Consider the following 551,667-nt stretch of genomic DNA (forward strand, 5'->3'; position numbering starts at 1 on the left):
GAATCTTGCACCGCACTCAAAAAAACGCAAATGCCAGAAGGATGAATATCCCAGCCCAAAACTTAACAGAAGTTGTCATCAACACTGGAACATTAAAACCAAGGATCCTCCTCTTATCCCAGATGCATGTAGCCCTCTGCACAGAGAGCATGGAATTTATCCAAACTCATCCTCTGTAATGCCTCACTGACAGTTCCAAGCTTGAGCAATGATTGAAATGCTCTCAGGATTACTCAGTTTTCAGATTACTTGGTTTCAGCAGCTCTGAGTTTCTAATGTTCTGAGAAACACATACTTCCTTAATGCCCCAAGACAGCTCTGACAGGCTTTAGAAAATGCCACATAACATTTTGTTACCAAGAAAGGTTTTATTCTTTTTGCCAGTAGCTTTGTTAATTGCACAAAAAAAAAAGTCTTTGCCATTTAAACATTTTCACACATCCTATTCTGAATGACAAATGTTAATTAAAAACAAGGCAGGAAAATAAAAATTCACAACCTTAATGAACTATGGGGTCTATCATTGAGGAAAAAGGAAACTGCTTTTCTTACAAGCTTTTCACAAGTGTCACATTTTCTCTTTAAAAAGGAGGGAGTCAAAAAAAAAGCAAACTTCTAAAACAAATCTTCATAAAAAGAAACTTTACAGAATTGTCAACAATATTAGGACAACATTTAACTAGCCAGTTTTATTAGAGCATCTTCTCAATCCACTGCTTCCCCCACTTCCCTCCCCCAAATCTCAGGCCTAGGAACAGACTCAAATCCATGTTCAGAGGCTACAGACATAAATACAAGAATCTGAGTGAGAATGACAGCAATCTCAACTGGCATCTGGAACAGTCTGGATTCCCCCATTTCCATCCCTTCTCTTCACAGCCACATCAGAGCTCTTTGGTCTCCTCCTGCTCCTCCTGGGCACACCTGTGACTGTACAGCTGTCCAGGCAGCACTGCAGCCACTCTACAGCCACCCACAATGGCAGAAAGCTGCAGTCAGACCCTTCCAGGATAAATTACAGTGTTCAACTAGTCCACATCTGCCACTCACTCAGAAATAACCATCTCCATTTTGGGAACTACAGTATTTCTAGAAACAAACCCTGCAGCCATGAGCTGCCTTGGGACTGGTCCTTTGAATTCATTATGAAATACCTGTCACAGGACTTGAGAACTCCTTTGGCATTCTCTCTGTATCCAGAGGCACCACAAACTAACAAAGATCCTCCATTACCTTTGCTCACACCCATTTACCATCACTCTGGCCCAAGAGGGCAGGGACAGGTGGAGGATGCCACTGAACTGGCTCAGTACAGTTCACTCTCAACTGCACATGGGACAGTACCTCCTTCTTCCTCCCAAAAGATTTTTTTCCTTTAGTCTCATTTCCTGCCTCCAAATCTACAACTTCCCTCAGATGCCCACAATGCACAATTCGTATGAGAGATTTTTTTTTTACTGTAGCATGTTTAACAAAAGACTTCAGATGCTAACTGTGGAGTTCTGGGTGGAGAAGAACAGTGTGCCAAAGCAAGTCAATGGCTAACTATCCTGGCAATTTTACGTGCCTTTAATGTGAATACCTACATACAGAATGGCAGTGGCATTGCCAAAAGAACACAGGTGTAGAACTACCATCACCCACGCACAGTGGCCAACAGGCAGTGAGGTCTGACAGCTCTGTTGCCAGATGTTCACTACAGGATATAAGTAATGCAGAATACAGCATTAGCCCACAAGGAACAGTCATCATAGGACGTGAACTCAAAGTAACATTTACAGCATAAGGCATTAGATGTTGTGATTCAAAATGTGTATGTGACACTTTCTTTCTTAACAAGGTGTCCCTGAACCATACACACATGCTGCACAAAGCAAGACTGGTAAGAAATCCTAACCCTGGGGAAATTTACTTACACAGCCATTAAGTTCCTAGAAAAAAAAATAAGGTGGCAGGAGCAGATGTCAGGAACACAACCTAACTTGAATCCGTCTTCTTTTCCTTTCAGAATCCCAGCCCAAGGGAGGAAGGAGATTGTACCACTTGAGAAGTTATTTTGGCCAAAGTTTCTCACTGGCATTTTTCTAACACTTGAATTTAAAATGCAAGAACACTCCCAAAAGGCTAATACTGAGAATTGTTTTTTTTTCCAAACCAAAAACCAAGCCACACTCCGTGCATTTTTTGTGACAGGCATCCTTTGGACTCTGGGTTGCTCTGCTATCTACACTGAGAGCATCTCTGATCTCTAGCCTTGGCATCCGCAGTTCATGTTGCCCATCTCTAGACTAAAGTTCAGCAGTGGTCTTAGCCTCCCCAGTCTCAGTTACTGGTCTTTCTAGAAGTTGGTATCTGGCTATAAGTAGAGTTTACAGATACAGGGAGAAGGCTTATAGCATGCTATCTTGTACCCAAAATAGTAACACTAAGAACATGTATGGAAAATCTGACATGTATAAAGGTCACCAGTCAGTACACAAAAGTATCCCTGTGAGGTAGGTAACCATCACCCACCTTTATAGATGGGCAAACAGGCTGAGAGATGTGACAACCACGCAAAGGCCAGAGAGCGTGGAAAGGAGCTCAGGAATCTCAATTTCTTGAATCATTCTTCTCTCCCCTTTCAGACTCACCACTCTGCTTGTGCACTGCTGCAATCCAAGACACCTTTGTAATTATTGACTACAAGGGTTAAAAAAAACAAACAAGTAGTAACATAACATAAGCTAAGGCCAGGAACAAGTAAAATCTCTAGCCCAGTTTTATAGGCACTATGTTTCTCTTGCAGTTTTCTATGCAAACGTGTTACTTTCCAATGATGTTATGGATGGGCTATGATAAGCCTTTCAGGAGCCTCATTGACATAGGCATTCTCCTATTTTCAGTACAGTTTGTGTTCCCTAAGCGGTAGTTGTCTGTACAGGGGAAGACATGGATGCAATGTGTTGTCTTTAACAGTACAGGAATTCCTCCATCAAGGTGGGGAAGTGGAAGTCTAAAAAGAAACTGAATCAAGACAGTGTTGCACTCAACTCCCCTTACCCTCTGGAACTGCCCTTCTCCTCCATGGGAGGTGCTTTGTTCTCTATGACAGTGGCTACTTAGCAGGAATGCTCCTCACCTTACTTGGGACCAAGGACTCGAGTGATATTCACAGGTAGATGGGATGTATGTCACCCTGTCCCCTTGATGCAGAGAGTCCAACACTTGCATTATTTCACAGCAAAGAAGAAAAGGGATTGTTAGAAACAGCATCTTGGACTAGCAAACAAAGAGGAAAACTAAAGCAGCCAAGCAGCAGATTTCTGGCAGAGTTGCCTCAGAGCTTCTGAACAATTGCCGCTGTTTCGTCTCATGACTGTCAGTGCATGGCATGGATTTTTCTAATTAGACTGCAACAATCCGAGCCCCCTCCTCCCCCCTCCTGCCACAGTGGAAGGCTCATCACAGCAGGTCTCAAAGTTGTGTATAAAAGGAAATGGAAAGACAGAGATGGACTGGTCCAGAGTTAAAACCCAGTATCATAATAATATTAATCAATCATTATTGTATGAACAGTAAGAAGGGTGCAGCCTAATGGATGTAGGCCCTGTACACTGCGGACATGTCGTTGTCAGATTGGTCCAATGCTTTTGCTCGTTTATAGACCTAAAGAGAAATCAGAAAAGGATCAGAGCTTGCTCTTGTGTGAAGCCTCCTCCCAGCATAAAAACTCCTTTGCTGACCACTGCAACCAGAGAACTGCATAGTATGTCAAATAATCCAAGTGCAGATCAGAAAATGCCAGGTCTTTCTGTGTTTCCTGATGTAACATTCTAAGGGTCTCTACAATCAAAACAAATCAAATGCCACCCTAGTAAAAAAATATTTCAATCACTGTTTCCCTTGTCTTAGAGATGACATAATTCTTTGATCTGTGTCTCTGGTTGACAAATGGCTCTGTTGAATAAATATTGAAGAACACATCTGAACACTGAACAACTCTTACCTCGTTGGCAGCAGCGGCCATGGGAGTTGGGTGGTTGACAGAATCGCCCAGTGCAATAGCTAATCTAAGATCCTTCTGGATATATTTCAGGTAGAAATCAGGTTTAAAGTTTCCTTGCAAGATATCTGTGGAGAGGAACCCATGCAAAATTAAGCATGACAAAAGTAAGCCAAGCCCACTCTACAGGGGGCTGCAATTCAACACCAATCTCTCCAGTGCTGATCACTACTGTTTTTCTACTCTCTATCTTCATCTGGCCACAGCAGATTGATGTCACTAGTGCCCACTGACAAAGTGAGCTCAGATTTCTAAGCAGCTTGCCCTCCATTTCACTTTTTACCCTACCCCAATGAAGTCCTGACTTAAGCCCTAAGCAGTCCTAACTCAGATTCTCAGAAGTCCTAGCTATGAAGGGGAAGGAATAGGAACTCAGCTCTTCATTTCCAGAATGCTTAAAATAACCATTATCCCAGGCTGATGAAGACGAGATTGTTATTTTCTACCTTCTGCCACTATCTGAAAAGCTGCTAGACTGTAAAAATGACTTGTAAGAAAACAATGTAAGAGAACTTTACTTTGGCACTTCTGGTCCAGGAAGATGCTGGCAAGTTGTCCCTGATTGAGGATATCCAGAAGGGTCTGCTGGGACTGGCCAGTCACTTGAGCCAAAGTCAGTCCTTCTGCTATTGTTGCCATGAAGCTGCCTTGGACCATGTTCACAATCAGCATCATCTTGGCAGCATTGCCTACTTCACCTGGGAGCAAGACACACCATTTCAATTCCTCCAGAAGAGAAGTAGCAGCCCTGCTTCCCCAGCCCACACACCAGTAACACTGCTAGACTTCTGTCATCAAGCACTTGGCAGCTCTCCCTTGCCCTGAAAGACTTCAGAAAATATTCCCATTTTCCAAACACCCAAAGGAATGGAGAAATAGTAAGAAAATATGATTTAAAACCAAAAGTATCACAGATCCTCCAAAATGAGCCAGCATTTAAAAAGGAAACCTTAGCCTGCAGGCTCTGAAACTGGCCAAGTTCTAGAGCAGCAAGCCAATTTCCCGCACTGCCCACAGAGAAATGATATGGATGACATACATCTCAGAGTCCTTGCTGAAATTCCCAGTCCTTGCACTAAGAAACTGCTATCAGGCTCTCCATGTTTCAATTACCTAGGAAAAAAGAGGTCTTCCCCATGGCTTGGAAACAGCTGCTGCAGTCCTCATATAAACCCCTGTCGCCAGCCGCCAGGATCACAAGCATTCCATCATTAGAGAGCTGCTGGTTTCCTGAGACTGGTGCTTCCAGAAAGCGACCACCTCGGGACACTATCACCTGGGAGAAGAGCATCTCTGGTTAGCTGTGCATGAACAGCAGCAGGAACATCGTTTAGGGCATTTCTGCCACTAAGGACAGAATTTTAAAGCAGAACAAATAGCTCCAACAGGAGAAGAAAGCACTATTGTACTGTATCCTGCAAAGCGCGATTAAGACCAAAAGTTGACCTCACACTCCAGGCAAGTGTGAGGTCACTTGCCACCCATCACTACTGTGTATGTTTTAAGCAGCTGAACTGCATGCTTTTGTCATGGCACTCTATACTGGCCAAGGGATCAATGCTGAAGGTGTATATGTGGCATAAGAATTCCAGAAGATTGATCATTATATTTTCCCCTTTTTCCCACAGACGAAAGGCCTTTGACAGATCTCTTCAGCCCAGATGTTTACTAATGTGGGTGATTTGCATTCTCCGAATTAATGTTACACACTAGCGCATCAACAACAAGTCTACTTAAAACTTCACCAAAACCAGTTCCCCTTCCTTGTGAAACCACACACGCTGCCTTAGGGCAGTGGGGAGCAATCAAGATGCCAAAAAAGAAATCGCAGATACCACAGCAGAAGTAATCAGAACACTTCTACAGAAATCCTGTAATATTTCTACAGAATGAAATGTGGAGACATTCATTTTCCCCAACAAGAGCACATAAACTAGGCAGATTATGCATTTCATCAGTCATTAATCCAGACAGAGTTTTACCCTCCAGTTTGCTACAGAATACCAACCTGTCTACAAATATTTCTTCGGGGATCAAAATTTGGCTATCTGGTTGCACTGGCATCAGGTAACAGCTCTGCCAAATTTATAACTTTGCTGGTATCACCAGGGAACATCTCATCCAACACTGTTTGCTGGTTAAGACTTGACATGTTGTCTTGTTTGCCTGGAACTTGAAACTCTCCCAAAGACCTCTAGAAGCAGTTTTATTACCAACAGAAACTGAAGAACTGCTGCTGAATGAACACCTGCTGCTGTTAAGAGGCTCAGTTCAGTGATTACCTGGGCCAGCTCTGTGACTGTATCTGCATCCACAGTGGACATATCCACATAACACTTCCCTGGGCGAATCCCCTGCAACACTCCACTTGGACCAAGCACCAGCTGTGGAGAACAGAAGAGTGGTAAAGCAATAGGGTGTCTGCAGAGAAACCCCACTTCTGCAAGAGTCCAGCTGAGCCTGGCACTACACTACAGCAGCAGGCCCCCAGAACCGGCCCTCAAAGACTAAATTTTTTAAATGCTTAATTTTTGTTGGGACATTTATTTTTACACAGCTGCACTGCTCAGGATGTACAATGACCCAGGCTACTGTGGTTAGCAGGAATCAGAACTGGCATTCAGTGACTGCAATCTCATAGTCCAACCAGCGGAGGTAAAATAAGAGCTAATCCTTACATCCTTTGCTGCTTTTGGATCTGATACACAGGCAAACGTGATGTCACAGGTGGAGACTACTTCAGCAGGGGTTCTTCCCAGCCGTGCACCCTCCTGGATGAACAAATCACACTGCAAAAGGCACAAGTCCAAAGGTAAGACAAATTAAATGCAGAGGAAATGGATTCTTTGCATTTTGCGTAAAAACTCCACTGCTGGACACAACTCCAAAGGAGACAGGCATGTTAACTGCACAACAACTTCATCTTCTTCTGCTGCTTTGTCTACACACACACATGTGTGTGTGTGTGTGCGGGGCTCTTTTACAGCTTTTCTGAAGAACGGGTGAAGAACTTTGAAAGAAAGACACAAAGAAACAAAACTCTAAGGTGAAACGGTAAGAATGTTGTGGGTTTGACAAGAAATTATTAGGGAAAAAAGGAAGATTTAGGGAAAAAAATTGGTTAAAAGATGTAGAAACATGTGTTACTGGATAGTAACAGGAATATACACATCTGAGATGAGTGTGTTTCAGAGGGCTGCTGCTTCAAAATTGTAGCTCCTTTTTACCCTATCCCCTCATACCAGCCATGTTTTGCTCTTGAAAAAATTAATCTTTTCATCCCCTTTTAACAAAGTAACCACAGTGCCCTTCCTGCTTTGCTATTCCACAGCATCTTACAAGTACCACATCTCCCCCAGCTACCTATTTTTCCTCCTCCACTACAGAGAGCGTAACACTGTCTAGTATATAAGTGCCATGCAATATAAGCTCCGTTTTCATTTTGAATACTCCTATAAAGCCCTTCTCCAGCCTGGTCTCATGACACAGCAGGTCTTTGACAGAACACTTGTTACCACATGACTACTACAATAGATGTAGACTAACCTGCAGCTGAGCAGTGCATCTTACCATGCCTCAATCTCCTGGGATAACTCCCTGCACCTGGCCTTTTTGGCACAATACATTGCATGGCAATTCACATCAGCAGTATTTTCATGGCTATTCACAGATGCACAATACACTGACATGGCTATTCACATCAGCAGTATTTTCAGAGGCATGTTACATCCCATTCTTCAACACATATAAGGGTGTAATATACAAGGGTGTTATTTTTCTGACAACTCTCTCCTCTCACACAAAAAGGCAGTGGGGTGAGACTGCTGACATAAGAGTGACCACACTAGAACAGACCACAGCTGCACCTAGTCACACATGCCCACCAACAAGCACATAGGAAACAGGACAAAACAAGGTGGCAAGCATATCCTTGTGTTTCTTTGGCATCCCCTCCGAGACACCACTGACAGATGATTCTATGAGATACAGGGGGTAACTGAATGTTTAGGAGAGGTTTAACCACGTGCCTACCTTCTCGGCAGTCCGGTTCCAGACAGTGACAGTGTGACCCATCTTTAGTAAGTTGGAGACAATGCCACTTCCCATCAGACCAAGGCCCAGAAATCCTATCCTGAGGGTATAGATAAACATTAATGCAAGAGAAAGCAATCAGTGTTAAGTTTCTCATGGTGCTGGAAATGATGAAGAGCAAACTGGAGCATCACCAGCACAAAAAAATACCCAAACAAACATGTTCTACTGCAACCACAGCTACAATGGGCAAATACTGAGCTTTAAAAGCAAGCTGGAATTTATTTTGCTTACCAAGCATCCCTAACAATTTCCTGAAGAAAGTCTTTAGCCTATTTCAGAAGATCACCTAAATATTAAAGACTTGGATGGTCTGGGTTCTTTTTGTTTGTTTGGTGTGGATTGTTTGTGTGTGGTTTTTTGCTTACTAAAATTGCTGCTCATGTGCTTTCTGTTTATAGTCATTGCCTTACTGAATTTAAAGGGAACATTTAGAAATGAGCAGGTGCTTTCTAATCATTAATCTTCTGACTTTAAGTCACACATACAATGTTTGCTTGTCTAACTGAATGATACATTAGTATCCTAGTTTTAATAAAGCCTAGCAAAGACTACTGTGCTAAGCATCATGCCAGACCAAAGACCTAGTCCCTGTTCTACAGCTGCCATTTCAGACACAGGAAGAAAGGAAGTATTAGGCCAGTACAGGTCACCATCAGTCCCAGAAAATAGCCTTCCCCTCCTCCTGCAAGCTGGAAAGAATTTTGCTCCCCTCCATTCAAAAAAGAGACAATATGCCACCAAGTCCTTACAATCACCTGCAACAGGAATTCCTCTTGCAGATATTGCTGCAAAAACCCTTTTACCCATTATGCAGCTTCCCAGTTTTCAAAGAGATTCTGAAGTATTCAGACACATCCAAGGTAACATCACAACAAAATCTACCTGGCAAATCCAATAGTTAATTTTGCAGAATTAGCCACACTACAGTGGCACTGTGGCTTTCACAAGCCACCTGTCCTCTCCCAGCTAGCCATGCTGCCTTTTCTCTTTCTGCCCTTAGACAGGGCAGAGCAAATCACTACAGGTTCCTTACATGGCCCAAATAAGGTCTACCCATTTCCAAGTCTCAAAACCAGCAGAGATATTCCTTCCTTCACAACCCACCTCTGAGATGCACTTTCCTGAGAGACTGCTTTACCTGAACAGCTTCATTGTTATTTTTGTTCACCTGCAGTACAAGTGAGAACTGACATCCCATGTGAACTGCCCCCAACAGCAAACAGCAAGAGTGCCCTGAACTCAATTTGAACAGAGCAGAAGTTACAGAGGAAGCTCAAGTTAGCCTTCTCTCACTCTATAAAGGAGAACGGGGGTGTTAGGAAAAACCAGAAAGCTCATGTGCTACACAGCAAAGTTCTTGTGATGGGAGAACACACCTCCCTCTTCCTCTTCTGCATGCTCAGGAGAGCGATTAAACGACCCTAGTCAACTACTGCAGCCAGGCACTACTGGAGACTTTTATCTTCCTACCTCACGCAACACTGAGGAATACTGCTGCTAACATCCTGCAGTGGGACCTACTGAAAAAGGCAACTGCAGAAACACTCTGAATTGCAGATGTATCCAGGACAGAACTTACTCTGAATTTTGTATTGCACAGCCCCCTTTGTTTTTAGCTGCCTCTCTCCCACCTTGTCCCCCAAACAATTTCACACAAGGACAGAAGGAATGTGCAGTTAAAGGGAAATGTTAGGTTTATTCATTCTCAGTGACAGGCTGGGGAGTGGCTGCATGTGTGAGCTGGGAAGGAAATGGCTGAAGTGTATTGGAAACCTTACTTTTTGTCTGTAGGTGTGATGCTGCCATTGACTGCTGTGCTGTCTGCTGCCTGGATGGAGGTGGATCCTGTCTCCTGAGGGAGTGGGGTGGGGGGAGGTGGCGGGGGAAGAGAGAAGGGAAAAATAATAATAATAAAAACAATTTAATGCACAGCTCTGGAAGAACTCCAAGGCCTCATAACAATAAACATCCATCAAATTGAAGATTTGCTTTACCTCTTCACAAACCTTCAGCTTCTTTGTGATGGCTTGATAGCAGACAGCTGGCTGTACAGAGAAGACAAAGCGCTCAGGGGAAGGACAGTGCTGACTTACTCTGCCGAGCAAACCGACTCTATTCCCCAGAAACAGGCAGCTTGCCCACCACCACCACCTTCAAACCAGGACAGCTCTGGGGCTTCCCTCAAGGGAAGAAAATAAGACCTAAAATATACTGCAAGATATTAAGATCGTTCTTTCCCACCCTGCCTCAGCAATTCAGCCTGTCTTCTAACAGAGGCACCGCAAACTCCCTTCTGTAGTTCCTATAACAGGCTCCTCTGGAGGCACCAGAACCTGGGCCATCCCTACTCCTACATTTAGCTCTCTGACGCCTGCCATGAAGCCCCACATCTACGCTCACTATGTCTCTGCAGCTGTGGAACCAAAACCTTCTGGTTAATATGAGAAGGCATGTAGAAGGCTTCCTACAAATGCTAAGGCAAAGGCTGCTCCTCCCCATGCTGCTTACTGTGAGCCTGTCTAGATAACACTGTTAGCAGCTCTTAATCCTTCTGGCTCTGCCCAGATCCTCAGCAAGATATAAATCCTTCTATGCTTAATTTGATCTTTCCTTTTCCTCCTGATGTTCACTGCTGAATATAAAATCCTGCAAGGCTTCTGACTCTCAGGAGATAAACAGGCTGTATTTTACACGGAGCTTTTCTGGTCCTGGAAGTTCTCTTGCAACATTCAGTGAATTGGCAATCCTATCCATGTGATGAAGAAACTGACAGGACAACCATCAAAAACAAACAACAGAATTTTTGAACACAAAAAAAACTTTTCCCGTCCATCCTGTTCATTCTACACAATTTATTACATCAGATCTGTCAAAAACTAGTGCTAGATAATCTTGAATTACTAAAAACTATTCACTGTACTTAATGCTAAATTACTCTAAATCTTAAGGCTTGGAAGTGCTTTAACTAATCTAACTGCCACTCCCTAAAGAACAGAATTCTGGACCTCTTTATGCATACTCCTTGTATTCAGTCCCAGCAAAGGGTACCCAGCAGCATCATCCCATCTTCCAAATCCATACCTTCTCTGTCTGGCTCAGCAGGAAGTGATGAAAGTGTGGATCACTGTCTTTCACAGGCTACAAAGAGAGAAAGTACAGCCTCAGAAATAAATCCAGAGAGTCACTGAGTTACCACAGCACAATTTCCTTGCTCTCCTAAGCTGCATGGGAGCAATAGCATAAGGTGGAAAATATAAAATGTAGCAGCTGTCACAAGGAACCTGTTTCAATTAAGTAGTTTACATTTTGTTTCAGTCTCAAAACCATAGCCATTCAAACCAAATCCCTTATTTTTGGACATCTGTAGGAAAACCAAAGTATACAAGCAACATTAACATGGGAGGAAGAAAATTCATCTTCCGCTTCTTCCTCTCCCAGGCAAATGAAAACAATTATTTTCCAGCTTCTAAGTAATTCCATAAAACAGCATTCTGGGAATTGACTGGAGATAAGCAAACCCATCCTAAGGACTGCAGGCCCAGATCCCTCATCTCCCCAGTGAGCATCATACATACTAGCCTGGAATCACATTGCTCTTGCTCTGCTTTACTGATCACTCATTTATTCAACAAAATCAAAAGGCTTTCAAAAGTTGCTTTGTGAAGAAAATCAAATGTAAGCACCCCATGTGATAGTATTCAGACAGGGAGAGAGTATCCACATCAGCCCCACTTCTGGGAAGTCAGTCCCAGAAATGCTTTTGAAACAAGAAGTATGAACATTAGTACAGCAAGTTTAGTGTGAATCTGCAAGTAGTTCTACAGAGACAGAAATCTCATTTCCCAGCATATTTCTGAACTATCTGGGATATTGTTCAGCTTTGCTATACTGCAGCGTGTTCTGACACAAGAAGGTAAGATCTCACTGTTTTACAGCCAGATAAAAGGTTCTAGATTTGCTGCCACAAACTCAAACGCTAGATGTTGTAAAGCTTCTCACCTCGCTCACACTTGGTGGCCATTTAAATCCAGCCACTGTTCCAGTCATCACCCTCTTCACTGTACTTGACTCTGGAATTGTGAGGTCCTGAGGAGACAGAAGGAGGATCAGAAAGAGCTTAAAATCTGGCTCAGGGGCTGGTCACAGCACAATGATCATTTGAGCACACATAGAGAGCTCTGAAAGCACTACAAAAGCCTTCAACTTCAATCACAGGCCTTTCCACGAGCATTCATATTTAAACACAGAGTATTAGCAACACAGGTGAAGTGAGGAAAGCATCAACTGCCAGCAAAGGATTTCAACCAGATTTATGGCTTCTGGAGAGCCCATTATTCATACCTAAGAGAAATCACTGCACTTATGCAATGAGCAAAAAACAAACATGCTTGCTCATGTATTTTCCTCTGGTGGATGCAAACCATTTAACAAATGAGTGAAGAATATAATTACAAGCAGAGGTCTGAACTCTTTTAATCCTACCCTGTCACATTAGAATAGCCTACCTGTTATCAGGTTGTACCTTTAAAGCATAAGGTTGACAGCCACATCTGCTCAAGTTTGTAGAATCCATGAGACAAACTGGTATGTCGGCTGCCCCATCTGCCCCACAGGCCCTGGTTTGTAGCATCACGATAGTACTTAACATACTGGGGCTTTTACTTGAGCAGATTAAACTTTCTTTTATTTCCCCAAAACATATAGGTGAAAATAGGTCTTCATGCTATAGTTCATAGACATACACTATAGACATCTAGGTTTTTATGCTATGTGAAGAGAATGCACAGGACTTCTACATAATACGTGCTGTCTTCCTCTGAAATGAGGATTCAGAAATGGAGTCACATTATCTCCCCTCCGAAATTACTTCCTGAAAATGCACAATATACCTTAGTGTCCACACAGAAGCACAAAGAGAAGAACACTGTTTGCAAAAATAGCCAGACTAAGACTCTTGGGAGGTAACCCAGAACGATGCAACTGTCCAAGTGTTAGCACGACAATGCAGACATCAGTCTCCAACTTTGTAGTGTCTAGGGAGTGTCCTGCATACTTCAGCCGGTAAAGTGTGGATAAAACCTGCTTTGATATCTATGAAGTTCTGCTGCTCCTTCAAATATATTCATATAAGCTTAAAAATAAGAGTATGTGAATGATCATGTGTGGCCACAGAGCCTTTCTATACAAAGCACACCTCGGCAAAAACTGGATTCTTGATTTTTATGCATTCTTATTACTTGGAAGCCAGAATTTGGACTGGAACAGAGGAAAAAAACCACAAATCCCATTATCATATTAATTCAGGACAACAACATAAATGTCTTCTACTCTAGGGCTAAGAACTTGAGGAATTTATGAGAACCAGGCAAGAAAACAAGATTTTAAAATTATTTCATAGGCTGAAAACCAGTATTAAGGCAGTATTGTTATATTTTCATGGCAATTATTTTGTCACTTTCAAGAAGCTATAAGGCTTACTTTCCTACCTTATCCTGCTAAATTTCCTGGTTTGTGGCCAGGCTGCTATCACACAGCTGGCCACCACTGTGTGGCAACTTTAAAACCAGTCTGCTTGTCATGTGCCAGTAAAATAATGTTAACTACCACAATTAGCTTACTCAAAGCACTCTGATGTGCTGAAGTAGATAACACAGTAAAACCTATGTGTGCAGTGTGTCAGCACAATCAGAATTCTTCCAGCCATTAGTTTTGATTAATTTTGGAATTAATCTAGCTCAAAGACACAGAATCACTTTGCAAGTGAAAAAAAAAAGGTCTTGTGGCTTATTTAAACAGAAATATGTAGACACAACATGCTTATAGGAAGACATTTAGAAAAGTGAAAATTATGTTGCCAATGAAGCATTTTCCTGCATCAGTCAAGACAAGTTCTGTAATTATTAGTTTTAATTCATAAATAACCATACATTTTCTCCTTTTCTCCAACTTCCCTCAAAAGAAGAAACTGATGGGATCTGTTACACAGCCTAATTTCAAAGACATGGGTGCTAAAAAAGAGCCAGTATTTCCTTTAACTCCTTAGGAGTTGGTCTTGATGATCCTTGTGTGTCCCTTCCAAATCAGGATATTCTATGACTCTATTCTATGATGCCTTCACAGCTAATATCTGAGATGATCAGCTTCATTTTACTACATCAAGAGAGCGTCTGCTGTTCAACCAGCAACCGTCAATCCATTCACAGTTCTGTAGAGCAAGGACCACCATCTTGACTTGCATCCTGACTGAAAGAAAAGACTTGAAGCACATAGTGAGCCCCTTGAAGCACAGGTGAGCAAGCACGTTGCCCTATGGTGTTTCAGTTGAGGTCTCCTAGTTGTCTTCAGATGTCGTCGTCAATGAAGGGTATGACTTGTAATAATCCACCAAAATTTGGAATAGGAAGAGCTAGACCACAACAGTGAGTTCCATAATAGAAAGGCTAGAACTCTAAATGAGGGTAGACAAAGTGCTGCCACAACGTAGAAAAATATCAGGGAAGTAGTAGGAATAAAATATTAAGGCTCCTTTATAATGGATGATGGGAACATATCCTAAAGTTGAAATGAAGACAATTCTTCTGGTGGATTTCCCAGGCTACAATTTTTTTCTTTAAGCCCTAGCCCTTAAAGATATCTCACTCATTGTGAGTACTGAGGTTGAATTTGAGCAACTACTTATCACCTGATCATATGAAGTAGATGAGATGGGAGAAGTCAGGAGCCAGGTGAAGATCTGTACCTCTTTGCTAATCCTTCCCATACAAACTGAACTTGAGGGATGACAAGACAAAAGAATGCAGTCTCCTTATACAGCTTTCAAAGCCCTCTCAAAGATACAAACAAAGCCACTCACAGCAACTAACTGATAAAAATCACAGGAATAATAAACAATATGCTTGCCAACAGTATCAGGAAGCCAAATGGTCTAGAAGTAGCAACATGGAAAAGCTTAAAAAAAGGGATACTGAACTGATTCTTCCTGCTGGACTGTTAGTCAAGGTGCCAGTCAGCCCTCAAGTCCAGCTGCCAAGTTCATGGGCACTGGCGGACATGCACAACACAAACCTTCTCATCCTTGGGTGGACGCCCCCGCTTTCGGGGGCTCTGATCCTGGGCTCTTTTCAAGGGTGACTTTGATCCTCTCTCTGACGAGACAGAAGAAACCCTCTTTTTTCCTTCCCCTGTGCCCTTCTTCACCCTTCCTTCAGACAAACTGGCTTTGCGTTTCTCTTCACCAGCAGATTGCTTGCCTCTTTCTTCACTTGAATTATGCCGATTCTTCTCTTCAGTGGAGTTATGGGAAGATGCCTGAGAGATTATAGAATAGAAGATGGTAAGGAAAGAAGAGAAGAGATGGAATGATTTTCATGCAAAACCAAGGATGTGAAGGACCCTGTGCTGATTACTATGAAGTAAAACAACAGCTCAGTAACTTGAAAATTATGTATCTGTTAGACTTTTGGAGTTGGTGAGTGAAGTTCCTGGTTAGTTCTCCTGCAAAAATACACTAGTTTAAGTAAACACGTAACAGAACAGGCCACCTCAAGACGTGCCAGGACTGTGTGCACTTCAACATACTAAAGACAAGATTAGTAGATACCAAATTCTAAAGATTGATTTATAAAATCATCACAAGTAGATCAGTTTCAGTTTCTTCATCATTTAATAATCCAATCATCACTTTTCCCCACCAAACAAGATTTAATGGGGAAGAAGAGAGGATAGGAAATAAAACCCAAAAACCAAAGGAAGGAAAACACTATCCTCCTCAACCTGCCAGAGGCAACAAACTCCTTTTGCATAACAAGGCATATAATCATCATTCATGCCAAAACCTGTTTTAATGCACACAGTGAAGAAGAACTCACTCACCTGGTCCTTGCCTTTGGTTTTTCTAAGAAACTCCTCTACAGCATCCACAGCTTGCTGGAAGCGCTTACCCTTGTTAATCTTTATCATTTCCTCTTTGTGAGGGTGATAAGGCTTCAGCTGCTCCACTTTGATCCAAGCACTTAAAACAAAAAAAAGAAGCTAGTTATATTCTCCAAACTGCAGACTTCACAATGGGATAATCCCCCTGCTTTGAGAAACACACAGCTACACTTTCTTCCCCAGCTCTACTGATGACAACAGTCCAAACTCACTCCTCATCTAGAAACTGAAGGGCTGCCATTACTGAATTCACTGAGAATTTTCTTTTGGCACTTTGTTATTTCTTAAGTTTTATGTCCTCTCATCCTAGCACTGTCCCCCTCTAAAAGCATTATTCTCTATTGGCAAAACAGATTTTGGATGTGATCACAGGATTCATTTAAAATAATGGCAGCCCAATGACTGCACTTGTTTCACCATGAGGAACACCCACAGTCCCATGCCTCCAGGTAAAGTAGCCAATACCACTAATCTACTTGAGAGGTTGCTGAAAACAAAGTTCACCTAACAATTCTCAGCTATCAATCCCTGGTTCAAATATATTGAGCACCCAGGTGTCTAAAAAAACTATAGGAAAAAAACCCCAAAATTACGTATTCTCACTATAGAGATAACGATAACCACACAGAGTGAATACAAAAGCAACAGCTCACTGCTGTACTTATTTCTGATGTATGCAGGTATTCTGTATGAAAACAGTAGTTTTGTTTTTGGAAAAAAAAAAAAAAAAAAAACCAAACAAAATCTATTTCCTTCACTGTTGCTATTTTAAAATAACCTGACTTATACAGTAGCAGAGTATTAACCTGCAGTCCTATTAAGACTGCAGTCCTTTGAAGAAAATCAAATTACTTCCCTGTTCCCACTCCTGCTAAATAAGACTGCTTGACATTTACCAAATGGTAAAGTCATCAGGTGACAATTTCACTGTCCTTTATGTAAACAAGCTCTTCCACCACTTCTTCAGTGAGGTTTAAGGGAATGCCTTTGCTTCCCTTGATGTCTGAATTCCTTGTGGCTGTCAAGAGATTAAACCACCTTTCTCCCTCCCCAGATTCAAGCCTAGGTTCATCAACCACACTGTCACAAAGCTACTTCCAGCATACTGAAAACAGAACTGTGTAAGTTTTGAAAATCCTTCCCACAGTTATTATGGCCGATGGTACTTCTTAGCACACAGCAAAAATGGGGCAATCGTACTTTCTCTTGTGCCCAGGAACCTTTATGTTACATAGGTTATACACGATTATACGTTTTAAATATTTCCAGTGCAGTCTAGTTTCTGCAAGTGATTTAAAGGCTGAATTTTCAGACACTGAAAGCACCATGTCATATAGTTAAACTGAACATGAAGATTAAAACAACAAAAAATAACAGTAATGTTTTGCTGAATCTTGATTGTTTCTCCTCTCTTCACAAAATAAACTCTATAACTATATTAAGACCTTTCTCCTCACTGGCAATTGTTTGTAAACTGTTTGTAATCAAGAATCAACTTTAAGAAAGTAGAATGAAACATTTTGGGTCTCATTTGCAGAGACAAGACCTGCTAGAACTGACTGGAAAATGCCAGCATCCTTTCCAAAGAACCCAGTGCTCCTGCATGCAAAGCTGAATCCTTTCACTTTGTTTACATAATTTTTCTAAGAACTGACTTATATTAACAAATCAAATCATTGCATTCAGACTAGAGTCTGAGTCCAGCAGCTATTCAGGGAATCTCTCACAGATGCCCAGACATTACTGTGAAACACACTTTAAAATTATCTTACACAGTAAAGCCTGCCTGTATGACAAACAGTGACAAACATCCCTGTGTACCACAGAGCACCAGCTCATGAGAAGCTTTTCATTACATATATAAAGGAAACAAAATTTTGGACCACAATATAAAAACATGTTGTTGCAGGACTGAATTTCTAAATAAAAATAAGTTATCTTCCCTCAAGGCATTCTCTTAGGTTTCTGAACATCCTATCACTCCTTACTGCACATGTTCATTAGCTTTCTTTCTCATTCCTTTTCCTTTGGTATGGAGAAAGCCCGAAGTACAAAGCTTTCTGGTTCCTGGCTTCAAAGGTGCATCTTGGCACTTGTGATCCACCAGGACAAAGAACTAGAGATCTCAGAGACAAGCTAATAAGTGAAAAACAATCTTAAATGCTGCCTCAGTTTATTAAAAAAAAAAAAAAACAAACAGGAAAAAAAAATTTGGTCTTTTCCTTTCCACTTTGTTTATGCATCACCTACCTGGACAACCTTCTGTAAAAAATGAGCGTATTTTGGCACCAATGTCCACAAACCAATTGCATGCAGTGTTTCAAGCACTTGAAAACAAAAGAACTTTTCACCAAACAAAATTATTCATGTTTATACACAAGATCTCAATGCCCTCAAGGCCAATGAAGCCCAGTATTTAGATCAGTCTCATGGATACAACATATAAAATAACTACTGTTTGTCTCCTGATTCAGCAATGAATCAATGCACGAGAAAAACATTAGCGATGACACTGAAGATGTCACATTTAAGATGAAATTGCATTCCTATTGCTGCACAGACACCAGGCATCTGTAAGGAATGGATTACATGGAAAGTGAAAAGATGTAATAAAAATACCCGTTAGCAGTGGCTTTCTCTTTTCACTTCTCCACACTGTTCCTCATCATCTCCAAAATACCACTCTTAGAAAACCACTACTCATGTTGAATTCACTTTATAAACATGAACAATAAGCAGAACTTAGAATAAGTGGAGACAAATATGAAAGTGACCTGCAGCCACACGGAAACAGTGGCATAGAGAGATGCAGAGGCACCAGATTCAAACCCATGAAACAAGCATGGCACAGGCAAGGAGATCTTCAAACCCTCACCATTCCAGCCATTCTCCTCCTGTCTACAGGTACCAACTCCTAATGATAAACTACAGAAATGAGATGGAAGAATATTCACCAATCCTCACTTTTTGCAAACGATATAGCTAGGGATGGAAAACAGTAGCACTGTATCTCCAGATTTCTATTTACCACAGTCTGGGAAAAACTTTATTCCTTTTGACTGTAGCACTTTAGATGCCCACACTAAATGCTAACACAACCAGTTCTTAAAGTCAAAAGAAAATTGCTTAGTTATTTACAAGGCCAGTGTGTATGAGCATACAACAAATCAATACGGATTTCCTTTGTTAAAAGGGAACATTCCAACCCTCATCAATTAAGTAACTCAACTAAACTCTGCAACTTAGTACATAAACTCCTAGAAAAAAAAAAACACAAAAATGACTACATCATACTAAAATAAAGGAAGGGATATTTAGAAGAAACCCAGAAGCAGGGTAATACTGAAGGAAATTAGGTTTTTCAAATTTGTGCAATAAAATACCTCCTCAGTACGAGATGGAAGAGTTTTGTCTCTAGTAATTTTCAGCTATGGCACTGTGCCTGCAGAGATGTTGAACAATATTCCAGCTGGCTCTGCTACAGCAACATAGAGCTCTGCATGGGATAATCTGCCTCACTGAGAAGTACCAGGAACACAAGCTCACCCACTCCATCAGCTCAGCCTATCCCTCCAGACCCTCAGACTACTAAGGTGTATTTCCAACAGTTGGCAAATCTAAAGCAAGTCTTTTCTGATATCAGGTCCTGAAAGAACATTTCAGAAAGACTACATCCTTAATTTACTCTCTCCTTGAAAACCAGGGGAAACAGTGGCAAAAGAAAAGGGTAGGTGCTTTCATCCCAACAGGACATGGAGGATGGAAAGGTGCTGTGTGTGAGTGCTGTGTTAAAATCACTGTGCTTGATGGAAACAGGCTGCATATTATTACATTTATCTTAGATTGCAAGCTTCCTCCATTTTTTTCCTTAATATATAAAATCAGGAAATGCCCCTTGACCCCACCACTTAGTTTCACACTGATGCTACAAAAGGATGTAAGGAAGAATGCTTCCTGTTAAGACTGTGTCCTAGGTTGACTGTATGATGCTTTTATCCCCAATATACATGACTTGCAAATCCATTTGGCTATTAGGGAATACCAAAGGGGTAAGAAAGGTGAATGGCTGCATTTGTACACACATCTCTGATGGCTGCAGGACTGTCACTAGTATTTCTATAGACTCACAGTAGAAAGATACCTTCAAAGCAATGATATTTTTAGTTTTAACAAATGTCACAATGAATTCCTAAGCAGGCCAAAAAATGTAAAACTATTTTTAACTGTATGACACACACCAAGAAAGACTTGCGGGCCAGCCAGTCTATTAGTTTTAACTACTAAAAGCAACAAATGTACATACATAGCAAAACAAAAGTTCTTACTTGATTACTGAAATACCTATAAAGACTTCCTACAACAAGACTGTAGCATGGAAATAATAAAAGGGGATTTAAAATACTATCTGAGATGCACAGTTAGAAACACAGATAAGAGGTCTAAGTTCCACTTCTAAACTAAATTAAAATTGCTGTTTAGATTCCTGTAATTGATGTTAGATGCTTTTCAGGTCTATGGGCAGGAAACATCAACTGTTCTTGATTTTAGATAAAGAATCCTTTTAATGTGACTTACTCTAAGAAGAGACACACAGCTCCTAGGCAGACTAGAAAAACGTCCTTATCAGTTTGGAGAACAAGGTAATAAAGAGACGTTACATGATTGCCTTAATTGCGAGGCAGACAATCACTTAGAATAGGACATGGATATTACATCACTACTGTGAACATCAGGTGGCTTTCACTGTGGTAAAGCATATATGTACTTCACAGTTTAAACACAAGCAAAATCTGTTTCCAAGGGCAGATAATCCTTATTGTCCAGAAAACCCTTTCTTTCAGAAGAAACAGGAGAAACTAACATCACCAACACAATTAACACATTTACACATTAACACATTTACAGAGCTCCATAGAAAATTTATCAAAAGCCAGGACTTAGAGAACAGGCTGAATGCACTCATGCTCTCACCTCTGTGTTTTGGACCAAAAGAACTCACAGCTTTCCAGTTAATCTATTCCCTTAGTCAGAGCAGCATTGCAAAGGCCCAGTACACAGTAATATTCAATTTGCAGAAAAAGGAAAATGCATTTCCCCTGTGCTATATCCTAAACTAGCCAGAATTTCACAAATCAATTTCACAAACCAAAACTTATACACTACACCAAAACCACTGCCAAACTCATCAGTATGTTTTTATTTACCCCTCTGCTCTGCTCATGCACATCCATTTTTACTTCTAAACATCTTTCTCCTTAACCTTTAGTATGACAAACCAAAGCCACATGAGCCAGGTGGGAACAATTTGCACCCAGCCTGGAACAGGCACATTTCTGGCCACAGATGGCACCTAGGAATCCTCAGAAGGAAGTAAGACTAAAATAGGGTCTGAGACTGCCCACCTCTCAACAAACTGTCTGGCAACAACTCTCAGAAGTTCATGGGAGGGACTGTACCCAGAAATCAGCATCACCTTTGCCTTATACACAGTGGACAAGAGCCAATGAGCAGATCCTCTCCTGTTCAACCTTAAAGGGTTAGGCAGTAATACAAGAGCTGCAGCAATGGATCCATGGTACAGATCCATTGTACAGTGTGAACATGGCAGAAAAAGTGAGGTACTAAAAAAAGAAGCTACGTGCACTAGACCATCGGTATGGTTAAGTGTGCTCCTCATCACCCCTTGAACAGTTCTGCACTATGCTGTTCCTCAGGCTGTTCATAAGGTGGTGACATTCTCTCAGTTACCTATTTCCAAGTCCTGTCTATACATACACCTGAAAAAAGTATGTGCAAAACCCACTAGTTTGCTTGTACAAAAGAAGTAAAGTGATTTCCTCTTCATCTTCACATCTGAAGTGAAATCATTCATATTTTACCTGATTTGGCTGATGATGCTCAAACATGAGAACTTTCTCAAGCAACACACTGGTTAGAACAGCATAGTTCTAACCAGCACATCCTTTTGACATTCCAAGTCAGGACAGAAGAGGCACACAAGCTTCTCTCTATCAACATTATTTGAAAGAAAGTTGATAGTATTTATTTCTAGTCAATTTTCAGGTAGGGTATGCCAATCAAAGCAAGCAAATTTCTAATTCTTGATTATCTAGCATGATATGATTAAATTTCACAAGCTGGAGATGTGAGGAAGGAGCTACACTACAACAACCATACTACCTCACTGTGCCAGATGACTGAATTTGCCCCAGCCAGAGCTCTAGAATCTTGTAATAAATCCCAATTATTTTGCAGCTCTGAACTCTTCATTTGCAATCATGTTATTAATCTCAGCTACAGTAGCCAAGACATTTGACCACTTGTCTTAATACAAAAAAAAAAAAAAAAAAATCTGTATTTGACTCAATAACGCGAAATACAAGAATTGAGAACAAATAGTCAGGACAGAAATAATCCACTTTAACTCAGAATTTATTAGCTCAAATAACCATATTTAATAACCCTGCCAAAAAATGTTCTCCAGCCTCAAATCAACCTTCACCTGCCTCAAGTTACTAGAGATCCAAACATTCTCATTACTATGTGGCATTCACTACTACTCCATCAAGTTTAGATCTCATTTCATAATGGAAAAATATTTTTAAGTATTAAGCAAAAATAATTTAGCAGTAAAAAATAATTTCCTTAAGAGACATTCATCAAATGGCCTCAGGTCTTGTCACCTTTCTTCCAAAAAGTAAAGGGTTTTTTAGTCTTCCACAGATATTTGCCATTTTCTTCTTTATTCCATGACTTAATAGCAGAAAATAAAGAGGAAAATTGGAAAATTATCAAAATAATTTTCAGTTTCATGAAATATCCAAGTTCTCAGGGGCTTTTTTTACCTAGTTTGTAATAATTTAAATCTAAGATTTCGTTTGCATATGAAATCATTAAATTCTGCCTTGAAAAAGGAAGTCTAAAACAGTTTTGGCTCTCTTATACTGTGAAGTCTTCCAAAAGCACAGCAAGAATGTTTTCAGTCAGCACGTAGGACAGTATATTCTTTCACAAATGGCGATTATATAGTTACTTTTATTCCTCTGGCAGAAAAAAAAAAATTACTCTGAACTGTACCTTTCTCATTATATGCTAAAATCTGACACAGTCATGTCACACCTAAAAGTGGTGAGCTATCATCACAGCAACTCAAATCCTAAAGCTAAAGTTAAGTTTTTACACTCTTGATATACCCCAGTGAGCAGCTATAGCATGCAATAATAACTGAATTTCTTTTATTGCATGGTTCAAAGGGAATCCTTTACAATGCTACATTGCACTGTAATATTAGGAAATTATTTCTTCCACAGAAGATCCACATTATGTGGTACAATATTTTCCAGATGAAAACAAGGAGGTACATACTGATCTTCTGTTCCAAAAAACTTCACAAAGAAGCACTTTTTTCCTCGAGGTTTCTTCAGATCTTTAGGCGGGTTAACAATCTAAAGGTGATTAGAAATCATAATTAAAAAGCACATAGTGACACATGTTGTGATTTTACTACTCAGTGTTCAGCTATTATAGATTTTTTAAAAATATGATTAGGAGGATAACTTGCATTAATATTTTTTTTCCACTTACGTAACTTTAAGAATTTAAATTTTGTCTTTACTCCAAGAATAAATTGCTTATCAGCTTTAAAATGTTAGTAAGGAGAAAAGCTATCATTCAGATACACAGGTGACACCTGTAGAGGAGCCTGGTGTTAACTTGATACTAACCAATAACCAAATGTTTATAGTTGTCAGCTACATTGACTAGTCTTTTACCTGACTCATGCTGTTACCCCAGCATGCTTAGCCCTCATACGACATATAAGATAAAAGAAAGGTCTTTCCAAGAAGTAGAAAGAATAGAAATGGCATATAAAATTCCTTTTTAAAAATCTTTCATCTGAAAAAAACCCAACCAAACCAGAAGTAGGATCAAACTACCCCAAATAATTCTCAAAAACAACAGCTCTAAAACAGTATCTTGAGAAGCCAGACTCCTTATTTCCATTATTTAACACAGTACTGTCAGCCAATTTACGATGGAAGAAAAGAAGTGAGTCTTGCAGAAAGTGACAGGGATTAAACAACTAAATTTGAGAAACACAATCAGTTCCAGAGCTGGCTCTCTGTTGTCTTTTCATTCCACATGAACTACAAGCTGTTACTGACAGACTGAGATAATATATCAAATAAAGGCCTAAACTAGTTCACACTTTAGATTTGTGGGGTAGATGTGTAAAAAAATAAACAAACAAGAAAACCAGTATTAATCCACAACTGAAATGCTTTCAAGCAAAGCTTTCCCTACACAGAAGGAAAACACCAAAAAAAACCCCACACCCAAAAGAAAAAAAAAAAACCAAAAAAAAAAAAAAACCAAAAAAAACCCAAAAAAAACCAAAAAAAAACAAAAAAAAAAACCACACAAAAAAAAAAACAAACCCAAAAAAACAACAACACAAACCATGAAAAACTAAGAAAGCAACAATAAATACAAACAAACCTCACCTTCCCTGGCCATGGAGGGTAACGGCCCAGTTTCCCCCTACAGAAAGAAAAAAGGAAATTATTAGGCACTAGAACTAGAGAAAAAACTAACTACCCCAATGTCTGCTTTTTCATATTATGTCACACTTTTCATAATGAGAAAGTTACAATTTGCAGTCAAAGCCTTCTGTTCCAGGCAGGACACATGGCTGACATCTGCATCTAACTCAGGTCTCTGGACAGTCTGTTTGACCTTGCTGGACTGTCAGAACTGAAAGTAAGAGCAGCAGCAACACTGCCTGCAAGATACAAGAGTAACAGCCACTGCAGCACCATAAGTGTGGAGATTTCTTCACATGGAACTGAAAGAAGCACTGGTGCAGGCAATTAGACCAAAGTTCAGGTTGAGAACTTCTATCTACCTGTCTAGAGCAGTTGGTGAGCAGAGCAGCCACCAACTCCCAGCACAGAAAGCTGAGGTTCTGATTCTCGCAGGAAGGCATTAATGGCAGGATCTCCTGAACAGGGGATCACTTCCTTCAGGTGCTCACCACCACACTAACTGAAGATATGAAGAGCCATAAAAGACAGAAAAGCTTACTTTCTACACTTGCAAATGTTTCCATTATGAAAACTAGGCAATACTATAAACAACCACAGAGGAGGAAGAGACATTAGTCTTAGCCCTCAGCTCACCAGCTTTCCTGGTGAGCTTTATCCTTATTTCACCCTTGTCACTGACTTGTGCTGCAGTACTCACAAAATCCCATTAGTAACTGTCTTGCAAGAGACGGGCAAAGAACCTGTGGGGCACGACAACAAAACTTCTCAGCAAGTGGCACTGCAGCCTGCTGAGTTGGCAATGCTGCACAGAAGGTTCAGAAGCCAGGGGCAGGCAGGAACATTGTCAGGAGCTGTGACCATGACCATGTCTCATATTCAATGCTCCCATTCCTGTACTGAGAAAAAACTTCAGCAAACCCTTTCTGCTGTTGCTGTCTGATTGTTAAAGTTCCCTGCAACAGCTCTAGGGACAGCATCTGGCTGTCACATTCAAAACTAAAGCAGGATAATCTGCATTCCACCACTGAGAGCAGAACACTCCCCAAATTCCCATCTGAAAGAAATATGCTAAAAGTAACTAATCTTTACTTACTTTGCTATATAAATTAGACAACTCCCCAGTACTGTAAAATTTTCAGATGAGAGCTGCAGATGTCCCAGCCTGAAGCACAGGCTTCTTTTTATCTGAGTTATCAGTATAAATGCATGCATTTATTCATGTGTTGGAAATTAGCTACTTCTTTGAGCTCTGGCAGGAGAGCCTAGCCCATCCAGCACAGCAAAACCGATGCACTTAATCGGTGCTTACAGGGGGCGGTGGAATGCTCCCACTTCTCCCGAACAGGAAACACAAAATCACAGCTCTGACTATCTGAGGGTAAGATCGCAGTGACAAGGGGAAACGGCTTCTGGGGGTTTCCACAGGGACACCCCAACCTGCAACGAAACGCTGGATTGTTGTGTTGCTTCATTAAAGCATTGCCAAGAAACGGTTGTGTGGCTCTCCATAAATATCTTCTATCTCTAACCCTTCTCGCATCCCTCGGAAGCTGAGCCCGTGCTCACAAGGGAACCCCGCAGTGCTCATCCTTCCGTCCCGCTTCCCTCATCCTTCCATCTAACACAGCTTCCGTCATGCGCCGCCCTCGCCAGCCTCCCCAGCACCGGCCCGGCTCACAGCCCAGCCCGCCTCCCGCCAGCCCGGTGCCCTAGCTCCGGGCTGCCTCCCGCCGCTCCTCCCACACGGCCCACGGGACGGCGGCGGCGATACCCGCAACCCGGCGGCGGCCACACTACTGCACTGCCCTGCCCTGCCAAGCCCCACCCTGCCCACAGTCGCTCTCCGAAGTCACCGCGGGCTGACAGCGCCCAGCGCGGCCCAGCCCGACTCGGCTCCCGCTGCGTCGCTCCCAGGGCCGGCTACAGCCCCGCCTGCGTCTCCGCAGCCGCAGCCTGATTCCGCTAAAGGCGCCCAGCCCGCCATGCTCCGCGGCCGCCGCCCAGTCCGCGCCACCACTCACCACACCAGATCTCCGAGCCTCAGACTCACGGCCGCCATCTTACCGACACAGACCGGCCGCGCCGCGCGGGGGCTGCCGGGAGCGCGGGCAGGGGGGAGGGGGGCGGTGGCCCCGCCCATTGGGCGGGCACATCACGTGGGCAGGCGGTCCGTCACGTGTGCGGGAGGGCAGTCAGAGGCAGCCCCCCTCCCCCGCGACGCCGTGACGGCGGCGGCTCCCATTGGCGTGCGGGGCAGGGGCGGGGCCGAGGCAGGAGCGGCGCTCAGCCCAGCCCAGCCCAGCCCAGCCCAGCCCAGCCTAGCCCAGGTCGTTCTGTCGGATGTACACGGGGCTGCTCCCCCGCCGTGGGTTTGAAGGGGCTGTTTCGTGGGAGCTCGGCGTGGAGCGCATCGTCGGAAGTGTCGGTGGAAGGAGCACCGTGTACCAAGCGCGTCGTTGGAAGTGCCGGTGGCGGCCCGTGGGGCGCTCTGGTGGTGGCTGCCGCCCCCGTCCCTGGCGGAGCCCGTGTTTGTGCCGGGGCAGCGAAAGGCACTGCAGCACCCCCGAATGAACAGCGGTTCCTTTGATAGAATTCCCCTTAAGAAGCAGAAACCGAAGGGCTCTGTTGCTGCCGTTGCTCGCTGCCCTCGGACTGCATATGTATCCCCCGCTAGCCCCGCGGAGTCACACCAGAAGTGGCGGATCTGGAACATGATTTGCGCTCGTTCTCCCGGGCAGGGGGAGAACTATATGGTCGGCTGTTATGGAGCTGCATCGTTTCCCTGATGACTTGCTGTGTGTGGTGATGTCTTTCATTTCTGTCCATCCAACACAGCCAATTCCACATTTTTTCAAGCATTCTTGTCATCTCTTCTGCTCTGTGGACTCAGAAACTGATGTGTAAAGGCCTTAAACAGAAAGGAGCTTGATCCTTGTGCTGCACAACCCCTGGGTACAAGCTCCCAACTCTGTACCCTGTAATAAGTGGCTTAACTGCTCTGATATTTCCCCCAAATTTGGATGGATTGAGATCAAGTATTTTATTTTAAACCAGTGTCTCTCAAATTAATCAGGTACCTCCTGCTTACTCCTGTGCCCCTGTCTTTTTTCAAGAGATGCACCATATTAGTCTTAAGAGCACTGTCAACCTTTTTAATGTGTGGTTTACTTTTTTAGTGTGCAGCACACATGTACACACCCCTTTCTCCTCACACATTGATCTTGGCTGCTGGGAAAACCCACTCAGTATCCTGAATGCCTTCAGTGTAGGACTTAGCAGTAGCACTGGAATTGCTGTGCTTCCTTTAATTTAAGATACGGATTTCAATGAAAAAAATAAAAGTCTTCTGTCACATTTAATTGACCAGTCTATAGCCAAAATCCAAGGCCTGATCTATGCAGTTTTTACTTAAAGACTACTCATTCAAAGTGTAGCCTCACTCTGCTGGCATTCCATGGCTGGAGCAGCTCAGAGGAATTTGTCTCATCCTGGTAGGGAGTTCCATGACGCAGCTGCTGCTCGTGGCCCAGCCTCTGACTGAAGACCTGGGCCAGATGTGTTGCTTTAATCTTCCTGAAACCTGGTTTACTCAGGTTTTGAACGTTATCTGACATAGCTGAATCTGCTCAGATTTTTCTAAACCAGACACTGTTCAGATGCTTCTCAACAAGCAAGCCCGGCTCCCCCGAGAGCCGCCTAGCACACCGTACCTGCGGGCACCGGCGGGTCTGCACCACGGCCAGGGGCCGCGGCGCGCTCTGCGGGCAGCAGCCTGAGAGCACCCACCGCGGGCGGCTGGGCCAGCGGAACGCTGCGGTTGACCCTGGCGACGGGCGGGGAGACTTCCGCGGGGCCCGGCACGGCTTCCGGGAGAGGCGGGAGCAGTGGATCCGGGTGCGGCGTTCGGTTGTGCTCCCTCCGCGCCTTCGGCCGCCGGCATGGCCCGCAAGAAACTGCACCGGCCCATCGCCGCCATGGCCAAGAAGATCCGCGAGTACCGGGAGCTGAAGGATCGGCCACGGGACTCTCAGCGCTTCGCTGTGGACTACGAGACCATGCGGCGGCCGCTAACGCAGAAACGGCTGCCCGTGCGAGCCTGGGAGGACGTGCGGAACGAGAACCGACTGTTTGCGCTGCTCTGCCGCCTGCCGCGCTTCGGCGTGGGCCGCACCGTCACCCGCAAGTCCTGGCTGTGGGCGCACCACGAGCCCTGCTACTGGGTCGTCACCAAGGTGAAGGCGGACTACATGGCCGAGGTACCTGCCCCCTCCCGCCCGTCGCCCCGCCGCGCCCTGCCCCCTCCCGCCCTCCACCCCGCCGCGACCCACCCTCAACAGCTTCCTCTTTTCTTTGCAGAACATGGACCATGGAAGAGCCTGGGGCTACCTGACCTTCAAAGGTAAAACCGGCTCGTTTTCCCACACATGGGGGCAGAGCTAGAGAGCACGGGTGCGTGAGGGTGGCAGGGAAACCGCGGGCTCCCTGACTGGGAAATTTGTTTTTCTCAGATATTCTAATGGGAAAAGAAATTCCTTGCATTTTAAAGGCTAGGAATCTACCCCCTTCAGAATGTCTTTCCAAGGAATGCTGTGGGAGAGCCAGTGCAGTATGACCTTGGGGAACAGCAGCACTAAAAGCATATTAGATGAGCTGACAGACTGTTCTGGGACTTTCAAAGCAAGACACAGTATGAGCATGAGGATATTCCAATTTAAATCGTTTCTAAAAAGGAAAAAGTGCAATGGCAAGTAAGTTGTGTTACTGGAATTTTAAATTAATGATTGGAGTTGTATGAGTGAATTTTCCTTTTTAGAGTTGCTTTATATTAAGTATACAATTTTCCCTTACTGGAATTACTGAAATAGTACTCATTCAAAGGTTTTTAAGTTGTTAAGCACTTTTAACACTTAGTTTTCCAGGAAGCTTTCATCAGTGTAGGGAGAAATTAGTCTTGTTCCTTAGCCATGGAAATGGAATTTGAGAGAGACAAAGCAAAGCTTTAAGAGAGGGAGTCATCCACATAGCTGGAACCCGTTTCTATTTCTATTTCGATTCTCAATGACGGAAGTGAGATCCTGTAGTATAGCAGGGAATAATTTGTTCAGCCTTTTGAAAACTCTGATTACTCTTCCCTTTTGTAGCATTTTTGGTGCCAAAGAGTTGACACTTGCTGTGTCTGGAGGCAGTTTATTGTGATGGTGTTACCCACTGGTGTTCATTGTCTTTTCCCAGGCAAAACTGAAGAGGAAGTGAGGGAGATCGACAAAGCCATGTACCATGACTGGCGTATGGTGCCCAAACACGAGGAGGAAGCCTTCAAGAAATTCACCCCAGTGCCTGAGGCGACTGTTCGGTTCCTGCCATACCCACCACTGCTCCGAGCCATGATCCTTGCACAGTGGCAGAAGGAGGGAAGACCAATCATGGAAGAGCCAAATATTGATCTGGAGAAGGTCCTGGCCTCTCCTCAAGAGTGGGCAAAGAAAAAAGCTACTGGGACACTGGTATAGAGACTTCTTAGTGTCCTAAGCAGCCCATGTGCTCTCACTGCCTATTAGTAGCTCAGTGCACAAAGGGTCTTAAAGAGCCCCTCTGTGCCCATTGTGCCAGGATGTTTCCAGCTTTCTCTTCAGCCCTGTACAGCCACCTCATCTGAAAGGGAAGATGCAGATATATTCAGACTCTTCTTCCATAACTTTGGTTTCAGTAAGCAGAAGGGTCTTCTTGGCTCCCTGGATAGTCTCTAAATACACTTCAGCTTCAGTCAGCCAGCTGCAGTTCTTTGGAGCATAATATTTTTTATGTAACTTGGGTCCTGCATGAATCACAGAAAAATTACTGTGAATATCACAGTATTTCACAGAGCTCTGAGAAAATGTATCTGCAAATGGAAATAAATGTTTTCTTAATTCTGCAGCACAGTTCTAAGAAAACTCATGATTTTTTTTTTTCAGTGCCTGGACATCATGACAGCCAAATGGAGAGCCATTACCTCAGGCACAGCATCTGATTCTCTGAACACTGCAGAAGGCAGTGTGAGCAAGAAGCGAGGAACATGACTTCAATACTAAGATAATCCAAAGCTATCTCTCTTACTCCCAAATATGGCTGTCAAGAGATAGGGGAAATTATTTTAGTTCTGTTGATGCAAAGGAGGTGGTATTGGCTCTTACCATTTGAAGCCAATTGTAAATTACCCCTGTTCCAGGGCAGCATGTTATGAACATTAAAAGATGCAGCTCCTGAGCACAGTTCATGGCATTTCATCTTCTCTTGCAGTGGCTGCAGATGCTGCTGCTGTGTCAAAGGCTGTTGGAGGGTCTGGTCTGGGCGTGGGTGGAAGGAGCACAAGAGCTGTTCAGCTCTATACATCAATTCCCTGCAGAAGTAACTGTTTAGTTCCTGTGTCTGCAGGTAGTCAGGAGGTGGTGTTCCATTTACTGCAGCATGCTGAAATCACAAATAGCCTGAAGGGATTTCTGAGGGTAGCACAAACTGGACTCTGCTCCACCCCAGTATGTGTGGCCTGGTGAAGCTGGGAACATGAAACCCCAGCCAGCAGGAAATGGCTGTCATCAGGCAGGAGCACACAGATTGACATTGGCTACCTGTATTTCCGTAGGGTTCCTCACCAGAGGTTCCTGAAGGGTTAAGATGCTATGGGATATGAAGGAAGCTCACAAGGTCCTGTGACAAGGAGCAGAACTGAGCCTGCCTTGTTGTGGCAGGAGCACTGCAGAGCACGTGCCAGATCTCGCTTCAGAAGGAATGGGAGAATCCAGGAGAGGGAGAATCAGGAGTAGTATTAAAGGCACAGTTTGAGGCTGTGAGCCTTTCCATGGCAGTTGCTGTGGCTGGAAGGTAGTTTGTCTGATTCTTAGTCTCCACTGCTGGGCACTGAGCTGAGCTGTTGCATTCCTGTCCGCACCATGATTGAGGTTCTGAACACAAACCAAGAACAAGGGAGATGGGAGAGAGATGTGAGTCAGATGGGATGAGTAGAATAGTCTAGTCCTCTGTTCTGCACACCTGGGATCTAAATGTAGCACCAGCAGAGGAAGTGTCTCCCTGAGGGGGCACACAGAATCTGACCTCAGTGGGCAGACATAAGTGCTGGTCACAGCAGCTCCAGAAAGGCAAGAAATGACCCATGATCAAAGTATGTAAAGGGAGCCAAGCCAGGGAGCCAAGCCAACAGCAAAAGCAGATGGAGCTGATAAGGCATAGACTCACCCAGCAGCAGCTTGGGTGAGGTGGGATCTCTGAAGATGATGTAGTCAAAATCCAGCCCCCTGGGTCCAAGGAGTCCATCCAGGAGCGGCTGGAGACTGACACAGTTACATGTTGAAGACCTCAGGTTGTGCTTCAATGAGGCTCCTGGGTCACAGGAGGAAAGGGCCCCTGTACAGGTGGGGGTCTAGGTGGCACTTACCATGACAGTTAGGACCTGCTGGTGAGCTCAGGGTCATGAAATGGGGAAATGGGTGTCTTCTCACAGAGCTCTGGGGAGCCTGTGAGCCTTTCCCTGATAGTGAAGGTCCCTTATGGGATGCTGCACAGCCTGTTTGCCATGTGTTGGATTCCACACCCAGAACATGCTGTGAGTTCTGATGAGCCTCCCAAACTTGTACATTTCCTCACAGATTGTTTGCCAACGTGGGGGGATTGTTTGAAGGGTGTTGGCAGTGACCTCCTTCCTTAGCCACTAGACATGGCTGTACTTCACCCAGGGCCCTGCTGAAACTGCTCCTGGCTGTTTTTCAAAGGGTGCAGCCCCAGGGATTTAGCACTGATTGCAGCACACGTTTCCAAACCTCATTGTTGAGGTGCCCCCATTAACTGCAGAGGCATTGCCAGTTGTACTACACCCTGGCCTGTGTCACACCACAGTGCGTGTGCTGGTCACAGAGGTGACTCACCTTAGGGCTCACTGCTTGGGGCAGATGATGCTCCTCTCCAGTCTCAAGGACATGGCTCATTGCCATGTCTAGCCCTTGAATCGATGCAGTTCTACAAAATAACTATGAAGGTGTCCAAATGCTCCTGGGACTGAGGGGCTCCCCACAGTCGAATGATGCATATTGGGACTGTGCAGTGCCACCCTGAACAGTGTTGAAAACTGACCTGATGTGTTATCCCTGGCAGTTCCTGGTGGCCTGAAAGGGCCACCCTGACTGAAGTTCCAGCAAGCCAGCAAGTGAAAGCTTCTCTGCTCCAGCTTCTATTTCTGAAGTTGTGCCACCTTATATTTCCACCTTTTATTTCTGCTGCTGGTACAAGTTACAGATTGCACTGTTGCTTGCTGGACCAGCCCCTTCTGCTCTGATCTTGTGAGCCATCCACATTTCATTTCTTGCCACTGAAATGCTCAACAGGGAACACTTGAGCTGCATTCCCACCCTTGCAAGTGTCCTGTTAAAGACTGAGCAGCAATTCCAGTGCCTTCATAGGAACACAACATGCTGCCCAAGCTGATGTTAACATGTTTATTACATACAGAACAGATACGGTTTGTTGTTGACAGCATAGGGGACAAAGCATGGGAATATATTCGTACAGCAGGCTCTTTACAGAATGCCATCTTCAGACCAAACAGCGGAGTTTACAGGCCTTAAGACACTTTTAAAAATCCTTTTGTAACATACAAGATACTTTACATACATCACAGTGGAGATATGACAGAGAAGCGTACTGAAGCCAGTTAGTTCTCACCTCAATGCCCAGCAGCAACCCAAGGCTACAGGAGCTATCAGCAGAGGCTGGGTCTCCCCCTGCAGCTGCCCCTCTGGGCCATGTGCTTCTCTTGGAGGAAACCATGGCATTGAGCTGGAAAGGAATCTGATGGAAGATTCCCATGTGTTGTTAGGGCCCAGTGGGTGACAGGAGATCAAGTGCTGTCCCTTCAACTGCTCATACCAGATACAGAACAGTCAGTGGCACAAATGTTGCAAATCTGACTTTTCTATGAAAGAACTAACAGAGTTAAGGAACTGAACCCTACCAGGGCTTCTTTTTCCCTTTAACTAGCCCAAATTCTGAAATTTGCCTGGCCCTAACTGATGAACTATTACATGACAGTGGAATCTGTCCTCTAAATGTTATATTGTTTACTTCAATGCGCTCTGTGTTGGGATCCAAAGAGGTCTTCCTAGCAGAAAGCATATGGTGAAAGTGAATGAGAAGCCTGGCATGATCAGCAGTGCCCCAGCAAAATGTCCCTGGTGAAAGGTCTCCTGGCATGCAGGTGGTGGCTCCATGTATCCCGTAACCTCGTGCCAGTCACAGAGCCCAGTATGCGGATGCCTGGAAGATGCCCTCTGGCTGGATTCCTGCCTTGGGGAGGAGTGGTGTGATGGGTACATGTTACCAGCACTGCTCACACGTAGCATAGGCACCACTGTGGCTGGCTGAGGCTTCTGTTCACCAGAGATGTCTCTTGCCTTCCAGCAGAGAAAATGTATGCCACAACCTCTCCTGAACTGTGGATACAAAAATTGTTTAGGTGCTGCTGTATCAGGAGAGATGCCACATGTTAGAGCATCCCCTGGGAATATGGCATCCCTGCAGTACACCAGGATCTGCAAGCCTGGTCCATGGCAGCAAGCACAGGACACAGCAGGGAGCTTTCCAGGAGATGGAGGCTTGCCCAGTTGTCCCCATACTGTCACAAGGACATCTCTGTGAACCCTGGAGTGCTGTACAGGTCAGGCAAAAAACAAGAGGACCACCAGGAGCTTCCAAATTCATCACTAACAAATGCAACTTGTCCTACTCCTGCACAGCCAGGAAAGAATGTTCAAGGGACAGAATTTGTCCTTGTGAGACTATGTCAGAAAGGGAGAACACACCATTGTCTCTACACCTGTAACTTTCATATTCTGCATCTTGAGCTCAAAACCACTCTCCCTGGCCCCAGTTTTTGCTGCTTCTTTTGTAACCAGGATGCACATCTGCAATCAGCATTGCTTAGACGGAAAGCGCTATCACCATTTTTCTTGGGGGCTGTCAATTTTTTCCAGGAGTCAGAAATTTCCAGCTTTTAAAACATCTTACTAGCATAGTCAGTGCTTGTGATATTACGTAAAAGATGTCAGGAATCTAGCCTCAATTCTTTTGCTGTGTGACATCAGGTGAGACATAGCCTTGACTGCACTTGTCCTAACCAACTGCCAAGTCTCTGTTTTCCAGGTCTCTGTGAAAAGAGATCTCCTTCCAGCATGTCCTAAAAAGTAGATACAGCCTTGAGATGAGGCAATCTCAATGTGTTAATGCAGAACTCACAGCAGATCAACACCATCTCCCCTCACCTGTCTTTTAAAAGCCACCAAATGCAATGCAGAGATAACCACATGAACCTTTCAGAATGAACTCAGGAATTTTTTTCTGTATGGCTTTTTTTGGAAGGGAGAGTTAAAAGCCTTGCCTTTTCTTAAAAAAGCAACATTCTGGTACCCTTTTGCTACTACTGCTGTTTGGCCTTGACAATCAAACACCTACCTTCCATCTGAGCCCACCAAACAATTCTCTTGGGACGCACACAGGCAGGCACCCAGCATGTGACTGCTGAGGCAACAGCAGCAGCAGAGGAAGGGACTTTCCCCCTGCAAAGATGGAGGATGTGATCCCCACAATAAGGGTGCTGCTGCCTTCTTCAGCCCCACAGCCGAAGTGCTGCTGAAACCACGATGCTCTTTGGAGGCTTCCTTGGACCCTTTGTTGCTCTAAGACCAGAGGATATTATTCTGTGCTTAAGGGTGAATAAGGATAAGATGAAGAGTCTACTGGTGAAATAGAAGGATTTCTGCTGGGGTGCTGCAGAAGTGATTCACCATCACTGCTTTGGCAGGGAATGCCTGGGGACGCACTTCTTTCTCATGCAGGTGGGAGTGAGGCAACCTGCCCAAGAACCTGAGCCACCCCCTCCAGCTGCCCCTCCTGACACTGGGCAAAGGTTTCCCACAGTCCTGGCTCCAAGCTCCCTCCATGGTGTACTGCCATTTCTCTCCTTTTAGATGCCAGCTCCAGAGCAGAACAAGAACCTAACCACGCCAAAAGCATACGGGCCCGAGTTGAAAGCTACGAGTTCAGAGATTCAAGGGGGTCACAGTCCAAGGCAGGAACCGTTGCAGTTGTCCAGGGTCAGTTTCCAACAGGAGTTATAATGCAGGCGTTCTGTATGTACATCGTGGCATTCAGGTGGGAGGAGGGACACTTACATTGTGGGAAAAGAGGAATTCTCACTCAGGGATGTATGATACCTGCCACACAATAATGTGGCTCCGTTCAGCCTTGGAAAGTACTGGCTTCACCTGGGTGGCATCTCCCGCATTCTCTTCTGTCTCATCATCTTCTCCATCCCCTGAAGAGAGAACGCAGAGAGTAAAAATGGCAGGAAAGAAAATGCTCTGGAATACTCTAAAGAGGCCAACACCCCTTTTATAGTCCCAGCAGTCTGATAACAGATTCTGTGAACTGAGATCTTTCTCTGTGCCTGGAGAACATTTACAGCAACCCCATTCGTTTCTGAAGCTGGACTGCATGGATGGGACAAACTAGCTCCAGCAGCAGCAAAAAACACCCTTCCTTTCAGGGAAGCCAATTTTTACACACAGAGCACCCTCAGCAGCATGGGCAATTGTAGTGGGGAAGCAATATTTGGAGCCAGTGGCACAGATGCATTTGTTCTTTCCAAAGCCATTCATACTGATGCTATTTTATGATAGTTTTAATGTATTTGTTGCTTTGTAGATTGCTAATGCATGGCTGTAGCTCCCAGTACTTTTCCTACTCTTTCCCCCTACATTTTAGAACAGTAAGCTAACCTTCTAACATATTCCTGAAATACTATTTAGTCTAGTCTCTTTAGTCAACCAAGGACATCTTGCTTTTTACCATGCATCACAGATGTAATAAATGTGGGGCAAAGCTCTTGGATCAACTCCAGTGGGGCAGAACCTGGGGAAAATTACCTAACCAACTGCTCTTCTAATTGGACGATATTTGTTAATTATGCTAATTTGTTTAACTTACAAAAGCGTAGAAATCCTGTATCATGTGTGTATCTTGTACCTGGAGGCCTCCAGTTAAGGACCTGTTTTTATATTACTTCCTATATTAATATCGTCTCAAAACTGTGTTGTTTTGTTCTTGATTTTGTAGGCATCACTACAGCCATGTGGCACTGCAGCCACAGGGCACAGGTTGACAGCCTTGTGCTGTGCAAGGAACATCCTTATTTACCCTCACAGCCAAATGCAGGAGAAACAGTATGGGGCTTTTTTGCTTTGGTTCTCCACAACAGTGATGCCTCTCTCCATGACCACAGCTATGCACCCACTTTCCAGATGCCTCCCACCAAGGGGACTTACCAATCCGGAAATCGATATACCCTTCTCCTCCACTCAGCACCAGGACGTTCTTTAGCTTCTGACCCTCAGTCTCAGTGGCTGCTGTGCTGGGGTTCTCCGAAGGGCTGTCCAACACACTCCCATTCAGGGTCGCAAGGACGTTGCCTAGGAGAGGACAGAGGTGCTGTCGGTGCCTCTGCTCAGCCCCCACACAGTTCACATGCATACAAACACATTGTGCAGACCAATTCTTTCTGCTAGTCAAATCTGGTAGTCACTCCAGTATAAATACAGATGTGTGAACCACAGGAGTGCCAGCCATGGCCTGGACCCTAGTCTGCTGCAGACCAGCTCAAGCCCCTGCTACAAAAGGGATGGAGGGACAAGCACCTGCTGAAGGAGAGCTGTGCTTACCTGGCACAGAGACAAAGAACTTGACAGCATCACGGTGGCCATGGAAGCAGAGCTGTGCCTGAGCCATGGAGCAGTAGGGAATGAAGCTGCTGGCAGATTTGTCACTGTTATCATCACCATACACGTGGATGACCCCACCAGAGCGACTGCCCTCTCCAGAGGTTGGTGAAGTCTTGTTGGCTGGAGACGGAGCAAGAACACCATCAGTGATAGCTTTGAGTCCCCTTTACAGAAGGGACTCAATCAGAGAGAAAAAATCATGAGCCGTGAAGGAAAAGTTTTAAACGTGCAGGTCTCTTTAAAGGTCTTTTATGAATGATGTGATGGAGGAGACCACAGCAGATTACACAGTCCCTCTCTTTTAGCCTGGGGCAAGCTAGACTGGTGTCACCAGCAGTGATCCTGTCCAGCCTCCAGAAATGACCCGCTGTCCTAGGATCAGCCTTGGTCTTTTGTAGCTGGCAGGGTACCCAAAGTGTCCACTGTCCCCAGAAGGCACCTGGAGGAGAATTCCTGCTCTGGATTAGTGACGTTGCTCAACTTCCAAGTCGAGTCCTTTGCTCATGCCCAGTAATGAACACACATGCTGCTGAAAGCAGTCTCTGGGCCCAGTGAAGCCTCTCAGCCCACCCAGAGCCATCACAGAAGTGGATGTCCTTCCTCATTTCTTGATTTAACCACGACACCACATTGTCAGCTACTCCAGCAATGAACATCTTTCAGATGCTCACCATCCACAGCTTCCAAGGAGGGCTCAGGGCCCAGTATCCTTCATGACCAGGCTCCCAGAATGTGACAGTTTCCACTCACCAAGCAACAGTGCTCTGAGCTCAGGGTGGGAGATGCTTTCCTTCTGCATGCACCCATGTCAGTACAACAGGAACAGTATTAAACTAGGCAGTTTTCATTTTTCTGTGAGAGAGGTTGATTGCTCCGTTAATTATCTGTAGTTCTGTGTTTTAACTTTGGGTGAATTTCAAGTTACGTGACTTGGACAAAAGAGACTTTTCCCTATCAGGCTCAAGCCAGGACAGTGGGACAAGTACAAATACTTTGATGGAAGAATGAGAGTCAATGTGTGTACAGTATCTGGCTTTTTACTGCAACTAGTATCAGATGCTTTAAAAGGAGGAGACGTGTTGATAATGCATCTGGACAGCCACATGAATGTCTTTAAGTGAGAAAAAAGCCCCTCTAATTTCTGACCCTGGGAAGGCGTGAATTTGAACTGAGATCCTGCCTTAACTGGCACAAACCTAAGCAATTCTTCATGCTTATCAAGTCCCCTTGGGTTCAACATCTTGTTTGATAACTTACAGCTGACAGGTGCCATAGCACCGCCTGCCATCGGCCTGAAACTGACGAAAGAAGCATCCTTGGAAAACAAAGGGTGACCAAGGGAGACCTTGGAAAAACAATCTACTCCCGCTTCCTGCTTCTGACTGAATGAACCTTTCCTGTCCCCATCTCAAACTGGTCTACCACAGTAAGGGAATCACTGTTGAAGAATAATTATCCTTAACACAAAAAACCAGAAAGATGAACAATGAGATGGAAAACACTGTTTATAGCTGTGGGAAATGAGGATATTTACATGACTGTCTCTGATTGCTGTTCTCTAATGCAACTTAAAACAAAAGAGTGATGAGAAAAAATGGATGAAGAGAAGTTGAATGGCAGAATGGAAGGTAGGAGAATGACTATGGGTGCAAAAGGAATCACAGCTGTGGAGGGGAGGCAACGGACTTACCCCGGAGCCCAAGGAGTTGGCCGCGGTGGAGGACTACAGCTAGGCACAGGCAGGGAGTGGGAACACAGAGGGGCACGGGAAGTGATGGGTAGGATGGGAGAGAAGAAAAAGGTGATTACTGGGAGATCATTTGGGGGCAACAAAAAGAGTATAAAACCTAGAGAAACCACCACAGAAGCTCCTATTAGTTCATACTAACACTGTTCTTGCTCACTTTGCTCTTACCATACAGGGACAGATGTGGCATCTGAGGTGGGAGAGGGACCGTGTCACAAGGATCCACTGCTACATATTTAGTGAGATTTTCTTGCTTACCACATTTTTTACAGGAACACACAAAAGATGAAGCAATTGGTTTTACAGCAGGGAAAAAGTTTAACTCAGAACAAGGACAGCAGCCTTAAGACAGAATGGGCTTCAGAAAGGAACTCAGAAACAAAACCAAAATTGCAATGCATGAACAGGACCATGTCACTGCCCTCCTGGTGTTAACCTCAGGCATATCCAACTTCATTGCCCTCAGAGGAGACCATCCCAAACCTGACTTCCAGGAGGATTACAAGAGGTTTGCTCTTTTTACACAAGAGGTATTTGTTTCTCAGCTTTCCTGTGAGCATTGGTGAGGAAACATACATTTGGCTGCTTTCTGTTGAAAGCAATTGCTATCAGTCTCAAATCCTACTTCCCCATGATGATCTGGATAAGACCTTCAGAATAAGATACTGACAGGCAGGTTCAGAACAGGACTAGTAAGAGCTTCAACTAAACCTCCAGCTCCAGAGAGTCAACTATTTATTCTTACTGCTGGGTCCCCTCACCAGGCTGGATTTGGTGTAGGATACCTATTTCTACTTGTCTGATAAAGCTGAGCCCTAATCTGAGTAAATGGAGCTTTTCTAAGCTCAGTTTTTGGAAAATTCTGCTATGGAGACATTTAGATGACTAGGCCAAAGTGGAATTTCTAAGGAGATCTTCCTGGTGACCTCTCATCCCATGACCTCTTTTTGGAGACTTACTACAATTCCCAAAGCTTTGTTTCTCCTGTTTCACATTAGCTACAGAATCAGTTCACATCACTCTGCTCTGTCAAGGTCCAGGGCTGCTCATACTCTGGGCTCTTCTCCCTGAAATGTCAGGAAAGCATCAGCCTGCCTGAACCACCTGCCATGCTGCACAAATAACACCTAAAAGCTTTTTTTTAGGGGGGATGCAAGAGTACTTTCAATAAATGTCACTTACTCTCAGTCAGGGGAATGGAGATGACAACACCGTTCCCGGTGCCCACCCAAAGGCGGTTGCCAGCAATAAGTAAGGCTGTGATCCGCACAAAGGAGAAGCCCAGCTTTCCAGTGCCTAGGAAGCATGAATGAGTTGGGCAGTCAGTGATGACTTTGGGCAAGGTCTGCTTTGCGCAAATTCTGCCTTGAGCTCAGTAAGCAACAGACCCTCACCTAGCATCTTGCTGACGTAAGGCTCAATGTCGACATCCTGCAAATGTTGATGGCTGTGGGCATGGTAGAGCCTCAGCGTGGAGTCCAGACGGATGGAAACCCACACGCCATCTCCAATCCATGCCAGCTGTCGCACCTGGCTCTCCCGACGAGGATGGGCATCAAAGGATTTCTAAAATACCAATGTGAGTTCACAGAAGTTTTGCCATTATCTATATTCCACATATACATATACTCAATTTTCAACTGAGATCACTTGTTTGAGTTCCAGAGATCTTGGAGAAGCTGTGTTAATGCCAGCTGATCCCAGCAGTTCATTACTGTACACTTCATTACTGTACACAAAAAGTCCTTTGCTTGAGCAGCTATCTGGCAGCTTTGCAGAACTGATGGTCTTTTCCGACCACTTCGGGAGCAAGGGCATTTAGACAGCAAGAGCTTTCAATGTACTTGACAGAGAAGGAAAACACACAACTCCAGGATAAATTCCAAGGATCAAACTGCTTTGGCTCACTAATGTGAACTTCAGATCCAGCACTTCTTCTCTCCTCAATCAGAATTATTTCAAGCATTCTCCGATTTGTACCAACACCACTGTACTGATTTTCACCCAAAAGGCTCTAAACATTGTTTTCCCTTTAATGGGATCCCAGGGGCTTACTAACTGTACTGTTCCTTTGTACCATTATGCCTAAAGATGGAGAAGCCTTAGATTATATGTGAAGAGTCACTGGAAAACAAACACCTATGTTTGGACAGTACACAGCCCCATAGACTCCCTAGTAAAGGCAAAGAAAATTGTCAGTTTAGACTTACTGATAGAATTTATGCTCTGCAAAGGGAGGAAGGAACAAATAACCCCTGGCAGATTAGATCATAACATGACCCAGACTGACAATCTTGGTCAAGAGCTGTTAAGAATAAATACAACACAAGTGTGTGCACACATAGACATGTATGTGCTCTCTTACCTCAATCTGCATTGTCTTCGGCTGGATAACATGGATTTTGTTCTTGTAGCCACACCAGACTCTATCATAGACCACAGCCATGCAACGGATGGAGTGGTGAGTGTGGCCAAGATCCATCAGGTGGTAATTACTGAGATCCCACTGACCATCTGAGGTGAAAAACAAGTGTGGGAAGATGCATCTCCTCCATGACATGTGAGCATACAACAGAATCCTCTACCTTTCTATATGTATCTTGGTATACAGGCTTAGCTGATACTCAAATGCTCAGTTTGCTTATGTCTGTGACCTTCCTATGACTCCTGCTTTGGGCACAGCCTTACCCTTATGAAACATGTAATGATAAAGTTTAGTTTGATGTCCAACAGCTCTCAAATCAGGCCAATTTAAACATCCTTTATTGCAATGAAGTGAACAGGCTTCTCTAACAAGTACAACAAAAGCAGTGAGAGAAGAGGGAAGACAGCTGAACAAGACTATGCAGAAACTTAAAAGGAAATGGGCCATACAGTCCTTGTGATGAGGCTTCCTCACATCACAGACCTATAACATAATTCGCCCAAAGTGTTAAATCCAGGAAAAGGAATCAGATCATCCTTCTCTCACTCTTATTTTTAACTAACCAGGCAGATATTGTGTTCTTCACAGACGAGAAGCCTCTATGTCATGAAGCTTTATCTTATTTCTGATGGGAACAATTTTGATGTGTCAATGGTCAGGCTTGAGCTCATGACAAAGGCTGAATCAAAATTTGAATTGCACAAGCCCAGAAATGTCTATATTTCTGCTTGCTGAATGAAGTGCTACTCAATGAATAACTAAGTTCCTTATATGCCAACATTAGACATAGTTAGCAAATCCCCATGTGCTGTCAGATGTGAACATAGCTAAGACTGCTCAAGCCATAGGGAAACAAAACCCATAGCAGTGAAGAGGACCAGAAATTGAATTTACTAAGTGTACCTCAAACAACTGCACAGCATATGTATTCCTAAAAGTGTCACGTTTACTCCACATGTACTACACAGAACATACACACATTTTTGTTCAAAAAAGCTCAGGAAGTGGTGTTAGAGTACACCTGAGATGGTTTGGGATAGCGATTATAATAGCCTTGTGTTTAAACTCGGTGTTTGCACCCCAGCAGCCAGCAACTTCCTCACCTCCGGAAGAGCACTTAATCCACTGCTACACTTTCAGCCAAATTTTGTTTTCTCTATTACATTGATTCTTACCTTCTCCCCGATGGAATATGGCTAGTGTTCCATCTGCCAGAGCAACCAGAACCCTCCCTTTCACATGTCTGAAATAATAGGATAGTAAATACATAAAAAATGCAGTAGAAATTGGGGACTCAAAAACTCTTCCTGCCATACATACACACCATCTTTACATAGTCTCCAGAGTTCCCAGTCAGTTTAGCATTGCAGGAACATCCTGCAAGAGGTCACACCTCTTACCTTCACTGCAGTAAGATCACATTTGTAAGTTTTCTGTTGAGGGAATTCTTCTCCTTCACAATACAAACACCATCAATTTCAACAAATTCCCCCTAATTTACCCCTCAGTGAAATTTTGCCTTTCTCCTCCCCATTTACTTCCTCCTGATATTGCTAGACATGTATTCACTGAATCAGGTCAAGACCGCAACTGAGCAGGAAAATGGGTTGGTATGAGGCTTTCCCATTACAAAAACCTTGGGAAACTTCTCTCACAAAACAATGCACTTAGGAAAGCAAAGAAAAAGTTGTGGCTGCCACATCCTTGGAACTGATCAAGGCTGGGAATTTGGATGAGCAACCTGGTCTAGTGGTAGGTATCCTTACTCATGGCAGGGAGTTGAAACAAGAGGATCTTTAAGGCCCGTTCCAACCCAAACCATTCTGTGATTCTGTAAGTCTACGACCAAGAGCTGCTAGCCCCCTCTAAAGCATCACTCAGCCCCTGAACCTTCTCCTTCAGGTCCCTTGGAACACACACTTACACCAGGCTCAGCACAGAGTCCTTCAGCTTTATTGAGTGCAGACACTTCTTCCAGCTGGACACAGCCGAGTGCACATAAAGCCTGTGAGAAAGGACAAATTGGGGAGGGTTAGCAGCAGGGCCCCACACTTTCAGCCTGCCCAGGTTTGAGTCTTCCCTTCTGGTAGGAAAGGTGGAGGTGAGGTAAGAAAGTGATGCTAAATCCCTGAGACTATGGTGAGCTGAGCAATGAAATGAGGAATGGGAACCTTCTCCAGAAACAAGCAGTGAACAAAAGGTGCGTGGACTTGAAAAATAGAGCCCAGAGCAGGGAGGTGACACAGAGATCTGCCAGCCCAAGGGGAACACACCAGCCATTCTGAGCTCCCAGCCACATGGTGGGGGCGGCACTGGTGCAGTTTCCAGCATCCCTGGTTGACTCCTGATCTGGCAGTGTTGTGCTGGGCTCCATCTTCAGCTGCCCATTCTCCCTGAAGAGGCAAAAGAACTGTGTTAGAGATTTAGCAGCAGCAGAGCACAGAATGCCCACCTAGGCCCACAGCCTGGCATTCACAAACAGGTATGGGCCCTTGAAGACACCAATTGCTTCCTTCTCTTTGGTAGTTTTCACCTGCAAATCTGCAATTTACAGTATTTCCTTTCTCCTCCCCTTACCAACAAGTATTTCAAATCTACAGAGCCTGAGTTTAGCAAGACTGTTACACAAACAGTATTTTCTCTGTTCATTTCCAGCTTCAACAGAAACAACTTAGAACATCATCGGCATTCAGGAACAATCTGTATCCAAGACTTCCACCCTATTCTTCAGGCCATCACATCAGCTTTGTTTGTCTTAAGAACTTTTTGAGTGGTGAATATGCTTTCTTGGTTACTTTTACAACACATCAGAGGTACTACTAGAATAAATCAATCATAATTTCTACACACATATCGGTAAGCTCCTTCAGTAAGAACATGAAGTGTACATGTACTTTGGGAGATCTGCCTTAACCACAGGTCTAAGTTCATAGTGAGAGGTCAAATATTTGCATTTTAACAGCTGATCCAGTCAGATGCAGGCTGAGCCACGTCTGTTTTCATTACATTTTTTTCCTTCCCTGCTATCCCATCTGTAAAATTGCTTGGGCACAAAACTGATAGAAGTCTGACACTTTAACAGAAGATCACGCTGCTTCTCTTATCACAAAGCTTATGAAAACAGAACTGATCAGTAATAGAACAGAACCATTACTCTGACCCCAGCTCACCTACCCATTCTGCCTGGGTGCCTGGGCTGGGACAGGGTCTGTGAACACGTGCTCGGTGAGGGGCCTGGGCCGGGCCTGTGTCAGCTCTGCCTCGCTGACACTGCTTTCTGGTACCTCTGTAGCCTCTGTTGCCTCCTCAGTAGACTGAGACTGGTTGATCTTCCCATTGCAGACAGGAGCCACCTCACCTGGAGGACAATGAACAATGTGAGACATGCTGAAGAATCAGCTGGTGAGTTAACTATATAGATATGAGGCTGTAAATTCTTTAATTTATCTTTCCTTGCCAAATTCAATCAAGCCCTGAGCCTGTGCCACAGACACAGCAGCTCATCAGGTATCTTCTGCCTGGAAGGGAAACAGACACTATTTTAAAGTGAAGCATAATCTGTGACTAGCACAGCACAGCGTTGGAAGGGCTTCAAGGCTGTCACTACAGTATGGAGTCAGCAAGGGCAGCACTATGATTTGCATGTGAGCTTAACTGGCTTCCCAACACTCAGGGAACAAAACAATCAGAAAAGCAGCACGTGTAGCAGGGCAAACATCTCACATGCCCAAATACTCGGCTGTATGACTCCTGCAACCAGGCTGCAGCATGTGAATCAGAGAAGAAAGGAGAGCTCTAAGAAGAAATGTACCAAAAGGGCCTTTGGTACTCCTGTATCGTAGTAACAAAATTCTGGAGGCCTCTGAAGTGCTTAACTTGGGGACAAGAGGATGTGGCTGTATGTAACACCATGAGCTTGTACAGGATTAGCTGTAATTGATATGTCACTAAGTTTTACATCCCAAAACTTACTCTGTCCCTTGTCCAGAACAGGTGTGTCCCCACGTGAGGAGCAGTTGCTTCGTGGCACATTGCAGCGGGTTGCACAGCCCACCAGCGTGATCCCTGCCAAGACACCATCTGCTCCGGCTGACTCTTCAGGATTCACATCCCCCTCCAGGAAGATCTCTCCTGGGGGATAGTCACTCTCACTGGCCGCTGAAGACAAAGAACAGGTTCTCATGTAAATCAAGCAATTGCTGCTAATTTAATGTGCTCCTGAAGTCACCCTAATGATGGGAGATTCTGATCCTTCAGAGCTCACCACCCTGGGGAAGCACCACACCATCCATCAGCAGCCTGATCCACAGCAGATCCCCTCATCCCTAGCATCAGTATCCAAGGCAGGTACAGAGCCCTTCCATGCCCAACAGGGCTCACTCCTGCTTCCAAAAAACACCCTTTGTGTACCAAAGGAATGACTTACTGAACACTGAACAGGGAGGGATCTCCACAGAAAGGCAAGATCTGGGTTATGATTTTGGGGAACAAGTACAGAACACAAAAAAGCCCAGGGGTTAGCTCCCAAGTGAGGATGTCTATTACTCCTCAGCGGGGCAGGTGACCCTGTGCAGACCCCAGCCTGGGCTGCACTCACCAGGGATGCTGGAGATGCAGAGCACGTGAGCGTTGCAGACAGTGAATTGGTCCACCACTGTGCCAGGCTGGTTGGCATCAATTATCACAACTTTACTGGTTGACAGCGTGCTAGTGAGGATCCAGACACGGCTGGATGTGGCATCCATCTCATGGAGCTCCTTTGCCTTCGGGACAGCAGATACACATGGGCATGATCAGCACTTTTCTTGGATCAACCTGAGCTTAACAGTGCTTGGCAAGATTTACACATGGTGTGATTTATTTTAAATTATATATTCTATTCTACAGTAGAACTATAGAAGAAATTTTTCTTTTTTATGTTGTTGTCTAACCAGTTATATTTTTTATTTTTATTAATTTGATTCCATTCATGTTGCTGCACTAGTATCCAGAGCATTGGCCAAAGAGCCTGTCTGACTCCTTAGGGGAAGAGAAATTTGGCCACTAATTTTTCTGTTGAGATGTCTGACAAATGTGTCACTGAATATTCAGTTATCCAGAATGCCGTGAGTCTGGGATGTACCCAACTGATCAGCCTAAGCAAGTTGGTCTCGGGAGAGTTTAAGGCAGCAGTATAAGGTGTGGAGAAAAACCCTACAAACCAGACAGCATAAAATATTGTATGATTATCTGCAAATTACAGCTTGGTTCTTTAAACAGGAAAAAAACAAAAAATCACTTAAGACTACCAAAAACCAGAACTGGATTAAATCTCAAGAGGCCCAAATGGACTCAAAGACTGTGTTCTTTTAACAAAGCTTTGCCTGAATGTATTTATTAATTTACAATTATGAGGGCTATATAATCTTCCTAGCAACCTCAATCAGGCATTTAATTGCCCTTATTATTAGGATTTTATTCAAAATTCCAAACATTTCAAAAGCAAAAGCTGGAAAACTTTATACTGGATGATTTGTCCCAAATCACACCAAAAGTTACAGAAGAGCCAGCACACCATAGCACTGTCCCACAGGTACAAGAGCATTTTATGGCATAGTACTAAGATACTGAGAGAGGGGGTGTGGTAGGGATGAAATGAGAAAAAACATTGGAGGGAAAAAAATCCACTTTATTTTCTGACCTTTTTTTTCTCAGGAGACGTATGGTTACTTTTGTTGCTCTCGCCTTCCACTTCCCTGTCACAGGTGAGGGGATCATGCCCAGGATCTAGTTTCTGCCCATTCCCAGGCTCCTGTTCCAAAGGTCTCCATCCTGAGAGATTTACTCCAGCTGCACACCACAGCTAAGAAACAGAAGCAGGAATCTGAACTAAGAATTCTGCAGGCTCTATGGTCACTTTGAATTTAGGCACCTTTGTGGAGAACTGTCAAATGTCAAACATCTAAAACATTTAGCTGGAAACACCAGATCTTGATGATTTCTACTAGAAGATATCTGGATTGATGGAGGTAAGGCAGAGGATCTCTACACAGCAACATCACTGCTTTTTAATCACTGCAAGCAAAGCAAGCCAGGATATGGCAGATGTTTAATGTGTTCAAACTGACAGAAGACAGGTTAAATGAGATATTAGAAGGAGATTCTTCCCTGTGAGGGTGTGAGGCTGGTGAGGTTGCCCAGAGAAACCTGTGGCTGCCCCATCTCTGGAAGTGTGGAAGAACAGTCTGCTGGTTTAGCTCCCAAATAAGTAGTTTTCTGAAATCAAATCCAGCTAACCTCCTATGAATTATTTCCAGGGTGCTTTTTAAGAGAATGCCTGGAAGAGGACTACAGAAATACTAGAATTATCCAAAACCTTAAATGAAGGATGCTGCACAGAACATTATCTAAAGATCACACCTAGAACCTTCTAGAAACAACAGCATAAAATTTTCTTACAATTTAACCATCGGGATGACTTCTAAAAATCATCTCTGAATGAAGCAATGACACGCTGGCTACTTCAAAACAACCAGTTCCAGCAGGTAAGTCTGCCACCTACACAGATGACCACTTATGCCCAACTGCAGTTCTACTCAAAACATTCTAGTATTAATAAACATGGCTTCACAAAAGCTACTCCAGATAATACTGGCCTGTTACCATTGAACTCTGGTCAACAGTAGAATCTAAGGAGTGATGAAATGCGTTTTTACTTTCACTTGGTCATTTTCATGAATTTTTATATCAGTTTTCATTTCCCTAAGGAGTCTTAGGAAAAGCATTAGAAGCATAAAATGTTGCTCTTGTTGATCAATTGTCTCAAAAAAGCAAAAGATGTTAGGGAGCAGCAGGGGACCTAGCAACCAGAACCAGCTGAGAATTTTGTCCTAAAATACTTTTTCCTACATTCACTACAAACCACCATTCAAAAAAAGGAAGTGGAAGATAGAATTTGGAATATATAATGTCAAAAGAATAGAGATTGTTGTAAAAACGGCAGGTTTAGTGACCCAAATCCTTTGCTTATTTCATGTCCCCTTTCGGGACTGCATGGTAAGCAGAAACAATGTACCTTCATAGTTGGGTCCTTCTCTACTAGCGGGCGACAATATACAGGCACAGGGACATTTTTCATGCGAGTGTCTTCCTGACCACCATTGGGACTCAGCTAGGGGGAGAGAAGACAAAAAAGACAGTACAAAGCTGCAAACACATGGATATGGCAAGAGAGATGGAATCAGTGTGACAGAACCAACCAGAGGTGGTTGCTGCTGAGGCTTCCTATCACATCTTGTGTGAAACAGTGTCCTTAAGGGGAGAGGAGCAGCACACCCAACAGACCATCTCACAATCATCAGTGCCCCAGTGATGGCCAACAAAGGCTACACATTGCCCTGCTGATAGAGAAAGGATGCTCCTTCAAAGAGTCAGGACACTAGCATTCCCTTCCATCATGACAGTTGGACTTGCTGATCTTAAAAGTCTCTTCCAAACTTAATGACTCTATGGCCTGAAACCTCCAAGCCATGCTGCCAGGCTCCTCCCTTTCAGGAGGTCTCTGACCAGTTAAATGTGTCACAAGCCAATAAATGAGGCTGATGTTGTTTGATTTTGTGTTACTGATGGGAAGAAGTGGGCATAAACCGCATTTGTTTTTCATACTAAATGACTGTTAAAGTTCTCAGGGTATAAATGAAATAACTAATGTTCCAGCCCAATTATAACAAAGGAAATGTTTTTAAAAAGAACTGGACTCTGGTTTAGGGTACTTTTGGTTTAGGGTACTTTTCAATTTTAGTACTTTTATGCAGAGGAATGTCCCTCCATTGACTTTGGTGGAGATATGCAGAACATTAATTTGGTCTGTGCCTACAATTATCATACAAACAAAACATGCACATGGTACCTCTAAATTAAATAGCTAATGACTAAGGTCCTCAGTTAATGCCTAAAGTGACCTTCCACTCAGCCAGTCCAGAGCACGGTCCCTACCTGCTTGTACTTGGCTGGGAGGCTCCAGCCACAGGCCTGCAACCGCCCATCATCATTCCGCACGTGCTCCCGGACCTGCCGGTACTGCTCTCGCTTCTGCTCACGGCGTGCTGAGGACGTGCAGTCACTGAGGAGAGAAGCACAGTGTCACCCAGCTGATGGTTAAAGAGAGGAGCTGAGGGTGAAGGAAATGTGGCCAGTATCAGGGAGGGCACACACAGCAAACCAAATTCAGCTGTGAAAAGAGATGTCGGGAGTCAGACAGAAAAATTCCATTGAGAAGCAGACACAGGCAGTTCTGACCTGTCACCTGAGCAATTTGGCAAGCCAAGCCATTGTCATCACCTCTTATGATGTTCCAAGACCCGTCCAGAAACAGGGAATAATCCTTCTCTAAAACCTGTCTAGGAGATCACACCAATTTTTGCTGAGCTGTTACAATTTACTAATCTAATGTCTCCATCAGGAAGGCACTTTCAGTTCTTTCCCTCCTCATTATAGTCAACTATGGATTTTTCTGTCCATTTTTAAGCTTTGTCTGCTGACAAGGAAAATGTGCAGTAACTTCTGGGTCCAACATAAAAACTCCAGCTTTGCACTGGCAAAGGTTAAACCAAAAATTGATGCATGAGCTTTTAGACATGTTTTAATATAAACAAATGCTGTTTGTCAGCTCCAGCTCTCAAAAGGTTTTTTAAGGTATCAGTCTGAGGTAAAAGCAACATCAGCAGAAAAATTTAATCCTGTGGACGCCCCCATTATGTAAAACACTGCTGAGAAGTACTCAGACACCACAGCATGACTGTGAGATGTCATCAGAGAAAAAGATGGAATACGGGCAGTGGGTATCTAAAAAGTTTAAGTTTACCCTTCTACAAGATCCAGTGTCTTTTCAACAAATCCTTTTTATTGTGGAAGTTATTCTACTTTACCACCACATTCTCCAAAATCCTTTCACAAAAACATACCCCATGTGAAACTAAACAATCTTTGCAATGGCAGAACACATTGTGAAGTCATGTAAATCACTGAAGAGTTTGGGTAAGACTGTAGTAGCAATACCCAGAGGCTCAATTTTAGCATGGTTAAGATTAAAACCAAGTACTGGAACTTTAATGTGCTGTGGAGAGCACTCTTATCTTCACTTAAACCCCTTGTCAAAAGGGTTGTGCAGACATGTCATCCCTTTGTCCTGATGCTGCCATCACATCACATTCCACCACAAAAACCCTCCTTCATTCCATCCCGGTCTGCAAATACAAGTGCAGAACTACCGTGAGGCCACCTTGAGCTCCTGTGGTCCCTGCTGAGATGATCCATCATGACCTGAAAAGCCATGGATACTGTATATTTGGGAGGACAAGGTTTGCTGAACCCATCCATAGAGTAACTGATGAGTGAAAGCTCAGGAAGATAAACCACAGAGAACAGAGACATACTAACATCACACAGACTGTTTCCAAAGTGGAAAACAGCTTATTTCAAACACTGATGGTATTTGGGAGAGCTGCAGGGGAGCCTTGCTTGGCACACAGCCCTGCAACTCACTCGTCAGGGAAGAACTCGAGGGTGCGGCTGCCGGAGGAGATCTGACACATGGTGTGGCTGCGCCGCTGGCTGAACCCCGCCGTGGTGGGAGACTTGTAGTGGATATTCACAGAGGGGTAGGTCCTCTTTGCTGGGGGAGGACTGGAGGAAGAGCTGAACAGACGGCTGAAGCTAGGGACAGAAAAAGGGTAACAAGTAAGAGAAAAGGTGCCTGTAACAAGTAAGTAAAGGTAACAAGTAAGAGAAAAGGTGGGGAGACAGGCCCCATAGATACACAAAAGGGGAAGCAAGAGGTTGGGATCAAAGGCTGTAAGCCTGTAACAAAAACTGCTCTACTTCAAACTCAGACCTACATCCTTGGTTTGATTGGCATAAGATGTTTTTAGCTTCCAGAAATAGGCACCTCCTGAAAACAGCCCTTTATTACAACTGACTGTGAGTATCTCCTCCTAAACCAGGACAGAGAGTATGAAAGTTTCCATTCCAGGATACTCATGAATTTTTTCAGCTTGTGAAACAAAATCAACGTGCATGGTCAGATCTGATTTTAACTTCACTAAGGACAAAGGAAGCCCTTGAAGGCAAAAGGGTTAAGCCAACAACACTTCTATATAACATTAATGTCAGTCTACTAAGTTGTTGTCTGAAGTAGAAATGGCAACACTCCTCATTTTCTTAATCATGCACGAGCCACCAAAGAACTTACAACTGCCAAATGGTGGATTTCTTCTTCTCCTGCACGGATGGGTGCTCACGGGAAGCTCTATGGACAAACACAGCAGAACCAAATTAATTTCTGCATCTCTGCCAAGCATCAGGTCATTTTCATCAAGGAAGCCATGTTGAAAGTCAGAATTCATTCTAATGTATTTCAAAAGACATCAGGGAAAGGGACATGCCCTGGTCTTCAATGCAAGCACACCCAACCACTTTAAGTATCAAGGCTGATGTAAAAGGCAAGTAAGTGTGTTTAATGTGATTATCAACTCTCTGTAACACTGTCTGCCACAGACAGTGTGGGAACTACAGAACCTAGCATTAGAGTCACTTCAAGCTATAGCCTTTAGAACTCATCAACCAGCAGCAATACTCCTCCCTAGAGCTTCTCCCAGATTAATAAGCACACAAGAAACAAGCAAGACAAACAACTGTCCAGTGTCTCCAATTAATGGCAGCAACATGAGATTTGCAGCGGAGGTTCAGGAACAAGAGAGGAAGAATTGGTATTAGGAGAGAAGCATCTACAGTCTGGAAAACTCCCAGTACTTCTCATCCCTGTGTCGGTAGGGGTTGCATTGACCACAAGGTAAAACATGAACAGGTTCTGTCCTAAACAGGAATGTTACCCAACACCCAGCCTCACCTGATCATCTCTGTCCACCTGACAGCCTCTTGGAGCTCCATCAGCCTCTCCTTGTACTGGTTGCGCTCCATCAGGACCCGGGCCATCTCCACACGGGTGAAGCGCCGGCGCTGGGCAATGGGAATGTTGTCCTGCAGAGGGGAGGAGCACTGCTTCAGCCAACAAAAGATGGAATGGGATTGAGGTTAGTACCAGGCAAGTCAGGGGACAGACACGTATTTGTTAGTTCTTCTCCTGCCCTGTTTGATTTCACCCCCATTTCTCCATATGAGGAGCTAATTCAGACACTGAGCTCCAAACCATAGCCATGGACCTCTGGCTGTTCAGCAAACCCAGAGAAACAAGAATGACAATCACCACAAACTTGGACATGTAGCTCTCACATACACAGACCCCAGTGTGGGACTACTGTCAGCAAGGTGCTTTGATAGTCTGCAAGGAATGGTAAGAATTGACAGTGGTCTGTTGGTCCAGAAATTTGGAAACCAAAGATTTAATTCAGTAGCAAAGCCAGTCACAAGCAGCAGGTAGCACCACATAATGCCATCTGCCCCCTCAGGAGGACTGCAAGGAGGTGTTCTATTAGTACAGATGGATAAAGGTAGGATACAGGAAAGTGAGGAAACGCCTTTTCCTCTTTGGTGACATAAACTGACCTTCCAATGAGGGCATAGGCAGCTTTGGGTTGGGAACAAAATGAGTGAAAGTCTGTTTCATCTCTTTTGAAGAGTGGAAAATGAGAACAACATGACTAAAAAAATATCTGCCCAAAATAAAGACTGCAAGGGTTTTGGGAACTCATTACTAGGAGGTGGCACAGGGTTGTGCTAGACTGTGGCAATTCCCAAGCTCAGCCTGGCTGGTAAGTGCTGCTGAGAGCTGGAACAGCACAAATTAACCAAGTCCCTCTCTAGCTTCCCTGGACTTTGAATCAAATCTGTATGACTAGTCAAAACAAGAATTGTATAAACAAAAAGGAATTTATCATTTATTTTTTAACTTATAAAAGAAACCAGACCTCTTCTGTCCATTCAGATGAAAACAAATCCAACTCTCTTCAGCAGCTCATGAGCACAACTTGAAAATGTTCCCATCTACCTAAATTCTCAACAGATCAAGTTCACTCCAAGTAAGTCAAGAGATCTAGACTAAAACCAAACCTGCTCTGATACCTTGTGTAAGAAAGAAAAGAGTAACATGACATAAATAAATGTATTGAATTCCCTGTCCTAGCAGGGACATTTACAAAGAAAATCTTGTTACTGCTTGATTTGCCTTTTTTTTTCCCCGCTACAGTTGGTCTTTGTTGAACAGCTTCTATCCCAGCCAAAACAGTTTCAAGAGCTGTCCTAGAAGAACAGCCCACGAGACTTCTCTCCCTGTACGCTGTAACAGGCAATACTGGCTTATGGAAAAGTATTAACAAGAAAAACGCAGCACTAAGACATGGTGGTAGTCACTGTTGCAAAGCTGGCTGTGTAAGCTGGATTTCACTGCATGATGTCCTCACAGCTACATCTTCACTGCCTACAGGGGGACAGGCTCTTCTGGAGAAGCCTGACAGTCATAACACCCTGAGAGAATCCCCACTGCACACTAGATTCTAAATTAGGATGGTGTTGAGTAGGGCAGTGCTCTAGCACCCAGCCACGGAAACTACATCATGCACAGTGGTACTGCCACTGGGCCGGCTGCTCCTCTGTGCCAGATTCTGGTTTGAAAGTTGTATGAAGGGATTTCATGCTCATCAGCCACAACCCATTCACCACCCTTGCCCTCACTGCTAACAAAGGCACATCAATCTGTATCTTAGGACTCATATACATGAAGCAATACAGGTAAGTAAATCAACCCCCTTTCCCCGCAGGCATTTTAGTAATGTCATATACCAATTCTGTACAGAGATAGCTGCTTACATCCTCCACCTCCTCTTTGGGCTCTCGTCGGGCAACAATTGCTTCAGATTTCACTCTAGGAAACAGGAAGAAAGGGATCAAAACAGCAAGTGACACCATGGCTGGCTTTGGGAAGAGAACCAGCTATGAGAAGTCTGGCTGCATCCATCACCATGTGTACCAAGTGTACAAATGCTGAGATGCTCCTCTGGCATTTTCCTCTCCCTCTTCCAGCACATTACTCTGAACAGCTTCACTGACCTCACCCCTTTTTTTTTCAAACATTTGTTGTGAGCACCAAAATACTGACCACTGGAAGAATCCAGCCAGTTTCTGTTTCTGAACCAGCATCTGCATTCAAATATTTGATGAGAACTGAGCCATTTTCAAAAGGGAAAATGCTGGCTTAAATGCTTCTGCTGGACTTCTTCTGGTTTCAGTAGATTCTCTGATTCTTTGTGATTCAATACAGTGAAAAAAGCCCCTAAAGTGAAGAACAGTTTGCCAAAATGGTAAAGAACACCAAACCCTGATAAAAAATATTGGAAGTATTTAACTGAGTGCTTTCAGTTTCTTTGAACTCCTATTTTATGAGGCATTACAAAAGGCATTTTAAAAAATCTCCCTGCTTGCAAAACTACTTTCATTTCAGACATTGTTCACAATAAAGAGACCAGTCTGTGTTATTCTTGGTGATTCTGAGCTCAGACTACAGAACCTTCTAGATTCCAGCTGGAGAACAAACCCTGTCCTCTGCCCTGAGCACCTGCAGTCATGCACAGCCAGCCACAATGGAACGGTTCTACTCTGAGCTCCAGGAGGCAGCTTTGTGTGTATGGATGTGAAACCATCCCAGGCTTTGCTGGGCAGTTGGGCTTTAGTCTCTCTAGTTTGAAAGGAAGATTAAAAGTGGCATGTTCCTGTATCAGACTTTAGAATCTCTTCTACCTCTTCTTACTCTTAACATGAGCAATGAAACAATTACCAATATAAGCATTTAAATATTTCTTGTGCAACTCTGTATGAGCTCTTTCAGTAAATGAATGGGCATTCACTTCTCTCAGAGTTATCCTGGCTGCTAGGAGGATCAAGTTCCTGGCAGTTTCCTTCAAAACTACTGGTCTTGAAACTCCCCTTCTTTGGGTGGTTTTGGTTGTTGTTGTTGGTTGGTTGGCTCTTAATTGCAAATTTACACCCTTAATGCTCCACTCCAGGGAGCCTGGGTTCGGAGCTGCTGCTTCAGAATCCTAATCCTGCCTTCTTGTGCTCTCTAAAGTACCTTTGAATGCCAATGCTAATCCTACAACTGAAACAGAGTAAAACAGAAAAGCTGGGTTTACCACTCTTCACACCCAGTTCCTTGGGGCAGGGGGGCAATCACTCACCTCTTTAGCTCCTCTTCCAACTCCTTGACTCTGGTTTCTATTTTGGCTTTGGCCTGCTTTGTTGCTTCCAATTCTCCCTTCAGCACCTCCTGCTCGCCAGACAGCTGGTCCACCTTGGCAATCAAATCATTCTTCACAATGTTCAAAGCATTTCTTAAAGGTGTGAAAGGGACAATAAGCAAAAATGCCCAGAACTAGCAGTTGTCCATAAAAGAGACCTTTAACTAAAGTCACAGACACTTGTAGGAGAGTTGAAACAAGTGTGTTTAACAATTCAGTCCAGCTATGACTCAAGGGAAATTAAACTTTGGGGAGATGGAGCTCCAGAAGGATAGAGAAGTCACCATAATTGTTCAGGATGAGGTTTTCTCCATTCATGTATCCTGACTAACAAACCAACCTCTCCTTCGGAAGATGGCAGAACACTGAAGAAGGCATGTGTAGAGCAACCTATCTATTTTTGACAGAATGAAAGTCTGAAATACACCTTTCAGAATTGCTGTCATCTGCAATTGAGGATAACTGCAGGTGATGGCAATAGAAATATGCATTTCCAATCAGCTCCAAAACATCTTAAATTTATAAAATCAGTAGCTTCCCATCACAGTAGGTTCTCCAGCTCTCCCCTGGGAGTACTTGGCCTTCCTCTTCCCAGCTCCTCAAGTTTAATAGCTGGTTTGCCAGCTTTTCTCAAAAATCAACTCCATTACATTGTCTGCTTCTCCTCCATCAACTACGAAATATTTAAGAACTCAACAGTGACAATTCTTTTTTTCCTAATAACAAACCTTGCAAATAAAACCTTATTATCAGCAACATCCTCACAGAGGCTCAGACCAACACATCAATTCCTACTGAAGTTAATTTAAAGCTTGCAACTGATCTCAGATGGCATCAGGCCCTACCAGCATATGCCTAGAGGCTTTATCTAAGTGTCTGCAGAAAGGAAACAGCTCAGGAGAGCAATTCTTCTTCTACAAGTGAAGGAACAAGTATTCAGGACAACCAGTTAGATAACAAAATGAGGCAGGAGTTTTGGCCAAGACCTACTCCAATGTGACACCTTGTTTATAACCAGGCAGGTAGATCAGAGCATGCAACAGTTCCTTACTTGGTCTCCAGCAGCTGAGAGTTCTCCAACAGCAGATTGCCCACTTCTTTGCCCATTCCTGAAAAGAAAGGCCAGGCAGTTTTCACGTTCTCTCCTAGAAACATGCAGCTTTTGTGGCACTGCCTAACTTATGCTTGAGGAAAAGAAATCACTTTTGTTAGGCTTCCCTAGATTCCTGTGTCCTGTGTGGAAAGTGGAGTGTCTCTACCTGAATGACCAAACAGCACCAGCAAAGACACCCATGTGTCCTGTAGAGAATCCAAACTCAGATCTAGCTTCTCACCCCAACCTTCACAGACCTCTTTGAGAGGGACAGAGGGGAGATCTCCACTAATATCAGTCGGGGAAGTCAAGGCAATAACTCCTGGTTCAGCCATGAGCTAGTACAAACATTTTTTATCATTCCTCATACAGAATGAAGGTAGAGTTTACGGGTTTTTCACAAAGGATAGCAGAACACTGTCCAAGTTGCTGTCCTGCACACTAGTGATTTCCTTCCTTTGTTAGTATAAGCCAAATTTTCTGTTTGCATGATTTGGGATCATGGTTGTGACGAGTTTTATGCAGATGAAAGGCTTCCCCATTATTGACCTTCTGCTCAAGCAATTTTAATAGGACTGCAGATTGTCCCTTGCTATATCTAGCTCTAACAGCTTTCTCACAGGTGTTTAAAATGTGAAGTCTCAGTTCCACCACTTCAGACCCACATTCAACATTACAGCAGACACTCTGCACTTGCACTTGGGCATCCATGTACATCTACAGTTTGCAGACTGGGGCTAAGAGTGAAGGTTGAAATCAGTATTTCATAAAACCAATGAAATTTAGGGACCAAAAGCACATCTGGATTGTTTCCCGCTGCCAGGGACTTGCTGAATCCCAGGGTCTCTGTCTTATAGTGAGGAACAGAGGCCACCTGAGAGCTGAAGGCAGAGAGGCCTCTCCCTGTTGGAGGACAGTGCTGAGGGGTGCAGCTTGTATCTCACCACAGGTCCCAATCAGTATTTGTTCTGCCCTCTGAACTCTCTCTTCCTTCATAGCAAAGACATCAACAGTCTTCATGATACATCATTTGCTGAATAATTTGTATTTGCAGAAAATAAAAACAACACAAACTTGAATTAAATGGAAGTTAGAGGAACGTGGCAGCGCATGAGAAGTGAGAAAACAGCAAAACACTCAGACACACAGATCCTCTTCCCACAGTTAAATGGGATGAATTTATGATGACAAAAGCAAATTCCCAGCAAGAATGAATAAGAAGCAGCATTTTCAAGGAACTTTTAAAAAATCTGTGGCAGATAATCACTTTGATGTTTCAGGCCAATGTGTTCCCAAGAATATTCCAACAGCACAAAAGTGGGAAACACTAATTTCAGTGCAAACTACAGTGTATTTTGGGTTGGTAAGGTGGAGGATCTATAGCCCTTTTTTTTTTTTGTGACATGCTGCATATTGGTCAGAAGACCCAGAAGTCTTCTGTTTATTGAATTTTTTTCTTACTTATTTTTAGTGATTCTACAAATAATCAATTAAATCTTTAGCCTGTAAGGCAGTACATTGGCACAAGAACATTAAAGGAGCTGAAGAACATCAAGGGACGAGCTCATCCTCATCTTTTTTTGGATTAAATCTTTTTCCTTCATATTCTTGAGTCATATATCCCTCTCTGCAGCTGTTTTTGGGAGAGAAAAATTCTGGGGAAAAGGGTGAACTATCATGCCAGAACTAAAGGCCACACAGCATTCCGTCAGTATCCTTCACCACAGCTTCTACTTGTGTGTGATGCAGTGACAGCCCAATGCCTTAGCTATCTAGAGGTCAGAAAGGCTCCTCTGTCAAAAAAGAACAAGAGGAAGCCTCCCAGAGCCATGGAATGGCACCATGAGATCATCTTGCACAGGTTGTAATGGAACAGCTCTGCTCATGGGAAGAAAACTTTCAGTTTTCAATCCTTTGGGGTGTGGAACAAAGGGAGGTGAGGTCTGGGCAAAGCCCTGTCCAGCAGAGCACCTACACCATATTCCTCCCACAGCCAGGCAAAGTGTGAAGCATCAAAGTGGATAATCAACTACAATGAAACAGACCAGAATCCCCAAACCACCTCTACAGAGCAGCTGGATCCTGCTTCTTGGAGAGGTGCTGCCATCACCACAAAAAAACCAAACCAAGGTAATGCAAGACATATGGATGGATGATGAGTGGATAAAAGGAAAGCAGAAAAAAATGGAAAAGAGAAGAGAAGAAGAGAAGAGAAGAGAAGAGAAGAGAAGAGAAGAGAAGAGAAGAGAAGAGAAGAGAAGAGAAGAGAAGAGAAGAGAAGAGAAGAGAAGAGAAGAGAAGAGTAAAAAGGCCTTTGCCTTACCAAAGAAATCATCCCGTACTATGAGAGCCATCCCATACGAGAAAGGGAACAGAAAGAGATGGGGACAAAGGGGAAGAAAGGAAGAGAAAAACAGCAGCCATTAAGTACCAGTCTGTAAACAGCAAACAAAGCAGCTCGTCAGCACATGTATAGTGTGTGGTGCCAGTACACATGATGCTTGGTAGAAAGTTATCTCATTCTGCTGCAGCCTGACCTAACAGGTACTTTAGAGTGTCACAGAACAGTTTGGGTTGAAAGAGACCTTTAAAATTCATCCATTTCCAGTCCCCTGCCATGGGCAGGGACACCTCCCACTAGACCACGCTTCTCTAAGCCCCACCCAACCTGGCCTTGAACATGCCCAGGGATGAAGCAGTCCCAGTTTCTCTGGGCAACCTGTGCCAGGGCCTTACCACTCTAATTGCAAAAAAAAAAAAAAAATTTCTTACATCTAATCTAAATCTCCCCTCTTTTGTTTAAACCATCACCCCTTGTCCTATCACAACAGATGTCAGGATAAGCTTGAGATGACCTCATCGGCTTCCTTCATCCTCATCATTTTCCCTGTATGATACATCCTTGAGTTTCCCATCACCACAAGAAAGGCAGGTCAATAGACATTATGAAGAGGGTGAAGAAAGGACAGTATCAGGGGGAAAAACACAAAAGTGGGGCTGAGTATCAAAGCTTTCATCTGGCCTAAAAAGGCCCAAATCCACCTCCGCACTGCAACAAACTCCAACCCAACTTCAGTGGGAGATTTCCTGAGGAATGTTCACACAAAATGTGGCTTACAGTAAAACCAGTTTCAGTGAAAAGAAGAGATGACGCTGTCCTTTCTTGGACGTCCTTATCATCACTGAGCAGTGCTGGGCACAGGGACATGGCAGAGCTTGGTGGCGCATGACCTGCTATTACAGCTGCCAGGTCATCACCTTAAATAAAAGGCAAATTTTACCCAGTTTTCACTGTAATCAAAAGAGGTTCCCTTGACTTGAACTGAAATTACATCAGGGCCCAAGTGTATTCTACAAGCAGCTGCAAACCTGATGGCAGAGCATGGCCCTAGGGCAGCGAGCAACCTCCCCCAGCATCAGACAGAGCCATCACTCAGCTCCTGAGACAGAAAGGCAAAGTTTCCACCAAAGACAGAGGCTTTGCCATTCTAACCCATCACAAAAGTATCTTTAATGCCACCACCACAATACCCGAAGAGGTTTGGTTTGCACCAGGTAACCCCCCACAGCCGCTGGCACATGGAGGGACTCCCCACAGCACAGGCCATGGAGAGGACAGTGGGACCCTCACTCAGTCTGTCCCCACCCAACCTCTGCTACAAGTACCCTTCCTGGCAGATAAAAAGCCCTTTGAGCCCCAAGACCTTGAGTGACAGGCTAGTGCAACACTGTGGAGCAAACCTGCCCACAGCCAAAGAAGAGAAAGCAGGTTGAAAGGTAGCAGGAATGTGAGCAGAGAAGGGACCTCCTGCTGCAGGGACCCATCAGTGTGAGGCAACCAAGCAAGGCAAGGTGGGAGAAGTCTGCAAAGCCAACTGTGTTTGGACAAGAGCAGGGGAGTATCACACGTGTATACCACATCATCCAACCTCAACCAGAAAAAAAGAAACAAGGAGAACTGAGCAGGAGATACACACCTGAGAACTCCCCTATGCGCCATGTCCAGCGAAGCACGGAGAGACAAGGGAAAAAGGAAGTGAAAAAGGATCCATCAGTGACTAAAACCAACAAAATCAAAATTTTGTTCAAAAAAAATTAACAATGATTCAGCCATTTCAATGTCAAAAGGCATGAAATAGTAAGGACAGGACCTGCCATAGCTGTTGATGGCATGACTCTACATATAGGACAGAAAAAAAACCCAAGGAAAGGTAACCCATGGTAAAATTGCAACCACACACCTCATCTATCCCCAGATTTCCAGATTTGGATCTGAGGCAATCGGATCTTCCTGGTCTGGGTAAACCTGTTTATGCAATGTCTTTATTTAGTCATCTACCATAAAATGCAGAACAGCTCATTCCCACTACCTCTCACTTCCCCTCACCTTGCAATTTTAACAGCTGTATCCTCTGACCATAACTGTGCTCTTCAGTGACACTTCAGCTTGCAAAAGACAACTGGTTGCATTTAAAACCTTTTTTTTTTGTACAGTGTAGCACTGGGACTTAGTTTGATAATCTCATTTCAACTTCTGTACACAACACTCTATATAAACTTACCACTATTAACACTGCATTTCTGTCTTTATCACAGACCCCCTGGTCTTTAATTTCCAAAGCAAATATAGTTGGTTATCCTTAACCTGAATCACAGAACAGTTTGGGTCAGAATGATCATCCAGTTCCACCCCCTGCCATGGGCAGGGACACTTTTCACTATCCCAGGGTGCTCCAAGTCCCCTCTAACCTGACCTTGGACACCTCTAGGGATGAGGCAGCCACAGCTTCTCCGGGCAATCAGCTCACCACCGTCACCACCCTCAGTAAAAGGACCTGTCCACTGAGCACACCCGAGCTGCTGTGATCATTTGTGTCTGGAAGCACCTGGGATAGGGAAGAGCAGGAAGGGGGATCTGGTAGAAGGGGGAGCTGAGAAAACAGGAGATGGGAGAACAGGAACCTACCCAGGATCACTTGTGATTAACAAGTGCATATGCAGAAAAACTGTCAGCTAGTACTCCCAAGTTTGTAGGAGAAATAAGGGAATTTGGTCCTCAATGCTCATTAGTAAATAATTGTTCTCACTCCACATTTTTCTCCAGAATACTTCCTATATAATCCCATGGATGTAAAGCAGTATTAGAGGCGGGAGGAAACCCACACGTCTTGTGGGTTTTATTTAAAATAATAAAACATGAAGAGTGCCAATTATGTACCAGGAATAAATGGGATTTTCCATTCCAGAATCAGACTTGCCTGCCAGCCAGTGCTCAAGGATAATTTCTACAAGTCCTGTTCTTAAGGTACTCTTTAATGAAATTTCTCTTTCTTTAAGGAACTGAGACCAAAAAAAAGAGAATATTCTTCACAGATTGACTGCCAAGTTTTGAGAGACTGGAGGAAGTACTAAGTCTTCACTTAAGTGAGCTTAGAGTCATTCATGAATTTGATTTACAGAAAGAAGCAAGCTCCAAATATGACCTAGAGAGAACTCTTTCAGTTTGTGGATCTTGTTCCTTACATCTTGTTCATAAAGCACTATTTCCTCTGTGTCTCTTCAGACGTAAAGGTACAGCACAAAGAGAAAACATTCTAACTAACAAAAAAGGCAAAATTTTGGATTATGTTGACAGATTTTTGTCAGCCCTAAGATCTAGCCCATTGCGTCCATCTTTACCAGACTTTCTTTTGTGCTTTCTATTGTGCAAAGACAAAAAAGTACCAGTCTCATTTGTTGTTGAGAGACATGACCCCTGAGATCTCTCTGTGCTCATTCCCTTTGTACAACCAGCAATGTTTGTGTTCATTTTAAAAACACTCTTACGTCCCAAAGTCAGTGGCTAGAACTCAGCAAAAGGATTAATTAGATCAATGTTGATCACAAAAAAAGGCACAGAACTACCAGGTTTCATCACAGTCCATCTCCCAGATTTGAAAAGGAACCCATCTTCCTATTTTGCTGGCTCACCATGGGATCACCTGAAAGGGCTCTGTAGCTCTGCTCAGGCCTGAAAATGGTCCCAGCACAGAAATGCCTTCCTTGTAAGCCATGCTGCTGTCTTCAGAAACTACACTGTGATCTTCAGGGCCCACACTTAGATGGGCACTGTTCAACAAAGTCTTTGTACATTTCATTGTAAGTGGTAACTCCCTATCAACAGACATCTCACCACACTGAAGTCTTTGGGCAGCCTTATAGCAGGAAGAGGTATCTTTGACCTCATCCGAGACTGTAGTGAACAACCATGCAAGATTTGGGCAACAAAAAGCTTTAGCCCTTTGAAAACAACAGTCTGCATTTCTTGCTGATCACTGGGTCAGGCTACAGAGTAATCCCAAGGGGAAGTGGATTTCCAGAAGGCAGGCTTCCATAGTGGGAAGCACATTGTCTGAAGCTGTTCATACACCAAGTAAGTAATTTTCAAGAATAGTAACTCTTCCAAGCCAATAATATCTGATACCCCAGCCATTTTGGGGGGAGAAGGAAAGCAGCAGTTGGCACAGTGATTAGCAGACAGAGCTGCAGAATCAACCAAATACTCCTTGATGAGGAAGGAGTGGGCACGAGGACCAAGATAAAACAGATAGTCAACGGCAAGATTATCCATGGTTTTAGTGTTTTGATTCTGCTAGGAAGAGAGCTCCTGATAATGTATGAAGCTGGCTAACTAAAATTCATTCCACAGATTTAACCATCACATGTAGTTCCTACTGGCAAGATTCCCTTTAAGCAGGAGTCCCAGCCCTTCTGCAAATGGCTACTGGCATCCAGGGGATTCTCAAACCTGGAAATCTTGCTTTTCTTTTAAAATTCTTAATTTTGTAAATATCTGCACAGACTGGCTCCCACTGCAGGCACAGAAAGCCTGTGTGTTCATCCTGAGTCTTCTGCAGATTTTTTTTATTCTGGCAATCTTGAGTTGAAGGTGAAACAAAAAATTATTTTATGCTTTAGGCATGAGGGCTCTCATACATGCTGCATGATTAAAAAAAAAAAACAACCCAAACCTACTCATATCAAAAAGCTATTGCCAGCATTCTCATGATGGTCTTTTTCATGTTCTTAATTCCAGTCACACTATTGGCTATAATAGTACAATTTCACAGACACTTGTCTTTCATCAAACAAGACGTAATTCATTAACTCTTTTCCAGTTTTTAGTCCACATCTTCAAGGTTAAGTTTTTGTTTAATAGGGCAAAATCTATCCCCCCCACAGAAACATTGCTTTTTAAGGGTCCTGATACAAGATATATCAAAGGTGATACAAGTACCTTTGTAATCTGGGCAAAGGTGAGCTGCTAAAGGTCCATATGACACATTTTAGCTTATCCTATTCTGGACACATACACAGAACTAAACTTACAAGATTATCCATCAGCAGATCTATATCAGTAATCACTAGAAAGGAAATGTTCGCTTTCAGATCAGATCTTGCCACTAAGTACATGTAACACCTCGTTTCTGGAGTCCTCATGTGTCCTAAGGCTCCTTAAAGCAAGCAGGAACATGAAAAATGAGCTACACTGTTATAAACTCTATCAGCTGCCCATGTCACCCAAGTATTCAAAGACCACTTGTACTGCCCTGATGCAAGAAAACAGCAGGAATTAAGAACATGTCTAAATTCTGTCAAAAAACAATTTTTAGATATTCAGGAATCGAATAGAAAAAGTATGGAGAGGGCTCAGAGTGCTCCCTGAGGCAAAGCTGCTTCTCTGACTGCTGCAGGGCCCCAGCCAGGAGCATAGAACATAGCCTGGCTACAGGTATTACAAACACCTTCAAAATCAGATTAAAAAGCGAATTATTACATCTCTTAGGCTGACTGCAAAACAGTAAATACTGCATTATAGACTATAATATTTCCACATCATTTAAACATCAAAAACTTAATCAAATTAATTGCTTTCTTACAAATTTCAAACTATTTTTTTCTCTCAGTATAAAATTATTGGGAGAGGAATTTTCAGCCAGAAGCTGAAGAAGAAAATTTTGTCTCCAAATTATTTTTGTGGGAGAATACTGTAGAAAAATAACTTATGCACTAAAGACAACCCAAATAAAAGTTATCCAACAGCTGAGATTATTTTCTAAATAATCATTACTGTACTGCAGGTACATGCTTCTATCACATATATCTCAATTTCCATGCATTCTTAAAAAAGCTAAACATCCAAGTTCTGAAAGAAAAAGAGAATTTAAATGTTTCTAGAAGCTTAATATAGAGTCATAATACCAGAGAAAACAGAATGGTTCTAAAAGGTTTTACCTAGCAGATCTGCTCCTTCATCAACATCTCCAATGACCTCAGACCCTGCTGTGGAAAGTTCATGGTACAGGGAGTCTGTGTTGATGCCAAATGCTTTGTTCACAATCCCCTGTGTTGGGCTGTTGTTGGAAGCAAAAAAACCAGAAGGAATCTTGTTACTTGGCAACATTTAAACTCAAACATTTATCTTTGAAATAGTCTTGAAAGTCTGCATCTCAGACTATTGCAATCAAAACCCATCTGTTCATCATTGGCTGAATCAGGGAACACACTTAGTAAAGAAAACAGCATGTGTTATTCCCCATATCACAGAATTATGGAATGATTCGGGTTGGAAGGGTCCTTAAAGACCACCTTGTTTCAACCCCCTGCCATGGGTAGGGACACCTTCAACTATCCCAAGTTGCTCTAAGCCCCATCCAACCTGGCCTTCCAGCCAAGGCTGCTCTGGGCAACTGGTGCCAGGGCCTCCCCAGCCTCATGGATAAGATTTTTTTCCCAATATCTCATTTAACCTTGCCCTCTCACAGTGGGAAACCAGTCCCCCTTGTCCTGTCCCTCCAGGCCTTTGTCCAAAGTCCAGCTTTCCTGGAGCCCCCTTAGGCCCTGGAAAGGACTCTGAGGTCTCTCTGGAGCCTTCTCTTCTCCAAGTGAAACCCCCCAGCTCTCCCAGCCTGGCTCCAGAGCAGAGGGGCTCCAGTCCTTGGAGCATGTCCATGGCCTCCTCTGCTCCAACAGCTTCATGTCCTTCTTATGCTGAGGACACATCTATCATCCACAACCTCAAAGCTCACCCAGATGATTTACCCTGAAGTCACACAAGTTAAGGACTATTCAGTATTTCAAGGAAAAAATTCAACTTGCAGAAGAGCTCAGCTTTGACCTGTCAGATTCTGCAAGGATTCCCATGCTCTGATCAGTCTAGATAGAAACCTCAGACAGCAGTAAGACCAAATAAGAAATTTGATGCTGAAAACAGCAAAGGCCTTTTTACTTGGCAAACCAGTAAGTGCAATCAGTCTGAAGGGTCCATTTCCCTTTGGGTAAGACTACGTATTGAAAAGCATTTCTTCACATGTCCCCAAATGTTTTTAATTAAAGGTAAATCAAAGTCAATAGTTTTTAGTCATATCAGATGATGGCACATTTCCACCTCTCAGTGTCTTTGATACCATCAAGAATCTTCTTGTATTTCTTGAGAGCCTCATAGCTCAAAGCAGCAAAGAGCTGTTACAGGATGTGCAGGTGAGGCAACCTCTGGGATTGTGGCCGTCTACTCTAAAAAATGGTCTTAATGTGGGTTAAAACACTTTGCAATGCCCTGCCTTGTATGAGTAACATCAACCAGCATGAACAGCAGCTGTGCAGTTTCTCCAGCAATCTATCAGAAAGGTCAGCACCAAATGAGATATCTCAAGTTCTATGGCTTCATTATCACATAAATAATCCTAGTGATTATAAATGGAGTGTAGTAGCTGCCTCAGATGTTGCAGCGACAGCACATTGCAAAGAAGAGGAAAAAAAAGTGGGTTTTTCAATTACAGAAAAATTCCAGCTACCCAGACATATGAGAGCACTGAGGAAGTACAAATGGTGCCATGATGGCACTGCAATTAATCAGTTCACACAATCCAATGGTCAGCACAAATGACAAGAGAAACCAGCACTCAGTCTGACCTGGAGACCTAATTCAGACTGAACTTTCCTGTTCAACATTCAGCTTTCAGAGCTATATGTATCATGAAAGCACTCTGCTTTCAGAGCAGCACACACACTGTCAGCAGTCCAAGTCAGGCTGTCTGTCCTGTAGCTCTCAGTCTCACCACCTGGAGTAGAGATTCCTGCCTGAAGAGCTACGGTGCATCAATCCTTTCTGTTTTCTTCTTTCTCCTGGATTTGACCAATTTTTTATCTGATCTCATCAGTCACTTTTGTCTTCCCCACACAGAGCGGTTTCAATTCCCTATATTCCTCCTGAGCCTAAAAACACTCCAGGTATCCTACATGTCCCAAGGGGAGCTTAACTGTGTGTGTCTTCCCAGCTGAGAAATGCAGGTGATATTGCTGCTCATACCCTTCTCAGTGGGGGTGCTCAACAGGGTGGGCAAATCCAGTCCAGATTGGGACCATTAGATAATCTTGCCTTCTCTCTGCCAGGGTACTATATTTTCTGCATATCTGTAAGACTCCGGGGAGTTTTTTTGCTGATATAGCGCCAAATTACCCACTGGAGAAGGGTAAAAGGTAAACTTTAGTAAAAACAAATGAAGGTACCTATGTCTCACAGCAATGTGGTGCCAAAATTAATAGCCTTTAGGAAGCCACCTATTTAGAACAAAATGGGTGATGGGTAGGGAGGAGAGCAGCAGAATAGTTTAGTAAAAGTCTGATGATTCTTCTGAAAACTGTGTTGAGGATTTGTAACCACTCCTCAGTGCCCTGATGGGTCACAATTGCTCTGACCAGCCTCACCTGGCAACCGCACCCACCCATTGGTCCCAGGGCTCCCTTTGACCTCAGGCCTATGCCTTCAGTTCTTTGCTAAGATACACCCGTCTTCAGTCCTGTCTCCTGCTGCTCATGGCTAGCACTGGGACTGAGTTCACACCCTTGCCTTGTCTGAGGCTGCTGACAGGGCTCACTTCCAGTGATCTAAGCCTCCCTGCTCAGAGCCTGTGGGACTGGGATTGCTGAGGTTACCTCTATTTGTCCTCCCTTGTGGGGTAGCCCTGTCTCTACTCCTCAAATACTTGAAAAAATTAGAACTGAAAGAAACTTGAGGTTTTAAAATGGAATTCAGAACTGAGCTCTTATTGGACAAATGCACCTTTTCCCTCTTCCTGACAGCTTAAGCCCATGTTCTCTTTGCTTGTCTTAAAGCTTCTGCTGCTCCATCATCTCTCCAAAATCCCTGACCAGTAAGGCAAATGAGCCCAGTCCTGGGTCAGCTGTACACATCCTCCTGCAGATCACCAGCAGGCATCAGCCTTTTGGAGAACACAAAGCAGGTCAGGACCTCTGATATCAGGCAGAATATATGGACTGTCTCAAATAGCTGCATTGTGAGCTCACTATGAGCCAAAGCACCCATCTGTCACTCCTCATGAAGCCAAGTGACAGAGCACACAGGGAAAAGTCACAATCAGTACCTGCTACCCGTGCGTTCCAGGCGGGGGTCCTGACACATATCCAGCTCTGGGGTAGAATCAATGATGTCCTGGACATCGGACCACTCATCACTGCTGCCCATCCCTAGGTAAGACAGTACATATGACATACAGGATCAGGACTTTCAGAGATTGGTATTTCTTGAAGGGACTTTTACAGCTTTGAATATTGAGATTTGAAAATTTCAAGGTACCATGTTCAAAGTCTTAAAATCAGAACAGAAAGTGGTTGAAGGTGGTCTCTCAATTCCAGAGCAGGAACACCATAAGCATTCCCCTTCCCACCCCCATTCCAAAGCATCACTTAAAGTCATTGCCCTGAATACTCACTAAAATTGCATAAGCAGAAATATTTTATCCATTGAAATAAATTCCAAAACTCCTTTGTTATCTGCCAATAAAAAACTCCTCCATCCCCAAATAGCATTAGCTGAGATTGAAGGCAACACAGTGATTTTCTGTACAGCTTCATAGAAATTACTATTGTTAGGAACTGGCACTATTTAGTTTTAACAGAAATAGGTTTTCAATACAAATTCTCAAGTCTACACTGGTTTAGATATGCATTACAGTGAAACTTGACTTCAAAACCGATAAACGAAATCTGGTTTGTGTGTAATCTACAACCTGAAGCCAATATTTAAAGAATAAGGAATTTCTTCCTCTTGTCAAGTCCTGTTTATTGGATACCAAACCCTTCAAAAGCTCAGACCTGCACTTACTCTGAACAAGCAACATGAACACAGTGTCTGTTCACACAAAGAATTCTGAAAGATTAAGAACCTAATGTGTGAATTACATTAATTCCTCAATTAACTTAGATGTGACATTTTTGACCTTTCCAGATGATCTCAGTAGCCAAATATACAAAGTCCATGATGACTGAAGTGTTCATTTCTTTCAGGCTGCCATTGTGCCAGCTGGCAGCAAACCCAGGCTGGAAAACAAAGTGTGATGTGGATCTGTTGCCAAAGCAGGCATCCACACCAAGCAGGTCTAACACAAACACAGCCTTCCTCAGCTTTATTTTACCAAGCTGGGAAGCTTTTCCTGCAAATACTCCTGAGTACCATTTTTGGTAGTTCAGCTCTAAGGCACAAGCATCACTGACAGACATTTTAATTACAGATGCATAAAACACATTATTAAAATTCAAGTATGTGCATTACATGTAAGCATGGAGAACTGATTTTGCATTAGGGGTGAGAAATAGCTGAAAGGTTGAATATGTAGAGCACATAAGGAAGCCATACCTAGCTGCTTTGAGCAAATTCCACAATATCACACTTCCACCAAGAAAGTGAAAAAAAAGCAGCTTCCACTTCACACTTGCACACACATAAAGAAGAGATGACTCTGACCCAAGGAAACTGTTGATAGTACATGAGCTTGTAAAGCAGCAACTGTAAAAATCAGGTTATTTATAGGGCATTCAAACTACTGACATCCATGCTTAGCTTTCCTGATACAAGTATTTAATGGTCTTGCCTTGGCCAGGATCACAGCCAGACCACAATCTAACAGCAGGCTGTTTAGAACCCATATGCTTCCATGGACAACTATCCTAGTCTCTGACAGATGGACATCTGTGACCCTGAGGGCCTCCTCAGGAAAATACAGACTGCGACTCAGTCATGGCAGTTCTCCTTCAGTGCTACAGCAAAAGATGTTATATGTTGGTTTATGGTCTTACTTCGTTAGGAACCAGCTTGTGAATGTCAGCAGAGGAATTTCTGCTTCAGTAATAACTTAGTTATAACTTCTGCTTCCCAACAAATAACTTGGGTAAAAAGATCATCAGCTGGTTCAGATGCCAACCTCAGAGACCTATGTTTACCCCTGTGCTCCTGCAGATCATCCTAATGACCTTCGATAAATCTTACGGTCCTTTTGTAATTTAAGTTCATGACATGTAGAACAGATCACTTCTCATTTCTCATGGCCACTTTAAGTCTCACAATCCAGGGTGAGACTGCTCAGACACTACATGGGCACAGCTGAAGGGCTTTTATCATGTTATTACATCATTTATTTTTTAACAGCCTGGTGGTAAAGCTTAGAGAATGGCTTTCCTGACAAGAAATCATTCCAATTACTAAAGGACTTTGGAAAATGGAGATAAAGCAGCTGTAACTTCCACAGATTTGGCTGTGTTCTTATATGAGAAAAAGGCTAAAAGAAATCAGCTCATTTAGCTGAGAAAAACAGCTGGATACAATTATTTTAAGCAAATCAGAGTGTGGGATAAGAGCACAGAGGGAAAATAATTATTTAATCTCACTGACAAATCTGGCATTTGAACAACTGGATATAAAATACTTACGAATAAATACAGAGAGAAAACTAAGTATAAGCTTTTCATTTTCATATTGATGAGATCCAGGAACAGCTTTCCAAAAGCTCAGCCTAAGACGTGACTTGAGTGCTCATGAAAGAGGTTCCAAGACATGAATGCATGTCACTGCAGGGAACTGAACTCAGTAACCTGTTCCCATTCTGTTAATTTGTGAAATTACTCATATAACTAGTGTTTTCAAAAATTTACTATGCAGAAAACTGCTAACATCCAGTTAACCCTGTCTCATTCATGTACCTTTCCAAGTCAGGCTTCCTCAAATTCTGTACTTACAGTGCAGTCTCCCAGCCTCTCCCTGTAACAGAGAGACACAAGCACTGGGAAGTCAATTATGTTAGTGACCAAATACCTGAGCTCAGCTGCCATACCTATGCTGACATTCCTCATCTCCTGTGTGACCTGGACTTCCATGTTCCGGCTGTTACGCTTTTCTCGTGCCCTCTTATTGCTCTTGGTGGTGCCATTGGTGTACTCGCTGATGGGCTGGATGCTCTCGTTCAGAGGGGTGACAGCAGCAGAGGGCACGGATGACGTGGGAGTGTTGGACTTGGTTCCCGTGGTGCTTGGCGTGGCAGCTGCTGAGGACTGCCCAGATTCAGACATTTCGTCTTGGGGGCACTGTGGCGATTCCAGGGCAGCAGAACAGAAAGGGAAAAACACAATTATACATTTCAGAAAGTCCCATTTGCTGGTGTATGGCTGCCTTAAAGCATTATGAGCATGGTTCTTGCTCACTGTACTAGTTACATGTCCCATTGTTTGCTGGTGACACCGGGCACTACCACCACAGTGAAGCAGAGAGTTCTCATGCTGAATTCAACATGCAAATCCCACCTGTAGAAAGGGCTGATAACCTACCCCTTCACTACTGAATAGCGGTCTTCACAAATCACATTGGTATGTGATCTCAAGAAAGGTGGCCTTATCACAGGTGAAAAGCACCTGTAGCTCACACTGACTACAGTGAAAGCTGAAGGGCTTTGGTACTTGCAGCAAACTAGGCCAGTGTTTCCCAAGCCTGTAAGGCAACATGGATATCGCTTGAGAAGGATCTGAAGTGGCCTCTTAGAAGTCTTGGCTGATGTCATTACTGTAAGCCACCAACACATCTGGATGAGAAAACAGCAGACTGGTTTTGCCACTGAATTGCAGAAGCAGAGTGGACACTGATCTGGGATGCTCTGGCTTGTCTGACACAAGAGATCTATGTGCCCAAACCACCTTATGCAGAGCTAGGCAGGCATGGGTCCAGCTTGGGAACACAGCATAAGCAGGTGTGGTCTCCCACTTCCAAATGGCAGGATGACAATACCCAAGAATTCAGAAAGGTGAGACATGAACACAGGAGATGGATTCTCAGTATGGAATGTGCAAAATGGCTCTTGGTTCTAATAGACATTACAGCCCCACTTCTTGTACCATCACCTCTTGAGGAAAAGGCAGCTTCAAGGTTTTGTCAGAGTTTTACACTGTGAGTTGTGTTTGTCAATAAAAGCAACACTGCTTCAGTAAGACAAGGAATGCCCTGACCAGTGCCATGGCCCCTCTCAGACTTAAATGAGATTTCCCCAGTCTTAAGGGCAGCCCGCTCTAATTACTGCCTGCAGGGAGGTGACGTAATTAATGCTGAGAGTTATATGTGACAGTAAGTTGCAACTGGGTACAGTGGCATTCATCTGCACATCCAGACCCAGCTTTCTTCTTCACCACTGGCCTCTCACCTCCTGTGCAAGTACTAGAGAGATCCTGGTTCTGGCTCAGAGGCTGCTCTGAGCCCGCAAACCTTGGAGCTGTGACAGGGTTTCACTTTGCTCATCTGGAAGTCTCGTTCTCTTGTTCTAATAACAGCTTCACAACTTGACAAAAAAATCCAATATGGGATGAGTGAGAAGACTGAAAAAAATGGTGACTTAACCCTTTGCAGCCTTATTTTTGTTAAATCTGGAATTTTATTAAGATCTTCCTTTAATTAGACTGGCCTCTGTATGCTTATCTTAGAATGCTTTGCTGCACACTAGGGAAGTCAAAGGGTTTACACTGCATCTGCGCACTTACATTGGAAACTCAGTTTTTTTACAATGGCACTACCATTAAATGCAAACCACATTTTGTGTATTTTCCGCATTGTCAGTCCAAACAGTACCCACATTCCCACATGAATATCCAACCCATCTCCCTTCAAATACACTGGGTTTTAGCACCAAGACTGAGATGAGAACTTTGCACTAAGGCTGCTACATGTGAAAACCACACTTCCCACCTCTACTTTATATTCCTGGTTTAGGAGCTACTTTCCCAGTATGTAAAGAAAAAAGAGTCAAATAGAATTTTTGATAATAAATAGCCTCCAGTAAGCTTTAGACTACCTCAACGGCAGTTTGTCTTCTGTGCTTTCAGATGTAAAAAGGGAAAAAGATTATCAAGTGCGAAGTGCCACCATAACACCTCTTTCCTCAAACAAAACTGCTGGTAGATGAAAGAATTCTGGGATGTTCTTGGACCCACTCTAAGTCTATGAGAATAAGCAAAGTTCAGGAACATCTTAGCTGTGTAGACACCCAGGTGGGTCCATTCCATTTGTCACTCCTTGTTCTTATGAGCCAGATGTCATTCAAAAGCCCTGGATCATCAGTGTCTATAGGGTAATATTTGTATCAGCAATATCCTGTATCTTCTTGTTTATTGACATAACCTGCCCCTTACCCTGAACACATGAATAAGTAATTACCCCAGTCTTTCACTACTCTTCGGTTACAGATGTGAGTTTTGTACTTTATCAACCTTCCAGCCTGCACTGGAGGAATTCCTCCCAAATGTATATACTACCAATGTGCTCCTCTTCACAGCCCAGCAGCTGGTATCTTCCTTCTATTGTCTGAGTCCTCTGTTATTGCTAAATATTGCACTAAGAGTACAGCTCTTCTCTCCAGCACAGGAGGCATTCTCCAAAACCCATAGCTCACCCAAAGAATAATCTCCACAGCCACCACTTACCTATGGCCATAGGTAAACCTCCTAAACATCAACTGTGTAGTAGTGACCTCCAAAATGAATTGTAAAGGCCCAACATTCATAGCAGTCATATGTCACCATGAGAAGCCACAATTGTATGGTTACAACACTGAAAGCATAGTACATAAAAACAAAAATGTTAAGGACTTTCATTTCCAAAACACTGTATAAAATAAATGTAAAACTGAATGCAAAAATAAAATAATGCAAAAATAAAATAAAAACAGCAACTGAAATAGAAAATAGTAATAAAAAGTAAACAAAGACACTTAAAATGTAAGTACAGCATGGCCCTATGAAGAAGGAAAACTAGTGAGAATAGTCAGGTACATACTGGGAAGGTGAGTCATGTGTGAGTTATGTCAGCAAAATATCAGAGCTTTGAAGAAGAGGCAAGGGAAGCATGAGCCATGCCCTCTGAAAAGTCAGTCATGCAGAGGATTTAAGAAATAGCATTTCAGTCACAGAGTGTGCAAGAAGCTTGTGGGAGGAAAATCTCCATTCCAAACTAGCAAGTCAGTCCATCACATCTTTTAATTATTCATTAATTTATTCCATACTCAGGAAATTCTCCATAACAGACTACTCATCCAAGTCTTCTTAGGTCCACTGTACCATCTAGCCTCCTTTATCCCAGCATTCCACTCTGAGTCACCCTAACAAGCACCAACATGAATCCCAGTATGATACATTTTGGCGCAGCACACTGCTAGTTCTGCACAAAGCTTTCTTGGAACCAGATTTTTCTGGCCTGATACCACCATCACCACCACATAACTAAGAGATCTAGTTAGTAATCACTGGATGGTTTGGGTTGGAAAGGGTCTTAAGCACCACCTAGTACCAACCCCTGTGTAGGGTGTCTTCCGTGCTCAAAGCAGAACAACCTCTATTACCTGAACTTGGACACCAAAGCTTCCCACTTATCTGGGTTGCTGCTGCATTCTCCTGCAATGTGGATGCTGGGTTACTTCTTTTTCAAGTTCTCAGTGGGACCACTGAAAGAATTAGACCATAGCAAGGCTGTGGAAGATGGATCTAACCACAGTGTCCACCCAAATCTTCTCTAAAAACTAACCCCCACTACCCAGCCTGGTCACTGGAAGGTCTGTTCACTCTAAGGTGTGCAGCACTGCCTGGAGAAGCCTGAGGAATAATTGATTCCAGAGGTGGGCTCCACGCATTTTGGTTGTGCTGGCACAGCACTAGTATGAAGAAACACATTTCCACCATCCATTATTATGTTATTAAACTGTGGTACTGCTATTCTCTAATTCCAGACAGAGCTTTCCAGAAATGACTGTAGGATCTGAATGGCATTCTGCAAGTTGCTACATTTCCCAAAATTCTGTGCCTTTAACATTACAATAAGGACTGGATTCCAACCCTCCATCCTAGGCAAAGATACTTTGGATTTCCAAATTCCACAGTGGCAGAGAGCTGACAAAGTGCTGACATTTCTGCTGTGCTAGGCCTGGCTGCTTTACAGACATAGTGTTAAAAAAATTAACTTGCTACTTTGTTTTTCGAGTAAATTGATAATTTGTCTATGCATCAAGAAGGCCACTGCTGTAGAGTCCCTCATATGAAAGCCTGTTCATGGAATCTGGAGACATGTAGAATGGGTACAACAAGCTGGTGATTTCTTTTCTATCTGTCCTAGGTTGACTGTATGATGCTTTTATGCCCAATCGTCTGTTCTGTTTATGCTGAATAATAAGTTTTACACCTTTAAGACTTGTTCCAGGAGTGAAGGGGGAAGAAGAAGCGCAAAGTTTGTTTTCAGAAACTGCACTCACATTCCTTCTCCTGGACTGTGTTGTCTGCAGACGGACAGACAGTGAGACAGAGCTCTCCTTTGCTTTTTAGTTTTAGCTAGCTGAGGCAAAGAAGTTCTCCTGGACTGTGGTTTTTCCTTTTCTTTGGACCTGCTCAAACCTGCTCTGGACTGAACACCAAGAAGAGCACCGGCAGCTCGCACCTGTGGCCCAGCAGGCCGGGCCTGGGCCACAGCATTTCCAGCGGTGGAGGGACTGATAAGAGACTGAGTGAGCCGAGCTGCAGCCCAGGCAGGGGGGGATTTTTCTGAGTTTGTCTCTCTTTTAAAGCGGCAAGAAGTTTCATTGTTTAATATTGTTTAGGTTTTCTTGTTTAATAAACAGTTTTTTCCACTTTTCTCCAAGTAAGTATTTTTCCCCGAACCGGTTGCGGGGAGGGACCAATTGAATCTGCCTTCTAGAGGAACCCCTTTGGGGATTCTCTCCCAAATTTGCCCTGAACCAGGATGTATCTCCTCTTTGCCTTTACCGGATCAATGTAGTTTACAGGATCAGTGATTCAAAACTTCTCAAAAGGAGGCCAGTCCTTACTTGTGACACATAAAACAGCTGATGTTCTACGAATTCCAAGCAAAGTGAAGGTAAATTCAATCAGACACTTTTGAAGTAGAGCAGAGGCTCTGTGAGATACCGGTGGGCACACTGAGTTGAGCTCAGCAGAGAAACCAGTGGCTCTCAGACCTGTCACCAGGCATTTGTGAAAAATCATTTAAAGAGAAGGATTTGGTGGGATCCTGAGCGCAAAGACTTTGCAAAGTTCACATGTACAGCTCACGGGAAATGCAGGTCACCATGCATAGCCTAATCTGTCAGACCAATCTCTGAATAGCAGAGAGGAGACCCCTGAATGGCAGAGCAGAGCACAAGATGCATCGGGCAGCCCCATGAGCTGCTCCAGTGCAGCTGCAATGCTGTGAGGAAGACTTCATGCAGAAGGCAGAGCAGTAACTGTGACACATGTACTGAAGGTAGACAGTGCAAGTCTAGAGAAGTGACTAGGCATAGGAGGAATGTAAGACCTTTAAGCTCAGTGCAAGACATGGGCATTCAGACAGGATAAGAAGGAGGCCTTTTTAGTGAATATAAGAAGGCCAGGAGATCAGTCAAAAATGACAAACGCTTAAGGGCAAGTGCAACCCAATGCCTGGCCCCACCTGAGCTGCAGAACCATTGTTCTTATCAAAGCGGAGAGAAGGGACAGGTTCTACCATGTCCTCCCCCAAATAAGCTATTAAGAAATGAAGGATTTCCCTTCACTCAATTCCTAACTGCTTCCACACACATCCCTCTCAACTTGGGGCCAGCCAAGTAAAGGAGATTATTTCTGAGACAAAGCAGCACGAGGAGCTATGTCAAATCCTTTCTGCACCATATGCCAGATCTGCAGAAGAATATCCTCCACCTCCAGCACAGCTACTATGGGAGCAAACACACAGGGTGAGGCTGCAAAGGGTTACGGACACAGATTGTCTCTAGCTTAATGAAAATGTGAGATGTTACCAACAGTGAAAGAGTGGGAAACCCTTGCTCTGTGATGGTCTAGAAAACCTTGTAGCTGGAGTTGGACTGCAGCTGGCCGAGGTCACTCAGGTGCCAGTGGTCCAGTGTTGGGACGATCTTGGGCCCTATCTGCCCACGTACCATGCCATCAGCGAGAGGGAAGACATTCAGGGAGTTGGGTCGTTCCTTCCTGCTAAAGAGACAAACAGGGAGAGAGAGGAAAGCGTGTTAGCTGTGTACAAGGTTCTGATAGAAAACAAACAGCACACTAGTGTATATGAAATACTAGTTACTAGAAATTGGACTGCAACTGTTACCCTCATATGGTAGCTGTCTGAACTCTGAACTCCCACACTTTCTTGGTGTTGGCTGCTCAGTCCCATGGTGTCACTGCTAGAGTAATACCTTCTCCTGAGGAAACTCTAAGATAGAGGGGGTCAGTGGCCATAACAGGTACAACGGACTGCTCAATCAGTATGAGAAATTTGGAGGAACATGAAAGTGCAGGGAACCACCAGCCAATTTAAGTCAGTGCTTCTGAGAAACAAAGGTACTGGAGGAAAATAAGCCACAGCAAACAACCCTCACAGCAAAAAAATAAAAGCTCTGTAGCTACTAGAGATGTCACCACAGGGTGAGGAGTAAGGCTTTTAAGTGTCATCTACATGAAATTTATGACATTCTACCCCAAATCTGGTGAGCTTCAACAACAGGAACCAGAGGGGTTGGATTACTTCCAATTTTAAGCAAGGAATTTGTATTTGTATTCCTTGATCTCCCTTGATACCCATATCACAATGCACTCACAATTCAGAAACTAAACAAAGACATAAATGAATACATCATGCATATTGCTAGGTGTCTCTAAGTGTGTTCTGTTCATCCTCTCTAGCAACTGCAGGTGACTCGCTAGCTGCAGGTTTGATTCTGAACATAAAAGCTGGCACAGATTTTGAGACCAAGCTTCAGTGGGAGAAAATCTAGAGCAAGCAGTGGAGGTGGAAAGGCTGTGGCAGCAGCTTGCTAAACCCAGCAAATGGTTCAGAGTATCTCTAATTTATTCCAGTTCCTGCAGAGCTGAACTAAATTGATTCTCTGTGTCATGTGCAGCCATACTTGGACTCAATCCTACTTCACCTACTCCTGCACAAAGTTTCTGCTTAATCTTGGGATCTGATGAAACCTGCCTTCTGTAGCACACTGTTAGTAACAGCAGACCTCCATGTTCCTTTCTGTAATAATCAGCAGCATTGGATGTCATGCCCAGGCTGGGAAACAAGCGCAGCCACTTCACCTGTGACCACGGCAGACAACTGCTACAGGGCCCCTGGAACAGAGCAAACACACTAACACAGGGGGTGGTACACCAAGCCAGATCTTTTAGGAAGGACACACATGGAGTGTCCAGCAGAGGAGACAATGTTTGCTGAGAAAAACCACAATGCCCAACCTTCTCACTCCAAGCACTGCCCAGCCACCACAGCAGGCTGCATTGCTGTATCAGTGCCTACCTCAAATAGGCAAAAAGGCCTCCTGTGGCCTGTCCTGGATAGGCAAGATGGAACAGAAAGGTATTTCCAGCATGGCCTGCTTGGGACACACTTTTCCTAGGAATCTGCATTAAAAATCCTCTCCTGAAGATACTAGACTCGTACATGGGAGTTTCATACACAAACCCTCTTAGAAAAGGGGCATGTAACTGGATTTTAGAGGAACACAGATCACTGATAAAACATCATTAACCTTCTCACAGGTAACAAGCAATAGGACAAGAGGAAATGTCCTCAAGTTGCACCAGGGTAGGTTCAGGTTGGATATTGCAGAAAATTTCTTCACTCAGAGTGGTTATGCATGGAAACATGATGCCCAGAGCAGTAGTGGAGTCACAATCCATGGAAGCATTCAAAAGGTGTGTGGATGTGGCACTTTGTGATATAATTTAGTGGGCATGAGGGTATCCAGTTGAAGGTCAGACTTGATGACCTTGTAGGTCTTTTCCAACTGTAATGATTCTATCATTCTCCACAGATTCAAACCCAGACTTCTGTGTGACAGGAATTGTCAGTTTCCTTGTAGCTTTTCCTTTCCACTACCAAAGGCATCTTGCTGTTTTGTGACTTAAATAATCACTGAAGGTTTAGTGAAAACTTTCTACTGCTGTTTGTCTAAATCCCAGTTTATGACTGTAATCTGCCACTTACACCTGCTCCTACTAGGTCATGATGCCAAAGGACAATTACCTCTGCCTGTCTGCTGTAGGCACCTCTGTTAAAAAAAAATCTCTCTTTTTATGGAGAAAATAAAATTGGGCCATTTTTTGAGATGGTTTAACCATTAGTTTTGTATCTTTCCTTTACGTCAGGACCAAATTATAGTTTTAAGAGAGTCTTGCTTTCACAGGTGTATGGAGCAGGAGAAAGTTTCCTATAACTGCAGAACAGTCCTTGTCAAACCAGTGGTGCAGCCAGAATATCCTAGTGACTATGCTGGAATGACTTGACATAACTCACTGACAGCACTGAGACATAAAAGCTGCCCCCAAAGTATGCTGAGAGACATTAAATTATACTTTTTCTTTTTGTTGATATGCAAACACATACATACTTAACACACAAGGAAATACAGAAGCCACCAAATGGAGAGGAAATGTGTGAATTTCACAGTCCCTGTTAAAGAGGTATGAGGTCTCTGTAGCATCAGAAGCTGTCGAATCTTCAGGAAAGAATTTTAGCACAGACTGTTAGGAAATTTCCTTGCTGAATTTCTTTGGAAACACCTTCAAGCCTTCAAAACCTCCCAGGAAAGGGGAAGGTAGAGCTAACTCTACTTTTGCAGTCCTGGAGTTGGCTACCAAATTTAAATGCAAATAAATTTGAAGTATCCTCATTTAGACTCATCCTGGTCTAAATTTTGAGTGCTGCAGTTGCTCTCATATACCCAAATCTTTCCAGGATCAGCCAGCGTGAGTCTTAACACTTGATAGTTCCACCTTGAGTTACAAGGTGAACAGCACACTTCTCTCTGTTCTAAAAGCAACATCCTAAAGTTCACAAAACCAACAAAACTACAGTTTGTTTACCAGCATTTAAAGAGGAGAACTAGTCTCTTTGAAGGCTCTGGGCACAGCACTCCCTGCCCAACCATCAGCCAAAAGTGCCTTTGGAAACCCACTGACACTTGTTCTGCTTCCACTCAGAAATCAGACATGGCTTGCTCTCTAGAGTAAAGTAAGAGAGAAGAAATTTCTTAGAACCTGAGGGAATTGCATGAAGCTGTGTCAGGGGAGTTTCAGGCTGAATTTCAAGAAAAGGTTCTTCCTCCAGATGGTGGTGGGCACTGAACAGGCTCCCCAGGGAACTGTCATGGCCTCAAGGCTGCGAGAGCTCCAAGAGCTCTGAGGCACAGAATGGGATTGTTGGGTGTCTGTGGAGGGACAGGAGCTGGATTTGATAATCCTTATGGGCCCCTTCCAGTTCAGGATATTCTATGATTCTACGGGTCTATGATTCTATGACTTTTTAAAACATTAGGGGATGTGACGTGTAAACATCCCATCCCAGACATCTGATCCTGTTTTGGGACCAAACTTGTGTGTCTTCTGCATTTGCATGCACAAGCTTCTCCTTGCTGTGTTATCCCAGCTCCATGGCTCCCTCTGCACCCCTGAATCAGCAAGTCCAGCACAGGTGCCAGTAGACACAGAGAGTAAATGTGCCAGCACAATACAGTCCCAGCATCACACTGTCACCACTCCACAGCAACTTCCAGCACTTGGATTAATGAAGTTCAGATGCAGCAATAGGATTTACCTTTTCCTCCAGGACTGGCGATGACTGCAGTGACAAACATAACAGCCAAACAGCAGCAATCCCACAAAAAGCGAGACAAGAAGAACAACCATTAGAGAGCAAATGTCATGCAAACATGCAACCTACCACAGACACAAGGTACACATGCAACTGCAAACCCCATGCCATGTGGAAGTGTAGATGTGACAGCCTGATCAGAGAGCAAGAAAACTAGGTAAGTTTTCCCAGAATCAGTCTGAGAGACTTTAGGGAGTTGAAGATAAACAATGACAGCTTATTATCATAAACAACCTGCAGGTGCTATTTTCCTACTCTGTTTTCTTGTTTTTCTCGAAGATTGTTTATAAGAAAGACATCTTGTTAATTAGCCAATCAGGTGATATGTATTGATTAATTGACCTAACCAGGTCTATCTCTATTGGAACAACGTATAAAAAGAGGATCCAAAGTAAAGGCACATGCTTTATGCAAACCAGCTTTCTGGATAGTCTGTGCTACACACACGCACACACAAAGCTGGAAATTAAGGAAAAACTCCCATTTCCCACTGGTAGCTCCCACAGACTTGGATCACAGTCCCATCATGGGCTTTTCACAGACATACAGTGTTTCTCTCCAAGGACACTAGTAATATGCCAAACTTAAAGGGTAAAAGACTAACTTCTCTGACATGAAAAGGTAATTCTTGATGGAAATTTTGCCCTTCACCAACCGAGACTGGCAGTCTTGTAGATACAACCAGCAACACTTTTCACTGGGCAACTCTTTCATGGAATGTTAACATAAAGCCATAATTAATATCAGCTTATTTAAGAGTCAGGGAAGGAAAAGCTTTTAAGCTTTTAAGAAAGGAAGAAATTAAAAATTATTAAAAATTACACACTCCAGCTCAGGAGTTGGACTTCAATGAGCCTGTGGCTCCCTTTCAACTCAGGATAGTCTATGATTCTATGACTCAAAGTTGGCAGGTGCACACAGGACTCACCCTTTAAAAGAGAGACGTTCTAAGTTTGCTTTTGCCTACAGTACTTTTAGATTTTACTGTTTAAGCACTTCCACACATATATTCTTAGGTCCAGAAGTGTAAGTTGGGAAAGAAACAAGCCTAACGCACTTATCCCACTCCATCTCTAACATTAGGATCAGATCATGTTCTGGGAGCTCACTCTGGATTTCCAGACTGTGAGGGATAGAAAAGAAGGAAGAAAAATAGTCTGATAAGGGAGATTTTATGAACAGATGAGCACTTACTAACTACTGGTTCTTTTTAGACCATGTCCTCTCAAGCTTTCTACATCTCATCTGCATAGGAAAGATGACATTTAGCCTTTTTTTGTTTTTCTCAATTGATTCCTGTATTTTAGACAATTTATTTCTAGTCAGAACCCACACACTGCAGGAAGGGAGGAAAATCCCTTTCTTGGACATAAGTAGGATTTTTGGTGACTGACAGAAAGCTTCCTCTGAAAGAACAACAGGGGAAAAAATCCTGCAATGGCTAATGGATTTAACTGCTACGGTTTTGCTGCCTATCCCACATACAAAGACATGTAAACACACAAACACTTTATTTGACATCTTCATCTATTCTATAGATAAACTTTTACACACTACCTAAGAATATGAATGTTTTTTCCAGAGGCCCCATCAATAGCAGCATGATAAAGCCTCCCCTCTCTAAAACAACATATAAAGCTCCTCACCATCAAGTACCCACAACTCACCCAGAACCCATTAAAACAGAGCTTCAGCTACAATCCTTGTCCCCAGGGAAAGGTCCTGGGGACACACACATTCAGTGTTTAAGTTCCCAGGTGACATCTGTTATACTGAAAGGTCATAGCCCTACCTTCTCCCAGGTACACTGCCCTCAGTTTGGTTATTTCCCCCAACTTGCTGCATCTTAGATCGCTCAATGTGCTCCACGTAGGTCTGGATCATCTGTGAGGATAGAAAAATCCATGAGGCAAACAGATGAGAAGGAAAGGCCCATTTTCTGCTTTTATTTAATTTTCTATGGCATCCATTTCCAATACCCTGGGTTTTTTTGCAGACTTCCTTATCTTTACTGTTGCCTTCTAAGCTGATGATCTAAGTGAATGGTCTAATCTGATAGAAAATTTGTTAGCAAATAGTGTCAGAAATTACTTCAGCTGAATCTCATAACCAAAGAGCCTTGAAGAAAACAACATAAGCCTGGAGGCTCATTGGCAATGGGAGATGAGAGAGGACTGTGCACAGCATCACAGAACAGCTGAGATTGGAAGGATTAATGGTCCTACGGTCTATTAGTCCACCCCCTGCTGAAATAGGGCCACACAGAGCAGGCTGCCACAGGACCGTGTCCAGGTAGCTTATGAATATCTCCAAGGAAGGAGACTACAAAATGCCTCTGAACAACCTGTGTCAGGGCTAATTGCCTTTGCAGTAAAGTAGTTTTTACTACTTTGTTCAGAGTGAGCTTTCTGTGTCCTCGTTTGTGCCAGCTGTCTCCACTGGGTAACAGTGAACACAGCCTATCTCCATCCTCTTTACACCCTCCAGTCAGGTATTTCTGATGTTCCCAAAGTTCAGAAGCTCTAGTCATCACTCGGATTGTAAAGCTGAGTTCTTTGACATGATATAGTCATGTAGATATAGACAAAGAGTTTATTTATTTAGAAAGACGATATCCTACCTCTGTGTGACGCTGATGCAGAGCGTTATACTCCTTCTTCATTTCCGATTCACGTTCTTCCAGTCGAGAAACTGCCAAGAGAAGATCCCAACTATCACTAACATACAACTGGTTCTCAAAATAAACTATTTGAGAAACAAAGCCTATTTTTTTGAGAAATTAATTTACACCTACTGAATAAAACAAACAGAATTGTGGGATTTGGTTTTTGTTACACTCTTAGTTCATGGGTACCTACATGCTCCCAATATCAGCGATTTTGCACCACAAATACAATAAAACCACAGAAGTTTTTCAGCGGTAGCCTGGTGCCCTGTAAGCATCTTCGTTTGGCAACAATTTATTGTCCTCTGGGACTGGCTCTTCTGGCTACTTGAGGAGCAGGAGTACTGGATGAAACACCAAAAAATTCTGAGGGGAACTTCAATGACTGCACATATTAAGGAAGTATTTGTAAAAACAAATACACAAACTAAGTAACTAAGTAGCTAATTAATGTGATGATTTTTAAAAGAATGGAAGATTCTACAAGGAGAAACTGGAAACCAGGTTCCAAAGGCCCAAATCTTACACCTTGCATCTGGAGAGACTGACCACGGAAGAGAAGAAATGTAGCCTCTACTGAATTAGTGTGGGTACATCCCACCCTTTGGAAAGCTCAGAATTTTACATCAAAGTAAGGGACAACCAGATATTTTGGGCTTTACACAAATTACATTAAAACAAAAGAAAGTATGAAGATTATTTTTAAAGTAGCACTGTATGTGTGTAGAAGGCATGTGTATAATTGTGTCTGGTGCACAGCTTTGCTTACTCTGGTCTGCATAGTTTTTGGTCTTCAGCTCCAGCTGTCGAGTCTGAAATTCAAGGTGCTCCACTTGGATTTGTAGTTCTTTCTTCTCCTGTTCCAGTGCATCTTCAAACTCTATGAACTTCTGCTTAGGGAAGAAGTAGAGAAGGAGGCACAGATGAGGATTACATGCAAAGTGGGTTTGCCCTACCATGACCCTTCCTCTCCTCACAAAAATAGAAATTTGAGAGAATATAAACTGAGAGAATATAAATTACAAAATCAGAAATAAGAATTTTTAAGTAGCACAACAGTATTTTATCAAGCTGAAGAATCTTATTTTATATTAGAAACATATTGTTATCTTTAATGCATAATAAATATATAAACTATGGTCCAACATGAATTCTGAAAACCAGTACAACTTTATCATCTTCAGCAATGCTGGTCTTCTTTATACCAGGCTGAATTTTGATTCCTGTTAATTTGATGTCACAGAAGAAAAATTTTATTTACAATCATGTATTTAAAAATACTTATGTCAGAAACCTTCAGACTAACTCTTCTAATGATGCAGATATAGAGAGCTCCACCCAAAATTCCTGGGGCGGGGGGGGGACACAAGTCTTGCAGAAATGTCAAGTCTTTTGGAAAACTAAGCTCCAACTCTGCTGCTGCTCATTTCCATTATAACCAACACAGAGGCAGCTGCACAAAGCAGTGTGATTCCTGCACAGGACACTGGACCAAAAGAAAGGTTTTAGAGATACACTCATTTCATGATGAAAACACAACAGGAAAATACCTGATTTCAGGGTGTTCTTTCTGTAAACTGTCACTTCTCGCCTGTGAGCTTTAGTCACTCCCTGATGTGGACACCAGCACACAAAAGCAGAGTAAAACATGTGGAACATTCTGTTCAGCTCCACTGTGGGATATCACAAAACTCATGGTAGGAACTGGAGCCACAGGGACTCCATATAATGAAATATCATATAGTGTCACATAATACCATTAAATGATATGATATATCATATAATAAAGCATCATATCATATAATAAAGTATAATATATCATATCATATCATCATATCATATCATAAAGTATCATAAAGTATCATGAAATATTTAAGCAGGATCCCTGGGAAGTGAATGCAGCTCCACATCTCTGCAGGATCAGCCTGGTTCTTGTGTGATACATGGTTATCAGAGGTTTTCTGCAGAATACACTAATGCAATAATGACCCATAGCCCACACATCTAGATTTAGAAACAGCTGCTTCTAGAACCATCCCAGACACAAACTGGTGGCAAAGTCTCTAAGACTCAGAGAATACGTGCTTCTCTCCAGCAAACCAAGCCTGAACGTTACCACTAGGCTCACAAAGACACAGTACTGCAAAGCTATGCCACCAGCTGCAGTACACATCCTGGCCTGGCTTATAAACCCAAAAATTAAAATCTCATTACATTACTCCTGAATAGTTCCACCCAATGAAGCCAAATGTACAGCATTATTTGCACCAACCAGTCCAGTAACTAGAACACTAACCCAACAGCTGAGCTGTTTGAGCACAGCTAGAGTTGGCAGCAGCCCTGGATCTGGAGCTGCTGAGGATGACAGTGAGAAGGAAATTAAGCTAAGCAGGCTTTAATCCACCCTTTAAAAAGTTTATGGGTCAAGAGGAGCCCACAGGAAGTAACAGGGATATGTGAAGAGCTCACAAGGTTCTGCTCCTGACCCTGCCTCTCTCTCCATCTGTTTGCCAAATCCTCCTTAGGTCCGGGCCCATTAGATTCACCAGCACATGCACACTGGCTGGAGAAACCTCCTCTGTCTAAAATCATGGATAATGGGGAGGAAAATCCGTCCCTTTCTGCCCTCTTCATGAGGGAAGTGTTCTCTCCACAAACGTCACTGCTCAGGGGCATGAGAATGTAAATTTAACAAATTAAAGCTTTGTTTTACTCCAAAAGAGACAGACACTGGTAAGAATCTTTTTTTTGGCAAAGATTCTCAGGGAAAGTAACACATTTAAATGCTCAGTAAGATTATTTTGTTAAATTCTGCATATGAACCAATCTACACTCCTGTACTCTCAGGGTAAACCCCATGCAAATTACCTCCTGCTTTTACTGGAATTATTAGCAGGGACACTGGAACCATCATTGTAAATTAGATTCTCTCTGCAGATGACTGAAAGTCACATTATTTATGATTCTTGCAAACTTTTAAAACTGCTCAGTAAATTCCTGGGAGCAGTGACTCAGTTTGCATTCCTACATATCTGTATTTACAGAAACAATCAAACACACTTTAGCCACTTCTTGCTTCCCTGCACACAGTGTTCTGCAGTGCCTTTAACCTCTAACTGGGCTTTTAACTTTATTCCTCTTCCTGTCCAAATTTACCATAATAAGGGTTTGGGGTTTTTTTCCACTTAATGGCTGTTTTGCACAGAATCTTCTAGAAACAGCTGCAATGCCAACAGCTTTCTTCGGTTATAAAGAAGTCATCTCAGAGGCTAAACATTTACTTATTAATTATATTTTAAGATTGTTCAAGGGTTTCGATTTTTAAGTATGTGTTTCTTCCTGAGACGTCAATTAAACATTGAAATCCCTTAGTCATTCACCCAGCAGCCTGTTTTATAGATTCTGAGAACTTTATAAAACAATGTGCTTTGTAAATTTCTGGATTAATTTTTGAATGCTTTTTCAGAACAACAATCTAATTTCACAATGAGTAAAAAAAGAAAAGAAGTCCTAACAGACACTGACAATGAGCAACAGAGCTGAGAAGCAGCAGTTTCACTTGCTCCATCTGGAGGCAGATGGAAATTATTCCAAGAGAGTATTTTCCTGGTATAATCTCTATCTCATAGGATTTTACTGGAAGCACTCTGTGCTAAAGCTTTTCTGATGAACCCTTTTCATTACAGCCAAGAGCTAAATCCCCATCACATTGCAGTGGCTCAGCTTTCACCACTTTCCTGCTCCGATTTCTCCACCCAGGAACATGAAACACCCCCTCCTCCCTGCTCTTAACTTTGAAACACCCCCTCCTCCCCCCCTCTTAACTTTAATTCTTCTACAAATATGGCTAAGTCTTTTTCCTCATACCTGTCTATTTTGCAACCGAAAAGTAATCAAATAACATAAAACTAGAATCAATTAAGCACCTGGAAAAGAGACATGGAGACAACAATATTAAAAATTAATATTGCTCTAAGTTTTTGTAGGGCAGAACAGCATTTTGGATAAAAGCACTGTAGGATGGCCCATCCTGGTGCTGAGGAGATCAAACAATGGCATTTGTATGCAGGGGCCCAATGGCTTGACCCAGTTCCTGTATGTGCAGCACCTTATACCTGCTCGGACATCAGAATTCATTTCACCTAAGCTTCTCCATGCTCATCACAAGCTCTGACAGCAGGAAAAGTCCCAAATCCAGAGTGAAGTGAGCAGCCAACACAGCAGAACAAGGAGAGGATTCAATTCCTTGCAGCAATGTATCTGAACAACTTAGGCCTCAGTGTGCACCAGCCCTACTGTCTGCAACTGTTCTTATCAGAATTTTCTCAGGGCACTGTGGAATTCATCAAGGTTGCTAAGACATAAACTGTGCTAAAATAAGAACGAAGAAGTTGAGAAACGGCATACCAGGATGGCAAGAACTAGGTAACAGAGGACTGTAGAACACCTGCACAGTAACCAATCACAGACACTGAGAAATCAAGGCAGAGAATGAGGGAACAAGACAAAGGCACCAATCAAGACATGCGACCTTAGTAGTTTGTAGAATCTATAAGTGTGTGTAATGTAAACAATAAACGGCTTCTGCTTGATCACATTGGTCAGTTGTTCAGGAGTCCTGGTTTATCCGCAATAATTCCTGCCAGGCTTTGCCCAAGGAAGATGCTCCTAATGTCCAGATGTCACTACTGCTCATCCTTCATGGCACCAGTGAGTTCTTACCAGGGTATCCAGGCAGGCTTTATTTTTTCCCAGTAAGCCACAACAGACATTCCATACAGCATCCAGGGAAACACCTCACTAGCCACTAGAAACAGCAGAGATTTAACTAACTTTAGTCAGAGATGTGAGCACACCCACAAGTACAACTAAGCTGCACCAGAAGTTTGGAGAAAACAGGTACTTGATGTTCACATGAGTTATTCTTGTGAACGAGAGTCTCCAGAGACAGACAGCAGAGGCAGTACTTCATCTCCAGCACAATGCCAGACCACAGGCCTCAAGTTGTGGCTCACTGCCCAAGGCATGTGGCTGCAGGTGGCCCAGATGAGCAGCTAGACTGGCTCCAGGATCTCTCCTGCCCAAACTCAATCTACCAAGTATATCCCCAGCACACAAGAAATCCCCAGTCACAAAGTGCTCTCTACACCAAACTCTGCCTTCCCATGGTGCTGGAAATTTGCAACAGGGCAGGAGAAACAGAGAACACAAACTGCATAAAGGGTTTTATTTTTTTTTAAACTTTTTTTGATTAACCAGGCTCCCAGAGGCAGTCATACTGCAAGTACCTGTTACTGAGTAAACAAATATCCACTGGCATTTTGCTTTTTCCATTTCTTTCAGAGGGACTATACAATCCTGGCCCTGTTGAAGGTGTGGAAATTTCTCAGTAACTTGAAGAGGATCCAGTATATCACCCTAACTCTTTAAACCTTCTAAAAATAACCAGGCAGAGGAAACACTAACTTGTAAGTCTCCTTCCCATCAGAACATTTTCTGTCTATAATATTTACAAAAAGCATCAAATCCAGTTATAACAGAAAAAGAATCATTATTTACTCTCCTGCTTTTCGTGTTTTTTATCTCAGTCTATGCCCAGCCAATCCTCCCTAAATGCTGCAGAGATGTTTTGATGCCCAAAGATGAAATTCCAAAGTTCTGTGGATGCTAACAGCAAACCTTCCTAAGGGCAGGGAATATTCAGAGGAATCAACTCTGCAATTCTGACCTCGAACAGTACAATCCCAATGACTTCTGAAAGCAGACACTACAAATACTTCTCTTTCATTATAAATGTTTAATAGGAGCATAGAATCACACAGCTGGTTTGGGTTGGAAGGGACCTTAAAGACCATTTTGTCCCAGCACCCTGCCATGGGCAGGGACACCTTCCACTAGACCAGGTTGCTTCAAGCCCCATCCAAACCTATCCTTAAACACTTTCACGGATGAGGCAGCCACAGCTTCTCTGGGCAACCTGTGCCAGCGCATCTCCACCCTCACAGGGAACAATTTCTTCCCAATAGCCAATCTAACCCTGCTCTCTGTCAGTTTGAATCCAAGTAGGGGACCAAAAAACTCCAAAGAAACAACCAAACAGCATAGTTCCATAGACTAATTTTTAAACACATCTTAAAATAACCCAATCCACTCTTTACAAAGCACTCTGGCACAATCCCAATGCCCAAGCTACTGAGTTTTAACACTGCATTGCTAATTTGTTGACTGTATTCTTCCACTTTAGTGCTGCCAAGAGGCAAGAGAAAAATCTGGTGGTGGTGAAGCATACCAGGTTGAGCCTGCTACTGCAGCTGCCCTTGATTTCAAAGGTTTCTCATTCCCAGGGCCAAGTGCTATCACTGGTTTTCCCTGATGGCTTCACTGCACAGAGCTCAGCTCACACCCTCACCTCAAGAATTCACAGCTTCCAACTCCAGCTTTATGGAGATACAATAAAGACCTTCAGAAAAGAGAAATAAAAAGGACATGAGAATTCCACTGATGGTAAAGAAAAATTACTTTTTTTTTGGTCTCCCATCATGACAAAGAAGTGGGTGCACTGGAAGCAGAAACAGCCCCCAGCCCCAGGAGCTCTCAAGATCAAGGCTAACCAAAGCATTAATATTTTATTACTTTTTCTCTTTTTTTCCCAGAGTTTCTATGCCTAATTTCAAAGAATATCAACAATTCTGAATATCAACAATTAAACAGTTAATCACCTCAGTCATCTAAGAGAACTGGAATATGAAACTGATATATAGATAGATATATAGATATAAATGTTACATGGATTTTTTTTCTGCTAGGCTCTATCCCCAGATTTCAAGTAGAAGCACTGATCTGTAATAATCCAGGATTATGGCAAACAACAATGGCTCACACACTACTCTTTAGAGGGAAAATAACTAGCAAAAAATCATCCCAAGGCCAAAGAATGACAATGCCTCTGAAGAGCAGTGGTATATTGTGGATTGCTTGGCTTCCTGCTTTCCTGTCTCTTGCAAAGGAGGAAAATTACTAAAAATAGTAACATATTGTCAGAAATGATCACATCACATCAGTGAGAAACCAAACAGAGACAGAGACACACAGAGATGCAGGAATCTCATTATGTGGCCTTAATTTGTGGTGGCTGGCAGTGTGTGTAGTGGGGGCCCAGCAAAGGGAGTGCTGTGGTTCAGTCCAGACCCGAGTCAGGGAGCAGGGCTGTGGGTGAAAGCTGTGTTGGGAGAAAACCCCTCACTCAAGGCAGCTGTGGTTTCCTTTTAGCGTGGGAAGCAGGGTGTGGGAGGGTATTCTTCCTCTGACTTCACTCAGGTGAGACCCCACCAGTAGTGCTGCCTCCAGTTCAGGGGTCCACACCACAAGGATGTAGAGCTGCTGGAGTTGAGTCTAGAGGAGGCCACAGACATGCTCAGATGGTTTCCCACTGCCAGAGGGCAGGGTTAAATGGGATATTAAGAAGAAATTCTTCCCTGTGAGGAGGGTGGGGAGGCCCTGGCACAGGTTGCCCAGAGAAGCTGCGGTTGACCCATCCCTGGAAGTGTCCAAGGCCAGGATGGGTGGGACTCAAAGCAACCTGGGACAGCAGAACGTGTCCTTGCACTTGGCAGGGAGTAGGACAAGATGCACTTTAAGGTCTCTTCCAATCCAAACCATTCTGTGATTCTATGTTCAGTTTTTTTATCCCTATAGGCATTTATTTAGCAAAGATGAAGTAGAAGATTAAGAAATTGAGTTGTCTACTTTACACCAACATTACCTTCACTTTATTGCATGAAAACATTCCCAGAAGAAAGGCAGTACACACATATTTAGTGTTTCTCTTGGGAAAACAAAGAGTTTAAAAATATTTAAAGCGGCTCTCCCTTGCTGGTCTCAAGAGCTGAAATGGACCCTCAGAAAACAGAAAAATTGTCATTAGTCGTCCCCCCTGTGATAAAAACATACCTGCATCTCCATCATGCTGTACCTAACATGAATTTTAGAAACATTTTGGCTCCTTGAGAGCAGTGTCATTTACAGGTAAAAAAGAGGTCCCTGCATTTCACCTGATTATCTTGCTCCTCAGTGTCTCGACGTGACAGACCCATTGGTCTGGGGGTACTCCAAGCAATGCCACCCTTTCTCCTGGAAAGCATTTGCCTTCAGCAGACCCTGTTCCAAGTGATCGCAGTCATGGTACCTGTAGAGTGAACACCTGATGCCAATGCCATGAGCAAACACACCATTGGTAAACAGACTGTATTTTCTCCATCTCCGAAGGATCTCAGTTACAGCAAACAGAAGACACCTTCTCCACTGTAAGTGTTACAGGACACAGCCCAAAAGGCCAAACTCTCACCCTCTCACACTGCACTGACAGAGAGGCCACAAGCTGAACAGAGCTGCAGTTCCGGCATGAAGAACCAACAATTTAAATCTGCAACTAGAGAACACTTGTTAAAACTCACAACTGATTGACCAACTCAAATTTCATATTTGTTCAAAATCTTACCCTGTACTTGTCACAAAACTCAGAAAATTCCAGCTATGTTCTCTGATGTCACTTGCTCTGCTCTGTGTGTTCTCCAGCAGAGAACACTGTTCTGTCCCCTGTACTGCTTACTGTGTTTTCCTCATTTTAAGTGTATTTGTGCCATCACAGCTGTGGCAAGTGTGAAAACTTTTATGTTTTCATTGCAGAGCTTGGCCTGAATTTCAAACCATATTCCCAATATAGCATACATTACATATCAGCCCTGGGGGAATTTTATATTAGCAGTGCATTATTACAATAACCTTTTTATATTAAGTAATTAAGATGTATATAACCCTGAATCAAATGAAGACACACATACAAGCATTTCATATGGAAAAATAATTACCAGCCTTCCTCAGGTAAGGTCTCTGCCAGCAAATAAATTTGACTGTAAACATGGCCAATTATTAGCAAAATGGCCAAAATATCATAAAAGAGAACAGAGTATTATGTCATTTTAACTGTATTTCTAACCTAGTTTTTACAATTTATTAACCCAGAAGGACACACAGTAAGTACATAGCTTCAATAATAGGCTACAGAGCTACAAATATATGTGTAAAGAACATTGAGAATATATGAAAGCAAAAAAGGCAAAAATCAATTTGGCATCAGTGGAAAGATGCTCTGAGCTATGCCCTGTGTTGGAATCTTTGCTATCCTCAAAGACAAATGCACTCCTGAAAGAACATTCCAATCTCCATGGAAGCATAGTGAAATAACATTTCCTTTATATCTACAGAGCTTGGAGATAAAAGATTTCTGTTCCTGTTGCTAACTTCAAGAAGTCAAAATGACATCTTTTATCTACTAGATATTTAATAACCATAGATGGGACTTTGAGTGTCTTCCATGAAATAAATATCTTTTTTGTTGATGTTTGCAAAGATTACCATCTCCCATATTCCTGCTCTAAGGGACCGGAGCCTTTTTCCAATGGAGAATTACTTTTCTTTTATGATGCTCTCCATGAAGTAGGCCTGGTCTTCCAGCACAGCCAGAAGATACAGAGGGACCCTCCCACATCTTGGACCCTGGCTCCAGGCTCTGCCTCAGACAGTGTTCACCCATCCAGGTGGTCTCATCTCCGGGTGGGACTAATGACAAGGTTAATTGGGACAGAAGATGCAAGAGAAGAAAGGGGTGAACACAGAAGAGATGGGCTTCTGGCAGAGCAGCTGGCCTTGAGAACAGCCTTGACCTTATTTCCACCAAGATGGCCAACAAGAAAGAAGGTATGATTGTGAAGTCCTGAAGATGACACTAGACCAGGAGGTATCACCAGCACTAAAGAGAACCAACTATCAGAGAGAAAAACTGAATTATGCTGGAGACCAGAGCAATGCAGGGCTGAACAGCACTTGAGTGCATGAGAACCACCAGCTGTGCTGTGAGGAGAAGGGTGGAGAGGAAGGAGCTGATGATGGAACCATCAGCTAATTGGCCTCACGGTGACATGCCCTCACAGTGGGCCAGGTGCAACTGCAGCCAAGGGGGGCAGAGAGGAGATGGATATGCTGCCATCTCAGCAACTCCATGTCATATAGGCCACACCAGACTTACTAATGAAGGTGAAAGCCCTCACATAAACCTTATTACTAACACTTTGAAAAAGGCCATGGGACACTCACAGAGAGCATTCATACACTATAAGGCACAGGTACATTTTCCCTGGAAAATCACATGTTATTCCTTCTGCCTCTCAGAGAGGATCAGCCCAAGCACCAGATATGGCTACACGTCACTCAATGAAAATATGAGGGAATTTATAAAACAAGACTAGGCTGGCCAGGTGACACATGGCACAGGCCTGCAAACCTGCCTTCTTTAGCAATGGGACCAGAGTTTGGCTCCAGGACCCTGCAGAGACCAGACAGGACAGGACCAGTTTCCCTTTAAAAAATAAAGGAAGAAGTACTTGATAGAGCAAAAAGTCACTAATAGTAAAAGACAATGATAGCACAATAACAAACCAGGAAAATCAGGCCATGAATTAAAACCCAAAAAAGAATTCCACTGCAATTTTGAGGAAGGGAGGAATAGAGGCAGGAGTTTTAACCAAGCTTGATATATTAATGAAACTGATTATGTGACTCAAGCTCCTGCAATACTCAGTGACTGGACATGCTGACTCAGGAAGTCCCTTCCAGTGCTGCTGCCATGAGTTTTTAAGGAAGACTGGGTATTTCTGAGAATGTTGGTGGCAAAACAGCTACAGAACTGGGGCAAAAACTACTATGCAGTAAGAAGTCCCTAGGGCTCAAGTCTGAAGTAATTCAACTTAAACTAAGACAGTGTCCAGTGATGTGGCTATACCTAGTACAGCTACACACATTTTTAATGCTAATATCAACTTAATGTGTGTGTATAAACACATAGTTTATACTATTCAGTATTAACAGGCTGAGTGGCTCTCAGACATCCACCACCTTGTAACATGCAAGACCTTCTGCTTCACACACTGCTTCTTCATACAGCGGACTGCTCTGTGAAAGCAGGGCACTTGGACAGAGGCATTCCCAGTAAAATTCCCTGGTATGTACTAGTTTAAGATGAGTTTCCTTATTTCAAGAGCATAGATGTGAATCTTCTTGCTAATCATAGAGCTCATCATACACCAAGTGCAGCAAGCGTAAAGCATTCAACAATCACTGTCCAGACTTTGGCCTGCCTGATTTTAATTTCTTCCGAAATATTTTATTTTTTTTTTTTCATGTATGACATTGCATTATTGAAGTCACAGTTGCCTCCTGCATAGCTTAGCATATGCCTCCACTCAGGGAGATAAAAGACACTGATGCACTGGTTTTAAATGCTGAGCAGAGAGGGAGCATGGATAACAATAGACAACGAAACAAATATTAATGGAATTAACAATATAGAAAGGAAAAAAATTAAAATTACACAAGCTGGTAGTGTTAACTTATCTTCCTTTGTGAGGGCAAAAATATATTTGTAGGTATTTTTGTTATCTGGAATTATGGTGCAAATTATGTGGTGATTTTTATTAACTCAAGACCACCACAAAAACCACTCAGCTGAAGGGATGGCAAGGCACACAACCAGCGAGGCAAAGGTGGGGCTACTGAAGTGTGGGCAGTGGTTCAAATAAGTGGAACTTACAAAGATGCTGCAGTTGCATTTAGCACTGATACAAAAGGGGCTGTGATGAAAACCTGTGTTAAACCATAAAACTATCCCCAGACATGTTACATCCTTAGTTTACAATTTTAAAAGTTTGTAACAAAAGACAGAAGATGAAAGACCATGTTCAAGTGAGAAGCAGAGCAGCCATGGGCACTTCAACTCAAGGGGAGCAGGCTGGTGGGAGGGCAGGACCCCAGAATGGGGGAATGACCTACCACTGCAGCCACAAGCACCTAGGAAGGAAGGAAGGAAGCTGACAGACATCACCTGACACATAACCCCAACTCCATTCCAGGAGCAGCGGGGCAGCCCATGGAGATGGTGGAGTCACTGTTCCTGGAGGTGTTCAAGAAATTACTGGACATGGCATTCAGTGCTCTCGTTTGGATGACAATGTGGCAATGGGTCAAAGCTTAGACGTGATGATCTTGAATGGTTTTGTGATGTCCTTGCTGAGACACTGATCTCCCCTCCAAAGCAGAATTCTCCAGTTTTGCTAATAAATAGAGATTACTGATTTAGCTCAACCAAAACATGTATTTGGGCTCTCTTCCAAAGCTACCATTGACCGGTGAAAGAAAATGGTAAAATACACTGAAATGACACCTCTCTTCATTGTGGGAAAGGGAAGGTACTTCTCCATACTCAAGTTCTTCAAATGTATGGTACGACACACTTCTCCCATATATGCTGTTTGTAAATGTATTGCCAGTGAGGTCTTTCAGTCCTTTTACAAGCAGAGAATCCCAAACCCAAAGACGGCAAAAAGCTAATGTGCTTTTGGGCCATATGCCTTGAAAATACCCAATCATTAACAGATCAGTAAATTTTCCTGTTTTCAATTAATATTTACAATTATTATGTACAATTATGTTTTGGCACATAGTTTCAATGGGAATACCTTTCCACAAAACCTTGCAGGTGAATGGGCAGGCAACCCACTGTTGATGCTTCCTGTCTTGAGGGGGACAAGCAGGTCTGCTCTGGAACTGAGTAGCAACTCGCATTTATACCACCAAGTGGGATGGCCAAGACCCAGGCAGAACAGGAAAGATAAATAAGAGCCTGAAACTGTTTTTATCAAACTCAGTTGAGCATCATGTCCTGCTTTGAGCAAGTCCCTTTCAAGCAGGCAACTGGGACAGAAGACAGACACCAGCAGGTGTTCATGAACAGAGGAGGCCATGTCACAATCCAACTCAGGAGCAACAGGTTTGGTGCTTCCCACTGAATCCTGAAGTAAAACCACCTGTCCTGCCAGGCAAGATACAGCTTCTCTCACCTGGGACACCTCTTGCTTCCTCCTCAATGGCATGAAAGGATCCAGCCTGCTAACAGCTTGTCAGAGGCACCAAGACAACCAATGATGATGGGGATGTGGACCATCTGCATCCTCCCCAGGGGACAAGAAAAAGAATGAAGGTGGCCAAGGTGCCTTTGCTAGATGGAAGATTGTATCATCTTCAGATAAATGAAGACTGTCTGGGGATTTTTCTTGAAACTTCAGTTATTTCAATCCTTCTCCAGTCTTGATGGGATAAGGGGGGGATGGCTTTAAACTGAAGGAGGTTAGATATTACAAAGAAATTATTCCCTGTGAGGGGGAGGAGGCCCTGGCACAGGTTGTCCAGAGAAGCTGTGGCTGCCCCATCCCTGGAAGTGTCCAAGGCCTGGGTTTGGATGGGGCTTGGATCAACCTGGTCTAGTGGGAGGTGTCCCTGCCCATAGCAGGGGCTGGAACAAGATGAGCTTGAAGGTCCGTTCCAATACAAACCCATCTGTGATTCTATGATTTAAATCCGTCTGCAATGGTAGTAAAGTCAAATCCTCCCAGTCTTCCTTGCTTTTCTCTTACAACTACTTCCTGAAACTCCAGTAGTAACTTCTGCCTACATATACCTGGGGAAATCTCAAAATTATCAGTGACAAATCAACCTGCAGAGCCTTGAACAGAAAGGGACCAGGCAGTAGCTGCTCCATTGCACCAGAGGAAAAACAGCTTCTCATCAAAGCTCACTCGTGGATCACAATTTGACTTATGCAGTTAACCCTGTTGAGGAGAAACCTGGCCATCGCCTCTAATCATCATTATCAACTGATATTCAGATTACCCTGGACTTCTTTTTAAATAAATTGCAACTCACAGTGCTTGCTCACTGTTTTACTTTCAAGGCAATTTTTAATAACATGCTGATATTTATGAATATTAATAATTGCCATGAGCATGAGTGAGGATTTGTATGAAGGATCTGTGTTTGGATAACCTTTATTCTGTAAGAATAAAGGTTACCAAATGGCAAGGACTGATTGGCATTATATGCGGAAAGCCTGATTCCTCATAGAGAAGTGATTTAGAAATATGCATCATATGGCCAGTCTCTACTGCAAAACAGAATCACCAACTAACTGTTACATTCTTTTAAATTAACAGAACTCATAAACAGAAGAGTCTCTAAATGCATTTCATCCCATCAGTGTAGAATTCATACAATTTGTTAGAAAAAATTGTAATAACTAATCATGTGTTTATAGCAAGTGGCTTTCCAACAGCCAACGTCCTGTAACATCACCTCTAACAAGCTAGAAACATGTATTTTTTCACCAAAAAAATTTATTCTGTGCACAAACTTTTGATGGGGAGAAGATCAAAAAATGCAAGGGAAGGACAAGCTGCTTCTGCATCTCTCAGAGCATAACCCTAAAGCATTTGTAATTCAGCTCTCAGTGAGCATTGGGTAACTTTCATCAGACCAGCTGGGGAGAAACCAGCAGCGGGACACACCTCCACAGCTCAAAGTCAGCACTGGCTGATAAGCCAAGGTCCCCAGAACAGCCAAGCACATTCTACATCCTTCAGGATGCCTCCCTGCTGCCAGCCCAAGTTCCACCCATGCTGTCACCCCACTCCACAGCCAACCAAGCCTGCATTGCCCTTCTCCTGTAGAGCCATGCACAAAGGATGAGACAAAGAGAAAAGGGCAGACTGCCGCAACACTGCCATGATACCAGGAAAGGGAAGAGAGTGGTCCCTGCCCTGGCGTCCTTTGGGCCGGCGTGAGGGAGGCAGCACCTGATCCAGGATGGCAGGCAACATTCCTGCTGCCGTCAGAAGTAGCCCTCCACCTCATTTTGAGCAGAGAAAAGGCATCACTGAGTTATCCCCCAACAAATGGCTCCCAGTCCACCTTCAGGGGAAGGAAGGAATTATCTCCTTACAGTTATTTGTATTAACATCAATCCTAGTCCTGCATTAGAAGACACATGATGGGATGGTAAATTTTTAGCTTACAATCCCATTCAGTCTTATTGCCACAGGTTTTGTAAGGCAAGGAATGCTCAGCATCCCAACATTGCCAACCTTTCACATGGGGCACATGCTGATGGTAGGCCAATGCAGTGAGCCATTGTCAATTTTAGGAGCTCTCTAAACAAAGACACAGAGTCTAAGTTAGAAATGAGACGTTTATTCTGTGCAAGTTGCAAGGTGTAGGTTTCCACAAATCAAGCACACTCTGGGGTAAAAAGTTACATCTTTTATACAATAAAATTTACATAATAAGCCTCTCTAATACACATCCATGCCTACCTAATGCATCTTTATTTGTATGACAATCCTAAATAATACTTGAAACACAAAGTTATTTTTCTTTATTAAGCAACTTCTATTGCAGAAGTTGTCAGACAACATGTTTACAAAAGGTGAGAAAATATCGGGAGAGGTAATTCAGCATGAAGACATCATGAGGAGGCTGTAAGGATGGCCAGTGAGTTTCTTTTACCAGTTCAGAGAGAACATTTGAATCTTCATCTAAAATAACTAACCTATTTAGATATAAATTTCAAACTCAGATAGCTCCAGAAACAATTTTTTATTGTTGGTTATTTTAATTTTACTATCTTCAGTTGCTGAGTTTTAATCATAATCTACAATATTGTGTAATTGGATTGTCAATTGATCATTTGACCATGATCAATTCTGAATCACGGTCAAATGAAATCACTGAAAAAAAGGCACGAGAGAAAATTGAGACACAATGATTAACATCTCCAAAACGTGAGCTTTGCCTCATCCAGAAGACACAATGGGATCACCACAAATGCCCTCACTTGTGTTGTTTTCTATTTCTGAACAACGAAATGGATGTATTTCAGAAAAAATATCATAAATATATAAGCAAACATCTGTCTGCTTAGCAGAAAATTACTGTTACAAGTATCACAGTAGTTTTGATGAAAATAAAGAATCTGGTTTCTCCAGGACCAACAGCTTTTGTAAATCAAGACAATTTCAGAAGAGAAATCAAGGTAAATTGGAATAACCCTCTAATAAATACAGACCCTCATACTTTTTCTGTGGGTGAAATTTGACAGTACCTGCAGGCTCCAGGAACAGACCAAGGGGGCCTAAAGGATACGGAGACATATCTGGTACCAAGTGAACTTCCATTTCATGCTTGTCAGAGCCTATAGTACAAAGGATCCAGGTAAAAGTATCTGGTCTCCCATATTCCACAAAGCTTTCTTCCTTGGATGGTATGAGGTCACCGTCAGGCTGCAGAAATTCCCATTAATCAGCTATTTGTAAGATCTGTTTACAGAGTGGAGAAACAAAACACCTTCCCAGGCTGCAAGTCATTCCACAGAGAAAGCAGATACAAGAGAAAGGACTTACAGTGAACACCAGGGGCTGGAGGCCACAACTATCACTTTTGTCATCCTTCCTCCCCATCTCATTAAAGAGAAGGAGGGTATGAGGTAGGACAATATTTAAGGCATACCTTAACAAAGTGGGGAATTTTTACAAGCTCTTGTGCTGTTTGAGATGCAGACCGAAGCCAGGAAGCTCGCCGTATTGCCACCCCATTGGAAAGCTCTTTGGGTACATGTGGCAGCCACAGCACCCCTCACAAAGGACCAGCTCTTCCAAAATACTGTCACTGATCTTCAAACAAGACATCAGAGCCTTCTTATTACATAAAAATTACTTACTGGTAATTGAATGTGCTTATAAGGTAGATAACAATGCAAACAGCAAGCTATAATGAAGAGTGATGGCCACAGAGACATGACAGCAGGAGACAGGAACACTGCTTCTTGCGGGAAATTATGACAACACCCAGGTGTCTGTCAAGTAAAAGTCCTACACTTGGCAATGCCAGCAAAGGGCTTTCACAGTTGACATCCTACCCCTGGGGAACACAGACACATGCTGGGGCCACCCAGCTTGGCAGAAAACTGGGGTTGCTGGTGGACACCAGGTTAAACATGAGCCAGTAGTGTGACCTTGAGGCAAATAGTGTCCTGGGCTATGGCCAGCAGGTTGAGAGTGTTGTGCCCAGGGATGGACTCTTCCAGCACAAGGGAGACAAGAACAGACTGAAGAGAGCCCTGTGAAGGGCCCCAAGGATAAAAGGATTGGAGTACCTGGAAAGAGCAGGCTCACGGGGGTCTCATCAATGTATATAAATACCTGAAGGGGAAGTGCAGAGATGAAGGAGCCAGTCTCTCTCCAGTGGTGCCCAGTGACAGAACAAGAAGAAATGGGCACAAACTACGAGCACTGGCACAGGTTGTCCAAGGAGGTCTTGTATCTTGTAGTCTCCCACCATCTTGGAGATACTCAAACATTGCTTGGACACACTCATCGGCAGCCTGCTCTGGATGACCCTGCTTGAGCAACAGGTTAGAGCAAATGAGCTCCAAAAGCTCCTTCCAACCTCAGCCAGTCTGTGATTCTGTCAAAAGACCCATGGAGAAGCCCACAAGACAACAATGCCAAAGACGGCCCATTGGGATTGTCACAGGAGGCAGGACACACTGCTTCAAGGACTTATTGTGCTGCTGAACCCCACACTGCACCCCAGGCAGCTCAAGGCAGCACTGCCCATCTCCTGGCCAAGTCAACATCAACACAAGTCCATGAGACCTGCAGCCCAGCAGGCTCTGCCATACATTTACATGCTGACTCTTTCTCCAAGAGCCCAGCAGAGGCCCATGACACTGACATGGCAGCAGCACCTGCCCTCCAACACCTGCAGTCTGGAAACACACCGACCACCCCAGCAGTCAGTGTATGGGAACAGCCACTGGTACTGAGACAGAGGTTTTCCCAGACACATTCCAATGGAAGTTGCTCCTAGGTGCTGGGCTGCCACAGCACAGAACACACGCTACAAAAAGCCTCCAGGAGGGGTCAGACCTCCTGATCAGCACCAAGTCCTTACCTCTATACCATACCTACAGGCATCTTCAATGATCACCATTTTAAAAATTCTAATGAGCATGAACTTATGTTGCAAATCAAGTAACACATTTCCTTTGCTACTAAGGCACTTTGTGTTCTGTGGAGAGCCACCACCATTCCCTCAGGATGTAAATTTCCCTAGAAGCAGTTTTCATGCAACAAAAGGTCTGAAGGCACCTCCCACATGGCAGAGGCCCATCTGGCTTTCCTAACTCCAAGAAGCCATGCTAATATACCCCAAACATCCCTGTAAAGCTTTTATGTGCATTCACACATGCACATTCATCTTGGCATCAGTGCCCAGTGTGATGAACAATCACTGCAGAAATCAGCATTTAGAGCACACAGCAATCCTTGTATTCAAGAGAAGAAGAACACAGAACATTAGGAAAGCAGCTTGCATAAATCAAAATGTCTCATTAAGGGTGGACCCAAATAAGGCCTATTTTCCCTGGGGATTTCTGCAGGTGTCCCTAGACCTTTCCTCATCCCAGCTCTACACCTACATGCTCCCTGAGCAGACCCCAGAAAGGAACAGTGTGTGCATGTTGGACCCACCTGCCCCAGACCCATGTGCCAACTGTCCTGCTGCCACCAATCACTTGCACGCTGCCAACTCTGTCTATCCCTTCAACATGCAGGACCTTCACTTGACCTTTCTCTTTCACTATTCACCAAAAAGACACCCCAAAAAATTTAAGTAACCCTTTTATTTAACAAATACGTCTAAAAGCAGCCACCAGTTTCCTAAGTTATTTGGGGCAGCTCCTAAGAGAACAATCAAACAGCTTCATTTCCTTAAGAGATCAAGCGAAACCAAATACTTAGCCAGTAAAAATAAGTAATGTCCTATGCACCAGTGCAAACACCAAGGCCACAAAGGTGGTAAAGGAACTGGAGCATCTTGCACAGGAGGAGGAGAAGAAAGGGCTGGGGCTGCTCAGGAAGGCCCTGGAAGATCTGACCAGTGTGCTTAAGTACCTGCTGGGAGGAAGCAAGGATGAGGGGGCCAGACTTTGCTCTGAACAGGAGGCAATGGGCACAAGGGAAATCAAACAGAATTCCATCTGAACACAAGGACATACATTTTTCCTTCGAGGGGTCAGACACTGGGACAGGTGGCCCAGAGAGGCTGCACAGTCTTCATCCATGGAGATGTTTAAACTCTAAGCAGGTCCTGGACAACCTGCTCCAGCTGCCCCTGACTGAGCAAGGGTGTGGGACTCAGTCTCAGGAGATCAAAGACACACTAGAGGAGTCTGTGATTCCACAGAACACCACACTGCACAAGCAATAATGAGCCTACATTCACACATATGTATTCTAAGTTCGTATGAAACAGATGAAAGAAAACAAAATCACCAAAAATCTGGTGCAATCCCATATCTTCAGTAGCTGGGAGGTCATGTAAAATTGCAATATTCTGTACTAAGCTCCGTAATGACAGCAACTGACAGCACTACCTCATGCCAAGGAACTTCTACTCTAAATCCACTTGCCCGGATGTTTCTGCTGCCCTATTTTAGGACATGAAAAACATTGGAATCTCTACAACTTAAGCATTTAGAAAGTAAAGCATTAATTTGCTTTTGGCAAAGATTGATTTAAAAGACAATATACAGAATTGTCTTTAAGACAGTAATTTTGAAAATGAAACATTCCTTTATGGCCTTAATGAAAAGGAGGTTGTTTCTCTGCCTGTGGCAGGGGTGTGGGAACTAGATGATCTTTAGGATCCCTTTCAACTCAAACTATTCCATGTTTCTATGATTCTACGATTAACCCTAATTTAACAAACCATACCTGTACGGTCAGTTTGTGTACAACTGCTGCATAAAGATGAACAGCTAGGTGCGATGGCTCTGCACAGTGGTAATCAGCCAATACAATGCACATTTTAATGCCACAACAATGGCCACCTGCGGTTCCAGTTACTTTGAATTTAATAAATTAAGTAACTATAACTCAGGGTCCTTTGACAGGATACTGCAAGAGAACAGATCCATTTTTCATCTCCAGCCTCTCAGTGTCAATTCAATTGTAGTAATTGGCACTCATACACAGAGAGGAATCAAGACTGAGGTCAAATCCTGTTTCCAGGGGAGGATCTTCCCAGTTAGAAGTGAAGATCCCACCCAAGACCTGAGGCACAGCCCAGGAAACTGATGCTGCTGGAGAGGTGGGATGGACAGTCCCTGGTCACTATGGCACTGTTTCAGGGCAGCAATGCACATTCTGGGAAGAAAACAGTTTTCTGGGTTTTGATTGTGTACAATTACCTGGTAGCCAGCAGAATTCCTTAGACTTTCACCCCCATAACATGCAACTTACTGCAGAGTAAGCAGTGGGAAACAGGTGCAGATAAATAATGTACTTTGTTATACACTGAGGGAAACAGCAGCTGTGTATTCCATGTAAGACCTTGTAATAAGGAGCTTGTAGAGGCAGAATTCTCATAAAACACATTATCTATTCCTTTTTGATACCAGGTCTCCTTGCAGACGCTTCTCCCACTTACACTGAGATGTGTGTAACGATGACAGAGTACCTTCTTCATCCTCATCATCACTGGCACTTTTTAAATCTCACTTTCTAAAAATACCATTGGCAAATGGTATTCTGCCATGGTTCTGAAGTTTCCTTGCAGGGAATGTAATTGCCATCAGTACATTTGCTTCCAGAAAACACACCCTGGATCTAGTAAGCCCAGAACAGAAATCCACCCCAGTCGAAAGATGAAAGATGATTCCAACTGGACTGTTCCACCCCCCATTGTCAGTCCCATTTTTTTTCCCATAAATGGTGCACTTTAAAAATTATTTCTCAGAAGCAGCAAAATGCTGTCTCTACACACCATAAATAAGCATCATGTACTCAGAATAATTTTTCGACCCCTACAAGCATTCAAAAGAATTTTAGGATCATTTACTAATCTATTAATACATAATTAAAACTTGGGACTGAAACTTTTAACTGACTGGCTCTTGCTTTCATTATTAGTAATGGGCCACAAGTGTCCTCTCCACTGAGTTACCAAGCTTCTTGCCTATGATTATTAAGCAACACGAACATGTCTATGAAAATCTCGCATCTGCTTTACACCATTCTCCAGTTCAACAACTATTTCATTATTACCACTTCTTTTATTTTATTAATTACCCCATATCAAATCAGAACTTGACTCCTAGGAAAGCAACTGGATCTTATATCTTCTGCTCTTCCTTAGTCTTAAAGACAGAAAAACCCCACTTTTGAAGAAGTTTAAAGGAGATGATGTGGTGGGGATGATGTGGTGAGGATGGACTGTTTTCAGCAAAAAAGCTCTATCCCAGCTCACAGACTGTCACTCCAAGAGGCTGAACAGCAATCCCTATGGCTCCCAGCCTTCAAGGCTGAAAGGATGCTCTATTTCAGCAGGGACAGGTGCAGATGCAGCAAGATGACAGAGTGCAGATCACCTCCTCTCTGTATTGTCTATATCCGAGTCCCTGTAACCGGAGGATTCTTCTTCCTCTCCATCAGAGGGATTGGATTTCTCATGAGCCACTTCCAAACAACCCCACCAGCTGAGCAACCCTGCCCCCGCTCTCCCGAGAGCGCATCCACGCTCCAGGAAACGGCAGGTACTGACTTGGGAACGATTTTATTAAAACTTAAGGCATAGTTTTGACACAAATAAGTTTCAAAAATAAGATGCTATACTCTAAAGGTAATTCCTTGCTCCAACGAAACAGCTTACTGCTGGCATTGAGAATGCTGGATGACTGCACAAATTACCCATTTTTAAAACTATATTTTACACCACAAATTACGCTGACCCCTCCGGATGCTGCTGGCATTGCAAACTGAATTCCTAATTCCTCAGGAATTCCACAGGATTGCAGCTATTGTGGTTCGGGTTTTTTCCCTCCCGCTATCACGGGGCAGCTCAGCCGCAGTGGCCCCGGCCCCGCGGTGCGTCGCAGGAGCCGAGCCGGGCCGGACCGGGCCGGGCCTACCGTGGCCGGAGGAGTCCCGGGGGCAGGAGTACCGCGCCCCCGCGGGAGGGGATGCGCCTCGCTTCGCCCGGGCCCGCCCCCGTACTCCGCTTCTAGGAGGTACCGGCGGTCGCTGCCCACCGCCCCCCCCCGCCTCCCTTCGAACCAGGCCCACCGCAGGGGCGCGGGCACCAGGTCGAAGGTCTGTGAGAGGCGGCCGAGGCCACAGCCCTGAGCCGCCCCCGCCACCCCCTCGGCCCTCCCACTCCCCTGCATTGGGGCCCCCGCCCGGCCGTGGCCAAAATAGTCGCGGGGCGGCGGCACTCACCTCCTCGGCCTGCTTGCGCAGCGCCTTCTCCCGCTCGTACTGCGTGAGCAGCTGCTCGTTGTCCTCCCGCAGCAGCTCCAGCTCCACCTCGTGCTCCTGGTTGTCGGTGAGCACCGAGTCCAGGTTCTCCAGCACCGTCACCACCAGCGGCATCAGCTCCTTCACCACCTCCTCGTCGTAGCAGTGGATCAGTCGCTCGAACTCGCGGTAGATGCTGTTGGCGAGGCCCGAGACCCGCTCCGACATCACCGATCCCGAGCAGTAATCATCGCCCGGGTACCCCCCCACGCCGCCATCGTCTAGCTGGATCTCCAGCATCCTGCCGGCCAACAACCCTCGGCCCCGCTCCGCTCGCCTCCGCTTCTGGCCCCGCTGACGCCGCCGCCGCCGCCACCGGGCGCTGCCCCGCCCCGCCACGCACGCCGCGTCAGGGTCCGCGGGCACCGGTCGGGGCGGAGCGCGGCGGCACCGCCCAGAGCTGCTAGATCGGGGGGCTGCCCGTGCCGAGAGCAGGCCCGGCGTCACAGTGCTTCTTGCACTGGAGACACGAGCGGCAGCGGTGACGGCGAGCCGTCCGGGTAGCTCCCCGCGCCGGGAGAGAGCCCGCCCGCGGCCGGTCCCGAGCCCCGCGGCAGACAAAGCGCTGCGCACCGGAGCTCCACGCAAGGCCCCACGCTGCGGCGTCACGCGCAGGGACACCGAGCAGGAGCCAGCGCATGCCTGGGTCGCGCCGCATCTCGGACGCGCTGGCTCTGGGAGGCGCGTTAGAGACCCGTCACAGCCGCGGCAGTTGTATTTCCAAGATCAGGCAGCCGTAGTTACTACAGAGAAAGCAGACAAGGACCTGTTCAGTCAGGGATGAAGAGAAAGCCAGAGGGCCAAATATGGCCATCTCAAGTCTTCAAAGAAAATTCAGCATAACCACCGAATTTAATCAGTAGATTTCCCAAATCAACAGCAGCACACACCAAATTACGGGCAGCAGCTCCAGCAAATTATGGGCAGTAGCCTCCAGCACCCTCAGCAGGTGTCACAGAACTCAGAGTCTGCCACATCCTGGGCTCAGCTGGGCTGTAGAGTTGGAAGAAGGCAGCAGGAATCATTCTTCTCTGTACTGAGAACAGCCTGGCAGGAGAGAGAAATAAGGGGTTGATTTGGGAAAAGGCTCCCCACACCTTCATTTGGCTTAGAGCTCTGAAGAAGAGTGTAATTCCAAGGTCGTGACTAGCAATGACCCTAAAAGCTTCATATTGCACAAAGGGAAAGAACTTTAAACCTATCCAGAAAGCCTAATTGCAATGGGAATATCACATCTCACTGGTAATTAAGAATTTTAAGTTTTATTACTGTTTTGTTCTATGTTACATCATTATGGTTGACTACAGACTGATAGAATCAGAGCATAGCAGCTTTTAGACAGCTGCTTTTATAGCAAAAACCTATTTGTCTCTAAAAAAAAGGACAATTGAAGGGGAAGGAATGGAATGGAACAGAATGGAAGGGAATAGAATGATATTAAATGAAATAGGTGTAGCTCACTTGGAAGGGTCTTACAACAATTGAGGCTGAGGTGTAATTAGTTATGGGATGGATCACCAGTAGATTATGAGGCAGCTGAATGTAACAACCAGATTTTCAAATGTTTCCACACAGAGCAGACCCAGCCAAGCACATCAAAGGCACTGTGAGCATAGATACAAGAAACAAATGTGAAACAAATGTGAAGAAACTCCTGCTCAAAAATTTAAAACCCAGTAAGTCGCCCATGTTGGGCCTTGATTCACTCTGTCTTGTATGGGAAACATTATAGACCAAGAGTTGTTTATAGTTGTGTCATTCACAACAAACACGGAGTGTGCTTTATTAAATGCGAGATTGCATTAAAATATTATTAATAAAAATGTACAGGTGAACAGAGAGAGAAGCATGGCAGGCAAAGCGAGAGGTAAGACTTATTCACTAATTCCATATTACACTGAATTTATAATCTTCTGTAATCTAGAGAGCATGTAAAAACATTTATAAAGTTTTCTTGCATTTTTCCCACATACATAAGAAACTGAAACAATGGACATGACACAAACTAAAGACTGTTGAACCACAGAGACAGATGAGCTCATGGCATTGCTCACTCTTCTGACTGTAATCCCAACAGGTCTAGCAGGCATCCCTGAGGGGAGGGGATATCAACTGAAGTGCATCCTCCTTTCTACAACAGAATCCTGGTTCAGGTCCAGTGACATTGTTAAAGCTCCTGCTGAAAGACAGTGATTGCCTTAACTTAAATTGTACGTTAAAATACACATTCCTATATTTATAAATAACTTCAAGTCTAGAGATCAGTCAAGAAATGTCAGGAATGCTAGGTGCTGCCATGCGTGAGAAAGAATTAAAATACCACTTCCAGATTAAAGTTGGCAAGCAAAATATTTGCTTATTCTACCCTTTTGGGGTTTTATTGCATCTAGCATGGGAGTTTATCTAGGATTCAAGTTGTTATTTGCTTAGCACTAAAAGCAAACTAAAAACTGTGCTATACATATGCAATTGTGTTATGGCTGCAAGGGTGCTTTGCTGAAGAGCTTATCTTTCCAAATAGGCAAAGTAAAGGCACAAGGGGTGAGAAATGGATAGAAACACTGAGACTATGAAAGGAAAATCAGGATTCTTTTGCAATAACCATATGATCTCAAATTAACTATTGGGGTTTTTTCCCTTAGACAGGTGGAACTTTGCTTTGTGAAAGAATAAGTATTTTTAGGTGTCTTGGTTTGAAAGAAATGGTGTCTGCCAAAGAAGGTGGGAACCTCCCTTGGAATAGAAAATATGACTCCCTTCCCTCCAAATTATTATAACTCTGAAATTATGGGGCTTTTGGGAAAAGATATGATAAAAGGAATAACGGTTCTTTACTAGTAGATGTATAGATATAGATATAGATATAGATATAGATATAGATATAGATGTATAACAAAGCAAACAAACCAACAATGGCAGCAACAACAAACAAAAAGCCAGAAACACAACCGCAGCTGCAGGCACCTTCCCCTTTGGTGCAGTTCTGGTCACAGCCAGCAGGGATGCCGGTGGCTCCTGGCCTGGCAGGGCGGGTGCAATGATTCCCCCGCGGCTGCAGGGAGCACTGTGGCACGAGGTCAGACGCTTCTCCACACGGTGATGGCAGCTCAGCTGGCGGGCCAGAGAGAAAAGGGGCTTTGTTTACAAACACAGGGGCAGTCAGTCCTGGTGCCCCTCCAGATGGAGAAATGGGCTGTAGCAGGAATCTCGGAGCACTGGCTGGAACAGCAGAGGTTTGTCACCCAGGGTGACAAAAAAAATGTAGCAGAAAACTGTAGCCTTAGCAGGAGGTGCAAGAGTTGTGTGGAGGCGGAGAATTGGGTAAGGGTGTAGCAAGAAAGCCCAAGGCAGCGGCAGAAAGCAGTGGGCTGGGCAGCAGCAGCTGGGCTTCTCCGTAGCAGCTGCCGCACATACCCAGGAGACACACCCTCGGGGAAGAGTGAAGGGTTCGGGGTCCTGGGTTTTCTCTGGCGGCGCCCTAGTAGATGGGGATGGTCCTTTCCAGTCAGATCAGGCATTACTAGGGTCCCAGTTCAATGGCTGCTCTTAGGAACAGAGGTTCACCCACAGTAAGGAAGCAGTAACAGACTGAACTCCACAGCGGCAGCAAATTCCCCCGCGGTAGCAGCAGCTTGACTGTTCCCTTCTGATCCCAAGAGCGAGAAGAGCCAAGTCCAGCCCCCTGACCCCCCAGCCAAAAGTCTCCAGCTATCTTTGCACTTCCCAAGAGAAAAGCCCGTGGCTAAGTCTGCAGGCAGCTGCACTCCTTCCCCCCCTCTGGGCACTTCTTTTGTCTCAAGAAAGTGCTGGTCGTTATTAGCTCTTAGGCAACAGACGGGGAGAAAATTCCCTTGGGGGGGGAGGGGGAATACTGACATTGGGCTTCTACTTTGATGGCACATAACTAAAGAAAATATTATATTGTTTTTAGTACTAGAATTCACCTTCAATTAGTATTGAGCTGAAATTCAAGGTGTCGTTTCTATAGCAAAAGATGGACCACGGTACCATAGGACAGTTGTGGTAGAGTGCTGTCGTGTCCACATGAAGCCCCCTGCCTTCACCTGCCCATCTGTGACACAGACAGCTGCAGGGGACACTCCCCTGTATCTCCGGGAGAGTCGAGGAGCAGCTTGGACTGAGCACTTCGCTGTCAGTCCAGTATGGAGGAGACACAGCGTCTGTGATTAGTTAGAAAAGACTCTTTGTTCATCAAGACAAAAAGGGGAAGCCTTGTGTAGATAACAGAAAACCAAAGGGGAAGCCTTCTGTAAATAACAGGAATCCAAAGGGGAAACCTTGTGTAGATAACAGGACTTGAGCTTAGACGCATATAACATATAACCTTATATGGAAAAGATCATTACAGGGTCGTGGACTTTCACCGAGGAAGAAGAGAGGAGCCTTCCTCAAACGACCACCAGAGAGTAAAAGAAGACCCCCTAGCAACAGAGGGCGCAAGCGCAGAGTACACCCAGAGATACCGCGGACACGGAAGGAAGAGAGTATAAAAAGACTGTGGGAAGGGGGAAACGGTGTGAGCCGTTGGCGGAGCGGTGACTCCCCGGCTGCACCCAGTGCTGTTTGCTTGCCATTTCTTGCTGTAATCAATAAATTTCTGATTGACTCTCGAAAGGCTGAACAAATTATTCGCCTCAATTTATAACAGCGTCCAAGGAGAGAACAAAGGAGCCGACTCAAGGCTGGGGAAGCAAACTTGATTTTAATCCAGGCTCCAAGAAGCTCCGAACACCAAGTGGTCCAACAGCTGAGAGCAATCTCTGCACCCTGGCAACAGTTTAAATATGGGGGTTGCCAACAGGGGGAAGGGAACGCCCATCACCCAATGAGGGGATTCAGGGGAGTGGAAGGTGAAGGAATAGACAGATACAAATACCAATAGGGGAAGTTTAATGGAGGGGCCCCTGGCCCTTGCCCAATCACTCGACGCCCAAGGTAGAAGATTCTGGAGGAATAGGATGGGGAGCCGAGTGATGGACAAGGCACCAAGGAGGGAACAGGGGCATGACTAAGCAGTTTCAGGGAGATTGACATTGAGGGTAGAAGCGGGAAAACTTGGGGCAGAACCATCAGGAGGAAATGGGGGGTAAAGGGACAAACCATTACAGAACAATTATAAAAATGTAAAAACACAGTACAACAGTAGATGAAGAATTTATGTAAACCAGGCTTTATGTGAAAAACAGAGTTCACATTCTAGAATTTTTTAAAAGTTTAATAAAGGATAAAAGAAGAATTCAGCGCTGGGGTGCTTTTGCCAAACAGCCAAAGAGCACACGGGTAGCTTAAAATAATGTTCTCTATATATACAGTTACATTGCTGGGGTTACATGCATATTCATTATGTTATAGATGAGTGAATGGTTGACTCTCACAATTAAGGGGTGAACATTATATGTATGTTAAAAGAAGTTTTATAAATACATAGTTATGTTACTGCAATGTGCTGCCCCCCAGTATGTGGGGACCATCATGGGATGGTCTTGGTAATCCGGGCATTTGGGGAGGTTGGCTTGTTACTATGGCAGCGCCTGACCTCCAATCAGAATGTAAGAAAGTGACCTCTACCACTGGACAAGGAAGGAGTTGACTGACAAAGCTCTAGGAGAGGCTAGAGGCATAAAAGGCGAAGCATCCATCTTAAACATGAATCAGCCATATTGTAGGCAGACATGGGAGGCTTCCAGCATTGTTTTTCCTTATTTAGTCCTTTTGTTGTATATTATTAAACATTCCTTTGAGTTTTTGATGTTTCAGGAACTCTCGTTCGGTTTTAACCTCTGACTTGTCTGCAGGACATTCTGTAGATTAGGTCCATATATTTTATTTCTTCCTGTAGTTCTATCTTGTTGTTTCACTCTCCCTGATAGCATAGAGTCAGTAAATCTTTCCTGGATGCTTATGCTGTGTTTTTTGTCACTGTTATCTTATCACTTGGAGAGGCCAGTCCACAGACATAGGAAACAGAATAATTGCTTTACACCATTCTCTGAGTTAGTTACATAGAAGTATTTTAGTCTCTATTTTAACATTTTGCTAAAGCCTACGATATATTTATCACATTACTATTCATATGAACTATACAGTGAATACATGTTACAAATGAATGCTCCAATTTATTAATTAAAGAAAATTTATTAATTGGTCCAAATAAAAATTTAAAGAATAACAACGAAAAGCCACTATCCAAAAAAAGGTCAGGGCCGAGCCCGGGTATCTGTGCTGGGTGAGACACAGGCTTGACCGCTACAGCAGAGGGTCCCCTATGCTTCACACCAACTGTCCTGTCCGAGCGATTTTTATACGGTTTTTCTTGCCCGAGGCAGAGTCCCTTTTCTTCCTTTTTGGACTGCACATATTCATGCGGAGTTCTTTCTCTGTGGCAAGTTGAACAAAACACGTTCAGAGAGTGATGAGCACCCATGATCGCGTCCCTGGAATTCGGTATTGAGATGTATCTCCCCGATGGCTCCGGCTATCTCAGTCTCAGATATTTATCACGTATTCATCGTCTGGATCCTTGGATCACCTTGATGGACGATCCATCTCCGGGCTGGCCATGTTCATTTGATTGTAAATGAAGTTCTCCCTCCCTTGTCCAGGTGGTTTCAACATTGTGTTGCAATCCTCGTCACTGGCTTGTGTGTTTTAAAAACTTCTTATAAGAGTATATCTTAACAGTACATAGCTATAAAATATGCGACAATTTTATTTGCACAAATTATCATATACACATATAATAATACATAAACTGACAGATTATACTATACAAAGTAGTTAAAAGTGTAAGTTGTACCATATCAAAATACTTGTGATGCAAAAAGCTAATCTATGAATGTGAAAACCAATATTATATTATCATCTATAACATTCACAAATGATTATTCTTGTATAACATTTATATGTATAACATATATCTATAACATTTACAAGTGATTATTCTTGTTTAAAAATACATGGATAGCAGGAACTACTTGTGCTTTCTTTCAATAAGACAGTAGTATCTGGAGGGATGACTGACAAGCTTTAGCTCCTGGGATAGGAGTGTATAAAACTTTTTTTAAAAGGTTTATCTCTGAACTGGCTAGTGGCATTCCTATTTAAAAGTTTAAAAGGAATGTGTGATTTGGCTTCAAATTGTCAGGAAAATTAATGCACAAATGTGAAAAACACCATTCACTTGCTAAAATTTTAGAGGTTTAATAGTAATGAAAATAGTAATAAAAATTAGGACAGTAGGAGGCAACAAAAAGCAAAGAATTACAGATGTCCAGTTGCCTGGCATTCTGCCAAAAGGCACACCTTGATAACAAAGGATTACCCTTAAGAGCAATAGCCTATTGTATATTCATATATCTCATACATGATTCAGGCATTCCTTTCACACAAGGGTGTTTCTGCTTAATTTCAGCTCCCCCCATCTTGTAAATCAATCTTTTTGGTTCCTCAAAGTCTGGGCTTTCCCGATAAGGAGGCAATAATTCTTTTCTTGGAATCTTGTTGTCTGTTGCTGTTATTTCTATCCAGAGAGGATAATGCAAAGAATTTCTTGATTATCTTTTATATTCCTTGGGCTAGTTACCAAAAGTCACATAGTTTCTATTTTAATATTATGGTATAGCCTAAAAACTATATTTACCACACTACTTAAAAGAGATTAACACAGCATAACTTTCCAACATAACACATATAGTATTCATTCTAGTATTTGCAAAGAGCCAATCATATAATATGCATTTTTCACAACAAACACCACAGGTTTATGTCCAAAAAGGAGACAGAGGAGGCCTGTAACTTTATTTGAATAAAGGGAGAGGTCATGGAACATTTCCCCTGGGGTTTCTCAAATGTTTGGAGGACACAGCCTCCTTTTTATCCTAATTGTCTGGCTGCATGGCCCTCTTTCCCTGTTGGCTGAGGTACTTGACAGGTACAGACTTTCTGAAACGTCCAATACCTGAAACACCTAATATGAAGACCCTCTTCTAATGTATAATCCCCCTCTTTGTCTTTTCCTTTTTGTCACTCAGTGGAATTCCTTATGGAATTTATGGTTCTTCTCATTGTTTCTTTCATCTTTCAGTATCCAATTTTATTTATCAGCAGACCTACAGTTTGTTTGTAAAGACAAATCTCTTGTTCCATTTATCAATCAGTGAAATCCTTTCCATTGTTTATCTCTCAGTATCTATCTTTATTTACCAGCAGACCCACAGTTTGTTTGTAAGACAAGTCCCTCATTCCTCTCAAAATAACTTAATGAAGTTCATCTCCCATTGCAAAAGCTTCTTCCATATCTGTTAAGGTCAGGAAAACCCATTGTGGTAGTTTTACAAAACCTCATTTGTCAAGTAATTTCTGTACTATGACTGGTGACTGGTGGTGGCTGGTGCTTTGGCCAAGGAATGTCTGTTATAGAGATTGTCAGCCTTCATTTTTAAACAGACGACCTGCAATGTATCTTGGAAACCCTTACCAGTATGTCCACCTCTAAAGTTTTAATTTTTAGTTTACAGCCATGGAGTGAAAGGAGTTGATCAACAGTTAACTCATGTAACCATGAGTAAACTAATAAGAGTCAGCAAATATTAATCACAAGTCTAAGAAGCAGGATGCTCCTTAGCTTTGTTAATATAAGAGAAACAGAATGTACCATGTCAAGATAAAAGGAATGAAACCTATTGACCGGCACAGAAAACGTGTAACCAGCCAGCAAAGGACTGTGCATGCTTCAGAAATAAAGGTGAAAAGTGCAAAGTGAGGAAGATTGCCAGTCTTTGTCAGAACAACCCCTGAGGAAGACTGGGAGCCTTCTTCAATGTGACCACCAGAGTACGCTGTGCTTGTGTGTTGCATATGCCAATGATATTAATGACTTCTGAGAATTGATTTGTATAACCACTCCTATCGCAAGGAATGTAATGAATACGCATGACATTTAACCATATATTGTGCTGTGTAAAATTGCTGGGTTAGCATGTTGGAGCGATCCCCCACATACCCGCTGCCAAGTAAAGCAAATACCCACCTCATTGAGTCAGTCTCTGAGGTGACTCTTAGCTCAGCGTTGGAGTGAATCAGGAGCTATCTCAAATCAGACATCATCCTTGTTAGGTACTCAGAGATCACAGACTCTTACTATTTCTGTTTCATCTGTTCTCATCTGACTGCATGTTAATACTGCAGACTCTGTAGTTTTCTACCTTTATTATAGAGTTTTATTAATTAAATGGGCTGAAAAAAATAGATAAAACTATGGGTTGGATACATTCACAACCAGGAAATTTTTGTATAGACTAGCTGTGTCCATCTGAGCACTCCATCATTGTTTGGCAAACAATATTCTCATTAGTCAAAATGTAATTAATGGCTTCAGTGTAGCATGTTGCTTTCTCTAACCAACAGAGAAACAGGTGCATATGCTGGTTTGTTCCCTCTAATCCTTTATATATTGCTTCAGTGTGGCACTGGTATAAATGTGCACAATAAACAAAATAAAAACATGTTCAACAAGGCAAGACTGTGAAAATACCAAGCAGGATCTCAGGCTGCTGCTCCCTGTTCAACACTAATGGTACATCAAGGAGGTGTTTGGAAGTTTCTGGCGGCACTGTACCCAGTGCCTCAGTGTGCAGAGGATGGGGAAGGGAAAGGGAACAGAAAATAGAAGGGGAAGAGAAGAGAAAGGGAAGGGAACAAAAAGGGAAAGGGAGCAGAAGGGGAAGAGAAGTCAGGCCTTGTAGGGAAGGCTCCGGAGAGGTTTTGTTTAGTGCTCATAAAACATTAGTGAAAGCAATTTTCATTCTGGGTGAAACCCCTGAGATTCACAAACATGGATTTCTGCATCCCCAAAAGCAACTCCAACTCTTTCTTCATACTCTATTTTATTTAAGTTCTTTAAAGAACATAAGAAAGCAGAGGTGAATTCACTATAAGCAGTGTGATTCTGTATTTGAAATGCTTCAGATAGTTATATTTTTTATATTTTGATCAAAACACAGATTTATAAGTTTTGCTGTAATTTTTTTAAAATCATCTGATTTGATGAAGGTTGAAGTGACCTGCTCATTGCTGTGCTGAGGTGGTTTGGCAAAAGCAAAGTTATTTTATCCTCTGCCTCTCTTCAGTATGCTTCAGTAGCATTTTCTGGACAATGTTAAAAATGGCATCTTTGCCTAAAGCAAATGTCTTTTTGCCACAGTCCCCCAAATTAGCACATATCCAGTTACTGTCCACCTTTTGATCTGGAACAATAAACTGCTGGACTTGTGTACTACCTACCTTGTCCCCAATACTCACAGGTGAAGGTCCCCTGTTGTGTATCAGGAAATGATGGTTGAGTGGTGTAGCATTCCCTTCTAATGGCATTGTGCTAATTGCCAAACCTTAAGTGCTGTGGGATCTACTCTGAGCAGTCCTGTCTTCCAGCTCTGTATTCCACTAATTCTCATTACTGTGTTATTGATATCAAAGGGTACTTTTCAGGGAAGATGATAATCACATTCACATTGGATATGACATATGTGGTGTTACATTTTAGTTAAATGGTATGCTGTGTCTCACCCCTTGAAATTGTATGGTTTATTCCAAGCCTGTAATCCTCCCCTGAAGTATCATGTGTCTGTAATCCCATTGGCCCAAGTCTTATTCTGCGCCCACTTTGAATCTCCCTGTTAAGTGTGCCAGGGAGACCAGGCTCTCTCTTGGCCCTTTTCTCCCTAGCTTCTTCCTCTCTTCCCCCTTCCTCCCCCTCAGAAACCATACTGCTTCCCAGGGGTGGGACCCCCAATAAACCCTCATCTAATTAGCACCCTCAGAAGCGGTGTGGAGTCTCCTTGCCTGACTGCTGCTACCAGCAAGCATACAGCTTAGGGGAACCCCCCGGGGACCACAAATGCACCGCAACAAACATGTGCATGCAAAAGTGTAAGTTCAGGGTTGGTTTCTTTCTATTAACTTGTATGCAAGCTTTATTAGTTTTTTCATGCATATTAAACCAATGAATAGACCTTGAACTGAAGGTAAACAAGATTTCCTGAATGAGGCCAAGATGTTCTAGCGTGGTGATCTTACACATTTTACTCCCTGCTCTATACAGTATAGAGTGGACAGAAAAAGCAAGCTATGTTGTACATAAACCGTAGCCTCTGCTAGGACAGGTATCTCACGTTAAACTAAGAAAGAGCTAAAAAGTGTAGTAAAATATGCAGAGGCTCATGATAATCCCAGAAATGCTGGCTGCTGTAAAATGTTTTATCGTAGCCCTTCTGCACCCAGTAGCCTTCCATCCAATGAGAGACAGACAGAAAAATGAACAGAGTAGGATGGGAGATAGCCAATGTCATTTTTGTGCATATATTCAGTACCAGCATGCTGCTTTCTTTCTCCTATCCTGGACTCCAACCCCAGCCTGACTTTTCCTGCTGTACTCTCAGCTCACAAGCTGCAGGTGCAAACAGGCCTGGCTGGGGACAATTTCTTCAGGCAGGAAGGTGCAGCTGCACATACCTTAGTGCCTCAAAAATTTACAGCAACATCCCCATTTATTTCCATTGCTTTGTATAAAGCAATGCATCTCGGATTAGAGACAAGTTTAGGAGAAAACGCTCTGGAATTAATGTTTCCTCTGAAGAAAAGGATTTCAGCAATCTCTTCCCACCGATAAGAAATTAATGTTAATGGATGAAAGTGGAAAAAACCAGCCATTTATTGACAAACCAAGTGTCCACACGGCACAGGAAAAAAAGTGAATAAACGCTAGATATTGAATTGTTAGAACCATACTACACACCCACACCAGGGGAAAAAAAATAAGCCAAAAAAAAGAAAGCTACCAAAAAAACAATGACTGACTACATGGCGGGGAGGAAGGGGGAAAATGGCAACGGCTTTTGTCTCAGGGAAGAAAAAAACCCAACAAGTTCATGCAGTAGCTCAGGAAAAAAACATGTGGGAACCTGGTGCATCTCTGGTCTCCTCTTTACAGCACACGAAGCTGGTGGATTTAGGGTCCTTTCGTTTGCTGGGTCCGCTTTTCTGAGGTCTGGGACCACACTTTTTGAATCTGACTTGTGGAACACCACAGCAGCCTTTTCCCAATGGATTCCCAGAGAAGCAGCTTTCTTTTCCACTGGATTCCCAGAGGAAGACCAGGCCCATCTACACCACCACCGCACCTTCAGAGGAAAACTCCACCCTTCTACAGCATCACTGCTTCAACAGAATCACATCTGTCACTGCAGGAGAGCTGCAGCCACATGGCATGGGACTGCTATGAACACCCTGACCAACAGAATGTCAGGTCATATTCTGACTGTGTCAGTGTTGTTTTGTATTACTGCATTTTTATTTTTATTTTTCCTAAAAAAGAACTGTTATTCCTACTCCCATATCTTTGCCTGAGAGCCCCTTAATTTCAAAATTATAATGATTTGGAGGGAGGGGATTGACATTTTTCATTTCAAGAGAGGCTCCTGCCTTCCTTAACAGACACCTGTCTTTTCAAACCAAGACATGTTGTTAAAGAAGGAGTCAGGGAGGATTCTTTTTGATAGATTTCTCAGATGAAAATAACGTGCAAACGGGACAATATTATATCTCAGAACCATTTATTGGTAAAGGAGTGTTCCTATCAAAGGGGACAGAAACGTGAGCAGAGAGGGGAAAAGAGAGATGGAGAGAGAAACAGAAGACAGGGAGAGTGCTACCATAAGAACTCCAGCGCTCTGTCAGCGTGAGCATGGCAAATGGTGTTGCATGTTGCAAGCCACAGTGAGCTGTGTGCCTCTAGTGGTGCCTCGGCCCGGCTTTCGAAGTGGCAATATGCCTCTGGTGTCGGCTGCAAGCCACAGCAAGCCTTGCGCAGCTCTTGTGAATGGCTGCGTGCAAGCGGCGGGTACAGGCCGGTTGCCATGGGTTGATACTGCAGCGGGTGTGGTTGCAGCTGGGTACAAGAGGCAGCAGCCGCTGCTGTGCACAGGAAACATGGCGGGGTCGGCTGGCTGTGGCGGCACCCGCTCTGTTGGGGAGACAGCAGAGCACGAGGTTGTCGTGGCGATGAGCTGGTTCACGGAAATGGTGAAGCAGGGCAAAGCAGGTGCGGACAGGGAAGCAGGACCACCAGGATGAAAAACCATGGGGGGGGAGGGGGCCAAACCCGACCCTACAGATGAGGCCCCGCTTCCTCCAAGTAACTCAAAGAATAATGGCTCTCGTTGTGTCGCAGTTAACTGCTTTTATCCGCTAAAAGCTCCTCCCATACCCGATTTCCTGGGCGTTCTTCCCAGGCATCCGGGCATTTGTCCCACCGGCAAGTGTGGGGGAGGGGGATGTCGCTCACAGCCCGATCGTGGAAGCGTCCTCTGCCCTGACTGGCTGCCAGGCAAAGCCTTCCTAGGGACAGGGCTGCCAGCACATGTACAGCCCTTATAGGAATCTTCCATTTAATGTGTAACATATGTTGAGTCATAAATAAAAATCAGGTTAGTTCCTCTCACTTGGTATCACAGAGGTAAATGTCTTAGGAGAGGCACAGAGATCATGTTGTCTAGGTTATAGTCTGCAATGGAGCTCAGGACAGAGTCAGAGACTATAGAGTTCAGAGTTCTCTTGAGAGTTCCCTGCCACTTACCTGCCTCTCTAACCTCCCACCATTGATAATATCATCATTATTTTGATGATTGCGAAGTCATTTTATAAAGAGACCAGTCTTCACGAAATTGAAAGCAGAGAGTAAACTGATGAGGCTTATTGGTGTGTTTTGGATTGTTCTTCAGCTTTTTGACACAGAATGCCTCTGTCCTGACTTAAGCACGTCTTTTGACGTTTGTGCATTTTTTCTGTTTCTTCCTAGTTGGTGTTTTTGCTTTCATTTCTCACTGTGCTGGGATCACTCATCTTTGCTTTAGGCTTGCACTTCAAGGGCTTGCCATACCTCCTCCCAATTATGTTAATGGCTCTTTGGTTCCAGGAATGGGTCACATAGTAGTAAGGAATTCACATTTACATATTTTCTTTTTTTCAGATTTACATCTCACAAAAGGGTCATGATGCATTTTTGCCTTCTAGACCCTTGTCCTACTAGCTGGCTTCACCTTCTCTTCCTCAGCGACTTGTGCTGTTGGCAGACCACTGCTCCTTGATTTAATGTGTGCTGAAATGTTTAAGTCTTCCCCTCTAACAAGTTTGTCCTTCTCTCAAGGGAGGGTACTGATATGTGATTTCTCTGCCTTTGAAATTATTTTTGCTTGCCTTATAGGATGGTTAAGTTCACCTCCCATGCCCCTGCATGATTTAGTACATTTTTAAGTGGACTATGAGGCTAGCACATCCCTTCTCTGGCACATGCCTCCTCTTGGCATGCATAGAGCAGCTTCTAGTCTGAGCTCTCCAGCTTGAGAGAGCTGTTGTTTCTGTGCCATGCTTTTGGTCAAGCCTGTCTGTTCAAGAGAGGATTCTTCTCTTCTGTAAGTTGTGCAGAATCGTTACCACAACTTTCTGGTTCAAGGGGGAGGAGCTGGCACTGGCATTTGGATTGACTCTTGTCTTTCTCCCATCTTGGGAGTGTCCTCAATTTCTTCTTCACCCAGCAGTTTGAGACAAAGTTTGGAATGCAGTGGACACTCTAGGGAGGTGAATTTCTTTGGTGTTTTCTAGACCCAGGCCAGCTTGTTTTGTCCAATGATTAAAAGAACCTGAAAGAGGTACTGAGGTAAGCAGGAAGTGGCATATGATCTTTCAGTTTTTCCTGTTGCTTTCTGTGTGCAATGAGTGGTGTTTTCTGCACTGATGCCAGAAAACCCGCTCTCTCTCTCTAGTGTCAGCCTGACAGTTTTGTTTTCTTGGCATATTTTAGCATCTGCAGTCACAGATAGTCAGTACTTAATATAGGAGCACTCCCATGGAATAGAAACTTCAGAGCAAAAGAGACAGGAATGAAATGTGTTATTCTGTACTTTGACCAGCAGAACCTGCTGATTCTGAAGCAGTGTCTGTACTGGTCCCAGCAGAAAATGCCTTGCACATGGCTGATTGAAACCACGTTTAAATTACTGTGAGAAGAAGAACCTGAATTGCACATTTTTTTAGTGTGAATCTGTTCTAGGGCTTTAGAAGATTTGAGCTTCTCTCCTCTTTTTGGTGCAGTGAGACGAGATCTGTCTCAAGTGGAAGGAAAGGGTTATATAGCACATGAGTAGTTTGCTGGAATGGTGATGTTAGGGAGACTTGCTTCAGTGATTATAGAAAAGCGTTATTTACAAAACAAGGCAGTATGAGCCATCACCCACTGCAAAGAGATTAATCTCTTGCAGAAGCTGAAACTGATTAGTGTCCTCTGATTCCAGCTCTCAGAGAGAAAGCTGTGGTGAGCATGGGGTGTCACCCTGTCTGACATATAGTTTTGTGCTCAGGCAGCATTTGCAAGTACAGCACAGTGACTTCTGTAGCCCAAGAAGGGGTCAATGCATCAGACAAAGTGCACATTAATCTCGGAAGCTGTTTTGGCTCTTTGGAAAACAAAATGTGTACAGATCTCCTTCTAAGAAGGATGTCTGCAGCAGATGACCACTGTAAAACTTGCTTTGGTGTAGGCAGCATAACCAGATTCACTACTCTGGAGCTGCCTGTGCTCACAGGCCAGACTGCTGGGGTAACTGCAACAGGTCATACCAATGAAGAGGTACAGCCTGGCTTTCTGTGCAGCTGTGATATGCCTCTCCTGCTCTGGGGACCAGGAAAGTTTCCCAATGCTTTCATCTTGGGCTTCCCTTTGCTTTTATCTTGGGTTTATTGCACAGCTCTGCTGCAGATCAGGAGCATTCTAGCCACAGGTCAGCTGAGCTCTGCCTGAGAGACTCAGGTGGCTTTAGCCTCACTCGCCTGCAGCCATGGGAGCTCAGTGGGCAGAGCTCAGGGATTGTGACAGGGTGGTGCAAGGTGAAGGGTCCTCTTCTGTTTTAAGAGAACCCAGGCTTAGGAGTCATGGAGAATTCAGCATTTTACATGCAGTGGGTTTTCTCATTCAGTGCTCTCCACTCCCAGGAATTTCTAACACCTCTTGTTTTTCCCAGGGAGCCTACTTTGTGTGCTGGGGTTTGTTTCAGCCCTCACAGTCAGTGTACTTGATAAAGTGGGTAGCTGGGCTTGGATGGCGTTATCCAGCAAGAGTCCAAAAAAGTGGTACATGGTTTTTTTCCATCTCTATCCTGGAAATCCCAGGTGCATGAGCACTGCCACTGGAGCATAGGGAAGGCTGCAGCAACAGGAGGCAGTCCTGGCCAGGAGAGGGCATTCACACCCCTCGGGTCAACCCTGCAGAGCAGTACTAGGGAGATCGCATCTGTAAGCCACCAGCCAAGAGTTCCCTGCCTAGAGCCTTCCAGGGAGCTCAGGTGGTACTCAGAATGACAGCAGCTTTCTGAGCCAATTACTTTCTGACTGTAGGTGGCTCAGAGGAGCATTCTGTGCACAAAACTAGCTGGTAGTCTCCCTCTGAACTGCTTTCTGGCTCACAGGATCCAGGATAGGAAATAGCTAATCTGGACAGTACTGGTCTCTTGCCAGCCCTTATCTTCAATTCCTCCTTGCATTCTGTCTAGGAACAAGCATTACAAGCAACTTCAATCTGCAATTTTTATGCACCTTGATCTATTAGACGGCTTCCTTCTCATGACAGTACTCTCAACTGGTTTCTGTAGTTGTGTTGTGACTCCTGTTTATACTGTACCTTTCTGCTATATTTCACTTAAGGATGTGCAGTGGACTCTTAACAGAGCCTGCTCAAAACAGTCTTGCAGCCAGAACCTTTATAAAAATAAGAAAGCTTTTTTTTTTTTTTTTTTTTTTTTTTTTTTTTTTTTTTTTTTTTTTTTTTTTTCTGGATAGTGTTACAGAAGGCATGTTTTAAAGTCAGTACATCTCAAATTTCACTTAGAGGTATATGAGCTGCCTTTTATTTCCCTTTTAACTGCCATCACTTCTTAAATCTCTTGTGCCCTTCAGTGGCTTGCAGAAGGTGACACTGGTGTGAAGCTGGGCTATTTTCCTGGAGAGCAAGGGAACATCTTGTCTTTGCAGCAGATTCAGGACATAAAGCACCTTCCCCTTCCCTACTGGCTCCTGGTCCTCACCATCATGTTCTTCTACAACTGCATAGTCCCCTTTATGGCAGACCAGGGACTGTTCTGTGGCTGTGGCCCACTGACTGACATGAGCCGACAGAGCCTTGCAGGCCTCAATTTTGGAGGGACTAGGAAATACAGGGGTAATAGGCTTGTTCCTTCCACTCGTGAAATGTGGAGAAACATGCGTTTGACACCTAAAGGTTTGAGGGTTCTTTGACCCTTCTTTCCCTTCAAAGATTAGAGAAGCTTCTGAAAGACTGCAAAAATACCTTAAAGGAAAATGATTCATCCAATATTTAAAGCTTCAAACACTGCCAAAGGAGGATCAGAAGGATTTGGAAGAAGGGGAAGAAATATTCCATCTAAAAAACAGTCCACAGACATTTCACCTTTACGACAAAGGTGACCAGCAAAGTGGGTGTCTCCTGAGCTGGGTGGGGTGTCAATGTCACATTGGGGCAGCTCTGCCCCCCAGCTGCTGCACTCTGCTGTGTCCAGAATATAACTGGGCTTGCTCAGCCTGAGTTTGTACAAGAGGAAGCCTTTGTATCTGGTGAAAGCTTCAGACTTCCTTTCTAATGCCTGCCTTTGCTTAAAAGAAAGCACCAACCTGGCTATCTAAATTGAGACTCCTGCTTCTGATCTGGGGCTCTGCCACAGACTTGTTTTGCTGCTTTGTTGTCCTTTGTGGATGATGTAGCAGCTTCTGTCACATTATGAGGATGAACTTTTATATTAGGTAAGGCCTGCAGTAAAATAAATAAAATTATTTTGGTAGTATTTCATTAGTGATTTGGAAGAAGCCACTGTGAAATCAGGAGGGAAGAAATGTCATCAGCATGACAACTGATGGGAAGCAACCATATAATAGCCAAACCGCCAAAACAAATTTAAGTAGATACAAGATCTTTAAATAAACCTCTGTGAAAGCTGTTAAACTGAATGACTGTAAATTCTATAAAGAATTTGAGGAAGTTTAAAGAAATTTCTGCATGTCCCTAACAAAACTGAAAGGCTGGTTTTGATAGGGTTTGTTTTGTTGTTTTTTTTTTTTTTTGTGGTGGTGGTGTTTTTGGGGTTTTTTTGTGTGTTGTTTTTTTTTTTTTTCTCTGTAACCAGGGTCTCCTTAAAAGATTTTTCCTGTGCAATTCCTAGTATTTCTCAAATGCAGATGTTCAATATAAAATTTTCTTGCTGCTAGATTATTTTTAAACCATGGTCCTGCCCCACAGCATTCACCCCCTTGAACTGATAAGGCATTTAGCTCTTAAAAGAGGATGTCAAAACTTCACCCATGCAGTTTGGACACACAACAGTACACTGCTGCTGTGAGCTGTGCTGATATAGGAAACACATGCTCCACTTTAACCTGCAGTTTCACTCTGCACTTGCTGAAGTGTCTTGAAAGTGTCTGAAAATACCAGCTCTGCTGTGGTGTGCATTAATTAAAAAGAAAGTAAACCACCAAAGGCTTGGAACTACAAACCAGACAGAATCAAGTTTGTTTACAAGTCCTCTCATTCAAACCCTTCCTGCCCATATGCTTGTGCTCAAACTTACTTACTATCAAAATAACCAGATCAAGAATATTAATTATTTTATTGGCTTCATTTTATTTTGAGCAAGTTTATCCAGAATAAATATTCTGGTTAAAATCAGCAGGCAGCCGCTTACATTTTTGGGGCAGTATATGACAGCTCCCTCATTCTCTCTGCAGCAGCTGGCATATTAATTGTGAGTACCCAAAACATGAAGTACTCGCTGATAACTTGTTCCTGATTTTTTGAAATGTCCGCTACAGCCCCTCAAACAGAATTTCAACTGTTGTGGCTGAACAAGGAGTCCTTTATATCCTTGCAAACTGCAAGACACACCTTAACCTGACTTAAATTACAAGAAGTAACATTCCCCTGTTTTTACCTCTGTCCTGTAATTGCGCTATGGTAGCATCAGCCCATGGTATATGGCTGAGCATTTTGGGAAGTCTGAGACGGAAACAAAAAGGACTGGGATAAGCTTTGCAAGTAGATGGGAAAGGAAACAACCTGCATGCAATCAGGCCCTGTTTTGTAAAACAGCTTCCATTCCTTTCTCCATAATTATTATGGTATAATGATGTTTTTCCCTTCCCCTTTGTTAAAACCTGGGGTTTCGCTTGAGTACCGGACACCTAGTAACACTTCAGTCTCAGTTCAGAAATATGCAAGAGGTAGAACAGCTGGTCTGCTACACTGCCAACAGCCAGGAAATGCTGTGTCACTGCCTCTCCTGCCAGCCCACTTTGTGCAGCCCTGTGTGTCACTTGGACCCATGGGAAGCAGGGTCCCCTGGAAGAGGTTTTCTGTTCATTCCCTTCACCAGGACTATGTTGGACTGAGAGGTGTCCTTGCTGCTTTCCATGCCATGCTGACTCTGCCAGTCTTCACTCTCCAGCATTCATGTCTGTGCCCCTGCTGGTCTCTAGCATCTGGCTGGGGATCACTTACTCCTTTGCTACTGCAAGTTCTCAACTGTAGCTGGGTGCATTGTGGCTACACTCCTGCATCTGGATGGTGTATTACTGCTGCCCTGGTTTCCTGCTGAGCAGGTTTCACAGCCACAGTTTGAAGTCACTAGCTCTGCAAGCCTGACATCTTTGCTTAGTAAACAAATAACCCTAAACAATCAACATGGAGCAGAAGGCAGAGCACAGAGCAAACAGAGTTTAAACATCTCCATGGATGAAGACTGTGCAGCCTCTCTGGGCCACCTGTCCCAGTGTCTGACCCCTCGGAGGAAAAATGTATGTCCTTGTGTTCAGATGGAATTCTGTGTGGTTTCCCTTGTGCCCATTGCCTCCTGTCCAGAGCAAAGTCTGGCCCCCTCATCCTTGCTTCCTCCCAGCAGGTACTTAAGCACACTGGTCAGATCTCCCAGAACCTTCTTGAGCAGCCCCAGCTCTTTCAGCCCCTCCTCCTGTGCAAGATGCTTCAGTTCCTTTACCACCTTTGTGGCCCATCACTGCATTCCCTAAATCACATCTGTCTTGTACTAGGGAGGCCAAAACTGCACACAGTGCTCCATGTAAGGCCTCATCAGTATTTTAACACAGCTGGCAAATCAGACTCCTGCTAGACTGTGGCTTCAAAATATCCTTAGGCCTCCACTTGCTGCAGTACTCTTCAGTGCTGAAATCCTGCACTTGCACTTTTTCTGAGGAAAAATCCCATGATGAATTTCCAGCTGTAATTATGAAAAACCACATGCAGCAGGACTGTAAACTAATGTTGGAGACTTGAAAACAGAAGAAAATATGCATTCAGAACTGATTTGTGTGTTAATACCCTGGCTTAAAAGCAGTGACTTCAGCCTGGTCTGCTGAAGCCATCAGCTTTCTTAGTTTATGCCATGTGATGCAGCAGTTAAACGCAAAGGGAGTTGGTGCTCTAACAAGGGATGGGATAACCACTCAGTCCTGTACTTACTCCTTCATGGAAGAAGCTCACTCAAAAGCCAGCCACTCCTGTTTGACATCCCACAATCTACCTCCAAATTACTAGAAAAGAAACTTCACTCTTCTGTTTTGAAGAAGAGTTGTGACATACTTTCCTTAAAGTGTGCCAATGGTTAACAAGATTCTCATTGGTGTAGCACCAAAGCCTCACTGCCTGTTCTGTTGGATGTCACTGGGAAGCATTCCTGTCCCTCTCCTGTGTTCACTGCCTATATGGTTTGATAGAAGCCATTGAGCAAAGATCCTTGCACTTGCTTATAAAAGCCTTGTCACAGAATCTGAAAACGTGGAGACATCCTGGTGACCTTTGGGTCTCTAGCACAAAGACCATCTTTAAAGTGGGAGGACTCCTCTGGTGGAGCCTCTCACAGGCAGAGTTCTTCTGGACAGGCTGTCCTGTCTTTCAGCTCAGATGGATAAAGCTCAAAGGTGACACAACAGTAGGAAGAGAGGTGATAACCCTTCCTTGAACAGTACCTGCTCACCTCCACTGGGCACACTAATTGCTTACTCTTACCCAGCTTTTTTCAGTAATGACCCCCTGATGACCAGGAAGCCACCTTCACTTTGCCTGTCTTCCCCATTTTTGCTGGACACCTGCAGCTGGGATACCAGAGCTCAGCTCTGAGCTTTCAAAAAGGCAACTGCATGGCTCTCATACTTTGATTGAGCTTGTCATGGAAATGAAAGGGTGGCATTCACAGAGGTCAACATGCTGCAAGAAATGGAAGGAAACAATCAGGATTTTTTTTGTTTAACTTTTGTAGTGTCACACTGATCATGATTATGGGTAACTGAAACCCCCACCCCTTACACTGTCCCCAGCCTTAGACAGCCTGGGCCTTAACATTTAAACTGCACATATTCTCTGGCAGAACATTCTTCTTGCCAAAGACACAGTAGATTGAGACTCGTAAAATACAGACTGAAGCCTGAAAGTGGACATTAGTTCAGGCAGTTCACACTTGGACTTGTGTTGCCCTTCATGCCCAAGTGCATGCTCCCAGCAGCCAGGACGTTAAACACTGACACAGTAGAGCACACATTTACTAAGTCTGTGGGACAAGACAGTGGAGAAAAAGCCATCATTTTTATGATCTTCATGAAGAACCTGGCATAATGACAAGTTCCCGTTACTTCAACAGGTCCCTGTGCTTCTGATACACCTGGACACAGAGCAGTCTGGTTTTGTCTTAAGTGGCACATAGCACATACCCAAGCAGCAGCAGAGGAGGGGTCACGGAGAAGCCAAAGGCAGCACAGCTGCTATTTCAAATATCCATATATGTAGGAGGGAGGAGGAAAGCAGTGGGTAAGACACCACAATCAGAAGGCAGCTGGACCTAGAGAGGCTGATAAGTAAAACAAATTCCTGCATTCTTGCTGGCTATGGAGAGTATTTTGATCTGCTTGAGGAAGAAGAGGTTGTCCTACTAGCAATACAAGGAACTTGAAAGAAAGGGAAAGCAAATTCAACATGAGACTGTCTTAATTCCCAGAAGCAAGATAAAACTACAAAAATAATCAGGGCCACTAATTTAGCCCAATAATTTAAATCTGCCTCTTCCTGCTCACCAACTACGTTCAAAGGGAGGAGTGGCGACTGGGCACAGCATAGGCAACCAGCTTAGCCTGGCGGGAGGCTTCTAGGCATCAGTTTTTGGCCAGCAATGAGTTGTTACCCAGTCCACTTCTTGCACAGCTGATAACCAGTAATGACAGAAACAGCTTACATGTGACCAAATCTCCCCCCAGCCAGGGTGCTGTGACCCGTCTTTGCTCCTTAAGAAACAATGGAAAATTCCAGTCCCAATGACATTTAATCCATCACCTTTTCCAAAGGGAAGTGATAATGGTTTCAGCAAAGCTTCAAGCTGAAATTCAACAGAAGACACATCAGGGGCTTGGACAAATCGCTGGGTGGCCAGCTCCACCACACCATCACCCAGGTAGCCAAGACACTTGGACATCCATATACCAGTGTGATCATATTGTACATAAGCAACTCTGACAGCCTTCCAGGGAACATACTACAGCAGTTACTCATTTAGTGCTTAAATAATTGTCTCCGCGCATCACTACTTTATGTATCTTCTCTCACTAGACAAGCCCCAAGAATGTACTTTGGCTAGTCCAAGTCTGATTAGCCTGTATAAATAATGCTGCTTAGAACACCAACAGAGAGGACATTAATCTTCCTCGCTGAGAGTGCAATGCAGGGTGTGATGCAACAAATGGACAGTATCAGACTGTGCCTGCTTAAAAGGTTTTGCATAGTAGCCAGCAGTCTTCACAGAGAAAAACATGCATGATCTGGGTTAACTGGCACACATGAGATTCAGGAGGGATGACACACTGCAGTTCACTAGAGCCATGAGGTCTTGTACAGGACAGACACAGTGACATATTTAGGGACTAAGCAACACATATGCCTAGAACCACAGATGACTCATGAAAGCATACAAGTCCTCCTTTAACCACTTCCTAGACTAAGCTCGCTATGGACACCATAATTTTCCTTCCCAGATTGAAGCAGCAACTCTGATAATATTCTATCCCAAATGTTTAGCTACCAACCAGCAGTTTTGGGGAAAGCAATGAGGTAACACACAATTGCAAACTGGAGCTATACTGCAGTCTACTGATGGCTGCAGCTCAAAGGAAAAACAATACTTCATTGCTAATGTGCTATCTTTCAAGGACATTGTCACATTCCCACACTATGCAGATCCCACCCAAACTCTACATGTTTCAGAGGAGAGTTCTGAACTGTAAATGGCCAAACACAGAAGTCACTGTAGGAGTGAGGGCTGGCCGAGAGGCTCTGTGAGCATCACAGTCTGGAAGTTCAGGGATGAATGCCAGACACACAACATCCTGGCTGAGAGGTCACTGTGTCCTGCTCACCCAGAATTGCAATGTCTGTAGTAGCTGGAGTTCCTTCCTCTGTCAGCCAAGGCAGTCATGAAGGGTGGTACATGAAGGGTGTTTTATGCACTCACTAGAAACACACAAGTGAGGGTATGACTTCTCCACATAAAGAATATCCCTCGCTCAAGGGGAATTACTATGTTTTTCTACAAATAGCCTTAACTATTTAAAATATTTGAATATTTAATTCTATTTACAATATTGCTGAAGAACATAGCAGAATCCCAGTGTGGTACAGAACATCATGGAATGTTGCCCACAAAAAGGCATTAAGCTGAGCTCTTGCTACTGTCCTACCCCTCCCAGGGATAAGAGGTGTCTGTCTCATGTGCAGCCTTGGGCAGGATGTCACAGCTCCTGAGCACAGTCCCATGTATGGAAGGCCAGAAAATATATGTGCAATTTTTCCCATTTCAGACCATAAAATTCACCAGCATATCTATGGTGAAATAGAGTACTGACCAATTTATAAAAGCAGGCATCTATAGCACACAATGAAGTGACAAAATACTTGTTTATTGGTAAACTGCATGTTCTGTCATTTGATTTCCAATCCCCTTCTGTCCCAGAGAAATGCTCAGATCAATCTTACTTGAAGAGCTGAAAACATTGTTTAGATTCCAAAGAAAGAAATGCAAGTAATTTAACAGAGTTTAACTAATTTAAGGCCTAGTTAGAAGTTGCTCTTTAAAGGACAGGCACTGAAGCCAATGCACATCATGTACTAAATAAAAGATGCCAAATGCTTGGTATTGCAGATAGCATCAGCTACACCAGAGCCTGCAATGTAGGAAGCAGCCTCTGGTTGACTTTTCTATATGACAGCTTCCTGTCAAGTACTGGAACAAGGAACTGAAATGGCTAATGTGTCTGAGACTCAGCCAGGGGCTGGAGAGCACAGACCCAGGAAGAGGTGCTAAGAAGTACATATTTGGAACTAATATAAGTTCATTCCAGGTTTGCAGTTTGAACTACTGCCTTGTTTTCCTGGGGGGAAAATTAACAGGCAGCTCCAAACCAATCTGAAAGGTACAAAGGCATTTGAATCCCTACTTTCCATGGCTGTTTCTATCCTAGCACTGCCCCATATGTTTCACTATTTGAAAAGGCAACTAAGTCAAAGCAGTCACCCACTGCTGCTGACACAAGGGAACTGTGCGGCCTAGGAAGCATTACAATCACAGAAAGGTTTAGCACCTGGCCCAGCATCCCGTCTCAATGGCAGTTGTTCCCAGGGAATGTGGGCTAGAACAGCAGTGGATATACACAATAAGGCCACTTGTTCTTTGGTGTACCTGAAGAGCTGAAAACATTCTTTAGACTCCAAAGAAAGAAATGCAAGAAATGTTTTGATGTCAGATTTAAAAGGGCAGTATTCAATATATTTAACAGTAAGCACCTAGAGTTAACATTCATATTGCAAAGCTCTGGATAGGATCATAAAATCCATTCAGAGAACAAATCCTCCCCCAAAAACATCTGTGCAAAACAGGCACATCTTCCAAACATGATTTATGACAGATTTTAGTAATACAAACCTTCTGTTTGTGCTGGCTTTGATTTTCCAACTAAGGTAATCTACAGCAAAATCAACTACAGCTGTAGGTTGGGGAGAACTAACATCGCTTTCCCAACAAAAATCTGAGACAGTCAAAGGCAAAGGTAAGGCTGACGAAAGACAGGAGAATTCACTAACAGACTCAGCACAGGCAAAACCAATAAGAAATTCACTGTGGTGGAGACAGGAGAACTGTCCTGGTTTCCACAGGGAGCCAAGTGAAAACCTGTGCAGAAACTAAGCCCTTTTTACAAAGGCTGGGTCAGAGTGACCTGGCTGACACCTCACTGTATGCTCCATGGTAAACTTCCAAGTTGCCTCTGTTCAAAGAGTACCATAAAGCTATTGTTTGCACCCACATCTTTACCAGAAAACATACAAGCACACAACTAGAAGCACCTACATGAAACAGCAAGTTGGACTGCCACATGTGAAGAGCTAGTCACAGTGATCAGCAAATTACTAAAGGCATCCAAAAGACCTGAATACCTAGAAAGGGGAAGACCACAATCTTTACAAACATATGATTGTTTATGAGTATAAAACTTTCAGCATATTTTGTCCTTGTATCAGCAATCATGTGCTGCAAGCAAGAAAGGAGAAAAAGAAGCAATGACTGAAGACACTCTTAACCATGGCAGCACTACTTGTTCCTGTGAAACATATTTATATTCACACGACTGCAAGTCAGCTCACGCTGGAAGCTGCATCCCATTGCCTAGGGGAAAGCCCAGCCTACCTGCTTTACTTCAAAATCTTCAAGTGCAACCTTCAGGCCCCTTCCCATTCACAATGTTTGACATGTTGACTGTATGGAAGCCTGATTCCACAAGAGCATCCTGAGCCACAAGCTAGCTAAGAACCTAACAGTCTGAGGAACTCACCACTAAGTAGCACTGATTTTTCACAAAGTTACACTAATGTCTGGCTCTGCCACCCACCCAGGCAGGCCAGTACTCACATCTTCCACAAGGCACCCATTCCCTCCCCAGCCCTTCCTCCCCAAATCACCAGGTTATCCTTCCTATATACTCTAACATAACCCTCATCCATCTGCCTAAGAATCTATTCACAAGCAATAGTGCATAAACTGACCTCACCAGCACAGACAAGACTTTCTCCATTAGTGACAGTGACACGATGACCCTAATAGAACGCAATGCTGGATTTCCCCCCTGGCGGATTGAGGACTTTGTTGTGCGAACGTGGCCTTGGCCCTAGTCGCGGTTCGTGATTGTCTATCTTGGGTTCTGGCTCCTTGCATTGCTCCTCTTTGCCCAGAGCTTTTTTCTCGCCTCCATCTTCCAGCTGTGGTTTGATATTTTCTGTAGCTACATTAAAGAAAACATATTAGATCGTCAGATCACTCACTATTCTGTAGTGCACAAAGTGCCTCATCTTCTGTCGGCTGCATTTTTTCCCACACCTCCCATCCATAGCACACCAAGGTTTCTCATTACCTGTTCATTTTTCCTGAAGGAAACATGTAGTAAGAAAAGAATTTCACTTTTCTCAACAATTCCTCTCTTCCTTCAGCAATCTTTCTAATCTTTCATATCCTTTCTAAGGATATAAAGACTGAGCAATACACCTTCAGAATTATTTTGGCAGTTGCAGGTAATTAAGAGATACAACGTACCAATCAATCTTTTCATACTGAGCTTGAAAGCAGGGTACTCATTCATTCTTTAACAGTTAGTTGAGCAATAATAAATTTTGTCAGTCAGCTGTTTATTATTTACAACTACAGAAGGCCAAAATTAGCCATTTGAAGGAGATTGCAAGAGAGGAAGTGGTAACCTGGTAAGATGTTTTGCCATATACAGATTCCATACATATTGGTATATACACACACATACACACACACACGGTATCAAGCAAAGTCTAAACACACAGACACAGAGTATCATGACTCACACCTGTGTTCTCCTCAATAAGAGGAAGAGAACCATTTCCCCGAGACAAGCGATTAGACTTCTGACTAAACTTTTCAGTCATATTGTCCTAAAAACATGAGACTAAGGCTAGTGTTTAAGCAGAAGCACAAGAAACTTCCTCATAGCTTATCTTCCCAAAGAGAACAAAGACAAGAATTTCTCTTGCTGACCTTCTAGCTTCTTTGGTATTTCCTCTTCTTTTAAGACAATGTGATCCTGCAAAGAAATCAAAAACTATCTTAGTGTATTACTGTTCTCAAACAGCAAGTCTGTTGCAAAGTCCTTCTGGAAATTTTGCTTCATTTCTAAGTTTATAGATCACTGATCAAATAAAAGCAAGTTGTGTGCAGCCCTTCATCCCCTCCACTTCTACAGAACCCCAAAAACAAGGGCACAAATCTTCTATGTTATGGCAAGGTGCACATATCAGACAACTCATTGAAACATGGATGAAAAGGCTACATTAGATCATCAAAATGGTAAGCACAGCAGTGGTGGGTTAACTGCCAGACTCAATTTTAGAGGCCTTCTCCAATCTTAAGGATTCACTGATTTTAAGAACAGGAATTACCATTCCTGTCAAGTACCTGCTATCATGCAGGAGAAGTTGGTATACACTACTATAATACATGTACAAGCAGCCCTTGAAGACCCTATTTGTACATAGTAACTCCTCTCTTCAGCAAGTATCCCAACAGTCAGGTAATAATCAAAACATTTTAAGATCATTTCCCCAACAATCTGAAGTGACTGTTGGAAATACACAGCCACACTTCAGAGAAGTGTGCTTTCCCACCCATGAAACTCAACTCGCAGGTCTTCTTTACAGCTTAGTATATCCCACAATTCCAATGCTCTAATTAATGACATAAGAATTTCCACAGTGGTGTCCTCCATTTAGTCAAGAATTCATGGGAATTACAGTTACATTCCTAAAAAGTAACTAAAAAAGAAAGAGTGACCATCCCAATAAAGGGGTACAGAGAAGCAAAGCAACACCCTCTCCTACACCAACAGCACTACTCCTGTCAAAACCTAGCTCCCAATCTTATTTTTCCTCCTCATCTTTTCATATGGCCCCAGATACTATTCAGAACATGCATAAAAAGAAAGCACTCTACCAACACCTTAAATTTAAGGGGAAAAAACAAAGGCAAGAAAGTTAAATTGGATTGATACTTTCTTCCTAAGTTTCCAGGAAAAACTGTTTTCGGCACAATGACAATTTCTGTCCTGGTTCCAGCCAGTACAGGTTAATTTTTGTAGTAGCCAGGGAGGACAGGGCCAGGACCTGAAGCTTATTCTATACCAAATCATGTGCAGGGTGTGGAGTGAGCGGTGGTGGCTGAGCAGTTGGGGTAGTGCTGTGTTCCATGTGGTGAGCCCTCGCGTGTGAACTGTTCATCCTTCTTGTACACTCCATTATTAATTTTGTTGCTGTTATTGTTCTTTTCTTATCTCATTGCTATTTCCAATAAATTGTTCATATCTCAATCCATTATTTTTACCTCAAATTTCCCTCCCCTAGCCGCAGGGGGAAGGGGGAGGGAAGCATGAGTGGTGCATGTTTTGGAGTGTTTTCAGTGGGAACACTAAACTGGGGAATACTATTCCTAAACCACAGCAGTTTCATAGAATGTTACATTTCCATGCTATTTGACATGCCAAAAATATTATCACCATAATAGCTATTCACTTATTAGTATTTATTTAGAGTAAGGCAGCAGGTGGTAAATCTGCATATAGGGCACTTAAATACAGTAACTGGTAATGTATCCTGCTTTTTCCAAACTCAGATGTGGTCGTAACTACAAGGAACTATTAGACATCCCAGAGATCAAAACTCAACTGTATAACCTATGTGTAACAACTGTAACACTATACTAAGAGACACTTTTGTCTATCTTGTACAAATCAAGTACCTGCTGGGCCTGACACCACTGATCCAAAGTTCACTTTTTCACTGTTGATCACTGTAAGCCTAACCTGCTGAAGTGCTTTCAAGGTGACTGTAGATACATGTATTTAAGAGAGCTGAAGTGCACAGCCAGGGCTCACAAAGGTTTATGACTGTAGCTCACCAACTTCCCAAGTCTGCATCAAGATCACATCTGCCAAACTGCAGAATCAGGAGAAATACCTCCTCCCTATCCAGTTTAAATGCCTCTTGGCTCTGTCAAGAGCTCCAGGTGTACCTCACTTACAAGAAAGATCAAACACTTTTTTCTTTTATTTTTTTTTTTTTTTTGAACGCACATCCACAGTCTAATTAATACTTTTACAACAAACTGCAAAGATCTACTACGTCTAAAATAACAAGCTATCAAAGAGACTTTGGGAATAACTGTCTAACTCCAAGTCACTCCATATATATTCAGTTCTGTTCTTAGGGAGAGCACAGGCACATGACAGAGCACAACAGGACCCTGGAACTGCTTCTTGATCTGACAGCAACGTTAGTACAAATACCTTGGGTTTGTTCGGGTGTGCTCGCACAATGCTAGGAGAGACAGGAGACCCAAAGATATCACTTGTCTTCCCACCGGGTGGATTCAAGCGTGGACGAGGCTGAGCAGAACTAGAGTCCTCAAAGATGCCACTTTCTTTTCCTCCTGCAAGGCAGTTGTTAAGACTTTTGTTCTAGATTAGTTTTATCACAATATATTAAAAAAAAATTAAAAATATATAATTCAAGGACTTCTACAATCCTGCTGCCTAGGGATTTAGTTGTATTTGCCTAGCTGAAATTCTTTGCTACAAATCACCTGCAGGTCTCAAATTGAGCTAACTGCTGACAACTCTGCAATAGGAGTGGTTTCCTTTCATCATTTCTTAGAACCTCAATTTGGAAAGAATTAAGACTTGAATAATGTGCTAAAAAGTCTGTGAACATGCAGATCAATGAAATATTCATATATTCAGAAGTTTGAAGAGATTTGCTGTTCAAACCTACTCAGTATACAAGAATGCAACATGAAAAGACAGATCCCAGTGTTCCAGTTTAGGAACACAAAACCATTCTGTGCTGCAATTCACAGCCCAGTCACACAGAAAGAGGGGTAGGCTTTTACCTGGAGGGTTTGTTCTTTTTGGAATGTTCTGAGGTTGCTCTGATGCTCCAAAGATATTGGATACCATCCGGTGTGGCCTGCTTGAAGAAGACACTTCTTCTGTACTCCCAAAGAGATTACTAGAATTTCCCCCTGGGGGCTTCAATACCCTATATCACAGAATAAGAAACAAGATACAAAAGTTCATTTAAAATTTATAGCATTCAACATATTTGATGTCCCCTTCCCACTCTCTCCTTGTATGTAACTATCCTGATTTTAATTTAATTTAGGTAATTCTGCTGTATCTACTTTTCAAGAGCTGTTTTAATATTCTTAAGTTCAGCACAAATATTGCCAATCTCTGGTCAGTCAACTTGATCATTAAGGTATCTATGATTACATGGAATGATCCTAACACTGCCACCTACATATATGGCTACGCTATCTGTGGTGTTCTAGAAACAAAAGAGATTAAGAGAAGCCATATGATGGTTGGGATTTTAAAAATAACCACTACAGAATCAGACTTTCTGCTAAACTACACATACGAACTTTGAATCTGTGATACAATTCAAACCCACTGACTTTTAAATAAAGGCAGACATTTCATTTGCTAGTGTCAACCATCAGTTATCATAATAGCTGCTGTAGTTTAGAATGGAGAGACAAAACACCAAAAAGCCAATTCTTTAGTGGTCAAGCTGCACATCCATTAAACCTAAAGCTTTGCACCAGAGGATATCAAATGGATTTGCAGAAAAATTGGAGCTTACAGCAGAAATCACCCGACTTCTTGAAAACTTACCGTAAGTCATGCTTGTCCTTCAGTAGTTAATTCCATAGTTAATGCCTAGGACTTGCTCAACAGACTACAGGTTCTGCCCCAAAAAGGAACCAAACTACTATTTGGGAGTAGAATCAGTGGAAATTAATTGGAAAATTAACAGAAATGCACAGGAAAGAGATTAATACCTAAATATGGCTAGAAATAAGTTCAGCAAAAAAAAAAAAGGGCCTGGGAGTGCTCGTTGACAGCGGCTGAACATGAGCTGAGTGTGCCCAGGTGGGCAAGAAGGCCAATGACATCCTGGCCTGTACCAGGACTAGGACAGTAACCTCTGCTGGGCACTGATGAGGCACCTCAAATCGTGGGGGCAGTTTTGGGTCTCTCATGACAATAAAGATCTTACGTGGCTGGAGCATATCCATAAAAGAGAATAGAGCTGGGGAAGGGTCTGGAGCACAAGCTGAGGAGCAGCTGAGGGAGCTAGGGGGGCTCAGCCTGGAGAAAAAGAGGCTCAGGGGGAACCTTCTGGCTCTCCACAATTCCCTGACAGGAGGCTGCAGCTAGGGGGGGTTTGGGCTCTGCTCTCAGGGAGCAAGGAACAGGACAAGAGGAAACAGCCTCAAGTTGTGCCAGGAGAGGGCATACTGGACATCAGGAGGAATTTCTTCACAGGAAGGGTTGTTGAACATTGGAATGGGCTGCCCGGGGCAGTAGTAGAGTCACCATCCCTGGAGGTGTTCACAAAATGATTGAATGTGGCACTTAATGCTCTGGTCTAGTTGACAAGCAATCAAACGTTGAACTCCATGATCTCAGAGGGCTTTTCCAACCTCAATGATTATGGGATTCCGTATCAAAAATAATTTTTACAGTTACATATACCAATTACCCAAAGTCTTAGCAGCTGAACAAAGGTAGCAGCTCAATAATACTACTTCTAATCTTAACCCTTGATCTGGAACCTAAAGTAACCTCTGCTTTTAAACCTAGAGAAAAGTTATAAATTGCAAGATCTTGATCCCACCCTACCTGAACACAATTCAAATGTCAGTGAATTATTACAATCCCTCCTCTCCCTAGCCCTGTGACAGTAGCATGTCATTACAGGTGAGCTACACCGAGTATAAAATGAGGTACGTCTTGGTGCCAAAGATCTACTCCAGTTTAAGATTTAATTTCACAAAAGTAGAGATATTTGGCTGCTCTGTCAGAAAGTGAGCTTTGTGTGCATTTCAGATCTTAAGATGCAGAACACAGTTTTAGGTCTTTTGGAAAGGAGAAAAAAGTTCCTATTTTAGTCTGGGAATAGTTTATGTTATATGTAACAGGTATAATTCACGCTATTTTTTGCATGATATATATATATAATATTAAATAGTTGTTAGAATGTTCCCTTTGGCATTAGAAGCCCCCCTTCTCAGGCAAAACCAGGTGTGTGTTGAAACCCGATTTACAAGCAAAAGGATGTGGCTCGCCAGGAGATGGGCGTTATCTGAGGCGATATGAAGACACCCAGGCACTGATCATCGCGTGAACGACCCGAGATGGACATCAGGAACATCCCCCGTGCCGATACATGTGAATACCGTGTTCCCGTAAATTTCATCAAGAGTTTCAACGACACCGGACTTCGAATTGTTCTACCTTGTCGCCGAGAAGGAAATCTCATCAACTTATGGGACTTTGAATGAAACAAAGGACTGAATGCCGAAATCCTGGGTTCAGGCAAAATTTTCCCTATAAAAATCGCTTGTACCAGGATAGTGGTGTGGGAGCATAGAGTGAAAACTCTGCTGAGGCTGATCTCTGTGTCTTGCACCCAGTGCCGATCCCGGGCTCGGCACTGTCCTTTTCCTTGTGGCTGGCTAAGTTAGATCTCTATTGCTAAAATAAATTCTTTTAATTTTTTTTAATTTGGCTGGATCATTTTTCATTTATAACAGTTTATATACACAGTACCAGCCTCAGAGGGACTGTCTTTGCTGGCCAATTTCAATATTTTAATTCTTAGTATGATTGCGGATTTAATAAACGCCTTTAGCTTAAGGAGTAACTAGAATTTTAGCAGACAGGACAACTCCTCGTCCAAAGCACAGCTTAGATCACACAAATCTTATTTATTTACAATTTAGTGACCAAAAGACTACAGATCCAACTAGCCTCTGTGCTCTCCACTTATTTTAGAAGACTTAAAACCACAATTAAAGCAAACATTGTATAGGTAAATTATGTATTTCAAACATTCACAATGATCCAGAAACCATGAGGCAGTTTAAGTATTTAAAGCGGGGAGACAAAGAAAAGGGAACTCTACAAAAAGCAGTTTGGGAAGGGGTCTCTGTTAAAGTTGACTCCTCTCACAAATTATTTTTTACTTTACCTGTTCTTTTCAGCTATTTTTAAACTGCATTTAGTCTTTCTTGCATTCCAACTACACTAAGTATACCAGCAAAGAGACTGAAAGGAAGTAAAAAGCTGTTTTTACAGCTGGAGTCTCTTACAGCCCAGATTCATTCAATTTACCACACTGTTTGCTTAACACATGCCTACCAGCACAGGAGGGAATAATAAAATAAATACATTCAGATTTTTTTTTAAGAAAAATAGCCAGTCAAAAGAATCAAATTACTTTTCATTCCTGCAATGGGTTTTAAGAGCTATTGCAAAAAGAAAGTCTAGAGAAAATCCATTTTAAGATTAAAAGTCTTGATAGTTCAGTAAAGAAACTTCATCAAAATAAATCCAACACTGATTAATCTTATACTGTCCTCTTATTTTCAGCTTAGTAGCCACACTATGAAAACCCTACTGTTGAATAAATTAACCAGAGGCATCACTGGTGGTACTTACAAGGTAGAAATCAGCACAAGTACCTTTCCTGTCAGCATCACACAAAATAATGTATTGACTCTACATACACAAAGTGGATTTACCATCTCAATTTCAAGAACTTCGAAATGCTGGGAACCTTCCAAGAATTACATAAACTTTCAAATGGCAGTGACACCAGGTTAATAAAATTTGAACCAATACAAAGTCAGATAACTAAGTCATTGATAAGAATTACCAAAAATAACCTTGAAGTACAGCAACAAAGTCTGTCAGCTGATGCAAACAAGAGGAGAGATTTTTGCACTTGCTCCCTCCAACCAAATATGTGGGAGACGACAAAGCTATTTTCTTTCTGTGTAGCCTCTAGAGCACTGCTGGCCTCCTTGTACTACCAGGTACTCAGTTCTAGAGCAGTGAGACATGCAGGTCCTCCACACCAAGAAAATCAGATTTCACCTGTAAATCCTACCAAAGGAAAACAGCACGCTAAACCCAGCAAGCCAAGATGAGCTGCACCAACAGTGTACACAGAGATTTAACACATACTTTAGTTTATACTTTATTGTCATTTTAGTTTACATCAGTATTATGCCAGTTTATACAGAGACAGTTTTGTTTCTTGTATGTTGGGTTTTTATTCCTTTGGGAAGGTGTTGCTTTATTCTTTCAAACTGTGAAAAAACAACCCTTTGTCTTCTACAAAATCTAAATCTGCCTTTCTCTCCCTCCCCTTCAGCAGACCAGAAGTTTGTGAACTCCTCTAAAACAGCTAAATCAAGAGCCCTATTCTGCAAGTTTAAAAGCCCCCACTAATTGCTTTTTTCTCTTCTGGCATATTGGAAGAATTTTAATTAGTTTTTCTGGTCTTTTTTTTTATCCCCTACATTCTAAAACAGTTGAATTTGAATTCCCTTTCCTCATTAAGCCTTTCAGTCAACCTATGGAAGTCTTATTCATTACTTCAAGACACCCTCTACATAATTTTTTCTTAATCCTGCCTGAAAGTTAAACACTGAAGTTTTACCAGTTTTCAGACTGTTCTAATATAGTAGATAAGTGCTGCATTATACATAAGAGACTAGCAGAAAGCAGGTGTTGAGGTTTGGAACTGCAGGCTCTAAAACAAGACCAGAGGTGCTGGGGTGCTCCTGCAGTGGGATCAATAGACACTCATGGCTCATTCAACAGCTCACTCACAAACAGCAAGCTGCGTTATGCAGCCATGCTCTTGATCTGAAAGCTCCAAGACACTCTGCAGTGGCCCCGATGAGAGTAGAGGAACATGAGTACTACATTTCCAAGATGGTTAAATTTACCATTGTCAGCTCTTTGCAATAGTTGTGAAACTGCTCATACACAGGACAAATCGAGGGTATGTTAATACAATGCATCTTTATAGCGCACAATAGCAGAATGATACAGCTCTGTCCTGCTTTGCTTTTAGAAGCTCTTAGACATGTAGTACCAGGTTTTATTTTGAAAAAGCAAAACTTGATTAAAAATACTAAATGTCATTATTAAAGCTTAATAAAATAAAACTAGGCAGTTAATTCGATTCAGCAAACTAGTTGCTTGCTCTATCACTGTGGTCATTTACAGGATCACTAGAAACACATTTCACTAGACAATTAAGTGAAAGCTTTCACTTAAAATCTTTTTAGCATGATTTACTTCTAAGTGTAATACCCCTGTACTACAAAGTTCTCAAAATGCAAACACTTGTTTATAATTTTCTAGGCAAGATTTCCACACTAGGAGGACTTTTTTTCCCCACTTCCACAGCTGGTGGTGGTTGCTGCAGGGATTTGGAATTAGGCTCAGATTTAATTAGAGCAACTTCTACGCATCAAGAACTGCAAAAGGATTTGCATTCTCACTAAACAAAGTTTTGTTCAGGGAATGAACAGAATAAGCTATGTATTTAGACCAGGTACTTTTGCCCCTGATGGCACAGGCCATGAGTCGATGTAGTACACACCTCAGAGACCACGCTGCAAACCCGCTAAAGGAAGTTCCTGCGGTGCTGCCAGAGTCTCTGGTACAGAGCTGTGAGTGGCTCCATCCTGCTCTCAGGCACCACAAACACACCCCGACACGGCAACAGGGAGGAAGCTGTAAGGCCACCTTTGCTCGCTGTTAACTAACACGTTGCAATGGTCTGCCCGGAAACCCAGTTTATGCGTTAAACGTAGTTTCAAAATTACTATGTAAACAGACACTTCTCAGAGACTACACCAACGACAGACCATCCTCAAAAGTCTTCTTCTAAAACCATGTCACAGCTTGGAGCGACTAGAATACGGGAAAACTTACAGCGTTAAGACAATTTTGAAACCCTCCTTCCCGCACGCGACAGCCTCGCAGATGGATTAATCACTGCACTCACGCCCTGCCAGTATTCAGGGTAACTACCTTCCTCCAAACAAAGCAATATACTTCAACCTCGTAGGGCGAAAACAAGCCGACATCTGCTTCCGCAGGCGTTTGTGCACAGAGAGTAGCTGTGCCCCCTCGCTCCCCGTGAGCAGAAACACGGTGGGACGAGGTGCTCCCTAGCGCTGGGCCCTTCTCCCCGGGCCGGAGTCCTTGCAGGAGCTCTGGGGTCAGGCCGGGCGCGGCAATCGTGGGCGCCCCGCCCGGCCCTGGGGCTCTCCTCATGCGCCCCAAGCGTGGCCTCAGCCCTAGGCAGCACCGACGGGAGCGCAGTGCGGCCACTCCCCGCCCAGCCCCCGGGGCGCGGGACAAGTAAACTGAGGGACGGCGAAGGCACCAGCCGCGCGCTGGCTTCTATCCGGCAGTACGGGAAGTATGGGGCTCCGTTTCCGCCCGCTGCAGCGAAGAGGCCCCTCGGGGGGACCCAATTTCCTCGGCCAGAACCTACATCCCCGACCCACCCCCCTCTTTCCCTCACGGCCCTCAGCTGGAGCCCACACCTCCCGCGCCCAAACAAAGCTCCGCCAAGGACTCCGCGCCGCCGCACGACTCTTCCCCCTGCCCCGCCAAGCGTCCCCCGCCGCCCCACCTGGAGCTAGGCTTGGCCGGCTCGGCCTCAGCGCCCTGGAACATGGTGCCACTCTGCAGCTCCGCTCCACAGCCCCGCTCCAACCGCGCCGCGGGGAGCGCCGGCCGCCCCGCCTTGCTCGGCCATTGGCCGACTTAGCTGCCCATCATGATGAGCAGCCTATCGAACGCAGTTTACTCTCTCGAGATCCCCGCCTGTTCGGTCAGCCTCGCAGAGGGAGGGAATCTTAAAACGACCCGCGTCGGCGCTCAACCTGGATGCCTTCCATTGGTTACACTGCCGGTCCGTCAGAGGGAACTGCACAGCCATTGGCTGGAGAAAAGGCGGGGCGAGCAACGGGAGGGTATTTAAAGAGACGGGGTGGGGCAGGCGTGTGGGCTGGGGGGGGGGGGGGGGGTCCGGTCTGGATCTTGATCTTGGTCTGGATCTTGATCTTGATCTTGATCTTGATCTTACAGTCGAGCCTTTATGTGTGAGGTTTCACCTCGAGATGGCGATGCAACGCAGAAAACAGAAGGAAGATCATCGTATGGAATAACCTCAGGGAGGACTTCGTATCCTGCTGCCCTCCACAGCATTTCCCGAGTTCGAGGATACCCAAGCAGCAAGCCCCGAGCCCCGCCCGCACCCGGCAGCCCTCGGCAGTCCCTCAGGCGCGGAGGGAGCGGTGCAGCGCGGGCGGTTGAAGCGGCTCCAGGGAGCGCGGGCGACCCGGGCGAGCGAACACGACATGGAGCGGGAAGGGCGCTGCAGCGCAGGCAGTTTGCTCAGTTTTCTGGTCATTACAGTTGCTGAGAGAACTCAAATATACGGTGCTCACTCAGCAGGGAACTGAGTCCCTTAAACTCACCAAAAAAGATGCAGTGTCTCAGACTGAAGTCTCAAAAAAAACATGCAAAACCTCCCCTTAGCCACCCAGGCTTCTGGCTGTAGCTAATGCCTGAGCCTGTCGGTGGATTGTATCAGTGATGGGCAGCTGCAAAAGATAAGACCAGGTGGATGACCTGTCCAGCCTGGTAGCAGAGCTACAAGACAAACTAGAAAGGCTGAGAAATATTAGAAAATCAGAGAGGGACGTAGACTGGTGGAACCATGCTCTGGCCTCCCTAAGACAGGAGCATCCAACAGAAAGAAGATCCTCCAGCAAAGAACAGGTACCAGTTGTGAAGTGAGAAGCAAGTGGAGGGTAATCGATACTCGGGGATGCAAGCAAAATTCTTCTTTGCCCACCTTGCTTTTCCCTCACAGTTACACTCATAGGCAAACTCAAGAAAAGTGGGATGGATTGAGAGCTGCCTGAGTGGCAGATCCCAGAGGCTCATGATCAGTAGTACAGAGTAAAGCTGGAGACCTGTCACTAGTGGCTGTCCCCCAGGGTTCTCTGTTGGGCTCAGTCTTGTATGACTTGTTAATCAATGATTGGATGAAAGAGCAGATGTGTCCTCAGCAAGTTCACTGCTGATACAAAGGAGTGACTGATACTTCAGAGGGTTGTGCAGCCCTTCAGAGAGACCTCAACAGCTTGGGGAGATGGGTAGAGAAGAACCCTCTGAAATTCAACAAGGGGAAATGCAGCTCCTGCACCTGTGGAGGAACAGCCTTGGTCACCAGTGCAGGCTGGGAGCCAACCCGCTGGACAGCAGTGCTGCAGAGTAGAACCTGAGTGTCCTGGTGCACAGCTATCTGTCCCTGACCAGCTGTGTGCCTTGGGGCCAAGAAGGGCAATGTTGTCCAGGCCTTAGAAAGAGTATTGCCAGCAGGTCGAGGGAGATGATCCTGCCCCTCAATTCAGCCCTGGTGAAGCCAAATTTGGAGCATTGCATACACATCTGGGCCCCACAGTACAAGAGAGACATAGAGCTCCTGGAGCAGTTCTATCTGAGTGTTACTAAGTTGGTCAAGGGTCTGGAGAATCTCACTTATAAGGAAAGGCTGAGGGAGCTGGACCTATTGAACCTTGAGAAGAGATGGCTGAGAGGGGACCTCATTAATGTGTATGAATATCTAAAGATGAGTATCGAGAGGATGGACCAGGCTCTTCTCTCTGGTGTCAGCTAGTAAAACAAGAGGCAAAGGCAGCAACTGATACCCAGGAACTTCCATGCAAACATGAGGAAGAACTTCTTCACTGTGCAGTGACTGAGCACTGAACAGGCTGCCCAGAGAAGATGTGGAGTCTCCCTAATTGGAAATATTCCAGAACCATCTGGACACAGCTCTATGCCATGTGTTCTGGGATGACCCTGCTTGAGCAGGGAAATGGGATCAGATGACCCACTCTGGTCCCTTCCAACATGATCAATTCTGTGATTGTTGTGTGTCCGGCCTTTATAGCTCATCTGGCCTTGTCAGTGTGCACAGGGGTTTGCCAGCACAGTGTTGAGCAGAGTTTGGCTGCTATGATCCATTGTGGCCCCTGGCATGTGTCCATGTTTTGCTCACAACTCTGTGGCTGAAGCATGGGATGACTGCCATATGAAAGCCACCAGCTGCCTGGACAACCTGCATTGGGAGGAGATGGTATAGCTGCACCTGCAGAGAGCCAGCATTTGCATGGCCTTGCTAACCATTTTTCATTGACTGTAACATTACAAGCTAACATTTTCAGCTGAAGGTTTTATTTCACAGCTCTACAGCTGTGATATGTCAAGAATTAAACTCAGAGGCATAAATGTAGCAGCACACTGCTGCATTTGTTTTGAAGGACTGAAAAAACCAAATCAAAGCTAAAAAAAAAGCATGAAAAATATGTACTATCACTGCAGTATCTTGTTTTGCTAGTAATTTTTCAGACTCATTCCTTTTGTTTTTAGTCTTGGTCATTAAGGGCAAAATTAGCTAAATTTTGAGAGAAGATTCAGTAGCAGCTTTGACAGAAGGTGGAAAAGATTTAAAGGTCTTTTATGCTGACAAAGGCTTACAGCCAGTAGAGGGGAGAAGCTGCACAGAAAAGAGCTCAAACTTGGTCATAGCCCAATTTTCTCAGTAAACAGGTGGGAGAGATAACTATGCACTTTTTGGATGGGAAGGAAATATCAAAATACTAATAAAACTTATATTGAGCTTTTTAGAACATTCTTAATTTCTGATTGATTATACACTTGTACTTTCTCAGTGCAACATTAAAGCTGCCTTTTTGTATGTCGTAGAGATCAAAATTCTAAAAGTGTTACTCACCTATATCACAGGAACTTCAGGCCTCGAGTCCAACTTGCCCAAAGCAGGGTGTGCTGGGTCAGCCCACCTTTCTATGGGCTTCAATTAGTTTTATCTTGGAAAGCTCTGAAGACAGACTATGCAACTCTATCAGGGCTTCCTGTTCTTGAGTCCTGGGTGAAAAGGTGTTTCTGGCAGTGGCTGTATAAAACATGATGGCCTGAATACAATCTCCACAGCTGAGTTTCTGTCTATCTGAAACTGTGAAAGGGAAAAAAAAAACAAACCCGAACAATAAAAAAACAAAAAAACAAACAAAAAACCACAAACAAACAAAACGAACAAACAAAAAAACCCAAACTAAAACAAAACAAAAAACCAACCAACCAAAAAAAAAAAAACCCAACCAAAAAAACAAAACCAAACCCAAAATATACACTGCCATTCTACCATTTTTATTGTACCTTCTTGGTGGTGGTGGTTGGGATTTTTTTGGTGGTTTTCTTGTTTGTTATTCTCTCTTCCTCCCCCTTGTTACTGGTGCCCATGGCCCCAGAGATGCCATTCATGATAATCAGCCCTCTGGTTTGCCATATTTCTGGAACTCGCCATGAGCAGACACTGCTGAGAATGGAAGCTATAAAACAAAAACAATCCTACCAAAATTTTCTCTGATCATGGTGAGAATCAGCAAAATTTTGGGATGGGAGATGCCAATGGGAGTTTGGCAACTGATTTCACTGCAATCAAATCACCCTGAAAAGCTTGACCTTATGGACGAATCTTAACTCCCGCTCCCACAATGCCATGATCATGTAAATAAAGCTTAAATGAAAAAAATCTGAGAGGACATGAACAGCAAGGAACACACTGGACACAAGTTAGACCAAGTATTAGTATGTATTTATGCACAAGAATAAAAACAGCTTTACAAGTTGAATTGGAAATTTAAACAGAAGAAGTTTAACAGTTTTTGTATATTATATTAAATAACCAAAACACTTTTTTCCAAAATTGGTAAAGAATAAATAATATAATTTACAGTATGGTACAAAAAATAATCAGTAAGGACAGGCATTTTGCTTTATACATACACTATATAGGTATATTTATAATCTATAAAACAAATTCACATCTCAAACAAGCCAGAAACCTTAGATGATATGGCTTAACTATTATTAAAAGAAACAGCATTACATTTTGCTGCCAGAACCATAAGCTCTAAAGCAGTTATCATGTTTCAATAATTAATGATAACTTATTGCCGTAGTGCTTGCCAAGGTTTCACTTAGGTAACATTTACAACTTGCTGTGAAATTAACAGATTGAAAGGTTTGAAAAAGTTTTAAAAAAGTGCAGTACTTTCCTTATAAATGCATCTGAAGTCTGAGTGTAGAAAACAAAATGCAACTGAATTTCCCCTCTGGGATCTGCTGTCAGTAAATGAGATGCCTTTATAGGTTAGATTTGAATCAAGTCATTTAATTCAATTTAGAAATATAGAGGGTGTCAAAAAAAGGCTTAACAATGCTGTATGAAAAACAATTACTATTCCTATACTTAGTAGATTTAGGGATGCAGGATAAAATGGATTGTGTGAGTGATCAGGATGCAACACCTTGTACAGATCTCTGTCAGTGTGTGCACACACACCTGGGTGGATCCAACCTTGGCCTATGGTACTGCTCTGCACCCAGCCCATGGTGATGAGATACTGAATCTTCTGCCATTTACACTGTCAGCTACTCAGAACTGCCTTATGGTCACTGAGAGGGAAAAACATAGAGCAGTTAATCCTAGACCTGGAGACTGTTAGCATCCCTTAGTCCTCTCCAACACCTCATATTGCCCCAGGAAGGTACTAACCTTATGAAGTCACTTCTACCTCAGAAATGATACTGTGTGCATTTCAGTGTCACTTGCTTGGATGTCTGCTTAGCCTGACATTCTCCCTCATATAGATTTTGTTACTGTTGTTGGGGAAGCTGAAATAATTAAAATTGAAGAAGTTTTGACTATTACCACCCCCCCGCCATCTGCGCACACACACGTACACGTGCATATGTGTGTGTGTGTGTGTGTATACACCACCTCCTTAGCAGTCTCAGGCACAAACTGATGATGACTACTGTTGTAAAGCACATTCACCTAAAATCTAGAGCTGGTCCAATCAGAGATGTGTTTAAATGGCCATTCACATAGTAAGGGTAACAAATACTGCATCAATTCAGAATTACCACAATGATCTTAATTAATCTTAAGTTCTTCCCTTTTCCTCAAAGGGCTTTATTCTTAAAAAGCAGTTTCCAATACATTATATTTCTGAAATCAAATTCTGCTTCATAATGCCAACTTTTAAGGGGCTGACGCCAAGCACATTTCTAACCCCAACATTCTGAGTGCTGAGCGATTTCTGTAATTTATACTCTGTTATTACTGGTGGTTCAAGCCCACTTGCAAAGGTTCAGGGTATTAGAAGTTTTCTGATGTCATGGCATCATCAAAAATAGCCACTTGTGCTGCCTTCATTCTGCAGTTGGATCCTTCCCCCTGGGTAGGCCGAGGCAAGGCAGCTGACAGCTCCCCATATCAGAGGCAAAAAGCCTTCATGGATCAGGATGAAGTGCTCTGCTCTCCACTCCTACGGCAGGTACAGCAACACTGGCCTTTATTCTAGGCAACTTCAGAGCCAAACCCAGTGACACATCCACTGCGTTACCAGCATCAGTAGGGAAGTTGAAAAGTTTGGCAAGTTACAAATACACTGGAGACCCTCACCTTACGCTTACAATATTTAGAAGTTTAAGAATGAGAGTTCAGATTTCTTTTTAGACAGTACTTGATTAGACTGTAACACATTTCCTCCTGCACATTCTGTAATCCACAGCCATAGTAGGTGCCTTCTACTTTTGTCCTGCAAACCTGAAGGACTTCTGGAGACACAGCATATAGAATAATCAGCATTAGTAATGGAGGAACCCAAAAGCAAGAGGGAACAACCTGGGAAAGTCCAAACCAAAATACAGCTAAATATAAGTAAAACTGAAAAGTTTTAGTGGGCATGACTCTTGAGATTAACAGGTGTCTTCTCCATACCAAGGGGGAATGCTCAGAACAAAACAGGCCCCAGCATTCATTTCTGTGATAGCCTTCAACTTTTCCTACTCCAGATTTATGTGATTTCCTGACAATTCTGTCAGAATTCTCAAACTAGGCTCTGTGTGCATCAGAAAACTTGTTCAATTTTCTCCTAATACAGAAAACACAAGGCCAACTCCCTAGAGGCTAAAAATCATCAGCCTAAAGCAGAGTGTAGGAACTGGGCAAACAGCAAACAGTGTCAGTGCATTGTGAGCAAGGTACAATAGACTCCCAGTCAAAGAAATGCCTCCTACAAGTAGCTAAAGGCAGGCAAAACTACATCCACCAAGTATAGTGCAAGTTGGGAAATGAACCCATGATAACAGCCTATGGGATGGAGAAGGTTTCTTTATTCATTATTAATACAAAGTTGAGATGTATATAGGAACAGCCCCTTGGAAAAGTTTAGAGCTACTCATACCAGCCAAGGAACATCCTCTAACCGGAGAAAAGGACAAGTGCTTACAAAAGGGGCACAACAGGACAGGAAAGGAAAGAAGAAAGGAAAGGGAAGAAAAGTCGCCTGAGTTATAAAGCTAGAATTGATGGACAACCAGCTCTCCAGAAATTAACTATGGATTAACTATTAATTTGCTATCCTGTTGAAGCCACTGGAATCAGTATCTGGGTTTTTCCTAGAGGAAAACACAACATTAAATGCACAGAAATTTCAGAGAGGGAGTGCCAGACCCACTCATGCCTGGGAGTGACTGTAATGAAGAATGATGGTGAGGTACTACAGAGCATCTGGAGCTCACAGAAGAAAGAGGAAGTAGGGAAGGACTAAGGGATTAAGCTAGGACTTGAGACTTCTCTTCATAACATAAAACCAATCTCAACTGCTTTAGTGTTAACCTAGTATTTGTTCCTACACATTACAATATTCTTTCCTATTTCCTCTCCCAGGTAAATCCTGAGGTTTTGTGACGATGACAATATTTATGTTTCCAGCAAAGCCAAGACTAATTATGACACAGTTTTCCTAGTGTACGCTCTTTTGCCATGTTTCTAGACCTAAAAAGCAACTGTTCTTCAGGGAGAGCAATAAAGCACTCTCCCACTCACAGAGTGAACTGTGCAATGTGCTGAAGAACCTCAAAGGTTAAGAATATGAGTGCAGTCAGGGTGATGATGATTGTGATGTGATGGGGTTTAAAAGTAGGGGATCCAAGCAGCATGGGAGGAGGGCGGATCAGAGCTCCCCTACCAAACAAGCAAGCAGGTGTGAGCGCCGCTGGAATGGTCAAAGAGACAAAGGAACAGAGTAGTCTGTAAGAACACAGCATGAAGGAGTGGCAGTGTCCTGGACAGAGTGCAAGAACTTCAGTTTGACTGAATGGTAAGAAGACTGCCAACTAGGACATGTCAAGATACACAATAGTTCCCCTACCCACACCTACACTTCATCTTCCACAACTTTCATGGGGATCCAAAAGCATGGCATTTTGATCACTACACAAACAATAATTCATAAACAGGAGCTTGTGGCAATCCCATCCCTACTTGAGCTGCTTGCTTAGGCTATTCCAAAGTACAAGTCCAGGACTGTCCCACAAACCTGCAATCTTACACCACCGATGCAGGGACACACTATCTCCTGTAATGTTATTCCATGTTCTGGTGTTGCCAGCATATTGCACATTCCAGGACTTGCAAGTACTTCTTGAGACCTTTGAAACCAGTGCTTCTCTGTTACAAAGAAGCACACAGAACAGGGATAACTCAGATTCTGCTGCTGCCCTCGATAAGTTCCAGCTCTGCAAGCTCCAACTTAGCTGAACAGTCTGTATCAGCCTGCTGGTCATTCCCTTACTGTGACAGATCCCCAGTCGGGGGACCACCACTTCCTCCATCAAATAGGATCTCCCTGCGAGTGGGCTCAGGTATCGACAGTTCCTGGGCAAGGTCATTAAACCGAGATATGTAATCTATGCTGTTCTCATTCATCATGCAAGCCAGCTGGGAATCCACCACCTGGAAGAGACAAGGAGAGAAGAGATGAGCTACATGTCAGTGGCAATTTCATGGAATAACTGAGGTTGGAAGGGACATCTTGAGAGCATTTTTTCCAACCATCTCACTTGAGCAGGGTCAGCTTAGAACAGGCCACCCTGGACCTTGGTAGGTGCTGAATTATCCCCATGCACAGACATTCCAAAACTCTCTGGGTACCCTGTTTCCATGCCTGATTACCTCAAAATAGATCTCTCGTCTTCTGGTGGAATTTATTGTGTTTCAAATTTTGCTTGCAGCCTCTAATCCTGAGAAAAGTCTTGCTCCCTCAGCTTCCTTCCCAGCCTCTCCTCATATGAAAGAGACTCTTTATCTCATTTGACCTGAGTTAGAGAACAGCTCTTCTCATCCACAATTAAATGGAAGCTTCTAAAAACCCTAACTACCTGTAGTCTCAATGGGTCTTACCTGCTCCAATTTAGCATTAAGGTGCACAGGTCTAAAGATACTACCTCTACCACAAGAGCTGCTCTCCTGTGCATAATGGAGGCTTACCCCATTTTCTTCTAAAGGGAGTTGGTAATACTGAGGGCTGCAATGTCAGTTCAAAATCATGCAAATAGACTATAATATATTTCTTTAATTAGAACACACCTTGACAACTTATTACCACCAAGCAAATAGAATCTTCATATTTATGCCAGAAGTGGATCTGTGTTTCAGGTCTGAAGCTGCCAACGTCACACTAAATCAGCATGAGCTTGCTGCAGCTCCCAGCTACATGGTCTATACAGAACCTCCTTATCCAAATCATAAGGGAAAGTCCCCAAGAAATTACAAGTTATGTGGTGTTGTACTGAGTTAATAACTGAACTGTGGGATAACTAAGACTGGAAGGGATCTGAACAGGTCTCTAATTCAACCACCTGGTCAAAGCAGGTTCTCCTATAAGGACAGACCAGCTCACTCGGAGCTTTATTGATGTGAGCCCTGGAAAGCTCTGAAGACAGTCACTGCATAACATCTCTGGGAAATCTGTTTCCTTGCCTGCCTATCGTCAAAGTGAAGTTTTTCTATAGATAAAGCAGAACCTTTCTTAGTTCAGCTTTTGCTTGTTTCTCCCACCTCCCATCACCATTCTGTAAAGGGCTTGCTACATCTTCCCAATGACCCTGCTGTAGGCATCGGCAGGCAGCAGGGTCCTTCCCACTGTGAAGCCTTTTCTAGACTGAACAAGCCTAGACATCACCCTTTCTTCACCTCCTGATCCTCCTGGTAAACCTCAGATGAACTTGCTCTGGTTAGTCTCTCTCTCCTATATATTGGGGGTTCAAAACTGGTGACAATATTCTAGGCATGGTCTCACAGCAGGTAGATGCTACTACTCTACAGAGTTGAGCACGTTAATAACAATTTTGTTTAATTTCCTGGCCATGTGCCTGTTGAAAACAGCTCATGATATCATCGGTAACTTTTGGTTCCACACCTTTGGATTCGCCCTGGATCATGCTCAGCTCGTGTCTATAGGCATATCCAGGTACAGCAGAGCTGCTTCCCAGACAGCCAGTCCCCAGCTGATACTGCTGTGGGGTTATTCCTTAATCCCTTCCTAGGGCAGGACTTTGCAGTTTCCTTACTAAGCTACATAATGTTCCTGCAGCTCATTCTTCCCATCTGTCCCTCTGAAAGGGAGCACTGTCCTTAGGTGTGTCACAGCCTTAAAAAGTGCTGGATTTCATTCTACTCCTTCGAAAGAGTTCAAAACAAAGGGATACCTCTGCCAACAGAGACAAGTAATTCAGCAGCACAGAACCTTCTGCCATCCTCTCAGGTAACTTAGCATTAGCCATGTCCTACTTCTTCCTTCTGGACCTATTTGTTTTTTCCTACCAGGCTTCCAACTGTATTGTAGCTGCATCACTATTCATCTTGCTCTTATCTTTAGCACTTTCAGTTCTTGCTCTACAAAGCAGGACACATGCAACAGAATGATAGAATCTTTCTTTGTCAGAACAAAGGTGTATCCAACAGGTGAATATGACCTCCCCCAGCAAAAAGAACCTGGGTTGAAGGCGCTCACAGCAGCTTCTCACACCAGCTCTGGTGTCGGGTAATTACCCTCAGATAATTTTACATCTTTCTGTTATGACCATAATTCTCGTCTACTGAGCTGAAGTGCAGGTGTCAAAGCACCTCTGCATTTGAAGTATCTCAGGAAGGTCTGAGGGACAGTACCCAGTAACTGTAACTTCCAGCACTGCAAGAGGAAGCAGACTCTGAGTGTAATTTGCTGACATACCTCTGCGACATCTGCCAGGGACCGCGACACAAAGGAGTCCCGTGAGTTTCCATCCAGCAGGCTGGGTCCCAGTAAGGAGGTGCCACTGGTGTTCCCAGCTGGAGTTGGTAACATTTTTCGTCCCTTCTCTGGGGAGATGAAACTTGCTACAAAGAAAAGGCACATCAGTAAGTCACTGCACTGAGTGTTCTTAACTGGGAGGATAAAAAAGAAGGGCAAGGAAATTCAAAATGGAGGACAGATATCCATTTCTTCCATCTTTTAAAAATTATGTGTTGCCAGCATCAATACCATCACCACACTGCTAAGAGTAAGGAGACTTATTACACTGGCCCCATGAATTATTAATTAAAAAAAAAAACCTCAACAACTAAACCTCAACTAAGCCCAGTGAGTGACCTCATGTCTTTGAGATAGTATTTATGAAGCACACAACAAAGTCTGTTTTTCCACCAGCACAGCCAAAGACATTTGTTCATTTTGGCACAAACAGTCCAAATGTCTCACCCTAACTGATGAATCAGGCTCCAAACAGACTACAAGGAACTGCCAAGGAATTACTTGTCCCAAGCTATGGGTCCCAATCTAGCAACAGGATCTTTTCAGGAACAGACTTGTAAAGAGAGAGAAAATGTACTCAAGGCAACACCGTGGAAATGAAAGCAAGAAGTATTTGGGTTTACTGGGTTTACAGTTTTTCAAAGGATTCATTTCTGATAAACAATGCTGGGTTTTTTTGTTAACAGGAAAACACTTTTTGGTTGCACTTCTCTGCATCTGGACACTTACAGAACAAGCTGCTGAGGGAGGAGTCTGTGGAGTCATTGGGGTACCACTGGGGATCATGGGTGGGAGACGCAATCCAGTTCTGCTGAGGACTACTGGATGGGGACGGAAGACTTTTGGAGCTGTCACTGCCATTCAGCTTTGCAGGAGAGAGAGAAACACCTTCATCTGTAAGCCAATGTCGAGGATTACAAATTCAGTCGATATGGTAAAGTTATAGGACACTGCAACAATTCTTGTTTAGAAAGAAAAAAAACCCCAAACAACAACAATAACCCATCTGCCCTATATTTGCTAGAAAATAAAGATCAGGCACAGAATTTTATTTGCAACAGATATTTGGAAACAAACAAACAAACAAAAAACAAACCCACAAAAACCTCATAACCCAAGAACTGCATCCTGGAAAAGTTTCTGCTGCTATGTAAGATGTCAGGGATTTTTTTAAAGTTGATAGGCAGACTTGTAGCTAGTCTTAGACTTACTGTATTGGCCAGAGCTAATGGCTATTTCAATGATGGAATCACTGATCTGAGTGGCAGGTTCGCCTTGGGAAAGCACATCTTCAGGTGGTCCAGGCAGAGAAATATCCAAGAGAGCAGAAACATTCGGAGGAGAGAGCCGAGTACTGGAAGTTTCTGATGAGGGAAGTGGAGGGGTGGACAGACCATTCTGGAGAGAAGTCTTGGCCAGTTCTGGTAGAGAAAGGACTGATGTACCCTGTCACAAGAAACAAAATTAAGTTTTCATAAATTTATTAAAAACTCAGAAAACTAAAAAGCAACATTTTGGCTTTTGAGTATCATATTAAAACCAGACTTCTAACATAAAAAATCCAATAGATAATATGCCTAAATTAGAGGAATATACTATTTATATAATAAATCTGTATTATTTTAATGAAAAGTACCTGTAAGCATAAACAAATATGCTTCAGCCCATATCCTGCCAAATAATCTGAAAAAATATGAGTCTGTAACATTCCAAAGAATATTTAAAACAGCCTACATAACAGAAAAAGCATAGTCTTAAAATTAACCTAATTTTGAAATATCTAAAAGATAGCTCCCAATAGATATTTATTAATTTGCCTTTGTATAGGTAAAAACCCCTTTAACTTCTGGAAGAGAATACACATATTTTAAACTGATAACTCACATTTATTCACTTTTTACAGCAGGATTTCCCAAAATTCAACTGATCTTTAAGGAGTCTCATTATCAGTACCTCATTGTAAAACTGTAACTTTTTTTTTTGATGTAGTGTATACACAGCTGTCCTAAGAGGAAGAACCAGAACCCAAGGCCCCATTACCACAATAAATGCCTCATAGGTTCATGTCCTAACATCTGTCCCATAAAAAAATCTTCATCTCCTTTATGCTCTCCAATCAAACTATTTTTTTTTTCACATGCAGGCATCACAGGGAGCATGGAAAGTGCTTCCACTGAAGAAAAGAAGAGCCTGTATTCTGAGGCCTAAAAATCCAGCACCAGGTCCTGGATCCCACCGGAGAAAGAGTCTGGGGACAGGATGACAACACTCATCCTGCTGAGCCTCATCAAGAGCCATCACAGTTTCTCTTTAAGTATCTGTCTATGTCTTACTGGATCCTGCACAATAAACAGTGAATCTCTGGACAGGATGCTGACATTACAATCACACTTTTAGTCCTAATAATCCTCCTTTAGCTACATGGAGGCAGCAGGACTGCAAACTGCTGGAATGTCTCCTTGTGATGGTCTAAAATACACACATAGATATAGCAGAGCGATTATAAACTCCTCCACTCTATTAAGAGATATGTAAAGCTTTTTTGTCCCTCACAGGTCAGGAACTGTCAGCTTCACTTTGATTTTAAGGAATGGCACACACACATATTTAAGCAGCTTTCCAAAATTTCTTTAAACCTCTTCAGATGCTAGGGATTTCATTTCCACCAGGCAGTACCAGTGGTGCGCAATTACCTGGGAGTACGGCGTTTTAACTAGCAATACCAGTGGTATTTTCACAGAACATTACCCATTCCAGAGCACTGTTCCTTCCGCACACTGTACCTGGAAGCCATCCTGCTCGGGCCGGGTTGGCAGGCTGATGTATGGCACCCGGCACCCTGGGCCTGAGCCCTGCAAGCACAACAGAAGCCATGTGAGTGACCAGCTGGGGAGGGAAGAGATAAAGGCCTATCACCATTTATCTGTGCTCTTCATACATCTCATGTCTTTCCAAATTGTCCAGACATTTGGAACTGAGAACATGACATGGACTAACACATGTCTGGGTCTCAATGAAAGAAAAAGCAAGGAGAAATTAGTTTCCATTCCAAATACAATCCCAAAAAGTCTATTTTTTGCCCCAGATTCCCTACTGAATTTCTGAAATGCCATCCCTTCTTTTCAAGCCAGATTTCTGGATGGCCAAGTTCAATGCTCTACCAGCTGCAAACTATTTCACAGGATGGAAATTCATTCAATGAGATGATGCTTTGATCCCTCAACCCCAAATACACAGTACACAACACAGACTGGGTCTGCCATGACAGCAGTGTCTAACAGCAAGCCCCAGGAGAAAGCTCACTGAGGAGTCATAATAATACAGCTTTTTTATACGATGAAGAACAAGACAGTTAAGCACTTGAAAAAAAGCTTATTCAAGAGCCTCTGACCTCCACAGTGCTGATGGAGCCTCCGTTCTGATGTGCTGCTGCTGGCTCCTGCCCTGTCACTACTGGGGGCACTGCATCCGGTGACAATGGAGACACACCTGGCAAGCCATCTGCATCCAGGACAGGCATGGGACTACCAGGGATAATGCCAGCACTTTTAGCTGCCAAGTCAATAGCACCTTGGGTGAAACAAAACACCAAAAAATATATTACAAGCTTCTTCTTCACTTTGTTATGATTCTCTAAAAGATGATTTTTTCAAACTTACCCAGAGTCAAAACTCAGCCTATGTAAAAAAGCAGCAATGGTAATGATCTGATCATCTGGGTCAGCTGCTTCTCTGCACCAAGGGTAATGCTGCTTTTAGCTAAAATGTTTAACTTTTCTGCCCTGTTCCAACCTCTTACTAGGTATATCAAAATAGCTGAGAAACATCCCAGTTCTCTTCCCATTCTTTTCTTTTCTTTTTTGTCCTCCAAATTGGTAAGTATTTCATTATGCAATTTCCAGAAATTTCCTATGGGTTACTAGAGGAGGTCTAGAAACAATACAGCCTTATTTTGTTATCTTGCCTCTGGCAGCCATGCAGACTCTGTGTAAAAATTGTAAGTTGTTGTAAGGGTCAACCTCACCCAGACCTTTTAAAATCCACTTCAAACATCTGAATGTCTTCTTATCTCAAAAGAATCTTCTAGGTAAAACATAGATGCAGTCACTGTTTTCACCTCATTAATTGTTCTAATTATGGAACCCACTCTCTACTGCGAGACAGTACCTGCCTGGAGGACACCAGCATGGCTTTTATTGCAGAATTCAGAATGACTTACTAGACAGATGGTTGGTGGCCTGTGTTGGAAGAACTTTGGGCACAATTGGACGAGAAACAGCAGCTTTAGTCAGTGAGGACTGGATTGGCCGAAATGAACCTCTCCCTGGGGGGAAGCATTAATACCTTTCACGCAAATGAAATCTAACACCTTTAAAGCAGAACACAACACAATTGAATGGAAGCAAATAAATTCCAAACAGCAGCAAGCTGCATGAATGCAAGTAGTGGACATGATGGAATAGAGCTAAAGTAGTGATGTGAGCTAACCAGTGTTTTGCCACAGACACGCAACAGCAAGTGCTGCTGTGCTATTGGAGCTGCTCTCATACTATCAGTGAAGACAACCCTTCAGGTCTCATGCTGGTTTTCATGGGGGATCACCTGTACTACCACTGTACTCAAGAGTGTACCAGCAGAAAAGGACATACGGGCAGTGCATTGCTTATGCTGTATAAAATTTAGACAGTATCCCAGGTACTAGGCAAAGTCCAATATAAAATCTAGACAAATTATTATACCCTACGGAACAAAAATTCCTATCTAAGTATTTTATTCCAAATTTCGTCTCCCTGTTGAGAACTCCTTGCTCTTCTGTGATTTCAGAAATCTTGGGAAATTGAAGAAAAAAAATTTATCAAAAGCACAACTTGCTTCACAATGATCCAGGAGAGCAATTCCATCATCCTGCAGGCTGGTGACACTGTCATTTTGAAAGAGTATTTTCTTCTTTTTAGAAATTACTTCTTCATACAGTTTTAAGGGACACTTTTCAGTTTGTAGAAGTGCTAGACTCACCTGTAATGGATGAGTTGGACAAGATAGAAAAGGAACAGACATGCTGGGATGGATTTCCAGATGGTCTGGGGAGCAGTGTTCTCTATGTGAGAGAAACAATAAACCAGGGTAGATTTAAACACAGACAGAGGTTAACACTCATTGTATAAGTTGCAGGAGTTCGTGAGACCTTCCAGAATAGCAGAGTATTTCTGTGGCATTACTATCATGCACGAGACACAACAATGTGATCAGTGTGCCCTTGAGAAAAAAGCTACAGAAAGGAATGATGTGTTTTCTCTGTGAATTATTAAAATAAAGTATCTCCACATGGAAAATTCTCAGAGAAATGCTGATTAGAACTATAATCCTCTCTGATTATACTTGCAGTGATTTTCACATCTCTCTCAGAATTACAGCAGTGATCTTAAGCATGGTACCTAGTCTGTGTACAAACTGATCTGCCCTTAAAATTCAGCAAGGGTATATGAGTGAGACAGCTGTGTGTACTTGGGAGCTCTTAAAACACATGGAATTGCCCAGATCTGATGATCTCAGGATCAAAAATAGTCCAGGGGTAATTTCTGCATCCCCTACTCTTATACAAAACAGAAGAGAAAAAATGGTATAGTGACACTTGTGAACTTTTGTTTTCCCCAGTAGGTTACTATTTGTCCCAGTCACATGTGCCTTTTCCCAGGGTTATCAGAGCAGTGTAAAGGAGGGTAAGACCTGTCTGTCACCAAAGCACCACAACAACTGGGACATTCCTTCCATATATCTTTTTCCAAGCCCCATTTTTTCCCAGGAATCATTGTTCTTTCAAAGTGTTTTATGGCTTATTTCACTACAGAGGCTTATATCCACCACAGTTTAACATCCACTACTGAGCAGGAAGCAGGAAAAGGATATAATGGAAGATTTGTGTGTTAAAAGATCTGTGTTGTTAAGAGGGCTGCCAGCTCCAACACTGCCAGCACAGGACAGCACAGGGACAACACTGCCTATGCCTCAGTGCCAGAAGGCCAAGGTAGCAGAACCTGCTTCCAGGTTTCAGAAGCGTCTTCCAGAGGCTTTTTGATTTCTCCAAACTACCTTAGGCACAGGACTTCTGCTGTTGTTGATATTCTTCATACAGGGAACGTAACATGGCTAGTTACACTAGAGACTGAAGTGTTCCTTCATAATTTCAGCTTTGTATTTCCAGTGGATGGATGAGGGAAATTCAGTTTTGTGGTTTTTTTTTTTGGTTTTTTTTTTTTTTTTTTTTTTTGTTTTGTTTTTTTTTTTTTTTTTGTTTTTTTTTTTTTTTTTTTTTTGTTTTTTGTTTTTTTTTTTTAATGTGCAAATTACTACAGCCTTACTGATACTCAGGGAACAAAACAGGCATCTGCACATTGCTCTGACCTGTACTACCAGTGGCTTCCGTAAGTGCCTGTTCCGTAACTTCCTGGGCTTTGGAAGGAAGAAGTCCGACTGCATCTGGACAACAGGAAATGAAACACAATTATTTTAAGCCTCCAGACACAGAATAAATTACATCCCCCAAATTCTTATTTTCAATAAAGATTAATTAGAGTTAACTAAAATACTATGTTTTGTTTCAGATAGCACAATATCCTTCCTGCTAGAGTCAGAATATTTTCCACCTAGAATGTATTTTTTCTTCTTTTTTTATGGAGATAAAGCTTTATCCTAAAAAAGCCATTTCATTACCAACTACTTCAGCTTCCTACAAAATTCTTAGTGAGACTGTATACATAAAAATTAGAATTTGACTTATATACAGCAATGAGGCTGTGATAAAATTAGCTACACATCAGAAGGGGAGTAAGTTTTTGCCAAATCTGGCACATATATTTGCTGGAGAAACTTAATTAGACAGCAAATAAGTGTCATCAGATGTGTGATGGTATTCAGATTTGAATTACCTGAATTACCTGAACAGGTAATGTCAATTCAAAGCACACTTACATAGTCAAAATCTCACGCATCTCATTTAATACAATGTTAAACTTAAGCATGATAAGAAGCACTGCTTCACAAGACAGCCCATACTTTCTGAGGAATTCAGAATCCCTGTGATACCTCCTGGAAGCTGACTCATGCACACCACACCGCATTTTCTGTTCAGTCATCTCACTTACACTGATGGTGTCCAGATGCTGCCGGAAGGTCAGCTCTGCTTCCTTGCTGGGCAGGAACAGTTTCCCATGCCGGCTGTTGGGGGGCAGGGTTGTAGGGACTGCAAACAGTCCACTGTCAGCCTCTGTGCTCCCAGAACTTGAAGGACTAGCCACCAAGAGAGGTCTAGGGAGGCTTCTCAAACCTAGAAGATTTTAACAGCAATTTAAATGAAATAAAGTGAAAACAAAAGAAATAAAGGGAAAATAAAGTGAAAACAAAAGTGAAATAACTCTTTAGTAGCTGAAGGATCATAGAGAGCTGGGACTTAAGGATTCAGGCTTTGTCACCAGCTGTTTCCAAAAGCAGGAATCTCTCCATATTTCCCTTGTCCCACCTGCAAACTGACAGTATGTACATGCTATGAATACCACTAATATTCACTTGCTTTGAAATTCTTGGAAGTATGGGATTAAATGTAATTTTACACTACTTAAGAAACTAGAATTGAAGCCCTATTTTCAGCCCCACACAGACAGTGATAATCAGTTTATCTGTTCATCTTGTAGGCATACCTGAGGGCCATTCCCAGTAAACAAACTATATCTACAATTTCTTATGTAGGGGAAGATAATACAAGCACAGAGGCATTTTACAGTGTTTATGATTTATTTACACTCCCCACCCCTTCTTTCCCTATAGTAATTTGAAGTGCAATTCCAATAAAATCAATCTGGTGATGGAATGGAGATTAATTTACCAGAAGACCTTCCCAACGATGGACTGTCTTCAAATACATTTGGCATAGTGAAATAATGGTAACTTGTCTGAGTAAAACTTCCCAATTTATGTTTAAGTTAAAAAAAAATGTGTTAGGATTTTCCTCTGCACACAGCCAGCTTGGATGAAAGCCAGCATTGTTAGCCTGTCATTCTGAGGTAGCCAAGATCCACACAGGTGCTTTACAGCACCAGTTAACCCAATTAACCTGCTCCTGGGTTCACTGCTTCTCAGAGCAGGGGTGTAAAAAGGACTGCCTAAGAATAACAACTGGTCCCAGTAACCCCAACACTGTCACAAACTTCCCTGAAGTCATAAACATTTGGCGGCAAATGCAACTGGGCTGAAGCACAGAACTGAAATTCTTGGCCTGTATGGCTGGGGCTCACAGGTTACAGCAGCTATACCCCCTATTAAAGAAAAGGCAATTCATAATCATTCTCTATCTTACAATCATAAAATCACACAACTGGTTTGGTTTGGAAGGGACCTTGAAGCTCATCTCGTTCCACCCCTTGCCATGGGCAGGGACACTTTCACTATCTCAGGTTGCTCCAAGCCCCATCTAACCCAGCCTTGAACACTGCCTGGTACCCAGGGATGGACACAACTTCTCTAGGCAATTGTGCCAGGGCCTCACCACCCTCACAGGTATATTTCTTCCTAATATGAATTCCACAGGTAATATTTCTTCCTAATATTTAATTTAAACCTATAGTGGCAGGATGGCACAGAAAATTTTCAGTAAATATTTATCAACAGATTTTACACTGGGCATCTACTTGCCTGTTTTGTAAGCTGATATTCTCTTGAGATCTCACACCCTGTGCCTGTCAGCATGTACTGGTTCAGGCTGGGAAGGGGTTAATTTTCTTCAGTGGCAGTTTTGGATTTGCATTGCAAACAGTGCTCACAACTCAGGGATGCTTTAGTTACTCCTGAACAGGACTTACACTGGTCAAGGCCTTTGCTGCTCCTCACCCCACACTGCCAGTGAGGGGGCTGGGGATGTATGAGGAACTGGGAGGGGACACAGCCAGGACAGATGATCCCAGCTGACCACAGTGATATCCCACACCATGGGGGGTCATGCTTAGCATAAAGAGCTGGGGGAAGAAGAAGAAGGAAGGGGGTGGACATTCAGATGGAGGGCGTTTGCCTTTCCAAGTTACTGTTACATATGATGCAGTCATGCTGTCTTGGGGATGGTTGAACATCTGCCTGCCCAGGGGAAGCAGGGAACAAATTCCTTGCTCTACTTTCCATGAATGGTGTTTGCTTTCCCTAATAAACTGTTTTTATTTCAAACCATGAGTTCTCTCAGTTTTACTCTTTCAGTTCTCCCCCACTCCACCAGAGGGCAGTAACTGAGTAGCTGCATGGGGCTGAGTTGCTGGCTGGGATTAAACCGTGACACAGCTCCCAAAAAAACCCAAGCATCTTCTCTAAGAGTGACTAAGGAGAGTTCTTCTGGATTGTGAACTGCATTACTGATGTGCATTGTTATTCAAGATTCAAAGCAGCACTGGACATAGGACAATTCTAAAGCAAATTAGCACACACCAATGTTCTCAGACAGTGAAGTTCCTAAGAGTAAGAGCACTTCTCCTTCCAGTGCTCCATCTCTGGAAAGTTCTCATCATGGTGTGAGGTTGATTTCATCAAGTGGATTTCATTTAATAAGTTGATTTCATCAAGTGGATTTTTAGGAATACTCACCTGAGGAGCTGGAAGCAGCACCCGGAGAAAAGGTCTTGTTACGAAGGGCAGACTGATTCCGTGCACAGCCTGGACTCCTGGTGTTGCTGGCAATCACCTTTCCCGGGGGAGTCAGGGATTGCTCCTCCTGAGCAGGCTTTATAGGTGATGTGGCAATGGAGCTCATCTCAGGCATCTGAAAATGCACATTAAATGAACATTTTGTGCTGCTACAACAAATGTATTGGGAAACTCACTGTACTTAGAAGACTTAAAATTAAGATCTGACATACTACAATACCTTAAAGTACTCTAAGCAATACCTCCTAGTGGGTGTGAGGGGCAGCTGAAATTGCCTTCCTGCCCATTTAGCATTGTTGGATGTCAACAATTCAATGTATTAATTTATGTTACAATTGGGTTAACACTCAACAAGCTTCACGCAATGTGCTGGATCACCGCAGGATAGAAAGAAAGAGAAAAAAAATTGTGTTGGTTTTAATTCAGTGCAAAGCTATTTTTCATAAACTCCATACAGAGGGCTGCTCTGGTGAGAAATACATCTGGACAAAAACATTTTAATTCTCCCTTAATTCTAATCAAGTAGAGTTTTGAATTTTTCCCCTTCCCTTCTCTTTCACAGTGTAACACAGTACTAACAAGAGACACATGCGCTTCAATAATTTTACAGCCCTATCCAGTTGTTTCATTAAGTTGTTTAAACTGTTTTCTAGAAAACCCTCCCTTTTTAAGGAATCTATGTGCAATCACAGTCTTAAAATTACACCCACTTCTCAACTACAATGCCACTTCACTGTTTGTTTTATGCTGATTTTCGTTTAAAGGATGAACCACAGCACAGCTGGCTGCTTTGGCTATTACAGATTATCTGGAGAAAACAGCAGGCATGCACACAATCAATCCTTCCTCTTAAAATATCCTGTGGCAAAAATATCATAGTTCCTGTCATTATTTGATGAAATGCAACTTTCAAGACATCTACAGTGCTTTCAGTGAGGCAGTAAATATCTTCCTGGCCTTTGCACTATCAGTGCCACAATGTTCATGCTTCAAGGAGAGTATGTTTTTCTGAAAAACAGTGAGAATAAAGTGGTATTTGACAAATGAAAGGTTGTGTTCCTTTTTTTTTTTGCTGGAATGTACAATATGGTACATATGCTTAAAGAACTCCTTTATTGTTCAGTAGTACTACGCTACTGTAGGACAGCCAAGAGTGTGAAAGTGACAGAAGAACACATCCAAATCCTAACTGCTGGTTTCTCCTCCTCTTCAATTCCTCTCCCTGCAAGTCTCAGGGATGTCCTTCTTTATAGTTTGTGATTGCTTCATCATATCATGCCTAGCTGTCACCTGTGTCACCAGAAGTAAAACTAGATGCTAAAGAGGAGCTGGTATTCCAGATGTGTGAGATGGCAGACCAAAAGCCTTTGCAGTTTAAACAAAGTCAATATCTGGAGCTGCATCTGAACAAAGATGGGTTTAAATTTATAAAATCCTTCATTCCATGTCTGTAGAATCAGAATCAAAAGGAACTTTGGAGGAGGTTAAATCACCAACAAACAAGGATTAAGGAACTCTGTGTTTGGGAACAGTGATACATTTGCATCCTGGGTGGAACTGAATCTTTAGTACATCATATCTACCACGGGCATTTGAGCAGATTTGCTGAACTCTGTGTCTTTTTAAAAGATTTTTTACTGAGTTTCAGTTGGCTGCACTAGGTGGAATTGGCTACCCAGGTATCACTGGGGCAAATCTTAAATACAAGTTTACAAAGCACAAGAAGGAAAGCAAGTTCATTCCCTAAGGTCTGCCTAAGGACTGGGACTGTTGAACAGCTATCCTGGAGTCTGGAAACTTTTACCCAAATCAACTGTGGCAGGTGCAGTTCTGTTGACTCTGCTATTCTGAAGAAACACATTCTTTTCACTCTCACACTGTGTAATTTGAACTACATAAACATTGAAAATCAATGCAGTTTTCATGTGCAATATTAATCTCATCCAGGCTCCATTTCCCACAAAAGGCTGGATTAGATGATCTTCCAAGGCGCCTTCCAACCCAGGCTGTTCTAAGGTTCCGTGACTCTGAGAGAGAACAGAAGGCACCTCACCTCATAACTGATCTTTTGAGTAGTCACGTTAAATGTTCACTGGAACACCAATTAGACTCACAGCAAACCAGAAGCTAAAATGCAGTGTAAAAAACATACTGAAGCAAAGTCCACTCTGTGGCCAACTGTCTTGTGTTGTAGTTTTTGTATAATTTAAACACAGGAATCTCCAAAGCTCTTGACGTGGCTAGTTACCGATTTATTGTGAATGCACAACTGGGCAATTATTCCCCAAATGAAACTAGAGTTTAGTATCTGGAGCATGAACAAGAGCTACTTACTGGTTTGGGATTGACTTCAGTAGAGATGAGTCTCAGAAGGCAATTCAAGAGCCTCTGCTTGTGAAAGGTAGGACATGCAGGGACAGCACTGGACTCAGATGTCTGCTCTCTAGCATGCTGGGTTTCTGGCTCCAAGACAGCCAACCAGTCATATTCCAGCTGCAGCTTGTTCGGTTTGCCCATCATGAGGTAGACTTCAGCCAGTGTAAGGCTCTCAGAGGTTCGCAGACTCCATCCTTCTTCTCTAACTTGTTGGGAGAGTCGACTTGGGTCATCCTTGAGAGACTTTGTACTGGATTGTCCCTGAGGTGGAGGTGGAAACAAGGAGCCCAGCTTCTCTTGAGAATCTTCCATTACTGCATCCATGATATCCTTGGTACAAGCATCAAGCTGCTGGCCCTGGCTGTGGCTGGCCTGAGTTTCACATCTGCCGCTGCCAGGGGAAGCCACACCACCTCTCAGTAACTGGGAACAAGAGTCAGAGGTCTCTGCACTCCTCCTGCCTGGAAAAACCATTGGAGAAGCATTACCAGCTGCTGAAGCAGAGTCTTTCCCATGCAGTTTGTCTGTGCAAGAACATTTCTCTGGGACAATTAGGTCCTGGCAGGACTTCATGTACCGTGGGAATGGATCGAGCAGAGAGAGCTCCTCCACATCAGGGATCTTGCTGCAAGCACACTCTGTGCTGCACAAGGGTAGCACACCTGCCTGGTCATTAGCCAGGGCCTCCCTGCTCTCCATGCAGGGGGCCACTGAGCTCAGTTTTTCCTGGTGCCCTCCTGGATCCTGAAGTCCAGAAGGTGATTTCTGGAGGGAATTAGTGATGCCAAGATTTGAGGCTGTTCCTTCCACCAGGACAGGCTCTGGGGCACCATCTTCAGTGCTTGCAGAAACTTCAGCTGTAGGCTGCAAGGTTCTGCTGGGCTCTGTAGTGCTCTCTCCCCTTCCCACACCTTTACTTTCCATCCCCCGCAGGTATTTCAGCTGTCCCCTTGCTGTCCCCTGACCACTCTGTATGCCAAGGATTTGGGCAGGGGGGAGTAAGTGAGAGTCTTTTGTGTTCTGTTTGCATTTGCCCGTTTCCTGCCAATGCACAGTACAGAAGGCCTTGGAGTGGACCACTCTGGCTACTCCAGGCAGTGGAGTGAGGGTACAGTTCTCCCCTGGAAAGAGATGGAGCATCACTTTCTCCTCTGAGAAGCTGCCTCTTGTTTCTGCGTCTCTGGAGTCTTGAAGTTGCTGTTCTTCAAGTGTTTTACGCTAAAAAAAGACGTGTCAAAGAATGTAACCGTCATCTTCCCCTTCCAAAAAAGTACCTGGGAGCCTATTTTACAAGTTTAAAAAAAAAAAAGTAAAAGAAAACCTAGCTGATTGAGGACATGTTCTCTATTCAGCACAGATTATAGTGAAGACAACTATAATCAGAAATTAGGTCCTTTGTGGTGATAAAGACTGCAGTGAAGACCTGCTACAAGCCCAAATATCCATTCCAAACAAAATTACCTCTCTGTTTCACACACCACTGTAATTGTAAAAAAAAAAAAAAAAAATCCCAATCAACAAACCCCAACAAAACCAAGCAAAACCTCTAACACTCCAAAGCAGCCTCTCATGAGTGCAGCAAACTCCACCTTACACACTCTGACATCCTTCAGAGTTTCAAGTGCTATGCTGCTGCTTCTTCCAGGCTCACAAATTCAACAGAAAAGCCTGAATGAAAGGTCAAAGAAGAGGATAAAACCTACATATGAGAACGTTCAGAACAGAACGTTCTGAACAGAACAGAACAGAACAGCTGCTAACTCACAAATCCTTCTATTGCATGGATCAAAGTTCAGAGGCACAGACACCTTGAATGCTGTATGGCTCAGACAGTGCAGAGATACATTGCAGGTAGCAGCAGCTACCTCAACAAGAAGCTTAAGCCTATACTGGTGAAAATGCACCATGTGCAAAGATCTGTCCTTAATCTCTCTACTGAAACTGGAAACAGAATTGTTAGTTATTATCCAGGCTGTACTGGGGTCACCCACTGATAATGAACCAGACTAAGATCACTGTTTGAGTAAATTAAATAAAGGCAGGAACATAATTTTTTCTTAACTAGCTTTTATGGGATGATAACAGAGAAGAACTGAGATAAAAGCAGAACACTAGGGGATCTCCCACAAAAGTCTCCATTAGTGATGCTGAGACTTTATCTATACCTTTACTAAGCAGGGACTGGTACATTTATGAAGTAGATTTACTTTTCGGATGCAAAACTGAACTTGGAATAGGAAGGGAATTTCTCCCAGGACACACAGCACATGGAACAGACTGAGTAGGAAAAGGATACAACCCGCACTTCATGTAGAGCCCACTTCTGCTTCAGGAATTCAAGGAGGCTGGAGACCTTCCGATGTAACTCCACGATCATCCTGTATGCATGAGAAGCAAAGCAAGGGAACAGAGAACAATTGTCAGCAGGAGCTCCAAGTCCTAACCTTGATGCTAGAAGGGGAATTAAGGAATAAACTGGCATTCTATAATGCCAGCACAAAGAACACTCCCAAGCGCTAAGAAAAAAAGCTACAACAAAACCAAAAACATACGTTATCCCACAACTTTAAAATCTAGGTTAACTCACAACTGTGACAACTCACACATTCTAAAAGCCTGTCAGATAAACCTGACTTCCATGATTCAAGAAACTGTTTTTTTCCAGATGGAAGAAGATAGGAAAAGATGGCAGGACTTAGCTGAACTGCAAAAGTGCATTTCAAGTGCAGGCAAGGCATGAAGCTACTATATCAAGTATAAAAAGAAAGAGAAAAAGGGGCAAAAAAGATAAACAATTACTTTTTGAAAGCATTTTACTAAATAAACCTAACACAGAGAAGAGAATGGATATTTTTATCATGATCTTTGGTCACTACACTGAAGTGCTGCATTTGAAACAACACTCAACATCACAGAGGCCTCATGTTTGCTGTCCCAAGTTCTGGACTAGATAGAAGTACCAGGATGAACAGCCACTGATGATACTGAACAGCTGCACCAACAATGTTTTGCAAGGGAGAAACTACAAATACTTTCCATGCTGCTTTAATCACTGGGTGCAGGTGAAATGTTCAGAGCCTTGGTGCAGGCACCTCTGACCACTGTGTATATTCCCTTCTCTCTGTCTACGGTACATACAATACAAATTTTAGTAGAACCAAGGCTACTATCTCCATTTTACTTGCCCTCTGCTCTGACATTAACATGGCACAAACTATACTCATCTCCAAAGCTAGTAGCTCCTTCATTACTGAAATTAAAAGATATAAAGAACAATGGTAATCTAATTTTCCCACGTGATAACTCATGTTTACAAACCATGCACTGGTTGGACAAAGGCTTCAGACTAGGTACACTTAGGCCAACTGCATTATCAAAGATGAACTGCCCAACTGGCAAAGAGAACCCTGAAGAAAGAGGAAGGGGCTAGGATGCTGCTCATCTATTTCCCTATCCTGAGCACCACAATCAGTTCTCCATTACCTAAGCCGTGGGTTCTGGGCAAGACTCTGTACTCGAGCCCATGCGTGGTTATTCCGTGGCTGCAACTCCACAGGGACCTTGAGGGGAAGTCGTACTGGCTTTTGGTCCTCTTCATCACTTACACCTGAATGGAGACGAAGCACAAAGAGTCAAAGCAAGGACAGCTCAGTCACAACACTGTGTGCTCAGTTACACAACACAAAAGATCAGACCTACATCATCAGCACCTATAGACAACTCAGGCAGCTCAGCTTCATTAGTGGAGCCTGCTTCCTTAGTTTACCTTTTGTTTCAATATGCTCTTATCCTTGGACACTGTAGTGGTACTGGGGATTTCAGTTGAGCAAGCAGTGTCAAAAATCAGATGTCTGGAAACTTTGAGCAAGTACAGTATTTCCAACCTTTGAACAGCCTGATTCTACTTACTTGGGAATGAGGAAGAAAACAAAAAACCCAAAATGAAATCATAGATAGCTGAATAGGACAAAGTAAAAAATTTGAAAATGTTCAATGCTAAACACTATACTGCTGCTGATTCACTAGGACCTTCACATACAGTGAAAGCAGTAGTGAACTGGTCTGGTGTGAGTATTTTCTTTTCAAGTTAGCTGGTAAGAAAACTGGGTGAGTCCTGAAGTTACTGGGGTTATATGAGCAAACAGGCCAAGACAGAATACTATGCCCAGGACAAACACGCAACAGCCCAAATTCCCCTGCCAGTGATGGACACACTAGAACAAGCCTTCTCACTTTCTATGCTTCCAGCCATCTTCTAGAACACCCTCACATTCCAGCATCTTTTACTCACCATCTGGATCACAGAGCTTCTTCAAAGCCCTGCACATGGGAGCTTTGATACGCAGGTTTCTGCCTTTGTAACGAACAGTTGTAGCCCTGGATATATGGAAAGAGAAGTACTTAGAGGAACCAGTAACAACAGTATGTGAATACAGACCTATCCATCTTAGGCCCTGTCCTCTTCACCATCTTCATATATGACTTGGACACAGGACTGGAAGAGATATTAAGCAAGTCTGCAGACGGTACAAAATTGGGAGAAGCTGTGGACTCCCTTGAAGGCAGTGAGGCCCTGCAGAGAGAGCTCAGCAAATTAGAGGACTGGGCAATCACCAACCATGTGAAGTTCAACAAAGGAAAGAGCCAGATTGTGCACCTGGGATGGGGCAACCTTGGATGTATGGACAGACCGGGGAATGAGATGCTGGAAAGCAGTGCTGCAGAAAGGACCTGGGAGTTCTGGTCAAGGGCCAGTTGGAGCTGAGTCACCAGTGCCCTCCAGCCAAGAGAGAAATCCTTGTTCTGGGGGCACCAGGTTCAGCATTGCCAGCCAGGCCAGGGAGGGGATTTGCTGCACTGCTTTGCACTGGAGTGGCCTCACCTTGAGTATTGTGTGCAGTTTTGGTCACTACCATAGAATAAAGATATTAAACTATTGGATAATGTCCAAAGGAGGGCAATGAAAATGGTGAAGGGGAAAGCCATATGAGGACTGGTTGAGGGCACTTGGTCTGTTCAGCCTGGAGAAAAGGAGACTAAGGGGTGACCTCCTTGCAGTTACTACTTCCTCATGAGGAGGAGAGAAGGGGCAGACACCAATTTCTTCTCTGTGCTGGTTACCAGTGACAGGACCCAAGGAAATGGCCTGAAGTTGTGTCAGGGCAGGTGTAGGTTGGATATCAGAAAAAGCTTCTTCCCCCAGAGTGCTTGGGCACTGAACAGGCTCCCCAAGGCAGTGGTCACAGCACCAACCCTGACAGAGATCAAGAAGCATTAAGACAATGCTCTCAGGCACAGTGTGACTCTTGGGGATGGTGCTATGCAGGGCTGGAAGTTGACCTTGATGATCCCTGTCCCTTCCAACTCAGCTTATTCTGTGATTCTGTGATCAGGGACGCAGAGCAAAACACCACCATGGCTACAGTAATGAATACAGAAATGTAAGGCTCTGTAGTGCAAGTTCACAGAGCATTCAGTCTTTCCTATCACCTTACTTTTCATTGTGGAAGAGCTACTCTTGTGACTCTCTTCTTCCAGACTTCCATGAAACACTTGGTTGTCCACTCAGGGAGGGACTTCTGTTTTATAAGTGGACCAGGATCATCTTACTTTGGTTCAAGAGTACCCTCACAGACAACTGCTTCATAAAAGACAAGTGGTTTTGATTTAGTCTTCCCTTTATACTCATGACTCTTAATTATAGGACGAAAGAGTCTGAAGACTTTGCAGTCATTCATTTGGAAATATGATCACCATATCTGGTGCAGACATGAGGTCTAAGAGCTTGTGCAAAAACCTGAACAAAGTAACTTTTTACAGTATGATTTCACTGGTTCAGTTTTGATATCACTAGCAGTTTCAAAGATCCTTAAAGGTCAGAGGTCATTTTTGTCTTCACACTGTGAAATGACCTGATTTCTTCACTCCATCAGTCCTGTTTTCTTTGGAGGGATTTAAAAGGCAGACATTGAGCCCAATCAAATTACCAATGGCAGTATTACTACCTAATACTCGAAGCATTAAGGATCAGCTGGCATAGAAGCAGCAGGATTGAATGCAAGTCCTTGCAGTAAAACAAAATAAATTATAAAGAATATTCCTATGCTGTAAGTAAAACACCATCATGCAGGAAGAGCAGTTGTCTACAGTGCTAAGAGGAAAATTTGCAAAAGGGCAGCAGAAGTGAGGGCAGACCTGAGAAGATGGAGCTGATGGGGTGAGCAACTCAAAAGTTTCAGTTACTGAACTGTGAACTTCTATAGATTTGGAATATCCCTGGGCTGGAAGGGCAGATTTCTTTTCAATTTAATTATTGGAAACAAGAATTGTTTGAAGACAGTTGGTCCCACCAAGTCCAACAGTGTAAAGTCTCTGTCAGTGTCTTCCAGTGTAAATAGTCTTAGAGAGCGACACAGAAACCCTTGCAGATATCTAATCAATAAGTTAAGGACGAAAGTTAAAACCTCCTCCTGGGCACCTCAGCCTTAGCATGAGACTCCATATCCTCTTGTATTTATCCTTATATTAAAGTGTAGATATGATTTTATCAGAAAATCAGCATTTTGTACAATGATCTTCTTCCCTATTTGTAATCTGTTTTAATACAGCAAATTCTTTTCACTACTTGTGCAAGCTGAGAGTCTCCTCCTTGATTTTAGCTAATGCAATTCTTTATTATCAAGTGTGCCCTTGAAGCATATGAGTGAAGAGTTAGAAATAGCATTATTATTATTATCATCATAATTATTATCTTGACAGTTATAACAGTACAAGTAAGAAGGGGTCTGGGGAGAGAAACAGTTTTTATATTAACTGATATGACTATATAAACCAATCAAGTTTTGTGGAAATTGTTTAATCACATGAATGGAAAGTTATTGAAACAAGAGCCTGGCTACTCAGAAGACTCAGAAGGTTTGATCTGACTAAAACAGCTGAGCTAATTGATCTAAGAAAAAGAAGAAAGAAGTGCTGCTGTTCATTTTTCATATTTCCTATTTCTGTTCAAGAACCCAGCTAGTTGGTCATAAAGCATTTATTGTTGAGTCAGGCTTCCTAGTGGTTGTTTGGGCTCCATTTGTCTGCCACCTGTGCAGGTGGACCTTGGGCTGCAGGTTTCCACCATCTGTTACCATGGAGCAGCTTATAAATGAACATGGATCAGCATCACAAACTCACAACTCTCTATCTGTGCTTCAAAGGGCAGAGAGATGAGAAAAAAACAACCAACCCAACCAAAACTTAAGATAAAAGACAGAAATGAAGTGTGAAAAATCTAAATATACTATGGAAAATATATTATTTGAAAAAAAAACAAAACAAAACAAAACAAACCAACGAAACACTAGGAGGAAAACCACATTGGAGAAAACCAAACAACTGCAAACCTGCTGATACCTATATGGAGAAGCAGGAACTACTGCCTTCCCTGAGCATGAGGGGAAATGGCACAGTTCAGAAGTCAGGAACCAAAGTACACCATTCAGTAAATGAGGAAACACAGAGCACACATAAATGTGAAAAACCATTAAAGACTTCCCATGCAAGCTTTCACCCTGCCACTACAGAACTCTTCCACAACAACAGTGATCAGTGTTATTTTCATGGTTCCCTCGCACATGCTTTAGAATATCCCAGCTTGCTACATTCATGTGTTCTGCTTCTCCTAATTCCCTTTTCCATTAAGTACGCTTAGCTTCAAGCAATCTAAAGAGTCTAAAGAATAACTTGTTATCAAACTAATATAAAAGCAGATATATTTAGACTATAATTTTCTAATTGAAATCTGTAGCTGGGAGGCTGGAAGAAAACTATTTCTACAAATTTAGGGGAAAGCGCAGTAGAACAGTCTGTCTGCAACAGAACTACTTTTAGCTTCAAAATCCTTATTTTCTTCTGTTACCTAGATTCTGGATGTCTCCAAATGCAGAAAAGGGTAAGTCTTAAAAAAAGTTACTCTACTGACTATGCATTCAGAATTACCAGTCTGACTTGACACCAAGAGCATAACCTGCCTACTTAAAATGGTTTGGTTTATATAATATTTTTTTCAGTATGAGCTGTTATCTTATGATCAAGATTTTTAGAGAGTTACAGATTTCCCCTCAGCATGCCAAAGAGCTTTCCCAAGGAACTGGAAGACAGTGAAGAATCACTCCTATCCCACATAAAGTACGTTCAGAATCTGAACCAGACAGAACAACTAATGCCTGTTAATGGCTTCTGTCTTTCTTACCTTGTGTTATAAAGAGCCTCTCAGGTTGCGGGGTAAAACCACATACTCTACAAGACACTGAAGAGTGCTCTGCTTAACTGGTGCACTATTACTTCTTTAATTAGGTGTTTCTTGTGCTTTGTTTTTGTTTTTTTTTTAAATTACCCAAAATTCCTACATATTTACAAAGACATCGAGAAAATATTTGTATTCATTCATATGTAGTTTTTTATTAAATGCAAAGAGTGTTGCAAAACCTAAGTTAAATAAAAATGCTTCCCTCCTAAAAATGAAACAAAACAACAAACCTTCAGTTTAAGTTTATTTAAATTAGTTACTGAGCAGTTCTGCTATACCACTATAAACCTTTCTGTCTTGTTATACATCCTAATCAATGACCTAATAAATGTGTAGTAAAATTAAAATGCTGTAATAAAAATCTTAGCACAAAGGACTGGACAGAGTGGTCCTGTCTTTCAGCAGCTGAAGTAGGCCAGTGCTTCCCTGAGTACACTAACTACTCAGAACAGTTACAGAAGCTGATAGAATAATTCTTAGCTCCCCTTTGCATTTATGAAGATGTAAACGGTGATCTATTTTCTGCAAGATTCCCCATTTATTCAACAACTCCTGTACCACTGGCTGTTGACCAGCCTCATTTGCCCGTTACTGACATTCTGAAGACAAGTACACAGATACTTTGCCAGTACTTACCAGAGCCAGTTGATTGGAGTTGTCAGGCACTCCTGACCTGGATTATAAGCTCTAGGAAGCTAGGAAGCTTTTAAGTATGGTTTTCTTATGAGTCCCTGACAGGGTCATTTGTTTTTCCACGCTCCATGAAATTAGTACAGAAACCAGAGATGCAAAACAAGCACTGAATTAGAGCATGTAACTCCAGGGTCAGGAGTCATGCTGCAAATAAATTGCCAGGTAGCTCCTCACAACCTTTCTTGGCTTTTCTTACCAATTAAATGAAGAGAATCCTTACCTACTTAAGGAACAGATCATCAGAATAATGCATGTTCACATTCCCCATTTTTAATCACTTTGGTTTCACTTTCTTTCACAGCTTTCCTCAGTGACAAGCCTTACAAAGTGCATTGCATTCAGAAGAGGAGTGTCACACTTGAAAGAAACATGTTAGGAACTGGAGAAAGAACTGATTATAGATAGGGAAGAGGCTCATAGAATTGTACCATCCCTGAGCAAGATGGGAAGTTGAACCAACTGAGGTTTATGCAACATGTTTGCTTCTGGGAGCTATGAGGCTGCCCTGCACGTGCAAGTGGTGCAGACATCCAGGTGGTAATGAAGACACAGTTTGCTCTTCTTCAACTGATGAGGTTCACCACCAAATGGGGTAAGGGATGCAGGAGGAAAAGGGAAGCAAAAATGGGTCTCCCAGATGTAGATAAAAAGCTTATGCAAAAGCAACTAATTCTGAACTGGTTAATGTTATGTACACTCTTGATTTTGGCATAGAAGATTAGCATTAATACCTTCAAATGCAAGATTCCTGTTCCCAAAATGGCTTGTTACAAGACTGGCTTTCATGAAGTAAACACCTAGACTTCACAGAAATCACTAGCCCTCATTAACAATTAATCAAAAGAACTAAGGCCTGAATCATGCAAATTGATAAACTGATACTACAGCTCACTAAATGTCATTAGGCTCATTTGTTATGCTTTCGTTTGTTTGGATAACCCAGTATAAGAAAGGCGCTCTAGTATAGCACAGAGTGACTAAACCAACCGCTGAGACTCTGAACCATAGAGATATTCAGGAAACTACAGATGAAGGCTCATCCCAGGTCCACTTTAACTGGTAACTCCAATTTAAAAAAGTAATTTGCTTTAAGAATAATGCCATTAAACATACTGCTCATAATTTTCCTAATTGTACAAAACCCAAACTACATGGGAATTTCTCTTCTAATTTAAAAACTTGCAGTTAACAGAAGAATGACAAGTGATTCAAGCGTCACATTGAAGACTGTCAACACAAGCACACTGTATAAACAGCATCTCCCAGGAGAGGAAAGGTTGTTCAACTCCTAAGAAACTGATCTGGAAACTCCATTTGAGAACACAAGAAAGGTACAACATCAAGTATCCATATTTTGCAAGGTAAAGGCAAAGACTGCAGCTGCTGAGGGGGCAAGCTCCTGCTCCTGTCTACAGTCAAGTTTACTTCATCAATAACTTGTCTGCTACGGTGAACACCCTAAAAGCAAGAATGTAAAAGGTAAAAGCAGACCTGTAAGAGACAGAAAATAATGATTTTTCAAATTACTTTTAAAGATGGGGTTAAGGAAACATCAATGCCTCCTAAGTAATCACATGCCTTGTCCTTTGAAAGAGATTTCACTTTAAAACACATAAATTCTAAAAGCTGAACTACTTTGGAAAAATTTATGCACAAATACATCAGGTATACCCTCATTTATAATAATACGCAACTTCTAACCCCTTCTGCATTCTAGGAGTACATTGAATCATAGACTGCATCCCCAAATCCCACAATACTCTTTAGAAGTGAAAGAGAACATTGACTCTTAATGTCAAGGAGATGCAAACGTCACTGGAGGGCTGAGGCCTCCAATGTGCTGAAAGGTCATTTCAGGTCTGAAAGTCAAGACTCGTGAGCCCTGCCTTCCTGCAAGAAGGACATTAAGGGGCTGGAATGTGTGCAGAGATGGGAATGGAGCTGGGGAAGGATCTGGAGCACAAGTCTGATAAGGAACAGCTGAGGGAGCTGGGAAAGGGGCTCAGCCTGGAGAAAACAAGGCTCAGGGGGGACCTTCTGGCTCTCCACAACTCCCTGACAGGAGGGTGAAGCCAGGTGGGGGTTGGGCTCGGCTCCTAGGGAACAAGGGACAGGACAAGAGGAAACAGCTTCAAGTTGTGCCAGGGGAAGTTTAGATGTATACTGGGAAAATTTCTGCACTGAAAGTGTGGTCAGGCAGTAGAACAGGCTGCCTAAGGCAGTGGTGGAGTGACCATCCTTGAAGAGATTTAAAAGACCTATGGATATGGCACTTGGGGACAGGAGTTAGTGGTGGCAGGGCTGAGGTAATGGTTGGACTTGATGATCTTGGATTCCAACCTAAATAATTCTATGATTTCCCTGAGTAAATCCACAAGTAAGTGGATTCACTCAGGGAAAGTGAGTGTAGCTTCTGTAAAAAATTCTCATTTATTTATTTTATTAAACTTAACCCATCATTTCTTATTATTAACAATTAATGGCTTCACGGAAAAGGGGAGAAATAGCCTAATACAAAACAAGCTAAGAATGGAAAACATCAAACTTCAGCTCTTGAAAATTAAAAAATGTCCCAAACTTTGGATGATCAATACAACATCCAGCTGAACAACACAGTTTTATGAGTTTCAGGAGTAAGTTCTTACTTACCCAGCTTGAATGAGCTCATTGAGTTTAGCTGCATTCTTGTCATCCATACCTTTTCAGTAAACAAGATAACACAGTGAATTAGGATTTACACTGTTAAACCCATGGCCTTCTCTGTGTCCTGCCGGGTTTTCAAAGCTATGACATTTTATTCTCACATAGGATTAACATGCATAAATGCACTGTAACATAGCTCTTCTCGAAAGTTGGTATTTTCATAACATGCAAGCTTTACGTGATCATTGCCACAAAAATTACTTTTTACACATGGATTAAATAACCCTAGTTTAGGTACTACAGCCATCTTTGAACGTTGGGCTTTAATCTGACCCTGGGTTATTAAAAAGCAAAGCTTCCTCTTGCTCAATCTCTGTTACTAAGGCAGCAAGGCAGAATGAAACAGCACCCTAGGGTTAACACAACAAAAGAATAAATAAAAATAATAAAATGCACATGCAACCCTCACTGTTTTGTATGCATTATAGAGCATGTTTTTAAACAGACATTTTGGTAACTTGATTTATATGACAGTTAGGCCCAGATCTATTCCCTGAACAATCAACCTCCCTCTGGCAATGCTAAAAGTATTTCTGGAGTGTTTTTGTGTCTCAATAGCTCTCAGTAAGTCTTCATCATTTCTGTGACTGTGAATACCACAAGAGGAAAAAAGGGGAGGGGGGGGGAGGGAAAGAAGAAACTGCTTTCCATGGCTACAGAGTAGACCTGTCATAAGTGGGTGTACAGTCTTGCATCTTGAGTACATTTGGTCTTGGAGACAAGAATTTTTTAAGTGACAGTGAGTAAAGTATGTAACCAAGTCCCAAAGTTCTAAAAAGACAGAAGCACAGGCTGCAGGCATTGCCATGGGGACTATGTGAAATCTTACTCCCAGTCATGGCAAGAAGGGGCTGCTGCTAAAAGAGATGTGGGTACACGAAAGAAACACTAACACTGATCTCTGCTGACAGTGCAATGTGCCTTGCTTCTGCACCTGCTTTGTCATCAAACAGCTCAAAATTGCTTCTCCAAGTTGAGCACTGCTTCTCCAATTAACACACTGGAGATCTTTAAACAAACAGAATAAAGTCAGTATGAACATTCACAACAGTGAATAATGAATTCTCGTTCATTACCTGTTATGACAGCAATCCCAGGTAAGGGAATAACATAGCAAAAAACCTTTCCCAAATTCCCACAATCCTTTTAGGAATTGTACATGTTCACTCATGAAGACTTTCGTGTCCATTTCACCTTACAACTAGTATGACTTCACAAAGAAGTGAAGGTATTTTGATGGCTTTCCATGTCTCACGAATTAAACAAAGCAAGTAGAAGATGCACTATGATGTAACACTGACTGTGCAAAAAGCCTGGGGACAAATGAAAAAATACATGGATAAAAAGGTGTATGCACACGGACTGGCACATACAAGGCACATTTCTCTGCCCATTCTTCAAGGCAGTCAGGTCACAGCTCTCTCTGGTCTGGAAGCCATGAAAACCATAGGAACCATGTCCTGGGGCTCATCCCCTCAGTGTGGACAGTAGGGTAAGGTAAGGATCCTCTATTCTACTCAGGTGAGATTCTACCTGCAGTTCTGGGGGTCCCAGCATATGAAGTACTTAAAGAAGGCTTAAAAAAAAGACAAGGAAAGACTTTTCAGCAGGGCCTGGAGGGACAGTACAAAGGTTGATGGTTTAAAACCACAGGAGGGGAGATTTAAAACATATAATGAAAACATTTTTTATTATGAGTGTGGGGAGGCTCTGGCACAGGTTGCCCAAAGAAGCTGTGGGTGTCCCATCCCTAGAAATGTTCAAGGCCAGGTAGGATAGGGGTTGGTCTAGTGGAAAGTACCCCTGCCCATGGCAGGGGGTTGGGATAAAATGGTCTTTAAGGTCCCTTCCAATCCAAACCACTCTGTAGTTCAGTGAACCTAAGCTCAGGTATGTTGCTAATGCAATTAATCAACTGCCAGCAAACAGCGGAGCGTTGTTACGGCACATACTCCTCCATCTCCATTCATCGATATGGACAAAACTGGACTCTGGGACTGACAAGGTCAGAACCCATCTTGCTTAGCCAGTAAAGTTGTTTCCAATTATGGTTTGTGCCTTTTCATCTTCAGGTTACAGTGAGCAAATATTTAGAGAAAAACTTTGAAAAAGATACCATCCCAGATTTTGACTGCATGGGCACAAATAATTCTGGGTGTAAGTAGTATAATTTACACCCTTAATTGCTTAGGTTTCAATAATAACAGAATAGACAATCTCAGTTTTGTGTATGTTTTCCTATCACCTGTGAGCAATACAGGTACAGCATTTTGCAGAAGATAAAACTAAAGAAATCTATCAAAGTGGACTGATCCAACAGACTAAGAAGGTATGTAAAAATAAAAATAACAATAGTCAAGAATTCAAAAGTGGAACTGAACTAGACACTGCGAGCCTCAAGGGTAGTAACTTCTGATTCTACCATGTAAAAATAACCTGAAGTCATTTATACTCACATCCCCCGATCTTTTTCCTTAGTTCCCCATAGCAGATTAAGCCATACAGCTCCAGGGAAGATTTTTTCAGCCCTTGAGAAAACACTAGAAAGCAGAAAAGGTGTCAGTGAGAAGCAGGTTGCAGATACGCACAGCTATATTGCAGATGCTCATTTCAACACTAGAAAGGAGAGGATTTATATTTTCAATGATGAGACAAATCACAAAGGCAAAATTAAGTTCTGGTTCAAAAAACACTATAATGGGATTGGTTCGCCAACTTCCTTTTTATGGCATTTTTTAGATTACAGGAAAACAAAGCAGTCTCCATGGAATTTCAGCAAATACGCAACTGCTCAATATGCAAAATAAAGCTAAATCATAATAAAGCTAGATCTAGTATCAACTGTTTACAAATTCTAAGGGAAATGTCCAGATGCTCCCAAGCAAATGCATACAGAACACTTTTACATGAAAATTCAGGGGTAGGTTTGGATTTTCCAGATGACAGATTTTTTTGTGCGCACAAACACACCATAAGAGATTTGATGCAGATTCTCAATTTTTACACAAAAAAATTGCTGACATTTTATTCAACTTCACAAGGGGCTTTTTTTGTCCTTTCTCTTCAACACACAAGATGCAGACATTACTGCTAATAGATCTAAAGATCTATGATAGCAAGGACAGTCTTGTCATTTACAAATCAAGTGAAAATATTTATTCTTATCTATTCATCAAAACTTTAGTTCTCTTTGATCTCAAAATCCAAGCACACGTATTTCTACCAATACTAAACCTAATCAAACTACTGCACTGATTGTTAAAATTCCTTCAGACAATGAGATTCTAGACCCCAAACATACAGATACATAACTTATTTTTTTTTAAAAGTTCTTCCATACTGTGTTCACTGTAACACTGGCTTTTAAATAAAATACTAATGGCTTCATCTTAAACTGCTGCCTTGTCTTGAAAAAAGGAACTCACAAATATACCTTGTGCCAGGTTGTTTAGATACTAAGGTCCTCCTTTAGGTAACCTAAGCTCAGGAACACAAAAGTTCATAAAGAACTATATACTCGTAGTATAGTATGTACTATCGTACATAACATGATACTAAGTGTATCGTACATGAGCTTTGCATTCCTTCAGCTTCTTTCTAGCCATATCCATTTCTCCTTAATGGGTTACTTTTAATAACTCATTATTTTTAATTTTTAGTGAGGTTTGGCAAGACCAAGAGCTGGGTCCTGCACTTTGGTCAAAACTCCCTGCAGCACTACGGGCTGGGGGCAGAGTGGTTGGATAATAGCCAAGCAGAAAGAGACATGGGGGTGCTGACTGACAGCTGACTGAACACGAGCCAGCAGTGTGTCCAAGTGGCCAAGAAGACCAAAGGCACCTGGCTTGGATCAGGAATGCTGTGGCCAGCAGGACAAGGGCAGTGATTCTTCCCTTGTACTCAGCACTGCTTGAGCTACACCTTGAGTGTTGTGTCCAGTTCTGGGCCCCCCAATTTAGGAAGGATGTTGAGATGCTGAAATGTGTTCAGAGAAGGACAACAAAGCTGGTGAAGGGTCTGGAACACAAGTCCTGTAAGGAGTGGCTGAGGGAGTTGGGTTGTTCTGCCTGGAGAAAATGAGGCTCAGGGGAGACCTTGTCACTTTCTACAACTCCCTGAAAGGAGGGTGTAGCCAGGTAGAGGTCAATCTCTTCTCTTATGCAACCAGTCACAGAATAAGAGGACACAGCCTTAAGCTGTGTCAGCGGAGGTCTAGGATGGAAATTAGGAAGTAGCTCACAGAAAGGATGATTGAACATTGGAATGGGCTGCCCAGGGAGGTGATGGAGTCACTGTCTCTGGAGATGTTTAAGACTGGATGTGGCACTTGGTGCCATGGTCTACTTGACAAGGTGGTCATAGGTTGGACTTTCTGATCTCAAAGGTCTTTTCCATCCTAGTTGATTCTGTGATAAAGAGATTGTATTTTACACTAGCTTTGCATTCCTTTAACTTCTTTCCACATCAATTTCTCCCTGACGAGTTATTTTTAACTTGAGAGGCTCTGACCACAAACTGTAGATGAATTTACTATCCAAAATTTTGCTGATATTTAGGAGTTGTTGAAAGACCAAAAAATTCAACCACCACAAATTGCCATGATTTATGCATCTTAGAATACACCATTAGAATGACCAGACAACTCTGGAGACTATTACTTAATCACAAGCTAATGGGAGAACTGACATTTTTGACACCTTAAAGTCAGAAGAACTGAATCTTACTAAAATCTGATCATGCTAAAATACATTTCTTTAGCCTGTTATTCAGATTAGGCCATGCACAGACTAACTTGAATTCTCTCTGACCATTCCTAAGTAATAAGAATTTGATAAAAATCCATTCTCAATTATAATGTTACTGTTATTAAACACCACCAGCAGTTTATCTGACTTCCTAATTTTGTTTTCATTAAACCAGTTGCAGAAGGAGGAAAAAGAATGGGAAGGGGAATATGGCACTGGGAATCTTAAGTTATCGAACCAATGGTACAATTTCAAACTTCTTTAAAGTGGGAGCAAATATGTCACCATTTACACTTGTATCGGACTGTTATTTGTTTCTACATTCCCCCAAGAATTGCAAAGTGGTGCTGGGTCAGTTTGCTTGATGGAGCCATGCCTGATTAATGTTTAGGCAGTTCTTGAAGGTGTGGGTATGTTCCCGAGAATACAAAAACATTTCCTTGAACCTGGTTTTTCCCCCCAGTATTAACAGCAGGATCTGCATTTACTATGGTGCGGTGAATTCACAGAATAGTAGTGATATAAACACCAGGTTTTGAAAAGCATTTTTCACAAAACACAAACCTTGATAGGGCCATGCTAACAAAAATAAGAAGTGAGACACTGTGAACTCCCTGTTCCTCCTTAGTATTTATTTCCTCACCTCTAAAAGGCTGGACGCCAACCCTTGCACCAAGCCCATTTTGGTGCATACTAACCATTGTCAAAGTCAATGTACTTGGAAATCTTGTGCCAGGTGCGGTAGTAGAAGTGCCGGACCTGCTCCTTGTTCTTCACCATGCTTGCTGGTTTGCCTTTCTTCTTGTATTTCAGGGCAATGTTGTTCTGGATAGCTTCAAAATCCTTCCCATGCTAAAGAAAGAATAAATCAAATAAAAATACTCAAACCCAAACTTGGATCTTGTTTTAAGTCAAATCAAACAATGTGAGGAACTTTGGGGTTCTTTGTGGGAAATTAGATTTCAATGGTCATAATCAACATTTTTGGGGACCAGAAATCAACTGTGAAAGAATGACACTGGCTTCCTTTGTTTTTTATAAAATGCAGTATGGATACCAAATTAATTACATTCCAATTTCTTTAACTGTTTCAAAATAAAACCAGTAAGTTGCTAGCAAATTAAAAAAATCACTCAATTTTACTTACAAATGTGTTAAGTAGCTGGACTGAAATCATTGATTTTCTCCCTGAGCATTCTTTACATTTCCTCTGCATTCCCCCCACAATATCTGACTAGAGTAAATGAAAAACATACCATATATACCAGCTGCAGTTTTATTTACAGTACATTTCATGTTACTGTTACTAGAAGTAAAAAAAATGAGTTTCAGAAGATTTGATTTTATACACATTAACTCCTGCTATCAGGAGTTATCACAAAATTTTCGTATTTAGAAAAGGTTGGAACTGATTTAAATACAAAGTATGAAAACCTCGTCTGAAAGGCAGTGGCACAAAATGAATGGTAGGAGGGACTGAACAAACTGAGTCTCAGATCCACCTTAAAACAATTTTTAAAAATTTTTCCTCACTATTCAAAAGAAGTCAGTGAAGTGGCTTAAAAATTACTTGATTCCCAGGAATATTACTGAAATTCAGGGAGTTAAAAAAAGAAAAGACTGTTTAAGTGTTCCTTTTGTCCACAAAACATATGTATGTGATACCATACCTATTATGAAAAAATAATAATTCAAAAAGATGCACATGTGCAAAGAAAACTCCCCATCACTGCTTTTGTTTTTACCTTTGGCATGTAGTTTCAAAACAGAAATGCTGTTGAAATAATCACAGGAACAGGACAAGCAGGAATCCATCATATACATCATAAGAGACAGAAGATAAGATGATGTAACTTTTCTTGTCTTTCAGCCCTAGGACTGAACTGGCCAAACATTAAACACAATTCTCTTTAGAACAGAGCAGCTTTTCTTGTTGGTATTATTACAGAGCAAGTGTGTTGCTTTTAATAGTTCAGATGGGGACATTATTTAATTATTTTCATTTGAAACAGAACCATAATTAAAGAACAACTGAATTTACTATAAACATTTATTAATAAAATTTAGAAATCTTTCCTGTGTATTTAAAGAAAAAAAAAAACAAACAAGAAACTTGACACTTTTGACACGTGGCTTGGACTGACAGCTGTTTTACAGCCCCGTGTATGGCCCTACAAATGCTCATCTGTAAGTGGCCTTCTGCTCCTGCCAATCTCACCCTAATTAACCTTCTTTAGGAATATCCAGACTCTAACCAAAGCCACTATGTCTGTTATTTTCTTCTACATGTACCTCATACAGTCCCTCAAAGAAAGTATTCTTGTCCTCCGTGCTCCATGACTCCCACTGCCGTCGGACCTTCTTCCCTTCTTCCTTCTCTCCTGATGAGGAACCCAGATTCCTTGCCGCTGACTTGGAATTCCCAGCAGGATTGCTGGGAGGAATTCCTGATGTGCCACCAGGTGCAGTCCCTCCATTATCTGCTGCTGTAAAAATCCAGGACCAGAGTGAATATTAAACCAACAGGAGGATTCATGGATAGAGGTAAGGGAGTAACTCAGAATTTTCTCCTTTTTCATTTGAAATACAATGGGCAAATAATGAGGTTCATTTTATAGGAATAAAATCTCAAAGCGCAAAAAACAAGGGGAAGATATCAATGGCTTCATTTTTTATTTCCAGAAGTAACACAGATAAGCAGGAATGTATCACAGCAGCCTCTACCAGATAACCCTTGCTGATGCTTATATGTAGGTGAGCTCTGCAGTCACCGCCCTGCAGCCAGGGGGAGCTCCTGAGCAGTGCTGAACAGGGAGCTGACCAATGGAGCAAAGTGATGTCCATGAGGAAAATAGGCAGGACAGTGACAACCTTGTCTTTGGTCTTGATCCTACTGCCTCCGCAGTAACTGTGGAAAGGGAAGGATTGAGAGATGTGGACTTTAGTTCATCACACAATGATAGATCAGCATTTCCATAATCTGATCCACAGTGTATGATCCTCAGAGCACCACCTCTGAGATGGCCCATCTAGGAAAACTCCAGCTATCCAAAGGACAGCAAGTCTCAACCCATTCTCCTTTCCCAAATCCTGCTGTGGCTTTCAGAAAATGGCACAGAGGTGTTATCTTGATTGTCCCTTTGTCAGTTATCAGCAAAGAACATGGAAAAAGAGGTATGAAGATTGGAAATACTAAAATGAGAATAATGCTGGATAAAACTGAGAGAATTTGCTGTTTACTCAAGTAGGGATCTGGAAAGAAAATGGGATGGAAAATCTACAAACAAAACATCATGCCTGGTTTGACACTGTGTATCAGAATGCTAATCCAGAAACTAAGGTAAACTCCCCAAAATGCACTCATTTTTTTCTGTAAAAATAGAAACATTCCCAGTAACTTATATTTCCAAAATAAATTATCTTCAATTTTATTTAAAAAAATTATTTAGGATTTGACTGTCCTTATCGATGCAGACATATACTTAATAAAACAGAAGTCTTTTACCACTAAACATTCATTGCTCATTATAAAGAATGCTCATTACACTTTCCTTTTCTCCAGTTACTGGCCTTTACATTTTGTGTTTTACCTCATGATATATTGGCTTGACTTAGTTTATTTGCTTATACACCCAGCCTGTACAATACAGCGGTCCCAAACGGTTTCCCTAACTTTTATACATATCAACATAATTCTCTCTTTCATATTTAGGCTTAAAAGTTCAGTTATCTTTCCAAACTCAACTACATGAAGCAGGTCTTTTTACCTGACAAAAGTAAAAAAACCCCATATATGTTATGTTTTATATATATACATATACATACATATATATCTCATTCAAGAACCCAGAGATCCCACTTTGACAATTCTAATAGTATTTTTTTTAAAGTATCAGAAGAATCAGATGTTACAGGCCCAGCATGCTTTAGAGATTTAAAGACTTGTATGTAAATCTTAACAAGTCAGTTGCAATTTGAAAGGAATTCCTTTGGGTGACAAAATAATATTTCTCCAAATCCTAGAGAAGGTGGTTTGCTCAAGTAACAGAAAATATTTGAAATCAAACCTGGAAGAGAACAAGATGTGTGAAAGTACATTTTTTCATGCATACAATAAATATTTACTTGATATAAAATATGATAATGTGACTATTTTGGAGTTAATGTTTCTTTTTTTAATTCTAGGGATGACTATTTGACTCTCTTGAAAAAATTACTGTCTACCACAGGGAGGCATGCAAGGCAAGACATGAAAAACCATTAGACATCTAGAAGAAAATGCACTTTTAAACAACTTCTCAAATAAACAGCTTCTTTACTTCCTAAAGTCTTCAGCCACTGATAAAAAAAATTGAAACTTAAGCCATTTAATTCTGGCACTGTGGAGGTAAATCCTTTAAAAAAATGAAAGCACAAGAAAAAAACTGAGCACTTTAACAGATGGCTGAGAAGAAACCCAACACAGACACAGAACTGACACTTCCTCATTCTGCAAATGTGAGATTGGAATATCACAATTTTCACAGTAATGAAATACAGATCTTTGGTCAAGAAGGGGGAAGTCAAACACGTCAGTCCCCAAACTCAATCTCCAATCTCCTATTGCTACCAGCTCCCAACACAGAAGACGTCCTTTATCAGAAGACAGGTACAGGATTTCAGTCCAGAGTCACTATTCTGATCACAGATCTCTAACTTCCGAGAAATCCTTCAGAGGAACAACGAATGCAGGATTTGGGGGTTTCATTTGTGTGCTGGGTGGTTGGTTTTTGTTTGGGGTTTCTGGGGGCGTTTTCTTTTTTTTTTAATACTTAATCAAGTAAATAAAATCCTAAGTAAGAACAGATCTTACCAAGAATTTTCTAAAGACTGTTCAGTACACTTGGTACACATAAAGTTTTCATTATTAAAAAGCATAAGAAGCTAAAGCGTCAGTGAAGATTTTATGGTCTTATTGGAATTTAAAGTTCAGTTAATTTTCATTTACATTTTAATTGCAGGTAAAAGATGGACTGAAGAGAGTTCTATTGAAAATGCTGAGGACTCCATGAATTCAACTTCTACACAGGACACATAGCTCATAATTGATCTTTTGTTCCTTTATGCACACTTACTATTCCACAAGACAAAATGTAGTCCTGGGAATTTTATCAGAATCTTTTTTGTTTTAAACTCTTTTATAAATTAGCATCCAGACAATTGTTCAGAGTATTGTATAGGAAGATCTAAAAATCTGAATATCCTGTCACCTCTACAGAGCTCTTACGTGCCATTCCGTTTTTTCAGGAACAAAGGTGCTCTATCATTCCTTTGCATAAACTTTCTTACTACTGTGCATGGTAATATTTATTGTTGGGTTATCCCAATCCAACTTAGAGTATACTGAACCTTGGTACAGCAATGGAATGTACTGTATTCTAAAACAAAGAACTATACACCAGTTCAGGATAAAAGGCAAAAACAAGACCAGTCATACATCAATAAATTACCCCCATAAATTCATTACTTCAATGTGACTGTATGCAATTCTCGTTACATACAGAACAGCTAATGAGCTTTCATCCCCTCACTAAAGACTGACGATTCTCTTATTAATTCCCAATAATGGATGATTTAAAACTTCATCAATGCATTAAAACAATAAGCTCTCCTGAGGCCAGCTATACCATTATTGCTGCAGAATGCTGGGGAGAAGGAGGGGGCTCACTCTAACAACCTGCTGGGTTGTTTGTTCAATGTAAAGTCATTTATAGAAAAGACAAGACAAAGACAAGCTGGACATTCTCCCACTGTCTACTCATCTTGCATCTCCCAGCCAGTGACCTAGACATCCACACCATTAGAGCTGTAACAACTCCTTTCCTTCACTCTAGGTGCACCAGAACACCAGCACCTGTGTACAAGGTACAAGGCATTCATTTGGATTTGTAAGTTCCCAGCATTTTTCCCTCAGCCTTTAATACACAGTTTGCAAAGGCTTCAGATTTTTATACTCAGTATTTGAACTGCAACGCCCAATAAAATCATGGGTCAAAACACCAGTGTTCCAGAGAAATTTATCCATTCCTTTTGTCCAGAGTTCTCTACCCATCTATATGTCCCATTATTAAAACGTCATTTATCTGTGACTGGCATAATATCATAACAAACTACATTCCAATGGAAAAAGCTGTCTCCGTAGTTCAAAGCAAAACAAACACTTGCAAAAATTTATACAAAAACATTTAAAAACTGCAGTTTCAGAATCCAATATGAAAATGACAAACAATGGAATACACATGTTTAAAATAACAGACATTGATAGTATCAGGATCTCATCGTGACTACTGCCACAACTTCTTCCTTCTAGGTAGCATGTCAGAATTTGCCTTTCAGTCTTCCACTGACAGCTCTTACAGGCCAGCTGATTCGTATCTTCTGTGACAGATTACACACACAGAAAAGCTGGAATCCCCAGAGTAAATTCTCACTACACCCTTGTATCCCAACACACAGGCTGAGTTACAGGCTTAGGTCACAATGTCTTAACTTCTTCAGGAGTCACCAGTCACTGTAGGTGGAGCACTCATTTGGGAATACCTTTATAAACAAGATGGGGCATTCACACTCTTGCCTGGTGCAGTTCAAATGCTGAATGCAAGGACTAACTCACTCTCCAAAGCGTGGGATGCAAATGCCAATTTGTAACAGACAAGTTCCCCACAAGTCAACACTTCATTTTGCTAACTTTGTAACTGGAAAGGAAGTTTCCACCCTGCCTCCACAAGACACAGCATGGACACCTGAGAAAGACGAGTCTAGAACAGCTTACCTCTTACAGCAGGGTTATGCCATATAGTGCTCTTGTTGTGAATTAACATCCAAAGTTTGCAACGCATACTCACAGAATATTCTGAGTTGGAAGGGACTCACAAGGATCATGGAGTCCAACTCCTACATGAATGGCCCATACAGGAACTGAAGCTGTGACCGTGACATTCTTAGTACCATGCTCTGACCAACTCAGCTAATCTCAGGCTCAACTGGTAACTGTCCTACACAGACTAATGGTAGCCTATCTTCTCCTAACTGTTACTAGTTAGAAAATTAGAGATAGCTGAATGTGTTAAAAGCATAGAGAGTGTCAATTGTCAACCAGAGCCTTCTAACAAACCTATACTGAAGGCTTGCTTCTCTCTATGGACAGGATCTGTTTAGTAGATAATGTATCAAAGGCAGCACTATCTGAGTTAACCCAGAAGAGCTATAAAAAACCTCCATGGTTTATTATACATTTGGTCACTACCCCATCTCCCGCAAATCACTATCCTCTTGCTTTTCCCGAAGAAAATACCCATAAAGCTCAGTATGAAGTTCCACTTAACCCTGCAGCCTTGCAGGCAGGTACCTGTCAGAGCTCAGTACCTACTGCACAGAAGAAGAAAATCCTCTTCTTACAGTACAGGATGAGATACTGTGGAGTCCCGGTCTCGAGCCACTTCGAAAGGGAGTGAAGGAGAACTGGTGTAAATGGGATGGCAAAGAATTAATCATTTCAGGGTAGGATGGAAGGAGAGGTACTAAGTGCAAGTGAGATGGACAAAATTAAGGAGAATGTCAGAACAACGGACTGTGCCACTAGTTTTTAAACAGTGGTTCATGTCCCAGAGAAATGCTAGAGGAGTAACATCTCAAATAATGGTTACAATATATTCCTGCAACCCATTAACTCAGTACGATACAATAGAACACATTGTAAGTACATACATCAGGTTTTTTGGTATCTATATCCTCTCTACAGAAGATAGTAGCTGATTTAACCCACATGCTACCAAACATGAACTTTTGGCATGCTGAAACAAACTAGACTGCTTTTTACCAAGTTCTATACCATGCCAAAAGATTGAGCACTTTAATTCAACTAAGCTTTCCGCTGAATAAGTCCTTTTTCAAAAAAGAACTGATTATTACCTCAAAACAAACCCAAATACTTGTTTGAGCCATTCTACACATTTTAGGAATAAATCCAGAACAACATCATGAAAGACATCTTTAAGCTTCAGCTCATCACCATAGGCTAGTCCTCCTGACTTCATTCTGCATTCAGAAAATGGATAAAAACACGAAAATGGCAATACTTTAGTTCTACAAGCTACATCTACAGCACATTGTGGCAACGTATTCCAATATTCCTTTTACCAACGTGGTCACAACATACACACGCATACATATTCCATCCACTCTGGCTTCACGGACCAAAGCCTCAAAATACACCTTTAACACCTGTGCTCAGCAACCATGTGGCATATTGGTGTTTGAGAAGCAAACTCTCAGAAATCCCTCTTTTTCAGCAACCTTAACTTGGTCTGCATCTCCTCCCTCAACAGACCTCCCTGCACTCGAACTCCCCCAATAAACTGTCTTGACACCACTAGTCCTTCAAGTTTCTGCTATGGTTTCATGCAAGTTACTTGAAGACTTCCTTTCAAGCCTTCATGCTTTAGAAGTCATCCATCAGTTGAGGTGTAGACTACAACCTTGAAAATACAATTAAAAGGTGATGAACAGAGTATGATAATAATTCTAAAAAAATACAGAGATTTAGATATTTGTGCAGGAAATTGGATAAACCATCCCACAATTCCAAATGGATTGGCTACTGAAGTGAAATAGTTTCCAAACTGTATTTTACTGTACTGCTTCCTATGTAATTTTTGCCCCAAACTCAAAAGTGCATCTCAGTACACAAAAGGCAAGAGGCAGAATTCGAAGGTGCAATTAAAGAGTACATCAGGGCAATATTAGCAGCATGTTTACACACTCCACGAGGCAGAACTTGGGAATTATTATGAGCAAACTTCCCAGAACCACAGTAAGATAAAGTTGAAAAGTCAGCAGCTGCTGAGTGGGAACACTTTTTTTACAGTTTACAGCCAAGTTTATCAATGATTTGTCTGCTACAATTAAGGACCCTAAAAGCATGAATGCCAAAAGTAAAAAGGAATTTGCAACACAAAGAAAAAAAAAAGCTATTTTCAAAACTTCTCTGAAGACAAACCAACACCTGCTGAGCAACTACAATTTGAAAGAAAGTGCATTGATCACACTCCTTCAAAATTGGCAAGTGAGAGTCTTCCTTTCAGAATACAGACGTTCTACAAGTAGAATCACTTGAATAAAATGTTAAGGGTTACACAGCATTACTGAATGCCTATGACAAAAACAAGTTTCTGGTTTCACTGGACCAAGCACAGGCATGGTCTGGTCACTCCAGCTAGCCCCTGTCAGAGTTACTTGTGCAGCCATCACCTTGACTTTGACATAAACAATGCAAAAGCTTCCAATTTCAGAGCTGATGCACTCCAGCTTTTCATCATTTTTATACTTACAGAGGGAGGAGAAAGTTAGTGGGACAGCTAATGAAAGGATTTAAGTCCAATCTTTATTAGTCATCTCCACCCTTCCATTCATTCCCTATCAGAAGCTGGCTCTGTGAGACACTTCACTAGAAACACAGAGCACTATGAATTCTGATCACAAGGCATTCCACTAGGGAGAATTTAGACAAGCCTGGAAAACATCTCATTAGGCATCTCTGAACATAAAGAGCTCAAATTAGAAAGGATCCTGTTCCATGGCTCTGTTCTCCAAAATCTAAGAATTATATTCTCAACCATATCAGAGAATTCAATCAATAGGACACATTCACACCAAATCTGGCCAGGCAGAGCTGTGGCTGGTCTTAAAATTGAAAAAGTGAAAGCACAGTCATAATTCTACCACTGTCACTCCTGATGAATTTAAGAAGTTCTCCCAAACCTGACAACATGGTACAGTGATTGCAATCCATGACTGTTTACTAAGTTAATATTTTGTGTTCTGTATGTCATTTTCTTATGTTTGTTTTGGAATCTGAATTGCAAAAGTGAATGTAATTTCTTTTCCTCTTGTGTGGATATTCTTAGTGAAAAATCGTTCTGCTGCTCTAGAATTGGAAATAAATGTTCATGTACAAACATGAATATACACTTACACAAACATGTATTTGTTCACACACTTCTAAATCAATTGAATAATTTCAAATGGACATTTTCAACTTGTGAATCATAGACAAGATATATTTCAAAGAAACACCTCCTCACATCTAATACTATTTACAATCCTGGAATTAATTATACATAGCTAAACACTCCTGGATATTCCATTTGTTTGTTTATTTGGCTTCATGCAACTGGAAGAAAAACTATATAGGCCTTTCTGTTCTGTCCTCTACCACACACAGAGTTTTCATTTAACATTCAAGATATTAAAGAGGACTTACTAAGGTATTTAGAAATATTTTAGTCAATTATACCAATTGTCAAGTAACTGAGTTCAAAAACATTTTTCTGATATAACAATAAGTAATATATCCTGATTTGCACTGCTTTCTCACTGCAACACAATACTATTGTAACTGCAATGCTTACTTAATGACCAGCGTGTGCACACCCCTGAGATGGACAAGAGTGAGGTAACCTCCAAGACACATTTATGCTACATGGAATTATACTTCAATTTAGCAGACAAGAGTAAATTTCATTATTTTAAATGTTGATGCAATCTTTGAGTGCTCTTTTTCTCAAAAATTAACAGAAAATAACACTTGAGTACTTTAGCACCTGATATCCAAAATTAGGCTCAAGTACAGCTCAACTGCAGTTGAGATGTCATCAGTCACTGTTGAGCACACACAATAGCACCAAAATATTTAAATATTCCTGCTGCCTTCCAGCTACTCAAGTTAGAAACAGCGCCAAAAAAAAATCTAATTCTTGTCTCCAATGCTAAGTGGAAAAGCAGGTGTGCGTATCTCTATACCTACAGACCTTCATATGTATACAAATCAATCTTAATAAAAACTCAAATCACATAGATGCTCAAACTGTTGTGATAGAGAGAAACAGGACTCCCAACACCTTAGAAACAAATATGTCAATATGTGTATTTCATTGCTGTTTCCAAAATAATTATTTGGATAATAGAAATAACTGGGGGAAATCACCAATGTCTTGTGGGTGGGATTTTTTTCCTATGCTAACTAGCAACCAGTGAATATTTTGTTACTATCCAACAACAGAATTCAGAGTGCAGCCACCTGATTACACAGCTAGCTAGAGTCTGATTTCCTAATCAAAATACAGGAATTTCCCAAAACTCAAGAGAGATGAAATAAAGACATTAAAGATTTGCTTCAATAATGTAGAATTTTCCCTCCTCCACATAAATGTCCAGACCCCCCATTTCTGGAAGTGCAGAGAGGACAGTGGGCAGCACAGAAGCTGAAGCCTTGGGACACAAAGAAGATTTCAGCCATGAGAAACAAGCCCCAAAACACCTTCCCAAAACCAAACAAAAGATGGCATCCACAGAAAGAGAATGACAACCCACAGCCCCACAGGTGCCTCCCCTCTTTGCCATCACCCTTCCCTGCATGTTTTTAGGGTGTCAAAACACATTACCTTTGCCCTTCCCGGCAGTGCTGCTGCCAACCGAGGAGGATGCCTGGGAATCCTTCTTCAGTCTCTTGCTCTGCGGTCTGACACTGGACCTGAGAAAATGATGCTGGTCCTGGCTCTGGGAGGGCTGAAGAGAGGCAGGGGCCGGTGACAAGTTGGGGTTCGGTGGGGGGCTGCTGGTAGTGTTGCTGTTAATGATCTTCTCTTCTTTCTTTGTGCTGCTGCTGCCTGGAGCTGCCTCTCCTCCTCCTCCTGCCCCTTCTTCTTCCAGGGACTCCTCATCTCCTCCTGCTCTCTTGCCCAGCTTTTTCACCCCTTCCTCCCCGCTGCTCTCTCCCAGTTTCACTGTCATCCTGCGGGGGAGGAGAGGGAGAAAAGAGGGGGCAACACAGTCAGGCCAGGGAGCCCCCCGGGGAGGCAGAGAAACCCCTGGGCTGAGAGGGGAGAAGTTTAGCTGCAGAAATTCCTCTCAACATGGCCGCCGTTGTTTGTTACTAAATCCCCTTTCGTTTGCTGTCCCGACCCAACAACCTGTGCCGAGGGTGGGAGGGGGAAAGCCCCGCCACAACCCCTCCCAAACCGGCCCAAAGGGCAGCCAGGGGCCCCCGGTAGCCCCTCGTCTCCGTCCCGAAGTGCTCCGGGCCGCCCTTGGCCGAGAAATCGCCCGGCCAAACTCGGGCGTGTGGCAGCGCTCGCCAGCGCCTGAGGAGCGGCAGCCGCTGGGCCGGCGGAGGAGAACGGAGAAGTGCTGCTCCCCCATCCCATCCCATCCCATCCCATCCCATCCCACCCCTCCGCGGCTCCCGGGCCTGGGGCTCTCCTCTCTCCTCACCACGGAGCCGCGGCCCGGCCCGCCGCGGGGGGGGGATCCATGCTCCTGGATGCGGCGGCGGCTTCTCCTCCTCTGTGTGTGTGTCTGGGGCTGGGACTGGCCGAGGCTCCCGCTCCCCTCCGCCCCCACCCCGCACCTCCCCGCGCTCCTTTCCGCCGGGCAGCCCCGACCCCGCCGCCCCCGCCGACGGCAGCACCGTGGGCCGGGTCTGTTCTGTCACCGGGAACGGGCAGGGAGCGGCTCCCCAGGCCAGCACTCCTGCCTGCCACCTCTGCTGGGAGAGAATTAATGCCACCCCATTTTTTCCCATTTTTTCTTTTTACTTTGGAGAGCAATAAACTTCAGATGCATCTACAGCGGTTGTGCACCCTTGCCTCATTGCTCCTCACCATGCAGAGATCCTGGCCAACCAGGGCAGCCCTGAACCCTTGTGCCAAGGGAGTATCCCTGGGCTTTCAAAGGCATCTGTCAACTTTCGGATCTTACATTGGGACCAGTTGCTGGGATGACCACTTTCTGTGCTGACTTCACAAATCCTTTCAATTCTTAAGGCTTTTTCCAAATACTTGGAACAAAATGTCAGATATGGACACAAGCTTAAGGCATTAAATCACATTATCTGTTAAAACCCAACATCTGCTTTAGTTTTTCCTGAAGAGTGTAAGAATATTACTGACAGCATGTCTTAAAGAAGTCAACTTCCAAGAAAGAACCAGTTAGAGCACCCAGCAAGGAGCAGCACTTGGGATGCAGCTGTCTTGACACCATGGCAGGAGCCACCATCCAACTTCCATTTAGGGAAAAGATAACCAAGAGGAGGAAATTCTGAGTATCACAAACACTGGAATCACTACAGATTCGGCTGACACCAGGATAACGATTAACAAAGATGCATCAACATGATATGGCATACAAATTCATGAAGTTACTGCTTATGAGTTGTATTCCTACTATTAAAATTATATTTTTCCCTCTAATTTTCAGCTAAAACACTGAACCCATCCAGAATTGTGTTGGGCAACGTTTTGCTCCTTGAAAATGCTCAATAAACTGATGTGAACTGTGGATATAAACTCACACTGAAATTGGGTTATTTACTCACTTGACAGGTGCCTAGTTACAGACTGGTTCTTCACTCACCAAAAGCTACAGTTTCTAGTTATTTTGAGGACAGAAATATTCCAATTCTGACAGTGTGTGCTCAAAATCTTTGTGTAAGCAAGACTTAAGTAATTTCAAGTTTGGTTTTATTACTACAAATCAAACGATGTACCCAGCCACTGGCCTCCCCCAACAATTAGCGGGGGGGAAACAAAGACACACTCCTTGGGGACAGCTCCTTACAGGACCCGAGTAGCACACCGCAGGATCTGCCCCACTTCTCAACTGCTGGCTCCTTCCAGCATTCTGCCTAACCCGTGCAGTTTCCCCGTTATAGCCGCTTTCTCCTTTCGTTTTCACCTTCTTTCTCCTTTCCCTTTTTCTCCTTAACTGGAAATTTCTTCAGCCTAGCTGCTTTAGTCGTCTACACCCTCGTGGCCGTCCCTCCGCTGCCTCCCCGTAAGACCGCAGAGAGACGCGTTCCCCAAGCGCGGCCGGCCCGGACGGGCAAACGGGGCCGGACCGGTCTCTCCAAGGCCAGGCGCGTCCCGCCCCGCAGGCTCCATCCCCCGCCCCTGCCTCACCTGCCGCATCAATGCCGTCACGCAGCCTCCGCGCTCCGGCTCCGCCGCCGGCGGCTGCCTCGGCTGTTCCGGCACCCGCAGCCTCGGGGCTGCGCCCAGACCCGCCAGCTCCGGAGGCGGCCGGCGCGAAGCCCAGCGGCCCTCCCAGTTTTGCTGGCGGCGGCAGCCCCGCTCCCGGCTGTGGGGCCGACCTCTTCCCCGGGCTGCTCCGAAACCCAGCCGCGGTCCCAGCGCCGCCAGGCTCGGCCGGGCTTGGGCCGGGCTGGGGCCGTGGCGATTCCGGTTCCTCCTCACCCTGCCCGGGCCAGGGGCGGGGCCGCGGCGCGCGGGCCCAGCTGAGAGCGCCGGCTCTCCCCGCCCCCCAAGCAACGCGCCCCATTGGCCGGCGGCGAGCGGGAGCGAGGCGGGGGCGGGGTCACGGCCCCAGCGCGAGCCAAACAAAGCGCGGCGCGGGGCGCGTGACGAAAGCTCCGCGCGGAGGAAGAGGCGGCAGCGCGTGTCCGCCAGGGGTGGGGGGGCGAATCTCGAGCTCTGGCTGTTGATTGGCTGAAAGAAAAGCCAATGGAGAGCCCTCTAGCCGAGCCCTTTGGACGGGGTCCAGGATTCCATTGGTCAGGGAGCGGGTGATTTGCATGCGGCGCAGTACTTGTGGCTGCCGGGCGGCGGCGCTGCAGCTCTGCGCTGGTCTGTGGGGCCGCTCCTGTCGCCGGGGCTCGCTGCCTGGCGACACTGTGCTGGGCCGGCAGTACCGGTGGCTCCCGCTCCCTTCGCCGGCATCCCCAGGAAAGCCGTGGGGCCGCTCTCCCTGGGGCAATTGGGGCGTTCCCTGGGGCGTTTGGGAACAAGCGATCCCCCTGAGGGGGCCCTTCGCTGGACCTGAGTTTGCTGCTTGGCATTCTTTTCGTAGTGAGGGCTCCTTGATGTGGACTGCTACTTCTGTATGGTGACTTCACGTTAACTGCTAAGCAGGATAATTGTAAAAAAATCTTATAACTGATACTGCATGAGATATTTTTCCCTTAATAATGTGTTTGTGGAAAGAACATTAGATCATCCTCTTTTTTGAATCTTTATAATTTTCATAGCAGCAAAGGGTGCCTCAGTCCTCTTCCAAGGAAAATCTTTGTAAGCTTAGCAATAAAGTTATAAGTAGTTAAACGTCATGGTGGTGTCTAAATTCTGGAAAATTAGGCTCCCGAAGAGCATGTTACAAGTAATTATCTATGATGGTAGAAATATAACATGTCTTGAGCAGTGTGTGTGGAAATATGTAAATATGCTGTAAAGTGTATTTGTGAGTAACCAAGTGGACTGCTCTAAGTGGAATTTGTTAAAAAAAGGTTTGTCTCCAGTGCTGAGCTTTACATTTAAATCTACATCTTAATTGTTTGGGGTTTTTTAAAGAAAATATTTTTCAATTTTGTTATAATCTCACACAAGATTATATGGCTTATTTTTCCTCCTTGATTTGGCCACAACCGAATTCAACAATACTGTTAGGAAATGATGCATTCTGCATCTCCACTGCCATGTATTTCCATAGTGCTTTGCCGAGAGATGTGCAGTTATGTTCAGCTCTCCAGCTGAAGGTTTCGATTCTCTGTATATAAATAATTTTCCCTGCTTGAATAGCCCCATGGCCTCCGGTGGACTGTTAAGGTGTGAAATTGCTCATGTGTCTAAATGTTTGCGAGAGAAAAGCTGACTGAAAAGGAGTGGGACAAGATCTGAGAGGCAGGGGGTAGGGTGAGACGTCAAAAGACACTTGAGCTTCCATTTGTTTGGTTTTGATCATGGCCCTTCCTCGCTGGTCTGTTTTTACAGACCTGCACGGCTACAAAATGCAGATGATCTTCCAGTGTTTGTTGTCATGGTTTCCTAGGCCAGGCAAGAACATTAACTTGGATTTGTCCCACATCCTGTGTATTTTAAGGTACGAATAACAAATTGCATTTTTACTACAAAATAAAGCAAGCAATGCAGAACTGTTCAGCAGAAGGACAAAGTTAATACTTTAGATTAATTTTTAATTTTTAAATTAATTGTTAATTAATTAATTAATTAATTGTTAATTTTTAAAATTTTGCATCTAATGCGCATGATCATTGCAAGTTATAACATGGAAATACTTTTCCAAAGATCCTAGGTGTAAAAGCCACCAATACAGTGAATGTTCTGTATTTTCCTTTTAGATTATTTAGAAGCTAGCAGATTTCATTCATAATTTGTTTCTTCTAAGAAGGCTCTGAAGTTGTTTATTCTGGCACACAATAATGGATAATCTTTGTGTTGCTAAAGCAGATCTTTCCCGTGCATGTAAGAGGATTTAAATGGAAGGACAGACTGCTATTGTTAATCCCTTATTGCTTACAGAATAAGGAAGAACCTAGTCATGCAACTTTGTTTTCTTCTTGGTGTGTGAGGTCAAGCCCTTAGGGGAAGGGAGGAAATGGGCTGTGAGCAACTGCACTACTGCACCCAGTCCTGGGACTTTAGGGATTTGGAGCTGTTAGGCATCTTTTATGACACCAGGGAGTTGGAACTAGATGATTTTTAAAGCCCCTTTCAACCCAAACTATACTGTGGTTATGTAATTTTATGGGTAGAAGGGAAGATGTTAAGATCCTAGGAGTCCACATTCATTTGCCTATTTGTCATAGAAGCAGGGCTTCTGTGTTGAATATTGAAGGGCAGGAAAACTTCATTTCCAGCTAGGCCTGCACAAGTATGAATATGTAGTTTAGTTATTGGGAAAAATATTGTGTAACATTGAACCAGCTAATTCTGAGAGCTGTGAAGTGGTCACTTGAGCAGAGACAGTCAGTGGGTTGTTTAGACTATTTTTATTCCAGCCCAGAAAGGGATGATAGACTAGATGATTTTTTTTGAGGCTCCAGCTGGCTGTGTGTTTCTGACTTGAGTGTACTGTGTAGTTGCAGTAGTTTCCACGACAGCCTGCTTGTCTGAGAAAACAAGGCATCTGCACACAGTCTGCTCAAATCCTCAACTTCTAGTCTTATGAACTCAGGGCTACAGTGAGAACAATTGGCTGGGCAGAGGCAAAGAGATGAATTGCTGACTCTGGGAATGGCACCTGAGTGGGCTAACCGGGCTATTGCATGTTCAAGGAATCCACTATGAAGAGATGCCATAAATGACTGTTAGAGCTGATGCCTTGTAGAGGGAGAAGATAAAAAAGCTCCAGGAAACAGGTTTTTGTCAGTTCTGCTGCTCTGGTCTATGGGAGTTGCTGACTTGTAACAAGAAGGTCTAAAGCAAGTGTTTTGCCTCTCTACCTGAAGGCTGTCCATAATTCTAGCAGATATACAGTGTGTTTCAATGTACTGTGTGCCTCTCACTGGGTTCTTTTTCCTACTTGTGACCAAAACAGAACTTTTTTGTTTGGTTGGTTTTTTGTTTTGGTGTTTTGTTTTTCTTTCACAAGAGTTCCTGTGTATTTGGGAAAGTAAACTGATAAACACCACATAAATTACACATTACACATGGCCAGTCAACCTCGAAATATGCAGGTTGTCATAGCTGTACCAGGTGTGGCTGCTTTTCATCAGCTTGCATAGAAGTGTTGTGACTTTAAAAGAATTACAAATGACTGTGGATAGGACAGTGCTGTGAGGATTTGGTCTTGAATTTTTTCAACCCTTTTGAAGGTGTTAGGCAAACCTGGCTCTTAGGGCTGGCTGCAAACCCAATGGGGGCAAGAGCTGGGAATGGAGCTGGGCTGTACCTGACATTGTGGTGTGCTGAGGAGGTGCAGGGTGGTAGGAGGGCTTTACGGGTTTTCTTCATTTAGATGCTACTAGAAAAACGGTCGTTAAGTTAAAAACGTTTCCCCCCAAAACTCTGAAAGGGTTCGGGGAAGGATCTCGATTCTCGGGACGCCGGCACAGTCCATCACCTGCGGTAGAAAAAGTTCCTCACAGGTGAAGCCACTAAGCCCTGAAGATGGCTCTTGAGACCGCCGGGGACAGCGCAGCAGGACGCTCGAGACCGCCGCCGGACCCCCTGCGCTCGGCACTTTCCGCCACTATTCGTGTGCCGCCGGGCGACTTCGGCCGTTCCCGCCATTCCTCGGCTCCGCTCGGCAGTTTCCGCTGTCGGCTCGCCCCGTTGTCGGGGTAACGCAAAGCATCGCGGAACGAGTGCGGCCTGCGGCGCGGGCGGTGAGCGTGGGGGCGGGAGAGAGGGCGGCGGGCGCTGCCCACGGTGGGGGGGGGGGAGAGCGGGCGACGGGCTCTGCCCGCAGCAGCCCGCGGCGTGTCGGCCGGCTCTCCATGGTTGTACCCGGGCTCGGCCCGCGACAGCGGGGTTGATTGCGGTCAGCCGGAGGTAAGGGGCACTTGAGCTGCTGCGGCGGGGGCGGCCGAATCCGCCCGCGGGCGAGAACATGATGGCGTGGCCCGCGTGTTTGTCTCTCGGAGCTGTGGAGTTTGTGGAGCCCCCCTTGTTCTGTGCCGGCGAGTGGCGGTCACGGCCTGGACGAGGGACCCGCGTAGGGTTCGGTCCGCTCCAGGAGCTGCCCACGGCAGCAGCAGCCTGGGCTCTGCCTGGCACAGGCTTCCCACCCCTTCCGCCTCTGTGCGGGTGCAGGATTCAACCGGGTTTTTGCTTCATCTGTTTTACTAGTTAGAGAAGATTGTACATAGTCATTAACCATCTTTCTGTAGCACAGAGCAGTTTTGTATTTTTTTTTTTTTTTTTTTTTTTCTCCTGGGGCTGGCTCTTTTAAACAATTTCCAGTTTAAAAACTAGCATTTATCATAGGTAGGGATTAAAGGAAAGACTTTGCCTTTGCTTTAGTAACTTGAGCCGTGCCGGTGAGTCTTGTTAAGGCAACTGGGACAGAGAGCCCTTTCACCATGCATGTGGTGGCTGGGGGGCTCCACAGGTACAGCAAACCAAGTTGCTATCAACGTCGATTAAATGTGCTGATAACACTGTGACAGAACATAAAAGCAGCTTTTTAAGTATTATCCCCAAAGATAGGATAGCATATATTTTTTTTCCTGGACGTTAATGATTATTTTGTGAAATATGTGCACATGTTCTGGCTAGCTGCTGTAATTTGCAGTCGTTAATGTTGTCTGTAGTGTTTATCTCTGTGAACCTCATGAAGTTCAACAAGGCCATATGCAAAGTTATGCACTGGGTTCGGGCAATCTCCATTACCAGTGTAGTCTGAAAGATGAACAGATTGAGAGCAGCCCTGACAAGAAGAACTTGGGGTCCTGGTGGGTAAAAGACTGGAAATGACCTGGCAATGCACACTGGCCACCCAGGTACCCCCGTGTCCTGGGCTCATTGCTACAACGTGGACAGCAGGGAAGGGGGAATCCTGCTCCTCTGCCCTGCTCAGGTGAGACCTTCAGGTATATCTCCAGCTCTGGAGCTCCAGCATAGGAAGGACATGGAGCTGGTGGACAGAGTCCAGAGGAGGCCATGGAGATGCTCCAAGGTTTGGAGCCCCTCTGCTCTGGAGACAGGCTGGAGAGCTGTGGGTATTTAGCCTGGAGAAGAGGAGGCTCTGTGACCCTAACCCTAACCTTCTAGTATTTAGGAATCCATTCAGTGCCGGTAGCTCAGGGTGCAGTTGCAGTGCAAGCTGCAGGTTGAGCTTTGGGTGGCCAGAGCAAGAGGCTGCGAACTGACAACTCTGCGTAACACAGGGCATGGGGACCTGTGGCCCAGCCTGGTAAGGGACACTCAGATCTGCCCTGCCCTTAGACTGAAAGGGTGTAAAAGCCTGGGGGTTCCTTTGTTTGACATTCCTCCTTAGGGATACCAGCTCAAGCTGTAATTTTGTTATTGCACCAAAATTAAATTATTTTAATGATCCAGATGTCTGAGACTGCTATGGGAAACCTATGGTTGAGCTGGTAAGGAAAACTGTATGGGTGTGGAAGTGTAGCTGCACCGGGGCCTTGGTCCCAGCTCACGTGGTGCAAGAGTGATTGTCAGGGTGGCTTCTGGATGGTTGGACAGAGAAGTTGTCTTAAAAAGAACTTTATGGGATCTTGTAAGAAATATGGAGATAGACTTCTTACTGGGGCTTGTACTGACAGGATGAAGGGCTAATGGTTTAAACTGGCACGTGTTAGCTTTAGTTTAGGCATAATGAAAAGTTTTATTGTGAGGGTGTTGAGGTGCTGACGCAGGTTGCCCAGAGAAGCTGTGGCTGCCCCTGGATCCCTGGAAGTGTCCAAGGCCAGGTTGGACAGGGTTTGGAGCAACCTGGGATAGTGGGAGGAGTCTCTGCCCATGGCAGGGGGTGGAACTGGATGAGCTTAAGGTCCCTTCTAACCCAAATCATGCTGCGATTCCATACGATCTAACCATTTTTAAGAATTGCCTGTGGTCTGTTTCAAAAGTGTCTGTCAGATGTATCTAATTTGATCTTTGAGATCAAGTATGGGGACTTGGTCATGTTCTATTCCAAAACATAAAATGGTTAACTCTTTCAGAAATTTTATTTTTTTGAAATCTTGGAAAAATAGAACATGCAGTGCCAGAATAGTTTGTAGAGGCAGTGTTTCTTGGTTTTCTTGTCTTTCTTTGAAGACTTTTTTTAAAGAGGCAGCTGTCAAAGCTACAGTGTAAATACATGAGCTAGCATGAATCATGTGAGTAATGAATTCCCAAGATCACAGCAAGATCTGTAGCAATTGAATATTGGTTCAATTATTTTTACACCACTGAGTAATCCACTTATGTAAGCCATTTATTTATTTGTGTGTAGCAGTCTGCTGCACAATTCTGTGTAGTTATAGTGATGGTGAAGAGTATTTTATATTTGGGGTTGTCCATAATTTACGTGACAGTATCACTGAATCTTGTTTCAGTGACAGTCTGCTATTTTAAATATACACAGTTTTGGTTGAAAATTTTTTCTTGCTGTCTATTAATTCCAAAAGTTAAATTAGTGAGTTGAACAAGAGATGCAATTTGGAAACGTGATAAACTTATTTCTGTAATTGAAGGGGACCGAAATATCTGAATAATAATAAGTAATATCTAATAATAGGTAATATCTATGACTACAGATGCAAAGAACAACTGAAATAGAAAATGGTGGCTATAGAGAAGATATTACAGCTGTATGGCTTGTGTGATAAAACTGTTATTTCATGTGAAATGTAGCTTTGTTTTCATTTAGGCATCTTACATTTTTATTTTAATCTGAAGTGAAATTCTTTATTTCTTCAAATTTTGAGCCCATCTAAAGCTTGTAGTCAAATATGGACAAAATCCTTCCTCTCTTAGAGGAAAATGAAACAGCTAAAATAAGAAGTAAAGTAGTAGTATGGGCACAGAATTCTGGAACAGTACTGAAGATGCAAGAAAATGTTTAAAATACATGAAATCAAGATGAAAAACACTCCAAATTTCATTTGAATGGTTTGTTGGGGTTTTTTCTGAGTCGAACCCATGCAATGCTACTTTGGGAGTGCTGAGGATTTTGAAGGATTGTGCAGATAAAAGTGAGTGGATCTTTTTGGAAGATGAAATGGTTTGTCCTTAGTCTGACTGCTCTTGTCTGGTCTCATATCCAGTAGTTGATGCTGTTCCTTGTATGTGTCTCAGAGGCAAGATACAGAACTCCCAACTTACCTTTCTAAATTAAGTGCCCAGCAAATTAGTTATTTTAGGCGCTGACAGAAGATATAAAGAAAAGAGACCTTAATAGTCTGTTGATGCCCATTACATGCTGGTGGCTTAGGCAAGTCTCACTGCTGTGCATGTGTGTGCCTGTGGGTTCTGAACTCATGGTTTACCTGTGCAGAAGAAAACATCTCTTCCCCTTAAATGTCACAGAAGTCTTTTAAATGTTTCATGCTTGGGGGCTTATTTGTGTGTATGTTTGTTTGTCTTGTTTTCTTGGGGGTTTTGTTTTGTTTTTCACTGGGTCTTGTCAGGGTTCTGTACCTGAGGAGGAGTAATCCCATGCACCAGTCCAGGTTGGGGGCTGCCCTGCTAGACAGCTTCCCTGTGAAGAAGGACCTGGGGGGCATCAGCTGTCCTTGACCGGCTGTGTGCCCTGGGGCCAAGATGGTCGATGCTGGGGTGTGTGAGGAAAGGCATTGTCATCAGTGGGTTGGGGAGGGGATCCTGCCCCTCTGTTCAGCCCTGGTGAGGCACATCTGGAGCACTGTGTCCAGTTCTGGAAGCTGGGCCTATTGAGCCTTGAGAAGAGACAGCCGAGAGGGGACCTCATCCCTGTCTGTCAGTGTCTGCAGGAAAAGCTCAGGAGAATGGACCAGGCTGTGTTCCATGGGGCTCAGCAATGGCACTAGAGGCAATGGGCAGAAACTGGAACACAGGAAATTTCATCTAAATATGAGGAAGAACTTCTTTACTGTGTGAGTGATTGAGCACTGAATAGGCTGCCTCAGAGAGGATGTGAAGTCTCCTTCATTAGGGATATCCAGAATTGTCTGGACACAATCCTATGCTATGTGCTCTGGGAAGACCCTGCTTGAGCAGGGAGGTTGGACCAGTTGACCCACTGAACTCTATGACTCTGATTATTTGCTAGGAATTTGAGGTATTTTGCTCCAGCTGTTTTTCTTTTGAAACTGACCTGACTGGATCCCATGACACAAATCCAAAGACCATTTCTGTGTATAAATTATTACAGGTTATTTCTGACTCACAACACTGAAGAGTTTTGTTCTCATGTTCTTTTCTGTGCAACATCAGCACTTTTTTCATTCAAATGTTGGTAGCAGTTCCAATGTAAATAGCAGATAGTGTGATTTCAACAGTACAAGCCCCACAGTGGTGACAACTGTTGAAACTTACTTTGAAAGCCCAGACATGAGACTTAACAACATAAAAGAGTTCAATCTGTACATTAACATCTTTGGATATGAAGTACTGGAAGTAGCTTTCTGTAAATACTGAGTTACTTCAGAGTCCTTTGAAGCAGGCCAGCACAAGCCACTGGTAAGAGACTGGTACCGGCCTATGCATACTGTGAATCTACAGAGTATGAGGTTCAGTGTTTCTCCATTTTTTTTAAATGCCACTCTGACATTCTCATGTCTGTGTAGTATGTGCAACAAGATAATGCTGTAGTTTCATTTTCTCCCCTATGTTTTAACCCATATATATGTCATTATATATGGTACATAAATTCAATATAATATAGCATTTATGTAGTGTATATGTATTATCTGCATAAGCAAACCTGATAGAGATGTTTGTATTCCTTGTACAGGTGTACAGTCTGAGACAGCTCCTATTTTTATGGCTGTGTACGTGGATCATCGAACAGCTGCTCCTGATTCTGTTGCCTCCCCTTCCCATATAGCATGGCACCCACTTCATCCACTCCTGGCAGTTGCTTCCATCAGCACAGCAGCTGGGGGCTGTGTGGATATCTACCTGGATCAGGTGAAAAATCAGCAACTTTGCTTTTGCTCTCGATACAGAGTCACAGAATCACAGGATGTTTTGGCTTGGAAGGGACCTTTAGGATCATCTAGTCCCAACCACTTGCCATGCGCAGGGACATCTTCCATAGACCAGGTTGCTCCAAGCCCCATCCAACCTGGCCTTGAAAACTTCCAGAGATGTGAGATGTGTGAGAAGTCACACAGCTTCTCTCAGCAACCTTTATCATTGTCCTAATTTAAAACTACACATCTATTTTTGCAGGCTTACTTATCCTCCTGAAATCTCTCTGGGTTTTAATTATTGTCTATGTCCTGTGCTATACAGAGCATGACAGATTCTTCAGCCACTCATTATATGTATTTTTAAAAAGATCTTCATAAATTAAATTGGTATTTCCTTTGAAATTTGATGTTTACAGTCTTTAAGTCTTGTTTGTAATGGTTACTGATTTGCTTTTTGCTTGTGAGAATTTCAGGCTTGTATGTACATGAACACGTGCTACTGCTGCTGCTTCTTTTTAACTCTTAAGTGAATAGAACATACTAAGAAATGGAAATTGAACAAATCATTCCACCACCTCAAGACTGAACTGATTTTCTGCCTGTAGACAGATATTTCTTCTGCATCCTCTAACTTTTATGTGAGAGCCTTGTGTAAGACTTTAGTTTGCATAATTTTTAGGGAAGTAGCACTAAAAGGTGCTAAGCTGCAGACTTACTGAAACAGCTAAGTCTCTTAATACAATAGCCTATAAAATGTGTACTTTTCAAAGTGTATCCTGAAAAATTGTTATCCAAGTTTAACAAATGGAAAAATAAATACTTAGAGAGGTTAAATGATTAACATGAAATATTCTTGCGAACCGTGCCTAAAGGAGGATCTGCCTTTAAGAGTTGTTGAAGCATTAGATTATTCTATGTCCTTAGTGATGTGCTTTGTTCTTTTTGAATAGCTAGAATTTCTTTTTACTTTGAAATGTGCTTGAAGCCTTCTTATATCCTTTATATGGGAGAGTAAGTTTGATATTGACTGGGCTGTGAATTGGAAGATTTGGCTGCTAAGTTTCCACTGGACTGAGCTCACACTGATTTCTGTTTTCAGGGAGAACATGTGCCTGATTCCCATGTTGAGAGAAGCTTTCAGGTCACATTACTTGCCTGGCACCCTTCTAGACCCATTCTGGCATCAGGATGGGAGACAGGAGGAGTTCTGATACTGAACAAACAAGACAAGGAGCAGCACACTGTACCCTCAAATCACAGTGCCAAAATCACAGTCCTGAGCTGGAGTACAAGTGGTACCTGCCTTGTGTCTGGGGATGGGGTGAGTAGCTGAAATGCCTTGTGGGTTTGATGTGGAACACAGTCTTGGAAGCTCTAAAATAGGAAAGGATCATGGAATGGAGATCCATGGGGAAGGGAGAGTTGTGTGGGAGAGAAATTTCCTTTCCGTAGGTACAAATTAAAACTGTTAGGGAATAAAATCAAATCTTAGTGTTTTAATTTTTGCTACAATATTATTCTACAATTAAAGAATTGCTGTTCTATAATTTTTCTTTAAATAGAAATGTGTTGGATCTCAGTGAGTGTTGAGCTTAAATGATATTTCATGGATGGAGTAATTGAGGTATAGACAATTTGAATTTTTTTGCTCCTGTCCATGCACAAATTTTATGGCAGACTCAAGAATAAAGCCTAGCTGTTGAGAAACAAATTCCAGCTACAACATATTCATCCATACTGAGTGCAGAGCAGTGCTCACAGGAAACCCATGCTAATCTCTTTTTCTGGTTTTATTAATGCATTAAAATTATGTCAAATTGATTGTATTGGGAAATGTGACACTCTATTTCTTGATGAGCTGGTTACCCTTTTACACAGTGAAGTGAGAAAGTAGCTATTGAATATTCAGGATTAAGTATTCATAGAAGATTCTGATTTTGCCAGTTCCCGAGTCAACCAATGAAGAAAAAAAAGATTTTTTTTTCCTGTATTTTCCCTGATACAAACTTGAGCTTGCCCAAGAATTTCAGTTCTGCTCTTACCTATATGTCAGAATTCTTATTCGGAGGAAAAAAATATTTTAATTCATTGTTTATAAAGTTCTGCTGCATTTGACAGAAATGCAGAAATTCAAAATTGAGTAAAAAGAGAATTTATCATCTTTATTAGAAAAGAGGAAGTTCTGCCCAGGCAAAAGATGGACTCATCTCAGTGTAGCTGAGGCATTAATCATAATGAGACAACACATTGATATAGACAGAGCTTACATTTATGAACAAAATACTTTTCAAATTGATTTCAAACCAGTGTCACTATGCTATGGTCTGAGGTGCATCACAGATATACTTAATTTCCTACATATTTTCCAATCGTTTATAAGTTTATTTTTAATATTTTTCCCATGAGGGTTTATATTTAAGCAACTTCCATTCGTGAGTGCTGCCAGGATCACGTTCTGCTCATATTAGAGGAAATTCTTTAGAAAGAAGATAAATATTTGGATCCTGATTTGGTTTCTGTTTCACCCAGAGGGTGGTTGGACACTGGAAAGGCTCCCCAGGGAATGCTCAGAGCTGCAAGGGTTCCAGAGCTCCAGGAGCCTTTGGACAAGCACTCAGGCACAGGGTGGGATTGTTGGGTTGTCTGTGTGGGGCCAGGAGTTGGGCTTGATGATCTGTGTGAGTCACTTCCAACTGAGCATATTCTATGATTCTATCTTCAGTAGGATTTCTGTCATCATACATCTTGAAATGCAAGAAAATTATTTGAAAATAACTTCATAAAGCTGGAATAGGATACTGTGAAAATCAGAAGCTCGTAATTTGTTTTAAGTAAAAATAACACGGATGATTTCCACGTTTTGATCACACAGAGGATCTAGGTGCTTTCTATAATGAAAGCAAATTTGTAAGGCAAATTGCTTTCATACCAAGTAACTAAATCTTTGAGTTTTTAAAAAGTATTGGGAAGTTACAGGATAGAATTAGAGAATATCTCCATTTTGAAAGGACATTTAGATAGATGATAAGGTCAGTGTCCTGTGTCCTTTAAAAATATCATTTGAAAACAGATGAGTTCTGCATCCTTTCCAGTGAGACTTAGGAGAGGTTGTGAGCCTTTTCTTTTTTCCAATCTCATGTGTTCCAAACTGAGAACAAGAGAACTGAGATTGCAAGTAGGTTATCTGGATACAGGCTGGAATATCTAGAAGGAGATGGAATGAAGGTCAGCAGCTTTAGAAAGCTGCAGGCTTTTCCTCCAGCTTATAAATAATGCAGGTGGTTTTAGTTGGGATCCTTGGAAATTGGTGGCATATAAAGCTGATGAAAGAGTGAGAGGAGGAACCAACAAGTCCATAGGATCCTGTGATTTTCAGAGGTAACTAGCAAACTTTTTATGAACTGCAAGTGTCCTCTTGGGACAGGAGTACAGCAATATCACAGTTACACAGCTGAGTGGCATTCTTTAAGCTGCAAGACACATTGCACTTAATAAATTGTTTTGGATGGTACAACTATTGCCATCTTACTGTTGAAAAGAAGTTAGAATTTTGAATCTTAGGGAAAAAAAAAAAGGAAATGTTACTTTGGAAGGCCTTGGCTGCATCTTGTGTGGCTTCTAGTTAGAATTGTGAAGAATAAGTGACCGCTGCTACCAGTCTTTCACTTCTAGGAAAAGGATGATACTTCACTGAAAACAATAAATAAAAATAGAGCAAATTCTAATGCCACTTTATTTTTATCTATCTTAATGAAATAAAATGAGATTGAACTTGATATTGAAAATTGTTACTGGGTTTTTTTCATGTAGTGCTTACATGGAAGGTTCCTTAATGCAATTTGGTTTCATAAGCACTAGCATAACAACAACAATAAATAATTGTCTTAGCATTCCAGCTGTGAGGATGTAGTGTAAGTCAGTTTGTTGGAATTTGTCTCCATTCTTTCCAGTCACCAGGGGTTTGTTGTTCCTGAGCTGGCACTGCAGGGTGTGAGTTATGTCAGTGCCTGTGCCAGGCTCGAGGGCTGGCCTGTATTGAGCACTGTTGAGTTAATTAGCTGAACAGACTTCCTTTCCTTAGCATCTATGATTTCTCTAGTTACTAGATTATTTTTCTAAAAGTAAGTTCTTGATTTTTGTAAAAGTAAGTTCTTGAATGTCTGCTCTGAAAGAGGAGGAAAGCTCCAGAAATTAAAGAATTCTGCCCATAGTCTTTCTGCATCCTGTGACTCTACATGTCTAATCATATACCCATGCTCATCTACATCAGTATTACATGCACTTACTGAGGGATGCATATGCTCTGCTATCCTTTATTTCAATTGCTAAAAAATAAGCTATCTGACTACTTGCAAGAAAAAATGTGGAAAGGGCGTTATTAAAACAAATATTTACATATGCTACTTGTAGAAGAAAACCAAGACTATTCCATTTAATTGCTCTGGGAGTGTGATGTAACTAAAAAGGATAGGACTAACAAGCTTTTTTTAGATAATTTGATTTTAAGGGAGCAAATAATATAATATTAAAGATAGCTTTGGTTCTCTGTGGCTTAGTTTTAAGTGGGAGTAATTGTATGTGTCAACTAAACACAAGGAGGGGTGTTGCTCTGTCAATAAAACATTTATTTGTATGTGCAGTGATTAGCTTGAGTCTGAATTCTCATCTGTGTGCAAAGGGTAATGAATTAACTTGTCTTTTTCTAGCACGGTGTCTTGTTTCTGTGGAAAATGGACCATCGGGGCAGAGTACAGGGTCCTGCCCTGGTTAAACAGGAGTATGGGAAGTGCTTGTGGCACTGTGTCTTTTGGCCACCCCCTCCTAGCGAGTGAGTATTGGCCCCATCAGAGCTCTGCTTTGTCTTGTTCCACAGAAAGAAAGTCCTACCCACAAATGAACTATTTTAAAATATATTTAAAAATGTTCTTGTCCTAACTGCCCTATATTTCCAAGCTCTTCTCCCACTCTGGTAGCTGGCTCTGTGTCCTGTGTGCAGTAACTGGTCTTCATTCTCTTCTCCACATCTTCTGTCCATTGCTGTTGACTCTTCTGTCTTAGTTCTTCTAATTAACAAATATTGCTGATTGTGGAAAGCCATAAACACACTCGAAACACAATTATCATTATATTATTGTAAAAAATAATTAAATTGAAAGTCAGTTCTTAAACATTATTATTTCTTTCCTGTCCAAGCAAGAAATAGGAAGCAGCTGTAGTGAAAAAAAAGAGTTTTCCTTGTCTGGGCTTTTCTGTTTCACATCTCTGAAAAAATAGTGATATGTTTAAAAAAAAAAAAGGTGAAACAATGCAAATGAAAAGTAACATTGAAATTTTGCTTTGTATCTTTTTGAGTTTACCCTTTTTTCAATCAGTGTATGAAACATCTTTGTTCTCTTTATACAATATGCTTTATTAACTGCTCATCCATTCTTTGAGACTGAAATTACAGTTATGAAAAGAATTGGGAATGAAGTATCTCTCTTTTCAGGGACTTTGTACAGCTGGCAAAAGCAGCTGTGAGTGGTGATGAGAAAGCCTTGGATATGTTTAACTGGAAGAAAGCTGGAATACGATTGCCTCTGAAAACGACACTCCGGGAAGGAGTCTCCTTCTTTATCACTTTGACAGATGGTAAGAGAAAAACCATTTTCCATTTAGCTGGGAAGTTGTTTCCTTAGAGCTTCAAAATAGCTCAGTGCATGATAGTCTTGTTTTCATATATCTGACACTTGGGGTATATTCATATATTCAATAGGGTAGAGTATTCTATAGGAGTTGTAGAATGTTTGGTAAGAAATGAATAAAACTACTGAAATCTTATCTTCAGGGTGGTCTTGTTCACAAGGTCACCAGAGGTACTGGGTTAGTTAGATTCCTGAAGAAGTGAGTATGAAGAAAACAATCTCTAACACACAAGTCTAGATAAAATTAGCTTTTGTTCAAAGCTTCAAAATAATGCATGTGTTGTGGGTTCTTTTTTCTATAAATAGGCAAATTCTGCTAAAACATATGTCTTAAATTTTCAATTTTCACTTTTTTCTCATGCTTTGAAATGATGCTTCAGTCTTACGGAACAAAAAAAAATCTGAGAATCTGTTTTGTTAGTTTGCTGCCTAATATAGTTTCTTCTCTGCATTTTCCTCTTCCTTGCCTTTTACTCTTCCCTGTCTTTTCCTATCCCTTTTAGTCTTCTGAGTACTAGTTTGCTCTAAGCTAACTTTCTTCCCACCCCATTTTTTTTGTGATGCTATCTCTCTGTAATTTGCTCTCTGAACTGGAGCCAGAATGTGTGTGAGAAGTTGCATAATGGGTGTTTCTGATAGGTGATTCAAGTATTAACTGTTGATTCAAGTGTTAACTGTTCTGAGAACGTTTCAGTTATGCTGGTTCTGCAGCTCCATTACAATTTGATTCAGTGTTGTACCAAAATTGACACCCCTTGTTTCCACTAGAACAGCTTGCAGGAGTGGCATGGGCCAGCTGGGTGGTTGGTTTGCAGTGTACTTTCTTTCAATGGGAGAATACAAGCCTCTTTACTAGAAAGGTACCATTTAAATGGATAATGGGCCCAGGGTGGTTGTATCTTCATTAAGATACAAGGGGAGAAGCTTTGAGAAGCTGTGCGCATTCCATCCTCACCTTCAAAGCCGCTGTTTTGATGGTGCAGAGCCCCATCTAGGGACAGGCTGCCTGTTCTGCGGGTGCTGTCCTTGGCTTGGGCCTCTGTCTTGGTTTGAGACAAGTTAGGAGGAAATGTCCTGAAAGGGGCGTCTCCTCTGAAAAAAAGGCAGGTTTGCGGCACACCCTCCTTCCATCAGACGAAAGGAATTTCTTAGAGAAAAGGGAAAAACCTGTTTATTTAACACACAGAGTGCACACAGGCACGGGAGGAAGAATGAATAATGTTAGATACTAAAACCTTCTCACTGCGGTGAAAGCTGGTGTATTTTAGTCCTTCTTGGCTTCTCCCGAGGTCCGGAGCCGGGTGTCCCTGCAGCCTCCCCCCACTGGGCTGCGGCGTGGGGCTCCCGGTGATGGTCTGGTTTTTTGGATTGGAGCAAAGCTGAACAGTTCAAGAAGAAGAAGCCACAGTCCCGGGAAAGACCTCTTGCCTCACCTAATGAAAAGAAGCTAGCTACAAGCAAAAGGATCTAACTCTCCTCTCTCCTGAGAAAGACCGGGGAGAGAATCTGTGTTTGAACACAAACTGCCGAAAGAATTCCCCTGGCTTCTCCCCCTCTCTAGGACCTAGCTTAAAGTTACAGAACCTGTCTGGGCATAAAGCAGATGGTAGGGGTACAATATAATAAAGTCACCCCAAGACAGCCTCCTTGTCATACTTCTCAAATTTCAATCAAATGATGCTGTCTGACTGTTCCTAGTGAGCAGCCTCATTGTTTGAGTTGGTTTGAGCATATGTATTTTAGACTCAGTTCATAATTAGTAGTGATCTGCCATAACTCCGAAATGTCCTGAGCAGGACTTGGGGGTGCTGGTGAGTGAGAGCTGGACATGCCCCAGCTGTCTGCGCTGGCACCCAGAAATTCCCTGTGTGCTGAGCTGATCCCACAGTATGGGCAGCAGGGGAGGGAGGGAATTTTGCACCTCAGCCCCACTCAGGTGAGACCCCACCTGCAGAGTTGCCTCCAGCTCTGGGGCTCTCAACACAGGAATGACATGGAGCTGTTGGAATGAGTCCAGAGGAGGCTATGGAGATGCTTCATGGACTGGAGCCCCTCTGCTTTGGAGCCAGGCTGGGAGAGCTGGGAGTGTTCACCTGGAGAAGAGAAGGCTCCAGGGAGACCGTAGAGCCCCTTCCAGTGCCTAAGGGGGCTCCAGGAGAGCTGGAGAGGGACTTTGGACAAGGGCCTGGAGGGACAGGACAAGGAAATGGCTTCCCACTGCCAGAGGACATGGTTAGATGGGATATTGGGGAGGAATTGTTCCCTGGGAGGGTGGGGAGGCCCTGGCACAGGGTGCCCAGAGCAGCTGTGGCTGCCCCTGGATCTCTGGAAGTGTTCAAGGCCAGGTTGGACAGGCCTTGGAGCAACCTGGGGTAGTGGGTGGTGTCCCTGCCTGTGGAAAGAGGGTTAAAAAGACATTTGTTTTAAAAGTCCTTTCAAAACCAAATTGTCCTGTGATTTAAGAAGATGAGGATATCTATGCAGGGTTTTATTGCAGGGAGAAAATAAAACAGTGGGACAGGACTTGGAATTCTTTTTTATATAGCTGGAATGTGGGGGATGGTAATATATTTGCAAGAGTTTTGGAAATTTAAACATTCTTTTTAATCAGATCATATCTCTTACATTTTGGTGTGGGTTCTTAATGTTTATTCTTATACACTTGTGTTTTCTGCTTAAGCTTTTGGGGGAAGATGCTATTTAATTTAATAGGTTTTTTGATTTGTGGTGTAAAATGTCGCCCTTATATAATACTGTGATTTGCTAAGAAATTATGTGGATGTGGTTTGAGATCTGTCAGATTTTGATGACATTGGTTTGGGTGATTTTTGTAGTACCACTTGCAAACATCTCTACTGCTTGTTGGGGGTTTCGCTGCCCAAACCCGTGCAATGGGCCAAGGCCAATTGTATGAGATTCAATAAGGCAAAATGCCATGTGCTGCACTTGTGTGACAACAACCCTATGGAGTGCTCCAGGCTTGGGGAAGAGTGGCTGGAAAGTGCCCAGCAGGAAAGGCCCTGGGGGTACCGGTGTCAGCAGCTGAACCTGAGTCGAGGTGCAGGAAGGTCAATGGCACCTGGCTTGGATCAGCTATAGTGTGGCCACAGGCCCAGCACAGAGAGCATCCCCTGTGCTGGATGATGTTGAGGCACCTTGATTCTGGGCCTCTCACAAGAAGAAAGACCTTAAGGGGCTAGAGTGTGTCCAGAGAAAGGAACAGAGCTGGGATAGGGTCTGGAGCACAAGCCTGAAGGGGAGCAGCTGAGGGAGCTGGCAGGGCTCTGCCTGGAGAAAAGGAGGCTCTGGGGGGACCTTCTGGCTCTGCACAACTCCTGGCAGGAGGCTGCAGGCAGGTGGGGGTTTGGGCTCTGCTCCCAGGGAGCAAGGAACTGGAGAAGGGGAAACAGCCTCAAGTTGTGCCAAGGGAGGGCAGACTGGAGGAAGGAATTTCTTCACAGGAAGGATTGTTAAGCATTGGAATGGGCTGCCCAGGGCAGTGGAGGCATCATCCCAGGAAGTGTTCAAAAATAACTAGATGTGACACTTCATTAGATGGTTATTAGGTATGGTGCTACTTGATCAAAGGTTGGACTTGATGATTTTGGAGGTCTTTTCCAACCTTAATGATTATGTGATGATAGAGTAGTACAACTTAATGACAATATAATGGCTTTTAAAATGTTGATAGATGCATTAGTTACCGATGTCAGTGTTTTTAGATAAACACTGTCCCATTTGCCAGTCAAATTATGGATTAAAGCTGAATTTGGTGTATGGTGCAATGTTTCCTAAACAATGAAGAACTTCATGTTCACAGTTTTCTCTCATCTAAACTCTGCTGTAAATTGAACCAATTCTTAGCTGCCATTCTTCTTTCACAGATTTTTTTTCTAAGACTGAAGATTTCAGAAGCTATCATTCATACAGAAAGTTTACTTGCAGTTTAAAATTATTTAAAGTATTTCCCTTTGGATTTTCTAAATGAGGAAAAATATGCTTTGGTTTATTGCTCTGGTCAGCTATTGTACTCTCTATCTGGAGATGAACTAGAAAATGAAAGAATTTTTGTTAATTTTACATTTTCAGCACTTGAGGAATGTTTTATTAAGGTAGAAATCATCAATTTTGGCTTTTGTAGCTAAAAGCTGTAAACTATAATCTGCACCTTGTTTATTTGTTCTACAGGTTCTGTGCACTATGTGAATGAGAAAGGGAGGTCAAGGCAGGTATTGTCTATGGATAGTCTGGTCCAAAAGCTCCTGTTGCTAGAGGAAAGAGATGTTTTACTTGTAATAACAGAGACTCTGCAGTTGTCCTTACATGCAGTTTATCCTGAGGGAGAAGCAGAAGAGCTCATGAAGGTAAGAGTCATACTACAGGGTAAAGTTGCAATATTTATTCTTTATAAGTTTTTTGGTTTTTGATTATCTCTATTTTCTTTTCAAATGAATCAACTCTCATATTTGTTTCTCAGATGATATGTTGATGAGGAAGCAAAAATAGCTTATCTAAAAGTGGAATAGAATGATGTGTTACTGAACTTGGAAAGATGGTTTTCATCTTGTCTTCCTGTTTTTTCATAGTTCTTTTATCTTGACTCTATCTTAATTCTTTTACACTTACTTTCAGTTTCTTAGTGAATTTGAGAAAAATTGGAAATTCCAGTTGTCCTAGTTGCAGAGGTGGGCAGTGCTTAGCACCATGTAGGTGCAGTTAAATTATTCTATACCACCTATATAATCACTGTTTTCAGGGAGAAAACACACACAACCCAAAAGTGGGCACCATTCCGCCTAGCTCTCTCTCATGGAAAGGTTGTCGGCATCAGCCCTGCAGACTCTATCTTCTGCCCCTGCCAGCCACTCTCTTCCGTTTTCTCTGAGACGCAGCTGTGGGATATGGTGCTGAAAGGAAAGCAGCAGAACACAGAACTGACGTGTGCTGAATGGCAGCACCACTGGGGAGACTGTGGGCAGGGGATGGGGAATGCCCCCAGTACAGCCAAAGGGAGCCCAGCTGAGCCCTGTCCAGCCAAGCCCATTCCTAAGTGAGGCCAAAAGGAGTGCAGCAGAATTTCAGGGAAGTTGCAGCAACCCCCCAGTATGGCAGAGTGGTAGAAGCAATGGTGCAGGCACTTGTGTGGAACTGAGCCCAGCAAGGCTGCAGTGTGACCCATCTTGGATGACCCAGCTTTCGGGAGGGTCTGTTTGCCGTTGTTGTTCGTTGTCTTGGCCTGGGAGGGGGGCAGGAAGCTTCTTGCCATACTGCTTTTGTTTGCGACAGCATGCGGGAGCCTGGGGAAGTCATGTGGACGCAATCTATGGGGAGCATCCACCATTTTGGTTTTGGTCTCAGCAGCCACGTAAAACTAATTTTTTTGACTGAAACACCTTCTGGTTTTGGATATTTTTTAAAACTCATATTGCTGTTGTTACTTTGTGTTTCTTATTCCATTGCTTTTTGCTTTCAGTAAATTATCTCAGTCCATAGTCTCTGCACATATCCCTCCCTTACTGGAAGGGGCAGGAGAAGGGCCATGGCTTATTTAATTTTTTGCTGGTGTTAAGCCACCACATTTAATTGGTGCCCAAGATAAGGCTCAAGAGGATTGAGATAACTTTGATCGAAGTATTTGTGTTTTAGGTAGAGAGCTCCCTGGTTCTAGTGTTCCTTGCTCTGTTCATGTGGGTGTGATACCTAACCCTACATATACTCCGTATATGCACTATGTATCCACCACAGCAACCTGTTTCACAGTGATCTGGGAAGTATGCCATCATTGATATGTCTACTAGGTTTCCTCTGTCCAGTGTACACCATGTTAAGATTTAGGACAGAGATTTCTATGGAAGCTGTCCAGAAACATGTCCTGGGATGGATAGTCATTAGCGGTGTGGCATGTGGGAGAAAATGGGCCAGCTTTTGAAAGAGTACTCTACTCCTGGTTCAGAAGTTCACCCCTGAACAACTACAGGGTCCTGATAAAGTGTTTGAAAGAGAATTGCTGTGGCAGTTCCAGAGAGGTGTGAATTTATGGAATGTGCTGGACCCTGGGTACTATTTATTGGACACTGCTTGTTTCTATACAGCACCCTCAGAGGGAGGAGGAGGAAAGCAAAGCAACAGGCACCATGTCCATTCAAACTGCAGCTTATCCACAAGAACAACCTGTGGTAAGAGCAGTTGCCTGTATTCAGAAGAAGAAATCCAAGACCAAATCAGTTCTTGTAGTGACTGATGAAAAAGAAGCAGGGCCCTCACAACAGGAGGAAAGGGCAGGGCCAGAGATAGTCACCCAAACCCTATTCCTGAGTGAGCTGTGAGACATGCAAAAAGATTTCAGCCTCCAGTCAGGTGAGTCCCCGGTGACCTGGGTGCTCTGATGCTGGGCTATTGTGGTACACGATATGAAATTAGATGGTAGTGACACTTTGCAACTGGGATCCATGTCCTGGGATGCAAGTATTGACCAGGGGATTGGGAAAAGACCAGAAACTCTCAGCCTCTGGATGCAGCTCCTATCAAATGTGAGGGAAAGGTTTCCTTGGAAAGATGACCTTTTAGTGCACTGAGACAAGTGGAACACTATGGAGCAAAGTATCTGGTACCTGAGAGAATTAGCTGTGTGGGAGATTATATTTTCAAATAATGAGCAATTCCCTACTAATCCAGACAACATCCAGTGTTCACAAAACACATGGCGGAAATTCTTACAGAGTGTGCTGGTGTCATATGCCAATTCATTGGGAGTGATGTCATGGAAGGAAGGAGAACAAAATGTGGACTATTTGGTTACCAAACCCTAGATGTATGAAGAAACTATCTCCACCCCATTATGGGCCCATGTCTCCTCAGTGGAAAGACTGAGGATCTTCAGAAATTAAAAGAGGAAATTAAAGAGAAAATGTCTCACACCCTGCCCTGTGCTATTACAAAATGCTGCTTGTGGGTAGCTCTCAAACCTTCACTTTTCTAAGATGTTTCTTTTCTTTTTATCCAAGAGAGAAAAAGACTGGACACTGTGTATTACAGTGGTGTTGACTTCTTATTGATCATTACTTATGTTTGACTAGAAGTAAGATCTGGAATTTCACATCTTAAAGGAATCTTTATTAAATTCTAAGAGACGTTCTAATGCAAGAGTAAAATACTGCTCCTTATCTACTTAATTAACCCACTACAAAGTTTCTTTTATTAAATTTATACATTGCAGTCTTGATGCATTTTATGGTGATCATTGTTGGAATCATCTGAATTCACTGTCTGAATATGTCTGTCTGAATTGACAGATAGGTAGAGTTATTTTCATATTTTTACTTTTTAGCCAAAATGTGCAGTGCAGATGCTTAGTGTCCTTCAGCATGCTCCTCTGTTCTTCTGCAAATGTATTTATTTGCTTATTGTTAACAGGTGAAGTTGAGTGGGAAGACTGGTCATTCTGCAGACATGATTCTGGTAGACCACAGCCTGATTGTTACAGCACTAGGTGAGACAGTCATCAGGTAAGAATGAAAGTTGTTCTGTCTGCCCCTGACAAGGGCCAGCTAAAAGGTACAGTCTGCAATGAACTGAGTATTTTGCTGAAATGTTGGTTGGGGTTTTTTACCAATAATGAAAAACTCCCAACATTTTCTAATTTTGTTAGTAAAATAAGTAGAGAAATGAAATTTTTTTTTCTCAAGGACAGAAACTGATTTGGTATGGCTTGCTTTCTCTCTAGGTATTTTATATTGTCAAGGAAGTGCTACCTACTCTGTTCCTTCCTTGAGTGCTGTTACTGGTTTCTTCTGAAAATAAACCCAGCTGGGGGTTTTGCATGAAAATACAGCCCCTTTGCCATTCTTGCCAATGTTATTTTCTGATCCTTAGGATACTCATGGCATCAGCAACCAGAAAAAAAGTGCTTACTTTTCAGGACGTTTATTTTACTGTAATATAAGACAAATATTTCAATTACTTCTTTCTCTAATCATTCAAAGTATGTTGCTTTGCCATACTGTTATGTTAATGTGTTCTGTAGTTTTACCTTTTTTGCAATCTTGTCTTCCTTGTCTTTACCAAGACCTGCTCTACCTATTCCTCTAACCTTTTGGGAGGGTGGGAATTAATATTTCCATTAATATCAGTATTTCCCTTTATTGAGCCTCTGTCTGCTACTTTCATTCATTTTGTGAGAATGCAATAAAGACAAAGTATCAAGAAGGAATAGCTTAATGGCAGAATTTAGTTCTAGAAAATAAATCTGGAATCCTTAGGACTACTGACTAACCCAGGAATATTCTTGAAATTGAGGAGGAAGCATAATTAGGGAGGAAGAAAACTACAACTAGCCCTCACTTCTTTCATATTTTTTAAAGCTGAACTTGCTTCTGACTTTTCTTCATAGGAGAATATCCCTAAACATGCTGCAGATTAAAACCTCAAAGGAAAAGGAAGGAGATTAAGAAATTCACACTCCAGAGACAGTTTCCGACAATTTAATTTTAAAAATTAAATGATCTAGTTATTGTGGAAATAGTAAATTAATGCCTTGTACAGCATTCTGTTGACTGTGTTTGGCAAGACACCTGGAAAGAAAAGATTGTTAACACTTTTGTTTTGTGTGCCTTAGGTTCTGGGATTTGGATCAAGATGAGAACTATGTGCTCTCTCTAGATATGCAATTTGGCTTTGAGGGGGGAGAATGTATTAACTGTGTATCTTACTGCAGTGCTAAAGGTGAGAAATAACATGGCAGCTGTGATCTCTGGTCCTAAACCTTGTCAAACCTCAGCCTTCCATGCCCTGTAATAATCTCAGTATGTTTGTCATGTGACTGAGGATCTCAGTGGTAGTATGTGATGTTGAAGATTTTAGTGTGGATCGGAAGTATGCCTTGAAAGGTGCAGGGAAATCATTTGGTACTCAACTACACTTGGACTCACTGTGGAGCTGTCTCGTGGTGCATGAGCTGGATTCCCTTTGGCACGAGTACCCCTGGAGTACACCTAATGCACTTCAACATGTTTTGGGCATTCAGTCTACAAGCCCGCACTACAGCTAATGCAAAATAGAGCTTAGTGACATGCATCATGTGTATGCCAGGTCCTTACAACAGATCCTTTCTACAGACCGGCTCCTGGGCACCACCTTGTTTGCTAGTGTAGGCACAGCTGATAATTGCTGTGATAGTTTTCAGTGGTTGGTTGCCCAAAGTGACAACAAAACTAGCTATTTAAAAATAAACACAAGCCATTGGAGAAATGGCTGAGGTCATTTGGTTTGTTCATCCTAGAGAAGGGGAGACTGTGGGGCGCATGCATGAGGCAGATCCGACCTCTGGTTTTTATGAGCAGTGACAGGACCCAAGGGATCAGCCATAGCTCATAGCTGTGTCCAGCCAGGGGAGGGTTAGACTATATATCAAAAGTTCTTCCCTACAGAGGTTGGTTGGGCTCCCCAGGGAAGTGGAGATGACCTCAAGGCTGCCAGAGGTAAAAAAGTGTTTGGACAACACTTTCAGACATATGTTGGGATTGCTGGGACTGTCCTGTGCAGGGCCAGGAGCTGGACTGGATGACCCTTGGGGACTCTTCCAGCTCAGGATATTCAATAGTTCTATATTCTAAGAAGAGGTTAAAATGAAGTAATTGTCTGATGCATTTAAAAAATCACTTCATCTGGTAGCTTAGAAGATGCACCTTACCATGTGGAACTTCTCCCATTGTTTCTCCAGAAAAGTTCTCCAGTATAGGACTAAGATGTTGGTTTGCAGTGAGGAGAGAAATGCTGCTGCTGGAAAGTGGCTTCTCAGTACCCAAGAACCAGAGTTTGCTGCCTGTTACATTGTGTAATGTGGGTTTGTTTTTCTGAAGTCCAAGATGAAATGCCTGAAATGTTTGTGAATGGCAGGTATCTTGGCAGCTGGAACTAGCAAGGGGAGAGTAGCAATGTGGAAGAAAGCAGCAGGATCTCATCAGAGCACATGGACTTTGGAGGGCAAGGAGAAGTGGAAGTTCCAGGCATCTACAGAACTTGAAGGAAATGTCACTCAGATAAAGGTAAGAAAGGAAGGAGCCTCCTTGAATGTTAGTGGACTGCACAAACCTTAGATGAATAGACCATCTTTGTGAAACTGATGAACATGATCTCTATCATATGGGTATGTGTTCCAGCAGAGGCTGGTCCTCCTTCAGATGTAGGAGGAAAACCCCTGAGAATCAAATAACTTTTAAAATGGAAACGGGCAGAAATACTCCCTGTTTGTAGCAAGTCTTTCCATCATATGTCTCACTGGCAAAACCTTTGGATTCAGCTCCCTGAAATGATTTTCTGGAAAAAAAAAGGATTATCAGGAATGTCAATTTTACTTAAATATATTAAAAAGGCAAGAAAATATGACTAAATGAATGATTTTATTAATTTTTTTTCTATTTGTCACTTTCTCAATGTAAAGTTTCATCTCACTGGTAGTTGTAAAAATAAAAATATATATTTACAACCAAATATTCTTTGAGATGTGCCATCTAGAAAGGAATGCTATATATTTTAACATATTGTCTGTTAAACATTGGGATGCAGCGTTTTTATTTATTTGGAACATTTTAATTTGTCACAATGAAGTTAAACACTGTCATTCTATGCCTAATAGCATTTTGATATGCACAGAAGAGAAATGCTGAGTGTAGCAATCATAAATTTAAATTTAAAAAGTTTTATATTAATGAACAGCTTTTTTTTTGCCACCAGCATTCTGCTAAAAGTCAAAGCTTGTGCTTTAGGTTCTCCAGCATCTTTGGTTGTTGGGTTTTATACCATATTATTAGGGTTTTTTTTCAATTTTTGAGTGTTTCTGTTATATTTTACATCATTCTGTTGCTGTGCTTCATATGTGAGAACAATCCCCATTATTTTTTATAAGGAAAGAAAGTCAAATGTATCTGGTGACTTTCAAGAGAAAGTAATTTTATATTTGTTATTAATCTGTTTTCTCATAAGAGTGGAGTATTTTAAAAGCAATGGCATTTGCTTGCTTTGTGTTGGTATAAAGTGAGGGCCTGTAGCACCGTCCTACTTAAAAAGTTAAAACAGAAGTGCTGTGAAAATGGAGAATCCAAGTATTTTATTAACAAGCTTCAGTAACAAACATAGGAAATAATGTGTGCAACACGAGAATGACCCTAACGAGGTCAGGTGCACAGTGCAAATAGTGCAAATGTGGTGGAGTCCGGCACATCAGGGGCCATCTGAATACTCCAGTTTAATGGCAAACATGCATCTCAGGGACAACCAAGAAACAATGGGCTCTGTAGCAAGCAAACTTAGGAATTACAAGAATAGGGTCCAAGGCCCGATGCAGACCCACATCTCTGCTGTAGGGACATTGGTTGAGAGTCTCAAGGATGATAAAAAACTCAGGGAGATATGTTTACCTGTGGCACCAGTGCCGACCAGAGCCCTTGAAGTCAGTGCCAGATGCCCTCCAGACAGAGAGAGCGGGTATGCCTCACAAGCAGACTTATGATATTTCCTACTCAACCATGGAGAAGACATGAGCTGGTGGGACAGGAAACCTACCTGCGTCCTGGCACCCTGAATACAAGAACTAAAGGAGAAAGGGAAAGGGAAGTCAGTGAGATTAGTTCAGTGCCAGTTTCCCATGGGCAAGTATCTGAGCCACTGAAAGGTACCTTCCATATGTGTTCACAAGAACTAGTATTAGAGGGGTCCTGCCTCTAGCCGGGTAGGGGCACCAGGGGACAACCATGTCTACTGGACTGTGTGGATCCGATGGCCTGGCATGTCAAACCCACAAGAGTACAAGGCTTTAGTTGACACTGGTGCTCAATGTATGTTAATGCCACTGGGATGTGTGGGGTCAGAAACAGTCTCCATTTCTGAGGTTACAGGGGGTTCTCAAGAGCTGAGGGTGTTGGAAGCTGAAGTGAGCGTGACTGGGAAGGACTGGCAGAAGCACCCCATTGTAACTGCCCAGATGCCCCATGTATTCTAGGCATTGACTACCTTAAGAACAGATACTTCAAAGACCCAAGAGGACATTGATGGGCTTTTGGAATTGCTGCTGTGGAGACAGAAAGAACTAAGCAACTAAACACCTTGCCTGGACTCAGAAAATCCTTCTGTGGTTAGGACTTTTGAAGGTAGAAGAACAGCAAGTACCGATTGCCACCTCAACAGTGCATCACCAGCACTACCAAACAAATCAAGATGCTATGATCCCCATTCAGAAGATGATCCATGAGCTGGAGAGCCAAGGAGTGTTCAGCAAGGCCTGCTTGCCCTTTGGCTCCATTTGGCCTGTGTGCAGCTCTGATGGGGAATGGAGATTGACAGTGGACTATCGTGGCTTGAATGAAGTTACACCATCACTGAGTGTTGCTGTGCTGGATATGCTGGAGCTCCAGTACGAGCTGGAGTCCAAGGCAGCGAAGTGGTATGGCACTATTGATATTGCTAATGCATTTTTCTTCATTCCTCTGGCAGCAGAGGGCAGGCCTCAGTTTGCTTTCACTTGGAGGGGTGCGCAATACTCCTGGTACCGACTGCCCCAGGGGTAGAAGCACAGCCTCACCATCTGCCATGGACTGATCCAGGCTGCACTGGAGAAGGATGAGACTCCTGAACATCTGCAATACATTGATGACATCATCATGTGGGAGAACACGGCAGCAGAATTCTTTGAGAAAGGAGAAAAGATCATCCAGATTCTCCTGAGAGCTGGTTTTGTCATCCAAAAGACTATGGTCAGGGGACCTGCTTGAGAGATCCAGTTCCTAGGAGTGAAGTGGCATGATGGATGTTGCCAGATACCCACCAAGGTCATCAACAAGATCGCAGCGATGTCTCCGCTGACCAGCAAGAAGGAAACGCAAGCTTTCCTAGGTGGCACAGGTTTCTGCAGAATTCACATCCCAGGGTGCAGTCAGTTTGTGAGACCTCTTTACCTGGTAACCTGCAAGAAGAACAATTTCCACTGGGGCCCTGAACAGCAACAAGCCTTTGCCCAGATCAAGCAGGGAACTGCTCATGCAGTAGCCCTTGGCCCAGTCAGGACAGAACCAGAGGTGAAGAATGTGCTTTACTCTGCAGCCGGGGACAATGGCTTGTTCTGGAGCCTTTGGCAGAAGGTGTCTGGTGAGACCCTGGGCCAGCCACTGGGTTTCTGGAGCCAGAGTTACAGAGGGTCCAAAGCCAGCTACATCCCAAGAGAGGAGATCCTGTGAAGGAGTTCAGGCTGCCTCAGAGGTGATTGGTACAGAGGCACAACTTCTCCTGGTACCCTGACTGAGGTGGATGTTAAAAGGAAAGGTTCCCTCTACCCATCATGCCACTAATGCTACATGGAGTAAGTGTATTGCCTTGATTACACAGCGTGCCTGTATTGGAAACCCAGATCACCCCAGGATCTTGGAAATAATTATAAATTGGCCTGAAGGTGAGGACTTTATTCTGACAGATGAAGAGCAGGATCAGGTGATGTGAGCTTTGGAAACTCCACCGTACGATCAGCTGCCAACTAAGAAACATACTACTCTCTTTTCACTAATGATTCCTGTCACATTGTAAGAATGAACTGAAAATGGAAAGCAGCCAAATGGAGCCCCATGTGACAAGTTATAGAAGGAACCAAAGGAGAAGGTAGGTCAAGCCAGTTTGTGCAACTCAAAGCCATCCAGTTGGCCCTGAACAAGAGAAGTGGCCAAAGATTTACTTCTATACTGACTTGGGTGGTGGCAAATGATCCATGGGGGTGGCTGGAAAGGTGGGAAAAGGCCAACTGGCAGCGGAAAGCCAATCTAGACTGCTGAAGAATGGCAAGACATTGCCACTTGAGTCGAGAAGCTACCTGTGAAAGTCTGTCATGTGGATGCCCATGTCCCCAAGTGTTGGGCTAATGAGGAGAACCGAAAATGAACAGGTGAATCAGGCTGCAAAAATTGATGTGTCACAGATAGATTTGGACTCGTTCCTAGCTCGATGAGCGCATGATGCCTCAGGCTGTCAGAACCGAGGTGCCACCTGTAAGGAGACATGAAGCTGAGAGATGGATCTAACTGTGGACAGTATCTCCCAGGTAATCTATGATAGTGGAACATGCACTGCAATCAAACAGGCCAAGCAGGTGAAGCCCCTATGGTATGGTAGGTGGTGGTCCAGTATAAGTATGGGGAGGCAGAATGATTACATCACACTGCCTCAAACCTTCCAAGGCAAGAGCTACATGGTCACAATGGTAGAAGCCACCACTGGATGGTTGGAGACCTCCCCTGTGCCTCACACTACTGCCTAGAACACCATCTTGGGCCTTGAGAAGCAGTCCTGTGGAAGGATGGTATCACTGAGAGAATTGAGTCCAACAATGGGACTCATTTCAAGAACAGCCTTATTAAACACCTGGGCTAGAGAACATGGTATTTAGTGGGCATACCACATTCCTTACCATGCACCAGCTGCTGGGGAAGTTGAGCAGTGCAATGGACTACTAAAAACAAGATTGAAGACAATGAGATGTAGGACCTTCAAGCAGTGGGATCTGCATTGAGCAAAGGCTACAGGGTTAGTTAACACATAGGTTCCACTAAGTGAGCTGGCCCTGCCCAGTCTGAACCCCTGTTTACCACAGATGGCAATAAGATTCCAGTGGTACATATGAGAGGTATGTTAGGAAAGACTATTTGGATAAATTCTGCCTGGAGCAAAGACAAAGCCATTTGTCAGGTTGTCTTTGCTGAGGGACATGATTGCACTTAGTAGATGATGCAGAAAGATGAAGAAACATAACATATACCTCAATGGGACCTTGTTTTGGGGTGAACTGTCTATGACATTGTGCCTGTATCCATATCTGCATGTATATATGTATATAATTAGGATAATGCATGTATGTCTATAGCTAAAAAGTGTAAATTCAATGTAACATGTTGGTATGGGAAAAAAATTTTGAGGTGGATAATGTTGGGGGTTAGGTTTTCTCAAAGGAATTGCTTCCCATTTGTTGTCTTCCTGAGGCCACCATTAACCCTGGGGACGCTCAGGGCTCACATTGGAGCGTCCCCTGGAGCCATGGGGGAGCCACTGCAGGCCCTCTGCCTCATCCATTGGCACCCCCCCACTGGTTGTGGTCATAACTACAACCAAGGGGAAATTGCTTGACTGGTATGAAAACTTAAAGGTTTTTGTTGGTTTTGCTTGTTTTGTTTTATAGATATATATTTTCTAGTAAAGAACTGTTGTTCCTTTTCCCATATTTTTTCCTGGAAGCCCTGTATTTTTGAAGTTATAATAATTTGGAGGGAGGGGCCATCTTTCCATTTGAGGAAGGTTCCTGCCTTCCTTGACAGACACTTGTCTTTTAAACCAGGATACAGGTTTAAAGCATAATAGTTTGAATCTGTCGTATTTCCCAGTCATTCCCTATAGTTTGTATTTAGGTAGTAGGACTTTGCGTATGTATAAAAATATTTATTCTGTCTTTTCCCATGTTACTTCTCTTGGGGCACTGCTGTGACAGTTCAAGACTAGAGATGAAATTGTGTGGTTTTTCTTTTCCCATTATGTACAGTGGGGGTCCCGAAAAAACCTGCTGGCAGTGAACAACATCAGCTCTGTGGTGATCCTCAGTGAGCAGGCCATGTTGGCACATTTTCATCAGCAGGTGGCTGTGGTACAGGTGTCTCCCAACCTCTTCAATGTGATGATCTTCAGCACAGGAACCACTCATAGCCTTCGTCTTGATATGAATGCTAGTGGAGTCTTTGCTACTCAGGTTAATAGTCTTTTTGTTGTTGTTGTTGTTGTTGTTGTTTATTTGCCTAATCAGTTGCCTGGTTAGGGTTAGGTTTATTGAGACCAAACTTCCTAAGTCTTTAAGATAAGTCTTTTATTAATATTCAATGTAGTTTGTTATGAAGATATTGTTGTAACAGTAGCAATGATGCTGCGGTGGAGTTGTTTTTTTCTAAGATAGAACAGGGACTCAGAAATGCTCTAGGGTGCTCACCAGAACCCGGAGAACCTCTGGACTGCTAAAAGCCTTCAAACCCAGTGTCCAGAGGAACTAGTAATTGGTGGCTACTGTAGGGGAGTTCTTGCCATGTTATTGCATGAATTCCTACATGCTTCCAAAAGGAACCAGAAGTATATATTTATTTGGTGTTTTGTTTGTTTTAGGATGCTATAGTATTCTGGAATGGGAAACAAGTGGCTGTCTTTGAGTTCTCAGGAGATACCTTTAGAAGTGCAGGTAGGACTTAAAACATAGGTCAGAGTCTTAATGCTTCTTTTCTTCCAAAGTTATATGTTCATTCATGGTAGCTGATGCACTGTAAGCATAGAATCAAAGAACGGTTTGGGTTGGAAGGGACTTTAAAGCGCATCTTGTTCCAACCCCCCTGCCATGGGCAGGGTCGCCTTCTTCTAGACTGGAAAAAGCCCTCAGGGCTAGAGAAAGATTTTATCTGATGTAGCTAAATTACATTTTAGAGGGCCTTGCACAAAACATTGTTTGAGTCTAGAACTACTTTTTTTATATTTTTTAATTGACTTGATCAAGAAGAGCAATTTTTTTCCTACTTTTGTAGCTATGGCTCCTGTTGCCTTTACATATAAGACATGGTAATGACTATTGAACACTTTTCCACTTTGCTTGAGAGAAAGTGTAATCAAGGTTACGTAGCACTCACATATGAACTTTACGAAAAGGAGGCTTTTTGTCCCAGCTCTCAAGAGAAGTTGTCCATAAATTGCTATGTATAGTGCCAAATAGAGTAAATTAGCTTTTTAAATTATTATTTCTCCCTAAATATTTCTACCTTGAGAAATAAGTGATGTAGATTTCCATCAATTCCATCCTAAATCTTGGGATTTGTCTTTTAAGAATCATTGTTTTCTGCTTGTCTATATTTACTGATATATTTTATAACTTTTCCATGCTGAATCATTGCTTTATTACCACCAAGGTCCTAAGTCTACACCACTTCTGTAGTTATTGCAGAGCCACTGTTCTGACAGAAATTCTGTTATCCCTCTTCAGTAGCAGTTCACTGAAGGGAAAAGCGAATTCTATTACCAGAACCTCACACTGCACTTATTTTTTTCTTTCTTTCTTTCACTCCCTATATCAACTCTTTGCCCTTCCTCTCTCACTTGTTTCCATGGACAGAGTGTACCAACACCTGTTTATAATGGGATCCCCAGCTTTTAAATGTAGTGGCAGCATGGAAGAAGGCTAAAAACACCAAGGAGTTGGGATTCAATAGTGACTGACAGATCGAAAAAGAGGTTTGGTGCAAGATAGTGGAAATTGTGTGCTATAAGTTACTTTTCTTTTTCTTTTTACTGAACGTATTTATTCTAATGATGGTTTTGTTGTGGTTGTTCCAGGCTCTTTCTTTTGTGACTCTCCAGTTCTTTCTGTTCATGGAGAAAATCTGTACACAGTGGAGCCGTATAGGATCCAGGTCCGCACCTGGCAGGTAAGGACTGAGAAAACCATGAAGGGATAAAAAGGCCTTGTTTTCAGAGATTGGTGTTAGAGCTTAAAAGTAATGTGCGTGATCTTTCCAAATCTATTAACTCTTCCTTGTCATAATACAATACTCAAAATATATTTTGAGTATTTCAGCAGAAAGATCTTTGACATTTTGTGTTCTTTAAAAAGTCTGCCACTCTGAACACTACTGCAGTGTAAGTAATAAGTATTTACAGACTTTAAGATGATCTAAATTGCATGCATGTTGAAATACATATACTACTTTCAGGAAGACAATCATACTGAATATTCTTAAAAGATAATGACAAATATTACTTGCACATTTTGTGTGAACCTTTGCAGCCTCTGCTAGTCTGTGAGAACCAAAAAGAGAAATCTAATTATCAGAGTTACATGATACATAATTTTATTTAGGAAGCAAATATTAGATTTTAGAATGGGTGTGATTCATCACATAAATATAATGTATTTGTTTTTACAGCTATATATTTAAGGACCTTCAGGTACTTGATATTTCTGTTTGTCTTTCACTTGGTAAAGGTTGTGTTCCTAAAGAGGAAATTATTGTAGAAGGCTGCCTTTAAATTTAGACTTTTTCTGAGGTTACATACATACCTGAAACCCAGATTGCATTTGTGTGTGTGTCTCCAATTTGCTTGGAGTGAGTCATCTAACACAGAAGTTCAGCAATTTGTGACTCAACTTGGTGACATATAAGTCAAAATAAGTCCCTTCTAGTAAGGCTGTGGCCACACAAACCTGGTGTTATACATTTCTTCCCAGGGTACAGTTAAACAGCTGCTTGTGTTCTCTGAAGCAGAGGGGAATCCTTGCCTTCTGGATGTCTGTGGGAATTTCCTGGCTGTGGGAACTGATCTGGCTCACTTGAAAATCTTTGATCTCTCACGCAGGTATTAATAAGGCTTTTAAAATAATATGTTTATAGTTAAGCGTGTATTTTGTGGGGAATCTTCAGCTGTTTTTGATTTGATGAAAAGCAACAGTCCCTTTGAATCTTGAGACAATACATGCAGCTATGTGAACTGATGGCATATTTCCAAAACAAGGGAGGAACCATGGAATTCTTAGGCAAGTCAGGGATTGATGATGATGATTATTTTAAAAAGAGGATACCATGAGGGATATTTGAGTGCATTTAAAAGTATGTGGAGAATTTATGGAAGATCAAGCTAAGAGTGTCCCATTTCTTTTGGTGTCTTGAACAAGACTTGAATCTCAAAAGAGCTGAAATAAAACCAGGTCTTGTATCTCCTCATAAATCAGCAAACTTGTTTCAATGAATCTATGGAGAAAGTGAACCTAGAACTGTGGAGACTCTATTCTTTCTCCTGTTTAGGTTAAGGAGTTTACCTGACTTTGTTCAAAAGTTGCTATACTCTCATATTTATGAACGTGAAAAAGATACGGACATGACGTTCATTTTGAAAATGTAGCTGCTGATGATAAACGTAATTTTGAAAAGCTGAAAAGCCTGAAGAATGAAGCAGAGTCTGTTCTTTGGATGCTGTCACCAGAGGAGTGCTAAAGTCTAGTTAGTTGCCCTCTGGAAACTGCTTGGGTTGGGATCATACACATTCCACCTGGAACAGTTTGAAGGTTAGATTAGATTCGAGCAGGTTGTTACTAGCATAAATATTGGATTATGATGTTTGATAGTGAGAAAAAATAGATCCACTCCTGCATGCTATGATAAATTTTTGCATTTGGTACTGAAAATACCCCTTCTCAAATTATGACACTTTAATTTCAGGGCATCATAATTGGCTGAGAAGAAATGTTATTTTTAGAGACTCAAACATGTTTTTTTCATGAGATTGTATTATAGCTCTAAATTGCTGTCACTTCAAATTTTTTGCTGCATTCCTTCATTTCGTGAGATTTGTCCTCTTTGTTGCTGAGTGATTTCTGGGTTTGTATCTATACAAGCAATAAAATCCTTTTGAGATAATAAAATATAAAAATATGCCCCGCTAGTGACGTTTCTTTACTCCTGCTGCACTGTGTGCTTTCCATACACAGAACTTTTCTGTAATGGGCTCTATTCAACATTCATGGTACTGTTCAGCTTACTTCTGTAGGAAAAGCAGGCCTCTGAATTGAGAATTTCATTCAGATGTTCTTGCTGTATAGCCACGTTTTGGGAATCCTGTAGAAGTACTGACGTTTATTCTTGCTGATTCATTGAGGAAAGAGTGTCTGTTAACTTAGTCCTGAAAGAAAGGCAGTGGCAGCAATCCTCTGGAGAGGAAGTGGGAGTCTGGGGCAGTTATGTCATATAGTCAAAATAGTTTGCTTTTAAAAGTCTTACCCATAATTTGCTAAATTGCCAGTTGCTTGCCACCATATAATTGAAGTTTATTCCTTCCCACAGAGAGGCAAAAGTGCACTGCGACAGCAAGAGTTTATCCAAGCTGCTCCCTGGCCATGGAGCCATTTTGTCTGTGAAGTGCAATGCTAATGGCAGCAAAGTCAGCATCTTTGTCAGCAGGGTGAGGCACAGCTCTTTACTTACTGTCTGGGACTTGTCCATTGGTTCATAGACTGGTGTGGGTCAAGATTACTGAGGAGGCAAGAATCACTTCTCAGAAATAAACCTACCTGGTCCAGGCAGTGTATTGAGTCATATAATGAAGTGTCATGTCCCAGCATTAATTAAGGTCTCTCAAGGCTTTGTACTGTGTTGGGAACAATTCAGAAAAGGAATATTTTAGTTACAAAAGCTGCTTTGTAGCATTTCAAAGAAATCCAAGGCTGGCTTGTTGGAACAGAAAAAGAACCAGGAAAATTCTGGTGTTTCTTAGTAAGAATGACCTCAAGTGATTACCAGCAAAGAAAGCTGAGAGCATGAAGCATATGGAATAAACTTACCTATTCTTCTTTTTGACTGCATACTCCAGCACCCTTTGTTTTCCTTTCTTGTAGGCGGATGGGAGCATTGATTCCAAAATCTGTTTCTATGATGTTGAAATGGACCAAGTTACGCTCTTTGATTTCAAGGCTGAACAGGGTGATGGTAGAGAGAACCTTTCTGCTGGACAAGGCATTGGGAAGTAAGGAGCTTTTACTTCAAGAAGTATTAATGGTGGATTTAAAGTGGAAATCTGCCCTGTGGAGACAAGCACACCTTGATTCTGACATTCCTCTATCTTGAGAAGGAGCTTGTATGAATTTAATTATTTATTTCTAAAGAACTAATTAGCACTGAATTGTATGGCCATCAAGCTACATCCCTATCTATTCCAATAATGCAAGCTAGAGAGTGTCGTGGTTTGACATTGGCCAAACACTAGGCGCCCACAAGAGTCATTCGCTTACCCTTGTCTTTAAAGTTGGGCAGAGCAGAGGGAAGAAAAAAAAAAAGGGAATTAACAAAGGGTTACTGAGTTGAGATAAGGATTGGGAGAAAAACACTCTAAGGGCAAAACAGGTTTAAATTTAAAGGTATAAAGTAAATTTATTATTTACAGAGTCATAGGAGGATCATGAGAAGTAAAATAAGCCCTTAAAACACCTCTTTTCCTGCTAGCCCTTCCCTCCTTCCCACCAACAGTGCAGAGAGATAGGGCATGGAAGTTTTGGTCAGTTTGTCACTCAAGATCTTGTGTTCACTCAGGGAGAGGAGTCTTTCCTCTGCTGTGCCATGGAGTCCCTTCCACAGGCAAACAGTGTTCCCAAAACTGTTGTGGCATGGGTCACTCATGCATGGGGTGCAGTCCTTGAAGGATAGGCTGCTCTAGTTTGGAAGCAAGGGCTCTCTCTCTCTATTCAGGTCTTCTACTAGACTGCAGCTTTCTCTAGCATCTACCTGCTCTGGCAGGAGCACTTTTCTCATGGGCTGTGAGTGGATTTCTGCATCCCCCCATGGACTTCATGCATTACCAGGTGACAGTTTGTTTTAGCATGGTCCTCACCGTGGCTTGCAGAGGAATCTGAGCTCTGATACTTGGAGCACCTCCTCCCTCTCTTCCGCTGACCTTGGTGTCACCATGTTGTTCTCCCTCATGTGTCCTCACTTCCTCCTCCTCTTCTTTGACTAGAAAAAAAATTGCTGCTTATAGATACCATTGTCAACAAGTTCCACTAATTCAAAGATTCTTGCAGGATCCTGCAACACGAAGGAGTTGATCCTGTCTAGGTTGCGCATCAGGGAATTGCTCATCATGCTTTCACTGCCAGCCAGGCAGCCCGGCCACCCTTGCAGGGGCAGTGATGGCTGCTGTGGTGCTGGTGCTACTGAACGCCTCTCTTCCCGTGGGGCACTGGGAGGGGGAAGCTGCCGCTGCCCCTGCCTTTCTGCCTGTGGCACGGCTGGCTAGGGGTGGCCAGGCAGGCAAGGCTCGCCATGGGCTGTGCCAGCATGGCGGCAGCCCTGGCGCCTCCCCACCCCTGGGGGAAAACTGCGTGTGTGCTGTTCTGATGTTATTCTTAAATACATTATCACAGAGGCATTACCAACCTCTCTAATTGGGCCAGCAGCATGTCCATCTTCAGAGCCAACAGAGATTGGCTCTGTCAGACATGGTGGAAGCTTCTAGCAGCTTCTCATAGAAGCTACCCCTGAGGTGTGTGCCCTGCAGCCAAACACCAGGCTATGCCAAATCAACACACCCCAAAAGCAAGCTCAAAACAAGCAGGAGGTAGTTCTTCAGCCAAAATGCAGCTGAGCCAAGGAATTCCTTGCAAAGGCAGTAGAGAAGATGAAGAAAGGGCTTGTGGAGATACTGGACAAATTCACAGAAGAGAAATTCAGGGAGAGCTACTAGCACTTTGGAAGCCATATCATGCTAGAGATCTCTGAGAAGAGGATGATTTGGTGTTGGGGGTTTTATACAGAGGTATTCTATGACTGGAATCAGGATCCAGATCTTTAAATTAAAAAAAAATCTTGGAAATCTACCCTTCCTTGAAGAGTTTACATAATAGGGAACTGAGAAGATGGCATTCTGAAGGTTCTTGTAGGAATAAAGGTATTTTTAAAGTATAATCAAAATTGAGTTTGTGTGGGTAAAAACTCATGAGGTGTCTATTTAAAGCTGACGCCTTTCTGTTCATGCAAACTGTGCTGTAGGAAGTGCATTAGAAATCCTAGCAGCACAATGCAGTGAAGTGGGAATGCTTGTGAAAGTGTGGTGTAATATTAGAGTACAAATTCCCGTTTGATTTTACAATAATTTTTCTGACTGTATTTTATGCAAGAAAAAACAGCATTGGAACAGGTAGATTGCTTTTTTAGCTGCTATCTGCTATGGGTATTACAAGAAAAAAAAAAAAAAAAGAATTACTCTCCTTACCATTGAAAGCCAGAAGAAACTACCCAGCTCATCAAAAACTAAGGCCAATGCAAATCTGGGGTTTTACGTCCTGGTTAGTTATGGAGTAGGGTTGTCAAGAGTAAGTGAGGACGTTGTTTCCAAGTGCAGTATCTTGTGTAACCCAACAGAGGCCAACCCAAGCCAGGAATGCTGTTTCACTGTTTGAGTGTTAGATAGTGTCTGTGTGAATAATCCATTTATCTGTGCTTCCATTTGAAGGATCTTCAAATTAGAGTGAGTCAACTCAGCAGAAAGTGATAATAATCTACACCTCTTCTGCTTCTCTTTCTACCTCCTAAGGCAAAATCAAAATACTCCTAGTTTTTTTTACACAAATTCTTTTTTTGATTTGCAGTTTTCTGATTTTAAATTTTATGGCAGGGAGAGGACTTAGGGTGTTTCTGCACCTGTTTGAATGTCTCTTTCAATTTGCCCTTTAGCCCTACTCCAATCCTCCCCACAAATTCCACCCTTCAGTGGTGACAGCAAGTGAGAAAATACTTTAATGATGTCTTTGGTTTCTCTTTTAAATAATTTGACATTTTTTCAGAAGAATGAATACTAAGCCATTGCTAAAATAGTGTGATTCTGTATGTCTGGAGTCGACATAGCTGGCGCTGAAGTAGTATTGAAATGCCCAAAGGAGGCAGTAAGATGTTATTATTTAAACTGCTGACAGAGACTGGCTTTCCCAAGGCTGCAGGGGAAGTCCTTACACTGTTCCACAGTGCCTCAGAATTCTTGACATGGTTGGTCTCTTCTCCCAGGTAACTTCCTATCTTCCTAACTCTTCTTCCTGTCATCAATAGGATGAGAGGAAATGGCCTCAAGTTGTGCCAGTAAAGGTTTAGATTGGGTATTAGGGGAAATTTCTTCAGGTGTAATTGTCAGGCATTGGAACAGGCTGGCCACGGCAATGGTAGGAACACTTCTGTCTTGGCAAGTGTTCAAAAAAATGTGTGAATGTGGCACTCTGGGACGTGGTTTGGTGGTGAACATGGTGGTGGTGATGGGTGCACAGTTGGACTTGGTGATTTTAGAGGGCTCTTCCAATCTTAATGATTCCATGTTTTGAAGACAGAGCTGAGGTAGTCCCTGTGTTACAGCAGCAGGCACTGAGGTAGATAGTTTGAAGGATATTCAAGGGTTTCTGTAGGACCTGCAATCTCAGGCAGATTTTGAGTACCTATTTTTATAGGTGGTACCAACTTTTTTTCTACCAAAATGCTTTATGTCCTGTCACCACTGTCAGTGTAACAGACCAAACTAGAAGTGTCATTGCCATGTGTAAAATGTTAGGAGTCAGGAAAATGTATCTGGTTAATGTTCTAATACAGAGTATAAGTAACTGAGAATGATTCCTTGGCTAGAGCTTTATTTACACTCATGCACTGAATGGGCTGGAATTACTTTGTCTCCCTTTCTACATTTTTTCTTGTCTCTTGGTAGGTTTGTAGTGGAGTATCCAGAGTTGCACAATCACATTCCTGCTTGCCATTTCTGGGACCAGAGTGAACCAAGACTTTTTGTATGTGAAGTAATTCCTGAAACAGGCCTCCAACCTCCAGACCAAAAGAAAAACCAGACTGAGGGCACAGTATGGTCCTTTTTATTTGTTTTATCTTGTTTTACATGACGTTTTCCCTGTCCAAGTAATAAATCCTTTGTGCTTCATTAAGGATGTAGGGGTGGGTAGTACACATTACTACATGCAAAATGAGTCATGAACCCTGTGTTTGCTGTCTGTGCTTCAGGCAGTCCCTCTATAGCAACTCTCTGGCTTGGGCCAAGCTTGCATACAGTGAAGAAGAAAAAGAGGGGATTTCTTTAGCTGTGATAGAATTTTGGGAATGACCATAATGCAAGCTTCTATCTGGAATACAGTTTTTCAGGTGACGTTATTGGGTGGATGGATAATCTAGAAGTTTGTAACTTAAAAAATTGCTGATTTTTTTATCTTGAGTCCACTTTTAGCAGCAAGAATTAACTTGATAGAATAACAGGGACAGTACTGTTAAGGTGAACACAGAAATATGCTCTTCTACCCCGTCCCTCCCATCTTCTGCTTTTCTGGAGAGATATTGTGCATTTTTATGGGACTTTCCTAGTTATCTGTTACGGTCTTTTTTACATTAGAAAAAAAAATCATTTTTATTGGTCAGAAATGTGATCTAATCAAAGATTTTTTCATCATACAAACAATTCTTCCCTTCTTCCCCTGCTATTGTGCTTGTAGTGCTCCTTACCACTTTGTCTGTATAGAACTGCCTATCCTGCATAAACATTGCATTAATTTCAAGCATCCATTTTAATCTCAAGTCTTTTTATTTTTTAATCTCAAGTTTTTTGATTTGTGTCTTATTTTAACTAATCTCATAAAATTAGATATAGAAAGCTCTTTGTGTCTTTTGTTGGTTAAAATGACCTAAGAAGAACCATGAGAAGATCAAAGTAAAAAGGAGAAATGGGATAGGGATGTCTCAAAAGACCTGGCTAGGTCTTCTAGGAAAGAGAACAATTCAACCTAATATTACTCAAGTAAAAAAGTTTAAAATGCTTGGCTTCTAAGTAAAGTTGAAAAAATATATAAAAGGAATGCAACTTTTTGCCCCTTATTCAACAGAACATTTTACTGTCTGCTTATGCCTTAGTAAATGAGAAGTCTGATTAACTTCTGCTGGAAATAAATATTATTTTAACTTGAGTCAGGTCAATATTTAAACCGTTAGAGGAACTATTTTTGCATGGATGATATATTTCCTGGGAACTCAAAGCAGTCAGTGAGCTGATGAACTTACAATGGGAATAATATAATGTTTTTTAAAAAACATCGTTTTTTAGGCCCCTTCCAACCCAAACCATTCTGTTATTCTCTTACTCTGTTTCTTTGCCCTGAGCCAGATCTCTCAGAGAGATGCCTGAAGCAGCCATCTGTGCCAGGGGCTTCTCTCTTTATGGTGTGTGAAGCTGGATGTGGAGGCAGAGGTGGAGGTCCCTGTGCAGGAGGACCAGTCTGGAATGCAGAGTGAGGTGCTGGCTGCTTGCTGCAGGGAGGAAGCGTGCGACTCTGCCTTCCCAGCAGCTGTGTGTCTGAATGTATAGGTCATACTGTTTTCAAGAGAAGCTTCTGCCAAATGAATATGGAAAATAAAAACAAAAAGAAAGAAGGATATTGCAGCATAAAAATAAAACAGTGCTTCACTTCCTTTTCCAGATGGATGTTTGGATTATATCATTCTTCAGCACTGAAGAGCATGGCCTTTTGCTGCAGGACAGCTTTCCATTGCCTTCATCCTACCAGGTTCTTCTCGGCATAGAGGTGCCACATTATTACTTTGCAAAAAAGGTGAGGTAATCTCTAAGAATTCCTTCCCTTTCCAGAAATTCAGACTTTCCACTGTACAGAAATCAAATTTAACCAAATTGAGTCTAGGGTTAGTAGAGCAACTCCAATGGCAAGGGGTGCATCGCATATAGAAATGGCATAAAGATAATTCTGATGCAGATGAACTTGACAGAACTGTGGAATTTGTAATGAGATGGCTTTTTATGGGTATTGTAAACTGAATGTGATGTACAAGTGTAGGAGAAACAGGAATTACCAGGTAATGCAATTGAAAAAGGGATGTGGAAAAAACTCTGCTTTATCTAGTCACTGTGGCTATTGCAGGTACAAGAAGGATGTGTGTGCAATTTATGTAGGCTGTAAGACAGGACTTTTCATACTGGCTTTGGCAGAAGCATCCCGCTTCCTTGCAGGAATTCCTAAGTGAGCAAGAATAGTCATTGTGCACCATCAACAAGTGCCTGTGTGCTGCAAATGCCAAGAATGCAGGCTCTAACTTTTAAAACTTGATTTCAATCCAAAATTGATTGCATCTCAGGTAAATAATACCCTACATAATTCCATGCGTACTGGGCGAGCTGCAGCCTTTCACCTACAAATTGATTTCTGGTGAAGTTCTGACTTGAGTTTCCTGGTGCTTCTTAGAAGATGATTTGCTCTGTTCCTGTCTTGTAGGGGGAGTGTAGCATCCCATGTACTATACTAATGTATTTAGTTTTGTAAAATCTACAGGAAATTAATATTAAGGAGACTTCTAATCTTCATGTGGTTTGGGAGCACCATTACAACAGGGAGTATGTATCTACTTATGCTCAGATTCAGAGCAGCACTTTGCAATTAATTTCCTTCAAAGCACTGCCTGTTGTCAGTCTTCCTGTGCAGACTGAGCTTTTAGTGTTGTACTGTGTTTTAGTTTTCTTTTTCCCTTGAATTGAAAGGTCAAAGGTGATAGGCTGCATTTCCCAATCTCTTTCAAACGTTTCTCCAGCATGTCTCATGCTATTTTACTTTGATATTATGTTTCTCTTTTTTTTTTTTTTTTTTTTTATTTTTGACTTTGACTTTGTGTGGATTGTTGCTACCATTAGTTGTGTTTTCGGAGGGGATGTGTCTATAAACCTGTAAGTATCTGCATTGCTTTGGTGCTCTTCCTTCATCCTCTGCTCCTCTCTGTTGTTCCCATTTTCTTAGTAGGTGGCTGTCTCTTTATGACAAAGTCACTTTTTACATCACTTGTATTAATTTGGGAAACCTAATTTAGTAAAAGAGCAGAGTCTGCTTTAAATACAGCAAATCAAGTTGATATAACAAGCCTTGTTGACCAAGTTTCATTCCAGGGTTTCTCTTTATTCACCATGGTGTCTTTACTGTCCTAGTTCCAGAAATCCCTCAAGTTCTAGTCAAACAGATTTGCACTTTTGATTTCTCTCTTTTACTTTACCCAAGACTTCCATTGTATTATAATATAATACAATTTTTATTGGCTTCTATATACCTTAAAATTTAGTTATCTTATGTAACTATGTGATTAGAGTAGAGTGTACATGGACTTTGGCATCCTTCATGTCTCAGATGATCTTCCTCTGTACCTGGCTTGGTAAAGTGGCCTTGTTATGCACCAGGCAGATCATTTGACATTGAGGATTGAGATGTTATTGGTTTTCTGCATAATGATTGAATTGCTTTGAGTTGCCTTTCAGTGGGGTGGGTAAAGTACCCCTGAAGTTTTAGAACTGCCAGTTGTAAGGGGAAGGATTTGAACCTGAGCTTCAGTATTCATAAGATTTACATGAAGGCAAAGATAAAAGAATTTGATCTGTATAGTTAACTTTCAGGACAGCAGTCTAATATTTGAGAAGAGACTAAACTTGGAGAGATGCATATCTGAAATCTTCAGAAATCTGGGAACTTAACAGTTGCTATTATAATAGTTGTATAATTAATATATATATTTATATAAAATAATAATAACTGTAATAAAAGGAGGTTACTTTTCTGTACCAGTCTCCAGTGATCACTAACATGCTGTGATTGTTCAGTGCAATATGCTAATCTCTTCTACGACATTCCATATGTTGTGGCGTTTTCTAGAAAGCTCTGAAACTTCACAGCTATTGACGCTATTGATTATGGTCCTGCAGATATAAAATCTTGGACTGTGGTGGGAATAATGTAATTAATTCCATGTACAAAGGAGTAAGTGTCAACCTGTTTGATACCTATATGACAACCTTCTCCTTTTAGCTGGGAGAAGCTGAGAAGGGAGCATCAGAGTCTGGCTCAGGAACAGTCTCTCAGATGGCTGCAAGAAGACCCATGAAAGATTTCATTGGATTGGGAGACTGTGATAAGACCACCCAGGATGCCATGCTGAACTTCAGTTACTATCTAACTGCTGGAGACATGGATGAGGCCTTCAAATCCATCAAGCTGATAAAAAGGTATCAGAACTATTAGCATCTATTTCTTCATGGGTGCAGTTTATTTTTGTTAAAAGTTTGTATGAAGAGTAAATCCTCCTAAATTCTCCTTACATTTCTTTCTCTGATCTCATTCTCCTTTTCATTTTTAACGAGATGAAACATCTTTATCTCACAGACATTTTAATGCATTCTCTGCTCATTCTTTGTCTATAATACATTGTGGATTCTTTTTTGCTAAAAGAGAAAGAATTACTGATAACCTGCAACCTTATGCTGTGTCTGAATGGCAAAAATGTCATCACTAGAAGAAAATGAACATTCACAATTTTATTTATACATCTAAAATAATCACACGGATACTGAGTGTTACAGATTTACCAACCACATAGCTGAATTCTAAATTCACATGTACATTATTATAATATGGATATTGCAATATTAGAGGAAATAATATAATGTCTCTTAAATACTCCAATATTTTATTTTAAAAACTGCTGCATTTAATCATAACATATTATTTCTGGAATTCTTTTTTTTTTCCCAGAAAATGAATGCAGGCAGATGAATACTAATCTTAGTTGGTTTTTACAAACCTACTGCTAGAAGAAACTCTTTGTCAGCTTTATGGTATTTCTCCTGACAGTCTAGAGCAGTGCAGTTGTTCTAGAGGATCAGTCTCTGTGGAATGTTGCTCATTTGGAACATGGTGCAAAGCAGCAGTTGGGGTTGAGTTTCTTATCACATCCAAACTGAGTGCAGAACAGAACTCAAGAGCCAGCTTGATGATCACATTTTAACAAAGTGTGGAAATAGTGATAAAGAAGCAAAGCAGTGTACTCAGCTGGGAGTAACACAGCAGTCCTAAGGAATTGGTAACATCCACAGCTCATGGTTCCTCAAACCTATCACTAATTGTGCTTAGAGCAGCATTCTGAGAGCACTTACACACCTGTCATTGCTTCAGGATCCTGTATCCCACATATTTCTGCATAATAGTTTTTGATGTGTTGTTTTTCTTTCTGAAAATTATATGCATATGGCTTTTTTGAGGCCATGTGCTTTTCAAGGTAAGGGTTATAAACATTATACAGAATTCTACAGGCATTAACTTTTCACTTCATTATCATATTAAGTTATCAGGCAGGTTGTTTTTAAATCTCAAAGTCCTGAAGTCCTGTATATTTGTCTTATTCTCCAGTCTGGGTGCTTGAGTGGCAGCTCTATTCTCTATTATTCCCTGTGTTATGTGGCTCTGAGCACTGCTGGGCAGAGCTAGTGTCCTGCCATAGCATTCTAATGCCACAGAAAATGTTATAACTAGCTGGAGAGAAAAGAAAACAATTTGGGCTGGAATATTTCTTTCTTATAATAGTTCCCAACAATGTAATTTAATCATATATCTGATTGTTAGGGAGTTCTGGTAGCCTCCTGTGGACATTTTCCCTCAATGTAATATTTGAAACATTTTTTTCAGCAGCATATGTGGTCTGTTCTAGCTGCGTACCCTTCTCATTTTTAGTGTCTGTTTATGCGTAGGACACCAGCAAACCTGTGCCTCAGGATACAAAAGAAATGTCTGAAAAAAAGAAAAGAATGTCTGAAAAAATGCACCTTAATTCTTCTGCAATCCCTTTATTTACATAAGAATAGTTAGAGTTGCCTTTGCTTTTTACTCTCTGGTCTGTTCTGGGGCTGGGAGCAGGTATTGCAGCTGATGAGAATCCGTTCCTCGTAGAGAGGTGAATAGAAGGACTAGAAGTCATGAAATTTAGACAGCTTTTAAACCCATCACTTAATCTATAGTGAGTTTTCTGCTTTCTCAGATTGCCTGTTAACTCCCAAGCTATTGTCATTGGTCTCCTATAGCTTTTAGTTTTATTTTTAAGAAGCAGGAGAACTTGATGCCGACAGAGAAAATGTATTTGGTTCTCTCTTTCCTGTATTCTCATTGCACACACATGATATCTTCTCCAGCTGACCCTGCTGCCACACAGCCAACCCAACAATTCTTTGCTGTACAGCAGAAGGAGAGTGCAATATAATATTTTATATATTTATATATATATATATATATAAAATTATGTGTTTTATACATATGTATATAGATGGAGCCCATCTGAATAATAATCGAGGGTCTCAGCTCACACAAGTGAACGTTGTGAAGTCTTTCAACCCTTAAATTATAGCATATATTTATAGAAAATAACTCCAATGCAGATCTCCTTGGAGATCTTTCGCCTTTCAGCTGTACTCTTTCAGCATGGTGACTCAACATAGTCATTTTCCAAGCCCTGGCGAAAGCGAGCGGTCAGGGTACGGCTGATGACAATGACCCGGGGCGCCATGCAGTCCTCACGCCTGTGGAGGATGTTCCAGATTAGAATAGCAGCTGCCAGTGTGGCCAAAAGGCAGGCTCCAATGTTCAGGTAGCAGGACCATGAGAGGTTGGTGTATGGTCCGATACGGTAGAATGTCACCAGCCCGATAACCAGAACAAAACCTGCAAACAGAATGGCAGAGTTATGTTTAATGAGTTGTTCTCTTGAATTTCTGTAGTGGCAAAATGCCACAGAATCTCAACATTTACAGACTCGCTCATAAGTCTGTAGAGCCTTTCCACCCCTATTATGATGTGCTGGATGTGTTTTTGAAGGCATATTTGAGCCTCATGATACATTCAAAGAGTGCCTTAAACAGAGGCTCAATATTAAGTGTTAATCTGTTCACTCTAATTTAAATTTCTTACACCCACTGACCTGTATTTCACCTTGGGTTTTTTCCCCCATGCATTTGAATCACTTACACAGATGTCCTTTTTCTTACTCCCATTGCCAAAAGAGAAAACAGCTGTATTAATGATGATAATAATTTTAAAATATTTTTTTCCATAGTATATACTCTTATTCTGTAATTTTAAAATGTTTATTAAGGCAGGCAACTATGTAAACTGCAAAGATGATGAATTGTGACATTCACATTCTCTAGACAGAGACATAATTCTGTCTCTCAAGAGAAGCACAGAGAGAGAAGAAGAGAAAATAATCTTTATCTCTACTCCTTTGTTTTCTCCATGTGGAATTTAGTATAGAGATTGTTTACCTGAAGTGATTACTTTATTAGATTCTAGTGAAGGTTGTTTAAGTTCAATAACCAATTAGATCCAGCTGTGTCTCAGACTCTCAGCTGGCAGTCACGAGTTTGTTAGTTGATAAGTAAGTAAGAAGTATGTATGTAGAATAAAATAGTCTCTCTTTAAATAGTATATTAATGTAATATAGTATAGTTTTAATAAGCAGATCCTTCAACCTTCTAATCTAGAACAAACATCATCATTTCTTCCCAGTCGGGGTTGCCTTTTTTACTATAATGAATAGCTAAATATATTACAGAAATAATAAAAAGCAATGTACAGAAACTTTAAAAAAGGAAAGCTAAAATAAATGGAACTTTGTGGTCCTACTTTTTCCTGCTGGAAAAAGGTGTTATGAGGCAGAAGTAATGTCATGCCTCCAGAAGCTACTGAAGGCAAAGTTTCTATTGTCCTCATAACTTTAAGCACAGTACTAAGTTCCCTAAAAGATAGGTAATATTAGAGTAATAACAATGCACTTGTCTAGCATTTCCATTCAGATGTCACAAAGTGATTTGCAAAAAAACCTAAAAAAAGGAAAAGTTTCTCAGTCTCTTTGGTGGTTACATTGCTGATGAATAATAGTAATGTTATTTCAGAAGTGAGGTGGGGTAACTGTTCTAGCCATGCAGGAGACCTATGTTAGATCAAGGGGCAATCTGCATCCCTTTACACCTCCTTTTTTATGTTACACCTGCCCATTCCTTGAAGAATGCATTGATAACCACATGATTACTTTTCTGCCCTCTGTTTATTGTACTATCAGAGAACCTTACAATCCCAGGATGGTTTGGGTTGGAAGGATCCTTAAAGCTCATTGCACTCCACGCCCCGCCATGGGCAGGGACACCTCCCACTATCCCAAGTTTTCCCAAGGCCTGTCCAACCTGGCCTTGGACATGGCCAGGGATGGGACAGCCACAGCTTCTCTGGGCACTCTGTTCCAGGGCCTCCGCACCCTCACAGGGAACAATTCCATCCCAATATCCCATCTAACCATGTCCTCTGGCAGTGGGAAGCCATTCTCCCATGTCCTGTCCTTCCATCCCTTGTCCCACGTCCCTCTCCAGCTCTCCTGGAGCCCCCTTAGGCCCTGGAGGGGGCTCTGAGGTCTCCCTGAGGCCTTCTCTTCTTCTTGAGGCTGAACATTCCCAGCTCTCCCAGCCTGACTCTGGAGCAGTGGGGCTCCAGTCTAGTCTCTCTTCTGTACCTATTGTCAAACAAAGCTACTTTTCAGCTTTTTAAAAGAAATTCATGGATGTAATTGGATTGAAACAAACAAAAAGGGACAAATATGTCTCACTAACCAAAAAAATGTTTTCTCTTTGTTATCCTACACACTTCCTTAACTGCCACCATAACAAAGGAATCTCATTGCCAAAATGACCCCTTCCTGAAGGAAGACTGGAATAAATAAATATCCATGAACTGCCAGAACATATCTGGGCTCCATCTTCCTAAGTTCATGGGCAAGGAGAAGTCAAGAGCAAGTCCCAGTTGCTGCATGCTGTTTTCTCAGTTAGCCACAGTGTCTGCGCCTGCAAACACTCTCCCTGTGGATACATGGCAAGGACCCTGGCCCTGGTCCTTGATTTTCCATGAAAGAGCACATCCTGTGTGTGCATTGTATCACATTTTTTTCTTCAAAGAGTGCTAGTAATGCAATGAAGATAGAAAAGACACAAGTTGCATACAGGTAAAAAACACAGAGGTGGGAAATGACATACATGTAGGAGGAAAAATATCAATCATTACTTAAAGGTGTGACACTTGTATTATTCTGAGGGTCAGTAAAATGAAGGCTGAATCCACCTCCTCATGATACAAACACTGAATGAATATTCCTTCAGGAGCTGTCTGGCATCCTTGGCTCTCCTGTGTCTACCTAGAAGGTGCTTTGTAACAGTTGCTTGCTGCACCTTCTCATCCTGAGATGGTACTGTCCCACAGCTGGCTTATGGGAAGAGTAGCTCCTTAATGCTCTTTCCCCACTCTGATGTTAAAAAAGCCAAATGTACCCTGGATGCGTTTTAGGTTGTTGACACAGTTGTAAGGACACATTAACTCCTTGGTTTTGTCAGTAAATCTGGTAGTTATTTTATGGTTCAGCTTAGTTATAAATAAATAAATTTTATTTGGAGGGAATGTGGCCATATGGAGCACATTGTTGTAGAAATCACTGAACCATACAATAATGATTTGCCATTGCAAATAAAATACTTTCCCTTCATTTCCAGTGTCAGTCTCCAAGTTCAGTTTGTCCTGAGGCACATGGTAGAGAAGAGAGTGGGGGATTAGGTTCTGTTTTGTAAGTGACATCAGATTTTTTTTAAACTTTCTTCTGAGACAGCTCGGTTCCCCATCTGTGGAACCAGGATGATACAACTTCCTGTGTTTATTTTGTATTTCAGAGCATTGGGAGCAGAGCATGCTACTTGTGATATGCTTATAAAGAATTTGGATGTCTACATCTTCATTTAGATCTTATAAGGATGATACACACTGATACTGCTTTGCAATCCACTGTTCAGTGGATGATAAATACCCATTTTCATATGAAGGTAGGAAATCAGAAGGAAAGGAAATGCTTGCACTTCCTGCAGCTGAGTTGACCAGCTTCATCACCTTGTGGTTTAAAACTGGCAGGAAGGAGGGTATTGATATAAATCAAGAGACTCTTCTTGCTTAGTCTGGCACATGAGAAGGCTTTGTGTAATCAGTTTTCCTTTCAGAATTTTTTTTTTCCTTTCAGAACACTTTCACAGGGAATCCATAAAGTGTTAATTTTTTTTTTTTTTAAAGTGTGAAGAAAATCATAAAACCTTAAGCAGAGGAATTTTGAGCAGGAGCTGTTTGGACCAGTGACCACTCACAGGTGCCTCTAAGGGACAGTTATAAATATGAACAAGTGTCTACTTCCCACTATCTTGCAGTATTTTTTTGAGGCTCTCTTGGCAGAGGGACACGGGTTCAGGAATACCAGTTACGCAGAGTAACCCTGATGCTATGTTGTGCCTTGCAGCTTAATTCCCACTGTAGGAATATTTTCAATATTTAAAAGTTTTTCCAAATACCCAGCTTTTAATGAAATTATTTTGCTCTTTCTTGCTTTTGTATTACTTATGGCAAATTACTGTCCTAAATGGCTTAACATCTCCATGTTCTATCTGATGGAGCAATTATCTGCCAGGGAAAAGCACTAAGGCTTCCTTCCAGGTCCCCAGATAAAGCTATTTTTGCTAGAAGGAATATTTTCCTTCACAAGCCCTTTGCCTGAACCCTGCTCACATGAGCAGCCAGTCATGCAAGAGTCTTTATCTCCTTTCCCAGTTCTGTGCTAATGACTGAGCGCGGTAGAGGGACTGGGTTTGAGAGCTCGTCGAAGTGACAGATTGCAGGAGCCAGTTGCCAGAGCTCTTGAGTGAAAATGTGCATTCTGTTTCAGATCCTTTACTGTAATTTAGACTGGAACTGACATTAAGAACAGACAAACGCATGACAGAAGCAACAGAGGTGGAAGCACGTTACTGTAGAGTTTATATAATTAGTTGTATGTGCAAGAGTCACAGAACTCCAGAATAGAAATGTCACTGAGAAAGTTATTTTCCAGCATTCTTATTTCATATTAGCATGGCTTGATATGGGAATTATAAATGCAGGAACTCCAGAGCAAAGGCTGAAGAAATTGTAATAATCCAAAAAGACTGAGTTTGCATAGGATGGTGCGTTTCAAATTTTGATGAATGTTGCTTTTGTGAAGATGATGATGTACGGAAACCCCAAAGCTTGCTTGGATGGATTTTGTCTGTAACAGCTTAATCAAACTTGGACTTCTTGAAGCAAAGTGTTCCAATGTGCTACATATGTTTTCCTTGCCCTTAGAAGAGTCTTGTTGTACACTAGCCAGGAACTGGGGTGGAACATTTAGTCTGTTCTCTAAATGACTGGGCAAAACCACGCAGTTCACATATTTGTGCCGTATAATAGTTAGAAGTATCCCTATAATAATTAACCTTGTTGCAAGAATAGTCTCCAGAGCTGACTGTGGTGACTTTTCCCTTTTTAGACAGATATTTGTAACAATGTCTGAATTCAGTTTCAATATTCTAATAAAACACCTAGAGGAAAACAGTTGGCTTCTCAGACTATGTCCCATAAACAGCTCTACTAAAAATAACTAGAAAATTACTCTCTTTGCCATCAGGATTCCTGAGCTCACAGCGTGCAATACAAGTTGACAAGGGCTGTAGAATTTTAAATTTATTTATGAAAATATTGACCATTTTCATCTGATTTTGTTTCTTTTCTGTTTTGTAGTGATGACAGGACTTTGAGATGCATGGCTCAATTTCCCTGAATTAATTTAAGTACATCCATCAATTTCAGATAATTTTACTGTATATTGTCTCAAGACTGCACAGAGGCCACAACTTCACTAAAAATCCTGATAAGATTACTTGAAGTGCTCATTTTTCCCATAGAAATGCTGTTTATCTCTAGTTGTTTCCCATCTGCAGCAAAACAAGCTGGAAGGGGGGTGGCTTTTCCGCTGGGGAAGGAAACAGATAACGAAGTCACTCAGAAGACTTCTGGTTGGAACAGTATTGACTGTGGTAGTGGGGGTAGGTTAGGAGAATGTTACTTTTTGAACTTACATTTCAGGTCTGTATGCTGGATTTCCTGTTTGAGGCTGGCTGCAAGCCAACTACAGAATTCTAGCATTTTAAAAGAACTCTAATAGTCACTTTTTTATTTCTGTGATTGTTTGTTTGTTTGTTTGTTTTTTTATGACACCCCTAGATTCTTACTCTTCCTTTTTATTAGTGTACTGATAGTGCATTTGAAGAAATAGACATTGTTTTTTCTAGTTTACCAGAAAATCTGTATTGGGATTTATAATCCTCCTCTTCACAGCTTGTCCTGGAGGATGGCTTTTGATGTCAAGGAAAGGGAGAAGAAGAAAAATAGAGCAGCCAGAGTGTTGAGAATGCACCACCCATGCTTGTGCAGAACTGCAAACAGGGAAGGGAAATATTTCACTCCTTTTCTGTGTACCCCACCAAGTTGCACAGAGACTGATTTAGCTGTGATAAGTCACGTGCCTGAATGGGCTATTTGTAGGAGCTCAGCTGTATTTATCAACATGAGATAGAGTCACAAAGTGATTCCTATAGGACTTACACAAATTATTTATTTATAAATACCTTTTCTTGTATCAACTTGGCACAAAAGGAGATGTTATAGTTGAAGGCAAATATGGGACCTCTGGAATAGTCACATGCTCTTCATTGTTACACTAGGCTGGATGATGCTTTGGTTTCTAATGCCACAAGGAATTAGAGTGTGACCTTTAGAGTCAAGTGACCTTTGAGGTTTCAGTTGTGCAATAATTTGTTTGAGGTTGTGTTTTTTTTGGTTTTTTGTTTTGTTTAGTTCTAATTTAAAATTTCCTTCCAAGGATTTTGGTAGCATGTAACATCTTAGAATTAAACATGTGAGTAGCACAGCATATCAGGTGCGATGAGACCCTTTTATTGCTCACTTTTCTGAATTACAAGGGTTTTCCACTTGTGTTCTTTGAGTTCATCAGTCCTTGTCTTTAACCTGAAGGGAGATTTAGTCAGTGTAAGGCAGTGAATCCTACTTTATGTTGGAAATCTTTAACCAGTTTAGGTCCATTAACAGGAAGTTGCTTGTTTGTTACCTTTTGGAGGTTTCCTTAGAAATTATGCCAGTCTTTGAATGGAATGGCGAAAAGTATTGCCAGTGAACTAGGCATAATTCCTCTTGGGCAGTTGTTTAAACAAGGAGGAATGTGCAGACTGTCACACTTGATGTCGACTGTTAGCCTTGCTTGGCCTCTTGGGTTCTGAGGCAGCTCGAGCCAATTAAAGCTCTGCTTTAATGTAGTAGGCCTAATATCAGGCACAGCAATGGGATTCTCTCTGGAATCAGAACCATGGAATGTTTTGGGTTGAAAGGAATCTGTTAAAACCATCTCTTTCCAACCCTCTTGCCAGAAGGCAGGGACTTCCACTATCCCAGGTAGCTCCAATCCCCACTCAGCCTGGCCTTGGACACTTCCAGGGATACAGGGGCAGCCACAGCTTCTCTGGGCAACTCTCCACTCTTACAGGGAAGAATTTCTTCCTAGCATTTAATCTAAATCTTCCCCTTTCCAGCTTAAATCCATTCCCCTGTGTTTGCTGTCTGTCCATGTAAAAAGTCACTTGTGTCTTTTGTTAAGCACCCTTTATGTACTGAAAAGCCACAATAAGTTTTCCCCAGAACCTTCTATTCTCCAGGCTGAACACCCCAAGCTCTCCCAGCATGTCTCTGTAGCAGAGGTGCTCCAACCCTTGGAGCATCTGTATTGCCTCCTCTGGGCCCACTAATAGGTCCTTGTCTGTCTCATGCTGAGGATCTCAGACCTGGCTGCAGTGCTGCATGTGGGGTCAGCCTGAGCAAAAATACCCTGTGCAGAGAGAAGCAGTCATTGACGGGTGATCTTTTTGGACGTTTCAGCGTCATCTTCCGCTTTTATTGTTCAAGTGTTCTGTTCTTCTCTGGATACATCTGAGGATAAGAGCTGTGTAATTGGATCCAGCAAGGCAACTGGGTTTGAAACCCAGTTTCAAAGTTTTAGGAGACACCTCCATGTATATATATGTGCATGCTCATAAGCAATAAAGTGAATATTTGAGTTGAGATACTTTCAGTCTCATATACTTTTCTTTGCATTACATGTTCCTTATGCTTGCATATCCAAATTGTATTTATCTGTTAATAGATTTTTTACTGTATTTCTGATCAGAATATGTGCCCTTGACATTGAGATGCTAAAAGAACCTGCCTGCTGCTCTTATCAGAGTTTAGCCTTAAAGAACACAGGCAGATCTTCTTCCTGCTGCAGCTATGCCAGATGAGGAGTTCACCACACTTCTTGTGAGCTACCATCCTTCCCAGTTTGCTGGTTCAGCTGCTCCCAGGAACCATTTCTGACAAAATAAATGAGATAGCTATGCAGATTTTAGGATCTTTGCAAATGTGGTTCTTTTTGCAAATGTGTGAAAGCAAAATCACTTTACTGTGATATTTGTGGTCTACGTAAAGAATGGGGAAGTTTGGCAGTGAGGGTGAAATAAAATTGACAAATAATGAAAACATTTAGCACAAATCAAATCTCTATTATGTTTCTAAATGAAAACATTTAGCACAAATCAAATTCTCTATTTTTGCTATGATTTTTAGATTACTTAGAGCATCTCATTTACTTGCTTCCTTTTCAGGAAGTTTTAGGTTTACAGTTCCATAGACTTCCATCTTAGAACAGATCTGGCTTAGGGTATTATGAAGCAAAAAGGTGGAAGGAAGTAATACGGAACTCAGGATCACACTGCTATCAGGAATATCTTCAGCCATGTTTTCCAGTGGCTGCTGTGCTGTTCTTTTCTACATAGACATTTTCTGGATATCAACTGATCTAAAGTGGTTGGAGAAGATGATTCAAAAGTTGTCTGATTTAGTTTTAAGAGCACAGAAATTAAAGTATGCATGAGCTCAGCTTTTCCATGATGCATTAGGGGTCTGGAGTGAAACACTTTCATCAGAAAAACATGTTGGGCAAAGCTGGAATGCAATGCTTGAAATTTAGGAAAGATGAGACTAATTTATTTGGCTGTAAATGACAGGCTCAGTGGGAACATGAAACCTTTTAATCTTCAGGATGTTATGTATTAAAGTTATTTAATGCTGAAACCAGACTGGCAAAATATTAATCATGATTCAGGTTTATTGCAGTCTTGGACATTCAGAAAGCAGGATGAGATCTAATGTAAAGGATGTTCTATCCCAGATTTTTCCTATTAACTTTCTAATACTTCTCTCTTAAGTTTGTGATAATCATCACTGGACAAGATCAAGACTTGGCTGGAGCCCCTTAAGGTCTGATCCTGTCTGGGAGGTTAATGTTTGTAATATTTCAATATCCTCTGAAGAGCTCTTTCTTCCCTGTGCTGTTAGTATAGATTTCCCTTTCCAACAGCTCTTCTGTTGGCTGTTATCCATCCTATATTCAGCACATGGAGTTTGTAACAGGTCCTTGGAAAAAACCAGAAACCCCAAAACCCTCTAGAGGGAAATTTCTGAGCGTTGACACAAAATTCCATGTACAATACTGGTTCCATTTTCACTAGGAGCCTTTTCCAAAGCAAACAGATCGCTTTCCTGTTAATGGGGAGGTGTGAGGCTGTGGCGCTTTGGAGCTGTGTGAATCCCGTTACTGTCCCAAACAGCATTGCTGTTTCCTCTCTTCTTTGCTTCCCGGGGCTTGATTCTGTGTCAGAGGTCCATCCTTTTTGAATGGCTGTCAAATGCTTGTGCAGGTGGCAGAAGTGAGGAAGTGGTGGAGTCTGGAGCCACTGCAAGTTCCAGTGGATCTAAGATCATTGATTTGAGCTTGTGATAGACTTTGGAGATAATATTTAGCACTCTTAGATTTCTAAGCCAACAAGGACTTTTGTTCAGGCCATGGGAAACTGTAATGAAATTCATGGTTTCAGCTGAGTAAAAACAAGAAAATTGTGGGTTGAACCTTTCCCCATAACACAAGTTTTCAGTCCACCAGTGACCACTGTGGTTCTCTTCAGCACTTGTTGGCATTTTCCAAGATGAAAGGTAGAGATCATGGAGAAGTTGGAATTAGAGGAAATATGATTCAAGAAAATTTCTGAAATTACTGAAAGGATGAGGAATTGCAGAACAATTCTTCAGATCCTTTGGGTTTTGAAAAGGAAAAAACAGAAGGTTGGTCCTAGTGTTCTTTCATTTGAAAGTGTGAAAAACAGAAATTACCCAACCAGTGCTTCAGAAATGTTTAATAAGATCTAAGTTTGTTTATTCTTAAACATTACCTGCCCTTCCCACACAAATGATCTGTCTGACCTAAATACCTTGGCTTTAGCTCTTCAAATAAAGCAGGAAAGAGCCTCGCAGGGGTTTCTCTTGGATTGTTTGCATGGGACAAATGCTTTTAAATACAAGTGTCATATTTACTGTTCTGATGTTTTTGCTCCATATTGCTCCTTTTCTTTGAGAATGACTGAGAAGTTACTGTCTCAGAGTGGAGACTCAAGAGAGTGAAAATCACCTGTGGCTCATATGATGTGTGGTGGCCACTGTCTTCCCCTTCAATATAGAACTCTCAGTCTCCAGATGCAGCAGCAGCCCTTCATCAGAGCAGTGGAATTGCTGGGCTTTCTTACTGCACAGGGGTTTTGTCTGATTTCAAAGACACTTAATCTATAATGTCTAAAATGCTGTCGCCTGAGCCCAGTCCAGGGAGTTCAGCGAGTGCAAAGTCCTGTTTAGTGAGTGCAAATTCCCAAGGAATCAGCAGTTGGTGTACCATTTTTCTGGAAAACTAAGGAGGTCTCCAAGTAGTCTTATTTTATATTGGGTTAATGCAGATATAATGATTTCTTCCGACTTTTTTCAAAAGTATGCATTCTAGAAGACTTCAGGTGATTGTTCTGGATATCAGGAAGGAACTTGTTTAAACATAAAGTTACAATAAGATAATGAGATGTAAAACGAATATTATGACTTCAAGGCAGAAAACCATCTGATGATGGTAATGGAAAGTGTGGCATAACTGCAAAGGGGGATGGGGAATGGGGCAGAGATAATCACTGTGTTATTTCTGCAGATTCACACAGGACAATGTCTGTCCTTATATCGTCATAGGCTGCCAGCTCCATCCCTTCACACCTTTTCAACATGGGCTCCTTGATCCGAAAGCTTCTTCAGCCATTCTCATTAGTGTTTTGTTAATCATTCTGACTGTGGCTTTTCTCCCATGTCCCCTCCCAGTACTGGGGATTTCAAGGTTCAGCTTGCATAACAGGTAATAGCAGGCATTTCCTCCTCCTGTGTCGGGATATCCTGGCGCCCTTCAGTCTCTCTCTGACTGTGTTTAAAACAGACTCCAGCACAGGAAAAAAAAAAAAAAAAAAAAAAAAAGAAAAAAAAAAAAAAAGAAAAAAAAAAAGCCCAGTCTAAAATTAGCAGCCATGGTAAAAGAAACGCCCATGGCTGTCCCCTGTGCTGTTTGTCAATGAAACAACACATCCAAACAGGGCCAGAATGCATTTCCGCTCTGGAAAAACAGGTCGAGTTTGGAGAGGATGGGAGAGTACAGCAGGCACCACGCTGATAGTCAGGGAGAACTATTCAGAAGGTATCCACAGTTACACAAACACTAAGGGGCTGTAGGGAGGGCTTTTATGGCAAGGCTGTATATCTGTCTTTTGGAAGCACTGTCTGGTGCTTCAAGCACTTGCTGCACCTGGAAGATGGATCAGGTGCTCTGAGGGTTACAGAACCTCTGCAGTCTCCTCCTCTCATCTGGATTTCAGGTTCCTCACCCTTAGTAGACCTAAAAAATCCTAACAATTTTATTGCTGTGAGACTGTACTTAAATGACCTAGGCCAGATTCTGATCTTGCATTTTTGAAAACCTGAGGTCTCAGTAGTTTTATGCCATTCTTAATATTCAGAGTTGTTAAAGTCGAAATTAAAACTTTAAATAAAATGGTGTTGCTTTATTATAACCTGTTCTTTACATTAATAATATATATGTGCATATATATAAAAAATGTTTTTAATATTTTTAATCTGATTTTGTAATCAGCTTGATTGTTACTCCATTAATGACAGTTTCCTGCATAGATATCGTATAGGATTGGATTCTTACTGTAATGAATGCTGAAGTTACTTACTTTATGTAATAATGAAAGGTATTATTGCAGAATATTTACACTTTGTTGCCACTGCTGTCAAAATGGAATTGTGATAAACCCATTTCCTCTTTTCCTCGTGCAGTTCTGTATACAGTCCATGAGAATTGCTGTGGGAATTTTATTTATAGCAGTCAGTGGTATGAATTGACTTTGGCTTTCTTTGCTGGATTACAGATGTATCTGTTTGTCAAAATCCAGCTGGTGGTCACTGAGTAAAATTCAATTAGCTAAAATAAAATAATCATGTTTCAACAAGGCTTCCACTCTGCTTTCTTGAGTTCCTTGAGTATATTTTGCCCTGCTAAATTGTGGGATTACGGTGTATCCAATTTGTTTCTCTTATGTTTGCCTTCCTGGTTTCGTAGGAAATAATAAAGGCTTGGGGTTTTTTTGGTTGGCAGAAGCCTCATTATGATATATCCCAGATAAAAGCTTCTATTTATGTACTGCAGAATCTCACGTGGAGAGCTTGTCGGAGACAATGAACTTGCTTTTAGATATAAGCCTTTTTGCTATTCTTTGTCACTTGAAAGATTTATAAAATAAGAAACACTTTTCCACGTGGGTTTAATAGAGACTGAGCACTTTTCCATCAGTAGAAAGAAGTGGACTTACTGGCAAGTTGGAACACAGCAGCTATGGCCTCCTCCCACCACTGGGTATCCTGGGAGATGATGGGGAGCTCCATCAGCCCCAGGACGAAGAGGAGCTGGCCGGCAGTCAGAGCCACCGTGGCAATGAGGTTGCAGGCACGCATCATGTCAAACTGCACTAGGAAAACAGAAGCAGCATAAAGTTACAATAATATATAATTGTGGAAAAGAAAATCCTGACTGACCAGGAATATAAAGTTTGTCAGTCCACAGAAAACAATTCTTAGACAGCAGTCCCTTCTCCCAGCAATCCCTTGTTGTAACTGCCTTCCTTGCGGTCTGATTAAGAAAGGATTTTCTTCAGGATATGTATTGATTCTTTCCTTTAGTTGCACAGAATCCCATAAGTATTGCTTCAGTGCAATGGAACTGATGCAGCTAATTTGCTACAAGCAGCTAATTTCCCAGAATGGCCCACTGGTGATGCTGGAATTCTCTTCACTGAAGATTCTACCTAATCCATAGTCAGAGTTGTTTGGGGCAGGATTGATGTTTGTTTTTTGTGTGACACAGAGTGAAATGGAACCATAAGTAGTTTTTCAAGGCCCTAAAATAATAATCATTGCTAAGACAAACCAATAACACCCTGAATTTCTTTTTCCCTTAGTCCATCTGTATTGTCCTAAAACACATCCTGTGGATTTTAATGCTCAGGTCTTCCTGGTTTACAGAAGCTTTGTATAGAGGATTCTTATTTTTTACTTTTTTTATCATTTATTAGTCTTTGGGATACACTGCAAAGATCCTTATATTTCCATCTGTCTAATGAGAGAGATGGTTGTAATGAAGATGTCAAGGCTTGGCAGTTCTGAATGAGATGTTAGGGCATAATCTGCATCTACATGTAAAAAGCTACCTTTTTAAAAATAGAGTGTGTGTGTGTGTATAAATATATATATATATATATTTAATATTTATTTGTGTGTATATATTTATATATCTATATAAAGTTCCTGTATATCTAACAGTGAAGTTGTGGGAGTACGTTGTGGAGGTCTACTATTGACCACCCGGCCAGGACAACAATACTGATTAATTTCAGTACAAGGAATTAAGGGATATCTCTAGATCAGCTCCCCTGGGCCTTAAGGGTGATTTTAAGTTTTCAGACATCAATTGGAAATATCATACAACAGACACAAACAGATTCAGGAAATTTCTGAAGCATGTTGAAGGTAACCTCGGGTGCAGGGACTGGAGGGCCAACTTGAAAAGGTGCCTTCTGAGATGTGCATTTTGTAAAGAGAGACTTGTGGACAAAGTGGTGACCTCTTAATAGGGCAGAAGCCAGCACTTCTAAAGCATAGGGAATCATGCAAGCAGGAAAGAAGGAGGGCCTGGCTGAGCAGGGATCTTCTTGAGCTGAAAAGGAAAGTGTACAGGCCAGAGTCTGTACTGAACACCATGACAGGGAGGATGACAAAATAAAAGCGACGTTGAATGATGGCAGTATGCCCAGGGCACAGTGACCAGGATGATGAAAGGCCTCGAGGGTAAGACATGCAAGGAGTAGCTGAGATCATTTGGCCAATTCAGCCCGGAGAAGAGAAGGCCGAGGGGTGGAGGGGTGACCCTCTTGTATTCTGCACAGTGGGGAGGTGCTGATCTCTGCTGTCTGGTGCCAGGACCTGAGGGAATGGCTGGAGCTGTGTCAGGGGAGGGTTATGTTGGTTATTAGGAAAAGATTCTTCCTCCAGAGGGTGGCTGGGCACTGGAATAAGCTCCCCAGGGCAGTGGTCATGGCCTCAGGGCTGCCAGAGTTGTGGTTTGTGTAGGATGCTCTTAGTGATATGTTTTAGTTTAAGGTAGTCCTGCAAGCAACAGGGAGCTGAACACAATGATCCTTGTAGATCCCTTCCAACCTGAGATAATCTATGATTCTCTATTAAAGAACAAATGCAACAATGATTACAGACACAGACATCTGCAGTCTTGGCTAGAAACCTGATTAAAATATGTCTCCCAGCTGGCTACTGAATGGCTTATATCAACTGCAAAGTTGGGTACTTTTAGTCAGACTTTTTTCCTGCTTTTCCTGTTAACCTGATGGATGTCCTGTTTTTATCCTTTTCCTTCTTCTCTAGCAAAAGGTGGGAGTTACAAATGTCATTGTTCCACATCGCTTGCTAATGTGTCATTGCTATTGTGAAATAGAAGTAGCACCATGTGTAAGTTGGCATATACTAGAGAAAGACTCTGGAGCAGATTTTTTAGGAGTGTTTTAACTGGCTTTAAGTTTGGTGGATGCATTGACCACCAGAAACTGGTTCCTGATCTTCCAGGAAGACTGCTAGGAAATGCAGAAAACAAAACTTGATATAAACAAGAGTAAATTCAATTGTGTTAATCATGAAGTCTGACCTACTTTTGTGTTTACCCTTTATTTTCCCCTCATAGGCTGTATTCAACTTCCCATGTTCTAAGTAGCAACTCATGATTTAATTAAAATTTAATAAAATATAATATTGTATCAGAGGAGTTAGTTAAGAACTATAGTCCATTAAACTTTTTCCATTGAATAAAATGTTAAGATAATACCAAGTATTTTTGGCTTCTCCTATTGAGTTAATTTCTGATCAGTTACTCAAAAAATTTGTTCAAAGATTTTGTGTTTAAAACTTCTGAAGTTGCCCTTTTAGCATTGGTAGCATTTTCATTTCTTGCCATTCTTTTTGCAGTAGAGCTTGTTAATTGTATTCAGCCTGAAAATGTGAGGTAATTGTGCTTCCTTACTCACCATTGTGACTTTGCATGCTGTCAGCTCAGCACCTTGTAATTTTATTTTGTACATACCAATCCTAAGCTGAGCCTCTGCACCAGCATCTCTGGCCTCTTTTTAGTGATGACAACCAATGGAGAGTGTAGATTGAGAAGGGGAATTGAGTGTGCAATGTTAAAGTATTTCTTCAGAGCTCAGCCCAACGCCATTGAAGAGGGAAATCTTGTTGAGGAAGGCCAGGCCACAAAGCTGTTCTCCTGCTTGAATGACTGCTTAATCCACGAATAAATATTTCTAATCTCTTGTAAAACTGACTGCAATATAGTTTTTGTAAAAGCTGTGAAATTTAGTACTTAACTTTGTGCTCTTTTATTCTATTTTAAATTACATGAACAGAAAAAATGCCTCAATAGCCAGCTTTAGTCTATTCTGATGAGTTTTCTATAGATTTAATAATTAGTATAAATTTAGGATCAGCTGTTCAACAATTTCAGCTTCATTTATAGTAGCCATGATTCCAGTAAGTAAGTAAGAGTCAGCAAGATAGAAGCCTTGCTCTTTCTGACTCTTGCCTTTCATCCATTTAGGTTCAAGCATACTATTCTGATTTTCCTCATTTTGGTACTTGGTTTGCATTTCTGAAGTCCCTATAATGTGGATTTTAAAAATTACTCCAAAAGGCCAAAAAAAAAAGATGCATTCTTTTTCTCAGGATAACAGCTCAGCAAAACATCAAGTTCTAAGAGGAAAATGGCATGCTCAGTTAGAATCTCTATTTATGTTAGAGAAAACCTAATTACTTATCTAGTCACTTTTTGTGGCCACTGCAGACTTCATCAACTTTTGCATTTTGTTTGTTAATGACAGTTTGTAAACCAGATGGTCACAGTGGGTTTAGTGTCTGCACAGTTACTGGTGGTATTTGTGTTAACCCCTCACTTCTAGAATCTATTGCCTAAGACTGTCATGACATAGCTATTTTGGATATTCTACTTTTTTTGTTTTGTCAAACTCATTATTGTTAATGTCACTTGTCTCTTGAAATTTAACTGTGGTGGAGTTCCCTGTGGCCAGAGGTGGATGTTTCCTGTAGTTAGAGGTCAATAATTCCAGCAGAATAGACCTAGACACTGCAGAAGGTGTTAATTCATTTGTGTGCATCTCACAGGTGAAAGAGGGGGGACAAGCCCTCCATCTGTACCTTTTCACCTCCCTTAAGATGCAACTTGGATGTTGAGAGCTGGAAAGGGTTGGAGCTGAATGGCTCCAAAAACTCTGCTCTAAGTATCTGTTGTTCATCAGCATACAGTGCTAGTCTCTGCCTTTTTCCTTCTGGAAGCCCTCTGTGGGCCCCATTTTCTGAGAAGCAGTTAATTCCTGGACAGGATATCCAGCTGAGACTCTTGTACAGCCAGGGATACTGGCTTAATGAATTCTGCCTTGTTTAAAACAGGAATCAATCAAGAGTTAAACCTCAAACTCTAAGGATGAGACCAAGTCAGATTCTTTGTTGTTTTGCTCACTTCCTTAAGTATCCATATCCATCTGGATTAGATATGTTAATTTGATTTTCTTATTTACAAGCAGCAATTTTGTTGTTTTGATCCATCATAGCCCCAGAGCTGTTGGTGTTATGTTCCAGGATAGACCCAGGACGGTTTGCAGAAGTAGGTTAGTGATCCTGGAGAGTAATTGCAGTGTTTTGGGATGATGAGGAAGGGTGATCTCACTAGAGGATCACATTATGTTAATTGCTTAAAATGCGAACATTTCTTTCCCTTTTCTGCTTGCATAGAAGGAAAAAAAAAAAACAGTTAAGTGGGAATTCAAGCATTTTAATGGTTAAGCAAAATGGCTCAAGATATTTTCATAGTAATCTCAAACTCCCCCTGGGAAAGACCCTCTTGATAAACAAAAATTTTAGTGCAAACTTTAATCCAGCTTCTATGAGGAAGTTATTAAGTGTCCAGCCCTGGGAAGAATCTAGTGGCCATACATTTATTCAGTGCACGGGGACAGTGCTGATTCCCAGCATCTCTGTATGACTTCAAAATCTCCTGATGGCATCTGAGCTGTAGGAGCTGACTGGGAGTGTGCTGTTATCTCTGTCCACTGTGGGACACTAAATCTGTTGCATCTCAAAAATGGTACTTAAATTCTTAATTTGCTCTTAAACTCTTAATAAATGCAGAATGGATTATGCTCAGCTGAAGGATGGTGCCACCTTAACTTGCTATGAAGCTGATTGCATCTATAATTACATCCATTCTTTAAATCTCCTGAGGGATATTGCTTCTTGATTTTGTAATGAAATGAAATAGAAAAAAGAAAATATTCTGTTGATGCTGTTTCCTATGGTTCTTGGATTTATTTATTAATCACTTGGTGAATTATTGAGGATGCATACTGACATGTACCTGTTTGTCCTTTTAAGTGCTTCGTGTTTCATACATGACATTATTCTGGAAAGGAGAATAAATGGTTGTGTTTCTGAAAAGAGATTTCTAATTGACTATAGATGAAACTGGTAATGCTCCTTACATTTAAGTTGCTTCACCTACTTTTGTTAGAACTCATTTTCAATTTCTTGTAACTGTGCTAGACTTCATCTTCTTGGGCATGTCTGCAGGCTGAGATCATAATCTTCTGATATAAATTGAACTAGATAAGTAATTAGGTTTTCTCTAATATAAGTAGAGATTCTAACTGAGCATGCCATTTTCCTCTTAGAACTTGATGTTTTGCTGAGCTGTTATCCTGAGAAAAAGAATGCATCTTTTTTTTTGGCCTTTTGGAGTAATTTTTAAAATCCACATTATAGGGACTTCAGAAATGCAAACCAAGTACCAAAATGAGGAAAATCAGAATAGTATGCTTGAACCTAAATGGATGAAAGGCAAGAGTCAGAAAGAGCAAGGCTTCTATCTTGCTGACTCTTACTTATGGTCCTGCTGTTCATAAACCTGAGTTCCAACCTGGAGAGCTAGATTCAGTATTAATAAATAATTTTAGAATAAACCCTTAAAATTAAAAAAAAAAATCACTTCAGTCAAACTTTTGGCAATGAATCATGTGCTTCTTTTGCTTTAGATGTCAGCAAGGGTGAGATGTGCTGAGCGGTCTCTGCAGCTGCCATCAAAATCAGCTGAAGCTGTGCCTTGGATACCAAGAGCACTATGAAAGTGCAAAGTACAACTGTGTTTCATTTTACAGCATGGGCATAGGAGGTCAGCACTTACTCTTAAAACCATTCTGAGATAATAGGGACAATAAATAGAACCACTGTAATTTATCAGCATCATGCTATGCCTCCCAAACCTGTGCTGTATTTATAAAGTCTTTGATATTTAATTTCTTCTGTCAATTTAAACTTGTGGTATTTGTATTGCTAGTCTCTTTGAGTATGAATTAAGAAATACATGGAAAAACTTTACAAGTATTTGTGAAAGAAACTAAGCCAAATGTTGGCAGTATCTCAGTGCACCTTTGCATGACTGTGTCACTGAGACCATGGGAAGGTTTAAAAAGATTCTTATGTGATGCAAATGTATTTTGATGGTCTGAATAGTCATTATTTTTTTTAAGTGAAACAGATATGAATGTTTTTTTTTTTGCCTTGTACCCATTCCACATGATTATGTTGTTTGCAGGTCTTACTGACTTTGTCCTGAAAAAGGAAGTCTTACCTGCTTGTCTTAAAAAAATTTTGCAAGTAGCCATAGAGCTTTCAGCAACAAGAGTCCTCAGTATGTTCTGTTGCTGGATTAATATCTTAAAAATTATGAATGCATGGATATCTCAAAAATTATTTTGCTTTTTTTCACCTCCTGGGAGGCTTTCTGAAGTATGCAATTTATGCTTTTTTTTTTTTTTTTCTTAAAAATAGTAATTTAAGGAAGAGGAAGGGAGTAGGGAAAACCCAATCTGGTTTTGCACAATTACAGTAATGTTCTGATGTGACAAACTGGTGGAATCTTCCAACCCTTTAGGTATTTTAGAACTTAACCATTCAGCTCATCTAAGTGTGAAACTTCAGATTTTAATATATATTTTGAAAGGCAGACAGATCTTGTTGATCTGTCTGAGAGTGTGGTTGGTGGGTGTTTTTTTATAACAGCTTCACTTGTTACTACATGGTTCCATTAACTATTTTCGACATAAGCAAGTGCTTATGGTTAAGTGATGGGCCCTTGCAAGCCCAGCATTGACAGCCTTCAATACAGCGACCAGTTTTAATAGACATAGCTATTTCTGATGAGATATGAGTTGTCTAGATAACATGATTTGCTTCTTTATAAACCTCAGCAGGGTATTCTGATAAATGCATTAATCTGAAATTTTCAAAAGCTCCAGAGCCATTTTCACTCATAATCCTTTAATTGATTTCAAACTCTTGATGGCAAGAATAACCGAAGTCCGATTGCTGTGAAAATATTTCTGTGCAACACTTGTGTATGTACTGCATTGAAACATGTATCAGCTTCATTTTCCTGTCCTGAATCCCAAGCAGTTTTGCACTTTTCCAAAATGAGTACATGAAATTGCACCCTGACATGAAAATGATCATTCACTCTAAATTGAAAAGCCATGTCTCTCAGAATTCATCTGTACTGGCCTCCATCATTAAATTAGTAGTGTCACTTATTTAAATGTTGCTCATATTTCAGATATTAGGATGGGAAATCACAAACCCTGAGCTGCCAGCTGCCCGTGTTGCCTCATCTCTGTGGAACAGCCTGAGCAGTCTATCATGCTATGTATATAATGTGTATAATAAGGTTTGGGGCTTTTTTAAATATGATGATAGTTCCTGTGTTCTCCAGATGCACTTGGCCTCTTTTCTGGGTTTCTATGTATGGAAATATATATATGTAGACAAGTAACACGTTTACAGCACACTCAGCTGCTTGACTCAGCCTGGCTTCCAGCCAGCCAAATTTCAGAGAAATTAGAAATTTTGGAGACATTGGAACTTCATGTAAATGCAGTGGACATGGGCATTAAGGCGAACGGCTGGCTCTGTATCAAACCTCAGCTCCTCATTCCCACCCTGAGCAGCATCCTGCCTCAGCCAGCAAATGTCCCTGTGTCCGTGCGTGTGCAACAATCATCCATCCAGGCTGGACAGGTGTTTACGTGACATCACTGTGGCAGTCATGTAGCTGCTCCCGATGCTGTGCCTCTCCCTGGCATGAATTATACTCCTTGGTAGAACTGCAATTCCCACAGGCAATCCAGCTCTGAGCAGCAGAAGTTGAAACCCACATCCTGCTGTTGCAATTTTCCTTATGTCTCCTGCAGCCCTGAAGAACCCAGTGAGGTTTTGTACTCCTGCCTATTCCTGAATTTCCACATGGTTTCTAATGTTCTTTAGACAAAGAGGGACAAACTGGGACCTCGGTTGATGAATAAATCATCTCCCTGTGTCCATCCAGAGATAGCCTCAGAACACAGCAGGACTTAAGGTTGTATTTGTACCCTACAGTGTGGTTAAAAATATCAAAGTTGATTCCAAGTAATCTAGTGTGTTCGTGCAGTATTGCTGGCATGGTACAAGGTCAGGACCTAGGTGGCTTTGGGAAGGGTTGGCTCTGAGAGGCATCACTGGTGGATATTCTTGCCACTCAAGGTAGCTCACGTGTCCCTGTGTGGGGCCACATCGCTGGGTGTGCTGCCCTTGCTCACACGTGACATGGACACAAAGCTCATTGTTGACTGCTCATGTCATGCTGTCTTACCCCAGCTCTTACAGAGGCTGTGAGGCTACTACCTCTGGGCTTTTCTGAAGCATAAAGAGATGCAGGCAAGAGCATAATCTTCCAAAATTTTTCAACAGCTCTGAAACTGCAGCTCCATAATCTTTGTCAAATGTCTTTACCTACACTCAGGTGACAGGAGAGTTAGGCTACCTGGCCAGGTTTCCTTAAAGTGTTTGAAGAGGGGCTATACAACCTGAGTTCTCAGTAAAGAGTTCAAGTTTGTATCATTCAGTGGTTTGTCCAAGCTATAAAAGTTTATATGTATGTCCTCACAGCTGGGCTGATTCTCAACACAAGTGAAGGTTTCAGATCTGAGAGTTTATTACCACTAAAAAAGGAGCAATCTCACCCCTCCTAACACCTTTATCACTTAGTTTTAGCAGCAGCACTTGTTGGACTCTGATACCACTGCTTAATCCAATGGAAAAATATCCACCAAAAACCTTATCCCACCCCATGTCCAAAACTTCCACCCTAACCTGGGGATTCTTTTGCTGTTAGTCATCTGAACCATCACAGAAGCTTTTCAGCATCACAAGGGGTTGAAAGAGAGGTGCAGGGCTGCACAGCAAGAGGGAGAAAGAGAAAGGTAGATAAAGACAAGTCAAAGGGCCTGGGATCTCCACTTCCAGGAACAGTGAGGTTTGAAGGACAGACTTGAAGTGCTTTCCCATGGAATCAGTTGCCCGTGCTTCTGATGCTGTGCCTTGCAGAAGTAGTTCACATTGCAACGCTTCATTGCCTTGTGTTTTTAATATAATTTACTCCTGCCCCAGCTTTCTTTTTGGCTTTTTTTGACATTTCTAGGAAGAAATCCTTCCCTATGAGGTTAGTGAAGCCCTGACACAGGTTACCCAGAGAAGCTGTGGCTGTCCCATCTCTGGAAGTGTCCAAGGCCAGGCTGGATGGAGCTTGGAGCAAACTGGGATAGTGGAAGGTGTCCCTGCCCATGGCAGGGGTTGGTATGCAATGGGCTTGAAGATTCTTTCCAACCCAAACCATTCCATGATTCTGTGATTTCAATGGCAGAAAAGAGCAGGCAGATAAAGTCAGTGAATAGCAGGTTCTAAGAATGTACTTCTCTCTGCCAGGGAGGAAGCCAGCTTATAGTAGTGCCTATAGCTGGCTGTTAGATACATACTGCATGTACAGGAGTTTTTAGTATATGGACAAGCAAATTCCCAGAGAGTTTACAGTTTTTCTGTTGAACTATGAGATAAATAGCTTGCTTCTCAAATATGTATGTCTGTATGTGTACATGAGCGAGATTGTGGCCTCTTTCGCATTGCTATTACCAGACCGACTTTTCTGGATTTTTCTACAAATGGCATCCAAAATGCTTCGTGGTAACTTCTTATAGTTATGTTTAGATGTATGTATATGCATACTCACACACCCCTGCATATCTGTGATTTATCTACAACTGACAGATGAGGATTGCTATAGGTATTATTAAAATAATGTGTGATTTCTTATTAGAGAAATTCTTTAGGATGACAAATCCATGGATGCAAGATCAGGTTCATATTAACCATGTGTATATCCATGGAAACAAAATTGTCTCAAAAATAAATGCCACAGTCGTATTTTCTACTGAGTTTGTCATGACAGCTGCAGAGGAGGGATTTTCCTTCAAATGCTTTATCAAGATACAGAATTGGCCTTTGTTTACTATTTACTTCCAGATTAAATAGGGAATGGATGCTTTATTCCTATACAGATCAAGTCCCTGGGCTTGAAAAGCCTCCTTTAAATTAGAATTTTAACAGTGGTTGTCAGATAATTCTTCTGAGACTTGACCACGCTATAATTATTACTTGGAAATTTTCAATTTTTCTGTCACATTATCCTTCTATTTGACATCAGAAACTGCTGCCCAGATGGTTCTGCCATGAAACTAATACCTGTCATCTGCCTGGCCTGCACACAGCAAGAAATACAAGCTTGTGTGTTAAAAATGCTGCAGGAGCCAAATTTACTGTGCAGGAATTCATTCCAGTATTGGGTACATAGCATGTACTTTTACCGTTAGTGAATGGTACACATGTTCTTCAGGTTAAAATATGGCTTATCAGTATTAATTGGGGAAGTGATTCCAGAGATGAAGCTACAGAAACACATCAAGGAACTTCTCCCACAGTCTAATCCTTTTTATAGACATCTAATCCTTTTTATAGACATCTAATCCATTTTTATTGTTATAAAAAGTTCTTTCAGTTAAAAAAAAAAATATTGAAAGGGTAAGGACTTTAGAACATTTGAGAAATTTTCTTATTTTGATTTATGCAGGCTCAGTATTAGCAAATGTTAAAAAAATGTTTCTGTATAATTTTATTGGAAAATATAATGTGGAATGAGTCCACATTAAAGCATTTTAAAAAGACATTCCTCTAATATTTCTTTGGTTTCTCTCCAGAGGGATCTAAGAAACTCCAAGGACCAATTTCTCTTTTTCCACATTTCAAACCATGAAAAAAATCTGGTTTGAAATCATGTGTGTTACAGATGCTGTAACATACCATCCCTCAGAGATGCCAGAGCTGTTTTTGAGCATCCTTGAAATCTTGGGAGAATCCTGTAGTCTGTCAAGGCATGGACTTTATAGCCATTTGTTCTGTTAAATTCCATGCCTTGAAGGGTGCAGCAGAAACACTGACTCCCCTTTGAATGGCTGCTCACAGCCCAGCTGCTGAGAGTGGAGGGAGTTTATGGGAGAAACCTCTTGGCACCAGGGTAGCTGTTATCCCAGCCACGGTGTTTGCAGGTATTTCGGACAGTCTTTAAGGTCCCTTCCTACCCAAGCCTTTCTATGATCCTGTTCCAGCACAGTCCTGCTCTGTAAGAGCAGGGTTGCACCGTTAATGCTATGAATGTGATACATAAGGTTTATTATTTATTAATCAGTTTTGTAATTCTCATGTTATCCAGTAATTTTCCCTATCTCAGTGTAAGCTATTTGCATTCTTCAGATCCCACAATCTGTGAAAGTGCAAAATGAGTAATACACATGGTGCAAAATACACCATGCGTAATGATTTTTGTAGTCACCAAGTTGTATATTAATTGTATTTTTTCACCAAGAAGCATAGTTACACATTTTAAGACATTTCTTAATTTTACATGTTTTTACCACAACTATTTCTGATGTTTCTGCTCCTGACATTTCCAACAAAAGCAAACAGAAGGGAGAAATAAGTCAACATGTTGTTCATTGTAATACCTTTTTGGGTTTGGGTGGGTTTTTTTTGTTTGGTTTTTTTTTTTTTTTTTTTTTTTTTTTTTTTGTGGTTTTTTTTTGTTTTGTTTTTGTTTTTGTGGGTTTTTTTTTTTGTTTTTGTTTTTGTTTTTTTTTTTTGTTTTTTTTAGTTTTAGGGTATTCAGAGCAACTGTGGTTGCTGCTGTATTGAGAAGGAAGGGATATCTTATGACAGGAGCCCAGGAGGGAGAAGTGAGCCCAAGAAGTCTCTGAAACTTTGGGCTTACACTTCTTAGATAATTTTTTCAAAGCAGATCAATTCCTGAGCTGTATAAACCAGGCAGCACCATGCTAGTTTTGAGGGGGGGACAAGGAGTTTCATTCACTGGTGGACATCATGCTTCTTATTTTCTGAAATTAATTTATTTGGTAATGAATGTGAAGGGATGTTTAGACTAAGACAGATAACATGATTTTAGGGTTAGGCCATTGAACTCCTGGGGACCAGATGCACCCTATCAATTGTGTCTGCAGAGAAGATAAGAGGCTCCACTTACGTTTGACAGTGCTGCGTGACTCTTGGAACCCAGTCGACTCTGAACCCCAGCCCAGGGCTTCACACTCCTGCTCCTCCCCTTGCCCGTGCCTGGCAGTGGTGCTTGCACCTCCTCTGCTCCGCTCTGCCAGCCAGCACATCCTCCAGAGCCCCACACTGCGCTTGCGCCCGTCCTCCAGCGTTTGGTACACCCAGTTGGGGGTAAAGGCAGCCGCGTTGTTAAGAACGAGTGAGACCAGAGCTACCAACACAGCTGTGGCTACCAGTTTCTGGACAGTCATATCTGACTGTCAGCTTGCTGCCAGTCTCTAATTGCAGACAACACGAGGTCCCAGTCAGCTGCAGCACATTGAAATTCGGCTGGGAACAGGCGGCTGCGCCGGGTGTTACGGGGCTCTAGAGGACATCACCGTTCATTCTTGAAGTCAATTCCTGAGGGATTGCTGACTGAGGAGATGAGAATTTTGTGAGGTAGATAGGAGAATTCCATAAAATAAGAACACGAAGCTTTGTTACGTCCTTCCCAGCGTCCTTATCCGCCTTCTTGCACTTTGATAAGTAATGCCAGTCTCGTGGTGAACTGGATGACAGGGAGGTCCATTCCGTGTTGGATGGGATGAATCCAGACAGAATCCAGTCTTGGGGCAGGAGAGCCTGAGCTGAGGTGGGGCAGAGGTGGAATGGGATGCTCCCTGTAGCCTGGTGAGTGCTGCGTCCTCCAAGCCAACCAGTGCTGCTCCAGAAGCCTAGGTTTGGTCGCAAACTTCAGAATATCCTGCAAACGGTGACAGATGTCATCCTCTCAAAGCCAAGCCGATCCAGAGGGGAATGCGGTCATCCCAAAGGTGATCTGCAAGTCTGGAGTATCTTGAGGAGGTTGCTCTGCCCTGTCCCTCTCCGAAGAGCCGAGCTGTGAGTGCCGGGACGACAACAGCCACTGCGGTGAGGAAAAGGCCCCCCCACCTCTCCACCAAGAGGAAATGGCTGTTTTTGTGGCTCGTTTTGGTGAGCCTCAGGGCGTAGTCGACTGCAAAAAAAAAAAAAAAAGAGCCACTGCCACGGCAGTCAAACATTAACAGGATGCGTTTCCTGAAAGGAAGAGACTATGGAGACTTCTAAAGTTGTCCCTCCTCCCCTCGGAGAGCCCCCTCCCTGCCTCAAGCCTCCTCCCCTCGCCGCTGCCCCCAGCCGGGACCCGCAGCGTCTCGGAGAGCCCGGGGAGCGCAGCAGAGCTCCTCGGGAAAAGGAGAGAAGGAAATCCCAGCTTCAGCCTTCGGGGCATCAGCTCTGTGGAAGCGAATCGAGGAGAGGGATTTTGAAATACCTTTTATTAGAAGCAAAACAATATTGGGGTTCGCTGCTGGACGGCGCGACGAAAGTGCTGCGGGGGTGCCCTGATGTCCGCGTCCTCTCTGCACCATAGGAGAGACCGTGGCAGATAAATAGGAAGTATAAAATCTCGAGATTCTCAACTCTATAACAACCCAGTTTGGGGATGTCTGCAAAAGCAGGGGGCAAGTGTTGGGGTGTGAGTGAGGTTGAGAGTCGCCTGTGTGGCGAGCCCGAGTCCCGGCGCGCTGGGCGCGGTGCCGGCTCCGCAGAGCCTCGAGGGACGCTGCGCACCTCGCTCGGTGCCCAGGGCGTGAAAACTCTGCTGCCGTGTGCTGGATGGGATGTCCCTGCTACAGCCCGGTACGGAATGGACTGCCACAGGGCAAGTGGCTTCTCTTCACAGGGCAGGTGCTTCTCTGCTGAACCCGTTGAAGAGAGTTGTTGGGTATTCCAAACTGTCCTTGAACCTGGGTGTTTCCAGAGCGCTCTCGCCCAGACTGGCACTCCAAACGGCTTTTGCTGTTCCTATCAGCTGCCTCGGCAGCACCGGGAGGAGGACGGGGATTCTGGTGGGCACTACCCTACAGCCGGGTGGTACTGCCTGGGGTTATGCCCCTCCTGAGCTGAGCCTGGCATAGTTCTTCAGGCTTCACAAATACCGCACGAGTGTAGCATTGCCTTGTGCACACTGAACTGAAGGCACGACATCCGGTCAGCACTGAGGACACCAGGCACAGACCTGCCTCGCCAGGCACTGCCACACCTGAGGGGCTGGCACAGGAGTTCACATCCCGGTATTCAATAGATTAGATTGCAAACAGATTTAATTTTATAGCAGCTCCGTCTTACCAGACAAGAGGCTTTGCCCCTAACCAACTGATCTGCCCTGACCCAATACACTGAAAGAAACTGGTCTGAAATTTTTTACAAGGCAACATTTTCTTTTCAAGACTTGTTGGTGAGAGAAGGGGGGGAGATTCCAGTAAAGCAGATATGCTTCTATAATTAGTTTTCAGCTACTGAAGTTGAATGTCCTAACCTGGCTATGAACTCAACCCTTCTCCATGTGCTCTGATAATTTTTAATATTTAAACAAATTAAGTTTTAAGTACTTTGAACATCTTTATCCCTTGAGAGCACTGTAGCATCTTTGGTTTCTGTTTTTCTCTGTGATTGGTCATGTTTCTGTACATTACTGGTTTTAGAACTTCCAGTATAAGCACACCAGTGTCTGCCATTCTTCAAATAAATTTCCTACCAGCAATGACTGTCTTTGCATATTTTAAACCCCTTGGATTACTTGTTATTATGATTCTGTGTTTATTATAAGCCAGGCATTCAGCAGCAAGGCAGATGATGTTTACATGCAGATAACACCAGGAGAGATTTACCTTTAGGGAAATGTCTGACACCTGCTTCTGCCTCCCCCCCATTTGATTTTTGTGATTTGATGAAGTCTGAGTATGTATTTTCAGGAGGGTCCAAGCTTCCTTCTCATGTAATGTTAAAAACAATAGCAATTCTATTTTACAAAGGCTGAACAAATCAGTCTAGTCATAGAATCATAAAGGTTGGAAAAGATCAACCACTGCCCTAGCCACAGACCCATGTCCCCAAGTGCTACATCCACACAGCTTTTAAATCCTTCCAGGGAGGGTGACTCCACCACTGCCTCGGGCAGCTGTGCCAGTGCCTGACCACCCTTTCCATGAACAAATTTTCCCTAATATTCAATTTAAACAGTATGAGAATCCTGATCCTTAATAAAAAACTGCCTTAGTGAATGCTTCTTTGCTGACAAGCAGGCAGCAGGATGTGCATTTTGCAGCACTCATGGCATTCTGTGGGGCACAGGGGTTTGTGTCATACAACCCACATGGAGCAATCTCTTGGTGTTGGTTTTATGAGGGTAAGTTTGGAACAAAGCCATGTATTCAATGGGATATTATAGATACATTCTGTGAAGCTGCTTTATCAAATGTTATGTTTCTGCTAGGGAAGAGTTTTTAGGAGTAGCCTCATCAGCTTTCAGTGTTTGGATCATACATGAAAAATGCCTGACTTTTCTTAGAGTAGCTCATATAATATCATTAACACTATCAAGAGTCTCATTGAACTGTTAACAACTTTTCATCTATTACTTAGTTCCTTGTTGTCTTTTAGCCCCACGGAAAGATATAACCAGGATCATATGCATTTTATTTTAAAAGCATCAAACCTAATTTAGCTATATCAGCTAAAACCTAATTTTCTCAAGTCTTTAGTGTTTTCCAATCTAGTGGAAGATGTCCCTGCCCATGGCAGGGGTTTGGAATAAGATGGTTTTTGATGTCCCTTCCTACCCAAACTATTCTGTGGTTCTGTGATTATCTATAATATAACACTATAGAATGCAATATTAATTTGTTATATATAATGTGTATGTTATAGGGTCCAGTTCAACAAAGTGGGGCCCAAATTGAAAAGAGATTTTTTTTTATCCTGGTCAATGTTCATTTTCCAAATATAGCCCATTAAATAGAAGGAGAAAAGGTTTTTCAGTGAGATGCTTCAGACATATAAATGTCCAGCACTTCTAAATAATATTGCATTTTTTCTTTAAACTTTAGTGCTAAATAGGCAATGAAAAATACATGGGAACAGAAGGGTTTGTGAGGACTGTGGATGCTGTAAACACAGTTCCACAGAAAAACAAATGTGAATTAAGCAAGGAAACTTTCATCAAATATGTGGTAAGATTTGTGTCCACTCTTAAGAGGCATCAACATTTGCTTCCCAAATCCCTGGCACTGTGAATGTGGCCTGGAGCCTGGGAGCACAGGCTGCAGCAGTATATCCCTGTGCCTGGTGGGGGGCTTGGGGCTCCCAGGCTGCTTGGGATGCCTTTCCATGGCTCTGCTCCCACTGCTGCTGTGCCTGGGCTTCATTAAGTTTCCAGCTTTGGCTGATGAAGTACAGATGTGAGAGGCTTTCCAGGGGGGATGAAAGGAGGAGGAGGGGAAGAACAGGAAATTCTTGGGAGTCACAATCGGGGGCAGGGAAAAATATTACTTGGCATTTTTATATGGACAGCAGGACCAGGCCTGGAAAGTAGAGTTGCTGCCTTTTAGGATGCATGGAGAGATTCAGCTTGCTTACTACACTGGCGGCAGGCAGCTGTTGGGAGATAAACTGTGGTTTTCCCTGGGATTTAAGTGAACCTGTTCTGCACCTCCTGTTTTTTGTTCCTTCACCAGACCCACATCCATCTGCCCACATTTCTGAGGGGCAGCAAAACTTGCCCTGGTGCTGGAGGTGTGTGCCTGCCAGGGAGGTTGCACATCTTGTGGTTGAGGTTGGTCTTCATGAAACGCAGAGAGAAATGGAACTGGATTGTGGGTGCTGCCAGGATCCCCTCCCCTTCCCTATCCTTTCCTCTCCATGTACCTTATCAGACCCTCTTGTGAAGGATGTGTCTGCTGGAAAGAACCAGTGTCTGCTACAGTCCCATGGAGACCATAGCTGTTGCTCTGCCCTGTGCAGCTGCTAACAAAACCGAGTGGGGTATGGGAACTGCTCTGGGCAGAGCAAGGCTGAGTTCCTTAGGTAAAACACTCCTTCAGGTGTTTCTGCAGGGTGGAAGCAGGAGAAAGGATGGTCAGAGGGAGTCATTGGTCTCACCTGCCATGGGTTCTTGTGCTGGTGAGCTGCTCTTATCATGTCTCTCAGAATCCTAGAATCATGGAATGGTTTGGGTTGGAAAGGACCTTAAGGACCAACTCTGCCATGAGCAGGGACACCTTTCTTTGCTGTCCCTCTTATCTCTTGCTGTGGTCTCTGTGCTGGGTGAGTCCATGCAAGCTGTGCTCTGCTGTGAACACTCCCAAATTCAGTGTCTTTGGTGCAGTTTGAGCCTGGTGTGCTCACCCCCTGCCCAGCCAGGGTGGGAGAAGACAATGCTTGCCAGAATAAAACCAACTGCAGAGCACATCAACTGTAGATATTTCTCCCTCTGCGTTTGTTGCTGCCCACAGCATACCTGTGGCTCAAGACTCTCAGGTTCATTTTGCAAATGTTTTGGAATGTAGAAGAAAGAGGTGGGATGGCAGAATTCCAGCTCCTCAGGGTAGAGGTACCTGGGTGCCTGTGTGGCCAACAGGCAGGTGTGTGGGGGCAGAGCTCCCAAAGAGGACCTCCCTAGGGGCAGCAGCTCCTGCTGAATTTTGACATTGGCAGGAGTTGTTGCCATCCAGGAAAGCATAGAACAGCTGAGAGATGATGAGCAAATCCTGCTATAACTTTCTGCACACCGTTATCTTTTAACTTTGTACTTTAAAATACACTGTGTAGTCTGTTTCCTCTCAAAAGTTTCCACTCCTTGTAGTCTAAATAAGAATCTCATCCGCTCGCCTGTTGGAGCCCATGAACTCTCATCTTCCTGCATGGAGGGAGTTGAGAGCTGTCAGAGCTCTGAAAAAGGAAGACTTTGATTTCCTTTCAGAAACTCACTGTTAGTGAGCTTGACAAAACCCAGCACAGACGTGCATTCCTTTACCCCAAGCCAACCGGCTGTTGGCAGCATCTTCTGGCACACTGTAGAGCTTGGAAAATGTACTTCTCCTCAAGTGCTGTGAAGCACAGCTGTGTCCAGGCACAGCCTTCAGCAGTTTTTCCTAAGGACAGAACTCAACTGGCTGTGTTGGTCAAAGCCAGGTGAACATAACTAACATCATGTTGATCATGTAAATGTTCTTTAAAGGTGTTTTTACGACTTTTCCCAATTCCAGATACAGATAGTGTCCGGAATAAAAGAGAAAACTGTTCCAACTTTTCCAAAATTAGGAAGGTTACATCTGCTGACACAAGGTAGCATTTTTGTATTAAGTGGTGATGGTTTCTGTCAGGCCCTTCCAGGTCTGAAATTACCACACTTTATTTCAGTCTTCCTTTTGGCTCCTCAGCTGGGGAGCTTGGACACAGCTCGGGAGAAGAGCATGAGGAGGCTGTGTTTGAATACTACTCAGTTGTAAGAAAGGCAGAACTCAGATATGCATTTTTGCTTTTCTAAACCAGAAACACTTCTGATCTTTCTGAAATTTGTCCCTGATTTATCACTTCTGTTCTTTTTTTTATTTTCTCTATACCATTTGTGTCAGTGAAGTCTGTACTACTTCTGTTGATTAATACCTGCAACCTTTATATGAGTTGCACTGCAAGTAAAAGATGCTCTAATTCTTAAGAAATTATGCAAAGAATTTTTCCTGTGCCTTTTCTTAGTGTATGTGTTGAAGAGCACGTCATGGTTCACCTGTTCTGCTGCTTCCCAGTTAGTCACTTTCTCCTGTGTGTGCAGGGCTTTCCCACAGCCACTGGCAACAGAAAAACATTTTAATCCGAGGAAAACTGGAAGGGAATTTGGTGGCAGGTCATAAAGTGTCATTATATTCTATTATTTCCTTCTTTTTTCCCTGCTTTTATAATTTAGATCTTTACTTTGTGCTGTGTTGGTGCCTGAGAACTGCACAGACTGTACCTCTGCTGAGGGTGACATTGAAAAAAATCTTATTTTGAATGCTCATGTTTTTTATTGGTCAAACATACTTGCATGAAATTTTGAAGAGTGTCAAATGTGAATAAAATCTCTGGAAATATTTGCTTGTCCCACTCTGTGACGGTCAATTCTGTTGTGCTCCTTCTGCTGAGCAATTCCGCCAGCCATTCCAGCCAGGAGCATGGTCCTCAGCCCATCCTGCTTTGCCTGGTCAGGGGACTTTGCAGTGTTAACTCCAAGCTCATAGCCCTGAGTTCTTGTTCTGAGCATCACAAGGCTTTTCTTTTTGCCCGTTTTATGCAAGTTTTAAATTAGAATGTGGTTGTTTTATAATTTTTCTACACATCATTCCCTATTACTGAGTACAACAATTGGGCTCCCAATAGTTGTTCATATTTAAACTACTCCAGACTGCAACAAGAGATTTCCTGTGAGGTTAAGACTTTTTTCATAATTTTAATTTTGATTTATGAACATCATTGTGGGAGTTGTGACTGTCTATAGGTTGCAGCTACAGCAGGATGGGCACATGATAAATGTCTATATACATGCAAACATAGAATCATGGACTGGTTTGGGTTGGAAGGGAGAATGTCTAGTTCTACCCACCATTGTGGACCATTAAAGACCATATAGTTCTACCCACCTCTGCTTTGGGCGGGGATGAACCTATTCCCAGGTTGCTCCAAGTCCCGTCCAACCTGGCATTGAACACTTCCAGGGATGGGGCCACAGCTGCTCTGGGCAACCTGTGCCAGGGCCTCACCAACCTCATAGGGAAAAATTTCTTCCAATCTGAATCTCCCCTTTTGCAATTTAAAGCCATTCCCCCTTGTCCTGTCCCTCCAGGCCCTCATCCCAACTCCCTCTCCAGCTTTCCTGGAGCTCCTTTAGGCACTGGAAGGTGCTCTTAAGAGCCTTCCCTTCTCCAGGCTGAACATCCCCAGCTCTCTCAGCCTGTCTCCAGAGTAGAGGTGTAACTGTTGTTGTTTAGACATTGGTGTAAATCAAAGTCCACAATATTTCCTTAAGGTTAGGGTAATTTAGCTCAAGAACTGACCTTTGTGTGTGAGCCTGCTTCTGTTCCTCTTCAATCTTCACACAGCTGCTGGAGTCTCTGTTACAGTCACCCCATTCCCAAGTTACTGATGGTTTTCCCTTTCACACTCTCCCTCCTCACACCTCACTTGCCTTCCAGGTTACACAATAACAGCTCTCCTTTTCTTTCCCATTTCCTGCAGTGAGGCTGTCTGGGAGAACATGGCTCGCATGTGTGTGAAGACTCAGAGGCTCGATGTTGCCAAAATTTGCCTGGGGCACATGGGTCATGCAAGAGGAGCCAAAGCACTGCGGGAGGCTGAGCAAGAGCCAGAGCAGAAGGCCAGGGTGGCTGTGCTGGCCATCCAGCTGGGCATGCTGGTAAATCCCACAGCCAAGCTGTGAAGGGTTTATATCAGACTCTGAAAATTTACTCAGTGAAAGAAACTGCTGACTACAGGAAACATCTTTGAAAGATTGTTTTATGTGTGAAACATTTAACAAAAATCTGCTTTCTTGGGGCATAAGCCTCTTCCAAGCTTAATAATTCTAGCTTTCACTGGATTTTAAAAAGGCTGTATTTTATTATAGTTAAAATGTTTCAACAAACATGTTTTAAGCTCTGATATGGAGCTCTAATATTTAAGTTCTGATATGGAACACAAGTTCCATTTTGAAATTATTTGTTTCTAGAGTAAAAGGCTAGAGCTGTGTGCTGTAACAGAGTGAGGGCTGACCTGAGGTTGTTGAAGGAATTTTGGGAAAATAGACTTTTCCTGTGAGGCTGGAGAGCTCTGTTCAGTCACATTCATTGCCTGTGCTGTCCCAGGGATGCCTAGTCACACAGATTTCTATCCTGACTTCTCCCACTGTGTGAGCAGGAACTTGGCTGGATCCAGCTCAGCCAGAGGACAAGATCTGGCTGTTCCCCCATCTGGAGCCTAACCTGGCAGCAAATACACCCCAAAGTGGACCTTGTGTCTCATGTCTGTCTTCATTCCCTTTGATTGCCAGTAGAAGTGAGATCTAAGCTGGATTTGAGACCAGCATTGTCATATGGATTGAAAATTGACTGGTGCTAGTTAGACGGGAATTAGTGTTCCACTGATTTAATACCTTTGGCAATGATCCATAAGAAAGTCAGAAATTTTTAGTTTGGGAACCATAAGAGATCCAGGCATACAATCCATCAGAGGGAAAAACTGGGGAAAAATTTATGAAATAACCCACAGTCTATAGGAAATACTTAATTAGATAAAAAATAGCAAGGCGCTATGACAGCAAAAATCAGTTTGGTGCCACGTTTGAGGAGGTGCCAAATCCTGGGGCCTGGATTTGGTAACTCCTGTGTATGTATTCAGGGCAGCTACAGCTGGAATGATGACCTCCAGCCTTTAAGTATCTCATTACAGAAAAAAATGTTGTTGAACTGGAAAAGGTTCAGAGAAAATCAATGCAAATTTCTCAGCTCTTGGAAAGATTTCACAGAAAAGGAAATCTGTGAAAATGGCCAAATAATTAGAATTTGGCTTGAAAAGGTATTTAGCAATCTATAGTTATTTGATGAGTATGAGAGAGAAAAAGAGACAGAGAGTGACTATTCTGAGTTAAAGGTAAGGAAAAAAGGAAAATTCAAACTAAATGTTTGTAAAGGCTTCCTGGCAGAGAAAACTATGAGGCTGAAAAGTGTCAGTGCTTCTTCTCTTGGATATTTAGATCTGTTTGGAGAGGTGGAAGAGAACTACAGCAAAACAAATGCAGTTCTACTGCTTTTTCCATCTTCTACAGAATCTTAGGGCAGGCATCTACCTTTTCCACTTTCTGTGCTTTTTAAAATTTGAAACAATAAGAGACAGAAAGCATTTTTCTGTCTTGGACAGATAATCTCAATTTACTAAATATAGTGTTCAGCTGGACAGCAGTTGGGTGGAGCAGGAAAATGCTCCTTCCACAGGAGTTAGAACCTTTCAGAGAATAAAAATAATAGTTCCAAATTTGTTTGCCCTTGCGTCAGCACCGGCAAAACCCTCCTGTTCTAATTCTGCAATAAATTATTAACATTTATTCCCAGGAATGGAGCTCAGTTGTCCATGAACAGCATTGCTACCTCTGAGATCTACTGTGAGGCCACAGGGGTTCCCTGGCTTGCAACACCTTAATTCTCAAAGCCTGAGTGCCAGGATCTTCTCTTAAGCCTCACGCCTGGGTGGGCAGCATGATTGGTAGCTGTACCCCCACCTAAGCATGTCTCAATTTCTGGCGATTCACACTCCTGATGACAGCATTTGATCATTGATGACTTGCTTGTGTCACTCCCCTCCCTCCCAGGCAATCCTGTACAATAAATGTCAGGATCTGAGTGCTTTCCTTATTTTTATATAACCATCCTGTTTCCCAATAACATGCTATCCCAGGACACATATATTTAGCTGGTTAAACCCTCTGACTGAATGATTGTTGCTTTAATTGCATTGCAATGCCCTGCACTAATAAACTGCTGCAAGGAGTGCCTGGTGTGACTGACACGCAGCGTGGTCGGGGCTGATGGGGATTTTGGGTGTTCCTCTCCCAGGAGGACGCAGAGCAGCTGTACAAGGATTGCAAACGGTATGACCTCTTGAACAAGTTCTACCAGGCCTCCAACCAGTGGCAGAAAGCCATTGAAACAGCCGAGGCTCACGACCGGGTCCACCTGCGCACCACCCACTACAACTATGCGAAGCACCTGGAGGCAACAGGGCAGCAGAGCCTGGCACTCACCCAGTAAGCACCAGCTGGGTGTAGCTGGGGGACTGGGAGCCTCTTTCTCCTGTGAAGATAGGTGAAGGAGTATGTTTGATGATGACCAGTAAAAAATAATTAAAGTCTTTTCCTGTTCCTGGCGCCTTCTATCTCAGAGTGAAAACATTCCCAGTGAAACCTCCTAGCAACCCTCCCGTGCAAATAATGTGTAGTGTCTTAAAAAGTCAAGAGTCTGTCTGGGCCAGTAGTTAAAACCCACTCATATCCAGTCCTGTGTTTGTCTCTGGAAGACCACTGCCATCTTTTCCTTCCTTTTTCATGAAAAAAAAAATTATTTGCTTTTCCCGAGAGTCCCAGACACAACTGCTGAAGCAGAATTTAGTTTGATTTGGTTGCTTCTGGTGGCTGATCCTCTCCTGTGACTGCCAAGTCCCATGAGAAGTTAGGGGAGGGTATTTTTGATGTCTTGTATTTCTTGTTTGAGATCTTTTTTTTATGAGTTTTCCAATATGAAAGTTCCCATTATCATTATCATCATCATCACCATCCAATAAGGTCAATTCTGTTCAGAATCAAAGCAGAACTCTGCTGTGCTCAGGCAGACCCACTGATGGCCATGGTGGGCAGTGGGGTTAGGAGACATGGGTTCTGGGGAAGGGCAGTGACCTCTCAGCATTGGTAAAGGCTGATGTTGCAGTGGGTGGTACAATGTGGAGCCTGGGCCATTTGTGACCTGCCCAGCCAGATGTGCTTGATGCTTGGGGAACTTTCTGGAATACTTCTTTGGGCCATCACTGGCACTTTAAAGTATTTTGTGTGCTATGAAGATCATACCTCCTTAATTCCAAGTGCTTGGCAGTACCATTGAACTTTTAACTTTTGACGATGCTGGTGGACTGCAACTGGTCTTACAGTGAACTTACTTATACAGCTGAAGCAGTTGTTGACAGTGTTGTCTGTTCATGGCTGGCAAACAATATTAAATAGATGTTTTACACATAGAGACCTAATAAGGAGGCTGTCATTTCACATCTAATATGTTCTTCTTCTCTACAGCTATGAAAAGTCAGACACACACAGATTTGAGGTACCTCGAATGCTCTCTGAAGACTTACAAGCCCTGGAGAACTACATCAACAAGAGGAAAGACAAGTCAGTGTCATGCTTGTTCCTTCTACACGGGGCTGTCAGGTCTGACATACAATTTTTGATGAATGCGAGGATGACAGAGTGTGAATCTTCTCAGTCTCATTCAACCCCTGCCTTATCCACTATGACTCTCCAACAGCTTTTCAGGTTTATGCTGGACTTACATAAGAACTGCCACATTGGTTATTCAGGCTGACTTCCTATATAGTGTAGATCTTGGGAGTGTCACACTTGGGGTGGGGTAAACCATGAACACACTAAGTGTGTTCAGTCTTTAGTTCAAGCTCTCTAGGAGTGAAAACCAGCATCTGTAAGTTCTCATTGCTGTAGTTAATATTGTTGCTTTTCCAGGAGCCTGTGGAAGTGGTGGGCACAGTACTTGGAGAGCCAGTCAGACATGGAATCTGCATTAAAATACTATGCACTGGCTCAGGATTATTTTTCCCTAGTCCGTGTTCACTGCTTTCAAGGCAACATTGAGAAGGTAAGGCAGCCTGCTTCCACCTGCTAGCAGAGTTCTCATTCCTGGGAGGAGCATGGACATGAAGTAAAGCTGTACAATTTTCTCTGCAGGCTGCTGAAATAGCAAATGAAACTGGGAATGGGGCAGCCTCCTATCACCTGGCACGCCAGTATGAGAGTCAGGAGGACATCAAGCAGGCCGTGCACTTTTACAGCCGGGCCCAGGCATTCAACAACGCCATCCGCTTGTGCAAGGTATGCGGAGAGGCACAGTGTGCCCACACCAGCAGTGTTCTGCCCTTTGGCAGAATAAGGTGTTTGTGCCTGTTCTGTCCCATAAGACACTGCCTGCTCTTGGAACAGCCCATGATGAAGCTGGTCCTGGTTTTTGCGGACCTCTTCTACCAAAGGTGGATCAATAAAGCCTTCGTGGTTTGGAAATGTATTTTCTTAAACAGGTCATCAGAAACTCCCTGAAAGAAATAATCATAATCAAAGCTGAAAATCACTTGGGTTGTAGAGGTTTTACGCAAAAGGGGGTGAGAGTTTAATACTATGGGACAGCATAAAGACACAGGCTTGCCAGAAGCTGGAATTACAAAATTTTTTGTGTGCACACCCAGAGCCAAACCTTTTGCTTTTGAACAGGCGAATAATTTAAATGATCAGCTGATGAACCTGGCTCTCCTGAGCTCACCAGAAGACATGATAGAGGCAGCCTGCTATTATGAGGAAAAGGGGGATCAAATGGACAGAGCTGTTATGTTATACCACAAGGTAAATGTTTTCTAGTAAAAACTCCCAAACTTTACACTGAAGCAGTTCCTACAGCATAGGAATGTTAAATCAGCTGTGGTGCTTACTATGTCCTGCTTATTAGTAACTTTTTCATGGTGAGTAATGCTTTATTAAGCCAGGGTGCCCTGTGAACTGGCTCTTTAGTGCTCATTCTAGTCTTTGAAGCCTCATTCCTAATTTTGCAGGCAGGACACTTCTCCAAAGCCCTGGAGCTGGCCTTCACCACGCAGCAGTTCGGGGCCTTACAGCTCATTGCTGAGGACCTGGATGAGAAATCCGACCCAGCCCTGCTCGCACGCTGCTCCGGGTTCTTCATTGAACATGCTCAGTATGAGAAGGCAATGGAGCTGCTGCTCACAGCCAAGAAGGTGAGCTGAGCCCTCTGGTCCCCTCTGCACAGGTAGAGGAGCACAACAGGTGTGTACCTGCACACAGCCATTCATCTGTGCAGATAAACAAATACAAGAGACACTTGTAAATTTCAAGATTCCTCCTAAGCCAGCGATTCAGAGGCACTGGCAGCTCAGCCTTGCCAAAATGCTGGGTACCAGACCAGTCTGTGCTCACTCCTCTTTAACAAGCTCCTATGGCTGGCTTTCTTCTACACTTTGCAAGGGTACCATAGCCCTTTTCTGGACTACAAACTTTTGTATAGCCTACTCAGAATTTGTTCTTAAATGGGAAGTACCAAAATATTTAACAAAATCTTTCAATCTATTTGTATTTTCTGAAAATGTTACTATTGATCATGCCTAACAAACCTGACTTGTATGTCTCTGAAAATCTCATGTTCAGAGTCAAAATTGCTGAATCTTTCGTGGCACACTTATGTGAGAGCAATGTTGTCATGGAAGAACAAACATGCTCTTCTTAGCAAACAAATGGGACAGTGTGTGCCTGAAGAAGGGCTGATGTTGAGACACGTAACTACAGCCCAGTGTTCCAGACAGAGCATCCTCAGCTACCTCTGTTTCTAGCTGATTTCTGTAGGTTACACCGCAAGCAAACATGAGGCATCATGCTAGTGCTTGCAACATCTCATTGCTCTCTTGCTCCCATCAGTACCACGAAGCTCTGCGGCTCTGCCTGGAACAGAACCTGACCATCACTGAGGAGCTGGCCGAGAAGATGACAGTCTCCAAGGAGTCCCAGGATCTCTCTGAGGAGTCCCGGAGAGAGCTGCTGGAGCAAATTGCCGACTGCTGCATGAGACAAGGCAACTACCACATTGCCACCAAGAAATACACACAAGCAGGAAACAAGTTAAAGGTCAGCCTGGATAGCCTCAAAATGAGGGTGTTTTGAAAAATAAACCTTGAAGCAGACTTTCTACGGTAGCTACCCAGATGAAACTTCTGAGCCATCTTGATTGCGCTTTTGCATTCACAATATTTTTCCTTCTCCCTCTGTGCTACTCTTTCCCTTGCCAGGCTATGAGGGCATTGCTGAAATCTGGAGATACTGAGAAAATTATCTTCTTTGCGGGAGTTTCCAGACAGAGAGAAATTTATATCATGGCAGCCAACTACCTGCAGTCACTGGACTGGCGTAAGGATGCAAAGATTATTGCAAATATCATCAGCTTCTACACCAAAGGAGGGGCCCTTGACCTCCTGGCAGGTTTCTATGATGCATGTGCTCAGGTACTGCCCTTTCTGTGACTGCTGAAGGTGTTTGGTTTATTGGCTCTGGAGCAAGACCATCTCCTTTCTCCTCTTGCAGGTAGAAATCGATGAGTATCAGAACTATGAAAAAGCCCACAGAGCACTGACAGAAGCATACAAGTGCCTTTCCAAAGCAAAGGCCAGAAGCCCTGTGGAACAGGAAAGCAAACTTGGTCACCTGCAGAGCAGGATTAGTCTGATGAAACGGTTCATCCATGCTCAGAGGTGAGCTGAAGCATGGATAGCACAGAAACTGACAGAAATATCATACCAGAATAGAAGTTGTAACAGCACCTAAAGTTTAATAAATAATTTGCAGCTTGCTGAAAAAAAAAAAGCTGCTGATACATTTTTCCAGCAGGGAAACCATAATGTAATTTTTAAAAGTGCATTTAAAATGTTGCATTAAAGATAGAAAGGTAACCTGAAAGAGAAGGATATGGACCAAGGGAGGTGTAGCCAGAAAGGTGATTATCATAAAATCACAGAATCACTGACTGGTTTGGGTGGGAATGGACTTTAAAGACCATCTTGTTCCCAAAGCCTGCCATAGGCAGGGACACCTTCCACTACCTCATGTTCTTCTAAGCCACTTCCAACCTGGCCTTGAACACTTCCAGGGATCCAGGGGCAGCCACAGCACCTTCCCAGGGAACAATTCCTTCCCAACATTCCATCTAACCCTGCCCTCTGGCAGGAGAAAGCCATTCCCCCTTGTCCTGTCCCTCCATCCCTTGTCCCAAGTCCCTCTCCACCTCTCCTGGAGCTCCTTTAGGCCCTGGAAGAGGCTCTAAGGTCTCACTGGAGCCTTCTCTCCAGATGAACACCCCCAGCTCTCCCAGCCTGGGTCCAGAGGGGCTCCAGCCCTTGGAACACCTTCATGGCCTCCTCTGGACTTACTCGAGCAGCTCCATGTCCTGCCTGTGCTGGGACCCCAAGGCTGGAGGGAACTCTGCAGGTGGGGGTCTCATCTGAGCAGGACAGGGCAGAATCCCCACCTCCCTTGCTGCCCACACTGGCCAATCAGCCCTAGGACAAGGGGGTTTCTGGGTTTTGTCTGGGATTCTGTCATGAAACTTAATGCAGTAAAAGCTCTTCTCTGTCTTTGGCTGGATAAGCTGAATGCTCTCCCTGGGCTGTGACACTTCCCTTTTCCCCTTTCCTAGAGTTTACCCTGAAGACACTGAAGAAGCAGTCAGGCAGTGTGAACTGCTCCTGGCTGAACAGGACTTTGATAATGCCATCCGGCATGGCGACGTCCTAGGATTTTTGGTTCAGCATTATGCACAAGTGGAGGAATTCCATACAGTAAGTGAAGTCTAAATTCTTCTAACCTACAGAAGCCACATTGTCCACCTGTGCAGCTTGGTGGAGCATGGCTCTCACACAGGAATATGTGCAGCAGGGTGAGGCACAGCTCAGGAACGTTATTTTTCATTCTATGGGAGAAGAGAAAAGGAAAGCTCACAGGAGCGTAAATGGTGGTAGATTCTTAACCATTCCCAATAATTCAATGAGAACAGAGGGTACATCTGGGTGTGTGCCTCAGCAATGCCACCACACTGTATTTGCTACCTGGCCAGAGAAAACTGTAAAATGGCAGTTACTTGAGGAAATAGTGAATCGCTCCTTCAGGGCAGATGTGCCACACACCCCCTGAACAGGTCCAGTGCCTGTTGCTCAGATGAAACATGAGGGTGCCAGGTGCGAGTTCCTCCAGCTGTACTGATGAACTTCACTTCTCATGTGTAAAGAAATGGTTTACTGGGGCCCCATGTGGCAGTGCTCCCTCTGACAGTGATCTCTGCATTCCTTTAGGCTTATCGCTACCTGGAAGAGATGCAGAAAAGAATTCCAGCCTTGAACCTGAGCTACTATGTGTCCCCACAGACCATGGAGGCCGTGCACCGAGGAGCTGGTGTTCCCATGAGCCGAGCCCTGGCCCCAGCACACTCTGGCCATGGCAGCATGGACAACAGGGAGGAGGAAGAAGTGGCTGATGAAGTGGAAGACCCCTGACAATGAGCATTTACCAAATGCAAAGCTGATTTTATTATCAGCTCATTTATTCCATCCTCATTAGGGGGCTCAGATCAGTCACGTGCTGTTGCCACACAGCTTTTTGGTTATTACCAAGAAATTTATTTTTCCTGCTTGACTGTACAAGCAACAGTATTAATGTGTTAGGGTTAATATGTTCTCTCAAGCACAGCATACAGCAGTTCACATGTACATCCTGTTAGAAAGCTGATTTTAGTATTTTAATAAATTTGAGGAAGAAAAAAACAGTAAGAACTGCATATTGTAACTTCACTTTTTTCTCAGTACAGAAGAGATGAATAACTGAGGTGGAAACTGTGAGCTGCCTTTCAAGTACAACAGTGATCTGCTGAGGTGCAGATCTGTGATTCCTTAGAAATGACACCTTCTGAAAACAATCCCCATCCCATTTGGGTAGGAGCTTGGTTAAAAGTCAAACTACCCACTCCTGCAGGCTGAAGGCAGAGTTTCCCCCAACAAAAGCTTCTGTGTTTAAATACATCAGAGAGTCATGTGGGGTAGAGCAACTCCTTACAGACATCTGGGGTAAACCTCAGAGTCACAGAATGTCTGGGTTGGAAGGGATCCTGGATGCCCCCTGCTCAAGCTGGATCACTCAGAGCGAGTGAAGTTTCTTTCTTACTTTCAAGCTCCTTCTCTTGCAGTTACATCAAGCCACTCTGTACTAGTCAAATTTTTGGAGGTCTGTTTCTTCCCTGGCACAAGCAGGACTGAGAGAAGTGGAGCTCAACATAAGAACCAAGGTTCTGCTCACCTCTCTGCCTGTCACCATACCCTGCCAAGGAGCAGTTATCAGGTCACTCATGTTTCTTACCAACTAGCCCTTACACTTAGAATGATTTTTCTTTTTCATGTTTTGTGACTTGCTTCAAAACTTGGGGTGAACATGAAGTTTCTAAACTTCCCTGCTTTCAGGGAAGAAGGTTTGGGGAGATTTTAAGGTCAAAATCTGAACCTTATTTATTCTTTAGTAGAAACTTACTTCTGTACTAAGATTATAAAAAAAGAATTCCCTGTCTTATTCCTTCCTAACCACAGCCCAGCTCTAGCTCAGGCTGTTGAAGTCTGGCACACTTTCAGCACTTCAGTGTAGCTATCCAGTGCTTGCATCCCATCAGCTGTGCCATTCCTTCCACCCCCTCCAGCAGCAGACCAACAGTTGGTCCCCCAAACTCCAGCTGCTCAAGGATGGGCGAGCCTTCATAAGGGGCAGGTCATAGTGGCAAGTGGCCCTCCCCAGCCCTCCTGTTTTTCTGACAAGGAGGCTCTGTGAGATCTTCCCTGTATTTTTAGCTGAGTGCTCAGACCTGCCAAGGCTATAAATAGCTGGGGTGGGGGCGTGGGAGGATGGCAGCGCTCGCCTACCTTCCTGCATCTGTACACGCTGTACCGGATACCCAGAGCTCGCTCAATTGGCCTCCACTACAAAGTCCAGATGTCAAGTCAGGCTTGCTGGCTTACAGCTCAGCACCCTTCCCCCTTCTTCCTCTCCTCCAGCCAGGTGACTGCTAAAGAGGCCCCAGCAGTGCCCAAATACGTCCAGCTGGCAAGAGCACAAGGTAAAGGTCATTTCTGTTACCCTTCAGCTAGGAAGGAACAGCTTCAAGTTTATTTTTCAGGTTCTCCATTAGCAGCAAGTTTTGCAGGGCCAGCCTCCTGCAGTCCCCATCAGGGTCTTTCTCCATCACATCTGCAAAAGAAGCAGCCACTGTTAATTGGAGAATGAAAAAAGTGCCTGCAACACTTCTCACTGTTTTACTGACAATCACAGAACTAAACAACAGCATTTGCACCTACAGCTGGGCTGGACATCAGGACTTGCAGGTACTGCCTTAGGCCAGAAGGCAGATATGTACAAACTTGATCATGTAAAGCAGCATCAGCCAAGACCTGACTGCCACATGGGGTAGTGCTCCAGTCTTGTAGGAGAAACAGTCAGTTGGTCTGAAACACTGTAGAAACTGTCTGCCCTTGGATCCCATGGGATAATCTTCATGCCAGAATTTGTATTTGTCACCTTGAGCTACACAAAAGCTTTGTACAGCTGAGCTACAAACGTGAATGAAGTCTGCAGCTAGAAATCCACTTTCTCCAAAGTCTCCACTCTGCCATTCTTGCAATCTAAAATGGCCAGTGCTCCTTCCTGAATTTGGGTCATGATGCCAATGGGGAAAGAAGGAGACAGCCCCCAAGGTTCAGCATATTCTCCACTCTTGAGAGACCAATCTTCTGATGAATGGGTTCCACACTTCCCACAGCACATAAGGGCAGCATGAGGCTGTTCCCAGCAGCTGTTATTCCAGGGGCCCTTAATGGGCCTGCAAAGTAACAACCAGGATGCATGCAGGATGTCTGAGCAGGGGAGTCTGGAAGAGCAGGGAGCCTGTGTGAGGATATCCTGTACGCACGAGTAGTGTGTTGGGAGCCCGGCACTGTCAGCCCAAACACATGACTCATGTCACTGGAGCACAGCTATTTATAATCCAGGGAGAGCTACACCCTGGTGCTTCCAAACTCCCTCTGCAGAAGACAAAAAGGAAGGTTACAAGGCAGATTGGAACAAGCTCAAAAGCTCAGAGTGCTGTTAGTGCTGTTTCTGTTCCATGAGCATGGAGCTGGCACTGCTGGCACTGCATGAGAGGCACAAGGCACCAGAGTGTCCTGTTGATCCTGACATAAACCTCACTTATTCATGACATAGCTGCAGAGCACTTGCAAGGGGTGGGGAATTCCCTCAAAGGCAGCTGCTGAGGAATCAAAGGGACCATTTCCTAGAAGTATTTAGGTATTCTCTCCCTCCACCGGGAAGGATCAGACTGCTCAAAAGCAAGTCCAGCATGGCAACTAAGGGTAATGATGGACAAGTCCAAAGTGGATTCTCGCCTCTCTCCAAAGCTGGTATGCCCCAAAGCACCCAGTAAGCAGACAGTGCCAGGGCTGCAGCCAACAGGTTGAAGGGCCAACAGTCAGTCATAGGACACACTACAGCAGTTTGCAGAGGTCCAGATGGAGCAACAAACTGAAAGAGGTCTGTGGATTTCTACTAAGCACTTCATGTATAACATTTCCTATCCCACTGTACATCACCACCTACATGAAAAGCATGAGAAGATGCTTCTATCTTGGTCATCATCCTCCTCCCCAAAATAACTCACTGAAAACAGATTACGCAAAGCCTCATGCTGGAAATACATTCCTGAAAGGCTTCGCTTGGTAACAGCAGTGTTAAATGAAGAGACAAGCAGATTCCTGAGAGCACATAGTGTCATGGGAAAAGTTAAGTCTTCAGCCCCACATGGCAGCTCTCATCCTTTCAAAGGGCACAGAGCACCCCAACCTGCCAGGATCAGAGGCCAGCTGGGTCAGAGGCCAGCTGGGTCAGTTTTTCTTCCTGCTTTCTCTCTGTGGGAAGCGACTCACCGAAAGTGAGAATGGTGAAGGAAACCAGATCAGGGAATCACAAGAATCACCCTCACAACACAGTGAAGGCTTCAACATTAGTTGTTCTTTTCCCTCCAGCTCACTGCAGTAACTGAGCACTGATCTGTGCAGCTCCAGCCTGCCAGAACACAGCTTGTGTTGATGTAAGGTGTGCTGGGTACAGCATTTAAAGTAATTTGCTGACTTTTGTAGCTTTTTCCTTCCATCGACAATAGGAAACTAGAGACTAGGCCATGCCCCTCTTCCTCCTGTTTTTTGCTCTAACAACACCCACCTCATGAGCTCACGGTCTAAACAGGCTGTACAAGCTTTGCGTGTTCCTGCTGGCCAAAGTCACTGCCTGGGTGTAACAGGCAACATGACAACACTTTCTGCAGCTTGATGAGGTGGGTGGTTGGGTGCTCAGGTGGAGAGAGGGGGCACAGACTATCTTTGGGAATTTTTCTGGGTGGCCTGTTGAAGACAGTCACAGCTTGTAATGCCATACCCAGTTCTTGGCTTATGCCGCAGGTACCCCAGTGCTGCATCCCTACAGCACACATGGTGCTCTACTTGCTGATCATGCAGATCTCTGAGGCACAATGCCAGGACATCACTGCTGCCATCACAATTAAAGAGATGCTGCACAAAGACCACGCCACTAACCAGAAAAGCACTGCTGTACCCCACCAGGTCTTACCTCCCAGCCAGGACTGAGTCTCCAACAGCTCTTCTGTCATGTCTGCCAGAATCCGTTCCGTAGGGACACTGAGGAGCAGGGAGGAGATACAGGACAAAAGGCCCTGGCGCACGTACCTGTGGACAAGGACTGAACTGGTAATGCAGGTTTATGCTCTGCATTGATTTCCTCACCTCAAGGGCTCTCCAGTTTCAAATGGCATGACAACTTTTGCCATATTCCTGCTGCTTAGGGGTGTAATCTTGCAGTGTGTCCCACATACAGAGCTCCTGTCATGCTGTGCACAGGAGTCTAGCACAATTCAGAATCCTGTACACATCTGAGAGCAAAACAGAAATTGGATGTTTGTAGACTTTTGGCAACATGTCTTAATTCCTTTCCAAGACTGAATGCTGGAATTGTATCTAAAGTTTTCTGAGCTCCCTGAGTAAACACAGATGAAACTTTCACATGGACAGGTAGTCAGGAAATTTGTCAACCTTTCTATAGGTAATGGCTATACTGCCACAATAGAAGACACCAGCAAAGTTCATATGTTGGGCTGACATTAAACACAGTCATAAGAACACACAGCTGGAGGAGAGCACAAAGTAAATGCATTAAGTCACTCTGAGCCAGATGCTCATCTTGGACAAAGACAAACCATGACTGGAGGCTGGCTCACAGCTGATCTTTAAAAATGAGAGCATGCAACTACAGTAACTCACGAGTCCGTGTGGAAACGCAGTGCCCAAACAAATTCCAGTAGTGCCTTTCCCATTGCTGTCACTGCCTGCAAAAGAGGATCGTGATAGCACCACTGAACACCATCCATACTGCCCTGTAGAGCTGGGCCTCAAGACATACTGCTCATCAAATCACAGCATGTCCTGAGCTGGAAGGAACACAAGGGTCAAAAATCCAACTCCTGCCCTGCACAAGCCACCCCAACAATCCCATCATGAGCCTGGAAGTGTTGTCCAAATGCATGAACAAAGCTTTTGTTAAGATCAGATACAACTGAATTTATTTTACAGATGTGGAAACTTTGGCAGTGAAGTGAAATAATGTGCCCAATCCCCCCAGGAAGTTGACAAGAAGCAAAAGATAGTACAGGATAGTGCAGAGGTGGCTTGAATCCCATGCCTCTTTTCTGACCAGTTCTTTCCAGCCCATTCACAAGTTCTCAGCCCACTCAAAATCCAACTTGCTGCCAGTCTCAGTGCAGCAGGCCCTGAAGCACATGGCTAATCCAGAAGGCATCTCAAATTCCCAGGCTGAAAGTCACCCCTGCCCTCTGCTCTTCCTTACCACAGTGTTGACAGCCAAGTACATCAGGACTGCTAAAGTGTGGACCAGTCTTCCAAGGACTAAGTGATCTTCTCCCAGAAGATCAAATGTTGTTAAAGGCCTGCAAGTACAAGACACAGAGTTGTGTAGCAGTGAGAAGGCTGATCAGTGCCTCTTTGGAACAGTCAGGAGGGTTATGCAGGGGGAATTGTCCCCAAAAGCCTGAATCCCTACAACAACAGTTATTATACAGGCACTACCAGGTTAACAGAGATCAGAGCTGTTTGCTCTCATCTCTTCTCCCAGACCAGTATCTCGCAGAGCAATATCCTCTACTCGTACAGCAGGTATCACACGTTCTACCAACAGGCTTTACCTTCAAAGACCTATATGCAAAAGCTGCCCCTACTGCCATACCATTACAACTGGTATTACAATAATCTTGAAACTGATGAAACTGATTACTCAGCCTTCCTTAGGTTTGCAAAGACTTAAGGGACTGACAATAAACTGTGTCCTGTGTCCTATACTGTGGCCTCAAAGACCAGTGCAGGTGATAGGCCAAACCAGAGACAGAGATATCTATGGTTCAAGATTGGAGTCTGAACTCTGTGGTTTGGGTGAACCTCCCACAGTAGAGGCTCAGCCAAGACAACTGGTATGGTGCTGCCAGAATTACTTGTCTCTGTACCTGCTGATAGATCTTCACTTCTGCAGGGTCCTACATACTCCTGCCCCACAAGACTTCAAAGGATAAGTCCAAGAGACCACGACCCTCTCCTCCCCCAGCATTATGAAGGACCCAAGTGTCAGTGTGGTGTCACTGGGCTCCTGCACAGCTCCTGGGCTGTAGCCTGCTGCTTTGAGGCAAGCAGGACAAGCAGAAAGGTTCCCTCTGGCAGTTGCCATGTCCACATCCCACATCCTAAGGTGTTCACACTTACCTGTCAAAGTGCTGAATCAATGGGAAAAAGAAATACCCAGCAACAGAATTGAACTCGTTTGGGCGGGAAGCCAGTTCCACACGAGACTGACCCTGTCCAAGAGAAAAATTAAATCTAGGCACAAGATACAGCATCCAACTCTTCCACTTCACTGGACACTGTCAAGACTACAGATTCCTTGCAGCCAGCCCATTGTCAACTACTGCTTGTACATCTACGGGTACCAGTTTCCTTACTGGATTGCTCACTTCCCACTTCAGATCATCTAGAGATCTAAACATTTCAATACAATATGCCTCGGTACTGCTCAGTTAGATATAAGGAACAAGAACACGCAAGGGATAAAGGAGTTTTGGAAGGCAAACTCTCCAGGCTGAACCACAGGGGAATTCTGGAAACTAGGAAACTGACATCAGTTTATCTCCCTGGAAAATAGGAAGGCTGAGACAGTGTAGTCCAGAGGCAGCTAGTCTGATGGAGGCCCGGGGATTGTGAGGTGAAGTCACAGCTCCCTGCAGTGGCCACACAAACTCAGAACAACAATTAACCCTCAAAGCCAGGTAAGGAATTTCAGGTTTATCTTCCTCTCCTTGCTGGAGAGGGGAAATCCAAACTTTTTTGGATTGGGTCCACTTTCACAGGTATTTTACTCTTTCCAGGCAGAGCTTACAATAACTCCAAGTGTCCCTATTTCTGGTGGATTTTACATTAGTTTGCCTCTGGCCTCACCGTATCAAATCTCCGAGTCTTGCTTTTGATCCTCTCATCAACGATTCTTCTCCAGCCCTTAGAGCTGTCACTTCCCGGAAGGAGCTGGATACAAGGCTTTTGGACACCAGAATGCTTGGTATTCCCATGAAATTTGGGACAGGACAGTTCCTGAGCTGCCAAAACCAATACCTAGATAAAACAGAGAGAGGTTCCATTAAAAGTGGGTAATTCCTAGGGAACAACAAAAACGTTACCTGCATCCAAACTGACAGGAACAACAACAGTTTTAGAGTGAAGAACAGCAGGAAATTGATCTCCAACAGCCACCTGGCTCTGAGGTACTGACCAAGCACTTGGTCACTTAGTCCTGACACAGAGTGGTGGCTCTCCTTTGAGACACAAGTGTGGAAGGAGTCACAGACAGATCACTGTCCTTCAGAAAAGGAAGATGAAATAGTCTGATGATGTGAAAGTAAACACTGGCTTCTCCCAGGCAAATGTTCAACACATGCTCTGCATTCTGTGGGGAGGGATCTCTGTGTGATGGAGTGTAGCAGGGTTAGGAACAAGAGGGGAATGCCAGACACAAATCGTAATATAAGAGATTTCCATGCCTCTGCCTTCTCCCATGAGAAATAAAAGGTAATCCCATTACACCTCAGCACTGGTGCAACAGACAGAAAGAAAGCGGGAAGTGAGAGCACTCACATCAAGGATGTCCATGCGCTGACGGAGACTGTAGTTCAGAGAATAGAACTGGGAGGTCAAGTACTTTGCAACCTGTACAGAAAAATCAGGGTACAATGAACACAGACCCATGCTACAAACAGCCTCCCTATTAACTCTAAAAGCATTTAATTTCACAGGTTCTGCTTCCTGTTAGGTAACAGCAAGACTCCAAGAGAAGGGAAGAAACACGCAGTGTAAATGAGAAATTCAGACACTTCCACTGCTAGATTCTCCCAAAAAATCTAAATGACAGATGAGACTGCATCATTCTTCTCTCCCTCCTATGCAGAGGTACCCAAACAACTGCCACAGCAGCTAGGAGACCTCACTGTGGCCTTTCAGTACTTAAAGAACATTATAGGAAAGATGGATGGTGGCTTTTTACTAGGGCCTGGCTAACATGAAGGATAAAGATGTTAAACTGGCAGAGAATAGATCGCTGGATATTAGGAAGGAATTCTTCCCTGTGATGGTGCTGAGGCCCTGGCACAGGTTGCCCAGAGAAGCTGTGGCTGCCCCTGTATCCCTGGAAGTGTCCAAGGCCAGGCTGGACGGGACTTGGAGCAACCTGGGACAGAGGAAGGTGTCCCTGCCCATGGCAGGGAGTTGGAATGAAGATCCTTTCCCACCCAAATCAAACTGTGATTCCCTGATTACAGTCACCAGTCAGGCCTTTCTCTGTATAAGCCCTTTGTGCCTCAGCTTCCCTTTATGTGAAACCCTTCAGAACAACAGACCTTATCTGATCTGCCTTGACAGGTACACTCAAACCAAGAGCCTCCAAACAGTTCCTCTGTTTGACAGGGTGTTCTTTTTCTCACTGGCTCAGACATTCCTTGCAGATTCTTCAGGAGCACAAATGTTGTTAGACCTGAACTACCTGTTCTACCATACAGACAGCTCCCTCTATCAAATGAGAAAGAGACTTCAGCTGCTTCAATTTTTGCCTGGGCTTCAACTGGAAAAAAGAAGATAGTGGGAGGAACTCACAGGTATTGGGTCCGTGGTTAAAACAGCTACTTGAGCTCTTTGACGGAGCTCCCCAAAGCCTTCAATGCAGGTCTTCTCCTCCAGATGCAATAATATTTTTGCCAGCTCCACACTAACCTGCTCAAAGTACGAAAAAAAGGATCAAAACCCTGATGGTGTTTGAGTTTTTTCCTCATAGGAATTATGGACCACTTCTAATGGTCAAAGACAAGGAGGTATTCTGTTTAGGCAACATGTCCATTCTTTAGGAGGGAGAGAAAACACATTTAGCCAAATGCCATCAGACTTATTTCCCAAAACCCTGAACAGATCCTCCACCTGTCAATTCTCTGTCCACATTTGACTTGGACTGTTTCAGAGAAGTAGTAGCATCATGACATTGAATGAATTGCCACTGTAAGGGATGGGTTAAAGGGTACAGTAGCACAACCATTCTCTTTCTCAGCTGGTGTCCCTGTCACTTTCAAGTGTTCACTAGCAGGTAGTGGCAAGCACTCTTCGCACAGTGACCTTGTCCCAGGTTCCTCTCCCCTGAGCTTTTTATCTTGACCAGTACAATCCAATTACTCCCTCCACAAGACATTATGCTTGTACAAGCAAATAGGGAAAGTGCATTTGATTTTGCCTCCATTTTCATTGGGGAATAACAATTAAATTGAATTTCAAATCAAAATCCAAAATGGCTGCTCTGTAATCTCCTTTTTTAGTGTTTTTCCTGCCCAGCACAAAGAATGGAGCTTCCTCACACTAGCAAGCACTACTTGTAGGATGTTTCATTTTGAGCACTGGAGACGGCAGGGTGCTGCCAGCACTTTTGCTGCTTCTCTGTTCCCCTGTGCTTTATCACCTCACCTTCAAGGCAACTACTTCCTTCTACTTCCAAGTTGAAAGCTTGTCAATGTGTACCTTTAACCCAGTTACACATTAGCCAGGCCCTCTGCTCCACTGGCATGTTTAGTCTCCTCATGACAGCAAAGGGATAGGTCCTCTGGCAATACAGCCTTCTTGTAACCTAGATCATATTACTTCACCTCTCTTGTTGCTGCTGGATTCCTCCGAACCAAGCTCTCAAGTGCCTTGACTGTAGCTTCCCATATGTCCACATCTTCAGATCTTGATCCAGTCAGAACTGAAATCAAAGGACAAACAAAAGTTATTAACAGAATGCCTGTTAATAACAGGCAAACTTCCTTCTGCCAATCATTTGTCTTGGGACAGACACTCAGCATGACCAGAATTAGGAACTAAACTGAAATTACTCAAAAATTCTATAGTTTCTTCAAATTAGATCAGAAAAAATAAACCTATGCAAGAGTTCACTCTCCCAAGCTCAGTAAGAAACAGATAAAGACTTAGCCCAAAATCTCCTACCTTCAATACAGTCTCGGATATACACAGGAGCCTTAATTTTTAGCTCTTTATCCTCAGACATGTCATAAGGAATGAGGTCATCATCACTGTAAAAGAATTAAAGGCAGGGGTCAATTTATGGGGTGCAGATATTTTTGCTTTACCCAGATAGCCACACAAAGAGAAAGAACCGGCGCATAGACTGTCACAACCACATCACTCCTGTATCACTCAGCAGCACTGCTGAAGCCTGGCCTGAGAGGAATCCTTGGGAGTTCTAGGGAAAGAGCAGTTCTGTGATCAGATCTGGAACTGGATATCCTGGTCAGGTACAGGATACAGATGACCAAGAGATTAGAAACTGACTCTTGAGATTTCATTATAGATGTATATATATATATATATACATACACATCATATATACATACATACACACACACACACACACACACATATATATATATATATATATATATATTTCTTCATATAGTGACAGAATAAGGCAGGTCCACTATTAAAATGGGTAAATACATCCTCAATTTCCAGGAAATATAAAAGTCAAATGGAACAAATACAGTGGTTGCACACAACACAGGCCTTGCCTAATTTATTGACTAGTGCAATTTCCTTCGCAAAGCCCTCCTCTGCTGCAAACCACTCAGCTGAACAAGATCAGAAATCACAACAACTGCCAAGAAATACAGGTACTGACAGATCCTTTTCCCCCACATCTGCCATTTATTTTCAATTTCCTCCCTGTTTCTTGCCCCATACCTGTCAAGCTCAGCATCCAACTCATCTGGCATCACAGGGGCTGCTGTATAGGATTTCTCATTACTCTCTGGTACCAATGGCAGTGCAGCACCTGCTTTCTCACTCCTGCTGTGAGGAACAAGAAATTTTAAAATGGATACAGTTCTTAGAAGGAAGAAACTACCCACTCTACCAACCCTTGCTGCCTAAATAGAAGAGAGGATAATTATTCCTGCTGCAGTTTCACACCCAGCTTGGCTGACACAAAGAACAAAGTCCTGGGAAGGAGAATGGAGTAAGGGGAGAAAAGAAGCAGAATCTTCTAACAGAAGAGCAATAGATAAAAAAAAATTAATTGGCTAGTTTGCTGTGTTCCCCTGCACAATACCTGGGACTGCTAAGGAAATACTCCAATAACCAGACCACATTGACTTGCACCAGATTTGAAACTGTGAATGAAACTGAACTGAGAGTAGGTTTAGATTGGCTATTGGGAAGAAATTCTTCTCTATGATGGTGGTGAGGCCCTGGCACAGGTTGCCCAGAGAAGCTGTGGCTGCCCCTGTATCCCTGGAACTGTTCAAGGCCAGGCTGGACAGGGCTGGCAGCAACCTGGTCTTGATAGAAGGTGTCCCTGCCCATGGCAGGGTGTGGAATGGAATTGACTTTAAGGTCTCTTCCAACCCAAACCATTCCATGACTCTTCAAAATGGGAAAAAAACATTTTTAACAATTGCTAGGTCTTGCACAGGGTGAATACAATAATTGAGAATATTTTTTCTGTCTCTACCTATTTCTGTGGACTTTGGCATTGTCCTTTCATCTCTCTGATTCTCAAAACCAGTTTCTAACAGCTGTCTATGCTGATCATGCCCCTAAAATGGGAGCAATAAATCTTTTGTACTTCCCTCGAGTGCTGGACAGCTTCATCTGCTGATAACATAAAGTGCTTCACTCCTCTGCTAATCAAAAAGTGCTTCAAATAGCCTCAGTAGATGCTCTGGAAGTTAAGAGCACTGAAGAGCCAGTCTTTAGAGTGAGAGATGGAGTAGATTTTTGTCATGGGTGAATGGGCTAGGGGCATACAATGCAAATACCATTTTTCCAATAAGAAAACAGAAATGTCCATTTGATTGTACCAAAGGGCACACAAGACTACTATACCACAGTTTCACCACATGCAGCTATCAACAGGCAATTTTAATACACACTACCAATTGAATTATGAATGTAACTAAATCACATTGTAAGAAGGTGGTGCATTATGATGTTTAAGAATACATAAAACATCTTGAATACTGTATATAGTTCTTGTGTGTAATGGGAAAAAGGCATGGAGAAGGGCAAAAAGACATAATGAATAGTAGCAACAACTTACTCATCATCAAGAAGGCTGGGGACAACATAGAATGATGGAGTCTGCACCAGAAGAGACTTCAATTCTCTTGTTTCATCGTCCTCTTCATACTAGACATTCAGAATAACTGTTGCTGCACTCTATTACTTACTGCAAATATGCCCAGCATTCAACATTTCAGCCTTGTAGTGCACATGGACTAAATCATGAGCAGATGAACTCTCACCAATCCTGTTTCAATCCCTGTGCTGACAGCAGCAGGCAGCTGTAATCTTTGTCCTTATATTTAAGAGTAGTACCTGATGATACTTTTTCTGAATGTTATTTCCATATTTCAAACATTTAATAAATGGCAATGTGACAGGAGGAATGTGGCAGGCTTCTAAAGAATTAATGTGATTTATTCAGGTAAGTCACATAAATTCTACTGGAAAGAGCAGAGCAAATATCTCCATGTCAGTCTTGAAAATCCCAGCTCAGAACACATCTTCCCACCATGTCAGGGACTGAATGCTCACCACTGCTTTAGGTTTGAAGCTCCTTCTCAACTCCCACAAATCAGATTCTGATTCTCTCATGCAATAAGATAAACTTTAATTACCAAGTTTATCCTAACCTCTACCAGTAGATTGCACTCCTGAGGTAACTCTCAGCCACCTGACCATTACATACGATTCTTTTTTTGTAAATAGATTCTCTCTTTTTGAAGGTGTGACTGCCTCTCCTTTTTTCTAGATAAAAAGTGCTATAATGCCCTGGATCATCTGGTTTAAAGCTTTTACTTCCTCTAAGCCTAGCACACCAGTCATAAGTTTCAGTGAAATCTTCACCTCAAACTTCAGGACGGGCCCCTCAGTGTTTATGTTCAAGCTGATGCTCTCTGCCACCACCATGCCCAGACGCCGCAGTTGTGGCAGACTGCTCTCCAAGTGGCATTTCACACCCTCCATCATGCTTGTCAGAAGCTCTGAAACAAACAACCAGCAAAGAGCGCATGTTTGAAATGTTGAAACATGGCAGAAACACCCATCTTTTTATGTGCTTCCCTGAGGGCAGCTTTGCCCACTCACCACACAATAATGGATAGAAAGGGTCCCCAAACTTTGGCTTCCCTCCCTGCAGTGTCAGTGATGCCCTTCAGCACCAGCACAGCAAACCCACACCCTTCCACAGGGGTACAAAGTCAACAAAACATTACAATATATTCTAAATTTGCAATATTTTGGTTTTCACTCAAACAAAAAAGGATGGTAAGTCAAGCCAATCTTTAGTTTGGTTTTAGAGCGTTTCAGAGTCACTTAAATAAATATTATGTTTTGAGGACATCACAAGTTCTGACCACTACAATCACATAGAGACAGATGTTTGCCTAACTTTGGATAAGCTCAAACAGGCAGATAAAACAAGTATTTCTCAGCCCTCAGGGAATACTGGTTGCCAGCTTCACCAGGCAGGCTTACTGCTGTTTGACTGACCTCCTTCATCTCAGAAAGCTTATCTTTCCAACAGATGTCAGACAAAAAATGACTATAAAACTACAGAACTTGTAATATGTATCAAGCTGCTTATTCACTTAAAGAACAATTCATTCTAGAACGAAACAAATGAGCATATCTTGAAGTGAACCTTCACATCCCCTGTAAGTCACACGTACATAAGTAATTCTAGGCATTTTACAGATTTTTTTTTTATTTCAACAGAAACAGAGATGTTAGGCCAGGACCCCAGCATGCTATGCACTGTGTGAGCACAGAACTGGAGGTCCAAGCCAGTGACTAACCTTCTCACTTCACACTGAGGAATGCCCATGGGCTGTCAGACACCAAGCTAACAGCTTTTTACTCCCAGTTACCTTCCCTGCCTCTCTGGAGCTGCACCTGTGCTCCAAGGGTAAGCCTATAAATTACAGATCACACCATTCCTCTCACTAGTCCCAGAATCAGTCCTTGTTTTCCTGTGACAAAACTTCAGGGTTTTTAAACTACAACTCAGGTAAGAACCTTAAGGCAAAGATAGATCTTCTTCAATTCCAGAACCTAAAGTTATGCACTTGGAATTCTATCATATCAATGCTGAAGAGGACTCCAGCAGGTTATCATCTCATTTGCCAAGGTGAATATGGGACAATTCTCTTACCCACAGATCAAAACAAGGTATTTTTCTACACATAGTAAGACACTCTGCTAAACAAATCTAAGCCCCGCTTCTCACATAGCCTCACCTTGTCTGCAGCTCGCAATTTCAGCCTCCTTCAGGTAGGAGAGGCAGATGAGGATGGCCTTGCTAATGTACAGCTGCTGCTCAGCTGGGGAGTGTTTCACAGCACTGCTGCTGCTCCAGGTCTCCAACAGCTCCTGCAGCACCTACACCAGAGAACTCAGGTTGGCCTGAAATGGATCTTTTCTATACAGAGGTAATTTCTGAAGCGTATTTTTACTCTCCCTACAAAGAGGGGAAAAAAAATACAAATTTTGTATTTCAGGGCCCAAAATGTACTGTGTTTGACCACCCAAGAACTGCACTTTCATTTAAGATATTGTTAAATATAATGGGTTTTTTAATTTAAAAGTGATGTTTATTTCTCCTTAATAAATACTATATGCAAAGCAATATGTATTTTTATCAAAAACCAGTAAGATATTATAAGGTTTTATCTGTGTTTAGTCCAATTTTAGATAACTATAAGTTCTTCCAGATAATTTTAGAACATGTAAACAGTGGGGAAAAAAATTGACAAAATGGTAGGGATTTCCAGATATACATATTTCATAAAAGTTTCACCACACTGCTGACTTGGAGAGGCAGAATATCTGCCATCCCCACTGAGGAAAATGTGTATGAGAGAGATTCTGAAACATCAACCATTTGGTAAACAGACAACTGTCTACCAATTTGATCCCTTGTTGCCATGTGCCCAGCCACATAAACTGGGTTACTGAGGAAGCTGAGAAGGACAGAGGACATGGGACATCTGTCAGAACCCAAGCCTCACTAGTTTTGCTACTTGGAAGACAATTTACCAATTAAATATGAAAAATTAATGGCAACAGTACAGAAAGCTTTGATTCATTTACCACAGCTCACTTGTGATACAGCTGGGCTTCCCTCGCTCTCATGAACAGCAACCAGAAAGTCTAAGAGAAGAACCAAAATTCTGTACCCCCAGACACACACAGAGCAGAATGTTCCCCATCAGACACCTCATCAGCAATTCAGTAAACCTTACTCTGAGTAACAAGGTGCGCCGGACGCTGTCCAGGGACAGGTAGCCAAGGAGGTTCTGCAGCACTGCCGTCTGCAAGGAAAACCATAACTCCTGCTTCAACTGCTCATAAAGCTGTCATCCAGCAATGACAAAGGTCTGGTTTTATTTGCTACATTAAACTTCATTCTAAGGGACTGGTTGACAACAGTCAGAGACAGAAAAGTAAATGAATTTTAAAAAACAAGCAAGCGCACATATGCAGTTGCTGATGAAATACATGGAAAACCATGACAGGAATACAGTACTGTGTTTTACCAACAGAACCAGCACAGTCCCGGGCAAACATAGAACTCATGAAGTCTAAAGAACATCTCTCACAACAGCATCACAAACCACAGTACAGTTCCTAACATCCCATGACAAACTGAGGTGCACAGGAAAAAACCCAACGATATTTGTCTGATATCTTTAATCTAATTCTTATCCCTGAGGGTCGATCCTGGATGTTTCAATCTCTTCTTTCAGATTCTAAAATAATTTAATGCCTTCAGCTCCCCAGAATTCTGAAACTTTGTGCAAATAATCACTTGGTTCCAGAGGAGTACAGTAATTTTGCTAATCACCATTAACCCAGAAGAGCACATGAATCCCATGATTTCAAAGCTACTGTTCACCACTCCCACTCTGTTACAGCTGCACAAATGTGGGGAGACTGAGGATTCATTTTGGAATGAAGAGTCTCAGACAGAGTAAGAGCTTAGCTAAAAATTGGCACCAAGGAAAACCTACTACACTGCTGTTCCCCACAGAGTCCTCACCGTGTGGCCATATTGCAAGAGCAGCATCTTCTGTGCCACCACAAACTGAGCCTTCTTGTTCTTCACAACCAGGTTACCCAGCAATCTGGACAAGACATCTGCCCTAACAAGACAACAATAAAACAGCAGGAATCCATGTTATTGCTATCATGCTGCTCCTAATCATAAGAAAATCTGAGAGCAGCTATTTGCAACTAAGTCTCTAGAATACTTCTAAACTCAGATAGTGAGCCAGTAATGGCAAAGAATGCTTTCATTTGTTTTTCTTGTTTTTCCACTGCATGTCATGATGTAGATACTTAAGAAATGGTGTAGGTTCTCCCTAAGAGGCAACAATCAACTACTTTATCCCTTGAGTCTTTTAGAAAATGGCAGTATAAAAAACCACCTACACAAACACAGCACATTTCAGAGACCAATTCTGTAAGTATTTGTGACAATTCCTGCCTTTGCTGTGAATCAGGGAAAAAGCAGAGTTCTTACCCAGGTGCTCTCTGCACAAAACCAAGGACCACTGCTTCCATCCAGCGGTCTGGCACACATTCCACCAACTGCCAGCATATCCTCTGCCAGATGCAGTCTGACTTGGTGAGGTCTGTCAGGCGGGGCACCAAAACTCCCAGAATTTCCTCTGAAGCACAAGAGAAAACAGTAAATATCCTAGATGGGCAGGACTGGTACAATGGCATTTGAGACTAACCTGAGAATTTCAAGATCTTCACAACGTGAAAAAAAAAATACAATGTACAGTTTGAAGTTCTAAATTTTTCCTGAAGTAGAAATACTACTAGAATCATGGAATCATTTAGGCTGGAAAAGCTCTCTTAAGACCATTGAGTCCAAACATAACCCAGCACTGCCAAGGCCAACACTAAACCATGTCCCCAAATGCCACATTCACATGGCTTTTAAATCCCTCCATGAATTTAGTGACTCCACCACTACACTGGGCAGCCTGTTCCAATGCCTGACCATGCTTTCCGCAAAGAAGTTTTCTTTAATATCTCATCTAAATCTTGCTGGCACAGTCTGCGGCCATTTCTTCTTGTCCTGTCTCTTGTTCTCTAGTAGAGCCTGACCCCCACCTGTCAGCACCCTCCTGTCAGGGAGCTGTGGCGTGAGAAGGTCCCCTCTAAGACTTCTTTTTTCCATGCTGAGCCTCCCCAGCTGCTCCTCCTCAGACTTATGCTTCAGATCCTTCCCCAGCTCTGTTGCTCCTCTTTGTTCATGTTCAAACAAGAAATGGAGAACTGACTGGTAAGAACCACCCTAAGCAGCCTAAGGAACTGCCCAGAATTCCTCATCCCAGTAAAGAGCCAGAAAATCTTCCTTCTTCTTCTTCCCAAGTTAGCTACTGCATTCAGTAGCTTCGAAGTTCTAAGCAATGCCAGACCAACAGCTGCTCCCACAAGATATATCCAGCAGACATAGCTGAGCAGCCTCAGAGAGCAGCCTGCGCAGCTCAACTCGGAACAGCTCCAAAATAAATCATTGGTCTCCCATTCCTTCAGTTGATCATCACAGTCATCCTCCCATGCTAATGCACTAAAACACTTTCCCCCTCCCCAAAAGAGCCTAGTAAAACACTCACTTTGCCATCCATGAACGCACACCTTCCCCAGGACATGAGAAACAAAAGAGATGGAGCAGTCCAAACCACCTGGGATAAAACAGACGTGAACTTAAGTAAGCATGGCACCAGCATCCTCCAAACCACCTTCAGGAGGAGGCGCAGAGACTTCCACAAGTGCTGAATTCTGAAAACACATTTACTTTTTCTCTTCAAGCACCATCTCTTCCTCCCTCCATTACCTGCCTTCAGGCATAAACCAGCGTTCAGTATTAGTTACAGTGACAGGCAGAAGGCTACAGCAACTCAGTCACACTTTAACGTAATGCCATGGGTAGCAAAGCCACTGGTTGATTCAGCACCACTCATATCTCCCAAACAATTCCTTCAGCACACACCAAGTGACCACAACCAGGCTTTAGCAACAGATGATGCTGTCTAATTGCTTGGAAGATTGAGGCTTTCGGTGGACTCCAAAAGCCCTCGGTTATCATCTGTATTTCAAGCAGCCGCCATGGGGTCCATGCTCAAAACACTTCTTCAGAAAACACGACCTTACAAGTACAGTCATCCTTGCAGCCTTACCCCGCAGAGAGTCAGAGATCTTCTCTAGCACCTGGAGAACTGCATCACCCAGGAGAGGGAAGTAGTTCTGTGGGAAGAACACTGGTGGGTTTTTCCCCTGGAGTTTACTGCTCACATGCTCGGGCAAACAGACGATCTTGTTGAGAAGTGCACCCTGCAGTTCCAGGCAGCCTGCCTGTGCCTGCGGCTGACAGACCTCCCACAGTAATGCTGACACCCGGCCCTGCTGCAGGAACTGCTCCAGGACCCCAACTGCCTCCCTCGGGTCAAGGCCAGAGCTGGAAGAAAATAACTGTAAGTTCCTGCCTCTTTTAAATGGTAAAAATAAGATTTACATGCTACTGCTTTTCTATTGTGGTATCACTACTGAAATGCCTCTGCCCTGTTACACTGGATTAAAAAAAAAGCGCTATTTTAGTATCTTTTTATCTGTAGCTTCCTCGGCTCCAAACATTCAGGACCTTGAACAATCACGACTGATACAGCTCTGTGTCTGCGGGACGCACAGCATCGTGTGAGGACTGAAGGCACGCAGGGCGGGGTAAGGCTTGCCCGCGCTCACACAGATCTCCGTCCCGCTGCGCACTTGAGCCCAGCTGAAAGACACCCCCCGATATCCCTGCTGCGCGCCGAGACCAGCCCTGGGGATCCCCGCCCGCCTGCCCCGGGGAGCTGGACTGACCCCGCAGAGCCAAGGGCCTCCAGCAAGACGCAGAGGACAAGGCCGGGCGGCCCCTCCAGGAAACAGCGCTGCCACAGGCCCTCGGGCCGCGCCGCGCCAGGTGCCGAGGCCAGCCTGCGCAGGAAGGCGCCGAACAGCGCCCGCTCCCGCTCCCCGAGGGCGGCTGGGCCGCCCGCTGCCGCCAGAGCGGCGCGTACCGCGCCCAGCGCCGCCGCCAACCCCTCCCCAGCCCGGCCCAGAGTCGCCACGGCCTCCCGCAGGACGGACTCCAGCCCCGCATCGAGAGCGAGTCCCGGCCCCGGTGGCGCCGCTGCCACCGCCATCGCGCCGAGGGGAGCGCGCTGCAGCCCCGCTTCCGCCTGCCCTGCGCGGCAGCCAGTGAGCGGCGGCAGCCAGTGAGCGGCGGCAGCCAGTGAGCGGCGGCAGCCAGTGAGCGGCGGCAGCCAGTGAGCGGCGGCAGCCAGTGAGCGGCGGCAGCCAGTGAGCGGCGGCAGCCAGTGAGCGGCGGCAGCCAGTGAGCGGCGGCAGCCAGTGAGCGGCGGCAGCCAGTGAGCGGCGGCAGCCAGTGAGCGGCGGCAGCCAGTGAGCGGCGGCAGCCAGTGAGCGGCGGCAGCCAGTGAGCGGCGGCAGCCCACGGAAAGGGGACGAGCACCGCGCCTGGAGCGGGGCCCGCGGCCCCACCCCGCGCACCGCAAGGCAGCGAGGCGGCATAGCCCTTCTCAACCCTATTGCTTTATTCAGTAACTGCTTGTCCTACACAAGTACAAACACAACATGGCCCAAAAGAATACAAAGTTATACAAAACAAGCAAAACAAACAAACAAAAAAATCTATATAGTATTGACTGTACAACAGGTGGTAAATTCTTTGCCTTTCCCTGTGTGAACCCGTTATTCTAGCCAGCATCATGGCTTCAAGCCTCCCTCTCTGCTTTGCAGTTTCCAAGGGGTTGGTACTCAGTCACTCGTTTGGTATTTGTAAAAGCACTCACACTGTTTCACTGTGGGCTGAGTAGGAAGTTTTCACCAACACCCTCAACGAAAAAGTGAAAGATATCACTTATGGGGGCAGCTACAGAACACTTAGGCTTTCCAGCTTCTTCTCTATAGTGTCATGTTCACTGGGCTAGACCATTGTTTCTGTGGTGATTGCCTGGTGTAAGCCAGAACTGGAATAAAGCAACAATTCTGTATTGAATTAAGTCTCAGGCAGGTCTGGCCTCCAGCTGCCCTGATAAAATCCTGTGCTGGCACCTGGAGATCAAGGTATGTGGCTCACTGTCTTACTCACTGGGGTTCTGAACTAGCTCAAGATTTACATGCTGGTCTGTACAGCGTGCTAAACGTTTACAATCACCAAGCAGCAGCTGCTAACTGGAGAAAAGAGAGGCTGAAACATCTTTCCCTCCCTCTATCTGGAAAAGATGTTTTTGCAGCCTTTAAAATCAAAGCCATTTTAAAATAATTTCAATTCAATGCCAGGAATCCAGAAGCCTCACAGTAAAGGTTACTGGCCAGGAACTGGTGTTCTCCCCTCTTACACTGCCTTCACTGCCAGGATTATCTCTCACTCCTCCTCACCCAGATTCATTATAAAAAAAAGGTACAATATTCCATCTGATGGGATTTAAGTTAAAAAGTAAAAAGCTGTCCAGTCCTTTTGCTTTATCTTGAGGAGTTTGAGCTGGAGCGGCTGCGATGGCGCCTTCGCCCGGGAGACCTGGATCGGGAGCGTCGGCGAACAGGAGACCTGCGCCGAGGAGAGCGGGACCTGGCAGGGAAGGAGGAGAAAGTTTCCATTAGGAGACAAGCAACAGGTTCAAGTAATTGGTCAGCTCAGCTACCAAGTTTTAAAAACACTTCCCTGCCTCATGCCAAAATCCCTCACACACCATGGGAAAGAGCTTGAGCAAAACAGTCCTGCTGTGTCCATAGAGGACACATTCTGGCTATCCTCTCTCTGCTTAAGGAACCAGAAAAAATGATTAATACCTGAACAACAGACAAGAAACTTATCTTCTTCCTCAAGGAAAATGAGCTCAGATCCTAGGTAAGATCCTCCTTCACCTGAAGTCATCTTTGACTCCTGAAGGAGTGATATTCAGGGGAAGGATTTAACCAAATCCTTTCAAATCACAAGGAAGCTCCTTAGAGGAAGCTTACTCCAGAAGCAGTTTAGCTTCAAGCTTCTCAGTACTACAACCAACAGTCAGTCATATCAGTATACCTACTGCTATGACACAGAGGTTCCAGGCACAGAATACTAGCAGAGCTAACAGGACAGTAAAAGTTGGAGTAGGAAAGATAACAAACGAGGAGAGAATGGCAAACCTGCATCTGTGAGATCTCAGCAAAAGGTGTGTTTAAAGGAGCGCCAAAAAGCCTCCTAGATCTTATGCCACAGTAATTACTGCTCATTTTTAAACCTGTGGCTGAAAGCTATTTAGCAATCAAGTTATTACTGACAAGTAAGACATTTTGAAGATATGTTAACACTGAAGACTCAGAACTTACCTGAGCACAATCAGGCAGCTCCAAGTTGCACAACTATCAGATCACACCTTGGGGCCAGTGTACTCCACTCACCTGACACAGGACTGCTTTTTGGTCATGTGCCCATTCAGAAATAAGGGAGGGAGGTACAAGGACTTCCAAAAAACAAGAAGCTGGCATAACCTGCCACAAGTATTCTGTCAGCCAAAGTCTGTTCCCACTTCACCTTGAAGCCTTTATGCAGAAGGCACTCCAGGGAACAGGCTGGGAAGGATGAGACCTTTCCCAGAGACTGTGCTCAGGGTGCAGACCAGAGCAGGCACCCTAGAGCTAATGAGTTAGGAACTGCAGCCCAGGTTCAACCAATGTCCAAAATGTGTTACTGTCACTTGGCAAGGGAAAGTGAAGTCCAAGAGGACTGTCCCCATGCCAAGTCTTTCAGCGATGATGAGTTGCTACTGAGAAAGAAAAGCATTGTCCCAGCTCTCACCTCCTCCTCATGCGAGGGGGGGACCTGCGCCACATCGGCGGTGGTGGCAGCATCCTCCTGGGGGGGCTGAAGCGTCTCGGGGGTGGTCGAGGCCGTGGTGCCAGCACAGCTGTGGCCGTGATCTCCTGACCGTCAATCTGGCCTTTTTAGGGCATCACAGAAACAGGGAGAAGTAAGTATTGTTCAACACTAATGTATACACATCATACTACTGCAACTCACTGCTTTGTCACAAGGAACTGAAGTGGGATCAGCCCACAGAGCTCCACACCCTGCTCAGGGGCTATTCTGACAAAGTCCACACACTAACTAGACTTCTTTATCTAATCCCATCAAACTGCAGTTCAGATGTAAACCTGGAAAAGTTTTTGTAAAAGTTTAAAATTATATTTTCACTGTTTTGAAAAAATGATTAGTTTTAATAGTTCTGTGATTCCTTGGATCTGTCCTGAACCTCACAAAAGCCATTTGGGCTGAAAACTGACAATACTTTACATCCGTTCACCAAAGACATCCCTATCACTTCTAACTCATTTTCTGATCAAATCCATCTACTCTGAAGCTTTTGTAAAGCCCACAGGCTCCTTGCAGGTCAGTACCTACCTCCATCCATGTGTTTCAGGGCTTTCTCAGCATCATCTGGGTTTTCAAACTCCACATAAGCATAACCTTTGGAGAGGTGTGGGTTTAGCCTGTCAACTGGCATGTCAATCATTTTAATCTTTCCGTAAGTGGAAAAGATTTCCATGATGTGATCCTGCAGAGAGAGAGAGAGAGAGCGAGCCTTATGACCACAGAGCACACTTGCCAGCCAGGGCTGGCTGGCACAGAGCAGTAAATCCACAGCACATCATTTTTCCAGCAGCCTAAACCTTTTACCCCTGAAGGCCTTTAAACTACATTCTAGCAAAGACAACTCAAGCCAACCCAGCTCTCTGTAGATCCTTTATCAAAGACTGCCCAGGTAATTTCAGCTCCAAGGTAATTTCAGCTGTTGTCCCAAATTCTATCGTTTTCTTCCTAAAGCAGGATATAAGGTCTGGAATACTGACAAAACAGGCAGACTTCTTATGCACTATAGTTTCTCAGAAGGCTTCACGGTATTTGACTCAGCAAAATCATATGAAGATTTTCCTCACTGATCAACCTGGACACAAAGAAACAATACCCAACAGCAACACCTTGGCAACTCTATAGTAACCAAGGTTTGGAGAGCTTTGAAAGAGCAACTCACACATTCTCACGGAAGAACACGAATGCTTGACTGCAAGGGAACATGCCATTATTACCTTTGTCACATTTCTAGTGAGCCTTCCAACATGCACTTTTGTGGGTCTGGGTGATGGGCTCCGCCTCTTCCGCTCCTTTTCATCTCTCTTGGGTGGTTTGGACCTGATTTGAAGAACAGAAAACATTTACTGTTTTCATGGAACATGCAGGACAAAACCAAAGCCAGTCATTATCACATGATTAAAAATACCATTTTTATTGAAGGGCATCTTTGTCCTGAAGAAGTTACAGTGTTGGGGTGGTGGTGAGGGTATTCCATTCAGAAACACCTCAGGACTTGCATTTGTCTTGTCTGCTTTTGCTTTAGAACCTATTGAAATTTGAGAACTTTTTTTTTGCAACTTTACAACTTCACTGCAACTAGGGCGACAAACACAAAATTTGGCAAGCACTTCTATGAAGTTGTGGTCAGAGTTAAAGCATTTCCCAGTTGTAAACACAGAAACATTCTTTGTCTCAACAACTGAAGATGCAAAATAAGGCCATAAAGATCACATAAATACCACAACCAGGCAAATTAACAGATTCAATAATTTGTGTTTCTTGTGTATCTTCCATTCACTACAGAGGTCCAAAAATGCAAACAAATCTATTTAAAATTAGCTGCATATCACAATGCCTTTGCAGTTAAAAAAAAAAAAATCTGGAATGAAACTTTAATCTGTAAAAAAAAATCAGTATGTAGAAAATTTATCTTTATGCTTCTTCCTAATCTTAAAGTCCATGAATTGAGTGATACTAAAAACCTACACAGCCTTACGCAGATTTTTATCAGCCTTTATTGCCTTATGCAAAGGAAAAACTGTACAGACATTAAGATAGTCTGATTCCCATGTTACCCTTACAGTGGCTTCCTCTGCCCTCCTTCCTATTTTATTTTTCATAAATAAGAATACAAATATAAATATATACACATATATGATGGTTTTAGCCCTGACTTTTCTGTTAGTCGTGGCTGTAGTTTACAGGAATTGAACAGTTTTACTCTGATCTAGACCCATACTACTAAGGAAACACTGATCAAAACTGCCTCTAAAAAATGTAGCATTTAAAATCTTTAGACTCTTAAAAATTAGGTTTTTAATCTCTGTTCCTACAGGGCATATGTTTGGATTCTAAGGAAACAGAGCACACCCATTCTAACAAAATTCACATCTCTAAGTTATGGAGAAAGCAAATGGTCTTCAGAGAACAATCTGTTCTGATCACAGTCTTGTATTCCACATGGAATTAACATGACACCTGGCAATTTCTAGAAGACAAATAAAACTCACTTGGAGCGGGACCGTCTCCTATTGTCATGTCTCCGTCGAGAAGGACTGGGAGAGCCAGAAGAGCTGCTCGAACTGGAACTGCGCGAGGTGCTGGAGCTCCCAGAGCGGCTCGAGGCAGAAGAGGAACTTGAGCCACTACTAGAACCAGTGCTGGAACTGGACCCCGAGCTGGAAGTTGAGCTGGAACGGGACCTGTTTCAAGGGGGAGAAGAATAAAAATTAGTGGAATACCCAGAAAAACAACATCTGAGAAACTTCTGACAACTACAGAGAGTAACTGTGACTGAAGTTCCACAGCTCACCAGAGAACCAAAGAAATTCATACCTAAAATATAAACCCTCTTAAGTTAGACAAAATTGCACAGTGACTAACACAACACAAGCTTTCAACAGGCCAAAGACTACCACAAATAAAGCTACTGATTACTGAAAATGCTGTCATTTGATATTCCCATAAAAGTACCCACCTGGTACTGCTGCTCCCGCTGGAGGCACTGCGTCTTTTGCGTGTTTTCTCCCGACCACGATCCTTTTCACTCAATTCCTTAGTGGCTGCTTTATCCTTGGACCGGTCCTTCGATTTCTCTTCTGACCTGTCCTTGCGCTTGGTTGGGGAGGGAGCCCTTTAACAACAAATTACAGAAGGTATCACTTAATTAAAAAAAAAAACATAGCCAACACCAGCCCCACACCCAAATAAAGAACAGGACAGCAACACAAAACACTGAACTTTGAATGTAACTCAGGATCACTGAAACTGTGCAGTTAAAGCATTAGGCAATTCCAGACACTTTAGAAAAAGTTCTAGCAAAGTCTTCTTTTTCAATCCTGGTAACTCCTTTTCCCCTTCAGAGATCTCCATAGCAGCAGAACAGGCCCCATGTCTCACATCTCACTTCTAACTCCTGGATTCAGAGAACCAGTTCTCTCTTTGCTCTAGATCCAAAAGGAGACAGAGTTAACACCTCTCTATTTAGCACTGAAATGCTGGGCATTAGTTGACTTCCAGATGTTTACCATATGAGGGTTGCATTCGTCACAAAATCTGCAACATCTATAAACATGTAGCATTTTGATTATTCCATGGGGATTGTTTAAAACCTTCATTACAGACCTGCCTGTAACATTTTAATAACATTTAAAGGAATGTGACACTCTCAACTACCAAGGAATTAAACATTCAAGGAATGAGTAGAAGTGTGTTGGAGCTGCCAGCCTTATCTGTAGCAGCACCAAATATGCACTGTAATGCGGGATGTTGGAAACATCTCCATCCCCACATACATCACAGGCAAACTCAGTGAACAAGAAAAAAACTTCTCCAGCTCACAGCATCAAACAATCTTTTTGCTTCTGTGCTTCTGGTAAGCAATTACTTTATTCTCTGAATTGCAATTAAATGCATGGTTGGGAAGAGATTACTTCTGAACAGTCAAACTTGCTTTCCTGATTTTCAGCTTCACAGTTTTCCCTAATACATCAACTGCAAGAAACAACACAAATGAATATTCACAAACCCAGCTCCCTGCAGAAACCAAGAAACACCCATGGCCTTTCTGCATGGAGGACAGGAAACCCACACACAGATGTGCCACTGGCAGAAGCTGCTGGGAAAGGAAATGACTCCTCTAGCACCAGCGGCAGGAAGAAAGCAGTTATGGACTGTCCCACAGGCATTGCAAAGGGAGCCAAGACAAGCAAACCTGTGTATGTCACTCAGCTTTAGGACATTTCTATCCAGCTCTGTGCCTCTCCAGTGCAAGGTCTGAGGGGCATGCAGATCATAAAGCCACTGCATGAGCCCAGCTGGGTGGTACAGAACAGACAGGTTTTCTGGTCTTGTGAAACCAGGAACCTAAGATTTTCCTTTCATAAAAATCACAGAATCACTGACTGGTTTGGGAAGGCGTGAACCTTAAAACTCATCACTTTCCAACCCCCCAGCTATGGCCTTCGCTACACCAGGTTGCTCCAACCTGGCCTTGAACACTTCCAGGGATGGGGCTTCTCTGGGCATCCTCGGCCAGGACCTCACCACCCTCACAGGGAAGAATTTTTTTCTAATCTCTAACATAAACCTGCCATCTGTCAGTGGGAAGCCATTCCCTCTTCTCCTGTCACTCCAGGCCCTTGTAAAATGTCTCTCTCCATCTTTCTTATAGGTTCATTTCAGGTATTGGAAGGCTGCAATTAGGTCACCCAGAGCCCATTTTTCTTCTTCTAAATATCCCATAGACAGGTTTGGCTTATCTCTGCCTACACATCAGCTCCTCCTGCACTTGTGAACTATCAAAGTCATAAGGTTATCAGCATACAAAACTATCTGTTAGTGCTCAAGAGTCAGATCTGGTTTTACCCCTTCTGGGAGAAGGGAAGAGGAAACACAGATAAAGACCAGCATGTTTGCTGTTACCGAGCCTGCTGCTGAGGCAGGAAATAGAATCACAGAATCAATTACACTAGAACAGACCTGAGACCATCAAATCCAACCTCTGACCCAACACCACCATGTCAACTAGACCAGAGCACTCAGTACTGCATCCAGTCTTTCCATAAACAGCTCCAGGGATGGTGACTCCACAACATCCCTGGGCATCCCCTTCCAGTGGCCCAATCGCCCTTTCTGTGAACACATTCTTCCTAATGTCTGATCTAAACCTCCCAGTGCATCTTAAGACTGTGTCCTCTTGTTCTGTTGCCCATTGCCTGGGAGAAGAGCCTGACCCCCACCTGGCTACAATCTCCTTTCAGGTTTCCCTGCTTAATGCTCCTTGGGACAGGCATTTAGCAGGCAGATCAGCCACATGGCTTTGGAACATTCACCAAATGATGCTACATTTAAGCAGTCTCCAAACTAACCAATGGTTTTAATCCTTTCTCAGGAATGCCACTGGCCAAACTCACTTTAGTTGGAAACCTCACCCTACCTTGTCAGCATTTTCACTTGCAGAAGTTCAGACATTCACTGGAAAATGTGGAAAGAATAAATCACAGTACTCTGACACAAAGCTAAACAACATTGCATTTCTAAGCAACATGCTTCATCCTTACAATAAAAAACCTCTCACTCTCTAAAAAATAGCTGGTTTAGGGGCATCCACACCAAAACAGAAAGTCTAAAGAGCAATCTACACAAACCAAACGTCCATCTCACACACACTTCTGCTTTAGAGACAGAATCTGCACACTCAGAGCAGCAGTTTTGTGCAAAGGAAGCAAACTCGCTCGCCCTCAGGCTTCCCGTAAGGCTATAGACGAGTTCTCTACTGACAGTTTGCTCCAGATCTTCAGCTGCAAACCGGCAGAATTCCAGGTGTGAGGAGGGTTCGGCGCCCGGCACTTCTCTGCCCACTACGGCCGCTCGGCCCAGCTCTGCGGCGGCGAAGCGCGGGGCAGCCAAATCCGCACGCCGTGGGTCCGGTATGGCGCCCGTGGGGCAGGGGGCAGCGAGACCAGCACAGCAACCCGTCCCTCGTGCCCGCACAACGCTCCTCCCCCAGGCCGGGCCGCGGCGGCGTCGACACCCGGGCCCGGCTCCCCGGCCGGCCCCGCCCCGGCCCGGCCCTCCCTCCCCTGCCCGCCCCGCCTCTGGCCGCGGCTCCGAGACCCCATCCCCGACCCTCGCGCCGCCATCGCCTCTCGGCGGCCCCAGCGCACACCCCCCGGTGCCCCGCGCGGCGGAGGGCCCGGTCGGGCCGCGGCCCAGCCGGATGGATGCGGATGGCGCAGCCCCCGCCCCGCACTCACATCTTCAGCGCCGCCGCCGCTCCGCGCCCGTCGCGCGAGATTGACGCGAGCGGGCGGGCGAGCAGGAGCAGCGCCGGCGCGCGGTGATGGTGTCATAGCGGGGGCGGGGCGGGCGGAAGGGCCTAAAGCGGACAGGAGCGGGCTTGGGGAGGGTGCTGCCACCCCTGCCGGTGAAATAAAGGTTCTTGCAAACCCTGTCCTGCATAGCAGCAGTAACGACAGTAACGGCTTGGGCTTCAGCTCTGGGTTTTAGGAGTTTGACAACCCAGCAGGCTGCAGCCCCCACACGTGAATTCTGGCCCACCCTGTCTCAGGTTCACACAGCACGCAGACTGATTTGAGGTGGTGGCGGGTGTAGGGACGGCACTACTGTGAGGGGATTTGCCCTCTCAACTGCAAGAAAATTGGGAAGAGGAGAATGAAAGAGTTAAGATGAAGCACCATACAGTGGCGTTTCATGTCATGTGGGACGGGTAGCCTCTCTCTCTCCCTGCCAAATGCGTTTGCTTAAAAGTGTGAACTTAAAAAGGAAATTTGCCACTGCAGACACAGAACCTCTGACCTTCTCACCACACTGGCTGCCTGACTTTTGACTTCAGAGGAACAAATCCAGAAGCGTATTTTGACCCCATCCCTAATGCAGGGCCTTAAAAGTGACAGATCTTTCTGAGAAGCAGGTGTAGATCAGCTTATGTGTATGGCCACAGGCATGTTTGTTAAATTCCTAATGATGGAAGCTTCACCTCTTGAATGCAGTGGAAGGATATGTCCTGTCTACCTCCATCACAGGACATGAGCAAGACCAGGGCAGGTGTCTGTAAATTCGTGTGTGGCAAGAAGAAAAACAGACTTATTTTCTGTTCTGCTGCAAAACCAAGGGGTATTACATAAAACCTGACATGGAACAGGTTCAGAAAACAAGAAAACAAACAAAACCCCAAAGAAAGCAGAAAGGAAGTTGTTCTTCTGTCCACAACATCTTGTTTAAGGGCAGATTTCTCTCACAGGCAATTTTTGGAGTCTACTAAAAGTTCGCATGGGTTCAATGAGAAACTGCATTATGTCAAATGAGCACTATTAATAGACTGTCATGATGAGCTTAGAATCATGGAATCATTTAGGCTGGAAAAGTCCTCTAAGATCATTGCGTCTAATTCCAATGCCATACCCACAGTGCTGCCAAGGCCACCACTAAACCATGTCCCCAGATGCCACATCTACATATTTTTTTGAACACTTCCAGAGATGGTGATTCTACCACTGTCCTGGGCAGCCTCTTCTAGTGCCTGACCACCCATTCTGCGAGGAGTATATCCCTAATATCTGTGAAAAACGAGGTTCACTTTCCTGGTAAAATTTTTTAAAATTAATAAAAAGACAGTAGGAGACAGAAATAAAGCAATGGGTTAAAAACAGCCAGGTGCTTAGCATTCAGGCAAGAGCACGCTGTTATCTTCGGAGATACCCCTTAAATACCTTTTCATTGCATCAGCCTGTTGCATATTCATATACTCTTATGCATAGTCATATTTTCCCATAAACTAGTTTCCCATAGACTATTCCAGGAACTATTTTGCATGGCCCCTCCTTGGGCCCGCCTTTTTAGAGCATTTGTGTGTCTTGGCTATGGTTTTGGTCCGTTCTCTTTATCACTTCTAGTTTGGGCCTTGGTCCATACTTTCTTCAGACAGCAGATGCTGATATTTGGCATATCAATAGCAGGGTCCTCATGACATCTTCACTGGATGTTATCCCGACCGAATAGACAGTTCACTCAGAACTATATCAGCTACCACTGCTACTATGTCTAAGTTTTTGTTAATAGCAGACATAAAAGCAAAGTTATTTTAACATTATACATATAGCATTCATCTTAATATTTGCGAGAAGCCGACAATATAATATGTATTTACAACATATCCAAATGAAACCACCCTTGGTGCAACTTGAGTCCATTTCTTCTTATCCTGTCCCGTGTTCGCTGGGAGCAGAGCCCAACGCCCACCTGTCTGCATTCACAGTGTTTAACATTTTTTTCTCTCTCAGTTATGGCAAAGCCATAAAGGCTAACTGATCCTGAAGTCCTGCACGCCCTTATTCTCATAACAGCTCTCATCTCCCCAGGCGTGGACAGGCAAGGTCACTGACCCAGCAGAAAAATAGTAATAACGTAAAAAAGGTTTGCTGCCAGCTGTTAGCTGAAGCCGGTTCCTGCAGAGCTGTGAGCCGCAGGGCCAGCCCCAGGACGGTGGTGGGGGCTGTGATCTGCTTCCAGCGGCTGCCAGCAGCTGGCAGGACTGAGCCTTTAAGGCAAGCCTGAACGAGGAGAGACATTTTAACATCTCATTTGGGGACACTAGCAGAGATGAGAACAACTCAAAGCACGTGTCTGCTTCAGTTTCAGAGCGAATGGCCCCGCTGCGGCCTCTGCCCGCTGCCAGCAGCCCGGCTGGCACAGCACAGCCACCATCCCCCGCAGGAATCGAGCTGGTGCTTCCAGGGCTCAAGGGAACCTGTAGGGACGGCAGCGCTGCCTCCTGTGAGGCTTCCCCTCCATCCTCTGGCGCAGGTGTGACCAGCCGCGCCTGGGCCGTGCTCCGGGACGGGACAGACGGGTCTGTGCCCTAAGGTGACGAGCTTCCTGGCGGCCCTGGAGCGCGGCCGCCCCGAAAGGGTTACAAGGAGGGCTCCACCCTTCCTGTACGTCCGTGTCCTCCTGGGTGACCTTCCCGGCAGCCCTTGCTGGCTCTGCCCCAACCAAACAAAGACGACAGGAAGTTTTCAAACAGCAGCTTCCCTGAAAGTTGGCTGCATTATAGCTGGGCTGTGCTGGCACCTGGCTGGTCCCGGCCACCGGAGAACGCGGCAGCGAGTTGGTGCCGTCGCCTGAGAGGACCCCGGCAGCCGTCGGGAGTCCCTGTACGTGGGTGCTCCACCCATTTGCTTCTGTGCATTGAGCTGGTTTGGGTGCTGGGAGTGGCGTGGGGAAGGATGAGAGGAAGTCCCGGCAGTGGTGCGAGCACAGGGAGGGTGCAGCAGGACAGGGCTCCGGGGCCCGCGGCTGTGCCGAGGCTGGTGCGGTGCTGAGGTTCGGTGTCGGAGCTGGGAGTGGCATGCCCGATCTGAAGTGCTGTCCTCCAGCCTCTTCTTGAACTCAGAAGCCTGCCCAGCAATTTTCCAGCGAAGTGCAGATTCCTTTAGATACTGCCCATGTGTTGGTGGACGAGCAAGAGATGAAATAACAGAGCTGTGTGAGTGCTGCTTTTGGCTCTTACTAAAGTGCTTTTCTTTCCCTTCCCTCCTGCACTCCCAGGCTTCTGCTGAGGACAGGCTATTTACAGCCACCTCCGCAGGTGAACTGCTCTGCTCCGCTGCCAGTGGGGTTGGGGCTAATTGTCTCTAAACGCTGCCTGAGGCTGAGGGCGCTTGTCCCGTGTGTTGCACCGACTTGAAACTGGCGTTTCATTTGTCCTTTCTATTAATTGGCTTTGGGTTGTGGTGGCGACTAGAGAGCTCTCCTTGAGGCCCTGGAAATCCAGGTGATCAGTGGGTCATTCTGCTCACAGCAACACTGGCATTCCTTTATCATGGTGAGGTGTGCGCACCCTGTACCAGGCATTGCTTAGCATTTGTGGGGATTGCACTGCAGCACTGGCTCAGCCCACAGCCTCTGGATGCCGGTGTTTTTCCTCTGCTGGGAGATCTTTGATCTGCCTCCCTGTTCAGTCTGTCACTCCCGCACTTCTATGAGACTGGGGGTAGTTGTGTGTGTGTCTCCAGAGGGCACAGTCTGTGTAGCTTCCTTAGAGGAATTGCAAGGTGGAGCATTTGTCTTCTGAGGGTTTGGAAACTTTTCATCCAAATGTGTAGAAACAGCTTTAGTTGTCATTGCAGGGAGTTGACAGAGTTTCCAATGGCTGCATTGTTGAGTAGCTACATAGATTTGGAACAGCAGAAATAGGAGATTTTGGTATTTTTCTCTAATCTGCAGAAGGGTGTGAATTTAGCAATTTAAATACTTATAGGTCTATTAAGCCATCTGCAATAGTTTCTGAACTCTCTTGAGGTCTAAGGCTATTCTTGCAGTGCACACTGGTAGCTAGGCCATGAACAGGTTTAGGACTTCATGACTGTCTGCCCCTGGATGTGTCAGTGCATACATTTGTATATTTCAGGGCTTTTAGCTTAAAAACTGTGCCTTGATGCTCATTTTCCTGCAACACTCTTCCATCCCGATGCTATAGGAATATACCTGCTCAATGCTAAACTTAGTCAAACATCCTGGTTTCACCACAAGGAATATATTACACTTTGCAGTGATTTATTTGTTTCCTCTTCAGGCATGTGAAAGACTAGAAATTCAAGGTGTGCTTGTGGCATACCCAGTGCAGCTCTCTCTGCTGGAAGGGCTGTGTCTGTGGAGAGCAGTGACTCAAAGTACATAATGCTTTACAGAGAGGCACAGGTAGAGGCAGGACAGTGAGATACTTGGCATTTATTATTCTGGTCTGAATACTAAAGTTCACCTTGATGAATTTGTTCAGTGTGAGGGCAAAGATAGATTTTGGAGCCAGAATGTGAAATCTAGCCTGCTCTTCTCCCAAAGGCCTCCAGGTGCTCTGTGAAAAAATCTTGTTCTTTTAAGCTGTGGTTCCACAGTTCTTAATATCATGTTTGGATGCTCCAAATCATTTCTTAAAGCATAGCTGACCTTTACCAGACACAGCATCACAACCATGCTGAGTTTGTCAGACCAGGTAAAAATGTTGAGGGTCACCTCTGGGCTCTGGGCTGTGGGAGAGTTGATCCAGTGCAAAGCCTTTTGTTCAAGGCTATCAAAGTGTGATTTTATACAGTGTCTCTGCTCTGCGGTGTGTGGCCTGGGACCCTTTCACCAATAAGGGAGGACTTTTCCAGTATGGCTGATACTGATCCTTTTCTCCTTTCAAAGGTGAGGTAACATTACTAACAACACTAACACAGTGTTGTTATGCTGTGCTCCTAAACATCCCAACACACTCCTCTTTTATCTTCCCACCATATCTCTGTACCCTATTCCCCAATAGCTCCAGGCTGTAGTAGCATTGTCTGAGGCAAGAGCAAACTGTGTGTACCATTGTACTCACAATTTTTTTTTTGCAACCTCCAAAACTGTTAAAGAAACCTTGTGGAGATCCAACTTTCTTCAATGTTCACATTTGCAAATCTTAAGGTAGAACCATAAATTTTTGTGTTTTCCATGTAGGGATCTGATTTTTAAAGCATGGCCAGGCAGGGGTAGCTCCTCAACTGCTCTGAAAGCACAGCCTAAATGAACGAAGCAGTTGTCAGAGCAGGTGATAGAGCAAACCAAGCTGTGGGCTCTAAGCAGCTCACTTCAAATCCTGGGCCAGACCCAACCCTTTCTCTCTGCCATTCTGATGTCAGAAGTACAACTTGATTAAAATCTTCTTCTGAGGTTATTCCTTCAGAGGGGAGCCAGCGTGACTCAGGTAGCAGCAGCACTGTCTAAATTCATCTGATCCGTCACCTTTTGATAAAACCTGTAACAGAGCTGCTCCTTCACCAATTTTACAAAGAAAGGGTAAGGTACACTACACTCAGTGCTGTTAGATAATGTTATTGTTCATTAAGGCTTGGCAAATCCCACAGAACTGTGGCACTGAGTAAAATTGCAGCCTAGGAGAAATTTTTCCCTGGCACAGATCTTTATTTGCAACAGTTCATCAAAAAAATGTTGCCAATGCTTTGGCAACATTTCAGCATTGGACATCTAATACTGTTCATCTTTTTCCGGGCCAAGTTCCACTGAACCACCTTGGCCAGCTCATTGCCATTCTTGGGGCTGTCCTGTCCAGGGCCAGGAATTGGACTCAATGATCCTTGTGGATTGCTTCCAACTCAGGGTATCCTGAGATTCTGTGAGCCCTTTCTGATTACCTATCTCCATAGAGACTTCCCAGTCTGTGTCTATTGCAGTGAAACTATTCTCTGCATGAATAGCGAAGAACTATCCATGTCCCTTCTGAGCTGTGCCAGGCAGGCTCTGGAACAGGACCTGGAGGGCAGGAAGCCCAGTGGAGGATTGTCCTGCCCATGGACACGACTGTGTTCAGAGCACAGTTCTCTATGCTCTGAGGGATTCTGTTCTCTGCAGGAATTTGGGCATCCCTAGCAGACTCACTCCTTCCACAATTCTTTGCTCTACTTGATACACTTCTTGCTGTCTGAATCCGTATCTGAATCCCATGTAAACCAGCACTGTCTTCCCTGTGCTTCTGGGAGATGTTTTTTAATAATTTTGTCCCCTCCAAGCTGATGCAGAGTGAAAAAGGACTTTTCTTGCCAGGTTTTGCAGCAGCTATTCAGAACACTACAGGAAAGCAACAAAACTAAACAAGATGGATGAGTATCCCTCCCCAGCTGCTTGCAGCTGCTCTAGCTTCCCAGGCTATGCTGGAGGTTTGATAAGGAGGTCTGGAAATCAGACACAAAGGAAAGTGTGGGCAAGAGAATCTTGTCAAGCTGTTCCTAATCACAAGGCCAAGGTCTGACAGATTTGGCTTGTGCCTCCTTACAAGGTCCATGAGGCTCAATCCCCTTTTGGCAACACTGAATACATTGTTAATGAGGCAAACTGTTTCCCATGCCTTGGTAAACTGGCCTTGCACTGTACAAAGAGCATTGAAAGGAAGGAGACATAGCCACATCCAACTTTGTTCTTCATGATCTGACATGGACCTCTAGGGCAGGAGTATTTTGCACTCTGTGCAGCACAGCAAGCCCTTAACCTCAACATGCTTTGAGATGTTAACAAAATAAAGTGTCTGTTTTCAATTGTTGAGACCAGACAATAAGCTGTATCTTCTTGCTCTGCATCTTCATGCTCCCTTTGGGTCACAGCTTTTGCTTCTCTCCTTTTTCCCCTTCAATCACATCTGTTCTCAGCATCAGCAGTTTGTCTCTCTGGTGAAACCTGTTCCCCCTCTGTACCTGCTGCCCCATGACTTTGCTGCTCCTGAAATAGTGGATGGGAGCTTGTTGCTCTGATTAAGACCATCTGTACATAAATGCCTCCATGTCTCCAAGGCTATTCCATCTCTGGGCCAGGCTGGCCACAGGTGTGCTGTGTTCCAGCTGAAACAGCCATTGAGAAAGCACAGCGACCTGTGCCATGTCTGTTGAAGGATTAACTCTTCCTTGCTTCACCCCAGCATGAATTCTAAAAGCAGCTTTGCTTGTACCTCCCAAGGATAAAAACTGCCTGTGTCCAAGAGCAGCTGTGAGACAAAAGGGAGAAGTTAATCTTCCTAGACATGAGCCAGCTCCACGGTCACACAACTAATGTTTCACTCTTGGGGAATTTGGCAGAGTTACGGAATAGAGCATTATCAGCAGTAATACTGGGGTAAAGGATGTTTCTCAGCTATAACTACACAAAGACTTCTGGCATTGCAAGCATTCAGCAGCAGCTGAAGAAAGGGTGGCTAATCTGAAATTTGGACACACACCTAAATTGGCAGGCTGGAGTAAAATTCCTATTGCAGGTGTGGTGGTGTAACAAGGCAGATGTGTATGTCCAGCTGACTGTGTAAGGTCTCAGAAGCCAACCCACTGAAGGGAAAAACTTGTAGCCTGTGGTGCTGCATGACAGCTCTCTCTGATTGGAACTAAATAAACTGAGTGATCCAGTCACCACATCCTCCCCCTGGATCCTCATCCCACTGCAAACACAAGGGGTGTTGGGGGGAAGACACTTCCATACCACGAGAAGCCATTGCAGCTTGCAGGGGAATAATCTGTGGCTGCAGAACTGGGTTTGCCAAAGGACTTGCAGCTGTGGCTGGAACACAGCTGTGTGACACAGTGTGACAGCCGGAGAGGTGGAGGCAAGCAGGATTTCAGAACAGGGGACTTTTATTGCCACACATACAAAGACAGCACCTGGTCTTTGTATGGAAATGCCAGCCAAGCCAACTTTGTGGTGTTGCTCTATTTTAGAAATAGCAAAGGTTGAGTCAGTTGAGATGAGATTGTTTCAGGATATTCTGGAGGAGATGAACCCTCTCTGTGTTCCTGATATCCAAGAAAGGGAAAGCATTAGAGGCAGAGGGTGAGCTCACACAATTGCTGTGAATTTTCTTACACAGATGTGCTCCCTTTTCCTATCCTCCTGCAAAACCACCACTGAATTAACTTTTTCCGAGTGGTGTAAGAAACCATTAGAGGAACCATGTTGCTCTCAGCCTGGTCCTGGAAAGCGAAGGGAACCTCATCAGTCACAGTTCTAGGAAAATCCTTGAATCTTTCCCTCTCATTGAATTGATTTTTGTTTTTCCTTGTGCAAAAAATATTGGAGAATAACAAACACCTTGAAGGCCAGGTGAGTGTAAAGATCTCACTCTTTTGTGAATGTGTAAGTTGATAAGGTGTATGCACAGCACAGGCTGCAGCTCCCTGGGGAAAATACCCTCTGGAGAGGGAGAACGAGGAGAAGGTGATGGACTCAGTGTGGAAATGGGGAGCACATTTAGTACAGGAAAACTGTGAGTTTGCAGCAAGACCTGCATAAATAAAGTTATAAGTAGAGATGGGGCCAGGCCAGGCTGTTGCAAGGGCTGACTGTGGGACTTCTGAGTTGGCCTTCCAGTAGTTGAAGGGAGCTTACAAGGAACATGAAGAGATACTTTTTACAAGAGCATCTAGAGAAAGGACAAAGGGGAATGGCAGAGAGTAGGTTTAGATTAGATATTAGGAAGTAAGTCTTCCCTGTGAGGCTGGTGAGGCCCTGGCACAGGTTGTCCAGAGAAGCTGTGACTGCCCCTGGAAGTGTTCAAAGCCAGGTTGGATGGGGCTTGGATGAACCTGGGATAGTGAAGGTGTCCCTGCCCATGGCAGGGTAGTGGAACAAGATAAGCTTTAAGGTCCCTTCCCACCCAAAGCATTCTGGATTCCTCAAATCAGGAGAGATAATGTGCTGGAGTGAGTCCAGAGAATGGCAGTGAAGCTCGGGAAGGGTCTAGAGGGTAAATCTTATGAGGAATGCCTGAGGGAGCTGGGGTTGTTTAGCCTGGAGGAAAGGAGGCTCAGGGGTAACCTTATCACTCTCTACAACTACCTGAAAGGCTTATTCTCCCAGTGAACTAGTGACAGGACAAGGGCATAGTTTCAGGCTGAGCTAGGGGAGGAGTCTGGTTGGACGTCAGGAAAAATTTCTTCACAGGAAGGGTTGTCAGGCATTGGAATGGGCTGCCCAGAGACATGATGGAGTCACCATCCCTGGACGTGTTTAAGAAAAGACTGGATGTGGCACTTAGTGCCATGGTCTAATTGACAAGGTGTTAATCAGTCAAAGGTTGCACTCAGAGGTCTTTTCCAACCTAGCTAATTTCTGTGATCTTGGAGAAAGTTGCTGGAATACTGTATTTTATGGAATAGACCCATATTGCTTTCACTGCTAACCCTTTCCCCCTACCTGACAGGGGTGGTATAGCTGTTGAGCACTTTGTCCGCCCTCAAGGTGTAAGTGAGCAGGGTTGAAGCTGGTTTTTGACCTGCACTTAATGTCTGCACTTGCCTCCTGCATCTCCTGCTCACCTACTGGATTCTGACCCCCAGCCTGCTTCACAGTGCCTTCTCTGAAATGGCTTTTCAGGTCTTGGTTTACCTTTGATCAACAAACAGATATTTTTTAAAAGCCCTGCTGCAAGAGGCAAGTGCTGTTCTTGAAGGATAAGGAGCTTGAGTGAAGCCTTGAACATTGATGGTATCTCCCTGGAGCTGCTGTCCATAGCCATGCCCTACTGCCCTGAAACCATCCTGGCCAAACTCCTCATCCTGCTACTCCTCCAACAAATGGAGGGTTCTGAGGGAGCACTGTGAATTGGGAATGCTGAGCTTATGTGGGGTTAGTGGGGCAGGGATGGTCTGTGCCTCCCGTGAACTTTTCCCAAGCCCAGGAAAGCAGGGCAGGGTGGTAGGATCTCAGTCGAGGGCTGGGGAAGGGCTGAAGGGGATGAGCATGTGATGAAGGAGGGATTTGGGACATGGGGATGATATACAGAGAGCAACACCTTCAGTGGAGAGGAAGCTGGAGGAGATGCAGTGTGGAGTTGGTGCTCCTCCAAGGTGGTCTCCTCATCTTCCCTGTGCAGGCTGCTGGGTGAAGGCTGCAGCTGTGGCTGTTGGCTTTCCTGGCATTTATGTAAATGATACGTTTCTGTCACCAGCTGCTCAGATACTCCAGTGTTCTCTGGCTGTGTCTGGAGACACTGGAGACAGAGTATATTGCCAGGGCTTAAGCTCCTCATACCTGCAGCTTTAAGGTGGTGGTCTCCTTGTGTGTCTTCCTTTGATGTGGGGAAGGTTGATTTCTGACCTTTTGCTCTTGCTCTGCAATTGTACTGTCTGCATCCAAGGATGTCTGTTTTCCAATATCCACTGCCGCAGCTCTTATCTACAAGGTCCCTAATGCACACAAGCATGGAGTGGCCTCTAGACATAAACAGAGCTGGATCAAAGTAGAGCCTACATCTCTGGAGCTAATGTGTCTTTCTTTTGCCATGAAACAAGTAAGATGCGGAGGGGCAAAACTCCTCTATCAAAATATGTCACTCTATTTCTCCTTGAGGCTGATGTCCAATAGTCTCTGTGCCTTCTTGGCCAACATAACACATTATTGTCTTTTTTAAGATCTATCTGTACCTTGGGAAGTGTGGTTTGGAAAAGGTTCTTATATCACATCTGCTTGGTAGCAGCCACTTGAGGTAGTCTTTAATTGGAAGTGTTCTGCTGCCTTCTGGGAATTCTTGGAAGATGCTGATTTTAGTGAACTGAAACCTAAAAGTATGTCCTTTAGGGAGCAGCTGCAGTGCTGAGGGTCCAAGAAATGCCTGCAGATTAAGGAATTTGGTAGAAAGTGGAAAATACTCTCCACCATAGTTGCGTAGACACATACATGTGCATGTACAGACATATATAGGTATATCCCCCTGTGGTATAGGCATGTACCTGGTGTGAGAGGGGAAGCACAGGAAGTGCATTATATTTATAGTTGTGCCTTCTTTATGAGTGTATCAGTGGTTGCATTTGCTTCTCCCAAAGGTACAGGACGGTGTTGTCTCCAGACCCAAGGACAGGCTCTGCAGCACCAGCAGTTCGCACATGGAGTTTCTACAGTTCTGCTTGCTGTGACCTTCTGGGCCACCAGGGAAACACAATGGGGTCCTGCCAGCCTTGTGCGATGAACCATCCCTTGCCAGGACTCTCCTCAGGCTTCCTGAGACATTGAGTTGCTGCTTGAGATCCTGACTGCTTCTGATTCCTCACTGCGCTGCTGGCAGGGTGGGATTGATATCCAGTTTAGGACACTGGGCAGAGCCAAGCCCATCACCATCCTCTGTGCCCTTGGCAGACTGGGGGACCAAGCTGGACCCTTCACTCTAGAGGGGCTCCACGTGAGCAAGGGACAGGCTTGGGGCTGTCCATATTCACTCTGGTGGGAAGAGCCACCTCCTTCACCCTTTCCACCTGGAAACCGTGTCACTGCTGGGGATGGCACCACATGGATGCAGAGCAAGGGCCAGCAGCCTGGCAGCAAGGCACTAGCTGAGCCTGAGCACCATCACGGGGCATAGAGCTGCCTGGGGGGGTGCCAGCATCCCCATCACAGACGCACTCCAGGGATGTAGGTGCCAGGCACAGGAGGAGTCCTGGCAGCAATGGGCCGGCTGGATGACCATGCCAAGAGGAGGATTGTGGAGCTGCGCAGGGCTGGGCTGAGCTTCCGCAAGATCAAGAAGGTGCTGGAGCTGGATGACATCCGGGTGACACCGCAGGCTGTGTACCTCTTCCTCAAGAGGAAGAGTGTGGAGCCGGGGTCAACGGCAGCTGGCTGGGATGGGGACCAGCCCTGGCCCCCGCTGCAGGGGCATGAGGCTGAGCCCCCCAGGCTGCTGGGTACCCAGCACCCTGCACTGCTCACTGGGGATCCTGTGGGCAGCCGGGCACCCTGCTGTGCTGGCAGCCAGGACACCAAGGAAGGCATCCAGATTGTCAGTGTGGCCTCACTCTGCAAGGACGGTGGGCAGCTTGGGGACACTTTGGCTATGGGGCTGGCCCCTGGGAATGGTAAGGCCTGGCCCCACTGGGGTTTACCATGGCCACTTCCTGGCACTGCTGGGCTCATGAAAAGGCCCCATTCCCCACTGGAAACCCCCCAAGGGCCTCCTTTTGAGGTGTTTCTCTCTCTGTTGTTGCAGGTGATGATAGCTCCACAGGCACAGCCCTGGCTCCAGGGACTGCTCTGGGGGGCTTTGCCCCCCTGCCTCAACCACTGCCCAGCCGAGGGCAGCTGGTCACACCCTCCAGCCAGAACTCAGCCCTGATGGTGAAAAAGAAGACAGTGGACAGGACTATCCTCCTGCAGAAAAAGGTAGGATGGCAGGATGGGAGAGTCCACGTGCTCCAGCCAGGAGCTGCTTCCATCTGGCTAGCCCTGCACAGAACCCTGCTGCATCTACACCATGTCGTGAGGCAGGCTTCTGGGGGTGAAAGGCTCCCAGAGTGCCCCCAACCTCTGCTAGCTGCACTCCCCAGCAATGCTAACCCTGGCACTTGGAGAATATATCTGGGAAGCCCCTCTGGGTGGGGGTGAGGCCATGCGCCCACCCACCTCCATCCAGCACTCACTGCTGGCCATGGAGATGCCAGTCACGCCAGGTTTGGCCTCCAACCGGCAGCTCACAAACCTCTTTTTAAGGCTTGGTGTCAGTACCATCTCAGGAGGTTCTTCCAGCCACCGAAGGCTATAAAGCAAAATCCAGGGTATGTTGTTTCTGTCCCTGCAGAGACCAAACACAAGCCTGGCATCAGCATGGGCAGCCCCACTGCCATTCAGCGGCACTCACCCAGGACGGATCAGCATGTGCTAACAACATGGTGCACCAGGGGCTCCCATGGAGCAGCAGCTTAGGGGCTGGGTGGGGCTGAAGCGCAGCTCATGGTGAGGTCTAGAGGTCTGCAGCAAGGTGATGCCTTTCTCTGAGAGCTCTTCTCTGAGCCTTGTAGCTAAGTGCAGAATAAATCTCTTGTTAAATGCCATTGAATGGGCAGCTGATAATATTTCACATTCTCTCCTGCCTCTCACTATTCCAGGTCAAAGATGCCAGCACTCAGACTGCCTTGCCAAACTCCGTGGGTCCAGAAAATCACAGCCTTGCTTGGGGTAGACCAGTGCCCCCCACTGCTCCCAGCTGCCCTGCCATCGCCGAGAAGCTGGATGCTGTACAGATGGAGGTGCAGAAGCTGAGCCAGGCCCTGCATGCGGTGCTGGAGCGGCAGTGCTGCCTGGAACGCCAGCAGGAGCACCAGCAGCGGCTGCAGCAGGAGGTGCTGATGACACTGCAGCAGCTCAGCTCCACCGTGAGCCACGGCGCTGTGCCAGCCACCCAGCCCTGTGGCCCCTTCAGCAGCAGGGCTGAGCCCTTGCCCACCATGGCAAACTTCAGCCAGTTCAAGATGGAGCTGATCTGAGCTCCTGCAAGGCCTGTGTGCGCCAGCAGTGCCGTGCTAATGAAACCGGGAGGAAGAACCATCTCTCAGAGGCTGCTCAAGGGATTACAAGCAGCACCCAGCAGATAAGGTCCCTGGTGCCTCATGGTCCCAGCCCTGCGGACTGGAAGGGGCTGCCTGGCACAAGAGGCTGGACAGTGGAAGGCTGAGGCCTTGCTCCTCCTGTTGCTGATCCTGGCTGGCACTGGAGCTGGCTGGGGCCCATGGACCTCAGCAGAAGGTGCAAGGAGAAGATGCAGCTAACGTGGACCCAACAGGGAGGTGGGACTCCAAGGATACAGGAGGCTTCCTTCTCATGAGGGTCAATGCCATGACGATCAATCTTGCCCTCCCCTCCACAGAACCTTGTTCAGTAAAAATCTGTCTGCACCACAGTTCAGAACCAGTGTGTGATGAGTATCTACGTATTCCCTACCCCACACCTGGCCAGTGAGCAGGCTGGATCTGTCTCGGTCACTATCACCATGCATGGAACTGCACAGGGTGCAGAAACTCATGAGGTGAGACCAGCGTTCCACACATGATGTTGTTGGAGCTTGGTATCAGCTGCTGCACCATTAGGGATAGATCAGACTTGTAGGAAACAATCTTTTACTGAGCAGATTCCACCCTCCTCACCCCACAAACCCAGCAGATGTGGAGTCTGGTAGTGCTGCTGCCCACTGTCTGGCAAGATACGGGCAGGACCATATCAGTAAGAGTTGCACCTGGGCAGGAGCTGATTAACTGGGTGTTCAGCTCTCCTCTAACCAATTTTCCTGGGCAGGAAAATTGGTTGTGATCCCAGTTGCAAGGACTCTCCCTAGAGCAGGCTGCTGGAGGTGCAGAGCTGCTCTAGCAGAGCAGATCATGATGCTGAGAACCCTCTTGCCTGGACCAGAAGGGCACAGGGGAGGCTGATGGGCCCTCACTGAGCAGTGGAGTCCAGAAGGACCAGAGACTGGCCTTGTCTGCCAGGAGGAAAGATCTGATGGGGGTGGCCTTGGCTCAGCACCCAGTAGTGAGTCCTGAGAGGAGGCAGAGCACGTGTCCTTCCTCCACATCAGCCAAGCAGGCTTCTGTCTGTGCAGGCACCGTGCTTGGCACAACCTGTGCCTTTGAGAATTCCCCAGCCTGTTTCTGAGGTCTCTTTGAGTCCAAGGTCAAAATTAAGAAGGGTAAAAACCAATTGAGGTGTTTGTACACAGACACATATGGAGCTGTACACGCATGCACAGATGTAGATGCATGTGTCAGGTCTGTGCAGCAGCCCCAGTGCTTGAGGAGCTGGACACCTGCTCTGCTCCCCCAAGACACATTGTGCCCAGGAGAACTAGAAGTCTGCTGCCATCTGCCTGCAGTCATTCATTTCGATGTTGGTATAATTTTGGGGATATCTGAAAAGCAACAGATGAAGAAAAACCACATGCTCTGCTCTTTTGCACAAGGCAGCTAATCTGCACCTCAGGTTTGAAAAGAAGAGCCTGGATGACCAGCACTCAGCAGTCACAGTTTCCTAATGTCTCTGTTAACATTTCAGAGAAAAAGAGGAGCAGAACAGCTGATATTCCTTGGCACATGTTCTTAAAACCATGCTGGTTTCTGAAAGAGCTTCTCTAAATCTGACTTGGGCTATTTCTTAAATTATTTAAAATATATATATATCTCTACCAATATATATACTGGGTTTTCTATTCCCCGAACGTATTCTAAGAACTTTCCTAATTTCTAACTCTTGCACATCAGCCCTTTATCCAGTGCTAAAAAAAACCCAGCCAAAATTATTAAAAATAAATCACCCGGGCTGGTTAAATAACCATCCACTGTAACATTTATTTCAGACAGACATACAGCCTGAGTGTTCAGCTGCTATTTGCCTCCTGACCACATTAGGGAACACTAAGTTACTATTTAATGTGGTGTCATGTTATAATGTGGAAGGTGTTTCCCACCAAGGTAATCCTAAGGTGTTTGTCAATTCCATCCTTCTCCAAGGAAGAGCTCTTCCCTGTGGCCACAGCATCACCTGTTGTGTGCCACATGACTTCAGCTTTCTGCTCTCCCACCACAATATGTTGTCAGTGCCACTGATGGCCTTTACTCTGCACCTGCTGATATTCCCAGCATCATCCAGGATTTACTGGTGTTATCTCAACCTCCCACAAAACCTGCAGTCTGCTCTGTCAGAAGCAAAGGGGCTTTGTGAAAAGGAAAGGACTTCGCTGCAAGAATGAGGAGCAGCATATTGAACGGTCTGAAGGCAGTGTAGGTGTTCAGCTGAGTGAAGGAGCAGGTCTCTGTGCAGCTGTTAGAGAGGAGGCCCTGGGGAAGGAGAGGGTGGGGGATGCACAGCAGATACAACGGTGGTTTCTCACCTTTTGATGAAATAAAAAGCCAGGCCAACAAACAATAACAGCAGCAGGAGAGATCCCATAACAAACAGGGAAATTTCCCAGCCCTGGAAGGAAGCTGAGGGAACAAAGCCAGAGAAGAGGCATTACAGCCATGAGCTTTTCCAGCATGGGGGGCCCTAGGAGGTCACACAGAGTCACAGAATGGGTTGGATTGGGCCAGGTTGGGTTGGGTTGGGTTGGGTTGAGTTGAAAGGAACCTTTAAAGGCCATCTAGTCCAATCCCCTGCCACGGACAGGAACATCTTCCACTATCCTAGGTTGCTCCAAGCCCCACCCAACCTGGCCTGGAACACTTTCAGGGATGGGGCAGCCACAGCTTCTCTGGGCAACAACAGGTTGGGCTGTCTCAGCCTCCCACTCTTTTTCCTATGCTACAGCCGTTGTGACATCCCAGCTCTGGACAGTTCCAGCCTGGGTGCCAGTAGCTGCTCCCAGCAATTGGGCCTTGGGGCTTCCTGGCTGTGTGACCAACAGGTCCAAAAAACAAGAGCCTCCCTGCTTAAGCCCAGTGGCTTGCCCACGTGTGCCCTCTCCTGTGGAGATGTCACCTGACCCTGGTCCCAGCCCCGCTCACTGTGCTGGAAGCAGAGTCCCTCCTACTTACCACCACTGTATGACATGAATGGCACATTTTGGGGGGTGACACACTCGGGACTGGTTTTCAGAACTCTCCCATCCATGAAGAAGAGATGGTGCTGGCCAGGAATGCCTGGAGACCAGGTTTTGATGGACTACTCCTGCTCTGACTGCTGAGCCCACACCTGCTGAGCCCAGACCTTCACCAGTGAGCCCACACATGTCATGTTAAGCTCTGCCAAGAAACAACAGCACATTTTGGGTGGTCAGAAATCCTCTGGTGTCAGGGATCATACTGCTCCCCTTGGCTGTGTGCGCTCCTGCTTCCATGCTCTTCACTTTTCTCTCCCCACTGCTTTGAAATCATGCTGCCATGCTGCATCACAGGTAACTTGAGCACATGCTCAACCTTTCTTTTGGTGACAAAAGGGACTTGAGGTCATCATCCCACCCAATAGAATACTTTTTACTACACTTTGTACCTCTACCCACTGGTCAGAATTGACTGAAATTGTTCAACTGGTCAAAAAGGCATTTGGGTTAGGGAGACAGAGCATGGCAGCAAAGTCTTCTCTTCCTTACAAAACCAGCCAAAACCCAGAAAACATTTTTCCTATCCTCCAAAAGCTGTAGTCCCTAAGGCTTCCAGAAGAGACTGTTTGGTCTAGGTACTTTGAATAAATGTAAGAGTTGGGAACCAGAGTCCTCTGGACTGCAAAGGACTGTTTACTTTGTGGGTTTAGGTTTGTCTGGCAGACACCACAAGGATCAGCAGAGACTGCCATTCCTCATGGGGCCCTCCAGCTTGGCCTCACGAGGAACCCAGGTCAGGTTGTCTCCTGCTCCCCTCATTGACATCCCAGTGCCCACCACTGTTCCTCAATGTCCCCTCACTCCAGTGCCAGCCTGCAGGGTGGGCTGGAGCAGGGACTGTCCCGATAAGGCAGCTGTGGATGAGCAATTACAAGGGAAGAGGGCACTTGAACTGGGCACAAAGAGCTGGGTACCAACCTTGCAGGTAGAGGTCAGAGACACTGCAGGAGCGCTCCTCCTCCAAGGAGTTCACCAACACCCTCTCCAAACTTTTCAGCATCCTCCTGTGGTGCAGGGTTCACATGGAACAGTCTAGGGGAAGAGAATATATGGTTTTTCTGGGTGCAGTTCAGGACTGCTGGTAAGCTCCTGGCTATGTGTCCCTTCCAAAACACTTGGCTTCATCCCACCCTCCTCTGCCTTCCACTCTCCTCTGCCCCCTCCTGCCGGGTGAGTCTTTACTTCTGGCCTTCTACCCCTGTACACCAGCTTGGCTCCTTTGGCAGCTTCCCAGGGAAGTGGAAAAGGGGCATGTCCCACATCTCACCACAAAGGCCAGTAGAGAGCAGTCTCTCATGCGGGAAGAGGAGGGAGAGACCCACTCTTGCCCCTCTCAGGAGGATGGAAGAGGAATTTCCATTTTGCCAGATCTTGGCACGCTGATCCAAGTGTGGTCTTTGCAGAGGCTGGAGACCCCCCTGTACATTTACATCCCCTTGAACATTCCTGACTCTGGCTCAGCACTGAGACACAGGAATTGGTTTCCACAGATGGGCTGAGATTGGAGGGTGTGCTGGCAGTTTCCCTGACTGTGCCCCCCACCACCATGAGACACCTGGAGCAGGGGGTTCCTGCCATTGCTGCAAATCTAACCCTGCAGAAAGAAATCCTGATCAGTGTCGCACTACGACACGAAATAACTCACGCATGCACACTAAGATCAAAAGAGTAAAAGGAAGTAACTTTTATTTCTGACTTTGCAATATATAGAATTCTAAAAGTGATAGTGGATTGGAAGATGAGATTGCTACTTCTCTAACTACACTGGTCAAACAGTCTATCAATTCTCTCTTCCTACAAAGAAGAATGTAAAACAATTACTATTTACATGACAGTGCATGAGAAACTTTAGTAGACATACTAAAGGTAGACATCAGAAGGTATAGAAAACTTTTAAAGGAACTTTAAAACTTTTAAAAGAAAAAAGAATAGGGTGACAGATCAGGGCTCAGCCCAGCCTGAGTAGAGACAACTCAAATGAAATACGTGGCCACCTTCATATCACAGAATCATCATAGAATGGTTTGGGTTGAAAGGGACTTTAAAGCTCATCTTGTCGCACCCACTGCCATGGGCAGGGATACATTCCACTATCCCAGGTTCCTCCAAGCCCCTCCAACCTGGTCTTGGACACTTCCAGAGATGGGACAGCCACAGCTTCTCTAGGCAGCCTGTTCCAAGTCCATACAAGCCCACGCTGGAGCTGTAGGTGCAGGTGCTCTCTTGGGCTGGCAGCCCCATATCCACACATTGGTGTGTGTACCAGTTCTCTCCCAGTGCATCCCCTTTCACAGCAGCAGGCTGCCCAAAAGCCCCTCTCCCATGCCATGGAAAGCTGAGGTCAGCCCCTGTCCCAGCCCTCCCACCCCAGCCTGGTGGGATGCCCTGCTCCACTCACTGGGTGTGGGGAAGCAGAGGTGGAGATCTGTGGCGAAGGCATGCTGGGGACAGCTGTTCCACAGTCCAGGAGAAGGCTCTGAGAGGGCAAACTGCAGTCCTGTGCTGGCATTGCCACAGCAGCTCAGGGACACAGGCCTGTCCCCAGAAGAGTCAAAACTCACCAACATGTTACACACCTTTCTTCCCACCTCTAAATCCCAGTCTGGGCCCCAGTTCCTGGTGCTGGATGATGGAGAGTTGGCAGGAGCTTGAGCTGGAGCTGAAGCCAGCTTTCACAGAGCCATCATGGAGATGGGTCCAGCCTACCCCTCCAGAATATGTGAGCTTGGCCAGAGCAAACTTAATTGGTCTGACTGGCTTCTGCGGGAGTAAGATTGCTGCCTCATTACAGCCAGACTCCCACACCTAAGAGTTTGTCCTCCAGGATAGAGTTTTCCAAGCTATACAATACCTGCCCTGGCATTTCATTAACCTATTGTTCCCTCTTCACACCAGGAACTTTACTAGAGAAGTAACCTCACCTGTCAACCTTGCAGGGCACAATGTAAGATGGCCCAAGGAAACCCAAGTGTCCTCCAGCTGTGCCAGGCTCACACATGTAAACTAAGGCATCCACCAAGTTCTCTGGCACTGCCTTCCCATCAGCAGGAATCCCATTGGTGCTGTACACAGCTATTGTGCTGGGGCCTTCACTCGTAACAGAAATGTTCTTGGAGGTCAGGTTTGTCCCATCTGGAAATGCCAGGGAAATAGATGAGATTAATATCTAGATAGTGTTAGGCTGAACTTTGAGCCTGATAGGATAAGCTGGCAACAAGGAGGACTCCAAAAAGAGAAATGAGAAACACAGTAATGGTTGTGACTGAGGCCAAGTAAAGCTGCAAGGAAGCTGCTTGCTGTAAACGTGTTTCCAAAAAGATCAAGGTTCCTCTGAGATGCAGTTGTCTTCATGCAGCCCAGACAGAAATTAAGGTGAACATGAGTAAGAATGTGAATGTGTTAAGGTGAACAAGATAAAGGAATGTGCTGACAAAGCACCAGCTGAGGATAAGGAGGAGGTCCTGGCAGGCTGCTTTTGGCTCTGCAGAGGCAAGCAGAGAACTGTCTCAGTTTCCCTGAGTCACCAAAGACCCACTTTCTCCTGGGACAGGCCCAGGGCTCACCAACTTATCTCTACCAGAACTGTCCTCATGGACAGGGCAGCTCATCCCATCAACACAGCACTGGGCGGTCTGCCTGTGCCAAGAGGCACCCTGAGACCAAGCCTGTGTCCAGTTCTGGGATCACCAGCACAGGAAGGACATAGACCTGCTAGAGCAAGTCCCGCAGAGGCCATGAAGATGACTTTGTGACTTAGAATGGAATGGTTTGAGTTGGAAGGGACCTTAAAGACCATATTGTTCCAATCCTCCTGCCATGGGCAGGATCCGTAGATCATATGGATCAGAAGGTCAAGTAGACAACAAATGCCCTGTAGAGATGTCAGTCCTGCTGCCACCTCTGTGGCTGCCAATGCCCAAGGTCAGAGCAGCTGGTGGTCTGTGTGCTGAGGGAGCTGGGGATGAAATGCTCTGCAGAATGTGGAGGAAGAGCACTATGCTCTGCCCAATCCTAGACATCTCTGTCATCAGCACCAAGACCAAATTAGATGGATCCAAGCCAGGAGGACACAATGTGAGAGGGAACACTGGGCTGAAGATCAAGGTGGGCATTATCCATGGGACGTCCCTAGACTGCTCTGCTCCTGCCCAGCTCACCTCTGAAGTAGGCATAAGAGACTCCAACACTGCTGGATGCATTGAGGGCCTGGACCAGAGTCAGCAGAATCTCCTCCTGCTTCAGGAGCCACTCCTGGCAATCTAGGAAACAAAGAGCCCAGTGTTACCCAGCCAGTGCCACCTTGGTCATGGGATACAGCTCATCTGGGATGGGTGCAGGTCCACTCCTGCTTATCATCCAGAGGACCCCAAAAGCTTCTCTTCACCCAGTCAGATGGAGGTGGGAGGGAAGACTGGGGAAGCTCAGCTTGGCATGAGCTGCCATGTAATTTTTGCAGGCAACTGTCAGGTGTCCTGGTTTTGTTTCCTTTCGGGTTAGTTCACACAACCCATCAGGACTCTGGGTGGTCACCCTGGCTTTGTGCACATGCTCTGGCCCTCAGGAGGTCCTACAGAAGCAACCAATGCCCACCTGCAACATGGAGGCAGAAGGAGAGAGTCTGGCTGAAATGTTTGTTGGGGCAGTCATTGAACATTCCAGGGATAGGCCTGCTGAAGATTGAGGATGTGGAGTCCTGGGTCACAGAGCAGCAGTTGCACTGGCTCATGGACACATCTCCTGGCTGATGTCTGCAAGAGACAAACAGGTATATGACACAAAACATGACCTGCCAGTCACTACCAGTCACACACACCTCCACCAAGAGTGAAACTGTGATTGCAGCCTTCTCCTTTTACAAGTTTTGGAGATATATCCCATCCTCACCAGTACCTCCTTGTCTCACAACAAAACCCTCAACAATTCAATAAAAACCTTCAATAAGAACCAGGCATCCCTCCCTTAAACTTCCCCCATTGGTTTGTGTGTCTGTCTGTCCCTCTGCCTTCCACTCCCCCAAATCCCCCCACTGGTGAATGGGCAATCCCTTCCCCCTGGTTACTGCCCTGGTATTTGAGCTGTTGCGAAAGCCTCGGGGGCACTGTCGGCTGTAGGGCACAATGGCGCTCAGAGCTCCTCGGAACTCGGATTAAACCTGAGACTTTTTCCCTGGCCTTGAGTCAACTCCCTCATTACCTCCTTGGACGTTGCCTCTCCTCCTAACAAGGCAAACAGCGAAGCGCGCTGTCTTAGCCACTCCCTGAATCTCATAGAGAAACAGGGGAGCGTCCCCTGCAGCTGACTGTGCCTCGGCCGGGCAGGCGAAGCCAGGGAGCTTCAGGGTGGGCACAGCGGCACCTCAGCACAGTGGAGTGGGGCCCCTGGAGCTCTGTGAACTCAAACTTGCCAGAAGAAGCAGAGGGAAGGACCTCACTGATCAGGACAGCAGATGAGTTCAGATCAGGAGTAGTGGTTGTCCCTGCCTGGTGTGGGCAAAGCCACTTGGAAGATCCACTGAGAATCTTTCCCATGGCACCTCTCTATTGACTCATCTACAGCCCTCAAGGTGGGGTCCTCCAGGACAGCCTCTCTGCCAGGGGTCAGCACCCTGACAAGAGTGTCTGCTCTGTCTTCTGAGTCTTATAGACCAGGGCATCTACCAATCCATAGTGAGACAAAGTGAAAATTTAACAGGGTAGAAATCCATTTGGATTTGGGTGAAATGTGCTGCTTTAAGCTTGCTAACACAGTAAAATATGCTGTTTAGTCTGGTAACTGCAGCACTAGCAAAACTGCCCCAGCTAAGGAGAAAGAATGCAAATTTCCAAGGTAAAGAGAGAAGAGATAGGAAAGACTCCTCGGACCTTGAAACAGACAGCGCAGAGTGACCCAGGAGTTCTCTCTGTACTTTCTGACAAAAACTGAGTACAAGTGTAACTAGCTGTAACATGAAATCAGCAGAATGAATATGCATGAACCTATTGTGAAATTCTATGCATATGTAAATTAGTAAGAGTAATAAAAAAGGATTGGGAGTTCTCAGGGGCATGCATGTCCTTTGAAGGGGAAAGATCCCTCACATGCATCCAGTGCTGTAATAAACATACCGTCCCTACAAATCTTTGTTGGAATTGTAGGGTTTTGATTTTTTGTCCACACTTCAATAGCTCATGATGCTCATGCCCTCTTTGTAGTGCCCTTTTCCATAGTAGAGAGCAATGGCATCAGGGCTGCTCTGGATGTTGTTCTTAGGGATAACCAGGTCAGGGTTCAGGGAAGAGGAGCCAATGAGAAAGAACCCTTGGCTGTCGGTGACTTTGCCCTGGAGGTTTAGCACCTTGTGCACTTGGTTCCCATTGCCATTGTACAAGACCAGGTAGTAGCCATCCAGGTGGGCTGTTTGCCCACTGGTGTGATAGAGCTCCATAAATTCAGCAGTGTCCATTCCTGGGCTGTCAGCATTGACTTCGTTGATCAGGAGGGTGTGCTCAGTTTCCCAGCCCCTGGTGGTTTTTATGAGATTTTAAGCAGCACCTTTGGAAAAGCAGAGGTACAGAAGTACCATGAATCCAATGTGCCAGGTACCTCCCATGATGAAGGCTGGGATTTTTGTTACAGTTCAAGTCTAGAGAGAGAGCCTGTTCTTCTCACAGCTACTAACAGGGCACAGCAGGAAGCTACCACTGGCTGTACGGGACAAGTACATGAAGCCTCTGACCTGGGTGCTCACTGGCAGAGGCAAGTACTCTTCTTCATGGACTTTAGGTTTGCCAAACAAAACATCAATCCCATACAAACCTGAAGCGTATGGCTTAAACAAGAGAATTCCCAGCTCAGGTCCATTAAATGCTGGGGGGAGGGTATGGGAAGAAAGAAGAATTGTGTTAGGAAACATAGAAACACACCAGTGACATTTAACAGCCTTAAAGACCCATAATTTTCCCTCCATGTTTCTTCAGAGATTTATCATGATGCAATGGGGCAAACCTAGAGGTTTGCAGTGTTCAATGCCCTGAGACTTGTGTGAAATTTTAGACGTTAGTTTAATAGTTACTTCCCTGAGTCAAATTTATTCCATGGAAATTAACACAAAATGGCACAAAGATGATAGTAACCATCAACATCGAGATGAAGGTGGGGAAGGAGAATACAGAATGTGGATTCCTGTCACACACATGGCAGAGCAGGTCCACTGACTCCCCCACCAAACAACCCAGCTGCAGCTCCTACAGATGTCAAGGCTTCAGAATATGCAGTGGGGATGAACCTGGAATTTAAGTTGTTTGGGAAAATAGTGAGATTTTTCCTCCCATTTCCAGAGCTCTTCCCCCAAACATCTGTATCATCGCCTGCTGAGTATTGGTGACCTCCCTGCAGCCCTTGGCCAGTAGAGATCAAACCTGGGGAGGGTTCCAGCCCATGCAATAGTACCAGCACAGTAAGAACTTGCTGCCTTCCTGCAATGCAGGGCCACTTCCATGTGAGTGGGACAGATCAAGAATGCATCCAATCCTTCTGCTGCTTAAAATCAGGGCTGCTGACCACAGCAGTCCCAAGGCGTGGACACCTGTGATCTTTTCTAGGAGAGTGCCAGCCGCAGAGGGACACAGTATCACCTCCTTCAGCTATGGCCGCAAACGCCCAGGTTGTGAATGAGCCTGTGGCTCGTTGTCATGGCCAGCTGAGCTGATGCCAGGGCTCGTGTTTCCTCACCAACATGAGGACTCAGCAGTAACTCCAGAGAATGAAGCTGACAGGAATTCCACAAAAGAGCAGGCCCTGATGTAGAGGTGTCCCTGAGGAACCGTGCTTTGGAATGCTCTGCCCCACAGCCCTTTGCGTGGCTGCTCTCAGACCACAGAGGATGGGGAAGTCCCTCCACCACACACCTTCTGCCTCCCCTAAGGACCCAGCCCAGTGCTGTTCTCCCTTCCAGGCGCAGTTCATGCCCAAAATCACCATCAACATCCCCCTCTGTCAGGCTCTTGCTTCTGCCCAGTCTTCAAAGGAAAAGGAACTGGACCAGATTCTCTTCCCAAATCCATACTTACAAGGTGCCAAATTTCCACCACTCCTCGCTATTTCAGTTAAAAGTAGGAAGAAAAGAGGAGCAACACACAGACTATGCTCCTCTCCAGGGGCAGGCGCGGGACGGAAGAAAACCCACCAGGAATGGGAGAACCAGCAGGATAAAAAATACATAAATCCCCCACAGCTGGGCAGGCTGGAAGGGCAGGGGCACGACTCCCGAGAGGAGGGGGCAGCGGCCAAATGGGATGAGAAGGAATGGGGACAGGGATGGGACGGGACAAGCCTTCGGGGGTCGCTCACGCCGCCACCCGCGCACTCACCGCCGCCGGTGCCGACGCTGGGGCCGGTCCGGGGAGGGCGGGGCGGGGGGAGGAGGCGGTGAACGGGGAGCCGTTCACGGGTTCCGTTCCCAAAGTGAGCTCACTCGTCTCCGTGTCCCAGGAGATCCCGCTCTGGCTTTTCCCAGCTCTTTTCCCGAGGTGGGGGGATGAATGGACGGACGGGTGGATGCGCTCCCGGAAAGCGAACTGCATCCCAGCTGCGTCCCCGGCTGTGTGGGCAGCAGGGCAAGAGCACCCTCGGCTCCAGTCTGGTGTTTCCACCTGCAGAGCTGCTTCTAGCTCTGGAGTCCCAACATCAGAAGGACGTGGAGCTGCTGGAGCGAGTCAGGAGGAGGCCACAGAGGTGCTCCGAGGGCTGGAGCCCCTCTGCTCTGGAGCCAGGTTGGGACAGCTGGGGGTGTTCAGACTGGAGAAGAGAAGGCTCTGAGGAGATCTTAAGAGCTCCTTCCAGTGCTTAAAAGAGCTCCAGGACAGCTGGAGAGAGACTGTGGACAAGAGCTTGGAGGGACAGGACAAAAGGGAATGGCTTTAAATTGAAAATGGGGAGATTCAGATGGCGTATTAGGAAGAAATTCTTCCCTGTGAGGGTGGTGAGGCCCTGGCACAGGTTGCCCAGAGCAGCTGTGGCTGCCCCTGGATCCCTGGAAATGTCCAAGACCAGGCTGGACAGAATTTGGACCGACCTGGGATAGTGGAAGATGTCCCTGCCTCTGGCAGGCTTTTGGAATAAGATGGACTTCAAGCTCTCTTCCTACCCAAAGCAATCTGTGATTCTGTGATTTTATGGATGGATGAACAAAAGGATGTTCATTGGTTTCATGTCCATTCCCTCACTCCACTGGACTCCCTACTCAGAACTCGTACACCTTCCCGGATGACATTTTGTCCATCCTTGTAGCAGCCTCAGAGGCTGAGCCAGGAGCTGAAGGGCTGCATGGTTGTGCCCAGCCTGCCCCAGCAACAGTGACAGAGCTTTCCCATGGGACTGTCCCTGCAGCCTCCAGGAGCCACTGTGCTGTTCCTGCTGTGCAGGATCCAGTGCCCAGCCTGTCCAAGTGCAGAGGGAAGAGCAAACACCATTGCACAGCTCCCAACAGGTCTGGCCAGCTCTGGCCAGGGGGAGCTTGAAGCCCCTCTGAGTTGCACTGGGATCGTGTTCCCTGGGAGATGGGGAAGGGGCAGGCCTGGTCTTCCTCTCCCCATCAACCCTCAGGTTCTGCTCGCCCAAATGTGTTCATAGGGCTGCTCAGCCCCCTCCCTGGATCCCCATATGGGAGATGTGTGTGACTATTGCCTCACTCTGCCAGACACAGGGACCGGAGGGAGGAGGAGATCCTGTGGATCCTACTTGGGTTGGACTTGGTGCCGAACACTCATTTGATGCAGCAGCTGCTCCTGCTGCTCTCCTAGATCCAACTCCTACTCACAACTCAGCAGCCTGATGCCTTCCTCTTCTATTTGCTTCAGAGTAAGTGAGAAACTCTTCCAGAGGGGCCATGTTTGTCCCTGGTCTTGCCAGCTAGGCTGAGTGGCCCTCTGCCCCTACAGCCTCAGTGTCTTCATGGGATCTACAGTTTTTCCCCTACAGTGCTCCTTGGAGTGTAAAACACTGCAACTGGTGTCTATCCTAGAGAGGGAGGAGCAGGATGAGCTTTCCCAGTGACCTAGGTACAGTCTCAGGAAGTTTGGAGTCTGCTGGGTGGTGCTGAGGCAGTTCCCACCCCCAACTTGAGCAAAACAAACTCCCTGAGCACGTGGAGCTGAGTGCTGGCCTTGAGTGCTCTGTGGGTCTTCTCCATGACAGGGTAGTGAAGTCAACAATCCCTCTGAGAGGGTTTATTTAGTTGAACTATCACATTTTTGAGCCATTGTACTTATGTAATCATGAGGCTTTGGAATTACAAAGGGTAGAGGAAGGGAAACACCCTTACCCAGAACGGCCCTGACTCATCCCTTGCTGGATCCACATGGTGCAGTCAGAACTCAGTGACTCAGTGACTCAGTGACTCCATCATGTGGTGGGTCCCAGACCTACTCTGGTCCCTGTGTGCTCCACTTGCTTCACCCACTGTTGCTCAGTGCCAATAGAGCACACACTGGCACCACATCCTGGTGGGGAGCTCCTGGATCCCCAGAAAGCTGCTTCCTCTCATCTGACTTCTCCACCACACCATGGCTCAGCAGCCTGTGGAGAGGCACAGTCAGGTGTGTTTTGGGGAGAGATCAAACATCCTGCCAGGAGGTTGTTATGTGTAATAGGCATAATTTGCGCCTATAAAGTGATATATGGATAGGAGTTTTTATATGTTTAAATATAGACACAAAGCAAGTGAGCCAGGGCAAAGGGGGGAGCTGTCTCATGTATGTCGAAACCATTGTAGAGAAGGCTTCATTTACAGGTTAATACAAGTGGCTCGCTCGGAGATGGGCCGTTTCTTGAGGTAATCTAGGAACGCACAAGCGATGATCGTTCGGACAACTACCCGAGATTGGAATCGCTGGAATCTCCGGGGGGATGTATCTCCGTGTCGCTGGAATCTCCGGGGGGATGTATCTCAGTGTCGGCTTCCCGTAACTCCATCACCGATGTACATCGCTTCCTGGACCTGGGATCGTTCAACCCGGCGCAGAGAAAAAAGACTTTATGGATATGTGGGACTTCAAATAGAAAGAAAAGGCTGATCACCAAAATCCTGGCCTCAAGCAAAATAAACTGTAAAAACCGCTCACGCAGGACCAGGACAGGTGGTGTGACTCATAGGAGAGACCCTCTGCTAGAGTGGTTGAACCTTTGTCTCACCCAGCGCTGATCCTGGGCTCAGCACTGTCCTTTTCTTTGTGGCTGGCTCAGACAGAATTTTATCTTTATAATAAAAATTATTTTTTTCTTTTTTTTAATTCAGCTGGGTCAATTTTTACCTATAACAAGGTGAAGGGAGCCTCTGTGGAGCCACCACCAAGTGGGGATGCTGCTCATACAATGAGCAGGGACTGGTGGGGAGAGCTGGGCCCCCAGAGAGAAGAGCAGAGGTGACGGCAGCACCTCCTGTCCATGGCCACTCTGCTCAGGTACGTGGGCTGATGCCAAAGTTCCCCTTGTGTCCAGTCTGGCTGGGAGGTGGAGCTGCAATGCAGGACAGCTCTGGGCCATGCAGGCACCAGGAGGAAAGCTGCAGGTCTCACTGCTCTGTGGGCTCCGTGTCTGCTGGGTGGGCTGGTCACAGTCATGGCTGTGCTCCCCAACATTCAGGGCAAGCAGGACTCAGAAAGTCGAGCATGTACAGCCCTGCCAAACCTTTAAACTCTTCACTAGGACAACACATCTCACGGCTGGAACGTATATCTTACCTGTGTTCTGAACGAGCTCTGCCGGTCAGGGTGTTAAAACCAGGAAATCCAGGAAAATACTGTAGAAGGGAATATTTTTCTCATGTCAGAAATACCCCCTCAGCAGAGGAAGCTGTTATAAATTGAGGCGAATAATTTGTTCAGCCTTTCGAGAGTCAATCAGAAATTTATTGATTACAGCAAGCAATGGCAAGCAAACAGCGCTGGGTGCAGCCGGGGAGTCCCCGCTCCGCCAACGGCTCACACCGTTTCCCCCTTCCCACAGTCTTTTTATACTCTCTTCCTTCCGTGTCCGCGGTATCTCTGGGTGTACTCTGCGCTTGCGCCCTCTGTTGCTAGGGGGTCTTCTTCTACTCTGTGGTGGTCGTTTGAGGAAGGCTTCTCTCTTCTTCCTCGGTGAAAGTCCACGGCCCTGTAATGATCTTTTCCATATAAGGTTATATGTTATATGCGCCTAAGTTCTAATTACACAACCAGCTTAAGTAATCAACATACGAGCTAGTTTCTGTCTTGCGGTTTTTTCTGTTATCTACACAAGGCTTCTCCTTTGGTTTTGTTATCTACACAGGCTTCTCCTTTCTGTCTTGATGAACAAAGAGTTCTTTCTAACTTATCACAATCCCCCCTTTTCTTTTTTCTTTATTTTGTTCATCAAACCTTTTTAGTTCTTGTAAGCTAAGGGCTAAGGTTTCATTAGTCTCAGGATCTTCTGGTATGGGTTCATATTTGGCCCTTATCAACATGAGGTGAGCGGCCTCCAATCTCCCCTTTACTATGTCTATGATCCTATTAAAAATACACGGGCCAAAGGTTAGTCCCAAAATCAGCAAAATTAGGAGCCCTGCAATTGTGGACAATAGGGTAGTCAGCCATGGAGAACTGTTGAACCAGGTTTCATACCAACTTTGTTGGGCTTCTCTTTCCCTTTTTCATTTCTCTAATCCTTCCCTTAGTTTTGTCATTGTATCCCTGTGTGATCTGCGTAGATACAACACTCCTCTCTGAGCGCTGCACATAGCCCTCCTTGCTGTAGGAACAGGAGGTCCAATCCTCTCCTATTTTGCAAAACCACTTCAGATAGGGATCTTACTGATTTCTCTAAGGCTGATATCGATTGCTGTATTCGCTCTAAGTCCTCGTCCACTGCTATCCTTAGAGAGTGAAATTCTTTCGTTTGTTTTACTAAGGAGGCCACTCCACTTTAATGCTCTCCCCATGAGCATTAAAGCAGCCACTGTAAGTGCAGTAAAAGGGTCTCGTTTTTGTAGATGGTGTGCTGGGGTAGTTTGTAGGTTATATACATAGTCTTGAGGGTGATATATAATTTTTGGGATTATGACTACTTGTATGCAGTAATCTGAGGTCTCATTGAAAATTTCCAGGGAGATGCAGGGTGTGAGTCCTCCTTTTGCACAGATCCACTTTGTGTTTTTAGCAGGGAGTAACCACTTGTCTGGCTTATCCTCTCGTTTTGCTGTAGTCATTGTTTCGCACAGGAACTCCATGTGCTGGGGCACTCGGCCAATGCATCTCCCCTTCCCTGAGGCTAATGTGATTCCTTGCTCCCGCGAATCTTTCCAATTACATGAAGGGGGGTTACTGCCATTTGCATGTCTTGCCTTTTCTGATATTCCAACAGCTTCATAAAATGGGGGTTTAACATCAAAGCAAAGCCAACAATGCTCTGTAAGCCGGGTGTTAGTTACATTCAAGACCCGGTATGCTCCCTCTACCAGCTTCCAAAGGGTGTTAAATCGAGAATCCTCGCTAGTGGGTATTATTGTCTGGTTATCAACAGTTGAATTTTCCATTCCTGAGTTACTTTGATTACTGATTATTTCAACATAACCTGGCTCTCCATCTTTGGCTATTATCGGGTTAGGGCCTACTGGTCGGGTATCTGGTGGGATAGGCTCCTTCTTTATGGTAGACATGTTACCTCTGTCCTTACTGGGTTCCACGTACTGAAAACCCCATGTTCGTCCCACTGTCCATCCTGGATCTGATGGTTTAGTTACATTCAGATAGACAAATTGACAATTCCCCTGATTGACTATGCCGCCTGACCAGTGCTTCTGCAGAGCTTTACAGCCGTGGGGTCCTTAAGAAACGGTAAGCCATTGATCTCCTTCCACTGACCAATCCGATGCTATTGTTTCACAGCCCCAATACCCACAGAAGTATTCCCCGGGGTAATTGCAATATCCCTTTCCTGGATTTGATGCTGGACACATAAAGAAACATGGTTCGATGGGGGCCAATGTACATAATGACGATGTAAAACTAGGAGATCTGGACAATATCCGAGTTTGAATTTCCTTCCTATCTACTCGGGTTAATATCCATTTAAAGGGTTGATGTGAAAATTGAGAATATCCTCCTGGCAATAACATAATCAGAATTACAATAACGATAACTTGCCAAGGAGGATGGAGTCCTGGTTTTGCACTTAACTCATAATTCCCTACCATTCCCCTTTTAGCTTGTTGCCCTTTTTGTCTACCCAGGGTGGTTGAGTCGGTACCTTTGGGGAGATTATCAATACCCAGTCAGTAATATTTGGAATATTTCTGCATTATTCCACTTGGGATTGGGAAGAGCCTGGTTCTTTCCCCTCTGCCTCGCCTGCCGACTCTGGTGCTTCGAGCCGCGGGGATTACCATCTTCTCGGCAGCAGCGGTACTCTCCAGTGCATACATTCCCTTTTCCCCTTCTAGCCTTATACTGCTCCCAGTTCTTATCCTTGACCAGGGATGAGTCACACGAGATTTCTTTCAGTTCTTTCCGACAACACTGGTTTACAATATGGGCAACAAAGGGGGCAGGTTCATTCAGGTGGAAACAAAAATTCTCAGGGTTAACCCCTTTTCTGTAAACCTCCCACCACTCTTCTGATTTGAACCTTACCCACTTATTCTCCAATTCTCCTAACTCTAATATGATTCTTGTTAATCCTCGCTCTAGCTTGTAGCAGCTGGAGCAAATCCCAGTAGGTGGCTTTTCTTTGCAGAAATGGACCCACCACCATTCTTGGCAAGTTTTACAAACAAAGCACACAAAAGGATAACAATCACAACGTATTTCTTTACACACTACTCTATAATCATCAGCCAAGGGGTAAGTGTATCCTTTCTGTTCCCCTTCTTGGTCTATTTGGATTACCCACACTGAGTCCATTAGTTTTTCTTCAAGGTGACCTTCAGGTTTCCGGGTTGGCTCGTTACTCTCCAATGGTCAGCTGTAGTGATCGGTCCTTTAACTCGGCTCGCATGGGTCCATCCCTTCTCGGTGGTCCGAATTGCTGTCTCTGTGGTGAGTAAAACAATGAAGGGGCCTTCCCAACGAGGTGTTAAAGAATTTTCTTTCCATGATTTAATGAGTACTCTATCTCCAGGCTTAATCTTATGTATTGTTAAGTCTAACGGAGGTCTTTGAGTCAACAGCCCCTTTGCCCTCAATTCTCTCCTTCTGTTCATAATTTGCACTATGTAGGTATTGATCTGAGAATCTTTCAAACAAGGGTGATCTACAGGGGCCTCCATGTCATAGGGCATTCCGAATAGCATCTCAAAAGGGGATATCCCCACATCAGTTCGGGGTTGAGTGCGGATATTTTTCCCCATTCATCTGCTCCACTCTCCCAGAACTTTGCGGGTGCCATGGAGTATGATACTTCCACTGGGTCCCCAGGGCGGTGAGAACATCTTTTGCTATTTTTGAAGTAAAGTGAGGGCCCCTATCAGAATCTAGGATCTCTGTCATCCCGTATCTAGGTATGATTTGTTCTAAAAGTATCTTAACCACCGCATGAGATGTTGTTCTGGCGGTGGGGAATGCTTCTACATAGTGTGTCAAGTGATCTATTAATACCAACAAGTACTTGTATCTCCCTATTTTGGGTAGTTCAGTAAAGTCCACTTGTGTATGAGAGAAAGGTCTTTGTGTTAACTCTCTCCCACCCATTGATCTCTCTCTTTGTTGTTGCTTGTTTACCTTTTGACAGGTCAGGCAGTGTTGGGTTACCTGTTTAGCCAGATTATAGATCCCTATACACATGTATTTGATGGCAAACTGATCGACTAAGGCCTGGGTGCCCCAATGGGTTTTATCATGTATAGCCTGCAGGATTCTCATGGCTACTCCTTTCGGGAGTACTTCATCAATGTAAGCAATATTTGATTGAACTTTTTCAGTTCTGAGTGTTCCAATATAAGCCACAGATAAAAGGAAAGCTTTTTTTTGTTTTTGTTTTTGGTTTTGGTTTTTTTTGTTTGTTTGTTTGTTTTTTGTTCTTAGGGGCTAATTACCACGGTTTTAGGGAATCCCTTTCCTTTTCTTTGTTTTATTGTCTCCTTTTGTCCATTGGATCGTAACCTGCATCTGTCGGTCACACCAGGGGAGCACAGTGAGGCTGCCTAACAGGGCAGGACATGTACATATACTTTCATTCGTCCACATTCACTTAACTTTATTTTTCACTTACTCTCACACACAACAAAACAATCACAACAACAAGGTACCTTTTATTTTTCAACACACTTATTATACTTTTAGGTGTCCCTGGCCAGTCCCAGTGTTCTTGGATACCCCTCAATCCAGCTGTGTTGTTCCCATCCCCAGATCCTCTCAGATTTATCCTCAAACCGGCAAAAGTTTTACTCAATCCTCGGTGCTCTCAAATATTAATATCTCAACCCAGCAAATTTAATTCTGGGTGCTCTCGAATATCAATATCTCAACCCAGCAAACTTAATTCTGGGTGCTCTTGGAATGTTAATCCCTCAACCCAGCAGGTTTGACTTAACCCTGGATGCTCTTGGAACATTAATCCCTCAACCCAGCAGGTTTGAATCAACCCTGGATGCTCTTGGAATATTAATCCCTCAACCCAGCAGGTTTAATCCTGGATGTTCTTGGGCATTCTTATTCCTCAATCCAGCAGAATTTTTAGGGGCCCCTCCCATACATTTTACCTTTTATTTTTCCCCAATAGATTATGCCAAGAAAACACTCTTTTTACCTTTTATTATTTTTTTTTTTCCAAATTAATTACCTTTTATTTCCCCCCTCCACCAAGGGGTCCCACTCTTTCCCTGAGACCCAGTCCCGGTTTCCCCGGGGGAGGGGTTCTCTCACTCTTTTTATCACTCGCTTCGTCTCTTTACTGGCCGTTTTTCTTGCGAAAAAGACGGAAACGCAGCATGGGAGACTGCCGCTCTCACTTAGCAGGTCTGGGGTAACCAGCCCAACTCTCATTCACACACATTCATCCCCCCTTTATCTGCCCCATCCCACATAAATTTAAGAACTCCTAAGGGTTCAATCCAAACTACTGGGGAGGAAAGAAAAGGAGAAAAAAATTGCCTTAGTTCTTCCTTTTAATGCTAAGGCTGTGCCACTCCTTTATCCTTTCCGAATCTTCTTTAAACACGACTCAGGTTTCAGGGACTAGGTGGCTTTTCTTATAGATTAAATTCACTATTTTAGACTTTGCTTGTTCAACCCCTGGGTTATAGTATCTCGGTACTTCAGGGGTACATACACGACACGTGGATCTCCGTCTATATGAAATACAATACCACCTCCTCTGATACTTCAAGCATCGGAGGAGAACCCAAGCTGTGTGCCAGTCTGGTTTCTAGCAAAAGGTTGTCAATCTACACACGAAGCAGGGGATTACCCCTTCCAGACCCCACCTCAAGGGGTTCCTAAGCGCCCGTTCAACTGGCGGTTGTTCCCAGTCAAAGGCTAGATAGCAACTTGTTGAACTTTGGTATATCCCTCCCAAGAATCTCTCTTTCCATCCTCCCGCTCTATGACTACCCAGTCCTCTGATGGATGAAGAGACTGACTTGGTTCAAGCTGAAACCACCTGTGGAGAGCCTGTCTGGGAGGCCGGGCTCCCTCGGCCTGGGCTTGGAGTTCTGCAGCCACTGTGGGCAGATCGCCTCTCACTTGTGACAAGAACCAAACAGCAAACCCCATAATGCAAAGGATCTCTCAGTGACAGCTTTCAACACTAAAGGGCAGTGGTATCGCACAACAAAACTCTTATCCTAGCCGGGTTCACTGGCTACTTTTGCAAGCCCTTTACCAACTAGCGATGCTTGTAAGCGGTGCTTGTAACTCCTAGCTTGTACCACGCTCCCACTAGCTGCGCTATCAGCTAGCGGCGTTCAAAGCAGCTCCTCAAACCGCGGCTTGTGCCCGCGCGCCCGCTGCGCTATCAGCTGGGCCGCGCCTAAAGCACCTTTGCAAGCCCCGACTTAAGCCCCGCGCCGCGCTCCCCTCGCTCGCCAGGGACAGCCTGTACCACGCATGCGCACCACCCGCTCTATCAGGTAGTGTGGGCTGAGAGCTGCCCTGCGCATGTGCTCTCTAGCACCGCCGCGCCGCGTCTCTGTATCTTAGTAACGCCGCACTGCGCTTCACCGTTCCACTCACACATACACACACACACACACACACACACACACACACAAGCATGCACGTCCGGACGTAACAGACACACCACACTGAAACTGGGACACACCACACCGCAATTGGGACACAACACACAACACACTGAAATCGCGATTTCTCCCTCCCCGAGCCGCGCTATCAGCTGGGGAGGTCCTCCCGCCGCCAATCTCTCCCCTGGTGGCGTTCTGCTTGCAAGCCCCTGGGCAAATCTGCGCGCAAAAACGTCTTTTTGCAATTTATCAGTGCCAACCTTAAGAAAAGAAATTAATACATACCGCTTCCATCTGCTTGTCGACATTCCCGCTTCATATGACCCCTCCTCCCAGAGTAAAAGCAGGTAATTCCTCTTTCAATCTTTTCTTCTTCTCCCTAGTACTAAGTGCAAACAGCTTAGTGCGAGTTTCCCCCACTATCCAGAGGGAGGCGTACTCGCTTTCCTCTAAGTTCAAGGGCTCTTTAGAATTCACATAAATATTTAAAGCCTGACATAATCCAATCCTCAAATAAGCCAAACACTAGCCAGTACAAATGGTCCCCTCTTATTTGTTTTCCTCCCCAAACCTCCATGCAGTAGTGCACCATTTTCACCTTGTCCTTTCCTTTCCTGGAGGGGAAGGCATCCCAATTTTTAATCATTAGTCCTAATGGGCTATCTGGAGGAATTTGGGGGAGCTTTACAGGGTTCCCCCACCCATGGGACCAGAGGGCTTGCTTTTCCTCTGTCCCATCTTCTGGAGTGCCTTCTTACACACACCTCCACGCGTCCCTCAATTCGTGGCCCAGCCCGTCGCCGGGTGTGGGAAACGCACTACTATGAGGTCCACACTCACGTCGTCTCACAGAGACGTCTCACTCATCACACTCTGAGATCCCAACCCCGACCGAGCGGGCCCCGCTCCCTCGGAACGGAGCAACCTCAGTAGCCCCGAAGGATCACTGAAAGGTACTTACACAGTCCTGTGTCTTCGCCCGGGACTTTGTGCACAAAGATTAAGGGGTTGCCGGCTATTCTTTGCTTGACACCGGATTTGGGTTCGTCGGTAAGGGTCCCAGGGGGAGGTCTCCTGAGCGGGGCTCACTGCCAAGGCAGCGAGGGCGCCTCCCCGTGAGGAGCTTCCAACGGATAGCCCTTATCCGAGTCACGGCACCAGATTGTTATAAATTGAGGCAAATAATTTGTTCAGCCTTTCGAGAGTCAATCAGAAATTTATTGATTACAGCAAGCAATGGCAAGCAAACAGCGCTGGGTGCAGCCGGGGAGTCCCCGCTCCGCCAACGGCTCACACCGTTTTCCCCCTTCCCACAGTCTTTTTATACTCTCTTCCTTCTGTGTCTGCTGTATCTCTGGGTGTACTCTGCGCTTGCGCCCTCTGTTGCTAGGGGGTCTTCTACTCTGTGGTGGTTGTTTGAGGAAGGCTTCTCTCTTCTTCCTCGGTGAAAGTCCACAGCCCTGTAATAGTCTTTTCCATATAAGGTTATATGTTATATGCGCCTAAGTTCTAATTACACAACCAGCTTAAGTAATCAACATACTAGCTAGTTTCTGTCTTGCAACTACACAAGGCTTCTCCTTTGGTTTTCTGTTATCTACACAAGGCTTCTCCTTTCTGTCTTGATGAACAAAGAGTCCTTTCTAACTTATCACAGAAGCTGCTTTGTTCAGGTGCTGGGGTGGAGAGTCTTATTGTGGGGAGATCAGAGATGGCTGATTCTGAGTGCACAAGGGAGAAGCAGGAGTACCTGTTGGTGCTGCTGAGGCTGGGGGACACTGGAGGGATCTGTGCTGGACCAGCCACAGCAAAGCCCCTGGGGCTATTTGTCCAAGTCTGTGTGCAGCATGGTGCACTGTGCCCTCCCCACACTTAGCCCTGGCCCAGACTGGGCATGTGGAGTGTCGCTGCTGGGCTCAGGAGGTGGCAGGGATGAGCTCAGACCCAATACAAGGCACGACAATGCCTGAGGTGATGGCAACCACCATGAGCCTACCTGGGGTGGGTGTTTGGCCGTGAGGACTCCCCACTGCTCAGCAGCACCAAGGGGTGTGGAGGGTGTGGCCATGTCGCATCTGGATGCTCAGCTGTGACTGTGGGTGCCTCATCCTGCTGGGGGGGTGGCCACGGCAGAGCTGCGCGTGGCATATGGCGCAGGACAGGGCGTGGGGAGCTCAGCTCATTGAGGGGTGCAGGCACAGAGTATTTATTAGGTTTGATCCAAACATTTTGTACAAGTGAAACAGAGATTTTTGGAGTTAAGTTAACAAAATGAATTAAGCATTTATAATTTAGCTTGTAGAGTTATGTATTGAATTTTAACCTTTTAGTTAAGAAACCTCTGCCTGGTACAAAGGGCATAGGAAAATGCAAATTTCTGAAGCTTCTTGCATAAAGAACAATACCAGAAGAGGCAAAGAACCCAGATAAAGAAGCTCCTCTGTCTCCAAGCCTATCAAGACTGACAGACGTACTCAGATAAGCACCAAAGGACCAAAAGCACATGTGCAGAGAGGAAAAGTTCAAAAGTTCAATCATGAGGAAGACCACAATCTTCAGCCTCAGGACCACCAAGAGACCCCCGTACGACCACCACAGCAAACCACGCGTGCCCAGAAGGGCGTGGACTTACTTAGCATGAGAGGCGAGGACAGGCGGGGCCAGGGGTTGAATATGCATGGTAAAGTTGTGCAATGTATTGCATATGGAACATCTTTGGGAATAAAGGTGTGGGTCAGACTGAGGCTCAAGGCACAAGTTTTGGAGAGTTATCTCACTTGTGCCGGGCGCTGACATACATACCCGCTTCATAACTACCCCAGGTTGTGGAGTCTATTTATTTATTCCGCATATCACTTCACAAGGAATGAGCTGACTCTGCTGCACACACAGATGCAGAGGACACACATTCCTCTGAGTTCCCACCGTGCAGTTACAGGACGATTTCATCCCACAGCTACTCTACACTGCACGACATCTCTTGGTTAGCGAGCGCTTCACTCCATGAAGCGAGTCCGACACGTGCTGCCCTCCCTTGCCCAGAGACGCTCCCGCTGCCTACAGCAAAGCACCTGGGGGCTGCTGACCCGTCCTCTGCAGGTTGGAAAAGCCCGGGCTCTTACAGCTGGAGTGGGGAGGAAGCACCAGTGAGGGAGCCGAGGTGTGAGGTCCCAGGTGGGATTTTACAGCACCTACCAGGAGATGCTCCAACCCCCGGGATCAGCTATCAGGGCCCCGGGAGCCCACAGGGGCAGAGGTGGATGAGCTGCAGCCTTCCCTTGTTCCTTTCCTCTTCTGTGAGGGACTGCTGGGTGCTGCGAGCAGCACGGCATCCTGCCCGGAGCAACAGCACCCATCATGGGCTGACTCTGCCAGTGGCGCTGGGCTGAGAGAAGGCAACGAATAAACATGTGGGACTGATTATGTCCCATAGAACACAGGTAATGCTCCCAAGCTGCTTAGCCCGGTTCTGGGGGATACTGTCCCTCCCACAGGATCTGCTGCCTCAGGTGAAGTGTGGCCCATACCTTTCCTTCCTATTGAATCCCCCACTCCTGCTCCAAGAGCTCTTGAGGGTGAGCTGTTATTGTCTGCCTGAAGGCTATTTTCAGTATCTTTATGCTGCTCACCTGCATCTATTCTAGATGAAATCCTGAGGAAATCCTTATTATTTATCCACTTCAACCTTCTTCCTTCCCCAGCCATGAATTGAGAGCTCTGCTGGGAGTTGTTTTTCTTCCCTCAGCAAACAACACTTATTGGTACTGTGCTTCCCACAGGCTCTTCCTGGCACCTGTACCATGGAAAGGACAGTGGATGCTCCTTTGTGCAGCTTTCTGCCAGTCCAGCCGCAGGGACTTTTAACTGGCTGAGTGTCTCAGCCCAGCTGTGGGGAGTTCTGACCTCCCACTCACCTGTGCTAAGGGTAGGACTCCCATAGAACTCATACCTCAGCCCAGAAAACCAAGGACATTCACGGGCTAAAGCGGGGACTAAAGCCTCCACATTCATCTTGGAGGAGCATCCCTATACCAGCTTTCAGGAAGGCTCTGCTCCCACCCCTGCCAGGTCATGGCACAGAGGTAGAAAGGCTAATGACATCAAATAGATGAATCCCTCATGATGTGAAAGACCTTGAGTGGCTGGAGCATGTCCAGAGAAGATAAAGGGGAAGGCTCTGGAGTTACAAGTCTGATGGGAACAGGAATACAGGACCAGTTGAGTGAGCTGGGGGGGCTTAGTCTGAAGAAAAGGAGGCACAGTGGGGACCTTCTCAACTCATTCAGCATCTGCCGCAGCCTCCCAGTGATACAGCCAACTACTATGACTTCCAGTTGCTGCCGTGGAGGAGGGGTCTTTGGAGAACTACTGAACAGGTATAAAAGCTCTGAGGAAGGTTGTGCAGCACTGCTCAGCCCCAGCACAGTCTGGCTTTGCTCTCTGTTCACAGACATGAATGGAGCCAAAGGTAACAGGTTTGGGATGGACCCTGAGAGTGGGAACAATGCCCATCCCTGATTCCACCAGTGTTCACAAAAACTTGTTGTAAAATGCAGGCGAACCCAATGGGAAGAATGCTGATGTCTGACTCAGTTCAGAAGGCTGAATGATTTCTTTATTATAACTATGCTATAATACATTAATATACTATATAAAGGAGGATACTAAAAACTACACGCTACTTTCTCTAACTACCATTTCTCACTAACTAACAATTCGTGACCCTGTTCTCGAGAGTCCAGACACAGGTGGATGCGATTGGTCACCAGGTCCAAACAATCCTCACCAGAATCCAATCAAGCAATCACCCCAGGTAAACAATTCTCCAAACACATTCCACATGGGAAAAATAGAAATTGTTTTCTCTTTCTTTCTCTCTGTGCACCTCTATGAAAAATCCTGAGAGAGAAATGTGCTTGCCACACAAACTCTGTGTCCTCTTAGCCAGAAAGGCACAGCTAAATCAGTCCCAGGCTGTGGGATAGCTTTGGATGGCCTAGGACAGGCAACCACTGCACCAAATGAGCCAAAGAGACCAGCCAGGCCAGAGCTTTGGTGTTTCCTGAGATTCTGTCTCCTCTTTTTTGGCATCACCTCTTCTCTTAGTGCCATGGAGTGTTGCCAGGGCCATGGGCTGGGTGGAAAGCAATGGCTTCTGAGAGGAGCAGGGGAGGGCTTGCTGTGGAGACATCTATCTTCAGTCAGTGAGTGCCTGGTTGGATGGAGACTGCAGTTGTCCTAAAAGAAATGAGACATCCATCCCCAAGAAACAGCAAATGTACCTGGCCTAGCCTTGGCACAAGCAAAGATTTTTGCCTTGGCTGCAACAGAACTGCAACACCAAGTGGTCCCCTCACCCAGGTAGATGGGAACCTTTAAAGATACCTCAATCCCATTCTCACCCTACCCCAACAAACCCCTTGGTTCTCTCCAGGCCTCCTCCAGGAGGGATGCAGGGCACTAATGCTGCAAGCTGTTGCCACACACTGTGGAAGGTGGAGCTGTCAGGAAACAGAAAGGAAAAGGGAATGAGAACAAAGGAAAAGGGAATGAGACCTGTCTGAAGACTGCAAGAATGGGATGTAGGCAGTGACTCTGGGAGGAGGAGCAGAAGCAAGCCCTGACAGGGTTTCCTGGTAGGAAGGAAAGTACCTACTCAGCACCAATGTCACTTGAAGGCAGAGGACAACAATGATGACACAGACCACTTCTGGAATGCTGGTCCTGAGTGGCTCCAGAAAGCCCTGGGCCAAACAAATCCTCTGCCAGCTCTGCAGCTCTCACAGAGACTGTGCTTGACAGCAGCAAGAGAGTGTAAAGGAGTGAACAGATCATACCCATGGAACCACCCAAACCCAGGGCTGAGGTGGGAACTCTGTGGGGTGGGTAATGCAGGCAGGTGGGTTCAGCCTATCCTCTGGCAGCTCCAGGCAGGAACAAGCTGGGCAGGAAGAGGCACACATTGTGACTCCAACCCATCAGGAGATATGGTGCAAGGCAAAATACAGCTGGAGGTTCAGGACAAAATTCACAGAATCACTGGGTTGGAAGAGACCTCAAAGATCATCGAGTCCAACCCATGCCCCAACACCTCAACTAAATCATGGCACCAAGTGCCACATCCAGGTTTTTTAAAAACACATGCAGAGATGGTGACTCCACCACCTCCCCAGGCAGAACATTCCAGAACTTTATCACCCTTTCTGTAAAAAACTTTTTCCTAATATCCAACCTATATTTCTGTCACACTACGATATGAAATAACTCATGCAATCACTCAAGATGCAAAAGAAGGAAAAGAGGAAGTTTTATTTCTGACCTTGCAATACATAGAATTCCAAAGGTGACAGTGGATTGGAGGATGCAATTGCCATCTCTCCAACCACACTGGTCAAACCAACAGTCCATCAAATCTCTCCTCCCACAAAGAAGAATGCAAACCAATCATTATTTACATGAACAGTGTGTGAGAACTCCAGTAGAAATATGTAAACATCAGAAGGCATGGAAAACTTTTAAAGGAACTTTAAAACTTTTAAAAGAACAGGACGACCTATTTCCTTTGACACAGCTTGAGACTGTGTCCTCTCATTCTGTCAGTTGCTGCCTGGAGAAAGAGACCAACCCCACCTGACTACAACCACCTTTCAGGAAGTTGTAGAGAGTGATAAGGTCACCTCTGAGTCTTCTTTTCTCCAGGCTAGACAGCCCCAGCTCCCTCAGTGGTTCCTCAGAGGGCTTGTGTTCCAAGCCCCTCACCAGCCTTGTTGCCTCCCCTGGATGCACTCAAGGGTCCCAACGTCCTTCCCAAACTGAGAGGCCAGAACTGGACACAGCGCTCAAGGCGTGGCCTCACCAGTGCTGAGGACAGGGGGAGAATGACATCCCTGCTCCTGCTGGCCACACTATTCCTGGCACAGGCCATTGATACAGGATGATACATTCCTGATACAGGCTGCTGTTGGCCTTCTTGGCCACCAGGGCAAGCATGACTGCTGGCTCATGTTCAGCCGGCTGTTGACCAGTGCCCCCAGGATGTCAGGCCTCATGCTCTGCAGTTCCATGGGATGGACAGAACTGTCAGCAGACCATTTCACCCCTTCAGCCAGTGCAGTGATATAAAACAGGCAGTGTGTGCTGGGGGGACACTTACCAGCCTCAGCTCTAAGCAGTGTCAGTCTCAGGCTGAGCAGCTGCTTCAGGCCTGCAAGAAAAGAACCAAAGCCAAACTAGTCAGTGAGTGGGGGATAACAGCTGCAAACAGAAGAAAGGAAAAACTACAGTGGTGTCACCCTTGGAGAGAAGTACACTGTCACCAGTGGTCTCACCTCGGTGCTCATGGGCTGAGGATACAGCAGTTCAGCCCACTCAAGGCCTGGGGAGCACAGAACAGCTTTAGGACCATCTAGTCACAAACTAGTCACTCGCTAGTCACTCACTTACAGCTCCAGACCAAATGCTCATCTTGTCACTGATGCAAAGTCCAAATCCTTCAGTCCCCCAAGTTGAACCTTGCAGCAGTGAGCTGTGACAGCACAGTGAGCTCTGTTCATGCTGTGAACGAGCAGCAGCCACAGCAGAGCAGTTGTCAATGGCCTTTCCAGCATGCAGGGCTCAGTGCCCACTCCTGAGGGACATCCCAGCTATCAAAGGCTGAGCCTGTCCAGTGAGTGCTTGAGCAAATTCCAAAGGGGGTTGACACATGCACAGAACCCCTGGCACCAGGAAGCGTGAGGAGTTCTTGCTTTCTGCTGCATGTGGCCCTGACAGAAAAGGACACCTTCCTCTCTGCTCAGCAGCTCCTGGGAGATAGACTCTCTGAATATACTTCCCTACTCTACTCTGGGCTCACGGCAGACAGGAAGGTGCCTGAGCATCTGCCTGGCCCTGGACAGCAGCTGAGAAATGGAGTGGCAGGGCTGGGACCTGGCTCCCTGTTGAGACTCAAGACATGGCTTTGCCAGCAGCAGCACTCTGGGGAAGCAGGTCTCATTGATCCACCTTCTTCCTGATGTGGTGGACAGGGGCTGACATGATTCACCAGGGTCCCGTGTCCAAAAGTCTGGAGCATCCCTCCTCCTGCTCCCCATTTTCCTCTGAACTTCAGCTGCCAAGGAGAGGGTTCCAATTATACATCAGCAGATGTTTTGGATGCCTGAGGGAGGTTATTTCAGCTGCCAACATAACCTGATGCTTGGAGACTGGGTCAAGTCTAAATCGCCATGACAGAGCATTGGTGTGACCTCCCTGGCAGAGCCAAAGCAAGGTTAAACCATGTCAGTAGAGGGAGGTAACAGTATATAATAATACACACATATATAGTATCCTAATGCACTATATGCACATAATGTATATGCATGTATTTGTTATATCTAGGGGATACCTAACCATAAGTGTGCTTCTTCAGCTGTGCTTACTTCCTTGAAATCATCACAAGTGTTAAACCTGTGCTGGAGAAGGTGGGAGAGGATGCTCTAGCTAAACACACACACAGATCATATGTGCACATACATTCCTCTCTGCACTGTGCATCATGCTGGGCACGCAGCACTACTACCAGGTGTGAAACCATCTCCCCCAGCTGTGGATTACAGGACCATTCTCAGACTGTATGAGCATTCACCACTGAAACAAAAAAGAAATAAAATCCCAAGGAGATGCTTTTTAATGGCAGAAGAACATAAAAAACATTCTTTCTTTTTCTATAAGCCCTATATCCCCCTTCCCCTTCTTTTTTCTCCTCCTTGCTTGGCATTAGGAACCCACACTGGGTTTCCATAAGTGCTATTTCTTCCTTTCCTGTCACTTAGATCACAGTAAACTTTGGAGCTGGGTGAACTCTCTGTGACAGGTTGTTCAGCTGTGGTCCATCAACCTGGCTCACTCTGGGTCCCTAAGCCTGCTGTGCTGTTGTGGCTCATCAACAGAAAAAAAACCCTTTCCCTCTCCCCTCAGGTGTAGCCTCTAGCATGCCGTCTTGAAGACAGCTCAGATAACAGAGAACAGGCTGCAGTGCCTCCAGGCCAAGGGATACTGGACAGACTCCAGGCTCCACCGAGGGCTCTGCTGCCACCCAGGGACCACATACTGGGAACGGGCTCTCCATTTCCATGAAGATTCCCAGACAAGCCACTGTCCCATCCCTCAGACACACAGACACCAAGTGAATGACAGAAGCCGCTCTGCCAATCACTCATGAGACACTCCCTTCACACAGGGAGAAAATAACACCACCACTTCCTCAGCTCTTCTCCTCCCATATGGTCACAACTCCTGCCCTACACTAACAGGGAAAATATCCCAGAACCCCTTGTGTTCCTTCACATCCCTATTTCCACAGCTTCACCCATCCGTACCCAAATCCCACCCCACAGCACACCTCCCACGGGGAGCCACCAACACCAAGAGGAGCAGTTGCTTTCTGACCCCAACCCATTAAGGACGTGGCTGAGCTTAGCAGGGAAATACAGGAAAGGGAGGCAACAAGAGCAACAGACACGACAAGAATCCCATAGATCTAAATGATCTTTACTGGTAACGCTTGCAGCATCTCCTGGAAGCAGACTGGCACTGGTGTCTTCTCTCACCCTGTTCTGTGCCCACTGTCTGCTGAACTGCTTGGTCTGGAAGCAGAGCAGAGAGAGCTGTACCCCTGTAAGCTCTGTGCAAGTGTCAGCAAGCCCATTGTGAACTGCTGTAAACACTGATTATGTTAAATATGTGTATGCTTAGCATCACAAGGAGGTACATAAATAAGCTGTGGTATATAAGTAAGTTGTGGTTTCCAAGCTTAAATCTACAGGATGAAAAAGTTAATAAAGTAGCCTTACCTGGCTGTGATATAATAGAGAAAACTAAAATTAGGAAGGTTTCCTTCTCTTCAGCACACACAATACTACATGGCTGTAGAGCTGGTCAAATCAATTTTGGCAACAGATTTGTGGTAAAACAAAGCTCAGATTTAATTATTTGAGTTTTTTGTCAAAAATGCCTGTTATGCTTGTGGACAGAAGCAATAAAAATTTCCAAAACCTTCCATTAGGAGTAATTGCCAGCAATGTTTTGTGGAGGGCAGTTTTGGACCTCAGTTTCTGGGCCCTCTGCTTTCACACATACAAAGGGCAGTTTGTAAGGGGAGAATGTTAAATTAGATTTTGAAGTCAATGGCCTATTTGCAAATCAGGCTGAGCAGGAGAAGTTTAGGGAAGGGTTCCAGTACCCATAGAGTGGGCTGGGCTGGAGGAGAGTGACAAAATGAAAGAGAAGGCAAGACTATCTGCTGCCTCAGGAGTCTCTGGTGATTGTGGGTCAGGATGAGGACTGCCACCTCCTCTCTTTCTGCATGTGGCCCCACATGCAGCCAGAGACCACCCTTGGGCACACTACAGGTGCTATGTGCCAAGTGTGCCAGCCACCGTGCCATGTGCCTCCAGGGGTATCTGCCATGCCACTGGGACCATCCTGCTGACCCCATTTCAGGGCTCTGCAGACAGTGTTCAGGAGATCCATCCCTCGGCACTGAGCCTCATTAAACCAATGCCCAAAGACAGCTCTTTGGTTTGCTGTAGGTTTGCTTCCTTCAAAAACAAATAGGCCACAGGGAAATGCCCACTTGCCTGATGGATAATGCAAGCACTTAGAGCTGGACTCTGGATGCTAAGAAGGACCCTGAATACTTGGTATGCAGATATTCATGCATGAGATGGCAAAGCCAGGAGCAGTGCCGATCACTCTTGGCTGAAGTAGCAGAAGCAAACGCCTGCATGGGAGAAGGAGATTACAGCAGCCACAATCTTGTTTGGCTCGACTCACCAATCTCTTCCACAATATTCTCAGTGTTTCCAGAAGGAGTGGTTTTTCCTGCTCAAAAACAAGAAAGGAATAACCCATCAAGTGCCCCTTGACCTGCCCCATGGGTCTGAGAGAGGAAGAAGAAAGACATTGAGGTGCTCAGACATGTTCAGAGACGGGAATAGAGCTGGGGGCGGCTCTGGAGCACAAGTCTGATGAGGAGCAGCTGAGGGAGCTGGCAGGGCTCTGCCTGGAGAAAAGAAGGCTCAGAGGAGACCTTCTGGCTCTGCACAACTCCCTGACAGGAAGCTACAGGCAGAGGGAGTTCAGGCTCTGCTCCTAGGGAACAAGGGGAAACAGCCTCAAATTGTGCCTGGGACATTTAGGTTGGATGTTGGGAAAACTTCTTCACAGAAAGGGTTGTAAAGCACTAGCACAGGCTGCCCAGGGCAGTGGTGGAGTCACTATCTCCAGGGGGTTTAGAAGACCTGTGGATGTGATACTTGGGGACATAGGTTAGAGCAAGCAGTGAGTTAATGGTTGACTTGATGATCTTAAAGGTCTTTTCCAACCTTAATGATTTCATGTTCCGTGAATCTGTGGTTCTATGAAGCAGTGGGGCTTTCCTGGTCATAGCTCTGATTAACACCAACACCATGGGGACTGAACTGTCACCTTCCTGCTTTCAACACCATCATGGTTGTTTTCAGACACCCCACCCAGCAGCGTGGTGTCCAACCCACCCAGCCCAAGGCCTTCAGTTATGGTGCCGTGAAACCACAGGAAGAGCTAAGTCCTCAGGGTGTTTTTTTCCTTAAAACAGATAACTTCCCTTAAAAGATAACTGTACAAACTGGCACTGCTTGCTCCAAAGTTTGGAAAAAAGAGCAAAAAAAAGCACAGTCCATTCTTCTGATAAACACCACTCATGTGACTGACATGCACACAGAGAAGAACATTGCTGCCCCCAAACCTGTAAACAAAGTTTTTGTGAGTGATATGTTTCAAATAAGCAAATATTAGAGATTTCTGTAAAAGAAAGGCGTAAACTCTAACAACACACACCTGCTGGCACTCAAGCTCATCTAAACACACACTGTCCTCCTGCAGCTGCATCAGAGCTGCCTGCAGACATGTCCAAGTCTTCAGGAGCTGGATCTCACCCTCCTGCACTGAAAGAACAGATCCAGAAACCCACTCACTTGGACCTGTATTGCCTGATGAGGCTTTCCTAATTCCAGCTGAATGAGAAATACAAATACTTCAAAATAAGGATGTCATTTTCTAATCAACTCAGCAGCCACAGTATATCTGGAAAAAGATTGAATTTGGAAAGGAAATGGGTAAAATGATCCTACAACTTTCCTCAGGGGTTGAGTTTATCCATGGCAAGACTGACTACATTGATCTCACAGGTGCTGGAGTATTTGATGCTTTGTTACTTGGAATAACAAAGGAAATCATAACACAGAGTTCATGAAGTGGCAGCAAATTTTAAACATTAAGAAAAAAATTAAATTTAGAGAGAGAAAAATTAAGAATCTTTCAAAAATCATAATAAAGAACCCTTTTTGCAATCATAAGGGGGAAATAAAAAAACTCTGACTTGATTTAATTCAGATAAAAACTATCACCTGTAGTCCAATGCTATGTCAAATCCCTGCTGGCACTACCTTTTGTGCCCTCTGCTGTTGGCAGCTTCTTGCTGAGCCCTTTCTTCCATCAGTTTGGGTGCTCGCTGTTCTTTCCCTGCCCACCACAGGATCTAGCTCAGAAAATCTCATGTCTTTGGTAGGAAAAAATCTGAATGCAGGGCACAAATCCCATTTTAATTCATCACAAGCTCCCAGCTGGAGCCATGCCCAAAGCTCCCTTCTTTCCACATTGTCTCACATGTTCTGTATTCATTCTGCCTGTATCTAACCTGGTAAATGAGGATGAGTGAGGAAGGAGAGCTGAGCTGGAGCAAGGTCCAAGCAGTGGGTGTCAGTTTGCAGGGCTGACGTTTGCTTTGCTCCTTCTCAGTGACTGCAGGTAGCACTAACAGCACAGCATCCTGCAGTCTGTCTGTCCACAGAGCTACACACCTGAGCTACACACCAGGAACTGGACACGAGTGACTTTGGAGCTCTCATGCTAAGGTTGCACGGGAGCATCCATGTTAAGGTGGTTTTTGATTGGTTTGTTTGTTTTGATTCTATGGAATGGGCTGAGTTCAGACTGCAGGTTAGAGGAGGGGATTCTCCCCCTCTACTCTGCCCTTGTGAGATCCCACCTGCAGAGCTGCCTTCAGGTCTGGGGTCCTCAGCACAAGAAGTATGTGCCCCAGTTCAAATAGGTCCAGAGGAGATAATGGAGATGCTTAAAGGGCTGGAGCCCCTCTGCTCTGGAGCCAGGCTGGAAGAACTGGAGCTGAGAAGGCTCCAGGAAGACCTTAGAGTCCCTTCCAGTGCCTAAAAGGGGAATATAAAAGAGAGGCATGGCAACTTTTTACATGGGCAAACAGTGATAGGACAAAGGGAATGTTTTTAAACTAAGAGGGGAAAGATTTAGGTTGGGTATTAGGAGGAAATTGCTCCCTTTGAGGGTGATGAGGTCCCTGCACAGGTTGCCCAGAGAAGCTGTAGTTGCCTCATCTCTGGAAGTGTTCAGATTGGATGGGGCTTGGAGCAACCACATCCCATGTGGCAGGACCCTACTGCGTCATGGAACAAGATGAGCTTTAAGGTCCTTTCCAGCCCAAACTCTTCTGTGTTCTGTGATTCTACCCTGGCACTGGTACTGCAAACAGCTAATAGCATTTTGGGTCACAGACAGGCTTTCCTGTGAGCAAGTATCCTTTAGGGACCACTCCTTGTATGCCTGAGAAATTACCCTTTTTGAACTCAGAGGAGCTCCTGGAGTTCACCAGGTTTCCTTGTACATGAGCTGGTGCAAGGATTTGTGTGTCTTACTGGAATGGCCAGTCTGAGCAGCTGAACAGATCTGACCCTTGAGCTCCAAGAACTCCTGTTCAGCATTCAGACCTCCCTGAAGGCAACACTTGCTGGGGGCCTGCTATGTGGGCTCTTTGTTGAGCACTGCCTTCCCTCCAGAGGGATATTTTAACTTCATCACACATCCAAGGGCTTTAAATCAACCAAACAGACCACCTGAACCATCCCAGGGAAAGGCTGGCTCATCTGGGCTTCACCCTCACCCTCCAGCATCCAAACACTGATGTTCCTCCAGCAGGTTAGGTCCAGCTGGTGAGAGGGAGCAAACAAATGAATGGAAAAATACAGAACAAATGGGAAAATCATATCCAGTTAGCTCCCAGACTGCACTTCAGGAACTTTCCTTCTGGCAAAGGTGTGCTGTGACTTTAACTTGACCTTTCTGCTTAAAGGACTGCCAAGGGCTCCTGCTTTCAGCTGGGGTATCTGAACTGGTCATACTGGCACAGTCCTGCATTCCTGCAGGGGCCTGACTGTAACTCAACACTGCCCATGTCAGCCTGTCCATACCCTGCAGCAGCCTGCCTTTGGAAGCAGGATCCAAGTCATGGCTCCTGCTCAGAGCCAGCTGCCCCATGAATGGCCCCTTGGAGGGGGTGGGCAGCAGCAGCAGGAGGGCATTGCTTGGACAGAGACAGGTTTTAAACAACAGACAGGTTTTCCAAGATTTTTCCAAACAAGAGCTGTGGGTTTCCTGGCAGCACCATTCAGTGGAGATGCCCATAAATTGAGGCCAGAAGCTGAACAGGGCAGACAGGAAGAGAGCCAGGGAGATGCTCCGAGGGCTGGAGCCCAGCTCTGGAGACAGGCTGGAAGAGCTGGGGGTGTTCACCTGGAGAAAAGAAGGCTCCTGAGAGATTTCAGAGCCTCTTCCAGTGCCTAAAGGAGCTCCAAGAGAGCTGGAGAGAGACTTTGGACAAGGGCCTGGAGTGACAGGACAAGGGGGAATGGCTTTAAGCTGAAAAAGGGGGACTAGAGATTGGGTATGAGGAAGAAATTCTTGGTTGTGAGGGTGGGGAGGCCCTGGCACAGAGTGCCCAGAGCAGCTGTGGCTGCCCCTGGATCCCTGGAAGAGTTCAAGGCCAGGCTGGATAGGGCTTGGAGCAACCAAGTGTAAGTGGTGATTTGCTCCCTCCTTCCTCAGACTTACTCCAAGGGATCAACACACTGCACCTGAATGCTCCACCAGCAGCTAAGCCAAGAGAAAACTGTCAGGGGGAGCACCAGGGAGGGGATCGCCCTGCTCTGCTTTGCACTCGGGTGGCCTCACTTCAAATCCTGTGTGCAATATAAAAAAGACATTAAGCCACTGGAGAGCATCCAAAGGAGGTCACAAGGATGGGGAAGGGTCTGGAGGGGCCATGTGAGGAGCAGCTGAGGGTACTTGGTGTGTTGAGTGTGGAGGAGAACTGAGGGGAGACCTCATCAAGCTCTTCAAAGTCCTCCCAAGGGGCAGCACAGGGGCAGCTCAGGGTTTGCATATCTAACTTCTAGGCGCCTACGTTTGCACACAGGAATTTTCCTCCCATGTATGTCTTGCATTAGACAAATTAAAGGTTTAAGCTCATCTCTTTAAAGCCCTTGCAGGCTGTTCACTGTTGAAGACTGTCACCCCTGAGCCACACATCTGCACTCACAACTCTTCCAGTGGCAATGCCATGGCTTGTTGGAGTCGTGCAGGCTAGGGGCCAGCTAATGGAAGGGAGTTGGTGTATGGTTAATTAACTGAGGTAATTTTAGGCATTTTACTTTTGCTCCTACCTTCAGTGCTCCAAACCACATCTCTCTTCCAGAGCATCAAATTTAATATCTGCAGCTAGGTAGTGTGAATATGCCTGAGGCCACTTCTGCTCACCATAAGAGGTTGGCAGGGATACAGTTCCAGATACTTGGAGGAGAGTATAGAGAACACAGTGATCAAAAATCCCTCACAGTTAAACAGATTCCTGTTTGCCAAGGGCTGGAATGCTGTCACTGTGGAGCAGAGCTTGGAGGACAAACTGCTGACATGAGAACTAGCAGGGCACACTGGTGGGCATGACCAGCTATGAGGATGAAACCAGGCTGATTTTGCTTATAGTAAGAGGTCACTTGCTTGTTTATGGTCATTTTCGCCTGCTGCTCTTAACTCCTTTTGGGGGGTCTCTAAAGCACACTACAAACAAAACCCTATTTAACAACAAGAGTCAAAGACAGGAGCACTGAAATGATCCCTGTAATGAACAGTTTCCAGGTGTTCCCCAGAGACGTGGGCAGGGCCTTCTTAGTTCCCATGGCAACACAAAAAAACTACTAACTCTAGCTAAGTACCGATATTGAAATGCTAATTAACTAATTGCTCTGTTTGTTTTCCCTCAACTACCTGGAGATAACTGGCCTCCCACCCCTCCACGCTGCCATTCTGGGACTAACATGCAAAAAAAAAAAAACCCTTAGGATCATGGGAGTATTTTTAGGAGATGAAAAGGACTATAAATCAAAAATTGAACACAGTAAAGGAGTCTAGACAAATGCCCTAGCTGAGGAAGAGGGAAACACATCCCCTGATTGACTTTTACCTGTCGCCATCACCGCAAAAAGAATAGACTAGGTTAGGCTTTGAGAAGCAGGGAGATAGACAGAGAGAGAGTCCTGGTGCTGCCACCATGGAAGGAGCGGGGACAGCTGTTGCTCTAGACTTCAGCAACAGACTCTGCACGCCACGCCTCCTCATCCTTGGGCCACCGGTGTGCCACAAGGAAAGAAGAAGGGACAGCTGCCGCTGCTCTGGACTTCAGTGACAGACTCTGCACGCCTCCTTCCTTTAGGCTGCCTGGGAAAGCTACGACCGCGGGGGCGAGCTCTGAGTTGAGCCCCCTGCCCAGCTGATCTTTTTAATAAAGAGCTGAACATTAATAAAGGCATTAGCCCTGTTCATTTCAATCCCCAGATTTGAGATGGCAAATATGACACAGATGCTATGACCTTCCTAACCCCAGCTGGGAAAGAATAAACAGGTTGTGCTGTGACTGGTGGCACTGTAAGCAGGTGCCAAAACTTTAGGTGAGAGCTCAACACTAACTCAGCTGCAGGGGATGTGCATCAACACTGCCTGATTCAAAGAGCCAGGAAAGAAAACAAGAGCTGGCAAGACTCTTCCAATGAACTCTTGTTTATTATTTCCCCTAAAATAACATCAACTTTTTCCACTCTTTCCCCAAGAACCAACCATCTTCTTGAGTAGATATATTCTCTCTCTCTTCCTTCACTTTGACTCACCCAGGTCTCTGAGCACATGCCACATGATTAAAAATGCCTCATCACGAAGCCCCACAGTGATACCAAATGGGAAACGTATGCAATACAGTCAGCTTATGAATAACTTGGAGGTATTTACACAATGTCCTTGAACAAATAAAATCCAGGGGCAGAGCTCTTGAAGCCTTTTGAGAGCAAAGGTCCACAGAGGGCTGTAAATATCCATCCTTTGCCATTTCAATATTTCTACTAATTTGTGACTTTATACCCTTCCTTTTATCTCCCTTAACCTGAATCCTGCTTTCACTCTGTAATGGGAAATCAATTCAACAAGCCTAAAAATGGAAATGTGTATAGCATGACAATATTGACTCACTTATTCTCTGAATATTTTTTTATCAAGTCCTGAAAGCAAGTCCACAAAAATCTCCCACATGCTGCCTAACCATGCACAAACAATCAAGTGCTCCTCTCCAGTTATCAGTCCTTCTCTCTTGAATGCATGGGGTGGATCCACGAACACATCACTGAGTGCTGGCTCACATTACAGACTGCTGGGACAAGCTGGGTCCTTACAGAGCTTCTGAATCACACAAAGACTGTGACACAATTAACTGTTCAGCCAACTGGAAGTTAAATCTTGCAAGTAAAAGAAATCCTAATCTTCTAGACTACAAATATAGCTGTTACTTAAGTGTCACCAACTGCTGAGGTAGGAAAGAGATTCAAGGAGAAGGAAATTCTGTACCTGTAAATAAATGCATGTTACTGATGATGGGTTCCAAACCTATTGAACCTCTGATCATTTTACTGCAAGGCTCTATGTTTTCTCACCAGCAAGAAAAAGAGGGTAGAAATGTCTCCTCATGTTGAAAGAGACAATTAGAAGCTCATTCTGCTTGGAATATATCTGATTAAAAGTCAGGGTTGAGGCACAAACACAAAACTTCATTTTCCAGATACACATCCTGTTATCTGCCTAAATTTCTTTGAGGTTAATGTATGCTAGAGAGCTAAAGAGAGTGGGAAACATCTAGATGCAATACAGAGATGGAGGACCTGAAGAGGAGACTTCAAAAGAAACAGTGTTTTGTTTTTCCTGCACAAATGCTCAATTTTTCATATGTTAGAGAGTATCCAGATAGAGATACTAAAAATCTGACTGGATATAGCCCTGGGCAAAAATGCTCTAGCTGACTGTGCATTTGTAAAGAACAGTTTCCACGTGTTCCCCAGAGACATGGGCAGGGCCTTCTTAGTTCCCATGGCAACACTAAAAAAACTACTAACTCTAGCTAAGTACCGATATTGAAATGTTAATTAGCTAATTGCTCTGTTTGTTTTCCCTCAACTACCTGGAGATAACTGGCCTCCCACCCCCCGCCCCCCCCCCCCCCCCCACGCTGCCATTCTGGGATTAACATGCAAATAAAAAAACCCTTAGGATCATGGGAGTATTTTTAGGAGATAAAGAGGACCATAAATCAAAAACTAAACACAATAGAGGGGTCTAGACAAATGCCCTAGCTGAGGAAGAGGGAAACACATCCCCTGATCGACTTTTGTCCATCGCCATCACCTCAAAAAGAATAGACTAGGTTAGGCTCTGAGAAGCAGGGAGACAGAAAAACAGAAAGAGCCCTAATGCTGCTGTTATGAGCAGTTTCCAAGTGTTCCCCAGAGACGTGGGCAGGGCCTTCCTAATTCCCATGGCAACACTAACAGAAACTACTAACTCTAGCTAAGTACCCATATTGAAATGCTAATTAACTAATTGCTCTGTTTGTTTTCTCTAAACTACCTGGAGATAACTGACCTCCCACCCCTCCACACTGCCATTCTGGGACTAACATGCAAATAAAAACCCCTTAGGATCATGGGAGTATTTTTAGGAGATAAAGAGGAATATAAATCAAAAACTGAACACAATGGAGGAGTCTAGACAAATGCCCTAGCTGAGGAAGAGGGAAACACATCCCCTGATTGACTTTTAACCGTCGCCATCACCTAAGAAAGAACAGACTATATTAGGCTCTGAGAAGCAGGGAGATAGGGACAGAGAGCCCTGGTGCTGCCACCATGGAAGGAGTGGGGACAGCTGTTATTCTGGACTTCAGCAACAGACTCTGCATGCCACCCCTCCTCATCCTCGGGCCACCGGTGTGCCGGTGAAAGAAGAAAGAAGAAAGGACAGCTGCTGCTCAGGACTCCAGTGACAGACTCTGCACGCCTCCTTCCTTTCGGTCGCCTGGGAAAGCTACGACCGCGGGGGCGAGCTCTGAGTTGAGCCCCCTGCCCAGCTGATCTTTTTCATAAAGAGCTGAACATTAATAAAGGCATTAGCCCTGTTCATTTCAATTGGGGGCTTGTCCGGGATAGCCACGCCTGAAGAGGACCCCTGGACAGCTGGACAGCTCGACCACCTGCTTCGAGGGACCCTCGGGAGTCGCTGGCTACCTTCGGACCCTAGGATCTGCGTGAGACGAGCGACGCAGAGGAGCGTCGGATGGGTAAGAAAAACTGGGAGACGAGTGAGTGAGTGAGACGGGGGCCGGCAGCTCAGACCCCCGAAGTGAGAGGGACCCGCTAGTACCGCGTTTCCGGACTCCTGCAAAGGGGCCGGCCGGGAACGGGGGGAAGCAAGTGGAATACAGGAGCGACTGAGGTGTCTCCTTAGAAGTAAAGCAGGCCCTCCTCCGAGTGTGTGGAGGTGCCCTAGGGGCAAAGTAAGTCCCTGGCAATCAGAGCAAGGGGAATGTCCCCAGCAGGGCAGGTGGGATGTGGAGGTCCTAGAGAACATGTCGCCGGAAGGCAGGATGGGATAGGACGGCAGGTGGGATGTCCCTGGCAGGTAGGGCGGGGTGTCCCAGCAGGCAGGAGTGGCATATCCCTGGCAGACAGAGAGCATGTCCCCACCAGGCAAAAGGCATGTCCCCGCCAGGCAGGACAGGATAACAGGGCAGGTAGGGCGGGATGTCCTAGCAGGCAGGAACAGCAAGTCCCGCCAGGCAGAGGGCATGTCCCCAGCAGGCAGGACAGGATAACAGGGCAGGTAGGATGTCCATGGCAGGCACGGATGGAGGTCCCCGTCAGAGCAGGTAGGGGAATGTCCCTGGAAGGCAGGGCAGGATGTCCCTGTCAGAGCAGGCATGAACCCAAGTAAGCAGAAAGGCAGGAAGGCAAGCAAGCTAAGCCTAGTAGGGTCAGACAAGGGGGCTTGGCCGGAGTTCGAGTGTAAGGCACGGCAGGACATTCGACCTTACCTCAGCAGGGAGACCAAGCTTCCCAAGCCTAGTAAGAACGTTAGGCAAAAGGCCAAATAAGAGTTTGGGCAGGATTTAGCAGGGGTGCAAGCCTAGAAAGTCCATCAAGAAGTTCAAAACTTAGGCCAAAGAGAAAAAGAACAGAAGACAATAGATGAGATTGTGACTAGTGATTGTCCTGGCCAAGAGACAATGTAAAGTGCCAAGAGGGTAGGACCAGGAGTGGGAATTTAGTTAAAAGAGATTAAGTTTAGTCAAGTGATTCAAAATACGAAGTTGGGAGAGGTCAGATGAGCTTTAGCTGCCTGTCAGTACATTCCATTTTAGATAGAAGCACCATTTAAGGTATATATGTTTTTTTTTTGAGGCCTGAAAATGGGAAGAGGTTATAGTAAAGGAGCAAATCCTTCCAAAGCAAAGAGAATCCCCCCTAACAGCCCCTTAGGGCAACTGTTAGACTAATAGGATTCTCGGGAGACCATGAAGCGTCTAGACAAGAGCAAGATGATACATTACAGTATAGAAGTATGGCCGAAGTTAGAATTACAGGGAGAGTGGCCGTGGTATGGAACCCAAGATCAGTGGATGTGTAATCAGTTAAATCAACACCTAAAAAAAACCTGAGAGGACCTTGATATAGAATAACTATCTTATGCAGCTTACTGGCTGGAGAATTCTATAAATAATGAGACTGAGAATATGCAAGTTAGAAAGAAATAGAGAGGAAGACAAAGGGAATAGAGAGGGGGAGACTAGAAAAATAAAGGAATGGGACTCCCTCGATTGCCTGTCCCCTTCTGCTCCTGTTACTTCCCCAACAGTTTCCCCAGTTGGTCCTTCAGCCCCTCCTATCGAGTCCCCAATTCCTTTCCCCCGTTTTCCTACCTCTGTTTCATCGTCCCTTCCCTTAGTTTCCTCAACCATCTCCCCAACTCCCTCTTCCTCTTCTCCAGCTGGAGTTTCCTTGCCTCCTCCCACTTGGGAGCTGAGGCCACCCTTGCCCAGTGTTGGTTCACCACCTGGCATGCCCCCTGGCCTCCAGGGTCTGTCTCCACTACTATTTCCCTGCCTGGTGTCTTAGAAAAAGGGCCGTATTGTAGCACCCAGTCCAAAGCACCAAGGGTGGAGGGGCTCTTTCCCCTTAGAGGGGTTCCTATGGGTAGAGCAGCTGGGGGAGTTAGGTTTGTGGATGCACCTTTGGCACCTTCCGAAGTCCGGGGATTTGGGAAAGAGCTAAGAAATTTAGTGGAAGACCCCGTTGGAATATCTAGCCCGTTGGACCAATTTCTAGGGCTGAGTATTTGTACCTGGGGAGACCTGAGCTATTCTAAGCATTCTGTTCTTTCTGAGAAAGGTCCAGATGATCTGAGCGGCAGGGGTGAAGGTATGGGAAAGAGAGGGTGGATTGGGGCCCCCAGGGAACCAGGGGATGCCCTTGGTGGACCCCAACTGGAGTCCCAGCCAACAAGAAGGTAGGCAAAACATGAGAGACTATAGGTCCCTCATGATAAGAGGGATCAAAGAGTATCCATAGGGGAAGCAACACGAAATTGGCCTTTGATGGTACTCAGGAGAAGGATGAGACCCCGGCAATTTGGCTTAACCAACTAAAATGAAATTTCCAGTTATATTCAAATATAGACCCAGATAGCCCAGAGGGTCAAGTCCTCTTAAAGGTCTAGTTTGTCACCAAATCCTGGCCCGATATTAGACAAAAACTAGAAAAGATAGAGGACTGGCAAGAAAAGAACATGAATGAGTTGCTCAAAGAAGCCCTAAGAATGTATTTAAGTGGGAAAGATAAAAAAAGCCAATAGCCTACCTCTCAAAACTACTAGACCCAGTAGCCAGAGGATGGCCAACTTGCCTGCAAGTAATCGCAGCAGCAGCAGCTATCCTGATAAAAGAAGCCCAAAAGTTGATCCTGCAAGGGAAAATTAAAGTACAAACATTTACTAGTGATCGTGGATCACCTCACTCACTGGGTGGAGGCTTTCCCAACCAAAAAGAAAACTGCGCAGGAAGTTGCAAGAATAATCTTAGAAAACATCATACCACGATATGGGCTAGTCAATAACATTGACTTAGCCCAAGGTCCACATTTTGTCGCTCAAACTTTACATCAAGTAACAAAAGTCCTGGGGATAAGCTGGAGATTGCACACCCCATGGCATCCTCAAAGCTCTAGAAGAGTGGAAAGGATGAATAGAACTCTTAAAAATGTGTTAACTAAATTAATTGAAGAAACAAAGATGAATTGGCTCAGGTGTTTACCTCTCGCTCTCTTGCGCAGCAGAACCAGACCTCGGTCTGACATAGAGGTCTCTCCCTGTGAAATAATGTTTGGACTCCCTTTTTTTTAATCACCCCTTTCAGTACAGCAGATTATCTGGAAGGGGAGGTAGCAACTCAGAAATATTTAGAGGTCATAGGAAAATCCCTAGAAGGCCTCCGAAAGAAGGGGTATCTCTCCCAAACTTCCCCTCTGGAGGCCAATGCCCACATCAGTCCTGAGGACTGGGTGTTGATAAAGTCCTGGTACACTACCACTCCATTAACCCCCAAACTCGAAGGACCTTTCCAGGTACTACTCACCACACACATTGCGGTGCGGACCCAAGAAAAAGGCTGGACCCACATCACCAGAGTCAAAGAACCAGTGCCACCCTCAGACGCCAGACCAGACCCAACAGTGTCACCCGCCTCCTCTTGTGCATGGACAGTAATTAAGAAACCAGAGGACTTAAAATTAACTTTAAAGACTTGCTAGAGACTGATATACAGTAAGGTGTTAATAACTGTTTCTGAGTTAAAGTACCATAGTAAAGGTTTAAGTACTTGGTAATTGTTTAATAAGACTAAGTGTCCTTTAGCCAAAGGAGTTAACTAAAAAAAAAAAAAAAAAAAAAATTTAATTAGAATATTATTAAGTCTTACTTGGTTTCTAAAGGACAGGAGAATTACCATCAGACATGAGTAAAAGCATACAAAAGCCAAAAGAAGTTAGCCCTCAAAAGCCAAAGACTGTAAGTTGATGCGGGCTTAAGCCCGATCAAAGAAATAGAGGAGGGATTTGTTATGAACAGTTTCCAAGTGTTCCCCAGAGACCAGGGCAGGGCCTTCCTAGTTCCCATGGCAACACTAACAGAAACTACTAACTCTAGCTAAGTATCCATATTGAAATGCTAATTAACTAATTGCTCTGTTTGTTTTCCCTCAACTACCTGGAGATAACTGGCCTCCCACCCCTCCACGCTGCCATTCTGGGACTAACATGCAAATAAAAACCCCTTAGGATCATGGGAGTATTTTTAGGAGATAAAGAGGAATATAAATCAAAAACTGAACACAATGGAGGAGTCTAGACAAATGCCCTAGCTGAGGAAGAGGGAAACACATCCCCTGATTGACTTTTAACTGTCACCATCACCTAAGAAAGAACAGACTATATTAGGCTCTGAGAAGCAGGGAGATAGGGACAGAGAGCCCTGGTGCTGCCACCATGGAAGGAGTGGGGACAGCTGTTGTTCTGGACTCTGCACGCCACCCCTCCTCATCCTCGGGCCACCGGTGTGCCACAAGGAAAGAAGAAAGGACAGCTGCTGCTCGGGACTCCAGTGACAGACTCTGCACGCCTCCTTCCTTTAGGCTGCCTGGGAAAGCTACGACCGCGGGGGCGAGCTCTGAGTTGAGCCCCCTGCCCAGCTGATCTTTTTAATAAAGAGCTGAACATTAATAAAGGCATTAGCCCTGTTCATTTCAGCTGCCACCACGGAAGGAGTGGGGACAGCTGTTGTTCTGGATTTCAGCAACAGACTCTGCACGCCATGCCTCCTCAACATGACTAATTTCTACTATGAAATATCACTGCTGTTTTTTTTTATCTGTAGCAGATCTAATAAAATAGCATCTTCTTCAGTAATTAAATTGGCTGCTAAATAAATTTTAATTACTAAGTAAACTTGAATTACTCTTCCTGCTTTTGTGCTTCCAAAAACAGCCACACATTTTGTGTATCTGTCCCTCTGCCTTCAACTGGTTGTACTAATTCTCTCAGCTCAGGCAGCTCTGGAGGATTTAGAAAGTTACAATGTACTAGCTCACCGCAAAGACTGTTCACATCTGTCTCTTGATTCTTGGGCAGGGCACCATTACTGACAGCAAGGTCTCTGCACTGAAGGCTTCATGCTGGCACTCCCACCTGGATTCAGGAGGTGCTCCATGACACAGTGGGGAACTGGCACTGAGGGATCCATGTCTCAGGAATGAAGAATAGAAACAGGTGCTGGATGGGGAGAAAGTAGGAGAAACAGCTGCTGGCATAAAGTGACACAGCCTCGTGAAGCTGCCATGAAAACTGTCATCTCAAGGGCAAAATCTGATGTATTGCAATGAGGCTAATAATAAAAATATAGAGACCTGCATTGTTTCAGCCCCTAAAAAGGGGCCTTGGTCAAGGCAAAGAGAATTTTGCAGGTTCCCAGTAGTGCCTTTCATGTTTACAGAGTACACGGCATGATCATTGTGCACATAAGAAAAATTACATATTTTCCATGGCTCAGTACCATGCAGTGGCCTCTAGATAAATGTCTGCAAAGTTCCTGTACTGTACTGGGCCAGACCCTTAGCTGGGAAATCTGGCAAAATGCTGCTGTATGAGGGGCAAGTGGGAGATTTGTAACAGCTGAAGAGCTGCACAATAATTTCTTGAAGTAAGAAATTATGCCTGTTTCTATGGGAAGGAGAAATTTACATAATAGCTACACACACATGCATAGATACTAATGCCAACATGTACATCTTTCACGTGTAACATATACACCACACAAGTCACAGAGCTCTCTGGAAGACTGCGTAATATTGATATAAGCAGTGCAAAAATAGGAATGCATTACCTTCAAAATAAGAAGACTTCCTCCCACCTCTTCCCCCTCCCAAGTTCATTTCACCAGGATTCACTATATCAGCCAGGATTAACCACCTTAGCCAAGAGCTCTACCTTGGGTTGAGTCTGAAAGTCATTTTAAGTTTCCTACTTGAACTTTTGTGCAGCCTGACAGATGGTAAGAGTGTCCTACCTCCTTTCCTGAGTGTTCCTTAGTTTCTGACACAACATCAGCACTTCTGTGATGGAGGGACTTCTGATCATGGTGGCCATCACTTTTTATGGCTTCTGTGTCAAAGAAGACATGGTTTAGCTTCTCCAGATACTTATCCAACTCTTCTTGAGTATACTCCAGTTGTTTGCCAACATTACTGGGGGAAGAAGAGGGTGGCAGGGACAGTTTGCTTTTCCTCTCCTTCCTGACTTCTTCCAAATCTGGGTTTTGTTTCATTGGAACAAGCATGATGATTATCAAGATCAGTCAGAGATACACAACCCAGACTTCTTCCATTATGGAGGTGAGCTATCAGGAGCTGGTCATGCCTGTTGACGTACTCACAGGGAAGAAGCCAAATGGACCAAACACTGCCAGTGGTCAGAACTCCCCAGCTGCCAGCATGCACAGGAAGACTGCTGCCAGGAATCAGAGCACTGGGGATGTCACAGCTGGACTTTCTAAGCAGCATGTCTTACAAATCTTCCACAGTTCTAAAGATGAAAGCAGCAGAAACAGTGAGGAGCAGAAAAAATTTAGGCAGCAGAAAGATACAAGATCCTCTGTCACAGCTCTGTATAGTGTTAAAATAGCAGCATCTCTCCTCTTTTTTTTTTTTTTTTTTTTTTTTTTTTTTGTTATGGAGCTGCAGGTTAATTAACTTTCCTTCTGTTAGAATGTTCCTGCTGATGTCTTTCCTGAAGTGGTAAGTTCTTCCTCTTTCTAATTCAAAGAAAAGTTAGGATTTCCCTTCCCAAATGAAGATAAATATGTTATCCTTTAGGAGTGATTGGATGTAGGACCAATGTTGGCTTCTTTCTGGTCTTGGGAGAGGAAGTCCCTGCTGGGATTCTGAAAATAATTCCAGCTGAACTCTGTAGGGATCCCCTGGAGATTCTTTGTGGGCTGTTCCTCGGTGACTCTGCCCCCTGGTTACTCAGAGGTGGGCAGCCCAAGGACCAATAAACACATTTCTACTGACCAAGCTCAGGAGAAGGGGTTGGACAAATGTCTGATTAGTGCCCAGTGTCCAGGGTAACAGGTAAATGCCAAATGGGACGAGGGCCAGCCTGTGAGGGGGCAGGTGGGCCATCCCCTGAAGGCAGGGTCTCCATCTGAGGCAGAGTCTGTCTGGAATGGGATTGCATTTCCTAACCTTTTCTCGGGGGATCTGTTTACAGAGGAGGGTGCTAAGCCTAAAAGGAGCAGAGATCATACCCAGATTTCTGCTGTGTCTGTGTGCATTTTTGGCCTCACCGTGCCACAGAAATAACCGTAAAATTCTTCACTTTGTTCCCAAAAGTGAGACAATTCCCCTGCTTTGCTACAGTGAATGGTCTGAGACAAATTGCAGAGTCCCTGTAACCCCCTATTCTCTTTAGAAGCTGATCCTCAGCTTTTAGTTCTCCAAGACTCATGCTGTGAAGCAAGTTTTGCTCTAGAACCACTGTGGTACTTCCCATCCTTTTGCCATGTCTTTAATTCATTCCTGAGCTCACAGCTGTGCTGGATACTTCTGTAAGCAGTTTCCTGCCTACAAGCCTGGGCCTGGCACTGCTGCTCTACATTTAGGTGGCCAGTCAGCAAAGAGATACAGTATTCCCAGTCCAGTCACCCTGGTGGCACCAAACTCAAATGCCAGGCACAAAGCTGAGGAGAGGATGCAGAAACAGGCAGGTCAGAATTGAGCTCAACTTTTTATCAAAACTGAGATACATTTCCTTAAAGCAAGAACAGTGGGTCAGAGATGTCCAGGTAGATCAGAATATCTCCCTTCTCCTTCACTGCTGTACATCATTAATGCCTTGGGGCATAGACCAAACCTCCAGCCACAGGTATTACAGTTACTAGTAGAGCAAAGCCCTGATCCAAACCTGACATTGCTGTAATAAGAGACATCACTGAAACCCTAAATAGCACTGAAATCCTAAAGAAAGAAATGCTAAAAGGGGAAAACACAGCGTTTAAGAAACATCATTAAGACTGTACTGTGGCCCCTCTAAAAGGGGAAAGGATGGATGGAGCAGCCATGGCATTTCCTAACTTCTAATATCATTGCTTGCTTCCTTTCAAACAAATATAATACAGCAAAGCTTAAAAGTGAAGTACAGACTGCTGTAGTTTCAGACAGCTTCTTCAAGATACAATCACTAATGAAATAACTTGGGCACATGTGTCAGAAACTCAGGAGGCATCACCTTGACAATAAAAACAAGGAGTAGACAGAAAAAGGCAAAATGCTTTGTCCAAGATTCCATGGCTGAATCGTGGAACCGAGCTGACATGATACTCGGGAACACAACGTATCACACTGATGAACATCTGCCTTCCCACAAACACATAAGTAAGTCCTCTAGTAATGAAGTACAGAAAAAGGAACTGGTTTTACAGGTCAGCATTATTCAGACCTCTGGAAAACCACAGGAGTTGTTCTCATATTAGAATGGAGTTTTCTCTGACCCCTTTGAAGAGAACTGCTGGATCGGGTTACACCACACACCCACCTCACTGGTATCTTTAGTCTAATTGTGAATGCCTAATAAACAGCATGAAGATGAGGTAATTATGTAAGAATGCTTTCCAGAATACTTCTGCAACCTTCTGTAGCAAGGATTTTATAGTATTTTAGCAGCTCTAGCTTTACCTGAGCTATGACAAGGAAAAAAAATAACTATTTCCCAGACATGTCCTGCAAAATCAGCCAGGGAAGCAAACAGCTGTACCTTCAAGGTAATGTAGACAATGCTCTTGAATCTCAGTAAACAGCATGAAAACATGAAAAGTATGACAAGGACACAGCTTTTGTATGTTTAATGCAAAATCCTGGAAATAAAAAAAAATACTGTCTAAGATTGTTCTATACATTCAAAGTAACAGCTGTGCTCCTTGGCAAATAAAGTGTGCTGACCTCGATTTCCAGTTTTCATCTATTGACTTACAAAAGACAAAATTAATTTTTCCATGTTTCTCCTCATCATATATGTTACCCAGGTTCCGTTTCTTATGCCCAGACAGGAATTCTTTAAAATATTCTTTTAAAATATTTAAAATTTAAAAGAAATAAAAAAGTATTGCAGATGCAACTGCCTGCCATCAGAGCTTAGTAATAAATTTTTTTCATTTTTAAATTTTACTTTTTAATTTTAGATTTTAATTTTTTAATTAATTAATTTTTTTAGAGCCAGAATCAGGTTTTTAGTCTTTCACAGCCTATGTTTTTCACCATGTCTCAGCTGCTCTCAGCACTCCCTGGAATCTGGCTACACTCCCATTTCCCACTTTTCACACAGGCTGACTGGACTATAAAAGTCAGGAATGCACTGCTCCCTAGGGACACCTGATACCATGTAGCCTTTCACAGCACTTCTTTCAGCATTGTTTACACTTGGTGGGAAGATCTTCTGCATGAACTTAAGAGATGGGTTCAGTGACTCAAGCAGTATTGACTGGAGACACACATTCAAAAAGCCAAAATTTAATACAAATCAAATGGAAGAGAGTCTTTGGGCTGTGACAGTTTATTTTACCACCACCCAAGGCTGGCATGCAGCTAATTTTCCCTCTGAGGCACTAGTGGTTGCAACTGAGCTACTTATGAAGTAAACTTTATTTCAGAGCTGATTGTACATCCTTCCTAGCTGTCCAGAACCTGGCTTCAGCAACAAAAAATTTCCCTGCTTTCCTGGAAACAGTTGTCCTTACATCTCTAGGCTGGATTAAATCATGATGTGCAGTTTTATTCTAGGTCCGTACCTGTCAGTGAAAGAGATGAATGAGCAAAAATGGGTCTTGCTCACTTTTCCTCAAAGACCCTGAGCTCGTACTCCTCCATGTCAGACTTGACACACTGCTGGTATGTGCTGGATGCCAGAAGCTGCATTCACACAGACTTGGGGAGTGGAAACACCCAGCTATCCACTGCTCTGGATCTTGATTCCAAACCATTCCCTGCTGTATGCATTGCCACCTCAGCTGCTAGAAAGGCTCTGCTCTATTTAAAAGCAACGGGAGAAAGGGAAAATCTCATGGTATAGAAGACAGATTCTACAGTTAATGTCAATTCTACAGGAAAGAAAGCAGATCCTTCCACACTGCTGACCCTTACAAAGCTGCCTCTCTCCAATGTGAGCACAAAGGTGCACTTATGTAGGCTGAGTTTTGGGGTCATATGCATAGTAGGCAGATCTAGTTTAAACTTCTAGATAAGGCACCCTGGAAGAAGATCCAGAGATTCATGCATGACATTTCCTTCTGCACAGCACCTTTCCACCGTTCTTCAGTTTACAGGAGATCTGGCACAGTTTTAGTCAAAGTGACTTTTCTAGAAGAAATTAAAGTGAAATTCTTGGGGAGTTGTGAAATTGAATAAGCCTGTGCTAAGTGTCCTGTGTGACTCTGAAGGGGATTCTGCTGAACCTTGGCTTTTCCTGCAAGCTCCCAAGCACTTCCGGATGAACCGGCCATTCTTCTTGTGGATGCTTCCCTTCAACTCCACAATCCTGGCAGATTTTGCAGCTTAAAGAGAGGAGAAATAATAAGAAACATTCAGTCACCTCATATAGTGAGGCCTCAGTCTGCAAAACATAGGGTAGGATTGACTCCTTTTCTTCTCCTTCTCACCGTGCAAAGTTCTCCTACCTGTTTCCATAAGTTTCAGCTCTCTGCACAGCTCCTCCTGCATCTTCTTCCTGTAGTCTCCAAACATGGCTCTCATGAGCTGACGCTTCTTCACCAGTGGAGCCTTGTCACTGCGTAATGTCCTGATTGCCCTGAGAGCCTCCTCAGCTGCAGCAATGGAGAAACAACACAAAGGTTAAGGCTCCCTGCTGGCTCTGCCCCCTGCATTCCTGCCAATGCTGCCCCCAGGAGAGAGCTCTTCTTTACTTCAATGCTTACCCTGCTTTGGAGTGGGTTTCTGTGTCTTCAAGCCAAGTTCCAGCTGGTTCACACACCAGTCCACCTCCTTCCACAGCTGCTCTTCTGACTGTTATCAGCATAAGGCACAGTGAGCAAGAGGAAGTAAATTACCCAAAAATTACAGCAGCAGTGGCTACACAGGATGAAAGGGAATTCCATAAAGTCACAACTATTCCAAATATTATGTTCTGGTGATTGCTTAATAGACTTCATTACATTTTCCCTCTAGTGTTTTTCATCAGATAAACTAAAAGAACTGTGCAGATGTTTAGTTGCAACTCACTGTCTCTATTAGATGGATTTAATGTGTGGCTGCCATTCAGAATATGCTGTTTTCTGGAAAGCTGTTCAGCTTTCAAAGAAACTTACAGATGGGAGAAATAAACATTAACAACAAAAAAACCCTATCCTCAAACCTGCACAAAATCAAAAAAAGCAAACAATGGACAAAATCAGAAGTTGAGTATTTCAACTCAGTATTTCTCAGCTCCTTTGTGCTTGCTCAACCAGAAATGCATGAAGGACAAGGAAGATGAAGCCCATGGAGATGAAGGAAGCCATGCGCCACTGAGCAAAGCCAGCTGGCTAAGTCAGCAGTGGGACAGGGAAACAGGGCTGCACCCTGGGACTGAAGCAACTCTTAATTGTTATGTACATGTAAATACAAATGCCCTCACACTGTCTCCTTTTACCTACAACAGTGTCCTTCCAAAGGACTGGAAGGGCTTTACCTGACCTTCAACTCTTCCTATGTCTCTGGTGCTCAGCAGTGTTTATTGGCAGGACTGCAGGTGAAGCAGACCTTTGGATGAAATGTTCCAGAGGCAGGTGAGCACTCAGTGCAATTTCCTTGTAAAATATTAAGAAAAGGAAGGTTTTGTGCAATCTTGTGTTACAATATGGATCACTTGGCACTGTTAGTAAAACCTACACCAGTGCTGGAAAGTAAAATAAAATGAAGACTGAGGACCTTAGCAGAACAGAAAACCTCAGGGTGTGCCTTAATGTTGTGTTTACACATAACTTGCAATTTCAGTTGATTTCTGGGCTATGCCCTACAGAGGAACCTTCTCAGAAGCACACTTGAGCTCTACCACAGGTCCTTGGCTACACCAGGTGGCAGTTCTGTGCCTTGGCTTTGCTCCTGTTACTACAAAAGCAATTCACCCTGCAACATGCACATCAGAGCTACAGGGCCTGGCTCAGCACCCACAGGCACCAGCTTGGCACCAACTGAAGACAGTTACCTCCATTTCCTATTTTTATTTTCTTAAAAAAACATAGCATCCAGCTCCCCAGGATTAGCTGTGACAAGCCTAAACATGACATCTTTCAGCACAAATCTGAAGGACCAGTAACTTCCTTTGCTCTGGTCAGGTTCCTCAGCTGTGTAGCAGAGAAAGCAAACAGCTGCTGGAACATGTAAGTAGCAAATGCGGTCTTTCAGCTTCCATCTCAGGCCAGTATGCTAATTGTTCATCTGTGCAAAGAGATAAAGTGTCTCTTTAGCTCAAGGGTTTATAAATAACAGGATCCCATCAGTATTTAACTACCTGAGAGGTCATCTCATCCTGATGGGAAGTATCTGTATTTTGACAGCTGTTAGCTTCTGCCTTTGCCTTCCTGCTGGTCTCAGTTTCTTCTGTTTTGTTTTTACTGACAGGTGCTTTTTGTTTCTTCTTTTTCTTCTGGGCAGCTCCACCTCCTGTTGATTTCTCTGTCATTGCCTTGTCTGCAGGGTCTGTCTCTGTTTGGGGGATCTTTGATGTGACTTGGCTTCTATCCTCTTTGGGTGCACTCCTTGTCACTTGAGTCACCTCAGGCTTCTGCAAGGCAGAAGCTGCTGATTCAGCAGGGAGTGAAGAATCTGCTGTGTGCTCTGTATTTTGGCTTGCTGGAATTAACTGAAGATGAGGACAGTCTTCATCTGGGATGGCAAAGTTGAAAGCAAACTTGGGTTCTTGTCCAGAGGCAGCAAACCTCAAGGCACCATTCCAGTTCTCCTGCTTGGTGGCTCTGACATTGTTTTGTACTTGCTCAGCACCACTGTCACCGGGGTCAGCTTCTGGGTTGGTCCTGGAAAGTGTAAAATCAAATCGGAAGCTGCAGCCAGATGATGTGAACAACTCTGGCTTTGCCTCAGGGGTTGGGTCAGACTGTTTCACACCATCTGAAGCCTGCCCCTTGCTTGGCTGTACTTCCACAACATCAGGGGTCATGCCTAGAAAAGACAAAGAATATTGTTTCAATACTGGTGTTCTCAATGCACCAGTTTCCTATCATGGGGGTGCCACTGCAGTTTCCACCCTAAGGCACTGCCCAGAGAGGTGACTCAATTAATGCTGCAACCTAAGAAATCTACAGAAAAGAACCAAATCTCACCATCCCCCGAGGGACAGCTCAAGCTCACCTTTCTCCTTGCTCTTCTGACCCTCATCCATCTTGAGATGACAATCCCCAAACTCATTGCTCATCACTTGTTGCTTCTCTGCAAGAGGAGTCTCAGGGGAGTGCAGGACCTTGAAAATGTGTTGGGTCTCTTCTGCTGTACTCAGAAAACACCAAGAGAGACAAGAGACAGTTTACAGTGGGCCTTAAAATCCACACTGTGGGATGCTGATGACTGACTCTTCCCTTAATGTCCTCTGTGTTCATACCACCTCTGACTAATCCATAACTAACATTCAATTGAAAGGGAACTCCAAGTGCTTCCAGAAGCTCAAATACTGTGAGATGTTCCTATAGAGGGGGAAAAAAATCTTAACTGCTTATTACTTACAGTTGGACTCTTACAATGCAATAAGTGCACTGCTAATGGCACAGAAGCTACAGAGGGCTTAGCAATCTTTCCCTCAAGGTGAAGACAAGTCCCAGAACCTAATTCAGTGTCTCTTCTCTGGAAAACTGGAAAAAATCTAAGTAGAGGGCATACCCTGAAAAGCAGGACTCTTGCTCTTGCTTACAAACCAGCCTGACCACAACAAGAATTGAAAGCTTTTGTGTTAGAACAAATTCTCTACAAAACAGAGTTGTTCTATGACGGTGGTCCCCAAGACTTCAATTTGGAAACCCTAAATATAGTCTTGTAGTGTTTGTCCCACTTATTTTAAGCCACAGAACAACTTGAGAGTAGTACTGTGGAATGGGAACATCCCACCTCTCCCAGCTGCAGCACCTGACCATCTTTTCGGGAAAGAAGCTTTTCCTAACATCCAGCCTAATAATCACCCCCTAACATAGCTCCAGCCATTCCCTCAGGTCCTGTCCCTGGTCACAGAGCAGAGATTGGAGCTGCCCCTCGGGAGGAGCTACAGCCCTGGTGAGATCTATGCTCCATCTCCTCCAGCTGAACAAACCCAAGTGCCCTCAGCTGCTCCTCCTATGGCTTCCCCTTGAGACCCTTCCCCATCCTCATATCCCTCCCCCTGGACACTCTCTAACAGTTATAGACCCTTCTGATATTGTGGTGCCCCAAAGTGCCCCCAGCACTCGAGGTGAGGCTGCCCCAGGCAGGGCAGAGCGCGACAATCCCCTCCCTGTCTCAGCCAGTGATGCTGGGCCTGATGCGCCCCCGACTGTGGTGGGACAGAAGTGAGATGTACCTTCACAGCATCTGGCTGTCAGGGTCCTGACCACATGAACTCTTATTTCAAGGGGTTTGGCTAGCTGCAATCCAGGCCAGTTACACAACAAGAGGTAGAGAAAGCTCCAGGGAGCTGCTTCCCTCCCTCACCTGGGAGTTACTCTAAGCTGAGTACCTCATGCATACAGTGCTACAGCCAAACAACTCATTGATCCAGACCCTGAAATCCTGGCTAGATGTTGGATCTGCCTCCTCACCAGACTTCTTCAGCAACTAGGACTCCAGGCAGAGCCTGAGTACCATCAGCACCATTGCTCAGCTCTCCTGGTTCACATACTGTGCAAAAGGGTCCTTTTCTGGCCGGGGCACTGCTTCTGCTGCCTCATTCCTGTGCTCAGCTCCTGCTTCCCATCCAGGAGCTGCCTTCCCTGCTGCTGGGCACTGGGGACCAGCACAGGACACATTTGTAACAAAATGGAGTGATCACAGAATAGCTTGGGCAGAAACTTTAAAGCTCATTCACCCCTACCATGGGCAGGGACACCTTCCACTGCCCCAGGTTGCTCCAAGCCCTGTCCAGCCTGGCCTTGGACACTTCCAGCAATCCAGGGGCAGCCATGTTCTCTGGGAACCCTGTGCCAGGGCCTCACCCCCCTCACAGGGAACAATTCCTTCCTAGTATATGATCTAAGCGTTATCTCTGGCAGTGGGAAGCCATTCCCTGTGTCCTGTTCCTCCATCCCTTGTCCCAAGTCCCTCTCCAGCATTCCTGGAGCCCCTTTAGGCACTGGAAGGGACTCTGAGGTCTCCCCAGAGCCTTCTCTTCTCCAGGATGAACAATCACAACCCTCTCAGCCTTAATTCTTCCTGGAGCCTGATGCTCAAGCACAAGGTGTAGGCACCTATCAGTCACTGCTCCATGCTCAGGTGGACCAGCAAACACTCACCTGAGCATCTTACATAGGGTTCACAGTCCTCTCCCAAGGTTAGGCACTGACCAGCAGCAGGACACAGCTCTACAAATGGGACTAACGAGGTCAAACTATGACCTTATAGAATTTTATCTTCCATGTAATTTTTCCCTGGAAAAAGCTTCACAAAAATAAACCTACTGTTGTTTAAGGGCCAGACATGCTGGCACAGTATTTCCTTAAGATGAAAAACAAAGGCAGAGCTGTAGCAGAACCAAACAAGTCACAAGAAAAAAGAACACGAAAAGAATATAGAGAACAGAGAGAACAAACACTAAATGAATAAAAAATAAAACTGTTTCCAGAAATACAGTCCTTAAAGCCCAGTGTTGTCCTGTGCTTAGAACAAATCCCAGATAACACAAGAACATAAAGGAGAGAAGAAACAGAAAACATCCACATCTGCTAAATCACACCCAAGGCCAGAATATGGGGGGGGGGGGGGGGGGTGGGCTGGGAAAGAGGAACGTACCTAGTTTGGGGTGTGGAATGAGATGGAGATCTGCCTCCAGTTGTGAAATGCACCACTCCAGCTCCTCCTGGAACACACCTTGGGGATCCTTAGATATTGTGTGGGGAAGGCAGAATGATTAGAAGCACAAATCTCTCACCTCCAAAACTGATTCCAAAACTGATTCCAAAACTGAGTTTTCTGAGGCCTCCTCCCCTCTCACAGGAGATCAGACCTGGCTTTACACTGGCGGTGTGCTGTGTAACAGTTCATTTATACCATAAATCAACACAGCACAGGGACACACGTCCTGTGTAGAGAGCACCAAATGAGTCCTCTGCATTACAAAAATTACAGCTCTTACTAGCAGGAAACACCACCACTCCCAGCAAGCCAGGACTTCCCACAGATTTTTTTTTTTTCCATCTTTTTCTCCACCCCAAATGGAACATTTCTCATTTTTCCTGAAGCTTAGGCAATGGCATAATGTCTCCACAGCAGGAAATTTCCTTTTAGCACAGCTCTGGTAACACACAGAATTTATCTTTAGCCTAAACACAAGCCCTTGAGGCCCCATGTGCTCTACTTCTACGCTGGTTGCCTCTTGATAAGCAGGTGGAAGTTAAGGTTTGCAGCCCGCCTGTGGACAAGGCACACTAAATCACTGGGAACGAAAAGAATGTTCAGGATAAGGAAGTGAGCAGGGATTGGGAAAGACACCAGAGATGGGAAAGCCTTTAAGGAGAACCTGCGGGAGCTGGGCCCGGGCCCAGTACGGTGAGAGGGGCTCGGCGCGGGCCGGGCGGCCGAGCCTTACCTGCTCCATGCCGAGCTCCGCACACCGCCGCCGGAGGAAGCTGTCCCAGCGCACCGCCCACCTCCGGTCCCGGGCCTCGTGTGGGCTCCGTGAGCAGCCCCGCCCGCGCCGGCACCACCAACTGGAGTTCGGGGCCCGCCTCTCGGATTCCCCCGGCCCCTCCCCCGCCGCGGGCTCAGGGTGGGCGGGCCGGGCCGGGCCGGTGTGCGCCGGCCTCAGCGCCCGGGCCGGTCCCCGCGCTGCCGTTCCGCCCGAGAGCGGCCGGGCCCGACGGGCCGCAGTCCCCTGCGTATTTGTGACCCCTGCGCCTCCCTTCTGCTCCCCTGAGCCCCACACGGTGCCGGACACACGTGTGCCCACGGAGCGGGCCGCGGGTATCCGGCGCTGCCGCCTTCCCTGGGCCAAATCCCCGCAGGAGCACCCACACCAGCCCTGGCCCCTCACATGCCAGCACGACAGAGGCCATGCCAGCAAGCACCAGGGCAGGCAAAAAAGGTTAATACACACCTACTGGTACTGCCTAATCCCATTTCTAGTTTAGATTTCCTTTTGATTATTTAATTTTGTAAATAAAAAATTAGACACCTTGTTTCATAGGCATTTTTCCCTCTCGGATTGTGTCCAACAACAGCCAGAAGATCCCCGTGAGGTCAGTACTGCAGCAGCACAGCGTGTCACTGCACAGGGTTTGGTGTCTCTCAAATGCTTCAAACCATGGAGGTTATAATTTCTCTTGACTTTGGGAGTTGATGTTAGAAATTCTCCAAGGCTGACAGAAGGGCTCTAAAGTGCTGGGAAAGCACTTCCAAATGTTGCTGCTAAAGATTATAAAATGGTACTGGAAAAATCGGTACACTCCTGCCAATCCCAACCAGACTTCTGTCTGCCTTACAATCTCCATCCACCCTTGCTGAGACTTAGTCATTGTCTGAGCCCTCTCCTCGTGAGAAAAACCACCTCAGTGGTTTGAGCCTTACCCAAGGTTGTCTTGCGACTTTATCTCAAGGCTTATTCTGAGTGGTTGAGTAGGGTCCAAATCAGCATCAGTCCTCACATACAAGTGTCCCAGCGTCAGGAAAAAATTTGACAGTCAAGTATTGGAGAAGATAATGAGCACAAAATAATGAGCTATTGTATCTATCTTGAAATGCCAGAATCCCACTGCAGTTTTCCTCTCCCTCAGTGCCTGAGCTGGACTGAGGGCTTGTGAGCCTGTCACCACCAATCTGGATGCTTCCCCTAAAGCAAAAGCTTCCCATCCATAGCCCGAGGAATGCACCTCATCAGGTGATGCAAAGGCTCTTCCTGGTATGGCTGGCGCAGAGCCTGCAGAACCCATCCAGACAGAGCAAGGAGTGAAAGGAACATTGTTTTATGTCGTAGGATGCTGTTCATATCTCCAGCTCTGTGGACTCAATGCCCATGCAGGGAAAAGGCACAAAGGACCAGCAATGCCTTGGTATTCCTGGGTTTGATCTCTGCCCTGAGGATTCAGCCCCACAAGGGCACCGAGTAAGCAAGCTGTGGCAGCCTTGCTCTGAGAACACACGACAGAAAGGCTGTCAGGAGATCTGAATGTGATCCTCAGCTTCTGCTTACACAACAGAAACCTCGTCATGGGAAGAGCTGCGAGCTGAGCTGGTGGAAGCTGATGTCTAACAAGTCATGGCTGCCTGGAAGCAAAGCAAACAGCAGGCAGAGGAATTGGAATGGCTTGAGCCTGCCTCAGGTGCAGAGCAGGTTAGTGTGTGCTGTACAAACTGTGCAAAGGCTGGGACAACTCCTCACTGCTGTCAGATGGTGACAGGAGCACCTGTCTGGGGGCAGGACAGCTGTGCAGTCCTGTAGGTCACTCCAGGACTGGCATTCCTTGCCAGCATAGAGCTGCCTTCTTTCCCCATACCACCAACTGAGCACCAACAAATTCTTGGCAGGCATGGCTGAACTGGAAGCTGGAAAACGCAGCTCTTTGGTATGAGGCTCCTTAGAGGGAGTTGCAGGAAGGAATTGGGAAAAAAAACCAAAAGAGAGAAGTTGAATGGTTGCCAGAGCTGCTAACCACAGTGCCAGTGAGCGAGCCTTGGAGGGCACTGGGACAGCCCAGTGTCACATGCCCAACACATCCTGTCGCCAGACTTCCTCGCCGGCAATGTACGTGGCTTGCACACACAGGCTGTCATTCAGCATTAGGAAATCTGTGTTGGACAAGAGAGAAAGAAAGCAGCTGTCAGAATGGAGCTGATGGAGTTGGCTGGGGAAAGCTCAGATCATTGGGGAAGGGCTTCTCCCCACCCCGGATGGCACTGCAGTGCAATCCTGGCAATGGCAGCTCTGCTTTCTGCTCAGCTGAGATGTGGGGGGCACTCCAAAAGGTTTCCCAAACACCACCAGCATCCAAGGGAAAAACCACTGCAGCAAAAGCCCAGAGCATATCCCAGGTGGAGCAAGTCTCCCTGTAGCTCCTACCAAAACAGAGAATCAGCATGTGCTTGCAGCAGCCCCTGCTTTGCTCCAGCATTTGTGAGCCCTGACACCATTGTCTCCATACCAGTACATGCTGTGCCCACAACAGTACCTGCATCGGAGTCATAATTCAGTGTCCCCTTTTTATGTTCAATCCCCAGGAGCTGAGCGGGATGCAGAGATGCTGCCTCCAACGCAGTCTCTACTGAGCACCCTTGGACAGAGAATTGGGGAGATGTTAGGGCAGCCAGAGCCCCATTGCCAGAGCAGCCCAAATCCCCCTGGACAAGGCAACTGTCAACCAGGCAGTTGATGGAACCAAGCTGGAACACCCTCAGCACAGCCAGCTGGAGTTGGGAAGGGAAATATCCCTACAGGAGAGAGAAGGGAAAACTGAATACCTAGGATATGGAGAAGAGAGAACCATTCACTTTTGCGAGGAAGAAGCTGGAGAGTTCACCTCTCATTAGTTCTATGGGTTAAATTGAAACTTCCCCTCAAAAAGGGGCTCATCTGAGGGCACTGATTCCAGCCCTTGCCATGTCTCAGGTGAGAGGGAACATTCCTGGTGGAATGGAGACATCTGGCAAAAGCAAGACCTCCTCCCCTGTCAACACAGGGAGCAGCAACTTGTGGGGCTTACCTGTGGCTTCTTGGAAGTGTCGCACACAAGTGTCCATGGTCGCCACGCTGCCACTCAGGGTCTTTGTGCCTGGGAGAGAAACAGGATGGCACTGAGCAGCACCCATAGCTCACAGCAAGAAGCAGGGCACTACGGAAGCATAATGGGACCAGAAGTGCAGAAGTCCTGTGTGGCAGGAGGAGCAAGCTGAAGGGCCTGCAGCCATTTTCTGCTGGAGCGCAGGAAGAGGTACCTGGGTGTTATCTGCAGCTCCACTATCAGATCAGCTGGACTGGGTGAAACCATCTCACAACACAGGCATCTGCTGCCAGAGGAAAGGAATGGAGAAAGGAATGCTCCTTCTCTGAAATACCTTCCCAGTCTTCATCTGCTTGGGAATTTGAAACTTAAGGAATTTAGGTAGCAAGAAGTGATAGTGTTATAATGAAGAAAAGGGACAATAAATATCTCTAAGATTTCTCTGTCCTTACTGATGCCCTGAACCTCTAGCACTGGGCAATGAAGCTTTCAAAGGTGTCGCAGACAGCTATAACTGGACAGATTCCTCCACGAGGGAGGCACATTTCTCCTCTTTACCAGGAGTTTCATTATCCCCAAGGCCAAGTCACTGCAGATCCACCAGGCAGCAAAACCCAAGAGGGTGGCACAAACGCTGCCACACACCAACAGGGACAGCAAGGTGTGCTCAGCTCCTCAGGAATGGTGCTGGTGGCAGCACTGTCCCCAGCTCTTCAGCAAGAGGGACAGCACTTACCTGCGATGTAGGTGTTCAGCCCATCGATCTCCACCACCTGCTGACCCAGAGTGTGCCGACCTGGTGCTAGCCCCATGCCAGCAATTGCATCTGTCACCAGCACCAGCCCTGCAGAACACAAGGAAAGGGGCCTTGTCAACACTGCTGCTGATTTTGCTGCAGCTCCAAGCACTGTGCCTTGTTGACCCTCCCAGAGAGGAACCACATGTCTCCAGCCACATCGCACTAAAGCAAGAGGACTGAGGAATCAGTACATGTGGCTGTGACCTTCCAGACAGCAAGGGCAGCGTAAATGTCTTCTGAGAGATGGTACAGTGCTCGGAGTGGCTGATAACACTGTGGGGACTGCCATGGCTCACCTTTGGGGTGGGCTCGGTGGGCGATGCGCAGGGCAGCAGGGTTGGTGTGGATGCCATCAGAAATCATGCCATAGAAGACCCTCCGCCCAGCAGGAATCTTGTCACTTGTCAGCAGCCCCACAATGCCAGGGTCACGGTGGTGGAACTGCGCAAGGGGAGAGAGAGGACAAGCTGTGGAGGACCAGGACATGCTGGCTGAGACTTCACTTTAGGGGATGCAGCAGTCATCTGTATCACACAGTGCCTGGCAGCTTTACCAGGCAAACCTGGGACTTTAATCACAGAATCACAGGATGGTTTGAATTGGAAGGGACCATAAAGTTTATCTTGTTCCAACCCCTGCCATGGGCAGCATCACTTTCCACTATTCCAGGGTACTCCAAGCCCCATCCAACCTGACCTTAAATGCTTCCAGGGACGAGACAGCCACAGCTCCACTGGGCAACCTGTGCCAGGGTCTCAGTACCCTCACAGCCAAGAATTTCTTCATAATATTCCATCTAACCCTGGCCTCTGGCAGTGGGAAAACATTCTTCCTTGTCCTGCCACTTCAGGGCTTTGTCCAAAATCCCTCTCCAGTTCTCCTGGAGCCCCTTTAGGCACTGGAAGGGGCTCTGAGGTCTCTCTGAGGCCTTCTCTTCTCCAGGTGAGTATCTCCAGCTCTCCCAGCCTGTCCCAAAGCAGAGGGGCTCCAGCCCTTGGAGCATCTCTGTGGCCTCCTCAGCAGCTCCACATCCTTCTGATGGAAGGCCCCAGGGCTGGAAGCAGCTCTGCAGGTGGGGCCTCACCTGAGTGGGGCAGAATCCCCCCCTTCCCTGCTGTCCACACAGGAGGGGGTCTGGGTACACACAGGAAGGGCATGTCCAGCTCTCACCCACCAACACTTCCTAGTCCTTCTCAGTGATGAACTTCAAGAGTCTGCTACAGCCTTGAGTCTCTTTCAGATCCAGCAGTAGGAATGTGAAGCCAGAGGTTCAGTGCCAAAACCTCATTGCAAAGCATGGTACAAAACCAGCTGTGGAGAACACAGACCCATGGGGAGCAGGAGAGAAAGCCCAAAAGCAGCCCTGGAGCAGGGCAGGTGCTTCTGGGGACTCACCGGCAGCATGGCATTGAAGAGGTGAGTGATGAAGGTTGCTCCGTGCTGCACAGCCTCCTCAGCCTGGGACAGATTAGCCACTGAGTGACCTGGGAACAGAGACCAATGCCTGATTCCTCTGCCCATCTCTCCACTGATTTCCCTACAGGAGCAAAGACACTCCATCACTGGACTATGCTCTAATGCCCACCCTGGCCTGAGGTCTCAGGTGCAGCCTCGACACAGATGTGTCTGGCCATGACCCAGGGGGGGACTCTGGGGGTGGGTGCTTCACCTGAACTCCTTCAGTGTTCACATCACAGCTGTCACAATGCTGCCTTGCTCACAGCATGTTGTCTTCAGGCTGAGTTTGAGATCCAATGATACACCTTTCTGCTGGCCTCAGATACTTAAATATTTTGTAGAGAATTATCAGAAGACGCCCTCACAACAGTGGGAACTTTGCCAGGAAAACATATGGGAAGGAAACTATCCAGAAAGAAACTTTTGTTTCCCCAACAGGACAGCAGCTCTGTGGGCTAACCTTGCCTTTCTGGAGTTCTTTATGTGGCTTTGGGATAACAGATAGTCTGCTGTATGAATGCCCTTCTCACTTGAGGTTTAATTTCACCCTGAATAACTTCCCCCCTTTAAAAAAAAAAAAACACTTCTTCAATGATCTGAGACAAAGAAGAGTTTGTGAAGTAAAGGAAAAGAAAACACAGCCAGTTTTAAGTCAGAGGCCAGCCAGATGTTGGTGGGAGAGGTTCCTACCGTACTTCCGGTTGAAAAACAGAGTTATCAAACCAAGAGTAACCTTTGGAAAATGATTTCACATAAGGCCAAAAGCAGTGGAACTTCAGAGTTTGAACCTTTCCACATCATCAAACCTCCAACTAAGACTGCTATTCTTCCCTGTGTTAGAACAGCACCTTCTTTTTACTGCAGGGGCTCCTAAGTTGATACAAACTTTGGCCCTTGCCATGACAGACTGACAGCATCAAGCAAGGTCCCCATTTGTGACAGGTTTGTTATCTCCATCCAGAATCCCACCCCATCCAGTTGCACTGAGACACTGTTAGAGATGCCACAGCCTTAAGGGAGGGGCGGCCAGAACTCCCCTAAGCCCTGGGTGCCCCAGCCCTTACCCAGGGAGACACAGATGCCCCGCTTGGTGAGCTCCCGGATCACCTCACTGCTCCTCCTCATTTCAGGGGCCAGGGTCACTATCTGGACACAGTCCAGGGAGCCATAGGTGGCAAGCAGGTCCTGGAAAGCACCTGCTTCAAAGGTGCGAAGGCAGTGCTCTGGGTGGGCACCCTTTTTCTCCTTGCTGATGAACGGCCCCTCCAGGTGGGCTCCTGTCCAAACAGGAACAAAGAACCATGACCCTTCCTCCCCCTGCCAAGGACCAAGAAACCTGATATGTCTACTCTGCTCCAGTAACACTCTTGCCATTTTTCTGCAGCAAAACACATGTCTCAGGCAACTGTGAGCTCAGCACAGTGAAGATGCAGTGCTGGCCACTGGCCAAGCCAAGTCACCCCACTGCCATTGCTCCAGGGGCCCCAGAGGGGCTGGAGCAGTGTGTGTATGATGACAGAAAACACAGTAAAAGCCAGGCACAGACTAAGGGACAAGGTGGGTCTGTGCCCACCTGTGCATCCCTCCCCTATTTGTGCTCTGTAAGTTCTTTCACATCAACAGTGAACAAGGTAATTGCCCACCTAGACTAACACCACAAAGGGATGAATCCACTTACCCAGGATTCCTGCTCCATGGGCTCCACCATTTCTTACACTGATCTGAGGGAGAACCTAGAGAAAGGGGTTTGTCAGACATGGCAACCCAGACACAGCCCCCCAGCCTGCCAAATCAGACCCAAATTTCAGGTCCACAGGGAGATTTGTAGCTGGACCACTTGGGACCATCATAGCCCACAAAGGAAAAGCCGTCTCCAAGCCTTGGTGTGCAGAGCTCGCTTGGGAGACATGGCTGTCTCAGCATTCTAAGGGCTGAGGGCAAGAAACCCAGGGTAGAGACCATCTCCTCATGCCCATGGCTTTTCTGCCCTGGCAGCTATCCCAGTCTTGGCCCACCCACCTCCTGATACCAACCTCAGTCCCTGATCACCCTGCGGATGGGAGAGGAGAAGGCCCTTACCTGGTGGTACACAGATGGAGGAGAGCTCACCAGGGTGGGACAGAAAGAGGTCACTCCATGGGAGAGGATTTTCTGACTGACCAGGTCAATACCTGATTTGAAGTCATCCGTAGCCAGAGAGAAGTCCACCCCAAAGCCTCCTGCACCACAAACAAAACAGGGGTGAAACTGCTGCTTCCCCAGTGGGTGTGCTCCACCCATAAACACAGAAGAAAGACTGTGTGACTGGAGGGAGATATTCCATTCGTAGGGTGTTGACACAGAGGGCTCCACCAGCACTTCTATCCTACATTTCAAGGTTCCACAAGTACAAATCTCACCATCACTGCCCTCATGACGTGCTCTTCCCCACAGCACCCCAGTGTTTTGCAAGCACAACCTTTTTATTTTGATGCAGGGCAAAATGTGATGATTCCCAGCTAAAAGGGAACTGACTTCCAACTTTAGCTACCATAGAACAAGCCCCTCTTTCCTTCTGAAGAGAGCTGTTGCAGTTAATTGTTATTGTTCCTGTGGGAAGTCTTGCCCTCTCCTCCCACATCCTGGAAAGGGTAGGGAGGCATCCTGCCAGTGCAGGGGCAGGATAAAATATCGATAAAATTGAGTTCAGAGGAAACCCTCACCTGGCCAAAGGGGATCACTTACACAATAGCAGCAACCACAGGCAAAATTGCTCTTTGTCACTGGTTGGGTGACTCACACCTCCCTTGAGCAGCTGAAACCTGGCCATGGGCAGGACACCTGCAGTGGGGCTGGGAGTCAGGGACGGACAAACCCAGGATGCCCCCAGTCTGCGAGTGCATGTAGCTTCACTGTACCATTGATCTGGACATCGATGAAACCTGGGGCGATGATGCTGTCCTTGCAGTCCAGCTGGACATCAGCAGAGCCCTTTTCGTCAAAGAAGAGTTTCTCTGGGTTGAGGATCTTCCCTTCTCGTACCCACAGGTCCTCCCTGGAGGGACAGTCACACATACCAAGCTCTGGTGCCATCTGCAGTATGTGTAGCAGGTGGCTGTGCCCCAGTGACAGTGATCCTGAGCAAAGTGGATCCCATTGGCACCTCCAGCCACGGACTCTGTGATGTCTGCCAGAGCACAGCTGCTCTTTCAGCTGTGACACAGCGAGCAGCCCTCTCTGCCTGGCTTTGGCTCTGCAAAACTCACAGGAATGGGATTTTCATGGGCTACCCCTCAAAAGTGGTGGTGATGATGGCCAAAGCGCCAGGGGGCTGGCAGAAGAGACAAAACAACAGGGACCTACCTCACACCCGCCCCATCTCCCTCCAAAACCTGGCAGAGAGGACATGGCATGGTAGAGCGCGCGGGGTGAGGGCCAATAGCCGGTGCACAGGGGGAACTGGCGACCTTCCCTCGGCACTGCAGGTGTCAGGTCAGGTCGGCAGCCTGTCCGGGAGCCCCCACACCCCTGGTACCGCCGCAGCCTTGGTACCCACGGACACCACGATCCCCCCAGACAGCCCTGGTACCGCCGGACATCACGGTACCCCCAGCCACTGTGGTACCCCCCGCCTCACCTCTGGAGCTGGTGGTCCCTCAGGATGCGGCAGTTGGTGAACTGGACGATGGGCGCGTCCGAGACGGATTTGTTGGACGGCATCGCGGGGCAGTGGGAGCCGGCGGGAAGCGCGAACCCCCTGGTGAGCGGCGCAGGGGGAAGGGACCGGGCGTGGCGAAGCAAGGCCAGGCCGCGGCTCCGGTACGAGCGGCTGCCGCGGGACTGTTCAGGCGGTGAGGGGCGGAGGCACCGGAGCACCGCCCCCGGGGCAGGCGGAGGGTGAGCTCCCTCCCCTGCCTGGCGGTCTGAGCCGACGCTGTGAGGAACAAGCCCCACGAGGCCGTGCGGGCGGGCGCCGCCGCGGTGCCCGACGAGAGCCGGGCCCGGGGCGCTGTCCCTGCCCCGGGGGCACCGGGGCCGTGGCCTGGCCATGGCCTCGCCCCGCAGCACCGCCCGCTCCTGGTCACGTGAGCGCGCTCAGCACGTGCGGGGATCCCCCACCCGCCGTGCGGCACGTGACCGGCCCCGGAGAGCAGCCATCACGGGAAGGGCGCTGCCATCTTCAGAAGGTCGGCGGCGGAAACCCTCCTCGTAAGACCCCATCCTGAACCCTCATCTCTAGACCCCATCTTGAGACCCCATTGTGAAACCATGCTGAGACCCTACCCATCGTGAGATTCCATCCTGAGATCCCCATCCTAGACTCCATTGTGAGCCCTCATGCTGAGAGCCCATCCAGAAACCCCATCCTGAGATCCCCATCCTGACACCTCCATCCCAGCAGCCCCATCGTGACACCCTGGGCCCACTAGCCCCTCTGAACCCAAGGGAAGCTGACAAGGCATGGTTCCACCCAGCTGATGTGGGCTCTGGCACTGCTTATGAATCTCTCCTAGGAAAGAAAAGTGATGGGGAATGTAATATCCCTGTCTGGCCTGGAATTGTATTTTTTTTAGGTTTTGAGCCATACTTATCATTCCATGATGTCAGTGCTTGTCCATGCTACAAGCTGTTCCTATTGTCAGCAAGATGCTGGGAAAGGGGCCTGAAAGGGAGAGATGGGAATGATGCTGGTGGAGGCTGGGAAAACAATGTGCAGCACAGCACTGTTTTGGGAATTTGAGGCTAAGAATGGTTTCAGGCCATAGAGGGGCTCCAAAAGCTGAACCCTTCTGCTCTGGAGCCAAGCTGAGAGAGCTGGGGGGGTTCACCTGGAGAAGGCTCCATGGAGCCCCTTCCAAGGCCTAAAGGGGGTGCAGGAGAGCTGGGGAGGAACTGTAGACAGGGGCCTGGAGGGACAGGACAAGGGGAATGGCTTCCCACTGCCAGAAGGCAGGGTTAGATGGGATATTGGGAAGTACCTGTGAGAGTGCTGAGGCCCTGGCACAGATTGCCCAGAGCAGCTGTGGCTGCCCCTGGATCCTTGGAAGTGTCCATGGTCAGGTAGGATGGTCAGGGCTTGGAGCAGCCTGGGATAGTGGAAAGTGTCCCTGCCCATGGCAGGGGGTGGAGCTGGATGAGCTGTAAGGTTTTCCTCATGAAATTATGCACATCTCAGACACCCAGCACTGTATGGCTGGGAATGATTTTTAGCTTCATTACAGGTGGAGCTGAGGAGAATCCAAAATTAGAAGTTGAGAAGATGAATTCTAAAAACAGCTCTCAGCCCTGCTTATCAGTCTGTGAAGAAGAAAGGACCCATCCAAGCTGCTAAATCGAATTTGGATGTCAGAAGGCATGTATAGCATCCAAACTGCCTGTAGCCAAAACAGGTCCCTTCCCCAGGAACACACAAGCTGACAGGGCTGTGACAGTATCTTGAGCTGGCAGTGGAAGAGATGCCGAGGTAAAGGCAAGTACTGACTGCAGAGATAGGACCACCCACCATAAACATCCTGCCTCAGGCCCACCCAGAGCACTGGCAGAGCTTCACCTGAGAATCCTTCAGCCACACAGATCCTAGGCTGCCAGTCCCAAGCCTGGATCAGAGTGCTGAGACCTGTCTGCACTGCTGGGAGAACCGAATAGCCTGTGCCAAGCGATGGGCATCTGCTTCTGGAGGCTGCAGGTGTATCATCCAGCCCAGTTTATGGCACGTACTGCTACAGTCTTAATCCTTTGGATGTTCTCCTTTTATTTCTCAGCATTTTATTAGCCCTGTCTTGCATTATCAATACTGCACACTCTTCTAATAATAATTCCATATTCTTTCTCTCCACTGGCCCAGTAACAGGCAGAAGGAATTACAGGCTGTAGTTTTGCTTGCATTTTCTTTAGTAAACGTGCATTTTTTTCCTTCAGGTTGAGTTATGTTAAATCTGGCTCAATTCCCAAATTAGATTCACTGCCTGGCAGCAAGAGCAGTTGTACCTGCGCACTTGGGAGGACCTGGGGAGCATACGGAGCACCTGCAGGAGTGGGGCTGGGGTCAGCACTGCTGCTGCATGAGGGGTTTGAAATATGGCCTTGTCTTCTGTTTTTCACAGGCATTCACAAAGATGTGTAAGAAATTGTCCCAAGCCATGGGGGCTGCTTAGAACAAACTGCCAGTCTTGGGAATATACATGATTTCCCAAGATTTGTCCTTAGCCTACCTCATGCAGACAGCCATTAGGAGAGGGTGGCTGAATTCACTCTCTGCCACTCAAGTCACCCTTTTCCCCTCTGCCAAAGACAAAGGAAGAAAGCACAGATGTAACAGCACACACAGGACAGTTCAAAGTGCCAGAAAAGGCTCTGGAACTTACACAGTCCCTGGTATCCCCTTGATGGATCCTGAAGAGCCAAACCTGATCCTGTGGTGAGGGCAGCTTGTCCCTCAGCAAAAAGAAAATGGCAAAGACAAGCCGCCAGCTCTCCAGGAGCTGCATCCTGCCCAGCTTGTGCTCTCTCAGGTCCAAGAGAGCTGTCAGGGGTCTGTAGGTACCTTGTGCATACAGTGTGGGCACCAAAAGCCTAGGTCCCTAAATATGTAATGTTGGGGCAGGATTTTTCCCTGTGTGCTTTTGTGTTGTGACACAAGAACCAGCTTGCCTGAAAATCACTAATACAAGTTGCAAAGTTGTGGCTCTCAGAAGTTCACTGAAGAAAAAATAACAGCATTTATAAGCTTTAACAGGAACAAAAATGGAGAAGCATTTTGGGACACAATCCTTTGACCCTGAAACAGAAAATTCCCACTCCAGGGCAAGCAGCATTGTGAAGATATGCTCTGGATTTAATTTAATCGTGTCAAGAGAAAAAGATGGTTAATAGCTGTAAATCTAAGGGTAGAGGTTGCAAGTCCTGTGCAGAGACAAATAACTCTCACCTGAGCACAGTGATGGTTTGGACAGTACAGCCAGCTGGAAACAGCAGAATGCCCTACAATCAGTATCCCCATGGCCAGCCTGGGAAGGAAACAAGGTTTACTGAGAGCTACAGTCATTAGCTCTGCTGTTACTCTGTAATTGAAAACACCGACTTGGTTTCTGGGATCAGTTTCTCATAACAAGGTTTTTACTTCCCCAAAGCTTATTTACTTTTCCAGGTTACAATGCTCCTCTGTAAGCCAGATCTCCCCAGGAAAGCCAGTCTCTGAGCAATCACAGATAAAATGCTGGTACTGAAAAATGCTTCTCCAACAGCAGTGAAAAAAAAATTGCAGCCTTTGGAAAAAAGCAAACAAAACACAGTGTGAAAGAGTTAACAAAGAACAAGGTCAAGAGACTCTGTGGAAGCATTGTCTGTGCTGGCAGCTCTGACATCTGGTCCTGAACCTCCCCGAGCCTGCACTGACTGCAGATGGCCCTGTCCCTGTGGTGCTGCTGCTGCAGAGGCCCCACTCCTCTCCGCAGGGCTGACTCACTGCAGCGCTCCCAGCCACGCACAGAACACAAAAGCACCATGGCTATGCCAGCACAGCCACCCCCTTCCCCTCTTCCAAACAGACCACCAAGTCAATCCCTGCCAGCTGGGACTGCCCTCTGAGCTGCCATGCTCCTGGCAGTAAAAGAATTTCAAAAATCCCAAAGATCCCTCATATTCTTAATGCCCCGAATCACTTGAGAAACATGCTGATGCAATAGTACCAGCAAAGGACTTGAAATGGGAGTTTTCAGCTGGGAGTCATCACAGAGGAGTCAGAGCATCATTGTCAGAGCTGAGGCAGCACTACTGACTGTTAATTTGACTCTGGGTATATTTGCAGGTACTTGGCACAAAGTGATCCTCCCCCAATCCATGCTCACACCCCAGCTCTGTTCTTCTTGCATGGGTGTTATATATTAATGACAAAGGCTACATGTTCTAAGGCATGAAGCAAAATGCGATTGAAGGGATTTTCCCTGCACTGGTTCTGGAAGTACCTATTAACTGTCTCTGCATGATGTCACCAACCTACAAGGGACCTTAGGGGTGACTGGAACAGGGGGCCTTTCAATTGCTTACTGCCCTTGGAGATGAGAGCACTTAGCTGCTCTCTTAAATGCAAGACTGGCAGTAGGGTCCCATTACAGAAGGTAGAACCGAATGTTAAACATATCTGCAGCCCCAGATAGGACCCTCTCCTATCCTTTCACACAATTTGACTTGCCAAATTCAATTCCTCTCACCAGAGCTGCAAGCTGGATGCAGCATCCTCTCCAGAGCCTGGGTTTGGGATTCACCCCCCAGCTGCAAGCTGTCACACTGCACCTGCACAGGAAGGGCCCCCTCCGCAGTCAGTGTGAGACACAATTAACCTACAGATTCCATAAACATTTATGAGACCTGGGGAAAGCCTAATTCAGAGGTTTAGTCTACTACTTTTGCTGATGAAAAGAATGACCAAAACCATTCAGATCAGAAATTTCTCCTTCGGCTGGCCATTGCTTCAGCAGCCATGCAGGATTTTCCTTCAGTCAGCTTATGCCTTGGTACAGCCCCACGACCATCTCACACTACCACAAGGCAAAGCACTGCCCAAGCAAAACCAGCCCAGGCCAGGCCAAGCCCGCTGAGAGGTGACTGCATAGAGATCAGTGTTCTAGCAAACAGCAAAAAAATAAGCCCATTCCTTTGTTAATAGTTATTGCTAACCCTGACAGGACAACTGGCTCATAGCTACAGTCTCCTGACCACCCACAAGGTTCACACAGTGGCACCAGGCCTGGGCTAGGCAATGCCCCTGCCAGGTCGGAAGCTCCAAGTAGCTTCAGTGAATTCCTTATGTTCTGGCCACTGCTCTTCATGGTACTTGCACCACTCATTGGACAGATACATTGGTGAAACACATATATGCATTTTCATTCCCAACCAGGTGAAACATCCCTCCAAATACATCAGCTTGGTTTGATGCCAAAGGCACTGCTAGCACCAGGTGTCTTGAGTAGTAACATTTTGGCTTTACCACTGAAAAGGTGCAACACATTTCCCATAAAAGCTTGTCAGTACTCAAAATCCTCAGGCCAGAGGAGGCTGCTCCAGCACCCAGTAGCTGCAGCAGAATCTCCCAGCTCAAATGGTCCTGTGATTTAAAAGATAAAAATACAAGTTCTTGACTGAAGCCATTTTGTTGATGAGACTATTGTTGAGGTACTTCAGAGGCAATTACTATTTACAGTACAGCTTCCAAGCAGCTCAGCTTCTGCAGGGCCAGCACAAGGACAGGCTGCTTGTTTCCTGACAAGGCAGCTCCTCTCCTGGTCACAGGCTGCAGCCGGCACCCTCTCTCCCTGACCCTTGGTGCAGGCTGCAGCTCCCTGACCCTTGGGAGCATCACACTGAGCCAGATGTGATCAGGGTGAGCACAGCCCTGCATCCCTACTCACCACGAATATGGCCCATGGCAGCAGCTGGGAACCACAGTGCTACAGCCCAGGAGAACAGGAAAGTTGTGGCAGAGCTGGCAGCATCACTCTGGCATGCTGCCAGTCACTTCAGGAACCTGCCTGCCTGGAGAGACCTCACCCGCTTCCCAAAGGAGCAGCAACAGCTGGAAATCAGAGCCAGGGACTCATTACATCAATGTAGTGAGGAAGTTTTATTTCGAAACATGGTAGAAGTTTGTAACCCAACACTGGGTGCACGACTGATGCCGGAGCATATGCAGTTACTATTGAAACACGGGAGTGTTTCGGACAATTGCTGTAATAAAACACAAAATTCTCATACTCCAATACCAGGACACTACAGCAACCTTTAGAATCAAAATTACATCCAAGGAATTCTCTGCACTTACAATTTACCCCACAGTGTAATCTACCTATATATAAGATTAATATATATAGCATGGGAAATTGAAAATCCTTGCTCCATACATGTATGAACATGTCAAGTCTTTTATAAATAAACATCCAGTGAAGAGAAAAAATTACATTTCTAGTTCATATTTATACATAAAATACTAACAGCAATGGGTGGAAAATTGCACATGGGCCACCCCAAGCCATGCAGCAGGCCTGGAGCAACCCATCCAAGTTAATATTGAAGTACACACAGGACAGACGAGTCACTAACATATATTGCGCATTTACAAGAGATCAACTACCAAATTGGGACAACTGTACACATTGGAGAAACCATTTTCATTCTGGAGCTTTTTTTTTTTGTTAAATGTAGATTCGTTACATCTCTTTACAACATACCGCAACATTTACTTCGTGGAGAGGATAAGGGCAACAATGAGGCCATAGAGACCCAAGACTTCAGCGAAGATCAAAATGAGGATCATCCCCACAAATAACCTGGGCTGCTGTGCTGTGCCCCGGACGCCTGCATCACCCACAATGCCAATGGCAAAGCCAGCAGCCAGGCCGCTGAGACCCACGCTCAAGCCAGCACCCAGCTGAAGGAAGCTCCTGTGGGACAGAGATAGAAGAATTTTCAGTGGCAAGGAACAGGACACCCAGCCTTAAGCCCCCAACTCTTTCACCAAGCCCAATGTGTCTCAAAGCAGATGCTTACTGACACTCCCAACTCTGATACTTAAAGATAGGCAGCAGTGAAGGATCTTCCCCTGATGTTCATGTGTGGCTCACCAACTGAGTTACTGGGTTCATCTGGCCACCAGCAGGCTCAGTGTGCTGTCAGAACAGCACTTAATAACACTTGCAGCAATGCCTGTCCCATGGTGCTGTGCAGCCTGTTAGTAGCTGCTCATCTCCAACTGTGAGCAATCTTGTATACAGCCACAGCACATTCAGGTGTCTTGCACTGCAGGAGCTGGGCAGGAATGGTCTGGTTTTCCAAGGAGGAGAGCAGTCCTGTGGAGCAGTCCCTATCTGTGTCTGCTCACCTGGTAATTGCAAAGGGCCATTTATATCTGCTGTTTTAGACCACGTCTTGGTTAGGCCAAGCACACTGCTCATAGGTACAGCCTGTACAGCAACACAGATACCTGTCACACTTCAGCAGCATTGTTTAATTGCAAAAGGGCTCAATCACACCAGTTCCAGCTGTTCTCAGAAGCCAAGAGGAGACTAAGTTTCAGACTGTAGCTGCTAGAGGCCCAATGTATAGCTCAAGGATTGACTTACCAGCACAGGAAGCAAAAGCAGTATTAATTATTTACTTCCATCTCCCAGGCAACAGCAGATCTACTTAGACAGTTTTGGAAACACCTGTGCATCCAGGTCTAGAGTCTGGCATCATGACACAAGCTTTGCCTCCTATCCTAGTGCTGCCATGGCTTCTTTCAAGCCACAGCCCCACCACAAGAGCAGTAGGATGCCCGACTGATCTGTAACCACCCGTACAGCCAACTCCACTGGGGCTGAGGCATCCGGCAGGACAGCTGGAATCCAGCCCATGCTCCTAAGCCTAGCCATGCAGCATTTAGCACTGCCAGCCCTTCCAGGGGCCTTGAGCCAAAACCACCCACACACAGAGCATCAAACAAGTGACAGGACAGTCTGAAACAGAACCACCAGCTGCAACAACTTACTTGAATAGCGTGATTTCAGGTGAGAGGGCATTGGCAATGAGCACTGCCACTACAAGGCCGTAGATTGCTATAATACCCGCCATGACCACAGGGATGATGGACTTCATGATCAGCTCAGGCCTCATGACAGACATGGCTGCAATGCCTGTGCCACTCTTTGCTGTTCCATATGCAGCTCCCAAGGCTGGAAGAGAAAAAAAAAAATGCATTAAACACATCCCCAGATACCATTTCTTTCACTAGGCTGCAATTAGAACAGCTAAGTCAGCACAAGGAAGGATTGTGCAAAACTAACATGGTCACATGTCAGCCAGGAATACTCCCCTAAGGGATGAGGAAGTGACCTACCCAGAGTCCTATTCCAAAGATGAATAAGAGGTGCTGTTCAAACACTACTGATAGCAGAACATCTTTCCAGGCCAGCTTCACAGCAGGGCACACCCCTAGCAGCCATCCATGCCCCTGCTTAGGGGCCAAAACCCAGTCCCAAGGGGAACTCAAGTGTTTGTGCCCTCCCAGAATCCACACTGCAAGGCTCAACAAAGCACATCTGTCTATCCCAGCAGAACACAGCTGAGAGCTGGGCCACCTGAACTGAACTCCCACAAAACCCATCTGCCTATGCTTTGGCCCTGGAGTTAAATGTGTCACTGCAGCTTCAGACACACTGAGATAGAAACCAACTCAAATATTACTGCTCCATGTCATTAATTGGAGAAAGGTTCTGGCACATGGAGAGTGTGACCTCACCTGTGAAGGATTCCGGTCCTAACACTTGTCAATGCTACTACTGGAACAACAAAGAAGAGTTTGGCTTGTAGGTTATAGAGGACCACAACCACCTTACACCTAAGGTTTCCTCATCATCTCTGTCAACACCTGAGCATGCAGAGACCTGCACAGGATGATGGGTTTATCACCTGTACCTGAGACCTGCTGGAAGAATCTAAAGCACTATTCCTAAGTAACTTCTGACTTGGAAACTTTGTATTAGTCTCACAGAAGCTTCCTCAAGTACCTCATTCTTTGATTCTACAGTACTTGAAAAGACACTTTTCCTTTCAGCCTTCCTGGGGAGTACTGTGGGAACTCCACAGCTTCCTACTGTATTCACCATCATCCAGAGATGACATGCATGTCAGCTGCCAGCCAGGAATAAGTCCCTGAAGCAGCAGAGACAAGCATATGGAAGGGCAGGCAGTCTCATTTTCTGACACCATCAAGATTGTCCTCAGAGGTCTGTCCTATTTGGCAAGAAAATGTTCTTGCATCTGTTCTAAAACACTGCTGGAATGTACTTAAACCATGGGCATTTAAAGTCTTTTACTGTTCTGAGACTTAATAGTTAAGTTTGCTCCACCCACAGAAAACTTAAGGTTTCTCCAAGGGAGACCTGCTTATTCCGCAAAGATCTGTCACTGTCTTACACCAGTATTAAAGCGTGAGATTGTGCACCTTGTCCTGAAGAGCTGCTGGGAGGTATTTGGATACATGCTTTCCTGCTTCTCACTCAGCACTCCCATAAAGCCCATATTTAGAGTAGTCATCTTCCTGGTTTGGCACTAGACCTCCACACCATTCATACAAGCAGCACCACTGCACTAACAGAAGGTTCATTCTCAGGAGGAAGTTCAGTTTTAGTTACAAAAACCTGAAGGGAAAGTCTCATTAACTACCAATTTGTTCTGTGCTAGCAAAGCTCTTGAACCTTGACTGGCACCGAGTGATGTAACGGGCTATTTGGGCTATTCAGAACTAGAACCCAACTTAGGAAGCCTGAGCCAGGAGCAGGTTCTATCTGCAAATATAAGATGAACCTCAAAATTAGCACATGGACTTAATCAGTCATTTCAGTGATGGCTCTGTTTAGGGCCTAGTCCTTAAGAAGTCTAGAAAGAAAGCACTGACTTGAACTAGGAAACCTTTTTGTTGGATGAAGCACCTTATAAGGACTGGAACTAAGCCTGAATCCTGGTTCCACTGTCTACCCTGGGTATAGAATTTAGCAGAAACCACTTCTCCTGTCTGCAATCTTTTACAAACATCTCAAAAATGCAGAGGCTTATGAGGGAAGTTCACTATTTAAAGTTATATCACTCATCACTTCCTCCAAGCATGAAGCTACTTGAGGGTGTTGCAATTAAGGCAGTGATGCATTAGAGAAGGTGATTTTGTAATCCCACTTACAAGAAAGTCAGCTTGCTCAAGCTTTTATGGAGGGGCAATGCAGCACGAGTTTGTCAGTCCCTGTTAAAATCCCAGAAGAGGTCAGATCTTATGTCTTGAACTTGTTTTAGACACAGTTTGAAAGAAAGCCTATGTTCACCAGTCTTCACATGACAGTCTAAGATGTCACTGAAATTCTACTGAACTCCCACTGGTGGCCACACAGAGCTTCAGAGCTCGGCACATCTGCTCCCAAGGAAGCCTTTACCACCACCCCAACACCTTACAAGGGAGTTTTACTAGCCTGGCAAGTTTACTAGCAGCTTCACAAGCCTGGCAAGTTGTCCTTGCATCTTTGACATTATCTCAGTATTACAGGCAATGTGGTAAAGACAATACCTGCTTCCCACCATGGCACAGCCACTCAGTTTTGGGCTATGGACACCCTGGACAATGTTCCTGCACACCTTCACCTCTATCTTGCAGCAGCTCTAAACAACGGAAAATCTCAGTAAACAGGGTTTGAGGAGATCTCCGTGGCAGACACTGGAAATGGGGCAAGAGCTGTACCTCTGCTACACACCTGGGTAGCAGACTCTGGGTTTCTGTGTCAGCTCATCCAGCTCCCTCACCTCTAACATACAGGCCAAGCAAGCTCCAAACACTACCTTTAAAGAGGTAGACCTGTCAAAACATTTACCTGGCAGGTGGAGAAGCACTCCACCTATCTAGTTCACCAGAGTCAGAATCCATGCTGGTCTCTAACCAGGAATTGTGCCATTTGGAAGTTCAATGGTGTTACAATACAGAGAAGTTGCAATGCATATCATTCAAGATCACCTACTCCCAGTAAGCCTGTTTCAAAGGTTAACCCCCTTGTGAAATACTTTATTTACTACTTGAACTCACAGCCCAGAGTTGATTTATGTACTGCTCCTGGTGGCAAAATGCCTTCCCCTCAGGGCTGAGAATATGCTGCCTGGCACCTTACCATATCTGTCCCTTTAAAAGTGACAGCAGAGGGAGTGAGGCTGTGCAGCTCCAGGATCAAGTATAAACTAGACAGTCACTTGCCAGATAGGCTGTAGTGTCAAAGACTGAAGACTGGTCTTAGTCTTGCCACTGCCACAGCTTTCCATGCAGCATCCTGCTCTTCAGATCAAGGGCACTCCCAGCATCAGAACCAACCTTTTCCAGCTCCAGCAGGTGACTGTGCTTAGTCAGGTCACACACACACCAAGAAGCGTAACCTTGCAGTTAAATCAGATTCAAGTCACTCCCTTGATACAGAAAGAGGCTGTGAGGAGCCTTCCAAGTCAGGAGATCCAGTAGCACAGATCCAGTTTCACCAGTGGATACATTCAGACAGGCTCAGCCCAGGAACAGGCTCAGAACCAGCCACATACACTCCAGCAGCATTTGGTCCATTCAAAGCCAGGGATTCCTCCCATGTCCCACCATGGTGAAGCAGATTTCCACATTGCATGCGAGAGATTTCTAGAGCACTAACACACAGAACTCACCTGCATGAGAAGTGAGCTAGTAATAAAAGTCAGATTTCAAATTAGGATACCACTGGTTACCATCACAGCAAGCATGAAGGACCATTTGGGATGAGCACTTACATCTGGAGTCTTTTAAAATGAATAATTATCAAATGGGCTGCCCTCTGCAGTAGGCAGGCTTCCCTGGGAGCAGACAGGCACCAACTCACCAACATCTATTCATCCCTGAGCAGGCTGCTCTTAAAAGGCTGGAGAAATGTTAGAGGTGACATCCAGGTCAAGTACAGTCCCTGCTTTGCCATACCAGAAACCTGGACACTTCCAAAGAAACAGGCTGCTTCCCACAGGTTGGCCCTGCCCCCTCCCACCTCACCACATTCAACAGCTCTACCTCAGGTTACAGTAATGGATACTTTTGGAAAAATCCTGCTGCTCTGCCCAGGTGCATCTGCACAGAACAGACAAGCTTCGTTAGGGGAACTGTACTGGAGCCTATGCAAATTGCCATCACACTGGCTGAAGCCTGTTTCCACAATGAAAACCCGAGGAGTAAACCACGAGGCTGCCCTACAGGAAGCTGTAAGCGCTGAACCCTTTAGTGAGTCACCTGTTTCAGGATTAGGAATAACTTTTTGTTCTTCCATAATGTAATGAAAGGGTGTGGGTATTTCCACCAGGCCTGGCACTGTCAGCCTACAACATTATCAAAAATTCTCCAAGACTGGCAGGCCCTTTAGTCTTGGGTCAGTATATCTGAGAACTTAAAACTTTAAAAAAACACCAGCTCCTTGAGACACTGCTGTAATAGCAGCAGTTCAAGGAAAATAAAGCATCTGCCAGTCAATTGTCCAAGAGCTGCTTCAACTGGCATTCTGGATTGTCTGACCCAGCACACAGAGCTGTTTGATTTTGTAAGTATGGTAAAGCATTTATACCATGGAGCACAGGCTTGTCCTTCTGCAAGCAGCAAAGTCCATCCAGCCACTTGTTATGTATCTTTATCATCATAGAGGCTCCCTCCCAACACCTTAAAGATGACCCATTTCACAAAACCAGGTGACCAGTGTATTCCAGGTACTGTCTGGCAGAGCAGTGTTTTACACCACTTAGTAAGACCCCTTCCCAACCAGCACGTCTCAGGGGAGCTTAGAGGACTCAGCAGCACCCACAGCTCTGCTGTCCCATTGCTGTGGCATGGGACAGCTCATGTTCCCCGCCTGCACCCAGAAGACACTCCTGTGGCCACAGCAGCCTGACCCAAGGCCTCGTGCTCACAGGATTCACAGTCTGAAGGAAGTGAGTGCAGCCAGTTATGCCTCACTGGAGAAGCACACACTGCTGCAAAGCATTGCTTCAAGGAGTACCCAACAGCCTGGTCAGGCGAGGATATCGTTCACTTGGCAACATCTGTGTGCAACCAGTCAGGCTCTGGAGATGGAAGATGCCAGTTCTAAGAAGGAAAAAAGCCGACCAGGAGGTCCTGAGGCAGCTCTCATTCATGTCCACTGCTGCGCCCAGTGTTCCCACCACAGGGGAAGCATCTGCAGGCTGTGTAGTGACTCCAAGGATCCATCAGGAAGCCACAGTACAAACTGCACATCCTGCAGCATAACTGCTTAAGCCATGTTCTGCAGAGCCAATGCTTTATACTGACGATCCATCTCATTTTCAGATGTTCTCAAGACTGGCATTTACTGAGAGGAAATGATGCCCTTGCTGAGATGCCTTCCCTCATTCTCAAGCTGTAGAAACATCGCCTACCTCACTTCTGTTACAGCACTTAGGTCTTAGCCATCCACTGCTTTACCTGCTGTAAAGGACAAAAGCTTAAGCTAATCTCTACTGCAGACAGTCTGGTAGCTCACACACCTGCCCACATCACAAGCACCCTCATTTGGAGCAGAAAATTACCTTGAGCTGCACTCCACCATTTCATTCTTACCTGCAAGCAGTTCTCCTGTTCCACCTACCCACCTCTCAGACAGTATTTTGGGAAGCACAGGTGCCATTTGCCTTTGAGGATGCAAGCTGTTTATAGTCATAATGCCTCCCAGAATCAGACTGCGCAGGGCTGTCAGCTACATCAAACTACATGTTCTGAGCCAGCTATTTCACCATGGAGGTCTCTTAAAAGCCAACCAACTGCTATGATATCTAAAGGCTTAGTTTAAAACAAAAGTACTATATCACTGCAGCAAAAATTAGAAGACACAGGACTAATTTAACACTAGTGGCTAAAGTTCTCTTCATGACGAGTCTTCCAACTGCTTGGCAGTGCAGCAGGTACTGAAGGCACCGAATGCCCAGCTGGAGTTCAGGCCTAAGGACAATTCCTCTCACCATGGAGGGCACAGTGGGCACACTTGTGACAGCTTTGCACGGAGCACCAGCACACACAGAACCAGAAAGCTCCACCCAACACCACATTTGTCCATTCTGATGTGCTCAAATCACATGAAAAAGCTACAATAATTTAATCACTCAACCGCACCTGACCCATCACATTTCACACATGGGAAATAAGGAACTGCAGCAATGAGAACAAGTTGTAATCTGCAAATAACCAGACAGGCTCAAAGATGGCCAAGGTCACAGCAGCCTGCTCTTGTCTCTTGCTGACCAGAACAAGTTCTGCTATCTATTTACCATCAGCAAGTAATGCTCACGTAGCATACAGGACTGCTCCAAGTCACTTGTTTTCACATCAAACTAGTCTGGACAGTGCAGAACCTGAACATGTTTACTAGAAACATGTCTTGGAACTACAAGCTCCACAAGAATGTGATCTTTAGCTATAGCATGAGTCAGACATGATTCACTGCACTAAGTAACACTGATCCATGACAATTTTAGAGTTTTACATTGCTTGTCCAGATTTAGCTCCTTACTTCAAAATCAGGGTTTTTTTAACAACTACCATCAGAACATGTTGTGATGCAACACATCTGTTACAAAAGCTACACAGCATTGCAAGTTTTAGTTTATCCTATGTTGACACTTCTGCCATATTGCCTTAAAAATACAAACTGTTTCACTGAACAGCCACATCTAAGAAACAATTTCCCATCAGCAGTGTCTATAACCTGTTGTCCAGCACCTGAACACATCACTGGCCCTGGCAAGAGTACCTGCATGGCTCAGACCTGCTGGCATTGCAACATTGCTGAGGTCAGGATAGACCTCTCAGCTCACTGAATCCAGGACTACTTGACACAGATTCTGCATCAAGGACCTCTCACAAACTGGCTGCAACATGACAGATACCAAACCTTCATCCATACAGCTTATGCAGGGACTTTGCATTCCCCTACTCAAACCTTCCCCTTGCAATCCCAGAGCACCATGCTGTCATGCTACAGCTTCTAGGAAAGGCTTCTCTGCTGGTTCAGACATGCCAGCACCACTCCAAATCCGAGCTCCTCCACACGCTCCAAATACCTGTTAAAGCGCTGACTCAAGCCCGCATCCCTCACTGATGTTTCAGCTGAAGCACATTCACACGTCACAAATGTGGTGTCTGAAGCCATACAGCCATGCTCTTTTACTTCCAAAATCCATTTTGCAAGAGGAAACCAGCAACTCCTTCCTTGGAAGGAAAGCTCGCTATTTAGGACCATTTTGCAAAATGCAGTCAACTGTTGACTATTTTTTCAACAAGTAACTAGGTCTTAGTTTCTTCCTCCATTATCTTCAGTAGCCAAGAGGCAGGTAGGTCAGCAGTCCCAACTCTGGCTCCTATGGCATTTCAACCATTGAGTTTTCAGGAAAATTTTTACCTGTCAAACATGAGTACAATATCTGAAATCCAAGGTGGCAGGCCACTGATTGCCCTCAGCATGGACATCTGCATCCCACCACCAGGTACAAACTAAGCAAGACTAAACATACCTAACCAAGCTTTTACCAAAAATTAAAGTCACAAACATGACTGGTGTGGAACCAGTCCATGGTGCCCACACCAGCATGGCCAGACAGCTTCCTCTCAAACACTAGTTTTAATTCACTGTCCACTTGGCTCTTTGCATGATTTCATCTCTCACACTCATCAATCAAGAGCAGCTTCCCAAAATCCATCCTGCAGACCCAGCCACCAGCCCAGAGGCCATAGTAACACAATGAGATCCCAAGCACCTCAACAGCACTTACACAGCTTGAGCTACAACCAATTCCGTACCAGAAGGGAGCCAAAGACCAGTAAGTATGTTCACGTCTGTGGAGACATGGGCTAAGCCTTCAGAAGGGAAAGCCAGATAGGCTCCTTATTGTTTTATTCCCAATTACTGTGACATTTGCATTTGGGGAAAAAAACAGCTGAAGCCTTCCCCATGTTAGATCCCAAAGGGAACAGCAGGTCTGCACCCATCAGAGACCAGCAAATGCTGTGCAGGAACAGCAGTCAACTTCTGTAGGAGGTATAACAAGGCTCTGAGAGACAATGCATTAAAACATGGCCTTTCTGGTGTAAACCAGCATTTATGGTCCCTACATCTGCGTTTCTTCAGTGGGGAGAGCAGTGCCGCAGGATGACCCAATTTATAGCGCACTGAGGTCGCTACCTGGAGACGCAGAGGGAGGGCCGTGGAGCAGGGCTTCCCCCGTGCCCCAGCACCCCCGTTCCACGGGGTAGTTCAGGAGCCCGTCCGTTGCCTGCAATGGCATTAACGTCTAAGGCGGACTGACCGCCAAACGACGGCACATTTATGTTTAATCCCATTAAAAACTGGTCTTGCGTTACCCGGGGAATGGTTTAGACACCAACCACGTCCGATTCACAGTGGGAGAAGTGCCGCCGGCGCCGCGGAGGCCAGGGCAGGCAGAGCCGCAGGGACTCCGCGGGGAGCCGGCGCCGGGGGCACGACACCCCACCAGCACCGCGTCCGCGCCCCGGGGGGCCACGGGGAGACTCCGGCCCGCGGGTGCCCGAAGGAAGGGCGGGGGGGGGGGGTGGGGGGGGGGAAGGCTCGGGCGGTGCCGCTGCAGTCACGTGGCCCCGGGGGCTCCGCCAGCGGTGACGTCACCGGCACGGACCCTCCGCTGCCCCCGAGAGCCCGGATGGAGCGGGGGAGGGCGTGGGGGAGGGGGACCTCGGGCCCGAAGAATTCCAGCCCCCGCCGCCGATGGCGCCCCGCCGGGGCAGGGGAGCGACGGGGAAAAAGCAGCCGCTTCCCACACACCGTGCTCCCCCTCCTCCCCACCCTCTCCCGTTGCCGGTCGGTGCTCACCGCTGAAGACCATGGCGGCCGAAGCGCCCATCACGGCGAAGAAGGAGGCGTACTCGGGGCTGGCGCCGGAGGACATGGCTGCGCGAGCCGGGCCGAGGCGCCGCTAGAGTGGAAGCGCGAGAGGGCGGGGGAAAGGCGGAAAGCTCCGCCGCGGCGCCGGTCCTCGGCGGGCAATGCTCGGCCACAAAATGGCGGAGGCGCGGCGGGAGCGGAGGGAGCCGGGGCGCAGGGCGGGCGGCGGCGGGGCCCGGGGCGCGGAAGCTCCGTCCCGGCAGGAGTGGCGGCGGCGCGCGCGCTGCGCCCTAAATACGGCCTCCGCAGGACAAAATGGCGGCGGCCCGCCCGTCACGTGATCGCACCCACCACCCCCGCCCGACCCGCCCTCGGCGCACACCACGCGCGCGGCAGGGGGGACGCCCGCTCGTACGCTCCTCACTCCTTCTCCCCGCGCCCCGAGCCCGTTCCCGCGGCGCGGCCGCCGGCGAGGTCAGCGGCATCCGAGGTCCTCCGCGCGCTCCCAGGTCGCAGCAGCAGCGGCGGCGGCGCTTGGCTGCGCTGGCAGCCCGGCTCTGATGCCCTTCCCTCGTTCCCCCCTCCGCGCCGCCTGGTTGAGCCCGTCCTGTCCGGCGGCCGCGGTCCGCTGAGCGTGATTCAGCTCTCATTAGCATAAGGGGCGTGTCCCGTAACGGCCCCGCCCGCGTGGCGGCGGCCTTGCCTGGGGCCGGTGATGTTCGTGTCGTGTCCGCGTGGCTCGAGCCCCTGTCCTGTCCGTGTGTCCTGTCCCCCTGTCCCGTCCCTGTGTTGTGTCCCTGCAGTACCACCCGGGCAGTGTCCCCATTACCTGACCGCAGGACGCGGCTTCTGCCGCGTATCCCCGTGTCCGTGTACCGTGTTCCAGTGCTGCATCCCCCATGATGCATCCCATTGCCGTGTGGCGTGTTCCCCGTGCCATATCCTGTGTCCCACGTGCCGTGACCCTGGTGCCATGTTCTCTGCAGCACATCCTGTGTGCCATGTGCCACCGGCCCTGTGCCTTCCCTGCACGCTGTGCCCCCTTCCCTGTCAGGCCCTGTCGCCTAAGCTGTGGTGACCTGTTGTGAGCTTCCCACGAGGCATCAGCTGTGCCTATGGGGCCTTGGTGGCTTGGGGTCCCCTCTAGGGCCTTCCAGCCCCTGCACTCCACATCCACCGAGGGTCCAGTACCAGTAACATCTGCTGAGTTCTACTCCCATCCCATCCATCGGTCCTGCTCCCTTGGATGTGACAACCAGCCCCGGGCCGGAGGCAAGTGGGTGTGCTGGGTCTGAACCATGGTATCATCCCTCCAGAGGCTCTGCCACCTGCTCTCTCCTGCAGGCACTCCCCTGAGCCAACCCCATCCCAAAACATCCCAGAGGGATGCTTCTACAGCCCATTCTGGAAAGGTGATTCATGCCATTCTGTTACCCAGGATTTTGGGGGTCATTAACAGTTCCTGCTGCCACAAATCTGGCTGAGCTTTCCATGTCCCAAAACACCTTAATTACTCAAGGGCCACCTGCCTTTTCCCCCGTGTTGCCACTTTTCTGGCCACCTCAGCCTTGTTAGAGCCCACAGGGAAGCTGAGGACAGGATTTACTTCGGCAAATTCCTTGCTGATTCTTGAGCACAAAGGGCCCTGGCACTTCAGTGGGCAGAGGTGGCTGGTATGTGCTGGGGACTGACAGCAGGGCATGCTGGTTCTGAAAGGGAGACTGTCTTGTGGCAGACTGTCACCAGGTCTTCACGGGGACATCCAGCACATGGCCCATGGCAGAGGCTGTCTGGAGGCACAGAGAGGAGCAGTGGGCTGGGGATCAGAGCACAGAGGTGGACCCTGTCCTGAGCCCTGGCAGAGGTGGGTGCAGGGGCTGTACGTCCCATGTGTGGAGCACACTGCCACTGTCACCACCACCACTGCCACCACCACTGCCACCAGCATCCCCACCGCCGCCATCATAACTGCCACCAACACCACAATGATCATCACTGCCACCAGCAGCACCACTGCCCCCATTGCTGCTTTTCCACCCTGGGACATGTTCCTTTTCAGTGTGGTCATCATTGTCATCGCCCTGTGGTGGTGACTATCACTCCTAGCAGTGTTTCCAGCAGCTCAGAACCTTTCACTATCACAGGGCAATCCCTGCCTCCAGGGTCCAGAGCAATTGGTCACTGAGTGAATTTCTCACCCCTCAGGCCACTGGCAGCATCAGCAGTTTGTTCACCAGAATTGGGCTGGTGAGGGGAGATGGGGCCTGGCCCGTGGTGCCTCATCCCACCCTGGTGCTCAGGTCTGTGCCCTCCTGGTGCTCACCTGGGCTGGGTCTGGCCGTGCTGCCACCAGCCCTCACCTGGAGTGGGCATCTCTCCCAACACTGTGCCCGGCCTGGATGCAGTGAGGGGACCTCGCAAGGTGCGGAGCCCAGGCAGAGAGTGACATGAGCATCCTGGCTGGCAGCAATGAGCCCGGATATCTGCTCCATGGAATTTATCCGTGGGTGATGGGTGCTGTTGTGTTGTTGGGAAAGAGCTTCAAAGCCCCAAGGACACCAACAGACTGGAGCAACAGCAGCAGCAATATTTGGAGCAGGGATCCAGGACCCAGGGTGGATTTTAAGGGCCCCTAAAGGATGCTCTTCCCCCTGTGTCTGCATCCGCTCTCTCCCTGTGCCTGTCCCGGGTCCCAGCGGGCAGCCCTGGCCGCATACACCGCGGTGCTGCCGTCTCCTCCTCTGTGCCAGCTCCGCGCCAGCCGCAGCCCGGCCCTGCTGCCCCTCCTGGCTGGCGGCTGCCCGCAGACCATCCGGCCCCATCCCCGCTCGTCGCTCCATCTGCCGGCCAGTGGCCATCACGGAGAACAAAGAGCCCCCTGTAGCTGTGAGCTCACGAGTTGCGGCGGTGGTGACGCCTTGGGGATGCCGTGTCTCCGGAGAGGCTGAGCCGCGAGGGCCGAGCGTCCCTCCTTCCACCTTTGGAACTGCGGGATGCCGGGAGTCTCCTTTCCCCTGCAATGTGGTCCAGCACCTTGAGCCAAGCCCTCTTCTCCTTCCTTCTCCTCCTCCCACGCTCTTCATTTGGGACTCACTCAATGTCTCTGGGTCTCAGTTCTCCAGCACTAAAGGTCCAATAAATTGTTTGGGTTTCACCTGAAATTGCTGATTCACAGCAAGGATATTTTTTTTAAGCTCTTGGCAACAAAATTTCCTTTCAAAACATTGCATTTTACATTTTCCCTGCGGCATGTATTTATTCAGCCTCCTCCTACCCAGGTGGAGGTCACGGTGGAGTCAGTGTGGTTCCCCCTGCACATCCCGGTGCCAACACTCTTAAGGGTTTGCACAGAGGGAAGGTCTGGGTGCTGGAAACCTCAACCTCCTTTCACCCACTGGGACTGGCCAGCCCTCCTCACTCTCTCCTGACCAGGCCAATGGAGGGACCGTGTGCCAAGCATCCTCCTGAGATGCCTGTGAAGCCACACTGGTGGCCCAGATGTGTCTGTGATCGGTGGAGTGAGTGGACACAAGGATGCGCAAAGCCCACACGGGCCAGAGGAGGGGAAGGACTAATTGGTCCTAGTGACAACAGCACAAGTGACTTCGCTGGGCTCCCTGCCATGCCTGGTGCGCTGCAGCAGGTACCTAAGAGTAACTGAAGTCCTTCCCACAACAGTGCTGTTTGAAAGCACCATGCATTCCCACCACCGGCAGCACTGCTGCTGCAGCTGCGCCAGCAGGCCCAGGAGCGGTGGCATCCTTGGCTGGGGGCTCTCAGTCAAACCTGGCTCTGTCCTGGCCCCATGGCTGCTGTATGCAGCCAGCCCTCCCCAGGATGTCACTGCCCCCCTGCCAGCCCTCAGCGGGGACACCGAGGCTCTCATGCCAGTTCTGCTTCTGCCTTGTGGAGATGCAGGGGTATTTCTTCCTCAGGGAAAAGGCAACAGAAGGAGGAACAAAATTCAATGCAAACTGGGAGGTGAACACAACATCAGAGGCAAAGGGCCAGAGCCTGGATGCAGAACAACCCGAATCAATTCGTGTTCCCACAGCAACCAGCACTCACCCCCTCGCCCCGGCACCAGGTGCTCGCCAGGCTGGCACCAATGTGCCCATGATCGCCAGGGGGATGTGAGGGTGACATCTCCAGTGCTGCCTTTTCCTTTTGAGATGGATTCACCACACGGCATGGCATGGCACCACACCAAACCAAACCCAGCCTAAGAGGAATTTTGGGTTGCCTGTTCCCATGCCAAGGAAGGAGCAGAGGGATGAAGTGGGCTTTCCAGCAGGTGCAGGCGAGAGGTGCCACCACCTTTTGAGAGATATTTTCTGAGTGGCCTCATGGCAGATGACTCTCCTGCTGCCCTGGGCCTTGTCTGTGCATGGACCAAATACCCTGGAGAGCAATTTCAGAGGGCTCCAGCTTCTGTCAGCTGCTTCCAGTGAGCAGGTGCTGGACTCTGTCTGCTCCATGCTACATGTGGGACTCCAGGGCTGCTGACCTGCCCTGACCCAACTGGTTTTTGGCAAGTTAGAGAGTTGTTTGCCAGGGGATCTATTTCTAAAAGCCATGGCAACACTGGTGTTTTTGCCCATGACATAAAGCACGGTGGAAGGCATCTGTGAAGCCAGCTGGGAGCACCCTGCCCCTGCAGGACAGGTCTGGGTACAGAGATGCCAGCATGGAATTTCATTGTTGCAGGACAGGCAGGGAATGCTCTGACCCCCTGGGTACCAAGAGGGAATTTGTGTTAAGGTATTAAAAATGCAGCTCAGCTCAGGACAAGCCCAGGTGGGATTTCAGTCTGGAGGTCTGATAGACTCAGTGGAGCTGAACTGGTGCTGGGATTGGGAATGAGAAATGCAGGTCTGGCAGCGGATGCATTGCTCTCAGCCTCAGCAGCAAGTGCTGGCCAGCCATGGAGCAAACCCTGTGGAGCATTTTCTCATTCAATGTCTCCTGCAGTGTATAACCAAAATCACAGGGCAGGAGTCACGGCCTTGGGGGCCATCCCCCGGCTCCTCCTCCCTCCCTGTGTCAGGACTTTGGGCCATTTGCAAAAGGGGTTTCTCTTGCTCCATTTGGGTCTTAATTAACTGATGCCCACCCTGAGCTATTAACTCTTACCTGGGATTTCCCTGCTGCTGGACTTCCCGATGAGGCAATCAGGACCCTCTGATCCTATCCTATCCTATCCTATCCTATCCTATCCTATCCTATCCTATCCTATCCTATCCTATCCTATCCATCCCCATTTATCCTGATCTAATCTCTTTCCCTTCTCATCTCTCTGTCCAGGACTTTCCTATCCTATGTAAACTCTCTGATCTTCCTCTTTTCCATACCATGCTTCTGTGTGAATGCAGCTGGGAAAATATCCATGTTCCTACAGTTTTTTCAGTTCCTGGGAATGGTGTGGAGAGAAGCTGGTTTTTTTCTGCCATTCTTTTCCTGAAATGCCCTATCCAGGACTGCACACTGTGTGAGGCTGGTCTTTATCCTTCCTTCCACAGGGCATCCATGCTGGCTCCCAGCACTCAGCTGGCACTGGGCATCAGCCAGGGCTTCTCATGAGGAGGTTCTGTCCGTGGTTTGAAAATAGCATTTATTTGCTCTGGGTTACCATAGTTACTGGTGGAAGTCATGTGGCTCCTGCTGTTGGGTTGGGAGATTCTCTCCATTGTGGCATCACTGTCTGGTTCCACCTTCACCCATGGAAAAGGCAGGAATTTCTTGGGCACTGGGTGGGCTCTGCATGGGATGCTCCCTTCCCCCTGGCACCTTTCAGCAACCCACTGGCTGCATGTGCAGTGCTGTTGTGGATTTTTAGTCCCCACTCCCAGGGTTTGTATTTCTAGGAGGAGCCAATGTGGTTTTCCCAGCACAGAGCCTGTCCCTACACTGCATCTCAGAGCTCTTGGAAGCAGACACTGAGAGCCAGCACACCAACCTTCCCACCATACCCTACCCCTGGTTTTTGGGAAGCTGGTTTGCAAATGGGGGCCTGGAACAACTGACATATCCTGGACAGGCAATTTTGGAGGCATGATGCTTCGTGAGATGGGCATGCAGTGTGGGAGGGACGCTTGGTGGCTGGGAGCCACATGTGGGCTGTGCTCCAGGGCTCCCTGCAGAGACACTCAGAGAAGTACAAACCCAGTGCTCGGGTTAGCCTGGCACTGGAGCCTTCCAGCCATGGGTTTTTCCTGCCAGAGGCTGGTGAGTGCAGGCAGTATTTGTTATCTTCCCACAGCCATGGCAGACATCACCCCACAGAGAGAGCCTGGAGCCAGCCTGGGATGCCACTGGGACTTTCCTGCCTGTGGATATTCTCCTGCTGCCCTGGTGTCACTGAAACTGTGGGAAAAACAAAAACCCTCCAACAACATTTCAATGTTAGAGAGTCAAGGTATTATTTTATTATCTGACCAGGATGTACCACAGAAATCATCTAATCCACACATAGCCTGGGTGTGCAGAGAGAATCATTCCATGACACATGCTTTTACAAGATTTTCCCCAAACCTTATACAGTCAAAACCCATAGAGATGCACTGTTTCAAAGTTCATTGGTCTACAGTTGAGTAACCCCCAGCATTCGGTTTCCCATTGGATCTGAATCTCCCCAGCTCCGATGTTAATTAGATCTTCATTCTTCAATTTTTTATGAGTCCCTTCTGGAGGAGATGTCTCCAACTCTGCCAGAGGCAGAGTCTGGGGCAGATGTTGGTAGATGGCCGCTGAGGTTCTGTTGGTGTTCTGTTGGTGGCCTTTTATCTTTCTGGGTATCTATGGGCTGCTCCCAGTCTATTGGTACGTTAAGTGTGTTAGGAAAATTAATCCACAAACATCAGAGGTTTATGTCCAAAAAGGAGACAGAGGAGTCCTTTTGCTTTATTTGAATAAAGGGAGAGGCCATGGGGCATTCCCCTGGGGTCTCTCCAATTTTTGGAGGATGCAGCCTCCTCTTTTATCCCAATTTCCTGGCCGCATTTCCCTTCTCTCTTCCCCATTGCCTGAGGTACTTGAGAGGTACAGACTTCCCAGAACACCTGATACCAGAGATTTCCCTCTAATGTATAACCGTCCCTTTTAATTTTTAATTCTTATGGAATTTAGGGTTTTTCTTCATTGTTTCTTTCATCTTTCAACGTCTAATTTTATTTAGCAGCAAACCTAAAGCTTATTTGTAAAAGCAAATATCTTTTTCCATTTGTCCATCAGTGGAATCCTTCCCATTGTTTCTTTTATCTCTCAATGCTAGTTTTATCTACCAGCAGACCCACAGCTTGTTTGTAAAGACAAATCTGCCATTCCTCTCAAGTCCATCAGGCCTCACCTAGAGAAACAATGTCCTGGAAAGAAAGCTTCAGTTCCCTTTCCCGGGGCAAAGGTGAACAAACCTGGCTAAAGTTATATAAAATATTTTTTAAACTGGTATGTTTTCCAACACTGGGAGCTGCCCTGGGGACACAGGGAGAGAAGGGACAGGATGTGGCAGGACAAGTCCAGACCCAGGGTGCCACAATATTTTTGAGGATGGAGCTGCTGGCAGGTGCTTAGAATAGGCAGCCACAGGGCACCAAGGAAGGGAAAGGATGATTTTGGGTCATTACACTCAGTTTTGGGGGGAAAATTCGGGTTGGTGAGGGCAGAAACTTTCTGCTGCCCGGGTGGGAGCTTCTTCAGAACCATGTGCTGCACTGCTCCCAATGTGTCCTTTGTCACTGAGCTGGGACAGTGCCATGGCTCTGCCCCCACAACCTGCTTCTTCTCCGTGCTGCCAGCTCTCTCTTGGCCCGTGGCCCTGGCAGGTAGGGAGGGAGATAAACATTGGCTGGCTGGCAGAACAGCACCTTCCTGCAGAGCTGCTGAGCACGAGGTGCTGAAGAACCGCTGCTGTGAGATGCACCAGGGCAGGAGTCTCTTCTCCCCTCCCTGCCTCCCTCCCTGCCTCCCTCCCTGCCTGGCTCAGCACATATCAGAGTCCTCATTACCAAACAGCAAATTAAATCCAATCCCTCTGGCACTTCCCAGGTATTCCTACACAGCTGCTGTGCTTGTGCTCCTCCTGCTTTGGCTCCTGCACTCTGACAGAGCATCACCTCTGGCATGCTGCCATGCCGTGCCTGCCAGCCTCTCCTCCTATGGACCCCTCAAGTGCTAGAGATGAGACTGAGAGGGTGCTGGTGCCAGTGGCTGCTGTCTGGGAGCCCCTGAAGCTCCTGTCCTCTGCAGTTCACGGATGCAGTGTTACCCCCACCTCCCACTCTCCTCCTGCACACATTCTCTTTTGGGCATGACTAATACACTTAGAGAAGGATATTTTTGACTGGGTAAAGAAATTTGCCAAAACAGGGTCAGATTCTGCAGATGTATTTCTGGGTGTGGGTGCTGGCAGTGCCCCAGTCTCATTCTGCCTGGTCAGGGGGACCACGGGAGCTGTGCTTTGACCCCTGGCAGCCCCCGTTAGTTCACAGTGGGCCAGGACATTCCACGGCCTTACCTCCTCCCTGCCCCACTATCGAACAAACGATGTGGCAGCCGGTGCCTTCCCTGGCCATGTCCCTGCTGCCCGGGACCACTCAACCTAAAATGTTGTGGATGAGCCAACTTAACCAACACTCTGTTATCACTTTGTTTGAGGAAAGACAAACTGAAAGGCAGAAGGAATCTGTTTCCTTTGTTACGGTTATTCCTCTCTCAGGGTGTTGTTTCCTTGCTCGGTTTGCCGGGGAAAATCGAGCCCTGGCTGGCCCTGGAGCTGCTGCCGAGCAAAAAGGCACGAGACCTTTTTATTTTAAGAGTAATTTTTATGTTTCCTGGGTTTGGCATCTCCCTTGCGGGTAGTTCCTCTCCTCCAACCCCCTCTGTGAAACATCCTGCCAGTGGCGAGAGGACAGTTGCTGAATCATGGGGACGAGGTGACATCTGCTTGTATGAGCCCCACCCGGGGCAGGTAGCCTGCTGTACCCACTGGCAGCTGCGGGGACCAGCGCCTGTTTTCCAGAAGCACGGGCACCTCCTCTGGAATGAGCAAGTTGGGAAGGCTCAAGACTACCAGAAAGCAGAAAAAGCTGCAGCAGCAAGAGGGAGTTTCTGTTCCTCTTGGGTTGGAAGAAATGCTCGCCCAAACCCAAAATTCATATCCTGAGAGCGGGTACGCTGGTCTGAGCTCTCGGGGTCTGCCCTGTCTCTGGCTTCACGTACTGCCTTCTCTTCTAAGCCTCTGGAGACCAAAGTGCTGGTGCCTGCAGCCAGGGACATACCCAGCTCCAGGAGACAGAGACAGTATTTTAGAGCTGCCTTGGCAGGATGGAGAAGAAAAAAACCACAGATTTTACCACCAGCCCAGCCCCAGGGCTGGGATTTGTCACACTGCAAAGGGGACTGAGCCCTGAATGTCTCTGGCTGCTGCAGCCAGGAAAAGTGGAGGCTGGATGCATTGTGGGACCGCAGCCTGGGGCTGTTTCACCTCTCTCCTGTGTGCCAGAGGTTGATTGGGATTTCCCCTACCCACGCTCATCAACGACCATGGGTGTGGCATCCAACACCTCCTTTGAAGGAAGCTCCATCATGTCTAGTCAAAGATGGCCTTATTCAGACCTGTCCTAGAAAAGAGAACACACCACAGGGAAATTCAGAGATCCCCAAAGGCTCCAGTTCAGGTTCTCAGTAGAGTGGGGGCAGCTGGTTACCTGTAGGTTCCTGCTGGCCACTTACACTTGTGTCATAGGTGCATCCCAGGCCTCAGCCTGTGACCACCACTGCTGGCAGGAGATGTGCTGCCCTTGGGGCTGAAATACCCAAGAAATATGATATTTGGTAGGAGAAATTACTGGGTGCCATGGACCTGCTCACCTCAATGCCACCAAAGCAAAAGATCTGGATAATGACCCCAGGGCTTCCAAAGCCCAGTCCTCTGTTTTCTAGTGCTTTTTAGGCTGCCCATCTATCATGAAATTGTTTAGGTTGGAAAAGACAGCCAAGATCCTTGAATTCAGACATTACCCTAGCTCGACCAAGGCCACCACTAAACCATGTCCCCAAATATTCTAAGCCTACTTGCTCCTGAATGCTTTCAGGAACAGTGATTCCATGACTACCTGGGCAGCCTGTGCCAGTGCCAAACCACCCTTTCCATGGAGAAATTTTCCCTAATACCCAATCTGAACCTCCCCTAGCACAACTTAAGGCCGTTCCCTCTCCTGTCCCTGTTCCCTGGGAGCAGAGCCTGACCTCCCCCGGCTGTCCCCTCCTCTCAGGGAGTTGTGCAGAGCCACGAGGTCCCCCCTGAGCCTCCTTTTCTCCAGGCTGAGCCCCTTCCCAGCTCCCTCAGCCCCTCCTGGTGCTCCAGCCCCTTCCCAGCTTTGTTCCCTTCCCTGGACATGCCCCAGCCCCTCCGTGTCTGTCTTGTCGTGAGGATCTCAGAACTGACCCCAGGACTGGAGGTGCCTCAGCAGTGCCCAGCACAGGGGACAGTCACTGCCCTGGGCCTGTGGCCACACCACAGGTGGTACAGGCCAGGTGTCACTGGCCACTGTTGACCACAGGCAGCTGTCACAGGCTCTGCAGGCACTGCTTACTGCAGAGACAGCTTCAGTTTGGGCTCCTTGCTGGGACAGATTAGTGGCTGCACTAATCACTGAGTTTTGGAGATGACATAGCCAAGATGGCAAAGTTCAGTGGCTGCAGATGAAAAGGGCAAGAGCGTTTGCAGATGACAAAAGATCATACAGGAATGTTGGCTCAGAAAAGGGGAAGAGAGAGAGGACATTCAGTGGAAAGATGTGGGGGATATATGAAAACAATTGGTTCCTCTTTCTACCATATCCCCTAAGTACAGCACAGAAATTAAAGGGCAGCATATGTTGAACAGATTAAAAGAAGTTGATTTTATATATTTTATTTTTTAGTTGAGAAAGTTCAGGCATTGTTCAGAAAGCCAGAGGTAAGGACAGACATGGCACGAAGCCCAGGGAACAATAAAAGTGACAATCAAGCACTGTGTTTTCCAGCACTGCTTCAGGGGTTTAAAAAAACAAGAGGTTTTACAGTGGGCATAAAAACCAGCTTTGTGACTCCTTTTGGGAAAGGGAGAAACACCAGCCCTGATGGAAACTGGAGACAACTGGGATGAGTGCAGCCCCATGATGTCCTCACAGCCTGGTCCTGCACTGGATTCTCTCCTTCCAAACACTCTCCTCTCCCTGGAGTGAGTAAGCAGCTGGACACCCTTGGTGTATGCTGGGAAAGGGAGGACACCTCCCTTCAACTCAGGGGGACTGTGTTTAGATTGCAGCCCCATATCTAAGATCAGGACAGGGAGCCTCCACCCAGCCAAACATTTCAACCAAATCTCGGTTTGATCCCTCTTCCATCTTCCCTCCAGGATACACAAGGCTCTGTCCTCACCCATCCCTCACACACAGCTGGCTCCAGGCTGACTGAGCCCAGAGGCGAGGGATGGCCTGCACAGTCCCAGGCCTTTTCAAGGAACAGCCGTTTCTTCCACACAGAGATTTTTTCCCATCAGCTGACACAGTCAGGATCACAAGGGGAAGCTGAGCTCAGGAATAGTTCGTTATTTCAGAATACATATGTATTCACATTCAGCCTGTACATGTGTATTAGTAATATCTGCTGAGGCACTGGCTCACCCCAGCTACTACTTGTTCCTTGGGCACTTCTCATCCTTGTGGTCCAGCCCTCCCTCCCCATTTCCATGCTTGAAGGAAAACTTCCAAGTGCTGCAGCAGCCCTTGGATGGGAATCTCTGCGTCTCACTGGGAGCTGCAGGCTCAGAGCTGCAGGCTGGGGCTGCTGGGTGGGAGGTGGCAGCTCGATGTGCTGGATCTCACCAGGCAGCCCTGGGGATGGCACAGCCTGCAGGAAGGGCAGTAGGGAACATTTGGGATTGGGATATAGGGATTCTTGGCCCCCAAGGGCTTTCATGACAGATCCATCGTGGTTGTTTTGGCGATGGTGAGGGACCAGCAGTAGGGAGGATGGGCTCAGGACAAGGTCCTTTGGAGAGCACCAGGGTTGTTTGGGGCCAGGGCAGGGCTGCTCCACAGGGGACAGTAGCTGGCTTCAGGCATCAAGTGGGACCTGTTGGATAATCCCCATTGCTGCAGCCTTGGGAAAAGGGAGACTCTGATCCCATGCATAAGGAGGAACAGAGCTGGTCCCACAGCCTTGGTGTGACCGGGGGAACTGGCATTGCTGTGGCAGTGCCTAGGGCCACAAGAGCTCACTGTTGGACATGGCTGCTCCCGCCCAGAGCAGTGTGTTCCTGCACAAAACTGCTGAGAAATTCAAAACTTCCCCGTTTTCCCCTCTTCCATGTGCTTCCAGTGCAGCTCTCCTGCCTGGAGGGGTATATTCATCATATGCCTTTCATGATTCCTGGCAAGTGGCTTTTCACACAGATTCACATCCCTGGATTTCACATCACTGCCCTTCTGAAAACCTCCCAGGTGGAGGCACACAGAACCTGGGAAGGATGAGGACCTTGAGCAGCCATCTCCCAGGCTTTTGTAACCTCTACAAGTTCGCCTCTTCATTAGGGTGCAGATTAAATATTAAACTCCTAAAAACATCCCCTGCCTGAGAAAACCAGCATAAAGGCAGTGCTGGAGCTTACTGGAATGTACCCTTGTTGCGTGTACAAGGAAACACAGATCCAGCGTCGGCAAGCAGTCTCCGGCTGCCTGAGGGATGGACCAAGGCAAAGGTCCTGAGCAAAGCAGGCCAAAAGCTTCTGCCTGGTGTGTGTTTGTGTGGGTTTATGGGACAAGAGCCTGCCCTTCCTCCTTTGGGCAGCTCTGGACCCTCTTCTCTGCAAACAGCTCTCAGGACAGCCCAGGAGCTGTGACTGGATCTGACCCAGCTGGAGGTTGCTCTGACCCAGGGAATAGGCTGGAGCAAACATCTGCTCCCACCAACCAGAGGAGTAGCACATTTCCCTCCTAAATACGGGCTAGAAACGCTCCCCAAGAGACTGATCTGAGCTGGAGGCGTCTCCAACACTGTCAGAGGGTTGAGCACAAGGCAGGCAGCTGGTCTGGAGAGGTGCTCCCACACTTCCTCTGAAAGACCTAACTTACCCCTGCCTCTACCCCAAGCCTCTGTCTGAAGAATAAGATTTCCTCAGTGAGCCAGTTATTCCTCCTGTGGTTTCCACTTCTGCAATTTCAAAAATCTGTTCATGAGTCTGTTATTGCTCATTAGGGAAGAAAGCCATCCTGAGGAGACCCATACCCTGAGGAATTCTGGGAGCTATGGCTCTGCAGTCCTTAAGTTGAACTCAGCTGAACTGCTGAGTTCAGTTTCCTAGCTGGAGTCAACCTTGGGGCACAACCCTTGGTGGGCTGCAAGGAAAGCCATGACTCTGGGAAATACTTCACCCCACAAGAGCACAGTATCCTGCGGGAGCTGTGGCTGGTGTTCTGGAGTGCAAGAAAAGCCTAATGAACTTGAGATAAAGGTTATGGCTGTTCGTTAGGCAGATCCTTACAGAAGCATCCACAAGTATTTCTGTGAGCTGTGGATCTCCTGAAATCCATTTTCCTCTGGCTTTGTCTAAAGGGTAGGTAACTGGGGGCGGGATTCTGCTCCCCAGCAGGGCTCCAGCCCCACCACAGCCCTTCCCTGTGGGAAGCAGTGCTGGAGTTCACTGTCTGGTTCTGTGAAACAGGCAGCCAAACCTGGGGAAATTCAGATCTCTGAGACATTGCTGTCTCTTTCCCCAATAACTTGGTTTGAATGGGGCCATGAGGAAGTCTTGCAGCATTTTTGCTGCGGAGGCAGCAAGGAAGCTGAGTTCCACTGTTGCATGTGCCCAAGGGTTATCCCATTGTCCAGCGGAGGGGCGTGGGTGGCTGCGGTGTGCTGCAGTACAGAGACACAGCTGCTTGTGGCAATGCCCTGGGGGTGCCAAGGACTGATGCAGATGTACCCCTTGTGCCAGCTGGCTGCCAGAACCCAGACTGTAGGGCATCACAGCTCAGCAGGAGCTGTACAGTCACTGGCTTTGTGCTGCTGGAGCTGGCAGGGCTATCCTCAGGCAGGTGTGATTTGCCATGCAGGAAGTCCATGGATAAGATACTGGCCTAGATGTACACCTAGACCCAGCTCACCAGTGAGAGTTGGTAGAGTTTCAGCCCTAAATCTCCCTTGAACAAAACTGGACAAGTTGTTGCTCTGCAGGTCTCACAGTGAGCAGCCAGCCTTGTTTGAGTTGTGGTATTTCTTGGGCTCCAATTCAGAGCACCATCAAGCTGAGTGTGCCAAGCATGGCGTACTCAGACCCCTGCAGGAGGTAAGGATGCAAAAGGAAAAAAAAATGTTTTAGTAGAGGGATTGGCTCCCTGCGGCACAGCCAAGATCTTCAGAGAGTGAGGAAGCAAAAGTGGGTCTTTGCATAAACCCGGAGAAGTTAAAGGAGGAGGATTTCAGCATGAAGAGGATGTTTAAGGAAGAGGAACAGACTGTGCCCCAGCCACTGCCAGTGGGAGAGTTCTGGCTGCAGCCAGCTGGGCTGCTGAGCTGGTGCAGCCAATGATGGTGCTGCTCTGGAATGCTTATGGATCAAAAATGTGTACTCCCAGTCATTTATGGGACACAGGATCCAGCATCACGCAGGCTGGGAGGATGAGCTACTGATCACTGGCTTGCTGGGCTTGCAGTTTTCCCCGTGGGATTCCAGACCTGCCTCCTTCATCTCATGGCTGAGGGATTAAGCAGGACGAGTCCAGTCAGAAATCCTTCAGTCAATGACATGTGGAGGGCACAGCCATAATTCTGGAGGACATTGAACCATGGAAAGGAAGGTGACTCAACATGAGGCCATGGACTGAAGCTGTGTCAGCAATGGGAGGCACATCCCCGGGTTCAGGACAGTGCCAACAGTCCTGGTGCCTTATCTACCCTTGCCCAGCAGCAGCCATCTGCAGGTTTGCAAAGCAGCAACAAACACGCTCCACTTTTCCCCAGCTGAAGTCTGTACCCAGCTCCACCCAAAAGCTGTTTGTAGGGTCTGAAATCAGTCAGCAGCAGCCTATATCACCAGGCTACAGACAAGGAGTGGAGCCACGACCTTCCCAGAGGTTCAGGCACAGGTTCTGCAGCCCAAAGCAGTGCTTGGGAAGGACAACAGCAGGGCAGAGCTGGAAACACCCAGTGAGGGGCTTGAAAATGCAGAAAACCCTATAATTTGCTGCTACAGGCAATGTTGTGCCACAGCTTGTTATAAAACATCTCTCAAGGAAGCAAGTGTCTCTGAGACATTTACACAAAAGCCTGTACAGAAATTCCAGAAAAAAAAAAAGCACAACTGGCAAACATCAGGCTCTTCTCACACTGCAGCAGCACAGCAAGACACAGCACAGCCTTCCTTTTCCAGTTCAGGCTCCTGTAGCTGCTACCAACCCTGAGACATCATCCAGGACCTTCCCACCACCGTGCTTTCTAGGCAGGACACCAAGCTTATGCTGCCTGATGCAATCAAGCAAATTCCCTCTCAGGTCTCAGTCACTGGGTTTACAGCAGCTGCAAGGTCCCAAAACAGCTGCCTGCACTGCTCAGCTCCTTACTATCCCTCACATCTTCCTGCTACTAAGCACCTTCATTATTAAGTTTACAGACTTCAAGGGAGTTGTAAAATTCTGATTTATGGTATTTAAGACTCAGGTCACCTTTGGAAACCATGGGAAGAAAGCCCTCTTAGATTGCAAGGATAGATTTACTGGCGATGGAGGCACAGGATCAGGCTGAGAGGAACCTCTAGTGGCCACAGGCTTCCTGTGCAGCAAACCTCCTGGTAGTGCAGAGCTGGCTGGAGAATTAATCATCTGGGAACTGTTTCTGCCAGCTCAGCAATCCCTTTTCCACACTGCATTGCCTTAACACACAGCTCTGCTCTTGGAAATGTACAGTAGCATAAGGTGGCCAGATTTGTGTATGAGGTGGATATAGAGGAGTGGGACTATTTTGAGGGGAAATACCCAAATCCCTTTGGCCTGACAGCAGTTTGTTTAAACCCCCAAATTTTGTGGAATTCTACTTTTTTAATTTACGTCCTTGGTCACTGCAGGGTCTGATTGCAACTTACAGGTGCTGGTGGCCAAAAGACACCCCTAACCTCCACTTTCAACTGGGGCTGGGCTGGGGCAAACCATGCTCCCTGGCCCTGCAAAGGGAAGAAGGCTTATGTCAGAATTCGCTCTCTAGAGACTTCAGAATCAGTTTGACACCTGATCTCAAGGGAAGACTTGTGAGATCTGAAATGATCAGGAACCATGTAACCACCTCACTGCAGTGAGAGCTCTGTCAGAGAACACATGCTCCAGGGTTTCTCTCAGTTTCAGGGTGCCTTTTGCTATGAGCCCTACAGGAAGGAAAAGACAAGAATAAAGGACAAAGCCAGCAGCCTCCACAGTCAAATACTTTTAATACCCAAGATTCTGCACAGCGACAAAACCATCATTGATGTAGGGCAGTGATTCCAAGATAGGGTAGAAAACCAACGCAGCAGCACATCACCACTCATCTGAAGAAAACATCACCCCAAATAGTACTCACATTCATTCTGACTATGAATAGTCTGAAATCCATGACAGAGAGCTGCAAAACAGCCAGGTGCCCACGCCTTGACTGTACCCAACAGCCTGACTCGGTGCCACTGGCAAGAGCCGAGCTCTCGCAGTGCCACAGTTGTGGGTCAGCTCCTGACTGTGGCATCAGTGTCCCCATGGGGAGAGGAGATCATGCTCCACCAAAAATGAGGATGAATTTCTAAAGACAAAGGTACACAATTTCAATACACACACATGAAGAGCAGTTCATGGATCTGCACATGTCACACCTTGTGGCTCACCACAGATCTCTATTGGCATGGTTTAACTCTTCAAAGAACAGTACTGGCCCTCATTCAATTTTGACTTCAGATATGTCATCAGAGAGGAAATGAGAATTTTCCCCTTCCCTTTGTTGCTTTGCCCCCATTAACAGGAGGTTGATTAATGTGCTTCATCAGAAAAAGGAGTGTGCCAAAGTGCAGGAGCTGCAGGAAGGACAGCTCAGGTGCAGTGAAGTCTGTCCAGCCTGGCTGCAGCTGGATACAGTTCCCATGGCCTGCAAACAGTTTGGTTGCCATTTACAGTGAAGTCAGGTTTCTGATGTCAGGAGTTTCTAATGTTTTCTGCCTTCAAGGAATATCACAAAGCAAAAAGCAGCTTTTCAGGAAAGCACAGATGCTCTCACAGAACTGTGGTGACCAATGCCCAGACCACAGCTCCCAGCCCAAGCCCATCCCGTAACTCCAGCACTCTTAGTGCTGCCAGCAGGATCACAAACAGGGATTACAGCCTACTTCAAACAGGTGTTCAGAGCTGCAAGTAACAACCGACTAAAGCACTTGATGGCGGGAGTACTTGAGATAACTCCACTTTCTGATAAGGTGTCCATTGTAGTCATTGTCTTCAAAACCAGCCTGTGGCCTCAAGAGTTTTGCATGAAACAAAGGGTTTGAACTTACACATACAGTTGGTCAGTAACAACCATTAACTGCATAGAAAATGCCTCTCTGCTACTGGAAAGATAACCAAGTCAAAACGCCGTTCTTCTAAGGTGTCTCACAACCACAACAGGAATGATGAATGAGGACTTGCACATGACAAGGAATATCCATTTTTACTGAACACAAGGATTGTGTTGCTGCAGCACTGTAGAACTGCTCTCCCTGGATTACTGCAGCTTCTTGCTCATCCAGGCTATTCCAGGTCGAACCACACAGACCGTGGCTGTGTGAACCACACAGGGTGGCTGTGGCAGGGCAGTACTTCATCAAGCCAAACCAGTCCCATGCCTGACATCCAGTACTGCTCCTCCTTGGATTCTCACATTGATATCCTCTGATGAGTTTCTGAGGAACCAAAAGTTATTTCAGATTCTAAACACCCAAATTACTGTGCACCACGAACAAAGTAGGAAAAGGAACATGTTTCTGAGGAATGTTTCTTAGATATGGCTTAAGACAAAGTATTGACTTAGTTGCACCCAGCAGGGATGGGAGTGAGAAAATCCCATCACACTGCCAGATGCAGCCAAGTTTTTGCAGATAAAATGTATTCATTTGGAGTAGAACATTACACTCCCACAAATCCTACCATCACACAGCTCCAGGGAATTTCTGACAACAAGCTGGAAATTAATACTATTGTGTTTTTGAGTTGTTTTTTGTTCCCAAGGGCACCTCCTCAGACAAGCTCAAAAGAGGAGATGCAGACCAAATAGAAATCCCATCTACACTAAGCAGAACCTATACTTTTTGAGTGATTTCTTTTGTCTGAAGAAGCTTGTGGGATACCTGCAAGGGCAAAGAGACATAGGTGGCTTGGAAAAATAGAAGGCAGCATCAGTTAGTGTTTGCAAAAAGCCAGATATGACTGAGTTCTTCCACATCAAAATATATCAGTGTAACTGAATTACCTCTTGCAGTTCACTGAAGCTTATGGTAAACTTGTGAAAAGACAACTGGGAAGAACTCACTGTGTGGGAAGGAGAAAGGGAGGCCCAATGCTGACTCTCAGACAGGGTGAAAGAATCCAATTGCAAATACAAATGGTGCAAAAGACTTAAACTGTTCTGCACAAAGGCTAATTTTTCAAAGAGTTATTTTGACAAAAATTCAAAATGGCATCTTAAAAAGCAAATCTTATATTTGCCAAGTTTATTCACATACTCTGCAAGAGGCAACTCTTTCCCAAGCCATGAGGTACTGTCATGGCTGGCAAGTTGGACAAGCCAACATGACCAAAAACTCACTTCAGACCTCAGAATATGAATGTGACTCTGTCCAGCCCAGCTTTTAACATTGTTCATTTAGTTTTTTTCTTTTAATGAACTTCAAGCTTAAGTAGGAATACCATTAAGTAGCAATCCCATTCTACAGCAATTGTTCAGATTGAACTGTTTAGAAAGTCAGCAATTTCTCTTTCCCTTCATTTTCCTCGTTGTGATAAATCTTACTAGTGAGTTACTCACCGAAGCTCTGAGCATCCTGTTGTATGCTCCAGACTACTCACTGATGTTTATGCATTTGTGCTTCATGTGGGAGAATTTCCACAACAGACAGTGCCCTTTTTGGATAAAGACTCTGGGGAATTCCCTCCAGACATTACATGCCACAGGGCATGCCTGCAGGGAATGTAGGAATGCTCAAGAACGAGCAAAGCCTCTTTTCATAACCCAAACCCTACCAGAATATACAGGAAGAAAACTGTTAGCTTCTCAGGAGGGATCTCATCACTGGGAAGACATTTGGAATAAGTGCTGCCTCTAGTTCTCCTGGGAAACCCATTCACTCCAAGATTTGCCTCCTGCCTTCCTTTCTTTACTTGAGGGGAGAGAATTAAGCTCCCGTCATAATCAGGTCTAATTCCCCAAACACACAGGGATATCAGCACAATTATTTTCAGATTTAAAGCTTCATTTCATCTCCCAAGAAAGATGAGGAAAGGAACATTTCTGAGCACTGCAGATACTCTCTGGCTTTCAGCTGTCTGACACAGGGAGTCACTCTGAAGTCATCATACTGATATGAAATAGGAATATAAACAAAATCAAGACTTGAAGATATCACTGTCCAGCCTGGATGCCTTTCTCAGAGGCAGACTGCTCTAACATATGCAATTGGAACATGTCAAAGGTTTTGGTATAAGAAGGTCAGCAATCATGGTTCTGGTGTGAATGAAGAGCTTCATAACTTAATGGTACTGATTCGTCTGTACAATGTCTGCTCATAGGAGGGCAGTGATTTTATGAACTACTGTTCTAAGTCAGATCTGAGGTCACCAGTGTTCCCTGTGAGGAGACATCTGATATTCCTGGCTCAGGCCAGGTACTGGTGCCAGTGGCTCAGAGCTCTGCAGCAGAGCTCAGCCAGGGCTGTGCCTCTGAGGAACTGTGGACTCAAATCTATCCCATGATTCGGACCTGTATCCATCTAGAATGGCTCTGAACTCATCACATTTTCATTTTTACCAACAGTCCCTGAATACAGATCTCTAGAGGTAAAGGGAAAAACAGTTAACCAGATACATTACTTCACCTTGACCTGTCTTAAATAAAATAAGAGTAAACAACTAGGCCTGCATCCAAGTGCACCACTTAGGAATGATGCACAGCACTAAGCCCAGCAGAAAGGATGTTCTAACTTAGCTCCTGTATTGGAATTTACCTTGGACAACTGAAAAACTAGCTGATTAATGATAGTCACATCAACCATTCATGGTGTCCCTGAAGCCCCACACCTCCAGGATGGATATCTGGAAGCTTTCAGAACACAGTGGCTGGTTATTGAAAGTGTTGCAGTGGCTGGTTCTCCCATGGTTCAGATCTGCATCGAGGTACAGAGCCTGGCCATCACCACCTCCTGGGAAGAGAAAAAGATAGGGTGAGGATATCTCTGCATTCCTTGGCATGGGAAACAGCTGTACAAAGACTTTAGTGCTTTTCCCATGGGGAACAACTGGAAGCTCTCAGCAATGTCCGCTTGCTGTCTTCAGATGTAACAGTATAGGATCAGATGTATAGGTTTTGAACGATAATATCAGAACTGGATGATTTCTTGCAATAATAATAAAGAAAAGTAATGCAACTCAGCAAGAACAAAAACTACCCGCATTTAAGATTTGTATTTCAGTGCTGGAGGATATTGGAAGCTACAACTGCAAATTTTTCTCCAGTAAAGGAAAACCAAATAATTCTGTTAGCAGTCAAAAACCGAAGCTGGGAGAGAAACAAGATCAGTAAGTAACAGCACTGGCTTGGTCTTCAAAATAATTATAAACCATGTAAGAGTTGAAAGCATTTTGGTTATCTGTGGATCTACGTCAAGGTTCACAGAGCTTTCAGTCAGAAAATGCAGAGAAGTGAAATAAAGTTAGACACAAATGTGTTAGGAGAACAAAAAGTAAGATTCCCTATTGCTTATTGGGCAACCATCAAAAAACAGTTACTAAAGCCATCTGAAGATTCAAAAGGGTGGGAATTCTGGTCAACAGCTGAAGCTGTGTACAACACTCTCTTCTATGTATCTACTACCCAAGCCTGTATCTCTCTTATTACCACCCATAGTGTAGCATACGGTAAATATAAGTGACTGCCTTACCTAAAGCTGGTAGAAAGAGGTGGTGGGACACATCACACTCTACACCTCCCTGAAAGGAGGGTGGAACATGATGAGGGTTGGGCTCTGCTCCCAAGGATCAAGTGATAGGACAAGAGGAAAATGCCTCAACCACTAGTGAAGATTTAGGTTGGATTATTGGGAAAATTTCTGCACTGAAAGGATAGTTAGGTATTGGAACAGGCTACCCAGGGCAGTGGTAGAGTCACCATCCCTGGAAGTGTTAAGAAACCATGTTTGGTTTCTTAATGTGTGGCACCTGGGGACATGGGTTAGTGGTGGCCTTGGCAGTGCTGGGGTAATGGCTGGACTCGATGGTCTTAGAGGGCTTTTCCAACCTAAACAATTCCATGATTTTATTATTAGAGCACATGCTGCCAAGTGGGAAATCAGCCAACACTTGACATTACAGAGCAAATTATAGGCCAGTTGCTCTCCTAACAAGTGTCAAGTAGAGACTTTTGGGAAAATGACAACTACGATTTTAGATCTGTTCCTCGTAAATCCCATTTAAGTGACAACCTTACTAAGCAGATTTTTGCCAAAGTCAGCAGCACCACAGATCTAATAAAGTTCCTGGAAAATTAACATATTTTATAGCTTACTCTGTGTTTCAAAAGCCTTGAAGCAAAGTAAGCTCTTTTTTGAGAACTACTTCTCAGCATGAATTAGGCAGTATGAAGGAATGGCTATACTTAAAGCCATGAGTTACTCTCTTCTCTAAAATGCTTGTATGCAGGTTTTCTCACGGAAAATTTTGGTTGAGAAATGATGTCAGGTTTTGGGCAATTTTATCTCTACCTGTGGTGATAATGAAATAGATAAAGGGGTCAGGTATTTACCATGTACCAAGGTGGACAGGAAGAGATGGGGTAGGATCTGTGCTCAAATTCTCACACAGACTCACCTACAATGATGCACTCGCTGCTGCCAGCCATGAACATGGATGCTGTTTTGGAAGGCAAGTTGAAGTGCCTAGCTGCTAAGAAGGGAGAAAGGCGATCTGAAGGGTCTGAGGGGATGCTGCTGGAGGAAAGGGTGCTGGAAGCTGGTTGGGCATGGTTTTCTGTCTCTGATCCAGCTGAGGCTAGTTCTGGGTGTTTTATGATCACCCACTCGTAGCGTTCCACTTCTGGCTGCAGCTGCAGAGAGGCAGAGAAAGGTAGAGCTGACGTTAGTGTACGCACATTACACAGAGTTCTGCTCAGAAAAGAACATTCCAGCACCTCAGTCTCCATCTGCACAGTCAGCAGTAAAGCTTAGCTCAACCTTTCTTTTAGGCCAGATGTTATCCTTTATTCCTTTGCTTTTTAGGTGGTTATAATGATGCAATAACCTCCGAGTTACCTTATTACATCTCTCATCTCTAGATCACCTTTCTCTACAACTGCATAAAAGGAAGGTGGAGCCAGTTGGGGTAAGACTCTGCTCCCAGTTAACAAGTGATAGACAAGAGGAAATGGCCTCAAGTTGTGCCTGGGAAGGTTTAGATTGGATATTGTGAAAATTTATGCACTGAAACGGTTGTCAGGCACTGGCACAGGCTGCCCAGGGAAGGGGTAGAGTGACTATCTGTGTCAGTTTTGCACAACCTGGTTCTTGATAGTGGGGAGGCCACAGAGGTGGCTTCTGTGAGAAGCTGCTGGAAGTTTCCACCATGCCCGGCAGAGCCAATCCCTGATGGCTCTGAAGATGGACATGCTGCTGGCCAAGGCTGGGCCAGTTAGAAATGGTGGTAAAGCCTCTGTGATAACGAAGGAGGGGGAGGAGGTGCTCCAGGAGCCAGAGCCAAGATTCCTCTGCAGGCTGTAGTGATGACCATAGTGAAACAGCTGTGCCCCTGTAGCCCATGGGGATCCACGGAGCATGCAGAGATCCACCCGCAGCCTGTGCGGGAGGTGCCCATGCCAGAGCAGGTGGGTACTGGAGAAGGCTGTGAGCCCTTTGGAGACCCAGTGGAGAGAGGGGGCCCTTGCTTCCTTGGAGCAGCCTGTCCTTGGAGGACTGCACCCCGTGGAAGAGTGACCCACACTGCAGCAGTTTGGGGAGGACTGTTTGCCTGTGGGAGGGGCTCATGTTGCAGCAGGTCGCAGGGAGCTGCTGCTTGTGAGATTGGAACCACACTGGAGAAGTTCACGGAGAACTGTATCCTGTGGGAGGGACCCCATGGCATTGCAGGGGAAGGACCCCTCTCCCTGAGTAGTGGAAGAAAATCTCAGGTGATGAACTGACCAAGCCCTCCAGGCCATGTCTCCCTGCACTGTCGGTGGGAAGGAGGGAGGGGCTGGGGGGAAAAAGGTGTTTTTAAGGGCTCATTTTACTTCTAATTTTTCTGCTCTGATTTTGTTAGTAATAAACCCACTCTTTATCTCTAAGTTGAGCCTGTTTTGCCTTTGGAGTGTTTATTCTCAGTCCCTAACTCATGAACCCTTTGTTAAATTTTCTCTGCTCTGCCCAGCTGTAGCAGGAGAAGGTGAGTGAGCAGCTTATGTGGGTGCCTGGCATTTGGCCGGTGTCAAACCATCCTTAGAAGTGTTCAAAAAATCTGTGGATGTGGCACCTGGGGACATAGTTTACTAGTGAACATGATAGCAGTTCTGTGTTGGTTCTTCATGATCCTAAAGGTCTTTTTCAACCTTGATGATTCTATGATCTTTTAAGAAAATGTTCTGTGCAAGGGGAGAAAAAGAGTCACCACAAAACTTAAAAGTAAAATTTTTCCTCCACATTAAGAGTTCAATAGACTTTATAAATTAGAAAGGTATGCAATCCAGCCTCTTTAAGTGGAAGGGGTGTGATAGCTAACCAGTACAGTCGTTCTTCTTGGTACTGGGCAGCAACAACAAAATTTTACTCACCCTAAACACAAAGCATTCCCCAGTTCCAAAGAAACTCAGCTTGTTCCCTCCTCGCCGGCGCTCACTCCAGTCAGTAGACAGGTAAGCCCCACAGACCTGGCACAGACAGCACAGTCAGGCTTCCGGTTGAAGAAGAAAGTGTGTTAAACCCACTGATACTGACATTTCAGAGACCAAACCTGCAGGCTTTATTTCAGTTTGAGTTTCAGAGTTTCTACACCAGTGGATTAAAGCAGCACAAGTACTTATATCTAAAGACAGATTTAAGCTGCTTTAATCTACCAGTGGTTGGTTACCTCTAAATCCCAAGAGTGTCCAAAAATATTTCATACATCTGATGCCTTAAAAGAGAAATTTTCTAACACAACCTCAAGTACCAAAATATAGATCACTCTAGGCCTGTATAGCCTGATTCCTACTCCTTCACTTTGGCAACCAAAGCAGCAGTGCTGTCCCAAGTTAGAGTATGAGCAGCTCTGCCTGAACACTTTTTGGTCAAACAGTGGCCTTGGTGGCTTTCTTACATTTCAAAGTATATGTTAAAGCCAGCTTAGCTAAGAAAATGCTGAACTAGCTCAGATATTTAGAGCATCCACTCAAACCACATGGGGGCCACTAGTCTCCAATAAAGAGAAGCACCCTTTGAGGGCTGAGCTGGTCTCTGGAGTCTTGTGTTTGCACTAGAACTTTTTGCTACCAGCAATACACATCGCTGCCATGTGCACACAGAGGAAACAATGAAGCTCCAAAGTGGGATGAAAGCATCTGTGCTTTTTCCCCCCAGAAATCAGAAAACCAGTTATGATCACACAGAATAGTTCTAAGGTACGTTTGCAGTTAGGCCTCCACAAGCATTACAAGCAGATCTCCTAGGACAAAATTACTGAAGATCGGATTTGTTTTATTTAGGTAAATCTGTATTTAGATTTAAATGTAAATTCAGATTTAGAATTAAATCTAAATGACCCAGAAGTCCATTTGATGTGATATGCCTGATGGGTATGAGAGGCAGAAAATCAGAAGGCAAATTGTCCTAATTCTAAAAGTTAACCATAGACATACGAATAAAGGATGAAAAACCCTTTGCAAAATCCCTCCAAATCCATAAGCATTAAAAAAACCCCATATTTTTCTCCTAGGGTGGTGGTTTTTTTTTTTTTTTTTTTTTTTTTGGGTTTTTTTTTTTTTTTTTTTTTTTTGGCTAATACATGTTTTTTTTGAGGGGTAAGAAACAAACCATCCTATAAAAACCAGAATCCCCTTACAAAGCCAGACTTTCAACAGGTTCTAAAGCAAGAAGCAAAATAATTGTTTCCCCCTCTACCCTTCAGACACTAGGGGCAGTCCATAAGCCACTGGCATCTTAACATAGGCCTGAATGGCCATAAACCACATGCAGAACTATGAAATGGCCTGGAGGGTAAGCATTAGGTAGACGTAAATAAAGAGTAGAAATGGGCTTGTTCATGGACAGTCATCCTGCAGAGATATAGTGACTACAGATGAAGAAAAGGCCGAAGCGCTTAATGCCTTCTTTGCCTCAGCCTTTAGTGGGGAGACGGCTTGTCCTCAGGACAGCTGTCCTCCTGAGTTAGTAGATGGTGTCAGGGAGCAGAATGGGTCCCTTGTGATCCAGGAAGAGGCCATCAGAGAACTGCTGAGCTGCTTGGATGTTCATAAATCTATGGGCCCAGAAGGGATCCACCCCAGGGTGATGAGGGAGCTGGCACATGAGCTTGTGAAGTCGCTCTCCATCATTTACCAGCAGTCCTAGCTCACTGGTGAGGTTCCAGATGACTGGAAGCTGCCCAATGTGATGCCCAGTTACAACAAGGGTGGGAAGGAGGATCCTGGTAATAATAGGCCAGTTGGTCTGCCCTCAGTGCCCAGTAAGGTCATGGAACAGTTCATACTGAGTGTCATCACACAGCACTTACAGGATGGCCAGGGTATCAGACCCAGCCAGCAGGGCTTTAGGAGGGTTAGGTTGTGTTTGGCCAACCTGGTCTCCTTTTATGACCAGGTGACCCTCCTGGTGGATGCAGGACAGGCTGTGGATGTGTCTACTTGGACTCCAGCAAGGCCTTGGACACTGTCTCCCACAGCACACTCCTGGAGAAGCTGCAGCCCACAGCTGGGACAGGAGCACTCTGTGCTGGGTTCAGAACTGGCTGGATGGCCGGCCCAGAGAGTGGTGGTGAGCAGTGCTGCATCCAGCTGCCAGCCAGGGGTGTCCCCTAGGGCTCTGTGCTGGGGCCAGCTCTGTTCAGTGTCTTTATTGATGACATGGATGAGGGGATTGAGATTTTAATTGGTAAATCTGCAGACGACACTAAGCTGGGAGCATGTGTCCATCTGTTGGAAGGCAGGAGGGCTCTGCAGGGACACCTGGAATGGTTGGATGGATGGGCAGAGTCCAATAGGATGAAGTTTAATCAGTCCAAGTGCCAAGTCCTGCATTTTGGCCACAACAACCCCCTGCAATGTTAATAGTCTGGGGATGGTGTGGCTGGACAGTGCTCAGGTGGAAAGGGACCTGGGGGCACTGGTCAACAGTCAGCTGAACATGAGCCAGCAGTGTGCCCTGGTGGCCAAGAAGGCCAACAGCAGCCTGTATCAGGAATGTATCATCCTGTATCAATGGCCTGTGCCAGGAATAGCGTGGCCAGCAGGAGCAGGGATGTCATTCTCCCCCTGTCCTCAGCACTGGTGAGGCCACGCCTTGAGCGCTGTGTCCAGTTCTGGCCTCTAAGTTTGGGAAGGACGTTGGGACCCTTGAGTGCATCCAGGGGAGGCAACAAGGCTGGTGAGGGGCTTGGAACACAAGCCCTCTGAGGAACCACTGAGGGAGCTGGGGCTGTCTAGCCTGGAGAAAAGAAGACTCAGAGGTGACCTTATCACTCTCTACAACTTCCTGAAAGGTGGTTGTATCAGGTGGGGTTGGTCTCTTTCTCCAGGCAGCAATTGACAGAATGAGAGGACACAGTCTCAAGTTGTGTCAAAGGAAATATAGGTTGGATATTAGGAAAAAAAAAATTATGGAAAGAGTGATAAAGTTCTGGAATGTTCTGCCTGGGGAGGTGGTGGAGTCACCGTCCCTGGATGTGTTTAAAAAAAGACTGGATGTGGCACTCACTGCCATGGTTTAGTTGAGTTGTTGGGGCATGGGTTGGACTCTATGATCTTAAAGGTCTCTTCCAACTTCCTGATTCTGTGTGATTCTGTGTATGATTCTGTATAGGCACGAATAAAGCCCACAGGCTGCAGAAACAGCTTAATGTTATATACAGAATATTTAAAAGTCATGTACAGTGGCACAGTCAACAACACCATTACAGGAAGTTCCTGTGTGCCCTCTCGAAAAGGTTCTGGGAAGACTTCTTGCTTTATGTATTAATTTTTTAAACAAGCATATAGCTGTTTTCACATTATGCTGTCCAATATTGTCACACATAGGAGCAGAAAAAAGGGACGTGTGCACTCCTCCTCAGGTTCTCAGAACTTTCTTGGCTTATTTTTTTCCCAATCAAGAATGAGATGAACTAAGGCTTTTGTTTTCACATCATGTAGTCCAACATTATTCATACCATTTAAATTTTGCTACTTCCTCTCCTCATATCCTTGAGAAAATAAAAATGTCTTCTCTGAATCATAACTTTAGCACAATTCCCACTCTGTCCCTCTGACTCTGCATGTCAGAGTCTGTCCAATAGCAAAATGAGCTACTCTAGTCCATCACCCCACACTACTTGCAAGAGAAAAAGCAGTTAACCAAGACCTGGTTTGCAAAGTCTGCCCAAGAATGCATAGTCCTATAACCAACAAATAGAATAATTTAAAGCATGGATTCTTAAAAAAACAAAGCCAAACTTTGCTTATTCATTTTATTATAAACAGCTGTGTGTTGCAACACAGCATTACATACTACCCAAACTCCAATTTAATCACTTGTCTTTTGCCTCACTCACTTCTTTCGCTGTTGTCTTGATGAGGAGCAGAGTTGGTTCGTGTCCCTCGCTGTGGGAATAGAACCTGAAGTGCAGAGCACAACAAAGTGAGTACTTGACTGCCACCAACTGCAGCTCCTTTCCTCCTCAACGTCAGGCACTGCCTCCTTCTCCAACTGGTGCCATGGCAAAAAATCACCCAAAGACTAAGAATATTCCTGCAAATACTTTATACAGTCCATGTAAATAATACAGCTGTGTGTAAGCAAATACTATCAGTTCTCTACTCAGTCTCCTGTACAGTTTATGTCTCCAAAGAATAACTAGAAGTTTACCTAGATCAACTGCAGCCTTTTACTGCATTTTGAATTGAAATAACCTAAAGGATTGTAAAACAGCCTAGGACTGATGATCATGTTTGAAGGGCTTTAGGTCCTCAAGGAAATTAATTGAGATGCATTCTCTTTGCTTGCTTTTGCTCTTCCTCATAGGCACATAAGGCTGGGAGAGCAGGTCACTCCCTGCCTCAGTACCTCAGTAGCTACTGATGGCAAAGTCATTATTAGGGGCTATAGGGTTACAGTGTTCCATACCAGGTGCAAGGATAACTCATATCTAGTTTATCTCACTTAAAATAAAAAACAATCAGATTCATAGATAATTTCCAGTTTCCAGTTCTCTTCTTCCTTGGATCAGTATGACTGTGGTTACCTATCAAAAGTGCCTGCAGAGCAGCCACTAAGTTAAACCATTCAAACCCTTAAGGAACCAGACTCAGACCTGCAGAATCTGTGAACTGATCCAAGTTTGACTTTTCTAATTGATCTTGAACAGTTTAAAATATTCTGGCATAGAAAATATCCCAGTCAAATGCTGTAGGTAATACGAATTTGTCGCTTTTATATTCCATCGTTAATGATGTTCTTCAGATCAAGTCCTGAATAAGCACGGCCTTTCAAATCCATCAAATACTTCACCAGTTGCTCCTTTCTGCCCTACACTAGAGAAGAGAGAGGAAGGTGTTCCTTACCTGCTCAGACTACAGCCATGTTCCAAGGTGGTGAAAAGCAGGAGGGGCTGGCACAGTGCAAACCGTTCTGGGATCCATGACCAGATATCCCGCATCTCCTTCACACTGACAATTTCTGATTTGAAGTTCTCAGCGTGAACTGCCAAGTGCACATTCTGCCTGAGAAATACAACACAAAACACTGAGAAGCAATAATTTAACAAGTTTCAGATTACTGAACTGAAACACGAGAAGACAGCTGAACACTAACAGACTCCAGCATACAAATTATTGGTCAGAGCTCCAGTCCACGGGATTAGATGGCCGTGACCTGGTGAAGGCAATAAACTACTGCAATTTAACATAATCCTCAGAGGCAGAGATTGGGTTTGAGATTGTATTTTCTATTTCTCTGTATGGCAGCTGTGGCCTGCACCTTTACACACAGAGGACACAACACTGAGCCACAAAAAATAACCATGGCCTTTTATTTGCTGTTTGTAACAGTCTCACTGGCACTTGTGTTTAAGCACAGAGAACGGAATACCTATATAAATAGGATCTGAGAGGAAGGGGTAGTATTTTTTCTATCTCTGAAATCCTGCCCGTAGGGTGCAATTAGAGAATTCCTAAACCCCTCAGAAACTTTAGAGGAATCAGTATTACCAGGGCAAGCAATTTTAATCCAAGGCAAATATTTGAAGCTTTTCAGAAGTTCCACCTCTTGGAAACATGCAATTACCAGTGACTTCCACTACATTATGAAACAAAAATGTTCCCGGGATCATGGTTACAGATGGAGCCTGAGAATACTAAGGAATGCTAGACACTGACACTGGGAAGGAAATCCCTGTACCCCTCAGAAGGGTGTGATACAGTTAGAAGGATTGATTCATGGCTTTTAAACACTTGAAGGTAACAATCATCACCATCTTAGCCAGCCTTCATTTCTCAGATTAAATAAGCACGCAAACCCAGAGCCTGGGGATTAAACGTTATTTGCTTCCATGGTCTATGTTAAATGCTTAAAATGCAATGGAGACAGCCATGGACACAGAATTTACACAAGTCACTGTATTACTGGGCAGCCAGGTGTTAAATAAAGCTTTATTACTTTGCTTTGCATGCAACGGTTCAGGTGCAAGTATTTGCCCATTTCTGATGGGTTTTTTTGAGAATTACACATTCCTTTCTCTCAGTTTCATGATCATGAAGGAGCCCTCAATACTGTACATCTGCATGGATCTGGATACCTTAGCTCACTCCCTAAAACACACAAAATATATAAACTTTTTATTTTTCATGCTCGTAGTACCAAAAAATCAGCAGCATTTGCAATGCAGAGGAGTGCTTGCTTGGAGACACTGGGAACTGCTTTCTGGAATTCACTGTAGGCACCTTGGTATCAGCATTTTGAATGAAATGACTCTTCAGGTCACTTTAAAAAATTACTAAAATTACTGCTTATTTTAGCCAAGTGAACGAAATCAGTCTTTGCATTGCTACCCTGCATTATTTAATGCAAGGAACTTCTGTGGGCAGCTATTAAGCAATCTGTAACTATTTATGGGCTTTAAAACTTACAGTATCACTGACTAGGGACATTATTTGTATTTTTAAACACAGCAATCTGAGGCAAAAGAGAGATCCACTTAAACAAAGTAGGGGCCAAGCCTTGAACCCTCATGTTCAGAATCTTACTTCAGGTCTGCAGCTAAAACTGATGTCACTGTGGAACACAGCTGAGAGACAATGACTTGGTTTCAGCTCAGCAGAAATTAAGATTTTTCCTGCCCCCACATTTAAGGAATTAAAAAATATTCAGGGCAGTCAACTGTTTATTAGAATGAATTTCCAGCGGAAAAGCAATGATGATAAATAGGCTAAGACTTAATGACAAATATCAAAACAGATTTAAATTTACACCTTGAGCCTCAGAATTATTTGTATATCTGGTCTGTACATTTTTCACATTTCTGTGAACTGTTTGGGCAACTAAACTTCAGTTCTTTTTTCTAAAAGGCTCTCACTCAGAGTATCTTTGGTTTTGCCTTTTTCCCTCCTCCTAGCTACTATAAACTGCTGATTTAAACAGTTTCCTACCCAAACCCCTCTCAAAGCCTGTTCAGCAGCATTCTGAACACATCTCTTTCAGTACCCTGTGCCTTCCCAGAACTCTTTCATGTAGGTAGAGTATCACCTTTTCAAACAGATCTTTCTGATTTACTAGAAAGTATTTACCACTGTATTGGCCATTCAAAACTGCACCAGGCATACAGTTCCTGCCCTTTGAATATCATGGTAAATATTTTTTTTAATGACACCATCTAGTTAAACCAGAGAACATGGCCAAAGAACATGAAACAAAATGACATGTTATTTCCCAGTAACAAATCACAGCTGCGGATGGTTGAGACTGAAACCTGACCCTGTGTTGAGAAGTGTCCACATACAGCTTGCACCTATCAAACTCCATGCTGCTGAGCAAAAATATAACTTTTTTGGGGGGGTTCCAGATGGCAACTAGTTACAAGTATCTAACCTGTATTAATTGCAACTAGTTACAAGAATCTAACCTGAATTAATTATCTTATTTTTAACAGTATTTATCTTATGACACTGGAAATAATCTCCTTCAGTTTGGCAGTTGCTTTTCAAAGTAGTAAACGAGTGAAAATGAACAGAACACAAGTGGGCTAAAAAAAAACCAAATGTTTTGGTTTTTATTCATTGAGGAGAATTCAGTTTAGCCTTCACCACTCCACTCTTTTCGGGGTCATCTGTGAAAACACTGTAGCTTGAGAGAACAGTAAATTTGGACAGCATTAAAGTCTACCACTAGAACTGAACAAATTCAGGAGGTTTTAGCCTGCATTAGTGTTTTCCTCTGTTACTGGGATTCACATGACAATCTTCTCTTGATTGCTGATGTTAGAAAGACTTGTTCAACTGCTATTATTCCAAGGAATTAGATTTGAAAACCAGCACAATCTGTTTAATAAAGCAGCATTTGCTAATTTCATAGGAATGTTGCTTTTCCAGCTATATCATTAATACTATGTGCTTCAGAGACCTCAAAGCTCCCAAAGGTAAAGCCAAGGTTGAGGATGTGCAGCAGCACCTGTCAAAGTGGATGTGCCCTGTATTATTCAAAAAAACAACAAATACCCAACTCCAAAGATTACTCACCAAATTACATCTTCCTTCTCTACTCTGGCATGGGTCAAATCTTAGAGGAGATGCATTATCTTTAAGATCCATTATAATTTCAGTGAGGGCATTATTGTGTGGTAAAAGGAGATTTCTTTTTCAGTCATAAATAGCAATATAAGTAATTTGTGATATATAAACCTGAAACCTAATCCTGTGTCCAGATCAGCATCAACAGACACCCTGCTCTCCCTAAGTCCCTCAAACCCAAACTGCTTCCTAGCATAAATCAAGGCTTTTGCTGCATTCAGAACAACCTAACTGCAAAAATAATACACAGATTGCTTGACTGGAATTAACAGCTTTTTGATTTATTAGAGATAAAATCCTCAACACAGAAGTTATGGTATGAAACATGCTTTGCTAAGTCTGTTAAGGTGTTCTTTCAGACATGAAAACATGAGAAAGTTAACTCCAGCTTTGATTTTATAAATTAGTACAAATATTAGTGTGCATCACTCACTAAAGTTAACTCAAGGCACCTGCAGCAAGGCCAGAGGATTCTCAAAGGCATGATTTTAAACCCAAACATCTCTGGTATTTAATACTCACAGGGCAGCCTTTCTCTTTCCAAGTTCTCTGCTTATCAGATATCACAATCCACTCACTGTGTTTTGTCATTTAAGATTTACTTTTCAGGCCAAGACTTGATAAATGAGTTCATTAACCATTAATGCTCTATGGCTGAGTAACTCTGACCTCCTTGACACAGAAAGAGTCTTGTCTTCTCGACTCTAAAAAAAACCCTACCTACTTAAAAGTAAATATAAACTACTATGAATAGAGACAGGTCACTTTTAGGAGTGTGCCAAGTTGAGGTCAGTCCAAATTTTTTCCAATTAACTGCAGAAAGCTTCCAAAGAAGCTAAAAAGTTGACTCTGTTTCACATCTAATGCAACAGCATATGCCAGGTTTGGAGTTGGGATGATACCTAACAGCTCTTCTGAGCTGTTGAGATGTTTAAAAAAATTACATTTTTTCTTCCAGAGTAGAAAGGACCATTATTATAAAGGCCTTTTATAGCCATAACCATAATCCCAGCATGTACTTTCTCCATGTACAGTACTCTTACAGTACTCTTTCCCACTCTGGAAAACACAGGTGTATTGCTGTCTGAAGTGCTGTGCTCTTGGGCCCACTACCCCTTCTCTGACAGCTTTGCAGGTGTTGCGAACTAACTTACTAACTTTGCAGGAGGGTATTCCAGAGATGTGGCACAGCAATCAGGTGCTCTGATTGCTGGCCTGCTTCTCCTGCCCCAATGTTAGCAATATGACCACCTTCGAAAAAACAACAAACCAAAGACAGCAGGAATGAGCAAAGTGCAGAGACTCCAGTGTTTTAACCTACCTTTTGGGAGATGCAAGACTGCAAACAGGAGTGGTGCAGTGGAGATGGAATGGACAGAAGGAGAACATACAAAGAAAAAGACAAAAAAGATAGAAAAGATCAATGACTTCCTACATCCATGACAAAGCGAGTGAAAGGAGCCTGGAGAGAAACAAAGCAAGGTTTGATTTGAGTCACCAAGCACTAAAAAATAATCAGACAGGTTAAAACATTTATATTTCTATTTTCCCCCAGTTTTGTTATGTGATGGGGAAATAAATCATCTTCTCCTTGCACAGGCCAAACACAGCTGGAGAAGAGAACTCATTGGCACCCCATGGAACCCTGGAGAACAGCTCACTTCTCCTGCACTTCCATCTGCCCACACTGGGACCCAAACTGAGCCAAGCCAAACTCCCAGCAGCACTGTGCCTGGGGACATTGAGAAATTTCAGTGGGTTTACAAAGGTAGCCAAGAGAGGATGAAAAATTTTCAGTAGCAACTCTGCCTGACATAGCAGTGACTACTGGCTTTATTTGGGCATATTTCTGTATTTTGCCTTAAAAGCATCACTGTTGTGAGAATTTCTCTACAACATTTAACACAGCAGGAGCTTTTGAAGTGTCTGTGGTTGGCTGATGTATGTTTTCTTTTTCTCTGGTTTATTTAAATTATTTATTAATTTTTTTTTAATTTAAAGCTCTAATTCTAATTTAAACAATATACTCAACGATATTACAACTCTCCTGAACTTCCCAACAGGAATGCACAGTGGAGGACTCAATATTTTGTTACAAGTTTCAAATACAAAGGTCTGAACTGCCTCTAGTGTGACAATCCGGTAGCTAAAGGCCTTGAAATATTTGAGACTGACAGGAAAATGCTGAAGCTGATTGTAAACCAAGCTGTGAGTCTAAGAAATTAACCCTTGGAAGAGACTGGGGGGAGCTTTACATGTATGTAGACACATGAAGGAGGTTCAGCTAACATTTATGTGATCTTTTAGGCTGAAATGTACTGAGTATGTACTGCCATGCCATGGAATGGTAACTGTTTGCAACTACTGTAACTAACTCAGCAATGCAGCTGGTGGAAGATCCTACTGTGTCAGTGGAGATTTACAGAAAATGAAACCGTGTGTCTAGAATACCAAATTCTAGATACCACACTCACTGACCCAGGGGACTTTTAGAAGTCACCTCTCTTTAGAGGGCAGTTCATAAAACTGTCCAACACTTAAACTTGAGAGTTCAAAATGGTTGGGAGAAGTTTTCTGCTGTCAGAAGCCTCTGGAAAAACAGAACAGGCACTACTTACCTGCACATACATTTGCACTTGGCAAGATGCTAATTTTGTTCAGATTAATATATTGGTGCCGTTTCTATATCCGTTGAGAGGCCTTTCAGCTAAGCTTTTTATTAGTATGACTTTTACTGTCATATCAGAGCAGGATTTCATTTACTGGTTTCAAAGTTAGTTCTTCCTCCCCTTATTTCTGAGACGAGCTTGTAATTATGCAACAGTTTCTTGGATCTGTACAGTCACTCTTCCATGGTTCTTTCAAAATTATTTCTTCTACTAGTACATGAACCTGTCACAAAACAGGTCAACTCCTACCTGTGAGTACTACACTCTTGACTTCCAGGAGTCTTGCAGTCAAATTTATTTAAAAAGTAATCTGAAAATAAGACCTATTTCTTCCTTGCTCGGTTAAAACAGCTCCTCAGTCAGGCACAATGTTCCCAGCTGTGACAGTGCCTTACACTAAAGAAACTGCTGAATTCCCAGTACTGAGCAGCATCAAATTGACATTTTCTACATATTAAATAATGATATATTAAATAATATCATATTTAAGAATAAATTCTCACATTTCTTTGGGTATGTTTCTTCCAAGTAATTTATCAGTGCTGGTTTTATCATTGGAGCTGCTGAGAGCTTCTTCTGTGCCTGATAAAACCAATCAGTGAGTCGTGTTGAATATTGACACTTTGTTAAACTACTAGAAAGTTGAACACACCTCTGTGAACACCCATGTTAAGAATGAAAAATCACAGGAATTCTCTTTTTCTCTTCTGGCCTGAGAGCAGGGAACAAGGCTGGCCTGGCTGGGTGGGCTCTGCTGTGGGGCCAAGCCCCATCGGCTGCTGGGCAGCTGCAGGGACGAGGCCAGGCCAGGGCTCGGGCTGCTGACATCTTGCTGTGACTAAGCCCTGTCCCGCCACTAGCCCGGGCTGAGCTGGAGTCTGCTGGGCCCCGGGAGCAACCCTGGGCCGGGTCAGCTCAGCCAAGATTCTGCTGCCGTTGGGGTTTGTCCGCAGCCACCGGCCAGGTGGAGGAGAAGCCATCGGCCCCGGCCGTGCTGCTGCTCCATTCTGGCCTGGCTGCTGCGACCCGGGCTGCTTGCCCCAACCCAGCCCAGCCGCAGCTCCGGCCACAAACTGCTGAGCCCTGCGAGGCCAACTGACCATCTGCAGGCCTGGGCGAGATATTAACTCTTTCAGTGCACAGATAAGACTTGCAGACCTTCAGTCCTCCCTTGGATGAGAGAAAAGGACAGAGTTAGAACATGTAGAAGAACAACATGAAGACACCAAGGTCAGTGAAAAAAGAGTCAAGTACCAGATGGGAGGGATGAGGAGATGCCTTGATCTTAGGGCTGAAATCCTCTTGTAAAGCTATGGAGAAGGATGTAATTGATACATCAGACTCTTTTTCCCTGTGACTCATTGAAAAAGTATGGGGAGATGAAGTGTTCTGCGGCTTTGCGTTCTTCTCCCCGGTCCCGGGTGGTTCGGGGAGCCTGGCTAGGCTCTGCATATCGTCTGGGAGTCCGGGGCTGCCGCGTGTCTGGGCGGTCTGGTGCTGAGAGCACCGACGTGGGCTGCCACGCTCTGTAACTGGCAGTGGGAGGAGATGAAGGGGCGAAGGAATGGCACATCTTGCCTTGTGGTTGGCTGGAGAAGGTTTAGTCGCATGGTTGCTGCGGAGGAGAGCAGCGTCCGCTGCTAGCACCCACGTGGACAAATGGCAACGAGACAAAGGACGCATGGGGTTTTATAGGGGGCGGGCAGACAAGGGCGGAAGCTCCCTTGCCCAATAGGGACAGGCAGCGGGGGGGTGACGTGGACCACGGCAACCAGCGGGAACACAACAGGGGTGGATACAGGGTTCCGGGACGAATAGGAACACGGGGATGGGGTAACTGACACAGAAGTTTCAGGAGTGAACGGGGGGCGGCCACAAGACTGACATGAGGAAGCTCCAATGGTAAGTGACCTGGAGTGAACAATCGTGGGGGGAACATGGGGGTACATAGAACCAGCTAACTAACATTATTAAAACCCCTATCTAAGCCAACCCAGGATGCAGCAGTGTTCAAATTGTAGATATGAGCAAAGGCCTCCAAGCTACAGTAAGCAGATGTTAAAGTAGCTGTGATCCTATGAGAAGTTTGAACAGAGAGAGAGAGAGAGAGAGAGAGAGAAGAGTGATGAAGACCCTCTGCTCCAGGGAAAGAAGAAGACTTCTCTTTCTAGAGATGAAGATGATCTCAGAGATAGATAAGGAAAACCTTTGCTCTTGAACAGCTCATCCTAAAAATAGTACCCCGTAAGTTGACATGGCCCATAAACACAGCTGTGGGAAAAGCTGTGAAAAATGGGAAGGACTTTATCATCACAGATTTTCTGGGCGGCTGCTGTTCATGGAAATTAAAAGCCACGAGAGAACTGTTTTCTTGTGAAGAAGTCTCCATAAATTGACAAGAGGGACTCCTCTCCCTAAGTTAACTGAAGAAAGACTATCCTAGAAGTGATAAACTACTGAATTGTTTCTGTACGTTGTGAGTAGGAAAGAAAAGGTTGTTGCAGGAGGAGAAGTGTTCTAAAGTTTTTATTCTGATTCTTATTATTTTCTTTTAGTTACTGTTAATAAAGCTTTCTTTACACCCTTTTGAAGCTTTGAGCCTTCTTTGCCTCCCTCCTAATCCCATCTCACACCAGGAAATAATTAAGTATATTATAGTGGCTGCATTAGCACTTAAGACAGCGCTAGACCCACTACATTAATTGGTGCATTAGTCGGGTAATCTCAAATTGGTGAACCAAAACCACTACACCAACTTTGCTAAAATGCCTTTTCGTTTGAAAACTGCTTATGAAACATACTTTTGAGATATAATACTTGTAATTAATACATACACACATAAATTAATAATTTATCAAAGTACAAGAAACTTCTGTTCCTCTTGTATCATAGAATTTCAGTTACACTTTCCATTACAATCCCAGCAATGCTTGATTTTAGAGCTTCTGAGTTTTTCTGCAGAGAAAATGCATCAGTAGACACCAGCATGCACCAGTGGACCTTCCCCACCAGTCACCCAGGGCTGCCTGACTGCTCCCCACACCGGGAAAATTCCAGAGATTGCTCAGGTTACCTGTGCTGAGCCCTACCTTTTCTGTTTGACTGTGATGCCCTTCTGCTGCAAAGCCTTCTCATTGGCCATCTGCAGGAGCTGGATCTCCTTCCGAGAGAAAAGGCGGATAGCAAAGGCTTTTTCCAGGAGCCTCTCTGGGGACACCGACTTGGCGATGTCCCTCACAAAGGCTCGAATGTCCTGCTGGATGCTGTCAGACTCCATGGGCTGCCCAGCTCTGACTTTGTGAAAGAATTTCAGAAGAGCCAGTGCGACACGATAGAGAACTTTGTACCCCTCCACCAGAAAGACATCAAAGATCCGTGCAATGTATGCCATAGGGAGCTCTCCGAAGAGCCACCGCTGCCAGTCCGAGTACACCTCCAGCACATCCTCGGACACTGCCACCATTAGCTTGTGGGCCGCCTGGCAGTACTTGTTCACCAGGTCCCCAAAGGTCATGCAGGAGGACTCAAAGGCCAGGAAGGTCTGGTCAATGAGCCGCTTGGACGGGTCATTGCAAGCTAGGATGCGACAGACCTGCTCAAAGCACTCAGCCTCGTCCTTGCTGTAGTGCAGGAGCAGCGCGATCACCGAGGGCAGTGCCGGGCAGAACGAGATGTCCGGGAACTGATTGGCGATGCACAGAATGATCTTCCTGACGGCCCCGATGCCCTCCGCGTTCAGGCAGTACGTGGGGATCAGGCTGTTGTCCACAAACTCTGGCAGCGGAAGGGAGCTGCTGTTTCGTTTTCCAATGATCTTCACCACGATGTCCCGGTACACGTTTGCATCCGGGGTCACTGTACGGCATGGGATATTGCTGATGAGTTTGTGGTACACTTTGGCTCTCAGAGAGTGGTTTTTGGCCCAATAGCCCTGCCGGGCCAGCTGCTTGAGCTCATGTAAGTCTGTGCAGGTGAGCTCTTTTGTATCCTGGCTCTGGGCACTAACATCCATTTTGTCCCAGTCCACAAAGCGGCTGTATTCATCCATGGCTCCAGGAGAAGCAAATCACATAAATCATGAGAACAGAGACTTTAGTTAGTCATTGATGGACTCTTGGATTTTTCTGCAAAAGGGAAGTAAAAAAACAGATGTTTGAGTAACAGATAATTTCTTATTTTCTTAATGAACACACATACATACATACTTGTTCCTGCAATGGCAAAACTGTTTTCTAAAGCAAAGAAAGTTAAAGATGCCTTTTTATTTTTAAGCCAAACTTTTCTTCAGTAACTCCTATTGCAGTAATTGATCAAATGCCAGCCAAGAGGCTGATCCTGAGGACATCTCTCCAGGAAATTAATTTCCCTAACTGAAAGTCAAGCTGAGGCATGGACCTTTACATTAACATCCCACTCAAGAGAAGAGAAGACTCCCATTGCAAAAAAAATATATTGCAAAGTATGTTCAATTTGCAATCTCTCTTTCCAATTCTCTGGGGAAATATAAGTGAAACTTATACTAACTAGAAGGATGCAATCTCATAAGTAGTGTATGCTGTTCTCAGACTGTGGCCACTGAAAAGATACGCTGTCCTCCTACTAACCACAGCCATGTCCTCCAAGTAATTTCTTTGTGCTGGTAATAACACTTGTGTGACCACATAGTCACTGAGATTAGTTTGTTAATCTGGTACAATTTTTCTTTTCCATTGGATAAGAATTTTTCATGGAAAGAGTGGTCAGACATTGGAACAGGCTGCCCAGGGAGCTGGTGGAATCACTGTCCCTGAACAGTGTTCAAGAAATATCCCTGGAAGCATTCAAGAAATGACAGGATGTAACACTTAGTGCTCTGGTCTAGTTGACAAAGTGGTGATTGGTCAAAGGCTGGACTCAATCTCGTAGGTCTTCTCCAATTTCAATGACTATGTGCAGCTGTACAGTCAGATCATTGCTAGTGCCAGAAAAGAGACTTGCGCAGGACAAGAACCCTGCTTCCTGACTGCAGCACAGGGTCAAGTCAGTTTCAAATACCTTCATTAAAGCACTTACATTTTCTAAGTGTTGCTCTGGATGCCGGCCATGCCCTGTCACAGAGGCACACAACAGCTCTCCCACTATAGATGCCACAGACACCTTTGTGACAGCACTAGGAGCTGGAACATCAGGTTCTGGCCTCTAGTGCTTTGTGCCAAGTTTACCTGATCTACCTGCTGGCTCCAGGTTCAGAGCACACCTGTGTCTCAGCAGAGAGTGTGGCTGTGACCACTAAAGCCCATATCTAAACTGGCTTTAATCAGTCAGTGCAAAACCAGAAGGGGATGCACAATATCTCCACTATTGCAGCAGCCCTGCCAAGTGCTGGAACCTCTGCCCATGTGCCCTCACTGTCCAACTGAAGCTGCAAACATGGCTGTGGATGCTGCACACTCTGCAAAGACAGACAATCTTTATAAAATCCAACAGGCCCATAAAACTGTTCTGTCCAATTAAGATGTTATATAGCAAGGTTAAATCAATGAAAATATTCACTGAAAGACTTCCAAAGAACCCTTAGTCATTCCAGTATTGACAGACTGAAAAACACATTGAACTTGACATTTATTGGCATGGTCTTCCATTTAGGAGGTCTTTGAGCCTATTAGGGGAACTTCTAGGGTAAGGCCCTGGAAGAATCTGCCACAGGCTTTGAGAAAGCTTAGGGTGAGATGACAAGGTTTCTCCCATAGTGCTCTGCAGCACTATGTTAATCTACCTCAGCTCCCTATAGGTCACTGTCCTTTACCCTGCCCTTTCCTTATAGGTCATCGCCCTTTGCCCTGCCCTTGTACCGCTCCTGTGCCCACAGACCATTGGATTGGCCCCATACTCCATACTTAACCCAGGACAATGCACTGCTTTGTTGTCTTCTGTCCCTGGACTCCTTCAGCATGACTACAATAAACCTTGCTGGAACTCTATACAGAGACCCTTTCCATCTTTCTTTGCTGACCTATCTGTGGTGTGAGTGTGGACTGAGTGACTGTCTGTGCCTGCCCGAGCGGCTTTCTCACAAGATGCTTTCAGGGAGGTAGGAGCAAATACCATCCATTTTCCACACTGCTACATTCCATAAATCTGGTGCTTTAAAATTATTTGAAACTCTTAAGGAAGATATACCATCAAGATGAGATCTCATCCTCCTAGCTGCACCTTTGGAAAAGAAATCAAGCATTTTGCCTGAAGCAGCCATAGCAGCCAATCCAGACAGTTTTAGATTCTGAGTAAATGCTAACCTGAGTATTTTGGAATCACATGCTGAAAGTCCCACATTTAACTCCTCTTTTAAAAATTTGGCAGCAGCAGCATGCAGGAGCCTTTCACAGAACGCTTTTGGATGGCTCTTCTCTACCATATTTAATTCAGGGCTTTTTTATAAAAAGAAGACTGGTTTTTGATCATCATTCTTACAGCGTAAGAGCGATACAGAAATGCTCACCATTTCTTTTTGTGGCATTCTTCCACATCTGAAACCAATTCTCAGACTGTAATTAAAGGAGGCAACACATTGTCCTGACTCCAGTTCTGAAAGTGAGACATCTTACACAGTTCAGCTGTGGGGTCTTTGTGTGAGCTCAGTGTGTGTTTCCTGGAGATCCGGTAACAGCAGGACACCAGTCCATCGCAGAGCCAATGTCAGCTCCAGGGAAGTGAACATTTCTCTGTAATTTTCCACCTGGGAATCACAGAAACACTCATTTTTAATTCAAATCCTACAATAACGTCCTTTTGTAGAAGAGAAATTTAATCCTACTTTGCACTGGCAAAAGCATGGGGAGATGAACCATTCAGTTCCTGGACACTCAGCACAGAAACTATCACTGCCTTGTGCTTGCTAGAGTCTCCAGCATGCTTCTACCTTCTGCCATCATCCCTTGGGAGCTGCTTAGATTTATATTAGGGAGGGTTAAGTAAAATATCTATCATATAAGACAACTTCTAAGACACCCAGATTCATTTTGGCTTTTTTTTTCCTGTAAACTTTCTTCTCCTGTCTTATTTCTTAAGATACACAGGCATACTTAGAGGCTGCATCAAACAGACATTTTTCACTCTAGCAATTATTTCCCATTCCAGGAACTAATGAATTTGATTAATATGTGCTCTTGAAGCTCACTGAAATCCGTGGCAGTCAGACTGCCAGAAGTTTTAATTTGAGCTCACAGTTTTATACATTTTTTGGCTGGGATAAATCTATGGGGTCTGCAAGTAGGTCCGGCTGCTTATACTTTTCACAGGTCTAGATGTTGCAATAAAAAGTGACAGCAAAGCAATTGGGCATCATCAAGGCTGCCAGAGCATAACCAGCTCTTAACTGTGCTTGCAAAACCAACAGAACTTGTGTGCTTCAGTGTAATGGTGCATAGTTCCTGATACCTTGCCAGTAGCTACTGTAAGCCAGCAAGCCTCAAACAGGGAGGATTTACTTGCCACAGAAGAGCCCAAGAAATCTCAGGAAAATTCCAGCCAGCCTTCAACTCCTCAGTTCTTTCTGAATCGTCCTCCCCCTCTCCTGTGAGAGAAGTTCTCTCTCTTTTCTGGTAATCATGTAAAGAGTAATGTTTAACTCTGGGCTGCTGGGAAGAGGAGATAGAAGATGACGCCCTCAGCAGTCAAGAGCCAGTGAGTCAGGGCTGTCTCCTGCCCATTCCTCCCTCCACAAGGAAGCAAGTAGGCAATACAGACTTGTATTTGGAGGGAGGCTGGAGTTTCAGTTAGGGAGTAAAACTAGAGGATGGCTGTTTGAGAGTGCAGTTGTGTCACAAAGTCCCAAATTCACCTAAACTTCCTCGCTTACCCCTCCTTATAAAGGAGGGTAAGACAGGCAGAAGAGAAAAAACATTTCAGAATAAAATGTATATATATAGATATGGCTATAGGCATGCAGAGAGACTCATTTACAGACCCTTATTGCAGCAAACTGCTTTCCCTCCTGCTTTAGAGAAGTCAGCATCATGTTATGGTAAAAATCCTCTAACTGGAGATGGGGACAACAGGATGGATGAGCGCCTGAACAGCACAGGACTGAAATGTGGCCTAGTATGTGTAAGCATAGAATGATAAGGGCATTGTATAAACTAAAAAAAAAAAAATTGCATTATTCATAACAACCACAGAATCACAGACCATTCTGGGTTGGAAGGGACTTTAAAGCGCATCTCATTCCACCCCTTGCCATGGGTACGGACACCTTCCACTATCCCAGGCTGCTCCAAGCCCTGTCCAACCCTTGGACACTTCCAGGGATCCAGGGGCAGCTACAGCTTCTCTGAGCAGCCACAAAACTTTAAAGTTCTGTACTAAGAGTAAGCAGACATTATCCTTTCTAATCAGACTGTCTTTTAAAACACGCAGGAATTAACACAGAAGAACAGAACCAGGAGAAAGAGCTTTCTTCTTAGTATCTGCCCCACAAGTGAAGATTGTTAGATTTTTTAGTTTTTAATGGAGCTCTTCAGGTAAGTGCAATATAAAAAAAAGCAAGCACACAAGTGAGAAGTAGAACTAGAAAAATGCATACTGAGGATCTGCCAACAATGGCTGCAGCACAGGCAAAAACAAGATTAAGTTTAAACTCTGAAGCAGGCAAGCAATCATTACAATTCAAACCCAAGCAAAGACCATAGCAACTTGAATGATTTTAAGTCAGTGACTGAATTTTCAGGAAATATTTAGCTTGCTATTCTAGCCACATTTTCCATTTCATTCCCTTAGCTCTTCCCATTGTCTTTTGGACTGCATTCAGAAGACTGCTGAAAACTGTCTGAATCTGTATAAAACACATAGCAGTGAAGCCAAGTGTGACAGGCAAATTCTTACTGTCTACAAAGAAAAATTCTATGAAAGTGTCTAAAAATACATTAGAAAAAAAGATTTGAATTATTACTTACTTTCAGTATGGGGAATATAAGGTTACAATTTTACTAAAGATAACATGGCTGAGGGCAATTTCAATAATTTTATTATTTAGAATAATTATTTTATTATTAGAGGGGTTTGTTTGTTTTTTCTTTACAAAATGCAGGAACTAGCAAACTGAAATATCTGAACTACAACTAACTCAGAGGGTAAGAATTCCTTTCAAATTGAGAGTATGTGAAATACTCTACAGTAGTGAAATATTCACAGTCTAAACTTCTCAAAAAACAATTCCAACTTTGGCTAAAGCCGGAGATTACGTTATTTAATACTGCTTTTAATAAACATAAGAGAGTGCCCTAAAAACCAAGCAATAATTAATCAGGAGATCCTGGTTCCCCATTCCATTTAGGTATTCTTGCAACTTTGTGTTCTGAAAGTCTGCCTACAGTTTAAAAGATTAAGACACTTCATTTAAATCTAGTGTAGTTGCTCTATAATGGGAACTACCAAAGTCTGAAAATTACATTTTTCATCTCGTGCATGAGCAGTTATACTACCTTGGATTCAGCTCTTTGCTATGTACAGATACAGTTAGATACTGACAATTAACATTTTGGCTGGCATTTTTTTAAAGGCTCTAATAGAAAGCAAATATTCCCTTTTGCTGCCCTTCAAATCAAGAGTAATGTAATCCTCCAGACCTGCAGCGTATCATTTGGTGTTTGTATTTCTGACCAGTGTTGTAGGCATGGAAAAGACTCAAAATTATTCTTTTTCATAATCTTGTGAAACTAGGTTAGTGACTCTATGCAGAAGGCACATGAAGAGATGAGAACTGCTTCCTCAAGACTGCTTGCTACTAGTCCTTTTCCCAGTAAGAGGAAATTAACCCCAAAAGTCTGAGATGAATTCCATCCTTGAGGGATACTCAATCACCTCTGAGATGTTTGCTTCATAAAGGGAAGTCTGACAGAAGCACAAAGCAACACTGCAAGGTAGCAGTAACTGTAGAACAAAAGACAACTGACAGGCAGCTTCCCTCTCCTCCCCCAGTATTTCAGTGCATCCTGCAGCTTTCCCAGTCCTGGACTTACAGCAGCACACCTTGACATCTCTGCTACATGGATCTGGGAACAAGACTGGACACCACTGTCCCCCTGCACCCAAACACCTCCTGATCAGAAGCACAGTCGTACAGCCTCAGTGACTTTGCCACCCCTCCCTGGGGCAGATGTGCTTCAGAGTTTGAATGAAACACTCCATTTAGCATTAGAAAGCAACCAGCTCATCTCGTGCAGAGTGTTTGGGAGCACGTGGCTGCATTGTGCAGTGATGATCCCTTCCAGCAGAGTACACAGAGCTCGATGGAGTGGTTAAATGCAGTTCGATCTCTACATGTGCCCTGGGCACTCTGTACTCACAAGCTGGGCGCCACGATAAAAGTCATGACAATGTTCTATTACAAGTTTAGCAATAGTGTGACAGCAGATTATTAAATGCTTCCTGCTGGATTTTTGATATGCTTTTAGGACAAAGTCTAAAAACCTCTCAATTTCCCAAGTAACTGATAAAGACCTGATATCAGAGCACTCTACAGCGCAAATACTTTTAGGCATTTAGATGATTTCTCTTGGGATATCACCACTGCGTGTGAAGCACAGTAACAGTTTGTCCTAGAATCCCATGTTTTCTTTCTTAGGAACATACTACCACCTTCTTAAACAGTCTAAATTATCTGTAATTGATTTGTTGTGCACTTTATTACAGTCTAAAGTTCAGACGCACGTTCAGACACAGCAGTTCTTCATTGCTGGGCAGGTAAGTGATAGTAGCTTATATTTAGGAGAATGTGTATGCCATAGAATTATGGAACAGTTTGGGTCAGAAGAGACCTTAAAGATCATCTCATTCCACCCCCTGCCATGGACAAGGACACCTTTCACTATCCCAGGTTGCTCCAAGCACCGTCCAACCTGGCCTTGGACACTTCCAGCGATGGGGCAGCCACAGCCTGTCCCGGCACCCTGCAGAAGTAAACTCTGAGTAAAGAATCCTTTGCCTCGCCATCCTCTGAGTAAAGAATTTCTTCCTAATATCTACTTTAAATACATCTCATAGCTGCAAGCACTTCAATACAAAGCCTCCCCTCCTTCCCATCTCTGGGGTGGGATGACACAAGCAGTTCTGATGTCCAGTCCCTGTGGGTGCTGGGAGCAGTAAGATACCAAAAAGGCACACACAGAACCAAATAAGATACAAGTCTGGGGAAAAACACAACACATTTTTGTTGAAAAAATGTAAGAGGAAAGAAATGGTTAATGGCTCCACAAAGGTTCAAAAACGCTAAAGAGCTGAGCATAAGAGGATACTGGAGGCAAACGTTAACAAAGCCATAGGTGAGTAGCTTTCACTCCTGCCTACATCATAAAAACACTCAAGGAACAAACAGTAAAATTAAAGAGAGGGTAATTCCTACCTTTTTTTCCCCTTCAGACCAAAAGAAAACTGCACTTAACCTGCAAAACTATCTTACACGATGCATTAAAAATTAACCATTATAAAAAAGGTATCTGTCAAAATAGTGCAAAAAATCAATACAATTTTCTGACTACATTGTCAGAGTTTTCCTTCTGGTTCTTCCAAACCATAAGGCTGAAAACATCCTTCATGTTGTGCTAATTATCTGTCTTCCCTTGGTTGCAAAATGGGAAATAACTACAAACATGTCTCCCCTCAACAGCAACCTCTGACTCTGAAGATACAATCTTTGGTCTTATTATTTTAACTTTCCCATAACATCTCACTTTATATCTTTCTCTGTTTGGAAGTATAGTCAACTATGTAGAAGCAAAGACAGCGTTGACTGTCAGTGAAAAACCTGACATGGTATCAAATCCATACACAATAATGCAATCCCTTTTCCCTCTCTGTTGCACTGCATGCTGTCAGTTTGACATCTATCACCTTGAGACTCTCTTCCACTACATTTACTGGCAGAAAAACATATTTAAATATCTGTTGATGATATGTTCTCCTCTTAGGCACACTGCATTGGTTTTTGTCAAACACTGATTTATTCATTTCCCTCTTATCTAAACCAGAAGGCACAGGAACATGTAAACATGTACTTTAGATATACATGCAGCCATGTGTTATTTCTTTTACATTTAGAGTTTTTTCAGGTCCAGAACAGCAGCTCACAACATGAATGGAAACACAGGTAGATTTTTACAAGCAGAAGACACAATCTGAGATACCAGGAAAGGGCATCCCTAGGAGAGATGTTTGCCAAGAAGCCTTTCCCAGTGCATGGCAATATATTGTATATATATAATATAACAAATATAAATACCATTTTAAAAACTAATGCTCAGAATAACTTTCCCCACAATATTCATATTTATCAAAAATACACCCACACAGATGACTGCTGGACAGTCTCTCTTGAGAAAGGTTCAAAATATGAATGGTGCCATTTAAAGTCTGTTAAGGAAACCAGCCAATGTCCCAATTCCTCATATCATCTTTAAAACAAAACAAAAAGACAATTTAGTCAAAATAATTCAAGTATCAGCGTGGATACTTACACCAGTTTAATTCTTCTATAAAATTAACTGATAATACATGTTTATAGTGGCTTAAGACCTCCTTAGTGCAACACATGAACATACAAAGCCTTAACGGGCAGTGATGGAGAGCTCAAGGGGTATCTAAATTGGGAAACGTGTGGATGCAGCAGTAACCCTGATGTAATGGAGCACACAAATCCTTAATTTATGCTGAGCCTTTGGAAATCACTACACACACTTCTTGTATGTGTAGTAAGCAAACGGAGATGTACACTTTATTCCAGCCAGCAGTTATCCCTACAACTTTTTTTATTCCAGGGGAGATCTGTGCTCCCATAATTTCAGCCAGCAGCTAAAAACAGGGTAGGGAAACCTCATTATCTCAGACTATTTCATGACTGCCTACACTAAGTATAAGTACACTACGTATAAGGGCACAGCAGTTTTCTCTTGGAAAGCAAAAGCCAATTTACAGTAAGATGAGCATATAAAAATTAAAGCTGTCATTTTATTCAGAGTTTTATTTTTTTCCGGCTCTGCAAAATCCTACAGTTTTTTTTCCTTTCTTCCAACGTTGCTTAGAAGAAAAGCTTCAATAATCTGGTATGCCCTGTAATGGATTACCCTTTTCTGAAATGAAGTGTAGATTACCCTACACAGGGAAGGAGATATTCAGACACCAACTACACTTTACAAGCAAAGGAGAACCTAAGCTCAGCCAACAGCTACATTTTGGAGAACTGAACAACACATTGCATTATTTTGGTACTTATTTCTGTCATCTTTCTAAACTTACGTTATATATGTAATTCGTGCAGTTAGGGTTGTATGTAATAGGCTGTAGTTATAGATGTTATACACTGTAGCCACAAAATGTTTTAGAGTTACTGGAAAAACCAAGACAAAAGGAAATTCGCAGATTGAGTTGCCGGGCACCTAATTAGCATTTAAAAATCCCTAGCCAGCAGAAAACCACGACCGCAAAAAGATGGCTATTAGATCACACCCAAGCGAATCACAGGCAAGTGGCGTCGAGACCGGGACCCAGACTCAACACCAAGAGGGAAGACAGGGAGGGGAACACCTGGACTCATCACTAGCTGATGATCTGCTGCTCAGACATTAGCGGCCAAAATGCCTTCTCTGTGACAGAAGACTGCATGAATATGCAGCTTGCCACAATGACTTATAGCCAAAGGCGGAATAAAAAGTATAAAAACCCTCTGCAGAAATACAATGGGGTGCAAAAACTCGAAGGAGGCACTGACTCTGTCGGTTTGCACCCAGAGCTGCTCTGTAGACTGTGGGCTGACCCAACCAAGCTGCGGCTGGGGGAAATTCGAACACTAAATTGTTATGGGATCGCAAAATAAATTTGTGCTATTAATTAATTTAAATTGGCTTGTCTCTATTTACAACACTTACGCTCTATTAAAAGAGCAGCAACAAACACTCCTCTGCAGCAGCAAAGGTACAGAAACAGCACCTCATAATGAAAAACTGACGAGTGTGAAATCCCACACTAGTCCTGCATTTGTGTTTGGAAATCACACCAGATTGGCTGCCAAGTTTATAACCTTACTATTAGTGTATACTGCTAATATTCTAGTCTTTCTGGGGAGAGAACTTTGGGCAACTGGCCCTGTCATAGAGTTCAGAATCAGGGCACAGGTTTTACAGGAAGCTTTGCTGTTGAGGGTTCTCTGTACCCATGTGCTTGCTCTGAGCAAATCTGAAGGGATCTAACACACCTGACACATCTCCTCTCTCCAGTGGCACTGCATTAGCCAATGGATTCCAAGTCTCTCATCTGGAGGATACAGGCATATTGAACTGTCAACCAGGAGCAGGAATCCTGTCTCCACAACCAGATTAGAAAACAAACATCTTCTTTATAGAATAAAGATATTACAAAACAAAACTATTAAACAAAAAGAATCCCAAAACTCCTCCAATACTCAGACTGAAGTGCTTTTATTAACCCTTACCTTAGAACTTGTGACTGTACAGATCTTATAACTTACTCCCTTCAGTTGTGCCTCTTTGTGAGATGAAAAATAATCTGTAAAAATTAGACTGTTTTTTAAACAGTGCACTGGGCAACACTGATATGCATCAAGTGCACCACTGACCTCCACACCTTAAAAAAAAAGGTATCTGCATGCACAGCTTCCAATCTTCATTCCTGAAACTATAGAAAACAAGGTGACAAATACCCTCACCAAAGAGAACAGATAAATAACCACATTATTAAAGTGCTTGCAGCATCAACAACTCATTTCAGTCTCTAAAATCACAAGCAGGATTACTACTTGTGGCAGCTGTGTCACAAATACTTTTAGCTCCCCCTATTCTCTACAGGATGTACAAAGTCTGCATTAAATAGGCAATCTCTGGAAAGTGTTTCTCTTCCAGGGACTAACAGGTACTTGCTGCATAGGTACATGACTTTGGAATTCCCACTCTGCAGTGTTTGGATCACCAGTTCTGAAACAAACCCAACTATACTCTGATGATATGCAGTGGACTATGGGGTTAGAATAGCTGATTTGCTGAGAGTTGGTATCTGGCCTTTGTCCTACTAGGTAGAAAAATTCAAACTAATCTGAACATTATTTTTCTTTTCAAAATGTTGATGGTCAGCATAGCAGATTTGGCAATAACACAGTACAAGTTTTCTGAAACATAGTCACTACACTTGTACTTGTGTGAGATTTATTTCTCCTTTAAGTGGTTTTCCCCACAAAAAATAACAAAATAATGAAGTGGTGAATTTTGGCAGCTACACCTAAGTTACACTTATTTGACAGGTTTTTTAATCAGGAGAGGGAGAAAAAGTTTTACACTGACAGAGAATAAGCTTAGATTAGATATTGGGAAGAATATCTGTGAGGGTGAGGAGGCCTGGCAGCCACAGAGAAGCTGTGGCTACCCCTGGATCCCTGGAAGCGTCCAAGGCCAGGCTGGACGGGGCTTGGAGCAACTTGGGACAGTGGAAGGTGTCCCTGGACATGGCAGGGGCTGTAATGAGATGAGCATTAAGGGCCGTCCCAAGCCAAACCACTCTGTGGTTCTGTGCTGATGTAGCTGCCCACACCCCAAGCATCATTCAGCACACTCCTTAACAGACATTGGCAGTCTCCTAGATTTCTCCTGAGTCTCTTTCCCAAGACATTGGGAATCAACAGCTCATAGTCTTTTGCAACATTTCTGAAAATTCAGACAATTGTTCTCTAACTGCATAAGTTTAAGCAGGAGGAGAACAAATGAATTATGTTAAAGCCTAAGAGTGTGAACACCACAGATACGAGCACTTCCATATATTAAAGTCAGAGATTTTAAAACATTTGAGTCCAGAACAGGACCTCACCAGCACATATTCCAATAAACACATGTGGACTCCAAGCCAGTCAATCATTAATTATAGTGCAATAAGATCTATTTTTGTATCAGGTGACTGGCCAAGTACCAAAGCAGGAAATAGCCCAAGAACACTATTTCTGCAACAAAACCTACTGCACCCAGCAACACACTCCATTCAATTGTGTCAGACTATTGCAAATAAACCTGAAAATAAAGGCATCCTCAAATGAATTTGAGAGAAACTGTAGTACTTTAGTCCTGATTCAAGGCTGTACAGACAGACTAAAAGGAGCTACTTTTCTTTCAGACCATTAACACAATTTATCAATTTTGAGTGGTAACACACACTTATCTGTGCCTGAGCATGCAGCCACACAGCCCAACAGCAGCAGTTCCAGCTGCCTCTCCAACCTAACAGGAAGGGCAGGGGGAATTCTACAGAGCCAGAAGAACAGCAAGGACCTAAGTAATGGTATGTTATCAATAATGTGCTTGTCACTGGCTGTATGTGGCTTCAGCACTAAAGCAAAGGCACCTACGACCTAAATAAATGCCAAACAATGCATACAATACAACACAACAATAATGCCTAAACAATGCATTAGCAGATTGCAATAACCTTGGCATTGGAGACGGGTGTCTCCCGTGCAGTGCGGACTGGTTTGCTTTGCTTGCCTTAAATATGCAACAGTTATTTTAGTACAGGGATAACTTCTTTTCCCATTTTTCTTTACAGTCCAAATAACAGGGGGATCAGAGGATGGAGGCCCTTAAAGACTTCAGATTAACAGAACAAATAAGCAAATACAACCAAGGGGAGAAAACAAAGATCACAACAAAAGGAGTGAGCTGGAAAGAGCAGAGGTACTTAAATATGTGATGGATCCACAAACAGCCTGCTAGAAACATTTACTTGGCAGCACTTAATCATTAACAGCAAAAAAAACACAAAAAAACCCCAAACAAACAAGCAAACTCCCCAGAAACAAAGAACAAAACAAAAACCACAAAATCCCCACCACCATCAAGCCCCCCCCCAAAAAAAACCACCAAAAAAAAACCCCAAAAACACCATCAAATAACAACACCCAGAACAAACAAACAGCAAGCAAACAAACCAACCCCCCAAAAGAGGAAGAAAGCTGTTTTTATTTGAGTTAAAATTTCCGGCCGCGGGACCACACCTGCAAACTTTCAAATATTAATGACAGAAAAGACTTTCAGTAGAAGGATTCCCAACAGCTAATTATGTTTAGTGCAATACTATTCACAGCTGTTTTGAAAATTAAAAAGGATATAAGTATCATGCATTGCTTGGAAGGAACAAAAAGTTACCATAAAATGTTGCTGGAATCCTTGAACTCGAGTTATCATTGTTGTTCCTGAGTAACTATCTTGGAGAAGTCTTTTGCAACAGTCTAACAACTAGTGATTGCAGAAAGAAGGAAATTCTAACAACAGGGAACTCCCTATTCTGGTAATACAATGCCCTAGATATGATCCATGTTATTTCTGTGCTCTGGGTACTCCCGGATGCTCTGAAAATTCTACTAGGATTTCCTCTAAGCCAGAAAAGCTTTCAGATGCTCCAGTTTCTTGTAGGAATTGGACATAAAAACATAAGGATTGAGATAATACAGTTCAAGGGAGAAGGTCCCACTTTCCTCTCATCACAAGTACACAGCACCTGAGAGGTGTCATTCCCCCTGCTGCCCTGGGGCCGGAATCAGCTGAGCATACTGCATCCACCCGGCTATTGCTCGCTTGTTCACAGGCCCAGAGAGGCCGGGGAGCATTCTGGCAGGTTCCAGCCAGCACTCTAAATTTGGTGTTTGGTGGCTAACAGTGTGCCAGCCCCAATATTCCAGCAGCAACTTTCACTGAAGCATGGGCCGGAAAGACTAACGTGAAAACAAACTCACAATAAAATTCTACTTTCATTATAGAAATTTAAAAAACATTGAAGTCAGAGGCTGCAGAACACAAGTGCTGGGCTTAGAGAGCTCTCCCTGGGAAGATCCGCTGCCCCGCTGCGGGGGTGGGCTGGCAGAAGAAGTGTACACTGTGCGTGCTGGGGCGAGCGTCACCAGCGGTCAGAAGATCCTCTGAGGCACTGACCGGCACCCGAAGCTCGCACAAGCCATTTAAACACCTTCCAGCCTCTGCACACACCGAGCCAGCCCCCAGGCGCGCAATCCAGAGCCCCCGCGGCCGGCTGGCCGCAGGGACCAGCGCCCGCTCTCCGGTCACCGACAGCCCCGGAGGTTCCGCCCTGGGCTCTGGAGCCCATGGACAGACACAGCGGCTGGGGCCGCGCCCAAGCCTCCCCCGCAGCTGCCGCCTGGACTCGCACGAGCACAGCCAGCGACCCGCGGCCCGGACATGGGGGCCCGACGAAGGCCGGTCTCGAAGCCAGCCCCCTCCGGATCCCTCTCGGCCCCCCGCCGGAGGATGCTACCGCGATGCCACCGCCCGACACCGAATGCCATCCCCCTCGGCTGGCTCCCGGAGACGCGCTCGTCCTCACCGCTCTCCGCCGCTCCGGGCCGCGTCCGGCGGGACCGGGGGCGCGAGCGGCCCCGCGCCTGCGCAGAGGGCGCGGCAGCGGTGGGACGGGCGCGCGCACGCGGTCCTGCTGGGCCGGGCGGGCGCGCGCGGAGCGCCCCTGGCCCTGCGGCCGAGCGGAGCTGTGGGGAGGGGTGGTGAGGGCTGTGAGGGCTGTGAGGGCTGATGGAAAGGTGGTGAGGAGGGTGATGGGAGTTTTGGAGGAACAGGAGGCTGTGAGGGGTTACTGTGAGGGATGTGTAGGCCAAAATTTAGGGAGTGTGAGACGTGATAGGGACTATTAGGAGTGGTGGGTGTCAGTGAGGGGCAGTGTTGTGATAAGAGTATAGAAATTTGGTGGAAAAGAAACGCCTTGTGAACCAGCTGATTGTTAGAGATCAGAGAGGGTGAGGGCAGCTGGGCTTAATGTCTTATTATAAGCAGCTTGGCACTATAAGTGGTTGTGTTCAGTAGGAACTTCCACAAGCACAGGTTCTCAAACAGGGCATGTTCAACACTGTGTCTGGTAATGTTCAATAAGAACTTTCACCGTCACAGATTCGTGAGTAGTGTGGTTTATTGAAGCGGCAGAAATGCAAGGGGGAATGGAAAGGGGGAATAACTGTAAGTTAGATATTTTAATTAGATTTTCAGAAGAAATTCTTTACTCAGAGGATGGTGATGTCCTGGCACAGATTTCCCAGAGAAGCTGTGGCTGCCCCTGGGTCCCTGGAAGTGTCCAAGGCCAGTCTGGACAGGGCTTGGAGCAGCCTGGGACAGTGGAACGTGTCCCTGAACATGGCAGGGGTGGAACTGGACAAGCGCTAAAATCCCTTCCAACCCAAACTATTGTAAGAGTCTATGACATATAGATTTGGAATTGCCCTAGATGGATGCAGTAGCTGTGACAGAGTTCTAACAGTAGCAATAGTATAGTGTTAGCCCAGGTAATAATAATCATAATAATTTTATGTAGAAGCTTACAATGAATGCTTGGGAGGAGGGAGAGGAGACTAGTATCCCATCAACTGTTTCTGAGGTCCTTTTGGGTCTTCCTCCTAACTAGGTAAAATTTTTAGCCTCCTTATATACAGCCCAATCTTATCCCCCTGCTCCTTCTTCACATATAGCATGATTTAAGCAAAGAGCAACATAATACAGTAATATATGTGGGACTAAGGTACTTAATGAAGGCAATTAGCATATGTAGGGTTTGTTGAGGTTTTTGTTTTGTTTTGTTTGATTTTTTGTTATGGTGTCCTTCGAAGTTCTGGTCATACAACTTTGTTCTCATTTGCTTCATTCTTCAGAGCGAGAGCAGGATCATTGCATCTCCACAGGACTTCCTCCTTCAGGGTCTTTCCTGATGTCAGCTATACAGCTCTCCATCCACAGAGATAGCACAGGGGGTACACAGCATACACTGTAGATATTAAGCCTCAGCCCTTGCTTGGCTCCTTGGTCATTATCCCACAGACAGCAGTGTTGCGTGAGGAGAACTTGGGCTGTGCTTCTGCCCTGGAGCCTGGGAAAAGCTCAGCGCAGATGTTAGAAACAATTGTTGCTTTAGGAAAGCTTTAAAATCTGACTACTTTTGTGCTCAGTAACAGTATGTCTGGTTTTTAATTTTTGCAAAGCCTACAATGGCCAGGACAGAAATTAGTTCATTTTAAAGATGAAGGATTTCCATAGTATTTATTTGACTTGGCTTGGCAGCAGTGCTCTGTTTACAACTGGATAAATAACTGCCACATTAAAGATTATTAACTAGCAATGCTTCAGTGGCCAATAAAGCACTAATCTTTTGTATGGTGTTGTATATGTACACAGCTTGGTACGGCTGGATCTTGCCAAAGAGATAACAAATCCCTTTCCTGGAAGGTTTACAATCTAAAGGAAACCACAAAGGACCACAAGGAAAGTACTAAATATGATAATGAAACACAAAATACACAGAGGACTTGGAGCCATTTGCAGCTGCATTTTAAACAGGTTCTTAAGAGGGTGTTTTGTATTTACCTCAAAGCTCCTGGGCAGAGAGGCAAGATAAAATCCTAGATTTGGGTTGGGAGGGACCTCAAAGCCCATCCAGTCCCATGCTGTGCCATGGGCAGGGACATCTTCTATTAGACCAGATTGCTCCAAGCCCTGTCCAACCTGGTCTTGAACACTTCTAGGGATGAAGCAGCCACTGCTTTCTGGGCACCCTGTGCCAGGGCCTCATCACCCTCACTGTATAAACCTTTTTCTAATACCTGCTCTAAATCTTCCCTCTTCCAGTTTAAAACCATCCCCCCTTTTCCTGTCACTACACACCCTATTGAAAAGCCTGTCCTCACCTTTCTTAGAGGCCCCTGTTAAGTCCTGCAGACAGACACAGTGGCCACTGTGCTGTGACAGATGGCCAGTGGGGTCTTGTCAGTGCTGTGCCCCTTCCTCTGCTGGTGGCCAGGCAGGGCCATCCCCCTGCTCCAAAACAGACCTAAGCTCCAAACTGGGGGAAGCAGTAAGCAGTCCTTGTAATGTGCTTCCTTTAAGGCTTCCTTGTGACTGGCTAATGCTACTATGGACAGCAATGGACTTGTATCATGGAGCACAAGACCCGTTTCCAGAAGCTGTGATGAGAAATCATTTGTTTATCCAAATACAAATTGTAAATATAATACATTACTTTATATTCATTTGTGTTTGATTCTGCAGGACACATCTGTGTTTGATCCTAGAGGACACTTCCACACATGTAAAGCTTTATGTTCCTTATGATAAATGAAGCTGAGCTAGCAAGGAAAGCAGGTTTAAAAGAGGATGAAAGTAAATGGAGAGGTGTGAGGACAGAGATAAGTGTGGGCAGTGTTTGCTAAGATTTTGTAGGAAGATGGAAAGCTTTCATCTATCTTCAGCATTTATAGATCCTTTCACTGTAATATGAGAGACATGTATTTTGCATACTTGGACTCATGGTGCCCCTCTGAGGTAAAGCGGTACTGTTATTCTCGTATCTCTCCCAGGAAACTGCAGCAGAGACAATGTGTTCACATGGGGAAAAAGAAGCTGGGGATTGACAGGCTTTGGAAAAGCAAGAGCAGCACAGGGAGAGACTTACAGAGTTTCTCTCCTGAAATGTGAACCATTATTTGAGCTGGGCATACTGTTCAGACAGATGGTTGTTCTCAGGGTTCCGAAAGTAGGAATAATTTAAGGCTCTCTCCAAACTGCTGACCTGATGCTCAATGGTGCATTGTTGAGAGATAATTTAGGAGTATAATGGTGACTAAAGCCTCTGCATTGCCTGGTAGTTTTACCTAATTCTCGTACTTCGGGTGCAGTAGGGGGATAAAGTTCAAGGAGACAGAGATAAGATCAGTGTGGGGAAATCTTTCAAGAGAGAGGCCTGCGTGAATGCATGATAAAAGGAGACAGCAGTCTGTGGATTTGTGGTGAAAATGGTAGATGATACGGGTAGAGGGGATGCTCTGTGCTATAAAACGTTGGAGCCTGCATGGCTATATGAGTAATCTCCACAAACCTGTGTTCAGGCTGTTGGACTGTCTGTGACTGTGAGAGAGAGGGTGAAGGCCTTGCTTGAGTAGCTGGCTGATGGCTGGTGGAAAACATGTTTGAATGCATCTACTCCTCTTCCTGGAGGAAGGTGTTCATTGCTGGCAGCTTTACAGAAGCCAAGGAATGCCAAGGCTCTCTTAAGTCCTAAACTCTGCAGTGGTTCAAATAAAGAGAAAGACCCAGTGAGCCCCTGGGCATGGAGGGTAGTGAGTTTACAGAGGCTTTTGAGGGATGAAAGAAGGCTCTTTGTTTATATATAACTAGTTCCCAGAGTTTTGAAGTGCTTTCATGTAGCCATGAAATAAAGTAGTTCCACAAGTGCAGTGTTGGGTGAAGCCTGTGACCTTTGGGTTTGTGCCTTGATGGTGGCTTCTCTTGCTGTTCTCTGAAGAACAAGTGAGCTCATATTGAACCATTCCTTTATGTGGGAATGCTCTTCCCCCTGAACATACATTTTCCAGAACCTACAGGAACAGAAATTTCTCTAGCATGTACAGTTGTATATCTTACATTTTCTTATGAAACTAGGGGCTGGAGTTATGGACTAGGCACTGGATGTAATGGAGGCTTTTTGACAGGGGCAGTGGAGGGACTGGAAAGCTGGATGGGGAAACATGAAAGCAAGAAAAGAAAAGGAAGTGAGGAATGGCTAAGTGGATGGAATGATCCATCACATGAGATCTATCCTCATGTGGTCCAACAGCCTTGGAGAGGAGATTTGCACTGCTAAGGTGGGCAGAGTAGCAGCTGGAGGATCATCAGAGAATGCCAGGAAGCACAGAAGGGTCTTAGGCCAAAACCTAAGCTGAGCTAGTAGAACAGTGGCTTTGCTGGTCCCGCAGCAATGGGATTTGCCCTGGGCTGCTTGCATGGGAAGCTGATAAACCTCGGCAAAGTCTGACCTCCTGTGGGTAAAACTGGGAATTACTAGGGGATAATTAAGCAAAACTTTTTCCTATCACGTGCCAGCATCTTAATGAGCGGTTTGCTCACTGGTGTGGATCACTTCTCTTCCACTTCCAGCAGCCAGACGTGGTTCTGCCCCTCTAGATAAGCTGCTGATATTACTCCTGGCAATGAAGGTGAGGCTGATGGTCCCAAAACTGGGAGAGTGCTGGTGGATTTTTTAATGACACAAAAGGAATGTGGTCATGAAGGCAGCCAAGCATTTCTCTGTGACTGCAAGAAGTACTCCATGGACACCGTGTTTTCCATTTGATTGGATGGGTTGCAGCCAGCTTTTCCTATTTCTTTGTCCCTTCCCCAACTATGGCACCTCCTGCCTTTTAGGGGTGAGCAGTCACGTTGTACCATGAATGTGAAAGGTCGTCTTCTGGTACTGGGTGATCCTCTTGGTGTGGAGAGGGAGTTTGTGAGAAAGGAATTAGCAGTTTCCCTTTAGGATGACTCTAATCCCCCTCCTCCATGAGGAAACTGGTGTAGTACATTCCCAGCATATTGCATCAGGTGTTCCAGAGTGGGATGTCGCTTGTTAGGATCCAGATTCAGCTGCAGGTGCTGCTGTGGTGTTCCATACCTGGTAGGGTCCAGCCCACAGAGATTCCTCTGGCTATTGGGCATCTTTGGAGCACTCTTACCAGCTCTTGACTTTGGAGGAGGAGAGTTCATTGCAGAAGGATCTTGCACATGACAGTTTGCCTCCCCCTGTATGGTGCCTGCCTGATGACCTGCGGGATCTTAGGGAATGACTCATAATCCTAGGGTTTTTCCTGGGAAGGTGATTCTGAAGGAGTTTGGTTTATTCCAAGTGCAGGTGTATCTTATAAGCTCCAGGGACTGTTAGTCAGTCACGTGCTACAGACATGGATAGATAACTAAATGTTGCTTAATTTATGCTCTGCACTGTCTTTGATGTTGGCTTGATCCCTTTCATTCTCCTGCACTCCGCTGCACCAGCTCAAACACAGCACTGCCTTTTTGCAGGAGGCTCATTGGCTTTCATCAGGCAAAGCAGGAACTTTTTTTTTTTCAATTGGCATCCCTAATGGTATTATGTCTCTGTCTAGGCTGCTGGCTCTGGGTCTTCAGGGTCTCTGGTGCATTTACCTCATAGTGTGATTGAGCGGCAGCAGTGAGGGACCTGCAGAGTTCACAGCAAAGGTGGCTAGACAAGTAAGTTCAAAACCAGGCTGTGATCCCATGGATCTGCTTTTTAGAGACCTGAGAATAGGCTGAGCCTCCCTGGGTGAAGGATAAGAGAATATGGTGCCCAGACAGCCTCTGCCTGGAGAGGGATCCTGTCTGTCCCAGCCAAACAGCCAGGGCAGGCTTAGCTCTCAAGAGGGCTTTACACCAAAATCTGTGGCACTGGGTGCTCTCAGGCCTGCCTGTGTTCTCCTCTAAGGCAAAGCAGAACCTGCAATTAGTGTTTCCAGAAGGTGTGAAATAGAGCTGGAGGAAAAGCAGCCTTGGTGGTGCTCTGGCCCAGGCCTGGTCCTTGCAGCCTTCATACCTGTGCTGGAGCATGAATTGCTACTCTGTGCTGGTGCCCCTCACCCCTCTGCAAACTCTGTTTTCATTAGTGTGTGCTCTTTGGTTAAGGACCCTTCTCACTTCCAGCTGAACAAACACTTTCCATCGCATGTAAAATCCAGCTTGGTGCTAATAGACGTCTCCCCCCACTTTCCTCCCTCCCCTTTACCACCTTTTCTGCAGTTGGCTTGACAAAAAAGTGTTGCTATTACCTGACTTATTATCAGCACGGGACTGTAATTTATGACATATACTTGGTAAAGTGCCACACTGAAAACATTTATGGCCCTCTTTGAGTTCTGTGGGGTGGTGGGGAGAGCAATGGCTGTGGAGGAGAAGCCAGTTGTTCACCCTTGCAAAATACAACACAGTCCAAAGGCTTCCTCTGACTTCTGACAGAAGCACTGTGGGCAGTAGGCTTAGCACCCTGCTCTGCTGATGTCAGTGGGTTGAGACACCAGTGCCCAGAACAGATGCGAGGTTTTTCTGTCCTTGGGAAACACACAGTTTCTCCCTTGGGAAATTTATTGAATTCCCTATCTTTATTGCTTTTAGTCCTGTACAATCTTATCCCTCAGGCAGGATCTCAGAACCTGCCTTCCTCGTGTTCCTCATACAAGTGTCACCTCCTCTTTCCTCCCCTGGCTTCAAGTCCCTGTTCTTTCATGGGAGGGTCTGCAGCAGCTGCCCCATGTGTGGCAGGTCAAACACAGGAGCTGTGAAAGGCAGGCATTACAGCAGGGCAGCTGCCCTCCAGTAACCAGGTTCATACTCTGTCTGAAGGAAACAACCTGATAATTTAATTCTCCATGTCTGGATTTGAGCTGAAATTGTGCTGTGGAGAGAGGGGGGCAAATGAATTGTCATTGCTGTTGGTGGGCTAGATTTGAATAGCAATATAAGGGGAAAGGAAAAGTCCTGGCAAAAGTGACTTTTTCAGTGACTGAAGAGAGATTTATGAGAAATGAGACTTTATATCCCAGTCTTGAGATGAGTGGTATGGAAATTTGGCATGGGAAAGAGTTTTTTTCACTGGGCTGTTTGCTGATAACTGAAAAGTTAATGTTGACTGTTGAGCTCCTCTCAGGAAAACACCATTGTTCATCTTTCAGAGGTATTTGGAGCTTGGCTGTCTGCCCTGTCCACTTGTTGTGTTTCAAAGGATGGGAGCAGAGATCATCCAAACCATTTCCCAGTTTCAGGAGCACACTTTCCCTGAAGCTGCTCAGTTAGAAGGAGCATTTGCTTGGCCTGCAGTGAGGCAGGCTCTGTACACTGTGGGGAAGGATCACATGGCAGTTTGTCCTCTTTCTTTGGTTCAGGCTTTGCCAGCTGCTGGGTGAGAAGCAGGTCTCTGTAGCCCTCTGCTTCAACAGTGCCATGTGTGCATCCATGTGCTGGAGTTAAAGGAGATGTTGTGGCTGGGCTTGAGTCTTGGATGCTCTCTGCTACTTGCTGTCTGAAGATTTGCAAGATAAAGCCTTGGGAGGTGGGTGACATAAGGAGATGTGTGAAGCCCACAATACCAACCTAATGCTGCTTTCAGAGTCATCATCTCTAGCTGCTATTATTTCTGGATATCTTGTCCAAAGGGTCTCAAGGCTGAGGGTTTGGTCTGGGAGAATGCCTTGAGCTGGAGTAGCTTCATTCCTGCTGTGGTTGGACAGAATGTGTGTTTTGGATGGCATTTATTTCCCCAAACAGCAGCTATATAGAAGTTTGCCATCTGGTGTAATTTTGTCTTCTGAGCTCCATCTGTCCTGTGCAGTGGGGAGAGACTGAAGCCTCCCGTGAGTGAATCAGCTCATTTTGTCTTAAGCACGATTGGGTGGAGCAGGTTGCTCTGGAGCTGATTCTGCTTTTTCTCACTGGAGCTTAGATATTTAGGTGCCAAACTGGGTGCTAAAATCAGAGATGAACCCCCCCCCCCTTTCACTTTTTGTGTGAGGGAGGGCTGGTGGGAAGCTCAGATTGTCCGTGGGGTCCGAGTCACCTTTAAGCCTTGTTCTGTTGACTGAGTTCCAGACCCAGGAACCCCATACCCAGGTCAAATCTCTACCTGGATTCCAGAAAGAGCCCCCCTTTCTCAGCTGGTGAGAAGATGGGCGGTGCTGGACCATGCTGAAAACAAGGAATAACCACAATCTTTAAAGGTTTCTCAGTGTCCTGCAGGGTGAAAGCAGTTTAACTGATAATAAACCTCTTCTGGGTGCAAGATTATTCAGTGGGAAAAGGTGGGGGGAAATGGCAAAAAATGGCAACCTGTCTTAAGAGAGTTCTCGGTATGTGCACCTGATAAAAATCATAACCTGGGATTGGCTTTCTTCTCTGTTTTCTTGGCTTTTGGCATGCGTAGCCAAGCTCTGGCAGGCGGGGCAAATTTCCTTATCCCTAGGGTAATTAAAAAAGACCATTTCCCCATTTAAAGAGTGAGAGGGAGGTGAGGATGGAAAGGGGAGCTGAGCCAGGCAGTGAGCAAGCCCTGCCCACACTGCTGCATGAGTTAGCAGAGCTATGGCTCTCCCACCCCCACCAATTTTCATGGCGTTAGGCACGTGGGATTGAGGGGGGCTGGATGGGTATGAAAGCAAACACACATCTGGAAGTTCCTCCAGTTAATTGGGCAATTATTCATACCATTCTTGCTGGAAGCAGCCTGCTACTGCTGAGCCAAAACCAACAACAACAGACTGTGGGCGTACTTCATCCCTGCTTGGAGTGGGGAGACTTGTGTGGCAAGGTGGGGCTGCAGAGGGCAAGTTAAGCAGTGAGGGTGTGGACCCACTGTTCCTGGGCTGCTCTGCTTGGCTGTAGAGGTGTGTGGGGAAGCCCTGGAGACCCTGATGTGGTGAGATGCTTGGGAAGCACTTGCTTCACAGTGCATGTGGGCCTCAGGTGGGGAGGGGGAAGCTGCTGCTCTGGAGCAGCATGAGAACCCAACTCAACCTGTGTTGGGTTTTATTAGGAGCTTGGCAGGCTGTGGTGCTGGTGAAAGTAGTCCAGGCCCAGCTGTGCTCTGTAGCAGTTTACTCCTCGTAAATAATGGATTCACTGCCATTTCTGCCCAGCTGCCACCTGAGTGAGGCTCTAACAGCTCATGTTCACCTTTTCTATCCCTCCTTTACCTTCCTCACATCCTTGGTTCCTTCTTAGTCTGGCAGCAATGTCTCTGGATGTCCCTATTCCCTGCGTATTTTTTGGTACAGATGCTGTGCAAGTGAAGTTCTGAGGGAATGCAGAGCTAGATGGCCTTTGTTCATTCCCCAGGATCTGCATGTGAGATGGAAGCTGGGAGTGACCACCTCAGTCTGAGTGGCTTTCCCTATGACAGAGTTGACAGGCCTCAGCAGATCCTCAGGGAGATGATGTTCAGGAGTAGCCTGGATACCATCAGCCTTGAAGAGTTGTCTCTCCTCCTTCTCATCTCTATATCTGGTGGGATAGAGGGTTGCTCCCGAGGCTGAATTCTCTGGGATTGCATATCAGTGTGACAGACCACATCTTGAAAGCGTTTCCCTGGAACTGTGGCTGACTGCTCTTTGAGTGCTTTGCCATTCCCTCCTTGCTGCTGAAGCCCACAGGAAGCCTTCCCCTTCCAGCAGAATCTCTTGATTGATAAAAACAATCCCCTTCTCTCAAACCATGCCTGCTGCACAAGCTGGGGGTGCTGTGTTTGGCCCATCTGCTTCCCACTTTGCCTGAGAGCACATCTCTGGCACTGGGAGTCATTGTGGCAGCCTCAGAAGCGCACGCTGTGCTGGGCTCCACCAGCATAATTGGAGCCAGCTTCAGCCAAGCCCAGCTGGGATGTGAAAGGAGAAGAATTCCCGTGGTTCCCTCTTTCCTTGTCTTTTTGCTTCTGCCATGAGATGGGTCTTCTCTAAAGAAGAAATTTATTGCCATTAACTCAAGATCTTCCTTAGGATAACATAAATCAGACAGGCAGTTTGGCTTCAGGATGAATGTGCAAACGTAAGCAAGGCTGCAGTGGGTCACACCATGGAGCCGTCGAGTACAGGGTTTTCTCCACAGTATCACTGGAGTAAGTGCTGTAGGAAAAGGCTGGAAACAATGCATGCATGGCATGTGCTATCTTGCGTCTTATCTGAGGGTCCATGGATGTGGTGAAAGGTTTATCTAGCGGGTGATCAGCAAATATTTTGTATCTTTGTTTGTCCATTTTTGAAGTGTCTTAGATGGTGCTAACTCAGAAAGGCTTGGGGATGTAAAGTTCTCTGCATGAGCTTTAGTAGTGGTCTCAAAAGTACTGTGAGGACATCTCAGCATCAAAAAATACTGTAGAGGGGGGAGCATGATTCCCAGTTTTACAGGAGGGAGTGAAGAATTTAAATGACTTATCCAAAATTTCAGTGGGAATCCTTAACAGAGTGTGGTGTTGAAACCAGATTCTCAGACTCCTGTGACTGTTCAGCTTTCCTCTTTGATAATCACCCACACAGAGATCTAAGTTAGGATTGGAACTTACCCTTGAGCTAATGCAGAAATAAACCTAACTGAAGGGAAAGCCTTCCTTACTGTCCAGCAGATGACTATACTGTAGAAGGAGGACATTGCCAGGTGGAGAGGCCAACCAACAAAACCTGCTTTGTCAAGGATTGGGAAATGGAAACATTGCTGAGGGTCCAGCTGAGGAAATACGATTCTGAAGGTGCTCAGAAAATCAAGATTTGTGGTGGAAAACCGTTTCAAGGAATGGGAGAGAGTTAGGGACAGGATCTGCTGTTCAGCCAGAAGGAAGAGGGTAGAGCCGCCAGTCATGTGGAAGGGATGGGAAAGGTAGGAGGGTATGTGGAGCTGGGCACTGAAATGGAACAGCTGAGATACAAGCACCAAGGGACAGCTCTTGCTCTCACTGAAGGGAATGGACCAACTCCCATTGACGTCAATGAGGGCTGAACTGGGACCCTTGCGAGAAATATATTGAACACAGACAAATCCAGCAAAGTCAAAACAGATGATGCAGACTGCTTAATACAGTCACAGGGAGCTGATTGCGAAACCTTCTAACAAGGCAATTCTGTCAAGCAGCCATCCAAGCCCAGTAGGCTTCGACCTAGGAGAGGAACATGGGACGCTGTGGTCCTGGAGAAGGCATACCCAAGATGGAAGGCTGAAATGGCATGGGATGTGTCCTCACTGTGCTTCAGCATAACCCCACTTGCCACCTTGTTTGTGTGACCTTCCTAGCTATTTTACTGTATTCCAGGTGCTTTTTCTTGAATTTCCTCTGTCCCACCAATGGAGCTTTTCTGAAGCTGGAGGTGTGGACAGACTGGACAAGTTGTCAAAGAATACACTACTGTACCTCAGCTGGCAGTGGGGGGCAGCTGAGTGTGCACACGCCTAATCCATGGCACATGCAAGTCAGTTCAACTTAGCCAATGTGACAGAACCGCACTAAGCTGGCTGAAGTGACCTTATTTGCACGGACTAAGCAAATGCACATGGACCGTAAGGCTGACATGCAGTAACCGGTTACCGCATGATAGCCGGTTCCTGTGTTTGCGCTCAACCTCTGACTCATCACCCCAAATTCTTCCCTTGCTGTGCTTCTCAGTCCCTTGTTCCATGTTCCCAGTGCCTGGTTTCCTCTGCGTCAGGGATGTCTGTGATCCTACAGCAATTCCGTGTCTGTCCAGAGAGTAGTTTTGGCAACTGTCCTGCTCTGCTCCAGGGAGTCTCAATGATCTGCTCCAGATTCAGGCTCTCCTAGTCCTCTTTTGAGGGTACTCAGCCAGCCAGCTCCCTGTGGGACCCCAGGTCATGGGTCCCCTCACTCCATAAACCCTTTCCAGCCCAGCAGGCCTCCTCGGGCACCAGAACCTGCCTCTCCTCCATCTTTATTTTTGTTCCCCACTTGGAGAAAACAGAGTCCAGACATGGCTCTACCCTTAGAGAGCAAGATGTGGAGCACTCTAGTGAGGTCAGTGGCGGGATCTTGGCAGTATCTTCTCTCTGGCACAGTGAGAATTTGGAAAAGGTGATGGAGTTGAAAGGAGAGGGCAGGATGAAGTTACTAGTGTGGAATGAAGCTGAAAATAGAAGGAGCTGAGTTTCTGGGTGCTCCTGAGGATGTCTCATCCTTGACCAAGCACTGGTTCAGGCTGAAGAGCAGAGACTTCAGTGAAGCCACACTTACTCTACACCATGTTGAAACAGAATTCAGTCCAGAAAGATCCATTTCCCCTAAACCTGGAGTTGTACCACAGTTGTAGCTGTGTTATGACAAAAGGGACAGATCTAAATCAACTGATTTGTAAGTAGAAAATTCAAAGGAATGGGAGCAGGAGTGGAGACAGGAGAGCGGCAGGAGTGGAAACAGGCAGGGGGCATTGTTGCTCTTAAAATGGGCCTATAGTCTATGCACAGTTTAGATGTTTTGGGAAGAGTGGAATTTCACTTTTGATTCCCCATGGATAGACTGGACTGAAACTTTACCTTCCTTTCCACCCTGGATCCACTGAAATAGCAGCATCTTGTATAAGGACCAATTTCCTTGATGTAAGAGTAATGTTTGGTGGGGAATCCAAGAGTGTACACAGGGACAGGTTACCTGCAGTGGGTATTGAGGCATTGCCTGAACTTTCAGGAATGAAATGAGCAAAGCCAAAGTGCTGGGGCCAGCAGACATGAAAGACACCAAGAGGGGCCTCTTTCAACTGTGCCAAATGCAAAATAAAGGCTATGGAAATGTATGGGCTTGCTCTATACTGGGGCAGAGGACATAGAAACAAAGGGCATGAAAAGGGCAGATATTCAACACTTTTTTGATACTGTTACCCATAATGTTTAATGTCCTTTTTAATGGCTTAGAGTGCACTCTCAGCAAGAGTAGGGACAGCCAGTTGATACCCCCGAGGGCACAGCTGGTAGTCAAAGGGCACTTCACAAGCTGTCCTCTATTCTGTGCTGTGATATGCATTTCAGCGCTGAAGGTCTGGCATTTTCTGCTGCCTGCACTGCTTGTTTGCTTCTTGCTTCCATTTCAGGCAGCTCTCTTTCTTTGAAGATGGTGGAAACAAACATTCCTTCTCTAAGTAAGCAGCTGAAGGGACTGTGTTAGACTAGCCACACCTCAGTGAATTAAATTTGCACCATGAGCCATAGTTTTATGTTTGTGGGTTTCCCACAGTAGCACCAGGATGTAATCACAGCATTGTCACTGGTAAGCTACTGCATCAGCCTAATGCACTTCTGCCAAGGGCTTGCCTCTGTGCAGTGACATGGGAAAGGACCTGGATATGGGAGGAGGTGTGGGCTTGAAGGAGCCCTGCTCCACATTAGTTCTCCAGCCACAGCCTGGCACAGAGCTTCTTCCCTCTCCATGCAAACTGGCACATGGGGACTGTGTTCTCAGAGAGGAGCAACCTGAGTGGTTCATCCTATGTGGTGAGTTAAAGGTGTTTCTGGAAGCACACAGGAAAGCAGCAGCATCACCATCTCCTTAGCTGGTCCCAGCTGTACAGCATTATAGGCAATACTGTGTCTTCTGGAGTGTATCTGGGACAGCCTCCTCCATCAGTGTTCCTATTTTTCCTTATTCATGGGCATATCATAAAGTGAGGTTTTGTTATTTATAAGACTGATTTTTCTCTCTCCCTTGTCTTTTTTTTAGCAAACAGTGCTCCTCTCCATGTTCCACGACTCTTCACCTCCTCTGAATATCTGTATGGGTATGTTTATTGATATGACAGCATGCAGCAGTCAGCGCTGCCAAAGTCAATGTGTCCCTTGTCTGCTGAGGATAGGCTGGGGCTGTCAGCTTTCTGTCTCCTGAGAGAAACCAAGTCTGTTTGTTGATTTTGCCTTTAGCTGGTGTTAGATAAACAGTGAAATTGTATTATTTTTGTGCTTCTTCCTATGACCAGCTTGAGCACTGTAGTGGGCACATCAGTCACTGACATCAATTCTCTCCACTGGATTTTGTTCTGAGTGTTTGGTGAAGCCTGGACAAAAACACTGTTATCTTTGAAACTCATCTGGAAGGGTGGGAAAATCATGACCGTTATGCTGTTCTGGGGCTTAGCCGTGGTTGATGCTGCTTGACATTTTGGGGTGCTGGTCTCACAAGGTGGGGGGGCTGCTTCTGCCCATCAGGTACATGTGTTCTTGGTCACTCTGTTTATCAATGTTAAATTTCCTGTTTTATAGTGGTGACATCCTCAGTGCAAAACCAGAGGCAGCAAGCCTATTCAAGGAAACCTCACCTCCCAGGACTCTCTTTTCTCTGGTGGATCCTCTAGTGTTCTGAAAAGTGTGAGTCCTGCCTAAAGATTCTGCATGAGTAGGTGGTTGGGGAAACTCTGGGTACTCTTTTCTCGTGTCTGATAGAAGTTGAGCTCTCACAGCAGCTTTCTGTATGGGCTCCTCCTATGCAACTGGTAAAGAGAGGAATCCCATGTTACAGGTCGAGTCAGACCATTGGCTTCTTGATAGCTCAGTCTGATTGGGTGAAATTTGCTGATGGGTTCCGAGCTGTTGGGGATGGATGAACAAACACAAACAGCATGATTCCTTAGGTTTTATTTCCATTGGAAACCAGGCTGAAGGAGCCAGCTCCACTATTCCCTATGGGATTGCTTATGACCAAAAACATTGCAGAGGTCATACTTCTTGGTATCTGCATGGGATCTTTTGTTGGGGCAAACTCATTCTGTGCCTTTGGAACCAGCTGACAAATCTTGATATGCAAAATGGCAGATCCTGGTGCACCAGGATTTCAAGGAACAGGCAACCAGAGGAGAAAACTGGGTGAAGAAATGCCTGATCTTGGGCTTCTGCCAACAGAGAGCAAGACCTGCTGACACAGCGGGAACACAGAAGTAAGACCAGTCATGTTCTCAGGTGCTGGGGCCTTTCAAAGTGAGCATGCTGGCCCTAGTAGAGTGGGCTTGCTCCAGAGAGGTCCTTCCCACTGGACTTTAACAAGCAGGAGGATGAAGATGCTGGGAGAGGTGACCCAAGTAGTTTTTGGTCTGATTTTACTCACGACTTGGGACTTTTGTTTGTGGTACACAAGTAAAAGTTGGGGGTCTGTCTCCCTCTGCAGCACTGCAGAATCATAGAATCTTAGAAACTCCTGAGTTGGAAGTGTCCTACGAAGATCATTGAGTCCAATTCCTGGCCCTGCACAGGACAACCTCAAGAATCTCACCATGTGCCTGGGAACACTGTCCAAATATTTCTTGAACTCTGAGAAGCCTGGGGTCATGACCACTGCCTGGGGAACCTGTTCCAGTGCCCAATAATCCTGTGGGTGAAGAACTTTTTCTTAGTATTTGATCTAAGACTCCTCTGACAAAGCTTCATGCTTTGGCTCTTCACCATGTGTCAACAAATTATGCCTGATCAGCAGGATTAGAGCATGTCACTGTTTCTTTCTAGGCTTTATGTCCAGCTTTCCTTCCCACAAAACTCAGCCAAGGGAGAGGGCAGGTCAAAGAGTCTGCAGCTGGTGTGAGTGATGGTTTAGCACAGACAACATATTTTGAACCACAAAAATGGGGAGTAGAGTTGCTGTTCTGATGTGATTCAAGGCTCTTTAAGAAGAACAGAAGAGATAAGGAGAACCAGGCAAACTATCCTTGGAAAGATAAACAGAACAATACAAAGTTACTGTTGAGTTAGGAAGAACAATTGCTGAGAGCAACAAAGGTGTTTCTAGACAAAGAACTGCAAACATTTTAAAAGGGAGCCAGAATAAAGAGACCATGAACAACTGGGCAGGATGTGACCTCCTCTGAACCTGAAGGAGGAGCCTGGCAGAGCTCCCAGGCACATCATTTCCACATGTCTGATGCTCTGCAAACATCTGCCCAGCACCTTGAGGTCCTGCTAAAGGCAGTGGTGTAGCACTGTAAGTCCAGGACAGTGCCTGACAGCTCAGCTCCTGCTGCCTGGGCTGACTGACTTTGGCATTGAGTGGGATGGATGACTGTTATTCTGCTGTGGAGCTATGATGTAATTTGACTCCTACAAAATACTGGTGCTGAAATATATTTCTGGGTCCTGCAGTTTGGGTACAGTTGCTGTTTCTTTGGACTGTCTCATACTTCTCAATCTTCATTACAGAAGTGCTCATGTCACATTGCAGCTGACCCCCTAACGTAATACCCTCGGAGGCAGCAAAGATGAAGAGCTGAAAGACCTTATGTTTACATTACAAAAAATACTCTTTCTGGGTTCTTGTTTTCTATCATGGCCAATCACACTGCCACTCTCCCTTTCCCAGTTCTTCTCATGGCACCTAGTGAGATTCTTGAGGTTGTCCTGTGCAGGGCCAAGAGTTGGACTTGATGACCCTTGTGGCTCCCTTTTCAATTCATGAGATTCTATGGTTCTGATTTTTTCCACCCCTCTGTAACCATCCATTGCCCTTCTGCCCCATCCTTCATCTCCCCACTGCTGTCTCCCTGGTGCTGTGATGCCATGAGAGCAGATATGCTGCCATTGGTAGAAGGAGATGGTTACTGCCATGCCAGTGCATGTCTGTGAGCTGTCTGGCTCCTTGTGCAGTTCCTGAGTCTGTGAGTTCCTGTGAGTCTCTGCACGTTAGCTCTGTGCATTGCAGTCATGCAGCTGTTTGTGAAGCCAGTTAATGGCTGCAGTATTCCATGCATTTCCCACTGATTGCAGCACCCATGCAGTCATGGTTGGCAGCTGGCAGCAATGTGCCAAGCAGAAAAAACACATGAGCATGTCAGCTCTGTCTTGTGGTGGTTGTCCCTGGATGCTTCAGAATAGTCTGGCCCTGGAGCCATGTGTTTTCCATGTGGCTCCCCCTCCTCCCTGAGTGCATTGTACATGGTGACCTCTGGAGGTCCCTGCCACCCTCAAACATTCTGTGCAGTAAGAATTCCCCCCTGCAAGGGAGGATGTTCCAGTATGGGGGTGGCATGGCACCTGGGGTCTGTAGGTGTGGGGTGATGCTCCCCTGCTGGGGCAGGTAGTCTTGTATTCACACTCAAAGAGAAGTGCAGTGGGTCTTTAACCAGGAAATGAGCTCAGGGAGCTGGGTACTCAAATGATGAATTGCTGGAGTGTGTAGATGTGTGTCCTGTAGCCCTGTGTGGTACCTGGCCTGGAGACCAGGAGCACTTTAGAAACAAGACAGCAAAGTTGTGCCTAGGGTCCATGGAGCGCAATCTCAAGCAACCAAATGTTTGCTTTCCTAATGCTGCTCCTAGGAGCCTTGGCTACTTGAGATGATAGTGTGTGTCTGTTATTTCAGTTGGGCAGGCTGAAACACCCAGACATTATAAGGTTTTTTCTGCAGAACCAACCTGAAAATCTTTCTTGGAGGTTCTATGTACACCAGTCTGCCATGGCAAAAACTATCCGTGTACGAAACCATTTTCCAGGACAGTGGGAAACAGGTGCTGAGGTAAGTTGCAGGTCCCCCCTCTGAAAGCACTGTCCTGGCTGTGGATTCTATACTGTGCTGGACCACAGAGTTTCATGGTATTCATCAGGATCCTTGCACACCTTGCCTCCACCCAAGGCCACTGTTTTAACCTGACCTCACCTTCAGCATGCCTTCTGCTTCCCTTTCCTGAGGATGTGCATGAGCTGGCTCTTATATCCCCTGCAGATGCTCTGAAATAGGTAGGGGAAGACTGTAATAGTGGCATAGAGGTTCATTGGACTGCCCCTTCCCACCCTCCAGATAATGCCACAGAGACTGCCTGGGATGTTTTGGTGCATGGACAAACTTCTGCAGCAAGTGGCAGTGAGGTGAGTGATGCTGGAGGCCTCCTTTGTGATTTCAGGGCAGAGCAGTGTGTGCCTGTCCAACAGAGGCACCCTTGGGGCTGAGCCTGCTCCAGGCTAGCTCTCTGAGTATGCACACCTGAAGGTGCATCCCAACAAGGGTAAGGACAAGATCCTTATGCTTTGCAAACCTTTTCTGCTTGTGGCTGAGGACACCCAGGAATGAAATAGAAGGACAAAACAATTGTGCCATGTGGCATCTGGCGTTCATGCTACATCATGACCTGACCCTGCCTGGAGTCTCTACCTGCAGACAGAGGTTTCCCTTGGTCGCAGCAGATCTGCTCTGTCTCAGATACAGCTGAGTGTGAGCAGGCTCCACCCAGGCCATGGTTCCATCAACACCTCTGGAGGATGTGTTGATGGAACACAACATCCATGTGTACATCTGCCTGGAGCCGGGCCTGCCCAGGAGAGCTGGCACGGGACAAACACATAGCCGGGGTTGTCTACAGCCCCTGCTCGCTGTCAATCTTGACACAGTGCCCTCACTTTTCTTCCCCTGCTATGGCTCTGTGTTGTGAAACATTGACTGCCTTACACCAATGAGACAGCCAGGCAGCAAGAGACAGCAAGGTTTTTTGTCTGGTCACACAGGGCTCAGGTTCCCCTGTGCTTACATACAGCATTATGAGCAGGGCAGAGGTACAGTGTCAAAAGATAAAGATCTAGGGATAGGGCAAATACTAGGAAGAAACGGGATTGTCCCAGAGCAGAGAGAAGCAAAAAAAGTTACAGAGATGACAGTGAGGAGCTGCTTCAGAGGAGCCTTCTGCTGAGCTCTGAGGCCTGATTCTCCATAGGCCAAGTCCTCAGTGCACAGATGCAGGCACTGAACTGCATAGGGACATTGTGAGGGGGCTGTCACAGACCTGCACTTGCAGCGGGGGACCTGCACCTCCTGAAAAATGCTCCTCTTGAGCTCTCTGAGACCCTCATGGCACACCTGGCCAGGGCTGGTCAGGACAGCCACAGAGGAACAGGACACAGGACACCCTGGCATAGGAGCAGGGCTTCAGGAGGGAGCAGCATCTCAGCCACAGTGCCAGCAGTGGAGCCTGCCAGGTAATTACAGATGATTGTAGAACTGATCTGAGATGAAACGCTTTGGATCAAGACCACAACCAAAAATATTGCGAGTTGGATCCAACTGATCCAAACAAATCTGTTTGTTTCCTGCTTTCCTAGCAGACAGTCTTAAAGGTCACAGAGCTGAGAAGTGTAGCTGGGCACAAGTGGATTTTCCTTTAGGAAAATTACAATGACAGAAAATTCCTGACTAGCTTTGCCCTAAAGGTGAAGAAGGGGGTCATTCACCTCTCCCAATTTTAGACATCTTTGTGAGGAGCTGAGACATGGAGCCCTGGAACGCAGAGAGTTTAGCATCTCTAGCCAGCACAGAGGTCCCCACTCCCCAGGGGACAAGGCCAGCAGGAGTGATGGCTCGTCTCTTGCATATTCCTGCATGCTGAGTGGAGGCTGGGCCTCCTCAAAGCATCCCTCCAAACTGCTGACTTTTGGGAAGTGGGAGCCTTTCCAAGCCTTGGGGACTGTTGTTGACATGGAATGAAGGTATGCAGACAGGTTGAGGCAGAACAGTGACATGAACAATCAGACTTATCCCTTTTGACAACTGCTTTTTTGATAACTGCCTGTATTGTTAGCCAGCATCAGCCAGTGACTCAGAGATGGAAATGTGCAGGGACAGGCTTTGTAACTGTCCCAGCTGCTGGGTCCTCATTCTTTCCCAAAAGCAGGGATACCCTGATCCATACCCCTGTGGACCCAGCTCTGGAGCAGCTGGTGGTGGCACAGCAGTCTGAGGGCTGCTTTCCTTTGCGGGTGTCTTGCTGCAGGCAGTCACATTGGAGGAGATGCTCGGAGCTGGAGAGCTGCTGGCTCCCACCTGAGTGCAAGTCACTGTGATTCAACCCGAGGGCTCCCAGCTCTGTGCGGTGAACTCACCTCACCATCCGACTGATCCCTGAGGTGATCTCACCCACCAGGTTTCTCCGCAGGTGGGATTGCCCCAGGAGGCTGCGCAGCTTTAGGAGAGCACAGTGAGGTGCTGGCTGCTTCCCCACGGCCAGCTGCAGCCTCCCGTGCTGTTGTGGCTTCCTGCAGCTCTGCGCCCGGTTCTGCTGGGAGCCTGGCTCTCCCAGGCAGGTGTGCTGAGGGAGCGGGCTCAGCACATCCACTTGGCAGCCAGGGATGATGCTGCTGCTGGAGAAGCAGTGCAGAGGCCAGACGTGTGCGAGCAGCTGTGTGCACATAGAGCTGTGTGCAGGAGCACACTGGGGTACTTGGCCTGTGTCCTTCATCTCTGCTGCTGTCCTGTGTCTAATTGATGCAGGCTAGCTTCTAAACGAAGAATTTGCCCTTCAAATTTGGTAATGTCACTTTAATTCACAGAGCACTTTTAAGATGCTCAGATGCATTTGGCAACTGTGGTCTGTTTTTATTAGTAAAATTATAGCATATCACATTAAAAATCTGTTTTCATTGCCCTTGTTGGAAAGGATGCCAAATGCAAATCCATTTAGGTAAGTGAAGTGGATTTAAAGACTTCCTTTTGCTGTGCCTATTAAACAGGTGACAAGCTAGAGCCTTGGAGTTTCTTTCCTTTTCTGGTGTGGGAGCTGGGTGCTGGATCAGGAGCAGCAATGGAGAGTATTCTGACCCTGCATACTGCCCAGTCAAGCAGGTGGGCAGAGCTGCCTGCCCTGTGCACACTCAGTCCCGTCTTGCCTGGAGCCAGCTGGGAATGGAAGGGAACAGACTGTTCAGTTTGTGAGTAGGTTGGTTGGAGATGGCTCTTCTGGAGCCCCAGGAGGAGCCCCTGTGCCTTCACTGGGCTCTGCTGTGACACGGCTGCAGCAGGAGCTGCCTGCAGACTTGCTGGCAGACAGCTTGGCAGCCAAGACCTGCAGAATGCCCTCACTAACACTGGGGCTGATATGCCCAGGGCCACAGCAGAGTCTGGGGCAGAGGAGAGGTGATCCCAGACCTCTGCAGCCCTGGGGACAGAGCTGGACAGAGCTGAGACCACTGAGTGTTACCTTTGGCGGGTCTCTCCCATCCTGTTTCCCGCCTTAGACCCCAGTAGCTGCATTATCTGTGGAAGATACCTGTGTTCTGGTGCATGTATTCTTCCTCTCTCTGTCTCTGTGGCTGTTCATTGTGCACTGTGGGGAGTCTGGCACCTGGCTGTGCACCTGAGGCACCTCCATGCCCTGCAGAGGGGAACAGTGCCCTCATGGGAAGTCTGTACGTGGTGGAGGTGCTGGCCAGGGTGATCCAAGCTTGCTCTCCATGTTCACACTCCTGTTGATCTCCACACCTGAGTTGCCTCTTCCTGTCATAATTTTCTCAAGAAAATGCAGAATTTGTCTTCATGGGCTGACCCTTGTTCTTCCAACAACTGCAATGCTGCCCATTGTACCTCCCAACATGCCCTGGCCTGAGACACCTGTCCACATTCCTGACCAGTTCCTGCATTTCTTACCTTCACTTCATCCCTTCATAACATCCCAGAGGCCACTCTTCTGGAAGTTCTTCCAGAAACCTGGTGATCCCTACCACAAACCCCTGATGGATGCAATTGCCCAGCCCAGTGCCTTGGGAACAATAACCTGCAGGCCTGTAGGTGCAGCTCATCAGGTGCTGGGCATCTGTGCTAGTGCAAGCCCACAAGATGCAGAGCGTGTGCAGCATTAACAGCATTGAGTCACCATGATAGTCCAGAACATTTATAGTTTTGTTTCTAGCATCAAGACTCTTTTTTTTCCCAAAGGATCTGATATCCTGGGGATACTGCTGTGTGTCTGGTCTGGGTCTTTTCAATTTGCACTAGGAAGGAGGGTGCAGGACCCCCATCTGACCTGGCCTGATGGAGCATGAGGTTGTCCAAGGGCAAGATGGGCTCCAAGGATGTAGGAATGGCAGAACGGGACACAAGGGAGAGAGGGAGAAAACCCCTTTAGTGGCACGTGGTGTTGTCCATTCTGTGCCTGCAGTGGCAGGCTGGGTACTGCTGGGGGGTCAGGCTGCTTTACCTTGGGCCTCTTAGCAGAGATGTCCTGGTCCTCGTGGTCCTGAGGGAGCTGAGAGCTGCCCCTTTCCAACATGTTGTGCCCTTGCTGCCTGTCCTGCAGCCACCCAGGTACATCCACCCGGTACCTGGGGAGCAGCAGCTGCCCTGGCTGGCAGTTCCCACATGGAAGCACAGGAGAAGGGAAGTGATTCAAAGCCACCCAATGAGTCAGTGGGTTAGCTGGGAATAAAGCAGAAGTCTTTTGCTCAAACCACTCACTCAGCTTCTCTGGGAAGGTTGAGCGCATTCTAGGGGGACTTTGCTGCTTCAGCAGTTTCCAAAGAATCAGGGCTCTAGACGTAACACAGCAGATGCTCTGCTCCAGGCTGCACTTGCAAGACCAGTTGCTTAGAAAATTATAATGAGCCAAAGAGGCAAGGCAGCTGCTCCCTGGGGCAAAGCACAAGGATTTGCGCAGGGGAGAGGGTGGTGAGACTCAGACCCTGACACTCCAGCCCTTATGCAGTCACAGGCAGGTTGAGGTACCCAGATGTTCCAGTGCAGGGTCTAACTGAGCAGTCAGAGATGTTTAATGATTTACTGCCCACTGTATGCCACCATCACTGTATATGCTTGGCCACGTGGCCTCCGGCAGGGCTGGCTGTGACACGAGGGGATGGCACAGCGCTCTCCAACCCAGCAGACCTCCCTGCATCCTGTGGCTGGAGTTGGGCACTTCTGCTCACACCTCAGAGTGTTTCCCCTCCCTAGCACCCAGAGGTGGGATCAGGCATCTGCCAGGGCTGTCTCCTCCCCAGCAGCACATGGCAGCTCCACTGTCCTCTTCCTCCTGCTCCACTGCCTCCCTGGGATTCAGCTTTTGGAGCAGCTTATCTCTGTTTCCAATGTGCAGTCCAAGCCAAGCTGTGCATATTCCTTGTTTGTGAGTTGTTTCAGCCCTGCTCTGTGCCAGCTATGGTGGGAGGCAGTGGCTGGCAGCCGAGCCCACAGCCACCATAGGGGCTGGACCTTGCTGAAGCTCTGAGATGTGTGGTGGCACAGCTGGCCCAGCCGAAGGTGGCTGTGGTGGCTGGAGGCATCAGCCCTGGAGAAAGGGCTGTTTGTTTACCCGGGGCTATGGGTGTGCTTGCCCAAGTCTGTGGTCCCCGCAGTGTCTGGTGAGCAACTGAGAGAGGATGGAGTGTGTGAGGCGTGGGAGCTGTGGTTTCTGCAGGCAGAGGAGCTGGTGCACAGCTTTGGCAGTGTCTTGCAAAGAAGTGGCCCCTGGGTTTGGAAAGGAAGATGGGGGGAGTCCTAGCTCTCTTTGGTGCAGCTGGATGGCTTGTTTGGGTTTCCAGTGGCTGCTCTGGAGGTTGAGCTCATGTTTGCTCTCTGTCCTGCTTCAAACTGGTAGAGAAGTGGCAGGGAACCCAGTGGCTCCTCTTGCTCTGGAGCTAGGAGATTCCCCACAGCTGCCAGTCTTCTGGCTTGTCCCCAGCCCACTAAGCCCAGTGGCTGGAGCTGTGTGGATGTCTTGCCTGCTCTACATTCCAGAGCCCATACAGGATGGAGCAGCTGGCTGGCAATGTCACTCTGGCCCTAACCCTAACCCATCACCTCTCTGTGGCTGTCTGAAATAAGCTGTCACATGCTCATTTTTCCCTTTCCCCAGAAAAAGCAAAGCACAACCCATTGTCTGAGACTGCAGGAGTTGCTGGGGTGGAGACTCTGGGGAGATGCTGGCACTGAGCTGTTTGTCTCCCAGCAGACTAGTCTGTACCTCCTCCTGGCCTGCTCGGGTTGTTGCCTGGACCATGCTGAGGAGGGTGGATGGAGGAGATGCTGCAGAGCAAGGAGCTGTGGAGCTCTTAGAAGGGAAAAGATATCTGTCCTGATGCTGTCACTGTGCTATAGGGACAGAGATGGACTCCTTCACCCTGCAGTAACCAGACCATGGTGCCAGCAGGGTCTGACTGGTTGCCTGTGGAGGAGCACCCCAACTGGCCCCCCAGCTCCCTCCACCAGACGTGGATGTGCTCGGTGCTTAGATGGGTAGACGTAGTGCCTGCTGCTGCTCCCGTACCTAGGGAAAGCTGCTGGAATGGCTGCAGAGCCAGCACCCTTGGGGAGGCGAGGGGCTGGATGTCTGTGGCCTCTTTTGCATCTCTTTAACAAGGCATCTCCCATGTGGGATCCCGTTTTCTCTGGGCTGTACCACTTCCTTCTCTTCTGGCTGTTGGAAGCACAGGGGGTTGCTTACAGCCTTGCCAGGCTGGCAGTGAACTGGGAGGGCTCCAGCTGGCATGCCATGGCTAGCCCCAGGCTCAGCTGCCCTCTGACACAGGAACCCCAGTGGGAAAATTACTCCCACACAGGCAAGTCACAAGCAGTCACAAATCAGGGCCAGGCTCTGTTCCCTCACCCTTTCTGCCCAGTGCTGGGATATTTTTACAGTCACTGCTTGAATTCTATCTTCTTTGAGAGCAGGGGCAGGGAAAGGGGGAGGCTGGAGACATCCCTGTCCTTTGATGCATGGTCCATGGTGAGGCAAGATGTCCCTAGCCTGCCAGTGCAGCCCTCAGCCCCATGACCAAGTTCTGTCCATGCTCAAGAACTGCAGTGAAGAACCAGAGAAGAGCAACCACGGAGCACAGCTGGGTTGGGACATGCCTGGACACCTCTTGGTGTTGAGTCTGGAAACCTCCTGCCAGTGGTGCTGCTGTGGTGGGATGGGATGCATCAGCCTCCCAGGATGAATTATCACCCTGCAGCTGCTGATGACAGCAAGACCAGCATGGTTATGCCTCCCTGACAATCTCTTCATATCAGTTTCATGCCTCAGATCTACCCAAGATCTGCCTTTTTTCTATGGGGAGAATAGCACGCGAGGGGCTCCTTCTCCACCCCCAGACCCTGGCCTGCCGCCACTGCCTTTGGATGCCGTGGCAAAGTCATGCCACACTTTAATTGCATCAATTAATTCCTGAATACCAGCCTTACTATGGCATGGGGCAGGGCAGGGGGCCCGGGAGCGAGGAGTACAAATGGGCTGTTGTATTGTCCTCCCGTCTCATTGCCTGCCAGGTCCTGCTGGCCTGGCCCCATGCTCTGAAATACTTCAGCATCCTCATGGTCTGCCCCAGGCACTTGGCTCTAGCTTCCCTCCAAACTGGATGCCCAGGATCCTTTCTGAAGACTCCTTGTGCCAGAAGAGAAAGAGCTGGGAGCTGTGGAAGTCAGGCAGGGTCAGGGGCCCAGGGGAGCGGGCAGTGTTATGCCCATCCTTGGGGTCACCCCAGGAATGCCATGGTCCATGGATGGGGGACATTTCCCAGGGTGTGAGGTTGTCTTTTGGATGTGCCCCTATGAGGATGCTCAGGACAGCCAGAGGTTACATTGACTCCATGGCACCATGAGGTATTGCTTAGCCCCAGTTGAAATCAGCTGCAATTCCAGTGGCTGGAGAGCTGTCAGCTCCCATAGGGCCATCCTGCTGCACAGTGGCTCAGGTGTCTGGGAAGTTCACGTGTGAGCTGGCTCCCATGGCTATGCTCCGTGCTCCCAGATCCTGTCCCATGCTGACTCTTGATTTTCCCAGGGGAGTGAAGCCTCTTTAATGCCCCCAGGCTGTGCGAGGCCTCCAGGGATATGGGGGATAGCCAAGAAATCCATGCTCATGCCTGGGAGATAAGTCCTCAGCCTGCTGTGAGCAGCCTGGGGAACTCTGGGCATTTTGTCTCTCTAGGTCTTGTTTCTTGCAGTTGGAATGGTGGCATCATCCCAGCCCAGGGCCCCCTGACGAGGAGGGGTGTGCTAGTGGGTGCTGAGCAAGGACCAGGGACTTGATGAAGAGAGGGAGAAAGGCACCTAAATGGTTGGTTGAGCTCCTGCAGGGTTTGCACTGGAGCTGCTTTGCCTTGGGGCTTGGGATGTGCCCTGCACAGCCACCTAGGTGCCATCAGCCCTCTCCACGAGGAACCCCAGAGCCTGTATCCAGAAACACTCTAGAAAATACTGGCTGGCTTAGATACATTGCTATGCTCCTTTCTTGTTCAACACTTGCTGTCAGAATTCCTCTGATGGCTGCCCATCCCTGGAAGTCCCCTGCCTGCTCTAGGATAAGCTGGGCAGGGAGAACCCTCAGCCTCGTGTCACATGGCATTCAGGAGCTCATTTTATTTCACTCTTTTTCCCTCTCCCTGGAGCTGAGGCCACACCTTGCCCAGGTGCCTCTTTTTCTCTGATATTTTACCACCAGGGGTTGGATGGTTTTTAGCAGCAAGCTGAGACCGTGCTGAGACCGTGCTGATGGGCAGAGCTGCCCACTGGATGCTGCTTCCTGGCCCCAGGCAGGGCAGGATGGGTAGATCTGTCCCCTTGGTGCTGTTTTGGCTGCTTTGCTAAGGCATTGGCTGCTGCTGGTCCCGCTTCCAGCAGGAACATTTGGAGGAGGCAGTTCCAGTCAGCCCGTTGTCATACAATCTGCAGGAGCATTTTTGGGAGGGTTTTTACTCATCTGCTGGCATTTACCAGCCATAGGTCCTCCCACCCCACCAGGGGCTCAGCCCTGTGTTACCCCTCCACCAGCCCTGTGGTGCTGCTGTGCTCATGTGCCCACCCTGCACAAAAGAGCAAGATGGCAAATGATTAACGGTTGTGGGCAGGTCAAGTGATCTTTGCATGGATTGAATGCAGCTGGAACAGAGAAGAGGAAGAGAAAGAAAAGAAAAGAAAAGAAAAGAAAAGAAAAGAAAAGAAAAGAAAAGAAAAGAAAAGAAAAGAAAAGAAAAGAAAAGAAAAGAAAAGAAAAGAAAAGAAAAGAAAAGAAAAGAAAAGAAAAGAAAAGAAAAGAAAAGAAAAGAAAAGAAAAGAAAAGGAAAGGGGAAGGGGAAAAGAAGAAAAAAAGAAAAATATAAGAAAAGAAAATCTCCCATAATAATAATTAAAACAAGAAGGGGAAAAAATAGGAAGAAGAAACAGGAGGGAAAGAAAAGAAGGGAAAAAAAAAAAAAAAGCAAAAAAGCAGCAATCAAAGTAGTACCATGAGGAAACAACCCTGGCCTGTGTGGTGCTTTTCCAATGTGGAGCAGTTCCCAATGGCAAGATGTGCCTGTAGGGCTAACTGGAGGAGAAAGCCAGGCTACACTCTTGCTTTTATATCCAGGCTTCTGCATGGATGAAGATTTTGGGATCAGGAATGGTCAGAGGGTGGAGCATCTCTCAAGTGGGGAAAAGCTGAGAGATTTGGTGTTGTTCAGCAGAGAGGAGAGAAGGCTCTGGAGACACCTTATAGTCCCTTCCGGTGCCTAAAGGTGACTTGCAAAAGAGGTGGAACAAACATTTTATCAGGGTTTGTAGTGATGGGACAACATGGGATGGCTTTAAATTAAAAGTGATTAGATTATCTGGATTAGATGTTAGGAAGTATTTTTTTTACAGTAACAGTGGTGAAACCCTGAACAGGTTTCCCAGAGAAGCTGTGGCTGCCCCTGGATCCCTGGAAGTGTCCAAGGGCAGGTTGGACAGTGTTTGGAGTTGGGATAGTGGAAAGTGTCCTGGCTCATTGAAGATTTTTGGACTGGTTGACATTTCAAGGTCCCTTCCCACTCAAACTTAGTTTGTTATTCCATGATTATATTTTCCTGCAGGGAGGTGCTGGGGTGCTGCTGCCTGGGGGAGGGCAGTAGTGCCATCCTGTCTGTGCCTAGGGTACAGAGAGGCTTCAGCCTCTCTGGTGGATTCCCAGGCCGGCTTCCCACACAGCGCTGCCAGCGAGCAGAGTGGGGCTGGGCACCGCATGGCCCCAACAGGCGCTGCAGAGCCAGCCTTGCTGGCACCGTATCCAGGTCACCCAGCAGCCTGAGTGTGGGACCTGCTCTCCTCCACCTACCTTGGGCTCCCCCATACACCAAGGTGGTGCTCTGGAGATGGGGAGAAGGGTCATCAAGCTGCCCTCCTGGGGTGATGGAAGCTGCCTCCAGGGGGGCAGTGTGTGAGCTCACACCGAGTGTACAGAGGGCAGAGTGTGAGCTCACACAGTGTGCAGAGGGCAGTGTGTGAGTTCACACAGTGTGCAGAGGGCAGTGTGTGAGCTCACATGGAGTGTGAGAAGGCAGTGTGTGAGCTCACACAGTGTGCAGGGGGCAGTGTGTGAGCTCACACAGAGTATACAGAGGGCAGTGTGTGAGCTCACAGTGTGCAGGGGGCAGTGTGTGAGCTCACATGGAGTGTGAGAAGGCAGTGTGTGAGCTCACACAGTGTGCAGGGGGCAGTGTGTGAGCTCACACAGAGTATACAGAGGGCAGGCAGTGTGTGAGCTCACAGTGTGCAGGGGGCAGTGTGTGAGCTCACATGGAGTGTGAGAAGGCAGTGTGTGAGCTCACACAGTGTGCAGAGGGGCAGTGTGTGAGCTCACACAGTGTGCAGGGGGCAGTGTGTGAGCTCACATGGGGTGTGAGAATGCAGTGTGTGAGCTCACACAGAGTGCACAGGGGGACAGGGTGTGGGCCTGCACAAATGTTTCTGGATATGGATCACCTGGGCTGGTGTGTAAATGGGGTGTGTGGGATCCTGATCACAGATGACAGGAAGGTCTGAGTGTAAGCTTGCACAAGTGTGTGCAGGTGTGCTACTCCTGGGGAGACAGGACCAAATGGAGCCCCAGGGCCTGAAATAAAAAGAGAGGATAATTTTTGCCGTGAAAGCATTCCCTTCACAGCAGAGGGTTAGAAAACAAAAGGCTCTTCCAAAACAAATGGGGTTCGTTGGCCTCAGCACTGGAGAGAGCTGCCAAGAGGCTGCTGGGTGGGAAAGGCCATGTAAACATTGGTTTAATCCCTCTGTCCTCCCACTGCCTGCAGGGATGCTCTACCAACATCCCTGACTCTTGCACCCCAAGATGCTGCAAGACCCCCAGGAGCAGTCTGGGCACTGCGCCTCTCTCAGGTTGTCCCTGGCTCCCCCTCCTCAGCTCCCCCAGGCCTGTCTGCCTAGTGGTTGAGCTTCCTGGGAGGTTTTCATCCTTTGTCCAGACTTGCACTCCCTTTGCTGCTGGAGCTGGGCATTTGTGTGTCCAAGAGCAAACAGGAGGCTACACCTGGGGCTTCTCAAAGATGCACAGAGAGGCAGTGAGAGGCAGCAGCAGGAGCTGCAGTAAGGGAAATTCCCCATGAAGACATGGACAAATCATGAGGCCATTGTGAGTGTTCTCAAATACTGCAGTAGGGGCCTGGAGAGGACTGGGAATCTGACTTTGGAGACACTCAGATGGAGCGGGGTGGGAATCTGTCCTTGGAGATACTTGATGGGAGCAGCCCAGGAGCAGCCTGCTCAGAGCTGGCCCAAGAGGGAGCAGATAGTTTCATGAAGCTCCACCATCCACCCTGCTCTGGCAAGGTCCCTCCTGGAGTGGGGGCTTGCAAGTGCCCCACACTCACAACCCAAGCAGGGTAGCGATGGTGGACATGGGGACTCTTGCCACCCCTTCTACTCTGTGCAAGAGCAATGACTCCAGGTTGTAAGAGCCTTAATGAGGGATGCAGGACTCCAGGCAGCTTTTCAAAATGCAGTTTATTGTATCCAAGATGTTACAACAGTCCAGGGTCGTGGGTGACAGCCTGCACCTGCAGCTGTCAGCTCCAGCTGCAGACAAGCCTGTAGACGTTTTAATTTTGGTTACAATGCATTATATACTTTGCTGAGCATCTTAATACAGAAGAATCAATCTATACCTTTACTTTGACCTATAGCCTATCATAACTACTACAATTACCATATTGATGTTACTATTCTCCAATCACAAAAAGTATGTTAGAGTTTAAGCTAGAAGTTGTTTTTCAGTTTTCTCGCAGTGGAAAATTTGGAGACCTTTTTTCTACTTGCAACACTGGCAACCTTGTTTGCCTGTGCTATCTTTCTGCTTGGTAAAAACATCTTCGTGTTTGAGGTGGGTTTATCCTTTGCTCTAAGTCATAAAAACTCCTTCTAATTAACATACCCTTTGCCTAATACTTCTAATTAACATACCCTTTGCCTATAACTATCTTATAACTAAGATAGTTATCCAGTAAGACTGGCTCAGCAATTCTTTTCTTCTATATCAAAACTTGCTTCCATCTCTATTTCATTCTCAGATTCTACATTCAAAAATCTTTCTGCCAAGCATACATATCTGTGAGACTTTCTTGTCAAACTTTCATCCTTCCCAACACCAGGTGATGCATCCTCATGTCCCGGTGCTGCAAGGGAGTGAGTCTGCACGATAGCCTGCATCTGTGCTTGGCTCTCATGACCCAGAGACCACTCTGCCTCATCCTCCTCATCTTTATCCTCCTCCTCCTCCAGCATGTTGTTCCATGAAGGCCCTTTAGCATAGCTGACCGCTATGCACTGTGATGTCTGATTCAATCTGAACCAGTGTCTTGCTCACTAGAACCACTGAAAAGACCTGGGACAAGGTTCAGCAGCATCTGGCAAATGTAGAATCTACTCAAAAAATGTTTATGAAGAGGAAAAAAATAGCAAAACCTTGAGGAAAGAGAGAAGACAGGCAGCAACTCTGTGAGACCCTTGCCTCAGGAGCGGGAAGCAGGAAACATAAGGAGCCATTTATTTTAAGTAAACTATAAATATCAGACTACAACAAATTCATGTAAGAAAAGAAAAGTTGGTCCGAATCCAAAGATTTACAAAAGGTCTTGAGCAAACATATGTGATTGAGTCTGGCAATGTGGTGTGTGCATGTGTGCTGGTGTGTGTGCTAATCAAGGGCTGCTGCACTAGATACAGCATCATCCCCCAAATTAAAAACAGCGCAAATTCAAAATCAAGACAAAAGTGTGTTGGATCTCGTGGCTGATGATAAGATCAGTGGGTGGGAAGTGAGAGTGGAGCAAATCCCTCTGAAAATGCCTGCTCCAGTTGGGAGCAGCTCTGTGCAGCCATGGCATGCTACCATCCCCATCACTGCCAGTGGAGAGCACGTGGGGATGTGGAACTGGGGAACGTGCTGGATGGGCTGCTATGGGGTTGCAGGTGCCACTGGTGCCTATGTCCTTCACTGGTGCTTCCTGCCAGGACTGGTGTGGGCTGTCAGGTAAGCTCTGGGTTTGTACTACCACTGACAACCTCTTTTCCAAAACCCTGTGAGCTCTGACAAGCTGGGATGCAGACACATCCTCATGGGAACACCAGGGTATTCCCAGCTCCATCAGCTGCCTCCCTGGAATGTTTTGGAAAAGAAAGTGCCAAGAACAGTGTCTGGTGGAGGCAGCTGCACCAGAGTCTGCTGCAGCATGGGCAGGGCAGCCCTGCTAGGGAGGGATTTGGGCAGAGCTTGTTCATCACTATAGAATCACAGGGTGGTTTGTGTTGGAAAGGACCTTAAATTCCATCTCTTTCCACCCCCTGCCATGTCCAGGGACACCTTCCACTAGCCCAGGTTGCTCCAAGCTCTGTCCAGTCTGGCCTTGGACACTTCCAGGGTTTCAGGGGCAGTCACAGCTTCTCTGGGCACCCTGTGCCAGGGCCTCCCCACCCTCCCAGTGAACAATTCTTTCCCAATATCCCATCTAACCCTGCCCTCTGGCAGTGGGAAGCCATTCCCTGTGTCCTGTCCCTCCATCTCTTGTCCCCAGTCCCTCTCCAGCTCTCTTGTATGCCTTTCGGTACTAATAAGCCCTGTTTAGGTACAGGAGTGCCTCACTTAGGACTGATGTTTGCAGAGTCACAAGATTATTGGCTTTAGCCACCAGTAAGTTTCCATCCTGGCCAGTATCCGAGTTGGAAGCTACAGGACATTTCTTCCGGTAACAATGGTACCGTTCCACTTGGGCTACGATTCATTTTTTCCAAAGATCTCGTAACAATGGTACCAATTCACTTGGGCTGTGATTCAGGTAAATGATTTACCAAGGCTAACAAGAATTACTGCTTTTCCTTTGCTCCCCATCTTGGGATCCTCTTACAGGCGGGATCATTCCCTCCAGTACCATGCAAGAGCTCCTGGTACAGTCAGGGGATGCTTCACTGCCCAACTACCATCAAGGTTTATCAGGAACTTCTGGTGCTGTAGAACTGGCCCGAGGAGGGGTGGGGGCAGGAAGCACCACCACAAGACCCATCTCAGGGATATGCCACAAAACCAGCCTTTGTTGCCCCAAACTAGCAGGCTTGTTGAGCAGTTCTTGGGTTGCAGAACTTCTGCTTTTTCCAGCAGTCTTGGAGCTTGCTTGCACTCTATGAGTGCTAGTAACTCTGTGCTCATACTTGGGCATCTTTTGGCTGATCTGCCCCAGCTTTGTTTGGACCTGAGCCCTGCTTTAACCTCAGGCAGAGAATAAATCTGATGGGCATGAGGTGCTGGCCCCTGCTGTGCTGCCAGGCTGATGACAATGAACATATTGCTCGGCAAGTGGCGCCTGCTTTTTGTGACTGCTCTTATCACAGCCAGATGACATGTTTTGCCCTTTTCTTTCTGCCTGTGTGAAGTATCGCCCCAGTCCCCAAGGGCCAGCCTGGCTTTCACCCATGAACTACCGCTGTGGTACTGCTGCCTGGGGCACCTCTGTCCCTTCTGCCTGCTGTAGCTGATGCTACAGGCAGTGGGGGATGCAGTCAGTGTGCCCAGGGCCAGGCTGGGCTGCGAGTGGCTCTGCAGCAGCCAATGCACCCACACCCCTCAGGATGGCCGTGCTGGCACCCTGGCTGCACCCACTCCTTGCTCCTGGCTGGCTGCCCTGGCCAGGGCTCATGGGGCCATGTGCTGCTGCTGTGGGGCTGCTCCTGCTGCATGGGACTGGCTGTGCCAGGGTGGGTGCCCCACGGTGGGCAGCTGGTCACTGGATCTCCGTGGGACCCACACCATGCCACCACTTCTTACCCCACACTGTCCACAGGAAGCTGCAAAGAGAGGTTTGACCCCCTGTGCTGCTTGTTTGATCCTTCAGGAGCCTTGCAGGACTGTGGCATGCTCGGAACAGATGTGTCTGCAGGATTACAAACAACCCAAGTAACAGATTACTGTGTCACCACTCGTTTGCTCTGTCTGCCACCAGCATTGTCTGACATCTCTGTGGTCACTGTGGTGTCCTCCAGTTGCCATCACTTGTCACCATCAGTCACACACACTACCCTCAGACTTGGCCATTAGGCGGATTAGCCATAATTAGTACTGCCCATCATCACTAATCACTATCTTCATTGTCAGTTTCAGCACCACCCAATGCCTACACTATTCCCATTTATTAGGAGTGTGGTGGATTCTCTGGCCCGTGGCATCTCTGATCTAAGATGAGATATCTTCTTTGAAGGGCACTGCTTGGTTTCGACATGTCCTGGAGACTCGGATCACTGAGCAGGTTCTTCCAGTGCTCCCAAGGCATTCAGCAGGTTTGTCCCTTCTTGGCTTTGGAAGCACTTGCTACCAGTCCCTGCTGAGTGATTGGCTGCTGCGGGCTCTGCGATGAAATGAGACCCAGGCTGTGCTGAATGCTGGGGTACCTGGGTGAGCTGAGGGGATGCTCACACAGCCGTGCTATTCTGGTGTGTTTCAGGGGGGGATCTTGGGGACTGAAGGTAAGAGGACATGGTTGCAGACCAGTCCCTCTCTGTAGTCCCATCCCTCTCTACTCTCACAACACTTTTGGGGCAGGAGCAGACACCTGGCAGGGTGGAGGCTGTGAGCAGGCTCTTGAGCAGAGTGGACACCGAGGGTTGGTGTCCTGTTCTGAAATGTGCTGAGTGGGAGCCCAAAACAGGGTGGCTGTAATGCAGAAGGATGTTCTCCTTCCCTCCAGGCTGGTGGCTCTGGTCTGTGCTGTGCCCTGCCCCGCGTCCCCTGATGCTGTGTCCCTCACATCCACCACAGCTGCTGTGCCAACAGTGATGCCTGCAGCACTTGTCTGGCACATGGCTGGTCCCAGCGAGGAGGGACCAGCTGTTGTGTGTTTAGGAGAGACTCTGAAAATATTGGGGTGGGCTAAGGGGAAGGTCAAACAAACCATTTATTTTTAGGCAGAGCAGTCATATGTGAGTGTCTCTGTTTAGGAATCACATCCAGATGCTGAAATTAAACATCTGGGCTTAACCTCTGTGTTTTGTCTTCTTCCCCCAAGTGTGGTGCAGCCTTTGGAACCATCTGCTGAGGAGTTATCACCTCGTTCATCAGCCGCCCCTCACCTCTGGCTGGGGCTCCCATATTCCCTCTAATGTGCTGGGAAGGGCTGGGAAGAGTCATGATTGCAGAGCCCCCGCTGCTGGTCACACTCTGCCTGCCCCTTGCTCCACCCCACAGGCTGTGCTGGAGCTGCCACTGGTGCAATGTGTCTGAGGCCCTTTCCCTGGGCAGCAATGTGGGAGCATGTTCAGTAAAACTTGGAAGGAGTCCTTTCATGTCCTGGATGAGATGAGGGCTTTTCACTCCAAGAAGGGCTGAGGGGCGGACAGGGGGTTTGCACACCCCCTGGGAGTCAGATGGGCAGCTCTGAGCTGCCAGCCCTGTGCTCTCAGGACATCAGACCTTTGGCAGAGCTTTGTGTGTTGGTCGTCTGCAACCCAGACAGCTCAAATCCTGCTGGACATCTTGACTGGCACAAATAAATCCCTCAGCAGGAGGAGGTCCTGAAATCCTGCATGCAGCCTATGCTGGAATAAAGCTGGCAGCGGGGCCAGAGTGCAGGGTAGCATGGGGAGCATGGCCAGGGTAAACTTCCCCCAGCTCAGCTCCAGCTGTTTCCTCTGGGCCAGAGGGTGTGATGCTGGTGGGTACAGCCCACTGCCAGTGGGGCAGGTTGCAGCACGGCTATGCCATGGGCAGAAGAAGCCAGAGACTCTGAGGATGGTTCCAGAGATCTGTTTGGCCTGTAGCTGCGGAGTCCTCTTCATTTGGCAGGGCCCTGGTGAAGGTGGTTTCTAGAGAGGGTCCAGCTCCTGTGACACGTGGTCTGGCAAGGTTCAGGCTTGTTTACAGCATGAAGAAATGCTGGCTTGCTCAACCAGAGCCCTTGCTTGCCTTGGGTGATCTAACCCATGCAGTGGCACTAGTGATGGATGGGATTTGCATGGTGGTGTTTGAATAGTCCTTATACTAGAATCATAAAACCATAGAACACGCTGAATTAGAAAGGACCCATCAGGATCACTGAGTCCAACTCCAGGCCCTATGCAGGACAACCCAAGAATTCCACTCTGTGCTTGAGAGCATTGTTCAAACACTCCTTCAACTCAGATTGGTTTGGAGCTGTGACCACTTCCCTGTGAGTCTGTTCCAGTGCCTGACCACCCTCTGAGTAAAAAAGCTTTTTCCTGATATCCAACCTAAATTTCCCCTCAGATCCAGACATTTCCTTGAGTCTTGTCCCTGGTCATGAGAGTGAAGGGATCAGAGTTGCCCCAGTGCTGCCCCTTGGGAGGACTTTGAAGACCTCGATGAGATCTCCCCTCAGTTCTCCTCCACATCAGCACACCAAGTACCCTCAGCTGCTCCTCACATGGCCCCTCCAGACCCTTCCCCATCCTTGTGACCTCCTTTGGATGCTCTCCAATGGCTTAATGTCTTTTTAATATTGCACATAGGATTTGAGGTGAGACCACCGCAGTGTAAAGCAGAGCAGGGCGATCCCCTCCCTGGCCCAGCTGGTGATGCTGAGCCTGATGCCCCCAGGACGGGGATTTCCTTCCTTGGCTCCAGGGCCCTGGTGACCAGGACCTCCAGGTCACTTCCTGCAGCTTCTCTCCAGCATCTCTTTCCCAGTCTGCATACACAACCAGGACTGCTCTGTCTCAGGTGCAGGATCTGGCACTTGCCTTTGTTAAATTCTGCGTGGTTGGTGATTGTCCATCTCTCATTTGTCAAGATCTCTCTGCGGGGCCTTTAAGGGAGTCAACAGCTCCTCTCAATTTAGTGTTGTTGGTAAACTTAATATTCCTTTAAGCCCTGCATCCAAGCCATTAATGAAGATGTTGAAGAGAACTTAGTTGAGGATGGAGCCCTGCAGAACCCCATTAATGACTAAGCACCAGTCTGACGTCATCCCGCTCACTGTCCCTCTTTGTGTCTGACCTGTGAGGCAGGTGTAGGCTGGACAGTTTGCCCAGAAGGATCCTGGCAGAGACTACATTGAAAGCTCTGCTGAAGTCCAAAATGATCACATCTAGTGGCTTTCCTGGATCAAGCAGTTGGGTTACCCTGCTTTAGAAGGAAATCAGGTTTGACAAGCAGGACTTTCTTATCATTAAGTTGTGCTGGCTGTGATTGATGCCAACATTGTCCTCCAGGTATTTTTCAATACTTCCCAAAATAATATTTTCCAGAATTTTACAGGGCACCAAAGCAAGACTGACAGGTGTGAACTTTCTGGGGTCCTCCTTCAGTGGCATGAGGGAAACAGTCCTTGCACTGTGAAACCTCTGGAGTTGAATAAGAGAATATATTTTACTCAGGGGACAGCAGCCCCATGGCTTCTCTCCTGGGGTGGGATGGGAATTATCACCGTTCCAACAAATCCAGGACCTGGCTGTTTTGACACAACTGGCTCGTTCCTGCCTGTGTTGTTGTGGATGTGCTGTGGCTCTGGCTTTCTCTTCCCCTGCTCTTACAGGAAGACCCCCTCCAAATCTCCAGCAGGCCTGGAAGCAGGGAAGGCTGAAGTCTCACTCAAGTCTATTTACCACCCAATTTCCAGGCTAGCACTGCAGACTTGAGCTGCAACAGTGAATGAGACCATAAAGAAGGACAACGATCCTATGACAGGGACAGTCCTGCCTCCCTACAGTTCTTTCACTTGCAGAAACCCAAGGCACGTTACATCTTACAGCCTTGTATTAAGGACTCATCATCTTTGGGACTGACCATCAGCTTGGGAATTTCAACCTTTCCCTCCCTGGAGGTTAACTACAACTGCTTATTGGGGTAGATGGGGTTTGGAAGCAGAGCTGGAAAAACATAGCACAAAATCCTCCTTGGTTGTATAAAATCTTCAAAATATAGATTACCATTTGAAAAGAGACTAAATGTCAAAGAGGTTGTTCATTTGGCATGCTTCATCTGCAGAGCTTTATGGTCCTCAGCACTCCTCTGTGGTCTGCCCAGCTCCAGCAGAGAAAAGGCTTGGTGCTGCTGCCTGGAGCCATAGCCATGAGGAACAATCACAAACCTGGATGGGAAAGGCAACTTCATGCTTTCTGCTCCCTCAGAGTGTCAGGTGGATAAAGATCAAAAAGCTTCCCTTCGTTTTGCTTCATTATTCTGCTGTGAAACTCTGTAAATGTCCTAACACAGGTGGCCTTAGAACACCTTCACTGTGCAAGTCTGATCCAAGATAGCAAAAGAAAAACTTTGGCTCCTTGCAGCTATTCTGAAAGGAAGGGAGCTGTAACAGCAGAGCCCAGGGTGCTGGAGTGGTCTCTAGTCCCAGCTTCTCTGCTCAAGACTGGGATGGCCACTGGCTCTGGTATCCTGGACATGAGTCCCTGTTCTTGTTTCCCCATGGCTGGCTCCCTATGCAGACGGTTCTGCTCAGGGTGTGTCAGCAGTGGGTAATAAGCCAAGCTGACCTTGTTGGGCCGGCCCTGCAGACTTCTTCATCCACCCTTTGTTTTCTTTTGCCTCCTGAACCCATTTTTTACTCCTGAGACTTTGGCCCCATCTCTGCATGGAGAGGAGCTGCAGTTGCATGTGAAAATGGGGTCAACTCTTGTCTCCCTCTGTGGGGTGCTGGGGTCAGGAGTCAGCACAATGGACTGATCCTCATCAATCCACTCCATCCACTGTCCCTGCCAAGAGCTGCCTGTGCCCTGGACGTGCAGCAAGGTGGAGTTTGGCTGTGTGCAGCAGCATGGTGGCCACAGGGGTGGCCACACAGGATCATCCAAGTTCTGATACTGGCACTCCTGGCCCCTCACATGCAGTACGACTGGGTCTCAAAGAGTGTGTCCTGACATCGTGTTTCTGGCCATATGTTCAGGCAGAGACACATTTGGAGATGATTAATTAGTAGAAAGGAAACAGGTATAGAAATGAGGACCAGCTGCCAGCTGAAACAGGGAGCAGTGGTAAGTTTATTGCAAAGGCCAAAGGCTGTGAGCAGCAGCTTTGGAGGGTTTTGGGGATTCCTTGCAGCTAATTGCCACGTGACAAACCCTTCTTGTTTCTTCTAGCAGCCCCTGTGGGACAGAGACCAGCTTGTGGTGATCTGTGGTGCCTCAGCTACAGCTTTTATTCAGAGTTAACCAACAGACAGGCTTGTTTTACACCACCAGTTGACCATGTTTGATTCAAAAAAGGCATAAGGAAATGTTGGTGTGTTAGTGGCTGTTGAAGGCAGTGATTTGGATGTCCCTAAGCTGACTACTCCTGGGAAGGTCTCCTGTGAATTCTTCTGTGGTCTGGCAGAGCTGGAAACATAACTCCAGTCCTTTTGGTATAGTCTTGTGGGGTGTCTCTAAGTGTACCTCTGTGTGCCCCCAACAGAATTATTTTTTTTTTTTTGCCTTTTCTTAGCATTCTTTCTCCATGTAGGATCCAACAAACTAGGAGATGGGGCACAAGGGAGGGATATCAGGCAAGGCAGACCTTGCATGACAGCACCCTTGCTGAAGACTCCTGCCTTGTGCTGTCTACTGGGATTCAAGTTCAGGCTTGACTTTCAGACAGGTATTTTGGGGGCTCTTCTCTGTAAAAAAATTATCCTTCCCTTGAGAATCTTCATTAAATATAGCCCTGTTGCCTTCATATTTTTTTCCTGAGGTCACCTTCTTCAGGATGCCCCAAATGTGCATGATTGTCCTTCCTTCCCTACCTTGTGCACCTCATGATTCCCATGTCTCCACCTCCTTGGTGGCTCAGCAAGGGCTGGGGGGGATGGCACCAGTGTTCAGCTCCAGTGCAGGGGCCAGGCTGGGAGAGGGGACCATGCTGTGGGCTTGTGCCTCACGGAACTCCCAAGACTCCCAGGCTGCAACGCAGACACACACATGCACACATATATATGTATATATGAGACACCTTCTGCATGGGTGACTCAGACCTCCTGGAGAGGCCCTGGGAGAAAGTGGCTGAAAATCAGGAGTTTCACCCTTGTGGAAATTGTGGGATTTCAGAATTTGCACCTGTCCTCAAGAGGGTGGAAAAATTAACTACTTAAAATCTTCCCTGAGCTGGAAATAAAAAAAAGAAAAAGAAAGAAAGAAAGAAAGAAAGAAAGAAAGAAAGAAAGAAAGAAAGAAAGAAAGAAAGAAAGAAAGAAAGAAAGAAAGAAAGAAAGAAAGAAAGAAAGAAAGAAAGAAAGAAAGAAAGAAAGAAAGAAAGAAAGAAAGAAAGAAAGAAAGAAAGAAAGAAAGAAAGAAAGAAAGAAAGAAAGAAAGAAAGAAAGAAAGAAAGAAAGAAAGAAAGAAAGAAAGAAAGAAAGAAAGAAAGAAAGAAAGAAAGAAAGAAAGAAAGAAAGAAAGAAAGAAAGAAAGAAAGAAAGAAAGAAAGAAAGAAAGAAAGAAAGAAAGAAAGAAAGAAAGAAAGAAAGAAAGAAAGAAAGAAAGAAAGAAAGAAAGAAAGAAAGAAAGAAAGAAAGAAAGAAAGAAAGAAAGAAAGAAAGAAAGAAAGAAAGAAAGAAAGAAAGAAAGAAAGAAAGAAAGAAAGAAAGAAAGAAAGAAAGAAAGAAAGAAAGAAAGAAAGAAAGAAAGAGGGCAGCAATGCTCAATTCTGAAAACATCATTTTCAGTTCCCCCATGCCAGCCTGTGCGCTTTGGAGCTAGTGGGGCATCACTCTTTTCCCCAGACCAAGTTTTGCTGGAGGTTTCATGTCAAGCTGATGTCAAACTGCTCAGGTTTGGCTAAACAAGCCTGAGGCTTGGTCTTTGGGAGAAAACAAGAACTGTCCTGGAGGGAAGACATTACTTTTGCAGAAGCCATGGGTTCCACCAGAAAACTGCTGATCGCCAACAGAAACAACAACCCTGCACAGGTCTGGGCATCTGTGCCCAGCCAAGCAGTCTCTGCTCTGAGCTTAGAGGCAGAGCAGAGTTCAGGCACCTGCGTCTAGGTGGGAAGGACCACCTGAAGGTTGCTGATGGACGTAACCAGAGTCCATGGTGGACACGTGGAGTATCTTTCTCCTGGCACAACCTCCAGAGCAAACGCTTAGAAGTGGATGTTTGTGGGTAAGTCAGTATTTCACTGGTTGGAAGAGGGGAGCTCCCAGTCCTTCACCTCATGTGTGAGGTCTCACCAGGAGCCATGGCTGAGGCTCTCCATCCCCACAAGGCAGTGGGATGCCAAGCTGGAAGGGCACACAGAGGGACAGATGGGCAGGTTGGAGCAATCTGCAACCTGGCCAGGTCTGTCTTTTCTTTTCTGAGAGGAACAAGAATAATGAAATGCCTCATTCCTTTACTTCCCTTGAGACTAGCTTGGGCTGTTGGTAGGGCGGATCTGTGCAGCAGATGATCTCCTCCTTGAGGTTGGAAAGAAGTAACCCTTTTCTGTGAAAAAAACATGAATTAATACCACAGGAGATAATGTTACCTGCAGCAAGGCCTGACAGCACCTAATGTGAATCAGCATGTACCAGGCTGTCCACAGACACCCCCAGCACCCTGCTTAGGGCTAATCACGACTCCTTTTCTTGGAGACATTTGGCCAGGGAAGTTGCTGATGTGGTAGGGGATGGTCTCCCCATTTTGGGGGACGTGGATCTTACGGTTTCAGGCACCCTTGAGAGTGAGCATGCCTGACCCAGGATATTTGGCTGCTGTCCTTGTGGGACACCTGGTCTGGTTGCAGCAGGACATTGCAAGAGATGCCCACATGGGGCTGGGATGGTGATGTGGGGTCTGGGTGAAGGGGGGACTCAGGTACCCTGGAGTGGAGGGTGCTGTGCATGAGCCTGGGTGGGGAGGAGTGAGTAATCCTCAGAGACAGAAGAGCAGCTGGAGGGCAGTCCTGTTGTGAAGATGGGAGGTCTCTGGGGGTACCCTTCCTGGCCCCACAGCCGTGGGCAGGTGGGGCATTGCCCCTCCAAGCTGCTCCCCTGACTGCAAAGCCCTACAGCCAGGGGACTTGGAGGCACTTTGCCCTGCCAGAGTGAGCCAGACCCCCTGCCTGGCATGGGAGCAGCAGGCAGGGCTCAACTTCCCTGGGCTAATCAGGGTGTAGGACCACTGAGAGTGTTCAGGAGGGCAGCAAATTTGGGATGCCACATGAGTATCCCAGGTATTTTCCCTGCTTTATCCATTCTCTCCCCAGGGGAGCCTGGCAGAGAGCTGAAATTCAGGGCTTCAGGGGCCACCCCACTGCCCACCCTCTCTCATTCCCATTGCTTCTTGCAATGGGCTGCTCTTCCCAAAATCTGCCCTGACTGATCCTCTGCAAAGTTCAGCACCAGCCTGGGATCTGGAGCTGGGGGAGAGAATGGGGCCCCTACAGTGGGGCCCTACATGGCCTCTCTGTGGCCAGACTGCCAGTGCTAACACTGCTGAGTCCTGATGGGCTAACAAGGGCTGCTGGCTGGGAGCCAGGCTTGGCTTCAGTTAGGACCACACCTGCATCTCTCAGTCGCAGTCTGAGCTGGTTGGCAGGGCCTTGTGCTGCTGGATGGTGCTACGTCCAGCTGTGGGGCCTGGATCCATCCTAGTGCTGCCAGCTGGTTCTCGCCCTGTTGCACCAGTTCTGGCTGGCTGTGCCTTCATCCTTCTGGGCAGCAGAGAAGGATGGGCTGCCAGCTCTAAGCTGACACTCAGCTGCTGTTTTGCGGTGGTCTCTGCTCCCGGGGTGAGGACCAGGCACATCTTCATCTTTGGGTCAGTGTTGGGGTAAAGTGTGGCTGCATCCCAACCGCAGTTGCTGAAGTTTCCAGCCAACATGGAAAACCCAAGCCCGTGTTTTATAGGGGTGGGAAAACAGCAGGTGAAAACACAGTTGGGTGTTTATGAAAAGTTTTTGCAATGTGTCAGTTTCTAAGCCTGCAATGGTGTTTTGCTGACTTTCTGATGGAGTTACGGTGGAAAGGTGTGGGCATGGCTTGCTCTGATGTGTGTCCATGGGAACATAATAATGGCTTGCCAGGTTTTAGATCAATTTCCTATCCTAGACGTAAGGCAGGAAGCCACCACTTGAGTGGCCCAGACCCTCAATCAAACAAGCTCCTCTTTGGGGGATGGTGGAAGGGAGCTCACTTCAGTCACTCCTTTTTGGGCAGCCATGAATACAGGCAGGAGTGAATTTCTGGAGAAGTGGCTGAGCTGATCCTCATGGATTGTGGCACCACCTCACTGACCCCAGGGCCTTGTTCCCGTCCTGATGTGAGCACAGGGATGCTTTGGACCTAGAGCCATGAATCAAATGGATATCCTGGCTCATGGAGACATTTCCCTGTGCAAGGAAATGTTCATCACAGGGTGAAATGTCTCACAGTGCTCTCAGACCTGGTGATCTCTTCTGTGGCTGCAGGAATCAGCCGCCTGCTCCGGAAGCAGAGTTGGCCTCAAAGTCGCTGCCACGGTGGCAGAGGTGGTGATGAGGAGGGAGTCCATTCTCTCAGCAGACTGCCACTTCTAAACCCATCTTCCTAACACAGACCAGCTTTGAAGGAAAGCTCCTGAGCATGCGTTTCATTAAGATTTAATAAAGCAGTTGCTTGCTCCTGAAGAACAAAATGATTATTAGACCCTTTATTGAGGATTAATAGCTATGTAATCAGCAGGTATCTGGTTCCTACAGGCATCTATTACATAGCTTCTAAACCTCAGTGAATATGTTTCTAATTGGCTTTTAAGAACATGCTGTTGCTTTATTAAACCCTAATTAAATGCATATTGGGTGAAGTCCATTCAGAAGTGGTTATTGTGAACTACTTGTCATTACTTAATATGTGCAGCCTAATGGGCCTTCAGCTTATTTGCTCTGTTAATTATTAGATTTTATGGCCTTTGTTTGGGCTTTGTTTTTGCAAACTGGGTTGCATATGTTGTTTTCTTCCCTATTCAAAGCCTTTCCAAGAAATGGGTATTGCTGGACAGGCAGGGACTGGCACTGGGTTTGAAGTGCAGAGCAGATTGGGAGAGACTCTTCCCAGTCTACAGATTTTTTTAGGGATGCTCATGTGTCTCCTGCTTGCATTGGGCTCAACCCTGGTGGAAAGCAAGTCTTCAGGATGGGCTGAGGGTTTCAGGATGGGCTCTAGCCTGGGCCATTGTGGGGCCACCTTGAGGCTTGAACAAAAAGCCTTCACCAGGCTCAGCTTCAGCTTCCACTTGGGACCTGACAAACCCTCCAGCCTTGTCTATATCAATTTCCTGCCAGTAATGTCTATATCACTTTCCTTCTAGTACTAGGTGGGGCAGCCACACCAGCCACCAGCAGCCTCATTCTTTGCTTGTCTTGGTGCCTGCAAAATGAGGGTGCTGGTTCTGCCTTCACATTGTCTGAGCTCCATCAGGCATCTGCAACATGTCTGCAAGCCTCTTTCCCAAAACTCTGTGAGCGTAAATTGTAAGACACACAAAATTAGGGGATGTGTAGGAGGTTGGAGTACAGATTCTGGCTGAAGAGCGGAACAAGGGATGCTGATGTGGTGTTTCAGCAGAAAAGAAGTGCTGCATGTGTGGTCAGTCAGCAAAATGCTAATAGAGGATGCAGTGTTGAGCAGTATGGCATGGCTGAGCTCCGGGAAATTGCATGGATTTCGGTTTGAAACCTATTTTCTGTATTTTTTTTTCTGGCAGTTTCAGAACACGTCCTTTCAGCAGATTCAGGACAGGCCATTTCCAAGGCAAAAATCGTTCCGTTTGGCCAAATTGAGGGATGATATTATTATTATTATTATTATTATTATTATTATTATTATTATTATTATTTAGGGAGAGGAAGGAATTTTCCATTGTTGAAGAATTTCAGGAGTCCCTGGAGTCTCTCAGAGGGGGAGGACCAGCATAGCATCTGGTCCCTATCCTTTGCCCTGCTCTGCTGCCCTGCTCTCCAGTGAGTCTGAGTGCTGTTCTCAGGGCTCCGGTGCTTCCCCGGCAGTGTGGAGAGGTCACCAGGGGACATTGGCCGCATCTCAGGGGTGTGTCTGGCTCTGAGGTGTGTGGAGACAGGTTGTCAGAGGTTCAGAGGGAAAGCAGGTCATCCTGGGCTCATCTCCAGCTGCTGAGCCACAGAGGCAGTGCTGCCAGCAGCTGCCTGATCCTCGTGCCCACATCACAGTGTTCTCATGTGCTGCTTGGGCTGTCACCCCTGTCTCTGCTCTGATGCCTCACACAGGGCTAAGCTCAGCTCCCAGTCGCAGGCTGCCTTGGCCAGGCAGAGCCCTCAGCCCCAGGGGCTGGCTCTGGTAAAAGTCTCTGCCCCCGACAGCCGCCTCTTGATCCTCAGCTTCCTGCCACTCCGGATGCTCTGACTCACGGAGAATGAGCACCTCGCCTGAACTTCCACCTCCAACTTGAACCATCCCCAAGTCAAACTTGCTAATGCTTGAAACCTTCAGTTAGCCCCGCTCCCCCTATTTTTTTTTTTTAGGTTTTCCAGCCTTTGTACGTTCTGCATCCCTGTTGGAAGCAAGGGTGCCAAAATACTTCGCAAAAGGCTCTTCTTGCAGTGCTTCCCAGACCTTCCCTCACTAGGAAATGCCAGAAACCGTGGGAGCAAGCCTGCTCGCTGGAGAGTCTCAGCACAGGTTTTGCAGACCCTGGAGATCTGGAGAAGCTTGAACTTCCCCAGGCATGGACCTCTCTCCAAAGCCAACAGGAACTCAGAAACTTTGGGGCCTCTTCTGTTTTTCTACTCTCCAGACCTTGGATCTTTGAACTTAACCTTTGTGTTATATTTATATGTTGTGTGAATATGCCCTTATTTTTCTAATTAGGGTCACAAATTCCTCATTAAAACTGCCTGCAGGCCAGGGTTTGTCTTGCTTGACTTAAGGCCAAATCAGAGAGGTATCCAGGCTTGGAGCTGTATCTTCTTATCCTCCTTCAGAGCCAATGGACAAAGAAAATGATCCAGACCTTGGAGGCAGCTCTCCTGGGAAAAGGGTTCCCCATCTCTGTGGCAAAAGGGGGAGAATACACAGCTTAACAAAGTAGCATGGAAAGCTTTAAGAGGCATCACCAAGAGAAGCCAAAGAGAACCTCCTTCTCTTCTCCTGCCTGAGCTTCAGTGGGGATGGAGATCCATGTGCTCTGCAGAGACAATTAGGTCTGACATTTAAGAGCAATGAACCATTTGTTTGTTCATTTAACATTTCCCAATGACTTTGCTGCTGGCTATTTTATTTCAATGGGCTTTCCCTTCCTCTAGCTTTATCAAGATTTTCTTCTCCTTCCTAGAAAATGCATGGGAAAGGGGAAAGGAGAATGTTTCTTATCCTGTGGAAATAGCGTTTGACTTCTTACCTGCCCTGTGTGGGGAAAGAGGGAAAATTCACAGCAAAGCTGTAAATGAAAGAAAATTCACTTTGAAATGTCCCTAAAAATAAAAGAAGCAGCACTTTTGGCAAAACCTCTTGGCCACAATTTCCTTTTGTTCCATTTGCATCCATGGAGACAAGTCTCGAGGGGGATTCCTGCTGACTGAATCACAGAATTCACAGAATTACTGGATTGGAAGAGACCTTTAAGATCATAGAGTCCAACCCATGCCCCAACAACTCAACTAAACCATGGCAGTGAGTGCCACATCCAGTCTTTTTTTAAACACATCCAGGGACGGTGACTCCACCACCTCCCCAGGCAGAACATTCCAGAACTTTATCACTCTTTCCATAATTTTTTTTCCTAATATCCAACCTATATTTCCTTTGACACAACTTGAGACTGTGTCCTCTCATTCTGTCAATTGCTGCCTGGAGAAAGAGACCAACCCCACCTGACTACAACCACCTTTCAGGAAGTTGTAGAGAGTGATAAGGTCACCTCTGAGTCTCCTTTTCTCCAGGCTAGACAGCCCCAGCTCCCTCAGTGGTTCCTCAGAGGGCTTGTGTTCCAAGCCCCTCACCAGCCTTGTTGCCTCCCCTGGATGCACTCAAGGGTCCCAACGTCCTTCCCAAACTTAGAGGCCAGAACTGGACACAGCGCTCAAGGCGTGGCCTCACCAGTGCTGAGGACAGGGGGAGAATGACATCCCTGCTCCTGCTGGCCACGCTATTCCTGGCACAGGCCATTGATACAGGATGATACATTCCTGATACAGGCTGCTGTTGGCCTTCTTGGCCACCAGGGCACACTGCTGGCTCATGTTCAGCTGACTGTTGACCAGTGCCCCCAGGTCCCTTTCCACCTGAGCACTGTCCAGCCACACCATCCCCAGACTATTAACATTGCAGGGGGTTGTTGTGGCCAAAATGCAGGACTTGGCACTTGGACTGATTAAACTTCATCCTATTGGACTCTGCCCGTCCATCCAACCATTCCAGGTGTCCCTGCAGAGCCCTCCTGCCTTCCAACAGATGGACACATGCTCCCAGCTTAGTGTCGTCTGCAGATTTACCAATTAAAATCTCAATCCCCTCATCCATGTCATCAATAAAGACACTGAACAGAGCTGGCCCCAGCACAGAGCCCTAGGGGACACCCCTGGCTGGCAGCTGGATGCAGCACTGCTCACCACCACTCTCTGGGCCGGCCATCCAGCCAATTCTGAACCCAGCACAGAGTGCTCCTGTCCCAGCCGTGGGCTGCAGCTTCTCCAGGAGTGTGCTGTGGGAGACAGTGTCCAAGGCCTTGCTGGAGTCCAAATAGACACATCCACAGCCTGTCCTGCATCCACCAGGAGGGTCACCTGGTCATAAAAGGAGACCAGGTTGGTCAGACATGACCTAACCCTCCTAAAGCCCTGCTGGCTGGGTCTGATACCCTGGCCATCCTGTAAGTGCTGTGTGATGACACTTAGTATGAACTGTTCCATGACCTTACTGGGTACTGAGGGCAGACCAACTGGCCTATTATTACAAAGATCCTCCTTCCCACCCTTGTTGTAACTGGGCATCACAAGGACTGGAGCCCTGTTCTGGTTTGTTCCTGTTCCAGTGGCAGCAGTGGGGCTGGGGCACGGGCCAGTGAGCCCTGAACACCCTACTGCTGCCCCAGGACCATTACCTGCCCACCATGGAGCCTTAGTGATGGGCAGACAGTCTGTGGCAGGTTGGGCTGCCCGACCCTGGCTGTCAGGCAGGATGGGCACCTGGACACATCCTCACCCGCACCAGTCATGTCCACTTGAACAAGGCTGCAGGCAGAGCAGTGAGAGGAGAGAGGCACCAGCCCAGCTCTCCCCATCACCTAGCCTCAAATGGCTGGATCCTGCCCAGCTCTTCCTGACCATGTCTACACATCCCTGATGGCTGAGAGCTTGAGCAATGCCCTCCCTGCAGCTTCTTTGGAGCTCATCTCCCAGTGGTGGGATGCAGCTGGCTCCCTACCCCCTGGTGTGCCACCCCTCCGAGTGCTGTCAACAGCGCCAGACGCGTGGCCATGGGCCGTCACTGGAGGTGGGAAGGCAAGGGCAGGTTGGGTCACTCAAGCAGAGTGATCACCTGAGCAGATGCCTGGGCTGGGAGCAGCAGCAGGAGGTGTGTGGCCATAGCACATGGAGTGAGGGCAGAGAAGCCCTGAGCCTGGCTGTGCTGGGAGGAGCTGAGTGGTGGCACACTGGGGACATGGCTTTTGGCTCACCAGCTTACCTTTCCTGTAGCTTCTCCTGACCTTTGCATGTGGCCAGCGATGTCGGTGTTATGTCCGTCTGACGCCCACATCCCTCTGCTGACCCTGCAGGTTGTCCAGCTGAGGGAGAAGATGGCTGTGGAGGTCCCACCATGGAGGGGATCTGGATCCCTTCGTTTTCCTTCCTCCTTGATATTTCCCTTGGCCATGGATCAGCTGGCGGGATCCAGCAAGTCTTGCAGTAAAGATGAGGAAAAAAAAAAAAAAAAAAATCTCATTATGCCTGTAAAAGGAAGAAGGAGAGCATGGCAGAGACAGGCCGTCTGATACAGCTCCACTTTCTGCTGTGGAGGCGGGAAGCCTTTCAGACAGGATTTATTTTGTATAGTGTTCCATGCAAACCGGAGCCCCCTCCCCTCCTGGCCCTGCCCAGCCTTAAATCATATCCTTTGTAATGACATTTCGTGCTTGTGTGGCGCCTGTGCTTCTGAGCATCCCCAAGTGCTCTGTAAACTGATGTCTCGGAGCCTGCCAGGAGGCCGCAGTACCACCCCTCCACTCCCCTGCCACCAAGGCAAGGTGATAAACCCTTCCAACACCTCACCTGGATGCCTCACCATGCCTTCACTGATGCTGCAGCTTCCTCTGCATTCCTCTGGACTGCCCTCCCACCCCAGCCATCTCCATGGAGATCTCTGTCCCTCCTTCTGGAGTGCCCAGGGTGAGGTGCTCAGGGATGAGCAGCTCCAGTCTAAGTTGATGGGATGCTGCCCTGCAGCCTGGCACATGGCCTGCAGCCTCACCTCCCACCTGGAAAGTCCCTGCCAGGGAATCAGCATAGCTGTCTCACATCATCAAAGCTGCAGGGTCAACAAAAAGCCAGCCTCTGTGTCCCCAGACCCCCTTTTTGGTCAGGAATGGATTTCTCTGGTGCACTGTGCCCTGGGGCAAGGCATGGGTGTTAACTGCATGGAAGTCTTGCTTTATGAATCCAAATAATACAGCATTTCAGATTCCCTCTTCCCTGTCCAAGCCCTTGGCTGTCATCAGGTTCTCTTTAGTCCCGTCCAGAGGTTTCTTCACAGTGGCAGAGTCCCAGGAGATGCAGTGGTTTTTGTCGGACACAGCTCTGGCTTGGCCAAGTAGAAGAAACATTGTGCCTCCTCAGATCTGCTTCAGCTCCTTTGGCTGCTCGGCTTCCTCCACTGGACATCCTGGGCTGTGGGCAGGGCTGCTGAGGTAAGGACAGCTGGACAGCTGCTGCATCCAAGCAGGATTTTGGGCTCTGATAGATGGTTTTGGAGGCTGTCTCAAGCTACCTACTGTTTTTTTGTGAAAATTGCCCTCCTGGGAAGAGTCCTTTTAACTTCACTCAGAGCTGGAAAGTCACAGCCCAAGAGCTGACTGCTGACAGTGGTGCCTTTTGCACGGGAGCCAGCAGTGATGCTAGCTGGGAATGGAGAGGTTACTCCTGGGTGTAGGTGATGCCTTCTTCCAGTCCAGCTGGACATTGCTCGGAGAATTAATGCAGAAATGTCCACAGGCACTTTGGCTGGCTCCAGGTGCTGATGGTGCAGCCCCTTCCCAGGGATCTGGAGGATGGACCTCAAGCCTGCTGGGCCACTGCAGCTACTTCTCTGAAGAGCAGAGCTGGTTTCCTGCTCCAACCCCCCAGGGACTTGGCTGTGGGTCTCCAGTGAGCTCTGCTCTTCTTTTTCCTCCCCAGAAAGTCAGCTTCATTCTTCTAAGACACTTAGAGGAAAAAGATTGGAATCTGAGGGAAGCTTTGTGGTGAAGTAGGGAAAAGCAAATGCTCTTGTCTGGTCTGGTCTGGTCTAGTCTCCATCTCACCTTGACTCATCTCCTAACTTTATCTGATCCCATCATACTCCATCCCACCCATCACAGTCTACTTAACCTATTCCCTACTACCCTCTACCCTACAACCTTCCCATTCTATTTTACCCTATCCCATCCCACTCCATCTTATGCCATCCCACCCATTCCATTTTACTTACCCCATCCCACCCCATTTTCTGTTCTTCCTGTCCCATCCTACCCTGTCCCATCCCACTCTATCTCATCCCATCACAACCATCCTATTCCACTCACCCCATCCACCCACATGCCTCTTCCCTCCCATGCCATCGTACCTATTCCATCGCCCTCCACCTCATCCCCATCTCCTGCAGACATCCATGCCCAGACAGAGCTGCTCTTGCCAGGGGCATGGGCCCATTGGTGGTGGAGGCCACTTGAAGCAGTTCCTTACGCAGGATGTGTGTCAGTGAAAGCAGAAACCCAATAAGCAAGATAAGGAGACGATTTATAATGGCATTTGTGAACTTTAGGAAAAAGCTTTACAGCCAGATTTTACAGACCACACAGGGAGAGGTTATACTCTCCAAAACCTTGGAGATTTTTTAAAAAATATTTTTATATTTAAAAAAAAGACTTTCCAAGAATTAAATAACACGAAAGTGTATGAAATATGATGTAGGGAATGTTCCCCTTGCTCTCACATCTGAAGTTAATTTGGGAGACGCTCTGAATAGCTTTTTAAAGAGTGGATAAACATTGGCATCAAAAGTGTAAATAAAGTTACCAGACAAAGCGGCCGTTCAAAGGGAATCGTCCCTGAGATGTTGGCCGGGCAGCTCTAATGGCTGCGTCAGGAACATTTGGAGATAAAACAAGGCCTGGCCGATTAGCCCAGGCTGAAGTTCTCTGCCTCGGCTCCCTCTCCTGATGCCAAAAGCAAGCAGTGCTGGCAGCTGCTCTTGCAGGTTTCCTGCCTGGGGATGATGCTGGCAGGTGGTTCCTGGGTTCCTGTTCGCTGGGACCCCCCCCAGTCTCCTGCACCACCGCTGCCCAAAATTTGGGTTGCATGCTCGCAAGCAGGACCTGCTGAAGCCTAATTAAAGCCTATTGGTGCTGGTCTCTTAGGGACCTGGATTTGTCAGAGTTACGGCCCAAAGAGTTTCTAAGAAGCCCTCAGGTTACCCCACTGTGTGTCATGCCCAATCTTTCCCCCAGGACAGTCCTATTTTTGATTGACACATGCTTGGTCACAAATATTCTGAAATACAACAGGACCTTCTGTGTCACTGGATTTAAGATTGCAGCTGGTTGGAAGAAGCCAGAGGGGTTGTGTCTCTCCTGAAGCGCATCTTTGCACTAGCATCAGGGTTCTCCATGACAGTCCCCCCAAAAGTCTGTGGAGAGAAGGCAAAAACAGTGAAACAACTCTGGCATCTCATTTAAATCTTCCAAAGAGGAAGAAAAATTGACAGATGTGAACCAACCTTTTGTTTCCATCTTTCGGTATGAAGGAAAACCTTTAGGAGTTGTCTTTGATGGAGCAGTTTGTGAAAGAGAGGCAGTTGTGGGTTGGAGTGACTCTGGCAGTCAGATCCCCATCATGAGGTGCTTCTCCTTGCCCTGTATCTCTACCAAAAGGGATTTTCTTGGTAGTTGTAGAAGTAGGAATGTGTGTGGATAATAATACTAGCTCTCCTGCATGCAGAAACTTTTACCTCCACAGCACCCAATGCTGAGGGCTGCTATTGCACTTGAGAGTGTCAGTTCTTTCTTCAGCTTGGTCATAGCTCTGCATCCCTTGACTGCTGAACACAAGGATGGTAATGACAGCAGCCATGACAAAACAGAGAGTGTAAATCCACTTCTGGGTTGTCCAAGAGCAGCTCACAGCTGCCTACACCGCAATAGGGGCCCCATTCATGGTACCATTTATTCAGTAAGCTCCATTCATGGCTGAGGGGCTCTTGTGCTGCTCCTGGTGCTCTCAGCCCTGGAGACTCAAGAAGTCTGTGTCTTGACAAACCCAGCCTAGGGAATGTGGTGGATCCACTACATATCTGTCAATGTGCCAGCTAGGAATTGTGTCCCACTGCTCACTTGTGACCTGTGCACTGCCATGCTGGGTGAGGTATCAGCTCCTGAGGCTGAGGAACAGCATGAAGGGCATCATCACAGGTAACTCTGCAAGTCCCCAGTGGTGACATATCCTGGTTTCTCTTACATTGCCCTGGAGACCATATCCTCATTTCTCCTGATGCCCTGCTGTCAGAGCATGTCCTTCTTGTGTCCAACCCCAAAGCCTGTGTAGTGGAAGAAACAAGCTGGTTTGAAGCATGACCCTTATTAGGTAGAAGTTACAAAATTGTATTTTAATATTTCACCTACTCAGGTGACTTTAGGATGGATAAAGTCATGAGGACTCATTTGCTCTGTCCTTTGCCTGGCTGTAACAGGAGCTAACAATGACCGTAACTCTGACCATTTTTTTCGGTCTTGATTCCGCAGTATTTTCCTGAGTGACAGAGAACAAATCTCCCGTTGGCAAGGCTGGGAAGATGGTGTCCCACATGCTTGGTGTTAACCACAAACAGCAGTAGCTCCTCTCTGCATCCCTGGGTGAGACCCAGCAGGATGGGGATGCCGCTTGCCTGGGCACCAGCTGGCAGGGTTGCACTTCCCCAGAGACCACAGCAGGGGTTTTATTGCAAATAATGGAATAATTACTCTTTCTTTGCCTGGGACATGCCCGCAAATAGCTGCTGATTCCTGTGAGAAGGCTCATGAGCCCAGATTCCCGTCAAGGGGCTCACTAGTGCCTTTGGGATGGAATAGCCTGGCATGGAGAAGGGGACCCTGGCTCGAAGGGTGCCTGGTGTGATCACTGTGGGCTAGGGCTCGTGCAGACCGCCCTTGCACATCAGCCTTCGTGCCACTTGTGTAAACTATTACAGCAAAGGGCAAAGGTTAAATGCAGCACATGTGTGGCATCAATTAACAGGATTTCAAGGTCTCCAGTGGAGTTTCTGCTCAAATCTCTTGTGGCAGGTTCAGTTTTCTTAACCCCTCTGATGCCATGCAGTCAGAGGGCCTTAGCTCTGCCAGACTATTAGAGGGGAATGGGCTTGTGCTGGCTGGGGGTCTCCCCAAGGACTGTGCTGGAGGGACCTCTGGCCATTTGGGCATGGGGAGACAGGGTCACCACACACACCACACCAGTGGTCTGTGGGGCAAGTGGGAAAGACTACTCTTGCTAGTGGAAGTGTCCTTGGAAGGGAGTCAGGCCCTGGCAAGGCAGCAAGTTGGTGTATAAGCAGCCCTTCATCGTGCCCCCCTCTGCTTCAGGCCCATCTTAGAGCCCTCGTGGCAGGTGGTTGCTCCTGTGTTTGGTCTCAGCCAGACCCTGCTCCACTGAAACACCCCATTGTCTCAATGTGTCCTACTGCTGAGCAGACAAAGGTTCCTGCTGGGCTTGGGACTGCTGGTGCCTTCACTCCCCGGCCATGAAACAGACACAGTCACCCCCCACTGCCTGTGGGGCTGGGAGGGGATGGCTGCAGTGAAAGTCTCAGTGATTATTCAAAACCAGGACAATATTGGTGGAGAAATTGCCGTTGTGAATCTTCACCAATCTGAGGCCATTCAGGGCTGCTCCCAGGCAATGTACCTAACCACTGCTCATCTCCTCCTGGATTTATCACTCATACTGGGCATACTGGGAGAGGGAGTGGTTAAAAGGATGGTGGCATGATTCAGGCAACTTTTAGTGCATCCCATGTCTCCTGCAGCTGATACATCAGAGACCTGGATGCCACAGCTTTGCACTGCAGCTCTGCCAGGTTGTTCTCCTGAGTTCCAGATGTTTCTCCTAAGGGCCGGGACCTTGGAGTCAGAGTGCTTGGAGGCTTCCACTTTGCTTTTTTGAGGGAGTTTGACAAGGAAAAGGAAGGCTTTAGCTGCCACCACCATGAAGAAAACACAAAAATGTGATATTGGCATGGTCTGAAGACCCAAAAGCTTTAAGATATTCTAAAAGCTTCCTCATTGCTTGTGCAGATTTTTGCCTATACAGATTACTAATTTTCCATGAACAGATGCTGCTGAAGGGAATCCTGCCTTGGGGGTTTCAGTTCCTGGGGTTTCCAGTCCTGCCTCAAGGTTGGGGACTACTGTAATGGATGAGTCAGGGCTGGGAGCTTAGTGAGGAACATTGGTCCCAGCACCAGCTGATGCAGAACCTGCCAGGCTGGAGGAACAGGACATGCAAGTGCCCTTCTGCACCTGTGTGCCCCTGACATCACATTGCCCATACATTCCACTCCTTTTTGGGAAATGAATAATTTCAATCCTCCACGTTAAAAAACTCAGCCCCCCAGACATTCAAAACCACTAGAAATCCCTGCATTTTGATGATTTCGATCTGTTTTTCAGTCCTGGATCCTGTTAAGATGAACAAAATGCATGCTTGAAAAACAGAGATGCTCTGCCCACAGCTCCCCGTGTCAGACCTGAGACTTCTGGCTGAAAGATGGATTTGCCCTGGATATCTCCACAGAAATACTCTGTTTGTTAGCAAACCTGTAAAAATCTTGGTAATCCCCTTGATCTGAAACAAATGGGCTCTGCTGTCTGGTACTGATTTTATTATCAGACACTGCTTAGTATCATCCCATGGCTTGGATCAGTGCCTGAGGCTCAACACCAAGTCAATCATGCACTGGCAGGCAAAGGTGTCCCCTGAGCTCTAGATGTGTGCTGGTTCTCCACATGTGTGTGGTGCCCTGGATAATACATGTTGGATTTACAGAGCCATGTGGTTGCCCAGGGACCTCCAGGACCCTTCAGAGCTGCTCCAACGCTGTCTCTAGATGCGATGGGAGGAGTAAAGCATGGCTGTCAGGGTGAAAGCTCAGGTTTTGTTGAATTGTCCTGATCTTTTCTCCTTCTGGGGTGGGGAGCTTGGCTTGGTGGTTGTATTTCCAGTGTCTGGACCTTTGTGCAAACACAGGATGAAGGACCAGGAGTATTTTTGGGTCCTAAACTGATTCCCAGGACGTCTGTCAGCCTGAGCTCCCACCCAATCATCCCTTGGAAATGGGACCTAGAACAAGCCTTGAGCATCCATGGGGTGATTCGAGGACTATTGGGAATCTTGATGGCTTGGAGGCCAGGTAGATCCTCAGCAGGCTGCAGGTTGGTTGCATTGACTGTGGCTCCTGACAGCAGCATTCCCAGCCCCACTCTTCCTCCATGCTGACTGCAGCAGCCAAACATAAAATTCAAGCCCCCCAGAGACCCACCATCAACCACACGAGCCCCAGCCGGTTTTGTTTTGATTATGCATTTGTTTCCTCCCTCCTGGGAGTGTCTGACACAGCTTTTACCTCTCAGCACTTCCCCCGCCACCTCCCTCCCCTCCCGTCAGCTCTGCTTGGATTAGCTCTGACCCCTACTGAACTCTGCTGCCAGAAGAAGTGTCAACCCCTTTCACTTTCCGAGAGCTTTCCAGCCCCAAACACTGAGCAGGGAAGGAGTGTCCTCCAAGGGAAAACATCCCACATAATTTTTTCCAACTCCATGCCCTTGCTGTGCATCCAAGGAGGACAGACTCTGGTCCCTGCCTCTGGCCATGCTCTGGGGGCAGCCTGGGTGACCTGCAGCACATCTCTGCCCTCCCCTGAGCCAGCACAGGTGTAAACAGGGCAAAAGGGGCTTTTAAGGAGGATTTGCTTTGTGGAGGAAAATGGTGGGATAGGAGAGAGTAGGAGGTTAGCTATGGCCACAACATGGCATGGCATAGCCTGGTGCTCGGGGCCAAGGGCAGCTGTTTCCATGGGAGTATGGCAAGGTCAGTGGCTACATGTCTTCAAGGAGATGTCCAGCCTCCATTGATGGGTGGACATCAGCAAGATGGGAGGGAGAGAAAGAGCTGGCTGCTGCCACCAGGAGCACAGAAGATGGGGAGAAGGTCTTTCAATTCTTTCCACCAGGTTTGATGGTGGTTGTGCTTCTCCATGCCGAGCAGCAGCAGCTTAAACGTTCTGCAAGGGCTCCAAAATTCAGAGGAAGCCAGCCCACGAAATAAAAAGACCATTCAAGGAGAGAGCAGCAGCTGATGCCATATGCCTACAGCTCAGCAGCATTAACGCTTGTGGGGCTGGGAGTAACACTCCCACCCCTGAGCAGCCACCCTGGCCAGCAGAGATGCTGGGTGGTGGATGTGGGGCCACAGCTGGGGAGCAGGGAGGTTAACTCCAGCAACACCAATGAAATAAAGAAAGAGAATGCCGTATGCTAAAGGAGTTGAAGATGTTTGGATGTTGGCAGGGATTTGGGTGGAGCTGCCAATACACAACATGGTTTGCAGCACGCGGAAAGGATGGGAAGTGCCAGGGAAAACCTGCCCTTTCTCTAAAGCCTGTGGTAGTGGAGGGAGCCCTCCTGGGGTAGGTGTCATGGGGGAGTGCACAGCTGTGTCTCCTCTCAGAGCTTGGAGATGCCATGGAAAGGATGGGGGAGGCAAATGAAAATAGACCAACTGATTCCAGGTCTCACTGCTGCTGTGTCCCTCTCTGTTGGAGCACCCAGAGCAGCCACCTTGGTAGTCAAGGATAACTGAGCTGTGGAGACAACAGCTCAGAGCACAGTCTCTTTATCTCTAGGACACCAAGGATGTGCCTCGGTCTTCCAGGGGCTCTTTCCCGTTTTTTCCCCAAGCCTGTGGAAGCCAGGCAGATATCCAAAGCTGTTCCTCACTTTTCACAGCTCAGTGAAGGGATGTCCCCGCCTAGCTGAAGCTGGATGAGGGTCACAGGCCTGTCTTGGTCTCACCAGGTCAGCAAAAACCGGGACTTCAGGAGTGTTGTCCCAGAGCTGAGTAGTGGTGCACGCTGTGCCAAAGGGTGGAACAGCATTGCCCCTAAAGTGAAGAAGGCATTTCTGGAGGTCTGTGAGGACTCAGGCAGGACAAATCCAGGCTGAAGGGCACATTTAGGGTCGTGCTGACCTCAGTATTTAACAATTTTGTCTTATCCCTGGCAAAGGGATATGCAGGGACCTGGTAAAGCCCAATTGGGCAGGGTCAGTGAGGTCCAAGCCCTGCTCTTGTACCCAAAAGAGGTGGTGGGGTGGTGGGGAACAGGGGCCTGAGGGGTGTCTGTGAATCTGGACCCCATCAACTCTGGTGTGTGGATATGGGAATGTCTTGTTCCTTTTTGAGGTGCCAGCTCTTCAGGATGAGCATGAGTCCCCTTGCCGGCTGGCAGATGGAGTCCCACCCCAGAGGAGCTCTTGGGAACCTACTTTGTGTGTCTCAGCGAGAGTGCAAGCCCCCAGAATGCTTTGCATCTGCAGCCTCAGGCTCGCAGGAGCATTCCCTTCTCTTGAAGTCCTCCTGATGCCTCCTGGCCCCCATGGCTCTTCAGCTGTGTCAGCTTGCTGTGGTTCTCTTGGTCTTTGTCAGCAGCATGTTTAGTAGCTCTGTAGCCATCGTGCTTCCTGACATGTTTTCTTTTCCCTCGTGATTTTGAGAATTGTATTCATTTCTTTGTTGAGGAGGGAGAGGGAAAGGTCATCCCTTGCTAGCAACTCATTAAAGCAAAACAATGGAAAGAACAGCAAATGGGTTCTCGGACCGCTTCTCCAGGCATGTGTGAGGCTGCCTTTTGTCAGTGTAGGAGAGGGGCATCCATGGAGGTGGTGGCATTGCAGGGAGGCTCTCCCACCCCTGCCCCCCAGACTGATTCAAGGCATCACTGGAAGACCTCAGTGTGTGTCAGAGCTTTTGTTTGTTTGTTTTGTTATTGTGTGTTTGTGTGTGTGAGCGCAATGTACGTTCAGCCCTGCTGTCATTAAAAAAAAAAGTCTTAATGAAAATTTTCTCATTCCTTCCTCCCAGGCTTCCTGGCTTGGACTAGTTCTGTTTCTTTCATATGGGAGGCAGCTGCATTTGTCTCAATAATTGTGTTTCCCTGTTGCTGTGTACTGCTGAGGACTTGGTGACACAATGACATGAAGTATTTATCTTTCCCAGGTCTGGCTCTGGGGGTTTGGTTTTGGCGACATTATGGCCTTCTTTCTCTCCAGGATGCCCATATGTGGTTTGAAGTCCATCTCGCATTTGGCAGGAATGACATTGCTTAAAGATGATGGTCATGCTCAGAGTCGATGTTGCATCTCGGACTTTGGGTTTAGGTCGGGGTTCTAGTGTGTGTTAGCAAATTCTGTGTACCCCCGTGTATCCCCCGGTTTCCCCCCACTGCAGTACCCAGTTCCCGAGCTGCCTTACCACGCGGCTCGGCTCCCATCCCTCCCCAGGTCTCTTCCTGTGGGTCCTTCCCTGCTGTTACCCCTCCCCCGCAGCCGGGGCCGCCCCGCACCCCCGGTGCTGCCCCTGCCGTGCCCCAATGGCTCCTGCCTTCCACACCACACCCCCGCAGCCCCGGGACTGCCCCGGGCCCCCGGGCCCCCGTGCCGTCCCCTACTGCGTCCCTATTGGCTTCCCCAGACCATGTGACACCCCCCGCTCCACCCTCCATAAAACTCCCACGAGGCAGGAGCTGGGTGGCCGTATTTCTCAACGCAGGGATTGAGAGCGCTTCAATAAAATGCTCTCAGCTCTTGCCGCGGGGAATTTGGTCCTTCCTTCACCCCCTTTATCAAGGTCCCTCGTGCGCGGCAGTAGAAACGGCCGGCCCACCTTCCCGGAGTGTGCGGAGTCCGGGAGCAGCGGCGGGACCGGGACCGGAGGAGCCGACGTGCCCCGCTGGGCACGGCGGCTGCTCCAGACCCGGGAGAAACACCAGAACGCCTCAAGAGTCATGCTGAGAAAGAAGCACTGCTCCATGCCTGTGGTACCTCCTCTCAGGATCACTTGCTTAAGTCCACTGCCTGTTCCAATGGGAATGGTCATGGATGGGGCCCAATTCCTATGTTTGAATGTCCTGCTAGGCCTGTTGGCCTCCAGACCCCAAAAAACCACCTCATGGTTTGTCCCAGTCCCATCCTACCAGCTGCTGGCTGGGCAGCCATGGTGTTTCATGAGGGAGTGTGGAGAGCTGCCCTGTGGGTAGAGGCTGCTTTGGGCAGCTACCTCCCTGTGCTTCATCACTTGTTCTGAACCTCCCCTGCCCTGTCCTCTCTGGAACCTATCCCTCACTGCACACCCACCAGCCCCTGGAGGTGGGAAGTGCAGCACAGCCAGGACACCCTGCCTGAGGCACCGGGCCCAGAGCAACGCAGGAATTCTCCCAGTTTAAGGTGGGACACTTCATTGCACTGGGAAGGTGGGCCAGGCATGGGCATATTGCCAGAGCAGGGCTGGGAGTGGCAGAAGGAGCATGGGTGGCATGGGACATCGAGGGGCATGAGGGGCATGGGAGTGGGGCTGCATCTGGTGGGGGGCAGGTGGGGCATGAGGTGATTGGGAGTGCAGCTGATGTGGGGCGCAAGGGGCACATGGGGCTGTGTGGGGTGGGTGGGGAGCGGGAGCGAGGGAGGCACCTCACAGGTTCCATGGAGTTGTTCCAAGCTGGAGCCCATGAGGCTTGACCTTGCTGACATGGAGGGGTCAGGGTGTGAGAGCAAGGAGCGATTTTGGGAGTGGAAGATTTGTGACCCCCGGGCCGGGCTGTGCATCCCTCAGGGCCAGGGCCGGGGCCAGGGCCGGGTCGGGTCGTGGCTATGCATCCCCCGGGGCCGGGCTGTCCTTCCAGGCAGCGCGGAGAGATGGCAGCAAAGGCCCTGGGACGGGGGTCGCAGGACCTGCTGCCTCAGCCGCGGGTGCCGGGTCCCGGCCCGGGAAGGATGCGTGTCCCCCCGTCCCGACGTCTGCTCCCACCATGGTCCCACGAGCGGAACCCACGCGCTGAAGTCCATCTCTAGGTCGTAACATCCGAGAGTGGTTTTGCCCACTTCTTTAAAGAATACCTGGTCCATGCTCCTGGAAATCTTTCTGTCCGACCTGACCCGTCAAGCACTGCTAGGGATGGGACATCTCCAGGGACACTCACCACAGGCTCAGGGATCAGAATCTGCTTCCAGGACTGCATGAGCTTTAGCATTTCTGCCCCCTGCTCCAGTCTGGGGCTGCCCCTCTGTGCCACTGACGACTCAGGCTGCTGGAATCCCATGAGAACAGCTTGTGAGACTTCAGGAATTGTGAAAGCTGAAGTTGAACCCTTATCCCAGTCTGGCTGGGTGCCCACAGCCCAGCCAGCCCTAATCTGGGACTGTGCACTGCCCATGTTTAATGAGGTATTGTGTACAGATATGTCCGACTGTGTGTATGCACACGTTGTGGGCTCTGGGTGTCTCGCTCAATGTTTGCATCTGTCTGTTAGTGGGTTTGGGCATCTGGGGCTGTTTCCCTTGCCTAATTAAATATCTCTCCAGAAGCGAGTTTGTGTAGCCAAGTATCTTATCATATGTGTCGGTGTCTGCATGGGGAGGAGCTCACAGTGCTCCATGTGTGCAGAATTTGCACAGTATCTGTGGGCCATGCTGGGCTGTCCAAGATGCTTCTTCCACTGTCAGCATGTGCTGAGTGATGGCGGATGGGTGAGTGGCCAAGGAATGGATGGATCAGTGCAGAACAGGACAGGCTTCCCCATCAGTGGTGGGCAGCATTGGGGACCAGTGCTGCTCATGGCTATTCTCTCTCCTCGAGGGCATGTGGAGCCCACCCTGGACACTATCCTGCATCCCACAGCCAGGGAAGGAGGACAGGGCATCTCTGAAGCTTGGATGCAGCATCAGAGATGAACCCATCACTTGCAGTGAGGTGCTCTGTGAGGGGCTGCTGGCAGCTGTTGTGGCCCTGGGCCAAGCTGTGCCCCAAGTCTGGCTGGGCCTTCTCTAAGTCAAGTAGCTCAAGGGTTCAGGAGACCCCCCATTGCCCAATGACAATGCATGACAGACAAGGCAGTGCCAGTGTGACACTGTTCCCATGTCTCTTCCCTCCTGCTCTCCCTGCTTCCACCCAGATCCATCCTGAGGAGTGTCCCTCCCAGCTGGGTCAATGCCTGCATCACCCTGCAGGTCTTGCAGGGCACAGGGCTGGCAGGCTGGGAGGGCTGGCAGCCAGGGGCAGTGGGAGGATCACAGCCTCCTGCATATGTGCTGTCCAACTTGTCAGCACCTCCGTGAGGCAAAGCCAGTGCTGGCTGGGGACGTGCCCCTCAGCTCTCTCCCTTTGACATGAAGAGCCAAGTGTGCATGCCAGAAAGCTCACCCTGGGGTAGAAGCCATCCATCTCCTCTGGAGCTCAGCATTCCCTCCTTGCTCCTTGGCTACAGGGGTTTTTGGCTGCAGATATTTACCGAGCAATTCACATCCAATTACAGAAGCCAGAAAGACTGGGAGGATTTTCCTCTGGTTTCTCGCAACCAAAGCCAACTTGTCCGAATTACAACCTAGGAAGCATCTCATTAGTGGGGAGTGAGGTCTCCAAAACATAGAGTGCTTGGAAAACACTGCCAGAGGCATAGGAATGTGGGCTGACTGGCAGGCGAGTTGGTGAGGAGCCTGTTTGGTCATCATCTTCTCTTGCCCATAGTAATTTTCCCCATCTTCTCTGGCACCTGAGTGGAGAGGAGATGGGATTTTGGAGGCTTCCCGCTTATCACATCACTTCCCCATTCCCACTTTGGTTCAAAAGGTGTTTGATTTTGCTGGGCTGAAGCACGGGCTGGTCTTCCTACCCATTTCTTTTCCCTCCAGCTTCTCCTGCCCTTCCTCTCAGGCTGTGTGGAGTCACCCCAACCAGGAGGTGAAGGTCTAGGAGCAGAGTCCTGGGAATGGTGGTTACAAGTGTTTAGTAACATTAGTGCAAGTAGGATCCTCAGCAGCATCTGGCTGGTCTGTCTCTAGTGCTGTCCCAAGAGGCTGGGGGATACCTCTCACCTGGCCTCATGGAGATCTGCTCCCTAGTGTGGCTGTCCCACAGGGACTTATGCCAGAAGCACCTGCATGGAGCCTGCATAATCCCAAAACTTGCTGGAGACTTTGTCTCAGGTGGGATACAAGCTGGCACAGGGGCTGGGATGTGGGGAGGAAGTGAGGCAGGATCCAAAGTGATCTGGTGATACCAGCTGTGACTGCAGGGGAGCTTTCTGCCAAGGTTTGAGAATGGGAGAGATCAGGGAAGTGCAGATGGCAGCTGTGCTTGGGCTTACATGGCTGCGAGGTGACTCCTATGCCGATGATTTAATGCCCTTCCAAAAATACTTCCCTGGATACAGCTTGCAAGCAAACTGCTGAGCCAGCGTGTACCAGTGACAGGGATGGAGGCAGGCACGGCTCTGGTGCCTTCCTCCCACCCGCAGCATTTGGGTGTGCATGTTGGCCCACACAATGCTGGCAGGACCAAGGACATCTGTGCTTTGAGTGGCATGGTGGGTGTGGGGGAGCCTGTTCCCTGGCTGCCTCCCTGTCCCAGCAGAGCCTGTGGGTGCTGGTGGGGAGCCGCACCATCACCCTGGCTCCTGGCCCACGTCGGGAGGGGTTTGTGCTCCCCTGCCAATGGCACCATCTGCTCCCTGAGCTGCTGGCCAGGCTGATGGTCCCTACCTGGCCAACTCCCAACCATCCTCAGGTGCCTGGTTCCTGGGCAGAAGGATCCATGTGGGCTCTTACTGTTGAGGTGAAGGTGGCTATTGAGCAGCCCTGGTCTGCTCCTGGCATCATGTCACCTCTACCAGCATCTGGGTGATAGTGCGCACTGTCTCTTATGCCATCAAGAGCCCCTCCTTTTCTTGCTCTCTCCTTGGCAGATGCCAGGCTGTAGCTTCTATTTCAAGGTCGAATTTGATGAGCTCCAGCTTCCAGATGAGTGATCTTATAATGACTTTGCAAATGAGTATCACTCCTGCGTCCCACATGGGGGCAGGTCAGGATGGACATAGGTCCCTCAGCACAAGGGGGAAGGAAAGGCTGGGATGGATAAAGCCTAGCTGCCTGCACTAGCTCAGCCACCCCGCCCCCACACTTCACCAGCCCCACTGGCAGGAGATCTGCTGGGTTCCTCTGGTGTGATGTGCTTCCCAGAGAGCCAGGTTGGCAGCATATGGGCCCCCACATCCCCAGGACATCCCATCCTGAGTGTCTCAGTTCTGGGCTTCGAAGTGCCTGAGCCCCTTGACATGACCAAAGTGAGCTTGGATGATGAACACCTCCCTGCTCCCCATGAAGAACATGTCCCATCATGGGAGGATGAGGTGTTTCCACCAAAGGAAGCTGCTCCTTGCCAGCAGGAGAGGTGGGAGAGGGTGGCCTTGCCCTGCAGACACGGGATCCGGGTCTTCTCACTGTCCCCGATGAGCACCCTGCCCTTCTGTGGATGAATCAGAACCTCCTTTTCATGAGCCATGCCTGTCCTGGGGGCTGCCTACCCTTCCTTGCTGCCCATCACTGCCTGTCACTGTCCACAGCCAGGCAATGCAAGTCCCTTGCAAGCCCCATCCCACTCAGCTGCTCTCCTCTCCGTGGCACACCGTGCTCTGTATCCTGTTCTGGCCTTGCTGCTGGCGCCCTGGGGATGTCCACCCACTCCCCTGGCCTGCAGGAGTCCACGGCTCCAGCACCACCAACTTTGCCTCTCCAGCCTGTCACTCCTGGGCAGCCACGGGTCTTTGGGCAGCTCTGCCTGCTGTCCCTGGGGGCTGGGGACAGCGCGGGGGGCAGGAACGCCCCCCAGGTGGCAGGGGGCTGAGAGGAGGAGTGGGAAGGGGGTTGGGAGACAGGGCAGCCCACCGCCTGGCTCGGCTGCACCAGTTCCCCTCTCTGGCCCCACCAGCCCATTTATTACCCCTCTGCCATTCATTGGGCCAGACAGATGCCCCCAAATAAATACCCCCAGACAATAGGGTGGGAGGGGCCAGAGAGGCTCCTCATGAATAAACATGAGGGTCTTTGGACACAGTTTCCTCTCCTCGCAAAATGGGACCGATTGTGTGGCAGGCATTTAAAATTCAGCCGCGGTTGGGCTGTCTTCCAGTGTCCCCGAACTGCTGAGGTGCTTCATTTATTTCATAATTTCCCCTCCTCCCCTCTCGGCGACAGACCTGGCTCTTTTCATGCCTTGTCCTCCCTCTTTCTTTCCTTCTTGCTCCCTTTCTCTATTTATTTTTTTTTTTTTAATCTTCCTTCCTTTTCCTACTCCTTGTCTCTTTCTCTCCTTGGCTTTTGTGCTGGAGGCCGTGACGAATGGCTCAGAAAAGAGGGTGCTGTGAGAAACTGGGGCTGCCACTGGCAGAGTGGGTGGTGAGGACTTGGTGCTCGGGGGCGGGGGGTGGAAAGGGTCTGCCTGTGAGTGCCTGGCTGGGGCTCCTACATGGAGCTGGGGTGGTGAGGCAGTGGGGTGATGGGGGATCCCAAGGGCTTTGCTGCCTGGGGGCTTGTAAAGACAAGGATCAGGCCCCCTGCCTGTCCCTTGCCTGTGGGGAGACAACCTTGCAGTGCCCACCCCAGCACATCCAGAATGGGCTCCATGCATAGGAGGGAAAGGTCTACCCTGCTGTATCACTCACTGGGGGTGGAAAGCAGCCCAGGTGATGGTGGAGCACCCAAAAGATGGGAGATAGAGAAGGAAGAAGGAGCTACTTGTCCAGGCCAGGGCAGACCCAGTTTTGGTGGGGATGGGTTTACTGGACCCCTGACCTGTTCCTATGCCTGGACAGCCCCAGCAACGCTGGTCTTTAGATCCCAAATGAGTGGCTTTTTGGGATCTTGGATGACAGCATCCCCACTGGGCTTCCAGCACCCCAGACCCCACGTGCCACTTGGTCCTGGGGTGAAGGCAGAACCAGAGCAGCAGCAGAGAATGGAGGTGTGGGAGCACCAGGACATGGCCAGCAATGTGGCTCAGCCTTCCTGGAGACCTGCCAGCACCCTGGTGTTTCATCAACCAAGTGCTGAGATCCTGATGCCATGCACCCCTGGGGAAGCCAGGAGATGTCCATGCCATGCATGGGACAGCTCCAGAGTTTGTGGAACCCCCTGAGCTGCTTGCTGTGCTGCTCGGGCTTGGCAGGAGGATGTGTGGATGGGCAGAATCCCCAATGCCCATCCTGCCCCCAGGGCTCTGCATGCTGGGGTGAGCATCACCCATGACACTGGGAGCTGCAGAAACTCCCTAGACAGCTCTGGTGTGTCCCTGTATTGGGAGAAAGCATCTGCCTACCCCCTCCCCACCTCTGGGATCCTCTGCCTGAAGGCCAAGCAAGGAAAAAGGGAGTTTCTACCCAAGGGCTGGCAAGAAGGACATTTCAAGTGAGGTGTCACCTGCCAGTCCATCTGCCCCTTGGGAACTGGCTGGCAGGAGAGACCAGGGCCATGCTGGCAGCAACAGGTGGGGACAGGAGGGACATCACTAGCTGCAAGTTGGGGGTGGGCAGAACCTCCATCCAAAGCCCGGGGGGCTCTCCGTGCCTGGAAACTCCAAGTCTGGCTTCCTTAGCTCACGAGAGAACACGGAGTGGAATCTCACCCGGGACTTCGTGGCTTCACTGTGGATGTGGGTGCTCTCTGCCGAGTATTGCCCAGTGCCAGCGCCCACCAGGGCTGCCTGCCCCTCTGTCCCTCTGTCCCGCTGGCGGGCACGGCAGCTGCAGCCCATGGGGAACGGTGCTGGCAGGCTCCGACAGCGGGAGGGCTCCTGCATTACAATCCGGTACAATCTGTCCCCCTTCCTGCTGCCCAGCAGTGTAGGAGACGGTTACTGTTTAATCCCATTTGACAGCTCTTTCATCATCTGCCTGCCTCCCTCCAGCTTCCCGTGGCTCCTCCAAGGCTCCTTTGTGGCAATAATCAAAGCGTGGTGAGTGATGGCTGCTCAAGGCAGGGAGGGAAGGGACAGTGGAGCGAGGGTGGCTCACCCGCGGCGGGGGAGGGAGCGTGGCCCGGCCGCAGCTCCGGGGAGGGGCACGGTGGGATCACAAGGTGTGGGGGCCTTTGCTGGTCCTGCAGGTGCAGCTGTGGGTGGTGGCACTGGGAGCTGGGCTGGATGGAGTATCCCCAGTGCTGGGGACTGGATCAGATAGAGCATTCCCAGTACTGGGAACTGGATCAGGTGGAGCATTCCCAGTGCTGGGAACTGGTCTGGATGGAGCATCCCCAGTGCGGGAAGCCAGAGTGGGCTAAGCATCCACAGTGATCAGAGCTGGGCTGAACTGAGCATCCCCAGCGCTGGGAGCCACATGGGACAGAACATCCCCAGTGCTAGGAGCCATGCTGGTTGGCTCATTCCCAGCCCACAGTCAGGCTGAGAGGTCCTGGTCAGGGCAGAAGGGCTGGTGTCCGAGCAGGCAGGGGCCAGGCAGTGGGTCAGTCTCCCTGAGGGGCAGAGAAGCAGGTCTCCTCCCACAGCTTTCTCCCACACACCCTTCAAGCACCCTCTGGCACTGAGGACATGCTGGCTCACAACTCCTTTGTGCCTTTCACACCTGGCATGTGACTGTGGCCCTGGAGGAGCATGGCAGCTCTCTCTCCATGACAGGGAAGACTGTGTGGGAGAGATTTTGGTGGAAGTCGCTTGGGCAGCACAGGCTTCCAGCACAGCATTGCTGGCACGAGGCTCACATGGGGTGAAGCTTGCTGTGCCATGGCAGCTGCTGCCATCCCCATCGGTGGAGAGCTGAGGACCTGGTTGCTCCAGGCAGGCTGGTGGCAGTCAGGGCAGGTTGGGACAGGTGAAAGGGCCTCTAAGAGGTCCCTGCTCTTGACATTTCTGTGAAATTTGTGAAATCTGCCCCCAGACCTTGTCTGGAGGCTGTGTGGGTGGCAGGCCCCCTCTGGAGGTTTTTGGCTAAAAAAGAGGAGCCTGTAGTCTGCAGGGTCACCCACAGCTTCCTCTTGCTCAGCTCTTTCTGGACTGAGCCTCAGTTTCCATGCCTTGGCTTCCCCCAGTGCTGACCAGTGCCACGCCAGTGCCACAGTGATGGAGCCACGTGAGTATTCAAGGACTGCGGGGAGATACCCTCCTGTTTCCATTCGTGCTTCTGGCAGGGACTCAGCACTCACCAGTGCTGCCAGGGAACCCTCCCCATCACCAACAGCCTGGCCCAACCTCACTGTGATTTTTTTTGGTGGTTTTTGATAACATTAAACTATTGGCTGAATTGGAACGCACCTGAAAAGCAGGGTCTCTCTCTACAAGGACTTGACGAAGTGCCCGACTTGAGCACTGCAGAGTCTCCGTGCTCAGCAACAATGAAATAGGGAAGCAGGAGAGGAGCCCCCAAAAACCGCATCACTGTGGCCCAAGGCAACTACCCCTGAGGCCCCGTGGCTGAGGAGCACCCTGATTCCCTGAGGAGGGAGCCTGCCTGACCTTGGGTTATCACCTGCATTGCAGCTGGGTGACAGCTTTCCCAAGAACACATGTTCCCTCATAAACCCTGGCTCTGCTTATCTCAAAGGGCACATCCGACTATTAGCTTATCTGCTGTGAAAGTGAGGAACGGCTTTGGGGCTTTGGATATCTGCCTGGCTTCCGCAGGCCTGGGAAAAAACACAGGGGAAAGAGCCCCTGGAAGAGCAAGGCACATCCTCGGTGTCCTGTAAATAAAGTGACTGCACTCCAAGTGTGCCGCAGACGGACTCCATGTGCTCAGGGTGGGGAGTGGAGGTGCCCCTGACTCTTAAGGATGTCCAGTGCTTCTTGCTGAAAAACACTGCCTGCAGCTGCTGGCAGATTTGCCAAACCATCCCAGAGTGGGTGGTAATTTTGTGCAGGGTTGATTCCAGCCTGCAGTTAAATTTTTGGGGAAAATTTCAGCTGGCTCTTTCCAAGAATGGGGAAAAGGGAAAAAAATAAAGGATTTGTTCTCATTTTAAAATTCTGTCTTTGAAGTAATTTGGCAAGTAGAGAGGGAAGAGAGGCTGAGCTTCATCTTGTGTTCCTGGAATATGCTCAAATTTGACCACGCTAGAACCCTTTATTTGGGAAAAAATGTGGTTAGCATGAGCTCAGTGCAAACCTCTTCCATAGGGGCAGCTCCCATCACAGGGCATAGGTTTGCCACCACCCAGCTCCTGGGCAAGTGGGTGCCAAAGCCAAGGGCCTCCTCTGTCTGCATCAGTGTCGTGGGGGTCAGAGGAATGGCAAAGGGAGCTGCAGCCCAGTGAGCTCCATCTACTGCAGGCCATGCCAGGGCCGTGCTCTGACTGACTGTTTTTGGTGATTTAAACCATTTTTCTCCTGCCCTGTAGCAATTCTGTGTGAAGCAGAGAAGAGCAGGCACGTTTAGCCAGCCCTGTGCAGTGTGATCACACTGTCCCCTGTGCAATGTTCTGCAGCCCCAAGGATGTTTCTCCTCCCTGCCTGGCCCAGGACATGTCATCCCTCACTTGGACAGCAAATTAAGAATTGGTTGAGTTAATTTGCTGCAGATGATTCTTTGAGGAGCAAATAACCAAAAAAGCTGGTCAAAAGCCCAATTTTCCTCCCTCCTGGAGACTTTCTGGAGGACTTTCTGGAGCTCCTCTCTCCTGGAGGCTTTCTGGATGGTGGCTGGTGCCCCATGCTATGCCCTGAGGAAGGCCTGGACTGCCTTTGGGGGGTAACTTCAGATGGCTTCCTCCCCATCCTGCTCCTCCTGCTCTCCCCCAAATTTGCACCAAGAAACAAGTATATTGTTTGCAAGCTAAAAACTAGAAATGATTTATATGTTTATAAGTCCAGCTCTGGCTCCATTTATTTTGGCAAAGGAATTGTTTGCATCTTTGCAGAATTCCTTCACCAAAATCACTCATTAGATATGAATTTCAAAACAGCCAGAGGGAGCGGGTGACTCAGGGGAATTAGCAAATGGCTTCTCAAAGACTTTTACATCAGGGACAGCAGCTTGATTCCAAATCTCGGTGCCCAGAAGACATTGTTATCTCATGTTGGGTTGGTGACCGTGAGTCAACCAGTGCATTTGAGGACCTTGGTCTTTGGCTCTGAGCTGGCAGGTGCCTTCACCATGAGAAGCCTCAGCCAAGGGAGAAGCCAGAAAAGACAGGAGGAGAAGGATTCCATCAATGAACTTTCTCTGGACACAGCAACATCAGCTACAGGAGCTGACAGAGGAGTGATGTTCTACCATAGCTCTTTCTCTCCAGTGTGGAGATCTGGGAATTTCTGGAAAGGACATTTGAGGAGGGTCAGCCTTGAGGTCTGAAGACGGGGCGAGTGTGACCACTTGTGCCTCTGCTGTGGGTTTAAAGACCACCTTGTTTTTCACCGGGAAGTTATTAAGAAAGTTGTGTATGGAGATGATTCCAGTTATCACTTTTCTCCTTCAGACAAGAACTCAAAAAGTAACCAGTGGGTGTGATGATGTCCCATCACCTTGTCCTAGCAGAACTGCTTGACTTGGGCTGGCACTGGGAATGGGAGCAGCTTCTCAGGCTGGTTTAGCAGAGGAGATGTGTGCAGGGAGGACGTTGTTCTGCGATGGCACTGTGGGGCCTCTGGACAATTTCAGTGCCCTCAGAAACATCTGTCTGGGGCAAGAGGACAGGCATGTCTTTTGTGAAAAAAGGTCTGTGAGGAGTGAGAGTGGCTGAGGTCCCCCTGGTCAGTGGGGAGTCTTCCACCCTGGACTAGGCAGCCTGGACTACCAGAGGTGTCCTGTCCTCTGAACCTCCATGGGTACCTGGTGCTGGTGTCCCCAGCCTCTGTGTCACCTGTTTTCTCTGGAGGCACAGCTGGAGCTCTGGCAGGCAGCATGCCCTGCAGCAGCTGGTCTGTATCCATGTGTGTCAGGCAGCTCGTGGTGCCACCAGGCTCCTGGTCTCCATCCCCACTCTGCCCCAACCTGCCCTGCACCCCCGCCTCGCTGCGCCGATTCGCTCCCGAGCCAACCTTGCTCCTTGTCTCACAAGCAGAGATCAAAATAAACTCAAATGAAGGGTCCTTTAACTTTCTCTACTTGAGTGAAAATAAATGCGCTTTCCCCACCACCCAGCCCTGTAAATTCCCTGCACTGTGAAATATCTTCCAGATATAGTAAAGAGACGGCTTTAGACTATTTTTTTTTAAACATCTTTAACTGCTGTATATATTTCCAGGGAGACGTAATAAGCGCTACAGCTAATTTATCTGCGTGTACTGTAAATATTTTCAGGAGATAGCAGAAAGGATTTCAAACACATGGCTGGGAGTATTGGCACACAGCATAAGCTGGGTGGGTAGGACACCTTTAACCATTTGCGTGCCATGTCCTTTCCCTTTGCTGCTCTCGCTGTGTCCCCAGCGCAGCGTTTCCTTGCCAGCACAGGGCTGTCCTTCCAGCTGATGTCCAGCCAGATGTTTGGTTTGAACAGGATGCTGAGGCTTGTTCTTCCATTTGACCTTGCAGTCCTTGCTCTGGGGGCACTGGGAGCTCAGCTGGGAGCCGCTGGGAGTTCCCCTCCTGACCTACTGCCTGTGGCCATGTCTCAATACCTACACCCCTGCCCACATGTGACCTGCTGCTACAAACATGGGACAAGATTTGGGAAGAAAAAATCCTGCTTGGGCATCTAAGTGAGTGTCTTGCAGCCCCAGTATCCTTTGGGTTTCAGCAGAGATTGCAAACCCATGGTGGGGAAAAAACAGAATGCCCAGTTCTTCCAAGCCCCGTGACTGGAAAAGGAGGTTGAACATTGCAGGGACAGAGGTGCTGGCCACATACTTTTGTCCCCTTGGCCCTTGGGAGATGTGAGTTCTGCAGAAGAAGGAGGCTTGGTCCACCAAGAGTCCATTCTCAGGGCTCTTTTAGCATGGTCTCTCTGGGAGAGACCCCAGGTGATGGAGAGCTGTGGGAGCAGAGGGTGGCAGGGTGCAGGCATGTGTAGCTCTTGGGGGAGCAGTTGCCAGCAGATGCAGAGATTCCTGCCCATCTCCCACCCAGTCTGGCCACAGGGGATGCAGAAGCAGGCATCTGCTGGGACACAGCCCACCAAGCACCCACAGCCCCACTCCTGGCATGGTGACTCCTGGCTGCACATCCCACTCGTGACCACATCCATAGTGCTGGGATCCTCTGAGGACCATGTCCCTGTTTTGGGAGAGCTCTTGAAGATAAGATGGGGGTCCGATGGCCACCTTCTCTCTTCCTGTGCCCTGATACTCCCCAGGAACTTCTGTGGGAGACAGTAAATTTTCCAGGGGAAGGTCTGGAGAAGGAAGTCGTGGGGTGTTGGCCTGGGGGAGCAGAGGTCTTTCATCACACAGCCAGTGTCTGGTGTCAGCAGGGAACCATGCTAAAAGCACATTCAATTCAAACCCTGTTATTAAGCCAAGCCAGCTCTGTAGCACGAACAGCCTGTCCTGAAACTGTGGGTCACTGCAACCAGGCCAGTCACCCTGCTGAGGGGTCTGTTGCACCCTTTCCATCACAGCCCTCACCTCTGCTGCAAGCTCACCATGAGCTCCTGCCTCTTGGCTGGTGGGGGTGTTTTGGCCAAGGCAGCGTTTTCCCTGGGATTCTCCTGCAAGAACTCCACTCCTTCACTCTGGCAGCTTGCACTCTCCTGCCCATACTGTGGTTATGAGTCCTGGAGGTATCTGGGGTTCCCAGCCCATCAGCTGGGTGCCTCTGGCTCACTGCAGGTTTGGGGCCTCTGTTGGCAGAGGGAGCAGGAAGGATGCACTGTGTGTTAGGAAGAAAGATGGGATTTCCCCAACTGTTTGCATGAACCCTTGAGGTCTTGGGACTTCTCTCCATCACCTGAGCACTGCGATCCGGGCTTTTAGTGGGCATGAGTCTAATCCAGGCTAATTCCAGACAGGTTGCAGTCCCTTTGGCTAGTTCCAAAGCATCACCTAAGTTGTGGATAGAGCAGTTCCTCCCAGCAGCTGAGGCTGCACAACAGGCTAAGGCTGTCAGGGCAGGAGAACTGCCACAGCCACTGGGAGGAGAGTCCAGGCAAGATGAGTCTTCCTGGCAGCAGGCATGGATGCATTGGATGCATCATCCAGGCAATCTGCTCCCCAGGCTCCTGTCCCCGTGGTGTAATTATTGCAGAATAAGCACAAGAGGTACCTATTGGCTTGGAGCCCAACTGAAAAGCCACAAGAAGGAGATAAAAGCCTTTAAATGCTAAGCCTGTCCAAAGAGACAATAAAAGGCAAATGTCTTCCCAGCTTTATGTCCATGTCTTTTTACTTGATTTATGGACTTTTTGCTATAATCTTTCATGCTTTGTGACTCTTCAAGTTGTTCAGCTCTTGTAAAAAGCCTGTGGAAGCAAACTGCATCAGCCAGGGGACTCCATATCCATCCCTTAGCCTGGGCTCATCCTGTTGTGGGGTCCAGTTTAGGATCTGCAATGGTCTTTGCCTGATGTCCCACAGGGTAGAGAAGCCCAGGGTTAGCCCTGATGCCATAGCACAAGGCACAGAAGGGATTTTGTGGCTACAAAGAGGAAAAGGCAAGCAAAGAGAAAGGATCCAAATGTTTCCATTCAGCCTCTGGGTGAGCAGCAAAATGTTTGGGACCTCGATCTGCAAAGAGAATCCAGATGGGGGGAACCGCAGCTGCTCCCTGTGAGTGGAGCCTGAATGTCTTTGGGAATGTGGGGTGGAAGGTTGGCAGGGGGCAGCCCTGGGGCTGGGTGGCTGCGGGAGTGGGGAGTGGGAGGCAGCCATTCCCACACACCCAGCATGTGTGGATCTGGAGCTAATCAGCCTGACACAGGATGCTTGGGTGTCTGCTGGGGACAGGCTCCGAAAGCAATTGCTCTCAATAAAACGTTTCCCTCCTCTGTTGCATTCGGAAGTGAAGCTGTGAGCCCAAATGTCCTTAGCTGACTCTCCTGGTCCTTCTGCCCCTCTCTGAGGGGAGGAATTGAGTGAGATGTGGGGACTGGTGCAGCTGAGCAGGAGCACATGAGGCTTCACATCACACACTGCAGGTGCCCCCAGGCCAAGCCCCACGGCTCGGGGCACCAGCTGTGGCTCTGGGCAGCTGAGCAGCTCTAAAACTGGGTCCTCTCAGGTGCAATGATTCCCCTGAAGCTGTGGAGACATCCCTTCCCTTTGTTCTTCCCAGAGCAGCTCCCGTTGCAAGAGGAGCAGCTGTAGGGCTGTATGGTGGTGAGGGAAAAGGGGTGGAATGGCACTGGGAATGGTGGGGAGCAGCTCTGGGCAGCTCTGGGAAGTGGTGGAGCACAGTTCTACTCAGTGCCTGCTCCACTGCTGGAGGTAGAAATTGTCCCAGCTGGCTGGGAAAGCGCTGGGTACCAGGTAGAGGAGCAGCTGACTGTGGCTGTCCTGGGGCACCTCGGGGCACCCCCGCTCCCTCCCAGCAACCAGTGGCCCTAATGTCCCCCACCCTTGCTCCTGATGGGCACAGCAACCCTGAGGGCAGCACGAAATCCCTGGGTGGGCACAGCCTGGTTTTGCTGTGCAGCACCCTGGGAAAGGCAGGCGTGTCCTGCGATTTCCCTGCCCACAGCCCAGACCACTACCAGTGATGCCCAGGGTAGCATCCTCTCCCCACCAGACACATTTCATTTTCATTTCTGCACAGGCAGCAGCACTTCTGTATGGTGTCCATTCCCAAAATCTTCAGGTACCAGGTGGGAGTTCCATGGCTTCAAGTGGTGACTTTGTGTCTCTCCCCTCCACTCCTGCTCCAGGCCAGGCTGCCCCAGGACCCCCGGCTCACACAGCCTTCCTCCACCGCTCACATTTAGTGACAATTTGCAACAAACCTGGTGAGGGGGAAGATTTGGGAAATCATGGGGAGAGGGTGATGTGGGGAAGCAAAATTTGGCCTATTCTTAAAGTCTCAAAAAAAAAAAAAAAAAAAAAAAATCTTGCCTGTAAAAAAATTAGTAATTTTAAACCGCAGGCAAATGCTTCACATTCCTGAGCAATGCTGCCCTCTGTTTACTGCCCTTATTGTTCTCAATGAGCTGGAACCGTGGAAATGAATATTCGCTCTGACCCCATCCTTTGCCCTGAGAAAGAAAGGAAGCAAGAAAGGAGGAAAAAAAACCAAAACTGCCGAAGGAAAACAGAGTAATTCTCCCCATGATTGAGTGAAAAAATAACATGGGAGCGTGGAAATAGAGCTGCCAGGGCGCAGCAATTGATTTACAGCGGGATCTGAATGCCGTCCCCGCTGCGGTGCGCTGGCCGTGCCCTCCGGGGCGGCTGCTGGGCTCCCCGGGCGCTCGCCGGGGCACAGCGGAGATGTTGGCCCTGGGACAGGGGCCGGGCACTTGCGCGTGGCTGCCAAAGGACGGGAGGATTTAAAGCGCAGCCTGGGGCTCCCTCCGCGTGGGTTATCTCCGGCCGGGGCATGCTGCAGACCACACAGGCACACGGCGGAGTGAGTTTTACTGGCTCCGCAGCACAGCGGGCAGCACACGGGAGCCGGGTGGCGCTGAAAGGCGGCCTCGGCCCGCCCTGGGGCCGCTGGGGACACACAGGGAGGGGACACGCTCCGGGGGACGTGCGGAGGGACATGCCGTGGGCTGCAGGAGGCGTTCACGGGGTTGCAGGGAGAATGTGCATTAGGAGTGACTGCGCTGGGTGCAGGAGGATCTGCTCCATCTGCCTGAGGACTTCAGGCTGCCCGAGGCCAGGGAGCAGAGACCCTGCCCAGAAGAGGACTCCAAGCCCCGTTGCTTGGGTTTCTCTCCCCTAGTCACCCACCAGGCTGGGAAGAGCAGAGATGCCAGCCCCGGGCCAGTTTCGGACTCTGTGCCAAACATCTCTATGCCCACAGCAACCAGTTCCCGAGATGGGGAGGGTCCCCCCAGCACCCATTATCAGCAGATGTCTCCAGAGGCAGCTGCCCAGAGTGGGGGGATGCTGGGCTTCACCACGGGTGAAGGCAGTGGCAGCTGGCAGGGGGAAGTCCCCGTCCCTCCTGTGCTGCCTCAGTTAATCATCACGTTCAGTAATTGCACGAGTGGCCGAGAGGGCAGCCCGTGAGGATCTGACTGCAGGTGTGGGGCTGTGGACGGGCACAGAAAGCTTTTAACTGGAATAGGGTTACAGTCAGGCAGCCCAGCAATGCCAGGGATGCGAGGAATCCCCCACCTGCTTCAAAAGGACGCTTTCTTTATCATCTAATTAAAAAAAGGGCAGTGGTGGGGGGGGGGGGGACCAGAGTGCACCTGTGCTGGCAAACACCCGACCAAAAAAGGGGGGAGCGAGGGCCTGAGCAGGGAGCAGGAGCGAAGAGGGTGTGAAGGGACTGCACTAGAGGGCAGTGGCAAAAGGACAAGGACTGGGATGGGTCAGTACCTCTGGGATTCCACGGCACCTCTGCTGCCAGTCAGTCGTGCCAGGTAGACCCTGCTTGGTTCTGCTGTGGCAGTGCAAGGCACACAGCCTTTCCAGCTGTATTCAGGTTGCCTTCATCTCCATGCAATGCCATCCCTCTGACAGGTCTAGAAAGCACCCCAACAGCTGATTTATTGGCAAGGTTTAATATTAATCTGTAGGGATTAATCCTTGCTGGGTAAGATCATGTGAGCTCTATGCCCTGACACAGCTCCTGGGCAGTGCCCTGGACAAGTTTCACACTGCTCAGCTGTTCCTTTCTTTTTCCTCAGCTGGTCTTATTGGAGCTGTGTCAGGGAAGCTTACGTGGATATAAGGAAAAGGCTCTTCCCCCAGAGGGTGCTGGGCACTGCCCAGGCTCCCCAGGGAATGGGTACGGCCCTGAGGCTGCCAGAGCTCCAGGAGTGCTTGGACAAGGCTCTCAGGGCTGCACAGGGTGAGACTGTTTGGTTTGTCCTGTGCAGGGCCAGGAGTTTGACTGGATGATCCTCATGGATCCCTTCCCACTCAGGAGATTCTGTGATTATTAGATGGGAAGAGTGTTTTAAAATTGATGTTTCAGTCAAAATGACCCCTGCAGTGAATCAGCCTAGGCAGCATCAAGGCAAAATTTCCAGTAGGAAAGAGCAAATTATTCTTAGGTTTAATGGGGGTGAACCCTGGCTTTGGGATTTGTGTCTCAAAAGCTCCTGCTCTGTCTGGCTGTATCTGGCTGCTGCCATGTCCAGTGAAAACAGGGCTGGGGGTTCAGCATCTCTCACCCTTACTAAAGAATGCATGGGGACAACCCTGAACTCTCCATCCATCCGCTGACTCCAGTTGAAACTGGCTGGTGGCTTCGACACTTACAGAGCTGGACACAGAGACATACCAGCACATACCATGAGTGCAGAAGCTTTGAGTGCTTTGGAGACCAAGCCAAAAAAGAAAGGAAAAAATGAAAAAGAAAAGGATAAAGCAGAGTGGAATCAAGCCATTCATGTGCTGTGGGAGCAGTTTGGACTAAGAGCCAGCACGGGTTTAATGAGATCATTTCACACCTCTAATTAAATAGGTGCAACTCTCTGCAAGGAGGAGGCTTTGGGCCCTGGGACACCCCAGGGGTTTGCAGGGTGGAGAAGTCAGGGATGGAGGAGAGAGGCTGTTTGTCCTGGATGCATTTGCTGGCTCTGGCTCTGGGGAATGGAGTCATCACTGAGTGCATGCAAGTAACCCCAGAGGGGTTGTTTGTGCGTAGAGAACTGTCACATTCCACTTCCATGCTGGCATGCCACAGGGATGGACAACCCCAGATCCTCAGATGCCCAGGGGTATGCTGGCAGCACCTTGCTGAGGCCAGGTTGGGACAGGTTTCCCCCTGCCAAGCCTCAGTTTCCCCAGCTGTGATGTGCAGGTGGGACCCTCGAGATGCACTGTGAGGAGCTGAAATCCAGCTGTGTGGGGGAGCTGGCTCTTCTTACAGCCTATCCCTCCCTGGCCCCCCCAACTGGGACATGGGCTTCCCAGGTGTCTCTAAGGGTTCTGCTTCCCCACCTCACAAGTGGGAATTGGGTGCTACCTCGCTGACACCTGCAGCAGTGATGGATGTGTCCTGTGGTCATAGCACCCAGCAGAGCCCAGGACGGGCACTGGGATCTCACCACTAGGAGTGATGTCCTGCACCAGGGCACAGCCCCAGCCTGTGCTCACCCCTTGCAAGGTTGGATCTGGATAAGGACACAGCATGGATAAGGGCAGCAGCATGCTGGGGGGTGCCTGGGTTTGGGAAGGCTCCTGGAGCCTCTAGCAGCCCTCCCTTTGTCTCCAGAGCAGAGGGGTTTTGCTGTAGCTCCTGAGCCTGCAGCTGCTGCAGGTGAGCGCATCCACTGCTTTGCTCTGGCCCTGCTCACAGCACAGGGGGAAGGCAGAGTCCTCTGGGGAAAGGGGTGGGAGGAGAAGAACGGGATCGAGGACAGCTAAGCCTTGAGCTTCACACACTGATTCTACAGCTTTTGGCTTCACCTCACCTCCCCTCCCTGCCTGGCAGCTGGGATCTGCATGGACCAACGCCAGAAGAAAAGAAACGCCCTTCCAGCCCATCATGGGGGGCAGTGAGGCATGAGGGTGGGGAGTAGAGCTTGGGGGCTGTGCTGGACAGGAGCAGCCCTAAAGCCCCCACTGTGTTGCAGGAGAGGAGCAGGTCTCTGGGTCATGAGGGAGAGAAAGCCCCCCCTTTCCACTCACTGCACCCTAATGATGTGCACCCTTGGGCCCCTCTTCCTCTATCCCCCTTTTGCAGGAGCAGGAGTGGAAGGAAGTGATGTTCTGCCTTGGCAGCAGCATTATGGTGGCATGGCAAGGTGGCATTGCATGGTCCCATCCATGCTGTAGTCCCATGGGAGCTGTGGCACAGCTGGGGTGCAGTGAGGGGCAACCAGCACAGACCCTGACGCAGAGCTGTGCCGTGCCATCCACTTCCACCCCAGGACCCAGCGAGGGGACAAGCAGCCTCATAATCCCCCACCCCACTCCTGGAGGGGGATGTCCAGGCTGTGTAAGGCAGCCTGGGTTGGTGCCACCTCCAGACATTCCCTGTGCTCTTCAGATGTCCAAGGCAGAGCTTGCATGGACTCTCCTCACGGCGTGATGAATATGTGCCAGTAAGAGCTTCAGGCAGCTGGACATCTGCCTTCATCACCTCCTGCCAGGCAAGGTCTGGGATGTGCTTCCAGCCTGGAAGTTATTTTAGTACCCAAGTCTCTTTCTGAGGCAGTGCAGCTCCTGGATTTTCAGTACATCCCCTCTGGCCAGGGGCCTGGCATGTTCCTGACCCCTGCCCCTTGTCCCGACAGTGGGAAGAGAGCCAATTCCCTGTCTTCTGCCAGCTCTCCCCAGGGACAACACACTGCTGCTGCCCTGTGCCAGGAGTGGCACAGTCCCTCCACAGCCCCCACCTGGCATGGGCAAACACATGGAAATCTGTCCCCAAAGCCGATGCGCCAGCTCCATCCTGGAAACACCTGCTCAGATCCTGTGAGCATGGCACATGTGCGAGCTGGCCCCTCCAGGCCCTTCACGACCTGGCTGGCAGCTCCTGGCAGGCAGAGCCTGTGGCAAAGCTGACACTGCCCTTCCTAAAGCTGTCTCTTTCTGTCCCTCTGCCTCCAGTGATAAAGGAAAGTGCTGAGGAGAGGCTGTGGAGCCTAGCAGCTGCTGCAGCAGTTTGAAGCTGAGTTCAAAATTTGGCTGATTTTCCACTGTGTGTGATGGTTCCACAGTGGCTCAGCACGATGGAGTCTAGGGTGAAAAAAAGAGATTTGGCTAAAGCATTCCTCCTCTGAAACCTCAGCACTGGTAACAGCTTGGCATAACCCCTCATGGTGTCACTGGCTGCTCTGCACAGCTCCTGCCCAGCTCCCATGTGATGAGCTGTACCCTTCCCTCAGGTTATTGCTTTGGGATGCTGCACCCACCCCTGCTCCAACGACCTCAGTGTTGGCCACCATGGGCTTCCTCCACACCATCCTACTCCTGTTGCTGCTTGCATCCTGCCTGCAGCCTGCCTGGACCCTGCCTGTGGCTTGGCACAATGTTCTTCCTCTCAGGCCCCTCCGATGACGCTGTGCTGGCACAGCCGCACTGCCTGGCACAGCATGGGGAGGTGCTCCCGGCTGGACATGCAGCTCCATGATGTCCTCTGCTTTTCCAGAAGAGCTGTGAGAAGCTTGAGCCCAGAGGAGAACCCAGGGGTAGGAGGAGCAGGAGAAGGGAGGAGGGGGAGTTTTCCCTACTAATTTCAATAAACTAAATGAAAGGGGTGGAAAATTGGTATTTCATGCAAAACTTGGTGAGGGTTAAACCACTTCCAGATGCTATCTCAGAAGGTTTTGCTCCAACCCGGTCTGTTGCAGATAAAGCTGTAGATGCTTCTGCCAGATATTTATTACAGACCAGTGGAGTTTCAAAGCGGTGCTGTGATCCAGGTTGCATTTTGTGCCAATGCTGTCCCTTAAAGGGAGCAGAGACCACTTAGACACGTCCCTCCCAAGGACAGCACTGAGCAGCCCTTGGTGTGGACAAGGTGGGGCAGGTGGCTGGGATGGTGGCAGTCCTGTGGGGGATGAGGAAGTGGCAGATGCTAACATGAGGGACCCCTTGTCCCTAGACACCACTCTTTACCCTCTTGCACCATCCCTTTTCAGCAGGACCATCCCCGGCTTTTCCCTCTGCTCCCCATCTGACCTGCTCCGACCCCTGTGGATTCTGCTCACCTCAGTGGCACCCAGTGGCAGGTGGAGAAGACCTGGGAGGGTGATCAGTGGTGACAGAGGGCTTTCCTTCCCATAACATGGGAAAGCAGGAGCTCCCTTGGTCATGGCCCTGAGTGAGGTCCAGGGCTGGCACAGCAAAGCCCAGCAGCTCTTAACCCCACAGACACCTTGTGCCCACCCCAGCAACCCCAGGATGGGTCTTGCCACTGCCTATGACTGATGCACAGGGTTATTTTAAAGCTGGGGAAACTGAGGCATAGCCAGGCCAAGTGTAGAAGATGAGCTGACTGCACTTCTGGGGTTGCTGCTCTGCTCCACGCCTGCCCTGAAGAAGAAATGAGGGTCCCATGGCCGAAGTGCAGCTTTGGCATGGCCGGCAGCAGGTCCGGCAGTGGGTGCAGCACACCTGCCCAGAGCGGGAGCATAGCCGGCATTCCTGCCCCCGGAGCCCCCTTTCCTGCCCCCCCCCGCCGCCGCTGCGCCCCCGCTGCCTTTCGGCCTCCGCTTGTTTTCTTAGCAGGCGGGTCCCGCGCTCTCCTAGCCCAACAATTTCCTGCCCGGGCGAACGCATTCCTCTATTCCCCCATCACAGGTCCCTCCTGCCACCTCCCCACCTTGCTGCTGGATGCTGCCCCTCTCCACTGCTTGCAGCACATTGCCCCTCTCCCCTCCCACCCTCCTGCCTCAGTTTCCTCAGCTGGGACTCCCACGCTCCTTCTAGGAAACAGAGCAAAGACTGGGGATACGGGATGCTGAAGTTGGCATCCTTCCGCAGTTTTGGAGTGCTAAAAGAGGTGATATTTGGCCCCCATTTACCATGTCGGGGGACTGGCCAAGAACCAGTGGGGAGGTGGTGATTCGGAGTGTGATCCGAGGGGACCCATTCCAGCCCCAGCCTTACCATCAGCTCCAAAGCACTGCTGGCAGCGCTGAGGGCAGTGAGAATGTCCCCAGGTTCGTCGCTGACAGCTGATCCTGGAGCCCTCCCTGCCCGCCAGGAGCAGGATGTGCAGAGCAAGGCGACGCCAGGCACTCTGCTGTCGCCGGGAAACATCACACAGGTGGGCTTTCCCAACTCTGCAAGGCGGGAAAACCAAAAAGGCAGCAGAGCAGTGGTGGGACAGTGATCTGGGATAGACAGTGACCGCCAGGGACTTCCAGGGTGACACTGGGTGGATGGGGACATCACCTTGGAGTGCAGAGTCCAGGACTGATGGAGCTGCTGGGGGCAACAGGGGGGTGAAGTACTGGGCAAAACTGGGCAGAACCCAGCAGGTCCACTTTGGAGACCAACTCCGCATCACCTGGGGGACCACCGAGTGTAAGGTGGTGGTCTGAGCCAGAGGGACCCTGTTGCTGGGGTTTGTGCTGCTGGCAGAGGGTCCGGGAGGTGGGTGGGCAGGGGCAGTGAGCCCAGCACCAGACGTGCCCTTTCCAGCTGCCCCCAGCACACTGCCAGCACTCCAACACACCCGGGGCCCGAAAAGAAAGAAAAAAACCCCGTCCCACCCATCAGGAAACCTCAAATCAGGGCCAATGTTTTTGAAAGGTTTTTTTTCTTCTCTCTCCTTTAACACATCTGCCAATATAATCTGACCTTTTCCATATAAATAAAGCCCGCGTGCTTGGGCTTTGATCCCGTGCTCTAAATTTTCTATTTACTTAATTGGCCCATCCAAGGGCTGAGCAACTCACGGCCGGCAGCTGCCGCCGCCGCCGCATTCCTGGGGGCTTATCGCCACTCGCTCACCTGGTTGTCATTACCACGGTCCCGGCCCCGCTGCGGCCACCTGAGCCCGGCTGCCCGGGCGCTGCGCTCCCCTCCCACCCGGGACCTGGTTCCGCTGCCGTGGGGTGGGGGCATGGCAGTGGGGACACGCCGTGGGGGTTTCACAGAGGATCTTGCTTGTCTGGTTCTCTGTCACCCCACTCCACACTGCCTTCAACTCTGGAGGGCAGCTTGCTCCAAGGGAGAGGGAACCCCATGTAACATGGGGCTGGACCCCCTAATCCCATCCCTGTGGAGGGATAGAGGGTCAGAGGCTTTCCCAGGCAGTCTGGGGAGGGTGATCCTCCAGAAAGGGGACCAAAGCTTGATTTACTCCTCAGAGTTGCTTCTGTTTCCATACAGATTATATCCTGGTCACCCTTCCATGGATTAAGGACTGTAAATGTGGGGACTAAAAATGTCCCCACATCCAGCAGGAGGGAGCACAAAGCTTTGCTGTCACAGGGGACTGAAGACTCTGGGCACCTGGAGCCTGGAGGAGGTGACCCCTGAGCAGTGGCCATCTGTTCTCCCCCAGACTTTCCCTGCTGGTGCACCAGGCCATGGCAAAGGACCAAGCCCTCCTGCTGCAGGCCTGTACTGATCAGCTGGGAGAGCTGACACCTCCTCAGCAGATTCCCACTGTCCTGGCCATGGGGAGCCCAGCCCAGGAGCTGCAGGGCTGGGACCAGCAGAATTGGGAGGACTGTGTGTCTTTCTGCAATGCTGCCTGTGCGGGGTAGTGGGGGCTATGGGCCATGGGGAGATGGACAAGTCCCAAGAGTGGACTGTGACTATGCTCTCAACCTTCCAGCTATTAATTTTTGGTCCAGGAAGAAGAAACAAGTGCAGGGAAGGCTGCAGGCAGACCTGGACATGGGTCTTGGTCTGCTGGCTAAGGTGGTCCTTGTCCCTGCTCTGAAGAGGTGGAAGATGCTCCTTCTGCCTGTGATTACTCAGTTTCTTCAAGCATTAATAAGGGCCTGAGTGGGCTTTGGTACCCTCCAGCGAGCAGGAAGTTGGGGAGAGCAGCACCCATAGTGACCCCTCTCCAAGCAGGTATTTTTGCCTGCCCATGGGCACTGTGGGTGTGACTTGGAGCCTCTTGTGGGCAGATCCCAACCATCACTGTGCAATGCCGGCTGAGGTGACGTAGGCAGGGTTAGGTGATGGGAGGGTTGGATCAGCTGTCCTTAACTTCTCCACCCTCCTTTTCTCACTCTCACTTGAAGGGGAGGCAGGTCTGTTTTTAACCTGGTTCAGCTCAGTAGGAAGACATTGGTGGTCATCCTCCACCAAGCGTAATCTCTGATGCGTGGGAGGCCCTCCATGAGCCCTGGAGGGCTCCTCCTGATACCTGGACAACACTGAGGCATGAGGATAGATTCCAGCTCCCAAAACCTCCATACAGTTGGTCATAAACCCTGGGTCCCTGATACCCACCATAATGAGATGTAGGAGCAGAAAGCCAGCTACCAGACCCTAGACAGTACCAGGGTTGGACTGACATCAGAATCATAGAATCATAGAACGGTTAAAGTTGAAGGGACCTTAAAGATCCTGTAGTTCCACTCCCTGCCATGGGAGTGGAAAATCACTAAATCAGATTGCTCAGAGCTTCATCCAGCCCGGGCTGAATACTTCCAGGGATGAGGCAGCCACAGCTTCTCTCTCCTTACTAATTCTCATGACAATATGAATGAGGGAGGAGAATGGTTCTGTGGTCCTGGCCATGGTGACTGCCCTGGACCAGCAGAGCCCTGGGTTGTAGGATGCTGAAGAGCAGTAGGTTAGATGAAGCCATGGGTTGGCCCTGAAGTAACAGCACTGGGAGCTGAAGCCAGAGGCTGGGTCAGGCACAGCTGGATGGACTTCAGCCTCTGCAGGACACCCAGCACAGAGAAGGAACTGGCCTAGCATGGCAGGTGCCACCCAGCACTGCTCTTGTCCTCAGGTGGCAGACCTCCTTCTGAGCTGCCAATGGGGATTTTCCTCTGACCAACTCCCCATTCTGCTTTTTCACATTGTGGCTCATAATTTATACACCAGTGGTGGGCAGAAGGAATATTTAACTCCCAAGTACCTCTGTATGGTGCTGCTGGATGTGCCAGCTCAAGTGACAGATGGGCACCACAGGGTGGGAGCGATGGACCACATCCAGGGTGCTGCAGAGGGGCACCCCCAGGAGCTGAGTGCTCGGGCAGCTATGCCGGGTCCAGCCGGGAGGGGTGACAGCTCCCGTTGTGCTGTGGGACATGGAGCTCAGGATGGATGTCATCCCCTCGGCTACACCAGGTCTTGTTGACCCGCTCTCCCTGCTCCCCCAGGCAGCTCTGAAGTTGGTATAAGTCCCCACAGTCATTTGCACTGATGCTGGTGAGTCAGAATGACCGGTGTGTCTGGGATCTCCTTCCTCCAGGGAAGCGGCTCCATGGCCTCCAGCGTGCTGGTGCCCTCCCTGCCTCGCTGGCAGCTGTCTGCTCAGCTGTGCTCACCAAAGGACTGAAAGTCTTTCTTTGCTTCTCCAGCAGAGCTTTGCTGCCAGAGATCCCAGATGGCTTTGCCTGCTGAAGTTCTGTTCCCAGCTCCTTGGAACCTCTTGAAGATGCCTCCTCCACTGCCTGGCTCTGCCTATCCAGTGCAAGCAGCACCACTGCAAGTTCACCCAGCTTCTCCACAGCCCTCTTCTTGGTGAATCAGTGGTTTTCAAACTGACAGGCTTGACCCCTTGGTGTCTCACAGTGACACCCATCGAGGTCCCAGAAAAACTACCCCTTCCTCTTGGTGCCATGCCAGAGGGATATGTGGGCAGCACAAGCAGAGCCGGACAAGGAAGAGGGGAAGGAAGCTAAGGAAGAGGGTGTTGGGTGGGATTTCATTATCTGACATGCTGACGTTTCCCAAGTAGAAGCCAGTCATTCAACATCTGGCCAAGAATATTGCGTCTTGCTTAAGAGCAACTCCAGATGTTCCCAAGACCTTTTTTTCATTATTTTATTTATTTCATCTTTTCTTCTCTCCGCTCCCTCCTAGGCACTCTTGACTCACTAAATCAAGGGAGACAGGCTTTTAACTCTCTGGAAAGAAATAAACGGCTCAATGGTGATATGAAACAAATTTTCTGGAACTATGTGAGCAGATGTGTGTTGGGGGAAGGGAAAGGGGGGAGCAAGGTGAGGGAGATCAAGCGAAAGAGAGGGGTACGTCTACATGGGCATCTCTTCCTCATGAGGTGCAGCAGCTGGATGCACAGCATGATGGCCAGAGGTATGTGCAGTCTTCACTACACATGTAGGACTGGTGAGGACAGGATTTGTGACTGGAGGAAAAAAGGGACATGGACTAGTTCCTGCTTCAATAGGTTGACTGGTTATCCCTGCTCCAGTGTAATTTGGTCCAGTTCTTACCTCCTGGAAGTGACTCAGAGCCGAGGAGGTCAAAAGAAGGATGAGTCTGGTATGTTCATGATGCTCATCTGTAGAGGTGATTTATCATCCCTGACAGAAGTGGGAGAATGAGCAGCCAAACAGCAAGAAACTTGGGAAAAGAGAAAGTTTGGTGGGAGGAGGGGAGAGGTCAAAAGCAAGAGAGATGAATGAGAGAAAGGTGGAGGAGGGCAGTGAGGACATGAAAGGATGATCCAGATATATGGAAACGTGATTTCTTGATCAAGTTCCTTGACTCTTGCTAATGTGCTAGTCAGGCCTGTAGTGTCAGTTCCCACCATGTGCCACACAGGCAAGGGCTTCATGGGCGTCTGATGGCCTAGAGCTGCCACCTCTGCAATCTCTTCAGACAGAATTGCTAGCGCTGTGCTTATCCCCATTATCCACACTATCCCCTCCTGAGCCATTACCTCCAGCTCCATCCTTTTGTCAGAGCTGCTTTGTCTGGATTTGAATGCTCCCAGCCTCATGCAATCCCACCCTTCCTGTGGTAGAAGGGTTGTTTGTAGACTCTTTAGGTAAAGTCATGGGACTGAAACTATTTGCTTTCTCCTCTTCCTGCTAAGGAAAGCTCATTTTGTTGCCTTCTTGTTCCCCTTTGAGTTGAAGAGCCAAAATACTGGATGACCACTGCTGTCAGCCTAGAGAAGGACCTGATCACAACCTGTGAATGGCCACAACAGGCCTGAAAGAGCTCACCTCAGAGAAATGTGCCATTTAGAGGCAGTGAGGATGGTAGAATGCAGCTCTACATCATTTAACCCACTTGAGAGATCTGCCACTGGCTCCAGAGCCTCGGAGGAGCCAAGCACCTCTGCCAGCACTCAGCACAAAGCCCTTTGCAGGACACATCCCATTATTAGCAGAAAGCCAAAAATTCAGCAGGTGAGGTTGATGCTTTGGCCTGGTGAGGCCCAAGATCCCCAGCCTGGGAAGTTCCAGGTGCCTCCCTCGTGGCAATGATGGAAAGGCTGCCAGCTTTCAGAGAGCTTTCATTCTCAACATCCTCTGAGATATCTGGGTCTCCAAGAGGTCTGGAAGCTGGGGGTGCACACACACAACCTTGCTGAGCAGTTTCTGCTGTGCTGTACACACTTGAAGCTCACAAGGAACCCTCAGAGACCTTCTGTCTGGCAGTAAGAGCCCTTCAGAACATGATAGAGGAGATCTTGAGAAACCACAAGTACCGTCCAGCTAATGGCTGCTCATATGCTTCTGCAGAGCAGTTCAGCTCATTCATGAACAGGAATTCTGTCTGGAGCTTTGGAGCAGGAAGAGACCCCATGGGATGACAGCTCAGGGGCTGCTGAGGAGCAGTAGCCTGGTTTCCACACCAGCAGGTAGCCTACACCAGTCCCATGCTTCATCCATGCCCAGCTCCATGCTTGGTTGTCAAGAGCTGGTTAGGAAATCCCCAATCCAACTGGTTTTACTCTCTGAAAAAGCCAGTTTGCCTGAGCTGAGCCAGCTGACTGTCACTCTCCTCAGTATCTGGCCCAGTTCCCTGAAGCTGAATCTCTGTATTTGGAAAGCCCTGGGGAGGCTCCAGGGGGGCTCGTGTGGTCCCAGTCCTGTCTGGGCTGCAGGTGGCTTTCAGTTCCTTTGGGCTCCAGCCTGAGCCGTGGCTGTGAGAGCATCCAGGCTTCCTGCCCTGGAGCAGGGTCTTGGCTCTTGGTTCCTCGCTCTGCAGAGCAAGGCCGAGAGACCATTCTGGCTCTCAGGAGGACCTGCGCTTCAAAATTTTCCAAACAAATCACTTGGATTATTTCTAACTGACATTTTTTGGAGGGGTTTTCCTCCCGCCGGAAAGGAAGGATTTGATTTATTAATTTTTCAAAAGTTTTTCATCCAAACTTTCTGAATGCTCAAATGGGGTGGAGAGAGGGACAATGAGTTTGAGCAGACCAGATGCACAAGCCCTGCCTGAAGCTGGCAGGCACAGGGGACTCTGTGCTGAGGCTCCTTGCTCCTCCTCGCTGTCCTCAGCTTGCAGATGAGTTCCCTAGGACCCCTTTGTGTGCCCACAACCACCCCAGTGCCCTGCAGCACCCTGGCAGGCTTGGACTGGTGATCAGACCACCATCAGCTCTGCACCCTCATCCCACCAGTGCCTAGGATGGAGAATGGCTAGGATGGAGACACCAGTACATCTATGAGTAAAATTCAAATTTTTATGCTTTAGTGTCTTTTAGCTTTCCCTTTTTTTGCCTTTCCCTTTAACTGGAGGAACTGAGGGGGATTTCCAGGCCGTGGGGTACCCTGCCCCTCGAACAGGGCCCATAACCATGTCCCTGCCCTTACCATGGGGCACCATGTTCCTATGCCAAGGTACAGATTCCAGTCTGTGTCGGCAGGTCTCTCCCAGCTGGGTCAGCATCAAGGAGCAGCAGGCAGAGTGGTGTGTCTGCAGCCCCTTAGCAACCATCACCTCTTCAAAATTCCCAACACTGGAAAGCACAATGGGGGTCTGAAAAGGGAGAGATCAGGACCTTGCTGGGAGGAGCCTTGCTGTGCCCATCTGCCCCCCTGTCCTGGGATGGGTGGCAGAGGGGTGCTTGCACTGGTGATGGGGACAGCTTGGGTGGTCCCTAAACATCCCCTACTCTCCCACCAACCTCCCATTGCCCAGCTGTGGAGGGGTTCCCATCTCTTGCCCTGATACTGCCATCACTGCAGGGAGGTGGAGGCACCTGAAAGGCTTCACCACAACTTTTTTTTTGGGGACTTGACGGTGACACCTCTTCCACTGGCTTCTCTCTCCTGTACCAGCTCCTGCCTGTGCCCCTGCCAGCAGCCCCTGGACTCCAGGTGCTCTTCCCAGAAGTGGAGAGCAGTGTTTGAGGCTGACCACCCTCTCCTGCTCCAGGGAATCACAGAATAGTTTGAGTTGGAAGAGACGTTAAAGGATATCCCTTTCCAACTCCCTGACGTGGACAGGGATACTTTTCGCAAGACTGGGTTGGTCAGAGACTGATCCAATCTGGCCTTGGACAGTGGCTATGGGAAGCAGGTCTTCATCCCTACCCCACACCATGGAGTCTCTGAGGTCCTCACTCCCACCATCGAGGCCATGCAGTAGGAGAGGTAGTGGCACTGTGCTTCCCAGGAACAGGAGTCTTCTGGGTTGGGGGACGAGGGAAACAAATCCCTGAGACACCTGCATCCCTAGGAATTACACTCTTTACAGGGAACAGGGCAGATCTCTCCTCTCCAGAGAGGCTCTGAAATTCAGATGAAAAAAAAATATTTTCCAACTATTATATTTAGTGAAAAGAGCTGTTCATCCACTTAAAATATAGGTGACAAGTACAAAAGGTATTTGTCATTCTAGAGCAGGCCAAATCTTCAGGAGATCCAAGATATATGGTACGCACCCGCGGCCCAGCTTCAATCTGCTCTTACACTGTAAATTCCAATTACATCATGCTGCCTTGTTTAAATACCGTGAAACCTGGCTCATGCCCTAAGTATGTTTTATATATTGCCACATCCATTTGAAATAGATGGGTAATGTGTTTTACGGCACATGTGCAAATATCTCCATATTTTTCCATCTGGGGGTTTATGGGATCTTTCAGAAAATTAATAATGGGGCTCAGAGGAAATGTTCGACTTGGAGGCAGTAGCGGGGATTTATGGCCATCCCACTGGATGCCAGGGAAAAGTCTGAAAGCACCCAGAGCAGACGAAGGCCCCACGATTTTACCAGGCGTTCCCTGAGATCTAATTTTGCATAACAGTCAGGACCAGGAATTTCCCCCTACAGCCAGCAGGTTGACAGGAAGGGATTGCTCAGGAAGTGAGGAGCAAGGGATAGGGATGGGGATGGAGGTGGAGGTGGGGACCAGCATCCAGGGGGCTGCTGCCAGTGGCTCAGATTTGGGCAGGGCACGGGAATGACTGAGCCTTGCTGGTGTGGGGGCAGTACTGCCCAGCCACTCCAAGATCCCTCTTTGGCCACCCTGCCTCACTCCCAGCTCCAGGTGCCATCTGGTTTTGCTGGAAAAGGGACAGTCTGTATATGTGTGCTGGCCAAAGCCGCCTCATTTCTGGCTCAAGAGGCCAGCTAGAGCCTGTTGTGGTCTGCTGGGTTTCCTGATGGATGAGCTGCCCCAGCTGCCCCAGCACGGGGAGCACCCAGGGCTCCCAGGACAGTGACCTGAGCAGCGCCAACCCTGTCCCGGGGCCACGGGGATCACAGCATGGGTGGCCAGCAGGGCTGGGAAGGGACACTCAAGAGTCACCACATACCAAAAGCCGCAAATGGCCCTGATGTCGGGTTAGTGACCCACAGCACAGTCCTGGAGCTTTAAACATTGGAGATTACTTGGTCCCACTGTCATCTGTTTGGCAGGACACAGGCAGGGGACAGGAGGGGACAGACAGGATGCAGCACTGGGGTTCAACCACTGCTGCTGCAGAAGTCTCTGTGGTGATGTCAGTGCCAGGGAGAGACCCAACCCAGGCACCTTTAGACTCCTTGAATGTGCTGAGCTGGGTTTGCTCTGCCCATCTTCATCTCCTCACTCCTGGTGCTGTGAGCAGGACTGTGGCCAACCCAGGGATCAGCTGGTGACTGTGTGTGCCTGGGCTGGCCACTGCTTGCTCTCAGACAGGGAATCCTCCAGGACCAGCCATCTTCTGGGAGTGCCACCTCTCCCTGCTCCTGCACAGCTGATGGTTTCCCATCGTGTGGGTGTGTGGGGGGAGGAAGCAGTGTGTGGTGTTTATTTTGACAGTGGAGAGGCTGGTTCTCCAAGATTTTGTGGTAGAGCATCTTGTCCAAGATGAAAACATTGTCTGTTTATTGAGTCTCACAGTGGCTGTGTAAATAGAGGATAAGCTTTGATGGATGCTGAGGGTCTGATCCTGCCCCATGCAGAGAAATTGTTGATTTCTGCACAAAGATGCTGATCCCAAGACATGGGGGTACCAGCATGGCTCTGATGGGGCAGCAGCTCCCCTGGGTGGATGTTCTCTTTGTGCCACGACTCCCGTGCTGCTGGCAGCAACATCACAGCAGTGCTTCAGAGCCAGCTCAGGGCATATGCAGGTCTGGGGCTGCAGCAGGGCGCTGCTGGGGACACCTCTTCCCTCCTGCCTCATCCTCTCCATTGCCACTGAGGTAGGAAAAACCCGGCAGGAGGGACCTGATGGGTTTCTCCAGATGGTGCCCCGCTGACCCCAGCTGTTCCCCGTCTTCGGCTCTTCCTTAGGAAAACACGGCTTGGGCCAGCCCATCGATTAATGGTTTCCTCATGTTCCCCCCACACAGCCGAGGGGGGAAGCTGTCTCCCTGCTCCTCAGGCCCTGCTGAACTGAGCCCCCTGCCTCCCTATGCCCCCCGACCCCACACAGGTGCTGCATATCTTGTGCACACGGGGAGCATGTGTTTAACCAGTGAATTGTGCCCTTGCAAAGATGAACAAAGAGATAGGTTGGATGAAGGACTACATGAACAAATGAATGAATGACAGGTAATTAATGCTGATGTAATAAGTGTCCCCAAGGCCAGTAAACATACACTAGGCATATTGAAGAACAGCACATTTCTCATAGCTTTGCAAGGACAGGAGGGGCTTGGAGCAACTAAATTCCCCAAATGCTTGTTTGACATGGTCACGAGTGGGAAAACTGTGCCCTGCCCCGGTCCTACAGCCCCTCGGGAAGGAGCCTAAGTGAGTGAAAGAGCCTTCATTGAGATTGGGACGACAGGAGGAGGGCTGGGAATTGCAGAGGCTTTTCTTTGCTTAGGAGGCAAAATTTAGGATGTTAATGAGACTTGTGAGGGTTGGAAAGTGCCAAGTAAAACACCATGCTTGGGTAAGGGGTGATGGACAGAGTGCTGCAGTACCAAGGGCATGGGACAGAGGATGTGGCACTGGTTGGCTGGACAAGATGTGGTTGGTTGGACAGGTCACCACACCTGAGGCGTGGCAGCAGGCCACAGTTGCCTAGTACCATGTCCAGAGGTGGCAAAGTATGACTTGTCCATGTTATTAACCATTGAAGCCTGAAGAATATGGGCTGGCAGAGCCACCATCACTGCTCACTGACAGCTGAAGCCACTACTAAGATCCACTTGGATCTGCATGGTAGCATGGACACAAGTTGCTCTGTGTACCAGAGAGCATCAGGAGAACAAGGAGAGCAAGACCAGGTCAGACTATGACA

The 551,667-nt window shown here is 45.9% G+C and overlaps 15 protein-coding genes, 3 long non-coding RNA genes and 1 pseudogene across 66 annotated transcripts; 6 read left to right on the forward strand and 13 right to left on the reverse strand.

Moving 5' to 3' along the window:
• Nucleotides 1–663: 663 nt before the first annotated feature.
• On the reverse strand, nt 664–26,778 carry GLYR1 (glyoxylate reductase 1 homolog). 3 transcript variants are annotated; one of them, XM_053991548.1, is made up of 16 exons: nt 26,683–26,778; nt 24,577–24,613; nt 23,438–23,517; nt 16,013–16,151; nt 15,206–15,448; nt 12,140–12,226; nt 11,222–11,278; nt 10,135–10,185; nt 9,919–9,992; nt 8,078–8,177; nt 6,724–6,834; nt 6,328–6,429; nt 5,159–5,321; nt 4,564–4,743; nt 3,989–4,113; nt 664–3,648 (listed from the first exon to the last, which is right to left on the reverse strand). In XM_053991548.1, the coding sequence occupies exons 1-16, from the start codon at nt 26,769–26,771 to the stop codon at nt 3,574–3,576; spliced, it is 1,713 nt and encodes a 570-aa protein (XP_053847523.1). In that variant the 5' UTR covers nt 26,772–26,778; the 3' UTR covers nt 664–3,573. The 3 variants fall into 3 exon arrangements, with proteins under 3 accessions (XP_053847523.1, XP_053847522.1, XP_053847524.1); XM_053991547.1 differs by having other exon boundaries at nt 26,640–26,743; XM_053991549.1 differs by lacking the exon at nt 15,206–15,448 and having other exon boundaries at nt 26,640–26,743.
• A 203-nt stretch (nt 26,779–26,981) lies between these two features.
• On the forward strand, nt 26,982–30,864 carry MRPS34 (mitochondrial ribosomal protein S34). Its single transcript, XM_053991553.1, has 4 exons — nt 26,982–28,874; nt 28,975–29,017; nt 29,851–30,122; nt 30,573–30,864. Exons 1-4 carry the CDS (start codon nt 28,557–28,559, stop codon nt 30,675–30,677), a joined length of 738 nt encoding a protein of 245 aa, XP_053847528.1. The 5' UTR covers nt 26,982–28,556; the 3' UTR covers nt 30,678–30,864.
• A 2,226-nt stretch (nt 30,865–33,090) lies between these two features.
• On the reverse strand, nt 33,091–106,211 carry MAPK8IP3 (mitogen-activated protein kinase 8 interacting protein 3). Of its 30 annotated transcripts, none has more exons than XM_053991954.1 (33): nt 105,825–106,211; nt 84,377–84,497; nt 83,563–83,633; nt 82,735–82,826; nt 80,886–80,909; nt 77,218–77,266; nt 71,095–71,344; nt 68,353–68,455; nt 65,204–65,322; nt 60,907–60,918; nt 59,253–59,270; nt 56,888–56,945; nt 55,777–55,929; nt 54,386–54,467; nt 52,497–52,648; nt 51,840–51,896; nt 51,134–51,304; nt 49,586–49,712; nt 48,666–48,761; nt 47,292–47,453; nt 46,209–46,374; nt 45,584–45,769; nt 44,786–44,969; nt 43,885–44,004; nt 43,536–43,616; nt 42,787–42,854; nt 41,552–41,700; nt 40,581–40,752; nt 40,369–40,482; nt 39,130–39,168; nt 37,380–37,559; nt 36,987–37,130; nt 33,091–35,977 (listed from the first exon to the last, which is right to left on the reverse strand). In XM_053991954.1, exons 1-33 carry the CDS (start codon nt 106,140–106,142, stop codon nt 35,856–35,858), a joined length of 3,960 nt encoding a protein of 1,319 aa, XP_053847929.1. In that variant the 5' UTR covers nt 106,143–106,211; the 3' UTR covers nt 33,091–35,855. The 30 variants fall into 30 exon arrangements, with proteins under 30 accessions (XP_053847929.1, XP_053847915.1, XP_053847912.1 ...); XM_053991940.1 differs by having other exon boundaries at nt 52,497–52,627; nt 77,125–77,266; XM_053991937.1 differs by having other exon boundaries at nt 77,125–77,266.
• A 1,661-nt stretch (nt 106,212–107,872) lies between these two features.
• Nucleotides 107,873–110,568, forward strand: LOC128815516 (uncharacterized). The gene is made up of 2 exons (XM_053992310.1): nt 107,873–109,135; nt 110,262–110,568. The coding sequence occupies exons 1-2, from the start codon at nt 108,744–108,746 to the stop codon at nt 110,566–110,568; spliced, it is 699 nt and encodes a 232-aa protein (XP_053848285.1). The 5' UTR covers nt 107,873–108,743.
• Nucleotides 110,569–118,595: 8,027 nt separating this feature from the next.
• Nucleotides 118,596–125,562, forward strand: LOC128815517 (major facilitator superfamily domain-containing protein 1-like; annotated as a pseudogene).
• Nucleotides 125,563–129,965: 4,403 nt separating this feature from the next.
• On the reverse strand, nt 129,966–142,785 carry JPT2 (Jupiter microtubule associated homolog 2). Its single transcript, XM_053991966.1, is given in 6 exon segments — nt 129,966–132,359; nt 133,136–133,181; nt 135,435–135,577; nt 136,037–136,185; nt 142,660–142,733; nt 142,735–142,785. Coding segments are annotated over 6 exon segments (648 nt in total). The 3' UTR covers nt 129,966–132,174.
• Nucleotides 142,786–148,848: 6,063 nt separating this feature from the next.
• CRAMP1 (cramped chromatin regulator homolog 1) lies at nt 148,849–196,100 on the reverse strand. Of its 3 annotated transcripts, none has more exons than XM_053991851.1 (22): nt 195,750–196,100; nt 193,236–193,585; nt 184,048–184,238; nt 182,903–182,989; nt 182,454–182,607; nt 179,467–179,550; nt 176,957–177,005; nt 169,613–169,698; nt 168,805–168,928; nt 167,618–167,699; nt 165,280–166,539; nt 162,886–163,060; nt 160,410–160,591; nt 159,670–159,744; nt 158,284–158,365; nt 157,487–157,591; nt 156,660–156,838; nt 156,052–156,120; nt 154,480–154,714; nt 153,998–154,162; nt 153,209–153,354; nt 148,849–150,930 (listed from the first exon to the last, which is right to left on the reverse strand). In XM_053991851.1, the coding sequence occupies exons 2-22, from the start codon at nt 193,582–193,584 to the stop codon at nt 150,766–150,768; spliced, it is 4,044 nt and encodes a 1,347-aa protein (XP_053847826.1). In that variant the 5' UTR covers nt 193,585; nt 195,750–196,100; the 3' UTR covers nt 148,849–150,765. The 3 variants fall into 3 exon arrangements, with proteins under 3 accessions (XP_053847826.1, XP_053847825.1, XP_053847827.1); XM_053991850.1 differs by having other exon boundaries at nt 184,048–184,241; XM_053991852.1 differs by lacking the exon at nt 182,903–182,989 and having other exon boundaries at nt 184,048–184,241.
• Nucleotides 196,101–199,885: 3,785 nt separating this feature from the next.
• IFT140 (intraflagellar transport 140) lies at nt 199,886–283,267 on the forward strand. 5 transcript variants are annotated; one of them, XM_053991568.1, is made up of 31 exons: nt 199,886–199,930; nt 204,985–205,160; nt 206,265–206,486; nt 209,872–209,993; nt 210,654–210,796; nt 215,038–215,213; nt 216,942–217,025; nt 218,263–218,354; nt 219,464–219,570; nt 220,744–220,892; nt 226,415–226,618; nt 227,023–227,095; nt 228,235–228,326; nt 229,127–229,254; nt 230,736–230,853; nt 231,287–231,414; nt 235,126–235,273; nt 236,891–237,022; nt 239,267–239,463; nt 274,361–274,538; nt 276,730–276,920; nt 277,956–278,051; nt 278,400–278,532; nt 278,622–278,765; nt 279,159–279,287; nt 279,494–279,676; nt 280,371–280,577; nt 280,739–280,951; nt 281,031–281,197; nt 282,139–282,280; nt 282,791–283,267. In XM_053991568.1, exons 2-31 carry the CDS (start codon nt 205,014–205,016, stop codon nt 282,989–282,991), a joined length of 4,446 nt encoding a protein of 1,481 aa, XP_053847543.1. In that variant the 5' UTR covers nt 199,886–199,930; nt 204,985–205,013; the 3' UTR covers nt 282,992–283,267. The 5 variants fall into 5 exon arrangements, with proteins under 5 accessions (XP_053847543.1, XP_053847542.1, XP_053847544.1 ...); XM_053991567.1 differs by lacking the exon at nt 199,886–199,930 and adding an exon at nt 200,001–200,096; XM_053991569.1 differs by lacking the exon at nt 199,886–199,930 and adding an exon at nt 200,001–200,096 and having other exon boundaries at nt 278,403–278,532.
• TMEM204 (transmembrane protein 204) lies at nt 239,758–267,232 on the reverse strand. The gene is made up of 3 exons (XM_053991577.1): nt 266,259–267,232; nt 253,990–254,145; nt 239,758–241,945 (listed from the first exon to the last, which is right to left on the reverse strand). Exons 1-3 carry the CDS (start codon nt 266,536–266,538, stop codon nt 241,701–241,703), a joined length of 681 nt encoding a protein of 226 aa, XP_053847552.1. The 5' UTR covers nt 266,539–267,232; the 3' UTR covers nt 239,758–241,700.
• TELO2 (telomere maintenance 2) lies at nt 282,240–302,462 on the reverse strand. 3 transcript variants are annotated; one of them, XM_053991575.1, is made up of 21 exons: nt 302,384–302,462; nt 301,435–301,712; nt 300,871–300,939; nt 299,763–299,910; nt 299,280–299,382; nt 298,483–298,551; nt 297,478–297,619; nt 296,087–296,223; nt 295,278–295,366; nt 293,921–294,028; nt 293,168–293,253; nt 292,828–292,925; nt 291,797–291,913; nt 290,786–290,857; nt 290,096–290,266; nt 289,367–289,458; nt 288,444–288,543; nt 287,861–287,925; nt 287,154–287,269; nt 284,613–284,723; nt 282,240–282,802 (listed from the first exon to the last, which is right to left on the reverse strand). In XM_053991575.1, exons 1-20 carry the CDS (start codon nt 302,437–302,439, stop codon nt 284,620–284,622), a joined length of 2,220 nt encoding a protein of 739 aa, XP_053847550.1. In that variant the 5' UTR covers nt 302,440–302,462; the 3' UTR covers nt 282,240–282,802; nt 284,613–284,619. The 3 variants fall into 3 exon arrangements, with proteins under 3 accessions (XP_053847550.1, XP_053847551.1, XP_053847549.1); XM_053991576.1 differs by lacking the exon at nt 282,240–282,802 and having other exon boundaries at nt 284,594–284,723; nt 293,921–294,025; XM_053991574.1 differs by lacking the exon at nt 282,240–282,802 and having other exon boundaries at nt 284,594–284,723.
• Nucleotides 302,463–302,828: 366 nt separating this feature from the next.
• RNPS1 (RNA binding protein with serine rich domain 1) lies at nt 302,829–311,506 on the reverse strand. The gene is given in 8 exon segments (XM_053992368.1): nt 302,829–303,887; nt 305,100–305,241; nt 305,703–305,856; nt 306,389–306,491; nt 307,664–307,855; nt 308,131–308,286; nt 311,411–311,469; nt 311,471–311,506. Coding segments are annotated over 8 exon segments (948 nt in total). The 3' UTR covers nt 302,829–303,781.
• Nucleotides 311,507–313,592: 2,086 nt separating this feature from the next.
• LOC128815604 (uncharacterized) lies at nt 313,593–326,639 on the forward strand. Of its 3 annotated transcripts, none has more exons than XM_053992432.1 (4): nt 313,593–314,329; nt 322,514–323,539; nt 323,671–323,843; nt 324,566–326,639. In XM_053992432.1, exons 2-4 carry the CDS (start codon nt 323,131–323,133, stop codon nt 324,941–324,943), a joined length of 960 nt encoding a protein of 319 aa, XP_053848407.1. In that variant the 5' UTR covers nt 313,593–314,329; nt 322,514–323,130; the 3' UTR covers nt 324,944–326,639. The 3 variants fall into 3 exon arrangements, with proteins under 3 accessions (XP_053848407.1, XP_053848409.1, XP_053848408.1); XM_053992434.1 differs by having other exon boundaries at nt 322,514–323,491; XM_053992433.1 differs by lacking the exon at nt 313,593–314,329 and adding an exon at nt 314,484–314,661.
• A 25,848-nt stretch (nt 326,640–352,487) lies between these two features.
• Nucleotides 352,488–382,495, reverse strand: C16H8orf33 (chromosome 16 C8orf33 homolog). Of its 3 annotated transcripts, XR_008439675.1 has the most exons (9): nt 382,339–382,495; nt 381,543–381,630; nt 378,927–379,061; nt 378,070–378,737; nt 376,496–376,583; nt 376,238–376,384; nt 376,016–376,114; nt 371,579–372,093; nt 352,488–353,417 (listed from the first exon to the last, which is right to left on the reverse strand). XR_008439675.1 is itself a non-coding variant. In XM_053992461.1 (8 exons), exons 1-8 carry the CDS (start codon nt 382,345–382,347, stop codon nt 372,029–372,031), a joined length of 1,299 nt encoding a protein of 432 aa, XP_053848436.1. In that variant the 5' UTR covers nt 382,348–382,495; the 3' UTR covers nt 370,800–372,028. The 3 variants fall into 3 exon arrangements, 2 of the variants coding, with proteins under 2 accessions (XP_053848436.1, XP_053848435.1); XM_053992461.1 differs by lacking the exon at nt 352,488–353,417 and having other exon boundaries at nt 370,800–372,093; XM_053992460.1 differs by lacking the exons at nt 352,488–353,417; nt 371,579–372,093 and having other exon boundaries at nt 374,396–376,114.
• Nucleotides 382,496–383,694: 1,199 nt separating this feature from the next.
• Nucleotides 383,695–391,729, reverse strand: AMDHD2 (amidohydrolase domain containing 2). 3 transcript variants are annotated; one of them, XM_053992462.1, is made up of 12 exons: nt 391,336–391,729; nt 390,617–390,753; nt 389,799–389,938; nt 389,398–389,452; nt 388,784–388,996; nt 387,657–387,745; nt 386,558–386,702; nt 386,199–386,306; nt 385,445–385,513; nt 384,914–385,015; nt 384,631–384,800; nt 384,441–384,533 (listed from the first exon to the last, which is right to left on the reverse strand). In XM_053992462.1, exons 1-12 carry the CDS (start codon nt 391,416–391,418, stop codon nt 384,525–384,527), a joined length of 1,320 nt encoding a protein of 439 aa, XP_053848437.1. In that variant the 5' UTR covers nt 391,419–391,729; the 3' UTR covers nt 384,441–384,524. The 3 variants fall into 3 exon arrangements, with proteins under 3 accessions (XP_053848438.1, XP_053848437.1, XP_053848439.1); XM_053992463.1 differs by lacking the exon at nt 384,631–384,800 and having other exon boundaries at nt 383,695–384,533; XM_053992464.1 differs by lacking the exons at nt 384,441–384,533; nt 384,631–384,800; nt 384,914–385,015 and adding an exon at nt 385,677–385,748.
• A 5,569-nt stretch (nt 391,730–397,298) lies between these two features.
• ATP6V0C (ATPase H+ transporting V0 subunit c) lies at nt 397,299–408,457 on the reverse strand. Of its 2 annotated transcripts, none has more exons than XM_053991836.1 (3): nt 408,113–408,457; nt 399,220–399,403; nt 397,299–398,134 (listed from the first exon to the last, which is right to left on the reverse strand). In XM_053991836.1, the coding sequence occupies exons 1-3, from the start codon at nt 408,186–408,188 to the stop codon at nt 397,930–397,932; spliced, it is 465 nt and encodes a 154-aa protein (XP_053847811.1). In that variant the 5' UTR covers nt 408,189–408,457; the 3' UTR covers nt 397,299–397,929. The 2 variants fall into 2 exon arrangements, with proteins under 2 accessions (XP_053847811.1, XP_053847810.1); XM_053991835.1 differs by lacking the exon at nt 408,113–408,457 and adding an exon at nt 407,447–407,648.
• Nucleotides 408,458–424,566: 16,109 nt separating this feature from the next.
• TBC1D24 (TBC1 domain family member 24) lies at nt 424,567–461,463 on the reverse strand. Of its 3 annotated transcripts, XM_053991916.1 has the most exons (10): nt 461,407–461,438; nt 449,525–449,761; nt 446,136–447,170; nt 441,699–441,716; nt 437,159–437,317; nt 436,150–436,213; nt 432,182–432,277; nt 430,231–430,465; nt 428,373–428,567; nt 424,567–426,056 (listed from the first exon to the last, which is right to left on the reverse strand). In XM_053991916.1, exons 3-9 carry the CDS (start codon nt 447,092–447,094, stop codon nt 428,413–428,415), a joined length of 1,686 nt encoding a protein of 561 aa, XP_053847891.1. In that variant the 5' UTR covers nt 447,095–447,170; nt 449,525–449,761; nt 461,407–461,438; the 3' UTR covers nt 424,567–426,056; nt 428,373–428,412. The 3 variants fall into 3 exon arrangements, with proteins under 3 accessions (XP_053847891.1, XP_053847890.1, XP_053847889.1); XM_053991915.1 differs by lacking the exon at nt 449,525–449,761 and having other exon boundaries at nt 424,567–428,567; nt 461,407–461,463; XM_053991914.1 differs by lacking the exons at nt 449,525–449,761; nt 461,407–461,438 and adding an exon at nt 448,099–448,126 and having other exon boundaries at nt 424,567–428,567.
• A 627-nt stretch (nt 461,464–462,090) lies between these two features.
• On the forward strand, nt 462,091–463,229 carry LOC128815306 (uncharacterized). Its single transcript, XR_008439609.1, has 2 exons — nt 462,091–462,274; nt 462,734–463,229. It is a non-coding gene; the product is annotated as an uncharacterized LOC128815306 (long non-coding RNA).
• An 18,500-nt stretch (nt 463,230–481,729) lies between these two features.
• On the reverse strand, nt 481,730–483,241 carry LOC128815470 (uncharacterized). The gene is made up of 3 exons (XR_008439653.1): nt 483,149–483,241; nt 482,396–482,500; nt 481,730–482,025 (listed from the first exon to the last, which is right to left on the reverse strand). It is a non-coding gene; the product is annotated as an uncharacterized LOC128815470 (long non-coding RNA).
• Nucleotides 483,242–487,446: 4,205 nt separating this feature from the next.
• Nucleotides 487,447–489,409, reverse strand: LOC128815469 (uncharacterized). Its single transcript, XR_008439652.1, has 2 exons — nt 489,191–489,409; nt 487,447–487,782 (listed from the first exon to the last, which is right to left on the reverse strand). It is a non-coding gene; the product is annotated as an uncharacterized LOC128815469 (long non-coding RNA).
• Nucleotides 489,410–551,667: the final 62,258 nt, after the last annotated feature.

This window comes from Vidua macroura, chromosome 16 (genome assembly GCF_024509145.1).
Source record: "Vidua macroura isolate BioBank_ID:100142 chromosome 16, ASM2450914v1, whole genome shotgun sequence".
In the NCBI taxonomy this organism is placed as follows: Eukaryota; Metazoa; Chordata; class Aves; order Passeriformes; family Viduidae; genus Vidua; species Vidua macroura.

Coding starts and splice junctions, on each gene's coding strand:
- MAPK8IP3 (XM_053991935.1), bottom strand. CDS start 106,142: ATGCTGGAGATCCAGCTAGACGATGGCGGCGTGGGGGGGTACCCGGGC. Junction 77,270..80,885: donor CGCCAGTCCTGGAGGAAAAG/GTAAATCCTATT, acceptor TTGTCTCTTTAG/CAGGAAGGAACGACCCAACT. Junction 37,131..37,379: donor GTTCTTTGTCTCTGTGCCAG/GTAAGCACAGCT, acceptor GTCCTCTCCTAG/GCAACGTCCTTGCGACCCTG.
- TELO2 (XM_053991575.1), bottom strand. CDS start 302,439: ATGGCGGTGGCAGCGGCGCCACCGGGGCCGGGACTCGCTCTCGATGCG. Junction 288,544..289,366: donor TTGATTCAGCACTTTGACAG/GTAAGTGTGAAC, acceptor TTGTACTTGCAG/GCCTTTAACAACATTTGATC. Junction 287,270..287,860: donor CTGCGTTTCCACACGGACTC/GTGAGTTACTGT, acceptor CCTTGTCCACAG/GTACGTGCGCCAGGGCCTTT.
- ATP6V0C (XM_053991835.1), bottom strand. CDS start 407,549: ATGCCATTGCAGGCAACGGACGGGCTCCTGAACTACCCCGTGGAACGG. Junction 399,404..407,446: donor CCCTCCCTCTGCGTCTCCAG/GTAGCGACCTCA, acceptor TTTCTCTTCCAG/CCTTGGGAGCTGCATATGGA. Junction 398,135..399,219: donor CCTGAAATCACGCTATTCAA/GTAAGTTGTTGC, acceptor TCTGTCCCACAG/GAGCTTCCTTCAGCTGGGTG.
- LOC128815604 (XM_053992432.1), top strand. CDS start 323,131: ATGGGCCGGCTGGATGACCATGCCAAGAGGAGGATTGTGGAGCTGCGC. Junction 323,540..323,670: donor GGGGCTGGCCCCTGGGAATG/GTAAGGCCTGGC, acceptor CTGTTGTTGCAG/GTGATGATAGCTCCACAGGC. Junction 323,844..324,565: donor CTATCCTCCTGCAGAAAAAG/GTAGGATGGCAG, acceptor TCACTATTCCAG/GTCAAAGATGCCAGCACTCA.
- IFT140 (XM_053991568.1), top strand. CDS start 205,014: ATGGCTGTGTACGTGGATCATCGAACAGCTGCTCCTGATTCTGTTGCC. Junction 239,464..274,360: donor TCCATCAAGCTGATAAAAAG/GTATCAGAACTA, acceptor CATTTCCTGCAG/TGAGGCTGTCTGGGAGAACA. Junction 276,921..277,955: donor CAGAGCCTGGCACTCACCCA/GTAAGCACCAGC, acceptor TCTTCTCTACAG/CTATGAAAAGTCAGACACAC.
- AMDHD2 (XM_053992462.1), bottom strand. CDS start 391,418: ATGCCGTCCAACAAATCCGTCTCGGACGCGCCCATCGTCCAGTTCACC. Junction 390,754..391,335: donor AGGGACCACCAGCTCCAGAG/GTGAGGCGGGGG, acceptor CTGTCCCTCCAG/GGAGGACCTGTGGGTACGAG. Junction 385,514..386,198: donor GCTGAACACCTACATCGCAG/GTAAGTGCTGTC, acceptor TTTCTCTCCCAG/GCACAAAGACCCTGAGTGGC.
- MRPS34 (XM_053991553.1), top strand. CDS start 28,557: ATGGCCCGCAAGAAACTGCACCGGCCCATCGCCGCCATGGCCAAGAAG. Junction 28,875..28,974: donor AGGCGGACTACATGGCCGAG/GTACCTGCCCCC, acceptor TTTTCTTTGCAG/AACATGGACCATGGAAGAGC. Junction 30,123..30,572: donor AAAAAGCTACTGGGACACTG/GTATAGAGACTT, acceptor TTTTTTTTTCAG/TGCCTGGACATCATGACAGC.
- LOC128815516 (XM_053992310.1), top strand. CDS start 108,744: ATGTATAGATATAGATATAGATATAGATATAGATATAGATATAGATGT. Junction 109,136..110,261: donor CACTGGCTGGAACAGCAGAG/GTTTGTCACCCA, acceptor TATATGGAAAAG/ATCATTACAGGGTCGTGGAC.
- TBC1D24 (XM_053991915.1), bottom strand. CDS start 447,094: ATGGATGAATACAGCCGCTTTGTGGACTGGGACAAAATGGATGTTAGT. Junction 430,466..432,181: donor GGGAATGCTTTGTGTTTAGG/GTGAGTAAAATT, acceptor GCCTCTCTGCAG/CTGCAGCCAGAAGTGGAACG. Junction 428,568..430,230: donor CAGCGAGTGCATCATTGTAG/GTGAGTCTGTGT, acceptor TTCTCTTCCCAG/GAGGTGGTGATGGCCAGGCT.
- TMEM204 (XM_053991577.1), bottom strand. CDS start 266,538: ATGACTGTCCAGAAACTGGTAGCCACAGCTGTGTTGGTAGCTCTGGTC. Junction 254,146..266,258: donor GTCACGCAGCACTGTCAAAC/GTAAGTGGAGCC, acceptor CTGTTTTCCTAG/TGCAGTTTGACATGATGCGT. Junction 241,946..253,989: donor TGCTGTGTTCCAACTTGCCA/GTAAGTCCACTT, acceptor TTCTGTTTGCAG/GTTTTGTTCTGGTTATCGGG.
- CRAMP1 (XM_053991850.1), bottom strand. CDS start 193,584: ATGACAGTGAAACTGGGAGAGAGCAGCGGGGAGGAAGGGGTGAAAAAG. Junction 177,006..179,466: donor AAGGAAAAAGATCGGGGGAT/GTGAGTATAAAT, acceptor TTTACTGAAAAG/GTATGGATGACAAGAATGCA. Junction 156,839..157,486: donor GGCCACCAACCATCTGTCTA/GTAAGTCATTCT, acceptor GTTTCACCCAAG/GTGCTATTGACTTGGCAGCT.
- C16H8orf33 (XM_053992460.1), bottom strand. Junction 379,062..381,542: donor CATTCCACACCCCAAACTAG/GTACGTTCCTCT, acceptor TTCTGAGTACAG/CAGAAGAGACCCAACACATT. Junction 376,385..376,495: donor GAAACCCACTCCAAAGCAGG/GTAAGCATTGAA, acceptor CCATTGCTGCAG/CTGAGGAGGCTCTCAGGGCA.
- GLYR1 (XM_053991548.1), bottom strand. CDS start 26,771: ATGTGCCCGCCCAATGGGCGGGGCCACCGCCCCCCTCCCCCCTGCCCG. Junction 9,993..10,134: donor AGCTGAAGGTTTGTGAAGAG/GTAAAGCAAATC, acceptor CCACTCCCTCAG/GAGACAGGATCCACCTCCAT. Junction 4,744..5,158: donor GAAGACCTCTTTTTTCCTAG/GTAATTGAAACA, acceptor TCTTGCTCCCAG/GTGAAGTAGGCAATGCTGCC.